Consider the following 480,631-nt stretch of genomic DNA (forward strand, 5'->3'; position numbering starts at 1 on the left):
CTCTGGAGCCATCTCCCTCCAGACTGCTTATAAAATGAGACTCATTAATCAGCCCACTGTTCAAAGCACATCCTGCTAGACACGCTATTAATTGCCGCTGAAAGCCTGCTAGTTGATACCTTTTCTCTTAAATGGCTTTATTTGTGGATTCTCATGCAATTACATGTTCAGTCTCATATCAATGGCCCTCTTTAGAAGATGAGCTGAAACGAAACCCATCCAGATTTTTTCAGAAGACAGGCCTAGCACCCAGCATTTCAAAGCAGGAGACAAGTTGGTGATCTTTGAAAGAAATAACTTTCCATCCATGCAAAGTGAACCAGAAGGCTGGTGACCCATTGTTAAGGTCACCTGCCAAGGTATCTGGGTGGGCCCAAACTGAAAAAAATTAATAAAGCTCTAAATTCTGTAATTCTTAATTCTCACATTAGAAAGTTCTGATATCATAGGCTCACTCTCACACAGAAGATGAAATTGAGCAGTTCTGCTCCCAGAAAAATAAATATTTCATGACTTTGTTAGCTTAGGCTCAAACTAACAACCAGGAGCCAGCTCTTAATTGACTTTCTCTAATTCTTTATGAAAATCAAACAATACCATAGCATTCATCATTTAAGAAAACTTAATAGATTATTTTAGAAGTGAGTAAAAATAGGTCACCCTAGAAAAGCAGGCATAATCATTCTGGAAGAAAATTACCATTTTCCTCCTCAAATTGTTTATCCTAATAGCAACCAGGAGGTGTGTGACAATATATACAACTGTCAGTGATATAACGGAGTCTCTTTATAAACTTGTAGGCGTGGGATTTACACTTGTCTCAGCGTTGTTACATAATTCTTCATATATATAATTGTTTAAAGCATCACAGTTTGACCTAAATCAGTGCAAACTTAGCAATGAAATAATAAGACAACTTCAGTGCTTTTTTGGTGATAGAACAAACCCCACAGAAGCAAGCTTATCTATTATTGTTGTTATTTGTGTTCAAATTCTGTAGTCAGCTTGGGCTGCATAGTGAGTTCAAGGCTAGCCTGAACTACACAGTGAGACCTTGTCTCAAATAAGATAACAATAACAATAATAATATCTTGGGAAATTGTCTTAGGGAAATGTACTAAACAAAAAAAGAACCACATTTCCAATGTGTCTACGGAATCTTGATAAGAACAGTGAGACTCGATGGCACCTACACCTGGGTCAGCTTCCCCTGTCCAGCTCGGCGTGATGGGCTCTCTATCTCCAATGGGTGAGGCTGAGTCATGCAGGTCCCTGAGCCCTTTGTGCCTGTCAGTGGCTGTGGTATCTCGCTGGTGGCCAGGATTCTTCGTTCTGGCCCCCAGGTCTGGGCTGTAATGGTGACTCCCAGTGGGCATGGGTGAGAAGCCTCCCATAGCACAGGGGAAGCCCAGCTGCCACTCGGCTGAGCCCAGCTTCCCTCGGCGCACCGGCTCATCAGTCAGAGGTCCACAAGAAAGTCCAGCAAGGAGACCGAGGCCCAGTACCCACTGTCCAGGGCAGGCATCACCGGGGACAAGCATGCCATGCCTGCCTGTAGCTCTGAAGCTGGCTCGATGACTTGGCCATGAGGAGAGAGCTGGAGGTGTGTCACACATGAGAGACCCCAGCGAGATTGGCACCCGACTCCCCACCAGGAATCAGGGGACCTGGGGACCCACAAGGTGGTGGGACCACAGTCGCTCAAAGGACTCGATAAAAAACTGTCAACCAAGTATTTGGCATCCAGCAAAACTGTGTTTGGGAAGAAAAGCGAAATAAAGAGCTTCCCAGGTAACCAGAAACTGAGGAGCCATTGCCAGCAAAAATACTAAAAGAAGTACTTTAGTAATTACAGGCTGAAAGAAAGGGATCCTTCATGGTACTTTCAGTTCATCTCTCCTCGCTAGATAGACAAACAGAGAGAGCAACAGAGGGACAGAGAGACAGAGAGAGAGAGAGAGGACAGAGACACTGAGACACAGAGAACAAGCAAAGGTACCCATACAATAATTTAAATAATATATGCATATTTTCCTCTGATTTTAAAAGCAAGACAAATAACTGTATTGTTGGGTCTGTAGCATACAGCAATGTAACCTATTTGGCAATAACAACTCAGAGGAGGTGGGTGGGAACCAAGGCTTATGGGAGGAAGGTGACATCAGATAATAATCTGAACCACTGGGACAAACGGAAAGAACCAGAAAAGGCAAACAAAAGGGGAACGCAGTAGACTCTATAAATGTCTGCTTATTCTCTTTGCTTCTCTTTGCTTCTTTGAAAGACATAAAACCCAGCAAGGCTCCCTGGCCCACACCTGTGAGAGCAGGATGAGGCATGAGAATGGTAAATTCAAGGCCAGGCCAGGCGACTCCGCAAGAGCCTGTCTCGAAATGCAAAACAAAAACAGCTGGGCACGCAGCTCAGCGGTACACTGCTCACCCAGTGTGCTCACAGCCCTGAGCTCAATTCCCAGAGCCACAGAAGTAAATAAAATAAACCACTCCACTGTTGGGGTTTAACATACATTTCTATATCTAAATAGAAGTACCACTTGTAGATCTCGAGATGGTTATACTAGCATAAAACTGAAGTAGATTCTGATAAGATATATAAGTATCTTCTAAAGAAAACCGGAGGGAGAAAATTGAAAAAATATAGTGAAAAAATGTAATTAATGTAAGTCAGGCATGATGGCGCACACCTGTAATCCCAGCCACTCGGGAGGCTGGAGCAGGAGGATCACTATAAATTCAAGGCATGCTTGGGCTACATAATAAATTCAAGGCCAGCCTGAACTACACAGAAAAACATCTCTAGGGACAGAGACAGAGAGAGAATTAATGTAAGTGTGGTGATGCATGCCCATAATCGCAGCATTTAGGAAGCTAAAGCAGAGGCATCAAAAGGTTGAGGTCAGCATGGGCTGTACAGTGAGACCTTGTCTCAAGAAAAAAAAATTACACTAAAATATTTTGCTTTAATGTAGAAAAGTGCAGAAAGATGAATGGTCACATTTGCTAGTGCGTGTGAACACTAAGGCACCCTGAACAACCTGAGAAAGATGAACAGCAGCTGCATAGCAATTGAGAAGGCGGTCCCCAAAAGCTCACTCCAGGGCCTCAATGAATTCGAGGATTTCTTTTCTTTTTTGCAGTGTTAAGGAAAGAACCAAAAGGTTTCTTTGACAGTTTACCTCTAGGAGGAGCCACTGCTTATCTCCTTCCTCCTCGTCACCATGGGGATAATAAACTTCTCTTTATAAATACTGTATGTCTTTATAGAACAATTGTCTACATTTTCTCAAAATATCATGCTTAATTGGTCCAGGATAATTAGTGTTTCATATGTACAATGATGTGAATGAGCTGAAGACTTCATCTCCAGGGAAGACAACCTCACAGCTTTCAGTTTATAGGAACATACAAAAATTTCTTGGGACTCACACTCAGAATCATACCACTGACATGTGGATGACTGTTCCTTAGGTACTTGTTTTTACTTCCATGAAAGTCTTTTGGCTATGATCCTTCAGGAAAGCTTGACTCTTAAAAATAACTTTATGGAATTCATATTTGCTGAGATATAAGCACTGAACAAGAAAGATTAGAATCAGAAAATACTCATTAAAGGAACCACAACACGGAGCTAACATTGCGCTTCACAAACTGATCTGCATTGAGAATCTTCTAAGAGTCTGAAAAATGTTTCAGAGCCCAAAACACACCCCAAGCAAATTAAATCACACTCTTAGACATAAGCCAAATGATTACTATTTTTTAAAGCTTCCAAAGGGATTCCATTACATAGTCAAGTTTAAGAACAATCCGAAAACAGCAGTGATAAAAATTTAAATAAAAATGGAGTACAAAGAGTCCAACTTTGAATTTTCAGTGTTTAAGAGGGAAAATTTAGAGATAACATGCCATTGTAAATCCTTAGAAATTCTTTATCTTCTATAAATGAAAGGAGAAAGTTAACTACACTTAAATGGAGTATTATCCCTCAACCTTTTTGTTTTAGCTTCCTTTTACTCTTAGTTTAAAATGCTTATTGTTTTGTCCCTCAAGTTTTAGTTATTAGCAGTAGCCACCACACTATAGGTCTAGCCATTTGGTCATTAATTCTACAGGTAGCAACTGTAATAAAATGAAAATTGGCTTGGTGAGTATTCGGTAAAGATCACATTGGAAAATTGTATACATGTTTATAATCCATACCAATATATTCAGATTTGTCTAAAAACAGGACAAATAGATCAAAAGAAGTTGTATACTAGATAAAACATTGAAGTAGGAGGGGAGACAGGAAAAGAGCATTACATTTTGTTTGCTATGGGTATCTTACCGATTGACAATTTAGGAACTACTTTACTCACAAAGAGATCTATCATTTTGTACTCAGTTTTTAGATTTCAGAAAGAACTGTACTGTTGCTCTGAAATCAATAAAATCTTCTCTGTATCAGCTGTTGGATGCAACAAAATTTCCTGAAAAATATGTGGTTTATATTCAACAGATTTTCTAATTGTGCTTGCCTTAGTGGACACACTTCTATATAACGCATTTCAAAGTTAAACACAAGTAATTTATGATAGCAAATTCATGAAATTTAAGCACTGAGGGTGAGACTGCCTTTGAATTTGTTGTGTTTGTCACACCTTACTATCAAATTTTCCCTTTCCTTAGTTTATCATAAGCTGATAATATTAAATCCTGTCAGAAAAGAAGAATCAGTATTTTTTCTAATAAAAAATAGTACAGCTATTATTTGGAATATTACTACAGAGAATACATTTGGGATTGTGATATCAAAATAAAATGATATTTTAATACCTAATTTTTCAAACAATTTAGGAATTGCAAAAGTTTTCATAAGAACAGAAATTTACATGGACCACATGACAATATTTTTCAGTTGGTCAGAGGATGAAATAATTATCAGTTTTTAACATAAAACTTTGTCTAAATCATAAGCTCAAAGAAAACAATATACACATAAATGTGGGATTTGTTTACCTGAGTGAAAAGTTATGCTTTGATTATGAGTATTATTTAGCTGAATTGAGTTTAATAAAGGCTATTTTGTAATGCCAAAAAAAATAGAATAAATTTCTCACTGTCACTGACTTAGCAATGAAAGTGTAGTTCTTGGGTAGGAAGTCAGTGAAATGAACTCAAAACCTGTGACAGTGCGGCACTGGTGGGGCCGACCACACAGGAAGCAGGCCTTCCTCCACCCATTCGTGTCCAACAGCAAGTCCAGCTTTGCAAGCGCAGGGAATTAATTGCATTCACGCTTGTGGAGGGTTTGATCAGCTCAAAGGCCGGTGGGGCCCTAAACCCTGGAGCCAAAATTGATTTAGAGAATGGAGGCAAGTGACTCCTTTCCAGAAAGCCACGACCTTGCTAGATACCCTAACCACCACCACCCACACACCCTGTCCCAGAGCTTTTAAATAGATGGGTGGAAATTACCACATTTCTCCTGGATTGGGTATAACCAAAAGCCTTTCTTGGAGTCATCGGGAAGGAATTTGCTTAATAACCAAACCTGTGGCGTCTGGCTGCCTGCCAAGGGCAGGAATAAATAAGAGCAGGAATACAGACACAGGCAGGCATAAAAGAAAACACTTTGTCCCTGACTTTATTGTTCTGTAACTCTTTCTTTTGGCCCATCCCTTTTTCCCCGGCTTTTCTTGTTTTTTCATAGAAAAATTATCCCTTAAATCTTAATGAATGAGAGGAACATACACAAATTTGTGGTTCAAGCAGATAGTTATGTAAATGATCATAGAATGATAAAACCAGACGTCCAAAACAAGTTTCCTCTTCCACCAACGGATGGCAAGGTTTCTATTCTATTTTTATTATTTATTTATTTATTATTGTTACCCAGAATCAAACTCAGGACCTTGTACTTGCAGGCAGATGCTGTGCTGCTGAGCTATATCCCTGGCCTTTTATTTTATTTTTAAATGGTTTCAAATCCAGCAGGGTGTTTTGTTTTGTTTTGTTTTGTTTCATTTTGTTTTTAACGCACATGCATTTTTGTAACATTTTTCCTTTTTTGTAGAAATCTTGTCTTGTGTGATTTCTACACAGAAGGGGAAAATTCTCCACTCTGTCCATTTCTATAGCAAGATTTTATGAGAAATTTTACCTATCAAGGAGTATTCTATTTTCAGTAAAATAGGAAAGTAAATTATGTTTCAGACCTACTGCAATTCCTTTTACAATGTTACTGAAATAACATTGTAATATTTTTTAGCGATCAGAGAATACCTGAGACTGGTTTCCAAGTAAAAGTGCTATGAGTAATGGAAACGTGATCGTATTTAGGAAGCACTGGAGGTGTTTTATTAGAGATTATTGATCAATCTTTGGGACTCCCCATAGCATCCCTCAGTTGCCTAGATTCCTGTTAGTTTTTCTGTTTCTACTAAAATCTCTGCAATTCTTTCTTTTCTATGGTAGGTCAAATCTACAAATGAAAATACACATTTTTACTTACCCTAGTTGGTGCACGAGTGCTCTCTGTGTCTGTAGACTCGTATCTTTCATCAGTTCTGAAAAATCCTCCCGTTGCTGTTTTGTTTTTGGCAATTTTCTTTGCCCATTTCTTTCCACCCACAACCTCCAGGAAGCAGGTGAGAGTGACTGAGTCTACCGTGTCTCTTCTTGTTCTGTTTTGAGTAAATCTGGAGCACTTTGTTAATTAGGTTTTTACCACTTCATTAAGCAACATTTTAATTACTAACTGGCATAATTTAAAAGTGACCAATTGAAAATTACGTATCTTGTTGACAATAGTGTACTTTTTATATTTTATCATTCTCTAACATTTTAATCAAAGATTTTTGCAGTATAGTTCATACAAAATAAAATTTATAAAAAACAGAAAAGTTTGACCAAAGGACTCACCCAGGCATCAACACCCCATCACATTTTCCATTCGCAGCCAATCAACTCCTCACAGCCACTGATGTGATTTCTATCAGGACCAGGTACTTGTGTGCCAGGATTAAAATTCCAGAAAATCAGCATATAGACAGAATGACACAGTCATTCATCTCCAGGGCTTCTTGTTGAGAATTAACACATGGAAAGCTTCGGCCCTGCTGTGGCTTTTAGTAACTGAATCCTGCCCCGTTGTCCTCATATGTTCCACATTGTTACTGTGTTAGCTCCGTAAATAATGATCTAATTTCAGCTTCTAGACTCCGTGCAGCTTGAGGTCAAATCCAAATGTGTATTCATCTTCGCCTGCGCTCAGCCCTGAGCACGAGGCTGGCACGTGGCCGGCCCCTAACAGGAGCTCCTCCTCCCTTCAAAAGCAGCTGGAGGCTCCCCGTGCTGCAGCTTGTAATTCAGAATCTTCTAAATCCTGACGGTCGGTACATAATACCTCTCCTTCTGTCAAGTCGAGCAATTTACAGGCTTCCACGCCTCATCTATGACATTCCTCTCTAGTACAATGAACACACACACTTTATTCTCCCTGCTTCCTGAACAGGGAAGGTGGGGGGGGGGGGAATCAAGCTGGACCATCTACAAATAAGCAGTTCCAGATTTTCCCAGTAGGGGGTGGTGTGCCCATAATGTCCCACTAAACCTGGGGGGGGGGGTTGTTTTGTTTTGGTTTGGTTTTTTGGTTTTTTGGTTTGTTTTTTGTAGCTCAGATTTTTCAAGGCACATGCTTGCAGAAATTTCTTATGGATTTCAGATATAAATAACAGTTCTGCTATCCTCTTGCTCTGATCATCCAGAAAGTGGACAGATAATCCCTACTAACCAAAGGGCAGCCATTTAAACCCAAATAACAAAAAAAATCATGTGACCATTTTTAATCTTAAAGGACCTCACTCCATTTGTGTCATCATTTAAAAAATAATAATAAATAAACACAGCCAGATGTAGTGGATCATGCCTGTAATCTCAGCACAGGGGAAGCTGAGACAGGAGACCAGCACGGCCACATAGAAAATTCAAAGCCAGCCTGGACTACATAGCAAGGCCTTGTGTTGAAAGAGAAAAAAACAGTGGACTGCACTCACGGACTGAGGCTTAAACCTGTCCTGTTCAATTAGGAGAATATTTTGTCTTTTGTAAGCAGAGCAAATGTCTGTTCTGCCCTCTTCTTGCTGGTCCCCGCCCACTCTCCTCCACTTACCTTTTTATTGGTACATCGTTTTTAAAAGGCAATCATTTTTCTTGGTAATGATTGGTACATCTCTTCAGTAGTTAATGACCGCATGCCTCGTGGGGAGTGGTCCCTGTATGGGGCACATCTTCATTCCTGTTTCATGGTCTTTCCTCCTCTCCTTCCCCCACCCTTTTTTTTTTCTTTGAGACCGAGTTTCACTATGTAATTCAGGCTCAGGCTGGCATCCAATTCATAGCAATGCTCCTGCCTCAGCCTCCCAGTTGCTGGGATTGCAGGTCTGCATTGCCATGGCCACGCTCTTTAAACTGTTTTCCAATGGTTTACCACGTGGCAGTTATTTTTCAGGGACCCGGCTTAAAATTCCTTGGGATTCTGCTCAACTCAGTGTTAACCATGATTTCACACAGATCACACACTAGAAGTGAACATACACCAAAGATATCATGCCAAGGGACAAAGAAGAGGCTCAGCCAGTCCTCAAACAAGTGAGAGATCCCTCAGGGAAATGATAAAACAGTGTTCATGATGTCTGCTTGTTAATGGAACTGGAAGAGACCATCCCATTTCACAGATGAGAAATTAAAGTCCTGAGTGATAACAGGCAGTTAGTGAACAACACAGTCCATATGCCAGCACTTGGGACTGTTTGCTGAGGATTCCCCGCATCGGCAGACTGTCGTTCTGCAAAGCCAACAAGTGGTACCATCCTGACAGTGTCCCCCTTAGCTATTTTCTTAGAAGGTGAGGCTGTTGCAGTCATCCTGAATAATGTTTCTCTACAGCATCACTTTGGGCCTCTTATGCACCATCACTGGTCCTCCCCATCCTCGTCCCCACCCCCAGTAATTGGGAATTGAGTCCAGGACCTCTTCCATACCAGGCAAACCCTCTGCAACTGAATACACCCCAACCTTTATTTGCTTGCTTGCCTGCTTGCTTAGTTGGCTGATTAGTTTTGAAACAAGGTCTCCATAAGTTGCTCAGGCTACCCTCAACTTTCAATCCTCCTGCCTCAGCCTTCCAAGTTGATGGGAATGTGGACGTGCATTACCACATCTAGCGCACAGGCACCTTTTGAAAAGATACTTAGGAGAGAAAATCAAAATCCATCCACTGTGAAGATTGCATGTGTCAGCCCACATCCCATTCATTTCTTCAGTGATTATTTTTCGGGTGTAGGAAGCAGCCAGAACATATTATTCTATATGGTGTCATTTGTCCCTGGACTCTAAAATGTATGTACATAATTCACATTACAGCAGAGACCAAGCATCAGTGTTACAATGACAGCACTTAATCACAATGACGCTTGGAGCTGACACTTTTGGTGTGGACCTTGGAGCACCTGGCCAATGTTCATTACATTTTAGTATGGTATTATTCTAAAGAAATTTCACATTATGATTTTCTTTCTATGAGTCACAGAAGAAAAAATAATTGCCTTTTAAAAATACATCTGGTGGGGCTGGGGATTTAGCTCAGCGGCATAAGCGCCTGCCTTGTAAGCAGGCAGTCATGAGTTCGATCCCTGGTACCGATAAAAACAAAAAAGACAAAAAAAAAAAAAATACATCTGGCAAGTTTGGTGTTTAGCCTAACATTTTTATTCTTCATTGTATCAAATCTTTATTATATAAAGATTAAATTGTATAAAGTACAATTTTATTTTGTACTTTATTAAATTGTATAAAGTAGCTTAAGAAAGAACTCTCAATCCAGGCATGGTGGAACATGCCTCTAATCCCAGCACTAAGGAGGCTGAGACAGGAGGATTGCTATAAGTCTAGGCTACATGGTGAGATCAGAGACCACCTGAGGTACAGTGACACTGTCTCCAAAAAAAAAAAAAAAAAAAAAGGGGGCAACAATCCCACCTCTCTTGCTCATAAGTTTATAACAATTTTAATTAAATGATAATAAAGTGATTGACTTAATCAGAATCAAACCTCATAAAACCCAGTGATCATTCAAAGGAGACACTTTTCTGGCTTCCTGATCCTCTTTTAGATTCCTGAAAGAACTTGTTTATCATTGCCTGAAATTCCAGGAATAGAAGAATTTGAGAAGTAACCTACCAGAGGAATAAAGCAACTTAAGAAAAATAATACATAAGCTAAAATTCTCTTCTCTGAGCTACCTGGCAGTATTAAAAATTAATCCAAGGATTCAGGTATGGATGAGGTAGGAGGATGGGTAGGAGAGAAGCCAAAAACAAGGAGTCACAGACAAAGACTACTTTAATATTTATGAGTTTTCACTTGAAATCAGAAAGACTCCCTACTTTAGACACTTAAAGTGTCATGGTAATTAAGCACTGCAGATATTTTGCATTGTATGTGATGGGTTTTGCTTAGGCGTACTTAAAGGTACTTAGAGGATGGAGCATCCACTCCTCCATAGACCCTCAGCCCCCTGCACTCTGCCGCATCAGGGTCAGGAGCGTTCAGCCCAATCCCCCTGAGCAATGCAGCCTTCCCAGCCTCACAGTCACTGGACTCCCAAGTGGACAATGAGATGGAAGCGGAACTTGGACTGGGCCCCCGGAAAAAGTTTCCAAAAGCGATGACTCACTTATGAAGTGAGCTCTTTTATTGTTCCGCCCATGTCTCCTTTTTCCTGCCTAGGATGGGGACGTGGTGGCTGGAACGCCTGTAACCATTTTGTATCTTAAAGTGGACCTTGAGAAAGGAAACCACACCCCGAGGTGGGGAGACGGCAGATAAAAAGCACCTTCATTCCCAGGACCATGCGGGTGTCACGGCCACCCTGAGCTTCCTGGGGCCTCCGAGTTGAGTTTTCCATTCTCTCCTCACTCACATAGTGGATCCACCCTTACAGTGTAACTGACTCACTTTCTTTTTTAAATCTCCTTCATTCTTGATGAAGCAAATCATTACTGGCTTTCTTGGCTTCCTAGGACACAGGTCAAGGCCTCTATGTTATCTGCCTCCGAAGGACACCATGCCCACCACAAGCCAGTGACAGCTCTTGCTCAGATGACAGTATGACCCTTGGACCTCATGAGCCTCAAGTCCCCCTTCCCATGAAATGCCTGCTTGCCTTTGATCTTCTACAGGTTACATCCTTGGAAAACAAGTTAAAAGATTATTTTAGATGATTCAAATATTGGCCAGTGTCTAATGCAATCTGTGGTTTTTATTATCCCATTGATGGATAATTTAGACCAAATTACTCACATTTACAACCCAGGAACCACTTTGGCAGACACAGTGATACCTCAATTCAGGGATGCTTCTGCTCATGAACAATTTGGTTTCCAAACAGAAGCACTGGAACTCTGTGTCAGGCAATGAACACAACCATGGTCATCTTCTCCAGAATCACACAACAAATTAAATTCATGAACCAAGAGGTACCACTGCAAATATGTGTCATGAGCTACCTACATACTTCTTTCCACAATCCCCCACAAAAAAAGAAAAGAAAGACAAAAGGAAGAAAAGAAAGAGAAAGAATAGAACATGAAGGAAAATGCTTCCACACTGAAAGGAGTGGAGAGCGTACTGTTGACAATAATCAGGAAGAGAAGTAGGAACATAATTTCCCATCCAAAACCAATAATAATGATAAAAATAATAAGTAACATGTATGTGACACAGCTTATCCAGAGCCAGTCCTTTATGCAAGCATTTCATAGGTACTGTTACTTTTCTTTGGCTGCTGAGACAAAATACCTGACACCCAAAGTTAAAGGGAGAAGGGTTTGTTTAGCTCACAGTTTGTCAAAGTTTCGGTCCATAGCTGGCTGCCTCCAAGGGAGGATGGTATGGCAGAGGGGCACTGCAGAGGAGAAACAATTCAGGGGGGAACAGAAGGCTCTGTCTGTCCCTTTTATTGCATACAGGCTACACCTCAATCCTAGCATTGCACCATGAATGGGTCACACACTCTAGACTCAGCCCCTCCAAAAAAGCCCACCTTCAACTGCATGCGGCAGCAGGGGGGTGTCTAGACACAACGTATAGCAGGTCTTTTTTTTTTTTTTTTTTTTTTGTCTTTTTCCTTTTTATCGGTACCGGGGATCGAACTCACTACTGCCTGCTTGCAAGGCAGGCGCTTATGCCTCTAAGCTAAATCCCCAGGCCCTGCCATAGCAGGTCTTAATTCACTTGGTCCTCATAACAAGACTGAGGCAGGTATCATCCTCATCATTGTCTTAATCATTGTCTTTATTGTACAGATGAAGAAGCTGAGGCACAGAAAGTTTAAGTGACTTGCTTGCCTAAATTCTCACACTTGGTAAGTGGAGGAGTCAGGATATGAAAAGAATCTATCTGCACTCCACGTCACGCCCATATCCCAAATATATATGCAGGTGTCTGCCCTCCACACACTGTTCCCAGAATGTTCAAACAATATCATCCCAGAAACCCCAAGACTAGAAGATCTAACTGCAAGCTCCTGGAGGGAAAGGATTACCTGTGTTTTGTTCACAGCTCTATGTCCACTGCCCATAACCCTCTTTGACATGTGATTGACGTGTAATTATTGAATGAATACATATGTACATGAATGAATGTGGGAAATATTATAGCATGCCCACGTCTGTGTTATCGCTCAACAGTTGCTTTTGAGCGGTGCTCTGAACAGAAATCCAAGGAGAAGCATCCCTCATAAAGCTGTGTGGGAACACTACGTTTGGATGCTGAAAAATCATTGACACCCAGCCATCTGTGGGAAATCCTTATGATACCTTCCAGGGAAGGCTAACACATCCAAAGAAGTACTTCCAGCTATAGTATCTCATTTAATCCTCATAACCACCCTGCACGAATTTATAAATGAGAAAATTGAGATTTTAACCCGGCCGAACCCAGCCTTGAGTTCCTACCCAGGTCCACCTGGACTCTCTTGCCAGTGACGAAGTCAGACGTCCCTGACCACTCCCACTGCACTGCCCCAGCCTCTTCCTAACCACAGTCACACCATAGAGCAGCCATTGTCAGCCCACAAATTAACCTCTAACCTTCGTATCCTGGAGCAGTAAACCACCAAAAAAACTCAGCCGCTGAAAGGTCCTATTATTTCTCACAGCTCTGGGTCTTGATGGGGCTCAGCAAGTGTCCTTGCTCCATGCCTCCCCAGCAGCTGTAGCCAGAGACCCTACTCTTGTCAGGGACCAGGGACTGTCAGCTGGGACTGCGGTCATGGGAGCCTCAACCAGGCTGGAGGGCCTGTGAGCGCAGCCTGGACGTTCTGTGAGCTACAGAAACCTCTCTCTGAGGCTTGGACTCTCACCTGGGGCTCAGTGTCTGGGTGCCTAGGGGTGTCTAGGAGCAGGCATTTTCAAGTACAGAAAGTGGCAGCTACCAGGCCGGTGAAGGGTGTGGCTTGGACACAACATGATTTTCACTTCTTCCAATTTAGTGATCAAAGCAACCGTGAGACCCATCCAGATTCCAGAGTGTGAAAAAATAAACTTCCCCTCCTAGTGGAGGATTGGGAAGATCGCTTCACTGGAAGAACAGAAGATCTGTTGCAAAAGGCTTTGGAAAGTATGACCCTTGGCACCCAACTTCATCATTAACCTGTAACTAACTACCCAACAGCTGTGGAGTTTCCATCACCACATTGCTATTATGCATTTAATTGGGCAGGGAATAATGTTTGATTTTTTTTCTAACTGTTGCCAAGGTTACACTTGTGCCTTCGCTGTTATTAGCTCATACCCTTCTATACCTTTCCAAAGCTACTCCAATTCAAGCTGGTATTTTTGCCTGAGGATAGGAGAGCTCCAGGGTCCAGAGCACCATGTTTATGTGCATAATACTTATGTGCAGCTATGGCCTTCCCACTCTCTGAAAGGAAACCAAACTGGAATATATCAACAGATTCCTTCAAATCCATCACAGTAATGAAAAATGTTTTCTCAGTTCCTGATGACATCTCCTTCCAACCTTATATCCTAAGAGCCCTTTCCCACACCTGTGTTCCAATCAAACAAGACTTGTCACCCCTTTTCCAGGCCTTTCTGCTCTCCTCTCTCAACGCCCATCTTCCCATCCCAGTCAGTGTAGACTGCATTCCCACACCCCAGAGCAGGAACCATTACTTCTTTCCTGGAGAACTCAAGTCCACGTTTCCTGGGAAGCTCTGCAACCCTTGCTGACACCTACCCCGCTTCCCTGGCCCCAGTATCTGGTCTGGGCTCCTCTGAGTCCATCCCCACACCTTCGCTCGAGCTCCCTACACAGCTGGGCACGACACCTCCCACGCAGCAGGTGTCCCACGAGTACGCTCTGGTTGGATGGAGCATCCAACAATGCCATGGGCACTGTGCCGGTGTCATCTCCAGCAGCCTGGTGCTCCAGGTGAGCTCTCTCACACTCAGGGAGCTTCTTTCCTTCACACTCATCCACTTGTTCACTCGTTACTGAACAAGTAACACTGTGCCTGGTGCATGTGCTAAGGCAAAGGAACCTTGGAACACAACTGCATTTATGCATACATGATAGGAGGGGCCAGGAGGCCTTGGCCCCTCACCCTGGTGACTGGTGCCTATTCAGACTGTAACTTGTTATTATTTATCCCTCTGGGAAGTTTGTAGGCATGGTCCTTCCATCTTTGTCTCGAGGCCTGGCCTGGCACATCCACCCCCAGTTCTTATCTTCTGCACTGGCTTCTTCGAGGGCTAACCCTATTCAACTGCCTGTACTATCTCTACCTAACTTAGCTGTCTGTGGTAACAGGAAGGTAGCAGGAACAGGGAGAAAGGCAGAGAGTAAAAGAGGGTGGAAGGAGGGTCAGGAGCTTAGCTCAGTGGTGTAAGCACCTGCCTGGCAAGTGCAAGGTCGTGAGTTCAATTCCCCATACCAAAAAAAAGAAGGTGAAAGAAAGGAACTCAGTGTTAAGAGGAAAAGAGATTCAATAACAGTCTTCCAGTAGACTGACCCCGGGTAGATCAGCTATAGGGTAAGATTCTACGGATCCATAACACCGTTCACCATCTCTCACTGATGTCACAATCGGCAGCCTCCTGAGTTTAAGCCTGATGATCTGATTCAGTGGAGAGAAGGGAAGTGGCTCACACAACTTTCCTGTATCAGAGTCGTCGAAGCACGATGACCGTTAGGATGCCGTGGTGTTGACAGCTGACTGAAGGGAAGGGAGAGACTCACTCAGCTCTTATGTTTCTTACTGTACCAGTTTAACTCAGTCTGAGTCCCAAGGACCAGGAACCTAAAGCTTCAAGGTCGGATGACAGGAGGATATGGACACGCCAGCTCCAAAAGAATAGAAAATAGGAAAACATAAATTAATTTTAAAAAAAAAGAAAAAAATTAAATGAGAAGGAGTAATTTGGTTGCCCTTTTACGACCTTTTTGTGATCTAAGCAGGCTCCTGTGGATGGAATGACACTGTCCACACTGGTGAGGGCTCTTCTTTATCAGTCTACCAACTAAATGCTGCAGGCTTCCGGAACCTTCCTCACAGATGATGGAGTTCTGTCAGCTACATGGGCACCCCTGAAGCCAGTCAAGTAGAAACATAAAGAAACATAGAGTTAACATCACAAATGAGGACGGTGGGGAACATCCAATTAAGGTGAACCTAAGTATTCAAATGTATGCAGAGAAGTTACGGAGCTAAATAGGGATAATAGCAACCCCTGTTTCCCAGGAGGAGAGCACCCCATGAGCTAACACACTAGTGTGCTACACATGTGCTGGGTGCACAGGAAGCAGTTGTAATGCTGAGTTGTCTTTGTATGCTCATTTGCTTGTTTTCTGTTTTTGTTTTTGAGATAGCAAGCTCATTCTGTGGCCCAGGCTGGACTTGAACTCTCATACTCACAAATTCAATCCTCCTGCCTCAGCCTCCAGAATCCTGGGTGACAGGTGTGCATCACCACACCCTGCTGTACCACTGTTCTCTCGAGGTTAAATTACCATCATCCTTAAAGATTAGGAGGCCACCGCTGTGGTCCAGGCCCTGCAATGATACCAAAAGACCAGACTAAAGCTTAAAACAGAGTCATGTGAGCTAAAGCACTGGTTCACCAAACTGAAACCAAACAATGCATCCAATCTTATGAGAGATCAGGATTTGAGAGACAGTAAGTATCTTAAACAAGACAGTTTCCACTGACATGATAGTGGACTTCCCTCTTGCTTTGATCTTTACCAAAAGGAAAAAGCAAAAAACATTACCTGGTATAACTTGATATTAGCCAGTTAATTTTCTATGGCTCTGTCCCTGTGTCTAGCTTACTAGGTCTGTAATCCTAGCACTTGGGAGGCTGAGGCAGGAGAATCATCTCTCATTTGACGCTAGCCTACTGCAGTACACTGAGAGACCCTGTCTCAAATAATAATAATAATAATAATTAATAAATAAATAAAAATAAATCCAATTAAAATCTTTAAGCTAGATTGTCCTAAGTTTGTCTTGGACAGGTCATGTTTCTCCAAAACAGGCCCCAATTCAAGGAAAAATGTGAATATAGATGAAATCCCAAAGAAGGCAGCTTCAGCCTAACCCAGGGAAACTCAGGAGGAGATTCTACCTGGGCAGAGAATTTATTGGCTCACACTGCCTGGTGTCTTCTTGGATGGGTTCTAGGCTCCAGTAGCCCAAGGGCAGGAAACCCAGGCCAGGGGCAGCTGTGGGCCTTTGGCAGCAGAAATGTCTGGAGGAGGCAAGAGAAGAGCAGGGTTTGGAGGGTCCAAAAGAGGTGCCAGTGAGCCGAGCCCCAACATCACATTGTCACTGCAAAGGCTTCTGGGAACTCTCCCCTTGGCTTGGCTCCCCGCCTCTGCACTGCTGTGTGGTCTCACTTCTGCCACCTGTGTCTTGTGCATTCATCCAGCAGGCACTTACTGAGTCCTACTATGTGCCAAGCACTGTGCCAAGACCTGGGAATAGATCACTGAACAAAACAGGCAGGACTCTGTGCTCTTGTGGAAAAATCTAGGGTTACCAACTCGCCATTTTTAAAACAGAGCTGATTTTTCAGAAATACTAAGAAGTCAGAAAAGATAAGAGCAATTCCATAACAACAAGTTTTACCCAAATAATTTGAAATTAAGTAAAATAATACTGAGATTCCATTTCAATTCAGAAAGAGTCATCAATATCAAGAAATCAAATAATAACAATTACTGGCCAGGCTGGCAGGAGACCTCTTCTACAGGGGTGGTTGGAATGTAAATTACCTCAGCTTCTATGAAAGTCAATGCAGGGATTCCTCAAAAGATTAAAACAAGAAATTCTGTCCAATCCAGCTATTCTCTTTCTAAGACCTTAACTCTCAAAAGAGTTAAAGTCATCAAATTACAGTGATACATGCATACTCATGTTTATAATAGCACAATTTATAATAGCTAACACTTGGAAACAGCCTTCATGTCCATCAAAAATGATAGATAAAGCAAATACAGTATTTATACACAATTGGGTATTTTTCTGAAATAAAGAAGGGTACATTTGAGGCATTTGCAGGTGAGTAGATGCTCCTCAAAAATCATAATGTTCAGTGAACTAATCAGACATACAACTTGAAATATCACAAGCTGCCATGACTTGTGTCTAGCTGTCTCCCAAAGCCTCATGAGGTCATGAGTGGAGCTTTTTCAGAGGTGGCCAACTCTAGAGTATGTGATTGATTCATGGCGCAGTGGTAGGGTTAAGGGTGCCAGGATCCTGGGAGCCTGGATACAATATGGGGACAGAAAATCTTGTCTTCTCCCTTCCCTGCCATCCTTGCTTTTTCTGCCTTCTGCATGCAATGAATTATTGTTCTCCTGCATGACTCCCTCTGTCATGTGCCACTGTGCCTTGCAGCCAGCCAACTACGGACTAAAATCTCTACAAACTGGAAACCACATGAGCCTTATCCTTTTTGACTTTGGTTGTCTCAGAAACAAAAAAATTAACTAAAACAGAATTTGGTACCAGGGTGTGTGTAGTGCACACACATGTAACCCCAGCACTCAGAAAGCTGAGGCAGTGAGGAGGATAACTGTGAGTTTGAGGCCAGCCTGAGCTATGGAGTAAGTTCAAGGCCAGCCTGAATAGCATAGTGAAACCCTGTCTCAAAAAAAGAAAGGAAGAAAGAAAGGCAGAAAGACAGACAGACAGAAAAAATGAATTTGATACCAAGGAAGTGGGGTCATTGCTGTGACTATATCTAACCATGTGGTTCAGAAGCTTTTGGGAATGGCTTGTGGGAAGAATTTGGAAAGGTTTGGCAGTGCCAGATGCAAAACCAGACCTGGATTGCCTTAGACTGTACTTGATGGGACATTCTGGTCAGAGCTCCAAAGACCAGAAAGCTGATAGAAAATCTCCCCATAGGAGAAGATGGCAGATAGGTAACAGCAGCTACAGAGGTTCTCTGAGCTAGCCAGCTTAGACTCCAAAATGGTGCAGTGTGGGGAGTCGTAAATAGGGGGAGATATACCCTGCCAACCCAGGAATGAACTAAGCTGAGAGAAACCAACTGGAAATGCAATCCTGGAGCTACAGTTCGAACAGCTAAAGTCTCAGTGCCACTGCTGGAGCCTGCAGCTTGAATACCCTACTGTTGCGTCTGAATCAGCACAGCCGGGATAGAGACGCGAATGCTCTGAGAGTGAGGATTGGTGAACCGAATTGAGAGCAGAGCTGGTGGGGAACCCTGCATCGACCTGCAGTGAGTGAGAGGAACAGGGACCCTTCCTTAGATAAGAAGGCTCCAACAGAGGACATTCTGCAGTGACTTCAGTTATGTGTTCCCCTCTCAAGTGGGATTGGTGGGGAGTGACTGACCTGGGTGATGCCACAGACTGAGGCCCAATAGGTTAGCCCAAACCAAGTCCCTGTGCCTGGCAGTGCACCCTAACACAGTGAAGCCTTTAGTAGGTTGGCCTGAAGGGGCAGGCCCATCATAGGCTGCCCCAGTCTGTACCTCCTAGTACACTGCAGTGGGCGGGATGACCTAGTCAGTGCACCTCAGACAAACTGAAACCGACAAAGAAAGAAACTGGGCCTCCTATGTACACCTGTATGGAAGGAACAAAATATACGAGAAGAGGAGGCAACAAGAAAGGGTCCTCGGTCCCCAATCCTGAGAATACTGATCCAGAAAAGGATAATGAGGACAGAAAATATGCGATATCAGGCATGGCACCAATAGACATAAAACGATATATTTGGGACCTCAAAGATGAGTTCAAAAGTGAAGTATTTAATGAAGTAAAGCAAGATATAAGTAGAATAGTTAAAGAAATGCTAAGCACCTCCCAAGAAAAAACAGATGGTAGAATGGAAGAACAGAAAAAAAGGGGAGAATTGTTTGATGGAGAAAATAGAGAAAACATAGAATACATGAAGCAGGTTCAAAGAGATTACCAGGAAACTAAAAACTTTATTGAAAGCTGGCATAACAGCTTGAAAGAAACTAAGGATAGATTATCTGAACTGGAGGACAGGTTTGTAATGTGGGAACATGAAAGGAAAAAACTTCTTAAAAATAACAAGGAAACAAGCAGTAACAATGCAAAGGCTAGAAGATGACAAGAGAATATATAACTTAAGAATAAAGAATGTGAGAGAAGGAGCTGGGGTACAAACAAAGGAACGGCAAAGGCTATTCACAGAAATAATGAGGGGAAACTTCCCAAACATAGGAAAAGGGAAAGATGCTCAGATGTATGAGGCATACAGAACTCCAGCCACCTACAATCAAAACAGAACTACATCCAGGCAGATAATAATCAAGATTCCAGAAATCCAATATAAGAACAGAATATTAAAAGCTGTCAGAGACAATAAACAGATCACTTACAAGGGAACACTCATCAGAATTACAGCAGACTTCTCAGCACAAACCATCAAATCTTGAAGGGTGTGGGGTGAAATAATCCAAGACTTGAAAGACAATAACCTCCAGCCAAGATTTATATATCCTGCACAACTGTTCCTAGAAATTGATGGAGAAACAAGGTCAAAATCAAATATGAGAAAATGGAACTTGATGTGATAGGGAACCAGAGAGTAATAGGGGTAACTGGGCCAGTATTTATGAATAGGTTGAACAGACAGGCTTTAATAAATAAAGAAATGTAACTAGAAATCCAGCCCAGGTGTGAGAAAGTTCAGAAATACTTAGGTAAATAGCAGGTTCCCCCCCCCCAGTATAAAACTGTGAGTGATGGGGAGACCCAAAAATACACAGTTCATTCTGGGGGAGTAAAGGAGAGGAATAGTCTTCAAAAAAAAAAAAACAGCAGAAGAGATAGCTAATAGTGTACCCAGAATTAAAACTATTATTACTTGCACTCTGCTTGGTTGCAACTTGTTCCATCCTAGTCTTTATACAAGCACTGGATCTGAGGGCACAGACAGCTGTCCTGAAGATATCAGGACATAGCACAGTGGTCATCTTTAATTTCCTATTAACTCAATCAGGATCCCTGTATGACTTATACTGTTGTATCATGACTGGACTTAGTTCAATCTGACTTGTTTGAATACTGTTTATTATTGACAGATTTTATTCAAAACTGTTAGGTTGCTGGTATCAAGTTGAGGAGTATAGACAACTATACTGAAAATGACAATGATTCACCATGATATCCATTCTGATTTGATTATTACCAGTTTTTGTAGCTCTGTAGTATCTACAAAGTTGTATTTTTGTTAATTCTGATATGGACTGCTATGTTCAATTATACTTTATCTGATAATATAGCCAATTCTGTTGATGATAACAAGAAACAGCACAGTGACCATGGTAGAACTCCTTATACAGCAGTTTTATAAGTCTTTTTTAGTTTTATGTGTCTATAGACATATGCTTAGTTTTGTCCTGCTTTGTTCTGTTTCTCCCTTTAATATAGAAAGGATAGAAATACATGTTAAGACTCATGCTTGCATAAAACCTATAAACAGTTTATGAGAACTGATCTTATGACACATGATGAAATGAACAAATACTTTGAAGGAAAGAAAGGGGCACTGCAGTACCCAGTGCTGATTCTGGAGTGTTATGATGTGAAATCCAGCAATATTATTAATCTTTGTTCAGAAGGATTTTAATCTAATAAGTTTTGTTAGGTCTCAACATAAACGGAGATATGGATAAATGCATACATGTCTAAATGCATAGGATTGATACTCATATTACTTAGTTTTTGTTGGATAGTTGAACAGAATGGTTTGCAGTCTCCCTGGTTGAATTCCCATTTATATGTTCCACTTTTATATCTTGAACAATTATTTGTGGGGGAACAATATGTATCATCAACTAGTGATTTATTACTGTTTATTTCTTTTCTTTGAAAGTATGTACTATTTCTGACCATTTTCTATTCTGTTTGATCTTTCTTTAAGTAAAAAAAAATCTCCCATAAAGACCAGGCTCAGGAAGCTGCTGCTGGAAAGGACTGTACTGACTGACTTCAGACAATGCATGTAATTTTGTCTGCATTTTACTCATGGCCAGAGACTGTGCCTGAGACTGAGATTAAGGACAACTGATTAGTTCACCTTGCAGGAAAATATCAAGGCAGTCCAATGTTGAGATGGTGGCATGGCTACTGTTGTGAGCTTTTAGTCAGATTTATGTTGAGAATCAAAATCAAAAAGCCCATCAGAATGACCCAAAATGTTAGTTACTTTGGCCAGAAAGGAAGCTCCAGTAAAGTTGAGACTTGTTTTCAAAAAAAGAAGAAGAGAGAAAGAAAGAAAGAAAGAAAGAAAGAAAGAAAGAAAGCCAAGTATTTCAGAAAATGGCCACAGTAAAATGGCCTGAGGGCATTATAAGAACCAGAAGGACTCCAGCCTTTGCAGCCTCAAAGTTGCGAAGGTTAAAGACTTGCTTTGAGAAGGCAGCCCCAGAGCACCACATTCCAGAGTGCTAGAAACCTAGGGAAGTTGTCTCTTGGGATTGGATTCAGAATATGTAGCGATTTAGGCTCTCAGCCCCTACAGCCAAGAAAGAGGGAAGCCTGGCTACTGCTCCAGCTGGGAGAAGACCTTGGTGCTGGTTTTAGTTCCATGAAGAATACAAGAGTTGTGGGCTCAGGAAGGCTCCCATCCAGATTTCAAAAGAAGGTTGGAATGGCAGGCAGTGGTGCTCCTGAGAAGGCAGTGTGTGCAGCTGTGTGTGTGAAGCCAAAGGCTCAGCGGGGACCCCAGAAGTTTGAAGAAGCCAGGAACATGGTTCATCTGAGGAAAACCATAAGGAAGGAGCAGAGTCATCCCAAAAGAGAAACCATGGGAGCTACAATCACTCGAAATGTACTTGGGACCGAGCCACCAAAGCCCTTCGGAGCTCACAACTTATTGCAGATTGCCATAGATGCTACATATGGAACTACAGGATTTAATGTTTGTCCTGCTGGATTTTGGACTTGCTCTCATCTCATTCTTTTGCATTCCTGTTCATACCTTTTGGAATGGTAATGTTTATCTTGTGCCATTGTATATTGGAAGTATTTAACTTTCTTTTCATTTGTACAGGGTCTCACAGCTAAGAGTCTGCCTTAAATCTCAAAGACTTGGGACTTGGACTTTTCAGCAGGGCTGAAACTATTAGGATTTTAGCAACTCTTTGAGATGGACTAAATCTCTTTTGCCTAAAAGGACACGCATGAGCCCAGGGGTAGAGTGTTATGGATTGTGTCTAGATGTCCCATCAAAGTCTCAAGCTATCACAGGTGGGTTTTCAGAGATGGCTGACTCTACAATGTGTGACTGATTCATGGTACAATGCTAGAATTGAGGGTGGTAAGATTAAAGGAGGTGATTAGTTTGGCATCACCCAACTGGAAGCCAGAATATAACATAAAGGGCAGCAAAAGTCTTCTATTCTCTCTCCCTTGATTGCTTTTGCTGTCTTCTTCATGCAATGAATTGTTCTCTGCAATGCCCCTCTGCCATTTGCCAATCTGCCTTGGAGCCAGCCAACTATGGGCTGAAATCTCTACAAGCTCCGTGCTACATAAACTCTTTTACCTTTAGGTTCCAGGTGTTTTGTCTCAGCAACAAGAAAAGTAACTTAGACACATGATTTCTCTTATATGAGAATCCCAAAATATAAGTAAATAGCCACATACACAGTAAGAGGAAGTAAGGAGCTCTTTTTCAAATGGGAAGGAGAACATGAGATAAAGAGAGAAATGAGGAGGGATGGAAAAAAGAGAGAATTGAAGAAAATAATTAAAATAGAGCTTTTTCAAATGAGAAGAGGAACAGACCAACTCCCCATGCTAAATGTAACCATGTGCTGCAAACACATACTAATTTAGAAAAAGGAAGAAGTTGCAATTAATTAATTAATAAGTGACTTTCTGCTAAGCCTATTAAACTAATCTTTTAGGCTATAATTTTCTTGGGCTATAATTTTCACAGGGCTTTTAAAAAATATACTTTTAAAAATTATATAAGCATATAATCAGATGGCTAAAAACCTGGAAAGTAGAAAAAAGTAAATTAATCATTCCATAATTCCACTGGCTTATCACAACTGCTGTTCATATCCAAGGGCTCACTCTCCTGTCTTTATTTGGATCTGTTTAACTTTTTTTCTCTACATTTGAAATTGTTACTGTATAATCATGATCCCTTTCTCATTTGGGAGGAGTGCTAGGGATTGAACTCAGAGACTTTGCACTGCACATCTTTTCTATGTTTTATTTTTATTTTGAGACAGGGTCTTGCCAAGTCACTAAGTTGTCCAACCTGGGTTTGAACTTGTGATCTTCTACTCCAACCTCCTGGGTGCTGAGGTTACAGGCATGCACCACCATACTTAGTTTCTGATTTCATTTTACACTAGCATTGTCCACAGGCTTTACAAACAGTATTTTAATGACTGTATACTATCTTTCTCTTGCTGTTTTTTGGGACATGAGTGTTGCTATGTTGCCCAGGCTGGCTTTAAACTCCTGAACTCAAGTGATCCTCCTGCTTCAGCCTCTAGGGTGTTGGAGCCATAGGCAGGCAGTAACCCAGGGCAATGCTGTTCTTCCCTTTCTCATTCCTTTTTATTAATCTTTTGGTTTATTTGCAGTTTTTTCCACAATTAGTTCCTGAAATGACTAGGACAGAAGATAATTCCAGAAGGAGAAATTTCTACTCTTATGTGAAATCACAAAAGCACCACCGAGATGAGCTAACCACTCCCAGGGAAGTCTTTAAAGGGAAATTCAGGTCCGGATATGTCAGGTCTGTCTGGTTTCCTCAAGAAAAGCAATCATTGTACCAGGCAGTTCATATTTCACATGCTTAAGGGGTTCTTCATAGTTTACCAGGAGGCCCTCCAGAGAAGAATCCTCGGAATTTGATATTTATCTCCACCCATGATCTCCTAAACCTCACTTAAAGTACTTTTCGACCCTGGAGGAGGACGGGGCCAGCTGCCCATGTCCCTCCCGCCCAGGTCTGGCTGACCTGACCATGTCTCTCTGCAGTGTCCCCTGTCACTATCATTGGTTCCAGAGAAGGCTCTTCGAGGTCACACTCACCTGTTAGGTGTGTCTGTGACCCAAGACACAGACAGCCGGGAAAGCCCAAGGAAGCAAACCCTACTGTCCAGCTCTTTGACAGCCATAGCAAACCACTGTTTGGTTACAGAAGGCTCAAACTGAAACTGCTGCTGATGCCAGGGTCCAGCTCTTGGCATGTGGCAGAGTTAAAGAGACACAGAAGGGCCTGTGTCCCCAAAAGGGCTGCCAGTGGTTGACAGAACAGCTGAGGGGCTGCTGCCGAGAGCCGGGGCCCCAGCGAGAGGGCCTGGCCCCGGGAACCACACCACACCACAATGGATCCTTAGCTCTGGGGAGCTCCTGCCTTCCCGGCTTCTGCACTGCAGCGACCCACACTCTTCGGGCTGGAACTCCGTGGAAACTGCAGTAGCCCGCAGTGAAAATGCTCCAACGTGCACCAGCACGCTCTCCCGGGCCAGGTGAATAAGCAGTAAGCTTTCACTAGGCCTCGGTAAAGGAGAACTGAGGTTTTTCATTTGCTTGTTCATTTTAATTTTTTGGTACAGAATCTCAGTGTGTAGTTTAGGCTACTCTTAAACTCAGTGTAGCCCAGGCTGGCCTCAGACAGGTGGTGATCCTCCTGCCCCAGTCTCCTGAGTGCCAGGATTACTGGTGTGTGCCACCATGCCAAGGGCAATTTTAAAAGTTTTCAGACTGTTCCAGGATGGACACCTTATCCTTTCCATGGCAGATATTTGACATCGATACATACGCATATGGATGAGGAGGGCAAGCACTCTGTGAGAGAAACAGGTGTCATGGGAGCATTAGAAAACATAGTCCATGTTGCTGTCTACGGCTTTCCTTTAACAGCCTCTGCAGCTCATCAGAGGGCTTCACGTGATGAGGGATAGGGTGCCACAGGGGGCCAGTGGGGTAAAGGATGCTGCCTGGATGCTGCCATCAAGGGGGGCCCAGTTAGTGCTCTCTGGGATTAAACCTAGGTGTGACCTCATTGAGCTTGGAAGGCTCAATTAATGGTCTTTATTTTGACTCAGGGCTGAAGAAGGGAGCAGATTCTAAAAATGCACCTCCTATTAGTATTTGTTTTAGTCTTTATTTTTATTAGCATCTTGATACATTCCTATGGGCAATTGTATGTGTGTAACATAGTTCAGGTCTATTTTTTGTCCCTTTCTCCTTTCTTCCATCTCTTGGTCTCTTTCTTATTTGCAAAATTTCTATCTCCCTGTTTCCTATTATCTGTCTCTCATTTTGCTTTTTTATTTATACTTTGGGTTTCTTATATAAGAGAAACCATGAAATATTCGAGTTTGTGTGCCTGCTTTGTTTCACTTAACTTTATGCAAGGTGTATCCATCTCCCTACAAATACCTCAAGTAAATCTTTACTTATGACACAGTAATACTCCACTGTGTATAAATACACATTTTTCTTTATCCATCTGTGGGGGGGCATATAGGCTGTTTCCAAGATTTAGCTATTATGCAATATACTGCTTAAACCCGTGTATTCATGTATCTCTGTTCTATGCTATCTAACTCTTTCAGGACGATTCCTAGAAGGAGAGTGGCTGGATTGAATGGAATTTCTAATTTTAGCTTTTTGAGGAATTTCTGTACTGATTTCCATAGTGGTTGTAATAGTTTACATTCCCACCAGCAAGGTAGAAGGTTTCCTAATGAAACACCACCTAGAAAGAGACTAGAGCAAAGAGGTTGTAGGGAACACTAGCACCCCAACTTTTCTGTTCCCTCCATGGGTGGAATTCAAGGGCTAAGACAGCTTAGCACTTCCGTGGAGGGAAGTTAACTGAGGAAACACCCACAGGCCTTGGGATAAGACAGTCTATGCAGTTATCTAAGGATGCCTTTGGGGAAAGCAGGCTCGCTCAAGCTGGCTTCCCTGCAGCTAGGACCATGGCTGGCGGGCACCTTAAAGGGCAGAAGTTGGAGCGAGGCATGCAGGGCTCAGTATCTGAGAAAGCACTAGCACAGAAGACTCACATGGAGTGCGCTGTGCAGGCAGAACACAGCAAGCACACTCTGGAAAGCTCTCTCTTATTAAAATGGTGACATGGTCCTTCCTGTCCGCAAAGGTCCTTCCCTCCTCACCCGAGCCAAAAGCCAAGGATGGGCATCTTTGAGGACACCTGCCAGCCTGTGATGCACCAGCCAGTACACAGTGACCATCAGCCCTGATCCCTCCTTATGCATCACCCCAGCCAGGAAGGGCCCAGGGCAGGCCTGTGGATGTGTGCCGTGCCCAAGGTGACTTCCAGAGGGTGCACGTGGGAAATGCAGCCCCTGTAGGGTGCCATCGGTCTTTCCATTCTGAACTGTACTTTACACACATGTATTTCTTGGCAGGACTTCATGCCCTATTTAAGACTCTCTTGGACCTTGGGACTGGGGATATAGCTCAGTGGCATAAGTATCTGCCTAGCAAGCATAAGGTCCTGAGTTCATGCCTGACACTGAAAACAAATAAATGAATAAAGAGAAACCTCAGGTCTTCCAGAGGTTCACAGGAATAAGGCTTTCTTAGACTTAAAATTAGCAAAGTGAAAGTATTGTGTATTTTCATCTAAGGCAGAAACTATTCAAATAACATTCTCATAAATGGTAGTAAGGCCAGGATGGAACCAAGATTTCAAGCATCTTCTAAGGGAGAGGGCTTTGGAGACAATTTTTCTTCTTTTAATAGACTATTTACAGCTAGTATTAAAATCTCTCTCTCTCTCTCTCTCTCTCTCTCTCTCTCTCTCATCTGTCTCTCTCTCTCTTGTCTGTCTCTGTCTCTCTTTCTTCTTCTTCTTCTTCTTCTTCTTCTTCTTCTTCTTCTTCTTCTTCTTCTTCTTCTCATTTGCAGTGCTGGGCCTTTGCACTGAGTTACATCCTCAGCCCAGGCTGGACGCGAACTTGAAATCCTCTTGCCTCAGCCTCCAGGGTACTAGGTTACAGCTATATGCCACCATACCCGGTACAGTATTAAATCTCTTCATTGTATTCAAAGAAGTTGTGGGAGAAACTAGGCTTTCACATAAATGTGCCAAGCCCAGTATTATGGGTTTTATGCCTAAACAGCAAGTGTAAGTTTTGTCATGTCTGTTACAAGATTGTCAAGTAACAATAATCAGGAAGGGATAAATGGCATCTATCACATCCTATTGATTGTAATCATATTTTGACAGTTGTCGGTGTCGCTCCCGGCCGGCAGGAAAAACACACGACAGATTCTGACAGTGTGCAACCTTGTCTTTATTTGTCTCTGCGTGGGCCCCGCGAGGCCTCTGCTCTGCCACCAGTCCTTTCTTACCGGTGGACTTTCTCTATCTCTCTCTGTGCTTCTCTCTCGTAGCGGGAGAGGCACTCACTTTTATAGGGTAACAGTGGCCAATCAGTTTAAAGCGCGCGATGCGGGCTGACTGGCTAACATCAGTTGTTGCTAGGCAGACTATCTTACAGAGCGGGTTGTTTAAGTCGCCAGGGCAATCAGGGGGCAGGAAGCAGGCGCCAACTTGGCTCACTCGATGGGAGGGGTAATCTAGCTCAGGCTTTGTTCTTTCTTACAGGCCTCACGTCCGCCAAGTAAGGCGACCGAGCTCGGCCGCGGCTCCCAACAGACAGTCCCCATTTCTACCCTATTTTAAAAGCTGTAATCAAATATGTTGTCACAGTGCCAAAGTGTTTATTTCGCACAGACAATTCTCAGACCATCTTCCAGGACAAAACTCTAAGGCGGGGGAACCCATGTCCCCCCAGACAGCCCCCTCTCTGCCCTAAGTCACTAAGCTGACCAGCAGGGCTAGAACTTGAAGCTTCTTGCCTCAGCCTCCCAACGGTGCTGGAATTATAGGAGTACATTCTCACACCTGGCTTGTTTTCTAGTTCTCAGAGTCATTCTTTACTGTCTTCTTCTGATAAGTTTGTTTCTCATCTAAAAGTCCTGGGTTCAGAGCAGACCATCATTCTTAACACGCCAATATCTGTTATCCCATTCTATTATAGTATTTTGAGTATAAGCATTACCTACGGATGCTCTGAAAAATAGTTTACCCAAATCAGTTGACAGTATTTAAGGAAAATCAATTGAGACCAATTATAAAGATTCAAATATATAACACTTGGGTAGAAACTCTTTTCTTGCTTTGAGGAACAAGATTCCATTATCTTAGAAGGTATTTCTTGGAGCAGATTTCATTTTACCCAATTAAGTGTCCCCTCATGGTCACTGCAATACAAATAGTTTCTCCATTTGCATGTCCATGTCTCACAATTGTAGAGAGAAAGACCTTCCACATGTGAGCAAATGTCTGGGGCCATCTGCTCGTCTTCCAAGGACGCAAAAGACCTTCAGATATTTCTCAGCTGTGAGCAGAGGGGGTAATAGTCTCAGCCACCCTCAGAGAGGGTCACCCGAGTGGGGCTGAGGTAGCCACGCCTTCATGCTCTAAAGCAGTCTGTACATGAGCTGCCCCAGGAGAAGGTGCGTCCTCATGCAGGCCTGGGCAGTTTTTCAGGCGGATGACAGCTGAGGGTGTCTCTGGGTCCACCCAGGGTCCAGCTCAGGTGACAGATCTTCCGTTGATGTCTGGATGACATGGCACAGGGTCCACCACAAACACCCCGCCCCATTAGAAAATATACAAAGGTGCAGCGACATTGAGACACAGAGAGGTGGACATAGAGTGAGATACAGGGCTGCAGGAGGACATCCAAAGAGAGGGGAGCCTCCGGATGTGTGCAAGGCTGTGGAGAGTGTGCAACAGAAGGCTGCAGCCACAACTGCAGAGAGAGGCACACAAACAAAGAGGGACGGAGCCTCAGTAGCTCAGGCTGGGAAAGAAACACAGGGCTGACGCAGAAATGTGAGCCAGATGTCATCTGTCACGTGGAGGCTAAGACCTTACGGGCATCAGTGGTTCTGAGTGAGCCTCAGAGAGGCAGTGGCATGGGTAGAGACGCACTGTGGAAGAACCATAATCGTGGTAGGGAAGCCCAGGAAATTGGATGTTGTGATCAGGGCAGAGGTAATGGTGACTGTGGAGATGGACAGATGTGGACAGAGCAAGCAGTCAGGTGGTAAAATCAGGAGAATCAGGCAACAGACTGGACAGGGGCCGTCTAGATGAGGGAGGAGTGGGGATGACCAGAGCATGTGTGGCTGGACGGCCAAGGCGCTCACTGAAGCCAGGCTGGCTTCCAGGGAAAGTGGGGAAGGCTGAGGACTTTAGGATACAGGGAGCGGAAACACCTTTCGTATGTTCACATAGTGGCTTCCGTGCATGTCAGTGGCTCAGAAATGGCTTCTATTTTGTTTTTGTTTTTGTTTCTGTTTTTGTAACAGGGTCTCACTATGCAGTTCAGGCTGGCCTTGAGCTCACTTTGTAGCTCAGGCTGGTCTCAAAAATGCAATGATCCTCCTGGCTCAGCGTCCTGAATGCTGGAGTTACAGGTGTGCACCACCACGCCCTGCTGAGAAATGGTTTCTGCAGTGAAGATGCAGACTGAGAACTGGTGATCGTGGCTTATGCCTGTCATCCCCGCACTCTGGGAAGCTGAAGAGAGAAGACTGCAAGTTTAAACCAAGCCTGTGCAACTTACCAAGGCACTGTCTCAAAATAAATAAAGGACTGGGGTTGTCATTCAGTGTGAAGGCTTTGGGTTCAATCTCCAGTATTAGCGGGGTGTGGAATCAGGCCAAGGAAGAAACATTTGTTTGGAAAAAGAAGTCCCAGGCATGGATAGAGTCGGCTGCTCCCAAGAGAAAAAGAAAGCAGAAGAGGGTGCCTGCCCAGGCCGTCTGAACTCTCCAGCTAGGAAAATTAACCCATCAGGATTAGAGAACAAAGACCCTCCCTCCCATCCACACACCTCTACTGAGGACTAGAAAGCGTCTGCTGGGTGGTCCTGGTGAAGGGAACCCATGGGTGCCAAGCCCATGGGTGCTGCAGCTGGACTTCAGCAGGGCACAGAGAGAACTGGAGGCCAGGAGTGCAGGGCACAGGGTGTTTGGATCTTCTCGTGAGCTTTGTCCTGATGGCTACTCAGCAGGTAGAGTTAGTGTGTGTCCAGATAACCTTTATATCATTAGTCCATATAAGGATGGGCCAGGCTCATGGAGCAGCAGGAAGGACCTGGTAAATTTCCTAGGGAAAAACATAAACATATGGGAAATGTGTTTTGTGGGGTTTGGTGTCAGAAAAAGAACAAGGAACTGACCTGGGTCAGATCGTGAGATGCCAATGAAGCATTAGAAGAGTGTATTGGTACCCAGGGTCTAAGATATAAACATTCTCACAACTGTTTATTACAGTAGATTCACGACACAGGGAAAGAATATGCAGAGTTCTTGTCTTTGTCACTTTTCATGTCACTGAGACAAAATACCACCTACCTGTACTTAAAGGAGGAGAAATTTATTTGGGACCATGATTACAGCTCATGGTCAGCTGGTTCCAAGTAGCAACGGCATGGCACTGGGGCAGAGAGGATGAAAGCCCTTATGGTAGATACACTAGAGTGGCCCAGAAGCAGAGAGCGAGGAGGTCTGGGGAGGAAAATAAGCCCTTCCAGATCAGCCCCAGTGACCCCTCTTCTGACCACACGTCCTCACAGTGTGTCCTGCACGTTCCCCACAGTGTTGCCACAAACCAACCTCCATTCCAACATTGTGGCTTTGAGGGGATATTCTAAACTAAACCATAGCAGACCCATAGGAAAAAATTAAAACAAGCAACCAGACACTCCCCCCCCCCCGAAAAATTACAGAGACTATGACACATTATCCAAAAGGCTGTGTTATAATTTGACACCCTTCCCAATTTCAGTGACTTCACCAAAGTAAAAGTATGCTTTATTGCTGTCTTCCCCTTGCAGGGGTGGGGGGGAGCTCTGCACCATCCAGTTGCTTTGTCCTGGGACCTGTGCGGGCACAGCCAATGTAGATAGGGAAGGGAGATGAAAGCCCGCACACAGAGAGGGCTGGTTCTCAAAGAACAGAAGACAGGCCTTTGGCTCCGCCTCCCTGCACAGAAGTCTGGGAGTTGTAGTCTGATGAGGAGAAACCATCTGTCTTGGTTTGACTTTGAAATGCCCCTCACCGGCCCATGTGTTTAATGAAGGCTGGTCCCCAGCTGTGATGTTTTAGAGGTGGTGGAACCTTTAGAGATGGGGCCTCATTTGAGGAAGGGAGGCCCCTGGGGTCGTGTCCTTGAAAAGGATACTGGGGCATGGCCCTTTCCTGTCTCTCTGCTTCCCAGTTGCCTTGTGGCAAACAGGCCTCCTCCACCAGGGCCTCATGTCATGCTGTACTGGGCAGCCGCAGGCCCAAAGCAACAGAGTCAAGGGACTGTGAACTAAAACCTCTGAGAGCATTAGGCATTTTGCGCAGTAATAGAGATCTAACTAACACACACCTTCACAAAATGAAATTTTCTCCCTTGAAGTCCTTTCTTTCTTTCTTTCTTTCTTTCTTTCTTTCTTTCTTTCTTTCTTTCTTTCTTTCTTTCTTCCTTTCTCCCAGTACTGGGAATCGAACCCAAGCCCTTTCCATTGAGCAACAGCTTTACATCCCCAACACTTTTTATTTAGAGACAGGGTCTCACTAAACCACTAAGCTGTCCAGGCTGTGCGCAGACTTGCAAACCTCTTCCCTCTGCCTCCATAGTGCTGAAATTGCACTACCAGGCCCAGCTAAATGTTCCTTTTTCCAACAGGCACAAATGTTTAGCAGAATAAATACTACTGAAATGGGTATCATGAACCACAGCATGAAATCATTAGCAGCACAAAGAGCCTGTAAGTATCTCTTGATCAATTGAGCCAATGCCCGGTCTGTCTTGATGTTTAACGGAGAGAATGAAAACATCAAAAGGCTTTTTCCCTTCAGAGGCTGAAGTGTTGTTTTTGTTCTCTTCTCCAACTTTTCCCACATGTTATATTTTTGGCTGCTGGTTTGGAGGCCATAATCAGGGGCCAGGAAAAGAGAAAGGCAGAGAGGTTCAGCCAGGTTAAAACTGGCCACTACAAAGTCTTGGTTTGGTAGGTTTGGCTTTGCTCTTTCTATTCTTTTCAGAGAACATTAGGGAAGGAATGTGGCCAACAGTGGTGCTCAAGAATACTGGTGGGGTTCCTTGGACAGGGCTTCAGAGTTTCCACAAACCTCCTTAGTACCTGCTAATGTGAGAAACCACCTTCTCCAGAAATGGTGGCACAGGTCTATAATTTCTGCACTCAGGAGGCTGAGGCGGGACCTTCACCATGAGTTCAAGGCCAGCCCAGGTTACAAAGTGAGCTCAAGGCCAGCCTGCACTGCATAGTGAAACCCTGTCTCAAAAAGACAAAAATAAAAAGCAACAAAAGAAACCACCTCAAAGCGTTCTGTGGCAGAACCGGAGGAAAATAATTGAAGAAAAGCTTTCAATCCTTTTGTGGGAGTATGTTGACTGTTCAAAAGTAAATGAATTGTGAAATCTGATTGGTTTCGTGATTTCATGATTTCAATAGGTATTTATGAAACATCCACTAAATTTGCAAAGCAGAGTACCCAATACAATGGAGAAAGTAGAAAATAAATGGGGTGGCCCCACTCTCAAGAGCTGGTGGGAGTCAGGCATGGTGGTACCTGCCTATAATCCTAGCACTCAGGAGGCAGGAGGATCACCTTAAGTTCAAGGCCACCTGAACTGCATAGAGAGACCCTGTCTCAAAAGGACAAAAAAAAAAAAAAAAGTAGAGCTGGTAGGAAAGACAGCCACTTAAACATCTAATTGTAAAAGAAAATGATTCTGAATAAAGCAATGAGAAAAGTTAACATGGGGTTGGAGAGGAAGGCCCTATGCTGAACACAGATTTGGTAGAAGGTAGTGAGATAGCACGAGCTCCCTGGCTGTACCCCACCACACTGTGTGCATAAGTGACTGAGTGGGGCCTGTCTGTATCATGATGCTCTACGTGTATTCTTCTCAGATGCTACAGCAAGTATGGATCAAGGCCTTGGACTTTCTGATGAGGCAGAAGATTAGAGTGTGGCCAGCCAGCTGGGCAAGTAGGCCTGACCTGTCAATCATAGAGATCCAGGAAAATATGCACAGAAGACCACACCCAAGCCCTGTAAATGGGACCAATCAGAGAATGCGATCTTCAATTCTGGTATGAAATCAAGCAGGGATTTGATAGGTCAGCCCAGACTGACATCAGAGATGCAAAAGACATCCGCCATTAATATCATGGCCACTGTAAGCTCTTTCAGTGTCCTGCTCTCACCCTGAAGAATGTACTTTTCCTACTCTAATTGGCCTGTGCTCATTCTGCAGAGAACATTTCTTTTCCTACCTTTAGTAAATGTGAAACCCCATACCTTCTGCATGTGTCTTGGCCAATTCTTTGCTCAAGAGAATAAGAACCAGGAAAAAGTCTTTAAAAGGTGTTCACAGCACCCCCAGTAACACTCTGGGAACACTCTCAAACATACTGCTATAATCAGGCTCCAGAATTTGGCTTTAAGATGAAGGCTCTGGAAACCAGGTATGGTGAGGCACACCTATAATAGCAGCACTCTGAAAGGCTGAGGCAGGAGGATCTCAAATTTGAGGCCAGCTTAGCTAACTTAGTGACTTGGTGAGACATAGTTTCAAATTTCTAAGGAGGGCAGCTGGGGATGTAGCTCAGTACAAAGGTCCTGGGTCCAATCCTCAGAAAACACACACACACACACACACACACACACACACACACACACACTCTCAGGTCCCAGGCTAGTTATGTAGTTCCACGGTAGAGCACTTGCCTAACATGTGCAAAGCTCTGCATTCAGTTCCCAGCACTGCAAAAACTGAAATTGAAGGCCCAGGAGATTCTGGAGTTTTACCTAGTAGTGAGGTGGATGCTCACTGTCACACTAAGGAGTTTGAAGGTCAACCTGAAGGGCAGAAAGCAAATGAAAGTCTTAGAGAGAAAGTAGAACCATCAAATCTATTCTTTGGGAAACTCACTCAACTCGTGATCAGAGGAGGAATGGTCAGGGCAGACCTAAAGGTAGTCAAGGTCCAGAGGAGTAGCCCTCTCCTGAGAGGCAGATGCCTTCCATTCTGGCCCCAGGTGATTTTCCCCAGGTTTCCCTGGCTCTGGACACCTGCAGAGATGAAGACAACACAGTTGTGAACACCGCCTACCACAGACTGAATAACTCACTACTACAATGCAGGAGTTCTGCCGCACCTGCCACCGCATCCCTCCTGAAGCTCCACCCCTTGAGCAGCCAGCCCCGCTCCCAGGAGACCAATGTCAGCTGCAGGCTACAGGAATCTGAGGACAGGTGACTGTGGCGGCAAGCACCTGTAATCCCAGCACTTAGGAGGCTGAGGCAGGAGGATTGCCACAATTCAAGGTCAGCCTAGGTCACATGTAAGTTCAAAATGACACTGGACTACACAGGTAGACTGTGTCTCAAAAGAGAGACAGACAGACAGACAGACAGAGACAGAAAAAGACTGAGGACAGATGACCACCTTTTTTTCTTTTCTTTTGCAGAAATGAACCCTCCCCAATCCTCTTTCTAAATGTAAATTTATATTCTGCAACATTTGCTATACATAAATTACATTTATCATGGGAAGTTGGTCCATGCACATAGAACATCTTAATTCTGTTTTGTTCCCGTCCCCTCTCACCCCTCCTCAGTCTCTCCATCTCTTGTTCCTCTTCCCATTTGAAAAAGATCCTCCTACTTCCTATTGTCCGTGCTTTATTTTACTCTTTCTTGTGTTTAGGTTTCCCATATAAGAGTGTGTAAACTTGTGTGTCTGATTTATTTCACTGAATATATGGTCTTGGTGCATCTATTTTTCCCACAACACCTTGTTTATCTTTATTTATGGCAGAGTAGTACTCCATTGTGTATAAAAACTATCTTTTCTTTATCCATTCATCTGTTGATGGGCATATAAGCCACTTCCAAGATTTAGCTGTTATAAATTGTGCTGTTATAAACATGGGAATGCATGTATCACTGTAATATGATGGTATTTTGGGGGGAATAGCTGGGTCAAATAAAATTTCTGGTTGGGATTTTTGAGGACTCCCCACACTGATTTCCACAGGAGTGCACTAGTTTACACTCCCATCGACCATGTAGAAGGGTTCCTTTTTCTGTATAGCCTTGCCAACATTTGTCATTAGATTTTTTGATAATAATCATTATTTCTGGGGTAAGATGGAATCTCAGTATTAATTTGCATACCTCCAATGGCTAGCAATGTTGAATTTTTTCATGTATTAATTGGCCATCTGTACTTCTTCAGAAAAGTGTCTATTTATTTTGGTTGCTCATTTTTTGGTGGGATTTTTTATTTTGAGTTGTCAGATTTTTTTTTGAGTTCTTTGTATCTTCTAGGTGTTGGCCCTCTGTCTGAGGACCAGCTACCAAATTTGTTTTCCATTCTTTACATGGTCTCTTCATCCTGTTGGTTGACTCCTTTGATGTGAAGGAAGAAGTTTTTACATTTGATATGATCCCATTTGTTGATTTTCAATATTGTTAGTAACGTGGGGTTCTGGTCAGAAAGTTCTTGCCTGTGCCTATGCCCTCAAAGGTTTTATTCATTTTTCCTCCTAGCAGAGTAAGTGTGCCTATTTCAGCATTTTAGATCTTTGATCCATTTTTTAGTTTGGTACATGGGTCTAGATTCACTGTTCTGAAGGTAGATATCCAAATTTCCCAGCACCATTCATTAAAAAGGCTGTCTTTCCTCCTGTGTGTGTTTTTGGTTCCTTTGTCAAAGATAAATAGCTGTATCCTGTTTCTGCTTGTTCTATTCTGTCCCGTTGATCCATATTTCTGTTTTTGTTCCAGTGCCATGCTGTTTTTATCACTGTAGCTTTATAATATAGTGCCAAATCTGTGACTGTGATGCCTTCTGTTTTGCTATTGTTACACAGAGTTGCTTTTGCCATTCTGAGTCTCTTCTGGTTCCAAATGAATTTTTGGATTGTTTTCTCTAGATCTGTGAGGAATACCCTAAACACTTTCTATTTTTTGTTTTGAGACAGGGGTTCACTAATTTTTAAGTTGCTTAGGTGGGGCTCCAACTTGCAACCCGTCTTCCTCAGCCTCCAGTGTACTGTGTTTACAGGTGTGCACTACCATGCCCATCTATGACCTGCCTTTTGGATGAGGGGCTTTTATACTCACATGTTACTTGTGTAACAGATTTGGAGTCAGTTCCTTTAGTTTTCCCTGTGGTCCTTTCTCTCCTTGAGAGCCAGACTTGTATGTGGGAGGTTGGGCTGAAGCTCATTCATTCTCTTCTTCAAATCACAGCTTTCTGCCTCACTTTACTCTGGATGCAAGAACATCATACCTGAGCCCTATCCCCTGCAGATGAATCTTGGTACCAGAGTTTCCTTGGGTAGGCTTACAGCAGGCCCCCTTGCTGTTTGTCAGAAATACCCTAGCAGCGTACACATTGGAGTTTCCTTCCCAGGTAGCTCATTAAAAATTTAAGGTGCCTAGACATGAGTAAGAACCCAGCTTACTGACAACCACGCCATGTGACTGTGTCACCATATGTGTGACATTTCTCCTGGCAATGCTTTCTGTTTAATATTTGTAAGACAAAGGTATGGGAGGAGGTAATGCCTTTCAGCTAAGAGATTCTTAACTCTAAGCAAATCAGAAAACTACCACAGCAGTCCAAACATAAGGCAACTCCACCTGGAGAGGGCAGCAGCAGAGAAGATGAAGGAGAACATACTGGTGGAGTGACCACTGGACCTTTACTATGCGCTAGGTGGGCCACATCCAACTATTTATGTGTATTACCTAACGGAAGCTAAGGACAACTGTATGGCGTTGGAAATGCTTTTACCTTCATTTTACAGATGAGGAAAGTTGAAGGCATATAAGCATCCTACATTCATACAGATATGGTAGCTAAGATGGAATTTGAGCTAAGATGGAATCCCGAGGCCATACTTTTAGTTAATATGCTACACAGCCTAGATCTGGAAAGAACTAGATCCTGGAAAGACCAGGTGGATCCAGGGCATAAAGGAGGATCAGGAGGGAGGGGAACTATGCTGGAATCTGTCCTTCCCTTGCTCACAGCTGAGTCTAGCTGGTGTGTCTGTCTAGCCATCTGTCCATACACCATTTAACCACCTACCCCTTAATTGATCCATCTACCATCCATACATCCATTCATCCATCTATCCCCAGGCCCTTTCAGAAAAGAACTCAAGGAAACAGGATAAACAGAGAAGTAAAAACAAAAATTTTAAATAAATATAAAAGAATAAAAGCCACATAACAAAGGAGAGATTTTTGTAATTGTAAAACTGATGCAAATAAGCCCATCTCTTAATTCTGAGCATCTTGATTTCCAAGGTATAAAAAGAAACACCGTGAGTTACATCGTTTGCTTTAGCTCAGGAAAGGAAGAAAGACCATCTGTCAGCAGAGACAAACTTTCCTACTACCAAATCTAAAATAGGGAACACATCGGGTTTTTTTTTTTAATTTATTAAAGGGAAACTAAGCAACAGAAGGCCAGCATCTTCAAATGCAGATGAATCCCAATAAAGGCAGTATGCAAAACATGAAGTCTTCATGATTTCTGTAGGATCCCAGGGCAATATAAGCTGGACGTTGCTAGAGTTCCAGGCTGAGCACATTCAGTCACGTGTGACCTTTGTTCCTCCTCACCTTGGCACAGCCTTAAAAAAAGAGAACTAGAAGACGTTGCCAATTAGATACTGTCAGAGAGTAGACAAGACAGGACAGGAAAAGGTGGCAGGCACACGTAACGCCTTTGTAACCAGGCTGGTGCCCCACAGCCTTGTTCCTGTCCTTGAACACACAGAAAATAACATGACTCATTTGCTGGCCTTAGCAAGGCTGGGGGCCAAATCTCTTTCACACCCACAGGGCTACACTGGTGCACGCAAGGATTCAACAAGTTGGCTCAGTTGTAACCTGGTCTGGGCACACCAGTCAGAAATCCTCATCTGGAGCACAAAATATCTGTTTGTTCTTCCTTCACTGGTCTCTCTTTTCTGTCCATATTGCACATAATTTTCCCCAATCAGCATCTTCCTCACGTTGCTTCACATCACACATGTTTGCATCACTGCTGTGTCCCCCCATCACTTGTTGGAGTTTTGAAGGCAAGACCCACCACAAAGGTGCCCCATTTGTCTCTTCAGGGATTGGTACAGTCCCTCAGCTTGTGAGTTCTTCCTCATGTATTATTCTACCTTTATCATGCTATCTTTTTTTAAAGACACGGTCTTACTATGTGTCCAGGCTAGCTTGAAACACACAATCTTCCTGTCTAAGCCTCCTGAGGGCCGAAGTTATAGGCACATATCACCATTCCCAGCCTATTTTTGTGTTTTAACCTCTTTTCTGAGTTATGGGTATCCATCCCTCACTCAACAGCACTGATCTTACATTCAGTTCTCTGTTGGAACTCAGTCACTTTCTTATTGCTAGGACATAATACCTAATACCTGCAACCTAAAAGAGGAAAGGTTGATTTTGGCTCACAGTCTAGAGGGCTCAGTCCATAGTCAGCTGGATCCAAGGTAGGTAGCATGGTACAGGGGCCTGGCAGGGCAGAGCTGCTTATGCCATGGAGGCCAGAGAGTGAAGAGAGGAACTGAGAAGGAAGATAAGCCCTTCCAGGCCATGCTCCAGTGACCCACCTCTTCGGAACCAGATCCTACCTCCTAACACCAAGCCAGCTATGAGCCCCCACAGTCCGGCCACTTTCCAGCTAGGCATGGTGGTGCATATCTGTGATTCTGGCACTTGGGAGGCTGAAGCAAGAGGACTTCCATGAGTTCAAGGCCAGCCTGGGCTACATAGTTGAGTTTAAGGCCAACCAGAACTTTACAGAGAGACCCTGTTGCAAAACAAAAACAAAATATAACATAACAAAAAACAATAACAAGAACAACAATATCCTTGTCATTGAACACAGGGGGCTTTGTGGGGACATCAAGATACGAACTGTAACAGGAAACATGGCAGCAGCTTGCTAAAATGTATTTGAGCAGTTAATTCAAAATAAAAAATAATAATAGTCAATAATGCACATCTAGATTGTTAACATATTATGAATCCTTATGTGTGACCATTTTAATATCCTTACAACAGCGCTATGAGGTAAACACTGTTTCTACCTTCATTTCACAGATTTGGAAACTGAGGCACAAAGAGATGAAGTGCTGGTAACATTTCCAAGATCCCACATCTAGGGAAGCAGCAGAGCCCGCATGCTAAGTCAGCCATTTGATTGATTAAGAGTCATGCTCTTTAAGAACTTTGCTCTGCTACTTCCTCAACACAGTCAAAAATCCTTTCTCACCTTGCATGGGGGGCCCTATGTTTTAGGGGTGCACTGGTTAAAATGATGCAGTGACAGAGAGAACCAATGCCTTTTTAGTGAAACTGTCCCTAAATATCTACCAGTATTTATGCTCAGAAGTCCAGTTGCCTTTTATTGCATGTGGATCATTTTATCTCCATAGTTTGCTTAAAAGATCACAGTGTACTTAATCTTGCTTTGTGAGTCCTGGCCTTTGACCAAAAGCAAATGAAATTCTGAACTAGGAATTCTTCTCTCATTACCTCCCCTGCAAAAGGGTTTTCTCCATTCTCTGAATTCCTTTGGCCCTTGTTGCATTGTCTACTTACTGAACACATGTTCTGTTCTGGAATCATGATTGTCTTGTCAAGTAACTGGGTCTTATCTTTTCAGCTGGGTCTGCTCACTTAGAGCTACATGCTCTGCCTCACACTCAGAGAGGTGCTGAGTGTCCGTTGACTGACTTACGACTTCCAGAGGACGGAGCACAGCATGATTGCTCTGGTGTTCTCCTTTGGTCCCGTCTCTGCCTCCCTCTATTCAGCTCTATTCTCACAAGGCTGACCCAGGGGCTTCTCATCCACAGGCTCCGTTGTTCTCTGGCTGCTGGCTGGGTGCAAGTGGAAAGGAAAAGAAACCAGAGTCTTCACCTCCTGGCTTCCTCCCTCACTAGATTTGTGCTGTCACCATTCATTGGCCTCATATTCCACAATATCTCTCTAGGAATTTCCGCTTTTCTTCCTGTTTTGTTACAAACTTCTGACATTTTGCAACTTCTTTGGCACTCACCTGAACAGTGAATATCACCAACAGCCGCACACCCTACGTAAAACTCCAGAGCTCAGTGGAAATAACTGTCACATGCTTCTCCCTTACGAAAGTGGAAAGAGATCCTTCTACTGTACCTTTGTTGGCTGTGGGATATGCATGACAGCTGGACAGCTGGTCCAGAACTGCACCTGCTCCGGGGGATTCCCAGCTGGCTCGGAGGCCTGCTGCTGAGCTCAGTGAGGGTCATGGTCAGATTCCCAAAGCTCATGGACGCTGGTTGATGTACTTTGTCTACAGGGAGGACTCTTCAGTGAGAGCCATTACTGCTTCCACGTTTTGCTGCTGGTCAGTTTGATCTTCTTATCAATTATACTAGGAACTGAGAATTTCCTGAGATTCTACCTGAGATACTACCTGAGATCCTGAGATACTACCATTCTAGTATCTTGCTTTGAATAATCTATGGATTGTATTTTTATTACTGATGTTTAAATGGCAGTATTAAGGTATAATTCACATGTCATAGAATGCATTCATTGATACTGGACAATTAAATGCTTTTTGGTACAGTCACAGAGTTGTACAATGCTAACCACAAACTAATTTTAGAAAAAGTTTGTCCCCTCTCAGCAAAGTCCTGCACATTAAGAGTTAGTCCTCTCCCCTCCCTTTCCAGCCCTTGACAAGCATAACCTACTTTTATCTGTATGGATGTGCCTATTCTGAATGTTTCACACAAACAGAATCAGTCATTCCACATTTGTCCTTTTGTGTCTGGTTTCTTTCAGTGATCAAAGGTTTTCATATTTTATCCATGATGTAGGGCATATCAATCCTTCATTCCTTTGTATGACTGGAAAATATTCCATTGTATAGATAAACAACATTTTGATTATACACCCCTCAGTTGATGGACATTTGGGTTTTCCATTTGTTATGGCTCGTGTCTAGACACCCCCTCAACACCTCATGCAGTCATTGGTGAGGCTTTTTCAGAGGTGGCTGAATAACAAATGTATGGTTGATTCATGGTACAAGGCTAGAATTAAGGGTAGGTGACTACTAAATCAGTCCACCGATTGGTTTGGCATCCCCCTATTCCTGGTATGCTGGATACGGTACAAGGGACAGAAAGGGCTTGTCTTGTTGCTTTCTTGCTTTTGCTGTCTCTTGGTTGCCATGAACTGTTTTTTCCTCTGCGATGGCTCTGCCTTGGAGACAGACAACTATGGGCTGAAACCTCTACGAACCGTGAGCCAAATAAATATTCCTCCTTTAACTTTGGGTGTTGAGTATTTTATCTCAGCAAGGAGGAAAGACACTGTTTGTTTGGTTATTATGGATAATGCTACTATGAACATTTGCATAGAGGTTTTGGGGAAAAAATGTCTTTCCATTGCTCTTGGGTATGTCCTAGGAGTAGGGTAGCTGGCTTGCACAGCCACTCTATGTTTAACTTTTTGAAGAACTTCCAAACTGTTTTTCTAATGTGGCTTCACTGCTCTGTGTTCTCTCTGGTGATGAGTGAGAGTTCTGCTTTCCCTACATCCTGTCACTTGTTCATGTCTGTCTTTATTTTTGCCATTCTAGTATGCATGAAATGCCATCTCATTGTACTTTGGTTTGCATTTCTCCGTGGCAATGTCATTGAGCATCTTTTCTTGTACTGATTTGTCATTTGTGTACACTTGTCTTCGTCACTTTTCTCATTGCCGAAACAAAATAGCCAGCATCCAAAGGTAAAGAAGGAAAGGTTTATTTTGGCTCACAGTTGTAGAGGTGTCAGTCCATAGTCTGCTGACTCCGAGGCAGGGTGATCTGGCAGAGGGGCCTGGCAGCGGGGAGCTGCTCACCTCAGAGCAGTCAGGAAGCAGAGAGCCAGGGGAGGAGCAGGGGAAGGAAATGTAGTAAGCCCCTGGCTTATAAACATTCGAGGTGCAGATTTGCACAGATATGAACTGACCTTGAATTATGAACATTTGTAGATGTGAACAGATCACACAGGTGGCTCACAGTAGTGTCTGCTGGACATCGTCACAGTGGTGCTGCTGTGTGCTTCCTGGACATGTGATAGGCTCAGCCAGAGCCCAGGATGTCTGGAAGCAAGAGGAAAAGCCGTGGTGTTGTGGAGGGTTCTGCTATGAAAAACAAAGCAATAACCATGGAAACAAAATACTGTTCTGTAGTGTACCACCACTTCCAGGTAACTGTAAAAGTAAAAATAGTTTATTTACAGTATTTGTGTGTGTGGTTTTTTTTTTTTTTTAAGCTTCACATAGTATACGCATGTCAAAGGTGTCTACGACTCACTTTGTTGGACTCAAGAATGAATATGACTTACATTCTCCTGGGTCTTATTGTCATCTTCTGAGTCCCGCCCAGATAGATCCGCCTCTTCTGACCAGACCCCCCGCTCCTAACAGCAAGCCAGCTGTAACATCCCCACATTCCAAGCACCTCCCCAAAAACCTGTCTATTAGCACATGAGGCTTGGGGGAGCATCTAGACATAAACTGTAATGTTAAATCATTAACTGAGATGTTTAACTTTCCCAGAAATATCCCACAATCACACTCTTCAATCTTGTTGCAAAAATATTATTATTTAACCTAAATGGGATAAAGTATACACAGCTTCATGTGTTGTCAGGTTTTGTTCCCAGTTTGAGATATATATATATATATATATATATATATATATATATATATCCATCCACAAGTTTTTCTAGAACTTCTGGATTTTGAAATTAAAAGAAAGGATTAAGGCTCTGGGCATGCTTTGATTCTGTTAACACTATGTCGTAGGTAACCACCCAGATGTGCCATCTCTGCTGTCCTCTTTAGGATGACTCCTTTGGAACACTCTTTCCTCAGGATCCAGTGGGGACCCCAGAGTGCAAGGACAGAGCTCCAGTCACCTTCCTGCTCTGGTTTTACTGTTGTCCTACTCAGGTCTTTAGGGTGCACTTGGCCTGGGGTCGTGGCTGCCTTGGAATCTTCAGGGTCACCTTGCTTGTCCAGAGAGGGCAGGAAACTGATGGGGGTTTCAGGAGAAGAAGGAGGGAGGGTTTCAGGGAGGGTTCATCCCTGCCATCACTCCCAGACATCACCATTGCATTTCCCAGAACCTTGGCCATACAGAAGAGAGAGGATTCAGCTGAAATTTGGCAAAACAGCCCTTGGTACAATTAGGGTTAAGAGAGATCTTCAAATACACGGTATCCTCATGTTCATTAGGTTCTTCTAGATGCTAATGGCCTTGGTTCTGCCGAGTGAGTAAACACAGGCAGTTCTTTAGAAAGCACAAGTGTTTGCTCACTAGTGTCCTGACTGTGGGCTACATGTATTCTATCCATCCCCCACTCAGTGAGAGTCTGTTGCCTGGACACCTAAACTGGAACTGCTTTCTTTTCTCTTGTGGTTCTTTTAGCTAAGACCACTCAGGTGACCTCAGGAAAAGGAGTTGATTGGAAGGAGGCCAGTTCTGGAAACTGGTATGCAGGCCAGGCAAAGGCAGGAAGGCCAGCTTTGTGTTGCCCATGGTCAGCTCTTCCCAGCATACCCCCTATGTCCCCAGTGTTCTAATTCAAGTAGGAAGGAATTTGGCCTGGCTTGAGTGCCTCCTTGATGAAGACAGGGACGGAGGAAGTGTAGTTGGGGGTTAGGGGAGCCAGTTATGACTACAAAGCTGACACTCCTCTACCAAAGGCCCCTTAGGCAGTCAAGATTCACATCTCACTGTCATGTACCCAGGGCCTGCATCAGGGTTGGGACAGAAAACTAGATCAGACACATGAGCCAACTCTGGGGGCATGGCAGTGTGTGGGGCAGTTCTCATGGCACTCCTTTGGCATTGTTCTTGCAGCAGGGCATCTCTGCTTTCTGGGCTTCTCTGCCTAGGTGAGGTCCTATGAGTTAGTATAGTGGTTTTCAGTATTTAAGTACTTAAGGAACGTTCCCCAGGAGAGATGAGTGCAGCCAACTTCTAGTTAAAGCCTGCTTTGGCTTATGCCTAGCCCCTAAAGCATCATGGTTCACGGGTTCTCTTGGGATGTGATTGGATCATGTGGGTGTGATACCCAGCAGACTAGCCCACTCATGAGCGGAGAACTGTGATGTAGGGATGTGACGTCACTGGGGGCGTGGCCTGGTAGGTTCTATCTCCCTCCCCCTCCCCTGATTTATCTCTGCTTCCCGCTACCATGCCATGAGCTGTTTCTCCTCTGCCATTCCTGCCTTAGAGCCAGCTGACTGTGGACTAAAACCTTTACAAACTGTGGGTCAAAGTGCTGTAAACTTTTCTTCCTTAGGATTCTCTGAGTCAGGCATTGTGTTTCAGCAACAAGAAAGTATCTAAAACAAACCCCACTGCCATCTTTTGCAAAGAAACTTTTTACAAACTCCTGCCTGACTTCCTAACATCCTAATGAGCCCACATAAACTCCTACTTTTAACCTGAAATCACTTAGAATCTTCCCACACAATAATCCACATTCACTGAGTGGGGTGGCACACACCTATAATCCCAGCATTGCGGAGGCTGAGGCAGGAGGACTGCTACAAGTTGGAGGCCAACCCGGGTTGCAGTGAGTTCAAAGCTACCCTGAACTGCACCGCATGAATTTGTGTCAATAAAGAAAAAAACCCCACCCACCATCTCATTCTGAATAAAAGGCAGAGTCCTTAGAAAGCACTAGAAGTTTGTTTTTTTTTTTTCTTGTCTTTTTCCTTTTTATCGGTACCTGGGATCAAACTCACAACTGCCTGCTTCCAAGGCAGGCGCTTATGCTGCTGAGCTAAACCTCCAGCCCCCACTAGAAGTTTTTAAGTGATGCAGTTCCTGTCCCTCAATGATGACATGTATTTCTCCCCAACACCCAACCACAGTGAAGATCTCTGTATTCTCCAAATAGCATGGCTCCTTCCTGCCTCAGGACATTGGTACTTGCTGTTTCTATTCTCTTGAGCCCCCTTTCGTCAGATATACTCATTTCATCCTCTGCTTTCTGACCTTCACTCAAATGTCACATTTAAAATTGCCTCTCACTCCATTCCCTAGACTTCTCCCTTTCTCTCATTTTTCTCTCATCATTTAACCAAGACGTATTTCACTCCTCATTGTCTATCACACAATCCCATCTACTTTCTACTAGAAAGGAAGCCATGAGGAAAGAATGTGGGCTTGTTTTGTTTACGTTTGTGACTCTAGGGATTATAGAGCTCTTCCCACATAGTAGGAGCTCAATACACGTACACTGCACAAATGAATTGGGGCTCCTGGAACAGCCCCAAACTAGGCACAAACTCTTTGCATGGCTCCCTGTGTGTAACAAGATGCTTGAAGTTTCAGTAAGCAATCACTAACCTTCAGGATAAAAATCTTCACTCCTGAAAATTAAAAAGGGCAGACTTTTGGCAGATTCTGCTCTAGACAGGAGTGGGCATCACTCTACACAAAAGCAAAGCAGGTACTTTGCAAATGAGTGTCTTCCATGGATCTTTTCCCTGTTTTATCCTGCATTACCTTGAGCCAGCGCTCAGCTAATCCACTAATCTTCTCTGTAAGGTATTAAGTGTTAAAAGTTTAGGTGTTAGCACTCCCGGAGGTGTTTATCCTTTAAAGACAAAGCTTGAAGACCAACAGTTAGGCAGCATTGGGATGAAGAATCTTACCAGGTAGAATTTCAGATCCTGAAAATTTTGGGCCTAGGGTCAATTTGGAATTCTTTAAAATACTGGCAGAGGACAGAAAGTCAGCGGTTTTTAAGAATGAACACTGATCAATTTGAAGCCAAGGTAGTGAATACAGATAACATCACTTCTACCACACGTCTCTCCCATTTATATACTAGTAATAATAAAACTTTGCAACTCCCAACATGGAGCTTATTTCAGAGCCAAATCTGCCTTTCTTCTTTTTATCCTCCTATCAAGTCAACATCTGCATTTAGTCCCAACCTCAAATTTAGGCAGTGGAAGCATGGGTATACACACACAAACACACCCGGACACACACACACACACACACACTCACACACACACACACACACACACACACACACTCACCTCAAATTCTCCTTTCTAGGTTCATCCATGCTAATACACTCTTTCCCTTCCCACCAGCTCCTCCTCTCTGCTTGATTTGTATGTTAAGAGCTATTTCAGGGACAGGAAAACCACTAGTGGGAAGGAGATCAGTAGACTCTTTACCAAGAAACTCTGAAGATCAGTGGATAGTTCTTGGAATTCTCAGGCCTGGGGTTCAGAGCAGGGAAAGCTGGCTCTGGTTTGAACCTTTCTGGCTTAGTGATCATCCCAAATCAAGGGACTCTGGGTACATTTAGAGTCATCTCTGTGCAGACCTGGCATGGGCCTGGTGGAATGAGATGTCCTGGTCCCTGCCATGGGCTCTTCTGCCTCAACCTGCTCCTTAATCTGGCCGGGAACCAACTGGGGAGTTTCAAGGGTACATCAAGTCACCCTCCCCAGGGTTACACAATGTATGGTCCCAATCTCTCCCCTGAGTTCCGTTCATTCTCACTGGGTAACTTCTATCTCCTCAGTAAACTAGTCCAATCTAGAAGCTCCAGGAGTCTGTGTGCCCTTGAGCTTAAATTGAGTGGTAAGATTCTGGATGGTTTAACTGTGTCCCTTGGTCTCCAGTGTGCAGATGCTGAAAGGCAGAATGGAATCTTTTTAAAATTTTTTTTTTATTTTGAAGGTAGTAAAATACAACAGAATAAGACAGAATAAAGCCAACTGAGACACTGTAGTGAAACCGGTACAGAACTTCACAGCAGGTTACCAGAATAACAGTAATAGATACCACCGTATATCTCGTTATCTTCACAATAGTTGTCCTTTCAATTACTAATAGCAAAATAAAATGAAATACAGAACATTATAGAATTTATCAAAGCAGAATATTGAATAGAGCAGTACCATTAAATAGAATAAAGCAAAACAGTAGTAAAAATATTTGCCTTCAAAGAGATGGTAGAAGAAAATCCCCCTTATTTGCTGTATTGCATATGGTCAACCTCCCAAGAGATGCTCAGATCTCTGGTTCCCATTTGCTAATGGTGGGTAGAGGAAGCGGGATGATTGACTCTCAGCCCGTGCACCAGGAGGCTCACTATTGCTTAGCAGGGAGGCAGGCTGGTTGCTTGGTTTCCCAGTGCCCTAAGTTTCAACACGGCATGGATCTCAGGAGACACTGGTGGTTCTCCCTCTGGAGGGGCCACAGCCTGCCACATCACAGTCACTTACCAGGGAGGCGAGCTGCTTGCTTGGTTTCTCAGCACCCTGAGTTTCAACATGGTGTGGATCTCAGGAGATGCTGGTGGTTCTTCCCCAGGGGTGGCTACAGCCTGCCACACCATAGCTGCTTACAGGGAGGTGAGCTGCTTGCTTGGTTTCCCAGCACCCTAAGTTCCAACATGGTGCAGGTCTCAGGAGTTGCTGGTGGTTCTCTCCCTGGAGGGGCCGCAGCCTGCCACACCACAGCCACTTATCAGGGAGGTGAGCTGCTTGCTTCACAGAGTGGAATCTTTAAGAGGTGGGAATAGTGCAAGATGATTGGGTCACTGGAGCAATGTCCTTGGGAGAAGCTAATGTAATTATCTGGGACCCTGGTTAGTTCTCCTAAGAAGGGTCTCATAAAGAGCAAGATTCTTCCCTCACTAGTCCGCCTAGCTTCTTACCTTCCTGTGTGATCTTCCCATCACACATTCTCCTGCCATCTACCACAGTGTGATCTTGTCAGAGCCCTTTGACAAGAGGTCAACCTATTAAGGAGGACCCATCTTGGACTCTCAGCCTCTAAAACTGTGAGCTAAATAAACCTCCTTTCTTTGCAAAGTAGCTAGCCTCAGGTATTTTGTTACAACAGATAACAGGTTCCAAATTCTGGACAGGGGTCAAGTTATTTTTTTTTAAGGTTCTGGGGATTGAACCCAGGGCCTCTTGTTTGCTAGGCAAACACTATATCACTGAGCTACAACCTCAGTTCAGAGGTCAAGTTATCACCTACATATTTCACAACATGTTCTTGTTTCATATCTATGTATTCCTACAGCCATTCAAACAGCAATTCTCCTCATTCTCTGGACTCTTTTTCTTTACCATAAGCACTAAACATATCTACCAGATCAACATATAACATCTTCCTACAATGGCAATTTGACTCAAAAATTTGGAGGACTATATAGATTAGCTTGTGTATCAATTTCCTATTTCCTACAATTGCTCTAACTGTAAGCACTATAAGATGGGTAGCTTAAAACAATAGACATTTACTGCTGCAGAATTCTAGAAGCCAGAAATCTACAAGTCAAGGCATCAGCAAGGTCATACTCCTCTGAAATCTGTAGGGAAATTCTGTGCCCCTTCTTTTCTTTAAGTGGTTTGACAGCAATGTTTGGTGTCCCTTGCTTTTAGACATACTGTTTGTTCTAGCCTTCCATCGCCACACACCACTCTTTTGGTGTGCCTCTGTCCTTATACGGCTGTCTTCTTGTAAGGACACCAGTCATACCTGCTGCACCCAGTATGAGCCCAGTCTTAACCAATTACATCAGCAAGGATGCGATTTCCAGATTAAGTTACATTCTAAGGTACTGGGAATTAAAATGTCAACATGTCTTTTGTGGGTGTATGCGTGTGTGGTGGAGTGAGGGACACCCTTCTACCTACAGCACTGGATAAAAAAGAAAAGCTAAGACATTTTTGTGGTGGGTGTTGAACTGCTTTTCTAGGCAAGCATGTACTTATCCCAGAGCTATACCCCAGTCTGACATAAATTTATATTAAAATAAATATAAATATATAGAAGGCAAACATTCACATTTGTTTCTAAGAAAATTTTAGCAACTTGAAAGATGTTTGTCATTTGGTGACTCTTGGAGGAACCCTCCCAGACCCCCCAAGGGCATAATTTTCCCTTGGTTTTTCACGGTCTTCCCTCTTCAGGGTTTCTTTGAGGAAACGTGAGAAGCTAGCCTATCAGGCAGGAGCAGGTTTGCCTGCACCTACCTAACAGAGAGGTGGATGCTTTCTCAGAAGTCTGTACCACGTGCTCTGTCTCACAGTTACTCCATCTATTGAGATGATCATATGATTTTTGTCCTTCACTCTGTTAACAGGGTGTATTACATTTATTGATTTACACGTTGAACCATCCCTGCATCTCTGAGATGAATCCCACTTGGTTATGCTATAGTCTTCTTGATGATTTTGCTGCATTCTGTTTGCCACTATGTTATAAAGACTTTTGCATCTATGTTTATTTGGGAAATTGGCCTATAATTCTCTTTCTTGGTTGGGTCCTTCTCTGGTTTTTGTATCAGGGTAATGCTTGCTTCTAGGATGAATTTGGGAGTATCGCTTCCCTTTCAATTTTGTTAAGGAGTTTGCCTCTCATAGTTACTCAATGACTTCTTTACCTTTAGCATCATGTATCTGTTTCTCAGGAGAGAGGACAAAGGACAAAAGCATGTGAGTCTGCCCCTTCCCTGGTAGCCCTGCCCACCTCTTCTTACTTATTTCTCATTGGCCAATACCCTGTCATATGACCATGAGAGCTGGGAAATGTAGTTTTCAGAAAGTAAGCACAGATCCTGATAGGAAGGAGAGAAAGAATGTTGAGTAGATGACCTAGGATCTCTTTCCAGATGGTATCTTACATTTTGCTTCATTCTGTTGGGCCACATTGGTTTTGGGCATGTAGGAGGCACGTGGGTACCTGTATATTGATCACAAAGGATCTTTTTATCTTGTAGGCAAGATGTTAAACATGAAAAAGATGTGAATAATGTCACGCAGTACATGATTAAATGCTACGTCTGGTGCCACAAAATCCAGAGGAGAGATATCAATTTGAGTTATGTAGAAGCTTCAAGAAAGGGGTTGAAATTTGAGCTACATTTTGAAGGTTGGGCAGGATCAACAACAGCTGTCATGAAATCTTGTTTATATCCCCCTGCACATGCTCAGATGGCAGAAGGGGAAAAATACTTATGTGCAGCTTCTTTCTCTTACTGCAGTCTGGGTGAGTCTGCATGTGTGCCCTACACTGACACAAGTCTTTTACATCTGGGTTTTGGACCTGGCTACCTTCCATGGCAGAACTGGCCAGAAGTGGGATCCCAAAACTCGAGTCTTTTGTTGTCCAAATACACACCAACCATCCCCTGCCCAGCCAATCCCCAACAACCTGTCACCTTCCTCTCCAGGCCAACTCCCAGGGCTCGGAACTCGCCCCACCCAGGCTTCTTCCCACATGACTGACCTCGTCCATTTGTCATTTCCAGAAAGCATTGCCAATCTTTTTGGGGCTGTTGGATACCATCTGATCTGTCCCTTTCCTCCAGGCACTTTTGACTTTTTCTAATTCTTGACCTTTTCCCACCATTCAGCAAGAGGAGGGACTCAGTATTCATTGTCCAGAAGATGTGGAAGGGATGAAGAAAGGTCACCTGTTGGCTTCTGAATTTTTTTGTGGGCGTCCTGGTAATCAAATTTAGGCCCTTATGCTTGACAGGCAAGTGTCTGTGCCACTGAGGTATAACTCCGCCTTAGTTTCTGAAGTTTAAGAAACACTTTTGGAATCCATGATAGAGAAAAAATTGGAGGAGGAATGTTGTTGAATATTAAAAACTGACACTCCTGCAGAACACAAAGATCATGCCCAAAACAATAGATATTGAATAAACCCAGAGGAAATAGGAGTGATTTTCCTTCTGCAGAAAAAAATATTTAACTTGGGGTGGTGGAGATGGGTAGCATTCATCTCCCACATGAGTCTCTGAGAAATCCTGTGCCCAGCTGTGCTTGAGGGATCCAGGGCAGAAATCTTGGCCTGACTTTCTGGGATTGGGTGGAGTCAAAGGTCTCAGCACTGAGCCAGCAGCTGAGTATTTTCCTGAGGGATTTGGAGTAGCTTGGGGAGGGGGCACAACTCTTTGGACGCCCTCAGAGTTCCCACAGTAGGCTGAGGGGCCTCTACAAGCCTGCAGTCCAGGCAGGAAGGGTAGTGGCTGGAAAGTCAGACATGCCAGGATGAACTCCCAAAGGCCAGGGCTAAGGGACAGCTTCCCCATGGCACCCTGAACACTACTGGGAGACTGGTTCCACCCTGGGGAAAACTCAGCAGGGGACACCACTCACCAGACAAATATAATCTCTAGAGACTGAGTTCTCCCTGAACTAAAGCTAAACTTTCTGCCTTGAGCAGGGACTGAGAGCTGGAGATAGAAATCATCTGGGAGAAAAATAAGAAGAGGAAACACTGTCGGCACACCTGACTCAATGGCCTGTGAAATTAGGATCTACTGCAAATTTCTGAGGTACTGCTTATCTAACAAAAAGAAATGTAAAATAGGCTTTTATCTTAGAATAGACTGAAAAGTGAAGGGAATTCTTACATACCTCATACCCAGTTTCCCCTATTATTACATTTTTATTAGGAAAGTATATTTTTCATAATCAAGGAAATAATATTGGTTCATCATTAACTAAAGTTTATACATTATTCAGATTTTCTCGACTTTTTGCCTCTCTGGCATTTAGTCCTCTTCTTTCCTTAGAGTGCTTGTGGCTGGGGTAGTTTCCCACACTTGTTTATTTCTGATGAACCTGTTAGTTTAGGGAAGTGCTGATCAGGTGGAGGTTTGTAGGATGTCTCTCGGCCAGAACTCATCTGTTGCTTTTCTCACTGTTAAGACTACAGTTTTGGGTTTGGGGGATAAAGCACATAGAGGTAAAAAGCAATTCTCACCCAAAAGGACTTCCTGCTTTGATATTCACTTTGACCCCCTGGCTATGTTACTTTTTTCCCCTTTCCAGTTTGTACTCTGGAAGGAGGTTACTGTGTGTGGCCTCGGAGATTTCTCTCCTCTCTGCTTATTCACTTAATGACTTACTAATATCAATATGGGCTCATGGATCTTCATTTTATACTTCTGGTTATAATCAAATAGTGCTGTATTTTCTTGCTCATATTGTTTTAGCTTTGGCCACTGGAAGCTTTTTCAGTTGATTCTTGTGTTCCTTGAACACATCCTATCTTTACTGTTGTTAAATAAATTTTTTTTTTGGCTTGTTTTTGGGGTGGGGGCTTTTCCTTACCTTTAGGCACAACAGGATGCTCCCAGCTCAGGTTAAACATTTCCTGTACCAGAATTGGCCATTTCCCTAAGGAGCACTGGCTTTTTTTTTTTTTAAGACCGTATTTTTTTATTACTTTATTTATTAATATTAAGAAGAAAAGGTAAAACAAATTTTCACAACAAAATAATGAAAAATTAACAATTGTTAATAAATTACACAACATTATCTTTAGTCACTCAAGTACAAAATATGGGCATAAAAATTACTTCAATCAATATTAGTACTTTTCCTATTCAGTGAACTAAGTGACACTAGTGGTATAACTAACTTGCACTTTTTTTCTTTTCCCTTCTATCCTTTCTCTTTTCTCGTATCTTAGTTTCTTCTTTTTATTGAACAGTTTCCTCCCATTTCACAGTGACTATTGTATATTTTGAACCTTATGGTTTCACATATGTCACTGTGGTGTGATGTTTTTCAGTCCTTTTGGGAAGATACACAGTAGGAGAATACCTGGGTTGAATGGGACCTCTAATCCTAATTTTTTGAGGAATCTCCACACTGATTTCCACAGTGTTTATACTAATCTACTCTCTAACCAACAGTTGTAAAGGGTTTCTTTTTCCCTACAGAACCAGGAGCATTTTTTATTGGTTGGTATATTTTTTTAAAAAATTAAATGATTTTTTAATGAATAAGGGAGAGGATGAGATAAAAGGGGGCATAACAACATAACAATACAGGTTAAAGCATAACACTTTCAGCAACCTAGTGCTTCACCACCAAATACCCCGACTTAATAGTAGTTACCATAGAGTCTTTTTCTTTGAAATATTTGAATATAACTTCATATGCTATAGCATCAAATATATCAAGACTGTGTAACACCATTCAAGTGGATGAAAGCACTGTAGAGTATTTAGAACCAGCTAACAGAAAAAAAATGATCAATGGTTTCAATATTATCTCTTTGCCTATAGCAATTTTGTTTATACTACCACATACGATAAAGTCAGCATTTAAGACCGTATTAAAAACAAGAACTGGTGATAGGTGTGTTGTTGCTACAGATATATTATATCCAGGGCTCTTTCAGGTGACAGCATGAGGCAGTTTGTGTATGTGTGTATACAGGTATTTGTAGATTAAAAAAAATCCATATATATACAGATGTCAAGCCAAACACGAGTTCCTACGAAGTTTTCAACTCTGTTTCAGGACTATTTGTTCACTGCAGCCTCCTCTGCATGCCCGTGACCTCCTATTCCAACACAGAAAGCCCTGGTGGCGACTGTGCACAGTGTAGTTGTCCATGTCCAGGACACATGTGCAGTACATACAGGTTTCCTCATCCAGTTGTTTCCGTTTGTTTTCTCCAGGATTTGCTGCTTCCACCTCTGACATTCAACCCTCCCTCCCCTTCCTTTGCAGCCGCGACCTGGGTTTCCTAAGGCACACGCTGGCTCACCAGGTGTCTTTGTGAAAATCCATTTGCTGTGATTTCCCCAGGGGCTGCATCCTCCTGGGACGGAGAAAGGTCAGGCTGCAGGGGGGATGGGCAGAGGGGGATTCCCTGGGTCTCCCGTTACACGTGATGACCCTGCGGCTCCGGGCCTGGAGCAGATAACCGGTCTCCGCTGCCTATCTGCACAGTCACGGACTGTGCCGGAGCCTATCTCGGTGCTAGCTCAGCGCCCAAGTCCCGGGCCCGGCGGGTGACAGAAATTAAAATGCAACAGTCCCGCGCTCCTTGCAACGCGCTCGAGGTGTAGGCGCGCGAGCCCTGGCAGGGGGCGCCACGCCAGGCCGCGCAGCGTCAGCCCCGATTGGTTGGTTGGCGCTTTTCTGCTCCTCCCAGGCTCGCGGCGGCTCCGCTCCCCGAGCCCCTGGCAGGCCGAAGACTCCCGCGGCCACCTCTCCGGCCCTCTGAGGCGCTCGGGGCCGCGCAGCCCCGCCCCTCCAGGCCCCGCCTCTCCCGCGAGGCCCCGCCCACCCGCCGAGCCACGCTCGGGTCCCTGACGAAGCTCGCCGGAAATTCCCGAAGCCCCTCTTTTTCCTTCCTCTCCTTTCCCTGCTCTCCCTTTTCCTTTCACCCGGGTTCCCTAGGCCGTGATTTTCCCCCTCCCCCTCCTTCCTTCCCCATTTGAAATCAAGATGGAGGCTCGCGGCTGCCGCCGGCGCCCGTGATCCCGGAGCTCCGCCGGCCCCCGCCCTCGCCCGCGCCTCGCCGCCGCCGCCGCGCGTCCGGCGCGCCGCTGCCCGCGCTCCGAGGCCGTGGGCCCCGCGCCTCCGCCCCGCGGCCAGCTCGCGTTCCCGGGCGGCGTCCTGGTCTATGTGGGCGCGCTCCTCAGGCCGAGCCGCCGCCGCCCGCCGCCGCCTCCGCCGCCCCGGGGCTCTGCGTCCCCGCGCCGGGCGCGGGCAGCTGGGCGCTCGGCGTCGCCAGGCCCGGCGCGGAGCAGGCGGCGCGCGGCGCTAGGGGCGCGGGGCCGAGGCGGGCGCGGCAGCGGGCGCCGCCTCAGCCATGAGCGGGAGCAGCGGCAGCGGCGCCGCCGCCCCCGCTGCGTCCTCCGGCCCCGCCGCGGTAGCCAGCGCGGCGGGCTCAGGCTGCGGGGGCGGCGCCGGCGAGGGGGCTGAGGAAGCGGCCAAGGACCTGGCCGACATCGCGGCCTTCTTCCGATCCGGTGAGTGCCCCGCGCACCCACGCGCCCCAAGCCCGACGCCGGGCGCCAGAGCCGGATCCGGACAGCACCCGGGCCTCTCTCCCGGCCGCCTCGGCCCTGCGGGCCCCGGCGCCGGCCCTTTGTCTCTTTCATCCGAGGGCCGAGGAGGTTGCGGCGGGGACGGCATGGGCGGAGGTCCCGGTTCTGAGGCCAGCCGGACGTGCGGTCCGGGAAAGCGGGCAGATTCGGCGCGGGTCTCGGGCCGTTTGTACCTGGCCCCTCTCGGTCCCAGCAATAGCCAGGTGTCCTTATTCGGTCGCCTCGCCTGTCATGCTCCCCGCCTTGGTCTGCACTTCTGGGAAACGGGGTGGCTGTGACACCCGCCCAACCGGGAAGGACGCGGGGTAAGCCTTTGTCCCTGGGGGCGGCCCGGGAGAGCTGCCTGGGAACGGAGTGGCCTCGGGCCACTGAGTGGGTGGCGTGGAGGTGGAGGTAGTGCCAGGTGGTCCGCTGTTAGCTGAGGCGTGCGAGGGTGGCCGGCGGGGGGCGTGCGGGGCGCGGGGGGCGTGACGGGGCGTCCCCTGGACCCTGGCGGCGGCACCTCCTCCCGCCGGCCCAGATCCGGCGCGAACGTCCCCGCGTCCCCGCGCGCAGCCAATTCTGTTCACGCGACCGGGCGTCGGCGGAGCAGCGGGAGGAGGCGGCGGAGGAGGCCTGGGGGCCGCAACCGGGAGCGGAGCCCTGAGCTGGAGCGGGCGGTCCGCAGAGGATGCAGACTCCGCGCGGTAGGGCCGAGCGGGCCCCGTGCGTGTGCAGGGTCCCGGGTGCGGTCTCTGGAGGGACGGCTAGAGGGACGGGGAGCGCAGGAGGCCCCGGGATACGCGCGCGGGTCTGCCGGCGCACGTTTCTGCGTCGCCGCTTTCAAAATCAGCTGCCAGGATTCAGTGAGATAGCTTCGACAGTCCGAGTTATTAGGAGCGATTGTAGCTGGAGGCCTTGGTCAGAAGCAGAAGTTAGCAGTGCGGATAGATACCTGGTTTAGGGTGATCTCTATTTTTTTTTAATCTTTGCCAGGCGGGTTATTTTCGATTCATTTGAACGGATTAAATGTGGCTGGCAGTGACAGCCACCAACTCCACAGTGTCAGCTTGGGGTTAATATGTCCTCAAGTGCTCCCTTACCCATGAGGTCCCCGAAGAAATCGAGACTTTAGGAAAACATCAGCCCTTGGTGGGAGGAGGGGAGCGCTCAACTGGCTTAGCAGAGCAGCCCTGTTTTACCTCTTAATAGCAGAAATGGGACGTGTTCCCTTCATGCCCTGAAGCTAAAGTCTAGCCTGCCTTCTTTTTCTCTTTACCACCTGTCATGGAATAATAGATTCTGTGCAGAATTCAGTTCCTTTCTTTTAGAAAGGCTCTTGTACCCTGTAGATGGGATTTTTGGTGCGAGACCAGAGTTTCTTATATCTTTATTATACAGAGTTGAAGAATCACTTCTTGCGCGCCTAAGAATCCCAGAAGACCTCAGTTTGGACTGGACACCCATCGAGAGCTGTCTCCACTCTAGTCTTGCTTTGGGCTTTGCCAAAACCTGTTTATGAAGCCCCAGCTGCCTGGAGGACCCAGGTGTAATCTGGAACATCTTTTTCCCTGCTTTGGGCAGCTCTGAATCTCTGCCCTATCGCTTGACTGTAACGTCCCGGCCTGTGAAGTCTGGCTAAGCGTAAGGACAGGTTGGTAGGTTAGGTTGCCGGCCTTGAGGTTTGAACAGAGAGGACAGACCAAGCAAGAGATTCTGCATGGGGACCTCACTGAAAGAGCAGCTCAGGCAGGGCCTCCTGGCAAGGTTTGATTGAATGTGGCTGCTGCCAACTCCATTGATACCATTTCTTAGCTGGGGATAGATGAGGGTGTGAACATCCCTGTTCGGGGTGTTTTTGAGCCTGGTCCTTTAGACTGCCACCATGACCTAGGCAAAGGCTTTCTATTGATTGCCTTTCTTTCTTCAGCCTTGAGACTGTGTTCACTTGGCTGTCTTGTTTTTATTCCTTGTCCTTGTACTTACATTAAGCTTTATCTTTGTAGCCACAGATTGGAAACTGGCAGCCATAGTTGAGTGAAAGAAGGAAGAACTTAAGCTTAAAAGGACTTTTAAACAATTAGAGCCATTCAGAAATAGAGCTGCTGTGCTTTCTCCATTAGTGGAAGTGTTTAAGCAGAGGTCCTCTACTAGGATGTGGAGTTGTGTGCTGGGGACAGGATGACTGCCACAGAGCAGGATGCAGCCCTGAGGTGGTTATGAGGATTCTCTCCCTTTTTCTGTGAACCTTCTGGTTCTCTCTGACCATCTAGTGCTTGTATACTAATATTATATTACCGTAATTTATTGAGATGAGGGCTCAATGGGAAGCCCTGGCTGCCTTCAAACACATAATCCTAGCTAGGATTACAGGCTTGTACCACCTTGCCTGGCTTATTTGTTTTTTTCTTTGGGTTTCAGAGCAGTTGTTGCCCTTTCCCTGTGTTTTACTTGCTTAAGATCTGTCTTCTTATGCTATTTTAATTCTCTACTAGGATCTTGGTGCAGAAACATTGTTCATTTTGACAAAGCACTGGGAGTTGAACCTAGGACTTTCATACTGGGCTGCATCTGAGCCCCTTTTATTTATTGTGAGGTAGGGTCTTCCTGAGTTATTAACCTGCTGATGCTGGGCTCCAGCTTGCAATCCTGATGCCTCATTCTTGAGGCAGTGTGCTGGGGTTACAGGAGTGCACTGATGTTCCAGCTCATTTTGACATGCTGCATCGCCTATTTATGACCTGACATATAGTGGGCGGGTCGGTAATGTTGAAGTGGTTAGAGTTGAAAAATACAATTGTGTGTTAGGGGCAGCTGAGAGGTTTTCTGCAAGTATTAGGGAATTTTGAATTCTAGTATTTTTTTTTTTTCCACAGAGCTCAGCCTTGAAAAAGATAGACCAGGTTTCAAAGAAAAAGGCATCACAGAAGTGAATCAGTCAAGTTTCTTGTGTTTTGCAGATGTTAGGTTTTGTGAGTGGAATTTGGTAGAGGTGGGGTCAAGGGCCGGAAGCTTGCACTGGACTCTGGTGCTCTTTCCCGGATGCCTCTCATGGCCAGGACGTTGCTTACATTAGTTTTCAACCCTACTGGGACCAATCATTTTTATTGCCAATCTATTTTGGGGCTCTGTTCTTGTGGCAATAAATCATTCTTTCAGAGCTATTTAACCTTGCAAGAGTGAGAGTGTGTGTGTCCGCGCGTGCATATGCCCCGAACTTACATAAATGTATTATTTTTAACTTGCCTGGCATGCTTTAGGTCAGCCATATGTGAATGTGAGGAGAATAAAGATTTGTGGTTGTTCTTAAGCGGTCGTGTTTGGGGGTTCTTTCTTACTAACTCTTACTCTGGGCAGCTTACTGCAGCCCCTGTCTTCCCACAGAATACTTGTTGGGAATCCGCCTGTCACTCTGTGAGGGGGTGGCACACAGACCTTTGCATTCTTTGATGTGATAATTTCCTTATGGAATATTGAGGGTAGCTTTTCATATTTATGCTGCTAACACCACTTAAATGGATGGCCTCTAAGCTGGCTATGTGACTTCTGTTGATATTCAGAAAGCTGGCAGCTTTGGTCCTTGTAAACGTAAAAGTAATTTTTGTAGGCTGTTGGTATCCTCAATATTTTGAAAAAGGAAACAAAAATGTTTGACAGTGAACACTGGTTTCTCCTTTTTGGATGGCACAATCAGACTCCGTTATTTAGAAGACAGCAAGGAGTTATGTCTAAAAATACTCCTGTAAGAGACTTTCTAAAAATCAAAGAGCAGTAAAATAATCATTAAAGAAGCTTTTCATTGAGACTGTGAAAACAGGTTTATTGATGTGGAATATTGTATTTTTTCCCTTTGCAACTTAACTGTCCAAGTTTCAATGATGATTTAACCGAAGCCATTTTAACCATTTAAATCATTAACCCAGATTTAAATGAAACCAGTGGTGATGTTCAAAGTGAAGCTTGTGGTTTAAATATGTTTCTTAAATATATGTTAGAATATATAATTAGAATGTTTCTTTTAGACTTTTTAAAATGTTATGTTAAATTTGGGATTTGTCCCTAGCTGAAAGTGAAAGATGTTTGAAGTTGTCATAATTTAAATCAGCTGCATCTGATGTTTGTTTTTGTTTATTGACTCTTCTGCCGAGAAAATAAAGTTTTTCTCCTATGCTTGGCAGGATTCCAAAGATATGAGAAAAGTCAAATTTTTAATCGCTAGCCATACTATACTGCGTAATGAAGTCACGTTGCTAGGAATGAGCTGTTTTATTATAAAAAACAGTTCCAACAATCTCCTTCCTCCAGCTCCAATAATGAATTGGATTTTATTTCCTTAAGTGCATTGTCTTGACATATTTTTGATAGCACCACAGGACAGTGAAGAAATAGGTTTGAGTGAAAGTCCCTCCAAATTCTGGTGCGAGGCGTGGTCTGTTCTGATGCTTTTCTCTCATCCCTGATCTCCGCAATATCAGCACAGTAACCTTGGGTTCCTTCAGGTGATGGAGTGGTTGTTCTGATGGACAGAGTGCTATTTGTTACATCTTTGCCCTCCTGTTTTAGCTGTGCAGCTGCAGCAGGAACGAAGCTGCGTGGGTTTAGGTGGTGCAGCCAAAATTCTCATTTGTTTTTCCAGATTTTTTTAGGTGCTGATTGCCTGAGCAGTAGGAAAGGAAGGAGTGTGACTCGGGCGACTTTTCCGTGTTCTTCCACTTTAGATTTGTGCACCTCTAAGTGAGGTGAAAGCAGCACAGGGAGAGTGAAAAGGTGCTGGGAGGACGCAGCCGTGCCCCTTGGGGGTCCAGGGCTTTCCCGGCCCTCAGGCCTCAGTCTCGAGTGCCTGCAGAACAGGCCTTGCGTTGCTCCTCACTCTTCACTGTGCCTGGACCCTGCAAACTCAGACTTCACGCCAGCTCCCTGCCAGGTTATAAAAATGAAACAGATCCCGACTGGAATTGCCAGTGTGGTCGTACAGCTTTTTGTTATTAAGCCTTATGTGAAGTCACTCTTGTTTATGGGAAATCTTGCTCGCACATTTAATGGTTAGCAAGTGCATAAGTGCGTGTTTCACTTCTCAGTCACTATTGGAAACAGTTAATTTGCTTACTCTGCAGGAGTCTTGTTACCTTACTTTCCTCTTTGGTTCCCTCTCCACATAAAAGAAGCCCGTGATGCCCAAATGATAAACCACTTGCCCTTTGGGTAATGTTCAGTGTCACAGGCCAGAGAGCCTGAGCAGACTCCACGTGCGAGGCGAGGGTGCTGACTTGCAGAGAGGTTTCTCCCTTGTGAGAAGTTTTTGTCTGACGGCAGATGCACTGTAGAGATGTATGACCAGTTCTGGTGGTACATGTACTTGAGTTCTCAGTTACTGTTTTAATTCACCATGTGTCCGTTCTTGTGGGGACCACAGCAGAGTCGTGTATAGAGCTAGTCAGATGTTTTGGCAGCATCACTGTAGTTTGGTTTATTTTAGCAGTTGCACGAATCCACACAGACTAAGTTCTAGGTCTTGGGGTACTTCCTGTTAGCAGTGTCTATGACAATTATTCGGGTTTGTTTTCTTCTTACTCGCAGCCGTGGAATGGACAGGGGTGAATTGTATGCAGTTTCTGTTCAAGAGAGTTTGTCTGTGCAGTGGCCCGTTTGTCCTGGTAGCTGTGTGACCCCACTTCTTCTCAGTTCCTGGTAAGAGGTACAAGATGTGTGGTTCATTACTGCTCTCTGCTTGGAAGGGCTAAGTTAGCAGCAAAACACTATTGTGTGAGTAGGTAAACTGTAGTGCTTCTGTTCCACCAATGCTGAGCAAAAGAAGGCTGCCCCAGACATGTGATTCTATCTGTGTGTGGCTTTCACAGGGGCATACTTGCTAGCAGAGAGCAGCCTGGTGGTTGACTGCTGGGAGCGCTGCACTGGCTGTAGGAGGCTGCTGTAGGTGGTGGGGCTGTGTTGTATCGTGGTTGTGCCGATGGTCCCATTCCTATGTGTTAAAGTTCCTAGAACTGACACCCCTCCCTCCCCGTTCCTGTAGTTTAAAATAGATTACTGGGAGAAAAGCCTCTGTTACAAATAAGGTGAAGAGCTACATGTACTGTACCTAATTTAAAATGAGCTTAAACAAGCAAGAAGGGGCAATCCAAAAGGAACATTTGGACAAAGATTTCAAAGAAGGACAAATAGCCAGTAAAGATTCAGCTTTTGTAGTAATCCAAGAAATGCAGGTGAAAACGAAATACCGTTAAATAGTAAAGCCAGTGTAAGTCATTTCTCTAAATAAATGTGAACAAAATTGAGTTACTTTGGGAACATTTTCTGTTGATTTGAAAAATAGTAATGGTTGCTCAGACATTACTATGTATTACCTATTTTTGATTGCTATGGGTAATCTAGGGAAACTTTAAAGATATGTATGGAGAGATAAAGGTCCCGTTGTGGGTGTCCATGACAATGATCACTTTGGGAATCCATCTGGCACATGAGTCAAATCCGCTGACTTAAAACACAGTGAGTGATCTTAGATAGGAACAGTCACCGTTTTTGTTACTTCAGATTTTCCCATTTGGATGATCTTTGCTGCTGTCCAGATAGAAAATGACAAATGATCCACGCAATGTGATCTACAGTGCCTCAGTATACCTGGCATTAAAAGAATTTTGCAGGACATATTCCTTAGGGGGAATGTGTCTTGTGTTAGTATCTAGACGAGGTCATTAACCTCTGGTTTTGGGCTTTTGATAATCACCAGTATGCAAGGGATTGTCCTAGCTCAAAACAGACTGCACAGGCCAAGGCAAATTTCACACTTTTACGGTAGAGTCATTTCACTTCTTTCTTGTTTTGTTGCTCTTGTCCTAGTGTATCTGTGGCTCAGCCTGGAAAGCTCTTGCTAATTAGATGGTTTCTAGACTGTACTTTTCTTTTTCTTGCCATGCCAGTTCAGATCACTGTACCCTGACAGGCCATCCACAGGAGAGCAGCCCTCCTGGGGAAGCCTTCACTGTGGAGTTGCCCAGTGCCAGGGTTTTGTTAGCTACAATGTTTATTTCCCAGGACTTAATTGCAAAATTCACAGGATTCATTTCTGTCATATCTTGGTAGCATTATTAGATCTGACTGTATCTGCTGATTGTTGAGTTTGTGGTTGGGTTCAGCCTGTTTGTGAAATGGGACCTGTCCCCTAAACTGAACAGCTGGAAACTTTGACTTTGCGCTCCATGTAGGATTTGGTGGAATCCTCAATCTGGGGCTTTTGATTTGGAAACTGGGGTGACAGGCAGTCTTGCTATGGGCTGATCCCTCCCCTTGCTGATTCCTGTGTCCTTAGCAGAGTACTGCAGGGGGCAGAACCAGTGGCCAGGGCCAGCCTTCAGGAAGAAGCAACAGCTTTGGAATCAGGGTCTATAAGTGACTGAAGTAGGGGCATTCAAAAAACAGTAGCACTAAAAAAACAAAAACAAAAAACCAGTAGTACTGCCACATCATAGGCTGATATGTAACATGTTACGTTTATTTCCTTTTGTCTGAAACCCATGAATGCCAGTTCTGTCCTCTAGGAAAATCCAGCAAAATCTTTCTTATTTTTACTGCTGCCATTCCTGTTTACTGTTTAAGTGCCTATGGTTTGCCAGGAACCATGCAAAAATGTATTTTTTTCTTTTGTAGACTCTACTCCCCTTTTTGCAGGTGGATGCTATTTGTTTGTTACAGATGAATGTGTCATTTTTTGCTGACGGTGAATGACCTGCTGCAGTTTGTTCTGCTTGTAAAGGCTGCAGCCAAAATTTCAACCCAGGGCTGCTGGATCCTAAAGTCCCCTCAGGCCCTTTCCTTCCATGACACCCCACAAAGTCCTGTATTGTCATTTAAAAATCATTAAAACTGCATGTGTATACCATTGTGAGTGTATAATTGACTAGCTGTAATTTACTAGTCTCATACCAAATAAAAGTATCCCAGTATGCAAGTGTTTTTCTCATATTGGTTTGGGCCCTGTAATTTATGTCTTTCTTCATTTTACCTGATTTGGCAGTGATGCTACTTTTACATAGACAATTCTAGTAGCTCCAGTTTTCTAAGTAAAGAGTGTTGGGTATGTTAGATTTTACTGGCTCACACCTGTTTCAGCCTGGGGTCACAGTGTTGCTCCTGTGTTGGCTGCCTGGACTGGATCAGAGTGCTGTGGAGGAAATCTCCTCTGTCACTGTTAATGCTTAGGGCTGGAGTAGGGTAGGTCTGGGGGAGCTGCCAGGGAAGGAAATTTCTCAGGCCAGTCCTTTGTGACACATTCTAATGATTACCATGGCTTCCTTTCCAACTTACGGAAGGGTTAGGGGAGGGTAGAGAAGGGGCAGGTGGCTGCTAAGCTGCCTTTTGGGGGGACAGTTTTATAAAGTGGGTGTCATAATTCCTGACTTCTCTATGTATAATTGTTTTGTTGCAGCCACTCATTTCTTTGCTGTTGTTCATGAAGTAGGTGATACTACTTTGTAGCCCTTAGGGAACGTTGTTTGCCACTGTCCTGTTTCCAGACAGGTCAGGCATGGGTTCTAGGTTTTTTATTTAGGGAACCCGCATTTGACATTCACACTTCATTTGGTGTCCCTCATAATAGATAGAGAACATGATTTTTGTGAGATCCTGGTTAGGTTTACATCCACAGATTTCTAAGCGTTTGTTTCTCAGCAGCATCATCACTCTGGAAATACATTTTGTTTTTCCATAATTCTCTGTGTAATTCCACATTTACATCGGAACTTTAATAGAAAGTAGACAACATATATTCAGAGACTATATTGCACTCCAAGTATGTACAACTTTTCTCCTTTTTGTCTTAGGAGTTTCTAAAAGCTTCAAGGTTTTTGTTTTTCATTTTGGTTTAATTTTTAGTTTTCAAAAGTTTTTAGAGTAGAAAGAACAGGATTGGACTGCTGGTTAATGTGAAATTATGGGTTGCTGAGTATTGTAGGATACCTTTTTTTGGCTGTACTGGGAATTGAACCCTGGGTGTTTGCATTGAACTATATATCATTGTTCCTGTTTTAATTTTGAGACAGGGTCAGTAAGTTACTCAGGCTGGGCTTAAATTTGTGATTTTCCTGCTATAGCCTCTAAGGGTGCTAGAATTACAGTTGTGGATCGCCATGCTTGGGTGTGTAGTAATGCATACATTTAGACTAAAAAAGGCGGTACAAAGCTCAGATCCGGATCAGCTTAGTTGAATTGTGATTTCACTGTGTTATTTTTGGATGTTTAGAGTTGGTCCATATCTTCACTGTCCATTGCATTTGAAGTTTTTATTTTATTTACAAGGAGGGAACTTTCTTTTGAGAAGCCAGAACATTGTATTCAAAGAAGGAAGAATGCAGATTTCTGAGTTGTTACTGTTTCACATTTGCTTTTTCTCTGTGTATCTCTCTATAGCTGTAGGTGTAATTTACATATTTTGTTTCTGATTCAGTTGAGAGTAAGTTGTAACCTTTATCTATCAATGGTCTGGTACTTCTGTGAGAGAAGGAGCTCTTACATAATGATCAAGATTAGAAAACTAATTTTGATATATCATCTAAATCTACCAATTTTAATCAAATTTCAGCAGCTATCTCAGAAATGACTTTTGTAGCAATTAAAAAGGTAGCCCGGGATCCACTGCTGGGCTACACACTGCATTTGGTTGTCATGTCTCTTTGGTTTTCTTCCATTAGAATATCTTTTCAGCTTAACTTCTGTGTAATCTGTGTACTTTTTTTCCTCCATTCCTCCCCCCCCCCCCCCCCAAGAGCCTCGCTATGCAGTTCAGGCTGCACTTGAGCTCACTTTGTAGCTGAGGCTGGTCTCAAACTTGCCACAATCCTGCCTCAGCCTCCCGAATGTTGGAATTACAGATGTGCTGTCTTCATACTTTGGAAGACAACAGGCAAGTTGCTTTGAATGCCATCCCTCGGTTTGGATTGTGTGAGTCCTCATGACTAGGTTCAGGCTGCGCATTTGGGCAGGAGTACTGTGCTCTTCCCAGAGTTACCTATCAGGAGTGTGTGGTGCCAGTCACCCCACTTCTGTGATTTTCATACTCATTGCTTTGCTCAGGTCCAGATCTCTCTACTGCATTTGTACCTTGGTAATTAGTTGGCTTTTTGTGGGAAGTAATTTGAGGTTCTCTGTATCTCTTTCCTACTAGTTGTAGCATCTGTTGATCTTTGCCCAAATCACTTACCACTGGTTTTTGCCAAATGGTTCTGACTTCAGTTCTTCCTGTAGGTAGTTGACTTTCTACCACAAGTAAGAGCTTTTTCTTTCTACTCAACTTATTTATGTACCTGAATATCACTTTATGCAACGAGCCATAATACTTTGGTATCATTTAGTTTGATGCTCAAGTTGTCTGAAACTTGACAAATGTGGGACCCTTAAGGCTGTCTCCTTTTTGTTTGTGACCTATTTCCATCTTACTGATTGATTGATTGATAGGTTAGCGTTTTCTTTCTTGCACAGTAAGTTCAGGATCATCTTTGTGCATGTTCTAGGATCAAGTAAAGAAGTGAATAGGAGGAGTACAATAAGAGCCAGGTTCTTCACTGTCAGAGAAGAATTATAAACATAGAAAAGGAAAGACTTAAAATGCACTCTGGGCAGCTTGACTGGAATTGAAGACCTGAGTACAAACAGGTTTTTATTAAAGACAGATAGGTGCAGTCTGTGTGTATCTGTTAATTTGTATACATATGTATTAAAGTATGTACGTATGTATAATACATTCCAGATCACTCCTTGAGAGGTTCTAAGAGCACTGACACGCGGTAGCAATGAGTACTCTTACTGACTGGATTGTGTTTCTAAATACTGCTCTCTGCTAAAAGGAACCGGGGTTCTTACAGAAATGGCTGATCCAGGGCTGGAGCAGGGGAGCACATATGTACATACTTTAATACATATTTATACAAATTAACAGATACACACAGACTGCACCTATCTGTCTTTAATAAAAACCTGTTGGTACTCAGGCCTTCAATTCCAGTCAAGCTGCCCAGAGTGCATTTTATCTCTTTCCTTTTCTATGTTTGTAATTCTTCTCAGACAGTGAAGAACCTGGCTCTTATTATACTCCTCCTATTCACTTCTTTACTTGATCCTAGAACATGCACAAAGTAATTTCGGAACTCTAGTCCATACCCAGGCAGTCCATGAGCCTCCATCTTCAGTTAAGCTGCTTAACTTGGCAGTTAGTGGTCAGCTTCTGTTCGGCTTGGGGTCCTGTCAGTTAGTTTTCCAAACAAAACAGATGAAGTAATGCTCTGCACCTCCCTAGAGGCGTGCTAAGGAAAGAGCTGCCAGACTCCATTAACAGCTTACTTTCTGGTGATGTTGAAGCACAAAATTGAAAAAAAGGAGTTGGCAGAAAAGAAAGGGATATTAATTTCTAATAGATACAGTTTATAAAAGTGATACCTATTGTGGGAAAAAGTTAGCATCTTCATCTCAGTGTAGTAATTGCCAGAGAGAAGAAGTAGACAGGCAAGTGTTGGGCTGATCCTGTGGGTAAGGTATGGTATGTCTGTGTGTGTAAAAGATTGAGTGAGATGGCTGTGTAATAGGTGAGGTTGGCTTAGGCTCATCTTTTCTCAGGCATCCAGTTCATTCTTCAAGTAGGGAAGAGGCGGACTTCGTATGTTGCAGTCAGGAGTCATGGCTTGAAAGAGCATTGTTTGCTGCCCTCCCTTGACTAAATTTTTCTTCCTAGAAGCCACCTGTAATAAATTCAATACAGTGATAGCTCTGTTTCTGTGTCAGATTTTGGGGTGTACACACATGCACACACTCTCAGGCCCAGAAATTGTGGAACAGTAGACAAGATTTATGTTACAGGCAAGTATTTGCTGTTTGGTGTTTTCCGACATGAAGTGATGATGTGGAGCATAGGTTCCTCATTTTCCCATGTTGCATTCAGGACTTTTCCATAAACGTCCTCATGGTGGATAGATTGTGTTCTGGAAAATTTGACCTCTATTTCTAGAAACCCTTCCTATGACAGCCATTTTATCAGGAAAGAAGAGTCATAACTTGTTCATTAGCATTTTAAAGGGGAAAAGCTTTTGATATTGAGAAAATTTGGAGAGTAAAAGTTCATGCTGATGGGTCAGAAATTTGAGAATGTTTTGGGGGCTTATGGAGACTTTCTGGAATTCGTGTGGTGATGGTTTCACAACAGTGGAAGTGTACTAACAACCACTGATTTGTACTTTGAAATAGAGTGAATTTTATAGTATGTAAATTACATTCAGGTAAAAGGGGAAAAGGACATGGCCAAGTAAGTAGCACATTTCAGATTCTTAAGTAAATTTTTTAGTGTTTTCTGTGTATCAGCTACTTAATCTTCATAGCCTCTTGCAAGTTGGCAATGATAGTTTTACACTGAGCTTGGAGCTCTTCTGTTCAGATCAGGTAGCTCTTTGGGGAAGTCTTGCAATTGCTAAGTGCCCAGAGTGTTGTACAGAAGGAAGACCAGTGCCCTGGGTGCCAGCAGGAGGTGTTCGTATTTTAAAAAGGAATAATCTACCCTCTCTTTTTGTTTTTTAAATTTTGGTGGAAAAAACAATCAACTGTTGTTTGAAGGAGGGGATTATGGAGACGATATGATCTTCAGATATGTGGTAGCAACTTTAGAGTTTTATAGACAACTTGGATTAGCTTTTTAGGAAGTCTCAGTCAAAAGGTACTGACTGCTTTGGTCTTATTGTCTGGGACCTAGTGGTGTATTTTGGGGCGGTGAATGGCACAGCTGAGAAAGTTTACTTTAGCTCAGAGATTCTGGAGAAGTTAAATACAGAAGTAGCTTTCTGCTGTGCTTTAACTGAAAATGATCTTAACCTGAAATTTCCCAGCCAGTGCTTTCTTGCTAGTGGTAGTTTCGTATCCTTGGATATTGGTGTCCTTCTTTTCACTTGTAATAACTACCAAGACAGAGAGTACCCTTCAAAATGTAAACTGTGTTCGATTTTATAGGATCGCTTTTACCTGTTTAAGAATCTTCATTGTACCTGTTTTAACATTGAGCTGGTACTTCATACAGTGTAGTGTGTAGCTTCACTAAGGCATTTCACAAGGAAGATGATTTTGTGTGGCTTTGCAGTTACTTTTGGGATCAGTTCATGAAAGAAATGAGTCATTGAAAACTTTTGTTCTTTGTAGCATTGACACTTTTTCTCCTAATTATTTACATTAAAAACACATAGAGCAGGTTGTGGTTTGTCTTCTGTGTAGAGTGCCTGCAGAGGGGCCAGAGGTTTGACAAGACCAGAGCCTCTCAGTTCAGCGTCTCCTGCACAGTGATGACCTGTGTAGGGTTTCTTGGTCTGTCATCCTTGATTCTCAGTTCCAAATGCCTAGCTTAGAGTTAGTTAGCTCTTGAAGTGGTTTTCATCTTCAAAAGACTTTCTGGGCATTATTTAATATACATGACACAGTAGTGAATGAGCTGTTTATCCTCTGAGCAGCATCCATATGCCAGATGCCATGCAGCTGGAGAAGACAAAAATAATGTTCTGCCCAGCGGGAGTTCATGATCTGAAGAGGCAAGATGATTTGGTAGATTCATTCTTTTGGCCTCTTTTAAAAATGTACTGGGGAATAATGTAGAAATTAAAATTAAAAGAAATGATCAACTAGCTCAAGTCTATCTAATTGAAATTACCCTCAAGGTGAAAATGAAATTCGAAATGCTCTTAAAAAGACATAGGATGTTAATTCCCAGTCATCACATGTTCATTGATACACGTGGTGCTCCGTGTTACAAGTGAGGTGTGTTACTCCTGAAGACTGGGTAGAATCAGTGTCCATTCTTGTGCCCTGTTTGTCTCTTGCTACCACCAAACTTCCTGTTGGGTATGAATAGCTTAGGATGGTGCTTTGGAACCAGGGCCACACCTGAGTCTCAGACATACCTTTTTGGGTGGCAGACCAGGTCAGCTCATCCCCTTGCAGGAACAGGCTCAGGTGAAACTTGGGCTTTTGCCCTGTCAGCCCGCTGTCTGTGTCCCAAGCTCTTGGACTTGTATGTCTTTGTGTTTGCTGGTCTCTCTTTGTGGTTTTCCTTCTTGACTCACCTTGAGCATTGCTGCTTTGGGAAGCTGCACTTATCCAGCCTGTGCCTGCCTTCTGGGAGCCATTGGTATTGGCATGACACCTTATATAGAGCTGGATTCTGGAGCTCATCTTCTGTTGTGAACTTGTGCCTTCACTAATGAGTGTGAGCTTCTGGGATGTCTGACCCCAGTTCAGGCTTAGAGTAGAAGCACTGTAAGAAATTGTTGATCTATGCTTGCAGTTCCTTAATATTAGAATCACTTGGATCCCACCACCCTCACGAGGGAATGAACCCAGAGCGTCTGCATTGAGTTAATCTTCAGGTCTTTAAAAAATTTTTATTTTGAGACAGGGTCTCTCTAAGTTGGCCAGGCTGGGCTGGGGCTTGAAGTCTTCCAGTTTCAGCCTCCCAGAGTTCTGGGACTGGGCATGCACTATTATACCTGATTTGGAGTCAGTGTATTTAAAAAGTTTTGGTAATTTAGATGCACAGCCAGGTTTAGGAACCACTAAGTTAGTGCTCTTGCTTATTTGTTTATTGTGGATTATGGCACTGTCTCAGCCTGTTTTCTGTTACTGTAATGAAATATCTAAGGCTAGACCCTTAAAAATGTACTTGTTTTTCTGTTCATACTTACAGGGAAGACTTCTTTCCTTAAAAGGAGAAGAAATTATCTAGCTCACAGTTTATTTAGCTTATTTGGGTTACAGTTTTAGAGTAAAAGTTGAAACTATCTGGCACCAGGTATGGTGAGGACCCCGATTATCATGTCATGGGACATGAGAGCACAGGTGAAAGAGAAAGAGAGCCCTGCCAGACAGGAATGCAGAGCAACTCGGGGGTCAGGCTCCTTCTTACACCAACTTCCTTCATGAGCATGAAGGGCCCTTTCTGAGGGCAATGCCCTGGTGAACTGAGCACCTCACACTAGCCCCTAGCTTTTAAAGGTTCCCCTGCCTACCATCACCATCCCTGAGGACCAAACATCCAGCACACAAACCTTTTCGGAACAAAACACATCTAAACCATAGCAGGGAGTTGGGCCGGTTCAGAGTAAAGCACAGGAAGTGCAGTTTGCAGAATCCTCTGGTTATGTAATCTGGAGCAAGCAGAAAAAGTGAGCTCTGTCCATGGATGATGAGGATGTGCTTTGTGAAGAAGGTCCTGGCGCACAGAGCTTTCTGTTCTATGAGCAGACTGAAGGCACAATTGGCCTTCCATACTAATTTGAAGTCGACATGTTGCTATAGAAATGTTAGGTAGTGGTCGAAGGACTTAGAGAAATCACATCGTAAATTATCAGAACAGATGGCTTGCAGTTTAACACTCTTCTAGCCCATATTCTTTGTACTGACACTTGAAAACCCTGAAAATACCAGTTGTTACTTTATTTTTTCGCTTGTAAAAATGACAGTTTGTATTGAGTGAGGTCTAAAACAGGTATGATTTATGCCATGGACACAACACCAGATGGTGGTAATATAAGGTGGGGGGTTATTTAAGGCATCTTTATCTTTGCACTTAGAAACCCAAATGTAGTTACCTGTTTTTCTGTTCATACTTACAGGTTTCATACTTTATGTTTGTTGTTGTTTTAATTTGGTGGTGCTGGGGATTGAACCTTGGGCCTTGAGCATGCTAGGTAAGCACTCTACCACTGAGCTGCACCCTCTCTCCCCTTCTCTTATTATTTTGATAGCACCAGTCAGGAATAATTTTTACCTCCTGGTTTGGTAAAAATTGAGATGTGATATTAGAGCTACACTATAAAGTTGGTGTAGATTCAGGCAAAATAAAGGATACGTGACCAGCCAACTAAAGGGTGTTTTCTATAAGCAGATCCTTTTGCAGTTAATTTTCTTTGCTGTTGTAGCTTGGGACTGATGTGCAACTCTTTAACCAATGTCTACCTTCCTTTTTGGGGGGGAGGGGGCGGTGCTAGGTACTTTTTGCTTTCTGCTTTCTTATGGATACTTAACTGCCTCTTACAGGAAGCTTCAGCCTGCCTGGAACTTTGGCAGATACCACACAGTCTTATGTACTCTGTTGATTATTATCTTGTGAGGATTATCAGAATCGATAATGTACTTCAAATATTTTAGCATAATTTAAAAATTCACTAAAACTTACCTTGTTTTTGAAGTACTTGTAGTTATATGTACATTAGCATGATTGTTTCAGACTTTTATTGTTACTTGCTGAAAGGAATTTTATTCAGGAGTCCTCTAACAGGCAGTCATTACATTTTCATGAGCTTTGTTTCTCATGTGTCATACATTAATAGTTATTTACAGAATATATAAGCTTCCTAGTTTGCAGGCAGTTCCCGAGTTGCTCATGTTTGAATGACTGTGTTTTAAACTGAATGTTAGGGAGCCTGGGCTGTTGGCGCTGGTGGCAGATTCTGATGCCCCTCAGCAGGGAGACACAGAGGCCAATTGTGAGCCCCACACTGTTAGAAATAGTAATTCTTCCTTCGGGATGACTCATTCAAGTGACACTTACGTGCCCAGGTTAGAAAGTTATTTTAAAAGTATCTGGTAATTATACCAAAAAACATCTGAAACAGTCTGTCCAACAGTACTTGGCCATCGCAGGAGTGGGGAAATTGGGAATAAGCTGCAGTGTTTTTGAGCATATTGTGCCACACCGCAAGGTTGGCTCAACCTCTTGCAGCACTCAGGATTAGCACCAGCTTGGTGATTAGATGCAGCTGCCTGATTGCTGAGATGTGTGGCTCAAGAAGAGGCTGCTTGGCTCTTTGATGCCATGTGGTAGCGAGGAGAGACTGACAATACTCTATATGTGGAGACTGGTGTCGGGGGGCAGGAAGGCTTTGCTGGGCTCCAGTTTGGCTTTTTAGTATTGCTTCAGGTAGATTTAAACGGTTACCCCTCAGTCAACTGGTTATCTTTGGTCAGAGTTTGTCCTACAGGTATTGATGTGGTTGTCTTTTCTGTTAGTCCCTTGTTTATCACTCACCTCTGTAGGAGGAGTTTCCTCTTTTGCGTGTCTGTGGGTTTAAGTCAGAGTCTAATTTAGCATACAGGCCTGTGTCCTGAAGTGTTGGTGTCATTTTGCCTGTTGAGTTCCCTTAAAAAGCCCAAGTGCAGGTCCAGCCCCCAAACTCTGGGTCCAGAGTGGATGGCCTTCAGTTTGTTCACGGATGCTCAGGGTCTGAGGAGCCTGCGGACTCTCACTCAGTAAAGGAAGGGCATGCTCGAGGCAAGCAGTTGAATCAAAGTGGTCTCCCCCTGGTCCAGGCTGCCCCTTTAACTTTCCCAGTAGCTGTGTTTTTGTTTCATCCTTTCTGTTGAGCATCCACCTTTGTTTCCAAGGTACACCATTTCATGTACTCTTCAAAGGGACTTTCCTTTGTTCAGGGGACTCAGTGACTCATCAGCTGTCCAGTCCTGTCAATGCCCCTGCCTTCCCTAACAGCCTCCTCTGCCCAGAAGTAAGCTTTTCCCAAAATCCCCTGAACGCCATAGGTAGCCATCACTAATGCCTTCCTTAAAGGAGGTGGTAACTCCTACTGTGTTGATGGTCTCGGCCTTATGTACCTGGGCTTTACTGCTAGAGGCTGAAAACGCGTCCAGGATGGGATGGTTGCTATCTCCTGGGGCCACATCCACTGAGTCCAGACTTGTTGAACTAATGAAAGTCTTTGTTCCCTAAGTGGACTCTTTATCTTCCTTAACTTTTTGTGATTCATTTCTTCCTTTTTACTGCATTTCTTTTGTCTTTGGTCACTTGAGAGCAGCAGTTCCCCTTGTGGTCATTGCCAGGTTTTGCTAGAGGCAGAATCAGGAAGTTGGGGATGCTCTCTGTGGAATCTGCTAGATTTTGCACTATCTTTTAACTGTGAGACAGAGCTGTGCCCTGTTAACCCTCTGCCCCAGGCATAGAATCTGCGCCTGACTTCTGCCTGTGTTATTTTGTTTCTATTCTTGTACCTTTCACCAACAGGATCTCTTGACTGAGTCCCTGAGACCCATACCCTTTGATCACAGTTTTATCTAATTTAAAATATGCACTTGTGATGATTGTAGTAAGTTGATTTAATAAATAAGTTTGATGGGTCTAATTTTGGGGAGAAGTCATTAATTGCTTTCCCTAAACTGTGATATATTATTCTCAAAAATCAATTTGGCTTACATTCACTCCAGCATATTAATTTCCTCTTGATACTTTATTTTTCCAGGCTGTGATTTACACGGGAGTGATTCTTACTCACATTTGTGCCCATAGTGCTGGGCACACAGTCACTGCTGAGTAAGCTTCTGCTAGATGAGTGGGCACTTGTTTCGTCCATCCCCAGTTCCAGGGGCTAGACCTTTCTGTATCGAGAGGCTCATGTTTGGTGGTGGGGCTGTTGAGGCTGGAGACTTGGGCTGGAGGCCTGGGCATCTTATAGTGTGGTGCCCTTGCCATAGAAGTTCACGAGAGGGAAACGGCAGAGACAGTGTGCTCTTGCAGACGACGCAGATGTACGGGACACAGGTAGAGGCAGCAGTGGAGGAGGGCAGCTGATGGGAAGAACCTGCTGGGCTGTGTTCATGTTCCTGCTGTTGACCTATGAAGGGTTGTTTCCTTTTACAGTGGTTGAGTCCTGTAGCTCCATGCTTCGTCTTTTGCCTAGTGTTTTCTGGGTGGTCCTTCTCTAGAGTGGCCAGGAGCACTATGGACCCTGGCTAGTATTTGCTGATTGATCACTGGGTTTGATTAGTCACAGAGGAGGTTAGGGAGCACCCACTGTCAGTTTCTTTTAAGATCTGAAATTCAGTTGTGTCTGAATGTTTTTATTTTAGAGTCAGTTTCCTAATGAGCAGATTGTGACAAGGTAACTTTAGGGGAAAGATAGCACTGGAAAGATTTTGTAAGCTCCTTGGGAATATTTTTATAGAAGCATTTTTCCATAAGCCAGTTTAGAGTGTTCTCAGTCTGTATCTCCTTTTCTGTACTTGGCTTTCATTTCTGGGCCTCCCCTCCATGCCACCACCCCTCTTGAGGTGTTATTTATGTCAGTCTGAGAGCAGGCCACAGGGCCTTTTTAAATGATATGCATCAATATGAGGCCAACCTAGTTTTTAAATAGGTCATGTTGTTTCCACTAAATAGAATTTTAAACATACTCTCTCTAAAGAGAAAGTATTTTAAGGAGAGATGACCAATGTCCCAGCCTTGCCAGAACATTAGCACTGGAAGTGCGGTTCTGGGGCCTGTCTTGGGTGGACTGGAGTTCCATAGACAGTGCCGCGGGAGAGGCTGCAGTGGGTCAGACACATGAGACTGGGGCGGGTTGGATGAGAGGGCCTGGAAGGGGCTTGTGGTCCCCCAGCAGCCCCTTTATTCCAAACAGCCACAGAGAGGAACCATTTCCAGCAGTGTTTGCTGCAAGAGTGTTACTGCCCCCCCCCCAAGAACTTTTGCTTTACATGTCAAGTATTTATTTCTTAATAAAGAATGATTTAATCTGTCTCCTAAGCTCTTTTTTGATGATTGCTTTTTAGCTGTATTCAAAACCCAGTAGTAATAAAGAGTATGATACTGGGAAGATAGTCAAGCCTTTGTCAATAAAGAAGGGAAGAAACTAAGTGGGATTTGGAAAGTACATCCTTAAAGAACAGGAGTGGTGTGATCCTTGGAAAGTTTCTGGAACACTCTCTTATATTTGTAAAATTGGAAAGAAGCCTGAGGAACTGTGAAAACTGGCTGCTCTCAGAGGTGTAAACATTTGCAGCTTCACAATCAAGCATATCCTTGCAGAGCACCATCGGTGAAATGCTTCATCACTGGTTACATGGGTCCGATGCACATGAAGTGCGTGTGTCATGGATTGCACTGTTCGTGTACCCTAATGCAAGAAACACTTAAGTTTCCTCTAAAGTTCCCCAGTTAGGGTGGAAGGAGTCCTGCAGAAGTAAGCTAAACAGAGAGTTTCTGCATACGTTATATGCCCTCTACCCCTTTTTTGGTGGTACTGGGTATTGAACCCACCAGGGCTCTACCACTGAGGTCGATCTTACTCACCTCCTTTTGTTTTGAGAGAGGGTCTTGTTAAGTTGCCCAGGCTGGGTTTGAACTCTCAAGCCTATTGGCTCAGTCTCCTAGTAAGTGGTATTGTAAGTCTGTATCCCCAAACCTGAATATTTAGCAACAGAATATGATGTATTTAGCATGGTATAAAACTTCCATTTTCCTTGTAGTTGTTTGCTTTTTTTCTTTTTTCTTGTAGTTGCTTTTCAAGAGGACTGAAATTTATTCAAGAACAACTTTAATAGTAATTTTGTTTTTCTATAGTAGAATAACTTTATATTGATTTCTAATGCTTAAGGTAATCTTGTGTGTCCAACTCCTTCCTGTTTCTTGGAATTGTGCCCTTTTAGCTAGTGTTCAGTTTGCCTGGCTTAATTTTATTGCACTAACTTGATGGTGGGTGCCATTTTTTAAAGCTACCATTTAAAGTTTAAAAAACAGAAATTCATGTTACTCTAGTTTCATTTTACTCATCTTAATTACTGACCTTTACTTCAACCTATATTTTTGGAACAAATCTGTGTTGAAATGCAAACGTACTGTTGGAAGTGTCACCAAGCAGTCTAAGCTGCACGCAAGGGCCTCTCATGGGCCGGCCACTGTCTATCTGTCCCAGGATGGAAAGGAAGCTGTTTAGCAGGGTGGCCCTGCAGGCTTTCCTACACTCGATTGATGGCCAGCTCTTGTGGTCGGGTCCCTAGGTGCCTTTTGCTGCAGGTGTCCTCAGAGCCAAACTTAGAAAGTTAGTTTTTTTTGACTGCTTCTCCTAGAGTTTTGCTTTTTAATGGGGTTATTTGAGGTGAGTGCACAGTTTAAGTTTCTTGTTCTTTGTTTTGGGTAGAATTAAAGGGGAATTTAAGATGTTCTGGTCTGCTTGTGTTCTTTACTTCTGTTGTACTCTTAGTGAACAAGAAAATAACCTGTGTTCTTTCTTTATTTTTGGATGGAAGGTTCCTTCATTTTTAATTTACAAATGGTTTTAGACAATACAAGAGTTGTATTTTTAATTTTTTTTTTGTCTGTTTCCTTTTTATCGCTACCGGGGATCGAACTCACGACTGCCTGCCTGCTTGCAAGGCTTATGCCGCTGAGCTAAATCCCCAGCTCCCAAGTATTTTTTAACACTTACATTCTCTTAATTTTGTAGGATGTTTTCATTTCTCATCACTGTAGATTAGCTATGTCTGAGTATCTCGCCATTGATTCCAGATTTTATTAATAATGACTGAAATTAAAGATCTTCAGAGTTGGAAGTTTTAAGTTACTCTTCTCGTTTTGCCACCAAGTCCTCAAACAACCTGCTGTATCTGCCTTATTTCTAAATTTATGTTTGTTCCTTTTGTGGGTAATTAACAAGTCTTTGGTTTATTCCACTGAGGTGCTTAAGTCATTCTCATGAAATACATTAGTGAGACTCAGTGTGATTTGTGTGTCCTTATTCTGTGCCATAATGTTAATAAAATTGTTTTCTCAGCCTCTTAATTTTAATTTCTGATTTTGAGTTTATCTTGAGTTCTTTAAAAAGGATCACCCACTGGTAGATTTCAGTTCTACCTTTGGAAAATTATAAGCAGTAAGTACTTAATGGCATTTTAGGATTAGCTTGAGAATATATGTAAATTGATAGAATTTGAATTATACAATTCTTTTGTTGTCAACTGTAAAGTGATTTGGTACAGAAAACATTTTTAGAAAGGGTTTATTATTTAGAGCAAATGATAGCCAATTTTCTCAGGCAAAGGAGAAAGTTCTTTAGAAAGGTGTGGCTCCAGGTGGCTTAATGAAAAACAAATAGAATGTAGGGAAGTAAAGGAAGTAGAGGTGTTAGCAGTCAGGGCAGTGTGTAGGCTCCTGTGTAACTCCCTTATGCTCCTGGAGTGAGTTTTCAGTATTTTATTCAAACCAGGCATTTTTGTCATGACATCTGTTAGAATGCTTTTTATTTGTTCTTGAGATTCATATTAGGCATACAAAAGAGAATAGTAAGTTCTTCTGATTGCTTTATAATGCAGATAAATTTTAAGGTTTTTATTTTTTAGCTAAAGAAATTTAGCCATTTAAGACGATGTGTAGGGGCCAGGGATTTAGCTCAGTGGCATAAGCGCCTGCCTTGGAAGTGCACGGTTGGTCGTGAGTTCGATTCCTGGTCCCAAAATAATAATTAAAAAAAAATATGTGATGTGTATATGTACCAATTCCTTGTGATGAATATTGATTATGTATCGCAGGTATTCATTAATAACAAAGGAGAAAAGGCAGAAAAGGAGAACAGTCCTAAATAGTACCATTATAAGAAAAGTCCATTGGTTGTGTCTCTCATTGGTTACTGTAAGTAATCCCAACTTTTGACCAAAACTACAGAAATGCAAATCTAAACCTTTCAGGATTTAAATATTTCTAAAGTTACACCATTTTAAATAATGTTGGCTATCTAAAATTTGTGAAATTTGAATGTAGATGTAGGCTGAAGAGCATGAAGTAAAAGTTAGCCAGCCTTAAGTTCTTTGGGATGATGAAGGACAAAGACAGAGTTTAGACAGCAGGTCTTCTTAGATAATCACCAGAAAATTAGTGCTGGAATAATTTTAGAACAGTTAGGTAACAATGTATCTGAACTGAACTTTTTAAATTTTAATTTTCCGTATGAACACATTTGCAGTACGTTATTACATGCATTGTAATTCCTTTTTAATCTTAATTCCTAATTATTTTTTTCATCCTCTTCCACTCTCTTCCCTTTCTCCTCCCTTCTTCCCCTCTTTGACCCTCCCCTTTTGCAAAAGATCTGTCTCCATTTGCTGTTATCTTTTATTTTGTTCTTTAGTTTCTCATATAAGAGAATCATGTGATATTTAAGGTTGTGTGTCTGATTTATTTCACTGAACATGATGATCTCAAGGTGAATAAGATGCTTCTAGCTCTTGCAGGAAGCTACCTAGAGAGGAACGGCTGGGTTGAATGAAATTTCTGTTGTTTGATTTTGGAGATGTGTCCATACTGATTCCCATGGCGATTGCACTGGTTTACCTTCCCACCAGCAGAGGAGAACGCCTTCTGCTTCCCTTAGTCTCGCCATCATTGGTTGCTGTTTCATTCATTGATGGTAACCATTCTTTCTGCAGAAAGATTGGAATCTCAGTTGCAGTCTGAAACTTTTCTCCTTATAAGATTAGAAGAGAAGAGAAAGAAAGAAGGAGAAGAGCAGAGGAGGGAAACAAAATGGTTGGCTATGCTAAGCTCTGTGTGCTGACGAGACTTTGCCGCTGCTCGTGTGAGCATATTTATGTATACTCCACTTTCCATTTTGCAAAGTGAGATTTTCTTGCTGGCAAGGTGTAACACTCCTCTTACTTATATTTTGAAAAAAAAAAAAAAATGACACCGGCAAAAAAAAATTGCAGAATAGCATAGTGAGCACAGCAGCTCTTTCCTCAGATTCATCAGCTGTGCATTTGTGCCAGTCTGTTCAGTCTCTCTCATTTTCATTAGGCAACTGATAACTAGAGCATCTTTGCCAAAGTCTGAGTTACCTTTGCTTAAAGTAAATATTGGTCATGTTTCTAGAGGATTGTGCCTATTTTTGTTCACATTTGTTCTTGAAGATTGTCTTGACGCCTTATTAATAACCCCTTCAATGGTGACCAAGCAACATTTACCTGTAGAGTAGAAAATGAAACAAAATGAGAAGGAGAAATTGTGGACACATCTGGTGTAATGGTGTAAATTAAAGTTCCAGCGTCACTAAACTGTTGTAGTAAGTGACAGGGACCCTGTTGTTTTGAAAACAATGGCTCTTGTCTTCTGACAGTCACCCTCAGTGTTAGCCAGGCATGCAGAATGAAGCCTTGTCTGTGGCAGAACTGCATTAATGGAGTGGGACACACTAAGCAACAGTTGATTAAGCCAAACACAACTCTAACTAGGCAGAAACACATGAGGTCTCAATAAAAGAAGTGACAATATCAGAGTGTGGTGACTATATAGGGAAGTGCAGAATAGTGTCACTGAGGCAGAAGGGTGTTTAAAGGCTGTTGGGTCAGAGTGGAACCTGTTGAAAGAGAAGGCATTAGGTCGGGTCTGGGAAGACAGATGGTGGAATGGAAGCTCACTCCAGCCTGCCATGTAGGGTCAAGGGATGGCCTTCTTATGGCCTCAGACCTTTGCAAACAACAAAACCCTGTGGGAACCTGTCTTTAGCGGGAAGGTGATGATGCGAACTGCAGTTGTGGGAACAGGGGCTGTGAGCTCTTCCAGTTTCCTGCAGCCCTTGGAGCATTCTTTAGATCACTGAACAATCCCTTCAGATGCCTGCTTGGGCTGTGTTTCCTCCTCTTCCTTTCTCCTCCTCCTCCTATCATTTTTTGTTGATCTCAGGGATTGAACCCAGGGCCTCGAAGCTGTATCCCCAGATAGCCCAGTCCCACCTTTTAAATTTTGAGGCAAGATCTCTCTAAGTTGCCCAGACTGGGCTTGAACTCACACTTGGCTGTGGGCTACTTTCTAATTAGCTCTATGAATCTGCAGCGAAAATCACTTACTTTGTACATTTAAAGAAGTAAACTCACTTTAAGGATCTTCTAGAAGAGTCAGGTAGAGAAATAATTAAAAGTATCTGGGTGTTTCTGTTAAGAGCAGTCCCCACTCACTCACAAACTCACTGATTGGTGGTGCTGCACATGGAATAAAGCCAAGGCCTCATACATATTAGGCAAGCATTCTACCCTAAGTCTGTATTTGATTTTGAGACAGAGCCTTGCCAAGCTGTCTAGGCTAAACTCAAATTTGCTATCCACGTGGCTCAGCGTTCTGTGTAACTGGATTACAGGTGTGGATCATTGTGCCCAGTGAGGTGCACTCTGGTCTTTTTGAGACAGGTTTCACTGTGTTGTTCAGGCTAACTCTGAGCTCACTTTGTAGCCCAACTTAAACTTGTAATAGTCCTCCTGCCTCAGCCTCCCAAGTACTGGAATTACAGGTATGCACCACCAATCCCTGCTCAAGTGAGGCATACTCTTATGACAGATTCAGAGACTGACTTCACTTCCTTCATCTTGATTTTCTGTTTGCTTGTTAATTGAAAGCTGTAATATTGACATAAAAGCATGGTTGTTTTGTTTTCCACATGAACATTGGCAGTGTTTTGTCTCTATGACTCTTAACCTCCAGTGGTGGTCAGTTTAAATATAGAGCTCCATGCTGTTTCTACTTCTTGTGTTATATTTTTAAAGTAGGCTTTAATGTGCCAAAATAAGGACTATGTGTCAGTTTATGCAAGCCTGTGATAGAAAGAAAAGCAAAGGCGTTTGTCTCCTGGCATTTCAGCATCACTGAGAAATGGGTTCTTCAGGTACTTTCCTGAAAGATCCACTTCTTAGTGCTGCTGATTATAGGAAAATGAGCTCTGGTTGCCATCAGTGCATGCTGATGTAACCTTCTGTGCTGTGGGTACAGCCCCAGTTGAGTAGATACAGCTGCAGTTTGGTGCCTTCAAGCTCTTTTGTTGCTGGAGTGGAAACAGAAGAAGGAGAACTGTTGAATAGCGTAGGAGCCGTCTCTAACCTCTAGGAGGAAGGTAGTGCTGTGTAATCCAGCCTTAGCCCCACAGGAACTGCTGGGAGTGGGTCTGACAAGTCCCACACAGCTCTGAGTTTCTGTTTCTCCCAGCGAGTGCACTTTGTGCCTGCCAGCCCATCTACCCAGTCAGCTTTAGCGCACTTCCACTGTGGAAGAAAAGGGGTAAACTAGCAACTCTGGAAACCTGACTTTCTGATGGTCCCATTTTGAACAGGTGTCCACCTGGCCAGCTGTGGCTTGGAGTATAAGCAGCACACACTGGGGTGCTGGCCTGTATATTGTCTGAGAGAAGGTTATACAGTGGAGTTGATGGTTTCCTGGTTAAGAGCTTGTTCTTTGAGAACTTTATCACATTTCCTCCAAAGGTAGAGATCAGAAAGCCCAATGAGTAACAACAAAGTGACTAGAGTAGTGGCACGTGTTGTCGTTGTTGATATTGTCTGTAGAGTCTTTGGGAAAGAAATTAATCAGACCTTTGTTTTCATGGACCTAACAGTTCAGTGTTTGTTTCAGTTATGAATGTAATGTGGGAGTAATGTCTAACTTGGCATGCATGGATAGCGAATACTTTCAAATTAATTAGTTATTGCAAATCTCTATATATGAGCTCATTGTCCCTTAAAAGTTACAGTAGTTGCTAGATGGCTGCTAGATCTTTTTGTTTAATATGTTGTAAAGAACCAGCTATTACTTTAAAATAGCTTGGCTACTTTTTTCAAAAAGATACAATTGATTTTCTGTTTGTTTCTATATTGTATGCACTTTAAAATTAGTATTTTGAGACAAGATCTGTAAGTTTCACCAGACTACTAGTTAGAAATATACAACTTCCCAACACTGCTAGTTGGAACTGTCACATTTTCTTTTTTCGGTGTCAGGGCTTAAATGCTTTCTGGAAGGCATTTTCCAATTTCCTTCTCATTTTCTCCTCCCTTACTTAGAACTTCTTTGTTTCTTTTTATGAACCTTACTTCCTTTTATCTTTTAGTAACTAGTAATGGGTTCCATTTTTATTTTCCTTTTGCATAAATTGTACATTCTTTGAAGCCATGGATTCTAGATTACTACAGTATTAAAAATTAGGGACACACCAGAGTAAAGCTAGATTTTGGAGTATAACTTCAGTATGTAGGAGCACAATGTGTTCTGTAAAACTCTTTTTGAAGTTTGGAACTGATGAGACTCAGATAAAGTTTAAATCTACCTGGGCACTTTAAATAAAATAAAAATACGTGAATTCTTGGGAATTTCCCCCTATAGTAATACAGCTTCTTTCTGTGTTGGATATTTTAAGTCCTTATTATGACCTCAGCAAAATGCTGGAGTCATCAAAATATACAGGATACCTAGACTGCTGCATGTTGGGTTGAGGAGTCATACCTTATAAAGTTCACAGGGGCCACATTACCGTGAAGGCTTGCTCGTTGAATGAGAAATACTAATTGTGAAGAATGGCGGTTAATCCAGTTTGGGACAGCAAGTATGAAACATAGCTCTCATTTCAAGATGTGTTCTCAGCTGGGGCAGTAGCCCAGAGGGAGAGCAAGTGCTTAGCATGTGGGTAGCTCTGGGTTCAATCCCAGCATTGCAAACACCACCACCACAGCCTAGGCCAGTTTCTTATAGAACAGTGATTAAAAATTCTAGTGTATACCTTTAAAGATGACTTTAAAAATTCAGAACATTGAACTTTCAAAAAGTTATTTATTTATTTATTTTCTGTTTACTGCCAAGCACAAGGGGAGACAAAAACATTCAATTCTTCTTGAAAAACGTAATTACTTGAAAATTTGGTTTTAATGTCTGTCTTTTGGCCTTGGGCTATTTATTTTATGCACCCATTTACAGTGTTACTTGGTATGTTCATTTTAGAATTGAAACCCTGGCCATTAATGCAAATGTATTTTTAGATTAGCACGAGCAACATGTTCAGGGATGCTCTTGTGTGCTGCATTACACGTGCAGTTTGTCCTGAAGGCTCTGCCCAGGGTGTGAGAATCGTGCTCACAGTTGTCAGTAGTGAGCTCACAGGGAAGTCTGTGCAGTTCACACGATCTGTTCTGAATTTACTTGAGTGCCAAAGAGAAGTTCATATTCAAGGTAAAACATGGCTTCCAACATGGTGCTTCGTTTCCAATATATGTATTTGACAGGTTTAGAAGTTTCAAAGTAGAAAGGGTACATTTAACTTTTTGGTAATACCTGAGATATGGGCTGATTTATTTATTTTGGGGGGTGCCAAGGATCAAACTCATGACTTTGCACTTGCCAGGCAGGCGCATATGTTGCTGAACTAAACCTCCAACCCAGATATGGGCTGATATTATAAAACTCCTTTCTTAATATTACGAAAATGCTCAAACTTAGGCATTTGTGTACATTTCTTAATAATTCTTGATGTCTCTTTGCACTGAAACACACATTAGAATTGCATCGTCCTTGCTGGAGCTTCTGTCCTTGAATGTGGGAGACCACCAAACAGAAAATTGAAAGATAAAAATGGAAAAATAAAAACAGCTGAACAGAAAGGGAGAGAGAGCTGCTGGAACAGTTGACCCTGGGCTGGGTCCCAGGGCTCAGAGGTCCCTGGAGAGGAAGTCACTCCTGTTTCCTGCTGAGGCTGTTCTGTTTCTCAGTCACTGGGCTGGGTGCTTTGGAGTTTTCCTTCTTCCGTGTGGTTACTGAGAGCCTTGGCTGTGTGTATCACTAAGATCTCTAGAATTTCTGCAGACATAGAAAAGCAGAATTGCCGGGCTATAATGTGCTTGACTCTGCTTCTTGAATCCTGTCAAGTATTTTATCAAGGTTATTCTCTTTTCAGTTTCATTGGTATTTGTTATTTGATATTATAAAGCAACAAAATTTGTTGTTTGTGGCTTTTTTCTAAAAGAGGCTTCTAAAGATTCTACTTGTTTATGATATAATTCTCAAATTTCCTGTGTCATTTAACCACTCTTCTTTAAAAATGCGTCTTTGAGAAGGCTGAGAGATCACTGACCCTTACTGCTCTTGCCAGACAGATGCCGGCAGGTTGTATGTGTGCTGCTGAGACCACACAACCGGGCTAAAATCAAAAGGGAGGTCATTTGTAGGTGGTGGTTGTCAGTACGGGAATGCTATCACTGTACTTCAAAGGGAAGAAAGTGAATAATGTTATAGTGTACTGACAGAGATGCTGTTAAGATTCAGCTTTTGAGGCTAGGGTTGTTAATCCTGTGCCCTGGCCATGTATTAAAACCCCTCATGTGATGTGGCTCAAAGCCCATCTCTCTTGGTGACCAAAAGGTGACAGGTGTTGCTGTTAAATGTTGATGCTTCTGTGGCTTGACGTTCCTGATTGATAGGCTGATCATATGATTTATTATCAAAACAGAGAGGCTTTTAAGAGTGAAACAAGGTGTTGATAATAATTATTCTGGAACAATGAGTTCCAAACTATCCTGTCAAGGCAGGGTGGGACTGACCAGAGTTTGATGATCAGTGTGCGGAAGACGAGAGTCATGGTAAGCTGTTGATGATGCCCGGTGATAATTTTTGTGGCTCATCCTTCACTTGGCTAAAATAATGTCGATTCAGTTCTGGACACACAAAGGCATGGACAGTCCGCCAAGAGTGGTTGGAGAGAGAACGCTGAGTCAGACACTCTTGTCAGTAGGGTTCTGTCTGAAAACAGACCTCCAGTACATTCACAGGGCCCTCCCTCAGCCCCTGGGGTGGTTGCATTGCTTGTTCTGTGTGTGAGCGAAGTGTGAATCAGCATTTGTCAGCACTCAGGACCTGGCTTGTGTCCTAAACTTCTCAAGGGCTCAGAAGGGGGTCTTTGTATTACCCCAGCCCCACAAAATCACAGAAGGAGGGTGGTGAAAAGGCTTTTTCAGTCCTTCCCTCTTGGAGGGAGTGAAGTTATTCTGGTCACAGGTTCCCCTCCTCCCCCCAGCCTGTCAGCATCATGCCTGTGTCCCCTTAAGTGGGCCCAGTGTTCTGGACAGGAAAAAATTCTGTTTAGCAGTCAGTTATATACCCTGAATAAAACCCAGGCAACAACTTCTTTACTATATGTTATAGGAACTATTCTGAAATTTGTTTTTAATTGTTGTATAATAGTAGATTGTAAATTTAAAGCTATTTAAAAACTGTTTCTTTTTCTCCTTTTTTGCCCTCAGAATTCTTCATGTTTAAGCAGTCAGGTAAAGAAATCAGTAACAATGTGTACTAAAACATATCTTTTGCTGTCAACCTGGAATTTTATGCATATTTTGTACCTGTTTAAATTCACTTGATTTTCAAAAATGTGCTAAGTACATTAAATATTAGCTGTAATATAGACATGGCAAAACCTATACATTATATTCCCTAGTTTTCTGGCTCAACTTGTTGAAATAACCTAAATAAAAACTGGTTTCATGCTGGTATTTTCAGTCTGTGTGGCCTGAATTTCCACACTGATCATTACATACTGCCTGGAGCTTCCTATTCTCAGTGGATTAAAAAAAGATTATTTTGAAGGGACTGAAGCAAAAGAGGATAACTGACTCTATCATTTAAAAAAAACTGCTAAGACTATTGTGCAAAATGAAAATGTCAGTATTCTTAACTGAATAAATAGGGTTTGTTTGGTTTCTAAAAAATATAACCTAAATTGCACTTTTGTAACAATTTGTTTAGCTTCAAAAAAAATTGCAAAAGTAGGCCAATGTTAAATCAGTATGGTCTTTAAATATGAGGATACAGGTAACCTTATCTTGAAATTTATGATTTGAGATGACTTACTTTTTGTAGCTCTTAAATATTTAATTTTTACTGAAGTCCTCAAAAAAGTTAAAACTACAAAGAATATTTAAGAAAAAGATGATGTCTGTACACACGTACATTCCTTTTCCTTGATTCTCTTACGTTGATTATAGAAGAAATCCACAGTAGAGTGTTAGAATACAGTTTTTTCTTTTTCTTTTTGGTGACATGTCTCGCTCTGTTGTTCTCTGTAGTTCAGGCCTGGACTTACTGTGTAGCCCAGGCTGGCCTCACACTGGCAGACGAGCCTCCTGCCTCATCCTTCCAAGTGCTGGGGTTACTGGTGTGCGCCTTGACGACCGGCTGCACGACACATTCCTGTTTAATTTTTTCCTATTTAATTCTTCTGTCAGTTTTGTTTCTTAGCCTCTTGGCTTTTTATAGGACATACAGCTAGTATTAGTGAGCTGTGCATACACCCTGGGGACTGAACCCTAGTCCTCACATGTACCAAGCATGTGTTCTCCCGTTGTCTATACCCTTACCTGCAGCCTTTAAAACATAATAAATGATGTTCTATTTGAGGTGTGTAGGATGAGTGTCAATACTTTTTGTAGATACTGTGTTATTGTTAGAGGCCTTAGTATGTGCTATAGAATACTGAGAAGGTGAAACCTGGTGAAATTGTGTCAGGCCTGTGGGAGGGCTTTGGCCTGCATTGCGACTGAGGTGGCAGGGCCTCCTCTCCTGAGTACACTGGAGCTCGGTGTCCATGTCATTGGTCATCAGCTGAGAGTCCTGCGGTCATTCTGTGAAGTTCGGTTGCAGAACTGTGGAGGAACACCACCACAGCCAACTTGTGGCCAGCCTGCACTGGCAGCAGGAGAGGGGCATGTTGCTGGGGCGTGGATCTCACAGGGACCACCCGCTGGGATAGGTGTCTGCACTTGGCTTTTTGCATGCATTACAGAAATCCCCCAGAGGTCCCTCTGAGGACTGTGTGCCCCGGATTTGCCCAGTTTCCTTACTGAACAGTGTCAAGAGTGTGTGTGAAGATGGACCGGACGGCTGTGGCCAAGCTCAGCATCTGAGTAGACAGCAGGGGCCCTAACTGGGCACAGTGAAAGGTAGAGAAAATCAGAGTCGCGAGTATTCTGTTCCAGCTGTGCCTTGCTGGCAGCCCTGGGCCCCTTAACGCTGTGACGGCTGTTTCCAGAGTGGCCACTCTATCTCCTAGCTACCTGGAGTCCTTGGCTGTGCCTCTCTCGTGGACAATTCCATTGGGCCCTAGCACCACCTCTTTGATGTAAGGACACTGTTTTTCTCTCCATTTCGTAGACAAGGACAGAGAAAGACATTAACCCGCCTCATTTGCCAAAGGGTCACAAGGCTAATAAGTGTAAACCTGTTAGGGTCTAGGCTTCATTCTAACTCTGAAGCTTGTGTTTGCTTGCTTATTTGTTTATTTAACTAGTCCATGTTTACAGTGCAGACTGTTAACATTCCTGGTGTGGACTTGGTGCATGTGCATATTTTTATCTTCTTTCCTCCCACTCCCTCTCTTTTCTTCTGTCTTTTGATCCTGTTCCCATTTAAGAAAGATCTATCTCCTTATTGTCTACTATCTTTTATTTTCCTTGCTCTGTGTGATTTGGGTATCTCATTTAAGAGAAATTGTGTGATACTTAAGCTTGTGGGTTGATTTATTTTACTTCACATTATGATCTTAAGGTGTATCCACTTTCCTGCTTTTTTAAAAATTCCATTGCCGACTGCCTTGAAGTTCTGCTGTTGTTTTGGTCAGAATGTAACAAACAGAGGCTATACCTGCAGCTTCCAGTCTGAATGAGTAGCACAGGAAGGGGGAGATTCGGAGAGTCTGAGAGGCGAGTAGTGGATCAGGGCTGACAATGGAAGCAGTGCCTGCGACTCCTGTGGGGCCCCACTAACTAGACCATGTCTGCATCTGGTCACGTGGGTGACCAAGTCTGGCAGGAGCTTGCTGAGGGGGAGGGGCGTCACGGAAGAATCTACAGAGCCAGGGCTGTCCCTTTACTCACTCCTGTGACCTTCGATCTCAGAGTGCACTTTCCATGAGAGATGTGAAGTTAGTGCTTAGGTAGGGTCAGCTCTCAAGCACAGGGGCATGAATTAGGATCGCTGAGGCTGGCACCCTTCTGGGATTTATCATACTATTTTTAATGTAGATTTAGTGGTATCTCATTTTGCCTAAACTGTTTCATTTCGTTCCACAGACTTCGGACTGTGCATATATTTTTGTGATTGTAGCCTTTCGGTAGGTTACCCAGTTCTGGCTTTGTTTTCAAGAAATGATGTGGTTTCCTCTTTCAGCTGTGCCCTTAACAATTTGTAGGGCTCACGGCAATTAGTGAAAACTGGCACACGTGCACTTTTCATGACAAGAGTTCTTGGGAAGTTTCTCTTATGCTTGGGATAACAAGAGGGAGTGTGAGTAGGTAATTTTGCAAACTGTAGTAGTTAGAAGTTTGTTCAGCGCCAGACAGAGCGTGCACTACTGAATAGGGGTGGCCTTGCTTTTCTTTCTGTAGACCTGAGGTTTAAAACTTGAAACTAGAGATGGACTGTGTGGACTCCGTCACCCTGGAAGTCATGTGCAGAAGTGTATGCATTTGGTATTTTCTCAGGCAGCAATCGTGTTAATAAGGCCATCAGTGCTAAGAATGACTGCCATGGGCCAAAGACACTCTTCAAACTTGAAAGGGAAGAAATTCCTAAATATAACCGCAACCTTTTATTTTTAGTCAATTTGTTCCTTATTTTCAATCTTTTCTGACTTTATTCCTCCACCTTATTATGCTTTTGATGTTAAAGTCTTACTCTAAAACTTACTCAGTTTGTGTTAGTTCCAAGTGTCCAGAATTGCAAAAACTGTTTCTGCTGAGTTTTTGATATGGTCGAACGGTCAAACATAGCGATCACACAGCCCTGCTGGTACACTGCTAGCGACCTCACTTTCCCTCACCTACCAGCTTAGACAGCTTCCACACTTCTCACTGATGTGGATCCAGACTTCGGGTCTCATCCCTCCAGCGAACTCTCCAGAATGTCCGGATCTCATTTTCTTTCTTCTTTACTGCTTCTTTTTATCCTAGGACCCACCTGACATATAAGCAAAACTAGTATCTTGAAGCAAGACTTTCCATATACATTTGAATTTCATGTTATTACTTTTAGTTCTTCCTGTTTAAATCTTCATATTGTGCTTTTCACCCCACACAGTAGTAACTTTCTGAGCAGTGTTGCCTGAGGATTGGTAAACCAAAATTCTCTATGGCATTACTTCGGAAGAGATCCACTACAAAATGTGTGGCGCTCCCGCAGCTTGCTCTCTGCCAGGCTGAGTGCCGCATGACCTCCTTTGACTTCTCTTGGCATTGGCCTTCCGGGAGATGGCACCTTGCACCTTGTTAATATCAGCCAGTGATTGCTCTGTAGGGTCCCTTTAACCGTAGTCTTGGCACAAATGTATCTAATAGAAATTCCTGTTGAAGTGTGGGTAGAATGGTGAGGTTTTAGAAATGATTAGCTTATCAAATACAGTGAGTACAGTTTTTTCTTGCATACCCATATGGTAAAAATCTTCCCTGTGTTAATAGAAACATGATTAAATGATTATGTACATTTTGCCTTAATTTTGTTGAAGTTTGACATAGAAAAATTAGTAAGAAATTTATGTGTGGATTATCCTGTGAGATGATGTCATTAAAAAGAACAGTTTTACATTTTATGTACTTCTAATGCTGATTAAACCTTATGAATTTTCAAAAAAAAAAAAAAAAGACTAGGGGCTGGGGATTTAGCTCAGCAGCATAAGCACCTGCCTTGCAAGCAGGCAGTCGTGGGTTCGATCCCTGGTACCAATAAGAAGGAAAAAGACAAAAAAAAAAAAAGAAAAAATCTTACGAATTTTCTACATTTTGTTTTCCTTTCTAACACATTACTTACTGTAATAATGATCATTCATTTAAGACTTCACAATTTCTCTTGACAAGTGAAGTACTCCCTAGGTTTGAATGTTGCTTTCTGGTGGTTTTTAAAAATTTTTCCTCATTTTCTGTAGGATTACAGTAGTAGGAAAGCAGGTCCAAATATTGCGGAGAACCTCTACCACCCACCTACTTCTGGAACGGGGGTGGCACACAGTTGACATCTGTGCCCCTCACTCTAGGCTTTGGACTCAAGGCCCTTGTCCTTTGTGGTACTGTTGTTTTGGAGTTAGGGCAGCCTCTGGCTGCTGGGCTTGAGAGGGATCTTCAGGGTGGAGCTAGATGCCCTGTGAACTGGGGATGTGGGAAGGAAGGTATCCTTTGGGGTACAGAAGGTTGCCTATCTCTCCCTCCTTACTGGGTTGACTCCTTGAACAGGAGCCACAGGCTTAATGAAGCGTGGTTTATGTTCTACGTGATGCAAGTCTCTGGATTCCTGCTTTGTACCACATGTAGTCACCTTTTATGAGTATGCATCTACCACCACACCCAGAAAGACTTGTGTTTTTTAAATGGGTGTTCAGAAAGTTATTTTATACTTAATTTTTAAAAATTTCATTAAATAGAGGGACCTTACATATATTTTACTCCCTCTCATATACATAGGGTTACATGCAGGTCCTCTTGCACTTTATTTTTTGCTTCAGAGTGTGTGGCTTAAACATGTAAAATACTGTAATTTAATGTCATTCTCTGTTCATGATTCCTCAATTGCTTTGAGTAATCTGAGAGTTGAAAATCATGCAAAGATGTTTTTCCTTTGTAATCTGAAGCAAGATGAATAGCTTTTCCAATTGTAGTGTTTTCATGAAAAGATTGTGTTTTTACTTTTACTTTATTTTTTAAAAGTGTTCTCCATTTTTTTAAACAAAGTTAGTTTATAAAATAAACTTTTGAGTAATTAATGCATTCCACAAACATTTTAAACTAATTACTGCTTGTTAAATATTTATCTTTGACCTCAAAACAGAATTTTCCCTTCCTTCCCCTAACAACTCTACAGAAACATTAAATAATGTAGGTGTGAAGATAATGTGTTTTTTCTTGGTACTAAGGATTAAACCCAAGGCTGTGCCTGCTTGGCAAGCATTCTGTTACTGAGCTACATACCCAGCCCTGCAAAACTCTGACTAGAGAAGGAGTGAGAGATACACAGTTCAGCACTGCCATTTTGTCACCAGGGTCCCATTTTCCCCAAACCTTAATGGGCTTGGTTTCAGACCCTAGCGGAACCCTCCTCTGCTGTGACTCCCTTTCTTGTTAACAAGGCTCAGCATCTTTCAGGTTCCTGTTAACAAGGCTCAGCATCTTTCAGGATCCCTACAGGTTGCTTGTTGGTGTGCTGTGATCCTTAGGGACCTTGCCAACTGGGAATTCTTGAGAAATGGTGACTGCTTTATGCTGAATTTATTTTTATGGTAAGAATTTGTTTAAAAAAATTACCCATGAGGGCACAACTTCTAAGTAAGGGAAAGATAGATTTCATACTTTAAAGTTCCAACTGCAGCTTTCTGGTAGTGGTTCCAGGCTCTGTCTACCAAGGAGAGATGCTAATGCACCTTGGCTTCAGGGATCCCAAAGCCAGGAGAGCAGCCGTCCCAGAAAATGCTCCTTGTTCCATGTTGGCCTAGGATCCATTCTCTTAGTAACTGGAGGCCTGGTGCAGCTTGTCCTGTGGGGATTTTGAAATGTTTTTGTTAAAAGAGTTTACCTTAGCAACAGCAGCTTCATTTGGCGAGTTGAAGGGAAGACAGTGAACTGTTGTGGCCTCTCAGCAAAAAGGTAACCAACTGCTCTTGAAATGAGGTGTGCTAGGACTGCGAGGACACCCCTCTTCTGTGATTGCCTTCCAGTTACTGGATCACAGAGCTGTGATTTTGCAAGGTGCCTTCCCCTGTGTGTAATCCGCAGAAGGTGCATGACAGTGTTGAGGCTTTGGCCAGGTGTTTTTTCTTTCTTTTTAGTTGAGAAAAGACTTAAATGTGCTGACGTGTGTTGCATTTGCTTTCTATTTGCTGTCTTACAATTCAGGCTGTGTTGGTATGGAGTGCTTTCATTTTCTTTATTGTTTATCTCCTAGTACAGTAAACATGTTTTGTTTTGAGATAGGGTGGCAGTATTCAGGCCTGCCTCAATCTCCCAAGTGCTGGGATTACAGGCATGCAGTACCATACCTGGCAACGGTGTGTTTTTAGAGGAAAGCATGTATCTTGCTCTCTTTTTAAATGTTCCCAAGTTAGTTTCATTGTAAAAAACTGTTCTTTCATGTTGTCTCTCAGTACATTCCATATGTGGAAAGCTCCTGGAGTCTGGTTTAGGTCAGAGTCAGTGAGGGTGACACCCTCTGGGGCATTTTTCAGACAGTGCAGTGCTTTCCTCATGGTTCCCATGGTCATCTGCATTTTTGCAGTCCTGGTGTTCATTAGTCAGTTTTTCTGGTTTGGACCCTAACCCCAGATCAGAGTCATCATTTGAGCAGCCTGTGCTTCCTGTGTGGCTCCATCCCAGCCCTTGGACCTCAGTGCCATGATGTGGTTGGTTATAAATGGGGGTGATTGCCACTGAGTAATGCACATTATAATCTGTTTGTGCAGGGGAGCCCTGTAGCTTTGGTTTGTCAACATTTTATTAAACGAGGCTTGTTTATAACTGAAAACAGTCTACATTTTTTTGTTGGTTGCTAGGTCTTGATTTCTCTGTGTGGCTGTGATTGGACAAAGACCAGAGAGAAGCCCTGAGTATGTTTTGTTTCATTGATGAGTACAGTTAAAGTGACAAAAGGAGATAAAGATAACTGGAGTGGGAAAGATCGTTTATGTAAAACAATTTGTGCTCTGATATTACCTACAATTACTTATAGTAAATTTGCTATAATTTTAGTTATGATTTTAAAATTATTAGCTTGCTCTGCTGAATGTACTTAACACCTTTCCTGCGAAGTTCACTGTGTAGGATTTTTATTCCCTGGATTTAGAATAGTTAGTTAATATTAGAATATTAATATTAGAATAGTTAGTTAATATAGAATAGTTAGTTAATAATTCCCTGGATATAGATAGTTAAGTTCTTTTGCTCTAATCAGTAGGTTATCTCTGTGACTTCCAATAATTATTAAACTTATTCTGAAAATTTGTTGGTGACTTTATGAGTCCAGTATTTGTATTAGTGTCTGAGGTGCCCAGTAACTCTAGATGTTGTAAGCTTCTGAAATTTTGTGACTTTTTCAATGGGGTGTTGTTTTGGTCTGTTAATGTCCCCCCTCCCTCTGGTGCAAAGCTGTGATTAAATCTTTAGTATGTCTTACAGTCTTTTTAGCATCGTGAGCCAAGGAAATTGAAAAAACAATTTTTATTTTTTTGCTTAGATGATTGAATTGAACAACTTTATTTATTTATTTATTTATTTATTTTGTACTAGGAATTGAACTCACGACCTCATGCTTTCCAGACAGGCACTGTGCACTGAGCTGTATCCATGGCTGAACAACTTTTAAAAAACCCCCCTTTGGAAATTATTCTCAAATAGATAAGCAGTGGATCCCTCAGTGTGGCAAGGCAGACATGTGTAAAGTGAATGGGAGCAGGAGGTAGAATGGGAGAGAGAGGCCTGGATTTCCCTAAAATCTAAGGAGTCTGCATATCTCAAAGATGCATTAGTCATTTTCAACAACTCTGTATCCTGAACATCTTGGCCTTTTCTACTTTTGCCCCTAAAGTGAGTATCCTCTTTGCCTCCTGTTTCTCTCCTTCCTTTCTTGCCTTTTTTTTTTTTTTTTTTTTTTGGTATTTTAAAAAAAAATTTATTTAAGGAGGAAAACAAACAAAAACAGAAAAAGAGAACAAGTTATGCAGAATTTCAGAAAAAATAAACAGGAGGAGATCATTAGTTAATAGATTACGTATTGTCATCTTAGCAATAGTTGTTCAAATTACAAAATTAAAGCATATAAAGTGGGCATTCAAACAGTGAGACTGCAAACCATTCTGTTCAGTGATCCAACACTCAGTAATATGGTTATCTATCTTATACACTTAAATAAATATACATGCAGTTATATCCTTTAGAGCACTTTCTTTTCCTCTCTTTTTTTACAATGACAAGTACGCATTTTGGGTTTTATTACTCCCACAGTTCTTATTATTTTTTTTGAAGAGAATAAAACCAAATGTGACGTAACAAAGGATGGATATAATACATAATGTAAAAACAGAATACAAGGTGATCAACAATGGTTACCATAATGCCTCTTGCTATCTTAAAAAGAATTCCCTATATCAGCAGTTATAATAAAATTGAACAAAACAGTACAGAACAAAACCAATAAAACCAAAACATTGGAGACATTACAGGACTTCAAAAGAAGATGATAGTCAAACCAGAATGGGCCTCATAATGAATGTTATCGTCTTCACAGTTGTTGCCTATACTCTTGAACTTGGTACTATCAAGCAAAACAGAATAGAGGAAAATCAGTCAAAATAAGATAGTGAGAGCAATACAGGGTTTCAAAGTTCAAGTTAAGGACATAAGTGGGTTACTATAATATTCCTTCTATTTTTATCCTTAATTAAAAAGATAAAAATAAAAAAGTAAATAATAAAAAAAGATTGAGATAAAAGAGGACATAACAACAAAACAACACAGGTCAACACATAACCATTTAAGCAAAATAGTGTTTCAGCACAAGATATCCCGACATAAAAGTAATTACCATAGTGTCTCTTTCCTTGAAATCTTTGAGTATACTTCGTATACTGTAGCATCAAACATATCAAGACAATGTAAAACTATTCAAGAGAATGACATATTACAGGCTATTTAGAACCAACTAACAGAAAATGAACAATGGTTTCTGTATAATCGCCTTGTCTATAAAAGTTTTTGTTTGTGTTATCACATATAGTAAAATCCAATAAGATACAACATGTTAAGACCTATGGAGACAGAACAAAAGCTTGATGGGACTTCAAAACAAGATGATATTAAATCAGCACTAGCTATTATGATGTCTTTTCTCCAAAATAGCTGTTCTTACCATACAACCTTCACTGTCTCATTTCTGTTGAGCTCTTTTTCTGTCATTAGTTGTCAGTTTGTCTTCTTCATTTCGCTTTCTGCTCTATTCATTGTGGCCTCTCTGCCACTGTTTCTGGAATCTTGGAATTTTTCTTTTTTAGAATGTCCTACAGTATTCTCTATAGAGTTGAATTGGTGGTTACAAATTCCCCTAGTTCCTCTTTATCCTGGAAGCACCTTGTTTTTCATCAATTTCTAGGGACGGTTGTGCAGGATATATCAATCTTGGCTGGAAGTTATTGTCTTTCAAAGCTTGAATTATTTCCCCCCACGCTCTTCGTGATCTGATGATTTGTGCTGAGAAGTCTGCTGTAATTCTGATGGGTGTTCCCTTGTAAATGATCTGTTTCTTGTCTCTGATGGCTTTTAATATTCTGTTCTTATATTGGATTTCTGGAATTTTGATTATTATATGCCTGGGTGTAGCTCTGTTAGGGTTGTAGGTGGCTGGGGTCCTGTATGCCTCATACATCTGAGTATCTTTACCTTTTTCTAAATTAGGGAAATTCTCCTTGATTATTTCTGTGAATAGCCTTTGTAGTTCAGTTGTTTGTGTCCCTACTTCTTCTTTTACGTTCTTAATTCTTAAGTTATAGATCCTCTTATCATCTTCTAGCCTTTGTATTATTGCTCTTTGTTTCCTTGTTATTTTTAAGAAGTTTTTCGTTTCATGCTCCCACATTACAAACCTGTCCTCCAGTTCCGATAATCTATCCTTAGTTTCTTTCAAGCTGTTACGCCAGTTTTCAATAGAGTTTTTAGTTTCTTGATAATCTCTTTGAACCTACTTCACGTATTCTATGTTTACTCTATTTTCCCCATCAAACAATTCTCCTTTTTTTCTGTTCTTCCATTCCACCTTTTTTTTTTTTCTTGGGCTGTGCTTAGTATTTCTCTAACTATTCTACTTATATCTTGCTTTACTTGGTTAAATCCTTCACTTTTGAACTCGTCTGTGAGTCTCCGGAGATAGTGCTTTATGTCTGTTGGTGCTGTGTCTGATATTGCATGTTTTCTGTCTTCATTCTCCTTTGCATTTACCTTTCCTGGATCAGTATTCTCAAGATTGGGGGCTGAGGACCCTTTCTTGTTGCCTCCTCTTCTCATATTTTTTGTTCCTTCCATACAAGCGTATATTGGAGGCCCAGTTTCTTTCCTTGTGGGTTACAGTTTGTTTGACTCTGCCGGCTAGGCATTCCTGCCCATTGCAGTGTACTAGGGAGACACAGACCGGGGCAGCGTATGTTAGGCCTGCCCCTCCAGGTCACCCTACCGAAGGTTTCACTACTAGGGTGTATTGCCAGGTGCTGGGACCTGGTTTGGGCTAGCCTGCTGGGTCTTAGTCTGCGTCATCACCCAGGCCAAGTGCTCCCCCCTAATCCTGCTTGAGAGGGGAATATGCAACTAAAGTCACTGCAGCGTCCTGTTCCGGCTAGTCTGCCTGGTCCCAGAATGTCCTCTGTTGGAGCCTCCTAGTCTATGGAAGAGTCCCTGTTCCTCTCATTCACCGCAGGTTGATGCAGGGCTCCCCGCCAGTCCCGCTCTCAACTCCGTTTGCTGATTCCCGCTCTCAGAGCTTTCGTGTCTCTGTCCCTGCTGTGCCAATTCAGGGGCGGCAGGAATTTCAGATCGTGGCTTCCAGAGGTGCAGGTTCCAGCTTCGGCATTGACATTTTATCTGTTCCAGTCATAGCACTGGGATTGCATTTTCAGGTGGTTTCTCTCAGCTTAGTTCGTTCCTGGGTCGGCAGGGTATATCTCCCCTTGCTTAGGACTCCTCACACTGCACCATTGCTGGATGCTAAGCTGGCTTTCTCAGAGAGCCTCCATAGCTGCTGTTATCTATACCATGTTCTCCCAGAAGTCCCTTTCTTGGCTTGTAAAAAGACTAAGAGTAAGTGTTTGTATTATACTTTGTGCCAGGACACCAGAAGTTCTGGAAAATTACATGCGCACTTGGTCCTCTTTATTCACTCAGACACAATCCTGAAGAGCTCTGGCATAGACTGAAAAATAGATACATAGATACATTGACTGTACATGTGGTTCCCCCCCCCTCGGTGGGGTGTAGTCTGATTGAGCTCACAAACCTGGATTAGCCATCATGACCTGGCAGAACCCCCTGCATAGCTGCCCATGTACACATCTGTCTTGCACACAGCTTCTCTTGTGCGTCTGTCTCCATGTGCACCTGACCCCTGAGCTCATGCAGAGATGGCTTTCTGGTTAAGGAGCAGGGAAAAATTGGGATGTCACTGTTTCTGTGCTGAACACCTAGGAAGGGGTGGGGAGAGCCAAGAGCTAAGTGGAAATAATGACTGGAGAAGATAGACACGTCTTTTTAGAGGTTAAACTGGTGGGAAAGTAGGCGATGAGACTTCTGAACTCCACAGGGGACAGTTTAAAAGCAAAACCAAGTAACCAGCAAACAATTAATTTGCTCTTTCTCCCCCCACTCACGCTGGTGCTCTCACTCTCCTTATCTCTCTTTTTTGTTGCCATGTTCCTGATTGAATCCAGGGCCACAAGCATTGTGTGCCAGTGAGCTGTGTCTGCAGCGCTAAAAATATTTTGAAATTCATGTAATTGTTAAGAAGCAATTCTGCTAGGATTTTACTAATTTATGAAATGAATCTTTTAGGGGGGTTGAAACAGGGTCTTGTTATGCGGTTCAGGCCAGCCTCAAACTCTTGACAATCCTATTGGCTCAGCCTCCTGAGTACTGTCACAGGTGTGCGACACCATGCCCCACTTACAATATGAGCATGTGTAACAAAAACTTAATTGAAGTATTTTCTCACTGCAACTGAAGAAAGTTTCTGTGTAGTCGACATTTGTCATGGAAGTTTTTATGTGTGCAGTTAATATCACTAACATTTTATGTTGTTTTGTGCAAAATTGTTGGTGTATGTTAAATACTTGTGGGTAGTGATAGAACTGTTAATGGGGATAGAATTATTTCCAGTATCTATTTTATGACCAGGGCTTGTCTGTTGTTGTTAAGTTGCTATTTTCTGTGAGTGATTTGATTTGAGTCAGCAGAGGGACAGGTAGTGTTGTATATATGGTACATATTACAGTAGTGAGCTTTCTTGTTACTGAGACACAATACCTGACATCCACAGTTTAAAGGAGAGGTTTAATTTGGCTTATGGCTTGGGAATTCAGTCGAGCTCACCTAGCTCCAAGGCAGGAACATCATGGCAGAAGGGTGTAAAGACGAGCGAAGCTGTGAAGGTCCCAAAGCTAGTCAAACTGACATTCCCCTATACCCACCACACTATAAACTTGGCAGAATAAACCAAACTGGGCAGTGAGAGAATTATTCTGTAGCCTATAGCACACAGCTACAGAAATCTAACTGTAACCCTCAGATTTGTCTTGCCCTCTTACAAATGAGTAGGTTTCTCGGGTGTGTGAAATGACATAGACAATTATTGCTTGCTGGGTGACTGAAGCTTCCCAGACCTCCTCCTGTGATCAGGAGATGTGGACATTGGGGTATGACATGGGGATGCATGGTTTGGATATGGAATGCCAATCCATATGGATATGGAGTGCCAATCAGAGATTTCTTCTGCTTTAGTACATTCACCATGGGGCCATAATTCATATGTCTCACTGCTGGGTGGCTCTGAACCATTGGTAGTACATACATGACTATCCCATCAGGCAGCATGGGCAGTCCCGTGGGGTGGCACAAGCCCTCCAGTGGAACAGTTGTGTACCACTGATAGACAGTTCAAGCCAGTGGGAATGCTTTATGTATGTCTGCTTGTGTGTAACTGCTGCAAAGACCCCTTTCTGGTTGTGCCTAATAGTTTCAAAATATTTTTCTAGGCTGCTTGGTGCCAGAGTGTTTGGAATAGCTTGTAAATTGGACTTTTAAGAGGTAGACCCAATTAGCACTACTGAGTTGCTTTTAAAGGTTGGCTAAATTCACGAGACTCTGCTGGAAAATAAATTGTAACCTTGAGTCAAGTGAGGCATTTTAAACTAACCGCTGGTCCTGAAAACCACTTGGCCTCAGCCTGAGATAACCAGCGTCTCCCTTGTTTTTCTTGCCTCGTCACCAGGCTTTTGAGCTCCAGGCTGGCCTCCCCAGCTCTCAAATGTATTCCTTTTTTAGAAATAAAAGTACCTGGCCTCTGTGATACATAACTGTGAGTCATCCAGTGGATATTAAAGAACTATAAAAACATGCTTCAAGATAGTTTTTCACTGTGATCCAGAGTGCAGTCTAAATTTGGACTCATTTGAAATCAAGTGGAAGGCCGTATCCTTGGTGCCCCATGGGGACATTCTGGCTGATGCCTTCTTTGAGTGGCCTGGGGTGCGGGAGGGAGGAGGTTCCACCTGGACAGAGCCATTAGGGTTTGCTTGTATTCACTTCTCAATTTTTTTTTTAACCACTACTGTACTGGGGATGGAACCCAGGGCTTTGTGTGGGCTAGGGAAAAGCTGCATCATTGAGTTACAGCACTAGCCCCTTGCATTTGCTTCTGAATAAGACACCTCCCTCATTCAAGCATCAGTAATCAGTTTCTAATGCCTGAGATGCTTGGACAAGATGCCTCATGGCTTTGTCATACCCTGTTTTCATAGTGAGGAAGCCCATGTTTATTTGAAGTTGTATGTTGATGTTTAATAGTTGAGCAAATGAGACCAATCCTGAATACTTAATAACACCAAGATGTGTAAATGTGGGAAATCTGTGAGACAAAGTTTCTTGGCTACAGCAGCCCAAAGTAACAAATGGGAACTTGATGATAATATTTCATGGAATGACAGTTTTGGTCTGTGTTTTGTATGTATCTAATTATAGTGTCAGACTCTATTAAGTTGCTAAGTACTAGAATGTATTATATGCTTCCTGTTACTCCCCCCATTTCAAAATACTGTGTGTAGTATCAACAGGGGATGCAAACCTAATTCCCAGCTGGCAATTAATAGGAGCAGTAAGGATTTTTAAAAAGCAACAAGTTACTAGGTGTTTTTGTTGGTAGTTGGAGTTGAGGTACAAAGAGAATTGCCATTTCCTCTGTATTACCATGAAATTGTAAGCATTTGTATTCTGGGCTTTGTTTGTTTCATTTTTATTCCCTGAAGTCCTTAGCGCGGTATCCGGCCTGTTAGAGGCTCACAGGGTATACCCTTGAGTCTGCACCAAGGAACACGCGAGGCAGTCACAGTTCAGTCTAATAAATAAGTTATATATTTTTTGGATTTCTTTGAATTTGTGACCAAAGTGAGTATCTGTAATGGAATTTGATATTTTGATTTTTATTTTAAATCAATTGTATATAGAATTTCAGTTAAGTAAAAGATAATGTGAATGTTCGCATTATGTGGAGTGCTTCAGTGACCATTGTTACTTAGATGTTAGATTTTGTAGAGTTTCTTTGATTATTCAAGTGAAAAATTTCCTTATAAAATAATGAAACAGTTCGGCTTACAGTGTGATGAATTATTACAGTAATGAGATCAAGGAAAGATTGTGTTTTCCATTGAGGTTTGTCTGCTCCCTGGTGAGTAGGGAGCAGGCTTTGCTCTTGGACCCGCTGACAAAGAGTGTGGTGCTGTCCTTACCCCTCCATGCTGGGTGGTTAACTGGCCTTGAGTGCCAGTCGTATGGTTTTCCTTACCTCTAGTACTTACCTAATGAGCGTGCTGTCCCCATTTTACAGATGAGGAAGCTGGATACAGAGGGCTTGGTTAGGGAGCCCAAGGCAGAATTAGTTTAGGGGTAGCATGACTGGAGTCCTGTTCCTGGTCCCTGCCACAAACCACTTAGCTTTAACTTGTTTGTAAATGTACTATTTGATTAACAAGTTAAAGATATGCCTCCATATAAATTAGTAATTTATTTTAGATGCATTATAAAATCAAAATTCTTTGCTTATTTTCCATGCCTCATAGACTGTTGTGAAAAATTTCTGTGTTTGAATTATTTTTTCCCTTTATTTTTCATCATTTCCCTCTTCACTATTGCTAATAACCTACAAATAAGGATTGTAAAGGAAAGTCAGGAGACAGGCCCTGAATCTTAACTTCTCAGTTTTTTCTTTTGTGAACAGAATGCTTTTAGCCTTCCTGTTATAATTCCTCATCAGTTTCTGGGTTTGTTCTCTGAACTCCTGTGTCATGATGTAGTTCATGCTTATTTAGTCTGGGAACTTTTGAGTGGGGAGACTCTGGCGATGTGTAACTCAAGCCAGAGTACCATGAAATGAATACTTCTATAACCTCATATACTTGTGTGCAGAATAAATATAGTTTTAGCAGTTAGCTTATTTTAATGAAAATATTTTTCCCGAGTAATTCTTAATGTTGGTTTTGGGTTTTCCCCCCTACAGATGTTAGAAGTTTGGCCATGGTTTTCACTTAAAAAAACAAAACATACAAGTTGCCAATTTGGTCTAAGAGTTCCTGAGTCACATTACTTTTTTATTATATTTAGTTCTGTGTTTTTGTGTATTGTAGTGTTGTAAAAATGTGCCTGCATGTGAATTTAGTGTACAGTAAGACAGCTTTATTGAAGCTACTGACCCATGATTGCCATTTACTTACTGTACTTGTGTTATTTTGAACGCCTGTGCAGTTCCTTTTCATCATGAAGTGTGTGGTAGGGGAGAACATACTGGATAATTCTTATCTTAGGCTGTACACATAACAAGGTATCGGATACATTAAAAAGATCATATATGATTGTAGTTGATTTTCATGTTCTTAGGAATGCATTTTGTGCTGTTCTCTGCCAGTTTAAGCTAGAAAGAGATTTGTAGCTCATTTGGGATTAAAGCTGCTGTTCTACACATCTTTGTAGAACATCATTCACGTCTGGCACAGATAATTGGCCTATTTTATTCAGCAGTGAGTTTATGTAGCTGATAGTGAATTGATGGAGAAAGCTAGCGGTTTCAAGGCTACTAATTTTGAGTAGAAGAAGGAAAAATCTAGAGGAATTGCTCCCTGAATCGCTTATTGCCCACTGGCGATTGCTGGGGTGTGACCTTCCTTAGGATCCTGGGAAAGAGCAAGGACTGGCCAGGGCAGACTGTTCAGCTGGTGGCAAAACCACTGTTGGGAAGAAGGAAACCTCGATTCTCAAGGAGGTAATGTCCAGTCTGTGTACTCTGAAGAAGAAAACGAAAAGTATCATCTGTAAAACTCAAGCCCTCACACAGATACTTATGTATTTATGTATTTATTTATTTATTATCGGTACCGGGGATCGAACTCACGACTGCCTGCTTGCAAGGCAGGCGCTTATGCCGCTGAGCTAAATCCCCAGCCCCCACAGAGATATTTAAAACATATTTTTGGTGTATCTCTTTGTGACGTGACCATAAGAGAACGTTTGCAAACACATGTGTGCAAGTTAAGTCTGTTTCTGCGGGCAGTCCGAGTTAGTCCAGGAGAGAGAGGCTGGCTCTGGAAGCCACGTGCTGTGGCCATCTCGTCTCCACCAGACACATGTTCTTCTATTGGCTGGAATTCTACCTGTTAAAGTAATATGGCACATGAAATTTCAGAATAAATATTGTCTTAATCCACCTTTTCTGTCTGCTTCTTGTTCCTTATTTGAAGACTCACTCCAGTGCCTAAGACAGTGACTTACAGAATTTTTAATTCTTTTTTTTTGTACGGGAGTACCAGAAATTGAATTTAAGAACTCAAACTTGCCAGGCAGGTGCTGTGCTGCTGAGCTATATCCTCTGCCCCAAATTTTAAATTCTTTGAAGTGCCTGGTTCTCCTATCTTAGAACTCACTAAAATTTTGAAAGTTTGAAATTTTACTCAAATTTTGAAAGTTTTTCAAAAACAAGTGAGCAGCTAACCTGCTCTGTTCAGCAGTAGCTCGGGACAGATTTGCATACACATCCACTCATTTGACACCTGTGGCTTTTAAAAAAGCCTGATAACACTGTTACATAGTCATTTAATCAGTTTGTATTCACATAAGTGCTTCTAGGATTTCCTTCTTGCATTAGGTAACAATACCCTTCCCCTGAGATTGATACATATATAACTAATTAACTAGCTGTGCTAGTAAAGATGACAGTGGCGGGAAGAATGCCCTCCCTGCACTGCAGTGACCTGGCTGGAGCCTCCTTGTTCTTACTGTCTTCCGAGGTGGGGCAAGCCATGTGCAGATTGCAGTGTGAAGTCCAGCAGCCCCGTCCACTGTGTGGGAGGGTCTGGGTCCTACTCCACAGGCCATGGCTGGTGTGTTAAAGTTCTAATACGATCTCTCAGAAAGGCCAGTTTTACCTAGTTGGAGTGTGTGTGTGGTGTATCACTTTACATTCAGGAAGCATTTAAATGATTTTTCTGGGAATTAAATAAGGATTAAGTTTGTGCCCACAAATAACTTGCTGGCCCTGCAGTATAGTATATATTTAGTATTTTTTTACTGGTGCTTTTAGAGTACGTACAGCAAAGTATTTATTTATTTTCATCATTAGTGTCTCAACGTAATTTATAATATTTTCCTAGAGAAATGGTTAAAACTATAGGTGAAATGAATAGGGAAATTCATTCTGATGATGAAGTAGATGGCATCCAGGGCTTAGCAAGTAAATCATGGTCAGGAAGAGTTGCAGACTGTGAGTTAATTTGTAGAATTCTCATGGTTCTTTTTACGTCTTCTGAACCTATTGGTTCTGCTCATTCATCCTGAAATCAATTTTGATTAACTGTTTTGTATTCAGTAGAAACTCTACTTAGTTCATTCATGGTTTATACTAGAAACCTCCCAAACATCTTACCATGTCAAAGACATTAAGAAACTTAAAGAAATTCAAAAAGGATGGTAAATCTGATCTTCAGGAGGCAACATGGTTGCACTACATTATAAAGAAGAGGGACATATTTACCATTAATTTTAATGGCAATAATGATAACTAACAAAAAATGCTTTCACTATTGAGTGAAATAGTTATCTGGTTTGCTTCTGTAGTTTCAGATAGCTGAGATCAGTCATTATCTGAAAAACTGAATGAAAAATTCCACAAACACCTTGAAAGTTTTAAATTATGTCCTGTTCTGGTAGCATGATGAAACCTCATGCTGATTCACTCTGTTCCACCTGGGCTCTGATCATCTTTTTTCCCCCAGCGTATCCAGGCTGTATATGTTCCCTGCCTGCTCACCACTTAGTAACTATCTGGATTATCAGATTGAATATCAGAATATCACAGTGCTTGTGTATAGACTTGGTACTGTTTGACATTCAGAGGGTTTACTGAAAGTCTTGGACATATTCACTCATGGAAAAGGGTGAACTACCATGTATATTACATCATTTGACTATAAAATAAGTACCCACAGCAACCTCTTGGAAGTCTAAGTAGGTTACCAATAATTGTACAAATTAAAGTAGTATGAAGAATAAAAGGAAGTATAATTAATCACTAGGATGGGAGAAGAAGTATAGGTCAGAACTGCATATAGGGCAGTTGATAAAAACAACATTAGCAGACCCTGTTGTTTACTGGCTAGAAGCCTTTGAACATATAAGTCAGAAGCAAAAAAGAGGGAGTCTGCTTAACAAATAGAGCACAGCAGTACACTGGCTGTATCCTGGGATGCTGTTAACTTTCTTGAATAGCCATTCTGTAAATAGATCACCCGTTGCCTGAGCTGAGTTTGGGTTGTCCTTAAAGTCAAAAACTTAGTGTAGTATCTGTTTTTTATGCTGGTTACTTTTCAAGGTATAGTTTACTCTGAGTACAAAGGTTTGATTATCATTAAGGAAAAATGCCTATATATGGCATTGTTGTTTTCTCAACAGTTTATGCGTCTTGAAGGACTCTGTATACGTTAGAAAGTGTTCTGCTGGTGGCTGGAATGAAATACTGTTAGAGATCCTGCTGGCAGTTAACTTGAAAACCTGTCAATAATTGTTCATTTTCCCATGCCTCTTTTATTAATAAAATTTTGAACTAGTGTACATTGATTGATACATTAATTTCATTTGAAGTTTTTTTTGTCTTTTTCATTTTTATCGGTACCAGGGACGAACTCACGACCGCCTGCTTGCAAGGCAGGTGCTTATGCTGCTGAACTAAAGCCCCAGCCCCCATTTGAGGTTTTTTAATGCAGCTTTTAAAATGATGTATGTAGAGGAGAAATGGTGTGTCTTCGTCACTTTCCTCATCGTCGAGACACAATACTTGACAGCTCAAAGGAGAGGTTTATTTTGGTCCGTGGTTGCAGTCTCTGGTCTGCTGGCTGCAAGGCAGAAATAGCATGGTGGAAGGGCATAGGGAGGAGAGCTGTTCTCTAGGGGCAGCCAGGAAGCAGAGAGAGCGGGGAGGAGAGCCGAGGGAGAGGCAGCCTCCAGGGTGCACCCTCAGTGACCCCCTTCTCACCAGACCCTGGCTCCTAACAGCACACCCCACTGCTGTGCCATCCGCTGCAGGGACCCTCTGATGAGAGGCTTTCTCTTCTCCCAAGCCCTGCCTCTGAGCTCAGAGGCCTCCAGAGTGTCCTCCGTATCTAAACCCTGCCCTCACACGTGGCAGGCATGGGTAAGGGAGCCAGGATGTTCATTGTAAAGGTGTGAACAGACAGTTCAGAAAGCATCTCATTTGCTATTTTAGGAACAATGTACAGAGATAAAATAATGCAAGAATATTCTAATAAATGTAAGTCTTTATGTGAAGATTAGTGGCATTTAAAATTTTTTTTCTAACTGGTCGTAAATGATTAGACTCCGTTTAAGATACTAAAACATAAAAACTAATCTGTATCATTTTTCAAAAGCGGTAATTCTGAGGCTGGCTAGTTCTTTATGTTCCAGATAGTATTTTCAAGTAAGGAAATTAGTCACGGTTGTCTTGTTCTCACCATCAAAAACAAGAGCCAAATCCCTGTATGTTGTGTAGAAAGTGCCTTGTAAATCAGTCAGCTGTGTGGCTGACAAATGTCACAGCGTTGGGTTCTCCTGGTCCTTCCATCTCCAACTGTTGAAGTGTATCTCACGGGATAAGGTTATCTTTTGATTGTTTCCACAAATTCAGCACTTACAGGTGGTCAGCAGAGTATTTTGAGGATCTGCTGAGGATGCCAATCTTTTTGAAAATAATCATGAGTTCTTGCTATACAGTGCTGAGTGCAGATTCTGACCCCACATTCTTTCCTGCCGTTTTGCCAGGCTGAATAGCCAGTCTTTTGTTTTTGGTTTTTAATTTGAGCCAAGGTCTCACCTGTTTATTTCTAAAAGCAATGGCATTTTCCTTGATAGGCCAGAAAAAAATGATCAAAAGAAGGAAAATCACATAGATTCAATCATGTTTTCTAACTTACAAGCTTTACCCATTAATTGTCTCAGTAAGGTCCTTTATTTGATGTAGGATCCATTCTAGGTTCCCATGTTGCATTTAATTGTGCATTCTTTTATAGTCACCTTTAATTGGGAAGTTACTAGTTTTTTTTGTTGTTGTTGTTTTGTTTTTTGTTTTTTGAACCTGTCAGGAACTTGCCAGTTTTGAGGAAAATAAGCTAGTCAATTGTAGCTAAGTTTTTGAGTGACCCTTAGTTGGATTTGTGCGGTATTTCCGCATGACTAGGTTGAGATCATGCATTTTAGGTAGGAGCACTGTGAACGGGATGTTCTCCATTCATTTTATCAGGAGGCATGTTCTTGAGTAGTCTGTGCTGTGACTTGGGACAGTAACTCCGGTTAGGTGGTTGCTGCCAGCTCCACTGAAAAATTTTAACTTTCTTTTTGATAATTAATGAGTACCTTGTGGGGCTTTTCTTCAAAACTGTGTGTATTTCTCATACTTTCACCCGTAAGTTTTTAACCCATTGATGGTTCTTTCTTGCAACAGTTATTCCTGTGTTTACTAAATGGCAGTTTTTAAGTCTTTTACTTATTTTACTTTCATTCATTTTGGATTGTATTGTAAGGAAAAGCTTTCTTTTCTGATTAATTTATCGCAGAATTGGCTCATAGGTTACTTTGTTCTATTGATGGCAGATCCATTGCTATCATTATTTGTATTGCTCAGATTATTCTAATAGACCGTTTTTATTTGTCCTGAGCACCTTTCCTATCCTTTTCTAAGCACTCACCTTTTTGTCTCTTCTGTTTTAGTTGGAGAGTGGGTGAGATCATATCACTAGCTTTTATCCAAAACCAATCTATGTATTTGCATCTATAAAATATTATAAAACTTAAAGTAAATGAGCAGCTTTATTTAAATATTAGGATGGTTGACATTGACTTGGGAAACTACTGATTATTTTTACTTTTTTCCCTTGGGGAAAAATTGGCCATCTGACATGTATATTACTTGTATCAAGGGAAAAGGTTTTCTAAAAAGTTAGCGAAGATTTGTTATGATTGGAAGTCATGTACTTCTAAATCTAATTGAAATTATTTTACATTTTCATGTCTGTCACTTGAGAGCATCATGTTTTTAGGATATTTTATGTGTGAAATGGAGCACTGTCACTGTGAATCTAATGACTTGATTTAATTATTCTGCCTTTAGAAATTAGGAAGTCATCTAGGTATAGTGGTACACATCTGTAAATCCAGCATTTAGGAGGTTGAGGTAGAAGGATCAAGAGTTCAATACTACACAGTGAGACTTTGTCTCAAAAACAGAAAGTGGTGCATGCCTGTAATCACAGCATTTGGGAGGCTGAGGCAGGAGGATCAGTGTAAGTTTGAGACCAAAACTGAGCTCTTGGCCAGCCTGAACTGCATAGGGAGACCTTGTCTCAAAAAGACAAAAATCAAAACAAAAGAAACAGAAAGTACCAGGTATGGTGGTGCACACACCTGTAACCTCAGCACTTGGAAGGCTGAGGCAAGAGGATCGCCATGAATTCAAGGCCAGCTGGGCCCTCTAAGTGAGTTTAGTACTAGCCTAGATACATAGTAAGATCCATCTCAGAAAACCAAAACAAACAACCAAAGTTAGGAAGTCATAATAATCTATATTCTAACCCTTTCTGATGACAGCTTAAACATTTGGTACCCAGGAATTTAGGTGACTTTTCCATAATCACAGAGAGTAAGTCAAGCTGATGCTGTGGCTCTGAGTCTAGAGTTATTAGAAAATCCCTGATACAGTTTCTGTTTGCTTCTTAACTGCCCTTTAAAAGTTCCATATGAAATATTGAAGAGCCTGAATCTTAAATTTAAATTTATTTTTCCCTTTTTAAAACTTTTTTTAGTAGTGCATATTTGTCAAACATACTGATCACATTCATTATAGGGAATTTGTACCTGTACATAGTATATTTCAATTTTTCTTTTTTTCTTATTCCCTTTCCCTCTCTTCAACTCTTCTTCCCTCCCTTTTACAAAAGTTTTGTTTCCAATTTTCCTTCCATTCTTTTTTCTTTTTTTCTTCCTTCTGTTCCCCCTCTCTTTCCCCCCTTGTTCCCCTTCCCATTTGAATATGTTCTTCCTACAAAGTTTAAATTTGTACACACCATTCATGGAATAGCATTTCAGAGCTTTATATCCTAAAGTTATCAAAGTCCATTTTGCCAAGGGTGATGATTAACAACTTCAGGTGACTCTAAATTGATTTCTCAGCAGGCTGCAGTTACAAAATGCTGTGATCAGGCTACTGCCTAGTGTTCATTGTGTAATTGCACTATTCTATAATTGTGAGAGACTTGAACTGACTTGCTAAATTTTTGCTGATTGTTTAAACTTGTAACATTCTCTGGAATGAAGATATGACTGTCAGGAGAAAAAGATATACTTGTAGATGGCTACACGACATCAGAGAGTATTGAGGAATGACCCTTGGATTTGCCTTGCATCCCTCTGCTGCCCCTGGAATGCCTGGTGGTGGTGTGTTGCACCTGCTAGGCAGATCCAGGTGCTTTTTTCTGTCTTGTCTCCCGCTCTGTACAGTTCTCTGCTCCAAGAAGAATACCCTACTTACAGAAGCACAGGAAAAGTGAGACTGCCATATGCCAAGTCCAGGGTATTTTGTAGAGATCAGATCCTCCTCCTCAGCATCATCATCCTCCCCTCTTCCCCTTCTTTTTTCCTTGTTTTTAAAAAAAATATTTAAAGATCTGATTCCTAAAGCAGTTGTCATTAATCAAGGCTTTCAGTTACATGTAGTAGAATCTGTCTCCAGCCTATTACAAGCATTTCTGACAGCACAGTGGTGTATACTTGTCAGAATTATGAAGGCTCTGAGATACCATTTACTTACCGTATTTCCACACTGGAATGTTGTCTACCTTAGCATGCTGGTAAAAGGCAGGCCCCTCCTCCCGACACAGAGACTGAAGGCTTTATTATCACAGCAGTAACAGTAGCCATGATACCAGCATTCTTTTACTAGTTCTCCAAGCTCTGATTCCCGCAGGGGAGCATGCAGAAAGCCAGTTGACACTCGTGCACTCAGTGGGTTATGTTACAGAAAGAGAAGCCTGAGCTTAGATATCTCTCTCTCTCATTTTTTTACTGGATTGTAAGCCTTACTTTTGCTCTAAAGAGAGGCACTATCTCTGTCTTCCAGGGCCATGAGCAAAGTTTCCCTTTGCCCTAGAGGAAAACGCTATCCTTGTTTTTCAATCTGTTCACTGTAAAAATACCCTTGTGTAATGGTAATCTGCAACAGAGATAGTTCCTCTGTTTGAGTGATGTGCAGAATCTCAAGAGACCTGTGGAGAATTCTAACAGTAGACATTGTAGAAGTTTAGAAAACAAACAAACAAACAAAATAATTGAAGAATAATAAAAGAAAAAAATTGAATTCTGTAACCCTGCTAAAGTTTTCAAATACATACCTTTAGAATTTTAATACTGACAAACGCAGATGTTTGTATATGGCCTGTATTTCCCAAGAATTGGTTGATACTGTACATTCTGCCTCGTGATGTGATCCCCCCCCCACCTGCACTGTGTTGTGCCTTTTCCTCTGGGTGTATTTCTGCTCAGTCTTCTGTCTGTTCCTTGGGCCCTTCTCTGCTTAGCATTTAGTTATGTTAATCATAGAATTGGAGTTTTGATGAACAGAGCGTTCAGATTTTCTGGTCCAACTTTTACATTTATTACATTAACTAATCTTACTTAACGCTATTGCATTTCAGGAGGACCTGGAAGCAGTTGCAGAAACTTACTTTGGAACTGTAATGTGGCATTTGGGGCATTGTATTTATAGTCCCAACACTGCATCATAAGTGTGACCTTTGTGTTAGATTCTGTCTGGTTGCTTAAAGCGTGAGCCCCTTGATATGAGCTCTGGTCAAGATTGTTGTTGACTATAGTGGGGTGGATTCCAAGGTTCACTTTCACTTACGCCTGCAGCCTAAGAGCCCCGCTAACATCCTTCTGGAAAGTATGGACTTCATGATGCAGAGCCTTGGGAAATATTTGTCCAAATAGAAATTGCTTTTTAAAAATTATTTTTCCAGTCAGACTCTGTGCGAATAGTGGCATGATGGTTCACTTTCAGAAATATGCTTTCTTTCAATACATGAAAAAGAATTAGAAAATTTTGCCTTGAAAATCACCTCCCTAAAGGTGCAAGTCAAAGTGTTCAAGTATTTATCTTTGTAGGTTCTACCAAAAGCAGTTGAGAGACATTTATTTTGATAAAACTTGCTTTTGCTTTGATAAAAAATTTAGTACCATTAGATTTTGGATTATTAAGAGAGAATTGTTAAGTAGTTATTTGAATAGTCTCTTTTGAAAGACTAATTTATTTTATCTTTTAAGAAAATACTGTTCTCTGTTTTAAAGACTTAAGCTTATTGTTTCTTGGAAAATTGCAAATATATGCTGCTTTTGAACAATAAGAAAGTTGCAGGCTTCTGCTGTAATTAGGCATCAGTTGTCACTCCTGATAACATTCTGTTGACGGGCTCTACACTGGCCCTGTGCGTTTTGTATGTTTGTGACTATTTTTACTTCTGTTCTCTGTCTCTTCTTTCAGCTCCCTTGACCGTTTTTCCCAAAGCAGCAAATGGGTGGAGATACAGCATGTTTGCTACCATGGTTTATTGTGTTTGAACTGAGCAATTTGTAGTTGGCAGTTTGAACCTTGCCGTTGGTCTGCCCATCCCTAGTCTGGACCTTGTATGGTAATGTGACAGAGAGAGAGGGAGTGAGGGGCTGGGAGCTTGTCTGTTAGAATAAGTTTAAACAGACTCAAAGGAAAGACAGAAACCAGTGGTTGAGGTGACCATGCAGTGTCCAAGGTGAACTAAAGGGATTTCAAGTCCCACTGGCTAGGACTCGGGGTACAGTTGTCTGCTGATGGGAACAAGCCTGGGATTGCAGTGTCTCGGCCTGAGCCTGCCCCCCTCCCACCAGAAGGAGGATGGGAGAAGCAGGCATGATAATGTTTTCTAGGTGCCAGACACTGTGTGCCTGGGGCTTGGCATATTGTGCCATTCAGTGAGGCTGCCCTGCCTTGCGCTCCACCCACTGCCATGCGTTCATGCCTTTAGTCTGTTGAGGTAAGTCATCAGCACGGCTCTCCACCCACTTCCTTAGGTCTCAGTGTAGGTGTCACTTGCCTTGACAAGGCTTCTTTGACCTCTGATTAGGTAATTCCCTGTTTGTTAGATGCTTCACAGGATCCTGTGCCTAATCTTGTTTGTTTCGTTTTTTGGTTTTTTTTTTTTTTTTTGTTGTTGTTGTTGTTGTTGCTTATTCGTTTGTTATTTGAAACAAGATCTTATTATGTAGCTCTGGCTGGCCTTAAACTAACCGTGTATCCCAAGCTGGCTCAGACTTGCCGCAGTCCTCCTGTGCCAGCCTCCAGAATCTGGGCTTACGGGTGTGCGCCACTGTGCTCCGCTTTGTGCCTAGTCTTTAACTGCATTAGTTACTTGAATTTAGGACCTACTGTGCTGATTATGTGTTTGATTTATTTTCCCTGGAAGATAAGCTCTTGGGACAGGAGCACAGTCCTCCCAGGGTCTAGTGTGTGCTGGTGCACTCTGTGTTGTGAATATTTGTGAAATGATGGGTTTGGTTTAGCATCTTTCCCTCCTGGCCTGGCCTATAAGTGGAAGTAAAGAACCCAGAATTTGTTGAGTTGCTAAGGATGACATGCATAAGGGCAACACAGAACAGCTGAACTGAGAAGGGCTGGTGTTTGGGGACCCCAGGACTGAGGAGAGCTGCTCATCTAGTAAGAGCACTGCTCCTTTTAGTTTCTGCTTTGGTGTGGTTGCTCGTGGGAGATATTTTCATTTTTAGTATATGATTGTTCATTCATTTAGTGGGTTAAATTTTCTTTTCTTTTGTTAAGTGACTGTGCTTTTATTGCTTTAAAACTTAACTTATTGGATGTGGTGTCGTACTCCTGTAATCCTAGTACTTGAGAGCCTGAAACAGGAGGACTGCTATTAGTTTGAGGTAAGTCTGGACTGCATAGTGAGTTTAAGGTCCGTTTGAACTATGTAGTGAGCCCCTATCTCAAAAAAAAACTAAAAAATGATACAAACAAAACAAAACCCCTAAAAATTCCATTCCTGTGTAATGCATAAATGGTATTCTAGCAAATAAGTATTCAAGAGTACTTGTATCTAAAAGGAGAGCTTATTCTGTTGTTTTTAATTCTTGTAATGGTGGTGGTGGTTGTTTTTGTGGTCCTGGGGAGTAAATCTTGGGCCTTGCACATTCTAGGAAACCACGGAGCTCCATTCCTAGCCCTGGATCTGTTTATTTTTTAGGGTAAGAAGACAGCGCTTCTTGTTTTATTTACCTTATAACAAAATACAGTAATAGTTGAAATGATACTTAGGCCAGGTCATTTATTTTTTACACTAAACATCCCCACCTAGGACTCCTGACAGTCACTCACAAATACATGCACTACAGTTTCACTGCTGTGCTCTGCTCAGGCTTCAAAGAGCATTTTGTGGACTAAGTGCAGTTCCTCTGATTACAAACTTTCCTGGTAGGTTAGATTAGAAGACCTGTAGCCTAAGATACTCCCTTATCTAGATAAGGGGAGAGTTTTTTAAAAAATGATCTCATTTAGTCACTTATTTTGAATTAAATTGTGCTTATTTATTTAATGTTGAATAAATTGCTCATTTATTTTAAATATAAGTTGTGTACAGATCACAAGGCCTACAGGTAGATAAAAGCAAAAGCACAGAAGCAAATGAAAGTCTGGGTCCATACCATATAGATAGATCTAAATGGCATTGTATTTACTTTGTTTTGAGGGAAAACAGTGAAAGTAGCATACACACAGCCCAACATGTCCAGGCAATTCTAAGGACCTGTAACCGCAAGTTGAAATAATTTTTAGTATGACTCCTGTTGTGATTGCTAGTATCTTCATTGATAATTTTTATTTATGATTTTTTTTGGAGGGGGTACCAGGGATTGAACTCACAACCTTGTGCTTGCCAGGCAGGTGCTTGTGCTGCTGAGCTAAATCCCCAGCCCCTGCTTAGGATTTTTAAAAATAATTTTCAGAAGCCTCTCAGTTACTCCATAGTGCTCTGAGAAATAGTAAGTTGTCATTGTTTTTGAGCCACTGTTTGGAGTAGCTGTTATGCAGTATAATTAGATAGCTTATATTCAGGCATATTCCTAACTTTAAAAAAAAATGGAGTGACCAAATTGGATTATTCTGTTCTCCTGTACTTGGCTCTGAATAATTTGCTTGTTTCTTGAATTCTGATCTGTTGTCAAAAGAATAGCAGTTTACTGAATGAAAGATCTTCCCGAGAATGTGCTGTAGGCCAGTACAGGCAGTTTGAAAAGAGATGCCAGATGGCTTTGTCCTGGCAGCAGTCCTGTGGTGTGTGTTGGAATAAGACTGGGGCATCCTAAGGTGATTGTTGTGAGGGTAACCAACCCAGACTATTTATGGTGGTATCTTTGTTAAAAGGGGGGGGGGGCAAAAACAAAATAAACCCCACTTCATTCCTGTTTCCAGAAACCTTTTTCCCAAGACTACAGAAGCATTGCAAACACAGTAACCTTCCTACTCAGATAGGAAGGTGGTGTTTTATAAAAACATGTGTAGTGAGAATTGTAGTCTCAGGACCTCAATGGCTGTCTTGGATGTTTGCAGACCTTGATAAGAACTTTTGGATCTGTCAGCAGCCATAGGTTTTTAAAAGCTACTTTGGCTTTTTATTTCTTGGGAGATGCGTGTTTAAAACCAAACAAGTGTTATGTGTGTTGGTGCTGCGCTGGGCATTTCTCCTTGAAAAATGCTGATTTTGAGGCACCTGGCTGTCTTTTCACCACATAATTTATTTGTGGAGAAGTGGAGAGCTTGAGGGGAGCCACCTTCTCTGTCGCCAGCTTCATGGAGTACAGGAGAGGAAGGAGGCACTTTTCTCTCGAGCTGTGGGCAAAACGGGTGTGTCGTGGCTCTTCTTCTGTGTGTTGTCTAGGTCTTTGTGATTACTGGTAGCTTAGTGATACATGGGCCTTTAAACCCAGTCACTGTCACGGGCGGACTTTAATTATCAGTTGTGTGGCTACATGTGTTATGGAAATAGATGCTTCAGTACACTGAAAAAATAAACAGATCAAAGAGAGATTTGGACAAACGTGTATCAGAGTGGTTGTTTCAAATACAGGATTTGGGAAAGAAGTTGTCTAGAACAAGACTGGTATTTTATTTTATGAAACCCTGAACACTTATCTCCCATAAAATGTCATTCAAGTTGGACCTGGTGGTGCACACCTGTAATTCCAGAGCTCTGAAAGGTTGAAGCAAAAGAAGAGCAAGGTCCAGCCCAGGCTGTGCAATTTAGCAACATAGTGAGACCTTGTCTCAAATTAAAAAAAATAAAAAGACCGTGGATGTAGCTCAGTGCAAAGGCCCTGAGTTCAATCTCCAAGACTCCCCCGCCATTCAGATTTTCAGCTACAAAAGCAGGATAATGGATATGTCGTTGTCACTTAAAGAGTTGACCAGTATACTGGTATAGAGTAATGGTTTTGACTTAGGCAAGGTCCTTCCCTTCTCTTTGCCTCAGTTTTCTCCTGTAAAATAGAAACAGCAGCATTCATTCAACTTTTGTTCTGCTGATTCCATGATCTGCTACCACATAAGCACTGTATACATTTTATTAATGATATTTATCATGAATATTTATCAGACTTGGAGAAATCTAGGGGGCATGATGTCGAACAATCTCTCTTTCAGTTTTTCACTGTTAAATTCTTTTTCCTGCTCTCTGTATTTGACATTGGCCACAGTAGAGACAGATGCCAATATTTTTGGTGCAAAAGGAAGTGCCCAGGGATTAAGGAACCTGCAGGATTTCGTGATCCCAAGTCATCTGACTGCTGCCAGAAAAATCCAGAGAACCTCCTTGTGTGAGCTGCAGCTGCAGGAAGTATGCCTAACCGGAGGGAGCTGACTGAGCACCCTCCTCTTGCAGGCCCCTCTGCTGTTTTTTCTGTGAGCTAGAGACTTCTTTGCAAAACAGAGCACATGACCCTGAAAAACAGGATTTAAAATTCATCAACATAATGAGGCGTCTCATTGTTCTGTTCAAAGGTGCTCACCCAGTAAACATTATCTCCTTAGTGTTTGAAGTAACCTTACAAGTAAATATGCTGTTAGGAGAGAAGAACTAGCTTGTATCTGAAGTTTATTAGCCAAAATTAGAGGAACAAACATCGCTGGTAAAAACACAAATCTTCCAACCATAGTTTTGCAATTAAATCACTCCATAGTAAATTATTTTTACTGACTACTGTGTTAAAACACAACATGTGACACTCGTTAGTATCCTAGAACATTTTTTCCTTTTAATGTGTTTTATTTAGAAAAAGAAACATCTTAAAAACTGTTTATAAATTAACCAAATTCATCCTTTAGTCTTGAGAATTTTGCATTTTGTGAACCCTTGGTCCGCAGCTAGATTCCCCAAATGTTTCTTGTCCTCAGTGGTTTAGCACAGCTGTTCCTTCCATGCCACTCTTCTAGGTCCCTGCAGCCCTTTCTCTAGCATCCTGCTGTCTGTTCTCCTCTGGCCTCATGGAACCTGACAGCTAGTTGGCTGCCATGCTCCTGAAACTTGTCATTCCCTTTTAATGACGTCTTCTAACTTGTTCATGACTAAGTACATATTCACTGGGTAAGATGGGGAATACAGTTTCTCTCCGGCATCTCAAAGGTACTTTATTTTAATTTATTCCTTTAAAAAGGAACAAGGTAAAACTGTCTAGAATAGACATACCTATGTGCCGTTCTGGTGTATGTCCATTTAGACTTTTCTGTTATAACTACATATGTATATAGTTTTCTCAATATTTTTCAAGATATCATTTTTCAGTACAGTTTTATCATTAGTTTTCTCCATCAAGGGACATATTGTAGAAATGGGATATAAACCTAAATGTGAAAGTGTACAGCTTACAGAAGAAAGACTGTCTTTGTGACCTCTTTTCAAAGATCTCTGTCAGTGTCAGCAAATTGGTTAGATGAAAAGCAAACTAAGTGTGGTGGAACAAGCCTGTAATCCCAGCATTTGAGAGGCCCAGGCAGAAGGATCACCAGTTCAGGGCCAGCTTAGGCTATCTAGAGAATTTGATGGATTACATAGTGAGACATTACTTTAGGAAAACAATCGAATAAACAAAAAAACATAAAAAAATGTGAACAACAAATTAAAAAGTTAATATACTGCATATCAAAAATTTTAAAGTTTTTAAAACTACCATTAAGAAAAGGAAAATATGTTACGGGCCAGGAGAAAATGCTTGTGAATCATATTCAGTAAGGATTTATATGAATTATTGAAAAAGTTTTACAGCACAATAATAAAATAAATGGCTAAATTAAAATAGCCTGAGATTTGAGTAGACATGCAGCAGAGAAGATGCTGAAAGACAAATACATCAAAAGGTGTTCACTTCATTAATTACTAGAAAGTACAAATTTAACCATGGAGAACTACCTCTGCTTACTTCGTAGAATGGATTTGGTAAAAAGATTAGCAGTGATGAGATTAGCAGTTGATGAGGATGTGGACAAACTGGAAAGCCGTAAGTTGCTGGTGAGAATGTAATTGCACAGTCACTTTGGAAAACGTTGAAGATGAACCGGCAGTTCTACCCTAGGTACCTGTCTGCTTCAAGAGATGAAAACAAAGATTGATACAAGGGACTTTCCTACAAAAGGCCAGCAACGTTACTTCTCATAGCTAAAAACGAAACCCTAAATGTCCAACTGTCATGGATAAGCAAAATGAGATATATATATATTTTTTAAGCCAGTCAAATTTAGCAGTGGGGGGGTGGTATACCAACTTTAGTGACACTAATGTTAGTAAGTTCTGATAACCCACTGCCATCGGACCAGCCAAAATGAGGTATATTTTATCTGCACAGTTAATTACTATTCAGCAATAAGGAGTAAACTGACTCATCCGATCTGGATAAACCTCAGTATTTTACTAAGGGAAAGAAACAGACCAAAATAGTACGTTTTTTGATTCTATTTACATGAAATTTCTAGAAAAGGCCAAACCAGAGACACAAAAAGCAGATTGCCTTGGGCTGCAGGCAAGAGAGGGGATTGACTGCAGAGAGAAACCAGGAAACGTTTTGGAGTGATGCAGGTGTTAAACTGTATTCGAATTGAGAATGCCTGCATGGAGTCCTTGCATAATGAACTGTAGTTAACTAGTACTTGCAACTGATCAGAAGCCCAGTTTAAGAGTAGATCTTAGTCACAGCAGGCAAGCTTTAGTCAGCCACAGGTGGCTAACTGATCACATTATGCTCAAATAAATCGGACACCCAGCTATAACTAACCAAGCTGTAGCTTGTGCAATTTTTGTCCAAAGAATTGGAAGTGGAGCTGACTGCAGCTCTGCTGTTGATACATGAATCATTCCTTGCTCAGTTAAATTCTGTTTAATTTGTATAAAGATTTTCTTTTAACACAAATATTCTAACTCGAGGTTGTAATATGACTTGCACAATGATAAGTAAAACTCAACAACCCACGTGACGTAAGGGCAAACATTTTTAAAATGGTGTATTCAAAATTTGACAAATTGCAGTTTCCAAAGCCCTCTGTCATTTGCTGTTTTTCATCGATCACAAACCTGTTTTCAGAGGAAGAAACTAAGGCCTAGTGTTGGTAAGTTCTTAGAGGTCTCAAACCCCTTAGCTGGCAGGTGCCACCTTCCCATATTTGGGCCACAGCACTGTGTCTCCTCAAATTCATGATCTTCTGGCATGTAATTTACGCTTCTGTGTAACACCTCATATATGTTGTAAAAAGCGCTTCTTGAACATCTTTTGTGTCAGGATTGTATTTACCATCATTTGTTTTTTTCTATTTCAATGTTACTTTTATTGTTTTTTTAAATGAAAACGTAAAACAAGATAGAGAATAACAGTGGTTAATATACGTGTATCATGATCGTAAAAGAAAGGTCAAAATGTTACGCAGCATAAGAGTTATAAACAAAAAGAGATGTAAATAAAGAGCAAAATAGAAGATAGACGGGTCCTTGAACTTGCAGTGATCCTTCAGCCTCAGCCTCCCTAGTGCTGGGATTATAGGCCTGCGCTACAACACCTGGCTTTCTTTGCCATCATTTCTTAATTTTGATGTTGGAACATTTTAGAAATGCATTGAAGTGGAGAGAACTGGTAGTATCCACTGTGTTCTCTTCATGGAGCTTCAGCAGTTGTCTCTTGACCTGTCAGGTTTCCTGTCTGTTCCCCACCCCCTGAGTGACTTAGCTAAGTCCTGTTCATTATATTGTTTCTTCTGTAAATACTTTAGTGTGCTGCGGTTAATTTATGAGGCGTAGTTGCATTCCATTGTTCGTATCATAGTGAGTCAGGCCAGTTGTTTATTGTTGGGCAGGGTGCTGCTTTGGTGAACCGTCAGGTAGCAGACACCCTTGCAGGGAAGCCTCCTGAGCAGCTGCTTCAGGTGAATTCTGTAGCCTAGAAGAACAATATGTTGTTTGAAAAATTATGTAACATAATTTTATTATTATTTTTTAAAGTACTATAACACATAATCTTAAAAATTTTTAACAAAATGCCTACTCTCAGCCCTTAGAGTGAGAAAAAGTGGGAATTGCTTCTGCACTAGACGTGACAAGGAGAATCCCTAGGGATGATTTTCCCTATCAGCATGCAGGCTGGACCAGGTAGGCAGCAGCGCTGTGAGAGTCCTAGGCTGGGAAAGAGCCCAGCCAGAGGCCCAGCGACTGCAGCAGGGTAGGATGCACAGGTTATGGGGAAGCAAGGCAAGCTGGGGGTGGAGGTGGACACAGTCAGACTGGAGGAACAGGAGGACTCTGAGATGGAATTTTGAAGAAAAGTTAGAAGTTAGGTGAAGGGGGAGGTTCTGTGTAGAACATGAAAAGCATGAAATAGCAAAATCTTACCTCACTTCTGAGAGCAATATTTAGTTTAACTTCCTCATTGGCAGGCACACTCAGAAATGGACTGCAGGGGGCTGCGGGCTGCCTGAGGCCATTGGGATAATTGTTGGGTGAACTTTGGGAATGTGGGCATGTTCTGCTTTCCCCACAGGGCAGCCTGTTAGGCTTCTACTCTTGCTGTCTAGGTGTCCTTTTACTTCTGCTGGCATTTACCAGAGCTCACTCAGAAATCTTTCCAGATCTGTGGAGATGGTTTAAAGGAGGCTTTTAACCTGCAGTATTTGTTTCTTGAGTCATCATTTAAAACCCCCTCTCTAACAGGTTCCCACTGGCTTGAACTGCGTGGAACAGGCATGATGTTCCATTGGGTGGCTTATGCCAGCCGATGGGATCATCTTGTGCTGCCTGTTAGGACAGCCATCCATGAGCCACATCCAGAACCAGCCAGCAGCGAGACATATATATGAATTACGGTCCCATTGTAATGTGGTAAATATTTTTAGTTTATGATTGTGTGGGTGAAACTCATGAAATAAAATAACTGGTTACATTTTAATTTCAACCTAAGGCATAGTTTACAACATGATGCATATGCAAGAAGTTCATCCTTCTTATGGGGTCCTTTCATCGACCCCATTTCTTCTTTTCCCCCTTCCCCTGTGTTGTGATCCTTTTTTCTCCTCATTCCTGCCCTCTGTCCTTGTGAGTCTACCATGAGCTCTTAAGTCAAAATTTGGTTCTGTTCTTTTAATACTTTGGGGAATTGCTCCCGTTTACTCATGGCCACTACTAGCCATGGCACTGAGGGAGCAGGCAGAGCTTTTGAGGATTATTATACCTGAGGTGGAGGTGCAGCTCACTTATCTTCTCACACTCTAGTGAGAACTACCAGTCCCGCTTGTTATTTTTAATAGCTGACAAGATCATTTCCTCAAAGAGAGAAGAGTCAAAGATGCGAGTTTCTCACGGGACCATCAGTCATCTCAGAGATTTGATGCCGAGTTCAGCCATTGATATATGGTATTTTGGATCTGCAAAATAATAGGAATAATGAATATTTTAGATCTGTTTATAAACATACCTGGGTAAAGCCCGTCTTCTGAAGTGGCTTACTATCACTAATGTAATAAGATAATCAGTCATTGATGTACATTTGACCCTGACTTGAATTAACCTGTAACAGAACACACTTATGCAGTAACTAAAATATGAGACAAAAAGTATTTTGTCGTGTATGCCTGAAAGTGTAAAATATTAGAACATACATTTATTAGCTGAAGTAGATAGAGCATTTTCTTGTGCAAACTTGGTTATATTCCTTGTGTGAATGGTTCTAGCATATTTATGCTTTGTAAAGTACTCAGAAAGGGTAGGTTTAGAGGTAAAAGGAAAGGGTACCGGCTTTTGTTCCCTCAGGGTGGGACAGGCAGGTTTCTGAGGATCGGGTGGATTCCTGCCTGCTAAGGGTGTGATCAGAGGCCCACCTAACCCAGCCGCCCAGGGCTTCTCCGGACTCCAGCGCTCCAGCTAGCACCTCTGGACCTGTTGTTTCCCTCAAGCCGCTGTGAGTCTCTTGCTACCTCTTACGCCTACATGCTAAGAGGACTGGAATAGGACCAGCTTTCTCCCGAGAAGCCTTTCTGAATTAAAAGGCTCTCTGTTAGTATATTCCGTGTTGAATGACAGGTAGAGTGTATTTAAGGGCAGACAGTACAAGAGACTAGTACATGATACTTGCAAATAAAATTAGAATTAGCACAAACACGCTTTTGGTAACTTTCTCCTTGCCAAAGAGATTATTAATAACAAAGTATTATTTCTATAAGAAACTGCCTGATTTCATCAGTATTGCCCTTCATTCTAGAGTGGGTGGGGGAGAAACCCTTTTCCATCTAACTGGATAAAACTTTTCCTTCACATGTGTTTGTTCTAATGTAATTCATTATTTAGACATGGAATAGAATACTTAAATATAGAAATCGATTACTTATAGAAGGAACAAGCTGATTTTCTGAATAAAAGAATGATACTAAAACGCAATGTTAAAATATTAAGTATTTGAAAACAGTTTTCAATTTCTTGTTTCAAATGTCTTGAGTAATGTGGTTGTAATATCACTTTTAAATATAAAGGTGATATTCCTTTTTAAAACTATTTTTAAAAATATTGACTTGCCCCTTGGTTTAGCCTCCTCTCTTCACTTTGAGGGGAAACCAACTTTTTTGGAGTTTGTGGCCACAGTTTGGGAGCCTGAAGAAGACGAGTGTCTTTTCCGCTCCTCTCCAGGTCCATACACGCTCAGACGCGTGCGTGTGTGTTTCCATTCCACCTTGAGTGTCTGCAGCAGGCAGGGTGTTTCACAAAAACTGCCCCAAGTTTCAATGATACAGTGGGCCGGTAAAAATTGCAGGAGTATAGGAAGAAGCGCTGGGATAGGTAGAAGGTAAGAATCGTTGGTATTAATGAAAAAGAAACTAGTTTTCCTTTTCTATCGGGAGAACAAAACAAATGAACACGTCTCCTGATTATAGACAGGAATGTGAGATTTGGACCTCACTGCTTTGTTTCATGGTTTACATTATTGAGCTTGAATTTTAACTGGGGCAAACTTTTCAGAAAGCATTTCCCGTGACACATTGGTACTGCATTCACACTAGTTTGTTTTTTGGCAGTCAGACCAACTAGGACAAGCTGTTTTCTCTGTGTTTGAATGAAGAAAATAATGTATAGTTAGTATAGCAACCTTTAGACGCATTGTCTCAGGTTACTGATTAGGAATTCTTTCTTGTGGCCTGAAAAACATTTGATTGCTGTTATGTACAGCACTGATGAGATGGCTTAGGAGAATTCAGAGCGGATGCAGTGTTTTTCTTCCTCCTAGAAGTTTGTGTGTTTTGTGCACGTGAACTTAAGACCACTGATAAGAATGCTAGTCTGTTTTGTATTTACATGTGAGATGAATTTTAGATGGAATGAAGAAGGAAGAAGACAAGATTTTCTGTCTCATTCTCCCCTCTTTTCCCTCTCCCCCTCCTTTCCCAAAAAAGTTGTTAACCTGGTAATTACCTCTGTCTGGTAACAGGAGGGAACAGCTATCTGCGTGTCTGTACACTCTCAGCAGCTGAATACTGTGTGCACGGACAAGTTCGTGGTGTTTTTTCCAAACCCGTTTATGCCAAGTGTACTTCTACTATCGATGTAAAATTTTCACAAATATTATCTAAGTGTTTTAAAATGTGGGTAGGGAAAATGTGTTTCTATAAAAACTAAATTGAATGATTCGAGGAGCCTCGACAAAGGCCATGCATTTAAATAAGCTCCCAAAATAAGCATGGGGAGAGAGTTGTACTGAGAGACAGGGAGGGTTTTTAAATATGAACATTTTGCCCTTCAAGCCCCTCCCAAAGTGTGTCTATTTTTAGCTCCACTTTGGCATGAATCCTGAAAGTGGTATAGTAGGGCTTATCCAAGTAAGGTAGTCCTGTCCAGGACCCGGGTGCCAGCCCATTTGAGACCCACACTGAGGGATGCACTGTTAACATGCAATTCTGCCACAAGCCTGTGTCCAGGAGGGAAGAATAACACTTAAGGCTTTTGTCTTTTCCTTGTTTTTATTAGTACATATCTGCAATACGTAATGATTGCATTTACTGTGGGGAGTTAGTACATGTATGTAACAGATCTTTTTTTTTTACTCCCCATGTATATCTTTCTGCTGATTCTGCTTTAACTGATTTAGTTAAAAAATTGCCCAACCAAACTAATAGTGATCATATAGACAAAGTGGGCTGTAACCATGAGTGTGCCCCTGCTATAGATTGCCAGGTTCCTCACACTTTAAATTGCACATGAGTAAAAACTTAAGGAGGCCGAGTGGACTGGCCAGCTTGGAGGCTGAAAACGTCCTGATGTCAGTTGTTCTCTGCTAACTTGACTGACCACTAAACTATGGTGTTCATGGCTGGAGGAGACAAGTAGTGTCCCCCATACCCTTAAAGGAAAGGGGTGTGTCATCTGTGGCCTGCGGAGGGAGGGCCTGTGTGGAATGCATGGTCCTGTGCCCATGGCACCAAGCCTGTTCAAGCACAGACTCTGCGAGTGCCTGCTCCCTGGCTGATTTCCTTACTTTGTGAAAGGTCACAGGGAACAGGGAAATCCCAGTTTGGAAAGAAAGTTTAACCCGACCAACACCACGTTTTATAAAAGTTAGAGGGGGAAGGAAAACCCTGTATTAACTACCATAGCTCACTAGGAAGTCTGAGAGAACGTAGCTGAAGGGAGGAAAACCTTTTATAATACAAAATAGAAACTGATTCTATTGTGACTTTATTTTGTCTAATTTTTTAATGGATGACTTAAACTGAATGTTGTTACATAGAACTTCATTGATACGTCTGTGACATTAGTCAATGTATGTGTAAAAACAAGGATAGGTTCCATTTCTTTCTGAGCAAGGTATGGGAAATAGGTGAGGAAACATGTCCTATCTTAATAATGTGTTTTCTGCTCAGTAGGTTTAAATGGGATGTGAGTTAAAAATATCTGATTTGGAAGAAGGAAGTAAAATGAACAGAAATTTATTTCAGATGGAAACTCATCTTTTACATATTTGTTTTTACCATATGTAATTTAAAAAGAAGCAAGGATGCCTAGTTCAGTAATAAGAATTAAGAAATCAGTTGAGATCAATGGCCTAGGTTTTGTTCACTTTTACTTTAAAGGAAGTGATCTGGAGTTTGGCTTTTAATTTTAGAATCCCAAGTCTTCTTCATAATTGTCTTTGTTTTGGGGATCGAACTCAAAACCTCACGGTTGCCAGGAAGCACTTGTGCTGCTGAGCTAAATCCCTGGCCCCCATAATTGTCTTAATTAAGAAAATGCTAGAACAAATTTAAGTGGAAAGTGTGAATCTTGTTTACACTGGTAATGAAGAGTGCTGAGTTGTGGCAGTTATTCCTGTGGTGTTTCAGTTATGAACATTCTTCTGTAGGGAGTTTGTTATTTGTGTTTACACCCACACATTGTTACTGCTTCTTGGGGTATAGTCATAAATCTTGATTGTTATCTGGAAGCAGATTACATTGCATTATGGTTTACTAGTGAATATACTGGTGATGCAAACTTGGTGCTCTCAGCTCTTGAGGTTTTATTTGAACTTGAGTTTCTTTTTCGTATATGACCTTGAGAATGTTGCTCAGCTTCCCTAAACATTGGTTTTCCATTCATAAAATGACTTTATACAAATTCATTGCTAAAATGTCTTTAATGCCAAGATGTGATGATGTCATGAAGTGTGTGATTTTGTGTGTAAAAATCTTTATTTGCAGTTTCACTGATGGCATGTACTAAGTTTTACTCCAAAGTGTGTGTAAAAATTGAGAATGACTAATCTCTCTCCTTTGTAAATAGAGTTGAGTTTTGAGATTAGAACCAAATTTTGAGAGTTGGTTATTCATTAGTTTTTATTTCTGTCTCACTGAGTCAGAGTCTGTTTCTTGAGTCAGGTTTGAGTCCCATCCCTTTGACCCAATGGGCTTTTGATGTTGGACAGATACCTCCTCTGTGCTTCACCTTTGTCATCTGTGAATTAGTAAGAATGATGGCATTGGGTGCTTACTGTAAGTTATCTTGAGGAATCCTGAGATGCTTTGTGTAAGGCTGGTCTACAGCAAAACTTTAACAAAGGCTGCTGTTGGGATTTTCTTCTCGTGGTGAGCTTGCACAAACATCCCTCCTTCCCACAGGTTCCCGCAGCACCTAGCTCTACGATCTGGTTTGACTCCAGAATTGATTCAAACTTTGTTTTCTCTTATGAAGTGTACAGATATGTGCCACCAAAGTTGTATTTGTCCAGAACCAGTCATAGAGTTCATGTTTACTGGGTGTTCTTCATTTTGCCTGTGCATTTACTTAATGCTTATTTGATAAAAGAAATGATGTATCAAATAACAAGATGAGTATCTTTTTCTTTCATGGTTTTTTTTTGCTTCACCTGTTTTAAGCTGTTGAGGTTGGTATTGAGTCCCCAGCCACTCAGAGTGAAATGGCCTTTAGAACATTGATTGTTTTCTAGAAACCACTTTGGTGAGTATTTTTGTGTTACTGACACAGAGGTGTCTTATTCTGTGAATAGTGTAAATATCTGCATAGTGGATTTGAGTCATCCTTCTTAGTTTTTAAAGACCTTGGGTATCTTATTATTCCTTCTTGTATAATTCCATTTGGTGTTGGTATGAGAGCAGCCTACTAAAGTCATGTTTGTCTTTAACATGATTCAGTGATTTGAGAGAAACCTTCCACACGTGGTTTTTTCTCTTCTATTGCTGGCCCCTTCTTGCTTTGTCAAATCCTTACTTTGTGGGGTGGGAAGTCAGTGGCCCATGGCTGGAGAGGAGTACTGGCATCCACATCAGCGGCCTGACCAATGCTTCTTACCTGCTCTGCCAGCTCTGTTGAGAGCTGACAGCAAGCAGCAGTCTCCTGTGGAACAGGAGGTGCATAGGCCACGTGGTCAGAACATGAACCAGGCAGAGGACCAGGTTGTCAATTGCTTCTGTGCTGCACCAGTGTGTAGAGTTCTCTGGTGATGCAAGAATACCCAGAGAGAGGAATTAAAGCAGACAATAAACTTGGAGCCCAGAGTGTCCTAAAAACCCCTCTATATTGTGTGATCATTCTGCAGGCCACTCAGGGCCACCTCTCTCTGGTATCCTAGCTGTGGCCATCACATAACTACCAAGAGAAGTCATAGAAAGGAAATTCTATCACTATATCTCCGACCCCCTTTCTAGGTGTCATTCTTCCCCTCAGTCATGGAACGCCTAGTCCTCAGAAATGTGACTGTTGTTCTAGTTACAGGTCCACATCACTTCTGTTCTCTCCCACCTCTCTCTTCCGCAGAAGCCCAGGGTAAAGTGTGTGGAAGCCAAGCTGGGTCCGGGTTTCTGTGCTATCTTCAGCCAGCCGATTTTAGATGCACTACATTTGCTCAGTCACAGACACACGCAGTTGTTAGAATAAGAAAATTGTCTTTTTTCAGAGATGACAAGGGTTTACTTGACTAATGAAGAAAAAATGGTAATAGTAAGCCATGAGCAGCTGTTTAAATGTGGGTATCATTCTAGAAGTGTGGGGCTGCGTGAGCAGGCGTTCCAAGTGTGACACGCAGGAAAGTGCCTCTGCCTTTTACATTACCAACACGTTATTATACTGTGAAATTCTAAAGTTTGAGGAAATATTTAAAGGACAACATGCATTTGAAATGAAGCATTTAAAATAATAAATTTTGGAAAGGAGACTTTAGTTTCCTTATTAAAGAAATCAAGGTATATTTAATGAGCTGGCTTTTTAATATAATTACAGTTTGCATGTGTGAGGGAGAGAGGCCTCGTTTGCAGTCTTAAAGAGGTTGTAATTTTAAATTGTAACTTCTGAACAGCAGTAAGACCCAAGAGACATGTCACATCAGCACACAGTTGTCAGCTTCAGTAAGCCATTAAAGGGTAGAGAATGTATTTTAATAAAAGATATTTGGCTTTTTAGTAGGATATATAACTAAAGGTAAATAAATTTTTATTTTAATAAGCAGAAGAGTTAACAAAGAATCAAGGGCCCTTGCTAAATGTGCTCAGCCTGCAGAGGACAAGTAATATGGAATCAGTCTGCCTCGAGTGCAGACGTGGCTCCCAGATTACTGCTGGGGGAACCCCACAAGCCCTTGACCTCTGTGCTGCAGGGGGCGACTGACTTCCTGTGCACCTTGTTTGGGTGATTCAGTGAGTTGTCTGTGAAGAGCTTTTGATAGTGCCTGGCCTACGTAAGTGTCTAGTGATTGTTAAAGTGATTCTCTTAATTTTATTATGAAGCCATAATGGCTCACATAGAAGGCTGATTTTAATACCATAGAAGAAATAGTGTTCCAGGGATCCAGCATCATTTAATTTGAAAAAAACTTTTTCTGTAATCAGCAATCAGGAATCTGAGAGTTAGCTGAATCACAAAGTTGATACCAAAATAATAACTAAGGTTTATTATTATTGTTATTATAAGAAAAAATTGCAAGTCTGAAGGGCAGGGAGGGAGTGGCAGGCCGTTGCCCTTGGCATGGTTCTGCTTGGGTGCTGACAGCAGGGGCAGCGGTGTTGGTTCCTTTTCACTCCCAAGTACCAAGGCTGGGCTTGCCGAGGCCCTGCGATAGCCAAGGCCCAAAGCAGTCCCGCAGGCTGTACAGCATAGCCACTGATCATTTCCCCACCCTGCCGTAGTCAAAACACTGTCACTGGTAAACACAGCCGATTGTAATTCCCTAAATGCCAGTGAACTTTCCAAGGTAGTCACAGATGTCCTGTAAATCAGACAGAGACTCTTGTGGGGTCCTGTGGGGGAGCAGGGCAGTAGTAGCATAGCATTCTTCTGCGTGGAAAGATGGACTAGAAGACAAGACAGGGTGCCAGAACTGATTATGCCTTCCAGTAGTTATTGTGTGACTCTGAAATCAGTGTGTATAATGTGCATGTATCATGTATTGAGTTACGCCGTGCAATGTGTGAAAACACAGCTGTGCTACAAAGTTTGGGTCAAGGTCAAGAAAATGTGAAATGGAGTAGAACAGATGCCGCCTTTGAACCCTTTCTCTTAGCTGGCCCCACACTGTGAGGAGAGAAGACACTGGGAGGCCATTAGCTTTGGGCATATGTTGGAAATGTGGTGCTGCACTCTGGACTTCTTTCCTCATTGTCTTTGGGGCAGTGCTTGGCAACCTGGCTTTGATTGGATTGGATTTGATATTTTGAGATGGGGTCTCACTCTGTTGTTCAGGATGGTTTGCAACTCCTGGGATCAAGTGATTCTGCTGCTTCAGCCTCCCCAGTAGCTGGGACTAGAGATACAAGACCACTGTACCCAGCTTGGAACCTGTGTTATAATTAAGTGTCCTCTTCAATTTTGATGCAGGAATTTGTGGAGCCACCTTTAAAAAATATTGACCTGCCCCATTCAGGCTCTTTATATGTTAAATTTTAAACCTTGTAACTCTTCTTTCTGTAAAGTTGGCCCATCACCCCTAGTTTTACAAATAAGGACACTGAAGCCTTAGTTAATTAGGTTTGTTGACTTCCTTGAGATTACAAATGTTAAGGAAAGGACCTGGACTCAGGGATCAGGGCTGTTCCTCTAGCCTTGTACCTTGGAGGGAGTCATATGACACGGGATATGAAAGACACATCCTGAACGAATCTCCCTAACTGGGGAAAACAACAACACCACACCAGGACTGAAAAGTACCCCAGGTAGAAAGCCTCTTTGTCCAGGGAAGAAGTATTACTTGTGGTGCTTCTGAGACTGCCTCTGAGACCTGTATCCATGAGGGAAAGGATGTAAGCAGACAGGTGGCTTGTGTCCTCACTGTATGTGAGTTTTAATTCTAACTCTGTCCCCAGCTTTGAGATCTTAGGTAGTGGCTTTGATTGTTGGCTCCCAGCTACTTCCTTTATAAGTGAGAAAATTATACTACAGCACCCATCCATCCCTAAGAGTTCTTCTTGATCTCAAATCCTGTGATTTTATCTTTTGGAAAAGTAGAACTTCCTGTTTCTTACCTACTTGGAAAGAAGGTCTGAATGGTTAAGTTTAACCGTTTAAATTAACAGTGAAGTTCACATTCTGCGTGGGTTGCACCATGTCTCAGCATGTCTTTCGAGTGCTCCTCCCTGGAGCAAGCCCCGCTGTGGTTAGAAGGGTGATGTAAACTGCACCCTAGCTGATTTTGGGGGCACCTGTTCATCAGGGCAGCTTGGAGCAGCGGGCAAAGCAGTGACCCTGCATGGCCTCAAGTTAATCTTATTATGTAAAGAAAAGGGGAATGATTTTCTTTTCTGAACTCTAGAACACCTTCTGATGGGATGAAGGTGGGAAGTCATAGGCAGTGGGATTTGTAAGAGCAGAAGAGATCACTGCGTTTCCTGGAAGCTGGGCCAATATTGTACAGCTCTGTGTTTGGTAGCCTCAAGAGACACTTTATTTTTACTTTGAAGTTTATCCTCTGACTGGCATGTGTGCTTCTGTCTCTTTTAAAATGTGCAGCATTTTATGCTCAAATTACCTTCCCATTTTAGTCTTAATCTAAGTTGGATTGTAGAAATGCACATCCTTTTCCTACATTTTACAAGTATTCAGTGCTCAGTGTTTCCAAACCCTTGACTTGGATCCATGAGTGATGAAGTTACATTTGGTCTAAAAATATTAATAGAGGTAAATATTGTTCTTTTTTGTTCTAAAATTCAAGTGGTTTATTTTTTTCCAATCTGATTTTACCTACATTGTAGGTATACATAATGATCATTTTGATCATAGAGAATTTGTGTGGATACATGGTATGACTTGTTTGTTTTTTCCCCTACTTCCTTACCCTCCCTTCAATCCATGTTCCTTTCCCAATTTACAAAAGGTTTCTTACCACTTTTTCCTTCTTTGCTCTTTTTTTATTTTTACTTTTCCTGTCTTCCCCTTTCCCCTTCCCTTCCTTTGTTCCTCTCTCCATTTGAACATTTTATTCCTATTTAACAATACCTATTATATATTTGGATCCTTATTTACATTTTTTGTATCTCACACAAGAGAAATAATGTGATATTTACATGTATCCAATTTTTCAATTTATTTCACTTAATATGATCTCAAGGTGCATCTATTTACCTAGCAATGTGTTAAGCTTTTCCTTTATGACAGAGTAGTACTCCTTCATATAAAAAAAAAAAAACCTCACATCTTTATCCATTTACCAGTTGATGGGCATTTGGGCTGTTTGCAAGAGTTAGCTATTACAAACTGTGCCGCTGTAAACATGGATGTGCGTGTGTCACTGATCTGATGCTTTTAATTCTTGGAAGATACCAAGAAGAGAATAGCTGCATCAAATGGAACTTCTAGTTAAATTTTTCAGGAATCTTCACATTGACCTCCTCAGTGGTTACACTAGTCCTCCCTCCAACCACCAGTGGAGAAGGGTTCTTTTTTTCCCCACACTCCTGCCAACATTTGTTATTGGTTGATTTCTGGATGATAGCTATTTTTTCTGGGGCAAAATGGAGTCTCATCATTGTTTTAATTTGCATATCTTATATGACTGATGATGTTGAACATTTTTTCATATATTTATTTGCTGTTTGTACTTCATCTGAGAAGTACGTATTTGTCTTGGATGCCCATTTTTGGATTGAGTATTTAAATTTGGAGGATTAAGTTTTTTGAGTTCTTTATATATTCTAGATTGTAATCTTTTGTCTGAGGAACAGCTGGCAAAAGTTTTTTTCCACACTGGGTTGTCTCTTCACTCTGTTGATGGTTTCTCTTGTTGTGCAAAAGCTTTTTAATAAGATGAGATCCCAGTTGTTGATTCTTTGTGATAGTTCATGTGTGATCAGAGTTTTATTTTTAAAGTCTTTGCCTCCACCAATGTCTTTAGGAGTTCTACCTATTCTGTCTTCTGGCAGATTTAATGTTTCTGTTTTAATATTTAGATCTTTAATCCATTTTGATTTTAGTTTAGTGAAAGATGTGGGTCTAATTTTGATCTTCTGCATGTGGAAAGCCAGTTTTTCCAGCACGATTTATTAAAGAAGCTATCTTTCTTCCAGTGAATGTGTTTGGCACTTTTGTCAAAGATGAGGTGACTAAGTATGTCTGGAGTTGTTTCTGCATCTTGTAACCAGTTTCACTTTGATTCTTGGGTCTGTTTTTTTGCCAGTATCATGTTGTTTTAGCCATAGTAGCTTTGTAGTATAATTTCAAGTCTGGGACTATGATGCCCCTGTCTTGTCTTGTTGCCTAAGATTACCTTTGCTTTTCTAGGTCTCCTCTGCTTCCAAATGAATTTTAGAATTGTTTTCTCTAATTCTGTGAGATATGCTTTTGGAATTTGGATTCGAATTTTATTAAATGTGTATAACAATTTTGGAAGTACGGCTATTTTAATATATTGGTTCTTTCTATCCAAGAGCAAAGGATATTTCTGCATTTCCTGATATCCTTTTTGATCTTCTGTCTCAAAAGTTCTAGAGTTTTCAATGTAGAGGTCTTTTACTTCCTTTGTTAGATTGATTCCTAGGTATTTCCTTTTTTTGGATGCTGTTGTGAAAGGTGTTGTTTCCCTAACATCTCGCTCAGTGAGTTTGTTATTCATGTACAGGAAAGCTATTGATTTTTGAGTGTGGACCTTGTACCCAGAGATGCTTCTGAATTTGGTTATTAAGTCTAGAAATCTTGATGGAGTTTTTGGGGTCTTCTATGTAGAATATCTATCATCTGAGAATAATGATAACTTCTTTTCCTATCATCATTCCTTTTATTTCTTTCTCTTCTTTAATTGCTTGGCAAAAGTTTCCATCAGTATATTAAAGAAACCACAACAATTTCATAAATACATAGAAATTAACGAGCACCCTCCTGAACAACCAGTGGGTCATATACAAAATTAAAGAAAGTAGATAGTTTTTACAATGAAATGATAATACCAATATAATATACAGAAGCTAATGGGACACCCCAGGAGTTATGATAGTGTATATCCTTGTCCTGTTTATGATTTTAGAGTGAAAGCTTAGAGTTTTTGTTCATTTAGTATGTTGTTGGCTATTGGTTTGTCATAGATGGCTTTTATCAGATTGAGAAAAAGTCCATCTTTTCCCATTTTCTGTAGGGTTTTTACCATGAATGGGTGTTGGACATTTCCAGAGCTTTTTCTGTATCTATTGATATGATTTGTGTCCTTGCCTCTGTTACTATGGTGGATACATTTATTGATTTATGTATACTGAATTGTCCCTGCATCACTGGGATGCATCCTACTTGGTCATGGAGCATAATGTTTTAGATGATTTGGTACATTCTGTTTTCTAATGTCTTATTGAAGATTTTTGCATCTATCTTCATTAGAGAGGTTGGCCTATAGTTCTGTTTCTTAGTTTAGTCCTTCTCTGGTTTTGGTGTCAGGGTAATACTTCCAAGTATGAATTTGGGAGTATTGCTTCCCTTTTAGTTTCATTAAATAATTTGAGAAATAGTGGTATTAGATCTCCTCTGAGTTTTTTTGTAGAATTCAGCAGTGAATCTGTCAGGGCTTGGGCTTTTCTTTGTTGGTAGGTTTTTAATTACATCTTCAATTTTATAGATATTGGTTTATTTAGGATTTTCATATATTATTGATTCATGGTTTTGGTAATCTGTCCAATATATGTAGAAGTTTGTTGACTTTTTTTTTTTTTTTTTTTGGTACTAGGGATCGAACTCATGATCTTGCAATTGCCAGACAGGCACTTAACACCACTGAGCTAAATCCCCAGCCCCTCCAATATATCCAGTTATCTGTCCCTTTCTTCCACATTTTCTATCTTATCAGAGTACAAGTTCTTGAAGTAGATATAGATGATCTTCTGGATTTCTGTAGAATCCTTTGTGACTTCACCCTTTGCATTCTTAATTGTGTGTATTTGAGTCTTTTTTGGGGGGGCAATATAAGATTGGCTAAGGTTGATTTTGGGGGGGAAGTTTGTCAATTTTAACCTTTCAAAGAACCAACTCTGCTGTTCATTGATTCTTTATATTGTTTTCTTAGTCTCTACTGCATTAATTTCTGCTCTGATGTTCATAATTTCCTCCCTCATACAAGCTTTGGACTTGGCCTGCTCTTCTTTTTCTAGAATCTTGAGGTTCAACATTAAGTTGTTTATTTGAGCTCACTATTTTCTTGATACGGGTATTCACTGTTACAAATTTCCCTCACAGGACTGATTTTCATTGTGTCCCATTTGCCCCTGTATATTGTTTTGGCATTATCTTTTAATTGTAAAAATTGCACTTTCTTTAATTTTGTATGTGACTCATTGGTTGTTCAGGAGGATGTTACTTAATTTCCATATATTTATGAAGTTCTTGTGGTTTCTTTTGCCACTGATTTCCAGTTCTTTGCACTGTGGTTTAATAATATGCATGGGATAATTTCAGTTCCTTTTGTGTTTACTTAAGTTTATTCTATGAGCTGGTATGTGGTACATTTTGGATAATGTCCTATGTACAGATGAGAAGAATGTATATTCTGATGTGAGGTGGAGCATCTCTGTAGATACCTACTAAGTTTATTTGTTCAAGACTTTGGTTTAGTTCTAATATTTCATTGTTGATTATCTTGTCTAGTCCGTCCACCCCCTGTCACTTCCCCTTTTTTCTAAAGTTTCCCCTGATGAAGCCAGGTCCACCCAGGGTGATGTCCCTTGGATGAACTCAGGTGACTCACTAGTAACCTAATCACAGTAGTAATGTCCCATCATCTCCAGTACTTCCAGCATCCTTAAGAGGCTTATACAAGAGATAGCACTGGGGACAGGTGTCACAGGCCATCTTGAAATGCTGCCTACCACAGTGTTTGATACACATTGATTGAACTCCAAAAGAAGGGGAGGGAAAAGAAGGAAAGAAGGGAGGCAAGGAGGAAGATGGGGAAGGGAAAGAGGAAGGAACAAACACAGGTGAGCAGAAGACTTAAGGAAGGGAAAGTCAGCTTCCAGTTGCTCGATGACTGTTCAATGTCTTTAATCTCTGTATCACTCAGCACAATGTGTGTGGCTGGGGGAGGGATGCTATTGGAGTGACAGTGGGGAGGCAGCTGGTTAATGACAGGGTACAGCAGAAGGGACGAGGAGGGGGCATTGGGCAGGGGCTGTGCATCCTGGAGGTGGGTTCCTGGAGGACAGGTTTTCGTGGGACCAGCATGAAAGCTGCAGACTCTCTAGTCACTCAGGTTCATTGACAACTGTGATGATAATGATGATGATGACGACAATGATGATGTTCCCTCAAGCTGATTGGTATCATCAGATCAGGAGAACTTGTTGTCCTTTTTCTATCAAAATCCCAGGCTTGCCAGCTCTGTTTGTTCAGTTGTATTTTAAGAGGCAGACCCTGTGGAGGGTGAAAAGGTTGCATTCCGCTTTCTATCATAGGCAAGACTCACCCAAGGGACTGAGGAACAAAAAGAAGGAGAAGGAGAAGGAGGGGAAGGAGAAAAGGGAGGGGAAGAAGAAGGAGGTTTACTTGTGGAGCCTCAAGTTTAGTAAACTAGGAATCTGAATGCTGTTTTTGAGACTATTGGTAAGTAGATGGGAGGCTCTAGAGCAGTGATATTCTTTTGTTCCAAATTACATGTGTATAGGCAGCTATAGTTCTAAGACAGGGAATGTCAAACATTCATGACATTATAGTATAACAATGTCCCTGAAGCTAGGTGAAACATGCACCTTTAATGGCCTTTCTAATCATGGAAAGCTGGCATCCTGCAGTGCTGACACTCATGGTGGGGGCGGGTGGGCAGCACTTGTGGAGTGGAAGGGAAGCAGGTGCCTTCTGAAGCTGTGTTCCTTTCCTGGCCCTGCACCTAACTGGAGGAGGCAGGGTAAACGGCATCAAAAGCTGGCGTCTTCATCACAGGAAAAGTATAATAGGAAAACTTCCAGCACACTCTTGACCCCTGGTTGTGAAGAGGTGATACATAGCACAGCTTTGGGGAAGACATGTAGAAATAGGAAAATACTGTGTTATTTTAAGAACTCAGTTTGCCAAGCAGGTTTGTTTTGTTCCACATCTCTCAGTCCTTGAGGTATTTCAGGCCTTTTGGTCATTCTGCCCTTCAAAGCCTTCAGGAAGTGCACGGATGCCAGCAGCTCATACTGTGTCACAAATGTTAAAGGCACTGGCTCTGAGCTTACCACTTGGAAGGTTACAATGAGTGCACTTTCTGTCAGTCAGAGTGTGAGGAAAAGGTGGGGGATCAGCACATTGTTGGCATTTGCACTACCCATTTGTGGCAGGAAACAGGGCATCCTTGAGATCTGTTCGGTGTTCATCTCCCTGGCTATTCCTTGGGTTGCTTCATTTGTGACTGTGCAATGGAAGATTTGCTAAGTGGTATACCCTGGGTTTGTATTTAGTGCGGCCATCTGGGAAGGGGGGCAGGAGGAGTCCTTCCTTAGTACCTGTTGTAGTCTTAGGACTGTGTTCCTTTAAACTCTGTAGGAAATGGAAAATAAAAGATTGAGGAATTTCATTAGGAAAAAAGCCCTTTCTGTGTAAGAAATATGCCTAGAGCCCAGAATGTTTCTGGTGAACTCAAGTAACAAGCAAGCTGTGTTATATTGGATTTGATGAAGATTCTAAACCCTTAAGTTGCTTATTAACTTAGATATGAAATTTGGGGGGGACAGCTTTAGCTTTGTTTCCTTAGTCTCAAATGAGAATTTATGGTATTGGAATAAAATCAAATTTTTCTGTATAATGAAAAATTTTATGAGTACTAGACTATAGTTTTCCTAACAACATACTTTTTACATTTGAAATTCACAGTGAATATATCTTACCCTTAATACTCAGCGAAGTTGCCATACCATACCATAATAGAGGCCTCTAAGCATTTATCTAAGCAGGAATTCAGAGAGAGCTTGTGGGGGTTTGTGTCAGGAGGCCAGTGAGCTCAGCCCATACCTGAGTTCCTAATGGAGGAAGCTGTATACCACAATTTAGGAAAAAAGTTTGCTTTCATCATTGCCTACTAGGGTTGAGGGCACTAGAATAGTGTTTGTGTGTTTTAATGTCATTTCTGTACCTAGAGCTTTAATTCTGATATGTTTTATTGGGTATATTAGGGACAGATGCCTGTAAAAATGAGAAAAACCACCCATAGTGTGAGTCTGTTTCCTGCTAGGTATTCCTGACGTTCCTAACTGCAGTGGTGAGCTTAAGCTATTTTTGATGTGGACAAAATGATCTGTAGCCACAAACATGTGAGCCTGTGATAGACAAAAGTATGCCAGGCATTTCAGATTGCTTATTGGAATCAGAGGACACATGGGCAGAGAATGTTGGAGAGAAGGCCTCCAGAACCATAGCTGATCTCTCCTGGGTTGAGGAGCTGTCCAAGACTGGGGGAAAATGACCTCTTGTTCTTCGCAATCCTGTGCACTTTTAGATTTTCCAATTTTGTCATGGAGGTTGTATGTGGACTTGAACAAAATTGCCTGGGCACAAATCACATCTTTACTAAGTTCTTAAGAGAGAGATTGATATTTTTTTATTACAGAGAACTGTTTTGAGTTTATTGGAATTGATGTGTTTGAAAAAATGTTTTCTCATTTTGAAGATACTGCCATGTAATTGATAGAATCAAATCATTGTAGTTGTGACAAACAAATATAAGGCAGAGAATTTTAAGTACATGTTCAAAAATGAAAGACTAGAATTCAGAAGGGAGGCAAAAAGATCAACTATCCTGTTGATCTCAAACATCCTAAATTGTGTTTAAACTTATGATACAGAGTTATATATTTAAAATAAAATAAAATTTAGGAGGAAACTAAAACATACCAAGATGTATTTGACTTGGAATAGAATCTTGCAAGCTTTATAGTAAGCTTTTTAGATAGCCAGGATAACTAATATTTGAGGCTTTCTGGACTGTATAGTCTCTGTCCAGCTCCTTAGCCCTGCTGCATAAGATGTTATACAGAAAGAGGATGTTATAGAGAAAGCATGGGCATGATTGCATCCAGAAGATTTCATTTACACACTGCACCAGAGTAGATGTGGCCTGCAGGCCTGTGGTACTGGAAGGTGTGGGAGGAGTAGGTGTGTGCTGTCTCCCCAACTTGTTTGTCGTTGTTCACTTGAGTCAGTGTCTCTGGGGAGTCCAGGCTAGCTGTGAACTCAGTGTGCAGTGTAGTCTCACCTGTCCTCAGTCTGACCCTACATCTGAGGTTACAGCAGCGTTCCTCTGTTCCTGACTTCCCTGTTACTTTCAGTGTAGCGGAAGTGTGAAATGTCAGCAGTCTCTTTCCCAGAGTGTAATCTAACTCAACTGTCCTGGAATTGTCCTAGTGATGCTACTGCTGCCCTTTTGATAGGTTTCCCTGTTCATGCCTTTTGGAAGACAGTGCTCGCTGAGGGTTGGATCCAGTTGATTGTACTTTTTCTTTATGGTAATGGTAACTGTCAAAACCCAGCTCCTCTGCTGATAAAGTATAAGTGTACTGTCCTGAACTATAATTAACATTTATTAAAAATGTCAAAATCATGCGTTAAGTAAACAAGGAAGGGTTATTCATGAGTGTTTAAATATGAGTGATTAGGCGAGGCTGTACCAGAACAGTGGTATTGGCAATGCCAGTCTGCTGTGAGGATGCAGCTAAAAAAGCACCAGCAGCTGTCTTCATTGCCAGTGTGCTGTGGGGCAAATGCACCAAGAACGACGAAGGCCCTCTGTCGGCTCTGAGAGGCCCTGAGGTGTGTGTGAACCGTAACTCACCTCTCTAGAAGATGAGAAGATGTTTTGAGCTGCCTGCGGCCCTGCATAAAATCCATATGACTGAGAACCCTGGATCCACACAGCTGTTGTCACGTCCCACTAGTGACTCAGCTGGCATGAGCCACGTTGCTGTCAGTGACTTGACTTTCTCAAGTGGTGAGTGGTGCTTGGAACATTACCAAACCAAAGTAGAGTTCTCCCATTAGCATGATAGTTGCTTTCCTGAAATATGTACAGTACTGCCAAGAATGCTTTCTGTTTATACCTAAAGCAGAGTTAGGTTCTGTGTTCGAGGTTTTCACGTGAGAATATCTGGGAAGGTACTGGGAAAGTCAAGAGGGGATGCATGATGGGATGTATGCGTGTGTGTGTGTGTGTGTGTGTGTGTGTGTGTGTGGTGTGTGCACGCATGCATGTGCATGTGTTAAGTGGTAATGGGGCTGTCCCACCACCATCCCATTTTTTGGCAGCTACAAATATCTGCACAGGGTTCCAGGAGCTTGTAGGTGAGCACAGTGAAGAGTGTTAATCACACTGTTAACTAGTAACAGGAGCTCTCAGTGCAGACAAGCTCTGTAGAGGGGAGAGAGAAGGTGGCAGGCACAGAGCCTCCTCAGAGCTTCCGAGCAGTTTTCCTTGAATTGCTTTTTATATTCTTTTCTTCGTTCCTTTTTTCCCTTTTTGATTGTTGATTTTATCTGGTAATTTATAACGTGATGTTCCAATATACTAAAGAGTCTTAATTTGCAAGGTGTCTTAAGTATTGTCAATTGTAATTAAAGCACTGAAATGTGCAATGTAATTTTTCTGTATCATTCACTGCCTGGTTTTTTTTCCTTTTTTTTTAACCTAGAAAGAAAGTGGTGATTATGGATACTTGCACATCACAGTAAGAATAGGGCTCTGTTCTTATTAGTACTTTTGACCTAGAACTATTTAAAGATTACATTTGCAAGATAATGCTAGGGATAACTTGCCAAGGCCTGTTGAGTAGTTCGCTTATTTAAATGGTAGATGTCACAACAGAAGGGAAACTTGTTTCTTTTTGCCATTGTTTGGTATTTTTACAGTTCTGAAGTTTAGACCTTTGCTCTGCCTAAACAACTCTCTTTCCCAGTTTGTGATCCTGTTAAGCTCAATATTGCAAAACAGTCTCTGAATGTGGACAACTGCATCCAGACCTTCTGATGGATATGAGTATTAAACTTGTGTTAGGAGGGGAAGTGGCATTACATTTCACCAAGCCACTGTGGCTATTTTCCACAGATGTTGTCAAGCTGATGTTTATGGATTGCACAGTTGAGTAGTAATGAGTCATAATCATTACTTTCTTAAACCAGAGGGTAGATGTGCTTCCTGTTTGGACCCTCAGGCTGTGAGTGAAGAGAGAAATCTCTCTTTGGGGTTAGATTATAGGTCTGTTGCTAACATCTGTCCCTGGACTTGCTGTGCTCTGCTTGAGCGTGTGTTTCTAGGACCTCTACTTCCCATCCTCATCCTGTGCCCTAAAGGTACAGAGCTCTTTAACAACTTTGTACTTATTTCTATGAGTTTATGACTGTGATTAGGGTATATAACATGTGCAAGGATAAAATGTCCTACAGTGACACAGTTATTATGAATTTTTATTGTTTAAAGTTAAAGTTATGTGTTTTATTATAATAATAGGGGATCCCTTTGTGATCCTGGGGGCTTCTTACATTTCCTTGGAGAGTGTTATATAAGCATAAGCCAGTGACTGAATTTTTCCTCCCATTTTCTCACCTTATCACAGGTCATTTGAGGAAGCAAAACCAAATATAACAGCAGCAACCTCCACCAGCACTGTGCTAAGAGCAGACATGTGCCGCTTTGGCCTTTATGATACTCCTTTGAGATTTAGTCTTGTTTTCTTATTTTTGGCAACCAAAGGAGAAAGACAGGTGATTGCTGAAGGGCAAGGTAGGGAGGGCAGAGCAGCTGTTTTTGCCACTGTCTTCTTAAATGTCTAGCTCTGCCATTCTGGGCTGCCCTAGCTTCTTGAGAGGCACAGCCACCTGTCTCTGCTTCCATTCCCACTGGCCTCTGTGAATATGCCTAGCCTGTCTCACCTTGATCAAATTCTGACAATCAGACTTCCGAGAGAACATGGCGGATAGATAGCAGAAGCTACGGAGGCTCTTAGAGATACCCAGCTTAGAATCCAGGAATGGTGTGGTGTGAGGAGTCCTAAGCAAGGGGAGATATACCCTGCTGACCCAGGAACGAACTAAGCTGAGAGAAACCAAGTGGAAATACAATTCTGATGCTATAACCGGAACAGATAAAATCTCAGTGCTGAAGCTGGAACCTGCACCTCTGGAAGCCGTGATTTCAATTTGCTGCTGCTGCAGCTGCGTCTCAATCAGCACAGCAGGGACAAAGAGGCGAAACCTCTGAGAGTGGGAATCGGCGAACGGAGTTGAGAGCGAGACTGGTGCAGAGTCCTGCATTGACCTGCGGTGAGTGAGAAGAATGGGGACCCTTCCATAGATTAGGAGGCTCCAACAGAGGATGTTCTGGGACTGGGCAGACTAGGCAGAACAGGACGCTGCAGTGACTTTGGTCGCATATTCCCCTCTCAAGCTGGATTGGTGGGGAGCACTTGGCCTGGGTGACGCTGCAGACTAAGACCCAGTAGGCTCACCCAAACCAGGTCCCAGCACCTGGCAGTGTACCTTAGCAGAGAAGCCTTCAGTAGGTTGACTGACCTGGAGGGCGGGCCCAGCAGAGGCTGCACAGGTGTGTGTCTCCCTAGTACACTGCAGTGGATGGGAACACCTAGCCAGCCCAATTCAAACAAACTGTAACGGACAAAAAAAGAAACTGGGCCTCCTATATACGCTTGTATGGAAGGAACAAAAAGTATGGGAAGAGGGAGCAACAAGAAAGGGTCCTCGGCCCCCAAATGTGAGAACACTGATCCAGGAAAGGTAAAAACAAAGAAGAATGAGGACAGAAAACATGCAATATCAGACACGGCACCAATAGACATAAAGCGATATCTCTGGAGCCTCATAGACGAGTTCAAAAGTGAAGTATTTAATGAAATGAAGCAAGATATAAGTAGAATAGTTAGAGAAATGCTAAGCACCGCCCAAGAAAAAACAGATGGTGGAATGGAAGAACAGAAAAAAAGGGGGGAGAATTGTTTGATGGAGAAAATAGAGAAAACATAGAATATGTGAAGCAGGTTCAAAGAGATTATCAGGAAACTAAAAACTCTATTGAAAGCTGGCATAACAGCTTGAAAGAAATTAAGGATAGATTATCAGAACTGGAGGGCAGATTTGCAATGTGGGAGCATGAAATGAAAAACTTCCTAAAAATAGCAAGAAAACAAATAGCAATAATACAAAGGCTAGAAAATGATAAGAGGATCTATAACTTAAGAATTAAGAACATAAAAGAAGAGATAGGGACACAAACAAATGAACTACAAAAGCTAATCACAGAAATAATCCAGGAGAATTTCCCTAATTTAGAAAAAGTTAAAGATACTCAGAGGTATGAGGCATACAGCACCCCAGCCACCTACAACCCAAACAGAACTACACCCAGGCATATAATAATCAAAATTCCAGAAATCCAATATACGAACAGAATATTAAAAGCCATCAGAGACCAGAAACAGATCACTTACAAGGGAACACCCATCAGAATTACAGCAGACTTCTCAGTACAAACTATCAAATCACGAAGAATGTGGGGGGAAATAATTCAAGCTTTGAAAGACAATAACCTCCAGCCAAGATTGATATATCCTGCACAACTGTCCCTAGAAATTGATGAAAAACAAGGTGCTTCCAGGATAAAGAGGAACTAGGGGAATTTGCAACCACTAATTCAACTCTACAGACAATACTGCAGGATATTCTAAAAAAAGAAAAATACCAGGATTCCAGAAACAGTGGCAGAGAGGCCACAATGAATGGAGCAGAAAGCGAAATGAAGAAGACAAACTGACAACAAACGACAGAAAAAGAGCTCAACAGAAATGAGACAGTGAAGGTTGGATGATAGGAACATCTATTTTGGAGAAAACAAGACATCATAATAGCTAGTGCTGATTTAGTATCATCTTGTTTTGAAGTCCCATCAAGCTTTTATTCTTCTGTCTCCATTGGTCTTAGCATGTTGTATCTTGTTGGATTTTATTATATGTGATAATATAAACAAAAACTTTTATAGACACAGAGATAATACAGAAACCATTGTTCATTTTCTGTTAGTTGGTTCTAAATACCCTGTAATATTGTCATTCTCTTGAATGGTTTTACATTGTCTTGATATTTTTGATGCTACAGTATATGAAGTTATACTCAAAGATTTCAAGGAAAGAGACACTATGGTAATTCCTTTTATGTTGGGGTATCTTGTGGTGAAACACTATTTTGCTTAAATGGTTATGTTTTGACCTGCGCTGTTTTGTTGCTGTGCCCTCTTTTATCTCAATCTCCTTTTTTTTATTATTTACTTTTTTATTTTTATCTTTTTAATTAAGGGAAAAATAAAAAATAGCAGGATATATTATAGTGACCCAGTTTGATTTCCTATTAACTTGATTTGAAAGCCTGTATTGCTCTCACCATCTTGTTTTGAGTGATTTTCCTCTATTCTGTTTTGCTTGATAGTACTAAGTTTGAAAGTATAGGCAACAACTGTGAAGACAATAAGATTCATTATGACACCCATTCTGGTTGACTATTATCTTCTTTTGAAGTCCTGTAATGTCTCCAGTGTTTTGGTTTTATTCTTTACTGTTTTGTTCAATTTTATTATAACCTATGATATAGGCAATTCTTTTTTAAGATAGCAAGAGGCAGTATGGTAACCTTTGTTGATCACCTTGTATTCTGTTTTTACATTATGTATTATGTCCATCCTTGTGATTTGACTGACTCTGTTCTGTTATGTCACATTTGGTTTTACTCTCTTCAAAAAAAAGTATTAAGAACTGTGGGAGTAATAAGACCCAAAATGTGTAATTGTCATTGTACAAAAGAGAGGAAAAGAAAGTGCTCTAAAGGATGTAACTGCATGTAAATTTAAGGGTATAAGATAGATAACCATATTACTGAGTTTTGTTGGATCACTGAACAGAACTGTTTGCAGTCTCACTGTTTGAAAGTCCACTTTATATGCTTTAATTTTGTAACTTGAACAACTATTTCTAAGATGACAATAGGTAATCTGTTAACTAGTGATTTCCTACTGTTTATTTTTTCTGAAATTCTGTGTAACTTGTAGCCTTTTTCTGTTTTTCTTTTTCTCCTTAAATAAACTTAAAAAAATTCTGACCATCATCTACCTGTCATCTTAGGCATGCCTATTGCAGACGGGCACTTCCTGGCCTGTGTGTCCACTTCAGTGTGCCCTGCATTTTTTAGCTCCTTTGCAACTCCAGCATTGCCCAGTTGCATTCATGGTGTTTGTTTATTTTAGGAATATGTACTTTCCTGACTTTTTAAACTCCTGAGCTCCATGAGAGCAGGAACTGTCTGTCCTCCTTGGCTAGCATGGCAGGTGGTACTAAATGAATAGATGGTCTTACTTCTGTCCCTCAGGTTCTGTGCTACATGCATACAAAGAAAATCTAAAGATACAGTAAAGAGAGTGCATCCAACCAGCAGTGCACTGTGAATTGTTTAAAACTTGCCCCGTAAATTCTGAGAGATTTGAGTATATATACTTTAGCATGTTAGCTTAATATAAGTACTTAATAAGGTATACGAAATTTTAAAAATGTGAAAACTTTAAATGTGGCATTTCTGATATGTTTTTCTGTATGTCAAAGCATCCTTTGGTACAGAGGAAGACTGTAGAAATAGTAACTAAACTACAGTCATGGCAGTTGTGGCATCAGATTATGCAGCTGTCCAGCACATGTCTCTGGAGGAAGTACTGGGCTTCTGCTGGGCAGGCAAGTGACTGACCATGAAGGTGAAGCATCAGGATCATTGAAGAGAAGTAGGATCATCAAAAAGACTGTGCCCTGCTCTGGCTGAAGTCTGATATGTAGTGAGAGGTCATCTTGAAATGACAGGTTCTTTAAGGTTCTTGACAATCACGTAGCTGTTCCTCGTAGGGTATATATAGTTTTTCCTTCCCTTTCTTTTTCTTCTACTTTGCCTTCTCCCCTTCCTCTTCTCTTTCTTATTAATATATGCCAAACTAGTTATTTCTTAATACATAATGGATGATACTGAGTCCAAGCAAAAAATAAAGCACAATTTATTCTAGTCCTTTCTTCTTAAGATTTGATCAGATTTTTCTTTTTGTGCTACGCCAGGATCATTAAGGTAGGAAATATCAGTGAGGCGCCTGTACAAAGAATATGTAACAGAGTGGAGCCTAAAGTAAATACTGGTAGTTTTAGACATAGAGTGAAGGGGAGAGGATAGAAAAGGACAGTTCATTGCTGACAGTGTGGGCGTGGTTGGGGGTGCCAGGCAGTGGAGAACAGAGAGGCTCAAGAGCAAACCTGTGACCAGGTTTGCTAGTCCATGGGTAGGACAGTAGTTGGCTTTGCAGTTTTTGTTCAGATGTCTGATCTCTGTCAGAGGCACGGAAAATTAACACTCCCCACCCTGCCCAATTTTAGAATCTTTATACCTGCTTAGAGGAGCTGTGCACCACAGCTGAGTTTTGCAAAGTATTCTATGTTACATATTTAAAGAATAAGTATTTAAAAGTAATATTTAGTAGAGTAAATCAAGCAAAACAATAGTAAAACTTGTTTGAGTATAACATATTTACAAGCAAGGGAGGCATTGTAATGCGTAGTGGTTGCAAATTGTGATGTGGAATGATTGGGCCTGTTTTCATAGAAGCAGACAGTGTAAGTCTGTTACGAGGAATGTAGGAATGGTCACATCAGATCATTTCATTGACCTGCAGGGTATTTCTGTTTGTATTGTAAAAAGATCAAAAATGACTATTTAAAAAGTTCTTGATCTCATCTGCAAAGCTAGATTCATTTCAAGGAATATTGATAAGAAAACATTGTTTTAGTTTAAATGTAATATTTTCTTTTGAAATATTTTATAAAGTATATATAGAACAGCATTCTGTTTTGTCCTAAATTATGTTCCAAAATTTTGAAAATTGTGTTCTGAGTACCGATTAAGGGTTTAAGAATACTTTTTTTTTTTTTGAGGAAATCCAAACCTATTAAAAAATTAAGAGGAAAAAATAACATCTGTAAAAATCACACCAGTTTTGCTAGAAGCTATATTTTGCTATTTGTAAAACATCCCTTCTTAGATAAATTTTGATACTTTAAAAGTGTATTTTAAACATCAGATAATGCTAGTTCATTAAAACTGGCAAAGTCTAGAAGTAGCCTAACACTTAGGGTGAGTGTGGTAAACAGAGCAGTTAGCAGAACTGATTTAAAATTCTTAAAAAAAGTTTAAGCATTTTTTATACAGCAACAAAAACATTTATTAAAAATTATCTTTATAAAATCTTATGTGTTTATTCTTCAGGGCTTAGTCTTACTATAACTTATTCGCTGAAGTGAATGAACACATTAGCTAAATATGCAGTATGCCAAACATAATTGTTGGGTTCAAAAAGAGTTAAATTAGAATATATGCCTTTATTTCTTCACAGGAGTATTTGACCAAAGCATTACACTCTATATTATTATCTTAGTTACTATTGTATACATAAAAACTGTATATTCTTAGGAAATAAAAACAATTATACTATGTCTACTTCTCCCTTGTAACTTTATATTTTTAATAATCAATTACAGGATACAGCTTTATTGTAGAATGTCTTAGTAACATTTCCAAGCAATCTGGTTTTGTCTGGCAGCTTTGAGATGTAACTCACGTGTATAGTCTGTTCATGTAGAATGTACAATTTAACAGCAGTTAGTAGATTCACCCAAGAATCATACAGCCAGGATCATAGTCAGTTTTAGAATATTTCACTGTGAAAAAATAGTCCTTCACCTTCATCCCTGCAATCTTTACAGTGTGTCTGGTCCTGGCAACTACCAAACAAACTTTCTGCTCCTGTGGAATTACCTGTTTTCATAACCTGAGAATGGTATCCAAAAGGAAGTTTCTTGTAGTGTATAACTCGGTATAACTTTATGTCATTGAGAAAGACGTGCCTGCTTGTCAGCATGAGTTAGTTTTCATTTTGACAGTAACCAAGCGGTATTTTCCATTGGTCCTAATTTAGTAGTAATGCTGTTATCAGTATAGTTATTAAGAAGTCTTGGGGACAGTGATGTCATGGGGTTCTTGTAGGTAAGTGTGGCATGCTTGGGTTTATGGGCAATGCCTTGTGTATTGCCTCAGATAGCAGAGAATCAGGCTTAGGAAGGGCAGGCTGACCTCACATGTGTGCCTGCATGCTTGCTTTTGGGCACACACACACTTGCTGTCACCAGCAGCTGGGGAGTGGACATCAACAGCTGTAGCCTTGGCACAGGTGGAAGGCAGCGTGGACACATTCAAAGACGAGAAAGAAAACCTGCATCGTTACTGACTTAATGGTGTTTTAAATGCCTTGACTGATGAGCAGGCTTAGGTACTTCATTTGCCTTGTGAGTAGATCCTTTGAGTAACAGGCAATTAGTTGTCCAGTGACATTGATCACAGTTTGATGGCTAGGTTATTGAAAAGAGAAGCAGGTTACAAGTTGAGTCAAAACTGGCTAGCCTGTCTTTAATTTGAAGTGGAATTCATGGCCCAACAAATTTTCTTTTTTTGTCTAAAATCAGCATTGTGTGCTGAACAAAATTGCCTTTGAGCAGTTATATAGCCACTTCCTATATCCTCCCTGTCATTCTTCTGAATATATAGGACATGCTAAAATACATTTTCTTTTCTATGGTGTGTGAATTTTAAGGTCATTGTAATGTTCAGATGAAATGAAATTTACCTGTGCAAAATAGAGTTTGTATCAGGTCTCTTGAAATAGTGGGCAGGTAGTAGGCTTTAATAGGCCTAAAAGTTAGACATTGCACACTGATATTGATTTCAGAAGTACGGAGTCTAGTGGTGAACTGACTCCCAGGTACTGGAAAGGACTTTCTGCAACTAAGAAGGCGATTCAGGCTGAAGAGTAGCAGTTCTGTGATGCACATTTGGATGTGGTCATTTATTTATTTGCTTGTTACTTTAAAAACATTTATAGCACCAATGATGGTCTCTTCCTTACTGTATGATGTGTTATGTAAATCTGAAGCCACATATTTGTGGTCCTCTCCTTGTAACTTGTCCCAGGCACCAGGCTCTGCTGGCCATGATTCCTGCAGCCTGAGCTTGGAAAGCTGAGGGGAGGGGGTTGTGCTATGGATCAGCCCTGCCCCTCTGTGCATTTTTTTTTATAGGCTGTATTAAAGGGAGAATTCCATGTTCACCATTTTAATTTAATATAACTTTTCATATGCCATTTAAAAAATGTCTTAAGATAGTCCTTTAAGTTAAAAAATCACGCAATGTAGTATTCCAATGGGTCATCTTTATATAAATAGAAAATAACTTTGTGAAGACCTTGGGGGTGCCACTCAAATGTTTTCTCCTTGGTCTTGAACAGTGTATAGTGTTTAGAAGGTCAGGGTTTCACAAGTCTCTGTTACCTGACTGTCCTGTCACTTGTGCACATTAATTAACTCTTGTAGGTTTCTTGTTTTTGCAGGATTAGGGTGTTGGGTCACAGCATCATTGCAGTTAATGGTGACGCTGATGTCAGTGATAGTAGTGCTTTTTCGTTGGTCTTATTTTTCATAAAGGTGGACGATGTGAGATGTGAGATAAAGTATAAAATTGTTGTTTATAGACTTGAAATACAGAGCAGACTGCTGAGGGCAGTAGTGGTGAAGACTTGAAATACAGAGCAGACTACCACAGGGCATGCATGCTGCAGCCAGCCATTTGTATCATTGAAAGCTCTCAAAGGTTCACCATCACTGCAGTCATTTTGTATAGGCATTAAAGTCCAATGCCTGAAAAATTAAAATATGAGAGTGCCAGGGATAATTTCAGGATCTATAAATAAAATTCTGACATATTATGCCGAAACAGTTGTCTTTAAAAAAAAGTCTTAACAGTTATTTTATAATACTCTACTTTGGTTAGTGGTTCAGCCCTTTTCCCCCATACTTCTGTAAGTGTTCTTCAGAATACCACTACTATAGTTGTCTTTTCTCCTATACTTAGTGAAGTACGTCGAGTAAGAATTAAATGCAGCGAACCAGTTTACAATGCCAACTTTCTGCATCAGTTTGAGTCCTTGGTCTCTTGCAGAACGTGGGAGGAATAGGAAGCCCAGCAACATGGGGATCTACCTGCTGCGTGCGAATGATGGCTCGTATTTACTGGGCACTTGACTGGGAAATGAGCACCCTCTTTAGTCCCCCAACCTGTACCAGGTGCAGCCACCTCATCTACAGACTGAGAGTTCGTGGCTAGGAAAGAATGCCAGCAACCTGGTCAAGGCCAGCAAGGTGCAGAACTTAACTCTGATTAGCTTGGCCCAGCTCCCTCATTCTTTCTGCCATTGTGAAGCACAGAAACTGAAGTACAAAATTCACTTCAACAGACAAAGATGAAATGAGCATTTATTTATCTATTTTTGCAGTACTGGGGATTTAGTCCAGAGTCTCCTGTGAGCTAGCTACATCCCCAGCCCCGTTTTAAACTTTGAGGCTGGGTTTTCCTGAGTCACTGAGTTGCTCAAGTGGACTTGAATTTGGAATCCTCCTGCCGGTAGCCACTCAGAGTGGTGGATTACAGATGTGTATCACCATACTTTGCACTAATACTGTTATCTGTTTCTGCCATGATATGAACAAGGTTGTGGAACATTTATTTTTGATCACCAGGAAAGGTCTCATGAAGTCTGAGACTGGCACTAAAAAGAAGGCTGCTTTTTAGTGGGGGACAGTGGTGGGAGTGAAAGGAGTATTGCCTGGATTTTGAAGTATTCACACCTAATTTAGAAGTTGTTTGAGAGCATCCCACTTTTCTTGTTTAGGTTTTAACTGTTCTTTGTAAACTTTTTGCCTGACCTTCCTTGCATTTCTATCCCAGTCTTGTTGTTTTTGAGGACTTTTGCCTTAGTCTGTGACTAGTAAGTTTTCAAATAATAGTAAGAGTTAATAGCTATACAGATTGTTGAGTAAGTCCTTAGAAAATAAGTGAAGCATGAAGTACATGTGGTTTATGACAACTTTATGTTAGTCTATTTTAACAGAAATGATTTCTAAACTGGGTCAGTTATCTACTAACTGCAATTCAGTAGGGTGGGTCTTTCAGTCATGAGCTTCACAGTGGGGATAAGTGAAAAGAAAGGGAATTTTTGGTGGGGGAAAGATGGAGACATTTATGAAATGTCACTGTAAAATCGGAGGCTCTTTTCCCCCTTCTTACATAACAGCAGATCTTCATTCTTCTCACTCTTTCCCTTGCCATGAACAGTTGCATTTAAGCATTATCAGCATTAAAAACATATTTGGCAGGAAATCCAAGCCAAGCATCTGTTAACCAGTCAGCCAGTTTCTAAACCCCTTTGAGCTGTAGAGAGTGGCTGTCATTCCATGTGGTTGCAGCCTGACACACAGGCCTGCAGCCGGTGTGCATTCTTGGGAGGGTCCCTTCCTTGTAGATTTTCAGAAAAGAGGAAAAATTATTTGCATTTCACTGAAGGTGAGAAATCCTAGGTCATACAAAACAAGACCCCATTTATCATAATCTGATATAGCATTATGCAAATCTAATTAGTTTCTATTTGGAAGGATGTTAAATACATTTTTTACAATTGAGATGGAATTTATTCATTAGAGCTATTGTCACACCCCATCTTGCAACATGATACTATAGAAATTTAATGCTTACATTATTGAGTTGTGAAGCAAATTTTTAAGAGGAGTTCTTGGGTGATAGGTTTTTAAAGAAATAGCATTTTAATACACTGAAAAAAAACAAAAGTGCTACTTTAATTCTTTTTATTGTCAGTGTTAGAGTTAATTTCTGCTGACTTTTTGTGTAGACTGCTAAAACAATTTGTGTTTATTAATAGATTTTCCCCCACTTGAACAATTATTTCTAAGATGACAATATGTAATCCATTAACTAGTGATTTCCTACTGTTTATTTTTTCTGTAAATCTGTATAACTTGTACCCTTTCTCTGCTTTTTTTCTTTTTCTCCTTAAATAAAATTAAAAAAAAAAAGATTTTCCCCCTGAATACTTTTCATTCATATTAACTACAAATGTAGACCTTTTAAAATATAGCCCACTTCATGTATCCGTAGAATATCTTTTGAAATCTAGAAATTTGTTTGCTTTATGTCATAATGATACTGAGGAGAGGTGCTTACTGTCTCATATGGTGGGTATGTTATTTAAAATAAGAAAATTAAAGTATCATGGAAGCAAGTAGAACACTTTAACATAGGGATTGATGTTTCATTTAAGTAGGTTCTTATACCTTAAAAATTAGCCTATTTTTTATTTTAAAATGTTTATGGTATTATATGATATGTTGCATTTGAATTGGTAATGGCACGGGATCCAAGGTTTGGAGATGTACTTTATCATTATGATTTCCTTTTTAATTTATGGTAATTTAATTTAATTTACAGTATTCAATATAAAATGGATAATATTTTTAATTTATGGTTTGGAATTACCTACCACAAATAGGACAAACAAAATACAAAACACTGATACATTTCCAAAGTTGCAGAGAAGATAAGATAGTCAGATGCCCTCTTTTAAGATTATCGGAGATATTTAGGTTTCACAGAATATAGAATTACTTACATGAATCTTAACCTTAATTGTCAACTTGTTTGATTTGAGAGCCACTGAGGGACTAATAAAATACCCTTCTGAGTGTATCTGGGTGGGTTACGGAGCTGTGACCTTGGGTAATATAACTGGGCCCATGTCCTTTCCTCTGTGGTGCTTTCCCTTGCTTTGCTTTCTGCTTACCATGAAACAAACAACTTTGCTCTGTTGGTGCCCCTCTGCTGTAAGGTTTCTGCCTTGGAACCACCTACCACAGACTGAATGCCCTGAAACCATTAGCAAAAAATAAACTCTTCCTTTAGGTTGTATTGGGTATTTGGTTTCAATGATGAAAGGCTGACCAGTACAACCTAAAAATAAATACTTTACGTCCAGTTTCTCTCACTTGATTATTTATTTCTAGAATGTATGCAGTTGTGGTAGTGAGATTCAGAAAATTGTCCTTATTTGTAATGAATTGAACTATAGTACTAAGAATATTAGAGAAATTAAACATTGAAAAGGACGCAGAGTCCATAAACATATGGGACCACATTTGTCCCAGTTGCAACTCACATGGCATAGAGCACTCTTTACCCTTTGCACTGTTCATGAAATTCTAGCTCTGATCTTTGATACCTCCTTGGGGAGCAGCTGGCTCTTGGTGGGTTGGGTTGGAGCAGTGAGGCATGGGATCCAAGCTGGGCGTACAGGAAGAATGAGGATTGGGGCCTGTAGGATGCGGGGTCAGGGCAGGGTGTGGGGAACAGCTAGGGAAATAGAGCCACCAGAACAGAGGATCTAAGACCTGCCAAGGGGGAGGCAGTTCCAGCTGATGACTTTTCCATTGAAAACTGTCCATCAAAACACTTTGCAACAAACACTGCAATGTTATTGATGTGTAGCTTGAGAGCCAGTGAGACTTTTGAGTCAGCGAGAAGATAGCATTTGCTGTGATAAGCTTAATAACACTGTGCCTGCTCACCATTCACAACTGCGAATGTCTACTCCCATTCTGTGGTTTATCCATTTGTCTGTAGTATTTAAATCAGGTTATTGTGAAAGCTCGTTTCACCTGTTGAAAATGCTGGCACAGTTTCTTCATGAGTAAGCCCCAGAAATCTGAGCTCTTTTAACTGGAGTTTCTTACCTCAACTAGAACATTCTTTTTGTATGTGTGTGATAGGATCAGTGTACCATTTTCAAATAGTTCAGTCTTTTCTGCAACCACAAAGTTTCTTATTCAGAGGCATACTTGCCCCTCCCCCATGCTTGAATTAAGAAAAGACAGACTTGTATTGGTTTTGAGACAGCTGCTAACAAAAATCTTGTTTTCTTGAGAGCTGTGCTTGTCATCACTTAATGACAGAAAATGTAAGACCAACTGGTGACAATTCTGTAATGAATTGGAGATGCCTCCGCACGAGAGTCCTCTCTGTGTGGGTCACTGCCTCTGCAGTGGACATGGCTGAGTGGGCTCATTGTGAGATCATCTCCACCTGTGCCCCCCAGAGGCCCCTGAGGAATAAGGGCCAAAGGCTGTGGGGTGCGGGTTGATAGTCGACCTGCTGCATTAGATCCAGGGTAACAGACTGACTGTATTGTCACCACATCTGCTTAGGAATTTAACTTACTAAGCCTCATTTGCCAGTGATCCCTATCCTAAGGAATCGATACAGACCATTGTATTGGATGCCTAGTGTAAACCTTCTTTGAGAGTTGGAGATTGGTGATATCCATTCCAAGTAGGGCAAGATTGAAGCTACTAGGGGTAGAAGGCACATTAATATTGTTTCATTGTGCAAAGTACATAGCTTGATTCCAAGTTAATGATGGAAGGAGAAAACCACTCTTTATCTAACCCCTTGATTTACTTAATTAACTCCCCTGTAATTTTTTTTTTCTTCTCAATTTAAATCATTTGTTTCAAGTGATAATGCAGTTACACTATTTCAGGAGGTAAAATTTAAATAGGATATTTTTTTTAAAATAGAAAAATAAAACTTTACCTATTTACAGGACCAGTACTATTCATGTTCTGATACTTCCTTTCTTTTAACTTTAAAGTTGGGTTTCCTGGATGTTGAATCAGGGAGGACTTGTTAGGTTTAAGATCCTTGAGAGCTGGTGGCAGCTACCTGTGTTCCTAGGTCTGACTCTTCGTTAATACTTCACGGTAGCAAGAAGCCTTTAGGGATGAACTGTTGAAACGTGGAAAAGTACAACCTGGAATGGACTTTGTGTTTCCCTCAAGGTGAATCTCCGCTTAGTGACTTCTCAGGCAGGCCCTGCTGCTGTCCATTCTCATGCTCTGTGGATACTGAGTCCAAACCGGTCTGACCAAAACGTCTTTCTCGGTCCACTCAAAGCCCTGTCGGTCCTCAGAGAGGCCTGCCTCTTCCCTTCCTCCACTTCGGGGCACCAAGGGAAGCAAAGAGGTAATGGCCAAGTGTATTTACTTTTGAACTCTGCTAGCTCTGTGTTCAGCTCCACTCACACCCTCACCTCCTGCTCCTTTCTGTTCCTCCGTCTGGGCTCCTGTGGACAGGAGAAAAGGAAGAGGGTGGCATCTCTTTTGACTAGGCTGTTATTACCTGATGTTCTCTCAAAGTTTACCTTTCTGTTCCATCTTACATCTGTCTTTTGGTTCTTCAGAGACCCCGTCCCCCTTCTAGAATGTTCCTAAGCATAGCGTGCACACACCTGATAAACTTTGATTTCTTCCCTGTAGAGTTCCCCTCGAGGTGCTCCCCTTTTCCCAGCCACTGAGGCCCCTCGCCATGCCAGACAGCTCTGCTGGCCTGTTTGCTGTGTCTGCAGCCCATGCCTGCAGTGTGTCGCCTCCCAAGCTGGCAGTATTTGCTGCCTTCTCTCCTCCTGGCACCAGGACCTCGCCTGGTCAGGTTGCCTTTCAGCGAGCCCTGAGCATGTGCCTGGTGTCTGAACACGGGATATGTAGTCTCTTCCCATGCTGCTGTTGATTTTGAGGCCGCACTAAGTTCAGAACACAGAAATACTCTCCTGTTAGTGCCACAGTTGGGGGTTTTGGCTATTGCTGCTGTAATCTAGTAAGCATTAATCTGAATTAAGAACACTTTAATGGCATGAATTTGAGTATTTTTAAATGTAGCAATATAGAGCTTTAACAATTTATTAGTTCTTGTACCCTATTATGGTAATTTTCTAAGAAATTTACTCTTATAGGTAAACTTAGAGATTGAAGTTATCTTAGAGAAATTCTTGCTGTTTGAATTCAGTTTAGGAAGATTCATTGAACTTTGAGTTAGCATATTTTGTATCTAAATACATAAAAGTTTGTGTTACATAAAATAAAATCTGTCTTGGTTTTAAGGATTTTAAAGTCGTTGCTGAGAGGGCACACCATTTTGACCGCAAAGTTTACAAGTTAAATACTGTGGGCTTAGTTATACTAGTAACAAATGGGCAAGTTGCTATGGGATTTTTTTTTCTTGCTTTGGTTTTAGCTTGATTTTGGGAAATTATAATGAGTCTTGTACTTCGTAGTGTTAAGTTTTGATGGAACTACACATTTTGGTTATATCTGGCTCCCCTCCCTCTTTTTTTGGTATTGGGGATCGAACTCACAACCTAGTGCTTGCCAGGCAGGCGCTTATGCCGCTGAGCTAAATCACCAGCTGCCGGACATTTTTATATTTGTATTTTTAGTTAGAAATGAGTGTCAAACTTGAGGTAACTGAAATCCTGACTTGAACCCTTTGTTAAGGCATTTGCTGTTGACAAGTGTGTTAAACACATTTTAGTAACATCTGCCAATTCAAAGTGAAGTTGAATAGATTAGGAAAATAAGATGAATTGCTTTGAATGTTTCATTACTTGAATGGTTAGTTTGGTGTTGACCATGTAGATTAATGTAGGGCCTTCAGCAGTGTTCTTGCCCCCAGGGCTTAGGTGAGGGTGGCCCAGTAAGCTTCAAGTTCTATAGCTGGGTGATAGAGTCCTCTGGGTGAGGCCCTCGTCACTAACACTCTGTGTAGAGTAGGTTGGCTGCTGTGTCCCTCCTTGTCACCTGTTGTATTGGTTGTACTTGGGAACCATGGTCATCAGCAGGGCTGACGTTTGTTGGACATTATTAGTGTAGCAGGCACTACTTTGCAGACTTTTCCTTTAAGCCTCAGTGCAAGCCTGCTAATAGGACATTCTTACTCCATTGGGTAGCCCAAAGCTCTAAGGGGTTTATTTGCAGGAGATACTTCTGAGTTTAATTCCAATCCTGGCTGACTTCCTAAAGGTGATTTTTTTTCCTCAGTACACTGAGCTCCCTCAAAAAAGTTCAACCTGGGGGCCCCAGGGAGGATTCACAGTTCCTGCCTCAAGATGCTCACAGGCCAGGCTAGACAGCCTCGGAAAGGCTGCACTTAGCGTTGACTCTTCTGTTCCTCAGAGGTAGACAGACTCCAGCAGGCAGCAATCCCTAGAGAGGTTGGAAAAGCAGTCTCAGAAGTGAAAAGATTGAAAATTCTGTGTGGTTTAGTTGATTTCTGGGTCCTAGAGCCATCGTGAGATCCTGGGGTAAAGAGAGATTGTCCTTATGAAGGTGATGACAGTCAGCGACTGGGGTAAGCTTGCCTGTTTATTTGCTTACTGGCCACTAGTCTGGCCAAATCCCAATTTATTACGGGAGTAAAATGGGGAGGCAGGAAGGCAGACACCCTTGTCTACTTTAGCAGAAAGACAGCTGAACCTTTTGGGCTCTGAAGGAGGGAATCACTGGTGGAGAATGTGTTCCTATAGTTTAGACTTCATTTATTCCTTTGTGTAAGTGTAATTTGCATTTGTTGAGGTCAAGCAGCTGGACAGACCCTTAGGCACAACAGATACTGTGTTGTGAGGCTGGGTCCGCGAGGTTTAGACCACAGCTATAGAGAACAGGCTTGTTTGCTTGCAGGACATATTCTGTGAGCTGACTCTTGCCTTGCCTGTTTAACAGAGATGTTTTTAAATGAGTGGAGTCGTGTCCTGGAGCCAGCAGCACTCCTGCCGGAAGACTTATTTAAAAACCTGTGAGCTTGAGCGGGGCTCCCTTTCCCCAGCTCTTAATCTCGCAGTGAAAGAGAGCGTGGAGGCAGAGTACACATCGCCTCTCACAGAACAGAGAATTGGGATGAGAATAATTGAATAAATGTTCTGGTTTCCTTCCCTTACTCCTAAAAAGACCTTTTTTCTTTTCATGTGTTGTTTTAGCCTACACATTATCCTATTAAGAAAGGGTGTGCTTGGGAAGGTACGGGAAAATGACTCCTATGAATTTGTTGGAGAAATCCGTGCTGCTTAATTGTATCATTTTTGAGGATGTGTTTTTTATTTTTGACACAAAGGAGAAATAAGAGCAACTTACCCCAACAGAGCTGCAGCCTTCCACAGTGCAGCCCTCTGTGGTGCTTAAACTATGAGCAGTTGCTCCTCCCGCAGTTCATCTTGCACAAAGGAGATGATGTAATCCTGTTAGCTGCCAGCCACGTGGCCAGCATGCCGTCACTGTCACCATTTCACATGGAGACCTCCGCTGCCAGCGCTGTGTTGGCTCCTTGTGACCACACATTTGTAATTAAATTGTATTCCCCTTGCCAGGGCCATCTTTCACCTGGGTACACATGCATGTTAATGAGGGCAGCAGCATGACTTCGTGGAAGAATTACCTGGTGACTTTTATGATCAGAGTAGCCTATTGTACAAAGCTGTAGAGTCTCCCTGCATGCCCAAAATCAACACTGGGGAAGGATACTCTGTTGCCATTAACAACCACTTGCCAGTTTGTTAGCAGGCTGAAATACTGGAGCTCAGGCTTTTCTTTCCTTCCCCTGCTTTCTCATGGGTCCTAAGAGTAGCTCACCTGAGCTGTACACTAGAGAGAAGATGACACCTGGCTGTAGGTAGGTGTACATACAAGCACCATCTTTCTAACAACATCCAAATTGCTACCTCTGTTTTTTTCTGCCTCTGGTTGATTCCATCCTGTTGATTTTGGGGCAATGACAGTTACATGACAGCTGCCTTGAGTTGTGCAAGCGTTGCTCAAGGGTAAACACTTTGCTTGCATTTTCTCATAGAATTGTCCAGCCACCATCTGAAATACATGATTCACTAAGGAGGTGACTGCAGCAAGGAAAGGTGGAGTAGTGCCTTTCCACTTAAGGAAAGGCCTACACAAAAGACAGAAGGGGTGGGGGAAAAACTTTGAATTTTGTCTCCAGTTACTTCTTGTTTAAGCCAACACTAGGCTTGGGATTTTTCTTCTCAAGAGATCCAGGCGATTCCCTAGTTAATTGTTGAGTCCCTAGGTGTGTGAGTTCAGCCACTGAGGCTTAATGATATCAAAACAGCTTTGTACTCATGCACCTGGCTTTCTCAGGAGGCTAGTAAAGTAACTAAGTGTATTAAGTGTTGATGTCTTTACGAGTTAAAAAATCACAAGCTTTCCTTAATTTTGTGGTTGATGATTTTCAAAGTGAAAATATCTTAATTGCATTAGCAAAACCACCTCTTAGAGACACAGTGAAACAGCCCAGGATTTTGGTGCCTTTAGGGACCTTTGTTTTAAGTTGTGCCAGGGTGAAGTGATTGGTACTTGTAGGGGATAAATACAGTACAAGGTAATAGGTAAGATCTAGGAGGGGAAGATGTCAGGTGTTACAGCTTCTGAGCCACTGTCCCTGCTGAGCAGATTCTGTGCATTTATATGTGTCAGCTTGCCATTACCCTGAGAGCTGGGTTGACTGAAGCTTTGAGTCTACCTGCAGGCAGAGGCAGGAGGGGTGGAGTGGGCTGGGGAACAGATGGCACAGGTTCCAAGAGAAGCCAGTGGGTTAGGGACAGGTTATTTGAGAAAGGCAGCATCTGTCTTCTCTCTAGAATCAGAGGGGAAATCAGCCTGAGAGGTATTGGATGTAGAAAGGAAGAGAAGTGAAAACCTTATATCCTTTATCTGGTGGAGGAAGAGGTGACTGTTAGGTGAAGGGTGAAGCAAGGCCAAAGGTGTGGGGTGACCAGGCAGAGGGGGAATTGCCACTGTGGTTCATGTGCTTGGTGCACTGGCACTTGATTGTGCTTCGGTTTTCACTTGACGTGGGGTTCTTTTCATGGGATGGTCCGCTTGGGTGCTTGGCCACATTTAGCCAGTCGAGAAGGTGACAACAGAGACCTGCTGAATGACTAGGAATCAGCCAGCCTTAGAAAGATGTCCTTCCCAAACTGTCCTTCAGTCTTGAATCCTGGAAAATTAGACATTGAAATTAAAACAATCATTTGGCTTTGTTTGTACTTGTTTACTAAAGGGAAAGGTTGTTTCTTTGGTTGTAAACTCACTTGTGGCAACTGTCTTGTTCAAGATTTTGTGTCATTAGCAAGCATCTTCTTTGCATGACTCTTTGGGAACATTTTTGGTATGTCACAGTCTGCTTTTTGTGTTATTTTTTTTGACAGATCTGATTGCTTTTCCTTCATGATAACTGTACATTGATTCATTTTTTACTGTCTTTCAATTGCATCACACTATGTACCTGGCCACAGGCTCATCACCTTCTTGATGATCTTTTCAGAGTGGCTACTCAAACAGGTTTGCTCTTAGGCACCCACTGACAGCCAAGCCTCAGAACTCCCCTGCCACAGAGATAGGAACAGTCTGGAAGGTAAATACAGACTCTTCAGGAACACTCACTTAAACCCTGGGGAATTTCACCTACATCCTTGAAGCAATGCCTGCTTCAAGACAGTCTTCCCAATTGTACTCTGTGTTTCTTAGTACCATCTGTCTAAAAAAGAACAAAATGGTGGTAGAGTCCAAGAAACTATTAAAACTATTCCTGGGACATCGCTTTCAAATAGACCTTCCTAGATTTGAATGCCCCCGTTTAAACTGGGTTACCTGGAAATGAACCATGAATATAGACTGTTTATTCTTAAATGAGAAGGCAGACTCTTTGGCACAGACTGGCTCCTGGTTTCCTGCAGCACACTGACAGAGGGAACGAGGTTGTGTGGCCTTCCTGCCTTGACCAAGCTCATTGAGCACCATGTGTAGGTTGAGGTTGGTCCCGACCCAGGTCCATCTCCATCAAGACTTGGAGCTTGTGGGCACAGGTGTGGCTGTGCACACCACCACCATTCATTCACCTTGGGCAGCCCTGGCCTTAAAATTATGATTGGCCATTCATTGCGCAAAGAAATAGCTTCCATATCGGCATTGCTGTTAGTTATTGATGTGAATTATCCTGGTCACATCACAGTCTTTCAGGTAGTGGTTTAGATGAACTTGATAAAGAAAAGGAAAATCTGATTCCAAGGAGGACAAGAGCTCTATATTTGCCAAAGGGTCATGTTGTGTGAACCATGATCTCTTGAGTATAGAAAATACCAAAATCCTTTAAATTTGTACTTGTGCCTTATTAATTTTAAGTGTTTAATAATTTAGAGTTATGCATAATTAGAGTATGCATAAATAGAGTAATTGAGAGTTATACATAATTCAGTGATGGGATTTTTTTTTTAATCAAAAAGATTTAAAGATCATGAACTTAGACCAGCAGTTCTCAAAGTGTGGTCCCAGGGACCACTTGGGACCCCTAAAACCTTTTAAAGAAGTCTCAAAGTTAAGCAGTTTTCACAATAGACATAAGTAGCTTTTTCTTAGTCTCAGTCTCTCTGAAGTATATACTGGTCTTCCAGAGATGTATACATAACATGTAATATCACAATAGATCAGAGACAAAAGTGTATTTGAGAATTTGGATATGTTCTATTAAGGCAGACATTAAAGGGATTTTCAAAAGTATAAATTATACAGCCTTTCTGATTTTTTGAAGTACAGATAAATATAGATTAAAATATTTATGTTACTATGTAATGGGCTTATTAGAATAAATTATTGTTTTAAAGCTTTTTTTCACTTTCTAGTATGGTAAACATCCATATTGCATATCTAGATATTATAGGACAGATTAGTAGGTAATAACTAGAGCCTATATGAATGAGAGCTCTTTAGGATCCTGACCCATTTTTGAAAGTTTGAGCCCCAAACCTTTGGTCCTTGTTCCCTGTCTTGGAGGCTGCTTAGCTTTTTCTGGAGCTTTTTCTGAAGCTCTGAGAAGAATGGCACAGGTAGTGAGAGAACTGTAGCATGGGTGGGTAATACCTAACAAATAGGCATTTGAGGGCTCCCTGATACTGTAAAGCCAGCTTAACACATTATTGCTGTGGGAAACTCTGCTCCTGAAAGTAAGAAACAGTGGACTCACTAACAGAGTTGGAATGCAGGCTGGAGACTCAGCGTGCAGGACACAGGTATCTCTGCAGTGCTTAGGTTTTTGCTCTGAGGGATCTAACAGGAGGAACTCTTGGGGAAGTCGGTTGAGACAGAAATAGAATGGGACACACTAGAACACAATAGGAATATCCTGTTCCTCCAGTGTCAAACTTTTATAATGAAATGCAAAAATCTAGTGTATTGTTGTATTAGTTTACAAAGTTTGAAACCCAGAAGTGATTTTGGATTAATCGCTTTTCTATTGATTTGTTTTTATTTTATTCTTCAAGTCATTTTGATAAAAGATAACAAGTGATTGTAGCCTTAAAAAAAAAGAAAAGACATAGATTCACCTGACCTATATATGATACAAGGTTGTGGACTACAACCATTTGGGAAAATAGTTTGGTTAGTACCCGTGAACTTGAAAAGGTCTACAAACTTGTGTATTCCCAGACCCCTCTAGTTCCTAGACTCTCGCATAGTCTTCTGGGATATATGGGCAGCATATTTTCTAATAGCAATATAACAAGATCACATGCCTAAGTTTGTGGTACAGACCTAGAATGGAATACTGTGTAGTAGTGAAACTGCACTAAAGCTTGATGAATTGTCCAAACCAGAGGCAAGTCACAGGGGAGTACAAGTAGCCTGATGGCATCTATCTGTAGCTCTAAAACAAGCAAAGGAAGCATTATCTCATGTAATAATAAATTGACAGGTGGCAAAACTGTAAAGAAAGGAAAAGAAAAAGTAGTTACCCTCAAACTCATCATGGTGGTCTGTGTAGAGCTGGACGCGGGGAGCACAGGTAGAGGGCCTTGTGGAGGGCTCCTGAGCTGTGGCAGCCTCTGGTTTTTAGCAAAGTGCTGGTGGCTTCCTGTGCACCAGTAACACACGAATCTTCCTGGGATTCTCTTCAAGTTGAGGGGCTTTTTTGTTGAAGCTTTCATTTTAGTAATCAGAAGAATTAGGAGCATTGGTTTAAAAGCCATTTTGTTTTGCCATAAGTGAATAATTGAGTATTTAAAGCCTCGAGGGCTCTTGGAAGTCATTTAGCGTGATAGCAACCGCCCGTTCTTTCTGTGTTGAGGTTTTGAAGGTGGTACAGTGTTTCAGTTACAGAGTTGACTAATGTCATGCAGTGAGCTTCCACAAAGCCATCTGGTCTGAGTTTTGCAGGGAATAAAGAAGGGAAACTTAGTGTAGTTATTCCTCACTTTCAAAAAATTACTTTCAAATGAGTCGTGTCTTCATCAGAATGGGCCACGGGTGTGGTGCTGAAGCTGTGTATGCACTGGAGTGGCATCTCTGTCGGTGTGCTGTTGGCCTGGTTTCACAGCAGAGTGGGAAGATCCTGCTTGTTTCTTGTTCGCAGCCTGAAGGTAGAAGTTCAAGGTGGAAGGAGAGTGGGGTCTTGTGCATCTTGACCAGAGGCTGAGACAGAGCTATGTCAGAAGAGAGTGCCTCCTGCTACCTGGTTCTGGGTTTCCTGGAGGTGGAGTGAATGCTATAGGAGTTGCTGGGAGCAGGTGCTCTTTGGGCACTATCCAAGCTCACTCCAGGGTCATCACCACCAGATGCAGCTGTCACTAACAAGACTGAAGCCCGAGCTAATAGAGCAGCTGAAGTAGCGCTATTACATCTTCCTGTCTCCTCCTTCATTTCTTAGTGCCAAGACACAGGCTCCTTAGAGAAGGATGAAAAGGGAAAGATGTCAGAAAGAGGGGGACTCATGGGTTATTTAGTTTTTTGTTGCCACAATTTTTGTAAGAAGTAATGATCTCCTGAAGTGATTTTTGGCCTCACCTGTTTTCATGTGTAATTTTATGAACAGTTAGGTAAGCAGGACCCTGAGAGGACTCCAGGGCAAGTGGGGTGGAGAGTGCAGCACAGGAATCAGACACACCTTTGAAAGCTCTTAGAAGCATGGTGTGACCTTTGACTTGCCTTGTAGTTCCTTAGTTTATAGTCCCAGAGGAGGAAGTTGTTAAAGTACATTTACCATGACTGTTGAATTTTTTAAAGAAAAATTTTATGACACTTAACAGTAATTGTATGTCTCATTTCTATTCTTTGGAAAGATGCCTGTCCATTACACAGCATAGCAATTAGAGGTAAATGACCAAAACTTGCCCTATCCATCCTCACACAGCGCTTACCAAACTTGTACAGCCAAGTGTAAGCATTTTGTCAGGTGCTGCTGCTGCTGCTAATACTGATGGCAATAGCTAGTGTTTTAGGTCCTGCTTATTAGTTCTGGGAGGAGATACTCTGTCTCCCCACTTCACACATGAAGATGTGGTTGAGTCTTTCTCCGTGGTCACTGATGTGGGTAGGCCAGCTCCAGAGCCTGGGCTCCTAACTAGACACCTGAGGAACTCAACACATAATCTCCTTTAAATTGTGGCGATGCTGCTTTAAAATGCTGAACTTAAAACTTGTAGTGCCCATGAAAATGAGTTTTGAGGTGCGGCCTCAGCCTGCAAGCAGCAGTTTGTAACCTTGTGTCATCTCCACTGGATGCATTGAGGTCTCTGTGCACAGTAGAATTGAGAACTGGCAAATGAGTGCACACCACACCTTATTTTAAGTGTCCCTATGGCATTGCTACTTCCTTTGCTATATTAAGTTTAATTTGAGGGGGAAAAATGGTTCTGTGACTTCTAGTAACTTGCCTTTTGTCCTGACAGTAGCATAGCAATCTAAAGGCATTCAACTCTGCAAATTGCAAAAGTCAGAAGATGTAAAACTGGGAGAGATTACCCCTTCCCCCATAATTGTGGGCTCCCACCCAGCGGCAAGCACAAACCGGCATGAGCCTGGGTGTTGGCCTTCATCTCAGCCCTTTCTTTAGCAGTGTTCCAGGTGTGATGAGCAGTTAGGGCATCATACCTGTGGAGTTCCTGTGCCAGCGTGTGTGATAACTTGGATGGATTCACACTATCAATTCAAGATGGTGGAAGCAGATGAGGTCACTTGAGTTGCCTGGGGTCAGCAGCCCTGCTGTGAATAAGTAGACTCAAGAACATTGGTGGCATATTCCCTTGGGCTGTACTGGCTTCAGTTTACTGAGTTTTGACTCCCCAAAGCAGGTCAAGGGAGGAGACCCTTTTCTCAAGTTAACTTTGGTCCTTGAGCAGTGGATTCCTTCTGAGCAGGCTTGTGTGCCCTGGCTTCAGGGCCTCTTCACATCCCTGTCAGATGCTTCTGACCACTTACATCTTTCTCTCTGAATCAGTGGAGCATAAGAATACCAAGAAGGAGATAAGTCAGTCCATGGTAAAACCATTTTTATGTCAGAAAAGCTGGCTGCCATTGGGTCTTCATAGTCCTCAGATGTACCAGAAATCACATTAAGGAAAAAGAAACACAACACTCAAGGCAAAGTAGAGTGACTGAAGTAACTTAGGCAGACCAATTCTACGTCACTTACAATGTGGGTTCCTAATGCTTAAAACGCTACACAATTGTGACCATATTATTTATATTCAGCATTTCTTGCTTTCCGTCCTTACAGGAAGAATTTCTATCCTGTTTCCATAGTGGTCTGGATCACCCTTTGTTCCATCAAGGAGTTACGCTGATAGTGTTTTAGTGAAAAAAGTAATGCTTTTTCATAAATTTGTCTAGTTAATTGCAACAATATGTACATCTTTCATAAATAACTAACATATTTGCAAGACATTTATTTTCCATTAGACTTTGGCTTCTTTGTATGGTTAAATTTTATCTAGTGCATATTTTCCAGTATAAATTTCTTAAAATCAAGAATGTGCCAAATTTGTGAGGGAAATCTCTAGGGCTTAGGAGAGCACTATGTGTCATTGATGAATACAAATGAGTAAAAAAATAAATTCAGGGGATAGTATTGCAAATGCCCAGGGCCTTCACACTGAGCCACATCCTTGTTTCTGTGTGTGTGTGTGTGTGTCTCAGTTGCCATCTTTGTTGCTGGGACACCTATAATACCTTACACCCACAATTTAAAGGAGAAATTTATTTTGACTACCGGTGTATAGAGGTTTCAGTCCTTGATTGGCTGATTCCAAGGCAGGGCAGCATGGCAGAAGGGCATGGCAGAGGAGGAATAATTTCAGGTGTGGCAGCAAGGAATCAGAGGAGGAAGAGGAAGGATATATTCCCTTCCAGACCCCTGCCCCTAAGTGGCCCTCCTCTTGCCACCAGGATTCTCCTCTTAATGTCACATTCAACATAAACCTATCAGTACATTAATCCAGTGATGAGAATTATGCCTCAGAGAACTTCCCAAGACCCTACTCATGATGTTGTGCAATGCATGTATTTATTAGACAGGGACCCACTAAGTCGCTCAGGCTGGACTAGAATTTGTGATTCTGATTCTCCTATGTCAACCTCCCAGAGTACCAGGACTACAGGTGTACACCACCACATCTGGCTTTAAAACACAATTTAAAGTTTTATCAAGGGACTGGCTGGTAAAATGTTCTTCCAAATTCTTGGGTGTTATTAAAAATGTATCTTTCTAGGGAGCTTCCTGTTGGAATTAAACTCATGATTATTGAAGTAGAAATAACTTTGCACTTTTCCTTGAATTAAAAAGTGATATTTATGACATTTACTTTATATGATTTATTAATAAGGGTAAATGAATTAACTGAAGTTTCTTGAATGAAGTGGAGCTCTATAGTTATTTTTGCTGAATACATTAGGAAAAATCTTGATATTTGATACATATATGCAGATTTAATGATTCTAATCTGTATTTTCATTTAGATGTAATAACTGGTCGCTTGAGTTAATTGTTAGCTATGTAAGACTTTCAGCCTTGATTTATATTTCCCTGAGGATGAAAAACTAATGACAGAGTGTCTTGAAGGTAGAAGGAACTGACAGGCATTGACCATGAGCCTTGTGAAAGTCACCTGGGCATGGTTGTGGCTTCAGGGACTAGAACTTGCCTCTGTCCTTGCCCCGCATACCTCACCTTACCTAGATCTAAAGAAGTATTTAGAAACCAAACCTTAGCATTTTAGACTGGGCAGGAGGTAACACTGGAGTAGGGTATGTTGATAGGGATGTAAACTGGAATAATCCAAATTTTTAAACCCAAATCTGGATTCAGTGATTGGGATTGAGTCCTTTTATTTTCTAGAAATTTATAGACTGACTGAAAACTTTGGCACAGCCTACCTGCTCTGTTTGTTATGTCTCCTTCATACTCATGATCAATACCAAGGCAAGATGTGTGGGTGAACCATGCAAATGTCTTGGGATGTCACTATTTGTGACACATGGCACTTGCAGAGGCTTAACCAGTGTGTTCTGTTTATGCAACACAAGACGGAGCCATAGGTATTCAGTAGGCTGCCTCAGGTCGTACCTGACCATCTAACAATGAAAGACTTGAGATACTTCTTTATGCTGATACACAAAAGGAAGAAGTGTGGTTTTGAGTTGTGTAGAGTTGGCTTGGCTTGCTGATTCCCTCATGCCTGGGCTACTTACAGAACCTCATGATTAAAGAACATGCAGCCATCAAGTCTTGAGGGAAAACACTGCTGACTGCAAAGAAGCAGAGCTATGAGCCCTGTTCCCAAACCCCCAGCAGCCTGCCCCTGAGAGTTGAAACAGAAAATAACTTTTACTTACACTATAAAAATCTCAAAGTAAATTTATTTTACTTTAAAATATGGGTTAAGAATACATAACATAATTCCCTGTGCAAGTTCATCTGTAAATACACCAAAGAAAGAATGCAGTCACTTTAGCTGCTTGACAGTTTGTGACTGGTTGGCAGCTTCAGAACTGTTGTCAGCTCTCTGGAACTAGATGGACACTCTGCCCAGTGTTTTGCACCATAGTGTATCACATGAAATGTCAGCTCCTGGGAGCATTGTATATTGCAAGGTTTCATTAGCTGGATCTGAGGTTTTCACTCGACCCTGGCCCTTTGCTTGGTACACATCAGGATATAAGTACCACAGGAAGCTTCCCAGCTCGTGGGAATACTGATAAGCATTTAGATAATCACCCTGCAGCATGGTCAGGTTTGGGGTGCTGTGGGAATACAGAAGCGAGGTATCTGAATCAGCAGTGGGGTACTCAGGAAAGATGAAAAGGAATGTTTTAGGCTGGTGGAGGAGCAGTGCATGGGGAAGTTCATTGGCGAAGGGGTGGCCACGGGACCTGCATATAATTTGGATTCTTGCTATGAGTACTCTTGGGAAAGGGGTAATTCATGGTGATCTAGTGATGCTGCAGAAAGGACTTTGTGCCACGTCAAGGAGTCAGGACTTGGAAGGCACTAAGAAGCCATTGAGGCTTTAGGGGTGGATAAGAATGATTACACATTTACTTTACTTTAGAAGCATGATTCTGGGGAGAGTGGCAGGATTAGAGGGGATCTTGAATATTGATTAGGAGATTACTGGAACAGCCCACAGAAGGGAGATGTTAGCCTTAAGGTAGGGGAGACATGGCGCCTACAGGACTCTTTGTCTCACACAAGTGGGAAATGAAAGACAGGGTGGAGAGCTGGGGGAAGCCCAGGTTCCTAGTTTGGCCCTGGAGTGGATGGTTGTGGGGCTGGGAACTACATGGTGGGGGCAGGTTTCCTAGAGAGGTGAGCCCAGGGTTACACGCTCAGGAGGAGCTGGCTCACCAGAGGCATGCGAGTGCCGCCTTCTCTATGGAGCTGCTTTGTTCAGTGATGGACAGTTTCCTGCCTGTCAGTCAGGATTCACCATCACATGCCCCACACCTCTTTGTTCTCTCCCATGAACGTTTTGTGTTTTTGTTTCCCATGCTGTCTGCTCTGTCTAGAGGGCTCAAGCTTCTCTGGTTTGCCCACTCATGAATGCCTGTTTCTTCCACACTTGTAAAAATCCTTCATCTGGTGGGCTGTTTCCTATTCTCAGCTCTGTGGCCCTGGTGTTCCCAGGTCGTGTCTGTACCAGAGAACTGACCACCCACATGTGTTACTTTCCCAAACCAAGTTCAGCAAGGTGTCTGAATTATATTATATGCACAAACCACGGTGAGAGATGAATCTTTGTATGGTGAGTTTTATGTCATGGGTTTGTACCACTTCTCTGTAGCTGAAATTCCCTTACCTTCTCTAATCCTTACGTAGTAATCAGAAAGATAATTGTATAGAGGAAAAGGAGTAGGTTTATAGCTTTATTTTCTAGAAACTTTTAATGTGATCTGCATAAAAATGTATGTGGAAACTGAATTTTTCTCTTATTTCATGGAGAGCAAGGATACAGAGATAAGTAAAATAGTTAATGTAATGACTAAATAGGGTTTCTTGCATACATCAAACTTGGTTGATTTGATAGACGTCATTTAGCACAGCCATCAAGGTATATCACTAGTGTCTCTCTGGTTCATTTGACACAAACTAAATGTCCACATAGCTTTCCCAAGAGATCTCCGGTGTGAAGCAAGGCTCTGATGTAGGTCGGCTTCTCAGGACCACATGCATGCACATTCGTGTGTGTGTGTGTGTGTGTGTGTGTGCGCTTGTGAATGTTTGTAGATTAGAGAGGAGTTCCACAATACAGCCTTGAGGAATTTATCACAGAGGTATCGATTGTGAGGCTTTACAGGTACACACACACACACACACACAGCTGTTCTTTCTTTTTCTGGCATTTAGGTAGCATGGGAATAAATTTTCTCTGTGCATAGCTGTGCATAGCTCTGTGCTATTCCCTGGAGGTTGCAAAGATGAAGGGCACATCTAAGCGTGCATGGTTCTTTCTTGACTTTTGAGATTTATACCTCGATTATATATTTATGCAAAAATGATGTGAACATTGAATTGATGTGGGGTTTTGTGTGTAAGTAAAAATGACAATTACGCTACTTGATTTAGTTTTTCATTGCTTATACATGTTCATAGTTAAGAGAGCTCTTTCCCTACGCATCACTAGTATAGATGCTTGCACAGCTCAAACCCTTGATAGCGCAAACGTTTGTGCCTCCCTGCACTCAGTGAAATCCTGCAGGCTCTGCAGTGAAGTGGCTTGCCTGCCTGGAGAGGGTGACATCATCTCCCTCTGCGCATGCGCAGATGGAGACCCCAGCTGCACTGGCCACACTGGTATGGAGAAATCTGGCATCCTGCTCTTTGTGTTTAGGAGTGCATACACCCTCCAAGTTTCCTAAAATTGACTAATGATAAAATTTGGTGACCACCACAAGACTGAGTGTTGATGGGAATCTTACTGTGTAATTTGTTGTTATTTTAAAATACTGCCTTAATACATTTTTATTACTGCTATAACCTGATTTTGTAGGTTTTGAATTTTTTTTCAGTCTTTCCCACAGACGATTTTCTCATTTGGTAAATACTAAAGTGGAATGGCTGGCAGGCAAGTGAGACCTTTGAAAATAGATGAGGAGCAGTTTGTCCTGTGGGCTGGCTGCGTTTTTAGGAAATGAGGCAGGTAATTCAGATCAAGGCACTGCCTCTGTTTCAACAGCTCAAATGGTCAAGAAACAACACTTATTTCTAACAGTGTTTTTACCTTAAAACAAACAAGCATTTGAGGATTATGTAAAATTTCAAGCAACTAGAATTTGCCAGTAGTCTTGGGAACCATGAGATTTTAAAAAGTTAATTTGTGTTTTAGTTCTGAATTTAAAAAATTTTTTTTGAATTCAGTTGATTAATTTCATTTCAACTTTTTTCTTGACTCGAAAAAATACTGTAGGAATAATACACTGCATGAAAGCTTTTGGTCATTATGAAATATTTCCTTGGTGCTTTTTTTTTTTTCTTCTTAAAAAAGAAGGCTGGATTGTTCCTTTTCTATTTATTTGGTGTGTAGTATCTATTGCCATGGAAGTGAATATGAACAGTTTGGTCATCAGTGACTAACTAAAAGGATGTTTGTCAACAGTAACAGCACGGCACCTCCTTCCATGGTCTGGGGATATAAAGATGATTAATTGATTTTACCAGTAGGCTATTAGAGAGTTGACATTCCAAATCGTTGATTGAATGGAATGCTTTTCCATTGTCGAATGATAATTTGTGGAATATTTCCTCTGAGGGCAGGCAATTCATTTTCCTTCTTGCAGATGTAAATCATACTGATTGAAAACTAACCTACACAGAACTTATTTACAAATAGAAACTAAAAAGTGCTAAGAAATATTGGGGTGCTTAATGGGGTTCAGCTGGACAAGTTGGCTCATTTATTTATTCTCCTATTTATTCATTTTTCTGCCCAGCCTTTTCACATTTCAGAGCACCCTGTGGCTGTCCTTGTCCTAGACCTTGGGAACCAAACAGCCCTGTCTTCTGGCCTGTTGGGCGAGGAGGGATGCAGAGAACCACTGTGTGCTGGATGGGTAGCATAGTGTGTCTTTTCAAGAAGCAGGAAAGAGCTGAGAGCCTGAGTATTTAATATTTACCCTCAGATTGATTGTTATGGCCCAAATAGCAATTTAAAAGTATAACAGAATCAATTTTGACAAAGCTGAACCATGGTGTCGTGAGGTTTTAAAATGAATGTATTTTAGAAGGTAAATTGTAAATTTAAATTTTTGGAGGAAGATCATGTGTGTGTGTGCACTTGGGACAGAAATTTAACTTGAAGCCATTGAACACTTTTTACATGTCTATTTTTAGTTACAGTGTATAAAATCTGATTTTTGTCCCCTGTTGGTTTCCCCTTTCAACAAATACTAGTATGCAGGTTTGGAGTAATGCAGATTCTATCATGTGAACATTTGGAACATACTTGTTTTAGGCTGGGTTCAAAAGAGTAGTGCTGCCTGCCTTTTCAAACTCTGCTGGGAAAGACCTTCATTCTATCTGGAGATGCTTCCCCAGAATCCATCAAGTGCTGGATGTGGGTGCAGGATCCCTTGAACTGACACTTCATTAAAACCCATGTTGACTTCTTTATCTCAGATGGTGGCATGTAATTTAAACTGTAACAAGAATTGTTATAAGAATACGGCCTACTTTATTATGGACCCCATGTAATTTTAAAATTACATAATTTAAGATGGGTACAGCTAAGTGCTCCCTGATGCAGACCATTTACTTGTGTTACATTCTTTCAAGTTGTTGCTCTTCTACCCTGTTATCTTCCTCTAAGTTTACCAGTTTATTTAATTAACTAATTTATTTTTTATTTTATGTATTTTTGTGTGATACCCCGTTTACCTCTGTGGCATCAGGAAACCCACTTGATGGTACAAAGAAGTCTAAATGTTGCTGACTCTTGGTCTGAGATCTGGGCTCATTTGCTGTCCTTTAACCTCTCAGAGATTGTGGAAGTGGCTGTGCTTCCAGGTGACAGTCAGAAGTACAGAAAATGGTTGTGGTTGCTCCAATAAGTTTAGCAACCAAATCCTTTCTAAATCCTTTAATATAGGAGTAAACAAAACCTTAGGAGTCCAGTCTATCTTTTGTGTAATCTAGAACCACTGGAATAGCACAGAAGCCCTTTATTTATAATTTTTAAACTTTTTTTTATAGCTGTACATTTTGCTTTCATAAATAGCTCCCCATGGGATGGAATAGACATGATCAGAGAAATTTCATGCTTCAATTCTTCCTGCTTTTTATTGAAAGTTACATGATATATATAAGGCAGTTTCAGTATTTGTATGTTTCCTGAGTCATTTATTTCATGTGTTTTGTTTTGTTTTTTAATGGGAATGAGATTAAGGTACTATTTAGGCAACCACTGTAGTAACTACAAATTCAGTGCATTCCTCTCTTCTTTATTTTCTTTTTTAGAAGCTTTACTTGAAAGTGTTAATAAAAATAGTATTTTCTGTGTCATATTCAATAAAAGTATTGTAGCAAAACTGGTTAGAATTTATATTCTGCTCTATGTTTGGGGATGCACATGTATTACCATAAAAGTGCACCCCTTTTCACACCCATTTGTCATTGGTCCAGGTGCCTTTATTTTGTGAGTCTTACTGTATTTGAAGGAGAAACTGAAGGACTGTGCAGCTCTAAGAAAGTACACAAAGCTAAGGTCAAGTGAGAGTGAATCAGTGGCTCATAACAGGGAGTAAAAAGCTGAGATTCTTGTTTTCAAACCTGTGTGATGGTCTTTCTTTGGGTGGCCTGGGATGGAACAGCTGTAACTCTGTCATCCACTCCACCAAGGGTAAAATAAATAAATGTGATTCAGTAAGTTAGCAGTAATTGTCAGGAATGCTGAGGAATGATGACTTAACTCACACAAGTCCTTTTTTGCGGTATTAGCTCTGGGTTGAGAATTGATGTTTTTAGGTAAGGGTAGTGGATAAGGGATTGTTGACTGTTTCTGTAGGGTAGAGCCCAGGCCACAGTTGTGGGATTTTGATATGTCCCAACCCGGACACACATGGATGTTGGCTTGTGGGATGGTAGGAAGCTTGTACTCTCATCCAAGCGATGGAAGAGACATCTCTTAATCTAATACTGTAGGGTGACCTACAGCCACAGTATTACCTGTTGCATTGATCTGCCTCTTCATATGTGTAGGTCAGTGGTGGCCACCTATGGCATACGTGCCTCAGTGCACTGTTTGTATCATTGAAAGCTGTAAAAGGTTCCACAACACTGGCATTGGTCCCCTGGCCCTCTGTGCCACTCCTTCAGAAATTTATAATTTGCCCTTGTTTTAAACTAACTTATAAACTTTTTTTCTTTGAGAGCACTGTTGCACCTGTTGCGTTTTGCTCTGGTACCATCAGTGTCTACCAGTGGAGTCAAGGTGGAATCAGTCTTTGTAGATAACGTTCGGTGGTTCAGTGAATTACAGTGATTGACAGCAAATTGTTGAGATTAGATTGCATCCATTCAAGAATTTCTAGGGAACCTGGAGATGAAATTGCAGGCCTCTTGGCATGGATGTTTTTCATTCTATAAATAGCCACTGTTTTAAAAGCTTGATGGGTTGCCAGCACAAAGCATGGTACACTGGAAAAGGAAAATGGCTTAGTGATTTGGAGGGCTGGCTCTTGTTGAGCCGTGTGTAACTGGCTGGGTGGAGTTACTCAGCTCTCTCCGATCCTCAACAGGGTATGTTTGCAACAGAGCCTGTGGTGACAGTCACTGCCATAGTTAAATCCCATTTAAATTGGTTCTGTGTGCATGTGTAAGTATTCATGGGACAGACAGGTTTACTTTAAGCTATCAGAAAATGTGTACTCATTACATCTATGAGTGATGTGTCATAGAGATTGGATTATGTTATCTCTGCCAAAGATGTTGATTTTTCTGTTTATTTGCTTGTTTATCAGGTATCTGATTTGGTTGGACCCAAACTATAAATTTGGGCTCCTTTGCAGTGGATAGCTACTCAGATCTTTAATCTAGCAGGATCAGTGGGAGCTTGCCCTGCACATGTGAGGGAGGCTCAGTGGAAAGCTGGTGATTCCGGCCACGTTGATGTGTAGAATTTGGGGCACCTCCTCTCCTTTCTAAAGGTTTTCTTTCTAAAGGTCTCAGCTGTTGAGGTAGCCGTGTGTGTGTGTGTGTGTGTGTGTGTGTGTGTGTGGCTGTTGTTTAACAGCCTGACCTGGACCTGTTCCTGGACTAAGTGCAACTCTTTTTTTTTTTTTTTTTTTTTTTTTTTTATCCTAGGGCTTGAACTCACAACCTCACACCTGCCAGGCAGGTAGTTATGCCCCTGAGCTAAATCCCTGGCCCCTGCAACTTCCTTTTTCTCCAAGAATATCTCTTTGCTTTTAGTCACTCTCCAATGCTTTGAGAAAATATTTCTAGATTTCTAGTGTCCAGGCTGGTCACGTAGGCACATTCAAAGTGGGACATCCATTCATTTCTAGTACTTTTCTTGCTTTCTATACATCTTGCAGTAGCTAATATTTCTGAAGCTTTGCTATACTGTTTTCCAAAATCAAACAGAAAAGTGGGAATGAGGAAGCAGTTTTTAATTTTTTTTTTTTTTTTTTAGAAATAATTCTGCTAGTAACAATGATAGTTTCTAGTTTTATCTGTTAGGGGTCTTCAACACAATATCCATAGGGCAGGATTACGAGTATAAACATTTTTGACCCCAAATTCCCAAGCAAGCCTTTGTCTGGTGAGCTGGGCTGGACATGTTTGGGCTGCAAAAATTCATTTGCTGAGATGAATGTCAGCTTGTCCTAAATTGCCTGCTGCATGCTTCATTTTTGCAAAATTCTTACATGGCCTTGGGGAGGTTTTGGGGGACAGGAGCCAGTAAGTGAGAATGATCTTAGCCACTTTGGAAGCTGGAGCAGCGTTGGACCACCTCAGCACATCACCCACTGATTTTCCTCAGGGGGTATGACCCAGAAAGCCTGGAAGGAGCATGCAGAGAGGGCGTGGGGTCCAGTCCTCTGCTGTTGATGATCCCCTCTCCTTGCTGGGCTGGCGCTTATTTTTAAGCAGTCAGTACAGTCTCAGCGAAGGAGGAGATGTGGGGCTCCCCCTAGAGGGAGTAGTGTGCTACAAATAGCTCTTACAAAGCAACGTCACCCTTTTCTTTTCTGGTATGTAAATTAATCTACAAGATTAAAATAAAAGATTTTGTAAATGAGACCAATTTCATACCCTGGGTTTTGGGGGCCACATTTTGTTGTTGGAAATGACTGAGTCTTTTGGGACACTAGCCTTTGGATGTATGTTCAGATCATTGCTCAAGCTTAATATAGAAGAAAACGTGATTGTAGCCTGCTTTTGATAGAATGTGAATGTTCTCATGGAATCATGTTTTATAAGTTTATTTAATGATGTGAGAAAACTGCAGTGTTGATATTGGATAGATTGGGTTTTAAATGTCACACAAGCAACCCAGTAATTTTATTTTCTCTTTGTGTATTTCAGGGTTTCGAAAAAACGATGAAATGAAAGCTATGGATGTTTTGCCAATTCTGAAGGAAAAAGTAGCATACCTTTCAGGTAAAGTCTAATTTTCCAAGCTGTTTGCTTCGACTACGCTGACACAATACTAGAATTTGACATTCTACACTAGTTGACCTGCCATAGCATTGGCATTTCAGCAGATTTTTAGCTGCTTTATTGTTTAACATTTTTCCTGAGAAGTGTTGGCTGTGGCATTTCTTCCATCCAGCAGGCACGTCATAAGCCAGGTAGCCCTGTTGATCAAAATATGTCTGTCTGTCATTTAACAAACATTTGGCTCATTTGCCTTAAGTAAAATAAACTGATTTTTAAGTCAGTTACCTTAGCAAAGTAGTGGGAGTGTGCGTAAAGATGTGTGCTGAAGTTTTACAGTACCTCTGTGTGCTGCCCTCTGTAGCTCTTGGTTACCAGCTCTTCTGGGAGGTGAGAAAAACATTTGCCTTGAGATCCTTCTTCAGGGATCTCTAGCTCTGGAGTTATGGAACACGGTTCCCGCTGTCTGTTGCTTGGAGACAGACCAGGCATCCCTGGGCTGTGGGGTACCTAACCACCTTCTCTTCTGCACACAGGTGTCAGCTCTCAGTACCTTTCGCTTTCGTACCATGCTTTCAGTACCCATGCTTTCCAACATGGACAGAGCAGCCTCTGAGTATCTCACCTTCTAGGCACCAGTTATTTGTTATGAAGAAAAGGTCTGCAAGACTCCCTGCTCCATTTCAGCAGGCAGTTAATCTTAGCTGGTCACGTAGCTCGTCACCTGGTCCTGGATGCCTTTCTCTTGATACATTTTTATGTATCTCAAACAGGTGTACTGTGATGATCTGAGTATCTTCCTCAACACATTTTGTTCTTAAATTTATAATACTACAGGCTCCTTTTTTGGGGGGGAAGGATCTTGGGTTCCTTTTCAGTATGTTTTTGGTCTATATTTAGGGTGAAGCTTCCTAGTGTGCCTTTGATAAATTTTGGTTTGTTTCATATTCAGCAGTATTTCTCGGTCCCCCGTAAAGACTTGACAATTTTGTAGAAGCAAGTCCAATTCAAAATGCATTTGGGCAGTTAATAGAAGACCATAGAAGTTCATAAGAGAACATGATGCTTTAAGTTGTTGGGGATATAAACAGACAAACTCCAGGCTGAAATACACTGAGTTTTAAAAGTATCGCTTACTCTTTTCTAATCATTTAGTGGCACATACTGTTAGGATAATACTGTAAGGATTCATACCTGCTTCATGAACTCCTGGTTTTATAGTTTACAGATAGACTTGGAAGTTAACATAATTGAAAGTCTCTACTTACACATCATAAAGGCATCAGTGAGGAAGGCATACAGAAAGCCAGTTCCCCAAGGTCCTGTCTTCTCCCCCTCACCCCTGTTCGCTCCACTGAGGACTGGGAATTAAAGGGGACCTGTACCCTGAGCATACCCTCAGGCCTTTTAAAAATTTTGTTATTTTGAGATGGAGTCCTAGGCTGGGTATCTAAGTCACTTTCTTGTCAGTGGAACAAAATTCCTGCCACCAGTACCTTAAGGAATTTTATTTTAGGGCTGGGGGTTTAGCTTAGCAGCACAAGCAAAAAAAAAAAAAAAAAAAAAGAATTTTATTTTAGCTCATGTTTTCTAGAGGCTTCAGTCCCTAGTTGACTGCCTGTAAGGCAAAAGGGCACGGTAGAAAGGCCTGGCAAAAGATAGCTCTTCACCTTATGACGATCAGGAAGTAGGGGCAGAGGGGAGGATCCAGGGACAGCAGTATAACCTTCTAGGACACAGCTCTAGTGACCCACCTCCTAATGACATATTCAGCTGCTGAACCCATGAATGGATGGGTTCACAGATGAGTGCAGTTCCCGCATGATCCAGTCATCTTCCATGTAGATGAGACTTTGCAGGGGGTATTTTAATCTAAGCCATACATGGGGCTAGAATCTCCCAGAATGTTGAGATACTGGCAGGTGCTGCCACACTTAGCTCAGTTATTTACACAAGTTTATGTCTAGGACAAGTCTCCACTCCTGTTTGAAGACCTTTACTCACTTTCTTTTTTCTTAAGCACAAATACAGACATATATTGACAGGTGAATGGTTTAGATTGATGAGTTTTATGTGTATTTATTGTTTTATTAGGAAGCTAATACACAATTTATTGTCAGGTAGCATTTTCATCCCATTACTGTCAAAACTAAAATCCTACATCTTAACTAAGGAAATAAAACCAGTAGTCTTTTGACTTAGTTATATATCTTTAATCTTAAAACCTTCAAGTTAGATGTCTTTGATGGTGAGGCACATTTTGCAGGTATTACAGATTTAGTAGTAAGATGGTTTTTAAGAGTCACGGCAGAAGGTGCCCCAGCTGTGTGAGCAGAGTGAAGTCAGTGGTGTCCTCACGCTGCGATGGAGTCGCCTAACTTACATCAGAGCTGGCTGCTGTAGTTTATGAGCTCACTGCTGATTATCTTTCACTCATCGTTGTCTCATATAGAAGAGGAAGAGGGGGACAAAAATCATAAACTTAAAGCAAATTATTTGTGTTGTGGGTTTTTTAACATTCCAAAGAACGAAAGAATTCTCAGAAATAATTTGGCCTCTGACTTTTTTTCTTTTTTATTAATGTAATTTTTATTGATGTAATTTGCACATCATTAAACCCTTCTTTTTAAAGTTTATGATTTTAAAAGACTTTGTAGATTCACAAGCCTGTGCAGCTGTCACCACTAATGCCTTTTTTTTTTTTTTTTTTTTTTGCGGTGCCCAGGATCGAACCCAGGACCTTACTTTTGCTAGGCAAGGACCCCACTGCTGAGTCACAGCCCCAGCTCTTGTCAATCCCAAGACATTTTCATCACCTCCTGACAACCCCACCCTCATTTCCTCTGCCCTCAGCACAGGAGACCACTAATCTGCTTTCTTCTTTGACCTTACGGAATATTTATATAGTAAGCTCTCCATGAGAATGACTTTTAGTAATAAAAACCTCGACTAGCAAGGGCTCGTGCAAAAGGAGGCTAAAAGATAAGTGATTCTGAGGTGTACTTATTAGGTCAAAAATCTAGTTAGGATTCCTTGGACTTAAATAGTTTTAAGTTTTAATAGTTTGGTCTCATCTCTAGGTGTTCTGAAAATACTCAGTGCACTGAAGTAAGATAGCATCCTACTTCCACCATTGAGGGTAGATTAACCAGAGTCAAATGGCATGGCTAAACTCATACTTAAGGTCAAGAATGCTGTGCTTTGGATGTCCTCCCCAAGTTCAGGTGCCAACAGGGTGACGGGGTTAAGAGCAGGGCCTCAGGAAGTGAGGTGGAGGCCCTGTGTCGGAGGCTTGCTGCTTGCCCGTCTACCACGCAGACGCAGCACTGCTCTCCCTTACAGAGGAGGCAGCCCCGCAGACAGCCTCACCTCCCAGTACCGGCTCTTGGACTTCTAGCTTCCGAAGTTCATTTCTGTTACGAACACATTTCTGTTCCTTGTAAATTAGGCTGTGGTGCTCTGTAATAGAAGCATAAATGGAGCAAGAGAATTAATGAAAGAAGCGTTCTGTAGTTTGTGTTTAATGTTGTTTATGTATACATAGTCTCCCCTTCTCTCTGGTTTTAGTTACCTGTGGTCAGCAGTGATTCAAAATACTAGTATGGTCTTTGTTCTTTGTAGAGGGAGATCACAAAATATTCATTACAGTATATTGCTCTAGTTTAAATTTATTATTCTTCATTTCTTGGACCTGATTTGTAAGTTAAGCTTTATTACAGGTATTTATGTATAGGAAGAAACTTTGTGTTTGTGTACTGCCCATGATTTGAGGTGTACAGTGGAGGTCTTGGATAAGAAGGGGCTACCATAGAGACATCTTTTACAAAATGTCACCTGCTACTGATGGTTCCTGTGGTAGCTTTGCCTTTTAAAAAAACTCGCAAACACCAGAATTGAGATACTTATTTTTAATAAGCTTTTTTGTCATAAAATACTTTAACATTCAAATGGAAAGAGAATAGTTTATAAATTTTCTGTGATTCAGAAGTCTGTTTCCTCTATAGTTTCATTACTTCCTTCTTCTTACTCTGATGAATTTTGAAGTAAATTCCTGATGTCCTGTCATTTTATTTATAAACATTTAGTATATATCTCGAAAAGTTTAGTTCTTAAAAATCCACAGTACCATAAATAGACCTAAAAATGGAATTGTAGTTCTTTAATATAAAGAACCAGTCAGTGTTCAGGTTTTCCTATTCTCCATGTTGGTAGATGCAGATTGTAGTTGGTGGAGATGTCTGATACATTTCTTTCTTTCTTTCTTTTTTTTTTTTGGTACCAGGGATTGAACTCATGGCCTTGAGCTTGCCAGGCAAGCTTATGCCTATGAGCTAACTCCCCGGCCTGATATGTTTCTTTCGACCTCTAGGTCCTTTCTTTCTTGCTGCTTTTGTCTCATCCTCTTATATTTATTAGGTGAGGAAATTCAAATATTTTCCCGTAGATTTTTCTGCATTATAGATTTTTGTGGGTTGTGTCCCTTACGGGTCATTTTTTTCTATTTCTCTTTTAATGTTTCCTAAAGACAAGGAATTAGGTCTTGAGAACCAATTAGATTTAGATTCAACTTTTGTGTGTTAGGAGACCGAAATACTTGAGGGGATAGTATTGTTGGTTCTGTGGGGGATTTTATTGGGAGAGTATAGTTGTCCTGTTTTTATTATGTTAACCATTCATTGATGACTGAGATGTACTGGTACCTGTGATATACCGTGATTCCTACTGAATACTTGAACTGTTACATTACAAATAATATAAGGCTTTTTGAAGATCGCATGCCTGAACAGTGCATGTGGATCATTTTAAGTATTTACAATCAGAATTAAGTTTAGAAACTTTAGAATGTGCAAGTGACCATCTAGGAAACTGTAAAATATTGCAAAAATACCAGCATCATCTACTGTATATCGTTTTGATCTTTCTTACTAAAATGAAATAATCCTCTGTTGTTTTGTTGCTTACTTTTTAATTTTACCTTGTTGATCATTTTTGGTGCATAGAAAATAAGTAAAAGACTTGCATAATGTGACTTGAAGTTTGAGATCCTCTGAAAAGAGATAATCAGAGTTTTAAAACTAAATGTCTCTACTTGAGAAGGCTAGAGTTTCCTTCTCTAATTTCTTGATAATCTTGATGGAAGTAATAAAGTAAATGTGATAGTTTCACCAAAAGTGTCTGTGATTCCAAGCTGACTTCATTAAGATTATATAGATATGTATATCTATATATATACACCTGTATATCTATAACTATATCTATCTGTATCTATATCTTACATCTATATGAAACCTTCCTTGCCTGTCAAGTTAGATTTGTATTAGGATATGAGGTGGTTTTTTTCATTCCACCTACTTTAAAAATCTTGTATGCCCACTTCTCTGCTTTGGATATACAGCTTTATGTAAAAGATCAGTAAGACTTGGCCATTGGTAGTCAGATGCTGTTGATCCCAAATTATGTAGGGTAGTCATCAGCATAAAGAAGCACCTTTTTCCATTCCTTTCAAAACTGAGAACCCATTCCGGTTGGTAGACAAGAGACAGTTTAGAATGCAGAGAAGGGAAGGAAAAGGCAGAGTGGGGGCAAGAGAGAGGTCGTTGTCAATGTGAGTGAATCAGAAGTGTGTGGAAACACTTCTTTGTCCACGCATTACCGAAAGGAGTTTCTTCCAGCAGTAAAAGACAAGGCCTTCTGTAGTGACTTCCATTTGCCCTTCAAAAGCCAGGCCATTCCTTCTGATGCCTGTGAGGGGATGACACAGACTTGGGGTTTTCAGGACCCTTCCTGATTGTATGGTGTATTTAGGTACTATTTTGATGAGTGATGATGATGATGTTGTACTTGGGATGGCACAGAGAGAGTCCTTTCAGATCTTGGTTTTTGTCTAAGCATGCTTCTAATGTTTGTTTTTTAGGTGGCAGAGATAAGCGTGGGGGTCCCATTTTAACATTTCCAGCCCGCAGCAATCATGACAGAATACGACAAGAGGATCTTAGAAGACTCATTTCATATCTAGCCTGCATTCCTAGGTAAGTTCTGGTGATTTTTCGCCTGTTACTCTTTTTCACAAACCTGGGAGATAGAACACTGTATGGACTTTTTAGAAAAGAGCTGATGGTGGCTGAATCCCCAGGAGACAAAGTATAAAATCAAGGCCATGACCGACCGACCGACCGAATGACCGACCTACCAGCCTGCCTACCTTCCTTCCTTCCTTCCTTCCTTCCTTTCTCCCTCCCCCTCCCCCTCTCCCTTCCCTTTTTCGCCCCCCCCCTCATGCTTACACCTGCCAGTCTGATTTATTTCATTTGTGATGTTGCATCCATTTACCTATAAAAGCCTTGAGTTTATTGTTCTTTATGGCTGAGTAGTATTCCATTGTATAAAGATGCCATATCTTTTTAATCTACTCCTCAGTTGATGGGTATTTGGGTTCTAAGATCTAGCTGTTACAAGTTATGCAGCTACTTTCTCCTTATTTCTAAAATGTGATCATTGTTGTCTTGTGTAAAACATTCTGCAGTCAGGAACAAGAAACGGGCATTTTATTTTGAAGAACTATGTGTGTTGATTAGGAATGTTGACCACCCAGCAGGGATTTTAGGATCCCAGATACCTAAGAAGTCAAACAGAGTCACCATAGATAAATCTAATGCCAAGGGACAGTGGGCTCAGTGGCCTGAGATTGGGTCTCATTAATTGAGTACGTGTTTCTGTCTCATGATAAACATTTGTTCCATTGTTCTTTGGTAAAGAAAGGAAGCATTTTCCCAGTCTGTAACTTAGGATGTGTATAAGAAAATGTGGTTATAGTAGGGGGTAGAGAACATGTAAGGTTAAGTGGCTGAGAAGCCCTAAGATGGCCAATAACAACAAATTGGGTTTTCAAAAGTCGAAGTAAATACAGTAGATACACCACAGTATGTGGTTTGTGACACTCTTTTTTCTTTTCTTTTCTTTCTTTTTTCTTTTTTTGTCTTTTTTGTTTTTATCGGTACCGGGGATTGAACTCACGACTGCCTGCTTGCAAGGCAGGCACTTATGCCACTGAGCTAAATCCCCAGCCCCGGTTTGTGACACTCTTAACGTGATTAAATTGAGGCCAGCCAGGGTCAGCAGCTGTACACTTTTGTCTCAGATCCCTGCAGTGGCTGGTAAAGGATTTGATCTAGTGGGGACATTCTTAGATTTTTCTGTTAGAACAGCTTTCATAGGAAGACTGTCACTGTCTGTGATTAGGCTCCCTTATATATTTGAAAAATGTTTTCCCTTTCCTCGTATCTCTTTGGGCTGCTTAACTGTTGAAATCATAGGTTTGGAAAAGGGTTTAGAAGTTAGTTACTATTCACTATGCTTTGTAAATAACCAAATACTTTATAAATATGATTTACTGGGGCCGGGGATTTAGCTCAGCAGCCCAGCACCTACCTGGCAACATGAGGTAGTGAGTTTGCTCCCCAGTACAAAAAAAAAAAAAAAGACTCACTGAGATCTTCTTATGTGCTGGGTTCTATACTGCTGGAAAAAGAAATACCAAAAATATAAAAATGAAACCTCTTGCCAACAAAAGTGGTCCTGTACTTGTCTCATGATTTAATTAAAAATTAAAGTTGTGCCTAGGAGGTGTAGCTCAGTGGTACAATATGTACTTGGGTTGTACTAGGTCTTGGGCTCCATCCCTACCACCAAAGTGAATGAATGAAGGTGTAGTTGGTATTCACTTAGGGATTTAAAAATATTCACACAATTGAAACATAAATGATAGATTGACTAACAGTTGGTTTTTGATGTCTGTGTTGAGAGTAAGTATAAAAATTAATTTATACTTTCGTTGATACCAAATGACCATTTTAAATGCCTGTGGGATCATCCAGATGACCTACTTTAAAGGAAACAAAACCTCACCGATAAGTGTGAGCATCCCCTTAAGTAGAGAACATAATGCAGTGAACACCCTATTCATAATTATCACCCAGCTTCAACATTCGTTAGATTTTGTCAATCTTGTTTTTTTCAGATTTTCCCCTTTGGGGTATTTTATAAAAACCCCAAGCATCATACAATCTCACTCGTGAATCTGGGTAATGACAACCCTCTACCCACTGCACACTCACCTCATTGCCTTGATTTGCTTTTGTATTTACTATAGTCGCAAGAAATGCCTTTGTTTAGAGGTCCATGGTTATAGAGTAAATGAGAGAAATTAAATTTTAAATGATACATTTGTGAAGTAACGTGGGGAGAGATTCATAGTGGCCCAAATAGAGAGAAGCAGCCACAGAAAGAGTCCTTCTTACCTGCTCTGGTGTCCTGCAGGCTCACTGCCCCTGCAAAGGCTCAGCAGCAGGAGTCCATTGAAATTCAGCCAGACAGTAGGATCAAGGAGACATATCACCAAATTAATGGCATATAATTTGTAAAGTTGGTCATTTTTTGTTACAGTTTCACAGTGGCGTGTACCCATGCGCATAGACTGCTATGTCTGCCCATTACTCTTAATTCTTCTGAGAGTTGAGGACAAATGGAGTAGGGTTCCGTCATCTTAAGGAAGTCTCCTAGCAGGAAGAGGATAGCCTCAGAATCAGACTGGCCTGGGACAAGTTACTGAATTACTGGTTTTCTGATCTATGAATCTATATCTTGGGATTATTTTGAGGATTGAGTAAGGTTATTTTTATGCATCCAGCATGGTGCCTCAGAAATAGTGTAATAGTTTTCTTTCATGTTTGCTTTTTTTTTTTTTTTTTTTTTTCCAGTCATTTCCCTTTTGCTGTGCTTTCTAGAAGCAAATCATACTGCATGCCTTCCTGGCTGTGTCCCACAGTTGGACATAAATTTGACCTGAGCAGCTGGGGATGGTTCTTGGCTGGTACTTGGCTTACTAACAGGCTGGACCCATCATGTTAGTCTATAGCGGAAGCGCTCATTAATTGCAGGAGGTGTGCATAGCAGCTTCAATCTTACTGTTATCGTTGAGATTTCTGCACAAGTTCTGGGGAGTTGTTGCTATTTGCCTTATATTTATACTAATTATGTTTGAGAACATTTTGTCTTCTTTAGAATGTTTTATAGTAGATAAATTGCCAAACTACTCTGACTCAGTTGTTGCTAGTGAAGTAATATGATGATCATTACTTGATTCATTTGCAAACATTCCTTTCTAGAGGTATAATCTTTATCTAGGAACTAATGAAAATAAAATTTCTCTCTTTCAGAGGCCTGTGTTAAGAAGGGCCTTTAGTTTTATCTAACTTTTCTTCATTTTATATGTAATGTGGGGTTTCTAGGTAAAACTGTTAAAATAACCGATTAATAAGTCACATTTTCCAAAAAGCAGGATCTGTCCTCGAGGTAGCGGGGCTTAGAGACCTGCTCCTGCTGGCTGCTGTGTAGGTTCACTCATAGCTCCTCTGTTGTAGCTAGATTGGAAGATGTTTGTAAGTCACTATTGTCCCAATGATGGCTGCTTATAAGGTGGTAAAAAGCAGATGCATTGAAAGGCATTCCCAGCCCAGTCCTGCTTGAGATGCTACAGGGTGGTAGGAGTTTGGTGGTGGAGGAAGGAGAACAGTTAATCCTTCTGTAAACTGTGCAAGCTCAGTGTACTTTTATCTGTGTTATTCTCTGGCTTGTTGCAGTTGAAACTAGAGTTATTCAGGGTTCCTTTTAGGCCCCTTTGAAGTGGAGGGCTTGGTAGTTTAGGTGCACGATGCATAAGACTGTGTTAGGCAGAAGATTGTCTGCAAGAGAATTTATCTAGATATGTGGCAAAGATTGACACTTAAGATGCAGTGTGCCAAACAACAGCTAATAAAACAAACAAAGTACATCACTCCAGTCTGCCAGTCTTCAGTCCATGGGGATGTGCCCCAGCAGGGCCACAGGCCTTCTCTCAAAGTTTTCTCCTGTGCTCTGACTGCACTCACCCTAGGATCTCTGGGAATCTGGAGTTACTCTAAGTGAAGCCTTGCAGAATTGCAAACCCAGAAGGACTCACAGAGACCCTGGATGCTTAATTTCTGTGATTTGGTTGTCTCTGGGTTTTATGAGTAAGGTCAGGAAATGAAGCTGTTTTTGTCTGTGAGGTTACCAGGATTACAACTGGTTGCTTCTGGGAATGGCAGGTGATGGCCACAGTGTGAGGAGTGCTAGAGCTGGTATTAGCTCAGCTGCGGTTCATACTCATATTCACATTCATATGGGAGTTAGCAGGATATCACATTCCTTAAGCACAGAGGGGTCAACCTTTGAGAGACTAAGTGAGAAACTGCAAGGTAAAACCCACTTACTTATCACAAACTGCCAACACTTCAGTTAAACCTGAATACTGAAGTTTTAGTTTAGAAAAATACTGAGATTTTAGTTTAGCGAACAACAACTCCATATAACATATTTGGTCTTAAAGGGAAAACAGGGTAACGTGCCATAGATTCACCACTACAGCCTTCACCTCCTCAGCGTTCGGGTGATCAGCACAACTTCAGCTCTTTCCATAGCCTTAAACACTGTTCTTACAGCCATCAGACAGGCTGCCGGGCTGTACATCGCAGGCACTCTCTTACACTGATGCGTGTGTCATATGTACTTTGCATCTGTGAAACTGAGTGCCAGTTTTGTACTCCATAATACAAATCAAGATAAGAAAAGGGGTGGGCGAGGGTGTAGGAAGGGGAAACAGTAGGGGAATAAAGGCCATGAAATTGGTTTTAAATTTGACTTCAATTGTTTTTTAAACCATTTATTTTCTGAGTTTTTAGATGAGATTGCTTTTTTGAAAGGGGGATTATATGAGGCTGAAAATGTCAAATGTCTTGCCCATCATTGCAGTTTTTTTCCACGAGGTGAGAACCTAACAGTCTCTGAGTGCTTATCATGTCTTAAGTATATTTCCAAGACCTTGCTGGCTGTCATTACCTCCTTAGTATCTGCTCCTGGTATCAGGAGTCAGCACAGAGTGCTACGGACCACCTTCTAATAGTAAGGATTGCAGTGGCTCCTTAGCTGTGGTCCGTGGGAAGCCAGCACCAAAGCTTCTCTATGTATCCTTTAAGTTACAATGTAGTGAGCTCATGTTTAAGGAAACCTTGACTTGTTAGTTTTTTATTGTAGATGCACACTTATATGCATTTCCCACATATGTGGGTTAAAATTTAATAAAATTAAAAACTAGCATTCTTCTCTCCCTTTCTTTCTTTCTCCCTTTCTCCATCTCTCCTGCTTCCCCTTTCTCCTTCTCAGTGTCCTTCTCTCCTGCCCTCTTTCTTGTCTTGGTATGGGATCTCACTATATCAGGCTGGTCTCCAACTCCTGGTCTCCAGTGATCAGCCCACTGAGTGCTAGGACCAGAAGCATGTGTCATTGCACCCAGCTGAAATAGGCTTTTTGTTTTTACTATAAACTGGAGGGGAAGAATACAGTGATTCCTGCCATGACATTGATTTGTACCAGGGGCCAGCATTCTTACTCATCACTGCTTTAATACTTTCAGTGAAGCCAGACCATTGGGAAATTAGGTTTATCTCACAGAGTCTGCCAGAATGGTGCTGGGAATCCTAGGGGAGGGCGATTGACCCTGAGAGAACTTCTGAGATGGCTAAAGGACCTGATATAGGGTAAAGGGAACAAAATGAGACATTAGAAAGCTCTCAGCATTGCCAGCCATGCTTCTGGGGGTCACTTAGCATTTGTGGTTCTGGGAGTCCTGGGTGACCTCTGTCCCTGCCTGAGCTCTTGTTGGGCATCACGGGTTTGTATCTGTGATCCTTCCCAGGGACTTTTGCTTATGGTAGTTATTTGCTGGATGAGCATATGCCGTCATTAAAGACAAGAGATGTGGACAAGATGGCTGTTTTCCTCCTGAATGAAGAAAAGACAGGATTCAAAATGATAAGCATAGAATTTAAATTGTAAAGGTTTTTGAAGTTGAACATGTGAGTCTGTCACTGATGCATATGTGGTCTGCTTCTGTTTCTGGTGGTACCAGGGAGGGCTGGGGTGGAACCGAGCTGCCCAGGGTGGTGGCAATGCGCTGTTTCCAAGGTCAGGGCTTGGCTTTGTCCCAAGGGAACATGAGACAGGATGAAGGAAGCAGCACCTGACCCACCAAGGGACACTGAGCAGACCCTGGGGGAGAGCTGCAACCGTGCCTTCAGCCTGTGTTCTTCTCTGCAGTGAGGAGGTGTGCAAGCGAGGCTTCACAGTGATCGTGGACATGCGTGGGTCCAAGTGGGACTCCATCAAGCCCCTGCTGAAGATCCTGCAGGAGTCCTTTCCTTGCTGCATCCACATTGCCCTAATCATCAAGCCAGACAACTTCTGGCAGAAGCAGAGGACGAATTTTGGCAGCTCAAAGTTTGAATTTGAGGTAACTTCCCATGGGTGGCTAGACCCACTAAACCCACTGGTGTGGTTTATTGAAAGCCAACTTACAGCCGGGCATTGTGGTAGATACCTATGATCCCAGGATTTGGGTACTTTGGGAGGTTGAGGCAGGAGGATTGCAAATTGAGCCCAGCTTGGGCAACTTAGCAACACCCTGTCTCAAAATTAAAAAGGGATAGGGAATGTAGCCTAATGTAAAGGCCCCTGAATTCAATCCCTAGTACCAGAGAAAACACACACACACACACACACACACACACACACACACACACCCTCATCGTTTTAGTCTGTTAACACCAAGAACTACATGTTTCACATGCACATCCTATGTAGAATTAGTTACTGGGAGAAATAGCAACATGGAGTTCGTCATCCCAGTAGACCCTTGACTCAGGGTTTAGGCTCACTGTTCTTGAGTGTGGGTGTGGGGCCACTGAAGGGCTGGCAGTTTCCTTGGGAGGAGGAACTTGTTCCTGGAACTTCAACTGAGCAACTCTACCAGGGACCACAGGGGCTGGTGCATGGCTGTAGACTCACCATCATTGTCTCAGCCTGGAGATCAGGTGGCAGGGAGCCCAACTCCATGTTTCTGAAGGGAAAACATTGAAGGGACAGAGTTCAGCCTGTCACTGCAGTGGCAAAGAATGGCCTGTCACTTAGTGTGGATTCCAGATCTCTCCTTAGGAAAAAGTATGCAGAGCCTTGAGTTCATTTAGGCACAATAGATTACTGTACTGTCTTTTGGATATTTATAGAAAGTGAACCTCAGCCTGCTAACTTAATTTCTTTTCCATTATAAGCACCTCTCCTTAAGCTTCTGACAAAGTTTTTGATGTGGTCAATTTAAAGAGAGAATTGTTGGCTGGGCGTGGTGGCACACACCTGTAATCCCAGCACTTGGAAAACTGAGGCAGGAGGATCCTCACAAGTTTAAGACCAGCCTGGGCTATGTAGTAAGTTCAAGGCCAGTCTGAACTACATAGTGAGACATTGTCTCTCCCTTCACCCAAAAAAAAAGAGATAATTAATTGTATGAATTCTGTGATAATAAATTGTAACAGTTTTTAATTGACTAGCTTTCCTCTTCTTGCATCTCTGCCCAAACATTAGATTTCAATGTGTACGTTAAGTTTTAATACAGTATTAAGGAAAATCATACTAAACCCACTAAAAGATCCTAATTCTTTAGACTGTTTTATCATGTGTATTCAGATTTTGAACTGTCTTTCCATAATACTGATTTTCCTATCTGGGATCTGAATTTGGTTTTAATTTAAATTTGAACCTACTGAAAACGTTTAGGTGAAAGATAAAGTAAACCTTATCTTCTTATAAAATAAGCAGAGATTTTGGAAGATACTTTATTGGATATTATTTTCTCGAGGCAGAACTCAAAGTTACTGTATTTAATTATACATATTGTAAGTTAAAAAAATGGTTTGGCCATAACATTCATGCAAATATTTGCTAAGTTCTCCGTCGGGGCTCTTTAAAGATCCCTGTCCTAGTTTCCTGGCTGTCTCCACATGGACACCAGACCCTCTCTCTGTAAGCGGCTGCCTCCATGGAGGTAACTTAAAGGTCAAGAGAGGAGATGGGATGAGCCGGTAGCAGCGTTAGAGGCAAAGGTGTGGTTAGAAGCAAGCCCCTCTTCCTTGCTTTTTTGGTGCAGCAACCAACACGAATATGCCTGTCTTAGGTTTCTGCAAAGCTGAAATTCACTAAAGTGGGGTTCACCTAGTCTTTTTCTGTTGGTTCTAAGGTACACCACTTTTCCTTTAATTATCTATACTTTATATTTTCCTTGAGGCATAATATTAGCACTAATTTGCCGCATATTCTGATAGATTGAGCTATAGCTTTTAGGTTAGACTTTAATTGACTACAGTTTGGTCACTGATAAATTGGAAGGAGGTAGGGCAGATCATATACAACACATGACTGCTCAGAATTACAGCAGATTAGTACTCAGTATGAGACATGCTCTTTGTCTTCAGCTTAGTGAAAAGTCTCCATGAACTTTCTTGCTAACCTTGAGATATTTTCTGAATTTTGGAAATGTCATTTGTATGCTATCATTGATTGATTGATGGGAAGTGGGCAAGGGACAAGGTAAATGATAAAGGTGATGGTCTAACCCTAAATGAAGTAGCATTTGTCATTTAGTTAGTGGTCCACAGATGAGTAATCTTAAACTTTTTGAAGCCCGTGATTAGTGTGGTAGGAGATAGGAAGGAGGTCTGCACTTTTCTCCTGGTAAAGAGGTGATAAGTGGAGCAGAAGGGAAGAATGGCTGGAAGCATGCATTGGTGAAAAGGAAATATCTGTGCTGTCTGCATGGTCACCCGTGTCCTGATCTAGTGTGCTCAGATAGTGGATTAATCTTTACATGTCTTGGAAAGGAATCTGATTGCCTTTGGTCTTGTGAAATATTTCAGGTAACATATATGTGTTATTCCACTTGAATAATTTTTCATTGTACTAATAATACTTCTTTCATCCATATTTTTTATGGAGCCAGCATCAGGTATGTTGTGTTTTTTATAAATAGATCACTTTAACTTTGAAAATCTGTGACTATAAATTGCATTATGTTAAGACCATATAAAATTGGTCCATCTTCTTATACATGATTTTTTTTCCCTTAAGACAAATATGGTCTCTTTAGAAGGCCTTACCAAAGTAGTTGATCCTTCTCAGCTAACTCCCGAGTTCGATGGCTGCCTGGAATACAACCATGAAGAATGGATTGAAATCAGAGTTGCTTTTGAAGACTACATTAGCAATGCAACTCACATGCTGTCTCGACTGGAGGAACTTCAGGACATCCTTGCTAAGAAGGAGCTGCCTCAGGACCTAGAGGGGGCTCGGAACATGATCGAGGAGCATTCCCAGCTCAAGAAGAAGGTAATCAAGGCCCCCATAGAGGACTTGGATTTGGAGGGACAGAAGCTGCTTCAGAGGATTCAGAGCAGCGATAGCTTTCCCAAAAAGAATTCAGGATCAGGCAACGCGGATCTTCAGAACCTCTTGCCCAAGGTGTCCACTATGCTGGACAGGTTGCACTCGACCCGGCAACACCTGCACCAGATGTGGCACGTGAGGAAACTGAAGTTGGATCAGTGTTTCCAGCTGCGGCTGTTTGAGCAGGATGCTGAGAAGGTAACAGGCAGGGGCACTGAGAGGATGTGGTGGGCAGCTGCAGGTCTGGGCAGCCAGGGCACTCGCGGTCAGGGGAACAGGGACACGGGAGTGAGTTGGGCAGAATGGCAGGCGGTGCTCATGGCATTCTTCGTAGACCGTGGCTCATCAGAGACCACACGGTCAGTTTCTCACTTTACTCACTGTGCAGTATAGAGCCGTTTTAGAAATTTTGACTTAAAATTATTGATGCTTTGATGTCGAATGCCTGTAAGATAGACAAGAATATTTTTAGTTAAAAAAGGGATAATTTAATAAGACTTTGTTATTGAAAGCAGGAACCATGTATGCATTTTGGTAATAGCTAGTCTTCCTCTAACACAAAGACAATTTAGATCTATATTTGAATGTGTTTTCAAAATAAAAGGTGAGTAATTTATTAAAAAATAAGTTTCTGGGTAATATAGGCAATTATTATTTATAGTCTTATGTTTTATTCATTTGCATCAGACAAAAAATGAATTCTAATCAATTACAAGCTAATGTATTAGCACTGTGTATTGTAAGCCATAAATATAGGTCAGTTAATCATTCTTGAGTTCGTGACTTTTTTTTTTAAATGGACATTTTTTTCCCTTAATGTAAAAACTTCTAGAAATCTTTGATACAGAAGGAGATTTTAAAAGGTAAAAATCCAGTATTATTTTTTGGTAAGCTTTTAACCTGTCACTGTACTTTGGTTTTAACTAGTACCTTGTTAAAGACACTGGAAACTCTTCCAGTTATTAGAAAAACCAATTACTACTCCTAGGATTCCAGGTTTAAGACACTGCAGTAAAACCCAAACCAAATGACAGTTATTTCTGTTTCTTTATTTCTGTAAATATTTTCTATGGGAGCCTTTTTTCACACTTTTCTTCTTCTTTTTGTTGGTGGTGCTGGAGATTAAACTCAGGGCCCTGGGCATGCCAGGCTGGTACTCTGCGCCAAGCTGCAGCCTCAGTTCTCTGTAAGAACCTTACTGATATCCTTGTTCAAGCAGTATCTGTTTTAAACCATGAGGAAGACCATCATGAAAATGTCCTCATGTCCTGTCAATATTTTTGGTTACATTTTATTGTTTGCAAGTGCTCAGGTTTCCATATATTTCTGTCATTAAAGAGTATCTCCTTTGGGTCACGGTGTTGCCACAGTGATTTGTGGGAGAGCCAATATCCAGAGACCTATGAGTCCCTGGTTCTACTTCCTGGTCTTCGGTTGCAGAGCAGTGTGGCAAATGCAGCAGTTTTGGGTGGTGGAGTCAGAATATAAGAGTTTTAATTGGCCTGGAGACTGGCTGAGTACCTCTTCCCTGCTTCTTAACTCCTGGTCAGTAGCTAAAGATTTCCAGTAGACCCTGAAAGTTCATTTGCTGACCTGTGTGCCTAGATACCTCTGAGGAGAGGTCAGAGGAGGGATGGCACCCTTCTTGGTGTGGCATCAGTCCTTATCTTTTTGCAGTGATTCCAGGTTGTGTTTTTCCTTCTGGTAGATGTTTGACTGGATCACACACAACAAAGGCCTGTTTCTAAACAGCTACACGGAGATTGGGACCAGCCACCCCCACGCCATGGAGCTTCAGACGCAGCACAATCACTTTGCTATGAACTGTATGGTAAGCTATCGGCACAGCAGGCCAATCCTGGTGTGTGAAAGCATTTTAGTAAACAGGAAGTATTCAGCAGCTCCTGTCCCAGCACCTGCCACAGGCAGCGCAGGCTTTCTAACAGACCGTCGTGATTGTAGCAGCTGACTTCCAAGTAGATTGTCCAGTGTTTCAGTCTGAGTGTCTTCTTTTGAGTTCAGACAGACAAACAACCAGTAAGATCTGAACCAGTTCTGTGGCTCATTGAGCAGAGAGGCAGGGGGCCTGGAAAGCTGGAGCAGAGTGGAACCCGGCCAGCCTTCAGAATCCCTCGTGCAGCACTCCAGGTCTCCTGACTTGGGAGCTTCTGCCTGTGTGGCTGAAAGCTAGGGTCTGCCTTCACTGGGCCTGTACCCTGAGCTGTCTGTGGGGTTGATGCTTTCGGTGCCCATTTACTGCTGTCCTGACTCTTTCAAGTACTACCGAGCAGGCGCAGATGGGCTGCTGCTGCCTGGGTCCTGTTCAACAAACAGTGAGTTTTTAATAGCACTTGGGTTCCATTTTTATGTAGCAACATGAACTAAAATTGTATGTTGCTTTATACCTGTAGGAAATGTGCTCACTTCTGTAGGAAGTTAAGGTTCTAAAATTTCCTATTTAGGGGCTGGGATTTGGGTTTGGATTTGAAGCCAGCCTTGTGAGAATTAACTACTGGTAAATCTGGCAGCATTTGTTGTAGACTATTAGAGCATTATGAAGATAGAGTCTTTGTTTAAATTAAATTGGTAACATCCCATTCAATTAAAGTTTGTTTAACCAAGAACACAAGTTAGGTAGTTTCAAAGATAAGATTTAAGAATATTAATTTTTGTAATAAACTGTCATTAAAAAGTTTTAGAGTTCTAGAATTTCAGTTAAGAGAATTTTATGTTTAAATAACCATCTGTCCACAGATAAGGACAGCTGAAATGTTTGCCTCTGAGGGATAGCTTCTTAAAAGAAGTTCTTCCCCTAGAATTACTACCTACTTTTCAGAATCTTCTGAAACTTTAGTTATATTAAGAGGCACATTTAATTCACTGTATCACATATTTTGGAAATATTAAAATGTATTCTAGAAATCACCTGAAAATGCCCCTGCCCAGCCTTATTAGTGGCAGATTTAGCAATCGAGAGACTAAGAAGCCTGTCAAGACAGGGAAGGAGTTGTACACATGGACATTTTAAATCCTGTCTCTTCTGCGTACTATATGACCTAGAGGAGAGACCTCCTCAAGCCTCAGTTGCCTAATCTGTAAAGTGCCTAATCTGTAAATCTGTAAAGTGTACTGTCTGCCCACCATGGTGTTACATTATTTACTCTGTACCTGTAAAATGCTTCAGAGTAGTGTGTGACATATGGTAAGCAATTGATAAACGATGATTAGTACCTATGATGTTATCAGGATAATTACAGATAAGGAACAACAAGTGTGGATGGTGTCTTGTTTTTATTCCCCAAGATTTAAGTATATTTTCTTTTAATTGTTTCCTATAACATAGCTATGTTACTTTTCTAAGGTAAAATTTTAGTTAGACTATGGTAACTCTGAACTGTGCATGATGGCAGTTGCTTGAGGTAAATTTTCAGAACTGTTCTCAGCCTGGTTGTGAACACTTCCATGACCCTTTGGTAACCATCCATAACATTTATTTATGAAGACCAAGACATTAATCTTTAACCCTACTTGTAACTGCCTATAGTGTTTTGAATAATTTTTTGACAAAATATAAATATTAAATATCAGTATGGAAAGTGGACAGTGTTTAAAAAATCGTTTTATAAGGGATACCAATTGTTATGCTCCACTTGCTATGGCATATATTTACAAAGCTATGATAAGACTCTAAGTATAGTACTTCTAATGTAGGGAACTACACATTTCTATATCTGTGAGAAGGCTGTTTAGTCTGTAGACTGCTATACCGAATCACTCTATGTGATGGGAGCAAAGGAAAAATTATTATACACTAACTGGTGCAGGGTACTTGGGGTATAAAAGTAACACAGGAAAATATAACAGAATCTAAGCATGGGTGAGTTTCGTCAGTGCTTCCCACAGTAGAGCATCTTAGTGGACAGCTCTTCTCCAGAGCCTGGCTTAGAGCATCTTGTGCTCGCCTAGGAGTCTATTTAGATGGGCTTATATTCTTTAAAGATTCAGGGAAGCACAACTTGTACAGGGAGTCACCAGACACTTTAAGAATGAAGGGGGTGGGAGAGGGAAAGAATGCACAGGAGAATTGGACACATTGCTTTGAGCTTCAAGTGCTAGTTAGAACATTAATACCCGCACACAGCCAGTGAGGCTCTGTCCTGCCAACCCTGGCTGTGACGTCACAGCCTCACAGAGCACTCCTTCTTCCTGCCTCCTCAGGACGGTGGTCTGTTGATGCTTGTAGCCCTGGAAAAGCTCAGCCTGGAATCCTGTGCTCTCTCCAGGCTGGGGCGACTCCACTAAGTTCTGGCATGGGTCGGAAATAGAGAAGAAGGACGAACAGAAAGAGGTGCAAAGAAAGGGTGGACAGGTGGGCCTTGGGGCTCTTTACCTGGGTGGGCTGCAGAGAGCTATGGGACAAGGGAGGTGGCCGGCAGAGTGGGAAGCACTCAGCAGCTCCACGGGAAAGGAGGGACATAGGGCACTGGACAGCTTGGGTGGTTAGATAGGGGCAAGGGCGGGAGGCGACAGTGTTACAGAAGCCGCAAATACGTGACAGAGATCAGCGTGGCACTTGCGGAGGCTGCGCTCCTGCCCAGCCTTGGGTACTGAATCTAGAGAGCATTGGGAGAAAACTCACGGCGAGGACATGTTTTGCAAGAAGAGCTGTGGAGAGCCAGGGATTTAGCTCAGCAGTGTAACCTCCTGCCTGGCAAGTGTGAGGTTGTGAGTTCAGTCCCCGGTACCAAACAAAAAGAAGAGCTGTGGAGTTTTTCGTTTGGTTATTTTTTTTTTTTTTTTTTATGCCTTCTACCCTTATGTTTTTCACTAAACTAGTAGGCTTGAGGACTCAAATTTCATCAGACTAGAAAAGCTTTATTTAAAATTTTAACACAGCATTATTATGATTCTACCTCAATTCATATCCTGGGAGAATTCATAGGAGATTTTCTGTTGGCCTTAGAAAGATAATTTGGGCTTATGTAGAAAGGAGAGTTTGTTTTCACACAAATAGCCTTTGGTTGCTAAGTACATATTTTTAGTTTCTGGGTTCTAGTTTAAAAACTGAAACCTTGGGTTCCTTCGGTTCTGTGTGACTGCCTGTCGGTAGGCTTGCCATCTGGCTCCCTGTCAGTCTTCGAAGCCAAGAAGTGAGTAATAGTGTATTTGTGTGCATCCACTTGTGTGTTCAATGGCTTTGTGCTTTACAGTTAGTTGATTTCTAATTTTACAGTTTTGGAAATGTAAACTGGAACAAAAGCTCGGTTTATGAAAATCCAGAGACCAGCTATATCTGTTACGTTCCAGGTGATTCTTCTGTTAAAAATAAGAAAACTTTCAGGCAGCTTCTTTAGGAAGTGCTACCTGGGTTTCTTCGAAAGGAGCCCCTCATTTGCCTTCTGCTAACGAACCTGCTGCTTCTGTCTTTTGCAGAACGTGTATGTAAATATAAACCGCATCATGTCAGTGGCCAATCGCTTGGTTGAATCTGGGCACTATGCCTCTCAGCAGATTAAACAGATTGCAAATCAGCTGGAGCAAGAATGGAAGGCATTCGCAGCAGCCCTGGACGAGCGTAGCACCTTGCTGGACATGTCCTCCATTTTCCACCAGAAGGCCGAAAAGGTCAGTGCCGGGAACCCTACCCATGAGGCAGGTGGCAGGCAGAATAGCTCTTCCCGAATAACTCTGCAGAGGTGCAGCGAATCTGTGGAGGCCTTTTGTACCAGACTTATTGTGAGCTCTGAAGCGCCTCAGCCTTGAGGTTAAATCCAAGCTCCCTTTCTTATTGCTGAGCAACTTTTAGACAAGTTACTGAATCTCTCTGTTCTTTAGATTTTTTTTTGTTTGTTTGTTTATAAGATAGCAAAGTATCTGCTTGGAAGATTATTTTACCATCTAAATATAAGTTGTAGTAAATGTCCTGCACAGTGCCTGATCTATAGTAAAAAAGTTGTGTGTCCCTTAATCTGAAGTGCCTAGGGACAGATTTTGGAGTTTTTGCATAGTCTTTTTCCAGTTTAGCATCCATATGCTGATAACCTGAAATCCAGAATGCTTTGAAATGCAAAGCTTTTTGTGGGTAGTTAAAAGGTTTTGGATTTGTAGTTTTCCAATCAGGGATCTCACCCTGTGTGGTGAGTGGTAGCTGCTATTCTTTCTGACTCCTCTCCCTCTCTACCTTGTCCTCTCTTCTGCCTTATTGTTACATTAGGTGCTTTGGAGCACACAGCAGGGTGCCTGCCCTTCACTCTTACCCAGGCATGCGCAGATGTGGGTGCTCAGTGCCCTGGCAGGGCTGTGTTCTCTGTACTTCCACTGTGGAAGCGAGATGTGCACTAGTTCCTCAGTTCTACTGTCTACTCCAGCAGGGATGGCAGCGATGTCTTTGCTTTTTACTATATCAGGAAAACATTCTTTCCAGAAGACTCTTGTACCCCAGCACCGCATGTCCATGCTATGCTATAAGGCTGGGGAAATGGCAGGTCCAGCTTTTTGGCCCCTTTGTCCTAGGAGGCTCTGCCAGCAAGGACTAAGGTTGAATGTGGCTTTGGGTTAGGCAGTTTGCAATGCCTTTCGCAGCAGTTAAATTACACAGATTGGAGTCTGACCACATTGGCTTCATTTGCTGTTACTTCAGAGGGTCTGCATAATACTCGCCACACACCTCTGTTCATGGAGGCAGCTGGAGAGGAGCTGCTCACGACTCACACTTCATTGGATGGAGGTGTGCTGTACAGGAAATGCCTTTTCAAGATGCAGGGAAAGCACAGAAGAGCTTGCAGCCACTAGGAAGTCTCATCTGGGGAAGAACATGCACTTTATTTAAAAGAAAATACTGATATAACCTCTGCAATAATTTTGAGGTGAGGGCACTGCATTCCTGGGGATTTGCACTGATACTTCCAAGAAGGAAATAGTTTTTCTTTCATCTGAATCCAGTCTTTGTTGAAGAATGAAGTCATCAGTAAGGGTAGATGGAGGCCCAAGCTTGCCTGGGACTTTGGCAGGGCAGTTGGAACATTCCACAAGGCACTAACTAGCAATGAACTCAACTCTATAAACCTTCATAGTGTGAAGCAAGGGAGGAAACTAACAGAACGTAAAGAAAAAGTTTTAATAATGCCACATAAAAATTGTGAGCGAGGACTTTCAGGTTTCAATGGTAAGGATTTTTCTGCTTACTAACCTTACAAATATAACTGATTGTCTGATAAAAGATAAGCATAAGTCCACACTTGAAATATTTTTTTTTTAAAGTAATAGGAACTTCCTATAGCATGAAATAACACCCTCTTCATGATGCCCTGGCCACCTCTGATCCTTACTGTATTGAATACTGTTGTATCTGATCAGTATTGATGTTACTGTGATTGGAAAAATCAGCTGTGTAGTCCATGCATGTGTCATCTTCAGTAATCATACAGTGCGGGCTGTGACAGCTTCATGGATTTGAAGGTGTATGAATTGGCAGTGGGTCCTGGAAAGGTATGTTAAGATACCTTTGAATGTATTTGATGTAGAACAGGCTGCTCCAGGGAATGGCAGGTAATCCGAAGCACAACACAAAGTGAACTCATACACATGATGGGATTCAGTATGGTAAATAACCCCAGGACGTGAATTGCCAATCTGACTTGTTTTAAAAATAATTGAGAAATGTGGGTACTGTGGGGCATTTCCCCCAAACATTTTATTATTAAAAATTTCAAACATGGAGCAAAGTTGAAAGAGCAGGATGTTTTTGTCTGGATAAAAATAAGTGACTGCAAATTACAGTTTGAAAGGAATTAAACAAGAGGAATACATAATTAAAGAGGACTGTGTGAGTTTCGGCATTAACTCTTTAACAGTGCCCAGGCAACTCTATGCATAGGAAGTGGCCAGAGAACCAAGTAGGAGTTTAGAGACAAAGTTTCTTGGTGAGGAAGGGGCACAGCATGCACTCTGGACTTTGGTGAAGCCAGGACCCTGCAATCTGGACATCTCTTGTGTGTAGGTGGGACATTCACATTCCTTTTCCAGGTGTGTCCTTAGCTTAAATGCAAATGTGTTGAGTCTTTTCTTCATCACTGAACAGAGAAAAGATTTTTTTCAGTAGTGCTGCCAGGAAGAAATCAGTTCCACTAAAGTAGTTTCCTCTTCCCAATTGAGCACAGGAGCAGTTCTACTTTGTTCCTTATTTTGAGCTGCTTTGCCTTCTTTGCATGTTCATCCTGTCTTTATCACTCAATCTGGAAAGGACCAGCAGTTTCGCTGCCCCAAATTTTAGGGTTCCAACTTAGCCACCTCTTTGAATTTCATCCAGGGTTTTCTTGAGGAAGTTAAATCTGATTGGGGGATGTGGTGTTGAAATGCGTACCTGTGATTAGTGGTCTTCCTTATGGAAGCAGCCTTTTGTGTAAGGATTAAGCTCTTGATGGAGCTGCCACAGTGGTCTCTGTGGGTGTTCTTGTGTTAACTTTGCTTCTGACTTTATAAACTTGAACCTTGAGGTTGAGACTAAATGAGAATGATGTCTCCAAAGAGGTCTCCTCAGTTCTCTCATCTGCTCACCTCCAGTAGTGGTGCAGGATCAGAATAATAGTTTGCAGATATGGAGATGTGATAACAGCACCGTTGGTCTTGCCCATAGATGTTGTCTGGGGCTCACAGCCTTCACTCCCCTTGCTCCTGTGGTGTGGGAGCCACTTGACAGTTCATAGTTCATTTATATTAGCAGACTTGCCATAGTGAGGCTGGCCTTGAACCTAGGATAGTCCTCCCCCTCAGCCCCTCAGTGCTGGAGTTACAGGGTGCTGCCTCACCATGTCTGGTCACATTATATTGTTACAACATATAAAGAGTCAAGGAATTAAGTGACGATTTTACTGTACCTACATGTTTCCAGACTTAACTGCTATAACAGTAATTCAGAACTGCATAATCTTATTTGATAACCCTTACCACTTGTGGCCCTTGAATCTGCTTAAAGGTGAATAAAATTAAGAGTAACATTTTAAAAAATAGAATTCAGTGAAAATTAAGTTCCTCACCTACCATATCCATGTTTCACATGCTCAGCAGTAGCAAGTTGCTAGCAGGCCTGCAATAGTACAGGAACACATTTCCACTACCATGGAACCCTGTTCTAACGCTGCGTTCACCTTCCACGTGACCCACAAATCTGATTACATTATTTTGGCCATGACTTTAAAGGCTTTCTATACTTTGGTAGTAGCCCAAAATAAACTATTGTTTTTGTATAGTTCTTTAACATGTATGTAACTTTTTAACATAAAATCCTGTTTCATCCTCAAATCATCTTACTGGAGTAGAGGGAACTGGTGGTCTAATGTCCTAATCATCTGTATTTGGGGAAAGATTTGCCTGTGTTCCCAAAGCTGGAGTTTTCTTTGAGGTCTATGGCAAGGTTTTCACTTCCAAGATATAACAGACAATTTTGTGCTTCCATTAATATTCTTACAGAATTTCACTTCCTATAAAAATGAAAAAATAACATTTACTATAAACATGACATACATGGTCATCATTTGTATGGTTTTTATTTAAGTCTGGGTTAAAATTGAGAGAGAAATAAGAATACTGCTTCAATATTTCCTTTTTGACTTTCTAAAGCAAATAATTCACATGTAATTATATCTATTTATATCTTTAGTCAATGAGATAGATAGATAGATAGATAGTAGAGCTTTTATTAAAAGTACAAGTCCTGTTGTTAGTTCGTAGTAAAAACAAGATTTTCACTGAGTAGGAGGAAATTGGGATTAAAAATGTGTGAAAAATAATGTGTTAATGAAAGCAACCTAAGGTATTTGGGGTGATATTTGGTATATTCTGGTTGAAACAGAGCTTGCCTTGTCCCGGTTTCTCTGGCTGATTCACAGTGCACCAGTGAAAATCCTTCATCCACCCTGTGATTCCCCTGGGCACATCAGGTGGGTGGCGTGGGGAGGTGGTGGTGATGGGACCAAAAGGAAAAGCAGGGTATTGCTTTCTAGAAATGAAAACAAAATTGAAGAGAAGAAAGAAAAGACCTCTGAAGTTTGAATTCACGTCTGTGTGTGTACTTTTCAACCAGTTTCCATTTTTCCAAAGAGAAAGCCATTCCAAAAAATACTTTAAAAAATTCATGTTTCTTGAAATTTCCACCCCTTGGTATCCTAAGTCACCTGTGCTCTGCTGAGGCTGTACCCGGAAGTAAGAACCAGGTGGAGTGAGAACACTGTGGGGTGAACTCTGCTGTTCCTTGGGACTCTGGCTCTGGGCAGAGCAGGCAGGAAAGCTGACGGGCTCCCAGGTTAGAGATGCCCTTTTCAGCCCATGGCAAAGAGTAGAGGGATGTTTAGGGAAAAGCAGTCTGTAAATTATTTAACATTTCCTCTAAAAACCATACATGTACAAATCGTGTCCCTTCCCATCTGTTTCATTTTTGTACAATGCTCTACCCAAATTTCTTTTACTTTTTATTTACAGCACTTTAAAAAGTCACCTTTTTCTGCTCCACCTCAGAATCTCTCACCTCTCACCTTTCTCTTCTGTCCTGCATTCTGTGCTAAGGATCAAACCTCACTGAGCTAAATTTGCTAAGTGACACGTGGAAGCTAATACTAAGGCACTAGTTTTTCAACAAGTTTTACTGTGCCATCCTCTAGCAGAGAGCCAGAAGCTGTACATGGAACTCTGATCAGTTGGCACTGGGGAAGGTTATAGGCGTGTAGGGAACAGCTGCTGATGGACAGAGATGGGAGCTGTGTGGTTCTTTTCCTCAGGCACAGGCAGTCTCTTTACCTCTTCACTGTTGAACTGGGCATAGGGGATTTTGAGTTCATGCCTTTGAAAGATCAGTACCCAGGTGCTTTTCTGTGTGTCTTTCTCAAATGGATCCTGAAAGATTGTTTTTTCCTGAAGAAAACAATTTTTTATGCACTTTGTTATTTAAGGAATTTGTGTCTTACCGTGTCTAGGTCTTAACTTCAGTTGCTTTAAAAATTTTAGTTGACTATGATTTTGACAGAGTGATCTGTGATCTGACATTCCCATTAAATTGCAAAATGCTGTACCATATATTAGTTATGTTTGCACCACGTTCTGTCAGAAGCACTTTTTATTTCTTTGTAGAAATGTGCTGTAACTCCTTGGCTGGGGTGTTTGGTACCAGCCAGGAGCAGATTAATGGCTGACTTGGAGCTGATAATTTATTAATGATGATGGTTAACCTCAGTCAATTTATATTTGAAAAAAGCTTATAATTAGTAATTGGTATTAAATGCAATAGTGGAAGAAGGGTGATACGGAACTCAAGAATAATTAATTAGTCATTTAACCTGACCTAATTCATGAAATGAAACACTATCCGAGGAATACTTAGAAATATGCGTAAGTAGTCATATATATGGTATGTGGGGGAGAGCAGAGGTAAAACTGTGTTACTACTTCCATGACCTTGAAGATATTGGTGAGACACAATAAAACAAAGCAATAGACATATTCCCCAGTGCTCCCAGTGGCTTAGTGGTGCTTGAAGCCATCAGCAGAAGATACCTGCTATCTAGGGCCACTTAATGCTTTATGAATTGGTTTTAAGCACTGGCACTTGTATGCAGCTCTTTTTCTGAGTCATCACTAATAATAAAGGAATTTTCGTAAATAATTGTTAATTGACTTGCCTACTTTAAGGCCATACAAATACTGTAGGTAACTAGGAGATTACTCTCATTATATTTCAAGAGAATTATAGCGCCTCTCCTGTCTGGCTCCCAGGTATTGTGTTTTAAAACAACCATCATCTGCATTCTGTGCTAATGTCTTTACCTTGAGGAGGAACTGTAGTGAAAGAGGTTAAAAGCCAGGGAAATGTGTTGACAGCTCTTTGGCTTAATTGAATTAGCTTCTTTAATTAGGCTTCTGTGCTTGCCTTTGACTCTTAACTGTGATGGAGTCTGATAACACCTCCGTAGGAAATTTGGCAGTGATTTATCCACTATTGATGAGTCCTGAAGATGTGGGTGGCAGTGGAGAAAATTAAAACAAAATTAGACCTGCAGCCAGCAACCGAGGACAGCTGTGCAGCTTGGACTTCTTTAGTTTATATGCAAATTGGAGACATCTTGAGGGTCACAGCTGAGCAGCTTAGGTGCCTTTATGTGAGCTCACTGTATTTCCTGTGTTAATTTCCTCTGAAAAGGATAGGAAAGTGGTCTGGCTGCTTTTCATGATGTTAAGTAAATCAGATACTGCGGTCTTTCCCTTTGGTATTTTAAAGTGAGAGGAAAAATCAGGTTGTATCCTGCTGCAGAGCCCCAGTCTATCTGAGAGGGGACAGAAAGGGATTAGAAGGCAGGAGAAATGTGCCAGATACTGGTTGAAAGGCTGGCAGGATGCCCCAAACAGCAGGGACACTGAAATCCGAGATTTCTGTTAAAATGCAGCTTCCTGGGCCTGACCTCTCCAGTCCTGTCAGAATTCAACCTCTGGGGGTAGAGTCCAAGGTCACATCACAGTAGAGAACTTTCATCAGTGCCATTTGAGATGGAGATGTAGCTGGGTTATAGTCCTATAATCTCCTTTAACTACTCTAACTTCCTTGTCATTTTTTGAGACAAGATCTCACCATGTATTGCAGGCTGGCCTTGAACTAGTTCAGGTAGTCTAGGCTGGCTTTGAACCTTGCTGATCCACCAACCTCTTGCCTCATCCTTCTGGACATCACCACACATGGCAAAACAACCCTCATTTTCAAAACCATTTAAAAACCGCCCTTTCTCCACATAAAGTGTCAGTGATGCATTGATAGAAATAACCTTTCTTATATTTTAACCTCCCAAGTACATGAGCAATGTGGACTCCTGGTGCAAAGCCTGCGGTGAAGTGGACCTTCCCTCTGAGCTACAGGATCTGGAAGATGCCATTCATCACCACCAAGGGATTTATGAGCACATCACTCTTGCTTACTCTGAGGTAAGCGTTTATTAGAGATTGCAAGTCAACAGTGTTTTTGCATTGTAGCAATAGAAGCTAGAAAAATGGAAGTTTTGATAAGCCCAGAAAACCTTACAGATTTCAGGTTAAACTGCAATTCTCTCATTCAGCATCGAACTTCTGTGTGTGGGGCACAGCCAGATGGTGGGCAGTGAGCAAACTGTTCATGGCTCCATGACCTCTGCGAATTTGAGTGTTCGTTGTATTTTTAATCTGCTAAAAAGACAAAGTCATCCTGTCAACTTGTATTTAAGTACTGATGTTTTGTGTGGTGTTTAGTTAGACTCAGTGTAATTTTTCTGCATGAAATTTTTATAAAGGAAGGGGAAACTTTAGCCTGTGGCCTGGATTGCATAGCACACACTTTTTAAGGTTACTGTCTGAGAAAATTGAAGTGTAGAGTTTTGTTCTTTTAGGGACTATTACATTATTTAAGAGTCCCTATTTTATTTTTTGCTGTCCTCTTCTCTGCCGGGCTTTGTTGTAAGAATGTTATATAGTATCTTACTTAATGCTCACAACTCTGAGGATGTACTGTTGTTGCCCTCTGTTATAAATGAGGAAACTGAGGTACTGAAATGATGTGAATTGGGTAGGCTTGCAGCGGATGGATGCTGTGTGATTTCTGTTCTGTATAGTTTCTTCCTTCTTCAGTTGGAGGCATCTGAAATATTGCATGTAAATATTAATTATTGTGAGGCTTCAGTAAGAAAATGTTTGCGGACACCTAGCAGATGGCTGTGCATAAAAGAGACACTCAGTGGATGCTTACTGGATTTAAATCAGAACTGTCCTTCATCTGAACCACAGCCATACTTGCCTGAGTTTTAGAGAAGAACTGGCCATTTGCATTTTAGTCTGACCATTCTTGTGCTTCTCTCACCAGCTGTCTCTTTCCATGACCTTGGGCTCAGGCTGCTTGACTCTCCATGTCTGTTGGTGAATTAAATGGATTTGAAGCAGAGCTCTCTTTGCTTCAGAGTATGGTCCGCCCTGTGTCTTCCCATGGAACTTGATGCCTCATGTGCTTCTCTAGTTAAACTTTTGCCTAACAAGATCCCTCTACTCAGCACTATTTAAAGGTCAACTGTATTATGTTTCTTAAATTTTGCAGGCAGTGTTTCTTAGCTAATTTGGTCATGTAATTTACTAGAAACTATTTACATGATGTTATGGCTTGTGTCTAGATGTCCCCCAAAGCCTTATGCACTCATGGGGGGCTGCTTTTCAGAAGCGACTGAACCTAGTTGGTGACTGATTTGTGGTCCAGTGATTAAGGGTGCGAGTGCTAACAATCCCCTAGGGCAGGCAGCTTGCGTACAGTATAAGGGACAGAAAGAGGCTTGTTCCTTCTCTTGTCACTTTTGCTATCATCATTACCATGAGCATTTGCCCCTTTGCCTTGTGCTGCCCTGCCTTGAGTCAGCTGATTATGGGCTGAAACCTCTACAAACTGTGAGCTTTCCTCTTCTAACTCTGGGTATCTGGCATTTTGTCTTAGCAACAAGAGAAAAGTAACTAAGACACATAAGATAGTTTTTTATGCTTATGATGAAACTAAAAACTGAACAGATTTTTTTTTTCACATTGATTCGTGAGGATTGTGTGAATTCTAAAAATCACCCAGTTCATTCCCGAGTTTACCATCTTTATGCATCATCTAATTTTGGCCTGTAGTATAAAAAGAGAATAGAATAACCCTGTTACTCGTTCATGTAAGGAGGCCTCTGCTCATCTACTTATGTGAATCATTTTATCTGGAGCTGCCCTTTGATTGTAGTCAGCCATCTGTGTCCCCTTGCCCCCCAAGATGGGCTTGAGTAGCTTTCATTCACAAGGTGATTGGTGAGACCCAGTCCTTATCTTTGCTTAGCAGACCAAACAAGAATATGCAGGGCATACGTCAAAATCACCTTGACCTCACCAGTATCACCTAGCGGCCCAGCTGAGTTCCGTCTGCCTGTTGCCCTTGGAACTTTCAGCCATGTGCGGAAAGTGCGATCATTACAACTCCATGTAAAAACAAGGCATCCTGACATGGAAACTTATATTTACTATGGTGCAGTTTTATTTAGCTTAAATTTTTACTACCAATCAAGTAATCTGAGGGGAAATAAAGAGTCTCCTAGGCTGTCTTAAGTTGAGAATTTTAACCTGTGTATATGTTTGCAAAAGAACTTTAAGGAGACAGTAATTTAAAATGGATAAACAAAGAATTTAGTAGGGCATAATTCAGTTTTGCCTTTTCATTTATTTAAATTTTAAAATAATTTCAAGCCTGCAGAAAAATGGTAGAATGGTTCAAAGTGCTCTCACATTCCCTGGGCCCTTCTTTCCAAGTTTTTTGTGTATATATAGGGGCAGGCTTCCTGTTTTTATTAGTATGCATTTGCAGCACGTAATGTTTCATTTGCTCTGTCCACTCTTCCTCTGTCTTATCCCTTACTCAATTCATATTTCTCCGACTCTGCCCAAAATATCTGTCTCCTGATCTAGGATGCTGCCCAGCAGCAGACTCTGCCTTTGTGACATGTTTCTTCAGTCCCCTTCCAAAAGGGACATTCTTTAGTCTTGCCTGCCTTTATGTCTTTGATAATCTTGAAAAGTACAGACCTTTGCACTCTTAGCCTGATTCTCTGCCTACCAAGTGCATTCAGTCTGCCTCAGGACCATGCATACGCCCTGTCACGGTGTGGTCCTGTTCTTCCCCTTGTCGTGACAGCAGGCCCTCCCATGTGTGAGCCTTGGCAGGGCGTCAGCTTGGCGTCACAGTGTCTCCAGTGTCAGTTACTGTTTCAAAAACTTGTCTTTTCTGTGCATTTTGTGGCGGGGAGGGAGAGAGACATAACACTGATCTCTCTTTCTCATTGGACTTCCTGAAACCTTAGCTTTCACTGAGGATTCTGCTCATATTCACCTGAATTCTAACGACAGTCACCCATATTCATCACTTCTTTGTAGATGGCTTTCCGTCTTATGGTAGAAACATTTCTTCCTCTCTCTGCCTCCTTCTCTCTTCCACCCCCTTTCCTCTCTCCCTGTCTTCCTTCTTATAAAATCTTTGGGTGGTTTGTTTGTTTGTTTGTTTGTTTTTGAGACAGGATCTGGCTTGTAGTTCAGGCTGGCCTTGAAATCACTATGTGCTCTAGGCTGGCCTTGAATTTACAGTGATTCTCCTGCTTCGGCCTGCTGAATGCTGAGATTATAGGCTTGTGCCACTACATCTGGCTTCTTATGAAGTCTTGTTATCTTCAGTAGATTATGGTCTGGCGTTACATTTTTGATGCCTAAATTGGCTAGAGATGGCCAATGGGAGTTCCTCTGTGGGTGCTTTTGATCGTATCCTATGAGTACTCCCTCACTTACCTAATGTACTAAATCCTCCAGGCTTATTTTGTGCTCTCCCTGCTCACCCCCAGGATCAAGTATATCATCCACCTGTTACCAGTCTATCCACACACTGCATCTCTCCACCCACCCACTCACTCATCTAGTCATTCACCCACTCACCCACCCACATACTCCTCTGCCCATCCATCCATCTATCTCTCCACCCACCCATCTATCCATGCATCTGTGCTGTGCCTACCCACGTATCCATCTCTCCATGTGCAGCAATACTTACACATGTAAAACTGTTGTAACATCTATATGTATATATTTTAAAACGTATTTGTACTGGTTCCTCCATTTCTAGTTCAGTACTATCTAAACAGCCCTGCATCTAATAGAAGGCAGCCATTTCCTTTTTCAGACAGCAAGAAGCCTGGCTTCTGTTGTCATCAGATTGTTAACTTCTTTGTTCAGTTAGTCTTCCAGCCATTCTGTGTGGCTTCTCTACCTCCCAGCCCCTACTCTCCACTTCCTTAGACAGCCTGGCCACTCACTGTATCACTTCCTCATTTTCTTCAGCAGAGAACTGTTTTAGTTAAGTTTGTTTGTTTCCTAATTCATTGTTTTTCAAACTTTGTTTAAAACTGCAATTTTTTGTATTCTTCCCTGAGTGGTGACTCAAACCCAGGGCACCTAGTGACTCCTAGTGAGGATGACCTGCAGACCCCACATTGAGCATATTTCCTGCCTTGCTCCAAAGAACCATGGGTCTGCTGCAGAGTTGGGTGTCTCATGGACGTGGAGCCCTCGCCCTGTGCTTCACATCTGCCTGCATGTAGGGCCGTTTAGATGTGGCAGTGTTCAGAAGTGGGACTGGCTCGGCCTTTTTCTTTTCCTTTCCCTGTTTCCTCCCTTATCCTTTTTCCTCCTTCTCTCCCCGTTTCATACAATTTTTTTTCTTTAAATTAGGTTTACAGTTTCTTGTCTCTGATTTTGTAACTTTGCAGTGGGAAACCATCCTAACTTTTTTTCCAAGACCCAAGCACTGCTTTGCTGTTTAATTAGGCCTGTCTCATGTTGCTCCTATTGATTTTCTAGTGACAGGAGCATGCCTGCTTCACGAGCACTTCTTGCTGCAGCTTGCTCGATTTGGGTCCATGCTGTTTGTTGCAGTTGGTTGTGTGAGAGGGAAGCAGTGACTACACCTGCCCGAGGTGACCTGTGGCTTACAGACAGCTTATGGAGCAGTCATTTTCAATATTTTATTTTAACTAGCCACTCATGTACGAGATTTTTAGCATGCTAAATTCATGACAGTGATTTCCTCTCAGTACACCCTATCTCCTAAATACTGTCAGAATTTCAAGTGAGCCCGTGTAGTGAGTGTCCACCAATGGTCCTGGCTGCTGCAGTCTTAGAGCAGGAGAAGTGAGAAGTGCCACATGGCCTGGCCTGATTCTCGTGACTTCAGGCTTTAGTTTTTCTTTGCATATACTGACTCAGTGTGCAAGGCCTTCTGACTTGCTACCTGTGAAGTTGGCCAGCTTGTCTTTCTGGCACTGTATAAATGGTGCTGGCCTGGTTAGTGTTTTTACTTAATAGAAACCAGCAAAATAAATCACCTCAGTAGTAACCTTATTGAAACCACCTGTGATGTACTTGGAAGCTTATTTCCTTCTGCAGCATCGCTTATAAAGCACTTGTTTGAAAGCTGTTGTGAAGAGTGCAGTTGCCGTTGGCATACGTAAAACCTTAGTGAAGAATGCTGCCATCCACTTCTGCCACGGCGTCAGCACCAAAGCGCACGTGACAGTGGTAATTCTCCCTGCCCCAGAGCCCAGTGGAGGCCTCGCAAGGGTTTGAAATACAGAAGTAACAAAAGCCAAAGCCAAGTGCCATCCACAGAGGTCAGGTACACATAGCTGGGTTGCTGCTACAGGCTCCTGTTTTGGCTTTTCCTTTCTGGTAATTTCAGTAGAGGTGTCAAAGGAGGTCAAAGCTACACTGATCTGGTTTTCAATGAGAAGCTGAATAGCTGAAAGAAATCTACTTTGCAGGCCCATCTGCAATTTTAGCAATTAAATTTCACCTTAAAATATTAGGAAGAGTGCCAGGGATATAGCTCAGTGGCTTGAGCACTCGCCTGGTAAGTGCAAGGTCATGAGTTCGATCCTTGCTACCAAAAAAAAAAAAAAGGAAGAAACATACTTTTGATAGGTAAAAAAATTAAATTGTCTCAAATTGCTTTGCTTTGCTTTTATTTAGTGCTTGCATTTTTCTTAGCTCTCTAGATACTATAGCACATTCGTTCATAGATTTATAAAATGTTAATCTTTATAAAACTAATTTTGATTACCCATCAAGTCCCCAAGTCCTATATTCTAAGGAAAACAAAGAGCAGGCTGAAAAATGAGCTAAAATCATGAAAAAAAGTCCTTCTATTTAAAAATGAAGGCACCTGTTTTCTCTGGCAGGGCAGCTCTGGAGTGGCAGGAAAACTAGACAGAGGGTTTTTGTGGTTTTTCTACTTGTTTGGTGGTGCTCAGGAATGAACTCAAAGCCATGGCATTAAGTTGTAATTCTAATTTATTTTGAGACAGGGCCTTACTAGTCCCTAAGTGCCTACACTGGTCTCAAACCTGTGATCCTCTTGCCTTAGCCTTCCAGCGTGCTGGCAGAAACAGAACATTAAGCAGAATGTGTAATTGAAGCCTGTCATGGTGGCATAGACCTGTAAGCTCAGCATTCAGGAGGCTGAGGCAGGAGGGTCTCTGGAAGTTTGAGACCAGCCTGGGCTACATAATGATTTCAAGGCCAGCCTGGACTACATAGCAAGACCAAACCCTGTCTTGAAAAACAAAAATATAACAAACCAAAAAAGAGAAGGCGTAATTGATTTTATTTACCTGGCTTGATAATTATTCAGAACTATATCACATACCATAAACTTTTATTAATTGTTTTAGTACTTAAAATATACTGTATATGATTTAATTTGGCTGCTGTATACTCAACAGTGTCTTTCATTAGTTTTCTTCTGGTTATTCTGTACCATGTAAAATCTTTATTTTTGTGTAAATAAGTGTGACTTCCCTGCATTGCCACAGTAGTACCAAGGCTGAAGGCGGAGGTTAAGGAGTTCTGGCGGCCACCTCCACCTCTGGTTTGGATTGCAGAGGCCGACGGTCAGCTGCGCCACTCCCCATCACTTCACACTCATGGTTGTAAGCTGGGCTCCTGTGTGTTCCCTTTGAATTATTAAAAAGCGCAGGCAGGTTTTAGATCTGCAGGTGTGTGGACAGGAAGACGATGGTGGAGAGGACACCACACGGTCTCTGCCTCACGCAGCAGGGGACGCCACCCACTAGGCACCCTTGCTGTCTGACTAGGTCATGTTTCTCCCACTGCTTTTGGCCTAATGACTGGTAAATCTTGAGAGTCATGAATGTGAAGAACACATAATTGCTTTCTCTCCGTATTCTTCCCTCTGCTCTCCTTCTATCTTTGGTTAGTCCACACTCTTTGGTTTGATTATGGTTTGATAATTAACAGCCATAACACTAAAATCTTTTTGTAACAACTGTTAGCATTTTAATAAAAATTACTTTGTAAAGTTAATGTAACAAAACAGTGTTGTTTGTTTTTGTGGTACTGAGAATTGAACCCAAGGTCTTTCCACCAAACCTCATAACTGCCTTCCCAGCTCTCTTTAATTTTTTTGAGACTGGGTGTCACTGAGTTGTTCAGGCTGGGCTTGGACTTGGCAGTCCCCCTTCAGCCTCCTGGAGTGTTGAGATTATAGGTGTGTGCCCCCAAACATACTTACGTGTGCATGTGTGTGTCTGTGTGCGCGCACGTGTGCGTGCATGTTTGTGTAGTAATACTGTGTTTTGAGTAGACCAGAAAGCCTCAGCACATGTTCTTTGTCTAATGCTAGATTATTAATTTTTTTTTTTGTCTTTTTCCTTTTTATTGGTAACAGGGATTGAACTCACGACTGCCTGCTTGCAAAGCAGGCGCTTATGCCCCTGAGCTAAATCCCCAGCCCCTTATTAAATTTTTTTAACTGAGATTTTGACAGTCAGCATTAAAGTATTACTCCATGGTGATAATCTGTTGTGTTCCCACCATACAATCCCAAGAAAAAAATTCTTACTTTTCAATTTTAATCCACAGACATGCCAGCAGTCAATTTAGGATGTTGTTGTTTGTTGGTTGGTTAGTTGATTGATTTTTAAGACAGGGTCTCACTGTGTAGTTCACGTAGCCCAGGCTGGTCTTGAACTCCGGGCAGTCCTCCTGCCCCAGCCTCTTGAGTGCTAGGATTATAGGTGTGTGCCACCACACTAGGCTGGCTATTTAGGTTTGCTGATTGGTGTTATTAAAGTCAAATAGAATGTGTATTCATTGAGAATAGTATATTACCATATTATATGATCATGAAAGCCCCTGCATTTGGTTTTCTGATGTTACTAGATATTGAAAGAGTGTTTTGTGTCTTATTCTGTATAAAATGTAAGACTTTGAGTAAGATTGTGGTTGGGATGTGTGTGCGTATGAGTGTGTATATGTTCCAGTACACACATACGCTGAGGATAGCATCTGCAGCCCAGCCTGGGCAAAGCCATGCACCTGGCATAATCACCCATTTACTTTGTGGGCAGGTGAGCCAAGATGGGAAGTCACTCCTTGACAAGCTCCAGCGACCCTTGACTCCTGGCAGCTCCGATTCCCTTACAGCCTCTGCCAACTACTCTAAGGCCGTGCACCACGTCCTGGACGTCATCCACGAGGTGCTGCACCACCAGCGGCAGCTGGAGAATATCTGGCAGCACCGCAAAGTCCGACTCCATCAGAGGCTGCAGCTGTGTGTTTTCCAGCAGGACGTTCAGCAGGTCAGTTTCCCATTGCACTCTTCATGGGAATGGCTGGTCCTGAGCCAACTTTGGGGAGTGCACTGGCATCTGGGGATTGTCTGTGTCTTGGAGGAGTGGACTGCAAGGACAGGGGCTTCTTCACTGACTGCAGGGGGATGCGCACACAGGCCGCTGTCGGCCCTTGTTCCTGTGACAGAACATATAAGATAACACAGGGGGACCTGTGAGCTTTGCTGCCCAAACAGACCATTCCCAGCTGCAGTTAGTTGTGAGCATAATACTGGTGGTGCTTAGGCTGGTGTGTTACAACTTAGCTTGGTCTGCTTCCTGATTCCTTAAGCAGTGAGCTAGTAATGCCCTTATTCCTACTTGTTAGATAATGCACAGTGGGTGCTTAATAATTAGTTGTCTCCCTAATGAAAAGTAGACTTTTATGGCTTCATTTCTAAGCAGTTAACACCTGCTTTTGTTGTTACAAAAATAAGTGAAGTCCCATTCTACTTACGTCCTCACTGCAAAAAAGAGGTCTGTTGAGGACCAAAGCTGTAGCAGCACGTAAAATGTGATACAGCTTTGGTAGTAAATAAAGGTGCTATTCAGGTCCTTGCCTAAAATAGAGTGGAAAGTAAGAAGTGACCAGGGTACCAGGTCTGAGGGTGAAGAATTCTAGAATATATCAGGATGCCCGTGGCATCCAAAAAGCCCTGGTGGTGTGTCTCAGGTCAAACCACTCTTCTTCCAGAACACTAGTGAGGCCCTGTGTCTCGTTGAGGCCTGCAGGCTCTCAGTTGTCATCTCCCCAGGAACTGCCTAAAGGTGAGTAGGATCTCTGGTGAATGGATGTGATGCTAGAATTATGCTATGTTCTGATGAACATAAGGCTCTCCCTGTCACTGACCATCATACTTCACTTAATGTAGATGTGGTAAAATCAAAGTATTTTTAATGGTGCTATCATTTATACTTTTTACATGCTATGCTCTATTTTTTGAGTTCTCTGAAAATTACATATTCAGAGTGCCTTAGGAATGATCATTTTGATGTTATTCATATTTCTTAGCAATGATGATCTAGATCAAGAAACCTATTCCCAGGGAAAGAATATAAGAACATTGGCTTCAAAGAGGGGTTATTGAGAGAATGGAAATGATCTGGTTGAAATCACAAATGTTTTTTCTGAATTATTCAAAAACTCTCAAGCCAAGCCATGTTAATAGTTGAAGTGTAATTATTAAGGAACTTTCCTACCAACTCGTATCCCTTGGATCAAGTATCATAACAGCCATAAACCAGTGTACTTTCTGAAGGGGACTTTTTTCCCCATCTGAGGAAGCAGCAGCAGGGTGTCCTCTTTCTCCGGGCCAAGAGAAAGCTGTTAGCCTGAGGGTTAGGGGAAGACATAGTGAAGCAAACCTTTCAGAACAGCCTGCGGAATGTAGCTATCTGATTTGTCACCCAGTACTTAGCTCCATAGCCTTTGCAGTCAGCAAATGTGTGGAAAGGTACTTGTGATCCTTAGTAGGATGTTCTTAGAAGGCAGCTTTTTCCCTCAGTAGGTTATGTGGGATGTCAGAGTAGAAAGTGCTTTGTGTTACACATCATATATATATATGATCTTATTCACAAGAAGATAGGTGCTGCTCATTAGGGAAAGTCTCTTCTTCTGGATGAGCGATCTGGGATGGTTTTGACTTGTTTCACAAATTGCTGTGTAGCAAAGAGCAAAACTGAGGCTAATCAATGTAAATACTTTAACAATAGGCTGTCAGAACCCACAGTGTGCTTCTGAGGAAGTGTCTCAAGGAGTGGAATTGCTAACAAGAAGGGAAGTTTGTACCATAGTAAGCATTGCAAAGGAGAAATAAGCTGAGGATAAATAGAAAAAACAGTAATGATACTTTTAGAAGATGTTACCAGCAAAAAGCAGATTTGTAGAGACAAAAACAGAAAGCCAACTAGAGGTACGTAAGTATTTTTTGTTTGGTTATTTTGGGTAATGAAAAAGCACCTAAACATTATTGAGAGAGGAAAACAATCTAGGAAACAGTCTTAAGAGTAAATGGTCATTGAGAAACACTTGAAAGACATCTGACCCTGCGGAACTGGATGTGGGAGAATGGCATGGGGAATTTGACTTTTAAAATATCTTTAGTTTTTGTTCAGCAGCTAATTTTCCACAATTTTTATAGAGGAGCTTGGGATGGGAGTTGGGGCAGGCTGTAGGGGAGGTCGTTGAAACTGCAGGTCACACTTAACCCACGTCCAAAACAGAGCACAGGTAGGAGGGCGGCAGCCCTGCTGGCCTCACCAAGTTGGCAGCCTTTATCATTAACTTGGATGAGCCCTCTGTGCCATGTTTCCTGACAGCCTGATAATACATACATTTCCATGGCGGTATGCTTACTATTAGGGAGCGTCATTGAGTGAGTGGTTGAATTAATGAGTGAATGCTGAGGTAATAGTCATGGGAGTGGCCCAAGGCAGAAAGCTCCCTGGCTGCTTTTTCTGCCTCACTGGTTCAGTTCATCTGGCTCTTCTTGGACTGTTGGGATTTAATTAGTACCACACAAGGAAGTGGATAGCTCCTGTAGCTCTTTTCTGAAGCAGACTGACTCCCCAAAAGAAGCTTGTCAGGCAGGGAAACTTCTAAATCTGTGTGAGCGTCACCCTGCATAATCGCATCTGAAAGAATTCCCTCCACTCTGGTGTTGGATTATTAATTGGTATTCCCTAAAGATGATCAAAGAAGCCAGGTGCAGTGATGCATGCAAACTTAGGAAGCTGAAGTGGATCTTTTGAGCCTAGGCCAAATAGAGCCTATCTCAGGAAAAAAAAAAAACAAAGATCAAGAAAATGTACTTCATCCTAGACTTTTCTTATATATGCTCATTTTTGTTTCAAAATCACTGAATGAGGGCCAGGGTTATAGCTCAGTGGCTCAGACACCATGCTGGCAAGCACAAGATTGTGAGCTTGATCTCCAGGGGGGAAATCATTGAATGAGTGCTGCATCAAAAAGTACAGAGGAAAAGTTTGAAGAATTTCAAGTGTTGTTTTTTTTTTTTTTTTCTTGGAAAACACACAGAACCAGACATCGGGTCTATAAAGAAGTGACTCCACAATTTTATTAGGACTGCTGAGCTTTAGCCAGTAAAAGGCATCTCTCCATTATGCTTGACTTGGGTTCCAGGTTATTGCCACGTTATGATGAGTGTCTTTATTTTTTTTTTTTTTTATTTAAGGAGAAAAAGAAAAAAAAAACAGAAAAAGGGTACAAGTTATGCAGAATTTCAGAAAAAATAAACAATAGGAAATCACTAGTTAATAGGTTACATATTGTTATCTTAGAAATAGTTGTTCAAGTTACAAAATTAAAGCATATAAAGTGAACTTTCAAACAGTGAGACTGGAAACAGTTTTGTTCAATGTATGATGAGTGTCTTAATGTTCCCTCAGACCTCATGTGTGATTTTGGGGAAGTGATTGGTTTCTTACAGCTGTCTTGTTGTCTGGTTGAAAGAAATGAGTCAATGGAGAGTGTGGCGGAAGGATTTCTCCTCCCTGTGCATTCTGCTTTCCATCTACCATGCTGGGAGCAACTGTTCCTGCGCCAGGCACCTCTGCCATGCCATCCTGCCTTGGAACCAGCCAACTGGGGGCCAAAACATGAGCCAGAATCAGTCTCCCTCAAGTTGTGCCTCAGCCATGAAGAAAGTAATTAAGATAGATTTTGGTATTGAGAGTGGGGCTGTTGCTGTAGCTTAGAGGCCTTCCAGAGTGGTTCATGAGAGGAGCTGGACAGGTTTGGAGATGCTGGCTGGAGAAGCAACCCTAGAATGTTGTAAGCTGGGCTCGATGGGAGATTGTGGTCCAAGTTCAGATCAGAATGCAGATAGAAATGCAGACAATAAAGACCAGGATGGGGAGGTTTCAGTTATTTTAAGTTGGGATCAAGGAGTCTGGGCCATGTGTGTTATACTCCTGCAGAAAATTTGTCTACATGTTGCTCATATCCTGAGACTTTATGGGAGACTGAGATTACTCATTAAGCTGGCAGAGGAAATCTCAGGGCAGCCAAGTGTTGAGGCTGTGGCATGGGTATTGTTGTGGGCTTTCAGCCAGCTTTACATTGAGAATCCACAGCCAACAGCACAGCTGAGTGACTAAACATTTTGAGACAGGGCAGAAGAGCTCTGTCGCACTGACCTGTGGCCTAGGCCCTCCTCACAGCTGCCCACACCTTGCTTGCATCTCTGTTCAGGGATCAGTGGCTTGAAGTAGATGGGGGTTCCACTCTCACTAGAAGGGAAGAGCATGACCACGACACTGCCTTCAGGAATAAAGTATGCTCCAAGCCCCAGGAAAAGACTGTGAGCCAGTGTAAGATAGGGTACCTGTGTGAATTCCACTCATGTAAACTTGCGTGTTTTTACTCTTCACATTTCATTTGTGATTCTTCCCTTTGTATAGAAATGTCATTAATATCATAATGCTGCATCCTCACAATAGTGTTTCACCAGCAGCCAAAACTGACATTATCTAGGGGAAAGCCCTGCTTACCTGCTTACTTTTAGCAGATTTGAAATGATATTGCTTATCAGTCATCCTTTGTTATGTCTCTTAAATACCATTGATTGGATAGTTAGAAAAGGTCAGAATGCAATATTTACATTTGGATGTGGTTTCAAAGCAGTAGTGGTTGAACATGGATATATCTCAGATGAAACCAGATTTACTTAGTATTTTGGTTATATATAGAATGTAGAGTGGTTAGGATGCTGTTAATATTTTGTAACTGGAAAACTGATTTTGTATAAAACAAAAACAAATTCAGAGTATTTTAGAATTACTTTTGTTTTTCATTTGCTTCATGTACTTCTGAAACAATATAGAATGAGCTTATTTTCATTTTTATGTACATAAAACGTGATTAGAAGGGATTGTCATTAATATGATAGAGAAGACTTGCTTATTCATTGTATGTTGTCTCTTTAAAATGATTGCTGAAAAACTGACAAATGTTTGTATATTTTCCTCTGGATATTCACCTGGTGTGTACTTGGTGGTTTTATGTCCAATTTCTTAACCTGGATTTTAGGACCACAGTCTTAGAAGTATGGCAAAGCCATTCGTGTGGAATTAGTAGACAGCTGTGTCACCTGGGGATTAGGAGCTACAACTGGCCTTGAGAAGACCTGCATCTGTTTTGGGACACATTAACTTCTGTGAGCCTCATTTTCTAGCTTAAAACGGACAATAATAAAAGTATACTTTGTACATTTATAGCTGTTGGGAGTGGCTGTGATTTGGAAATGAGAATTGTAGAAGTTTAGAACCATAGCAGTGCAGGGCATGCAGCTTCCTAGTGGAGTCTGGGCAGCCCTGCTCCAGCTGCAGTCAAATGCATGCTTATTTCCAAAGCCGGATGTATGCAGAATCCTTCTGAAGGGATCGGTGGAGACTATAAGTTACCTTTGGGTCATGTTTTATTGCTGAGAATTTTGGAAGTAAGTTTTGAGAAAGTATTTGAAATTTCAGAGTTTTTGTGAACAAGGAATTGTGGGTCTGTCTTGCCCTTCCAAGTACAGAGCTCAATAATGACTTAGTACTGCTGGTGTGACCCAGTTGGCAGTGGCATGTTGCTTGGTGATTGCATAAAACTGCTCAAGTATTTGAAAAATACCTCTGCATTTGAAAGGGAAAATACCCTGTTGATCTTCAGAGGGCATGTTGTTGTGAGGTGGGCTTTGTTAGACCATTCCTCCTCTTCAATGAAGATTTAGTTATTTATTCACACATTCTTGGTAATTACTTGAAGACAGGAATCCACAAAATGTGGTCAGGGCTGGAACATAGCTCACTGTGTGTTGATCGCCCTGGGTTCAATCCCCAGCAACAACCCCCCCCCCCCATGAGTATTAAGTAGTAGGGCCTTAGACAGAAGCCTTTATGTTAGATAAGTTATCAAGATGGTCAGAGCTTTGCTGTGTGAGTTGGGGGAAGCTGGCCTGCAGCCAGTCCTTAGTAGAGTTGGTGATACTTTTTCAACAGGTTTGCCATACATTTCAACAGTCATTTTCTTAGAGGTTTTCTGTAACAGACTGAACTGCTCTGAAACAAAACCAGAAGTCTTTTCTTCCCTACCTTTTTGTAACCCCTATATGACAGTCGTGCCAAGTCTGAGGAGAGGCAGTGTATGCTAAAGTTTAGGAGGATGTGCATGAGGCCAGACTTTGCGTGTTCAAGTCCACAGGTTATTCCTTCATAAGGAACTGAGGACTTCCGTCTGGTTGCACCCGTTAGATGGAAATGAGGAGTGTACCCACCCATGTTTCATGCCTGCATCAGCAGCAGGCGCTCAGATGGCATGGTAAGGATTAGATAAGAAATGAGAATAATTAGGAGAAAGTTAAGCTTAATCTGCATGATTTCCTGTAACTTGAGTATCTGTATCTTAGTTACTGGCTTTGCGTCTTGGCGTTGTTTCCATTAGAGGACACTGCTTACAGAAGAAAGAGCAGAGAGAAGGATGGCGTTGGCCTCCTAGCTTTGCTGTGCTCTGAGCCAGCAAGCCCACAGGGATCACTTTTGCCTTTTTCCTAAAATCTGGAAGAAGAGCCACAAAACCTACGCATGCCTTATTTTTGGAGTTGAGGTCACAGGACATAGCCAGCAGCACTGTCCATGACCGAGATTGGAGAGGCAGCTGTCTGACCTCGGATGATAAATAAAGCCTCCCGTTTGGCCAGTCTTTTTAGGTGTGAGATTGAAGGAGTTCACAAGCATGTCTTTCAAGTGTTAGGATCCTTTGTCCTCTGGGAAATTTGTGTGTACTTATGAAGGAAGTAATATTGTAGGAGGTTTCGTTTGAGAATATTCATGTCTGTCTTCTATTTTCAGTGTTCAGAATTTACATTTTCTTATTTAATTACTTTTATATTTGTTAGAAACACAATTTCATCTGATATTTACAGTTTTGTTTGAGAGGTCCATTGTAACCCAAGTGGTTGTTGGGTCATAATAGCTGTTGTTTCCAAATTATACATCCTGTAATGTGTCTCTTATATTTGAAATGCAAGTTTTTATTATTTGTAAAATTCTCTATTTTGCTTCTTCTCTTTCTACCAACTAATTTATTTTTTTGCTTTTTGAAATTGTCCACAGAATTTTAGGTTGTAGAGTTAGTTTTGATCACTATGTTGCTACATACTGGTGTATTAATTTATTTAAGTTAAGGTACATATAGAATATGCTATATAATTTTTAAAAGTCTCTCTAGCCCTTCGTGAAGATCTTACAGGAAATAAAGTGTCGTATAGGTATTACTTACATGCCTCTAGATTCCTTTCAAGTTTAAAATATTTCACACTTGTAATCTGTGTGGTATTGGCCTTATGTCCAGAGACACATTCTGTTAAATGCATCCATTCTTCAAGACGTTGAGATCTTGAGGTTATTGAGACTTTTCTCTAGGAGGAACTGGAACCTTTTTTTATAGTGTGTGTAGTAAGAGACTCCTGTAAACAATCAGCCACTTGCGTCTGCTTTGAAGTCGAATGATGAAGACAGCACCACCCAAGGACTTCCCCCTCTCTTGGGAATCTCAAAAGAAAACCAGTGTGCCAAGTGCACTAATTAATAAGCAATGGAGTGTTTATAGTCTGTGTCATTAAGGTGCCTAAAATTACATGGAAGGCAGCCAGAGGTTCTGGTCTGTGGGTGGCGATGGCACATGTGTCGTGCATTTGCCTAATATTAATCTGCTTTAAAAGATACCACTGAATCCCGGCAACTCCTGCATGGCACTGATCAGAGGGTGGATCAGGAACTGCCCAGGAACACAGTCAGGTTCTCTGAGTGCAGGATGCCTCAGTGAAGGGGTGAAAGAGAGAGCTTTTAGAGGGAAAATCAGGAAAACCAAGGGAGGGGTCCAGTAAGAATTGCTCTGCTGGTGTGATGCCAGGCCATGGGCAGAGGCTGATGTGGTTGCAGAGGAACCATATTCCTGAAGTAGATACGTAGTTTGGGCCTGAGCACCCTCTGCCAGTTGACCATCTCTGTCCCCACCTCTCTTGATAGCAGCTGCTGCCAGTTCTGCAGGGCTCCGTGGCAGGCCAGAGGTTTGTGAGAGTTCTGTTATGTGTAGCATTAACTTTCTACAACCCTGCGTAGAAAAGGTGTCTGAGTCAGGCCTTGAATGGAAGGGCACTGTGTGGAGTGTTGGAGAACAAGGTGGGCTCGCGTCTTTACCAGTGGCCTCTTTTGTCTAGATTCTGTCCGCACAACTGATGTCTTGGTAGTTCAGTTCAGAAAGGGAAAACGATACTTTTTAAGGTCAGTGAGCAATAAGGTAAGCCTGCTTTAATTGCTGTTGGCAGAGCTGAAGCTGCCCTCTAGACCACTGGCTTAGCGGGGTGTTCCCCCTTTGGTCTTCCGTCCAAGATCATTTTGATTTGTGTGCTTAGTGCCCACTGTGGTCTCTGTGTGTCCTCTAACGTCACTTGTGGAAACCTGGTGTCCTGTGTGGTGTAGGAATAGCTGTGGCCTTAGGTTGTAAGGACTCTGCCTCATAAATGGGCGTGATGCTCCCATGAAAGAGGCCTGAGGAAGCCCTTGCCCTGTGAGGCCATAGAAATGCCAACTCTAAGGTATGAGCCCTCACCAGACACCAAATCTGCTGGTGCCTCGGCCTGCACTTAGCCTCCTGAGTTGTGAGCAGAAGCTTCTGTTGCTTCCAAATTATCCACTCTAAGGGATTTTGTTAGCCTGAACACACTAGAGACAGTACTATAGCTACAAACACGGAAAGTACGGGTGAGCCTTGAGTACTTTCACAGCACATTAATAAATGTATTTTAAATATTTAAAATGTTTCAGCTAAATATTTTCAAAGGCATCATTGACTTGGCTTTCTTGCCCCCTTCAGGAGAGACAAAGTGAGTGTGCATTTGATGTAGTGTAAGTATTTTGTTAGATATTCTGTGATTTCTCAAGTGTGAGAGCCAGTGAACTACTCATTCCCAGCTATGGACTTTAAAATGATATTTTCACCTACTTTGTTTTGCTTTTTTCTCGCGTGTAGTTGATTTCAGTTAACAAGAACTTTTAAGTAACTAAATTCATGGAATGCTTGGCTTTTGTAACATCTTAGTTTGTAGAATAAATTATCCTCCAAGACTGAGAGTGAGGCATGTAAGTGTTTTGTTTTCTTAGGTTTTACTTACATGCTTGGACTCTTCTGAAGGAAAGAAAGAAAAAAATTAACTGCAGTTAAACTTGAATTGCAGTCATAAAGCTTTCACTCTTTATAAAAACGTTAAGTTAAATTGGCCCTCTGTGGCCTGACTCTGGCTCTGTCACACAAAATCCAAGTCACTTTGGTGGCTCAGTCATGCATAAAATGAGGTGAGACTTAATTTAATCATTGTTACATGTAATGTTTATACATAGACAGATTTATACTTTTAATGTAAGAGCTGATTAAAGTCCTGGTGGGAAAGCTGATGTAAGGTATAATTATCAAGTGTGTTAAATTACTACCGAACTACTTCCAATTTTTTTCCTAATTTGCTTTTTATTTCTTACAGGATTTTGACAACAGAATGTATCTTCATTGGATTACGCTAAACACTGAACAAGCAGGATATTGTCGTTATGCTCATGTGGCTGTAATTTCATCGTAGGTGCTGGATTGGATTGAGAACCATGGAGAAGCATTTCTAAGCAAACACACAGGTGTGGGAAAGTCTCTGCATCGGGCGAGAGCTTTGCAGAAACGCCATGAAGACTTCGAAGAAGTAGCACAGGTAAAATAATGGCTTTCACCATTTTCTCCTCCAGATACCTGTGTGGTTGGTTTTGAATCACAGTTTTAGCCACATCTGAAATGGCTCAGCCTTTGCTAGAGGTGATTCAATGAAATCAAACTTTCAGGTTTAGAGTGAAGTTGTCATTGCCTTGGCAGCAATCTGATTCAGTCAGTTGACCTTTGTAAAATGTGATATTCTTGAAACAAATATATATTGAATGTTTTTGTCATACTTATTATACTAGTGTTTTAGTAGTTTCTATATTTCAATTCCCAGCCAGAGAATAATAGTTCTTACATTTCCATAGTTATGGGCCCAGCATCAGTGTCATTAGGTCTGTTTGTGTGCACTTACGAACCAGGAACCAGGAATACAGCGTTTCAGAGAAGAGGTTGTGGAGTCTGAGACCAGAGAACTGGTTGTAATGCCCAGAGCAAGTCTCTTACCGCTCTGCGATAGTGTTAACTTCTGGTCTGGAACACCTCTCTCTCTCTCTCTCTCTCTCTCTCTCTCTCTCTCTCACACACACACACACACACACACACACACACACGTTAAAGGGAAGTAGAGAAAGGTTGTTTTAAAAAGGAGTTGTCTAAGTGAGACCAATCTAAACCCGGACAAATTATATTAAAACTGAAGGGGATTACAAAGTCTTAAAAACAAGAGAAATGGCAAAGTGACACTTTGTAGACATGTTAGACAATGACCTCTTGTCAGTAGCCACAGATTCTGGGCAGCAGTGGAATGGAATCCTGAAGGAAAATAACTGTAAAGCTTGAATTCTGCACCAGCAGAACTGTGTGTCACTCAGTAGTGAGCGTAATCTACATACCACAACCAAGACAGTTTACCACTCAACACTATCAAAAAACAAAAAAATTTACTTTAAGAATGTAAAGTACCTAGTATGATTTGAGCTCCACTAGAACACTTTTTTCTTTTAATTTTATTTTTATTTTAAGGATAGTAAAATCCAACAAAACAGAACAAAGTCAATCAAAACAAAGCAGCAAAACTGGTATAGAACTTCAAAGTAGGATACTAGGTAAACAACAATAGCTATCATAGTGTATCTTTTTATCTTCACAGTAGTTGTCTGTTCCATCAGGCATAGCAAAGTCAAACCAAAAACAAAACAGAATACTGAATAAAGCAAAACTATCAAACAAAGTAAAACAGTGAGAACAATATTGGATTTCAAAGACAAGACAGAAGAAAATCCTCCATATTTGCTGTATTGCATGTAGTCATCCTCCCAAGAGATGCTCCAACCACTGACCCCAGTCCTGCATAATCTACCAAACAATACGAGCACTTAAGTTGCTTTCTGTACCTTAGCTGCTATCAACTCAGCCTGTCCTCTGAATCAGCCTGTTTCTTAGAGTGGGTGTTGATTCTCAGCCCATGTGATGGGAGGTGCTATTGGACTTTTCCCTTCATGGAACCCGTGCACCTTACAGAAAGGCTGGCTAGCTTCTTGCTGGGTCCTCCCAGTCTCAGCATCAGGAACGCTTCCTGTCACTCCTGTCTAGAACAATGCGTATTTAAGTATTCAGAGACACAGAAATTTTTGAATAAAATTTAAGTGAACCAAAGGAAGTGTGTGAAAAGGAACTAGTATCAACAGTGAGCAAAGAAACTGAGAAATATGTAGCTCTTTACACAGAAGATGAATCTGGAACCAGTTTAAGGCAGGAAGAAACTGGAGCCCAGCCCACCCTCATCTGCGAGGCTGAAATGCTGCTTACAAGAGGCCTATGCGAGGCTTTGTGCTTCTTTGCGGTTTGTTAACTCAGGCCTGCCTGAAACACTTCTGAACAACCACTCGAAGTATAGAGGTAGCAAATAAATTTTGAAGGAAAAGAAATGCTGAAAACCAGATGAGTAAAAACCATATGCCAAAAGAAACAAATGAAAGCAAAAAAGCAAAAACAAAACAAACAAAAAAAATCCCAAACAACAAAAAAAAAGGTCACGTTGGAAGTCACCAAATAAGATGTAGTAGTTTGTCCAAAGCATCAGTAATTACAATAAATGGGAAACAAAGTCTGCTTGTTAAAAGACATTCTCAGACTGAACATCTTTTTAAATGACATACGTTGTTTTCAATAAGTTTACCTGAAGCATAAATATCCCAGGGAATTTGAAAATATAAGCAGTGTCAGGGAAAGATCTACTGGGAAAGTGTTAACCATAAGAAAACTGTGGTTGGAGTATTATTGTAAGATAAAATAGCCCTGCAAGTTTAAAAATGCTCTCAGAAATGAAGAAGGCCTTCAGTTATTAAAGGAGTATTATTATACATCGAGCAACGTACTCCTAAAATCAGACAAGACAAACAGGTCAGTGTGCATCAATATATTTTATAGGATGAAGGAATCAATTACTAGTCTGAGAACTAAAATGTGGGCCGAATCATATGATAATATAAAAACTGCATCTAAGTCCTATTTTGTGAAGATGCCTTTAAAAAGTTACCTTAAACCAGGTGCTGTGGCATAGGCCTGAATCCCAATTACTTGGAAGGCTAGGCTGGGAAGGTCATGAGTTCAAGGCTAACCTGAGCAATAAGGCAGTTCCTGTCTCAAAACAAAAAAAAGCTACCCTGTTTACATGTCTCAGTGTATAAAGTAAAACTGACAGTTACAACCTTTCCATTTTATTGATCTCATGAAATGACTAAGAAAAGATTGCAGGTCCCACAGCCTTGCCACACCCCCCTATCTTTGGCTTTTTGACAGCATTTCTCTTTCTCTGATTTCATGTGGTCTCCTACTCATTTGTTGGGAATTATTTTTGCTATCTTCTTGTAGCAGAACAAATGTGGAAAATACCTCTCATTTTCCCTTTATTTTTTATTTGTTTCATGATAACTACTGCTGCAATTAGCTGTGGTTTGAAATGCAAAATTGCATCATATGACCTCAGGCCCCAAAGCATTTGAGAGCACAACTGCAAGCAACCAAGTTTTTGAAGTTGACTCTTGGCGGAATAGTGTGTTTGCACATGCCTGTCCACTGAGATGGCCTCACCTCTTCCTCCCGCTCCCCGAATCTTTCCCAGTATGAAGAATCAGAGCCTGTTGAATATTCGTTTGTGAGTCTGTTAACCCAGTTGGCCTTTGTCCCCTCTAGTCCTTGGTTCTGTCCACTCCACATCACAAATAATGTCATCTATGTCTAATGTCATCAGAGTAAACTTCCTTGCTCAATTCTAAGACAAAGCTATCCACACAGTTCTCAGGGGGCAACAAGAGTGCAGGACTTTCTTTTTAGAATGTGGACATTTTTGCTGTAATGTTTCTAAGGCAAGCAAAGAGTCAGAGTAGCATTTGGGCTGTTTCCTACCCCTGGTGAGGAGAAAGATCTGGGCTTGGCTGTACCTGCCGTCACCGAGCTGCGTTTCAATTGCTCATCATGTCTTGCTCCTGGTCCCTGGGATTCCAAGAGTGCCAGAATCTCTCCCCCAAAGGGGGAAAATGCTTCAGCCCAAAACTGAACTGTGTTTGAAGTCTGCTCACATTGCAGAGAACTATACCTGCTTTTTGTCTCTCTGTTTTAACACAATCACCATGCAGCTGTTCTACCAGACCACAGAGCGGAGCAAGGAGGCAGCAGCTAGCCGCAGATGCCCATCTCCTGGCTGTGTTAACAGGCTGGCCCTGTTAGCCCTTATATCCTAAGCCAAGACATGAAAACGTACAGAATTGAGTTTGGTTGCACCAAAAAAAAAAAAAGGTTAGAGGCAGATATAGCAGGCTGAAGGGACTTTGGGGCAGCAGGACAGCTGTGGACCTGGCCTTTTGCGACTGGAGAGCTGCTTGTGCGCGACCATACTTGCCTCTTTGGACCCCTCTGCTTCGACAGCCCCCCATGGGTGTGGCTTTGCTTTCCTCTCCTGTGCTCCTGCAGTCCCCTGGCAGTGCTAGTCCTTAAGTGATGGCCTCTGTCTCCAGCATCCCGTATATCCTTCTCTCCTCCCTTAAAGAGTATCACAAGCTTCTGCTGTACACTCTAGATGCAGTTGGTGTCAGGAGAATGGTCTGCTGCTGTTATTCTACTTCCTAGTCACCCTCTGTCCAGCTGTAGGTCTGTTGATGGAGCTTTAGACAAGCAGGCACGCAGGGATTTGCTTAGAGGATGCATTCAGTAACCGCCAACTGCTTTTTAACTATTTGCAGAATTCCCCTTCTCTTGCTTTTGAGTGTCACTGTCCCACTCATTCATTCCACAGAAGTGCACTGACCTGTTGTGCCACAGGCATGAGTCATCAGTAGGAACCGGGCAGCTCTCAGCTCTTGTGCATATGTGTGGGTCAGCCCAGAAGACTCTTCAGACCCATCTCAGGCTCCTCAAGAGCAAGGTTAGAAGCGCACCTGATGTGAAGCGCTGTGGGTGGAGGGCACACAGTGGGCACAGGTGAGAGCAGAGCCCACCAACCCCCGCCACCCATTGGCTAAAGAGCTTCATAATAGCGTTTTCAGCAGACAGAACCTGACTGTGGGCAGCTCCACGGGAGCCTGGTTTGTACAGCAGCCTGCAGTGGATGTGGCCTAGACAGAGGGGCCCTAGGAATCAAGAGTGAACCACTCCTTGCATGTATGGCTTTGGCTTTGCTTGCTCGAAGCACTTGCTCCTCCCCAGGAAGAGAGTGCCCTTTAGTCTTGCTCATCACAGGGTGAAGCGGGGAACCCTCCGCCAGCTGAACTTCTCTGCCCTCTTGTTTTTGTCTTCCCTCTGTTAAGCCAAATTGAAGTTTATATTTTCAGTTTGGACAGAGTGGACTGTGGAAACATTGTAAAAATAGGAACAGACATCTTTAGTGCCTAATAAAGAGCTTTATTTCATTTTCTTAAACATATCCACAGAGATAAAACAGTGAGAAAAAATGTCCTTTTCACATTTAAAGTTAAGGTCAGTTGGTTTCTTGTAATCTTGTTTTGAAATTTCCTTTTTAAACTAACTGGTTTTAAGAGATCTCAAATTAGCAATTTAGTTAATAAAATTTTTTCTTACAGCAAACTTCTCTAAATTGGTGAGTTGTAACACGATGAAGTAACATAGTGGATTGAAAAAGGAAGTAAGCTTAAGTCTCTGGTCAAATTCACTGGAAATGTACTAAATGTAGATTTATGATATAGAGCAGTTCTGGGGTTCTGGGAAGGACCTGCAGTGAGCTTCACGACTGCTTGGCGGAAGTGAGTGGTGCAGGCCACTCTCCCTTGTGTGGCATCGGGCCCCACTGTGGGAGCCCCACCTCGCATGCCCAGGTTGTGGCCTCCTCAGGAAGCACTTGGATCACCTTTGCAGGCATTTCTGGGGAGCCTGGAACCTACCTCTTCATGACTAATTGGAGGAGCCACTTGTTTTGTGCAGTGATTGTGAGTAGATCTTACCTGTTGAATGAATTCATGCTGATTGCTTTATCGTGTGTAGTATGCAGCGCCTTCGAGTATTTTCATGTATTCATGTTTAAAAAAAACAAAACTAAAAACGCTTTCCACTTGAAACTTTTTCAGTAATCTTGTATATCCAAGTCAGTGTGCCTTTGTAGATTTAAAAGACTATGCTTACAACAGCCAATAAAGCCCAAAGAACTCTAGCCCAAGGACAGAGCTGGTTTTGAAAAAACAGGTGTCTTAAATGTCACCCTTGACATCCTGTAGGAACCATTCTGTGAGTGACTATGTTGTCTTCTTACTGCTTAACTCTCCAAGATCCAAATTCCCCTCCAAATATGTAACCTGTTGCAAGCTTGTTCTCCATGAAGCCATTTCTACTAACAACTCTTTATGTTGTATAATTATGTTGTCTTAGTGGATGAGAGTGTCACTGAGGGAGAGCAGGGACCTCAGATTCATTCTGCATTTTTAGCAGACAGGCAGTCATCTCTGTGAGCTCACTCATCTTGTGCCAGGAGAGTATGATACCCACAGTATGTGGGCCTGCAGAATGCTTCCACATTTTTAGCATGCCCTGAATTTCTGCTTTCATACAGTCAGCTGCAGTTTTGCAGAAAGTTTAGTTCTTAATATAAAATATGGGATTTTTTTCAGTCTTTTAAAGTAATAATGGAAGATTTGGAACAAATTATTTGCTAACAACTTCTTTTAGGTTGGTAAGTTTTTGCAAAGTATCAAATCTCAGATGATTTTTTTCCTTACTAAATTTTCTAAAACTTAATGACTATTGCTTTTTTATTGTGTGATCTTCATTCTGTCTGAGTTTGTTTCCTAGCCAAGAGATGATTCCCATACTCCTCTTTTTACCGATGCTATGATAAAGATTATTTAAAAGGTGCCTGGTGCTCAGCAGGTGCCAAGACCCTCGCCTACAGCATTTAGATAGTTCACACCACTCATATATGTGGGTAACCATCTCTAGGAAGTGCCCAGAGTTCAGTGGTTGTTCTGTACATGAAAGCTAGCAGTCTGTTTTATGCATACACACCAATGAAGTTTACCTTACACATACACACAAATATGTACATATGTATTTTAAATAAAGTTTATCTTACACATATACACAAATATGTACATATGTATTTTAAATAAAGTTTATTTTTTCCAAACAATTTTCAGATGTCAGGGGTAGTACAGAGAATTCCCATATCCTGAACCCTGTCCACCCATTAGTATCTTAAGGGTGGCGCATTTGTTAGAAGTAATGAGCCAGTACCAGTATATTATTGTGACTGTTGTCCATACTGTATTTATGTTTCCTTAATTTTGCCCTGATTGCCCTTCACTATTCCAGGATTTCCTGCAGACTGTCTTAGTTGTCAGTTCTCTTTGACTCCTCTTGCAGTTTCTTAAATTATTTTTGATTGTAGTCCGTAACATGCTTATCCTCATGCCGTTATTTTAGTCCACAATGTACATGCAGAGGAGGTACTTTCTCTGCAGACCTGCTCTCTGTGTTGGCTGATTTAACTCCTCCTCCCTGGTCCATTCTGAAGGCGGGAAGATTGGCACCAGGCAGTGTTGTGAGGAAAACCTGCCCACTGCCACAGAGGTCAGTGCTGAGCCAAGCTCTGCCTCTGCTCTGACCCCACCCCCACCCCCCACTCAGACGGTGGTGTTTGGAGGGTCCTGCATGGAGGGTTCTCATGCTGGTCCTGCTGCACAGTGTGCTGCGCTGCCCTGAGGGGGCAAGAGGCCCAGGTCGCACAGGATCGGAGTGGACATGGCTTCTTCCACCAGGACGTTTGTGCAGTGTGGTTTGCTCTCACAAAGCTTGTCCTGTAGGCAGTTTTCCTGCTCCACACAGGAGTTATTATAGCTTAGCATCCCCAAATATCCTAGTGAACGTCTATAAAACTCTTTTTGCTTTTTGGTGCTGTACTTAGATTGGCAACTGATTTTCTCATCATTTCAAATACTTTGAACCTAGAAGACATGTAAATATGCACAGAAGCATTTCCCAAGTCTGGCTGAAATAAATTTTTTTAACGTGTTATATAGGTAGAATTTATTTTTTAAATTTTTATTTATTAGTACATCTTTATGATGCATAATGACTACTTTAATTGTAGGTATTTGGTGCGTGTACACACATCTTTTTTTCTTTTTTTACATCCCCTTCCCTTTCTGCCCTCCTCCTCCCTTCATCGCCTCGGCCCCTTTCCGTTTGCAGACCGGTCTCCCTGATTCCTTTTATCTTTTATTTTATTCTTTACCTTCTTTATACTTTGAATTTCTCATGTGAAAAACCATATAGTATTCAATCTTGTGTGTCTGACGTATTTCGCTTAACATGTAGTAAATTTTAAGGGCTTCCTTGACATCTCAGCTCACTTTAAGAGCTTTTAAAGACCTGTTGTTTATAGTACACAGTATAATCTTAAAATTTCCAAAGCATTCTGTGAGATTTTGAATAGACATTTGGGACAATTTCAGCCCATAATTCAGAAACTATTCCTTGTGTGGATTTTGATGTTTCCTTACTGTTAGACTCAGGTGGTGCTTGGGTGGGAGTGTCACAGAAATAATGCTTTCTTCACATAGTACCTCATCAGGTGACACATGATTTTAATTTGTCCTCTTACATACAGTGTTCTTTCTGTGCTCAGTTAGGGTGGCATCTGCCAAGCGTTTCATCCTGAAAGTTGTTGTTTCCTCCTTTGAAATTAGTGTATTTAAAAAAAAAATAGTACCTTGTGGGGAGGTGCTTTTTAGCTCTGTAAGAACAGTGGTACCTCTCTTCATGAGCGTAAGTCATTCCATTGTTCTGGTCATGAAGCAAATCAGATTTCCCTGTAAGGTTCAGTGTAATGCCTTGGTTCACAAAGGCTTCTAGTCGCTATCCATTCAGTTCTTGATCAGCATTGTGAAATGAATGAAGTTTGTGAGCCCAGGTCCCATTGTATTCTGTTTCTTTTCCCAGTGTTATTTCTTTGCGTGGTCATGGCCTTGTGGTGGTGTCCGTGTTGTATTCAGCAATGCTACTCTGTGACTCTGATTGTTGATCTTGATGCTCAGAGAGCGGCTTCACTCAGCTGGCCAGCAGGACCTCTTAGGCTGGCTTCTGATTCCTGATTGGGCCACCCTTGGCTTTGAATACTTCCTTGTTTTGGGATTCAGTAGGGTGACTCAGACTTGTGTTTACTTTATCTTGTGGAGCCCTGCAGTCGGTTACTTCTCCAAGGGGTCCTGATTCCCTGCAGAGGAGAATGGGAATTAGAAGCACAGACCTGGTGCTGAGCTTGTTTACTGTTACTGGGTCATTGCTGGGAGGGAGAGAGAAAATGAATGTGTGTCACACACACACACACACACACACACACACACGCTTGTGCATAACAGTGTTGGAACATCATGTATTCTCACCGATACCTCCAGTTCTAACCCATTTGGCCAGGTGAAAGCTTTGCTTTCTTTGTAAATTAAGAAACATGGCTCTGATTATTCCTAACATGCTGACTTACTTCACCAAGTTCCCCTGGATGTAATCAGTCTTCCAACTTGGAAGCCTCTGCTTCCCCAAAAGGATGCTGCTGTGTTTTGGATGTTGTTTCTGAAACATTCAGTTGCTGGTGTCTTGATCCTCAGAGTGATGATGTTGAAAGATGGAACCTTTAACAAGTACTGCTTGGTTGGAGGGCCCTAACTTAGTTAGGGGTGTGCTCTTAAAAGGAGCCTTGGGAACCCAGTCTTTCTGTGGTGGCTGCTGCTGCTTTTTTTTTTTTGGTACTGGAGATCAAATTCATGACCTTACATTTGCCAAACAGGTGCTTGTGCTGCTAAGCTAACTCCTCAGGCTTTCTCTGGCTGCTTAAGATGGGATTTCTTTCCTCATGGGATTCCAGCATAGTGATGCCACCTGAGTTAGACTTGTAGTCTCCAAAAGTGGACTAAGCAAACCTCCTTATGTATAGCCTGGCCCAGGTACTTTTGTTATAGTCTTGAAAACCAGCACAAGACAGAAAATTGATCCTGAATAGCGGCCCTGTTCCCAGCAACAACAAATTCTTGAAAATGCGTAAGTATCATTGGAATCAGGTTATAGGCAAAGGCTGAAAGAGTTTGGAGGGCAGGTCAGAAAAAACCGTACAGTGCTCTATGTAGAACCTTACAGCTAACTGTGGAGGATTTAGAAGACGAGGAGATCTGTGACCTAGTACCAGATGCAAATCGGGCTTCTATTAGGAATTGGGCAAAACACCAACTTTATTGCACTAGTTTCAGAAGACTGGAAATTAAGAATGATGGACCAGTGAGGATATGCAAACACTTTCTAAAGAAATGAACAGAAATTCTAACGCCCTAAGACAGTTAGAAAAAGGCCTTAGGGCATTTCAGATTCTCCAGGGTGCAGCTGTCCCTGCAGCCTTAGGGTGCTCTGCTGAATAGGTTCACTGCCCGAGCTCACGACTGCCTTGGGATTCTGGCTTTCTCTGCAGCCACTCAGCCATGACTCACACAGGCCTATGTACAGCTGCTGCCATGCAGGCTTTGGCATCCAAGTGAAGCTGACTTTGCAGGCACACAAAATGCAAGAGTTAAGGGATCAAGGGGATTTCCACAGATTTCAAAGGTGACTTCCTCACTTTCTGAGTTGTGACAGAGATAGCCTCTCTGTGCTTTATTTATTTATTTTTTTGTCTTTTTCCTTTTTATCGGTACCAGGGATCGAACTCACGACTGCCTGCTTGCAAGGCAGGCGCTTATGCCGCTGAGCTAAATCCCTAGCCCTAGCCTCTCTGTGCTTTAGATGCCAGGGCTTTGCCACCAGGGTCAAAGCTGAACAGTCTAAAACAATACTGGAAAAGGTTGCTGATAGAAATGTATAGAGCTCCTGAAATCCTTTTTCCCCACAAGTGTGTCACAGAGTCAGAGCCCTGCAGAGTGGCTCTTGGGGTGGTAGCTTGTGGGCTGTGTAAATAGAGTTGCACCAGGGACTCCAGAAAGGTTGGTCAATGAGCAGCTCACACGCCATGCCTGCCTATTAGAGCTGCCAAGGTCAGCATGCGTCCGAGAACCTGGATGCACACTTTCACTGCAGCATGCACAGATGCTAGCCTGCAGCGTTGAGGGCTAATGTGTGCCCAGCACTCTGGCCTGTTTACTCCTTTCTTTTTGTCTCTGTCTTGGAATGGAAGTGTTTATCCTGTCCCTGTCTGCTATTATGTCTTAGACGTATTTAACCATTCTGTTAAAGTTTTACTTTTATTTTCAGGCTGACAACCAGCAGTTTACCTTGAGTCTAAAATGAGACTTTGGATTAATGAATTATTCCATAGATTTGAATTAATGCTGAAAATGAGTTGAGACAGTGGCATTATTGGGCACTGAATGATTCTGTTTTGCTTTGTGAGAAGAACCTCAACTTTAGGGACCAGGACAGAATGCTGTGGTATGGATATGGTTTTAGTGTGTTCCTGCCAAAGTACCTGTGCACTTACATCCCAACAGGAGGTATTAAAGAGTGGAATTTTGATCTGACTGGTGTTTGGAGCTGGACATTTGGGAGTAATTTGGACTAGACAAAGTTACTGGATGGAGCCGTTATAATTGATTACTGGTAGCTTTGTAAGTGGAAGGAGACACCTGCACACTCCCCTGTCTCTGGCCCCCATGTGATGCCTGTGCTGCTGTGCCAGAAGGAAGGCCAGCACTGGATGAGGCAGCTAGACCAGCCAAAGTGGTACTGTGTTACTGGCAGCAGAAAGCAGTCTCATGCAGTTGCCCCCTGACCACTCTGCAGGGCCTCACCTTCTGTGCCATTACCATTCCGCTGCGGGAACCCCTTCATCACCCTCCTCAGGCTCTGATGACTCACCTGCCCTGCTCAGCTTTAGACCTTAGTTGTTTGGAGGGTGAAGGACTCAGCTGTTTCTCGGGGGAAGGGGGAGCTTCAGACCGATTTTCTGGGTATTTCTGGAACCTTAGTTCTGCTATTTTACTGCACTGAAGTCCGCTGGCTGGTCTCTGAGGCAGTGGCCCCTTGCCTAGCTTTCAGCAGTGGTCTCAGGGCTTTTCAGCAGTATTCTTCTGACTACTTCACATGTGCATTTGCACTTCTTTCAGCTCTTTAAAATTCCAGCTGTTTTATAGCCATTATCTCCTTTTTAAAAAAGTAGAAAAAGAGATGACCAGTAAGTAGAAAAATGTGGAAAGAGACATCAGTGTATGCTGTGTCAGGTTTAACGTTAAACTGGGGCTTGTCATAAACCAGTGCACCAAAAGAGAAGGAACTGGAATTTACCACTCTGTCATACAGTTGGGAGAAAAGTGAAAGCAAGCACTTGTGGCCATGGGCTGTTTCCTGGCCCCACCTTCACAAAACCTGAAGGCATGAGACAGCCAGCAGGTGCCCACAGATACCCCAACTCTGCTTTAGATGCAAGGGCTTTGCCATAAGGGTCAAAGTTCAACAGTCTAAAATGATATTGGAAGAGGTTGCCCATAGAAATGTATAGGACAAGGGCTGGGGATTTAGCTCAGCGGCATAAGCACCTGCCTTGCAAGCAGGCAGTCGTGAGTTCGATCCCCAGTACCAATAAAAAGGAAAAAGACAAAAAAAAAAAAAAAAAATGTATAGGACTCATAGAATCATTGCTGTGCATTACATTTTTTTTCTGTTTGATATGGGTAAATAAACTGAAGTATCATTAATTGACTGATTTGCTATTTGTTATAATGCCCAGAGTGGGCAGTTTGCTTTTGATTCATGCTATTTCTCTGGGTGTTCTCTTGTGCAGAACACATACACCAATGCAGATAAGTTGCTAGAAGCAGCAGAACAGCTGGCTCAGACTGGGGAATGTGACCCGGAAGAGATTTATCAGGCTGCCCATCAGCTTGAAGACCGGATACAAGATTTTGTGCGGCGTGTTGAGCAGCGAAAGATCCTGCTGGACATGTCGGTGTCCTTTCACACCCATGTGAAAGAGGTAAGACATCAGGAGAAAAAATATTATTCACCTCTCTGAACTTGTTGGAATTTGAATTTGACCAAAATGTGGCCATGGGCACATTGGAAGTTGGGAGGTATGTCCTACCAAGGGCATCTGCGTGGAGACAGAAAGAGCTGCACTGGGGGCTGGCCTTCTTTGTCACATGAGTGCACACTTGCCTTTGCTGAGGGTGTCTGAGAGAATTGGAATGGCAGGGGAGAGGGACAAAGAGAACAAGAAACAGAAGGCGACCCTTCAGCTTTAGAGAGCACATGTCCGCGTAGCAAAACCAGGACTGCGTGCTGTGGGCAGAGCTGCAAGTTTCCTTTCTGTGGGTGGTCTGTAAAGCGGCGGAAGTCAGGATTGCCTTCTGCTTTTATCAGGCTACTCTCAGATGCTAACAAAAGCAAATATTGCATCATACTGAGTTTAAATGTACCATGGCCAGCACAGTAATACTAATCTCATTAGTATACTCATTAGTAAACTTACCTCACTGTAAAATGAGCTTATAGATTGTTTGGACCCTGAAAAATAAGTGGGTCCTAATCATACCTACCTGTATATGTGTATATACGTGTATATGTTACTCTTGATTGAATTAAAAAGTTACATTGAAGTTATGTTAAAGAAAAAAAATATAAAACTTAGCTTTTTGGGGGTGGTTACAAATTGAGAGTGTCAGTTTATTCAGTTTATTATATCTTTTCTCTCTGGAAAATCATTCTCTACTTTACAAAAGAACCTTCACAAAGTAAAATAATCATGAAACAGCTCTTTATAAGTTGGAAATTTATAAAGGGCACTTCAGGATAATTTGGGATTAAACTTATGGAAGCTTAGGGTCTTAGAATAAGAAGGATTGGGGAAGGTAGGACCACTGGAAGCAATCTGAGAAAGGACAGGGTCTGGCTCGCCTCACTAACCAGGCATCCAAGGTTAGGGACAGGGCCCTCCATTTAAAGGAATAGAAACTTGATTCTTGGATTCTGAGACGTTGAGCCATTTATTCACAGTGAGGTGGTTCGTAACTCGGATGTTAGACTCCAGAAATACCAGAAATCCCTCTGAAGCCCCTTGAGACCGTGCATTGGTGGAGGGGGTGTTAGGCAGCTTGCTGGGACTCCGGGAGTTCATACTTCTGCCTGGGATGGGCCAGTGGTCAGTGCACAGTGCCCTCTGCAGTGGAGCTGGGGCTGCATGGGCCCAAGGTGGTCATCAGAATAGAAAAGCAGCACAGCTCACCTCTTTCACTGCTCCTACTAATGCCACAACTAAAAAGGACTTCAAATATTTAGCGAGACTGCTTTTCTCCAAGGAAACATACTAAGTAGGCAGTTTCCTGGATGCAGGGATCAAGGGACAGTGAGTTCCTCATTCAGCATCAGTCACGCTGTTGTCACCTCCACTCCCCCTGCCTCCCCGAGGTACTGTGCTTCAGAGTTGTTTTCTGAGGCACAGTTCTGATGAGGGCGTCTCCTGCTCTTGAACTGTTAGCAACTGCTCTTGGTCCAAGGGAACAGCCTCCAGTGCTTCCACATCCTCTAATCAGCGCCACACTTCTCCTTCCAGCTGCTCTTGTGCTGTCTCTTCTTTTCCAGCCCCTCTTTCCAGCTCGCTGTCCCCTGATCTGTGACAGTCAGGCAATTTTGAGGTCAGGACATGCTACCTCCTTGGCCCCAGAGTTGGTGCCTCTTCCTGACACCTTCTAGAGCTTTCTGCACATGGCTGTCACAGCACTCATTGGGTTGCCTTAGGAGTCTGTGTTCTTGCTCTTTCCCAGTAGTGTAGCATGTTCACTTCTCTTCATCGTATGCGTTGCACACACTAGCTCAGGGTGGAAGAGGGTTAAAGGTGGTCTACTTGGGAAAAGAGGTTATGCCTTAGCTCATTCACTGCTAACAGACTGAAAGCAAGACAGGAGCACTGAACAGCCTGGAGCACCTGAGGACAAGACTGCCAGGTACAGGGTCAGGCCTCCATTTCTTTCTTTGGACCATGGGAGACACTGTTGTCCTGTACAGCTCTGATGCTGTGGAGTGGCAAGAAGGGCAGCAGGCAGCCCAGCAGCCACACACAGAAGGGACTGGCAGAAACAAAAACCATCTGGAAGCCTCCTACCTGTAACCTAGGCTAGTTGTCTGTGCTGTGCAATATTCTTCAGCAGCTCAGCACTGCAGATAGTCCAGAAAATCTTCCTGTGAGGTGCTGTCTGTGATTTAGGTCACTCCATCTGCCATGTTGTAGTTTTCATAAAGCTGACACTGGAAGACAGCTAAGAGTACTACATTTTGTGGAAGTTGTTCTCTTGGAGACAGTTTGGGTTCCTTGTGTTTTGTAACAACAGCAGCAGCATTTTGAAGGAAAAGCCATATAATAAAGTATTCAGGTAGCAGACCGTGAACAGCATTGTCACTATGTTTGAGAACTTTAAGTGAAAGTCCCTTTTTTTTCATTGACTTACATTGTACTCTAGGAACTTCTTGTGCGTGTGCGCAAGGAGACCTAAGTCTGTTTTGAAGGCTGAGTGCTCTGTGTTCACAGCTGGGAGATTGGCGGCGGTGGCTGTTCTCACTTCTTCGCAGGAGAGGCCGTCACCCGTGCAGTGGAGAACTGCTGTGTTTCCCATCTGCTTCCTCGTGTGGGTGCACCTGCAGGGACTCCGCCAAAGGAGAAGCTGGTGGCCAGCCAGGCTGGGTGAGGCAGGATGTCCACGTGCCCACACAAGGGGAGGACAGCTGAAAGGCTGCTCCCCCGGTTGAGACTGCACCAGCTCCTTCCCTCTGGGTCTCAGTTCCAGCTGTATCCACAGGGATTTGTCTCTTTCCTGGCCAGTCCTAGAATTTCCTTAGTGTCCTCTTTCTGTGCTGCACGAAAGAAACTTCAAGAATACCTAGTAGATTTTTATGCAAGAAGGATAGTTTCTTTGGTGGTTGTTTATATAAATGGGTTATTGTCTGAAAACTCAGACATGGACTGAGGAATTAGTCTGTATACTGCAAAAATGTACTAATGGAAAAATAAAACCAAAACATATTACCTAGAGAAAAGTAGAAACAAGCTCTTCTTTTATTTATGAAGCTTTTTACTGTTGCCTGTGAAAAGCCCCTGTGAGTGGAAGTTCCCCTTCCTGGTGCAGGTGTTGTGTAGTGACTGTTTCTTGCTTATTTGGAGCATGGTGTCACCGTCTTGGGTGCAGATAGTTCCTGCCCTCTAATGCGGTGACCGTAGAGCCGCTTAGTTCAGAAGGAGCCAGGTCTGGCTCACTGGAGGAAGGGCGGTAGTAGCAGACTGAGACCTCTGGCTCTGACTGTCCTGCCTTGTGGACAGAAAGGGGACATCTGTTTCTGGGAAGCCAGCAGGGGCATGTTTTCACATACAGGGAAATATTTTGAAATTTGGTGTTAGGTGCAGCAGGTGGTTGATAGCGATTTTAGCCTCAGTTACCCCGCCAAACCTAGATTTGAAAGCATTCCAGGACCTTCTCTTAAAGATTCATGAGATGCTTCACCTTTTTCCAGAAGGCTTTAAAACTGAGACTGTCCCCCGCCCCTTTGCCTTAGTGTTTTTAGAATTTCTTGCTTATTGACCTAGACAATTGGCCTCATATTAAAGAAGTTTTACTTGGGAGATTTGTGGCCATCTGCATTTTGTTCTGACCTCTCAGTCTTACTGTTCTCTGCAGTATTGCTTCACATCAGTTCTGATTATAATTCTCCCACGTGTGTCCTTTGTTAACCGGCCTCCTGTCCTTTCAGTGCAGCTTTTCATTGTTTATTCAGTCATTCACTCTGTTTTTACTCATTCATTCCAAAATGCCTCCCAGGCTAACAGTAAGGTCTGAAGAGGTGACACCAAAATGAATGGCAGAGGCACGAAGCACTTCTGCCCCCTGTGTGCCCACCCTGCAGGCATCGCTTTGTTTCTCTTAATAGGCTTGGAATTCCTTGAGATCCTGGGCAGGTCTTGCCTTCAGCTTTCTACTTGGTAGCCCACCTCCCAGACTCTGTGCTCAGTAAGAATGAATCCTACGTCTTTCTTTTCTAGCTCATGCTTCTGGAACCTAATGGTACACTTACTATATAGTACTTTTATTTTCAAATACAGCATTGATTGGCTGGCTGAATATTTTTTATTTTCAAAGCGCAGCTTTCACCTATTCATACTCATTCAAGTTCATCCTCAAAATTAATTCCTGCCTTAATTGATAACTACTTTGAAGTTCAAAGGTCATTTGAGACAACCAGGTGATGACATCTAGCTCCTGCCAGAGCTCGAATTCAGTAGAATTGTTTCTGGAATTGATTCAGTGGCCAAGCTTTGAGTTTTGTTCTCAGAAGCCATGTTTCCCAGGAGAGATCACTCCCCTTTGAATCAGGCTGCAGTTCTTGCTGGGTGAAGTAAAGAAGCCTCTTAGTTCTGCTTCTGCAAACTTACTCTGAACTTGGACAAGTTTTGTTTCGCCTAGAAAAGAGAACCATTCATTTTATTCAGAAGTGGAAGAGAAAGCTCTCCCAACCACCTGGAGATATTTTTTTGTTTTGTTTTGCTCACAGCCTGGCTTCATTTTTATGCCTGGCAGTTGGGCATCCAGCCTGCCCTCTTTATGCTTGTTCATCTTCCGCACGGCAGAGGATAGGTGCCCTGCCCTGAGCCGGAGGAGGCTGCTCAGAAGTGGGGGGGTCTAGAGGCTTCTTGCTGTGCAGGCGCAGGTTACTTAGTGCTTGTCTCACCTCTCTCTGCACAGAATTTGCTCCAGGAGTGTGCTGACCACATACCCAGCGCTCCTTAAGCAGCCAAAAGGGCCTGGAGTTCTCCTCCTAGTGGAACTAGGGAGGGGGCCTACTGGCTTTGGAGGCTAAACTGCCTGAAGGTGCCGCACTCAGTGTGTGTGGATCAGGTGCCCTTCGAAGGAGTCTCCTGCCTCCTGCTGAGGGGTGTTTGATGCAGTTTTAGGGTGTAATTTGTGTAAACACCACCACCTTTCAACATTCAGAGTCATACAGCATTGTCCTGTGAGCAGAAAGTCTCTTGCACACACTTACAGCTAGATCCAGCTCCTGCCCCATCTCCAACCCCTGGAAACTCTGCTGTCCTTTCTCTGTTACCTTGTTATTTTTAAATAGTAGGTCATTCTTTTAGGAGATCATTTTTAAGTAGTAGATCATTCTTAAGGAAAAGGGATCAAGAAAGGGAAGGGGTTAGGAGGGAAAGACTAAGGGTTGGAAAAGAGAAGTTGGGATGTGTATCCCTGCAAGGAATGGAAACCTGTTCTGTAACTGCAGCACCCTAAAAAAAGGAAGCGGATCGAGGGTTGAGGGGAGTGGCTGAGAGGGAAGGGAAAGGGGAATTAAAATGTACAGATGAGCTGTGTACGTGGACCAGCTCCACACAAGGAATGGAAACATTATATACTGCGTGCATATGCTAATAAACTAAAATTTAAAAAAAATAAAGAAGAGGCTGGGAAACGAAGGAGCATTAAGATATGAAGCTTGGAGTGGTACATTCCCTCAGGACTCCAGAAACAGAATTTGAGTTGTTTCACACACACACACCCCCAAATAAATATATATGTAAAAGCAGGTGGGGTGAGGCACCCCTGTAGTCCCAGCACTCGGGAGGCTGAGGCAGGAGGGTAGCCACAAGTTCAAGGCCAGCCTATACTACATAGTGAGTTCATCTTTTTGAGGTTGCGTGTTTTTTCCTCAGCATATTTCCATGAGATCCACTCAGTTTTTTGCATGTATCAGCTTTTGTTTCCTCTGTATTGCCAAGTACTATTTCATGGCATCAGTGCCTCATAGTTTGACTGTTCGCCCATTACAGGACGTTGAGTCGTTTTCAGATTTCAGCGGTGAATAATCATGTACATGTTTTTGTGTTAGTGTACAGTTTTGTTTCTTTGGGGTAAATTCCCAGGAGTGCAGTGCTGGGTCCTTTGCCTGAGCGCGGTGTAGGTTAAAAGGAGCTGCCACGGTGTCCCAGGACAGGTGCATCATGTTATCCTGCTTCAAGAAGTGTGTGGATGCCAGCTTTTTACCACCTCAGAAGTTTTGGGAGAGGTTCAGATCTACACGTGATATTTTAAAGCAGAAAGTTTACTCTTCTCATCAGTCTTAACAACTTAAGTCCAACATTGTTTCTTAGTGCTGTCTTAGTGTGTTAAATTATGTATACTCTTACACATTTGTTTACTTTTCTGAGTAGGAACGAGGTATTAAATGGCCACGTGCCAATGAAAGCAACTGGGAAGTAACCCTGAGCGACTGAGCATTAACATTGTCTTTGGGAGTCAGCTCCTACCTCTTGGTATGGCTCTGCTCTCTGCCTAGACTGTATATCTGGTTTGGAATACTCATGGAAGCAAAGGGAGCTTCTCACAGATGAGACTATCTAAAAAATTTCAATTTCTTTCTATAATATTATCATCTTAATAAAATAATTGTAACTTACCCCCCCTGTCCCAAGGGAACTGGGACATTGGACCATGTCCCTCTGTGGTGCCTCAGTTTTCTTAGCTACAAAGTGGAGTAATAAAATCTCAAGAGTCTGAGGCAGTTAAATGAAAATATATATGCAAAGTCTTACCGTTGTGGCCAATGAATGTTCTTCATTTTTTTCCCTCGAGCCCTCCCTGTAATTCACTCAGTGTAGATAGAATAAGATAGATCTGAAAGTGAGATGCAGGGGTGCACATGCTTTGGCTGCACCTATGTGGTTATCTTGGCCTTACTGGTCTCTTCCCTCCCTGCCTAACCCTTTGCCCTTCCTCCATGATCGCTGCTCTCTGACCTGCTCAGAACCCGGTCATAGGATCAAAGCTGAGTCCCTGGTTGGGATGTGTTAGAAGCAGGCTTCAACGTCGGCCCCTTGAAATCCATTGGCTGTTGGGAAAAGCACTGACTCACAGGTTTCATTTGCACTGCCCTAAGTCATTCTGAACATATCACAAAATGATTCTGACCCTAACAGGATTAAGGTTTATAAAGCATTTGTGTTGGTTAGTGAGAAGTGAGTGCTGTGAAGATATTATTTAAAAGCAAAGGCCTGGGTTTGGGGTTGTAACTCATAATAAAGCACTTACTTAACATGCTCAAGGCTCCAGGCTCAATCCCCATTCCCCCAGCCAGATAAATAAAGTCCTTCTGTCAGAAAAAAACTTAAATAAAACTGATATAATAAAATGATCTTAAACTGATTTGAATTCATGAAATTTCTCTTTGCCAATATTGGGTCAGTATTTTTAGAGAAAAATTTTATGCCAACAATAGAAGTTGTTACAGAAAATCATGCTGAACTCCATTATACCTCACAATAGGCACTAACAGATTATTGAATAAGTTATTAATTACACTACCTTCATTTGTAATTCTTGTTGCCATAGAGATTGAAAGTGTGTGACCAGACCCTCACTCAAAATTTTATAGGGTTAGCTGGTCATGGTGGTGCATGCCTGTAATCCTTGGGAGGATCGATGTGAGTTCAAGGGCAGCATAGGTTACATAAGCAAGTTCAAGACCAGCCTGAAAGACATAGTAAGACCCTATCTCAAAAAAAAAAAAAAAAAAAAAAAAAAATTATAGGGTCACCTCTTAATGGATAGTTAATTAGTCGTTTGTAGCTAAAACTCAGTGTAGTTTGAGGCATTTCAATATAAGGGCAGAAAATGGAATGTTATAGGTCTTCGGATATCCCACTGAAAATTCATATAATCTGTATAATCACAAGTTTGAGGCCAGCCTGCGCTACAGAGTAAGTTCCAGGTAAGCTTCAACTACCTAGCAAGACCCTGTCTCAAAAATCCAAAAGACAGGGGGATAACATTCTTGGCTTTTTTGTTTTGATAATAAGCTTCATGAAGTAAACGTTTTATTATCAAAGAATCATGATGGGTCTTGGACTCATCCAGCGAGGAAGCCAACTCTCTGGGTCCAGCTAAAAGCACACATCTTCCTCTCTACCTCTCCTTGTATGCTGTGGGCAGCAGTCCTCAGGTGGGCCTTGCGTACCCAGCACCATGCTGATTGAGCTCAGCTGGGTATTAGACCACTGCCCATTATTTAATCTATCACACTGCTTTTTCTCAGGAAGCTTCAAGGCTGCATACAAGCGAGGCCTGTAGAGACAGAGATGACTTTTTTGGATTTGTTGTGAGTGTCTGTTTTCCCTTCCTTTTTTTAAAGCACAAAACTCTGCAGCAGATGAAGGGAAGTTGTGCTTTCATCTTAGTGAAAGGGTGGGGTGGAGGAAAGCTTTTCACACGAGGCATCCAGAAGCAAAGATAGATGGAAGGGTCAGGGAAACATGGCCTAGGACACCACCCCCTACCAGAGCTTAACACCACTTCACACAGCAAGGCCCAACTTCTGGCAGCTTACAGATCCACTGGGTAAACTGAAGAGTCCCATAGTCCACTGCTGACAGCCAGACGTTCAGCCCAGTAAGCCATTTAGGGAACATTTGGAATCACAGTCCTGTAACAGTCTTTGACGATCTGGGGCAGAGACTCTAAAGCACACTCCAGAGACAAATGCCCAAACGCAGCCCACTTATTTATCACAGTGTGCCAACACTGCAATTAAACCTGACTACTGAGTTTTAATTTAGGAAAAACAACTCATTAACATCTTTTGTCTTAAAAGGAAAACAAGATACATGCCATAGGTACCCCACCACTGCTCTAAGGCTCTAAACACATTTGTAGGTTTTAAGGTAGATTACATGCATTTTCTTAGGCTGAGATTAATCCTGGACACAGTTCTAGGGGGTAGAGTAAATGAAAGAGTGAATGAACATAGCATGTTCACTTTGATTCCGTGTTTACTAGGTTTCTGATTGGGTGTGGGGCATGTAGTGGAGTTAGTGGGTAGGCATATGACCAGGTGCTTCAACATTTATAGACAAGGAAGGGCCAGGAGGATAAACGGCTAGACAGAGACTGTCAGATGGCTATAAAAACCACTATTTAACATCAGCACAAAGCCACTTTCCTTACCTGCTATACTGATCCCTGAGTAGAAGATGCCAGGATAAAAGCATTCCCAATAGTAAGATGTGTCTCATTCCCAGTATGTGAAAGAGGAAGTAATTTCCACTCCAAAGCCACAAGTGGACCAAAGTTGCTGACAAAGGAAGTTATGGAATATGCTAGACTAATCAGCACAGGTGGACTTGAGGCCCTGCAGCACAGTTTGGCTTAATCCCTTGGTGTCATCTTTGGATGAGGATAAGATTCCACAGTGAGGTCTTTGATCTGACACCACTTAAGCTGCTCAATGCATTTGTGTCCATATGTGACACCTGAAGACATTGCTCATCTGAACTTGGGCATCCCAAGAATTTAACTGTGTTGTGCTGAGAGCTGTTTATGTTGCTTTGAGGACATAGTGCCATAGCTGGACTCATTGTTGCCATACTAAAATCTTCAAGTGATATTACCAAGCAGGAGTTGGTTAGTGGGTGATGCCAACAGGACTGAAAGAGACACCTGCTGTCATTTAGTAGACAGCCTGGGAGTGGCTGAATTAGAATGGAAGACTTGCTTACCAAACTCTAGACAGGATCTGTCAATATGTTGGATGACTTAGGATTCCAGCAGGTCTTAGGAATAAATCAGAGTTTACCGCAGGATTTCTTTCAAAGACCTTTTCTGTATAGGTCTGTGTTTGTAGCATCTTCCTCCCAGCAGCAGCAGGATCCACAGAGCAGGGAGTGTAGCTGGATCAGACTCTGTCTGATGCTGGAGTCCTTTCGCATTTCATCTCAGAAGTTGATTCTATAAAACCGCTGGTTCTGTGTAAATGTTATTTGCAGCCCAGATCTGCTCTGAGTGCAAGTTCTCACCTACAGAACTTCACTGATCTGAAGGTGCCCTGGAGATTCTCATTCCCTCTCCCTCTGCCTCTCCCCCTCCCCCTCCTCCCTTCTGCACACACATTCACACACATTCTCTCTCTGTCTCTGTCTCTCTCTCTCTCTCTCCCTCACACACACACTCTCTCTCCCTCGCTCTCACCCTCTCCCTCCCTCCCTGAGACTGTCAGCCACTTCTTTGTTGGGCTCTAGGGGGCAGCATTTCTTAATTCCATGGTTCCTGACTGTTGTGAGGGTCTTGAAAACAGCACTCAGGTTGCTGTAGAAACTGATTGTATAGATGCAATTTCTCTTGTTGTTGCAAAAGATGTATCATCTTACAAATTATCAGCTAGCACAGAAGTTCGTTTTATGCACCCTTAAGAAATTTATGGTACAAACTTCATAGACATCCTTTTTTCATTTCTTTATTCCAAGATATTTTAGACATCGCAGGTACTATTTTAAAAGCTTAGAAAGAGACTTTGCTTGAATCATGTCACATTATGACATGGGTCAATGCAACCTCAGTTGACATTAGAAAAGACTTGATGTTTTTCTTCATATTGAAAGAGAATATTTCATGTGAAACCAGAGAAAAAGACTAAAGAGGCGCAGGACTTCCAGGCCTTTCACACTGTAGCTTTAACTCTATCCTTGCTCTGTTTACCACATTTATTTCTACCTTTTCAACTGTGTACTTCCAGGACCAGCCTGAGTCTTCTCTGAGAGGCAGCCTATGTGAGCACATTGTACCAGGATGTGGATATCGCAGGGAATGTGCTAATGGGTTTTTTTTTTGTTTGTTAGTTTGTTTGAACTGCCAAGTGTAAGGGCAAAGATTTGACCTCAGCTGCTACTGGTGTTTCCCCTGGAACTGTAAGAAGGCAATTTCTATAGAATCTAACATTTAGACTATGCTTTTTTTTTCTTTTTCATACTCTACTACTTTAGGAATAAAAAGGTTTGAATGCAGGATGATGGATGTTAAGTTTATCAGAGGTATTTTGAGCTTGGGTGCATTTTGAAAAATATCTAGAGGAGATGAAATCTTTGCAAATTGGCTTATTGTAAGATTTTTTTTAAAGAACAAAAACAGTATAATAGCTTGCATTTAATTTATACTCCATTATTTCATTTAATCTGCCAGCATCTCTGAAGTAGGCAGCCTTATGCCTATTTTAGAGATAGAAAACTAAGATCTAGATTCAGGTAAGGAATATCAAAAGTAACATACTAGGAAACATTAAATTGGGGTTTGAGCTCTAGCAGTGTGACTGGAATCTGCATTCCCCTCATGAGCAGTGTTAGGGAAGAAACATGAACTCGTGTTATTGCCATAGAGTTATCTAGAAGCACATCTCCACCTTGCACATCAGACTAGCTTTAAGAGCTGTTCTTTAATCTTCTGTTTTCAGTGTTGAATGTCCCATAACTTAAAGGGTTTTTCTGAAAATATATACAGAGAAGAATTTTGTGCCCCAATGGGCAACCTGTTCTGCCTTACACCCCACAAGGAACCTTGAGCTAAGCTCTCGGTGCATCACGGGAGAGGCTGCCTAGGTCCCAGGCAGGGCCAGGAACCCCAAGGTGCACAGGGTGTCCGGGGGACAAGTGTAAGGAGAATACTCGCCAATTTCAGGGAGAGGGTTCGAGTTCCATCCCGGACACAGCAAGCATAGTTCCTTTCCTAAATTCATTCGGGGCAGCTTTAGGGAAGAAAAAGTAACAGTGGAGTGAAAAAAGGGAGTTAAGTAAATGATTTATTTTCTTTTTCATCAGAATAAATGCATTTGCACAGGGCTGGTTTTTTGTAAGTGTCCGCCTTGGGTGAGTGAGACACAAGAGCCACAATGGCCACATGCTCAGGATTTTGTTTTTTGGGAGCAAATGGGCAACTTCTCCATGTGGTCAGTCACCTGCTCCACCATGCCACACCTGCTGTGTAGAAGGCAGGTTAACCTCTTAATTAGAAAAGCCCACCGATTATATAATATTTCAATTCTTTTAATACAGTATTGCCAGCTTCTTTTGGTGGATTATTATTTCTCAAAACAGCAGAATTGGCACATAGTTGGATTCTCTGAGCAAATTTTGTCTATTCAGTTCATTGAGTCTGTCCTTAAAATTAGGCTAATTAACACGTCTCCAGCATCACACTGCATCCTCTCTCATCAGTCCCCCACAGTTTCAGGGTGCTTAGGATCCCCGTTCCAGCAAAGCAAGTCTCGATGATTGCCAGGAGGGAGGGTGGCAAAGGGCATGAGAAAGCTTTCATGCAAAGGAGCTGGTCACGTTAGCACAGAGGTGACTGTGGGGACAGGCTTGCATCAGAATTACTATGTGGGACACTTTAACTTCGTGTGGTTTAGTGTGTGCTAGCTGTATCTTAGCTGCTTTATGAAAGGATTAGCTATGAGCCAGAAGACCAAGTGCAAGCACACATTTTGCAAGTGTGATTTGCAGGTGCACCTTTGACTTGTAAGCCCCAAAGGTAGCAACCATGGGCCAGAGGGGTTCCTTGGCCAGATCCTTGTCACTGCTGAGAGGCAGCTGCTAGAGCAGGTGTGACTAAGATGGACAGGATATCTCATGTTCCAGAGGGAGCTAGAAGCACTAGGCAGAGCTCACTACCAAGCTACCAGACTGTTCTGCTTGGTTTATTGCCCTTCCCCACTCCCAGGGCTTCCAGGAAATGGGCAGCACTCTGATCCTCAACTCCCCCCAGGCCTGAAGGAGTTCTTGCCCCTCTTTATCCAGGTTCTCGTTACTCATCCGATGCCCGGGACACACTTAGTGGTAGTGACAATGAAGGTGTCCTTCGGTGCACACTGTCTTCCTGTGATGGTCTGGCCCTGGCAGCCTGGACTGGGGATATGGTCACCTCAGACCCCACATCGCAATCCCACCAGGCATGGTGGCGCATTCATTTTGCCACCGTGCACGCTTCCTTCTGTCCTGAAGGATGTAAAGCATTTACCTCTGAGCGGCAGTGTAGTAATTGATAGTGGAGTGTAATACCTGTGCAGAAGACACACTCAAGACTGCCTCTTGTGTCCAGCAGATGTTTCTGTTGTCTTCAGGAGTCTTCAAGTTTCCTTGGCACTCCAAATTAAACCTAGGAAGAGCAGGAAAGAGTGACTTCCCTTCCCTTTTTCTCTTTTGTGACAGCCCCTTCCGCTTCACGGCCTGTTTATTTTTTCTCCATGCAGCAGTGGCCTCTGTTTTGCTAACATGGAATGGTTTGAGATACTGCTCCTCCCTCTCTTCCTCTCTCCCTTCCCTCCCTTTCTCTGGAAGCAGCCTGCCACCAACCCCTTCCCTGTGCGTGTGAGCCGCCCAGTCCCTACCCTGCCCTCACTGTGCACGTCTGCCTGCAGCTGTGGACATGGCTGGAGGAGCTGCAGAAGGAGCTGCTGGACGACGTGTACGCCGAGTCGGTGGAGGCCGTGCAGGATCTCATCAAGCGCTTCGGCCAGCAGCAGCAGACCACGCTGCAGGTGACCGTCAACGTGATCAAGGAAGGGGAGGACCTCATCCAGCAGCTGAGGTGGGCCTCCCTCTCCTGATGCAGCACAGGGCTCGAGCTCCCGCTGGGGCTCCTCTCCCTCTGGTTTTGAATAAGTAGCTTCTGTTCCCTGTCCACCGAGGGAGAGAACCATTAGCCTTTGAATTCAAAGCAGGGTGCAGCTTTTTCCTCTCTTCTTTTTCTCTCCTTCCTGCACCCTCACAGCTCCAGCTCCATAATTTTTCTTGTTGTAACATGGATTCATAACCCTCAGAATTCAGCGTTTATTAATATTTCCTCTTAACATCTACCTAGTAGTCATTGAAACTTCTCATTAATGTGAACCTAAGAGGAGCACAGCCTCTGGCCACAGGGACTCGCTCGTCCTGGACAGAGGCAGGGCCCAAGCCCTCTGTGCTCCTCACCACACCTCCTCACACAGGAGGCAGTGAGGGGTGGTTTTGGTTTCCTTGGGAAGCAGATTCACAGATTCTTTCACTTAGCCTTGAAGACGCTTCCATAAGTTACACCTTTGTCACTCAGGATGGCCAGGGAATCGTCCTTTCCCAGCTTTACGTGATGCTTCCTGTGAAGAGTCAGGCCAAAGTTACTTAGGAACGGCTTAATTGCTTGCATTAAAGATCAACCTCTCCAAAGCAGTATGACTGTCATTGTGCTAAACAGGTAGCAGCTGTTCTCTGCTTAAGGAGAAAAGTGACTAAAAATAAAACTCTGCCAAGGTAATTTTCTGTAATTATTGCATATTCTTTTGAAAGTGATTCGAGAACATGACAAAGAAACTCCTCGGCATGTCCTCAGCTCTCCGGGGCTGCTCAGAGGAAGGAGGCTGACGTTTTGCAGGGGCAGCGATGTCTTCCGTGTTACGCAGAAGCACCCAGCTTCCTGCCGGCTCCCTTCCCTGAAGATGCGAGTCGCCGGATCTGGTGCCCACCAGTGTGCGACTTCTTCCTCAGTTCCTGTTTGTCTTCTTAAACTCCCACTGGCTCCTGTATCCTCACAGGGACTCTGCCATCTCCAGTAACAAGACCCCTCATAACAGCTCCATCAACCACATCGAGACGGTGCTGCAGCAGCTGGACGAGGCCCAGTCGCAGATGGAGGAGCTGTTCCAGGAGCGCAAGATCAAGCTGGAGCTCTTCCTGCAGCTGCGCATATTCGAGAGGGATGCCATCGATGTGAGTGTCCACTGCCCTGCCTTCCTGTCAGGCGGGAGCGGGGCCCTGCTTCCCCCCTCATCCCTGTCCCTGCTTCCTGCCCTTCACCCTCTCCTAGTACCCCGGCCACTGGAAGGAGGAGGGGAGAGGTAGGTGGAAGGTCCCAGAGTGATTGCAGGCTTCCCCGGTTGGCTCTAGGAGGCTGGGCTTGCTCTGGCCTCTCCGGTTAGAGGCTGTGGCCAGGGCAGGTGGGCAAGCAGGGCAGCCAGCCAAGGGCGGGCACAGGGTTAGTGGTGTCGGCGTGGGGAGTTGAGGTGACAGACACTGCCATCCAGGCTGGGTTAGTCCTGAGTGCATGGCCGCCTTGCGGCAGGGACCGCGGCCTAAGGCAGTCGTCCTCTCCATGCCTCTGTCTCTCTGCTCTGTATTCCCTCCCCACTCCCGCCTCTCTCCTTCTAGCCTTCTCTCTCTTTTTCCCTCTATGAGTAGGATAACTTTAGCCTGTGTATTTTCAGTAATAGGAAATCTGGTGATATTTTTTTACACAGACATATCCTCAGATTCTCTGTAATATATACCTAAAAACGGACTTTTACACCTCAGGTGTGAATAGCAGAGAGAAGTACAGGCTCCCTTTATATTTCTTCAAAGGGAGGGTGGTTTCCAAGTTCTGTGCTCAAGCAGAAGAGCTTTTCTCCTGAGCTTGATGTGGTCCAAGCTGGAGTTAGCAAAAGTGGTAGAGACTGACTGTGAAATGCATGAAAGGAGCCACAGCTCCTGCACAGCCACTGCCTGGTCGTCCGGCCACCTCCATGCTGCTAGGAGTGTACCCCGGCCCTGAGGGCTCTGCAGAGTGCTGCGTCCCTTCGCTGCCTGGGCTTCAGAACTCAGCAGTGCCCACAGGGCAGTCAGACAGCGAGGCCCATACTGGATGGCACCAGAAAGTAGGGCGGCTGCCTGGCCTCGGCGGGACCTCTGCCTGGAACGCGCTGCCTCGCCGTCCTGGCCCCTTTGCAGCTCACACCCTCATTTGGCGCCTCTCCTTGGCTGCCAGTCTACGCTTCCACGGTCGCCTTCACTGATGACCATCCTGGCTCTTCTCTCTGCATCATCAGAAAATTACAAGGAGCAGTTAAACCTGGCCCAGCGCAGTGCCTGGGCAGCCTGTGCAGGTACTCTCGGAGTCTTGCCCTCCTGGCTTCGCGAGGCCAGCAGAGAAGGACCCCAACACTCCCTCGCAGGGACCCACCCTGGTGTCCGCATTGTGTTCACAGCTTGAGTGGACCTGTTGTCCTCTCTGACTGCTAAGGGCTTGCTTTTCTGAAACCTAGCCACTTCCTGGATGTTTCCAGTGAAGAAGCACAAAGCAATCAGAAGCATTTTTTGAAGTTTTTATTTCAGGGTATTTTGATATTTGGAAGATAGATTTTTAATTCACTTGTATTTATGTTTCTTGAATGGGAAAAATTTTTATTGTGTTCCCACTTGCATTGACTCAGATCAGGAAACGCTTCCCCCTCACACTTCTGCCACAGAATGCCAAGTGCCATAGTTAGGCCGGACCTCAGGTGCGTGCGTTCCTGAGCTGAGGAAATCATCCCATGGTCCGGGCTCAGGCCAGCTCAGACATGATTCAGAGCTCTACTGAGCTTGTGGCTGGAGGACCCTGCTTCACAGTCCTGACTCTTCGTGAGAACCGGAGTGGTCCGGGCCTGGCTGGGCTCTTCCGACGCATCAGGGAAGAAGTCCCTCCTGCAGCCATGGGAAGTGTGGAGTGTGGCATCACCTTTATGGTGGAAATTCTTGTTACTTGGTTAATGGTTTTAAAAATAGCATCCTCATCATGCAGTGGGCCCAGGATTTTTGTGGCTGTTCCTTTTAGGATACTGACATTGCAGCCTGCCTAGGTTCCAAATAAGATCATAAGATCTGTCCTACTGATCTTAAAAAAAAAAAAAAATAGCAAACTCATTAATGTAGTGTCCTGTGACAGTTCAAACATAAAAACAGTCAAATTATAGGTAGATTTAGGGAGAGAAACTTAGAATGCCTGCAAAGTCTGAGATATAATTCTCACTGGGTGTTGTGATCTATAATTTCAGCTCTCTGGGAGGCTAACACAGGATCTCAAATTTGAACCCAGGCTGGTCAACTTAGGGGAGGCTTCGTCTGAAACACACACCCCTGCAACAAAAAAACCTTACACTTGCTTGAGTTTTATTCTTGCCACAGATGTCTTGTCTTGCTGTGCTGTTAATAAGCTGTCATGCCAAACTTTGAGGCGGGGTCCTTTCCTGATGGTCCTTCGTTCCAGCCATCCTTGGGGTTTCTGCGCGGTGGTGAGGGTTTTTAGGTCCTGCCAGTTCAGCACACTGATCTTTGTTTTTAGCCGTCAGTTGAGTGTTGTCTGGACCTGATGTCTCACTGTCACTCCTAAATTTCCTCTCCCCTAGGAGCAGAAAACAAACAAGGAAGAAATCCCCCTTATGTAAAGATTAAAGTTGTAATGATTTGTTTTTCTTTTTAGAAATCTTTCTTCCTCATTTATTTGATGGTTTATGTCTAATTTGGCATTAAATATATTAACTTAATAAAGTAGTACAGCTTAGCAATGTAGACATATTACTTACAAGTCTTAGTAATAAAAGAGTGTGCCTGTCCCCCAAATTCAGGAGTTAATACCCCTGCTTCTTCGAATACCCCTTCTTTTGCTGTCCTTATGCTAAGGTATTTTAGATAAAATCTGCTTATTAACATTTCACTTCTGCGGACTTTCCTAGGGATCCTTTTTAAAAGGCCCTTGTCTTACACACTCACGTGCACTAACTGCTGAGCCACGTAACAGTCCTTTTCTGCTGTCCTCTCCTGCCAGCGCAGGCGCTGCAGTTGGTTTCCTGCATCTGACACTTAGTGTCTTAACCTAGCATTGGCTGTCCTTCTGCCATCCTCCTCTTTCCCTAATCCCGTGACATTTTGATTGCCATGGGTCTGTTGTCAGAGAAACCAGGTCCTCTGCATTTTCTCACTTGACTTCTTTTAGGTTAACTGATCTCTTTTTCCTGGTATTTCCACTAAATGTAGATAATAGGTGACAGAGTACACGTTAGGCCCAGGTTCCAGTCCTGGGGAGGAGTGCTTCAGAGGTGAGGTGTCACAGCTTCCCCGGGAGAGACGCCCCGCTGGCCCATTTCTGTGGGGCTGTCAAGACTGGTCTGTGTGTTTGGGTGACGGCATCCCAGCCCTTGCCCCTGGCCTTTCTCTAAGTAATTTACTACACGTTGATGGCTGTCTCAAACAGCTGTTTTGCTAGAATTTGAAAATGAGTTATTTTCTAATTTTATTCTTTGTACATAATAATTAAATTCATTTAAGAAATGTTTCATTGTGAAATGCTTAAATTACTTTCTCTTTTAATTACTAATTTTCAGTACAAAGTTGCTTCTAATCAGAGACAATTTTTTCATTTATTTTTTGTCTTTTTAACTGCTGTTCTTTAAATATCATTAAGGACTAGTGGATTTTTATGTACCTGATATATTTTATTCAATTTTGGTAATATTTAAGTATCTAATCATTTCATCTTTTCTGTCAAGGGAGCCCTTTCAACTGCCTTTGTAACCTACTTATTTATTTACTATTAATCTTTTTTAAAAAATAACTTAAAGCCATAAACTGTATACTCAAAGCTTACCCATTTTAAAAATGTACAACTTTGGTCTTTTGGAGGTTGAATCCAGGGCCTTGCACATGCTAAGTACATCCTGTACCTCCGAGCTGCATGCCCAGCCTTTTCTGTGTCTTTTTGACACAGCCTCTTTCTTACTAGACACAGTAAGATGTGGCTGTATGAGTTTACATTTTTAAATGTTGGTTTTAAACAAATATTCTCCTCGCAGATCATCTCAGATCTCGAGTCTTGGAACGATGAACTCTCTCAGCAAATGAATGACTTCGACACAGAAGACCTCACCATTGCGGAACAGCGCCTCCAGCACCATGCAGACAAAGCCCTGACCATGAATAACCTGACTTTCGATGTCATTCACCAAGGGCAAGACCTCTTGCAGTATGTCAATGAAGTCCAGGCCTCTGGTAAGCAGATCCATCCATGACTTCTCGACGTCATCCCATCCATGTCACCACATGGATTCAGTTTATTTCAAAGTGGTGGCTGCAGATTTGGTAGCCCCTAAGATATGGCTGTTAATGTGTACTATTTCAAGTACAGATTTAATTTTTTAAAATGATGTGTTGTATCTCTGTGAATGAAATGTAAATTCCAAGAAAATATTTTCACTTTTTAAAATTTTTATGTTTGTATTTTTCCAGCAGATGTCACTATAGTCTCAGAGACTAATCATAGCTGTAGGATTAGGAGCTTAGAATACCCAGCATACTTTGCTTATTTTACATAAGATAAATGACATGCTTTCAGAGAGTAAGCTCAATATTGAGAAGAAAAACAAAGACAAACAGGAGTTCAAAAGGCTGCTGCATTGGCAGTGAGTTACAGATTGAAGGAACAGGCTTGGTTATATCATCTTCACATTTTCTCATATGCTTCATGCTGGGAGACTTGGGTGAATGTGTCTGCTAGGCCAGTCCTTCTGTATTCTGGCAGGGGTGCCTTGTGTGGTTACAACGGTCCTTTCACAAAGGCAAGCTATGTGTCGTGCATCAGTTGAGATCAGATGGTCTAAGTGCTGGTTGAGTTCTGGGGTCTCCCTTGCGTGTCCGCAGGTGTGGAACTGCTTTGTGATAGGGATGTGGATATGGCCACTCGAGTCCAAGACCTGTTGGAGTTCCTTCACGAAAAGCAACAGGAGCTGGACTTAGCAGCAGAGCAGCATCGGAAGCACCTGGAGCAGTGCGTGCAGCTGCGCCACCTGCAGGCAGAAGTGAAACAGGTGAGCTGAGGACCTGAGGCAGGCAATGGTGAGGCTGGGGAGTCCTAGGAAGGTCTATCCGGAGCCTGATAATAAGATGGCACACACCCCAGTACAATGTCTGCTGTGTAGCAGCAGAGCCAGTCTATTTTGACCTGTGTTTGCTGCCATTGCCGTCTCCTACTAAGATAATAGAGTTGTCATTCTCATCTCATGATCAGGTGCCCTTGAAGTTTGTCACTGAGCTCGTAGGTGTTATAGAGATCAGCACTTGGGGCTGGGGATTTAGCTCAGCGGCAGAAGTGCCTGCCTTGCAAGCAGGCAGTCGTAAGTTCAATCCCTGGTACCGATAAAAAAACGAAAAAGACAAAAAAAAAAAGAAATCAGCACTTGAGACCACCTCACAGACCTGATCTCCTTCCTGGTGGTCTGCAGGATGCACTGGAAAGGCTACTACTTGGACTTGCCCTGTGTCACATTTCAGGTGCTTGGTTGGATCCGTAATGGGGAGTCCATGCTAAATGCTGGGCTCATCACCGCCAGTTCACTGCAGGAGGCAGAGCAGCTGCAGAGAGAGCATGAGCAGTTCCAGCATGCCATTGAGGTAAGGGATGCCCTTCCTTGCAGCTGGTCTTTCTAGTCCCAGAGCCAACCTGCTAACTCTTCCCTAGTGGGAGCCACCTGGGACTGGGTTGGTAAAAAAATAACAGTGCTTATACATTGCCCATGGATGCAGATGTCTTGGTTACTTTTCTCTCGTTGCTGAGACAAAATACTTGGTGCCCACAATGAAGGAGGTAAAAGTTTATTTGGCTTATAGTTTGTGGAGATCTAGTCTATACTTAGCTGGCTCTAAGGGTGGTGTGGCTAAGGGGAAACTCTTCATTATAGCTGCAAAAAAGGGGAAGAGCATGCCGCCCTCCCTACCTCCCTTACTTGGTATGCCAGTTCCCCACCCTGGGCAAGTACAGCACTCACAATGCCAATCCCAGTGCTAGACAGTGAACCAATCACAAACGTTAGATTTAGTCGCCTTCAACCCCCCGCCCCTGTTGCCGCCCCCAGTGCCTGCATGAGGCTTTGGAGGGACATCCAGACCTAAACCACAGCCTGAGAGAAGGTGATGGGGTAACAGCCAAGGAAAGTGAGGCAGCCTTGCAGCTGAAGTCCAGGCAGGCAGGGGACCTTTGTCTTGTAAGGCTGGCAGAATGCGTTTCCTCTGCTGAGGAACATGTAGGAACTAGGGAGGCCAAACTGGAATTAAAACTGAGGATTTTGTATTTCTGGTCTTGTAGGCAGTCATGCCTTCCACCTGGCCTCAACAAAGCAGTGGGTTTGGGTGCCTCAGCAAGCCCATGTGCAGACTGCCAGTCACATGTCAGTACCAAATGCTGGCACCAGACCCTCCAGCCTTGACCCTTCCAGCAGCAGCATTCAGCTGGGCAAGGGTCAGCTGGAAGACTTGGCCTTTCACATCCGCTCCCCTTTCCTCTTAGCAGCAGCATTGATTTGGGGGTTCCTGGGGAGGGCATGGAGGACAATTCTAATTCTAATCACCCATCTCCAATCCAAGTGAGAGAAAAGCACATTTGATAACAGAAAGCCTGTTTCCCTGCTCAGTTGACATAAGTAGTCTCAGCCAGAAAATAAAGTCACAAAAGCCACCACTAATTTTTTTTTAATCTAGTTCAGTTTATTTTCAACTACAAAGTGCCAGTGGACAACTTCTCCTGAGGCTCCAATCAGGCAGCTTTAAAAAAATAACTGTACTCTGCCAAGTGATTTCTAGTAATTAAGTGGCAAGTGTAAGTCACTGTACCCAAGTAACGGATGAGACTGTATTGTGCATAGCACTGTGTAGGTTCATTTACACTATTTTAGGTGAAATGCAAGATTGTGTTCTTTTTCTTTTTCATAAACTTGCATCCATAAGACTCCTGGGCTGCCTGACTGCCCCCCACTACCATTTGAGTTCTCCTTTGGAGGGCCCTTGACCTCAGCCTCTCCCGGCCCTGCTGAGCGTGCGAGCCAGACTGCGGGGATTTGCCTTGTGGTTTCCTTTGGTTTATTACGGTGTGGCATGGACCGCCAGAGGACACAGCTTAAGGCACATCCTTAACATTCCTTCAGTTTTTCCTTTTCTGTTTAGAGTCACAAGTTTTTAAAAGCTTTTTCACTGAAGCCCAACAATAAGTTGAAAGTGAAAATAAAAAGCATTTGCTCCAGCCACCTTTTCTACACTTGTTCATTTGCTTCCAGCAGCTGTTACGAGGAAGACCAGTAGGAATGATAAACTTGGAATGTTCCAACAAAGTTTTTAGAACATTGTCTGTCTATTAAGGGTCTTTCGTGCTATTTCTCAAGCTGCGAAGCCCACAGCTGAGGCCCATTCTGGGAAGTCTTAATGCACTTCATCCTTCATTAGATAAATTAAATACAAACTCGGTTGCTAGGCCTAGAGTTCTTTTTACTGAGCCCTGTGCAGTGCTTTGAGAAGCATCCTAAGTGAGCAGTAACTGAACTGGTTCTGTCAGTCATGGAGAACATCCCGGTTCCCTCCAGGCAGTGCGTGACAGCCCTGCTGAACCAGCCTCGAATTTTCCCTTGCCTAGAAAACACACCAGAGTGCGCTGCAGGTGCAGCAGAAGGCTGAGGCCATGCTGCAGGCCAACCACTACGACATGGACATGATCCGTGACTGTGCCGAGAAAGTGGCCTCACACTGGCAGCAGCTCATGCTAAAGATGGAAGACCGCCTCAAGCTCGTCAACGCTTCCGTCGCCTTCTACAAGACTTCAGAGCAGGTCAGGAGAACTTGGCGTCGTTTCTGTGCCTGTCAGTGTAGAGCCAGAGCAGGGAAAGACACATTCTGCAGTTAAAACTGTTCATGCTACCTTGGGTATCCAAAGTTGGGTTGAAAAGCAGCTGGGAAAACAAACTCTTCTCCTCATTAAATCTCTGACCTGAAACACCTCAGAAAGAGACAGGAACTCTAGTTTTGGTTTTGTTCTGGCTTTGAAACGCCTCCCTGGCAGCCTCGTGGATTTTGCCCATGTGCTGGGGAAAGCTGCTGCCTGCATTCTAGGTCCTTCCACCACCACCTTTTCCCCCGAGCTAGTTGAAAATGCTCTCAGTGACGCTAATGAGTGGCATCATATGCTGAGCATGCTTCCTCTCCCAGGTCTGTAGTGTTCTTGAGAGCCTGGAGCAGGAGTACAAAAGAGAAGAAGACTGGTGTGGCGGAGCCGACAAGCTGGGCCCCAACTCTGAGACAGACCACGTCACCCCGATGATCAGCAAGCACCTTGAGCAGAAGGAAGCGTTTCTGAAGGTTTGTAGCTGGTGCTGCTGGATCCCTGGACCTCACTGAATGCTGGGTGCAGGTCAGAGGTGCACTGGGGGATGGCTGAGGCATTCTGACAGTGTGGTGACCCCCTAGACTGCAGATGCTGTCTTGGGGGCAGTCAACACTTCCTGTGGAGGCCATGCCTCTGCTCTTGCATTGTGTGCAGAGGGAGTGGGGAGCTGGCACCTCTGTAAACTTGTTAACCAGAGACAATCTTGCATCTCTTTCTGTATGTGCTTTGTGCTGCTTTTCTAGTCTTATGGAGAAAGAACTAGAAATGTATGTGAATAAGGATTGGTTTGGATTTATAAGAGCAAATGATTCTGGAGCTCTGACACAGTGGCCGTGTTGTAGTCAGTGAGGTGTCCCCAAGGCAAAGTTACTGTTCTTGGAGAACAATTCCCAAGTGATTCTGGAGACAGAGAGAGAGGGTGATAGGTGGGTGGTTGGTTGATTTGATGCAAAGCAATGCCAGTAGCTTAAAAAAATCTTCCCTTAGAAATGCAGCCTCTTTAGGAATGCAGGTTGTATTGCAGTAGATGCAGAAGCACAGGGCTGACCAGAACAAGGCTTGGGCACATCTGGCTTCTGGACTGGCCACCAGCACCTTCTTGGGAAATCCTCCCAAAGGAAGAGATTGTTCACACTCAGAGGCTAGATATTGTTTCTCCAAGACACATAACTGAGGACTCTCTTAAGACTGCTGTGTCACATTTTTATACATTGTGTTTGGTTATACACAAGCCAAAGATTTGCCTTTGAACAATTAAATTTTTGTAAGTGGTCAAAATCTTTAGAAATATTTGACACCATGTGTCCCTGTTGCATTTTTGAACTCTTAAAAAAACCTGTATTTCTGAGATCCTACTTCCTGCTGCAATTGGAACTGTTAAAAATAGGTGGGATGTTTACTTTTCCTTAATGCCTTCTGAAGTTTGGTTTTTCTCATTGCTTCAGCATTGTGACCCTCAGACACATTTCCTGTTGCATTTAATACCATTCGTTTCCTTTCGAAGGGGATGGTCTGACAGAACTATTGTTTAGTCTTGGAAAATAAATTGTGATTCTTTGAAAATTACATCTAGCAACTGATTTGGGACTTCCACCCCAGTGATTTCATTTTGAGCAAGTTGGGAAAACCACCATGCCTCCAGTCATTAATTGTGACTGTATCAAACAAGACTTTAAAGCAGCCACCCCCAAGTTGTCACTGCTGAGTTTACCAAATGCCACCATTGTTATGATATTTCAAGTCCAATCATCATAACTTATGCCTCTCTGCTCCAGAATCCATTTAGCATAGAAAAACAAATATTTATTAATATAACTGAAGAAATATTCAGGTAAAATTACAAAAATAAAGTAATTATGAGATGTAACCAGCAGTTGGCCAGATGACTGTTTGGCTAGTGGTGTTACCTTGGACCCATACAGTATTGTCATCCCTACACTGCACACGCAGAAGGTCAGTGTAAGTTGTGCTCACAGCACTGTGCTCTATTCCCTCACAGGCATGCACGCTCGCCCGGAGAAACGCGGACGTCTTCCTCAAGTACCTGCACAGGAATAGTGTGAACGTGCCGGGCATGGTGACGCACATCAAAGCGCCCGAGCAGCAGGTGAAAAGTGAGTACGTGGTGCCCCTGGGCAAAGTCTCCTCTCTCAGTGTCTGTTTTCCACATCAGCCCTCACCAGTTACCTCATCCACGAATAGCAAAGTATCAAAGAAGTGTGTGGCCGAGCACTGTGTTGGCAAAGGTGATAGCTTATTGGCTAAGTGGGAGGCAAATCAAAAAACGCAGCCTTGAGGGTGTGTACTGCTATGAACTATTTGCTAAGGTAAATGAACATAAACATTAAAAAATGAAACCCAGAGTTACCTAGAGGCAAAATATTTTTTAAAGTTAAATCAAGAAGTTATGTATAATGGTGCACACCTGTAATCCCAGCACTTGGAAGGCTGAGGCAGGAAGATCGATGCGAGTTCAATGCCAGCCTGAGCTACAAAATGAGCTCAAGGCCAGCCTAAACTGCATAGCAAGAGCCTGTCGCAAAGAGACAGGAAAAAAAAAGTTACATACCAATAGGAGAATGAGTCAGGAGGACTGAGTTCAAGACTACCAAACACTACAAAAAAAGAAAAAAAAATTATATACTAATACTGTTGTAAAATGTTACCAGTTTTATATACTTAAAAAATTAATAAAATCAAATTGCAGTGTATTACATAGTTTAGTATCATTTGAGTATAAAATTCTCTAAAGCCATTTATATATTTATGTATAAATGCATAAAAATAGATACTAGAATGCAAATACTAATATTGGTGTGGTTGAAAAGCTAACTAGATGAGGTACAAGAAGTACGGAGTAAATAATTACCTTTACCAAGGTCACATAGCCAAAGGTGAGTTTTATAAAAAAAAGTTGTGATAACCAGTTAACAAATGATTCATCACACACTTAACCACAACAAAATAAGGATCGGCAAAAACTGTGTCCGTATTCCATTCTCGGCTCCATTCATCTGATTCATTTGTTATTCTGTCACAGTGCTCCAGTCCTGTAGTTCTGTCAGTGAGACCTGGACTTATTAGTTGTTGGGCCTTGATTCCGGGTAAACACATGACTAGCAAGGGCCACTAGTTTTATTTTTGTGGTACTGGGAATTGAATGGGCAACCGTTTTAAAGCATGGACAAGTTTCTTAGCATGTTTTACGGCGTTGAGAATAAGCTTACTCAACTCATTTCATATAAAAACAATTTCCTTTTATCTCTTCCTGTTGCTTTTATCTATTGGTCATGTGTTTTCTCTCATCAAAGATATTACAGCCCTCCCTGTTACACGTTTGACATTTGTGTTTGTGTGTAAGAAGTGAGGATGTTTCAATCTCTTCACTTACTAGAAATTTATTGTGCATTTGTTGTTATATATTATTGAGCCGGGTGGTGTAGAGTCCAAAAGGAGATGTTGTGTTTCTCTAGCAACATGCTTGGAGGCAAAAGGTTATATACAAAACAGTGTTGTAAATCCACACAGGGTGATGGTGACAGAGACACAGTATGATCCCAGAGGTCACCAGCAAGGAGTTAGACCACATGGTCTGAGGCTGTCCCATGAGCTAGAGGAAGAATCAAACCCAGGCTGGAAGTTTAGCCCCCTGCTCAGCTTGCAGGATTTAGACCAGCTCAGGGAGAGACTATGGAAATGAGACCAGATGATGCCCACTGGTTTAGAGGGTTTTTATACGTAATACTTTCATGTAAGCAGTTTAACTTTTTGGCAGACTTCAAAGTTGTATTTCAATGAATTAGTCCACCTGTTAGAGTGGAGCAGTGATCACATAGCATTATGGCAAGCGGATGTGTGAATGCTGCTCTCCAGTTCTTTTCACAGAGTAGACAGCCTGTGGAAACTTAGGTGATGTTAGTGGAAAACTTAAAAGTATTAAATTTTTCAAGTATTGCGGAGTTATATTAAGATACCATTTGTTTCTAATGTTTTTAAAATTCAGTTTTCAAAAAAAAATTAAACTATACATATACACAGAATCACCTGATTTCTTTGCCAGGCCATTTTTACACTGTACCTATACATAGAAATGCATATATGTAGAGAAATGCAGATCTATTCCTGCCCGCATCCTACTTTCTCATGTTTTACAGCAATGAGACCAGTAATACACTTCTCTGTTCCCAATGTGGAAATCACTGAGGTGTTTCGAGTGTTAGATACAGCATTTCCATAATACACCTCACTAGTTGTGGGTTGAAAAGCTCATTCTTGGGGCTGGGGATTTAGCTCAGCGGCATAAGTGCCTGCCTTGCAAGCAGGCAGTCGTGAGTTCAATCCCTGGTACCGATAAAAAGGAAAAAGACAAAAAAAAAAAAAGAAAGAAAGAAAGAAAAGCTCATACTTTGATGCCAGTGCCTCACTGTTCTCTCAGCATTCAGTATTTGTGCATCTTAGTTCAAATAATTTTTTGTTGTTGCTGCTGGGTTTTTTGTTTTTGTTTTTTGTTTGTTTGTTTTTGAGACAAGGTCTTGCTATGCAGTTCAGGCTGGCCTTGAACTAATCACTTGGTGTAGCCCAGTGAGGCCTGAACTCTTGCCTCAGCCTCATGAGTGCTGGAATTACAGTCATGCACCACCATACCTGGCTCAGATATTTTGATTCTTTGCACAGGCAGCATTTGACTCAAAGGTAAATTCCTTGCTCTAAGATACCTACCTTTTTGGGTCATTGCCTGTTACTAAAGTGCCCTCCACTACCTTAGACTCGATTCTGTCCCTCAGTAGTGTAGAATGGGATCATGAGGGGGCTGGGGATTTAGCGCAGCGGCATAAGCACCTGCCTTGTAAGCAGGCGGTCGTGAGTTCTATCCCTGGTACCGGTAAAAATGAAAAAGACAAAGAAAAAAAAAAGAATGGGATCATGAGTCCCAACTCTTCCAAATAGTGGTTCCAGTCCCTCTAGGAAAGCAGTGAAAGATGGTTTCATATTTGAATGAGGTTTTAGTAGTCATGTTGTAGACGCTGTGAACTTTAGAGTTGGGAGGGATTTTGTGGTAGACATGTGATTAATAGGTGCAAGGCCTTAGGTCAGTGTCCAGCATACAGAGACAGGCAGACAGACAGGCGTGGTGGTGCAAACCTGTAATCCTAATACCTGGGAGGCTGAGCTGAGTGGATCACCACAAGTTCAGAGCCAGGTTGGGCTACATAGTGATTCCAAGCCAGCCTGAACCACCATCTAGTGAGACCCTCACACTCCCATGCCCTTGCCCACCACCACCCCCAAAAGAGAAAAGAAGAAAAAAATTTGTGAACCTTATGTTTGTATACTTTGCCCATTTTTCTAATTGATCATTTGAGTATCAATTAATCCCATATGTTTTTTATGTTCCCGATAGTTTTTTCTGACTTCTTTGTATAACATTTTTTTGGTGATAATCATTGTTTGATTGCTACATATTTCATGTTTATGTAATAGAGTTTTTGGTCTTTGTAGCGTCATGTTTCTCTGCTTCCATAGTTCCTTATTTCATGTCCTTCCTTCTAAGAGTTTTATGTTTAAAAAAAACAAAAGCCTTTTGTTTTTTGTAGTGCTCTATTTTATTGTGTAGTGCATTTCTTCTGCAGAAGGCACTAGTGGTTTAGATCAGAATACTGAGTGACGTGCTCCAGCCTGTGTAGAGTAGCCCCAGCAGGATGCACCTTTGTGTGTGGCACTGAGCAGCTAACCTGAGGTGACTCGACGTCTCCACTGCTCTCTTCCACACAGTAATAATTGAGATCAAAGAATGAGGAGAGTGGTTGACACGTTCATTAAGTAAGGTACCATGTTCAGATGGTTCTTCACCCAACAATCCGTCCTTATGTGGCGTTGCCCCACATTTTACTGGATGACAGCACTAGCATCTATCTTTCTCCTTCTCCTTCTCCCCTCAGATATCTTGAATGAGCTCTTCCAGCGGGAGAACAGGGTACTACACTACTGGACCATGAGGAAGAGGCGGCTGGACCAGTGCCAGCAGTATGTGGTCTTTGAGCGAAGTGCCAAGCAGGTCAGTGCAAGCCCGGCTCACACACTCTCTGTCTGTGCTCACGTCTCCACCTCCAGATAGGCATCTTGGAAACTGTTTGCTGATGCCCAGGCAGTGTCGCTTTTTAATGAACAATGTTAGAAAAATGAAACTTCACACCCAGTGAAGGTGTCGCTCAGTGGGCCATCCAGCTTCCCTGGGCGGTCTTGCCTCACAGTACTGCCTGAAGGCAAAAATCCGTAACATTACTGTCTTAAAAAGCATAGTTGAGTCTTAGTTCTGCACTTGTGTAAATATAATAGTTTTTTTTCCCCTATATTTTGCTGTCCTTCATGTTTTTTTAAGTCAGAGTTTTACTCTTTAGGTAAGTGGAGTTAAAATTGGTTAAGGAAATTCTGAAAATTTAGAGTAATCAAAAAAGACTTGGCTTTTGATCAAGACAGGAGCATCAAGGGCCACATTCAGAGAGTCCCCTTCTGAAGTCACGGTGGGCTGAAGTGCTCTGTCACCAGTCAGGGACTGTCATTTTACAGTAAAACCTGTTTGCTCCTCTCTTACATATTCTGATTCCTGGCGCTTCTCTTTGGCCTTCGTGGTAGCACAAGAGCCTGGGAACTGTTCATTCAGAATTGGGTGGAGAACAGGGCAGGGGGTGTGTCCTCTCATCACTCGTGCATGCCATCCTGTGGCCTCCATGCAGTGCGCATCAGGTCACTCGGGGCCTCACTGGAGCCCTGCATCCTGAGCAAGACTCAGACCTGAGACGAATGTCTCCGGAACCCATTTCACCAGCGCTCAGCCTGGCACTGATGAGGAATTTGGTCCAATCTCTCTAGCCCAAGAAAAGTTCTCTTCTCCTCAGCATTGGTTTCCCATAGAAGGGAAGAGACTCTTCCTGTTTGCTGTGTTGCAAAGGATGCCCATGCCCTAACCACTTAGTTTCTAGAGGTCATGAGCTGAGTTCTGGCTGTGGACCTGGAGCTGGGTGGCCTTTCAGTCAGTGTGGCTGACTTTACCAGTGCAGTAATCACATCCCAGCAGGGAATGGGACAAGCAATTCTGTTACGGTTTCTGAACATGTCATTTAAATGTTGTTCGGTCATACTTCACAATTATTGGAGGCCCACTTCAGTTGTATCTTTATTACCTTTCTGATGAAAGACAGCGTATCACTCAGCTGCAGAGAAGCCAAGTCGCAAATAATGGTCTTGGCAGAGAAAGAGAAGCTTGTAGCATTCCAGAAGACGACCCATCGTCCCTGTGGCCCTCTTGACTTAGCTTCACATGTAATCATAGTTCTCCACGACACCCTGACTGCTCAGAGCGCCAGCTCACTGAAAGCAGGGCCCTCGATGCTCTGCAGTTTTCAGGGGGGTGCCCTAAGGTTAGAGTGGGCAGCGCTGACCTGGAGGGAGTGTGGAGAAGTGACAGGTCGCCTCCCTGCCTCTGCCTCCTGCCATGTGCTGCCTCTCAGGCCCCCTCCCCAGGTCCTCCTGCGTCTCCACCTCTGAATGCTGGCATTCTCAGGGCCAGTTTGCGCTCCTCCGTGTTTCTCTTCCCTCTCTTCTCACCCACTCTGGGCTGTCTCCCAATACAGACACCCACCTCCAGACTTCCAGGTCCTGGGTATCTCATTGGCATGATCACCTATGCCCCACCTATGCCCTGCCATGGCGCCCGCTGCACAGTGAGGAGTGCCTCGTGCTAACTCCCGGCTTCCCCTCGTCTTCCTGCCTTCGCACCCTTGAGACTAGGGGCACTGACCTTCCGGGGTCTCAGCTCTGCCCACCCATCCTCACCCCAGTGGCACCCTGGCTTGTGCTGCTCACTCCCTACCCTATAATTCCTTTTCCACGTGGTAGCCACAGTTGCTTTCAGAAAGAAATGCAAGCTCCGCTTGGACCTGCAAGCCCCTGCTCCTTCCCCCACCGCCTTTCTGCCCTCCGGTTCTGCAGCAGGCTGAGCTGGCCCTGCTCACAGCTGTTGAAATCCCTGGACCCCTCGGCTGCTCCTCAGCCCCCAGAGCCCAGTTCAGACCCCACATCTTCGACTTCCTTCTGATAAGGTCTTTTGCGCACTCTCCCTGCTGACATCGTGGCGCACTGCTCTTCATCTGCATCCTCCTTTCTAGTCCACGGGATTACAGCCCAGATTTCTCTCACCCCCGGGAACCTCATGCTGTCTGGCTCTATGATATGTATCCAGGCCTGTTTGCTGCATGAATGGAGAGATCAGGAACTCTGAATAAACCGATGGACGTGGCCTCTTTCATACCAGTGTTAATATTATGTCCAAGATGGGTAGCTGTACTTGGACATGATGGATGTGAATGCCCCGCTCAGAAGCGGCACATCCTTGTGTTGAGGTCCTTCTCATTTAGTGTGGTGGAGATGCCACCACTGTGGTGATGTAATGATGACAGCGGTGTTTCTGTAGCAAGCCAGCAAATTACCATGGACAGCTGAGCTACCAATGGCAGCTAGAAGCACTTCTGCATCTTTATACTGCTTTCCTAGCAGGGCTTTTGTAGGTAGGAGTACGTTTCTGTAAGTCTGATGTTCCTTTGGATCCTGCATAGAATAAGCTCCCCTCTACAACCATAAGCAAATGTGCAACAGAGCTCTCATTGCACCGACCCCTTCCCTTGGGGTATCGTGATGTCTGTCCTGTGGGAGAGCAGCTGCATCACGTCTCTGCTGGTGCCCCACAGTGGAGGGTTTGTTCATGAAGTGGAGGGGTCTTCTGCAAGACACCCCCTAAAAGCAAATAGGAGCTGCAAGCCCGAGTGCTCCAGGAGGACATGGGGTGTGCAGGAAGAAAGGCCAGAGGTGGAGGTTTGAGTTCTTTTCTAAGAACTCTCAAAGGTTTGAGGTTCTTTTCTAAGCTAAAACACCCAGGGGGGCTCTCAGGTTTTAGCGACAGGAGTATCTGGGAGTTTAGCTTAAGACTCTCAGACTACCCTTTACCTACAACTTCTCCTTCTTACAAAAGGGCTTGGTGGTGGCCACTTTTACTGTACTGTTGTTATGCCTTTGTTCATGGTTATAAGAAACTTAAGAACTTTCTTTGTTGCCAGAAAATGTTACTTTTTCCAGTGCCCCCCCCCCTTTTTTTTACTTTGAAATTGTAATAACTCCTTCAGAAATGTGTCTCTATCCAAGGGAATATTTCTTGACACCTGCCAGCTTTGGCTTGTATACAAGAGATACTCAGAAATTTGGAGTTCTCTCTCAAACATTTTGCATTCTTCCTTCCCTAGGCTTTAGAATGGATCCATGACAACGGGGAGTTCTACCTTTCCACACATACCTCTACAGGGTCCAGCATACAGCACACCCAAGAGCTGCTCAAAGAACACGAGGAGTTTCAGATCACGGCAAAGGTGAGCGGGGGTGTGGGCTCCTGTGCGGAGGCCTGCGTGTCTGCTGGGCTTTCTCCTGGTGGAGCGCTCACTGTTCCTCAGGGACATCCTTCAGAGACACCCTGGGACCCAGGGAAGCAGGTCTGGTGCGCAGGTGTCAGCCCGCGTGTGCTCAGGCAAGGTGGCTCTCCTGTCCCACCTTCTGCCCTTCGGTCGTCGTCGTCGTCGTCGTCGTCCTCCCTCTGTGTGCAGCATCCGTGTCCTCTGACTCTGATTTCTGCACTCTGCTTTCCATCTCTCCCCTCTCGTTGGTCCTTTTCTCTTTCTCTTGGATTTTCTCTCCAGGCTGTTTTGAGTGCTTCCTGCTTTTTAGAAACAGTCTGTGGTGTGCATCCCGTGGGCGGGTCCCCCTGGTCTTCAGCTGGTGAGAGGGCTGTAGTAGCCTCGCCCACCGTGCTGCTCCTGTCCTGAATGCCCTTCCATCTGGCAGTGCATGTCCGTGTCCACTGGTTGCGCTTCCAGGGTCTGCAAGATTTGGTCTCTCTCACTTGTCTCTAATAAGTCAAATCACTTCTCTATGGCATGTATGTGAATAAATAGAAATTTTTAAAAAATTTTTTTCAAAGAAACAAGAGTACACATTGCCATGAGTGTTTCCCCAAATGAGTAACTACGGAGCTGACTCTGTTTACCTCAAAACAGTTTTGAGATTCTTTGGGTTTTATTCTTACCTTTTTTTGTTAGCAAGTTTGCAACACACAATCAATGCCTTCACCACGGGAACCGGGTACATAGCACCTTGTTCCTCGGACTCCTCCTCCCCCGCCACTCCCCCCAGCTCCCTCCAAGAGGTTCTCTTAGGGTGACGCTTTGTTTCTGTTGTTGTTGTTTTTCAACATTTAGGTACTTAGTCTGTGAAATATTCCAGAAGTGCCTCTAATATTTGATGATAGACTTGAGTTTTTAAAAGAAGCTGAGAAGTCAGATTTAAGAGTGGAAAAGAAGTTATCAAGTAAATAGTATTATTTTGGTTAAAAAGCAGTGTTCTTATACAATAACTCAAATGATCATCTCCCTTGGCCCTTCACCTGGCTTTGAAAACCTATCACAGAGGAATTTTGAAAGCCCTTAGAGTGGCACAGCTACTTTGTATTGTGTTAATGTGTACAGTTTTAGGCTTTCTGTAGCCATTTCTGACTCCTCCTGCTGTTGACACTGCCCTCTGCACTCCTGGCCCAAGCCATGAGTTCATTTGTTTTCACTGGTTTCTGCCAGCCTCTCTGACTCAGGGAGCACCTGCTTTGTGTATGGAGATGTCTTTTGGGTTCCACGTTAGAACAAAGCTTCTCTCGCTTTTCATCCTGTGTTAGTGTCTTCGAAGACACCTTTTTTTTTTTTTTTTTTTTTTTATCCTATAGAGAATCTTAGTCCTGACACAACTGTCTTCTAATCCAGTTGTTAAAATTAGTCTTACAACATTTTTAGCATCAGTGAACATAAAGCTAAAAGGCTAAACAAAATTCTCTCACCATTATCTTAAATAAGACCTAACGATTCCTTTGTGACTCCTAGTAACTTCTCCAGGTATCATACAGGCACCTTCTGCATCCAGGTGCTGGGTATTTAGGCAAAAATGGCTTTCTGTCTGCACCCCAAACAGTGACATAGGCTGTCCAGGAATGAGGCCTAGAAGGCACATTTGACAGCTCACCCCAGGGTTTCCATGCACGCTGCAATTTGAAATCTAATGTCTTACTAGATCATTTAGAACTTTGCAGTCTTCTTTTCGCATGGTCTCTTTGATCCTAATTAGTACTTGCCCGACATCCTTTGCCTTGTTCAAAAGTGCCCACAGCCGCCAACTTTGTATCCTTCCCAGGTTTCTGATCCCAAGAACGTGATGATTAACCAAAGCTGTCTGGAGCGAGGAGACTTAAGAATTCAGTTTGCTTTCATTTTCTCCATTCATTGATTATGTCTGCCAAGGAGGTCATTTGGTTATATAATTTATATGCTTTGTAAATTAAAATCTACTTTGGTAACTGTCTCTGAGTTAACAATAGAAGGCCAGCAATGAGAACCTAAGAGTATTATGTAAAATAGAATTTTTAAAAATATGTATCCTTGTACAGGGAAGTTTGTCTAAATGAAACAAAATCATACTCATATAAGAAAAGATTGATAAATTAAATCTGCACAAAAAACATTCAAAACTTCTACAGGAGAGTCCATTGCATGCAGAGAGTGATTGGGCAGAAAGAAAAGATCTGGAGCAGCTCATGTAACAAAGAACCAGTTTCCCAGTAGTAAAGATCTTTTACAAATCAATAAGGGAAAATAACCAAGAAAATGGACAAAAGATGCTGTTAAAGACAGTCACAGAAAGAGAATTGCAAATGGCTTTTTTGGGGAGGAAGGTTAGGGACAGGGTCTCACTGAGTAGTTCAGGCTGGTCTTGAACTTACTTATGTAGCCCAGGCCTCCAACTCAGAGCAATCCTCCTGCCTCAGCCTCTCAAGTGCTGAGATGACAGGTGTATGCCACCCTGCCTGGCTACAAATGACCTCTAAAGACATGAGATTGTCGACTTTACTTATAATAAAAACAAATAAAAGCTACACCGAGTTTTATTTTTAACCCAGGAGAATTGCAGAGCTAAAAAACTGGGTTGTATGCTGTTGACAAGGCCCAGTGAGAACCAGGTCTGCCCTCTGGCAGCATCTTCCTCCACCACACAAACTTGAGGCTACCTCTACAGTTCCACCTCTAAATGTGTGTTCCAGGCCATATGCTTAGACACAGGTGACATCATACACAAGCAGGCTTCTTTCTCACAACGTTGCTGTGGTCAGGAATAATTTAGCATCCATACAGTGAAATATGATGCACTCTAACTAGGGTGCTACTTTTGTTATGATAGGGAAAACTAAGCAAGATTTATGAAGTTAAAAGCTTGGTGTGCAGCACTGCTTATTGTATGCAAGCATCTATACAAAACTGTGAAGGAGAAAAGCACATGTATACACACCATCTCTGTAGTCTCCGAGCATTGAAGCCAAGCTGTAATATGTGCTGTACTGGATCACTCCTGTGTGCAGGAACTACTGAGTGCTTAGCTCATGGACTGCACAGTCTGCTTAGACAAACAGCAATAACGTGTTAAATGGATAACAAACAGCCACATGTAAAGTAGTAGAGAAGAAAGCCTTTGGAAAAGGAAAGGCAACAGTCTTTTAACAGAGGGGTCAGGAAAGTCCTCTCTGACAATCCTTTGACTATTACATTAGCATCTTTTTGTTCTTTAAATGAAGTTTATGCATTGAAGACTTGCACCAGTTGTGCTTTCAGAAAATCTTTTATGTTTTATCTATTTTAATGTAAGTAACATCAGCCTATTGACACGACATGGCTACAGCTGGTATGTTTTTGTGATGTGCATTCTACATATACAAAAGTCTTCTTTTGGCTTTCTGGTGTTTTGTTTTCTGTTGTAATGCCAGCCAGCTACATTGGCTTTCTTTTAAAGCATCACTTCCAGAGCCTGGGATTTAGCTCAGCTGCATAAGTACCTGACTGGCAAGCACTAGGTCCTAAGTTCGATTCCCAGTACCAAATAGTTACTTCTGAGTCCTCATCACTGAAAATACCAAATAGCTTTCTTAACCCCTTATACATCGGTATAACTTAGACCATCTACCACAGGTGGCTTTTGTGACAGTGGAAGTGACATTAGTAAAGAAAACAAGCAAATATATTTGGCCTCTGGAGGTGACATTTTCATGGAGTGTGACAAGCAATACTCTTTAACAAATGAATAAATTACACCTTCTGTTAGAAGACCACATGCAGCATCTGAAGGGCAGTCCTGGCAGGAGCAAGGTGCAGTTTTTAGGTGGTCGGGGAGGCCCTGTTGGGAAGGTGGCCTTTATCTGAGCAGAGATGTGACTGAGCCCTGGAGGTAGCCAGGGGAACAGCAGTGCAGGGAAGAAACCCCAGCAAGGAGAAGGGGAGCCGAAGCAGGGAACCTGGGAATAGGCCCCCCACCGGGTATCGCTGTGCAGTCTGACAGCTGACCTGACAGGGTGCACAGGGGTGCTGGCTCAAGGCTTTCACTTCACAAACTAAGACGGTTCATTTGGATTGTGAACTCTGACCTTGTTACTTTTAGGTCTTTTTGAAGCTTGTTTTCTGAATAATCATCATAAATAATTCCAGCTAAAGCCTGGCTGAGAAAAGAAGGTTCCATGACAGGAGAGTAACTAACTTCTTTGAAAATGCAGGGAACCTAGTAATGATAGTCAGGGAAATGGGCATGACCACAAAGTTGTGCTGAGAAATCAGCTAAATACAAAATCTCAAGTTTTTTATTTATTACTATTAACTTTATGAAAAGTAAATTACATGTTACTTGGTCAGAGATCTTTTCTGTGGACATATAAAATGAAATAACCTTGTGTGAGAGAGTATTCTCCAACAGGGACAAAGTAAAAACTACCTTTATGGAGATAACTTCCTGAGCAGTGAATTTTCCTGAGTAGTGTCTCCTGAAACTTGAATAAAGAACTGCATGCTCTGTGAAGGAGCTTCCTTGGGGATTTGGTTGTGTGTCTCCTCGGGCAGGCAGCCTTTGTTCCACATGCTTCAGGAAAACCAAAAAGTCATTTGTCTGCTGGCCCTCAAAGAGCCATAGGTCTAAGTGAGCACTTTGAATTAAGTGTGTGTAAAGCAGAGAACTGTTTTTGAATGATTACTTTGAAACATACATTCAGTATTCAAAGGAAGAGAGTAACAGAATTGTAAAGAGACGATCCTGAGTGAGTTTTCATTCGTTCATTCAGTCTACCAGTTTTTACTAATAAGCCCCTACCAGATGAAAATGTTGTTTTAGTTTAGTTTAGTTTAGTTTTGTTTTGGTGTTGGTGCCGGCAGTTGAACTCAGGACCTTGCACTTGCCAGGCAGGCACAGATGAAGACATTGTTGACGGATAGTCATAAAAGTGCCACTCTTCGTGGAAGAACTGAAGAAAGAGCCATTCTGGGCTCAGGGAGACGGATTGGTTGAGCTCAGAGCTGTGGTCTAAGCTTCTGTCTCCAGCCATTTCCTCCCTCACCGCCTCTGTGTTTTGGGTTTTTGACAGTTGAGTTCATTTGCTTCACAATTCTTTCCTGTTGTTTTTTGCAGCAAACCAAAGAGAGAGTGAAGCTATTGATACAGCTGGCTGATGGCTTTTGTGAAAAAGGACATGCCCATGCAGCAGAGATTAAAAAATGTGTCACTGCAGTGGATAAGAGGTACAGAGATTTCTCTCTGCGGATGGAGAAGTACAGGACCTCTTTGGAGAAAGCCCTGGGGATTTCTTCAGATTCCAACAAATCGGTGAATTGTTTTGTAGACTGAAAATGTTATGGTCTTCTTCCCCTTGTCCTCTTTGCTGGTGGGATTAACTGGCTTCATTGACTCGTTCCACAGAGTAAAAGTCTTCAGCTTGATATCATCCCGGCCAGTATCCCCGGGTCAGAGGTGAAGCTTCGTGATGCTGCTCATGAACTCAATGAAGAGAAGCGGAAGTCTGCCCGCAGGAAAGAGTAAGCCAGTGCTAAAAACTTCTCAGAGTTCACTTAGAAAGTGGAGGAAGTGCGGTCTGCGCACACTGGCTTCTGTGGGTACATCGCAGGCAACTCCTAGCTGCTCCGAGTCTGGCTAGCAGTTCAGCACATACCCTGCTGGGCAGACTGTCCCTTCGTCCCTGCTCAGTCTGCTGTTTGTCCCTGTGCCTCCCTTTTCTGGGGGAAACTAATACAGTGTGTTTAGAAGATGACCAGTCAGTGAACAAGACTCAGTAAGGATTCACTACCTAGAGGCGCCTTTGTCCATCAGGGACATGCGACCAAGGTAGGGGAGACTGGGATTGTCATAGTGGGTGGGGTAACAGTTGGCATCCAGCAGGGAGGCCAGGGAAGCTGGTGAGCACCCCATAGCCTCACCACACCGAGGCACCACCCAGGTGCCAGGTACTGAGGTGAGAAGCCCTGACCTCTCGGCACCTCAATAAGATACCTTCAAAACCCTTGTTTTTCCCGTTAGAATTAGTGACTGGGTACTAGTGAGTGTCCCTTCTTGCTTTATTTTCCAAAGCCATGATCTTAGTCCCAGTACTTTTAGAACCGCCTCACGTGCTGTCTCCACAAAGGCAGACAGCAGAGCGAGGGAGCTTCCTGGCTGTGGACTAAGCTGCTCTGTCTTACTCCAAGGTTCATAATGGCCGAGCTGATTCAGACTGAAAAGGCTTATGTAAGAGACCTCCGGGAGTGTATGGATGTAAGTAAGTTTTTCTCTTCTCTCTTTAACTTGTCCATTTGGATTGAATTTAACGTGCTCTTTTATTCCTACCTGCTGGTGGTTCTTAGAATAGTGGCAGATTTTGAGTCATGTTCCTGCTCGTCTATGCAGTTCTAGGTGTGTTTACTGCTCATCACAGAGATGACACAGCACTAATCCACTCATTCTGCTCATCACATGATGGCCTGGGTGGCACTCTCTTTGTGCAGAATTTCACAGCAGCTTCAGACAGGTTTACCTATAATTATGAGGCAGCTGATCCTCTGGAGTGTCATGATGAATATTTGCTGTACCTTGTGGAATAAGTTAATTTTAAAATAAGCAGGGAATAAGTTTAGGGCTGAAAAGCATAAGCAGTCCTGTCACCTGTTAATAGCAACTGAAGAGCTTTTTTTAAAGAAGAGTTTCTCATGTTCTGTGAAAGGTTCTGTTCTTAGATGTGCATTAATTTACACGTTAACTCTGAGCCTGTACTCAGAGTGTCAGGAATAGCTGATTTTGATATTCTGGCATTGATTTGTGTTTCCTTCCTGGGCAGACCTACTTGTGGGAAATGACCAGTGGCGTAGAGGAGATCCCACCTGGCATTGTAAACAAAGAACTCATTATCTTCGGAAACATGCAGGAAATCTATGAGTTCCATAATAAGTGAGTGGCTTTGTCTTTGAAAGTGGTTACTTTTGCATCTGAGTGTTGTTCTAAAGTTTCCTCACAAGAAATGATTGAACTATGCATGTTTTGGTGATTTTTTTTTTGTTGTTGTTGTTGAAATTTGCATGAAACTTGTCAGTCTTTCTCTAGATAGACTAACATTCTAATGACTCCTTCATACAGACTGAACTGTATAGTTATATATACATCTCGGAATTATGATTAATTCTGCGATGTATGTATAACATACATACATGAAATGAATACGTGAAATGCTTAAGTATCCCAGCTTCTCTAGGTTACTTCTTAGGGCTAGAGGAAAGAACAGCTCTGCCTGGGGCTGTAGGCTGCTGCTATTTGTTGGGTCATTCATGACAGGAGGGGAAGGGAAGCTGAGAAAGGAGCAGGTGTGGTCTGGCCAGCATAAAGCTCTGTCAAGAAGCTTGTGACTAACTCTTTATTCATGCACAGTATTTGTACATATTTATGAGTGCAAAGCTTTCATTCATGGATACATTGAAGAGTAGTTAACTCTTACAGTATGTTACATACCCATCACCTTAAACTTTTACCTTTTCTTTTTGGTGAATATATTCAAATTGCTATCTTCTATTTTGAGATATTTAATGCGTAATTGTTAATTATATTCACCTTGTTGTTCCCTGGAATACCAGAACTTACTCTTCCTATCAAATGATAGCGTGGTATCCATTGACTGACCTCTCTCTGCCTTCCCTCCCTCCTACTGTTCTCAGTCTCTGTACCCACTGCTCTGTTCTGAACTTGTGTGAGATCGACTTTGTTGGATTCCACTAGCAAGTGACTTCATGCAGTATTTATCTTTCTGGGCCTGACTTACATCATTTAACATAATTTCTTCCAGGTCCGCCCCTGTGATCAAAAATAAGATTTTATGCCTTTTTATGTCTGAGTTTCATTTTCTATACCAATAAAAGCACCCTAGGAATAAATTTAACTAAAAAGGTGAAAGATCTCTATGAAAATATAAACCACTGATGGAAAAAAATCTAACAGGATGAAAGTAAATGAAAACATAGTTCATATTCATAGATTGGAAGAATTAATATTATTAAAAATATCTAACTGCCCGAATTTATCTCCAAATTTGTTGCCATTCCCATTAATGCATCCATGATGTTCTACACTGAATTTAAAAAACTACCTCAACATTTGTGTGGTTTTATTTTAAAGATTTAGAGAAAGCAGCCAGACGCCCCATTCCCTTCAGTAGGGTCTGCATGGTCAGTAGCCAGTACTCGCCAGCGCTGGCCCACAACTCGGCCTGCTCAGCCCTCCCCGCCCCTCAGCTGAAGGTGCAGAAATGCAGATGAGTTCTCTGATTGCACGTTTCCATCCCTAAATCCAATCCTTTCGTACCAAATGCTGACGTCTTCCCAGAAGTAAGCTGCTGGGTTTGAGTTCTGATTGAAGGCTAGGTGGATTAACTGTTTTGAAAAACTAACGTACCCTAGTTAAAAGCTACAGACTTGTTCTCCTGATCGAGAGGGCACACAGTTTTTTCATTTCTGGCATATCTCTTTAGTGAAATGTCTTTAAACCCCTTTAATAGCATGATAATGTTTTTATTCTCTACAGCATCTTCCTAAAGGAGCTGGAAAAATATGAACAGTTGCCAGAGGATGTTGGACATTGCTTTGTCACCTGGGTAATGAAAACTCAGCCGCTTGGTCTCCCACGGTCGGGTGGTGGCACTGAAGGCAACGGAAGGGAAGCTGTTTTTTCTGTCTCCATCTTCTGCTGTTACCTTTACATAGAGAGAGCAGCAAACTTATCTGCAACCACTGCGTTGTCAGTGAAGAAGTTTGCTTATTGGCAGTAGTGATAGTTTGAAATAGAACAGCCAGTGTGCTAGCTTATGGTTAACCCAGTGGATTCGTCCAGGGATGAAATCCCATCCTGCCTAGGGGAATGGAGCCTGGTCCAATCCAGGGGGAAGGTGACCTGCAGAGTCTGCCCAGACTTCCTTGGGGAGGGAGGAGAGGAAGGCGCCCAGGCCTGACTGGCCACAGGAAAGGGTTTTAAGGGTTTCTTTTCTTCCCTTTTCCTTTTCTTTTTCCTTTTTATTTTTCTCCTTAAATATAGGAGATATGACTACTGGGGATTGAAGACAAGGGCACTCTGATCTACATCTTCACTCCTTGTTTTTGTAAGACAGGATTTTATAAGGTTGCCTCAGCAGGGCTCGAACTTAAAATCAGTCTGTGCTGGGATTGCAGGTGGGCGCAAACATGCCTGGCAGATTTCTTTTAGTTAAGGCGTACACTTTTTATCCACATAGCTTCTTTCCTGTATTAAAGACTATCACACTGTGATGTGTTTGGGTCTGAGCGAGATAATGTGTTTTTTGTTGTTGTTGTGTTTTGCTGTAGGCAGACAAGTTCCAGATGTATGTCACATACTGTAAAAACAAGCCTGATTCTACTCAGCTGATACTGGAACATGCAGGGTCCTATTTTGATGTAAGTAATAGATTATTAAAGAAGCTGTGAAAATTTCCAATTTGCACTTAGTATACATAAAATACAACACTACTTGTAATTGTACCTAATCGTTATACAATATTTTTTATCATATTATATTACAATATTTTTGTAGTTTTTTTTCTGCTTTTAATAAATCCTATGTAAGTATTAGATGCCCCCTATCTGCAAGAAATTGATTTAAAACATGTTTGTGTATATATATGTATGTGATATTTATATGCAACAATGGATTTTTACAAATAATATTATACATAGAAGGTATAAATGTAAAATAAACTTTCCTCTGTAAAACAAAAATAGCTCTGAATCTTTTAATTATGTCTTCTATTTTAATATGTTATAAATTTCCAAAAGTGATCCACCTATAAAATTTTAGCGCTGTTACAATTGAGGCTCAGTTAGGAAGTTAAACACTACATTCTCATTCAGTGAGCATTGGTTCAGGTCCTCCATTTTTTGAAACGCATTGCAGGGAAGTTGTACAAAAGCACAGGCAGCCTTGTGATGTATAAAATACCTTTGGGTTTAGTCAAATGGGTACCTAATACATTTTGACTTATGATGAAGTATTTTGGACTGGTCTGTATACTTTTGTGTTTGAAGCTAAGAGGACATTGGACTTTGCTGTCCTCAGACTTGTACCTTTTTAAGTGAAAGTCTGAGAAATAAAATAAATCTTAGTTTGGATCTTTGAGGTAAGACCTAACCATAGGTGACCCTGTTTTAGTTGCTGTGATGGAGTGGTGATTACATGTCACTGACTTGAATACATGAAACTCCTGCCAGCCTACTGCTACCTTGTTTTTTACTACATCGCACAAACCTTCATCCTCCACATTAGATGAAACCCAGCACTGTAGCTACCTGCAGACTTGAGTTATTTAAAGCCTAAGCAGTGTGTGGCACATTTAATGTCTGGAATCAAAGCCATTTAAATATTTTTTAGCCTAAAATGTGTCTCTAAGAATAAAGGAAGCTGCGCTGGCCTGATAGATACCACAGCCTTCAACATGTATTTCTTCAAGTTATTTTCTGATGTAACTCCCTGCATTCTCCAGAACATCTCGGCCTTTAGCTAAACTTCTCTGTGTAAGCCAGCGCTGCTGACCACTCACCAGGTGTCCTGTAGCTCTCAGCTCTGTCACTGGTGTTGACAGCACAGACGGGGAGAAATCTGAACAGCAGAAGCTCTGTCTGTGCAGATGACACAATTACAAGGTTCTCTGCCCTCATCCAGTCCTAAGCAAAATGTCAAGAAGTTGTCTTTTTTTAGATAGTCTAATCACCTTTTAAGAAACAGGATGTTATTCTGGCAGTAGGATTGAACATTTGTTTGTCATTTGGAAAATGAATGTGGTATTATAGCCATGTTTGAATTGTGTATGTCTGTAATGAGATTCTATTTTGTTTCTCTAAATACAGGAGATACAACAGCGGCATGGTTTAGCCAATTCCATCTCTTCCTACCTTATTAAACCAGTTCAGCGAATAACGAAGTACCAACTCCTTTTAAAAGTACGTATGAAGAATCGTTAACCTGAAAAATGTCACAAATTGATGCATTACTATCTTGACCATTTTCTTTTGTATATATAATACCTTGATTTTTTTTGAAATAATACTTTGCAAGTTAATTTAATAGTCCTATTCTTTGGCATTTCTTGTCCTGCCCAGTTTCTCTATGCGGCACTAAAATTAGTGTATTCTTTGACTTTGTACCTATCCTGCACTGACTGGCCCTGGCCTCTAACATGAGATGCAATACCAGTGAGAAGCTGTTGTCTCGTGATCCCGTAGCCAGTGCTGTGTTGTGATTTACCTATGCTGGTCTGCAGGTGTGAAGATGACCCTGGGAGGCCCAATAGGTACCAGAGTGACTACCAGTACCTGCTCTCTAGATTTGGCTTTGAACCCAGCTCTGGCCAGTGACCAGATTTTCTGCTAAGTCTACAAGGAAGCCTCTCACACACTGTTCCCTTTCTATTACTGCTCGTAGTTTATCACATGCACTTATGGGCAGGTTCATACAAATCATAGGTATTTGAGCCAAACTGACCTCTGCTTTTTGTTGGTTATACATGAGTATAACTAAACTCACACTTGAAAAAAATCTACCAGTGATTGGTTTTGACGATACAAAGGTAAGGAAAACCTAGAATTTGTGGTATGAGTTGTCACAAAATGCATTGTGTGTCATCAGTACACATTTTATTGATGATATAAAAATAATTTACAGCTTATGTCTGGTAATGTTTACAGTGCCATTTCCTTAACTGGGAAATTAAGCATTAGAATGTGAAACCAATGCATTAACCCCAGTAACAATATTTTATGATCCTACTTTATCCCAGATGCTATCCTAGGTACTAAAAAAGGTTATAGTATATTTCTAAATGTAAAAGAAATGCAGAAGATATAGTTGAGTGCCTGAAACCCTTCTTTTTTTTCTTAAGAAAAAAAATCTATAAACAGTTTGAATTAGCTGCATCCTTTTGTGCACATGATATTATCATCATTAGACTTTTCTACCTGGAAAATACTTTTATCCTTCTATCCCTTGTGTATGCCAGGCAAGTGCTTTCACAGTGAGCCACAGTCCCAGCCCCTCTTCTGTGCGTTTATGTTCAAGTGTCAGTGAGGAATTTTATGACCATGACTGCAGAAGTACATACATATTTCCTGTGAGCATGAAGTAAAAAGTCAGGAAGCTAGTTTGTTTATATTCAAATTTTCCCTTTGCTTTCTGATTCTGCAGTTTACCCTTTAGTGTCCTCAGGATGTAAGGTTTTTTTGGTTTTTTTTTAACCTGTGCCTTTACTAAGCTGGTGCCTCAGTTTATAAACCTTACCTCATTCTGCTCAGAGGTCCTTCAGGGCATCAGTAAGGAGCTGCGGGAAGCTCCCCAGCAAGCAGTATTTGCTACCAGTGAAGGTAGTCTCAGCACTTTGCATTTTTACAGCAGTTTTTGCTGAGCTGCTTAGTTTTGGGTAAACATCATCTGGTCATGAGTAGAGGTGCTTGTCAGATAAGTGAGTTACTCTAAACTGTCCAGCCTGGGGCCAAAGCTGACCAGTCATCCTGTCTCTCATCTGTTGATTACCAGGATGAAAACCTGTTGTCACTATGTCTTAACTGATCGTAGTCACTAACACCACAGTAAGAAAGACCTCAGAGCCCATGATAATGTAGACTTACTCTTTCTGCTGCCATTCGCCCTGTGTTCCTCTAAGAGGGGCTGAGCTACACATGCATACACAGGTCTCCCTAGGGCCATGCGATTGCCTCACCAGAGCGCTGCCACCCTGCACACACAGGAGAGTTCTGTGATGGGCGGTGCTCATGTGTTACCCTGGCTATTGCAGTGTTCTGGCGGACTGAGTGGGCACTGCCTTGATGGCACCAGAGTGCAGAACCATGCTAGGATTGTGTGATCAGCGTAACAGTTGGGCTATGGCATGGCCACCAGCTATAATCAGTAGCTGATTATGTATTATTATACCAATTGCATCTCACTTAATGTTTTTGATGCTGGATAGTTACCAGGTCTACTAATTTCATGTGAAGAATGACCATATCTGCCTCACTCTGATATCCTGATTTGATGGCATCCATTTGCTTTCAATGAGATTATATGTCCAGTTAACCAGTCTGCTTTTGTCTTGAGGACCATGAGTTTTCATAGATTCTTATTGTTGGCAGCACATTTTGTGGTCCTTCCTCGCTCACAATATTGGTCTTCTGCAGGAGCTGCTCACGTGCTGCGAGGAAGGGAAGGGGGAGATTAAAGATGGCCTGGAGGTGATGCTCAGTGTGCCAAAGCGAGCCAATGACGCCATGCACCTCAGCATGCTGGAAGGTAACAGGACTCTCCACTGCCCTGACTTGCATCTGTATGACTTCTACTTTCTGCTGTTATGTAGACCAGTTTGTCTTTCTTTAATGTAAACCGTAAGAGTTGGGCAGCTCTTCGGGACATCCTCAAGGAATTAAGGCTGTGTTCTGCTTATTTATTTCTCTCTCTGCTCTGTGTTGTTCTGTGTGGCCAGGCCCAGGATGTTTCAAGACCACACTGACATTGCATCTAGGAAGAAGTGGAGATGGAAGGTGGAGGGGGAACACCTGCCAGTATACCTGGTGCCTTCCTCGCTAGCTGCTCCTGCTGCAGAGAGGGCTGGGGGAAAGAGTGCTATTTGCAGTGGTTGAGAGGCAGCTTCTGCTGGGGAGGAGAAGAGAGTGAAAATGGGAAGCAGTGAGCAGCCTCTGCTCCAGAGTCCACTTTCTAAGGCCTGGTGGCCACTTCCACAACCAGATGAACAGTTATGAAGGCTGTGCATGGCCAGAGTAAGGCAGACTCACATGCAGAGTGTTCGAGACTCACAGAGGATGGGTGGCCGTGGGGTGCTCACGAGCCAAGGCCAGACAGCGTCTTGAGGAAAGCCTTGGGACCTGAGCAGAGACCTAGGAAAGATGTTCAGGCTGAGGCAGCAAAGGGTATCAAGACTGAGTGTGAAATGTGAGCAGTGCAGGAGTTATTTCCGGTGAAGGAGATGATTCTGAGGAGGAATGCATGAGTTCAGATTGGGGATGAGGGGCAGGGGCCAAAACCAGGTTTCCTGTGGTGCAAGTTCCAGCTGAGCGTGATTGAACTCAAAGACCAAGGCCACAAGGAAGCACTGATTTATTTACTTGTTTGTTTCAAACAAGGGAAAAGACATAGAAAGTGGTGCTTAGGAAGAATACTGTATCCTTTGTCGTCAATTCAGAGACTAGGTTCCAAGAATCAAATGGTAAACCATTTGATGCCTAATTAATGAGCATTTTACCAACATTGAAATACTTTCTTGTATGTCACTTTTTAAAATTTATTGTAATTTTCTTTTAAATTAATTTGCTTGCTCTTGTCATGTTACAGGTTTTGACGAAAACATTGAATCTCAGGGGGAGCTCATCCTGCAAGAGTCCTTCCAAGTGTGGGACCCCAAAACTTTAATTCGAAAGGGTCGAGAACGGCATCTCTTCCTTTTTGAAATGTCCTTAGTATTTAGTAAAGAAGTAAAAGATTCCAGTGGGAGAAGCAAGTACCTTTACAAAAGCAAATTGTTTGTAAGTATAGGCATTGAGAATTTTAAGTTCACAAACAGCACAATTGCAATCTTTTTGTAGGTGGAGAAAAACCATCATTTGTTGCCCTTGGTTTAACCTCTTAAACTATTTTGAATGTGTCTGAATTGTATTTTCATCTGTAGTGAAATTCTCTTCCTCCTGAGTCCACTAGGGGGCAGAGTGGAGTTTCATATGCAGGAAACTTGTTTTTAATGAATAAACAGTGTGTAACTGCAGAACAAGAAAACATTTTCAAAGTGAATTTAAATCGTACCCTGTGTGTCTTAACTAAATTCTTATATCACTATAGTTGGCTTTTAGCCCATAGACATTGGGATATATTCAGGCGACTTTATTGGGTGGCTCACTGTTGAGTATTTTTGTTTTTGTTTTTGTGGATTTTTTTGGTATAAGGATTCAACCCAGAAGTGCTCTACTACTGAGATACATGTTTAGCCCCTTGAAAAAAATTTTTTTTTAATTTCTGAGACAGCCTCTCACTAAATTGCCCAGGGGGAACTCAAACTTGTCAGTCCTGAAGCTCTTGCCTCAGCCTCCCTAGGTGCTGGGATTATAGGAGTGCACCATTGCACCTGGCTTTACTGTAGGTTCTAAATGATGAAATTTGATCTTTTTATTAAAAACAAATCTATCAGAAGTAAATGTAAAAATGTATGCAGGGTTTCTTAAATACAGCATTATTAGAGAAAGTATGTATAAGCAAAAGCAAAGTTTGAAACTGCGGCAACCCCATCCGTGTAGAGATAGCACAGCTGAGTGACTGGCAGATGCGGTAGTGCATTTTCATGCTTACCAAGCTGCCAGCATCATTCAGGTGAGAGAAATGTACCTGGTACCACTGACCATCCCATCTGGCTTCTATAAAACCTCAGTCCACTCAGAAACACCTGACGTCAGGGCCGTCCTCCAGGTTCCCTGCATGTCCATCTTCCGGAGGGGCAGACTCCTAGGCTGTCCACACAGAAGTGCTGGGCAGGGTCAGATGAAGAGAAGCGTGAGAGGGACCCAGGGGAAGTCACTATCTGCAGAAGGATAAAAACTGCCCACAAATTGGGTTGCTCAGTTGCAGATTTCTTCTAAACATTGGATGATTTGGGATTTATACAACCTACACATTAAACATTTGTATGGTATCTGTGTAATAATCAAATTCCTAAAATTAAAAATGCTCCTAAGTATAGAAATTACCTTAATATAAAATTTGCAAGTTTCAACTAATAGTTGTCATGCCAGTTTCATTGGCTGACATCCTGCTCAAGGTTATCTTTGGGTCACACGTTTCCTTACATCATTTTAGGTCACATTCCGACTAGAAAGCAAAAATGCAGCATTGCTGGCCACTAATTTCACTAGCTGGGTTTCATCTGCCCTTAGAGAGCACGCTAGTCTGTTTCGAAGCTGATCCAGCGTCACTTAATACATCTTTTAAAAGTTAAGATTCCCATAGAGGCTACCTTCAGAGAGGAAGATGATGAATGCTCCCTTTGCAGGAGGAAGGCTGCGTCAGGGGAGCAGTGTGTGGAGGAGGGGCTGAAGGGAATTGTCCGCCCTGAGCTGCCCTCCTCTGTGTTATGCGTGTATCACAGAGAAGGACTCCGTCTCTTAGCCCATAAAGTTATTGGTGATAATACTAGATGCTATTGCTATTGATTTTTTTAAATCATGGAAAATAGCTAACAGGTTAAAACATTGCCTTCTTTGTTGTGTCATTAATGCCGAAAATTCATGGCAGCAGCCTTTTTGGAGCTAGCAAAGATTCACCTTGTTGGTGGTTAAATTGGAAATAGTTAGCTCTTCATTTTCTAGATGTATACAGTAAGCCTTTCAGATCTTTTGGTTTCATTCCTCTGGATGTTCTGCTTCTTGACTTGCATTGGGATTCCTAGTAGATACCAAGAAGAAGAAAGAAGAAAATAATTACATGTGGTTTAAGAACAAACTTTCCTTGTTTCACTACAAGGAAATCTGAGGTTACCTATTACTGCAAAGAAGTTGGTTCTAATAATCTGGCATGACATCAAATAACGAAAAACCATCTTCCTTGTTCTGCATCCTGTCAGAATTTTTCTGTCACCTAATCATATAATTGTCTTTTATCTAGACCTCAGAGTTGGGTGTCACAGAACATGTTGAAGGAGATCCTTGCAAATTTGCACTATGGGTGGGGAGAACACCAACCTCAGATAATAAAATTGTCCTTAAGGTATGTTTTTTTAAAGTGGGGGGCTGGGCTGTGTAAGAAGTTTATTGCCACTACGTGTAGTTTTTCTTGTTGAAAAATGCAGGTGTGTGTGTGTGTGTGTGTGTGTGTGTGTGTGTGTGTGTGTGTGTGGTTATGTGGGGACTCATAACTTCCACAAGAAGTGTAGGGGAATAAATGCACTTTGGTATTCTGGAAGTGAATAATTTGAGCTAAACTTTCACTTGCCTCCCAAAGAGCAAATGATGGAAGATATTTTTCTATCTCTCCTATTTTCTTAGAATTAGTTGATTTTAAGCTATGCAGGAAGTTGATGAACAAGGGAAATAAGATACAGACCAGAACCCTCATTGCACACTTGACCTCCAGCTTCCAGAGGGAGAAAAACACCTGGTGTATTCATGAGGGCTTTAGCAGTAAGCTGAGGCCATATGTGCCAAAAGGCATTACAGAGTTCTTGGCTCTTTTGCTTTCTGATTTGGGGACAAAGCAAAAAGGAAGATGATTATCAGTGACGGTGCATGATATTATTATTATTTGAAGTTCAAAGACACAAAGGGTGCTTTGGGATATCTAGTGTTTTGGAGGAAAATGTCTTTGAACATTTAATTTGAATTCGGCTTTGACTAAACTGACCTCTCTCTAGGAATGACAAAGACCTTTTAGAGTGTCCTGAGTACGTCCCCCTTTATATGTTTGAGAAAATACAGACGGAACTGCCTCTTTGAGCTGTCTAGATAGACTATAAGTGGCTTCAGGATGTTTGAGGGATGCTGTAGCTAAAGATGTGTAGAATATTAGAAATGAACCAGAAATGTAATGGGACTCATGTTTGAACCTGCATGTGAGCATCCCTGAGTTGTTCAGCTGTACCTTACTCTTTTAGACCCTGCTCTTAAGGGACTGCTGGCTGTGGTTTTTAGGTCTTTATTCACATGTTAATGATGGATTGTTTTGCGATGAATGTATGATTAACAGCCCAATATGTTCTTGGTCTTTGTTAGTCCTGCAAATTATAAATTGCACTGCTAGCTGACTTTTAGATAAGTTAAAGTATACGAAAGACCTTAAAACTCCAGTTTACATAAGGGACCCAAATGAGCAATAGTGGCAGATGCCAAAAAATGCTTCTAAGAGATGGAGCCAAATATGTGCTATTTTCATTTAGGACATAGCAGATGCTCTTAATGTAGTTGAAGTATAAGACTTACTGCAGGCTTTTCTAGATGAAAAATTTCTAGGGAAGTTTAGGTAACATGTCTGATTTTGCAGGAGTCAAAGGGAGTGGTGTGTGCGCTAGTTCAGAGTGTGTCCACGCATTAGTGATGGATGGTGGAGGTGCTGTTGTGATGATGACGTATGCGGAGGTGGTGGTGTAGGCTTTGGCAGTGGTGGTGTAGACGGTAGAAAGAGTACAGGTGGCAGTGAGTGTAGCTGGGGAGAGCGCACTGATGCTGGAGGCAGTGACGGTGGGAATGTGAGACACGTCACCTTGCAGGGTTTGAGATTGCACTGATTGTGAAATAAATTATTTCCTTTTCTTAGTCAAGTGGTACCTTTACTAGTACCTTAGTTGTTACCTTTTTCTTACATTTTCTGAAAATGTAGCACCTTTTGATTATTCTCCGTAAGTGCAATGAACAATTCACATGAGAGTTTTACTTATCATCAGCAATTTTCCTTATTTCTTGACTCTCCCAAATGTCCTTTGTCATATGTATATCTTTATTTAATTTCCAAATATTTATATCAGACATTTAAATTCTAACAGATTTGTGGTTTCCAAAGTTTTGTCCTTTATTTCCCAGTTCTGCTACCCTAAATAACTTTGGAGACAGCCTCCATTTAACACATTTTATATAGAAGGAAAGTTACCAGTTTTAATTTATTTCCCAACCTGGGCTTTGGTTTGCTCTTTTCAGAAACAAGATTCTCAGTGACAAATACTGGGCTCTCCTCCCTTCATGATCTCATCTGTGATCCCACAGGCAATTACTTTCATCATTTAGAAGGAATTATGCTTATATCATAGGAGGTAGATGTTTCCCATAAAGAAATGAGAAAACCATTAGGCACAGAACATATGAAAAAGAAAAAGAAAACCTCCTTTGAGGTGGAGCAAAACAAGTGGAAGCAGTGGTGGCACATGTGTTTGAGCAGCAGATGCTTATTGGGTGTTTGTCTGTGCCCTTTCCAGACAATGTTTACTGAAGTGTAAGGGGAGTAAAGTAAAGCCACCCTAGCTGACGAGCAACTGGTGACTTTATACCCTTGGCACAGTTCCTAGTGTACCCACACCTGAATTCCTCAGTCCTAAGAGGGGGACAGTGGGTGCCCCTCCTGGAATCCCTGTGGGTGTAGATGGGAAGCTGTACTTTGAGGTACCTCAGCTGGTCACTGGAGGGTCATGAGCTGCTGTCCCTGGAGGCCAGCAGATGTGGCAGCAGGTTTCCAGGGCTCTTTTACTGCTGACAAGCCAGTGACCAGTGTAGAATCTCTGCCTAAACAACCTTAGCGACATTTTGTTTCAGAAGTGATTTGTTTTTGTTTTTCTCCAGGGCTACTTAAAAGGTCTTGGCGCTGGTAATGTTAAATGATTTTGATAGCTAACATATATGCTATAAAATAAAAATCTTACATTTACAATTGGCAAATTAAACACAGTGTGGGGTTGCTTCTCTGTTGAGTTTTCTTGACAGTAGGAAACTCAAGGAAGGAGGGAGAGTTGATGTGACTTGTGCGGGGACAGAAAGAGCCCTGTTGGATCCCTAGTGACTCTCACACTCTGTTTAGGCTTCCAGTATCGAAAACAAGCAGGACTGGATCAAGCACATCCGCGAGGTGATCCAGGAAAGGACAATCCACCTGAAAGGAGCCCTCAAGGAGCCCATTCACATCCCCAAAACAGCGCCAACAGCCAGGCAGAAGGGCAGGAGGTGAGTGTGTGGCCTTCTGTGACCCATTTACTGACAGGGAAGGGCAGGCAGTGTTAACTCACCATGTTGTGAAAATTCCCAAACATCGTGAGGTTCCCAGTGTGTTTGAAAAATACCTTCTGTATATGACGTCACCCTTGATGATAAAACTGAAACTGCCTTTGTCAAGGCAAGGAGGTCCACTGGCGTAAAGAAAATGAAGGACTGTGCAAATCCCTCTTCCTTTTCCCCTTCGCATCATATGTGCCATTCGGTGCATGTGTTTAATCGTGTGTACAAGATATAAAACAGCTACACAGTTTTGTTCTCATTTCTAAAATGGAAATACTTGTATCAAGTATAATCCTATCCTTTTGTTATGATGAGAATTCAGTGCTGTGACACATCTCACAGAGTGCTTGGCAAAAAAGCCAGCACTGACTTTAGGCAGATTTATGACCATTAATGCACTGTTGGCTACCGGGCATGTCACCGACTGACACACACGTCTCTTGGCAAGTCTGTTACTTCTCCAATGACTGAGATGCTCTTTACCAGTCCAGGAATTTACAGTTTCTTTGCACCACCAGGGATGGAGAGGACCTGGACAGCCAGGGGGATGGCAGCAGCCAGCCTGACACCATTTCCATCGCCTCCCGGACGTCTCAGAACACACTGGACAGTGACAAGGTGAGCTGGCCAGCACCTTCTCTGGGGAAGCGGCGTAGCCAGTCTCTCATTGAAGCTGATTGTTTCTATTGCTGTTAGCCTATCACTGGCATTTTAAACAGTTGCTGTGTGCCTAAAGTGGTGCCAGGTCCAAGGCAGGGCCAGAGGCTTTGGGGTGCAGACTTTAGTTTCGGGAAATTGCCCTACGCTTTTGGCCTGCCTATCCAAGGTTCAAGTCCCTCTGAAAATGTGAAATGCCTTCCATCCATTTGCAAGAGTCTCTGTGTCTTAATAGTGTTTCTTTGCTCAAAATCTGAATCTCTGATGTAAGGCAAACTCTTAGCTGCAAGCCCCTATAAAGACTCACAGAGCGAGTTCCATCCTTCCGACACGCAGTAGTGCAGGAGAAACATTCCTGTTCCAAAAGATCACAACACTCCAGTGAGCTTTTTTGGTTTTTTGTTTTTAATATATATGATGTACATTTCCTTTCCTGTCCCTTACTGAAACCAGAGAAACACAGGAAATGACAACATGTTTCTACAGTAATAGAGCTGACCAGGTGTGGGATTAGGGTAACCGGACATGAGCCCCAAGTTAAGATGAGGTGCATCCATTAGACCCCAGAGATGGGGCAGAGAGTGTTTGCTCACCATACTGCCTGCATCTGTGGATTCTTTACTTTTGAAAGATTTTCTTTTACTCATTGACCTTTTTGTCCTTCTCTGGTAGAACATTTCAAAGTCAGGTGATTCAAGAGTATGTTTTAAAAATTGAGGAACAGCCTTTCCTGAGTTTGTAAAATGCAGTGTTTCTCTGAATTAGACTATTTGTTGTTTGTTAGTGCATATCTGCAGTACTTACTGATCACATTCAGTGTGGTGAGTTGGTCCCTGTACTAAAGACATTTAATTCCAGTCAGGCTTAGCCAGCAAGTCCCTCACCTCCGTGACAAAAGTCTCCATGTGTCTTAGGCCTCTCCATACACACCTCAGTGGAAGCCGCCCCTGATGACTTGGGCAGATGGGTCTGGAAAGGAAGTTACTGAGCGATATTCAGCCTTGCTGACTTCATGTGTGGCATCTGTTCTGAGTTAGTCCTTATCGTGGAATGTGATTCCATTTCAGAGTCTGGGTGGGGGATGTTTCTGACTCAGCCACTCGGAGCGTTCTGAGGGAAAAAGCTATCTGCCTGGGGTGTCAGTAATTCTCAGATGAGGCACAAAAGGCCTAAAGGACATGAGTCCGTTAAGGAGGGGCACGGAGACACCCTCTTTCTAGGGAGTAGCGTAAGCAGGCCACACACTCACCAAGAGCACGCTGCCTATTTGAGAACCTCATTTTAAAAATATGCCGGGTCTTTGTTCCAAAAGTGTGTTAAGCATTGGCTCTTGCATGCTACTTAAGCTGATAAAGTGATCTTGTGAAAATGAAATTTAGGCTCCAAACAAATCAAATGCTGTCCAGATTCTTATCTCACTTGTCCTGAGCACATTTCCCTGAGGTAGGGAGGAGAGCACTAAACCAGCCCTGGGGCCCAGAGGAGATGAGCCAAACACCAAATGTGGATCTAATTAGCTGTTGTTCTGTTATTTCATACTGTAACGGAATTTGGACCTAAACGCACTTAGTATGTTAAAGAAGCATTTTTTAAAACTTGATTCCCAGGCTTTACCTTACTAGTCTGATTTACATCGTTTTATTAAAATGTATATTGTAAGGAAAATAGAAACTGTGGGAAGCAAACAAAACAGCCAGGGCAAGGAGAAGAGTCCTTGGTGAAAGCCAGCATTTTTACATGGGCTGCCGAGTCACTTGTGGGCTGTCCTCGGGACCCGGAGGAATCCAGGTCTTACTTCCAGTGAGGGACAGATTCAGTTAAGACTGATACTTTGCATGACCTCCATCCAAGTTCATAGCATGAATATAAGAATCCACAGATTAAAAAATAAACAAACAAACAAAGAAAAGTAGTTACTTAATAGAGCTCTGGCACTGCTGGAGGCTTGGATTCTCTGTGGTTGAAAAGTCAGCTTTTGTAGGTAAACCACAGTCCAGATAGTATATAAAACAGTCCATTCCAATACATTTTAAAATGCAGCACAACTCAGGGTCTTGAGAAAAGAAGTGAATCTGTGTGAACGAACCCGAGTCCAGCCCACTGCGGAAGCACCAGGTCCCTGCCTTTTGCCTCCCTTTGTCATCTAGCAGGCAAAGGAAGGCACACGGTGGCCCCTGCTGATTGGAGGCAGAGCCCTGGGCCTGCACCCGCAACTCTGCACACAGAGCTGTCCTCTCTCCTCCCCTGCCTGAACAGGAGGTGTTCGACCTGGGGCCAGCTCAGAACACTGAATTTCCCGGACCTTGTATAGGTTTGCCCTGTAGAAGTGTGAAACTGTTTCCTTCAGGTCTTCCAGGAGCTGGCGTGGGTTTTGTCTCCTCTGACATAGCACTGCAAATCTCAGCTGATCTTTCTGTGCTCTCAGTATAAGCACAAGCAATGCAGTGTGTAAGGATGCGCTTACCAGCATGCTTCTAGTTTCTGGGTATTCTCAGTGTATTTCTGTGCCTTCACAGCTGGTTATGGGCAAATTACTTAACATCTGTGTGCTTCAGTTTCCCCATCTATAACAGGGGCAATAATACTACTCCCCTCTCAGGACTGCAAGCAGCGACACAGGTACACAGCATTTAGCACAGTGCCTAGCATGTTGGAGCCCCGTGAGCATCGGCTGCCTGTTGATAACTGATGGAATCCTGCCCCTCACTCTCTTGAACTGACCTCCACTGCTGTCAGTGATTACTGTGTGCATTGTCTTTCTCTAATGCCTGTGGTCACAGTAGAGTTTTAATTTAAATTTTGTCACAGTGAATTTAGAAGCCACCTGTGTTTGTTAGGAGCTAGAAGTGTCCTAGGAGTGAATTACTCAACTTTGGTGCCTCGCCTTGCACACCTGAGTGACTTCCCAGCACATAGGGACCATGTTGAGTGGGCAGAGAGTGTGGCTGTTGCTCAACACACTTTCCTGGCAGAGTGACCACGATACAGCCTCAGGACATTCACCTCGTAGGTTCATTCATGCACAGCTAAGCTATGGGTTGGTCACTCAGTGTAAGTCTCCCTCATGGTAGATGCAGTTATAGATTACATGTGATGTCTGTTTCCTTCATTTGCTAATCTTTGTTTTCTATTTTTCTAAGCGATTGTGCTTTTTTGTTGCATTTCCTTATATGACTTTTTAAAGTACTTTCATAAAACCCTAAAGGAACAGTCTTTGGTAACTTCACCCAGTCAAAAAAACAAAATCCTCCAAGCTAATGTAGAAACTTCAGTTGTAAGAAAAGGCAGCTTTTAAAGAAATTAAGTTTGGTTAGAAATGTAACAGATTAAAAAGTTTATAAAAATATTTTGTAAGGCACTGAAAAATGCTTTTAAGTATAAATTTTATAGGACATAATCAAAATTACTTTTGAAGATGATGATGAAATTTGACTCACACTAAGGCTCTTCCTTCCCGGTGAGATGCCCAGGATGACTGGCCAATGTTAGTTTTACAGAGAAAACCAGCAAATAGGCTTTTGCAGTAAAATTGTCCTAAGAAGCTTATTTTCCAGAATCTACAAATGGGAGGCAGGTCCTGGGGGGAACAGAGCTTTTCTTTTTTTTTCTTTTTTTTTTTTTTTTTTTATTTTAATGAGGGTAAAACAGAATAAAGCAAATCATAAGAAAACAATGTAAGTAACACAGATTTCAAAGCAAGCTAGCAGGAGAGCAACAGTAGCTACCCTATGTCTCTTGTTTTCTTCTAAATAGTTGTCTATATCTTAACACACAATGAATTCATACAAAACAAAATAGTATAAAACTGATCAAAACAGTAATGAAGGCATTACAGGCCTTCAAAATCAGACAAGAGGAAAACAACTATGGCTACCATAATGTCTCTTGTTCTCTTCAAAATAGCTGCCCATACCTTCATGTATGTTGAAATTAAATAATACAAAACAGACAACCACTCTCAACAAAAAATAAAAGAATTACTGGATTTCACAGCATGATGTTACAGAATCAGCAATGGATACCATGATGTCTCTTTTTCTTCGAAGTAGCTGGTCATTTCATCATGCATGACATGATCGATTCTTGTAAACTGTTTAGGAGAAGTTCTAGGCATATATAAGCCTCTACATGGACATCTATCCTTTCTGCATTAGAGGGAAAAACAAATTACTAGAAAAACAAGAAACTAAAAAGACAAGTAAGTAACAATAGCAAGGAGGAACAGAGCTGGGCATCCCGTGTCTCTTGCACTAGTGTGTTAGAGAGGAGGGGAAATACCATTGGTCCAGACCTGCTTCTGCACACCCTTAAGGCCTGGCCTTAGGAGCTGGCCTTGTCTGATTTTCCCTTTTACTTTTAAAGTCTGCCTTTCTAGATGTCTCTTTTAAAGTAAGCCTTTCTTTCTTCTAATGTTATGTTCCAGATCATATCTATCACCCATTAAAGGAAGCTTTCCTAGATTTCTTTTTATATCACAAAACCAGTGTATGATTATGGTAGTAAAAACAAAGTAAGATCTCTGACTACTGCACTTAGCAATTCTTTCTTGGATAAAATGTAGGATATGGTAAGCTGCTGGTTTTGAAAAGTTCTTTATGTTTTTTGGGTTTTTTTGGTAGATTTTTGGGACATTTTTTTATTTTGATAAAATGCTATAACAAAATTTCCCATCATAACTATTTTTAAGTTCTCCCAGGTTTCTTTTCCCACAGTAGTTATCTTTTAAACTCCCAGCAGGAGAACTTAGTAAGTGCTTCTCCTTGAACTTGGCCTCAAGTACCAGCATTGGAGTTGGCATTGGCCTGGTTGCAGGAGGCCTGTTGTCAGTGTTGTATGATGGCTGCTAATAAGCACCGCCTTTGTGGAGTTGTGGGCGAGAACCTGGGGTGTAACTGCATTTGTTCTGGGGATCATTCCAGCTGCCTATGGTCGGCTTTTTGTGACCATTGCCAGTAATGGAGCTGTACTCACTAATCCCCTTTAACCAAGTAATCTTTTTTGCGCTCCTCTGTGTGAAACCTTCATAAAACTACAAGAGTCTTTTGTGAGTTTTCTGAAGCAGACTGTAGGGTACAACTGTTCATATGAGTTTATATACTTTGTTCTTTAGGGTAGAAAACAGCTTTTGTTAGACCATATTCCCCCTCTTTTTCTCAATTGCTCTCAAAAAATTGGCCAGATACCTACCTGCCGTTGACCTCCAATGCATTAGGCTGTGGGTTCCTGAAATGGCATCATTTGCAGGAGAGCTGCATCAATACTACAGCACTTTAAAGACCCGATGCTGCCTCTACATCTGTCCAGAGTGCATTTCAGGTTGGTGATTCAAACCAGGTATTTGCTGTTGTCTATCAAGAAATATGTGTTCCTGTAACACAAAACTACCTCATTATATCACACCAGAGAGGGGGGCTTTGTGAAGAGCAAGAGAAGGCTGTTTCTACATCCGCCCTGGGAGTGGGAGTGTTTCCCAGCCACACTGGGGCCTGTTTCAATTAACACCGTTAAAAGGTTGAGGCAGTGCAACCATAGAACTTCCTTTGCTGTTGGGTTTTGTTTTGTTACGTGAAAAATAGAATTGTGTAGTGATTGTTAAAGATGCACAATGACCAGAATATTTCAAGTATTTCATTCGTTTGTGTGACACACAGCAAATTGTTCTTTTCAGTCATCCTGGAGGGAAGCCAGGGAGAGGGGCCCTGGCTTGGTTTGCTAATTATCCGTGTGTCTGGGGCAATTCATTGGCAGAGTCTGTGGCCTGTGGTCTGCTGATTGCCATCTCATGGGCATGCTTATTAGTCACCACAGTAATGTTTTAAAGGTGAAAAGCCAAAAGATTTTTTAATCTATCTTTGGATGTGTGTTCACCAGTGTTAATGTGAGTCATAGAATAACTGTGTTCTTAGACTAAATGTGTGTGGCAGGGAGTCCATGATAGAAGTCTGTAAAATACATAAAAAGGAAAACGGAAAAAAAAATGAAATAGGTACTGTACTGTGACAACTTTCATAAAATATGGCTGTAAAAGAAAAGTGAGTTTTAAATTAGAGAAAATGAAACGGTAACTGAGAAAATGAATTTTTAAGTTAGAGAAGATGAAATGGGGACTGTCAGCGCAGTGCAGACACTGAGTCACTGAGCGGGGAAATGTTACTGGGAATAAGTCTCCCACATACTTAATGCTGTGCAGCCTGTTAGCTGAATGTCTGGTGGGGAATTTAATTCTTTAAAAACAGTAATGATTTATATTGGTTTCTTAAAGTATTTACTACAACTTTCTTATACAAAAGAGAAGTTTTGTAGCAAAAAGCTTAAAATACCTCATTGTGAACATTGAGACAGAAATCCACAGGACAGTTCTTCTCCGGAAAAAACATCCATTTAATCTTTCCCTTAATGATGTGGATATGATTTGTATCTCTTCTTATGAGTAAAACCAGTTGAGTGAGCGATATGAAGATTTTCTAAGGTGATAATTTTACCACCATTTGAAGTATTGTTCTGGTACTAAATTTTTTTTATAAGGTTCTAGAAAACCTTTAAAATTTTTTAATTTGATACATGGGATTTTTGGTCGGAACAGGCTTGATTTGTATTTCTTTCCCTCTGTCAAGTACACAGATGTTTCCAATCATTTTTGGTTACTCTGTAAGGGGCTAAAAAAAAATCAGTGCCAGAAATAAAGTCTTAACTTAATTCTCCTTCTCGGGCAGCCCCTCTTTTCCTTTCCCACACTTTCACCACTCACAGAACTCTTACTTGGCTCTAAGCAGCTTGCAGAGTTAAGACCCTGGAGAACAAAGGCAGCAAAGACCCGGATGAGGTGGTGTCCTCCTGAGGGCCTCACCGGGACTGCTGCAGAAAAGTCAGGGGAGCCGCCTCGCCTCGGGAAGCTGAGGCAGGGCCTCCACGGCCTGGAAGGGCAGGTCTCGGGCTGTGGCAAGTTGGACTCTGTTGGGGTTGCCTTACTGGCCCAGTTTTCCCTGCAACAAGGAGCTTTGCTTCTGTTCGTTACAAGGATAACTACTTCTTAATGTGGCGTTCTGTGAGGAAAATTCTTTTCCAGACTGGCCCCCACCATAGCCTTTTCACATTAGCATTTTTGAGCAGAGATATGTGTAAAAATCAGTGTAGTTTCCCCACAGAGAAGTTTTCAAGATTTAGAAGAGAATTAAACATTTATGGACACTGTTTTTGTGGCCTAGCAAAGATGATTCGTTTTGTCGATATTTGTGGTGGAAGAGTTTTATTTTGTTTTGCTCTTTGTGGTTGTCTAGCAGACATGTGTTCCTCATGATAAACCTCCGAATTTTCTCTTAAGAGCAGGTTGTTAGAGGACAGTTGACATTGCAGAGCGTGACAGAAGGTGGCAGATAGCCCTCAGCATGGGCAGCAGCCTGGAGTGCAGCTCGGGGGGCGTGAGCTGCTGGAGGAGACACAAACTCCCAGTTCCCAGGTGTGCCCTTCATCCATGAGACTGGGGACAGGAGGCTGGCTGCCTCTCCCCTACCCCTCACACACACAGGGAGTGTGTCCCCAGCACTGCTGCAGCCTTCAGATGACATGAAGATGGGATGGGGCTTTGTGCAGATGAAACACGGACACAGCTAGCTCCCCAAGTTGAGAGAAAACCGTGCTCCACGTCAGTGTTTCAAAAGCATTGCCTCCTCATTAGAGCAAGTGTTGGGTCATTTTCAGGAAGGATTTGAATACTTCAAAAACTAAGCAAGTGTCTGGTGCAAGGCAGGCCTTAAGGGATTCTACTTTTTGGTGCTGCTCCAGCAATACTGTGCCTGCTGTGGTGTGCTGGGCGCTCTGTGTGGTCCACAGTCAGCATTGTCTCTGTCCTCATGGTCCAGGCACTGGAGTCCCCAGGAAAGTGACACAGACCTGCTCTCTGGTGATGAGAGCAGGCAGCACTCATTTCAGAATTGCAGTGTCTATTGCTGCCAAACAGTGCTGAGCACAGCAGGTGTGGGAGAGGCTTCCCAGTGGGCACAGGCTAGAGTGAACCAACGGACTAGGGCAGTGGGAGCTCTCAGCCCAGGGGTGCCATGGGCTATAAGCATGCAGGACCACCTCAGAAGCAGCAGAAGTACACTTCTGGCCATGAGTACATGAGCCTGCTGAGGAGGATGGAGCCATGGACCCTCTGCCAAGGAACTTGTGCCGGGGGCTTTGGAGTAGAAGGTTTTGGAGTAGGAGAGACAGTGGTGTTGAGATGACCATGAAGAGAAGCCTGGAATCAATCAGGAAGGCCACATAAGAGTTCGCTGGAGAGCCCCAGGTGAAACGGTTGGTGTGTGTCCAAGGAAAGAAGGTCATCGCCAGGTCATTCTGGAACCAGGTTGACAGCATTTGGAGGTGGAGAAAAAGATTGAAATTGGTTGGACCAGGGTGACTCGCAGTGACGCCCAAGGTACTAAGGTAACAGAAGAGGAGCAGATGGGAGTGGGCATACTGGGTCCTATGCCAGCCTCACTGCTTGGGTTGGAGAGGACAGAATGCCAGATTACCCAGCAGTAAATACAAGCACGGGGCTGTCAGTGTGAGGTGTGGTGTGGGCAATGGGGAGAGAGACAGAACCTGGGGCCACCCGGGGTCTCAGGGCCGGCCCCTGGACTCATATGCAGGAGAAATACTGGTGAGTTTACAACTCACACTCCCAGGAGAAGACACACAGGGCAAAGGTCACAGGAAGCCATGCCCATCCACAGCAGTAACAGTGGAGGCCTGGGAGAGTGTCATTTGGCAGAAAATGGAGTGAGCATAGTGAGCGGAAAGAAGAGAAAGGAACTTGGGGATGAAGGCCTGATGTGGGAAGGCCAGGAAATGGGCCTGGAGTCCAAAGGGTTGAGGGCCAGGAGCAGTGCACCAAGCAGGTCACTGAGAGCACTGGATACAGTTTTCACTGGAGCTTCTCAGTCTGTCCTTGGCCATTCCATCTGCTCCCAGAAAAAGTGCTATATGCTTGGCTTTTTTAACTCACAGCAACCGATAAAACCTGCTTGCAGGCTACATAGGGGATCATTGTGAAATCCAGTGGTGAAATGCAAAACGAGAGGGAGCCCTCAGGGGGGTCCTGAGGAGAGAGGTTCGGGTGGCCAGCCTGTCATCTTTTCAGTCTGCTGCTCCCTCCGATGCGATGCCTAGGGAGTCATCTACTGCAGCATAGGCAAGGCCCAGTCACCGTGGCAAACAGAATTTGGAGTGGCGTGTTACCTCATTTTCTCATCATATTTCACAGTAATCCAGTAGTCTAAGTTTGATTAGCTTACTCTCTGTTGAAAGTGAGTGCCATCGAGGCAAAGGATACACCCTCTCAGGTACAAAGATATAGACGCTCATGGCAAAGCACACTACATTCTGGCAGTGAACAACTGAGGTTCAAACCTGAAAGGCACATAACCATCTGCATGTTCCCAAGGCCCCAAAGGGGAAGCATGGCTCTGCTCTATCCCCAGGTGGTCAGCTGAGTCCTGACCTGAGTCACAGCTGTGACCTGAGGGAGTCCTGCGGCTTGTGCTTGCTAACCTGTCCCTCTTCCTCTGTTTCTCTCCAGCTCTCTGGTGGCTGTGAGCTGACGGTAGTGATCCACGACTTCACAGCATGCAACAGTAACGAGCTGACCATCCGGCGTGGACAGACAGTGGAAGTCTTGGAGCGGCCTCATGACAAGCCCGACTGGTGCTTGGTGCGCACCACTGACCGGTCCCCTGCAGCAGAAGGCCTGGTCCCCTGCGGCTCTCTGTGTATCGCTCATTCCCGAAGCAGCATGGAGATGGAGGGCATCTTCAACCACAAAGGTAGGGCCAGGCAGAGAACAGTGGATCCCGCCGCTGGTACTCTCTGGATCCGTCACACAGTCAGTGCGTTTTCTCTGGCTCCTTGGACATTTTTGATCCATCAAGAGCTGAGTGGGAATGAGGATTTCAGCTGATGTTTAGAAATAATAAGTGACCTCCTCCTTTCCTGAGGTGGTAGTGTAGCAAGTGATATGATGTCAGCTTGGAAAAGAGGAAGGCGCTACTTTGGGGGTAACCAGCATCATTCATACATGGGGAAGGAAGAGAAGGCATGGCCCTGAAGCCAGGGAAGTGCCAAGTGGGAGCACTGGGAGTGCACTCAGCTCTCTTGAATCAGGTTTTCATGTGGCAGGTTCTTGTTTTTGTTTTTGTTTTGTTTTTTTGAGGGGGTGGTAGTTTCTTTCTTTTGTTAGTTTTAAATTCTAGGAAATCAAATATACAGGCCTGAGAGTTGAACCACTCCATGTTTATAGCTTTTGAAAAACCATCGCAGGATGTCCTGGATCCACAGCTGCCCACCTGGAAAGGGCATGGTGCAGAGCCCTGAGAGGTGAGGTACAGCAGACACCGCTGGGTACTGCGATCTGCAGAGAGGCACTTTGGGAAGAAGTGCTTTTAAACTGGAATGACAGAGCGTTTGGGAGAAAGACCCCAGTGCTTGGCCTTCTCAGGTGGCTCCTTAGATAAGATAATTGGAGCAGGACAATGACAGGTTCCCACAGAGTCTGCAAAGCTTTGTCCCCAACGTCTCACCACAGCGGCCACAAACAGACGGGCTCTGAGCCCCAGACGCGCGCTTACCAGGATGGAGGTGCGCTGTTGGTGTACAGCGTGCCAGGGTTTTACATGGCAAGTAGTGTGTCCTTACTCTACATGTGGAAAGGACTTTTTTATAGAGTGGGCTGAATGTATCATTGCATTGCCTGTTCCGTGGGCTGAGGGGATAGCTCACAGGTAGAGCCATTACCTAGTATGTGCAAGACCCTGGCTTCCATCCCTAGCACCATGAAAAGAATACTTATTTTTACTTTTTAATATGGCTTCTAGAAAATCTGGGTGTACGTGTACAGGCTGTATTGCCATTTTTATTGCATAGTGCTGGCTTAATCTTCTGTCTCATTGCAGTGCTGCCTGAACCTTTAAGTCTTTTAAAGAAACACCGGTCTGTCACTTGACAGAAGCTGGGGGTGGGTCAGACCTGCACCCTTGAGCTGCTCTGTGTCATTGTCCTTTTTTTCAGTACTTGCCTGTGGATCATTCTCCCAGATTTGGTGTGTGCTCCTTGTTTTCCCTTCCTGAGAGAACATCTCTGTGGTCTGCCATGTTCAATTTCTTTTCTGTTAATTTTAGAGCATTCTAGTGACTTCCATCCCTTGCCCTTGACACCCTCCTTATGTTCATCAGGATACAGTCTGAGACCGTCCCCCCAGCTGCGGGGTTAGTCATCCCTGGAGCTAAATGCAGCCACACAGGATGCAACTACTGATTAGCTCACCTCATTAATTATAGGTCCAGCCAAGCCCTGACTCCCTGGGAGCCTAAGTATGAACTCACTGTCACCTCAGTGAGAAACAGGAAGAAACAGACTTATTTCTCCTGGGATCTGTTGAGAAAGGCAGAGAATTTTCAGATTTTGGCCCAGAGCTAAGGGGTCCAGTTTCATTTCTTGTCAGAGTGTCCAGTGCAGCATCAGACTTCCCACAACACAAGCTTGAGTTCAGACAGAGCTGAGTGGACTCTGATGCACTCTTCTCTCCTATCTTTGGCCCTATCTTTGTGATTGAAGATGCCCTCCATCTCCATGCTGCTTCTCTACCTGATGTTGTGTAACGTATTTTAAATCCTTGGCTTTGAGTAGATAATAAAGGACAGCTTCTTTGCTCCAGTCCTTCTAACCTCCCAAGGAGGCTGATAAACTTGACGACGTGCTACACGTAACCCTCTTTCTGAAGGACTTCTTTTGTGTGAGCCTTCCCGTGGTACGTTCTTACTTCTTACTTAAACTGGTGTTTACAGTTGCAGGCTAGCTAAGGGGAAAGAACTATGTATTTACCATGCTTGACTTTGTCCTGAAAAATTCTGATGGAGGTTGGATTTGTATATACCATTCTGTTTCTGTCTCTAACTTCCATGATGTTCTAGCACTGCAAAATTGCTCTCTGTCCTTCACAGTCATACTCTGCCCTCACAAAATGCATCCTTACCAGAAAAGGGTTTCTTCAGTGAACTTGCCCTGTGACAAACAGCTGTCAGTCTGAAAGTTCCTCTCCAGATGCCCTTTGTAGACAGCCAGCCTTCTTGGGGTCTGACACTGCTCTGGTCCTGCTTCGTCTGCCATTCTTTTATCTCATAGCAACTCAGTCACAAGTTCAGCAGACACTGAGCATACTAAAATAGAATCAAAATTCCACATGTCCTTGTGCTCAACCAGTCTTATTTGTGTCTGTGGTTTCTGCTGTCTGCCATGATCTCAGAGTCCAGGGCTAGGTCTGGACTTGGAGATCTGTGTCTGAGCCCTCAGTGTGCCAAGGGGCAGCTCATACAGGGAGCCATCAGTTTCCTCACACTGCCTTGGGGTGAAGTCTACTTACTGTGGAAATAGATGTCAGATAATTGCCTCTAATCACCAGTAAATCCAAGTGACCCCCACTGTCTCAGCTCAACAAACTTTCTTCTGTTTACTTATTCTTGATCACAGAAAGTAAACAGGAATCTCACAAATGTTTATATTTCCAATGAGGCCAATTCTAAACATCCCGTTTAGAATGCTACACTCCTTGTCTGTGTTGTCGGTCTTCTCTGTCCTCATAACCAAGAGCTGCCCTACATGATGGCCTTGGAGCATTCAGCTACATGCTGGGCACCTAATGGCAACAGTGCCCAAGCAGAGGTGGCTGGGAATGGAGATTGGCTGTGTAACACAGAGTTGTCTGTGTCACCAACTTTCCACACTGTGTATTTGTGCAGGGTAGTGCATGAATCTTTAGACTCTGCTAGCTTTTCTGCCTACAGGTGGAAATCTGTCACCAGTCATGGAAGGAGGTCCTTCCATCTGGTCCACTGGCTCATTGTGTCCAGAACACTGAATGTGTCCCCACACTGCCCATTTGTGTCCTGCCTGCTGCCGTGGCCCAAAACCAGATAGTGGCTCTGGGAGAAGTTGAATTTGAAGAATCACTCTTACCCTTGCATGGCTGTATCTTGCCAGAATGCAGCTTTAAGAGAAGGGGTATGGACTAGTCTTGGTGCACATTCTAGGACTGAAGCAAGAGAATCACAAATTCAGGCCCCACCTGGACAAATTAATGACTGACTCACCAAGACCGTCTCAGTTTTTTTTTTTAAAGGGGTAGGGTTTAAAGGGCTTAGCACCCAGGCCCTTGGGTTCACTTCCCAGAAACGGGAATGGGGTGGTTAGGGTGTATGGTGACTGGCACTTTCAGAAAGAATGCAGGGTATGCTCTTCATCAGGAGCCTAACTGCATCCCTGTCGGGGGAGTCTGCCACCCTAGGGCAGTGCTGGGTGCGTGCAGATGGGCCCCAGGGGCCTTGCCAGCTCTAAGTGTGTATTTCTTAGAAGGGTGTTCTCAGTGGCAGCCGATTGAGAACTTTCACCTCTTCTTATGCCATTCCGTAGTAATGTAGCAAGGGTTTATTTTTGCTACTGCTTTTTATTTTGGAAGAAAACACCCACTTAGAAAACATCAGCCTTCCCCTCTCCAAGAGTTGTTTATATTTGCATGGCTCAGAACTTGCACTTGTTGTTAAAGGAGGTAAAAGAATACTTATTTGCAGTGAATGAGAAGAACAAAAGCATGAAAAAGAACCTCCTACTTACTGGTGTCCTGAGCCTTTGAACCCAGTAACTGTACCTCAGTGCCAAGCACGTTACTGTGAAGCACACACCAAAACAGTCCCCTGTGACCCTCCTCACACTGGGCGCATCTGAATCAGATATGTGACCAATACAGTGTGGCTCTCTTCACTGCCTGCTACATCTTCTAAGCTGTGGTAAACTACATATAACATGAAATTTCCTTCTTAAACATCTTCAGTTGCGCAGTTCAGTAGCATTCACTATAGACCCATTCTCCCCTTTACCTTTTCCTGGCAGCCACCTCCACTTTCTGTGATTTGACTGCTCCCAGTTCTTCATGTCAGTGGAATCATACATAGTACTTACCTTTCTGTGACTGGATCGTTTCATTTAGCATAATGTCTTTAGTATATCCATGTTCTGGTGTGTGTCAAGATTTCCCTTCGGGTATATAATATTCCATTGTGTGTATATACCACATTTTGTTTATCCATGCATTAGTCCACAGACACTTGGGTTGCTTCCACCTTCTGGTGGAGCTGTCTCTCTGGGTGGGAGGAAAGGAACTGCTCAACCACCACACTGCATTTATTTATACATCTAGAAAGTTGATGCAGGTGAAACCCCTCTGCCTAAGAACTCACTTGCCTCTCATATCCCATATCCTCCAGGCTGGACCACCTGTTCACCTGGGGCACTCTGTGTCCTCAGGGCGTTCCTTGGGCACTCGGTGCTCTTGGCTGGATCTCTAGCTAAGCAGCTCCTGATATAGAATAAAAGCCAATTTCCTAACATCCCACAAGACCTCACTTCTCACACATGCACAAGTGCACACATGCCTGTACATACATGAGCACGTGCACATGGGTACACACACACACACTTCCCTTGGCATGTTGCATCACGCCACAGATGAGGATTTTTTTCTCTCTTCACTCATCCCTATCTGATACTTCCTGAACTGTCTCACTAAATACAGGAAAAATGAGAAATCCTAAAGGAGGGAAAATACATTTATTCAGGGAGTCAGTGGCAATGAGTTGATCTAGTTAACAAGTGTTGGAAACCAAAGGCTAACATCAGGGTAAACCCACAGCAGTCTCAACGTAATGAATGCTAGGAACCACTAAAAACCTGCAGGAAAATCTACAGAAACTCCCTGAAAGTACTTCACACAGCTTTTTAAGATGGCTGCAGGTGTTGTGCTGACCTCATACCTATGACAGAGGAACTGCAAATGCACACAGAGACTGATGAAAGAGCAGAGAACCCCCTCATGAAGCCAGCTCCGACAGAGCAGGGAACTGGGGACACAGACCCTTCCTGGCGGGTCACAGAAGGGAGCTTAACCGGGGCCCATAGATTTGGGGGGACTTTTTCAACTGGAAAACTGTCTCACCAGGGACGTTAGTGGGTCCATTGCAGTCCATTTGTAATTATATTTGTCTAGTTCAGCACTATTTTAAACTTTATGCCCTACAGATATATTTACAGGAGCCATTGCTCAAATCCAAAGAAATAGACCCACTATTTTTGCCAGGGACTACTCTCAGAATCATTGGTCATTTTTTAAAATCAATAAATGAATGAGCCTAGGCCCCATACCTGGAGGTTAGAAGCTCCATATCTGCTTCTACTAGGTAACCACTATGTGAATATAAAATCAGGGTATGTTTCATTAAGGCCAAATTGCAGTGCAGTTGAGGCCCTGTTGTCCTCCCTCCAGGCTGTTTTTCTCACCTCACCCCTTTCTGCAGCCTCTCTGTCTAGGCTGGTGAGTCATGGCTGTGCCTGGCCATTGATCTCCTCCAGGCCTCCGTAACTCTGTCAGGCCAGGCTGAGCACCTGTGTCCCCTTCGACCAAGTTAGACAGGACTTGCCCAGTTATTTACAGACTATGAAAGGGATGGTTTAGAACATCATGGGTGTGTCCAGGTCAGGAAGCCAGTCCCAGCCAGGCCCCTGCAGAGGGTACCAGACTGCCTCACTCCCAAGCAAACCATCTCGGTTCTTGGGCAGCATCAGCCCTACACCAGCACAGCACAGCAGACAAGAGTGCAGTCACCCCTGCTTGCAGAGTGGTGGCCTGTCTCTACACATCACAGGGCCAACAGGTCAGGGGATGGAGGTGTCCAGCATCAGTGACTTCTTAGAGTCAGGGTTATTGAGTCTGAAATAACACGTGACCTGTCTGCACTGAGCCTTGAATCCCAGGCCTGGATCCATTTTTGGGTTTGTGCCACATACCTGACTTCTCAAGCTTCTGCATCCTGGGAAAAGCCTCACAAAGAAGTCATATGTGGCCAGCTGCATCCATCCCCCTACCCAACGTGACAGAGATGCAGGTGCTTCTATATCTCTCTCAAAATTTCGGTGGCCAAACCTGGAGCCTGCAATCTGGGGCCGCTAGCATTTCTGCAAGTATATTTGAGATGACTTGTTTTGTATTTGTTCACCTCAAATATCTTTCCCAGATCATGAGGGATGTGCTTCAAAGGTGAATCTGAATCTCTTGAAACTGCTTATGACTTTTAAATGACTTAATTTTTCAGAAATGTAAGGTTGTTGAAAAAGCTTTAGTGACAAAAAGTTTAGTTGAGTATATTGTGATTGTGGTATATTTAGACATTTGCTTCATGCCAAATTGTCACTGTTAACGGAAAACACACCCCAGGCAACTAATGCATAGACATTTCAGACCCATAGCTGCCCACATAGTCTTAAAAATACATATAATAGAACATCTATCTGAAGTTTCTACATTGGCTCAGAAAAGAGCAGTTTTATTCTGTTTGAACAGCTGCTAATGTAAATCCCTGTGGGAAGAAAAACTGAAGAACATGGAGTTGTACCAAGAATCAGAAACAAAGGCATCGTCAGTCCCCCAAGCCCTACGCCTCCGAGACTGAGTGATTGGTCCAGCCCTGTGATTAAGCAGCAATCTCCATAATTACAGAGCCACCTGGTGGGCCATTATCCTGTTGGGTGCTTCTGTGTGAGGTATTTTCACATTCCAACTTTACATTAAAGTATTTATTAAACAGGAAAAAAACATGAGCAGGTATTGACACTGTTCATATTAGATCATCACAAAATTATATATATGACAAAGCCATAAACAGTGGGTGAGAGCACATCTTCCCACGCCTGGGCTCGAGGCTGTGGTACTAAGATGGGGAGCAGTGGACACTCGAGGAGCCCACAGGAGACTGGAAGCTGGGCCGCTCAGGGGCACAACATGGGCCATCCTGCCTCAAGTGCCCTGCCTCGTTTTCACATTTCATAGATTAACCTGTGCTGTTCACTGGACAAACCAGGGATTCCTCTTTAAATTTATTCTCTCTAGTATTTGTAGAACCTGTGAAATACTGCAAAAATATGATATGTTTGGCAAGATGTGGTTCCCGAGTCCGTGTGTCATCTGTCCCCAGGTCTTTTGAAGTGAATAAATGCTACTCAGGGAGAGAAGCAGTTGTGTTCCCTGGGGGCAGGTTTGTGCCTGCTTTCTGGTGAAGAGCAGCAGACCGTGGTTCCAAGGGCTCCAGGTAAACCAGCAACCAAGCACTGTGGAGGAGCAGGCTGCAGCCAGCTGCACCGTGGCTTGGCTCTTGTCGTTGCTTTTCTCTGTTCAGGGAAGTGTGAGATGAGTTTTAGGGTTACGTTGCTAGAGCTCATTTTCCCATAAACGAAATTTGGATAAATTGCCTAGAGATCCAGAGAGCTGAGCTAAAAATGCAAGAAGAAAAAGCGCTTTAAGTGACTTGGGCCATTTCTGAAGCAGTAGGCCTTACAGGTCATGGCCTTATCAAATCTGATGGGTGCTCTGGGACCTAGACCCAGGAAAAGCTCATAGGCACAGACTTTCTCAGACAGAGACCTCGCCCACATTCAGCAGAGGAAAACCAAATTTTAAGACCTCTTTTCATGTAACTCAAAAATAAAACATGAAAAAGGTTTAAACTTAGAAGTCTTAGGCTCCTGATCCCACTTATCAGTATAGATCAACCATTTTTCCCCCTTGTGATTTATTCCACTGTTTTATTAAGCCAATATAAACAAATGAATATGTATTCATTTCTCTCCCCCATACTTTTTTTTGCCCTGACTTTCATCACTTGGCTTCATACCTAAACATAGATACCTGTCTCAGTCTTATTTATGAACGTGTCATGCTCCATGTTCGTGTGAAGCCCAGTTTCTTAAGTAGGACACCACTCCAGGACATTGGGGTTGTTTCTAGCTGGCTGACAGTCTTAAACAGTGCTGTCATGGATAACTTTGCACATGTGTCATTTGACTCATGTGCAGGCATATCTAGGAGATGGAATTCTAGAAGAATTGAAGGGTTCAAGAGAAAATCAATTTGAAGCAGCATCACCTAGTCATAAACTAGCTGGACCACTAAAAATGACAATAAATTATCTGTGTGCTACTGTTTGCTTTAATATGTATTTCTTATTTTGAAAAGAGCTATAATATTCAAATTGTGCTAATAAAGCCTACCTCCGTCTACTTAGGGAGAAAATCATCCCCTTCTAATGGGTCACCCTTTAAAGTCATGTATATAAATCATGAGTCTCTGACTCATCTGAGAGATACAATTCTCAAGGACATTTTCCTGTAAAACAGGGACATTCCACAAAATTCGTATTAATAATACCTCTCCAGTTTTTTTTGCATTTTTATTATAGATTTAGTCAAAGATGTACAGTTGAGGAGTTCTCCACCAAAAGAAAGCAGCAGTGGTTTCCAGAGGAAAAATAACATCCCTGCTCTGTGTGTGCGTAAAACTGGCCTTTGTGGTACACTGTTTTGCCTTCAGTCCAAGTTGCTTGTGAATCCAAGCCACTTGGTCACCAGTAAGGAGTCTATCTGTATGTCCTGTGGCTCTGTAGTCTCTGTGACCCCCATGTGTGAATGGAGCTGAGTTTCTCAAGGAGTACACCACTAAATTTTTTAAGGACTCCACTTCCTTTCACTAACATTTCAAAATGAATTTTGAAAAGTACAATTTAATATCCCTCTGATCTAACCAACACCCTCTTTATTTGGAAGGGTGGAACAGGCAGATGTGCTGGTGAGGGTGACCTCCAAGCTATCTCCTGCTCTGCTCACGCAGGCTGCAGTAGGTGATCTTTAGGTGCAGTGCTGATCTCTAGATGTGCCGTGTTTCCAGAACTTCAGCCAAATGCAGGACAGGGGTGCAGGTGTTTGTTCCTGAAAGGCCTCTCAGACATTTGAGGGGACAGGAAACAGGCTTGTTTTCCGTGCCTGCAGTGCAAGGCAGCTCTGCAACTCTTTATTGTGTTCATTTGTCAGGAAAAGCAGCCCTGTGTATGTGATTGCATCCTTTCCTTCCCCACTCTTTTTTCATGAGTCTGTAGAACTTTTAAGTATTCCAAAGGGAAAAGACACAGAAGTTCTATTCTTAGATGGTTCCCTAGTGGCTCAAAAATAATTAGACCATTTCAGCCCTGGCTTGCGGAGCAAATTGCTATCAGATGGAAGGGGAGAGGTGTGGAGGTTCAGCTCTGCAAAGTTAGAGGTTTGGAGGCCAGAACTCTGAAACAAGCTAGGGGTTGGCAGGACTGGTTACTTGTCTGGCATTTTTATGTCCAGATTTGCTCTTATGAAGAAACCCATCGGATTGTACCCATTCTGAGAGCCCTGTTTTAATCCCCTCTTTAAAGACTTTATCTCCAAATTCAGTTACATCTTGAGGTGCTGGAACTTCCAGTTTCAATGTAGGGATTGCGGGGAGACACCCTTCAGCTCATCAGAAGGGTCTGCTGCAGCCTTAGAAAGTCAGCGGTAACAAAAAGGGGGTGGCAGGGACTGTCGTTGAGCCATGCCCTGTGCTCCTGTTCCCTACCTCTCAAGGTTACCCCTAGGGAAGGCGGGACTGTAATCATCTCGATTTCAAGATGAGAAAATGGAAACAGAAAAGGTAACTGCGGGAGGCAGCTGAAACCTCTAGAGACAAACTGCTCCCCAAGGCCCTGTCACTTGTGGAAGAGCTAACCCAGAAGCTTGCCTCTGAGGCGCTGTCTGTAGCGTAGTGCATTGCTGAGAAGCCGTGCCCTTCTCCACAAAGGAATCTGTTTTCAGCCTCTGATTCGGCTGGTGTGAGGATAATACTAAATGCCCTCCACGGCCTGAAAATCTGTCTTTGTTTCTTCTCCTTGGGCCACTTCTCCCCTCTCTCTTCCTCTTCCAAGGAGTCACAAAACTTTACTCAGAGCCTTATGGTGAGTGAGCACATGAATGGAAGAAAGCATCGCCAGTACAATCCAATTTTTTCTTTATCAGTCTGCAACCCTTTTAGAGGAATAAAAGGTTTTTCTCCACAGCCCTCCTCTGCTCTTCTTCCCAAAATGAAAATCAAGTCTTTGGTCTCTCTTATTCTACCTTGAAAGAGCTGAAGAATTTAGTGTCCTCGCAGGTCCTTGTCCTGTCCCCTTGAATGTGTGACTTGCATCTCTTACTCTCTGAAGTCTAACAGAATTGGGATTGCAGAAGCTCACATTGAGTGTCAAAGGTTAGCTTCCCTGCTCTGACTTTTTAAACACTACAGTTTTTGTCGGTTTTGTTTTAGCGAATATAGTTTGTGAGGTTATTGCCTCATATTACAATGCTGAAAATAGTGCACAGTACTGATACAAATAGAGAGTGTCATAGTGAGTTAAAGCGAATGGGAAAAAAAGGAGTATTTGAATGTTGTTTTGTTAAGGAAAAAACTCATATCGTTTTTGAAAAGATGTTAAATAAAGCAATGAAAAAGAGCCTATCGGCTTTTGGCACCAAAATGAAGTGTTTGAATGCCTCGATAAAGGTGCTTTTGTGAGTTGACAACTGTGCAAAAGCAGCAGGAACTCTTGTGCTGAATAGAGCCCTCAGAAGCAGGGGTGTCGTCATCCCTCCCCCTAGAGCAGGAGGCATTATCTGTGGGGTGAGGAAACCAGAGAGCACTTCCTGGGAACAGGAGTATCTTTGTGCGTGGAACCTGAGAGACTCCGTCTCAGGCCCCAGCTGTGCGTGAGGCCAGCACTATAGGCAGATTGTGCAGAGCGGAAACGCGCCTGGGAGGAGCGGGCCATGGAGGTGGGGCGAGAACGTCCTGGATTGCTCCTTTAGCGAAGTGGCAGCCTGGTGTTTCAGGGGCCAGGACCCGCCCTGTGGGACTGCGTGTACCTTGCGTTTTCAGAAGCTGTTTCAGGACCGACCTGAAAAAAGAAGTAATAAGGTCTTCAGGACTCAAAGTGCTGCTCATTTTTGGAGGAAATTGTAAATTATAACCCTAAAATGTCATTTGTGCTCTGCTCTTAGAATTTAGCTGATGCTATTTTATGTGTCTCATCTTTCGCTTTTGATCCCACATTAACTGCCTAATTAAGAATAACTCCCTACATTAACTGCGTAGTTAAGAATATATATTTCTTCTGCATCGTAATAGCAACAGAAGGCCTCACTTTGGCTCCTTTGGCTCACCTTAATTTTAGAATATTTGTGGTCTTCATTTTAAAAGCACATTTGTAAATCAACCCTTTACTCCTTTTGTTTTGAGACGTCTTTGTAAAAAGTGTTCTGCATTTAGTGACAGATACTTGCATACTGAAGTTCTAATTTCAAGTATTTAAGAAATAATTATCACAATGGAAGACTTTTTTTGAAAAAAAAAAAAAAGTGAATAGGGGCATTAACTTTGACCATAACAGTAATAGTTTCTTTCTGACCAATCTAAACAAAAATACTTCTATTTTCATGAGAGTAAGATTGTTGGTTGTAATTTTGTTCCACAAATATCTAGAAAAGTACTGATTTTATGTTCATTCAGTCTGGTTTTTTAAAAATTATTTATAGATCCTTTAGTTATGGATCCTTAGTTTGTGTTTCATGTTCTTTTTCCACAAAATCTTCTTTGACTTTGCCTGCTTCTTTTTGTAACTTTTTCAGCTCTGAATTTCTTTAGCTGCACTTTGGATTCTCCCCGCCCAGTAGTAGCATCCCACATGCCCTCGGCATGATGACCAACACAAACCCTGACCCTGTGTGTGAACTGTTCACGAGTGCTTATTGTGGATTTTACTTCATGACTACTTCCTGGCTTGGTTTCCAATGTAGCATCCACCTCAGATTTCATTTCCTCTAATCTGGGGTAAATTCTCATTCTTTATTTTTCTTTTATGACCCTGAAACTTTCAAGGCCTACCAGCCCTTTATGGTGTAAAATGGCCCCTAATTTGAAATGATCTCATGTCTTCTTATAATTAAATTTACCTTACATATTTTCAGCAAGGCCAGCACTGCAGCAGTTGTGCCCTTAGTAGTCATGTTACAAGGTCCAGATAGTACAGATACTTTCTTTCTCATCTAATTTTCCCTACTTATTTTGGCATCCATGGATACTTCTTGACTGCAATAATTATTATACTTCTGACTAATGAGAATTGTTTTTTTATTCCTTCTAAAATTATCAGTTGAAATTCTTCTGTAATTGCTGTCTCTGTGCCTCATTTTATATTCATTCATTCATTGAGTTACTGTTTCTATCAGTTAGAATCATACTCGTTTATTTTATTCTGTGTGGCATAATCCAGTCCTGCCCCAGTTCCCACCTGCCTGCATTGTGCAGTTTTGGCCATTAGTAGCTCCTTCTGTTCGCTTTCAGCCGCCCTCTGTTGTGGTTAGGGGTTACAAGGAAAACAATTTGATACTGGACACATCATTTATAGTATTATTTTGTAATAGTCACTTGTTACTGTGTTTATGCTCCATTTTGAGTGCAAGTGTACACCCGCCTCACCTTATCACCTTGTAGAACTTCCATAACAGAGTACCACAGACTGGGTGATTTGTTCATTTTTTCACAGAAAATTTATTTTCTGAAGGCTAAAACTAAGATTAAAAAATTGCCAAGGTTGATTTCTTCTGAGACCTTTACTGGCTTTTGCATGTACTTGCCTTTCTTCTGTGAGTGTGTCCTCGTCTCTTCTTACAAGGTCATCAGTCATGTTGGGTTAGCATCCACCCTAATGACTTTATTTCAGCTTAAAAGATCCTGCATACACACAGTGCCTCTGTGACACACTGGTAGAGGTTAAGACTTCAGCATATGAATTTGGGAAGGCAGAGATCAGCCAGAACTCCCCAATCCTGGTTGGTTTTCATTGTTTATTTTGGAGGATATGTGAAATAGAACCACAATTCTGAGAGTCAACACACAGTTTTCTTAGTACGTGTTTCTTCCTTTTTTTCTTTTTCATACCAGGAATCAAACTCAGGACCTTGTGCTTGCCAGACAGACACTTTGCCATTGAGCTGTGTCCCCAGCTGTACATGTTTCTTAACGTACAATGGGTTTGTGTTCCAATAAGCTTGTCATAAATGTAAAATATTCTAAGTTGCAACTTGATTCAGTGCATCTAGGCTTCTGAACATCCCAGCTTAGCCTAGCCTACCTGAAAGTGCTCAGAACACCTCTGTTGGCACCCATTTCGGCAAAATCACCTAGCATAATGGCTGCATATTTCCTGTAATTTATTGAGCTAAAAGCAAAAAACCATCCTGACGTCACAGAAATCATAAACAGAACCATCATTAAGTCAGGAGACCATCTGTAGTTATACCGCTTATTTATTTCCTCCAAAATCCCTGCCTCTGGTCCTCATAAGCAAACATTATGTCCTCACAACACTGACACAGTGAATCTTTTTTTTTCCTTTGGAACATTTTAAATTACATACTTGGCTATCAAATTAAAATGTCAAAAACATATCTGAAACACACAAACACAAAAAGCCAGACTGTCCTCGTTTCCTTCCCACACGCCACTTTTTAGTTTATACATCATATATTTCCTTGCTGTCAAGCACCTAAAATGCTTCTCTTTAACCTCATTTAGTCAGTTTTCACAGCCGTCTTCTTTGCAAAACTCAAATTGCTTCTGTTCTGAGCCACTCTACTCCACACCATTCCACGCCCTTTCTACGTCCTGGTCACGTGAAATCCAAACGGTTGTCATCAATTTTGCCCCTGTTCCTGACTTGCTGCTGTTCTTATGCTGCAGGGAGTTGCGATGAATACACAGCGTGAGCATGGGCTCAGAGCATTACCTCTTTCTGCCTGTTCTCAGGCCTCTCGATAGCTTCTGCTTCTAGAACTTCCTCCCAGTCAGCTGCAGCCCCCCACTTGTTCTGATCCTCTTCCCCTTCCCACAGCTGCAGTTTGTACTGAGCTTTTCATGGTCAATACCATGTGCGGCAGGCACTTACTCCTGGGTCCTGAGCCGCGCCTGAGGACAGTTCCTTACCGCCGTGCACCTGACCAAGCCAGCAGCCTCGTGTTCCCACCTGCTTCATGGGTAGCTTTCCCTGTCTTGGAGATTCAGCTGCTTCCCCCTCTGCATTTCTGCGAGTTCCATGTTTCCCTGGAGGGTCGGGTGCTCAGCGTGCATGGGAGGACCAGCACATGTGCACAAGACCCGTGACACATGGACCTGTGCACAGCCCACACGTCCGTGAAGTGACAGAGGACAGGACGAGAGAGCTCCCCGCTCCCCAAGCCTCTCCTTCCTCTTGTGGCGTGTCTCTCACAGACATGAACTTGAAATTTGGAGATGACTGTCACAGGGAAGTTTCCCATGGGTCTGTAGCCAACATTGATACACTCATTTTTAAGCTTCCTATTTCATATTTCATAGAGAATTTATATTACGCATCAGGCAATTCATTTCTCTGACAGCTCTTTTTCAGTTTTTTTAACTGATGGCCCTTGCTTGGCAGTCTGTATTTTTAGAAGGAAATGAAATAAACTATTTAATAAAGGTTGTAGTAAATGAAACTTTACATATTGATTTCCTGTAAGTCGTAGTTTTTTATCAACACAAGAACTTATTTACTTGGAGTAAATTTTTCTCATTTTGCATAAAAAGTGCTTTGGGCAGAATTGTGCCTCCCACTCAATCTGATCCTGGTTTCTGTGGGCCATCTGATCTCTCTTAGCCCCATTTAGAGGAAAAAACAACCCTATGATTTGCTTTCGGTCTTTTTAAGAAGAATATGAGGCCTATTATTGTGGACCTGTAGATGCCAAATCCCAGTTTGCAGTGGTCTGCTGGGAGAAGCCTTGCAATATTCTGAGGTCATTTTCTTTGGGTGCTGTGGATATATCCTGCCTTTTTTATAGTTGTTGTCTTAGACTTTAGAAGTAACTGGAAGTCATGCTATTTTCATATTCTTTTCCTTCAAGATTTGGTTTGGTTTGGCTTATGGTTTTTGGTTTTTTTGGGAGTTGGTTGGTTGGTTGGTTGGTTGGTTGGTTTTTTTGAGACAGAGTCTCGCTATGTAGTTCAGGCTGGCCTTGAACTCACTTTGTAGCCCAGGCTGGTCTCAAACTTGAAAGGATCCTCCTGCCTCAGCATCCCGATTGCTGGGATTACAGGCATGCACTACTACGCCTGGCTTTCCTTTGAGTTTTTGAAGGTTACTTTACCACAAATACAAGGAGGTAGAGAGAACTGAGGAAATTTTAAAGTAAAGCAATAAACAACAGAAATAAAAGACTCAGTCTAATATTGACATGAATGTAGAGGACATGCCTGGTGACTGCAGAGCAAGAAATGGGCATCTGGCTGGTTCAGGAGTGCTTGGTGCAGAGTGAGTTTGGGAGGAGCAGTGTAACACACGAAGCCGGAGACGCCAGCTCAGCCTGCACGGCCAGCGCTCTCTGTCCGAGCCATTGTGCTGCTCAGACTGCGGGGAGAACATATGGAAACTTTCAAATACAGTAAGAATTTATATAGGCTAAGAAAAATATCCAATTTCCGAAAAAGACAAGCATGAGCTTTTTAAGATACGCTTTCTTTAAAATGCCTCACAAATCACATGTAAAGGTATTTATTTTCACTTGTGGGGCTGCTTCCTGGAAGGAGGAATGAAGATGTGTTTTTAATAAGCAAGAACTGGCATTGTAGCCCCGTGATGTAACTAGTTGGCTCTCAGGCCACATCATGTTGCTTTCTTTTTTTTTTTTTTTTTCATCAAGTCACGTCAGGAGGCACTGTTTGTTGCACATCACAGGGAGGACCTCCCTCCAGATGTACACAGAGCCCCAGTCCATGAGGCCATCCAGAGAGCCTGGTGCAGGGAGGGCACTCTGTCACTTCACATTTCACTGAGTAAGGAAATTGCAGCTGTGGCTAGCCAGAAGAGAGACATCTGGTTTCCAGGGTACCGTAAGAATTTCCTTGAGCTCCAATTAGAGTCAGTGTGGTAGAATGCAATCCACTGCGCCTGGATGTTCCCACACGTGAGACCCAGCAGCACAGCGAGGCAGCACTCAGAAGCCAGCAGAGTGAGACTGGAGAAGCTGCTCCTGGCCCCGGCAATGGGAGGGCGCCGTCTGAGCTGCGTGGTCGCCGTCTGTCCCTGTCTGAGTGTCTGTTGAACCCTTCTCTGCCTTTGCTGCCTAGTGGGTTGCTCTGACTGCTGGGTAGGGAGAGGCAGGGTTCTAGACGGCAAGTCTCAGAGCAGCAGCCCACTTACCATGCCAAACGGAATTAAGCCAATGGACACGTTGGACTCGCTTTCCTCTGTCGGCTCAGCCTACTGCGGCAGCGGGCAGCCGGGCACCTGCAAGTACTGGATCCTCGACCTAGGTACCCCAGCCTTCTAACTGTTCAGCCTGTGCCTCTTTCTCTGCCGGTTTCCTCTCGGGGAGTTGCTAGAATGATTGATGTTTTCTGGTTTGACACTGGCTGCCTTTTGTACGACTGAGGGCTGCATGGGGCAGTGTGGGGGGACCCATAGAACGGGATGAGAAACAGGATAGGGTGCCCCGCTTGCCCTGAGATGTTGCCAGGCATTTGTAAATATCTGGGTACTGCTTTAGTCATCCCTTCCCCCCCCCCCTCATAAATTGCATGTAGGTAGTCTAAAGTACTCCCTGCTACAAATTGCCTGCTTAGGACTTCGGTTGTTTTGTCTGTTTTGGGTTTAACTCTGTGTGGGGTTTTCTGACCACTTGGGGAACGAGACAGTGTCCTGGTGTTGGTGTTTAGATTCTGTGCTTCCTTCTAAAAACCGCAGACATATGTTAACGTGAAGTTAGGTGGGGAAGCAGGGTTCTCCCAGCATCACTATTCTCTTACAATAGAGAGTGAATGCTGGTTCTGGCTTTGTACATACAACTGGAGAAAAGAAAGGAAAACATGATTCCTTTAGGGGTCATCTGAGAAGTACTGACTCTGAGGAGAAGGCAGGAAGATACAGGTCGAGCGCCAGGGAAGAATTAGGTCTGCAGATCCCCACAGAACTCTGCCTTTTGATAGCCCAGCAATGGCCAGGTTTCCATCAGTGACATTTGACTCTGTCCAGACCATGCAACCAACAAAACAACTTTCTTGCAGGCCAGCACCTGCAGACCACCAGGGATGGTTTCTACTAGAATTGCAGTCCTGGTCTGGGTCACTTTCAGCACTTGCATTGACTTTGATGCAAACTGCTCTCCATATGTGCACTTAGGAATGGGCTCCGAGACAGAGAGCCAAGGGGAGCTGATAAGACCTTCTGGGCTCTTGCAGTTCCTTGTGAACCCGCTCAAGAAGGGTCGGTTGGGATGGAGGAGCTCACCAGAGGAAGGGGTGTGTGAGAGTCAATGGGCAGAGTGGGGGGAGACATACATTACTCAGCAACTGGAGGAGAAGTAGAAAGCTTACCTCTGTTTCATGAAATGACAGAAAAAAAATATCTGATTCATGGGACTTGAAAGGTCAGTGTTGGCTCTGTGAATATTGACTTTGTTGCTATGAACAAAATCTTCTCTCGGGGGATTTAGCTCAGTGGCATAAGGGCCTACTTGGCAAGCTCAAGGTTGTGAGTTTGATCCCTAGTACCAAAAAAAAAAATCTTCTCTCATATTTTTTGTACTTTTTTGTCCACAAAGCTATCAAAGCATTGTTTAAAGGCACTGATGGTGATTTTTATCATACTGATATTAATTACATTTTTCCAGAATGGGGCTGTTTTGAGAGATGGTAACTTCGCACTCTGGAGGTATAAGAGCTAAGTAGGTCCATCAGGAGGCTGGACTTACAAATCGTGCAATGGATGAATGAAAGGAGGTAATATATAGGTTCCATCAGTTGAAAATAGTAATATGTACAGTGAAAAGCACAATCAGAAATGTCATGTCTGATCCAGTCACAGCTACTAGTGAGTGCCCGAGTTTGTGTAATTTCCATCTCTTGGTGAACTTCTTTGGCTGCACAATGGGAATAACAGCAGAACATCCCCCTCTGGATATCATAAGTATCCCCAGAGCTTAGACCAGAGCACTTTATTGAACAGTCTGGCTAAAGGGTACTGGGTCTTAAGACACAGTATTCTTTCTAGAGAAGTAATTTTGAATTCTAGCAGTCTTTTAGTTCCCTCAGAATTCTTATGAAAGGATATTATTAAATTTGTTTACTGAAATTCTGAAGAATAATTGTGCAGTCATAAACTACTGGAAAACTCTTCTTCAAGTTCTCAACACAGTTTTTAAGCTAACACAGATTGGAAAAGAAGTGGGTGACCCACAGATTTTCTGGGGGAAATTATTACTTCACAGTAAAGGATAGATGAAAGAAAGCAGAATCTCCTCCCCCCCCCCCCCGTTCCACCCAGGTAAAAGTAACTGTCCATCCCTTTTCAAATCTTACAGTAATTCCAAAGCAACAGTAGTGTATTATAGCAGAGTGATGGTTCAATGTACTCTGATTCTACCTGATTGTTGTTTATGGGAAGATGTAAATGCATCATGCTTGAAAAGGAAAAATGATTCTGGAGAGTATCTAAGAAATAAATTCCGAAGTAACTTTACGATCCTATCAGAGCATTCGGAGTAATTGCAGAGCCTCTCTTAGGCCTGCAAGCAGTCCGGGGCTGCATTTGCTGCTACACTCTGAGGTAGTTTTCCTGCTTGCTGGCATATGCAGGGGGTCATCCTCTGGTCTAAAACTAACCTTGGAGAAATCCATGTGGAAACATGTTTTGTTTGCTGATGTTGCCATTCCCGAGCCGGGACAGCTTAAGTGTTAGGACAAGACTGGAAATGATAAGGACAAGAACTGGAAATTATCTTTTAGGAGGATTCCCAAGGGAGAACCATTTATACTGATAAGGCAGTGGAACTGTTAAATTTGTTTTTACTCTGAAAGAATTGTATCTTTTATATTTAAAGTTGGGCTTCCTTTGTGTCTGTTTCAGGTTTTCAGTTTTATTTATAACACTGAACAGATCCATATACAAAGTAAAGTCTTTTGTTTTTCCCTTTTTTGCTTGAGAATGTGGATTCTCAACAATGCAGTTTTTGTTTTTATATAAAGAAAATATCCCAATGATTAAATGTTTTGCTAAGATACATAGTATCAATCTGTTCTTAAAGTATCTAAGTTCTAGAACATTAACTAGGACATTAGCATCACTGTACTGGTTATGCCAAACATCTTGAAGATGTCAGTGCGTAAGCACTTTCATGTGAATGCAACAAAAACAAAGAATTCCTCACAATATTACAATTTTTCAACTGTGAAGACTTTTGTCTCACAGAAGCTCCTGTGCAGTAAAGTCAGTCGCATTCCCTTTGCCCTTTGAGTCTCTTTAAATGCACCTAAGGTCGGATGTGCACTGTAGTGAGAATACTGTCTAACTGGAGTGGCCGGGACGCCACAGTCCCTGTCCCTTCCTCATTTTCTCCAAACAGCAGTTCTTCCTCAGCCCCACCTCAAAAGGAAGAATGCACTTGCTGCTGTGGCTATGGTAGTCCCCAAAATTCTCAGTAGAACCTACATGTTTTATTTTTCCTTAAGCAAATTGCACTTTATAAACTTTAATTTATTTCTATACTTTTATAGAAAAAAGTTATATAATGAATATATAGCTATTTCCAGCCACAAAAACAACCAAGAAACTTTATTTAATGTTATAACCTATTTTAGCATTAGTAGAAAATCTTGGAATGCTAAATGTTTTAAGTTGGTATTAAAAGTCAACTGAAACCTCACCGCACAGTGCCCTGGAATCCCAAGGCTGGGAGCTTTTGGACAAAATGAGCTTCCATAGTTCTGGAATTCTGCCCCTCTGTGAACAGGAACAGGCATCCTCCCTCTGGAGCTACAGTCTTCTTTGCTGTGTGCTCTAAATGCTTCTCAGCTGCGCTTAGGGGAAACACAAATTTATGACTTTTCATTCCGAAGAATTTCCTCCAGGTGCTCCAAGTCAGGCCCTGGGGTGAGTCCATAAAGGCAGGCTTGTCTGTGGGGAGTGAGAGTAATGAGCCAAGGAACCAGAGGCGTCCTCCGTTTCCTCTTCCTGTCTACCAGGACTGGCAGTGGGGCCAAGCATCCCCAGCCAAGATGCTCCCATTAATTTTTTCACGTAAAACCATACAACTGTGAACCAAGCATATCACACACACAGCCCCTCAGAAAGTGTGTGCCAGCAGGACCCCACCTGGGGTGGTACAGATGTGGGGCGACAGAGGGGAAGGAGCACCCATAGGCAAGCACTAATAACATTTAGACACGTCTTTTCTGGTCTTTTTATACATAACATAATGCCTCTTTTATTGGTGCTTTTAATATCAGTCATAACAGATCATCTCAATTTCCCACATCCATTTTCTCAGATGCACAGTGGGACAAAATTTCTATCGCTACGTCTTGCTAACCCTGACGCTTTGTACTGTCGTGAAAATGGACCTGGACCTGTCAGAGGGAAGGACTAGGTTTCCTCACCTCTAGTAACAGCTGTTGAAGGGCTTCCCAGTCAGGATGCTCAGGGAACCTCACCTTTCTCTTTTATCTCTTAAAACTGGATTATTCCAGGAGGTGACTGAGGGCCCAGAGACACATGAAATTGAACATGAGACTCCAGGAGCAAAAAGGGAATGTGCTGTGCCTTTTTGTGATGAGGTAGCAACTAAAAATTGAATGTTCTCCCTGCTAAAAAGAACGACAGCACACAGTGCCTGTCCCAGTCATTCTCCACCCCGGTGCCGCACAGAGGCTAAGGTTCCTTTCTGCAGCTGCTGGTGGTGTCATTTGATCACGGGGGCACTAATTAGAGATTGCACATTAATTGGTGTTCCTAGCAGAGGCGCTCTTTTCATTCCCTTTGTTTCCAAGCCTGCTTTGTTTCTTCCTGGAATAACTCCAGGCCTCCCTCCCTCCCCCCCTCTCTGTTACTAGAGGCTGGGATATCGCCACGAGGCCTCAACAGGATGACTTTTGACAGAGGTGTGGGAGATTCCTAGAAAGCTGCCCACTCCTGCAGTTCCAGGACCATGGAGTATAGGTGGGGCCTTCACCTCCCAGGTCAGGTGTGAGTAACCCTAAAAGCAGGCCCTCCGGCCCTCTCCTCTTGCTGCTCTTTGGCTTTTGTGTAGTATTAGTATGTGCTATCTGGGAAAAGTAGAGGCAGTCCTCAAGAATTCACCAAATGCAGATTTTAAAAATAACATCAACACTCTGTAGTACTTAAAGGAAAAAGAGGAAAGGCATTATAAAATCAAACCGAGTAAAGAGCCAGGCTCACAGCCTTTCACCTTTGTGTGCTTGGGAGTGGGCCGTGGTGTGCGACAGGCCACACAGTGCTGGGCCTTGCACTCCGTGGTTCCTGCTCAGTCCTGTTTTTCTGCTAGTTCATTAGCTTTAGTTGGAGCACCATTTTGCTTTTGTTAGTGTTACCAAAATTCATTTGTAGAAGGAATTCCTAGTTGGTCTTTTTTTTTTCCTTTGTCTTCAAAATAAACAACGAAGGATTCTAGATATTTGCCTTGTGGTTTGGGAGAAAATCATCTGTTTCTTCATTCTGCATAACTGTAACTCTTCCTAAGCCATGGAGCATGGAGAGAGTGACGGTGCCAGACAGGCTTCTCGCAGAACATTCCAGGCTGCTTTTCCCTGGACACTGCTGGACAGTGAGTGTATCGTTCTGTATTGCTGTGACAGTGCTTGTGAGCTCACACATTTCTTAGCCTTGTTTAAATGTTTCAACCTAGACGTTTTTACTTTTTAGCTTTGAAAATGTAGGAAATTGTTGGAGCACCATTTTGCTTTTGTTAAAGTGTTTTTTCTCTTCAGTAAGACATTAAAAAATTATTTCATTTTTTCCAATAAGTCATTAGATTATAGTAACCAAAAGTATAAAAATTCATTGTGAAGGATGCAGTTCCGAATGTCAGGCTTCCTCAGGTAAGAGATCTTTTGGTGCTGACACTTGGTGCTGAGTTCAGTATCCGAAAGGTTGGATTGACCGGAATGAACTGTGAGCACCCCATTATTACCCGCTCCCCCAAATTACCTGTCTGTTCCCGTGAATGGTGATTGAATATCCAGAACCATAATAAACACTGCATTGCCTTGGGAATAATTTCTCAGAGAAACTTGTTATCCCTAAGTTAGCAATGTACCAAAGAATTTATAATCTGGATTAACACACTGAATTTTTCTTTGTTTAATTAACTTTCTTTATGTACTAATGTTAAGTAATTCTATGGGGAAAGGACAGCCATTCACCTTTTTGGAAATAGAACATCTCAAGATGTGAGATCAGTAGCGGAGCCTTCAGAAGCAATCCAGTGTCAGAGTGTCTAGCAGGCTCACCAGTGCTGCGGGCTATCACTTGCCTACGTGGTGCCACCTCGGAGGATGTGGGGCCCACAAGCATCCTCTCCTGTAGAACCCCTTTGGAGGCAGCCCTTGGTCCCCCCAGAGCAGCCTGGGCTGCTGTCCATTGTACCATAGTGGGGCAGGTGGCACCCTCCCCCCAGCCCTGTGCTCATCTGTGGGAGGCTGAGGTCCATGCAGAAGCAGTGCCCACTGAGCTCATGTGGGCAGCAGGGCCTCCCTGGCTAGAGAACCTCCCTGTAATAAAGACTAATGGATAAATACCTTTCACTCTTCTGGCTTCCCCATCCAAGCCTGATCACCACGTAGACTGGGCAGGAAGAGTGGGGAGCAAGGTTGGGGTGGAGAGCTGTTAGAAATGTCTTAGACACGGAGGCTGAGCCAAGAGGGGAGCCGGCAGGATTTGAATGTGTTTCTTTCCTGTCCCATTATTACATACATGACTTTTCTTAGAAGTCTCTTTCTTGCATCCAGCAAAGCTTTCTTGAAGCATCTGCTTTTGTCCTTGTGTAGAAGTCAGGACTGAGTCCAACTGGTGATTCTTCTCCCTCTGTGATTGCTCTGATTCCTGGTTCCGGAGAAAGCCTGCTGCTGTTCATCCCCCCAAAGGTGCATATTTTAGAGGCTGACCACCTAACAAATAGGCACAGTGGCCCTGTTATGCAAAGGTGACAGGAAAATGGCTAGAAACTCTCCTCAAATAAAGTTAGTGCTGTGCAGAGTAGAGAAGATTGGCATTTAAAAGTACAACCCAATGTAAAAGTGAAGTTAAAAAGCAAGAGTAACCTGGTATGGTAGAACAACCTGTAATTCTAGCTGCTTGGGCGCTGAGGCAGGAGAATCACAAGTCTTAAGGCCACCCTGGGCAACTTTGCAAGACTTTGTAAAAAGACAAAAAGGGCTGAGTTGTAGCTTAGCACTGCTAAGTTCAATCCCCAGTACCCCACGAAATATAGACGGATGGACAGAGAGACAGGAAAGGAAGGGAGAGTTGTAACAGGAGACAGAAAACAAAACCTCCTATTTTTAATAACTAATTTCAAGCAATGTTTGAAGTCTGCCAGCTAAGCCTTCCATCCAGGGACCCCTGGTTCTCCCTGTCCACCCCTGGAAGTGATGAGAGAGGTAGCAGGACAAATGCTTTAGCAGCCTGCATGAGAATGAAATCATCTTAGGCCCCATCTCTGCTAGGGCACAGTGAACACGGGGCCCTTGGACACCCTGGGGAGGCGCAAATGGCTTCCCACAGCAGACACCAGTGCATCTCTGGGCCTCTGTCCCCACGGCTATCCTTTGCAGAGCCTGGCCATGAGGCACACTCTTGGCAAGCGCATCTTCATTTGGACCCTAACAGCCAGCAGCCACCTGCTACATATCCGCTTGTACTGGGAGATTCCTGCTACATCATCCCCTCCATTTGTGTCCATCCTCTCCATTTTATCCATTATCAATGATAAAATTCACTATCTCTTTATTTCATCTCCGAGGTGTTTTAAATTTCCACTTGGGTGATATGTGAGATCCTGTTCCTCTGACCGGCCAGCCAAAAGATTATGCCATCTGTTTCATTGTTTAATTCCTCACAGCTCTTAATTGGAGATTTAAGTGCTGAAAACAAGAAGAGAGATCTTTATTGGAAATGCCATTAGTTAGCACCCCCTTGTAAGCATTATTTGAGAGGCAAAATTATGGGGGAAGTGTTGAGTTTGCCAGGGTAGCTGTGTTTTCCAGTGCTTTACCATTGGTTTGAGTGTTTTCACAAAGAACACTGCAGATAAGTAACATTTAAGTAAAGGTTTGCTGAGGTCCATGGTGCACATCTGCTCCTATGACACGGTAAGCCTGGGGTCTGGAGTAGTCCTCACAGTGGATCCTGCAAAGGGGGCCATTCTCTTTGTAGGAGTTGCTTCTCTACAGCTGGAGTGAAAATGCTGGGCGTGTGGGCGTACACATGTGCGCTTGTGTTCTCACTTTGAGCCTTTCACAAAGAAAAAGAGAGGGCAGTTGTTCTTCACTGAGTTGCTCTTAATTGGCGCTGGTGACCACATTGTGTTCTGACACTCAGGTCACCTGGGGGTGGCTGCGGGTGAACCCCTTGTGTGGGGGCTGGCGCTGCAGCAGGAGCATGGATATATGGGTCATTTATGTGCATTTTCTCAGGCAGCAGAGACCATGTGTTCTTCATTACAGCCTGAGCTGAGTCTTTGGTTGAATATAAGGATTTTTTTTAAGCTAGGGAATTTATCTTCCTTCTTTGTGCTTTCTGTGTTCTCTTCACATTTGCAAGTAGATACAGAGTTCACGTTGTTTGCATTAAGGACCCACTCTGCACCAAACTGAATTCTGTAAAATATGCTTTTCATATTCTTGCCACATTGAGTCATTACCACTCCCCATACTCATGTTCAGGGCTTCTCTGCAGCTTCTGGCTTTTTGAAGGATTGCTTCCTGTGCTGACACGGCCTCAGCAGGACAGTCCCAGCCAGTGGGGTGCCAGGAAGCCGGCATACTCATTTTGGGGGCACAAATTAAGACTCAGTGGTGCTAGCAAACAGGATAAGAGTGAAACAGATAAATGCTAAGGAACTGGATGAGAAAATGGTCAAGAAAGGTTTTCAAGTACTTGTTCACAGAATATAGATTTTAATCTGGAGAAATATTATAAAAATACTTGTTTCTGTGCTCTGAGCCACCAAAGGTACAACCATATAACCAGGGAGGTCGAGTAGCTCTTTGTTTCTGAAATACTACAGGTGATCACCCCAGCTTTGTCTTACGCATCATCATCTTAAATTCATATTCATGGCCTGCGAGACAGTTGGCATCATTGTGTGAGACCGAGACAAGAGGTGGCTGCTAGAAGAGGCTTGTGGAGACATGACCTGCAGACTGGCTTTTTCTGTGATCCATGAGAGAATTTTTAATTCTCAGAATTTTGAACTTCTTAATTTGAAAAATGTTACGTTAATTCCTTACAGGGAAGAAAAATCTAGGTTGCAGAGTGGAGATGACTTCTCAGAAGTGTTGCTCTAGAATCCGAGTCAGTTCAGTCAGCATTTGTAAGCTAACCGTGTATTTTGCTGCCTAAGTTACAGACCTGATTTCCAGCCGTGCATTACTACCTTCCCAGGGCGGGACAGGAAGTTCCAAATGAAAAGTGAGCTCCAGAGACAGAGCTTGGAAAACTGCTGCAGGCCAGGTGTGTCTCGTCAAACCCCCACTCATCCTGTGCTCAGAGAGCCTGATGGAATTATTTTCAGACTTTGTTAAAAGTAGGTACCTCAGAGTGTCCTTGAATTAATCTTTCTTGTGCACTCGCAGTGGCTGCTATGTAAACATTTCTTTAAATCTTTACAATTATAATTCGCTTTTTGCTTTGGAAATTTACCTTGGAGTCACCCTTACACTGATTTTTCATCAAGACATCATTGAATTGTTTATCTGACACATACTATTGAGTACCCACAGTGGACACAAAGATTACTTTCATTAAAACTAACTAGCAGAACTGTTGAGGAGACTGTACGGAGAGAATTGGAAATGCAAGACAGATGCATATTGGAAAGTCTCCCAGTGTGGAGTGCATGCTGTCTGTGTGGTGTCCGTGCCTCATCAGAAATGACTCAGCTGTCAGCATTGGCCCCATGTGTGTGAGTTGTCACAGCAGCAAAACAGGGCCATAGAGAAGCTTGCAGTCCCAGCCATCTGGGGACACGGGCCTTTGCAGTCCTGGCTGTTCTCCATGCTCCGGGCCCAAGAAAACTTGTTTTTGAGACAGATCATCACTTCGCTCTCTTTTGTCTTAGGCTCCTTGGTGTATGCAGTTTGTTTGTTTGTTTTTCTGTGCAACAGCGTAAACAGTGCATCATATGCTGTAAGTTGACAGGTGTGTCTTTTGGGAGCTCCCTCTCCCTTGGTCCTCCTCCTCTAGCAGCATGAAAAGGCCAGGGAATTGTTACCATTTTACACATCAAGAAACTGAAGCACAAGAAGGCCACAGGGAGTGATGGGGTTGCAACCCCTGCCTGCATCCTCCCTGCCATGCATCTATGAAGTGCCCACTCAGCAAGTGCTTGTGGGATTCTTGCCCATGCCAAGCAGGCTTCAGACTCTAGAACCACGACAGGAACAAGCACACCAGCCTCCGCCCTCCTGGAGTATGTGCTGTTGAGACTGTGACACTAGAAAAGGTAGATACCAGTGGACGGGTTTCCACTTCAGGGGCTGGAGGCTTTCCATTGAGTTTCCTGCCACGCTCAGCAATCCAAGTGTTACACTGGAATGCTTACAAATGCATCTTTAGGACTCCACCATTGTGAAAATGAAGACAGAGTTAAAATGAAACATGATCCTCCTCAGTCTGCAACTAACAGGATTTGACCTTTTTTTTTTTTTTTTTTTTTTTTTTTTAAGAAAAAGTGCCTTTATTAATCACAGATGTCCAGACTTACAAACTGGGAATAGAAAGTTCTTTTCCCAGTGGTTCTGGCGTTCTGTGCATTCACATGGTGGACCTCCTTCCTGTATGGGGCTGGAGGTCAAGACTCTTACTTTCCCCCTTCTTTAGCTTTTTCTTTATTTCAAAAGAAAATCTAGCGTGGACTTTGCATGATCTCTGACTTCAGCAAAGAAGCCATCTGTGTGAGAATTTTGTCTCCTCAAAATACAAAGAGATAAACTTTTATTGCTTTGCTCTCCTGGTCTTCAGACAGATCACACAGGCTTCCTTGTATGTAATCAAGCATTTATTTTCTCATTGACTGATGGCTGATAATAAGTTTTTACGCTAAATTTTCTTTGACCCTTTTAATAAGGGGCAAGTTTTCAAAATAGAAATAAAATGAAGTAATTCATGTACGGCATATCATTTATCCATTTATAGTGTTTCCTGGATACCACACTGAACCTAATTCATGCCTGGGCACTCAGTTTACGTAAATGCAGTATGCTAAGTTCTCTGTCACCACAGAGTGAGGATGCGCCCACCATGACCAGAATGTTAGTATATAGAGCTGGTGTATCACCATCTTTCCGGTGGGACCAGTAGAGCTCTGTGGGACAGGAAAGCCCATCAGCAGTGTCAGCGTTTGCCCACCATCACAGCTGTGGAGTGGGAGGGCCTGGCTTGGACACAGGCACCCTGGTGAGTCCAGGGTGCATTGTGACTTCCCTCAGCCGCCCTCCTTCTGGACCTCGAGCCAGTGGTCTCCTGGGCTGACAGAGGAAAGCACGCTGCCAAGCCACACACGGCGTGAGCTGAAGGCATCTTTGCAGATGACAAGTTAGTGCTGGAGTAGAAAGCAGCACTGTTGACTCTTTTCTTCCTAGGAGGTCGGTATGGAAAGGAAAGCCAAAGCCGGCAACTAATAATGTGAGAGTCTGAGGAACGAGGCAGTGTGGCAGGGTACTTCTCAGGCCAGCTCAGCCCAATGTCCCTTTCTGCCCACCTTGTCCCTAGCCCAGGCTTTAGCCAGTGAAGAGACAATGACAGGCCAAAAGAGGGTAGCACCGATCGCCTCTGAAGTATCATCTGAGAAGTAAATAATTTGCAGACTGAAGAACTTGACTGAAATTAAATGTTAACTGAGGACATCACCACTCAGTGTCAGTATGCAGAAGACAGAAATAGGCTGTTTGTCACTTACTCAACACGGACTTACTAAACTCCAAAGCTCTACCAGGCAGACTGCTAGCAGCAGAGAAGTAGTTGTAAGCAAATCGGTCTTGGTACCCACCCTCTCAGAGTATGTGGGCATGGTCGGGTACCCAGCTGGCGAGAGCTGGCGAGAGCCAGTCACACAGAGTGGACGTGGGGCCGCCTCCTGAGGTGTGCCTTGTGGAGCTAAGCATCCTCAGTCAGATGCTGAGCACATGGGAGGCAGGAAGCACACGTGTGCTGCTCTACCCTGGTGCTGGGCAGTGGGCACGCAGATTCTTGAGTTGCAGCCCACTTCCCGTGACAGCCCGTGGGACTTCTGGAAGGACGCCCTATGCAGACCAGTAATTTCAGATCCCCCAGGGACACTGAAGTCCCACACTCCTTGTTTATTGTGAGTTTATGCTTTCTGGTGCCCAGTAACATTAGTGCCCTTGAGTCCATCAGAGATAACATTGGAGCATGGGATTCAGTTCCCAATCTGCAACACAGCAGTTAGTGTAGTGGGCAGAGTCTGTAATTTAGTAACCAAAAATAGTAGCACATACTTTGTTTCATTCTATTAATAGTTGTATTAAGTTTAAATAATTTTAAAGCTTTTTAAACTTCTGATTTATACAGTAGACCAGCAAAGGACAGATACTTGGGCTGTTATATAACCCACAGATTTAGGCAAAAAGAATTTCTTTAATGAAAAGAAAAACATAATTTATTATTTTTCAGAATCAAAAAAGCATAAAGAATTGAACATTACTGTTACAAAGTAGAAGAATCATTTATCTTCTATTTTTTCATTACTAATCTCAAAATTACAACTGTTTCAGGTTTGTACTAAATAGAGTATCTGCTTGATCTTAGAGACAGGAGAGGAACTTTTTCCTTTTCATCTTTCAGACTTCTCAAATGCTTTTTAAAGCAAAATTTAAAATCCAACAAGATTTCCTTAGTATGTAATTGCTGCCAGCATAACTAGCATTTTTGTGAACTGTGAATATTGCAGGGAAGTGAGATGATGTCCCTGCAGTGACCGAGTAAGTCAGCGTACCTAGTGAGGGCTGCCGGTGCCCTCAGAGCCACAGCTCTGGGTGGCGCCCATGAGTTCCCACCATGGGCAGTACTGATCCTTCCTAGTTCCACGGCCACCTCCCTAGTGCTTGGCCTGGTGGGAGAGCTGACTGGAACCTGCTACCCAAAGGCCAAAGAACCAAATCCTGCTGACCTGGACCCAGAGACACCAGGGAAAAATACTGAGTTTCTTTTTGTTTTTGAACCCCTTTTACAACAGCAGCTAGCTCTTTCCTAGGCAAGGCTGTCAAACCAGCTGGGTGCCCCATATTGTGAGCCCACTGTGATTCTTCTGACCCATGCACCACCCTCAGGCTGCCCTGTGTCCTACCCGCACCCACACTCTCCTCCTGAGGCCCCATCGCTTCTCCCGCTGTGAGGGCTGGCTGGGCCAAGAGCCAGGGCAGAAGGCCTCATCTTTTTGTTCAGAGTTTGTGTTATGTGCTGCACTGCTCCCAGGCTAGTTGCACCCTACTTTTCACTATAGGCTCAGAAAAATTCTGAGATTGGTTTACTGTTCTAATTGGGTCCCCTGTTACTTCTGCTGTGTGAATAGTTTGCTTGTGGCTGCTCAGCCTGCATTTGTTTTATTTAAAAAAAAAGGATCTTTGTCTTTCACCTTCTCCTCCCCACATTCCTCTCAGGCACAGCAGGTACCATCTGAAGCCGTCCAGGCTGTCTCCCAGCCTCTACTGGGTTCCGCCTGTACAGCTCTGGTGTGCATGCCAAAGAAAGGATTTTCCTTACACAAGGAGCTGTGAATCTGCTTGCTGTGTTCCTGTAGACAGTCATTTCCAGTGCCTCCGTCCAATACTTAATGTGTGCCCATGTGAGGCACTGGATGTGCCAGGCAGTAGGACAGTGAGGCCACTGCTCTCACAGAACGCCGCCTCCAGACCCACACACAGGATCCTGTAGCTCAGCTGTCTCCATGGCCATCTTCAGATCTCCTCCTCCTGACGCTAGTTCTGCTCCCACCCTCTGCTGGGCCTCAGACCTCCCTAGAGCACATTTGATTATGCAACCCAGAAAACACCTGGTGGTGGTTCCGGTAGGTGGAGAACCAGGTGTTCCTCGTCTCCCCCAGTGCAGAGTGGGGTTGGACTCGGAGTCACCGTGCTGTGAACAGTTCCAAAGTCTATCACAGTTAACATGGGCATCTGGCTGAGGCTGCAACTCCATGACAGAGCACCTGCCTCACATGTGCAGCAGCACTGCCCCCAAGAAGTGTAGGATCTCACCCGGCATGTGGCTTGTTCCCAGGCTTCTCCATCCTCCCTGTGGTCACTGTACACAGTCCCGTGTTCTCCTAAGTGAATACCTGGGGAAGTGCTATGGCAGGGAGTGGGCTCTAGATCTCACTGTCTGCTGCCCCTTCCCAGCCATATCTGAGGAAAGGGCACTGGTGTGGAGATGTTTTAATAAATGTCATTATGAATAAATAGAATTTAAAGTGTGTAAAAGTAACACAGATACAGTATACACAGCATGCATACCTACATACCCAGGTGAAAAGGTCGCTGCTGCTTAACAGATAGTGGCCACTTTTGAACCAAAGTCCACCTCATGAAGAATACAGATTTTTGCGCATGGGTGCTGCTGCTGATTAAGGGGAAGCCTTCGTGGGAGACCTGCCTCTCCCCTTTCCTAGCTGAGTCTTGGGCCAGCAATGAGCAGGCCAGCAACAGGGTGAGTGTCGGCCCTCAAGGCCAGTGTGGGAGCCTCAGGGAGAGCTGGAGTCACAGGCAGAGCAGGATTAGCTTTCTGCCTGCTGCACAGGCAGGGTCTCCCTGCCACAGCGGTAAACATGGCTCTACAGCCGTGCCTGTGAAAGGATTTGCAAAGAGTAACTCTAGTACCGTCTCAAGACTTCAAAAGATTAACACAGACAATGCACACAGCCTGTGACAGTCATCCTAAGCACCCCGCTCCCTGAAGTCAGGCATCCTACTGCTGGTCACTGTGGTGGGACCCTCAATTAGGCGTCCAGGAAGGGGCCAGCCAGTGTTCATGCTCACTGATTTTCCAGCTCCAAAACACCTAACGCCCCAGATTGGTCGAGTGTGCACTGTTACCTAGATTTAATTATGTTTGACCTTGTACAATCTTCAACCCAAGGTATAGTGTGTTTAATTTGAGGTCGATGAGAAGCCCTTCTTGGATGTATCACCTGAAAGGTGGTTTTGGTTACTGAGGAGACTAATCCTGGCACATGTGTTGTTTCTGTTACTTCTCGATGATGTTCACCCAGACACGCAAGGCGACAGTGTAGAAGCTGCCATTAAGGACACCATGTGCTCATGTGGTCTGGTGGTAGGCAGGGCCATGGCAGACTCTTCAGGAAGTCACCAGCTTTCTAGATGGGTGGTCTGTCACAGGGGCCACCCTGTCACTTCCGTGTGTGGGGGGTGTACTTTAACTCACTGGTCGTGAGCCAAACCAATACATCGTTTGGCAGGATCAATTTACACTAAGTAAATGCATTATGTAGCCAAAATGTTTCCTACCTATACTTTAAAATCTTCTTAGTGTTGTCTTAATCAAGAATATAGGTAAAAAGTAATTTTAAATAATCTCTACTGTTACAATATTTTAAACAAATAATGATCTGTGCTCTAATGATGTTGATGATGAGTTATTTTTGGAGGGACAGTGATCTACAGAAAGATCATCCTACGCTTGATAAATATTTGCAGCATGCGTGTGTCTGCACACGTGCACAAAGGCTCTGTCTGTCTGCATCTCTCACGCTCACGCTCTCTCTGTCTCTGCCTCTCTCCCTGTCTCTGTTTTTGTCCAGCAAGCTGAGCTCACAGAGTCCCTGAGCCTCTGTAGAGCTGGGGACTGAAGCATGTCAGCACATGCTTCAGCCAGAGATTTGTGCTATGTTCGGTAAAACTCCCTTCCTCTCTTGTCCCGTCAGACTCGCTGTCTGTTTCCAGTAATGATGCCAGTCCCCCTGCCTCCGTCGCCTCCCTGCAGCCCCACATGATCGGGGCCCAGAGCTCCCCTGGCCCCAAGCGGCCAGGCAACACCCTGCGCAAGTGGCTCACCAGCCCTGTGCGGCGGCTCAGCAGCGGCAAGGCCGACGGGCACGTGAAGAAGCTGGCCCACAAGCACAAGAAGAGCAGGGAGGTGCGCAAGAGCACCGACGCAGGCTCCCAGAAGGACTCGGACGACAGCGCTGCCACCCCGCAGGACGAGACCGTCGAGGAGGTGGGTCTGTGTGGCCAGCCCCATGGAAATCTTGGGAGGCCACATGCTGGGACCTGGACATAAGTCTTGCTCTCAAATTGTCTGAGTGGTTGCTTGTCTTATGAAACTCTGTGGTTTGTCCAGAAGTCACCGGCAACACATTCTCCGTTAGTGTCTCTACTTAGTGGTGGTGAGGGGGACAGCTGCTCCCTGGTCGCACAGTCAGAAGGAAAGCAGCCCACTGTGTGCTCCCTGGAGTCCTCTCAGCTCCCATCCGAGCCAGTGCAGCAGCCCCTCCTCCTCACGCCACCTCGAGGCGGCACCTGCAGGTGCCATAAAGTGTCTGCAGGGTCCCAGGATCAGCACTGACTCCATGGCAGCCTTCAGCTCCCATTCGAAACTTGGAAGGACCTGTGGAGTATTGTGTCCAATTCATTTTTACCAAAATTTATACTTCAATCTTGACTTGAATTGAAAACACTCAATTCATTTCTTTGCTGCCTGAAAAGTAAACACTGAGCTATTCCCATTCACCAAAGATGAGTGATCAAGTCATTCAGGAATTTTTCTGTTTCCTTTTGTCCTGAGGGCTTTAAATCACACTACAAGAAGTAGTATTGCTTCATGATCATGGAGACAGCACTGAAGGTGTTTGTGAGGCGCCCAGTTTTAAACGTGGACTCCCCCAAATTCCATGCAGGCTTGAAAAAGACAAGGCAGAGATAAACAGGATTGGAGTAATCTCATTTCACTGCTTTGGCAGACATGCAGTTTCTGCTAGTTTTTTCCTGAGGATATTTTTGCTATGGGCTTTTACTGGAATAGGTGGGTCATTATGGACTTAACTATGTTTTATAAATCACATCCTCCTAGTAGAACTAAAACAAGTTTTTTCATAAGGAAAAGTAAAGTGGATGTAATGCTTAATGCACTTTCACGTCTTGGATTGTGTGTGCCTTTATGTCCTTACTATTTCAATGAATTTTATTGTCAAGAGATAATCTAATGAAATGAGCTGGACCAAGGAACTCAGTGAACATGAGGACCATGATTCAGATTTCTGAACTTTTGGGGGGTAGCTTCTTGGAGATGGGCGATGTTAGCAGTCCTTTTATGTGACAAGTACTTATCTCAGCTGGAAAGCAAATGGTTGGATTGTAGTTCAGGAGTGGAAAGTGGCCCACAGAGTCCAGAAGAGCCTGTTCCTGGTTTCTGCCCTTACCCTGCCTTCCACTTAACCCCTTTGGGGCCCGGTATCTGGACTGATGCTAGCATGTAATGAGCAAATGTGGGTTTGATTTCAGAGAGGCCGGAATGAGGGCTTGAGCAGTGGCACACTGTCTAAATCCTCTTCCTCGGGGATGCAGAGCTGTGGAGAAGAGGAAGGGGAGGAGGGCGCCGATGCCGTGCCGCTGCCCCCACCCATGGCCATCCAGCAACACAGCCTCCTTCAGCCGGATTCACAGGATGACAAGGTACCAGGAGCCATGCCATCTGTGCCAGGGGCAGGGCCCTTCCAGGGCAGCTCCCCAGCCTCATCACATGAGCTGGGAGACCCCAGAGGTGTGGACAGAGCCCTGGCAGCCAGGTCCTTTGCAGCCCCAGGAGCCTGAGCAGCACACCCCTTTAGGATCACTAGCTAATATACGCAGTTTCTCACACTCCCAGGGGTGTGTGGGGTGGTGGTGGCTGTGTTCAGTACATTTTAATGGTGCTTCAGTAATTGCTGCTTTTAAAGTAATTTTTAGGTTTCTAAGCATACTTATTAGAGCCCCTGAGAGAAAAGAGAAACCCTATGCCACTTTCCTGAATATAGCACTAAATGAATAATAGGCCCTCGTGTTCTGTCTCTGAAGTCTTTTGCACACGAGCTCCACTATAAAATAGGATTAGGTCTCTGTCCAGCTATATTTTGCAGCATGCCAGGCATGTTCGTAGGACCAGTACCAGCTTCAGGGTATGGCAGTCCGCAGTTACTAACATTTAGGGTTCAGCTGAGAGCCATGAATTTCCTCTTCAGTGCATAAACAAGAGGCTTCAAGCCATGTAAATATTTTTTAATGAATTCTTAAATAATCTTATTTTTTCATCTAAACCCTGAAAATGAATATCAAAAAGGAACCTGCTAATTGTAGCTTGCTCATCCTGTCTAGCTTCTAGCTCCACAGTGCCCTTCACATTTGTCAGGTGTTAAAAATCATGCTCTGAAGTCATTGCTAGGTTTTGATTTTGGCAGTAACCAAGGTTTCTAACTAAAACAGTTGTGTTTTCAACATATTTTTTCTCCATTCTTTCCCTTCTTCCCTGGCTCCTTTGTTGGTCAGGACTGGCACAGTCACTTGCTGGATTCATTGCCCTGTAGTTGACAACTCAGGATATGGCACAGGGACTGATGGCCACAAGGTCGCACCCCCTCCCCGTGTAGTCCAAAGCCAAAGCCCTCGAATCCCACCCCCTCCTCCTTCAGCGAGCTACGGCTCTGGCACAGGGGCTCTCGGCGTCGGTTTAAGACCTTAGAGTTTGTGTGCAGCTGAGCCACAGATCCTGGGCTGTGTGGCAGGGAGAGCAAAGGGGGTGCAGGGCAAGTCAGACCCTCGGCGCCTGGCCTCGCAGTGACCAGCAGGAAGTGGGACTGTGTGGTTTATCTGACAGTTCCTGTTTTGTAACACCCTGCACTGTACATTTTTTAAAAGCAGAAAGCCGAATTTCTTAAAATTTGTGTGCTTGTCCAAACAGTGAGGCTTTGTTTACTTATTCACCGAATAAGGGGTTTTTCCTCTGCCATTTAAGGAGTTAATTGCATTATATTCTTGTGTTTACTGGAATCATTTATTACTTTGTTACCTCATTTGGGTATTATCAATAGCAGTTCTTCATTTACAAAAATCTGTAGTGCTATTCCTAAAGAGTATACTATATTGTGACTAATATTTTGTTTTGTTTTGTTTTCTCTTTTTGTAAACTTTCACTGCAGCATTATTTGTGTTCTGTGTCTGTTTTGGCTCAATTTCCTTACCTTTCCATTTGAATTTTTTCTTTTTTCTTTTCTTTTTTTTTTTTTTTTTTTTTTTTTACCCCATATTCCAAATGCCATTAGACCAAACTGACATTTGTTTTGTAAATGCATATTCCAATCCACATATGTAAAAGCTTTGTTGTAAGCATAAAAATCTGTACCTGTCTGCTGTGAGCAATGCATTGCTAGGACAGCTAGCTGTGTGTCGCATGCATCTCTGCTGTCCTTAATATGAAGCAAGGTTCATATTATTTATGCCCCCCCCCCTTTCTAGTTCCTGGTTAACCAGCAGTGCAAGTAATCTGCAAACATACCATGTTTGCTAATTACTGAAATTCAAATTTAGTAGCCCCCCCCCCAGATCCCCTTACTGTCGACCCCGTTACACCTGGATTCTAGCCTAAGTGGCATCTGATGGCTTGTGAGGCCTCAGCTCTTCTGTACTCTGCACTAAGCATTGGGGAAATGGATGGCACAGAAAATGGTGAGCTTGTCCCCCTCTTCCCTGTCTGGTCACCGTACCCTGGCTCCTTCCCTTTCTCTCGCATTCTTCCTTCTCTTAATCCCATAAACACAGCAAAGCCATTGTTAGTGCCCTGTTTTGTTTCCTGATTATTTAAGGATTCACCCCTAGAGCTTAAGTTTCTCATGCTTTTGCTGACCACTCTGTTTCTCTCTCCGTAGCCTAGAGCCTAGCCCACAGTCACAAAGGTTGCAGTTAGGATTTTCCCTTTCCAATCACCTCTCTGAAAACATTACGATGTTTCAGGACCGAGGAGTGAAAATGGACATTGTCCACTTCCCACATGCATCCCAGACAGGCTTTAATGTTTCATGTCAGAATATTGTAAATTCAAAAGGATGACTCTAAATAAATGAAAACAAAGACAAACTTGTGGTCTTTTTGTCTGAAATTACTTATTAAAAAGAACTGGAGCTTGCAGGGGAATTCACTGTCCAGTTGCTAACATGAGGCCTCTCCCTCCCGTCTTTTTCTGAACCTTTTCCCTAGGCCTCCTCTCGGTTACTTGTCCGCCCCACCAGCTCCGAAACACCAAGTGCTGCTGAACTTGTGAGTGCCATCGAGGAGCTCGTGAAAAGCAAGATGGTAAGCCCGCCAGGGCTGTTCAAGGCCTGGGCGCCACACTCTTGTGCTGGGTCCGTACCGATGGGCTGACCTTTGCCCAGGTATTGCTGTGGTCTACAGAATTTCCCTGTGGCCATCAAGCCACCCTCAATGAGTTTCAGGGTCCCCACAATCACCTTCTGGCTCACCAGTGTGTCAGAAGGATGCACAGAACTCTGGACACCTGTTATTCCCACAGTTTTAGTTATTATGTGAGAAGACATCGGGTAAATCAACCTAGCGGACAGATGCACAGAGCGTTAGGAGCTGCTGGGTCCAGGTCCTCTCCCCCAGGTCATCACCCAGTAGCACATACTTTCAGCAACCCTATCCGAAGTGCAGGGAGAATGCTGCCAGCATGGCCACCCACCCAGGCCTCAGCATTGGCACCTGTCATGCCTTGCCTTTAGAAATGCTACCATCCCACTCCCCCCTACCCCCAGTACCAAGGATCAAACTCACAACCTCACCCTTGCGCACTTGCCAGGTAGGCACTTATGCCACTGAGCTAAATCCCTGGCCCTTATCATCCCACTTTTAAGATTCAGAGACTTAGTATGCACAGCAGTGCATATAAATGCTCTTTCTTCTCAGTGACTATAATGGCTAATATGGTTATACCACTAAAGACCTGCTCAAAGCAGGCACTGTCCTACGTGCACACATTAATTTATATAGTCCTCACAACACCCCAAATAGTAGGCATGCATTATTATTCCATTTTACAGATGAGGCAACTGAGATACGCAGACCATTTAAAACTTTCACCAACTAATAAGGATCATTGATGTAATTGTATTATCATTTATTTAAACAAATGCCTAGTATATGTTTGTTTTCAGTATAAAACAATTCATGTTTATTACGAGTATGACTATATCTGCAGGATCAGTTTCCATCAAAATTGTTACGTCAGGGCCAGGAATATAGCTCAGTGATGCAATGCCTGCCTGGCAAGTGCAAGGCCCTGAATTCGATTTCCGGTACCAAAAGAAAAAGAATTGTTAGCTCAAAGAATATAAAGTTAGGATTTTATCTTTCTATATTTTTGTGTTAGCTAGGAGTCACATATATCATTGAATTCCACACACACACATCACACTGTCGAATGAACTGGCTGGCTGGGTCAGATAGGATTTATGTATAGAAAAATTCAAACTGACAGGTGTTGTTGCCCTGCCATGGCTAGAAATTTCTTCCTGAGCAATTGCAGTATTCTGGATAAGACACAGTGAACATTCAAGTTTCATAGGAAGGTTGCTAGGATTTAGAAGGTAACTCAAGAACTTGAACTCCACAAGAATTTGAAGTCATGTAAATATGAATTAAGTTACAACCATATCCTCGCTGCCTGTTTACAAGATAAGTTGATTAATGGAAATGAAAGGTGTTTAAATTGTATCTACAGTGTTTAAACATCTGTAAACATTTAAAAAGCCTTTCACACCCATCAATTACATGATCATTTAAATCACTCATATTATCTGATCACCAAAGTGCTTTTCCCAGGCTCTCTGGCAGGCAAGCAACATGTTCAGCTGTTATTCTGCACCAGTCCCTCCACTTACGGTGTCTGTGTCTCTCATTTGTTAATTTGGGTGGACTTCAAGGTGGAAGCAGGGTCTCTGGCCTGGGCTCATTCAGGTTTATCCTCCTTTTTCAATCTCAAGGAGTTACACGTTACCTGTTTACTCAGTTGACACTAAATTATTCTCACTTAGGCCTGTTTTTAAGTCTCCAGATATAAAGCTGATGATGTAATGTTTTGGAGGTTGATAGACTTGGGTCCAAAGTCTCCTGCTTAGTTAGAGTTGGATTTCATGAGTGGATTCGAAAACCCAAATTAACTGTCTGTTAAAAGTTATGTATTAATTTACTGGGCTGAGGAGAAGAGAGAAGCTACTCATTTGTTCCATAGTATAAACCTAAAATGTGAAGTTTAATATGAAAAGTAAAAAATGCTACCCCAACCAGTGTTCCCTGAGTCATAGACAATTAAAATGGAAGGCAGTTAAGATACTTGCAGAGAGCCAGGTGTGGTGGCACACCTGGGCAGCAGAAGGCTGAGGCAGGAGGATCAACATGAGTTCAAGGCCAGCCTAAACTACATAGCAAGATCCGGTCTCAAAAAATACATATGCATGTACAGTGTGAATGATGTCAAATATTGCTTGATATAACATTCCCAGGAAGACCGTGTCAGGTATTTTAAAGGCTCTGTTTTCCCCAAGAATTGGCAAAATAATAATGGTGGCCTGTTGTCAGAGTGGCTACTTGGACTTAACTTTGGGCTTTTCTTCCCTGATCAACATATGAGGAAACTAGAATGAAAATAAGTGAAATAACACCTAAAACCCAAAATGTTGGAACAACAGCAAAACAAAAGGAAATGGGAGGAATTTGTAGAGATTAATGCAAAAATTAATGAGCTGGAAAACAAGTATAAAGAAACCAAAATATATCTTAGCTCAGAAGAGAGAAAATAAGTACAAATTCACAAGATTATGGAAATGTAAAAGAGAAACAAACTGACAGAATGGAAGTATTTCTAAGATGTTACTTTATTCCTGGATAGAAATAAAACCTGGATGGAATGGGGAGTTCTAAGGAAACCTTTTCCAAAGCTAACCTTGGAAGAGATCCATCTGCATATGAGAAACAGAGAAAGGTGACAAGGACCCACCTACCAAACCTAGCCCAACCCAGAGTGCTTCCCAGGTAGTTCACCCCAGGATTATACTTCTCCGGCAGCTCCGTGCCGGGCACAGCCTTGTTGCCCGCATATGCTGTGCTCAGGCAAACAGACCACACAGAGCAGTGACTGCGAACCTTTTCAGGTTTCCCCGTAATGAGCTGCCCTCTGCAGTGCACACACAGTGGGTTCATCACCATTCAAGCAAAGGCAGTGTGTCCTAAGCAGGACAGAAAGTTTCCACACCTGTGTCCTCACTGGGACACCTGCACCCTTCCAGCTCCGTGAGGGTACAGCTTGGGGCAGGCAGCTGGAAGGGGCTGGGCCCTGTGGTTTCCCGGCCTGGCAGCTGCTCAAGGTGTGCTGGGAAGACCTCATGGACACTGGCAGAGCCCAGGACGGCCTCTACACGCTGACCTGCACAGGGGAAATGTGGCCCAATCGTCTTTTCTTTTCTCACTATTGGAGAGAACGGAACTCAGCGAAGGACACCTCAGCTGTCCATAAGGAACACAGGACACTGGGTCCTCCTCCCTCCCTGCCCGGGCTCCTGTCTGCCAAGAAGCACCTGAACGGACGAGTACAGCCCATCGCCTGCCTCCACAGAAGCTGTTTATTTCCAGGAACACAGCTTTTTGACTAAATTCCTATGTTAACTGCTTTAGAGCCAGGTTTTCATAAATAAAAGCAGCAGTTGCTACGTTTTTTACAGCTTGTGACTTTTAACAAGATTGCATGTACAGACTTTACGTGCTCTAAGCTCTGCTTAGGATGAAGTCAGATTCCCTTTGCTACTATGAAGGGAAGAAAATAGGATCTGAGTGTCAGTGATTTTAATAATACCAAGTGAAGGTTGAGAGAGTATTCCAATTTTACATGCACATCTGTATCTTCCATCTCAGGTTTCGATACCCTAATTCCAGCCTGTCGTGGACAGTAGGTTGTGAACACTGATTATTTTAAATGTCTTCCAGGCTCTAGAGGATCGTCCCAGCTCTCTCCTTGTCGACCAGGGAGACAGTAGCAGCCCATCCTTCAACCCGTCAGACAATTCCCTTCTCTCTTCCTCCTCGCCCATTGATGAGATGGAAGAAAGGAAATCCAGCTCCTTAAAGAGACGGCAGTAAGGCAGAAATGTTTTCATTCTCCTTATTTTCCAGGTTTCCTCTTTTATCACTATCAAAAATAAGACAGGGATTTATCTCTGAATTAGAAAAAAGCAGGTCTAGGGTCTCATGATGAATAATCATATGTACCTGTGTAAAGCCCTCAGAACCTTGTAAGGGTACAATTTCTGTTCTGTTTGTCTGTTACAATTTTAAAATAAAATGATGCCAGAAGAGAGTATCTCTATCCCTTGAAGTGAGAAACTGGCGTATCTTCTGTTGTGTACTTGTAGTCACAAAGGAAAAAAAGGCAGCATAAAATCTGAACCAGACTCAAGAACGTCAACAATTTTGAAGTATAACTTAACAGTAGTGTTCCTGATCTCCAGTACAGCAGCTACTGGTAAATTACGAAGGTTTCAAACACCTATGGAGAAAAGAAACTGAACTGCATGAGGACAAGACTTGGTTTTATTCAATCATTTGTCACACACAGTGCCTTGACTGACATTCAGCAGAGAAGGTACCACATTGATTATGGTTGAGTTAAGGAAGGAATTAATGAACGGACACATGAACCCATGAATGGAACTTCTCAGGGCAATTGAAATAGTTTACTATCCTGGTCAAATGATTGTCCTCTGTCATCTTAGTACTGAACCTTACAAACACACTTTCATGTTTGTAGTGCATAATGTATTCATGTGATTCATTTGTTATCATAAATCCTCATAAAGTTAATTTCTGTACAGTTTTGAGTGATGGATAAGTGATCCAAGACTTAATAAATCAAAATTTTTACCTGTGTCTCCATTAAACTTTGAAATAGCCTAATCATTTTTAAAAAATAGCTGCTTCCCCAGCTCATGCCATTTTAAAAGAATTAGGTCCACGCTTCTTTTAGTTATCCATGTGTGCAGTCACCATACTGGTGAGTTATCCCAGTTATGCCAAAGTACATGTGTCCCCAAGAGTGTCTTGTGGGTCACTCGCTTGAACCTGTAAGTGACTGGCACACCTAAAACATAAGGCCCAGTTGTGTAATTGTGATGTCTTTCTCTGTGGCCCAAAGAGTCTATTCTGACGAAGCAAAACAGGATTCATTTAGAAAATGAGTTTGGATTATAAACACTATTTTTCTTTTTTTCTAGCTACGTTTTGCAAGAATTAGTGGAAACAGAGCGTGACTATGTACGGGACCTTGGCTGTGTAGTTGAGGTGTGTATTTTCAGAAATGTAATAGCTATGTCAGTCCCAAGAGTTCCCCAGAGAAGCAAGGCTGTACATAGTGACAATCTTCTCACATTAAAACATTAAAACACATCACTTGTGCCGACAACCATAGAACAGCCAACAAGGTGTTTCTAAAAGAATTCATCCAGTTACTTTAGCCATCTATAGTCAACTTAAAAACTCCTTTTCTGTATATCTTGGAGTGATTCATTTTAGGTATATAATTAAGTTCTCAAGTGGCTATATCCAGTAATTTTCTAATTATCATAAAAGAGTCTTGTTTTTAATCATTTTTCAAGAATGGACGTCACCCCATTTTTTAAAAAATGATTTTAAAAAAAAAGTGGTACCATCTTAGGTTGAAAGAGTCGATTGACTCCCTGTAGATTCGGCCCCACCCTGAATCTGTGCATATTCCGAGCTTGGTCTGGCAACACCATGTTGTTTACTTCAGTTTGGCGAAGGATAAACTTACTGACATTTTCACTGACCAGAGCTGCTGAGCTCTGTGTAGCCAGAGCAAAACCAAGTATTAAATTTATTTCATAGATTATATGGTAATCCAAAAGGAGGTAAGGCCTCTGTCCATATGAGATAAATGCTGAAAACAAATAATTTATACCCAATTTTAATATTTACTAATAACATTTGTTGTGTGATACAAATTACTTTTATTTATGCTATGACATTTGACCTAGAAATGCTAAATAGTTCAAGGAGAAAGAATTAGAGCAATGAATATAAGCATGGATTTCAAATAACAAAGACATTTTTATATAGAAGATTTTGTTTTTAAATGAAACATTGGTTGCAAAGCAATTTCTAGACTATTCTGTCCTTTGTGATTATTAGTTGGTAACTCTACTCCATGGATATTATTTTTAAACATCCCATGCAGGGCTACATGGCGCTTATGAAGGAAGATGGTGTTCCCGATGACATGAAGGGAAAAGACAAGATTGTGTTTGGCAACATTCATCAGATTTATGACTGGCACAGAGAGTACGTGGAACCTGCGTCACGCGTGGTGCCAGGCGCAGCATCCTCCCTGAGCCGTGGCGGGCAGGCGGGCAGTGGGAAGGAGGGCGTGTGGATGATTCTGTTTTCCGGGCTGTGTGACCTCCCCGAGGAAGCTGGTGCTGAGGACACACTGACCTACAAGGAGCTTTGTAGTGGCACTTCATAGCTTAGCAAAGCTGCAGCCTGTCTTTTTCATACTTGTACTCTAGACGCAGGGTCAGGGTGTGTCTGGGGAGGGCTGGAGGCGGCCTGCTTGGGTCGTGGCCTGCTCCTGGCCTCGAGTCATCCGCTTCCCCGCTCTGTGCCTCTGTTTTCCATCTCCGCCACCTTACAGAGGTTTCATGAAGAGTAGCTGAGGAAGAGTGTAGAGCACTTAGAACATCTGCACACCTCAGGTGTTTCTAATTAGACTTGCACCCACCTTTTGAATAAACACAAGTTACTCTCAGAAGGTCTCTCGTTTGTCCAGTTTAGTTTTAGTGGGAAAATCAGAATTGATCCTGCACCATTGTAACCAAGAAGAGAGCCACATGTGGGCTGGCGCACAGCAGCTGGTCTCGACACCAGCCGCCACACATCTTCCCCTTTGAGTCATCTTTGGTTGTAGTTTTTTAAATTCTTAATCGTGATTGCTTAATGCCAGGCACTGGCATGACAGTGGGGTGTTCCAGCTACAGTCTGTGGTGTCCCAGGCTGAGGATAACCTGGACGGCGTCCTGCTGGCATGCCCGCATGGACATGGCTGCTCCCCCTGCTGGACGATGCTGTCACTACCTGCAAAGCCTTGCCTCCACATGCTAATCAGATGGTCGTCTTCTCCTGCAGACAGGAGTTTGTGCCCTTAAGCTGCAGAATGTCCTAGGGATACAAGGAATTATTGGCATGGTGTGGATCATGGTGTAGATCAAGTAATGTTTTGTTATTTCTGTTCTTATCTCTCTGAATGGAATGCAAAAACCTCTGCATCCAGGAATGGGGTCTTTATTTTGATAGCCCCAGGAATGTCAGATTCACTTAATGTCATAAATGATTGGTCAGCTTTAAAAACAACACTCCAGCTCATAGTTCTGTAGGCTGTACCTCCCAGAAACACAGTGAAAGCAACTTAAGAAGGATATTTGTACCATTATTTAGTCTTCTGCTCACATGACTGGTTTGTAAGGCTGTGACAGGGAAGGGTAAGCAACATGGTATCCCTCGGAGGACAAACAGAACTTTATCTGCAGATTGTGCCTGTTGCAGAGTTTGTAGGGCTAGGAAATGGTGGAGCCACAGCACTACAAAGTTCCATACATCATGAATTGTGGTCTAGTTTATAGGTTAACAAAATGCCAAAAGAAGTATAAGCATATATAAATGTTAATGAAGGTGAACATACTGTTAAAAAAAGAACTATAAGAAATGAAGAGCAGTTGTCCTATAACTGTTTTGTCATTGCAATTATATCTTATTTTATTTTTTGAGACAGGGTGTCTCTGTGTTGTTCAAGCTGGCCTTGAACTCACTGTATGGCCCAAGCTGCCTTCAAATTCGTGGCATTCTTCTTGCCTTGTCCTCCCGAATGCTGAGATCACAGGCCTACAACTCTTTACGTGGTTAATTACAACTAATTTCAATCCTAGTGGGAGCTAACAATTACAGCCTGGAAGTTGATTCTGATACTTGAGAAAATTTCATAAAGCTGATGTAAATAACATATTCAGTATTTTACATTTGTCCTACATTTGAGCCTCTAAAAATTATCATAGAATAACCATGAAATTTGTAGCTATGAAGACCAAATTTTCAGAAATAAAAACTGGCTCATTCCTTTAGAGCATTGCTTTTTCATTCAGAAATCCACAAGGGATACTAGTGCTTCTGTCCTTGAGATAATGGAGATAAGAAATGTGAATGTTCTGTCCCACAGAAGGGCGGGTTGCCAGTCTGTGAATGCTCTCGTTTTTCCCTTGTCTTTCTCAACTACGTCTTTGTTTTCTTTATGTCCTGATGAAACATTTTCTGTGTGATTTATACTTGTTAGTATATCCTTGGACTCTTCAGAGTTGCCTGTATCTAAGTAGACTATTTAAAAAATGTAAAGCTAAATCTAAAATCAGAACACCAAATTGGAAATGATTCTGATATTTTCCTTTCTTCTCAGCTTTTTTTTAGGAGAGTTAGAGAAGTGCCTTGAAGATCCAGAAAAACTAGGCTCCCTGTTTGTTAAACATGTGAGTACAAAAGTATTCTCTGTGTTCCATTCTGGTACCATCTTATTTAGTCAACGGGTAAAAGGAGAGATAACTTGCAGTTGCCAAGAGTGCACAGACTGAGAATCAAGTCAGACCAGACAGTGTCAGAGAGCCAGGGCTTACACCCCTGCTTGTCCATCCCCCTGCAGTGCTTGCTTTAAGCAGGAACCGCCGCAGGTCAGTGCAGCGGGAATCTGAGCCTCTTCCCCCACTGCCCACTGACTCCTCAGGGCTGCCCTCTGGCGCACTCTGGCCACACTCGGGCGCTTTCCCTGGCTGCAGGGCTGCTGAAAGAGATTCACTGGCCCAGCAGGTCTTGCAGTGGGGTCATTTTGTAATCCAGAATACAAGTGTTCAGTTTGCACCATCACTGCCCACTGCTTCAGACCAGTCTCAAGCTCACATTTCCCAAAATTGGAGTGTTTTGCCTGACTGCTAGGATTTCCATCATTCACATGCACTGCCAGCTGCTGGCCATGAATTGACAGGCTTGTTTCATCCATGTTCAAGAAAATGTCTCCAGACACCCAAGTGTAAATAATTATTGTCTGCATCGGTCATTCTTTCAAGTAAAGTTCGCAACCAAAGAGAGCAGTCGTTCAGCTGGAGGCGCTGTCGCACAGTGCCTTCCCTCAGGGCGGTGATGGCGCCAGCAGAGGTGCTGCGCGGACTCCGTCCTGTCATGAGGTGATTCAAAAGAGGTGCGCTCCGCAGCGGCATATTTCAACAAAGCGAGAGACATTTAGGACACTCTGAAGTAAGGCCGGGTTTTTAACTGCAAATCGTGGCAGTGAGGAATGCTTGCCACGGTGCCAGCGGCTTCCTCCGCCCTGGACTTTGCTCATCATCGCAGGCCTCAGTGCTGTGAGGAGGCGGATCCAGTGCTGCTCTGAAAACAGCTTTCTGACAGGAATCACTGACAGTTCTCAGAGAGCGCCGCGCATCTGCACCCCACACTCGAGGACTGCTGCCTCTCAGATTTGAGATTGAAGTGCCTTCTCTCACCTCTAGGCACAGCAGGCCTGCCGGGATGTGGCGGGCTGTGGAGGGGCACGAGTGATGCTTTGCTTAGTAGTAAGTGTGTGCTTTTGCCACCGACCGTATCCGTCAGCACTGGAAACTGAAAGATCACCGGCCTCAGTCAGTTGTGCATCTGGAAGGCGCCCTTCTGCCCCAGAGCTGCAGCTTGTTCCGAGGGACGAGTCCTTTATGAGTTTTCAGAAACGTGCGTGAGCTCTTCTGTCCTGGTGGACTCCACTGTTACTGTTTAAACCCCGCTGTTTGCCTTCTTCATTCCTAGGAGAGAAGGTTGCACATGTACATAGTGTATTGTCAAAATAAACCAAAGTCGGAGCACATCGTCTCAGAATACATTGACACCTTCTTTGAGGTAAGACCCTCTACAGATGCAGAAAGTGTTTGTGAATCTGTGTTGCATTTCAGTTTCTAGACATTAAAGTGTCATTGGTATCCCAGGAGACCAAGTAACTCTCAATAACTCAGTTTGGGAGATAAGAATTATCATTATATTTCTTTCTTAGAAATCAGAGAACAGGGGCTGGGGATTTAGCTCAGCAGCATAAGCACCTGCCTTGCAAGCAGGTGGTCATGACTTCGATCCCTGGTACTGATAAAAAGTTAAAAAAAAAAAAAATCAGAGAACAAGTACGAATTCAGTGTATGGCTGTACCCTCTCCCATTCAGAAGACTGGAGTTGTCATTGAAGAGTGTTTACCAGTATAAACTTAAGGCTTATTATAATTTCAAAATAATTTCCTAAAAGTTAATTTATGATTTCAAAATAATTGCCTAAAAATTTAAATATGTGTTTGTATTGCAGTTGTAAGGCATTTAAACTACTATGAAAGGTTTATTTGGAAACAGCTCAAAAAGGTTTAAGTGTGAAACTTCAAACTCCCAAGATAACAGCAAAGCTCTAGTTGGGTTTTTCTGATATTCCATCAGCAGTGCTATAGGCAGCCTTCCTGACCCTCAGAACAACTAACAGCAGTCTCCTCAGAGTGACAGACACCTGAGATGGTTCTTTTCTCTTTCCAATGACAGGACTTAAAGCAGCGCCTTGGCCACAGGTTGCAGCTCACAGATCTTTTGATCAAACCCGTGCAGAGAATTATGAAATACCAGCTGCTGCTGAAGGTGAGGCACGGGGCAGTGGGGTCAGGGGTGTGCCTGGTGAAAGGGCAGGCTCCGTGGGGGCAGACAGCATTACCAGGGGGCGGGATCGATTTTGTAAGATACCTCACACTGTTGTCTCAAGGTTTCAGTTGCCTCAAACTCAGAACCAAAATATCAGTGAAAGTGAACTTGTTTCCCTGAACCTTGCTGACAGTTTTTCCTCAGCCCTGTCACCTTAGTGGAGTCGGTTGGCTCAGCAGTAGGCCTGAATCAAGTTATTCACTGCAGCCAAAGGCAGAAACTACGGGACCTGGGCGTAAAGAGGACAAGGGCTCGTCTTGGAGCGAAGCAGGAGCCCTTAGATTTGGTCTGCCTTGGCCAGCAGAGTGCCATCTGCTTGCCTCTGAGACAATGAGATGGGAGAGTAGAACTGCAGCCCTGAGCCCAGGGCCCAGTCTCAGAGGTGCTGCTCACCTCACGGTTCTCCGCTTCTTCGCAGGACTTCCTGAAGTACTCCAAGAAAGCCAGCCTGGACACGTCAGAGCTAGAGGTACTGAGCATCCTGCTGCGTCCCCCACAGGCACAGTCACCCCCAAGTCCCAGAGTGTCTCCCAGGCTTGGTGTGACTGGGAGGGGGTCCAGGCAGAGGGCACAGTCTCACCCGTGGTGGGGAAGGGGAGCTGCCCTGTACTGAGCCACAGGGAGGGGAACTGAACGTGGAGGCGTGGTGGGTGCGGGTGCTCGGATCGTACCACGGGAAACTTGAGCGTCCACTCCGCCTTCTCGCCACTGCAGAAAGCCGTGGAGGTCATGTGCATAGTCCCGAAGCGCTGCAACGACATGATGAACGTGGGCCGGTTGCAAGGATTCGATGTAATGCAGCTGCTGTGCTTGGAAGGGCTCCTCTGCCTCCCATTCCCTTTTTTGGTCCTGGATTGTTTGTCTGCATGTGTAGAGAGCTGACCCTTTCAGCTTAGTTTTCTGCATTGTCTTACTGTATGTTAATTGAAGGATGCGTTCTTCATCTTTTTGGTGCACTACATTGCTTTGGAGCCCTGCTCAGAGCCTAGCCACTAAAGCAGCAGCAGGCGGGACTGTGCTGTGTCTCCTGGGCCCTCCACCATCCTATGAGCCAAGTTCCTCTCCCAGCAATTACAGCCATGCTAGCTAGGGATGCAGGGCGCCCAAGGGAATCCCAGGCTCTGTCCTCCATGCAAGGTTGACTTTAGGGACTCTGTGTTCCTTATTAGTCTAACAAATGCTGTGGAACCCTAGGAATGACTGCAGAACCAGAATCCTTTCTGGTTCCTCCCCCTGCCCCCAATAAACAGACAGGAGAAGTTCTTAGTCCCTGACAGCTGTTTTCCTGGAGCACTAGCACTGACCTGAGGACCTGGCTCTCGGGCCTGAGCACAGCGGCTAGCTGCTAGAGGGCTCAGGAGGACAGTACGTCCTGCCAGGCGGTGCAGTGCCAGTGGGAAAGCCCCTCTCAGAGCTCATGCTCATGCTAGAATCTTAACTGAGGCCAGAGCTTACACAGAGATTGGCAAGGCTTTTATTTAGATGTTTGTTCTGTCTGGAGCTAACAATTTATCGTAATAAAAGGCAGAAATTAAGCCGTATAAATGAACAAGAGAAAAGTAGGTTATGCTGTGGGAGGCTAGCTAAAGAAAATAGAATGTAGAATAACTGAGAATACAATGTCTTCTTCTCCCCTTCTCTACTCCTTCTTGTTTCAGGGTAAAATTGTTGCCCAGGGTAAACTGCTATTGCAGGACACATTCTTGGTCACAGACCAAGATGCAGGACTTTTGCCTCGCTGCAGAGAGAGGCGCGTTTTCCTCTTTGAGCAGATCGTCATATTCAGTGAACCACTTGATAAAAAAAAGGGCTTTTCCATGCCAGGATTCCTGTTTAAAAACAGCATCAAGGTAATGTGTGTTAGCAGTTTTTCTTGTACCAGGGTACGTTGTTACTGGTACACCATTCCGTTTTTATGTTGGCTTTCTGATGTTGGCTTAGTCCATATTGAGAGAACCTTCTCGCATATGTGAGAACATTTGCAGTCAATCTGTCCCATCCTTTCTGCTGCCTGCCCTCCTGAGCTGCTGTCTCACACACACATGTGACCATGCACTGCCTGGGACCGTATAAAACTTGTGTTGGAAGGCAGGGGCACAGCCATGGGGTTCCACCAAGCCAGGAGCTCACACAGTGTCCCATTCTTTTCTCCTGTTCAGCAAAGAGGTCCCAAGCACCCATGTCAGGCATGGGCTAGGGCTGGACAGACAGACGCACTCTGCCCTTATGTAGTTTGCCCTCTGATGGGGAAAAAAAAACAGAAAATAACTGCAAATGGTGCTAAATCTGTGACGCAGCCAAGGGCGAGGCAGGATGGTGGAAGCAGATGCTCAGCAAAAGGTCCCTGGGAGAGGCGGGTGCTGGTCCTCTCATCCCTTGAGTCCGAAATCAGCGACGGTGAACCTTGGAGAGCTTTCATTGCTACAAACACTGTCTGTGGCGCACGTGCGCAGGGTGCAGGTTCCCACCGCTGGCTGCCCCAGCGACCCATCTCAGTGCAGATGCACAGTGCTTGTCCCTTTGTACCTGGCTCCTTGCACGGAGTATAGGTTTCCAGCATGCACGGCCTGCAGCGTGAGTCAGACATCCCTCCCTGTTAAAGCTGAACTCACACCTTGTTGTCTGTACAGCGCAGGTAGTTTATCCATGCATCAGCGTTCAGATGTTTGGGCTGCTTCTCTTAGTTACTGTGAATAATGCTTTAATCCTTTCAAGGTGAGTTGCCTCTGCCTGGAGGAAAATGTGGAAAACGATCCCTGTAAATTTGCCCTGACATCAAGGACAGGTGATATGGTGGAGACTTTCATTTTGCATTCATCCAGTCCAAGTGTCCGGCAAACATGGATCCATGAAATCAACCAAATCTTAGAAAACCAACGCAACTTTTTAAATGGTAATGTCTGCTCTGTTCTTCCATGTGTGTCTTCCTCACTAATGTATGCATTCTTTCTGTTTCTCCTGTGTCTCCTGTTGTGTATTAATAATAATGGTAGAGCTTAGCCTTTACCTTACACCAGGCACCATCCTGGCCAGTGGAGCAAATGCTGCCGTTGTGCCCATTTTACAGATGGGGAAGCTGAGGCACAGAGTGGTGGCAGAGTCTGAATTTGAAATAGCCATTGGACCCTTAGCTTTTGCTCACAGCTGTACTCTTCCCCCATCACTCACAGGGTATATATGAGAACCCGTCCTAGAAAGACGAAGGTCCAAGAAAGTGAGGCAGGTGGAACAGGAGGGCCAGAGTTGTTGGAGACAGGGTCGGTGTGCTGCGTGCCACACCTCCCTGTCCACTAAAAACCAGACACTTTTCTTGTTCCCAGTTCCTCTGACTCAAGCGATTACAGAGAGCTGCTGAGCCGAGAGCAGCACGCTGGCTTCATGCTGCCACTCCGTCTAGGTGATGGCTCTGTGACTGCAGCTTCACTCTGGGTTTCACTTGGAGACCAGTGAGGAGCACTGGGAGTGTTGGAAGTGATCTGCTCAAGTACCCTGACTGTTCCCTGCTCTGTTTGCACATCCATCTTGAGTCAACTTCCCAGCACAGGTGGCTGTTGTCGAGGTGGCTGTTGTCATCTGTTGTGAGGAACACACACACACATCACGTTACATTCACAGGCACTCAGGGAAGAGCCTTTAGTCACGTGGCATTTGGGTGGCAAGTGGCTGCCTAGGTATTCCCTCCAGGCTCCTGTCAGCTTACTGGCTGATAATCATTGACATTCGCAGTCCAAATCAGATTCTGTGGCCACAAGTGGAAGCGTTCTTTAAATGTGTAGTTCTGAAATGTGCAATACCAACATCATTTCAGAGCCTGGGCTTTAGGAATCTCTAAATTGTTATCTTTGCGTGTAAAATGGAATAATCTGCCCCAAATTGCAAACATGTTTAGGCTGTGATGTTAACGTTTACTGACACCCACACAGTACTCTGGAGGGAAACAGGAACTCTAGGTGTGTTGATCATCTTTTCATTGCTGGGACAAAATACCTGATAGCTCAGAGTTTCAGAAGTTTTAATCTGCAGTCAGTTAGCTCAAAGGCAGAAATTACCTGGCAGAGGAAAGATGCTGAATTCTGGCAGCTAGGAAGCAGCCAGGAGGCGAGCACCGGAGAGAGGGGAAGGGAGGCACCCCAGGGCCGGCTTCAGCTTCGGCTTCCTCCAGCCAGGCCTATCCTGAACAGGGGTGCAACCAGGGCCTCATGGGTGGGTTAATCTGCTGCTCATCCACTCCCCGGCCCTGAGTCCCACCTCTGGGCACGTGCGCTCCTGGAGGCAGCTCTAGCCCACAGCTGCGCATTGGCCTGTGCCTCCTCTCTGCTCCCTTCTGTGGGAGTTCACAGCCTGCAGGGCATCCCCGGAGGAGTCGCTGTAGCTGGTGGTTGTATCCTAGAGGTCTGCACACCTGAAAATGTGTGTATGTTGCTGGGAGTCCTGTTTGTCAATTCCTCCGTTTTTATCCAGATGACTGTGGTAAAATCCTAGAAGTCAAGAGGGAGGACAGCTGCCTGACCCACAGGGAGGTTAGAGCCCTCTGCCTGTCCTTGCCTCCATGGCTGCTTCTGTGTGGTAGATGGCTGCAGGTCACACTGTCCTCAGCCATTTCTGGGCCCGGCTGCTGCTGATTTAAAGGAGACCTTCACGGGTCTTGCTTGGTGTCCCCCTCCCCAGGGTCGCTGCGGGCCGCCTGTTACAGAGGCTGCTTGCCTGCTGTGGGGAGTCTCACCATTCTCAGCCCCCTGGCTCTGCCTTCTCCTGCGCCCTGTGAGCACACCACAGTCATCTGAGCTCTTGAGGAAACAGGCAGGAAGTGCAGAAGGCATTTTCTCTGCCCTTCCCACCACTGGTGCCAACAGCGTGGGCACCTGTAGGTCCTGCTGACAGCAGGTTGCCAGCGCCTCCTTCTGATTACATGACGCCCCTTTCTCCTTTGCCCTGTGGTTTGCTTTTCCTTGGTGCCCTGACTGAGTCTCCCACTGTGTCTTGCTTGGTTACAGCCTTGACATCACCCATCGAGTACCAGAGGAACCACAGCGGGGGCGGCGGCAGTGGCAGCGGGGCCAGCGGCAGCGGGGGCGGGGGCAGCGGCGGCGGCGGGGCCTCCAGTGGTGGTGGCGGCAGCCACGGAAGTGGCCCTAGCAGCTGTAGCAGTGTCCCCAGCTCGAGCAGGAGCAGGCCCTCCCGGATTCCACAGCCTGTCAGACACCACCCCCCCATGCTGGTCTCCTCTGCAGCCTCCAGCCAGGCAGAGGCAGACAAGATGTCAGGTATGTCCGCTCCCAGCCCCTCACTGCCTCCCCGCAGCAGCAGCCTGGTCCCCGAGGCTGGCCCTGGCCAGCCCAGCAAGCTCCCCCCGAGCGGAGACTCCGAAGGCCCTGAGCGGGAAGCAGAGCCCATCCCCAAGATGAAGGTGATGGAGAGCCCCAGGAAGGCCACCGGCAATGCTTCTGGTGCGAGCCAAGAAGGAACCGCCAAGGACGCCCGGGGGAGCCTGGGCCCGCTGACCCTAGGCAAGCCCAGGCCCGGGGCCGTCTCGCCTCTGAACTCTCCTCTCTCTGCCGCGTTCCCTTCTTTCGGCAAGGAGCCCTTTCCCCCCAGCAGCCCCCTACAAAAGGGGGGCTCCTTCTGGAGCTCCATCCCCAGCTCCCCCGCCAGCCGGCCCGGCTCCTTCACCTTCCCGGGGGACAGTGACTCCCTCCAGCGGCAGACACACCGCCATGCAGCCCCCAGCAAGGACACGGACCGCATGAGCACCTGCTCCTCGGCCAGCGAGCAGTCCGTGCAGTCCACCCAGAGCAATGGGGTAAGAGCGCCGGGGAGCCTGCGCCCGCCCGCCCCACCGCCTCTGTCCCGCCAGCTCTTCTAAACCTCCTGTGTCGCCACGGTTCTCCTGCGTACTAACTCCAGCTCCGCAGCACTGCCCAGTGGCACTCGCCTCAGTACCCAGGCGCTGCATGACAGACTGGCTGTGGCCTCTGTGCCTGCCGAGCGATCCAGTACCGCAGCACCCCTAACCCTCCGAGGACTGCGGACCGCGCCTGCTCTCGTCTCTACTAACTCGCTCCTCTCCTCGCTTTGTTCGTCTTCTTAACAAGAGCAGCAGATCATTAACCTCCTCAGTGCAGCGCCTGAGACTTCTCGGTTTTCCAGCCTGCAGAGTGTCTCGGACTTGGTTCTCAGCCCTTGCCTTCCTCACTGTTTTTTTCCTTTTGGTTTGGAGTGGTCTTTTTCCTGCTGTCTACCTCCTGTTTAAATCGAAACCTTACACTTTAAGCTTTTTGCTCATTGCTTGGTTTTGCTCTTTTATGCCTTATTTTTGCAGCATTTTTGATTCATCTGATGAACAAAAAATTCCTCAAGAAAACTTCCAACAGCAACTCCAAACAAACTAAGCTGGCCAAAAGGGGGGGAAGGAATCTCCCCGGTGGGAATATTTCTGCTGCACCCCAAGTTTCGCTCTGGAGAAAAGATGCTCGCGCTCCTGCTCCTGGCCACAGGCATAGGGCCTCAGGCCACAGCGGGTAGCACTCATGGTATCTGTCCGGCAGGGGGCACAGTGCCCTGTGGTGGGCGGGGCATTCCAGCTCACTGCTGTCACTTACCTTTGTTCTCAAGCAGAAAGGTGACTGTGCTGGGTCCCCACCCCCACCCCATTCTGTGGCTTTCTCACTGTCCTCCAACTGTGTCCTCCATGGCAGATGGCCTGGCCCGTAACACTTTCCTGAAGGCATGCGTGAGTGAAAAGAACTGTTCTAATGAGTGTTCGATCACTTTATAAATTTTTAAATACATTTCCCTGAAAGGGTCTGTGTCTCTGTGTGTGTATATATAAACAAGTCTGCCTCCTGCATGTCTCTTTCTTCTGCACTTCTGTTAATCTCTTTGTTCGGGTCAGCTTGGTCTGAGCCTTTCCTCCTTCGCTACATAATTCTGTTCACTATACTTGATTGAGGAAGAAATTAAGTGGGTCTCAATGGGTTTATTTACACCAAGTGTTACTCTCAAAAGTAGGGGCAGATGTCCTCAGTAGTGGATGTCCGTCTCTTCACTATGGGTGCTGTGCAGAGCAAGGGAGAGTGCTTCCTATTAGACTGGAAGCACTAGGTGGGCAGCACACGTCCAAAGGCAGCTCTAGTAGCTAGGACAACCTGCCAGCCCCTGTTGTCTGCCCAGGGAACAGGCATGACCCAACAGCCCTGGCTGTTACAAGGTCAGCCTGCGTGACCTGAACCCTTACCCAAGAAGCATAGGAAGAGAAAGTCTCCCAAGTCTTGGACGCTTCTGCGTGGCCACAGAGTGCCACCGCCCTGCTCCCCAGCATTGGCCTATGCTGAGGCCCGGCTGCAGGCATGGCCTGTGTGGTGCAGTGGCCTTCGGCTAGGAGAGATGCCTTTGATTTCTTGCATGGTAGGTAACCTGGAAAAGGAGACTGCCCATGTTTTAGAGGAAACCTAATGCCTTCCAGAATGGCCTGAGGCCTGGGAAGACAGCCGGAGGCCCAAAGGGAGGATCTGAAAGCATCCTCGGGTCCAGTAACTGGATTAAAACCAGCCTTTTTTTGGCTTCCACCCATCAGAGCTGTCAGCCCTGGCAGAGCAGCAGTAGCAGCAGAGGCCCCTTTTCCTTTTCCTTTTCCACTGCTCTCGAGCCATCTCAGGCAGCTGCTGGGCACAGGCAGGTGGCTGTGCCTAACCCCCAGCTCAACACTCCTTCCCTGCTTCAGATTCTGGTGAGAACAGGGTGGAGTGAGCCCAGAACAACCCCGCCATGCCTGTATTGTCCCGCGCTGCCACTCTGGTCTGGCTTCTCTCCTACCTGTCCCTCCGGCCAGGTGGCCCTCACAGACCCACTCACTCCCCAGCCTGAGTCGCCAATGCCATGTCCACTGGCAAGGCGCTTGTGAGTACTGAGGGGGGCATATTTGAAATGCCCTATGCACAGCCTACCACGTAGGGAGATTTTGTTCAGAAAATACTAATAGCTGAGGTTATTGGGACAAAATATTCAAACTATGAGATGTAGCCTGTTACACTACCCAAAGCAGCTATACCACAAAAAAATTTTTTTGACATTATTTTATAGCACCTGTAACTCCATAATATCAAAACTGTTAGGTATTGCCATAGAAATAAAATGTTGAAGTACATGCTTACAGTGTAGAGACCAGAGTGGTAGAGACCAGAGCCTGACATGAGTGGCACCTCTTGAGCTAAAGCAGAGGGCACCCACAGGAAGAGGGCCAGGAGCTGGCTGCTGCCTGGTGGCACACAGCACTGCCAGGTCCCGATTTAAAACGTGTCGGCTGCAAGTAGGTGGCTGCTCTGGTCCCTGTGACACAGGGCTGGCTCACTGACCTTGCCAGGCTGGTGTCCTAGAGGGCCTCTGGCTCCTCCCCCAGGCAGGCTCACTAGACCACAGCTGATCAGGTGGGATGCAGAGTTGTCCCCTGCTAGGCATCCCAGAGCCAGCAGGGGCAGCTGAACACCCCATAGCACCACGGGAGCTTTTGAGAACAAGCTCACAGGAAAAGGGGTTCTGGATGCCATTTCCCACATCCTAACTGGACGCAGAGAGTGGCCCAAGAGGTAGCTTAGGAACTGGCAGTGGTCTCAGCTATCTCCTCCTCCCCTAGAACAGTAGGTCATTTGTGAGATAAGAGCCTAGGACAGATAGCTGCCATTTGGTTCTGCTCAGCAGCAGCTCAGTTGGTTTGTGGGTCTGGGTAGGTGGCACCGAGATGTCAGCTTTGCTGACTTCGTAGTCTTGCCTTTGAGTCACCTAACCATCCCTGAGAGCGCACTAGGTGTCGGTCATTGTGGCCAGAGAGATTGGCACCACTGGGGCCGCAGCACAAACAAGGGTAGTGTTCCCACGTGAGTCTCTCCCCAAAAGGCTAGTAGCACTGGTGGCACTGTGGTACCATGCCTGTGTTCCCAAGGTACCCTAGGACTCAGCCAGGGTACTGCCTGCCGAGGGACATGGGAAGGAGACACATGCAACTGTAAAAGCAGAAGATGGACTTTTCAGATATTCCACCTTTTTTCTTAAGTGAAAACGGTAGACATTGGCTAGCCAGCAGCCTGTAATTCTGGATACTGATCCTGATGAACATTTGTCAGAAGAGATGGGGGCATCTCCGTTGTCCAGTCTATCAGTGAGCTGGAGTACTGCTGTCCAGCTTTTAAACTTAATGCTTCATGATGCTGTGACTGTTTAGGACAGGGGCGACCCTACTGTGCCATGAGCCCAAGGACTCTGCTACTCAGGAGAGCATAGGAAAACCAGGCTGCAGTAATTAACACCAAACGTCCAGAGAGGCAGCCCTGTCCTGGTGTTTCTTCTTTTTTCTTTAGCTTGTTTTAATTGCTGTCTGGAGAAATCCTGATTTTCAGGTGTTGAAAACATTGCACTAAGCTAGTGAGAAGAGTGAAGTGAAAGTTAGGCGTGCCTGTAATCCCTGCACTCTGGAAGGCTGAGGCAGGAGGAGCAAGAATTGAGCCCAGCCTGAGTAACTTAGCCACTTACTGAGACCCTGTCTCAAAACTTAAAAGGGGCTGGGGATTTGTGAACGTAAGCAAGTTCCAAACCTCTTCCTGTTGGTGGAGTGCGCCTGCTGTGGGTCCCGGGTCCTGGCGCGCATTGTCAGATCTCATTTCAGTTCCCGCCTGCCTTTCTTTTTCCGTCTGCCCCTCTACAGAGTGAAAGTAGCAGCAGTAGCAACATCTCCACCATGTTGGTGACACACGATTACACGGCAGTGAAGGAGGATGAGATAAACGTTTATCAAGGAGAGGTCGTTCAAATTCTGGCCAGCAACCAGCAGAACATGTTTCTGGTGTTCCGAGCCGCCACTGACCAGTGTCCCGCAGCCGAGGGCTGGATTCCAGGCTTCGTCCTGGGCCATACCAGTGCAGTCCTCATGGAGAACCCCGACGGGACTCTCAAGTGAGTGCTGGTGGGGATGCCACCCGTGGGATGGCTGGAACCAGGGAGCGGTGCACGTGGGAGGCTGGGCCAGAGTCCCACCTGAGCCAGCTGCTTGCTGAGCAAGCCGTGAGCCCCCCAGGGAAGGCAGGGCACCCTCCCACCCTCCGGCTCACTGCAGCAGGTTCTTTCATTAACATGCCCTTAGAAACACCCAACTTTTTCTGATCACGGGGCACCACATGGGGCCCCTGGTGGGGAGAGAGGAGCTTCTGAGGATCCCAGCTGGTGATGGAGGGTGTGCCAGGGACATTGGGTTGGTGCTCACCAGCCTGCAGGGAAGCGTGCTCAGCTGCCAGCCTGAGGGTTCTAGGTGAGCCACCTACACAGGCGGCTCCCTTCTGCCCGGGAGGGCAGGGTGCCCTAAAGTTTCTGCAGAACCGGCAACCCATGGGCCTTCCATGCTGCACTGAACAGCATCTCAGGAAAACTGGACTGGTGCTGCTTCTGCAGTTTCCCTTCCCTCCGTCTTGCAGAAGTGCTGTCTGTGCTGGAGGTCAAGCCAGATGGTTTCCAGGACTAGGGTATCACTGCACTTGGTGACTTGAGCGTCTTCTCGAGAAGACCAGACACAAGGCTCTGTCACACTGTTCTTCCCACGTGGCCACACCCACGCCCAGGGTCAGCCAGTGTCCCTCCTTCCTTGGGAGCCCCTTGCCCATTTCTTCCTGATAGCAGAGCACTCATTGTGCTGTACCATTCAAGAATCCGCTCTGCAGGTGTTTAGAATCCTAAAATGAAAAAGGATGAAAAAGGAATCTGAGATGAAAAAGTCCCAGCTAGTACTTGGTTTCCTCAGAATACGTCCTGGAGCCCTTCAGCAGGATTCTTGAGAGAACTGGGCCAGCAGCCCACCCAGTTAGAATGGGTGCCTCAGCCGGAAGCACGCAAACTGCTGGGCCAGGTGCCAGGGCACAGCGAGGCCCAGTCAGCTGACACCTAGCATTAGCTGCTCTGTCCCGTCCACGCTTGCATCGCCAGAGCAGGGCTTAGGAGGGCTTCGGTTTCCTCTCCCGCCCTGCGTGCTCTGGGAAAGGGGAGGTCGCTGCACAGTGGAGGGGAGGTCGCTGCACAGTGCCCAAGGGTTTTGGGTCACTCCATCCCTTGTGCGTTGAGCACCTGACAGACGTGGGACAGGGTAAACTCACAGCTGTTCTTTTCCTCCCAGGAAGTCAACGTCTTGGCACACAGCACTCCGCTTAAGGAAAAAATCTGAGAAAAAAGATAAAGACGGCAAAAGGGAAGGCAAGTTAGAGAATGGTTATCGGAAATCTCGGGAAGGACTCAGCAACAAGGTATCTGTGAAGGTGAGCAGGAGGCGCCCGGGCCCTGTCACCGGGGCCGAGCGGGTGCGGACCTCACGGGAACAGCCTCCCCATCCACCTGGGGCCCCTGCGAGAAGCATCGGGAGCTCCTCAGCAGGCCTACAGAGAGCATGCTGACGGGCCAGGGGCACAGAGGAGGTTTTCAGGGACTAGCGGGCATGGAGAGGCTGTGTCTCGAGCTTCCTTGTCCCCTTAGGTGGGAGGGGAAGTGACTAGGTGCAGGCGCAGCTGCGATGGCTCTCACCGCTTCCCCGGGAGCCCCAGCGGCTTTACAGTGCTGTCTGTCAGGCTGCCTGAGACCTGTGGGAGTTTTGCCTGGCAGAAAGGAAAATGCGTCCTCAAAGGGACTTCGGGCACCCTGGTCGGGAGCCTGGCCCCGCACTGGAAGGAAGGTGGTGTGCTCTGATGAGCCCTGGAGGGCCAAGCTGGATTTCTTCTCAGCCTGCAACTAGAACTGTAGCCCTGGAATCAAAGAGGAAACCTCCTCAGAAATCGCTCGTGCTTTTGGTTAATGCCTGTTTCCCTTCTCCATTTCAGCTTCTCAACCCCAACTACATTTATGACGGTGAGTTCCGCCACGCCTCCTCCAGCTTCGGGGCCACAGGTCTCCAGGTGTTCAGAGCTCCCAGGGAGCCCCAGGAGTGGGTTTCCTTGGTGCTCTGCACTCAGGCAGCGGCTCACTTGCTGGTCAGTTAGGGAAGCCTGGAGTGTGGGAGCAGAGGCAGCCGGCTGACGGGGCTCCTTCCTTACAGTTCCCCCAGAGTTCGTCATCCCGCTGAGTGAGGTCACGTGTGAGACAGGGGAGACCGTTGTTCTTAGATGTCGTGTCTGTGGCCGGCCCAAGGCCTCGATCACCTGGAAGGGCCCTGAACACAACACCTTGAACAATGACGGCCACTACAGCATCTCCTACAGGTGAGGGGCGTCCCTGGCTGAGAGCGATTCTCGGTTCCCATCAGCACCTGGACAGTCCCAGTGCGCATTTCATAGCTGGCTGTGAGATGCCAGCCACTTCAGACTCGTCACCAGCGCTGAGCACCTGCCTGCCTGTAGCCTGAAGGTGCCCAGAGTATTCAGCCTCAGTGACACCCACGTTCTCCTGTGTGTGGCAGTGACTTGGGGGAGGCCACTCTGAAGATCATCGGCGTGACCACAGAAGACGACGGCATCTACACGTGCATCGCTGTGAATGACATGGGGTCAGCGTCCTCGGCTGCCAGCCTGAGGGTTCTAGGTGAGCCACCTGCGCGGGCGTCTCCTTTCTGCCCAGAGCCCAGGAAGGCGATGTGCCCTAAAGTTTCTGCAGAACGGGGGCTGGAGATTTAGCTCAGCGGCATAAGCACCTGCCCTCCAGGCAGTCGTGAGTTCAATCCCTGGTACCAATAAAAAGGAAAAAGACAAAAAAAAAAAAAAAAACTTTCTGCAGAACTGGAAGCCCGTGGGCCTCCCACAGGAGAGGTACACATCAGGATGTCACAGGGCACTCTCCTGCCAGCTCTGCAAAGGAGCACAGGGCCCTGAGGACTCCCAATCCTGGGAGGAGGGTGACAGTAGCCACCGTACATGGTGCCACCATGCTCCATCCTCCAAGTGCATTCTTCCACCAGGCTTCCCCCTGGGGGTGGAGCTGGTATAAGGAAGGCACGGGAAGGAAAGGCGTGTCCACCAACCCCTCCGGTCCAAGTTGGCTAACTCAACTTGGGGCTGCCTGGGCATTAACAGGACACCCGCCAGGGCTTCCCCCAAGGCCCTCCCCACTCCACTGTTAATGAGCAAGGTGGAAGCTGGTATAGGCCCTCTTTGAACTTCTTGGAGTTTCTTGGGCAGATTCCAGAAGGCAGCAGGTGTCACCTGGCTTCTGATCACCCTGTTTGGAAGCTGCAAAACAGCAGCAGGACATCGTTCCACTGCCCCATGTGTGAGAAGCTCAAACAGCAACAAATAAAAAGCCCCACTCTAAGATGACAGAAAGCTGGGCACACGGCTGTAACCCTAGCACTTGGGAGGCTGAGGCAGGAGGATCCCTGTGAGTTTGAGGCCAGCCTGAACTACAAAGTGATACCCTGTCCCAAAAACACAAAGATGAAATAAGCTCTAGAGTAGTGTGTGTGAAAGACCAGTGAGCAGGTGTTGTTTAGAACTGTATCCCATGTACCCCAACCCATGTAGTCAGAGAAAGGGTCAGGCTCTGGTTTTGGGTCACCATGGGAAGGAACAGAGTCTTGAATTTAAGAATAAGGTATTGCTGACTCTCTAAATTTTAAAAGTTCTCCTAGGAGTTACATAGTTGGTTATTTTTTAGTAAGTCACTCCTGAAGAGGAGAGATTTGACTCCAAGACGTCACACCATGGAGATGTGAGTGGGAACATAATGGGGTGTGTGAGCAGTTCTGTCACAAAACCCATCTGTGGCCCCTTGAGGTCTTCAGGAGAATGTCACATGGCCCATTCCACCGGGCTGTCCTGTCTCAGTTGTCCTCTGTGAGGAGTCGTGTCATTTGCAGGCAGGGGTCTCTGGGACGTTGGTTTCCAGTGGTGGCTTAGGTCCTGTTTGCAGAGTGCCCTTCGAGTGTCTAAGGAGGTCAGAAGTCCCTCTGGCCCTCGCTGCCACCCAAGCCCCAGTCATTTCTCAGCTGAGCACAGTGACACCAGCTCAGGACAGGAGTGGCCCACGCACCTCCGCACTTTAAGCACACCTGCAGGCCAGAATGCCAGGCTTAGGGTGATGACGGTGGGCGGGGCCCACCGGGTGGCACTGTGAGCCCACGGGGACTGGGCCGCAGTCACTGGAGAGCTCCTCCTCAGGTTGATCAAGAGTTAATGTTTATGTCTGTGGACTTCTCTGTATGTAACACCTAAGAGGAAATGTTTATTTAACAAAACAAGGCTAGAGGAGAAAAAAATGTTACCTTCACATAGGTAAAAATTTGGCATTCCTTTTTGAGATATGGTAGATTTTCCAAAATTGCCTAAGTGCAGTAGCTAACTGTTTTCCTAAGCGAGCCGTTCGGTGGTGCTGCTCCCGTGAGAGAAGGCAGGCCAGAGAACGGCAGCCTGTGGGGCCTGGAGTGGCCCGGCCAGAAGTCCTTGCAGGGAGCAGCCTGGCGCGCTGGGAGACCAGGCTAGGAAGGGAAGAGCTGGTGCCATGCGTGCAGCAAGGGGGCTGGAGGAGTCCGGTGGAGAGAGGCGACCTTGCTAGCAGAGGTGGGGTCTGGGGGCGCTGAGACTCCTGGGAGCCCCTGTGGACAGAAGCCATGCTTCTGGGGCTGTTGGTGGCTTAGTGACCATTCTTGGGGAAGAGGATTGCAAGAACGCCTCCTTTTCCTCTGGATATTGTGCCACATGCTCATGACTGACAGGTGCTATTTGGTTGGCACTCCGCAGGAAAATCTGACCTGCACTCACAGCCTGTTTGATTTATGGACCTATAAAATCTTTAAGCGGTAAATAAAGATACTGCACTGGGTTCCCTTGCCTGTGACAGAGGCGTCCTTTTGAGGCCACCGAGCCTGGTGAGCAGGAAGGGCCATCCCGCAGCGTGTCCTCCAGCGACCCATTGAGACCTCAGAGCAGTTTCACATTTTCTATCAAGGTGGTTTTTAAAAATAGAAGTAGGACTGACTTTACTAACCTTTAGTTTAATCCAGGATATCCAAAGCATTTCTTTCAATGTGAGACAGTGACTCAGCCTGGTTCTGTAAGTGGTTTATGAGCCACTTCACCTCCTGTCGCGTGTGTGCGTCACTAAACACCTCCTTGCCCTGCCGGGCGCCTCTCACTCCTAGGGGCCTCTGGCAGCTGCTGGGGGCCGCTCAGGGGAATTGCTGCCCTCTTGGCAGGTCCAGGGAGTGACGGGATCGTGGTGGCCTGGAAGGACAACTTTGACGCCTTCTACAGCGAAGTGGCTGAGCTGGGCAGGTAGGAGGCAAACCCTGGAGCCCCACCTAAGCACACCTCACTGTCACAGGGCTCCTCGAGACAACGGGAGCACCTGGCTTGGGTGGGAAGGGCATTCTGCTCTGGAGTAGCTGTGTGAAAGCTAGCACTGGACAATAAAACAGCTGTGTCCAGCTTGGGTTCCGGAGAGAACAAGACCCTGCCGCCACAGGCACAGGAAGCCCTTTATGAAATGAACTGGCTTCCTGCCCACCTGCACGTTGGAACAGCGCTGCTGGGCACCACCCCAGAGGCTTCAGAAGAGCCACTGACCGCTTTGTTCTCTTGTGGGAGAGGGAAAGGCTGACTGTGCCCTGGAGGTTTCAGTTGTCCGTGGAGACTTAAAGGAATTATACCATCATTACTGTTGGCATTTTCCTGACCAAACTAAGAGGTCTCAACATAGAGGAGCAAGGGTGTCCAGGGCCCAGCAGCTCACTGGTGCCAGACCTCAGGAGCCCAAGCCCTGCTCACCTGTCCCTCTGGAAGAGCTTCCTGGGAAGCTGCACCAGCAACACATGCCCATGTTGCAGTCGCCGTACCTGGGCCACGTGCTCCAGTTGGGTCTGGCAGTTCTGTGTGGCCACGTAATAAAGTGTCCCCTGCTTGCTTCTCACCAGAAGCAATGTGCTCCCACTCAGTGCTGTGGGTTGGCTGGGCAGACACTGTCATTCTCCCAGTGCCTCCCTCAAATACCTGGGCCTGTGAGGCCGCCTGCACAGACACTCACAGGGCTTCTGCAGTGGTGGAGAAGCTGCTCCGGAAGGGCAGGCGCGGGAGCTTCAGGACCATAGCCGCACCTCCTACCACCCTGGCCAGGGCTGCGGGAGGAGAGGGAGTGGGAGGGAGGAGTGTCGCGGCAGCCCTTCCACTCCCTCATCCTACGCTGCCCTGCCCTGTGACGGCAGGCTCCACCCGAGGTCCCACATCATCTAACCCAGACAGAGTTCGGGCACAGCGGTGCAGGCAAGGGCACAGACAGCGCTCTGGCTCCTAACCAGCCTCCAGGGAACAGCCTCTTTGCTCTTGTCACATCTGTGAGTCCTCTGACAGTGATCTCAACATCCTACAGGGGGAGATTTGCTGTTGTTAAGAAATGTGATCAGAAAGGAACCAAGCGAGCAGTGGCCACCAAGTTTGTGAACAAGAAACTGATGAAGCGTGACCAGGTCACCCATGAGCTCGGCATCCTGCAGAACCTCCAGCACCCACTCCTTGTTGGCCTCCTTGACACCTTCGAGACCCCCACCAGCTACGTCCTCGTTTTGGAAATGTGCGTCCTCACCTGGCTTCTTTCCATGCTGTCCTTGTCTTTTCTTTTTGTTCTCTAAGAAGGCTAGAAACTGGGTTTTTAGAATTCACAAAATATCTAAACATTAAGTTGACTCCAAGACCAGGTTTTAGCACCTCTGGTCATGGGAGATGTCTTCACGCTGTGCTATCCCGGGCCCCACAGCTCCACTGCCAGCCTGACAGCCAGCCTGGACCCCAGGCTTGGAAAAGCTGACACCCGGCACCCACTGAGGGCCGTGTGTGCTCAGAGCTTGAAGGGCACCTGCTGTGACCTGTGACGGACCATGCTGGTGTCAGCTCAATCCAGGACTCGTCCTGCCTCTCAGGGCTGCCTCCCGGGAAGCTGACTATGTGGGGAGGGCCAGCACACCTGCCTCGAGAGAGCAGCCTCTGTGAGACCTCAGAAAACAAGGCAGCTGGGTGGAAAAAGCGTGTGTGAAGCTGTGACCCTGGAGAAATGCTTTTCTGCAGGCGTTTCCTCCCAGAGGTGACGAGGTGTCTGGAGATCTGGCTGTCACAGGTTCTGGGGCCATCTGGTGGGCAGAGTCCCAGGGGCGGCTTCCCTCCTTAAGGCACAGGATAGTCACCCAGCCAGGGTGCAGTCACCTGCCCAGATGGAGCAGGCAGACTGAGAAACCCTGCCCCTCAGCTTTCTAGTCTCTGCAAAGCATCTTTTTAAGTCCCTACTCCCCTTTTTGGAGGAAATCATTTCACTCATTGTCTTGGGTAGGAGAATAGGATGGGCAGGACATAATGTCATACAGGAGTAGACACGCCGAGGTGGCAAGACTCATGACAAGACACCCTGTGGGACGCCTTGACCGCCCTGCTTCTGGGCGGGTTCTTTTGTTGTTTTTTTCCACAAAGTTGAAAATGCGCCCTCCCTTCACAGGGCGAGGCTGCAAAGGGCCCAGGCAGCCCCAGGTCCAGACTTGCACCCTCTGCGGGTAGCGCTGGTCCCTGGATCACAGTAGGGACCTCCGGAGGACCCTCCCACCACGGTGCTGCAGCTGAAACTTTGTTGCACCCAGGGGCCAGCTTTCCAGCCCTCTGCCAAATGGCGTGTCACACAGCAGAGGGGAGCAGCCGCCCCAGGGGCAGCAGTGGCCCCCATTCACCTCTCACCAGCTCATTTCTCAACTTTGGTGCCTCCAAAATCCAACTTCTGCATGGGGATGTGGGGCTCAGACACAGTGACGTGAAAGAGCTGGCAACCAAGGCTGGTGACTCGGCCTTTAAGCTCCAGACCTGGGGCTCCTTTTTGGAGGGAGCTCACACAGTGAACAAGAACTGTCATTTGAGCCTTTGGCAGAAATCTCCCGGGCCTTAGTTCTGGTCTGAAGGTTCAGTGCTGACAACTGTCAGACCTTTTTGCTGAACAATTGCAGTCTGGCCTCACCATACAGAGTTTTTATTTTCATCACAAATAACTAATGCACTGATTACTCCTGCTTACTAGACAGACAGGTGGCCAGTCTTCCTGTAAATTTGTTTTGCCAACGAAGAGGGCAGCCTAGGCCAGTGTTCCGAGGGGGTCCATCTAGCACCAGCACCTCTGCTTAGCAGCCTGGCCCCGGGAGGTGTGCACCTTCTCTGCCGGGCTTTCTCCTCCTCTGTAAGGGGAAGTGCACTGCTCAGACAGCAGTGAGGGTTAAGTGAATTCTCAGCTTTTAGATCTAGTACACAACAGGCACTGTGTGGCTTTTTCATAGTAGAAGTGAGTTGAAGCCAGGTGTAGTGGATCATGCCTGTAATGCAGCTACTCAGAAGACTGAGGCAAAGGATCAGAGTTTGAGACCAGTCTGAGCTTGTGTCAAAAGGAAGAGGGACAGCACTCTTGCTTAGTGGTGGAGAGCTCCCCTGCTGGGCTGGGGCCCTGGGCTCATCCCAGGACTGGGAAAGAGAAAGGGGTGGGGGAGTTAGTCCCAATAGGCAAATTTTAAACACTGCGTTGCTCTATTGTCTGGCTCTTAACTATATGATCTCATGCAGTCTTCACATGGCCAGTTTACAGACGAGGAAACCAAGGCTCAGAGTGAAGTGGGATAATCTCCTTCCTCCCTGCACCAGGTGGCTCCAGAATGCCAGCTGGGTGCCAGGCACTGCCACGTACTCGCCAGCCATTCCTCCCAGGACAGGGTCGGGGAATCCCTGTGAGTGTCTCCACCATCTGGTTCCCTCAGATGGGCACCTTGTTTGCCACTTTCATCTTCACAGTGAAGCTCTAAAGAACGGCCCTTGTTGTCTGGTCCAGAAATACCAGTGAAATCTTCGCGGTGGTCCAGCGTGTTCCTTTCTTGTAGCCTGAAGGAGTCAGTAAGGGGAAGCATGCCGTAACGATGCCCTCATTCCTGCCTCTGTAGGGCTGACCAGGGTCGCCTCCTGGACTGCGTGGTACGATGGGGAAGCCTCACCGAAGGGAAGATCAGAGCGCACCTGGGGGAGGTTCTGGAAGCCGTCCGATACCTTCACAACTGCAGGATAGCACACCTGGACCTAAAGGTGGGCAGACCCAGGGCTGGACCGGGCAGGATTCACCATGCCTGGCTCCCACACATGCTGCGGGGCCTGGGGGAAAGGAGGGAGGACAGAGAGGAATTGAACACGAATTCCTGACTGTGTCCAAGGGTTGTGTTCAGTGATGTACACAGTCTGTAGAATGCTAGGTAAACCTCAATCTTCCAATATTTCACGAGGGTTTTGGAAAGTTTCTGTGGGTTTTGCTGGCGTGGTACAGGACTGAGGTCAGTGGAAGCGTAGAAGGGGAAGAGAGTGGTACTCATAGTGCTGGGAGAACTGAGCACCCCACTTCCTGCTCAACCCTGAGAGTTGTGGACAGAGCTGCACAGATGCCTTCCCCCTCGGCAAAGTTTCTGACAGCCATCGGGGTTGGCTTCAGACCAGGGGTGTTGGAAATGACAGCTGTCTTGTCCTGTGTTCCAGCCTGAGAATATACTGGTGGATCAGAGTTCGGCCAAGCCAACGATCAAGCTGACTGACTTTGGAGATGCTGTCCAACTCAACACGACCTACTACATCCACCAGCTGCTGGGGAACCCTGAGTTTGCAGCCCCCGAAATCATCCTCGGGAACCCTGTCTCCCTGACCTCGGACACGTGGAGTGTTGGAGTGCTCACGTATGTGCTTCTCAGCGGCGTGTCCCCCTTCCTGGACGACAGCGTGGAAGAGACCTGCCTGAACATTTGCCGACTAGACTTTAGCTTCCCAGAGGACTACTTTAAAGGAGTGAGCCAGAAGGCCAAGGAGTTTGTGTGCTTCCTTCTGCAGGAGGACCCCGCCAAGCGTCCCTCGGCTGCGCTGGCCCTCCAGGAGCAGTGGCTGCAGGCGGGCAACAGCAACAGCAAGGGCTCGGGCGTCCTCGACACATCCAGACTGACCTCCTTCATTGAGCGGCGCAAACACCAGAATGATGTTCGACCTATTCGGAGCATTAAAAACTTCTTACAGAGCAGGCTTCTGCCTAGAGTTTGACCTGTCTTGAAGTTCTCTCTCATTCTCTTTCACCTGCCAATCAGCTGTTAAACTGAATTTTGAAGAGGAAAAGAAAGCAAACCTAACTGACCCGCTGCCAATCCGTTCATCGTGTGAAGTTGCGTTCCAAGCGAGCTGTGCTTCGCAACGCTTGGGCTCGGAGCTGCGAGCTGCGCTGGGGTGGAGGACCTTCGTTACGCTCTGCCGAGGCAGAGATTGCGTTGCTGTATCACAGTATTTTATTCAGGTTTCTGCAAAAAAAAAAAAAAACATAAAAAGATACTTTTTTAAATGAACATGAATAGAATTTTGCAAATTTAACATTTTCAAGATTTATTCAAGGAAACAAAATGCCTATGTTCAACCACTGGTGTTAATGAACAAAACAAAGATACTGTGCATCTCTGGGGAAGACTCACCCAGGGGACGTCCACTCCCGCAGCCTCGGCGAGCACCCCAGGTCCACCTGGCACTGAGCTTTTCCAGCCGCCATGTCTGCGCACGTCTCCCAGGGCAGCAGACTTGGCTTCTGTAACGCGTGTTCAACCTCAAACCTTTGCCTAAAACAGGATGAACCATTTTGCTCTGATGAAATGTAGGCCTTACTTGTATATAAGACTGTTCCTGCCTTCGGTCTGTCACCCCTGCCTACCCTCCCCTCCCACCTGCTGCCCCAGCCCTGCCCCACGCTGTCACTCAGATTGTTGAGCAGAATACAGTCAGATGAAAATACTGTAAATGCACTCATTGGGGTTTTTTTGGTTTTATTTCATATCATGTGCAATGTTGTGGCTTTAACATTTTATGCAACTATTTATGAAGACCTCTGTTGTACCTGTAATAAATATATAGAAAAAGCACATACTTCGTACAGTGAGCTTTATGGTTTTGTGTGTGTGTGTGTGTCGGGGGGAGGTTGTTGTAGCCCTTTGCCGTCCGTGCAAGGAGTCTTAACTCTTCGTGAAATGTGTCAGTTTTGAGGACTGTAAAAAGTGATTTCATACTCTGAATATAAAACTGGATAATAGGGTAATGTTTTAAAATTATTATGCTATTATTCAGAATGCCAAAGTATTATTTTTTCTCCCAAAATCAGTCCGGACATTTACTACTTTTTAAACTTTTTGACATTCAACTTTCTGTATAAAAATTGGCTGGATTTTGAGCTTTTGGTAAGAAATTAAGGCCAATTAAGCACTGGCCACCCCAAGGCTGGTACCCAGTGCCCAGGTCACTGTGGCAGAGTTGGCACTGGTGTGGGGCGGTCTTTCAACAAAAGAGGCTGGGCTTTGGGCTCGCTTGAATTTTTCTGGATGTCTTTTTATCTTTATTGTGTGTAATACACTAAAAAAGAGACCAGCCTGCTTCCCAAGCCAGCCCGCATCTGGGTCTTGAGCCATAAACTGGCATAGTTAAGCTTTGCAGCTTCCAGTGTATTTTATTTATTTTTTTGTTGGGATTTTGTTTCTTGTAAAATTGTACAGAAACTTTTTAAAAGAAATTGGATTCAGAACTGGATGTGTATCCGTAACCTCATGACTTTTATTTGTGTATTATTTCTTTTATTATTTCAGTTAAAATTTTTACATGATTTTGCATGTATATTTCTTTGTACAGAAACCTTACATGTTTACACAGTATGATGTGATGTAAATATTTTATTTTGCCATCAGTTATTTTAAACAATTAAACATATTTGCCTGATTTTTGTGTTAGGTCTTTTATTTAAATTGACCACTGTTGAATGAGAGATTGCTGAGGGGAGGCTGAAGCAGAGCCTCCTGCTGTGGGCGGGGGGTCCCCGGTAATGCTGGTGTTGGCAGCCGGGCTGCAGGGCTTCCTGCTTTAGGGAGAATCGGAGCAAAGCAAAGAGCTCTTCACTCTGGCCTCAGAAAAGTGGTCCGCATCGTCATAGGGTCCAGAAGATGAAGTACCAAGTTCAAGCACCACATAAGAAATTAAAACCCAGCACCTGGGGAGAAGACCTTGGGGTGCCTTGGTCCCTGGGCGTCTGCAGCCTCTGCCCCCTGAATACAACGCCATGGGGTAGAGGCCAGGTATGACTTCGCCACCCTGCTGGTCGCTAGCTGCTGACCATAGATTGTTTTTCCTGATAACCAATTTCATCCCTTGTTTCAATTCTTTCCTCTTGGAATAGTGACTCACTCAGCACTTTGGGAAGAACAGGTATACATCTGCCAAACTCTTGGAGAGATGACCGCTCAGGACATGGGAATCTGGTGAATGTGTGTCCCTGAGTCCCAAGGGAACCCTGCAGGCTGGTGGATTCGGGATGGAAAAGAATTCAAGGTCAGTTCCAGTCTGCCCACCCTGCCACAGAGCATCAGGCCCGCCAGGCTGTGTGTTCCTTTTAACTGCACACTTGCATTCTTTTTTTTTTTTTTTTTAATTTTATTTAAGGAGAAAAAGAAAAAAACAGAAAAAGGGTCCCAGTTATACAGAATTTAAAAAAAAAAGTAGGAAATCACTAGATTACATATTGTCATCTTAGAAATAGTTGTTCAAATTACAAAATTAAGCATATAAAGTGGACATTCAAACAGTGAGACTGCAAACAATTCTATTCAATGATCCAACAAAAAGTCAATAATATGGTTATCTATCTTACACGCTTAAATGTACATGCAGTTATATTCTTTAGAGCACTTTCTTTTCCTCTCTTTTTTACAATGACAATTATACATTTTGGGTTTTATTACTCCTACAGTTCTTATTACTTTTTTTTTGAAGGAAATAAAACCAAATGTGACATAACAAAACAGAGTCAGTCAAATCAAAAGGATGGACATAGTACATAATGTAAAAACAGAATACAAGGTGATCGACAGTGGTTACCATAATGCCTCTTGCTAGCTTAAAAAGAATTGCCTGTATCATCAGTTATAACAAAATTGAACAAACACAAAACCAATAAAACCAAAACATTGGAGACATTACAGGACTTCAAAAGAAGATAATAGTCAAACCAGAATAGGCATCATAGTAAATCTTATTGTCTTCACAGTTGTTGCCTATACTCTCGAACTTGGTACTATCAAGCAAAACAGAATAGAGTAAAACCAGTCAAAACAAGATGGTGAGAGCAATACAGGCTTTCAAATCAAGTTAGTAGGAAATCAAAGTGGGTTACTATAATATATCCTGCTTTTTTTAATTTATTTTTTCCTTTAAAAAGATAAAAAAGGAGATTGAGATAAAAGAGGAAATAACAAAACAGCACAGGTCAGAGCATAACCATTTAAGCAAAAGTGTTTCACCACAAGATAATCCCGACATAAAAGTAGTTACTATAGTGTCTCTTTCCTTGAAATCTTTGAGTATAACTTTGTATACTGTAGCATCAAACATATCAAGACAATGTAAAACCATTCAAGAGAATGACAGTATCACAGGGTATTTAGAACCAACTAACAGAAAATGAACAATGGTTTCTATATCATCTCCTTGTCTATAAAAGTTTTTGTTATTAAATCAGCACTAGCTATTATGATGTCTTGTTTTCTCCAAAATAGCTGTTCATCCAACCTTCTCTGCCTCATTTCTGTTGAGCTCTTCTTCTGTCATTAGTTGTCAGTTTGTCTTTTTCATTTCGCTTTCTGCTCCATTCATTGTGGCCTCTCTGCCACTGTTTCTGGAATCTTGGTATTTTTCTCTTTTAGAACGTCCTGCAGTACTCTCTGTAGAGTTGAATTGGTGGTTGCACATTCCCCTAATTCCTCTTTATCCTGGAAGCATCCATTGTTTCCTCCATTAATTTCTAGGGACAGTTGTGCAGGATATACCAATCTTGGCTGGAGGTTATTGTCTTTCAAAGTTTGAATTATTTCCCCCCACGCTCTTCGTGATTTGATGGTTTGTGCCAAGAAGTCTGCTGTAATTCTGATGGGTGTTCCCTTGTAAGTGATCTGTTTCTTGTCTCTGACGGCTTTTAATATTCTGTTCTTATACTGGATTTCTGGAATTTTGATTATTATATGCCTGGGTGTAGTTCTGTTTGGGTTGTAGGTGGCTGGGGTCCTGTATGCCTCATACATCTGAGTATCTTTACCTTTTCCTATATTAGAGTTCTCCTTGATTATTTCTATGAATAGCCTTTGCAGTTCATTTGTTTGTATCCCTGCTTCTTCCTTTACATTCTTAAGTTATAGATCCTCTTATAGATCCTCTTATCATCTTCTAGCCTTTGTATTGTTACTGCTTGTTTCCTTGTTATTTTTAAGAAGTTTTTCCTTGCATGCTCCCACATTACAAATCTGTCCTCCAGTTCAGATAATCTATCCTTAGTTTCTTTCAAGCTGTTATACCAGCTTTCAATAGAGTATTTAGTTTCCTGGTAATCTCTTTGAACCTGCTTCATGTATTCTATGTTTTCTCTATTTTCTCCATCAAACAATTCTCCCCTTTTTTTTCTGTTCTTCCATTCCATCATCTGTTTTTTCTTGGGAGGTGCTTAACATTTCTTTAACTGTTCTACTTATATCTTGCTTTACTTGGTTAAATACTTCACTTTTGAATTCGCCTATGAGGTTCCAGAGATACCGCTTTATGTCTATTGATGCCATGCCTGATATTGCATGTTTTCTGTCCTCATTCTCCTTTGCATTTACCTTTCCTGGATCAGTGTTGTCAGGATCGGGGACTGAGGGCCCTTTCTTGTTGCTCCCTCTTCCCATGCTTTTTGTTCCTTCCATACAAGTATATATAGGAGGCCCAGTTTCTTTCTTTGTCGGTTACAGTTTGTTTGAATCACACCGGCTAGGTGTTCCCACCCATTGCAGTGTACTAGGGAGACACACACCTGGGCAGCCTATGCTGGGCCCGCCCCTCCAGGTTAGTCAACCTGCTGAAGGCTTCACTGCATTAGGGTACATTGCCAGGCACAGGGACCTGGTTTGGACTAGCCTACTGGGTCTTAGTCCACAGCGTCACCCAGGTCAAGCGCTCCCCACCAATCCCACTTGAGAGGGGAATATGTGACGAAGTCACTGCAGCATCCTGTTCTGGTTAGTCTGCCCAGTTCCAGAATGTCCTCTGTTGGAGCCTCCTAGTCTATGGAAAGGTCCCCATTCCTCTCACTCACTGCAGGTCGTTGTAGGGCTCTCCACCAGCTCTGCTCTCAATTTGGTTCCCCGATTCCCACTCTCAGAGCTTTCGCATCTCTATCCCTGCTGTGCCGATTCAGATGGCAGCAGCTGCAGCAGGAAATTCAAGCTGCGGTTTCCAGAGGTGCAGGTTCCAGCTTCAGCACTGAGACTTTAGCTGTTCTAGTCGTAGTGCCGGGATTGCATTTCCAGTTGGTTTCTCTCAGCTTAGCTCGTTCCGGGTCGGCAGGGTATATCTCCCCCTGTTTAGGACTCCCCACTCTACACCATTCCTGGAATCTAGGCTGGCTATCTCAGAGAGCCTCTGTAGCTGCTGTTACCTATCTGCCACGTTCTCCCAAAAGTCTTCCCACACTTGCATTCTTGTAAGTTTAGCCAAGCACATGCAAGTGACAGGTGTGCTCAGATGTGTGGTTTTGTTTTCACTGAAATACCAAGATGATTTACATTCTGCATGTTACTGTTTACAAATCTTTTAACTCCATGGATGCTCCTTATCCAGAGGAGAGGGGAGGGAAGTAAGGATCACCAAGACTTAGCAGAATTATAAATACCATGAGAAGTATCATTAGCAGGAAAGATGATACACTGGTGTGCATTTCTGAGACCTAACAGTGGAGACAAAAACAACTGAGGAATAGGTAAAATAATTCTCAGATTTACTACAGGAGATTTAACTTACAGAAACAGGGTATACTAGTCTTTTTTTTAAGAGATTAAGACAGGACAGAACAATGTAAGCAACACAGCACTTCCAACAAGACAACCGGATGTTAACAGTAACTACCATAATGTCTCTTTCTTTGAAATAGTTGCGCATTCCTTCCCATACAACAGTATCAAACATAACAAAATAGTATAAAACCATTCAAAAGAATGACAGTATTATAGGGAATTCAGAACCAAATAACAGAAAATGAACAATGGCTATTATATTATCTCATTTTCCATAGAAAATTTGTTTATACTGTCACACATTAAAATCCAATAAGATACAACATGATAGAACCAATGGAAACAAGAACAAAAGTATGGTAGGACTTCAAGATGATATTAAATCAGCATTGGCTGCCATAATGTCTCGTTTTCTTCAAAATAGCTGTTGATACTATCACACATAATAAAACAATAAAACCATTTCAACTAATGAATGGAAACATAAGGCTTCAAAGCAATGTAATGGGGAATCATGATTACCAAAAAGTCTTACATACTCTTTCATTTCTTACACTAGGAAGACTATATGGTATTTATACATGCGAGTTTGATTTTTTTCACTTATGGAGTATGGTCTCAAGCTGCATCCAATTATTTATAAATACCTCAATGTGATCATTCTTTATAGCTGAGTAGTACTCTATTGTATAAAAATACAACGTTTTTATCCATTCCTCAGTTGATGGACACTTAGGTTGTTTCCAGGATCTGGCTATTACAAATTGTGCTGCTATAAACATGGGTGCACATATATCACTGTGGTATGATGTTTTCAGTTCTGAGAATACGCCTAGAAGTAGAATAGCTGGTTCGAATGGGACTTCCAATTCCAGCTTTTTGAGGAATCTCCAAACTGACCTCCACAATGGTTGCACAGTCTACACTCCCACCAAGAGTGCAGGAGAGTTCCTTTTTCCCCACAGCCTCTCCAGCATTTGTTGTCGGTGGTTTTCTTGATCCTGGCCATTCTTTCAGGGGTGAGATGGAATCTCAATGTGGTTTTAATTTGCATTTCTCTAATGAGTAATGATGATGAACATTTTTTTCACGTATTTATTTGCCATTTGTATTTCTTCATCTGAGAATTCTGTACTCATCCCAGATGCCCATTTTGGATTGGATCTTTGAATTTTGGGGGTCTGATTTTTTTAATTCTTTATATGTTTTAGACAGAAGTCCTTTGTCTAAGGGATAGTTCACTAAGATTTTTTCCCAGTTTGGGTTTTCTTTTCACTGCTGGTGATTTCTTTCGACATGCAGAAACTTTTTAATAAGATATGATCCCAGTTACTGATTCTGGGAAGTATTTCCCGTGTGGTTTGATTCCTGTTCATGAATTCTCTACCTACCCCAATGTCTTCAATTTTTACCTAATTTGTCTTCCAACAGATTTAGTGCTTCTGTTTTAATATTACGATCTTAGATCCATTTAGATTTATCTTTAGTTTAGTACATGGTGATAGGCATGGGTCTAGTTTTAGTTTTCAGCATATGGAAATCCAGTTTTTCCAGCATCACTTATTAAAGAGACTACCGTTCTTCCAGTGAACCTGTTTGGCTCCTTTATCAAAGATAAGATAAGGTGGTTGAATGTGTTTGTAGTTGTGGTTGTATCTTCTGATCTATTCCACTGATCTTCAGATCCGTTTTTATTCCAGTACCATGTTGATTTTATTATATTAGCTTTGTAGTATAACTTCAAGTCAGGGATTGTGATGCCTCCTGCCTTGCCTTTGCTACTTTGAATTGCCTTTGCTATTCTAGGTCTCTTCTGGTTCCAGATGAATTTTAGAAGTGATTTCTCTAGATCTAGGAGGTATGTTAGTGGTATTTTCATTGGGATTTCATTGAATCTGTATAACAGTTTTGGGAGGGAGAATGGCTATTTTCACAGTATTTATTCTTCCTATCCATGAACAAGGGATGTCTTTCCATTTTCTGAGATCCTCTTCAATTTCTTTTTCAGGGTACTATAATTTTCCCTAAATAGATCTTTTACTACTTTCATAAGATTTATTCCTAAATATTTCATTTTTTTTTTGGATGCTAGGGTGAAGGGTATGACTTCTCTTATGTTTATCTCAGTGATTTTGTTGTTAGTGTATAGAAATGCTATTGATTTTTTGAGTATTGACTTTGTATACAGCCACACTGCAGAATTTATTTATTATATCTAGGAATCTTTCAATGGAGTTTAGGGGTCTTCTATGTAGGGTATCACGTCATCTCCAAATAATAATTTAACTTCCTCTTTTCCTATCTTTATTCCTTTTATTTCTCTCTTGTCTAATTGCTCTGGCTATTCTGGTACTATGTTGAATAGGAGTGGTGATAAGGGACATCCTTGTCTTGTGCCTGATTTTAAGGTAAAGGCTTTCAGTTTTTGGCCATTTAATATGATGCTGACTGTTGGTTTGTCATAGATGGCCTTTATCATATTGAGATAAAGACCATATATTCCAATTTTCTGTAAAGTTGTCATGAATGAGTGTTGGACCTTATCAGAAGCTTTTTCTGCATCTGTAGAAATGATCATGTGATTCTTACTTTTGGCTTTATTGATATGGTAGATTACATTTATTGATTTACGTATGTTGAACATATGTAAATCATGCATGCCTGGGATAAATCCCACTTGATTGTGGTATATAATCTTGATGATTTGCTGCATCCTGTTTGTCAATATTTTATTGAGGATTTTTGCATCTATATTCATTATGGATATTGGCCTGTAGTTCTCTTTTTTAGTTGGGTCTTTCTCAGGTTTTGGTACCAGAGTAATATTTGCCTCCAGGAATGATTTAGGAAGGATTGCTTCCCTTTCAATTTCATTGAATAGTTTGAAGAGTGTCAGCATTAAGTCTTCTTTGTATTTTTTGTAGAATTTTGCAGTGAGTTTGGGCCTAGGCTCTTCTTTGTAGGTAAGGACTTAATTACATTTTCAACTTCATTAATAGAAATTGGGTTATTTAGCAGTTTTACATCTTCATGACCCAGCTTTAGTAGTTTCTAGGAATCTGTCCATTTCTTCTGTGTTATCAAACCTATGAGAGTAGAGGTTTTTGAATTGGTGTGGATGATCCTTCTGTATTTCCACAGTTTGTAGTGATTTCACCTTTTTCATTCCTTATTGCGTGAATTTGAGTTTTTTCTTTCCTTTTTAAAATAAGGTTGGCTAGGGGCTTATCAATTTTATTTATTCTTTTAAAGAACCAACTCTTTGATTCATTGATTCTTTGGATTATTTTCTTAATCTCTATTGCATTAATTTCTGCTCTGATTTTTATAATTTCCTCCCTTCTTTTGACTTTTGGCTTGGCTTGCTCTTCTTTTTCTAGATGTTTGAGGTATAGCCTCAGGTTGTTTATTTGTGTTTGTTCTGTTTTTCTGATGTGGGAACTCAGTGCAATAAGTTTTCCTCTGAGGACAGCTTTCATTTCATCCCACAGATTCTGGTAAGTTGTATTTGTATTTTCCTTTACTTGTAGGTATTGTTTAATTTCTTCTGTGACCCACTGATTGCTCAAGAGTGTATTATTCATTTTCCATGTGTTTGTGGGGTTTTACAGTTTATCATTAATTTCTAGTTTCATGGTGCTATGATCCAGTAACATGCATGGGATAATTTCAATTCTTTTGCATTTACTTAAATATGTTCTGTGAGTTAGTATATGGTCTGTTTTAGAGAATGTCCCATGTACTGCTGAGAAGAATATGTATTCTGATGTTATTGGATGGAACACTCTGTATACGTCTATCAAATCCATTGTTCACAGGTGTGATTCAGTTCTGTATTTTCTTTGCTGATTTTCTGTCTGATTGATCTGTCCCTTGGTGTCAATGGTGTGTTAAGGTCTCCTGTTATAATTATATATTGTTTTTAATATTCTGTTCTTTTTTTTATTTAAAGAGAGAAGAAAAAAAGAAAGGACATAAAAAAACAATGCAGTAAAAGGGTACAAATAATACAGTATTTCTAGAAAAAAATATATACAGTACGAAATCACCAGTTAACAGGCTACACATTATCTTCCCAGAAAGTTGTCCATATCACTAAATTAAAGCATATAAAGTGAACATTCATACAGTGAAATTGGAGACAGTTCCGTTCAATGATCCAACAAGAGCTCAGTTATATGGTTTTCTGTCCTACAGTCTCGAACATACCTGCGGTTATATCCCTTAGTCCACCTTACTTTCCTCTCTTTTTTACAGTAACAATTAGACTTTTAGGGTTTTATTACTCTCACGGTTCTTATTACTTTTTTGAAGCGAATAAAAACAAATGTGATTAAGCAAAACAGAGTCAGAACAGAAGGGTGGGCATAGCACATGATGCAAAAATAGAATACCAGGTGATCAAAAGTGGTTACCATTGTGCCTCTTGCTATTTTTAAATTGAGTTGTCTATATCATCAGGTATAATAGAATTGATCAAAACAATACGGAACAAAACCAACAAAATCTACACTGAGGACTTACAGGACTTCAAAAAAAAAAAAAGGATGATAGTCCATATTGGGCATCATAGTATATCTTATTGCCTTCAAAGTGATTGCCTATACCCTCAAACTTGATACTATCAAACAAAATAGAATATATAATAATCAGACAGAACAAGATGGGGAGAGCAATACTGGGGTTCAAGTCAGGTTAATAAGACAACAAAAAAGTTACTATAATATGTCCCGTTATTCTTTAATTTAGTTTTCCCTTGATTAAAAAAATGAGAGAAATAGATTAATTTAAAAATAGGGGGAAGATTGAGATAAGAGAGGACATTGTAATAGAACAACGCAGGGCAGAACTGAGCAATTCAAGCATCATTGTGTTTCACCGCCAGATAATCTAACATAATAGTAGTTGCCATAGTGCCTCTTTCCTTAAATTATTTGAGTGTAACTTCACATGCTATAATATCAAGCATATCTAGACAGTGTGAAGCTTTTCAAGAGAATGCAAGAATTACAGGGTATTTGGAACCTGCTAATAGAAAACAAACAATGGTTTCTATATTAATATTCTGTTCTTATGTTGGGTTTCTGGGATGGTGATTATATATTGTGTTATTGGTTATTTGATTTTTCATTTCTTTTAATACTTGCTTTGTATACCTGGGTGCTCTGGAATTTAGTGCATATATATTTAAGATAGTTATCTCTTCCTCTTGAAGTTTTCCCCTGAACAGTGTGTAGTGACCTTCTTTATCTCTTCGGATCATTCTTGGTTTAAAGTTCACATTGTCTGCAAACAGAATAACTACCCCTGCTTTTTTTGAGTTCCTATTACATGAAGTATTGCTTTCCATCCTTTGACTTTCAGTCTGTGAGTTTCCTTTTGGGTTAGTTAGGTTTCTTGTAGACAGCATATGGCTGGATGTTGTTTCTTGATCCATTCTGCCAGTGTTTCTTTTAATTGGTGAATTGAGACAATTTACATTAATGGTTATAACTATTATATATTAGTTTATTGTTGGCATGTTATCTTTCTGCTATTGTATCTTTACCTTTCCATTCTGTTTAACTGTCTGCCTTGCTTAGTGGTTTTTTTCCTATGTGTAGCTAGAATGTCTTTCAGAATTCTTTGCAGGATTGGTTTGGTGATCATCAAGTTCTTCAGCTGCTCTTCTTCATGGAAGTATCTTATTTCTCCATCCATTTTGAGGGACAGTTTTTCAGAGTACATCAGTCTGGGTTGGAAGTTGTTTTCCATTAGGATCTGAAATACTTCACTCCATGCTCTTCTTGACTTCTTTGTTTCTGTTGAAAAGTCTGCTGTAATTCTGATAGGTTTTCCTTTATAGGTGATCTGTCTTTTCTAACAGTTTTTAATATTTTGTTCTTATGTTGGGTTTCTGGGATGATTATATGTCTGGGTGTAGATTTACTTTGATTATGGCTATTTGGAGTTTGATATACTTCACTAATCCATGTCAGTTTCAATTTTCATATTTGGGAAATTTTCAGCTATTACTTCTGTAAATAGCCTCTTGATATCATTTGTGTTATCTTCTTCTTTTTCGTTTATCCCTGTCAATCTTTTTTTTTTTTTTGTCTTTTTCCTTTTTTTGAATCAGTACCAGGGATTGAACTCACAACTGCCTCACTTATGCCGCTGAGCTAAATCTCCAACCCCTTTCCTTATCAATCAATGTTGTTTTTCTTGGCATCATCTTGCAGCTGTTGAATTGTTATTTCCTGATTCCTTGTCATTTTTAAAAGATTTTTCCTTTCCTGTTCACCAGTTGTAATCTTGTCTTTGAGGTCTGAAATTCTATCTTCACTTTTTCTTTTTTGTCTTTTTCCTTTTTATCTGTACTAGTCATGACTGCCTGCTTGCAAGGCAGGCACTTATGCCGCTGAGCTAAATCCCAGCCCCCTATCTTCACTTTTGTTGAGATGTTTTTGACAACTTTCAATGGAATTTTTGATTACCTGTGTATCTCTTTGAATCTGCTTCATGTATTCTGTTTTTTCTTATACTGTTCAGGAATTCTCTTTGTATTGTTCCTCTAATTTTTTAACTGTGTCTTCTTTAGATGTGTTCAGCATTTCTTTCATTTTATCATTTCTTCTTTTACCTGGGAGGTTATTTCTAATTTGAATTCCTTTATAGCTTCCCAGAGTTGCTTCTTTATTTCAGTTGCTATTATTTCAGGCATTTCAGGTATGTGGCTTATATTTTCTTCTATGTACATAGCTCCTAGGCTTTCTTGGGATGGGCTGGAGGTTTGAGATTGCATCTTGGTCTTTTGTCTTATTTTCTTATATTTCCGTGTTTCAGGTGATGTTCCAAAGCTTCCCCTGGTGTGTTGGCAATCGCCTTCTACGTCCTCAGCTCCTGGGACTGAATGAAGGTTGCTGAGCGTGGTCCATTCAGGCCCACAGGACCTCCGGTGTTCTAGGTAGCTGGGCGGGCTCCTAACTGCTGTGGGTGATGGTCCAAAGCTCTCTCCAGGCTAGCACCAAAGCACTGGAACTCACCTCACATTCCCTCAGTTCCCCTGATTGAACAAAGGTCACTGGGCATGCTCTAGTCGGGCCTGCAAAACCTCCCGAGCCTAGTCCAGTGTGTCTGGAAGCTGAGCAGGCACTTAACCACTGGGAGCAATGGTCTTAAACTCTCCCCAGGCCCGTGCCAATACGCTGCTGGGTTCCTATTTGCATGAAGTATTGCTTTCCATCCACTGACTTTCAGTCTGTGAGTTTCCTTTTGGGTTAGATGGGTTTCTTGTAAATAGCATATAGCCTCAGCTCCCCAGATTGAAAGATAGTCTGGGTATACTAGTCTTAAGTCAGTTGCTCAATTAATGTCTGTAGCTGTCCTGTATACACCTGTGCTCACTGCTTAGAGTGAAATCCAGAGCATTTCCATTGTCCATCATCCATTTCCCCAGAAGGTCCTGCCTGCCCTGGGGCAATCATCACTGTCACTCCCATCACCTATGAGCTTCACATAAGTAGAACCATGTAACACGTACTTTTAAAACTAGGTTAAACGTTTCATTTTGAGATCATCATAGATTTTCACGCAACTGTATGAAGTGCACCATGCTCCCAATGAAAAGGATAAGGGGAGATCACAACACAACCATAATTTAACAATACCGGCAAGACATGGAGCACGTCCAGCCCTACGAGGACCCCTGCATTGCCTTGCGATAGCTGCCTCATCTTCCCTCTGGCCACCGAACCCTTCTTTACACTAACTACAACCAGCCCTTCCCCCACTGCCCGTTTCTCATCATTTTGGGGGCAGGATAAGCGGAATTGCACAGTGTGTATGTTTGGGGCATAACCTTTTCACTGAGCACATCTCTGAAGAGTCATCCAAGGGGTCGGGTGCATCAGTAGTTTTTCTTTCTGTTCACCAGGAATATTCCACGGTGCTTGTGTACCATGGTTAACCATTTACCCACTGAAAAGACATCCAGGGTTTTCCATCTTTTGACTGCTAGGAGTAAAGCTTCCATGAGTATTAGTATGGTGTTTTGTGCAGACATAAAAGCTTTCATTTCTCTGGGATGAGAGCAGTGATGGATTATTTTGTGGTCACAGATCGTTTAAGGATTGCCAAACTGTTTTTCAGAATTGCTGTACCACTTTGCATTCTACAAGCAATGCGTCAGTCTTCCAGCTTATTTGTACCCTCACTGGCATCTGATGCTGTCGCTGTTCTTTCTTTGGCCATGCGAATAAACGTGTAATGCCTGACTGTGGTTTTACTTGTGTTTTCTCTATGGCTGATGATATGGAACAGCCTTCTGAGTGTTTCCTTACACATCTGTATGTACTCCTTAGTAAAATATCTCTTCTTGGTCTTTGCCCTTTTTCTTGTTAGATTGTTTTGTTGGGGTTGGTTTGTGTTTGTACTGCTGGGGGTCAAAGCCAGGGCCTCGAGTGTGCTAAGCACAAGCTGCACCACTAAGCTCCACTTCCATCCCAGTTCGCTTGGTTTTCAGTTGTTGAGTCTGAACCTTCTTTATTTATTGTACATACTAGTCCTTTGTTGGGGATGTGGCTTGCAAATACTCCCTGTCTATAGTATTTTCTTAACAAGATCACTCACAGAGTAAGACTTTTTAATTTAGATGAAATCCAGTATTTCATGGATCAAGCTTTTGGTGTTGAGTCTAGGAACTCTTTTACCTAGCCCTAAATTGAGAGATTTTTTTTCTATCATTTTTTTTTCTAAAACTTTTTTAAGTTTCACATTTAAGTCTACGGTCCATCCTGAATTAATTTCCGAATAAGGTGTGAAGTTTAAGGTGAGGAATGTTTGTTACTGCTTTCGTTTTGTTTTTTTTGTTTTTTTTTTTTTTAATTTTTTTTGTCTTTTTCATTTTTATCGGTACCAGGGATCGAACTCACGACTGCCTGCTTGCAAGGCAGGCGCTTATGCCACTGAGCTAAATCCCCAGCCCCCTCGTTTTGTTTTGTTTCATTTACTTCCATTGATTCATTGATCAGTTGATTGTATATAAGTATCCAAAAATATTTTTTAGCACTATTTGTTAAGCCTATTCTTTTTTGATATCCAAAAACATTTCAACCTGCTTATGTAGGGCTGTTTCTTCTCTGATCTTATTCCTCTTACCAACCAAACAGTCTTGATTCCTGTAGCTGTTCAATAGACAGACTTATCCTCCCCATGCATTCTTTTTCAAAATTGTCTTAACTACTCTAATTCTTGTGCCTTTCCATATAAATTCCAGAACAGTCATATCTACATCTACAAAATATTTCTTAGGATTTTTTTGTGTGTCAACTTGAGGGAAGGTGATGCCTTTACCTTGTTGGGGCTTCCAATCCCTGAATAGCATGCCTCTTTTTATCAAGATCTATTTTTTTCTCATCATCTTACAGTTTTACAAATTCTTTTCTATATTAAAAATTATACATATGTTTTTCTAAACAATTATGAAATATTTTTAATTTTTAACGTATGTATTGTTACTACTAGAACAAAAAACTAATTTTTTAATGTCATACTGCTAACTTGCATGAATCACTAATTCTAAGGCTTGAGATTTTCTGTTTAAGCAGTCTACAGGTAGAAAAGTTTTCTTTCCCTTTTCTCTTGCTTACTTATTTCACTGGCTGTAACTCCCAGGTCTGAGTTAAACAGCAGTGGTGAAGGCACGTGTCCTGGTCTGGTTTCTAGTCTTTGGCAGGAAGGCATCAGCCTTTTCCCATTAATCCTAGCACTAGCTGAAGATTTGTGCAAATGGGCTTCAACAAGCTGAGTACATTCTTCTGTTTCTCTTAAGTGTTTTTAATCATGAATGAATGTTGAGTATTACTAAATGTTTTTAATTAATATAATTTTTCTTTAGCCTATTAATATAGTTAATTTTGAAATAGCCAGCAGGGGCTGGGGATTTAGCTCAGCGGCATAAGTACCTGCCTTGCAAGCAGGTGGTCATGAGTTCGGTCCCCGGTACCGATAAAAAGAAAAAAAAAGAAACAGCCAGCCAACCTTGCATCCTTGGAATGAACTCTTATTTGGTTATGGTGTATAACACTTTCTGAACTACATTTGCTTATATCTTTCTAAAGATTGTTTTAAAATCCATGTTCATGAGGAGTGTTAATCTATAATTTTCTTTTTTGTTCTGTCGGTATGACTAGCTCCACTGAATGAACTGGGAAGTTCTAACTGCTGTGTTTCAGGAGGCTGCTGTGTGGATTTGGGACTAATTCCTCCTTACATATTTGCAGGCTTCTGCAGTGGCACACGTCAGCCTGAAGAATTCTTCATGTGGATTTTTGGATTATGTGAGGTGTCCTTCGTTGCTATACAGTCATTCAGATTCCCTGTTCCATATTCAGGGAATTGTGATCACCTGTGTTTTTCAGGAAAGCACTTGATCGTGTCATGTCTGGTTACTCAGTCACTTAATTGAAAAAGGCATGTTGAGTTTCCAGCTATCATTAGTGGTTTTATTTTTCTTCTGCACTTCTCAGTTCTTTGTTTCACATACTTTGCAGCTCTGTTGTTTGATGCACAGGAACTCAGAACTAGCATGTCTTCTTAGAGATTGTTTGTTTTTTACCAGAAGTTGAACTCAGAACCTCACTCTTGCCAGGCAGGCACCGTGCCACTGAGCTGTAACTTGGCCCCTGCCATGTTTTCTTGAACCGATCCTTTTATCCCTGTAACATCCCATTTTGTCTCTGAGTAACTTTCTGTGCTTTGATGTCTACTACAGGATCAATGTTGTCAGTCTTTTATTTTCTTGATCAATGTTTGCACAGCATGTCTTTTTCTACTCTGTAGCTCTTAGCATCTGATATCACTATATGTAAGTTTCCTGTGGACAGCGTATAATTGGATCATGTCTTTTTAGTCCACTCCAGTCATCCTTTTTAATTGGTATGTTTAAATAATTTACATTTAACCAAACTTATTGAAAGGTTAAGGTATAAGCCTGCCGTTTACTTTGTGGCTTGCTCTTCTGTCTTGTCTCCAGTTCTCTGCTTTGCCTTTGGTTTTTACCTGTGTTCATGAGGCTTGCTTGAACATTTTTAGAATTCCATTTTGATTTCCCAGCATGTTGATTTTCCAGCATGTTGTTGTTAAATGTATTTCTTTGTATATGTTTAGTAGTCACTGTATTACATAGTGCATACATACCACAGTCCATTGGCATAATCCATTTCACCAGTTAGAATGAAATGTAGAAACCTTTCCTCTGTAAAGGTGGAGTCTGACTGTCTTGAGTCTCTTCTATGGATTTATTTGCATCTATAAGTTTATGTCTTCCGTCAGACCTGGGAAGGACAATTTCTGCTTTTCTGTCTACACACTGATTCTTCTGTCCACTTCAGGCTTCTGGTGGGTTCATCAGTTGAGTTTACTTCAGTCGTTGTCGTATTTCTGTGCTCTAAAATTCCGCTTGGTTTCTCTTGGATGTTCTGTTTCTTCATGGAGACTTCCCACTCACTCACTGTAAGCACGTTCATAGTTGTTTATTGAAGGCATCATTAGCCCTAGGCGACGAGAAATGTCCCACTGCACTGGCCACCGCAGCAGGCGGAAGCAGGCTCTTGTTAGTGGGTTTGGAGTGGATGTAGAAGTCTCCCCTAATCTCCACTGACACCGGGGGCGAGGGGAGTTCTGCGCCCTGCTTGGCCTCATCGTAGCCGGGCAAGGGCAGAGGCCCAGGCTCCGCTAGTCTTTGCAGCTAAGGTGAGGGCCGTGCTTTTCCATTCTGCTTAGCTAGAGAACTCTATATTACTAGGCTTCGCCTCTCCTTATCTTTTACCCCAACAAAGCAGCTTTTTGGGGCCCTTTAGCTCCAAGTCCAGGATATGTGAGGCCAACAGATGTCCCAGAGAACCGTCCTCTGTGGTTGCCTGGCCCTGAAGTCACTAGCCGGCCTGCTGTCTTTTCCTCACTCTGCAGGGTCTTTTTATGTCCTTTTTCTACAGTTCTAGGGTTTTTCACTGTATGTATACGCATGTTGCACATGCGTGTGTGTGTGTGTGTGTGTGTGTGTGTGTGTGTGAGAGAGAGTACCCAAGAGCCTCCTGCATCTTTCCGGAAGCAGGTTCTCTCTGTACTTGTTAGTGTTAGGATCACGTGACACAAGTCTCCTGTGACAGATACAAAAACCACTTACTTTTATTCTTTGAAACTACACAACCAGCGATTGTCAAAATTTAAGCCATTTGCACACTTTCCTCTCTGTACCTTTTCTGTGACGCATTTCCTGCCACCAACACTAACTAGCTCCTACCATCCTGCACTGGCACAGCCTGACCAATATGCTAAATATGCAGCAGAGGCCAACTGACCAGAGACTGGCAGCAAGGGGCCAGTCAGCTCAACAGTGCCCACAACACGCTCAGACCTCGGCTGCTCCTGCACCGTGGAGAGCGGCAGAGGCCAGTTCTGCTCTCAGAACTGGAGCAAGGGGGCGTGAACTGACTCAAACTGCCAGAAGAGGGAGTGGAGTGCGTTGTCCTGCACAGCTTCTGAGGCAGCAGGAAAGGCAGCCTGAAGAGAAATTGAGGTCTCCAAGCAGTGACTTCAGGCCGGGTCCAGAGGCATCCGATGGCTCTGGCCACCGCAAGTGAGTGGAGGAGTGCAGAGTCTCAGGAATTTGAGGCGACAGAACATTTGTTTCCGCTGCTCCGTCTGTCTTCCATTGGCCATTTCTTACTTACAATTCAGAAAATACAATTCAGTTTACCTTTCAATCCTACGACTCATCCTATGGATGATCCCCTTTGGGACTTATTTCTAGGACAGCCCTGTTCACTAGAATAGTTTCCTGCTTCCCCGCTCCTTAAGAACAGGAAGGGCTCTCATGAAAGCCCAAGAAAAATGGAGACTTTAAAACAAATTGCTTCATTTATCATTGTTGCTTATAGAAAACATGAACAGCTTTGCTCCTTTCTTGAAGGTTCAAAACCTGCAGGGAGTGGCTGAACCTGGAGATGGATCACACGTGCAGGGCTAAAGCAAGGCCTGGACCCCTGAGAACACGGAGAGCCCCAAGCCCCCAGCATAAACAAGCTGTTCCAACCAAGTTGCCAGGCAGCAGGGTTGAAAGTGACATCCTCCTCCTGAGTGTAAAAATAAACGTGCTGTGGTGGTGGTGGGGGGCAGTTCCTTCTCTCCCATCAGGAAAGAGGGCCTGGCCTGACCTCAGCTTCCCTCTCTTGTCTTTGTTTCCCATCCTCTCATCCTGGAAATCCAAGAGCAACACTGTACATGGCAGAAACTGTAACTCAGTTTTACTCAACGCATCGTTTCTTTACAGCTACGTTTTTCTCCTGTTGATGTTCCAGTCCAGGAAAAACTATGTCAGAATGGTTAACCAAAGCGGGCTTTGGGGGCACACCCTACTGGTAATATGAGAACTTTCTGCACTGCTGTGCTGTGAAGGGTAAGGTAATGACCTGGTTTCCATATTTATTTTAAAATTTTTATACCAAGAGAAAAGATGCAAAGCAGAATTTTTTTTTTTTTTTGCAAACATGAAAATTACCTGCCAGCCCTAAGCTCTCTCAAGCAAAGAGTTATCATTTGTAGGCTCATAAGAGGTCAACAAGGGAGGTCAGTGGACTCGGATTTTCAATGTTATGACCAACTAGGCAAAATAGGGAATATAACTGAAAATACACACTGAGTATGCAGGTGTTACACACACTCTCTTGTCCTCGTCAGAACCATCCTGCTCTTCTTGGAGGCCGCTGGCTCTGTGGCAGACCATAAGTGGGCATCTGCTTTCCCTGGCTTTGCAGGTCAGGCTGTGTGGCATGGGACAGTAGTAGCCTATTAGGTCACTTCATTGCTCCTGTTCCTTTGTGAGCGGCATTGTTACAGATTGCTGCAAATTTTATGCCTTAAGAAATGGAAGGGTCTCAGGGCCACGCTGCCCCTCCCCACCTTGAGGGCTCAGTGGGAGAACCCCTTCCTTCCTTCCTTCCTTCCTTCCTTCCTTCCTTCCTTCCTTCCTTCCTTCCGCTTCTGGGGCTGGGGCGGTACTTGGCTGAAGACAGCAGCAGGTCAGTCTTCAGGGCCAGTATCTTTAGATCTCTGTCTGCTCCATCTTTCGTGGCTGACTTCTGTCAGCCTTCCTCTCGCTGATAAGGACACTTGTGAGGGCATCAGGGCCCATCTGGAGAATCCACCTGAGTCTGTCACAAGGTGATGGACGTCCACAAAGACTCTTCCTGCCTGAGAGGTAACATACATGGGTTCCAGACAGTAAGATGCCAGCGTCCTCTGGTAGGCCGTTTTTGGCCTACCCCATCCTGTGCCAACAGTTCCTAACCTCATCTCCAGCACAGCCCCTGTGTGCAGGGAACTTCCTAATTCCACGTGCGGCTCTCCTCTAACCCCCAGCAGTCACCATTTACCACTGGCCAGGGTCACTGTTGGTCTTACCTTCCCTGCCTTCAGGGCTTCATCCACCTCTAGGTCCACCTTCCAAATAACCATTCCGACCACACATGTTCACTGGAAGGAAGACAGTCTCTTTAAGAGATGGTGCTGGAAAAACTGGCTCTACACACGCCGAAGGCTAAAACTAGAGCCACGTCTGTCACCATGCACTAAACTAAAGTCAAAACGGATCAGAGATCTAAATATTAAAGCAGAAACACTAAATCTACTGGAAGAGAAAATGGGTAGAAATCTTGAAGGCACAGGAGTAGTCAGAGAGTTCATGAACAAAACCCAGGCTACACAGGAAATACTTCAAAAATCAGCAACTGGGACCTCATCATATTAGAGAGCTTTTGCATAGCAAAAGAAATCACCGACAAAGTGAAAAGACAAAACACAGAATGGGGAAAAAAAACTTAGGCAATTGTCCCTCAAAGGACTTCTATCTAGAACATATAAAGAACTGAAAAAACATCAGGCCCCCCAAATTCAAACACTCAATTCAAAAATGGGCATCTAGGGGCTGGGGGTTTAGCTCAGCGGCATAAGCGCCTGCCTTGAAAGCAGGCAGTTGTGAGTTCGATCCCCGGTACCGATAAAAAGGAAAAAGACAAAAAAAAAAAAAAAAAAATGGGCATCTAAGATGAACACACACTTCTCAGATGAAGAAATACAAATAGCAAATAAATATATGAAAAAATGTTCAACATCACTGGTCATCCGAGAGATGCAAATTAAAACAACACTGAGATTCCATCTCACCCCTGAAAAAATGGCTGTCATCAAGAAATCAATATAACAAATCCTGAAAGGGCTCTGGGGAAAAAAGAGTTCTTCATCACTGTTGGTGGGAGTGTAGGCTGGTGCAACCACTGTGGAAATTAGTGTAAAGATTCCTCAAACTAGGACTAGAGGTCCCATTCAGCCTACCTATTCCCCTTCTGGGTACCTTTCCAGAAGAATTAGACATGTATCACAGCAATACATGTGCACTCATGTTTACAGCAACAAAATTGGCAATTGCTAGATCTTGGAAACAACCCAAATGCCCATCATGAGAAATGAATTTTAAAAGATGTCGTTTTCTACAATGGAAAAAAAAGCCATAAATAAAGATAAACTTGAGACTTTTATAGGTAAATGGATGCAACTTGAGACCACATTCATAAGTAAAATAAATCAGACTCACATATATAAATATCATTTTGTCCCCCTGGGGTGAGAAACTGAGTCAATAAGGTCTAAAATGTACAACAGATACTGTGAAATGGGAAGAAACTGTGCAAAAGTAAAAAGGAAATAGGATGGGTGAAAGGAGAAAATACAGCAGGAAAAAACTCAAATCAGTTATACTATCAGTGTCTTAGATCATTAAAAAGGGAGGTTTGTGCTAATATCAATTGGAGAAATTTTTATTCCTCTATCTTGTACCTTGAGCAATTACTTTAAAGATAACAACTTGTAATGTATTAACTGTTGTCAATCTTATTATTTTGTTACAAAATTTTTTACATTTTTCCATAAAATATGTAAACAAACAAAAAAACGCTTTTCCACAAACCCACCTCCCTAGGCCCCCATGGAACCCTCTGAAGCAGACCCCATCCCCATCTTCCCCGCACCTTCACCCATCATCCACCTGGCTGCAGGCTCAGCACGGAAACCAGTCTGTGTCCTTCCCTGTGGCAACCCAGCAGGGGCCCCTGTGGCTGCACAGATGGTACCTGACCACTGCCACGCACCTGAGCTGGGCCTCGCCCATTGGCGCCATGCCCGCGTCTCTGCCCCACCGCCAGCATTGCCTCCTCGCCCCTCCCAGCCCAGCCACTCAGCCTGCTCGGGCCTCATGCGGTCTGCCACCTTCTGTCCCGGGGCATTCACACAGGAGCCCCTCTCTTCCCATAGACCCAGACTCTCTGGCCTCAGGTCAGATGTCCTGGAAGCAGAGGCCCCCCGCAGCAGCACCTCTAATTGCTCTCATGCCCTGTGCATTCATCCAGGGCTGCTGCTCTGTGCCTTAACCAATGCACAGTGATGGGCTTGATCCACGACTGCCTCCTTGCCTAGATTGTAAGTTCCATGAGGGCAGGAGCCTGTCTGTCTCATTCACCATGCTGACCCAGCACTTCCTATGCAGTAAATATGCCCTCACCACTTCAAGATTTGCAGATCCTTCCTGGACCCTCTGCTTCCCACAGTGGAGATTGCATGTCCTTGGCAGAGAATGAAAGAGAAAAAAAATTAAGGGTTCTACTCAGAAGTCTAGGTGTTCTAGTACTGGAAATTTTCTTAAGATTCCCCCACCACTACCACCTTAATTCATTTCAGCAAAGCAGAAGCCAAGGGCTCCAGACCTCTGGTGGTACAGTGTGGGCACAGGTCACCTGAGCCTCGTAGTTCAGTTTGTGGAGTGGAGTGCTGTTCTCAGGAGCTGCCCCGTGAGTAAGTCCAGGAAGCCTGAATAGATGGGCAGCTGTTTACTTCTCCCAGTCATCAGGTAGCCTCTGTGGCCTGTCCATGACCATATTTTATCTTAACAGCTTTCCATAATGATGGAAGTGTTTGTTGTCTACTATACCAGCCACTCGCTGTGTGTAGCTACTGAATGTGTACTTGAAATGTGACTAAGGAGGTTACTTCCATTTACTAGGGAGTGTCTTGGAGGGAACTGACTCCTGCACTGGGCAGCACAGCTGAGCCTCCTCACCCATCCCAGGGCAACCTACAGAGGACCCATAAGTGAGGGTGACATGGATCCCTTCTTCATGTAGTCAGGGCGGCAGTGACCAAGGAGCTCAAGGAAAGGACCGTGGCCTGAGAAGAAAGCCCAGGTCTTCTTGCCTCCACCTGGGTTGTGATCTTTGCTGGTCTCCACGTAAATGAAGCTTTCCATAAGCAGAGGAGAGCCTGATAGGAGGACCTTGAGGACAGACCCTGAGAGTCCCACTGGCAAGCGAGGTGGATGGGTCTGCTTGGGTGAGCACAGGCACAGACATACCTGGCTGTCAGGCTTCCTCGGGAGGCACCAGCGTTAGGAGACCCAGCAGAAGTCGGCAGCTTGACCCCGTCAGGGGCAGGAAAAAGCCTCCTTTGTCCTCCAAAACCATGCTTGCTGCTCTGCCCAGTGTGGCCGGTCCCTAGCACATGGATGCATATGCCTGAATACCCAGTGCTGCCAAAGGGAAATGTGTTTTGTTCTGTATTTTGGGGGTGAATAGTTAAGCGCCACAATTAGAAGTGGGATTCTTTAAAGGCACCTACAAGAGGAGGTACCAATCTGTACAACTGACCAGGTACCAAAAGTTCATAAATAAGAAATTCTTTCTTGCTGGACATGGTAACACACACTTGTAATTTCCAGCTACTTGGGAGGTTGAAGTGGGAGGATCACAAAGTGAAGGCAAGCCTAGGCAACTCAGTAGACACTTTCTCAAAATAGAAAAGGTTAGGGATGCAGCTCAGTGACACAGACCCTGGGTTTCCCTCCCAATACCACTACCACCAAAAAACTGCTTTGCTGGGGGTTGTGTATCTGTGTGCAGATGTGTCCATCAGGAGCCTTTTGGAGACAGCCCACTGCGTCAGGGAAATCAGGGTCTACTGAGAGGTGGGCAGAGATATTAGGAGTGGTCCTTTGTGTGGAGTGATGTCTGCGGATGGAGACAGGCATTGTGAGTGAGGCTGCTAACTGGAGCAGGGAACTGAGATTATATTTAATGGGCCGCTCCCTCTCACTTCCTGCTGAGCTATCATGGGTCAATTAACCCAAAAGCAGAGAGTCAGAGAGCTCCCTTATAAAGCCACTGGGTTTCAGCCCTTGGGTGGTGGGGAAGAGGGACAGGGGTGCAGAGTACATCCAAGGGACTCCAGAGCAAAAGAGGAACAGCAGACAAAATGCAAGTATGACAGCTGTTAGAATGGCCGAACCCTAGAGACTGACATCAGCAAATGCTGAGGAGGAGGAGGAGCAACAGGAACTCTCCTTACTTGTTAGTGAGAGTGCAAAATGGGGCAGCCACTCTGGAACACGCTATAGAACCGAGCCCGCTCCTGCCACAGAACCCATTCATCTCACTCCTCAGTGTCTGGCCAAAGAAGCTGAATGTCTACAGTCACATAAAAATCTGAATGTAGTATCACCTTTATTCATCATTGCCAAAACTTAGGAGTAACCGAGATGTCCTTCGGCAGGTGAGTGGATAGACTGCACCACATCCAGACGATGGACAAAAGGATATGAGCTACCAAACTCTAAAAGCCCAGGAAGATGTTTAAATGATTATTGTTACATGACAGAAGCCAATCTGAAAAGACTAATATATGATACTCTGGAAAAGGTAAAACTCATGGAGCTCATAAAGAAAAAAGGGACCGCTAGCAGAGAAAAGGGAGGATTTATAGGCAGATCACAGAGGATTTTTAGGACTATAAAAATGATTATGTAATGTCATAATTGTAGATGCATTTTATGCCACAATGGTCAAAAAACAGAACATACACTGCCAATAGTGCATCCCAAAGTAAAGTACGGACTTGGGGTCAAAATGATGTCATGGATGGTAACAATGGAGCACCCTGGGGTAGGGGATCTGCATGGGTGGGGCACAAGGTATTTGGCAATTTAATTTTCCTGTGAACCTGAAACTGCTCTAAAAATAATTATTTTTAGGGAAAAAAGTGCCATCAAAAGGGCCCTGGCTCCCAGAAGCAGCAGGCAAGGATGGGTGGAGGCAGACTGCAGCCACCCTGAGGGCACCATAGGGGTGCTGTGTCACCGGATGGAGGGGCCCTTCCTGCGCCCAGGGCAGACAGAGCTGGCTTTGGGGCCTGCTGGCGCCCCCACAGTGGGGGATCATGGGCCTTGAGCTCATCCGAGCACAGCCCTCGCCCAAAACCCCTTAGACGGCTGCAAATTGTCAGGGAAGGTTCCCCAGGACTCATGTGCTGACTCCACAGGCCCAATGACTATGTGGATTGTTTTTAGCGAGGATTCCAACTAAACCATGTGTTTGTATTTACATTGTGTTTATTACTTCTGTGATTAAACTTCTTAAATGTTTGCTTTAAAAATTGCCACATTTGAGAATTTTGTACCGAGAGCCCCTAATCATTTGCAAGTGCCATAAAAATAAGAGCACAGGTTTATTAGCAACAACAAAAACATTTTGGCCTGGATAGGGTGGTGCGCATCTACAATCCAGCTCCTGGGAGGCCGAGGAAGAGAGATTGCACAATCAAGGTCAGCGTAGGCAACTCAGCAAGACGCTATCTCAAAAAGATACTAAACAAATTTAAAATGTTAAGTAATTTAAACAGAATAGACCTTACAAATGGGTTCCCCACGCAGTACGATACCCAGCACTGCTCTTTACTTTTAAATGACCCTCGAGGTCATCAATCTCCCCTAGCAGTAGCTTTAGATGGCACTCCATCTCTTACTGGGGAGGCTGGCAGGTTTCTTCTAGTTAAAAGGCTACCACTGCCCTGACCCGTCATGAAGATAAACTGTAAGAAAAAGAGCTTGAAACCCATCTAATAAAGAGGGAGGAGATGGTCAGGTAGCATCTTACAGCCACTCTGCGTATGGAATCAAAACAGCAGCTGCCCGGCAAGCAGAAAGAAAGGAAGAGCTCTTTGAATCAAGAAAAAAAGGAAACAGAAAAAACAGCACAGGGCGGCAGCAGCACAGAGCCGCCTGCAGGCAAGGAGGGAGGAGGTCGGCCTGGCCAGGTAGGGGTGCGGGGAGCGGACTGCCTGGGAGGAGCTGCCCCCGCACCGTGGCTCGGATCCCAGATCTGGTACCATGAGCCTCTGTGAGGGGGGCTTGTTTGAGACCAAGCTGCTCTGCAGATAGGAAATCACAGAAGAGCATGCTCTGGGGAAGTCCTGTGGCTGTCCTGGGGTGGACAGGCGGAGGGAGCCGCGCACCCCTGAAAGGTCTGAACAGCAAGCAGCTCGGGCTGGGGAGGACGCGGTGGTGGCCACATTGCCCTCCGTGGTGAGGAGTGGGCCCATCTGTGGTCTCTGAGGGCGATGGGTCTGAAACCTCCCCCGAGATGGAGCCCACAAATTGCACAGTTACTTAAAAGACAAAACCAGCTCAGTGCTCTGGTGGCTTTTACTTACAATTCCTGGACTGGGGACACTTCTGCTCTAAAACTTAGAAAAGGTCTCTGACGGGCTCAGCAGAGGATGTCGGCTTTGTGGGCAGAACAGTGACTGGGTGGAACCACGTTACCCCAGGTTCCTTTCCTTCTAAGAATTAAAGAATGTCTCTCTCCCCTCTCCCCTTCCTCCCTTCTTCTGCTCCCCCTAATTTCTCTGGAAGTCAGATCAACCATTACTTGCAGTTTGGTGGTACAGGACTTTGGCGCGAGTGACTCCATCTTGGTTTGGTTGGCCAGGGTGTAGGGCAGGAGCTCTGTCCAAGTCGGCAGCCTCCTGTCATTTTTATTCAGCGTGCCTAACATGTTTCCAAGTCTGAGCGCCAGGCAAACCTAAGGATGTTTCTATTGGGTAATTTCTAGGAAGGCTTTAAGAATCTGGGAGGAACAAGGGTTGCGCATGAACACTGGCGCGGTGAGTACAATAGCTTTTCCTTCTAAAAATGGCATTTTTGCTCCTTGGAGGACTCTGAACCCTCAGGGACCCCTAAGTGGCTGCAGCAGGGGATCACTGTCATGGTTCTTGGTGTCACCAAGTCAAATGTGTTTCAAAGAGGGAAATAAGTTCAAACCAAGAAAAAACATCATTTGTTTTAACCTTTTAAAATTTAAGCCACTAGAAATAATATGTATGGGGCTAGGGATTTAGCTCAGCGGCATAAGCACCTGCCTTGCACGTGTGTGGTTGTGAGTTCAATCCCTGGTACCCATAAAAACGAAAAAGACAAAAAAAAAAAAAAAAAGAAAGAAAGAAAGAAATAATATGTATGAAGGCAGCACTTTTGGAAGTAGCAGCCAAAGAACTAATAGAAGGAACCAATTTCCTAGAAAAAAATATAACAAAAGCTGTGCAAGACCTTCACAGAAAACTGAAAAACACTGGGACATACACGTTCGTAGATGGGTCAGCTCAGTATTATAAAAAAAATTAAAGAAATCTCTTTCAATTTATCTTCAGATTGAATGCAGCTGAAAACAAAGTCTCACTGAATTTTTCTGCAGACATTGCCAAGCTAATTTCTAGAATTGGTATGGAAGCATAAAGGGCCTGAGCAAGCCGAGCAGCCCTGAGAACAATGATGCAGACTTCCACGGCCAGCCAGGGCTTGTCACAAAGCACCAGCAGCCGAGACCCGGGTGTGGACTCTAGCACAGGCAGCGTGACAGGAGAAGCTGACTGGACTTTGGATCTGCTCGGTTATGCCGGAATTCAGAGACTGCGATTGCTTGAAGGCCCAGAATCAACATCGTTCAGAAAACCCTGGACAGAGAATGGCTGGGCCGTGCCCTCAGAGAAACATCAGACATGGAAGGCCGTGATGGCTAAATGTTCCTGCTCAGGTGAGGGAGAGAGCAGAAGGCTGCAGCCAGAAGCTTGTTAAAGGATTACTATCATTGTTACATTAAGAACATTTCTTCTAGATGTCCCTTCATCATCTTCCTCTTGGGAAATGTATAAGGTGGGCCAGCCACTGGCCCAGACAGAATGGGAGCCCAGAGAGGCCTGGCTCACTGATCGGGCATCAAAAGTCCTAGGGTTCAACACTCTGAAACTCACCAAGAGCGAATCTAATACAAACTAAAGGACCACCACTGTGGATCTGCACTGGAGCCAGGAAGCAACGCTCAAAATAATAAGGACCAAGGCTTCCCAGAAAAGTACCGCAGACATCCTCAGGGACAGTGAGGTTTCTGAGCTCCTCCAAAGATGAGAACCATCAGGTTCATATTAAGAAGCCAGCATGACAGGATTTTCAAGGTAAACATACTAAGGTTGTTGTAGGCAGGGATTTGCAAGGAAAATGGTTACATACAGGACAAATAATTTATAGTATTATTGTTATGGTCACCCAAGGAGTCAAATACAAGAAGTACAGGAAATCTGTTCACACACTGAACACCTAGGGAATCCACCTGAGGGCCCAGATCCCATGTTAATGTCCTGCATGAGTCCAGCTGAGAACCTAGCGCTCATGACGATGCCCCCACGTAAGTCCAGCTGGATGCCTTGAGCCCACGACAATGACCCACGCCAGTCTGTTTCATGGATCTGCACTGGGAAGCCCAAGGTCAGGTATGGAAGCCAGAAAGTCTGTGCCAGGAGGAAGGATCTGTGCCAGCAGCTGACGGATCTGCACTGGAGCCAGGAAGCAACGCTCAAAATAATAAGGACCAAGGCTTCCCAGAAAAGTACCGCAGACATCCTCAGGGACAGTGAGGTTTCTGAGCTCCTCCAAAGATGAGAACCATCAGGTTCATATTAAGAAGCCAGCATGACAGGATTTTCAAGGAGACTGAACAGCACACATCTTCCCCTCCTGAGCCAGGAAGCAATGCTCAAAGGAAGGACCAGAGCGCCCCAAAGTGAACCCCAGCCATCCTCAGTGACAAGGTCCCAAGCTCCTCTGATGATAACAGCCGAGTTCATATCAGAGGAGCCAGCATGACGAGCTCCTCCAGGAGAAACAATGGCTCCCAATGGCAACAACACTTAAAAGAACCCACAAACCTACTCTTCCTCTCTAGGGCTCCTTTAGATGCTGACAATAATCCTCCGGTGGGCCATCCACGCTCAGCACCACCCTGATTCAGTTCAGCTGGTGTTAAGTTGACCACCAGTTTTTAATTCACTGCAAAGGTCAATTTATACAAGGGACTACTGTTTATCAAACCACTGAGGTCATCTGTGCACTCTGTGTGTATTTGCAAAAATCACAAAGAAAGAGAAAGAGAGCGAGACAGCAGGCAGGCACGTAGGAAAGGGAATCAAATGTTATTTTCCTTTCATCAGTCAGTGGACCTGTGGACTCCCTGGCCTGGGGAATGATTACAGTGGTCCAGTTCTGTGCAGGCTCAGAGAGCTTGACTTCAACGCCACCTGCCTCTCCCGCGTCCCCGACACCTGTCCTCTGCTTCTGAGGGACTGGAGTGGGATCGCTGGGCCAGCAGGCTCAGCCTCCCTAGCCGCTGGCCCCTTCCTACCTGTGTTACTCATCCCAGCCTTTCTGTCCTCGCTTCAGCTGAAGTAATGATCGCTTGCTGTCTTTCATCTCGGGATGCACGTAGGAAACAGTGGTCGGTGTGAAAGCCAGAGTGGGGACCGGGAATTTAGAACGGCAGGTCCCCGTAGACATGCAGCCCGTGGCTTCGTGTAAGGATGTGAAGACGGAAGTCATGGGGGGACCCACTCATAAGAAGAACCCCTGAACAGAGGCTTCCCCGTAGCTCACCGCTTCATTCATGGCCCAGTGCTTTTGTCCCTGTGTTGCCGGAGGGACAGTCCAGGAAGCTGCTTTCCTGTTGTCCCAAACAAATAACTGGATGCAATACACAAACAAGACAGTAAAGCATACACTTATTGAAGACAGAAAAAAGTAGGCTCTGCAGAGTGAGCGCGGGCTGGGAGAAAGGCTCACAGCGGCCCCACGGATTGGGGAAATGTCTTCCGTAGCCAAAGTTCCCCGGTTATTTTTCTCTCATGTGAGCAATGCGTCTGGAGGGCCATCCTGTCACTCACCTGGCATCACACCATGTGTAACACTGTTCTGTCACAAACTTGTCTGAGTTCCTGTTACGTGGAAGTGAAGGATCAGAAATAGTGTCTTTGGTTGTGCCCACATGCAAATGAAGGTTTGAAAAGCACATCTTCTGATTGGTCCTGTGAACAACACCACCTTCAATTGGAGGCTGGGCAGTAGCTAGTTTCTGATTGGTTCAGTGTACAGCGATGGTGGCCTCGCTGTGTTGGGAGTGTACCCCCCACCCCGAAGCACCCCTGACCCTGTACTGCTGTCCTACATACACATCCATAATGTATAAAGAAATAAGACATCTCAGCCTGAAAGAGAAGAGGAAAATGCAGAGTTCCAGGCCCCACCCAGGTCTGACCGAATCAAATGCGGCATGGTAACAAGCCCCTTGGGCGATGGGTCTGGCAACACCTGGGGCTCTTCGTTTGCTCCATTATTCTTAGTCTGCTTTGTAAAACTTAAGAGGGTCAGGTCGTCATCAAAAACAGATGCAGAGACAAAATCTTACTCATCAGTGTAGTTTTAAAATGAGAAAGACATGGGGGGGGGGGCAAGTGCAAGTGCGACGGAAAGACACAAAGCATCTCCAGAATGTACATCCCGAGACAACTAGGCAGGTCCGGGGAGGCAGGGGTTAGGAGCCAGACGGGATGACTCAGAACTGCTGGAGCTCCTCTGCCCTGGCCCTGTCCGAAAGGCCATGTTCTTCCTGTAAGGTAAACATGCCACACTGTGTTAGTCTCGAGCCATCAGCAAAGCAGGACACCCATCCACAACAGCGTCCCACCAGAGGGACGAGTTTTCAAGCCATAAATCCCAGAAACAACTTGCAAGGAGAGTGAGAACTTTGGCCAGAGGCTGTCAAATATGTTACCCGAAAGCAGGACCAGCCAGGGCCTGGGCAGCAACAGATCAGATGCTGGCACTCAGCCCCTTCTCTCTGTGTCCCTTCTGCACTGAACTGGTGCTGGGACTGTTAAAAATGTTTGATAATGCGAACGAGGGGCCCAATCAAAGTGATATACTTAATGTCTGACCATCTCGGCCAGCAGCTTATGTTGTAAAATATTTTTAAAACAAGCTGAAGTTAGGCTTTGAGCTTTATGCTTATACACCCACAAGTCCTGCCAGCCACCAGATGGAATTTGGTAGAGGCAATGCTGAGAAATGTCATTAGCATTAGGTTGGTCAAGGAACTGAGGGCCCAGGTGTCAAAAGGAACATCAGGTGGGTCTGATGGAGGGGATGGAGGCAAGCAAAGGACAAAAGGGCGTTTCTGTCTTGGGGACCAATTTATCTTCATGTGTCTGGGGCTTTCCTGGGCTTAACTCACTGAGAAGCTCAATGTTTCACAGCAGAGACCACTGATCCCCCTCTAACCTGTGGACTAGAGGTCACTGGCAGGTAGGCAGAACAGGCCCTGGCAGGGTTCCTGGTCCCCAGCTGTCCGAGATACATTCAGGAAAGGGAGGAGGGGAAAGGACAGGGAGGGGAGGGCGACTGGAAACTCTTCTGCAAGAGGGGTGTTTTTAATCCTGGCTCTCATTTGGAGGAAACCTTCTGGAGAATTCTTGAAAACACTTCCTGTTTTTAATTAAGGAGATCCTTGGGGCATTTCCATGAAGTGTTCTCTTTTAGCTGAGATTTTGTTCTGTTTTCCTCTGACTTCATTAAAACAAAAACAAAAACAAAAAACATCACCTCTCTGCCCAGCAGATGGCAGTCAAGAATTCAGCTCAGGATTCGTAAGCACACAATGAGCTCAGCCCTTCTCAAAGCTACCCTCTAAACTGGTATGGACCCTTGCTTTAGTGAGAACAGAAATTAAAACCAAAGCACAAACCTACAGGGAAACAAATGTAATTGGGAAGCAAGAGAAATATAGGAAAAGACTCCAGCTGGAGTCGCTGGCAGGGGGTCTGCCAGGAGCCACGTGGGCCAGGGTCTCGCTGATCTTTATCTCAGTCCAGGGTTTTTGTCTTTCAGGTGAATCTCACTGACTGGAGGGGACATGCAGTCCCTGTGGCAGAGGTCCTGCCATGTGGCTTAGCCAAGGTGACCATAGGTTTCGGGCGATGGAGATCGAAGGGTGAGGACCCAGACTTGGGAAAGCTAGACCCGTAGACAGACACTCTGAGCGACCCACAGGCCCGTATGCAGATTTGACCCCGAGTTTCACAAAATGAAAGTCAAGCTTTGGTCTACTTTTAGTTACCTGCTGGGCAGTAAAAGGCTGAAGCTAAGTCATAATCTTTAGCCTGACTGCTTTAGACGAGTAACAGGCTGAGGACCCAGCAGTTTTTTTGTTGTCCTACGGTAGCCAGTTCTCCCTACGCCCCAGCCATCTCCCACACAGAGCCGAGTCCCCGGGCACAAAGCAGGGCCCATGGCCTGGCTCCGTGCCACGCCAGGCAGTCTCCTTTCTTCTCCCTCAGTGTGACTAGGGATCATGCAAACATGGCGTTATGGTTTACATTAAAAATGTCCCCGCAAGTCTCAGGTGTTAGAGATGAACTTTGAGGGTGACTGGGTCATGGGGGTGATAGGTGTGCTGTTAGGAGGTGGGGTCCGACGGCAGAGGTGGATCATGAGGGCATCAACTGGGAGAGTGTATTCTGATGCCCTCTTCCTTCCCTCTCTCTGCTCTCCTCCTCCACCAGCACCTGTGCCAGGTTATTTCTGCCTTGGCAGCCAACCAATCATGGACAGAACCCTCAGAAATAATGAGCCAAAATAAATCTCTCTTTCTTAAATTGCAAGTGCCAGATATTTTGTCCCAGTGATGGAAAACCAACATTTAAAGCGTGTGTCTTTGGAGAAGCTAACCCTTGCCCCTTACCATACACAGCTCCTTACACCACCCAGGTGGCGGATTCAGGAGCACTCATTGTTAGGGCCAATCCCAAAGAACTGTCCTTGCCTGCTCTGGCCATGTGTGGCCCAGAGGACATTGCAGAGTCATATGCTTCCAGTGCACCGAGCATCACAGGCCAGGAGGCGGCCCAGGCTCCACATGCTAGCAGAAGCTCTATCCCTACATGAGAATGAAGCCTGCGGTCACACATGGAGCCTACAGGAAGTGACAGGGATGACATGCTAGTGCTGCTACGACCTTACCATCCACTGGGAGCCCAGAAGTTCTGCCTCTGAATTCTGAGACAGCTCAGCTTCAAGGGATTTCTACACAACATCCTGCCCTTTCCCCCACACAGACAGATTTTCCTGTTCCTGTTACCGGGATGAACCAAATTAGTTACATGCTTTAGAAAAGGAAGGTTTATTACTGCAGCCAAGTGTGATGGGCCAAGCATCCATTTCATATACCCACACACTTCTGCCCACAGCCATTTCCTCACACCTATGTCCTTGCAAAAAAGTAGACGAAAGAAAGAAAATGCTTTGCGGTTTGCTTCCTGTCTCCATTAAGCTAACCTGCTGTTCCTCCAGCATGAATTCTAGAGGGAGAAACAGAGCCATTTGTCCCTATTTATCGCTCTCTTGTTGCTTTTTCTGGCTTGTTTGGCAGCCAGGATGCCCCATACCTGTGTTCAGCTCCTGGTGGGCTTAGTAAACTACTGAGCAGCTGGGACTACATCCGTCCACATCCATCTCTGGTTTATAAGTTAGGATCTGCCTTTGGGTAGATTTTTAAAATGCTTGCTTATATTTCCTGGGCTGTCATGATGGTTTCAAGACCAGACCTCACCCAGCAATTACGGTGCAGGGGGAACTTCAGGCCAGCCAAATCCCAAAGCCCATAGACTATTCCGTGCAACGGGAGCCTGTTAACCATGCAGGATGTGATTTCCCCTCACATACCTGGCCAAAAAGTATTTGATGGAGCAACAAGACACTTATTTCTTGGGGTTTTTCAGGAAAGCATTTTCACGGAGAAATGCTGAAGACACCTTTCCTTTCCTAGGTGTTATGGGTTGGACTTAAAAGCCCCAAAGCCCCTGTGCTAATGGTGGTCTCCTAGTCTGTGATGGGGCTGGGAGGAGGTGGGGCTATTGAGAGGTGGGGCCCAGTGTGCGGAAGTGAGGTCCTGGGGGGCGTGTCCTTGAAGGGATATTGAGATTCCCGCCCCCCCCCCTTGTTTCCAACCAGCACCAGATGGGCGGGTTCCTTCTATCATGATATACTACTTTGTCGCAGCCTTAAAAGTAATGGGACCAAAGGCCCACAACTTCGGAAACTGTGAGCCAAAATAAACTCTCCCTCCTCTGTTTACCTTAGGTGTTCGGTGGCGCTGATGGAAAGCTAACGCTCTCTGAGGTAACTCTGCCCGCCGCCCACCTCGCCAGTGGACGTGGGGACACTCACCACTCACAGGGCCTCTCCAGGCTTTGGAGCCTGGTCGAGAGTAGACATTTACCTGATTCCCCTCACACGCTTGTTTTCACTGCCATGAACCTCTCTGTGACAAAGTAGATCCTCGAAGTAGAGCAGCGTCCTTCTACGCAACTCAAGGGACAGCAGTCAGTGTCCAGAGGTGACCAAAGAGCTTCAGAGGGTCATAGAGAACCAGGTAAATCTACAGCTTTAAGTCTGCCACATGGAGAGATTGTAGATTAACGTATTGAAGAAATCTCAAGCAAAAAAAATCTGTAGTTTGAAAAGCAAAGTTTTTATACTTTAAAGGTTAATCTTCATAAAACTGCATAATAATAATACTACCTTACAGAAACCAGAAAGAATCATGCCACCAATGTGACCACATCAGCGTTTTGAATATTTGTGACCTTTTCACATGTATCATACACACCTTTTAATGAAGGATTTACAGTGTGATATCCTGCTCTTCCACTCACTGTAAATCCTCCCACTTTACACTGTTTGTGGTTACAATCACAAATCACAAAACGGTGACAATCACCGTGCTTCCTATTGCACACGCCCTAGCTTATAGTTCAGACTGGCCCAGCCTGTCCTGGGAGCTTCTTATGGTTTACAGCTAGGTGTCCCCCGAGAACCCCATGGCTCCCCGCTGGGGCTTTGGAAGGCCATTGGGTTGTGGGGGCTTCCAGGTGACTTGCCCTTAGGAGGCTGAGTCCAGCGGAAAAGGTGGGTCAGGCGGGGCGTGGCCTGGGAGAGTTTATCCTGCTGCTGCTTTTGTCTTTCTTTTTAATTTCTCTTCTTGGCTGTCCTGGTGCCAGCAACTTCCTGACATCAGGCCCTTCCGTCTTACCTTCCAACCTGGTGTCACCCACCATTCAAGGACTGAGACTTTTAAAATGAGAGCCAAAGTTAACTTCTCCTTTAAATTGTGGGCGACAGGTATTTTGTCCCACTGAGGAGCCAGTCACTAAGATGGCTCTTTCTGGTTGGTTCCTGCCTGGGTCCACTGGACCAGTCTTTGTTCCTTTGTTCTTTGGGCTCTTCCTCACTTTCTGGTACTGGAGGCTCCCGGCTCCTCTTGCATTTCTCCCTACCCCTCCTGGCAAGCAGCTGTTTCTCCAGGAAGTCTGATTTCTATTATTGGGGAATGGTATTAGAAACCAAGATCCGGGTGATGGTTTAATTAATTTTTCTCTAACTATTGTTGTCTGTTCTTAATTTTATGAATCTTTTCTCTTCTCTTTATTATAATCTGTGTTAGAGTTTTCGGCGCAATAAAAGAGAAGAATATAAAGTAAAAAAGTTGCCTTTATTCCAAGGACATGGAGAGGGTCTATGACCACAGGCAGCCTAGCTTCCTCTGACCGGAACCTGGGGAATGGGACACACATAACCTCTGACTGGGGGTGGCGCTTAGGGCAGGCATTGATGATGCTGGAGGAGCTGGTTGGAACCTTTTTTCCACACGCACTGGGAAAGGAAAAGGAAGTTGTAATAGGGGAAGGAGAAGTGACCTCAAAGTAAACATCCCTTGGTTCCGCTTCCCACTGCTGTAATATTGTGTAACTTATTCTAGGGCAAAACTCTTCCATGCTGTACGAAGGTTTTAGAGACTTGTCAGTATCCACTAAGACAGTGTGTGTACTGGGTGGCTCAAGACCCAACAGCCCTGGAAGGTTCCATCTCTCTCTCGGGCTCCCCTTTATGCTCTGCTTCCTGCTCGGGCCGCGCTACCTTGCAGCCAATGGATCATGGACTAAAAGCATGAGACAAACTAAGCTTTTCTTCCTTTAAATTGTTGGTATAGGCATTGTGTTCTGGTGACAAGACAGTGACTAGGACATTGCAGGTCCCAAAAGCCAGCTCTCAGTTATTTCCTTAGAAAACTTGCCTTCTGGGATCATGGCAGCCAGTTTGGGATCTGACGTCTGTCAGCCTGGGCTTCTCTTCCAAAACCACTACATTAACATCCCTAATGTCCCCCTAGTTTTATCTACACCAAGGATCTTGACCCTGCTGGTCTGATAGAGTGTGGGTATTTTTAATAATGATTTTTCTACAGAGTCTTCATGAAGAGCAAGAATAAATATAAATGGATTGGCTGAAAATACTTTTTTCATTTTATTTTGAGACAGTCTCACTAGGTTGCCCAGGTGGCCTTGAACTGGGGACTCTCCTGTCTCATCCTCCTGAGGAGCTGTGTTACAAGCACCCATTACTGCACTCAGTCAAAATACACACATCTTAATATGGACATTCAGAGTGAACAGCTCTTATTTTCATGTACTCAGCGTTCTGTTTCTTCTTCTGGCAGCAAAAGCCTTTCCTCCAATGGGAAGCCCGTTCCATATGTCTGGTCCTCCCCCTCCTCCCCAGGGCGTCAGTCCTAGCTGAAGAAAGGGCTCCAGCCCTGATGCCCTGGATGGGCATGGAAATAAGGGAAGTGCTTTGCTGTGGCCTCTGCATGTGCTGGACTCCTCCCTTCCTTAGAGGAGGGAGGGAAGAAAGGCAGGGGAGTGGCTGATGGCAGTGTAACCTTGCCTCCAGCACTACCTGCTGCCATGAGCAACCCAGAGGCATTGGCAACAGGAGCCAGTGAATCCCCTCGGTTGACTATGGCCGTCCAAGCTGTGACTTTATGACAGTTATCTCTGTCACCCACGACTGCAAGAGTCCAGAGGAGGGGAGGAGGAGCAAAGATAGTAGATAGGTAACAGCTGGCTGCAGAGGCTCCCTGGGATAGTCAACTTAGAATTCAACATAATACAGCGTGGGGAGCCTCAAACAGAGGGAGATGAATTCTCTCATCCCAAGAAGAAATTAAGGTGAGAAGAACCAACCAACATACAGTCCCAGTACTGTTATTGGAACAGCTAAAGATTCGGTGTTCCCGCTGCAGCAGGTGACTTGCTGACCATCTGAGGTCCCGCCACTTCGACTCACTGGAAGTGCAGTTACATTGAGTTTGGGAGTCATCGAGCCAAATGGAGAGATGAGTTGGCAGGGTGCCTACATCAACCTGTAGTGAGTGACAGGAGTGGAGCCATTCCATAGAAAGGGGGGCTCTGGCAGATGACATTCTGGGACCGGGCAGGACTGGCAAGTACAAGGGGCAGCAGTGACTTCAGTCAGTTGTTCCCTTCCCGAACGGGATTGGTGGCGTGAGCTAGGCCTGGGTCATGTGACCTGGCTGAGACCCAATAGGTTATCTGAAATCAAGTCCCTACAGCAGTGGTGCACACTAACCACACTAACCCAGTGAAGCCTCAGAAGTTTGACTGACCCAGAGGAGAGGCGGTGCAAAATAATACAGTGCAGGCCACAGCAGCTTGACTGCTCTGGGGGGGAGGGGCCAGCCTATGCTGTCCCTGTCTGCCACTCACTATCACACAGCAGTGGGAAGGGTCATCCAGCCAGAGTGCTTCTGAAGAATTGTAACCAACAAAGAAAGAAACTGGGCCTCCTGGAAGAAGCAAACAAGATGGGAAGAGGAAGCAACAACAAAAAGTCCCCAGGTCCTAACCCTGAGAACATGGACCCAGGACAGGTAAATACAAAGAAAAATGAGAACAGCAAACATGCAATATCAGACATGGCACCAGTGGACATAAAGAGATATATTCGGGACCTCACAGATGAGTTCAAAAGTGAAATATTTAGCCAAGTAAAGCAAGATATAAGAAGATTAATAAAAGAGATACTAAGCACCCCTCACGCAGACATACACAAAAGAAGGGAGGAACTCAAAGGAGAGAACCATTTGATGAAGAATATAAGAAAATATAGAATACATGAAGCAGATTCAAAGAGATTACCAGGAAATTTAAAACTCTATGGAAATATGGCAAATCAGCTTGAAAGAATCTAAGGATGGATTATCCAAACTGGAGGACAATTTTGCAATGTGGGATTATGAAAGGGAAAACTTTTTAAAAATAACAAGGAAATAAGCAGTGACAATACAAAGGCTAGAAGATGACAAGAGGATCTATAACTTGAGAACAGAAGAAGCAGGGGTACAAACAAAGGAACTACAAAGGTTATTCACAGAAATAATTAAGGGAAACTTCCCAAACATAGGAAAAGGAAATGATATTCTGATATATGAGGCATACAGAACTCCAGCCACCAACAACCAAAACAGAGCTACACCCAGGCATATAATAATCAAGATCCCAGAAATTCAATATAAGAACAGAATATTAAAAGCTGTTAGAGACAAGAAACAGATAACCTACAGAGGAAGGCCTATCAGAATAACAGCAGACTTCTCGACACAAACCATCAAGTCAAGAAGAGCCTGCAGCAAAATATTCCAAGTCCTGAAATGTTGGGAGCCGCGTCTGTGATAGCTCGCCTTGCACGGCGGACGTGCGGCCTGTGGTAAAGAGCAAAGCCTGAGGTAGATTACCCCTCCCATCGAATATGTTAGTTTCCTGCTTACCGCGTAAACAACCCGCTCAACAATATAGTCTGCCTGGCAACTGATGATGTTAGCCAATCAGCTTGCCTTGCTTACTTTAACATGATTGGACACTGTACCCGTATATATACCGGTGCCACCCCTGGGCGGAAGAAGAAGCCAGGTAGAAGCCCAGAAGTAGAAGCCCAGAAGGAGCCGCGGGGAGCGGACCAGAGGAGGCTTCGGCTGGGAGCGATCCCAGGGCAGGCTGTACGGAGAAGGAAAATAAAAAGAAAAGGTTGTCCACTGCCAGACTTTGTCGTGTGTCCTTCCTGCCGGCCGGGAGCGGACATCGACACTGAAAGAAAATAACCTCCATCCCAGATTGATATACCCTGATAAACTGTCTCTAGAAATTAATGGAGAAACAAGATGCTTCCAAAATAAAGAGGAACTTGGGAAATTTGCAACCACCAATCTAACTCTACAGAGAATACTGCAGGGTGTTCTAGAGAGAGAGAAATGTACTAGGATTCCAGGAACAGTGGCAGAGAGGCCTCAGTGAATGGAACAGAAAACAGAATGAAGAAGATAAGCAGACAACTGATGGCAAAAAAAGAGCATAACAGAAATGAGGCAGAGAAGATTTTATTCAAAACTGATATGATTGATAGTATCAAGTCTGAGAGTATAGGCAACTACACTGAAGATGACAAGACTCTATGATACACATTCTGGTTTGATAACTGCTGGTTTTTGAAGTTCTATACTATATACAAAGTTGTGTTTTTATTAATACTGTTATGTACTGATATGTTCAATTATACTATGTCAGATGATATAGCCAATTCTACTGGCGATAACAAGAGACAACACAGGAACCATGGTAGAACTCTTTGTACAACAGTCTTATATGTTTTTTTCATTTCATGTGTTTATAGGAATGTTTTGTTTTGTCTTGCTTTGTTTTGTTTCTCCCTCTAGTATAGAAAAGATAGAAATACATGTTAAGACTCATGCATGTATAGAATTTATAAACAATTTATGAGAACTGATCTTAAGACACATGATGAAATGAACAGATACTTTGAAGAAAAAGAGACACTAAAGTACCCAGTGCTGATCTTGGAGGGTCATAATGTGAAACCCAGAAATAGTATTATTCTTTGTTCAGAGTGATATTAGCCTGCTTGGGTTTATTCAATCTCAACATAATTGAAGATACGGATAACTGCATGTATGTTTCAGTGTGTAGGATTGAAAACCATATTTCTAAGTTTTTGTTGGATAGTTGAACAGAACTGGTTGCACTCTCACTGTTTGAATCCCCACTTTATATGCTCCACTTTAGTATCTTGAATAACTATTTTTAAGAAGACAATCTGTAATCATCAACTAGTGATTTCTTATTGTTTATTTTTTCTCTTTGAAGTTATGTATTATTTATACCCATTTTCTGTTTTGTTTAGTCTTTCTTTAAATTAAATTTTAAAAAAAAGACACTACAGTACCCAGTGCTGCTCATGGAGTGTCATGAAGTGAAATCCAGCAATACTATTATTCTTTGTTCAGAATGATTTTAACCTGCTTTAGCTTGTTTAATCTAAACATAAATGAAGATATGGATAACTGCATGTATGTTTAAGTGTAAGGATTGACAACCATGTTACTAAGTTTTTGTTGGACAGTTGAACAGAACTGTTTGCAGTCTTGCTGTTTGAATTCCCACTTTACATGGTTCTATTTTTGTATCTTGAACAACTATTTGTAAAATGACAATATGTAAACATCAACTAGTGATTTCTTACTGTTTATTTTTTCTTCAAACATATGTATTATTTCTACCTATTTTCTGTTTTGTTTAGTTTTTCTTTAAATAAAAATTTAAAAATTAAAAAAAAAAAAAAAGAGTCCAGAGGAGGTAACAGACATCCACAAGCTGTCGCTTGCCCTGATTGTTCAGTGGAGGTCTGGTGGCCACTGGTATACCCAGAGGAGACAGATTGTATTCTAGCAACATCCGCACACTGCAGGCTGACCTGGACCGTGTGAGTTTGTAGCACCACTGCCTCCCTAATCTCTGTCACATCCTGGGTTACCTGTTAAACCTCCTCTCAACAAACAGGACAAACAGGACAGCCCAACAAGGTTTCTGATGCTTCACGCCCCATGCACTGTGGGTTATAATATTACAGGAAACTCACTTTTCTCACCACCACAGGCAAATTGCTGGGCGTGATGATCATCCTGGGGGTGGCTTTTTAGTGCTAGGAATTGTGCACCCCACTTTTGCAGACATCTTACAGCACAGTAGCAGTGTGGGTCTAGCCATGCGAGCCAGTGACATTCCCACTGGCTTCTCAGGCAGGGACACCTGGGGAGGGGGGTGTGGACACTGCCACTGAGCCCTTCCTGTGTGGCTGTTGCCACCCCCACCCAACCCCGGGAGCCCTTGCAAGAGGAAACCCCGCAGACAGTCTCCCCTGACTGTTTCCCAGTTTTCCCTAGGTGGATGCCCGCCAGAGGCCTTGTGCTGGATCTGGAGGGTCATCTGTTCCAGCCACAGGAATACGCCAGAGGCCTCCAGTGCAGGAGCAGTCCAGGACATGCTGTGGTCAGAATAGTGGCTCTTTCCCCACTTTTACTTTCTGCAAAACCAGCTATTGATCCCTGCCTGAAAGGGAAGGTTCTGGATTCAAGGGCCCCCACGCCACTTAAGCACACACCAGCCCTGTTGCAGTTCTGCTCCTTGTAATGGGACTCGGGTGACTGAGGACCAAAGGACGGGTGTGGTGGATCCTTCCAGGTGTGGAGAATGGAGGCTCCTGCTTACCCCATAATGGGGTGGGGTGAGCGTTCCTGCTGCTGCAGAGATTCCTGGGACTGCAAGAGGAAGGCACAGAGCTGCTCAGGGTCCCAGCCCCTCCTGGCTTGCTGGCAGCTGCCATCCTGCTGGGGAAGTTTCCATCCTTGTAGCACAAGGAGGAAGTTATTTTTGAAACGTTGGCTGAGTTTCCTCTTGGCCACCTGGCGGTAGTGGGGGGGTCAGTGCCTTCTTCTGTCTCCTTTCTCCTTTCCTTCTTCCTCCTTTTTCTCCTCTTCCACTGTTTCCTTTTTTTTTTCTGCCACCTCCTCCACTTCCTCCTCTTCCCTTTCCTCCTCCTCTTCCCTTGTGGCCTAAGAGGGGAGTACGAGGACAGCACAGAAGGGTGTTGGGGAGCCCCCGACACCCTGAGCTCTGAGCCCATCAGTGGCCACAGAAAAACAGAACAGGAGGCTTCAGGATACAGGGAGCACCCAGCAAAGCCAGGGGCAGGCAGGGAGCAGGAGCACTGCACACCCCTAAACACCAAGCGGGCTGGACTGTAGGGGTGGCTCCGTGTCAAGCCAGACCCACCGTCTGCAGAGGGGACCTGGGAGGATAGAAGAAGGCCACCCAGGCCTGGGGCACCTTGGCATTGATAACTTTTCTGGACCTTCCAGCTGGAAAGGGAGAAGGGAGACACCTCGAGGAAGGAGAGACACCACCAGAGGACACAGACTTCATGCCCATTTCATGTCTGGATCTGTGCCTGTGCACAGTGAGCCAGCCCCAGAGTGCCTGTCCCGTGGGACGAGCAGGTCCCTCTGCTCTAGCATCTCCTCACTCAACCAGCGAGAGAGACCATGCTCCATGCCTGGGGCTCACCACGCAGGGGAGATGGAAATCTATAGAGGAGGAAGAAATGAGAGTTAAAGGCTGAATCGTGACCCCACAGTCATGTGCTGTAACCCTCACTCCCAGGACTTTAAAGAGGTGGCCAAGTGCAGTGTGGCCATGGGTTGCCTCCACCCAACCTGACTGGTGTCTTCCTAGGAAGATCAGCTCAGGACACAGAGATGGGTGGACACATGGGACAGACCTGGTGGGACAGGGAAAGGTGGGCATCGGCAAGCCCAGGAGAGTGGCCTCTGAGACAGGAGCCCTGCAGACACGTTGATTTTGGCTTCTCGCCTCCACACTGTGAGGAAAGAGGTGTCTGCTGTTGTCTCATGTGCTTCTCCACATGAGAAGTGTAGCACTTCTCATGGCAGCCCTAGCAAGTGACATAAAGAATGGCAGATGATAAAGATGTGAACAAATGCATTTTTATTTTTTTATTTTAGAGAGAATAAAATCAAGCAAAATAAAACAGCGTAAAGCCAATCAAAACAAGACAGTGTAAGTGATACAGGCTCTCAACCCAAGATAATAGGAAATCAACAATGGTTACCATAATGCCTCTTCATGTCTTCAAAATAGCTGCCTGTACCTTCAGACATAGTAAAATCAAGCAAAACAGAACCAGAATAGAACCAATGGGGGGAAAAAAAACAATGAATGCAATAAAGGACTTCAAAACAAGATAACAGTAAATCCAAAATGACTCCCATAATGTATCTGGTTATCTTTGAATAGCGGCCCATGCCATCAGATATAATAAAATCAAACAAAATAAAACAGAATAAAACCCAACCCAAGAAAACAATGAAAATGATACAGGACTTCAAAACAAGATAATAGAGAATTAACAATGGTCACCACCCTCAGAAGGATCTCCCCATAGATGTTACACTGCATATTGTTATCCTCGGAATAGATGATCAGACTACCGGCTTTAGACCTACAGTCAGTGAAACACTAAACACTACAAGCATTACATTGTGTTTTACCTCAATAGCCATCACCCAGCCTGTGATTCTCTGGATTAGCCAGTCCCAGACTGGGTGGTGGTGGGGGAGCCTTGGCTCTTTTTGTCTCCCAGCCCGCACACTGGAAGGGGCTGGTGTCTGGATCTTCCCCAGCAGCCCGCACATGGCACCAACTCACAGGAGGGCTTAGCTTCTTGTTCAACAAATACATTTTAAATGTGGTTTCAGGTAGTTCTATGTGGGATGAGGGACTAGGGACTAGGAAAAGCAGTAGGTGATGAGTCTCTGTCTTAGACAGACAAGGGATGAGGGTTCTCCAAAGGGTGGAGTCTCAGCTAACTTCTAGATGTTGGGACACAGCACACCACAAAGGACTGCGCAGACAGAATGAGCCAAAATCTGGAACTTTGAGCACCGACCTGATGCCTTAAGTGGAACAGTTCCATACACATTATTAGAAATAAACATATTGCACAAAATTACCTGCAGGCTCTTGGTATCAGATGGAAATGAATTTCCTGTTGGGTTTCATCCCCAGATGTCTCGTGATACAGACACAAATATTCCAAAATCCAAAAACACCCAAAGTCACTTCTGATCTCAAGCATTTTGGGTTACACAACCTGACTGAACACAGGCCAGAGGTGTTCTGCTGCTGGCACGAGGTCTGGGATAATTCTTTCCCCCTTCCTGGCGCAGTGCCTCACCCCTGAGTGAGCTTTCTCAACCCTGGGACGAAATCCCTGGTCCCTGAAATTTCAGGAGAGGTTTATTTTGGCTCTTGGTTTCTGTGGATTCAGTCCATGGGAAGCTGGCGCCAAAGCAAAAGCCACATGGTGAAAGGAGCTGGGCTGGGCTGTTCACATTGTGACATCAGGGAGCAGGAGGAAGGGGAGCTGGGAGGAGAATACACCTAAGTCACAGCCATGGGGAGACTTTTCGGGGATTTTAGATCTAAACCATAATGCCATCCCCCTCCAAGCCAACAACTGAATTCTAACTCCTTCAAGGCGTTTCTCAAATGCTGTTTACCTCTTTTCAGGCTTCATTTAAGATTAAATTCACCATCTTTGGTATTTCTGTGACTTTTAAAAATATTCTTTAGATAGGACTTTTATTTACCAGCCAATTGAATTCAGTCATTTTTTCTTTTTTTACTGCCAATATTCTGCTAAATATTTCTGAGTTCAAAGAAAGTAGACATGCAAGCGAACTGTGGGTATTTGGAGGGAATTCTGTAGCCAGGCTCCCCGTCTCCGGCTGGGAAAGTCGCCTCCACGGTAAAGGTTATGGGAAGGTCGGTCCCCAGCTCTCAGGCTTCCTACCTGCCCACGCCCTTGTGGGTTCCGGCCTGGTTCCTTCCGTGTCTGGGAAGCAAAGGCAAAGGGGTGGCAGGCAGCTTTCCAGAGAGACTGATCTGCAGAGTCTCCGGACAGGACTTGGCCACATGCATCTAACTGTTGCTGTCCTCAAGGGGATGCACGGGCTGATGAAGGAAGGGTGTGAGGGACAATCACCTGTCATGCAATGTGGAAAGGAGTCAGAAGGGGGACAAAGGGCTCTGGGGGGTGTCAGGAAAGGACAGGGCCTTAGGTTAGGGTGAAGTGAGCCTTTCTGGAGGAGGTGGCATGCGGCCGGGTGCAGAGTGAGGCAGAGGTTTTCTGGGCTGCACTGGGGCCCCAGGGACAGGGACTGGGGCAGGGAGAGCCCCTTTGCATGGGCAGAGGAGGCAGGGGAGGAGTGCTGTGGAGAGCAGCGAATGCCAAGACCCGAGCTCGTCTGCAAAGTGCACCATACGACTTCTTGCAGTGGCCACTGTTTTGAGATCCCCGAGCAAAGCTGGGGTTCCAGTACCACAGCCACTAGCACCTGCCCTAACGGGGACTGGGTGGTGCCTACAGGGAGCCTCTCATGGGCCACTGCCTTTACCGGGCAGACGGCCCAATACCAGGGTGCCAGACCTCACATGGTGTCTCACGCAGGAAGGGTGCTGCCCCGGCAGATGCTCTGTGGCTGTTGTCGGACCTGAGTCCAGTTCCTGCCAGTGTGGTTGTCACCCGGGCACTGCAGGTCCTGCCTTGTGTTCTTCACCTGTGCTTGGGAGACCTGCACTAGGGGAGCCCCTGGCTGTTCCCATGGAGAGTACAGATTCCACGTATCACCATAGGAAACAAGCCCAAAGCTGAGACTTCTTCTTATAGCTCCAGGGTAACCAGGGCATGATGCATGCGAGGATAGGCCTCTTTCCCTGTGTCACAGAAAATAATGGGAGGAGGGAAGAAGAAAGGGAGAGGCTTGAAAAAATACTGTGAGCCACTTTAAATTCATGAGCAAATACCAACCAGGTGTGGTGATGCATGCCTGTAGCTCAGCACTCAGGAGGCTGAGGCAGGAGGATCTCTGGGAGTTTGAGGCCAGCCTGGGGTATGTAGTGAGTTCAAGGTCAGCCTGGTCTACACAGTGACACCTTGTCTCCAATAAATAAATAAGTAAATAAATCCATGAACAAATACCTGAATGGGTTTGAAAGAGTGATGGGAAGCCAGGCATGGTAATACAACCTGTAATCCCAATATTCCAGGAGGCTGAGGCAGGAGGACTGAGTCTAAGAGAAGCCTGAGCAGCTAGGCAGACTTAGCAAGACTGTATCTCAAAACAGAACATGAAGAAGCCCTGAGTTCAATCCCCAGGACAAAAAGGACAGAAGATAAAGGGAAGAAAAACAGTATCAGGAAAGCAGGGAACCCAGTCTGCGAGACAGAGAGAAGCCCCCAAATTCTTTTTTTAAATTTTATTTTCTGGACAAAAGGTAAAACAAAATTTCATAACAAAATAATAGGAGAATAACAATAGCTAATGAATTACATGCTGTTATCTTTAAAGTATTGCTCAGGGTACAGGACATGAACATAAAAACTTCCTGAATGCTGGTGTCTCCCCTGTCCACACGTTGGAACCTAATGTGACAGTAGTTGCTTCGTCAGCCCTGAGAACCACCCCCATCACCATTCTCATTCACATCAATAGCATCCCACTCAGTTTGCAAGGATGCAGCTTGCTCTCTGCAATCATGTTTTGATGGTTTCTGAGATATCTAATGCAGGCCGGGACAAACAGCCCCAACTCTTGGGAAGCATGCGACTCAACCCAGCAGGCAGGGGCAGAGGTCCCTGTGTCCCAGAAGGCGGTGAGCTGGTTGCCAGCCTGCCAGCCTCAGTCTGGGTTTGAAGAGGAGCGAGGACCCTGGGTTTCCCTGCAACACCCTCTTCGAAGGCTTGTGCTGTACAGAGATGGACAGAGATGGTAGCTGAGCCTGCAGAAGGGGAGGTGGCAGCATCACTTACACAAACCTGGTCCTAAAACACCCTGTCCTCACTGGGAGCTGCCACTGCATGGCATTAAACTGTGTGGGCTGGGCTGGAACTTGTGGTCCTCCTGCCTCAGCCTCCTGGAGTGCTAGGATTACAGGTCTGCACCAAGTGCCCAGATTCCTTCCATCACACTAGCCCAGAGGATGGGTCCTTCCACATGTATTTGCAGACTTTTGTAGGTAATGTGAAAAGGAGGCAGCACATTAGTAAATGAATGAACAAGCACACACTTCTGTTAAACAGAAATTCCCCTGTCCTAATCCCCATTGTGGTGTCAAATTTGGCCAGCGGGGACAGTCCACTCAGTCCACTCTCTCCTGTTTGCATTGGGACCTCATTAGCCCTCCTCCCTGCATGATCACAATTACCAAAACTACATTCACTGTTTTCAGTTCGGACTTTTGGGAAAGCAACATCTCTCACCATGCTGGGAACGCACCTTCATGCTCCATCCAGTACATGGGTTCTGCCTTTTCCAAACCACAGCGCTCTCAGCCTGGCTGCTGTGACAAACCCAGCAAGCATCTGTCTAAGCCTTCTGCCTTTGTACGAGGACTATCAGTCCCTGAAGAATGAATGTCGGATCTCTTGCTCATAAATACCTTCATTTATGGGAACGAAATTATACCCAAATGCCATAACCACACTTGCTCAAGTCTTTGTGAGGATAGTGTCACTTAGTGTGTTATAGGTCTATAACTTCTGGCCAACCAAGAAAAGGAAAAAAATAGTTTAGGAAGACGCTTCATTGCATCTCATCCTATTGAAAGTAAATGATAATCCTGCGCAGGTGGCAGGCCCATGCTGGGAGCTGCCCACTTCCCTCATCCTCCTCTATACCCTTCCTGTGTGCAGTTTTTGTTAATATTGATTTGGTCATCTCAGAAACGAAGGCCAGCTCACCGGGACCAGTCACCTGCTTGACACTGACTCCAGTGCCTGTCTGAGGTCCAACACTAACCCTAAGGCACACGAATTGCACCCAGCCTGTAGCTCACACCTTCTACATGAAGAGTCTGCCTTGCACTGGAGACTGTAAATCTCAGAAACCCTGGTCCTATTCCCACTTCTGCTGCTTCAGGGCCAGGATCCAGTTTTGGTTTTCCAAATCCCCCCAGTCCCAGCATGATTCTGATTTGGGAACTACCCAGCCTAGAAGACCTTGTAAAACAGAGTTCTAGTTCTTTTGGTTAACTTCAAAGTACATAGCATTTGTTATGTTTTGATTCTTTGAGACAGAGTCTCACTATGCACTTCAGGATGGCCTGAACTCACTCTGTAGCCCAGGCTGGTCTTGAACTTGGGATGGCCCTCCTGATTCTGCCTCCCGAGTGCCAGGATTGCAGGTGTGTGCCACCACCACACACGCCTTCAGTGTACAGCACTTAAATCTGGTTTCTCTTCCTCTTTCGAACTACAGTATCTCTGACTTTTAGTGGCTTGACTTGTAGTTTTTGACTTTCAGATGGCGTAAAACTATGTGCATTCAGTGGAGATCCTGCTTCAAACTTTGAATTCAGATTTCCGCTGTGCTCATGATGCTGCTCCATCCTTCCTGATGCTGTAGACAGTATGGCAGCTCCAGGTCGGCCAGGCGGTGACCACCAGAGAAGTGCCCTCTCCAGCTCACCACCTTCCCTCCCTTTCTAGCTCCAGCCTTAGCTGGACTCTGGGCTGCACCGCCATGGCTGCCTCAGTGTCCTTAACTGATCAAAGCATTTTCCTTTCGTGGTGACTTTGACTTTGGGGAAGAGCACACATCGCACAGTGCCAGATGCGGTGAAGAGCGGGTGAGGACACAGTGTCATGATTTTACAGGCTGCCTTCCCCTTGAATGGCGCTCAGCTGCCTTTACCCTATATGTGATCCCAACACTCATGATAGAGGACTCCAGAACTGCTTCAGAAAAGTGGCAAGAACGACGGAATAAATGTGTTTGAAGCAAGGGAAAGGATTGTGAGGGGGATTCAGGGCACTGTGCCTGTGACTGTAAGAAATTTTTGTAAAGCTTAAGCATTCACTGTAGATTTAGATCACCCCTTACACTGTTCAGTAATTAGCACATCCATCAGCCTCCAACATTCTGCAAAGCTGACTTGGGCAGAGGATGCCATCGCTCCCCAGAAAGCCACTGCTTCTCCTTCTCCACACCAGAGACCAAAGCCTGCTCTGTCTGGGCAGAAGGTCCCCAGTCTCCTCCAGGAAGCTGTCACCACAGGAGCTGCCTCCCCCCCCCCCCATTCTCCAGGTCCCTAACACAGAAGACACCTGTAAGCCAAGAAAGTTGCCTTTTCCTCTCCTTTTAAACCACACAAGTGGATTCTACCCCTATCCCTTCCTGTCCCCGCAAATGCTCACAACCAGGTTCCACGCTTAGGAAAGTCCCTGATGTCCTCCGTGGGAACCGCCCTAACTCAGGGAGGTTTGAAGGAAAGATGTTCAACACGGAAAGTGAGCTCGGGGATATGTGTCCCCCACAACCCGCACCCCTGGGTGTCTGAGCTCTCTGGGCACAGGAGGCTCGGGTGGACTGGGAGGCCGCCTGCCGAGGACCCAGGCTGGTGGACGGAGATGGGGCGCCAGTGCCCAGCAAACCGCAGAGCTATCCTACCCCCAAAGCCGAATTCCGTGGTCACTGGTAGCTACCTGTTTGTGTTGTTTGCTTGGCTTGGCTTTGCTCTCGCTGGTTTAAGGAAGCAAAGAAAGAAGAAAGAGAAAAAATCTCCACACTCAACGATAAGGCTATTTAGCAACCAGGCACAGTATTTACCAGCGGTATGCATCCTGCCTTCTTCAGTCACTGCTGCTGTTTCCTAAGACTCCACTTCACAACCAGCCGGGTGGAGCCAAGTGCGCCCTGCGGTGAGCGCACTTCCTCCCTGGTTTCCTGTTGGCCCCGGGGGAGCCTGCGCCTCAGCCCCGCCCCCTTCCCCGAGGGCCTCTGAAGTCATCTCTGCACGTGTCTCCAGTCTGGGGGATCCGGTCTCCTTCCTGCCTCTCCGCCCATCCCTTTGTTTGCCCAGGCTGCTGTCCTGGCAAACAGCAGGTGCTGGGGTCAGAACAACAGTGTCCCTCTGCAGACTGAGCCCAGATGGGGAGTCAGGACTCAATCACGCAAACTCCAGCTGGGCCAGGACAGCCTCACCCGAAGGCAGCTCGGGCTGCATCCAGAGTAGAAACCACTGCAGCCCAGGTGCGACACCCTCTCCATTCAGCTTCCTTAAGGAACTCGGGAGGCAGCTGCGGACCTGGCAGGGACTCGGGCCTGTGGAGTGTGAGGTGGGGAGAGACCCCTGGGCATCTAAATAAGTCGGGAAAGGAAACACTTCCTTACCACTGCCTCTGCTTCATCCAGAGGGATAAGGAGGAGATAAACAGGGGAAGGCGGCGGACAATACAGCCACTATGTCAGTGACCTGAGTCGAGGGACCTTACCTCCCCCAGGTAACGTCTAGATTTCTGTGAGCCTTGCTTTATGTTCTGATACCATTGCTGTGTAACTGTCTTTCTTTAGTCTTACTTCTGAGAGATGTTTACATGGAAAAGTGTGTGACGTTAGCCTACTTCCCAGGGCACACAAAGGGGTCAGTGACAAGGACAGAGACACCGAACTCTAGCAACCGAAACTGGATGGGGATAAAGTGTTGCTGAAACTTTAGGACCTGAAGCCTGTAAGTCACAAACCAGTGTCACATGATCTCAACCTTAAATCTTTGACCTTATGACCTCCTGACCTTTGACCTTTAGGCGTAAGCCGCAATATGCAAGCTAAGAGAAGTCAGGGTGACCTTAAAATGTAAAATCGAGCCTGTTTACAGTGAAGGTGAGTAATGCTGTGTAATTTTGATATCTCAGTCCTGAGCTGCAGGCTTTATGTAAATTGACTGCCGAGCTAACAGCCACTGCTGCTGCTCCTATTTTGCAGAATCAGAAACTGAGGCATTAAAGGCGTCATGTGACTTGGCCAAGGTCATCTAGTTACTGAATGAGCATCAGTCTTCGGACCCAGCTGCTCAGAATCTAAAGCCTCCCTCTCTGTGCCTCGACGTCACTGCTCTTCACATGAGAATGTCATCCCAGATGTAATCATCCCAGATCAGCATGGAGGAAGTCATGATAGTCCTCCTCAAGGTTTGCTACGTGTCCAGCAAACACGCCAGGCTTTAAATTCACTGCCGAGTTCAGCCCTGTTAACGTCCATCAGGCAGGGTATTACTGTGTCCTGGTTTTCCGATGGGACGCAGAGCTCAGGAAGGCTGGTGACTTACTTGCCCAAGGTTGTGGAGAAAGTCAGGACAGAAAGCAGGGCACACGTAGAGTGCAAAGCCCCAGGAACTAACGATGAAGCTAATCTCATCCCGATTTGACGTAGCCGTCCACTCACCCTGTGTGTGAACACATCTCGCGTCTGAGACCATTTGCAGCGTAGGCTTTGAGTTTCTCGTCTTGGACCCCAGGAACCCAAGTGCCTGTGTAAAGATCAAACTCATAGCTTCATCTCATAGCTCACTGTCTAAAGGGGCTCTTAACCCACAGAGTTGAATCATGACCACATAGACTGTTCCTGAACTTTCTAGTTGTCCTTTGTGAAGGCATTACCTAAAACACATCTGCCTGGATTGCACCCCGTCCCAGCTCAACTGGACTGACTGTCTACATCACGAGGCCATATCCTGGTCCCTTAAGGAAAGGACTCTGTCTGAGTTAGCTTCAGCTAATGTGGTCTCAGTTTCTTCACATGTAACGTGAGGTTATCTCCAAAGCCCCTGTGTCCAGCTTCCTGTGGATTCACCATGCATGCATCTGGTGAATCTGAAAAACAAAACAAAACAAACTCCTGGTCGTGACAGACCCCTGGAACAATGCCACAGTGTCGTGGGCTCTCGGTCCACCTCTTAGGAGGTTTGTTCAGACAGCGTTCGCCTTTATCAGTGCTGCCCAAGACATCACCCCCGGCTCAGTGATTTCAGATTTCACCCTTGTGTTATGCTCTGGATGTTGTGGGCTAGAATACAGTGGGAATCATTCTTAGTTCCCTGATGCTGAATGCTTGGCTGAAAACAAGTCAGAGGCTGGGGATGAAGCAGGGGCTGTGCCTTGGTTTCTTTTTGCTGCTATGACAAAATAAGCAACAGAAATAGAGACTGAGAGAGTAATGACATGGACTTGGGAAGCAGTTAGGTCTGCAGCCAGCTCCCTCCTGACTCCCCCCAGTCAACGGCTTCCATGAATTCCCTGCTTAACAAAAGGTAGTTTCAGTTGTGATTCTATCACTTGTAACCATGAGTTCGTGACTTAAACATATTAGATATAAGCAACACCCCACAGTGTGGATCTGACGATCTCGTTCCAGTCTTTGGCCCTTATTATGGTCTCTTGGGTTCAAGGGCTCCTGGTTAGTTAGAGATGCTGGGCTAGACCGGGGGGGGGGGGGGGGGGGAGGTCCCTAAATTCTCATGATTCTGGGGTCCAGCCTAGCTAGACAGCCTGGCCTGGATCCTCTGATGACACCAGCATGTCTCTGGGAAGCTGAGATTGTACTGATTGTCACAGGTGGCGAGGATGTCAAATCCCTCAAAAATGGCAACTTTTCTTTCCTTGTGGTGTCACCTGTAGGTGCACCGATATTCATAGCTATTATTTTGAAGACGTGTAAAGTTTTACTCACTAAAACCTGGCTCCGGCCGGCGTAGTGGCTGCCTCTCCTCAACGGAGGACTCCAAGGCCACCCCTGGGATGAGACCTCTGCGCCATTCTGAGCCACTTTGCTCTAAAAAGGTTGCTCTTAATGAAAACCTTTATAGGCCTTTTTTCTCTCCGGGTCATTAAGTTTCGCTATATTTGAAGCGACTGGTATTTAGGGAAACTTTTGACTTTTGGTATGTGTATTTATTTGCAGACTCCGTGGGATAAGAGAATTGATGTTGTATTAAGGTTATGGACAGAACTCACAGTTATGATTTCCCTGAGACTATAGATAATTTATTTTCTTTTTTGAAAATAGATACATTAAATATATATACATTGTTATGCTTATATTTGTAAATAAACATTCGTAGAAAGTTAAATAGTACCTATGGTTTTTAAACCACATATTTATTTATTTGAGACAGGGTCTCTTTATGCAGTTCAGGCTGGCCTTGAGCTCACTTTGGAGCCCAGGCTGGTCTCAAACTGGCAACAATCCTCCTGCCTCAGGCTCCTGAGTGCTGGGATTACAGGCGTGAGCCACCACCCCTGGCTAAATCACATAATTTTTTAAAAGCATGTAATAACGAATCTTCTGAGTTGTCTGCTCTAAAATTTCAACTTTTTAAACCGAGTTCTTGTGATATTTCCTATTTCTAGATAATAGGGCCTTTCTACTTGTTATCATTTTAGACATTATCTCTCCACTTCCTGTTACAATAGATGAGGCTGTTCTGTTACCCTTCCGCTCCTGAGCTTTTATCTCAGCCGATGCCACCAATTTGCCCCGATTCCTTTAACCTTACTAGGACCGCATCACTGTTGCTCACCCCTGAGCGGAGAAAGGTCATGTAATGTTTCCTTTCTTGTACAACTGTTTGTTCTTCCTAGACTTCACTGTCTCATTTTGTTCCCTGGCTGGGCTTTCTATGTTCCCGTATTAAATGTTTTTCCAAGTGCTCCATCAGCTGTACCAGGTTCCAAGGATATTTTTTTCAAACAGTTCAAATGTGTTCATAAATGATCAATTTCATTTTTCTCTCTGGAGCCTTCCTTTCCGGAAACCTCAGGCTTCCTGTCCCAATCCGGACTGAGTGTTCTATCAGCCTGCTGTACATCTGTCATCTAGGGACTTCCCTTATCAGAGGCAGCAGTGTTATTGGGGTTTTCTGCCTCTGCTTCCATTGCATGGGCCCGCTGGTGTCACAGCTGACACAGTAAGATGGCTGGCACCTTCTTGGTGAAAAGGCTTCCCTAAAGAGGAACTCTAGCAGAAAGTAACATCTCCCTTCTAATGATCATATTCCAGCTCCAAAGCAGGCATGTGTATGGCTAATTGGCCCCTGCTAGACTGGAAGAAATGAAAGCTCTGAGGGTTCCCATGACTGGCCTCTCCTTAGGAAGACGGGGTGTTCTCAGAAAGAAGGGGGGCCATGGACTCAGGTCACATGTCTGCTAGAGGGATGGGCCAAGAAAAAGAAATGGAAGTACATTAACTGGAGGATCAAGGTTCTATTCTTGGTTGTACCTACTGAGTAGATGTGTGACCAAACTGATTGGACTCTGTTCACCTCAGTGTCCTTTCCTTTCAATAGAAGGATCTAGACTGAGGTGCTAGGATAATCCAGGATTCTAAGAGCTTCATTTTGTCCAAGAAGAGCTCGTGAAATAAAGGATGCTCTGGCTCGGACCTAGGTTCAATCACAAAATAGTAATAAAACATGAAAGTGGGACCAGAGAATAAATAAATGGCCCCAAACAACAGTTAACAGTGATTAAACTTTTACATGGATGGGCCAGACATGGGGAGTGCTTTGTTTGGATATCACCTCTTTAATTTCTAAGAATTCTTTCATGTTCTCTGGTGGGTCCATTTCAAAGTGTCGTGTGTCATCTTTAGTTTTGTCTGTAAAATGAAAATCATACCCTAGCCTGCTTCATGAAGGGTAGACAGCCATTTGCTTGTGAAGCATTCAGAAGTGAATATAATAAGCATCCAATACATTTGAATTACTATCAGCTATTCTGGTTAGGTTTCGCCACCCAGGGCGCACGGAGGGGACACCTGCCCCCTCTGCTCAGTCACCCCCATTTTCTTCACCTTCCCGTATCCAAAACCGCATTGCAATTTTTTGTTTACTTTGATTTTTCTGTGCCTTTTTTTAGTTTCTCTGATCATTTTTAAAAGGAAGAAGTGATGAATATGCTTATGTAATCTGCCACTGTTGACCAACTGTCCAACAGGTTTTTTTTGCTTTCAGTCATTAACTTCATTTCTTTTTCTTTTGTTTTGTCTAATGTGTCACTTCTAAAAGACTCACACACTTAATTGTGAGAACTTTCTCCTCCTCATCAGTTAAGTATGAGTAATGCTGTGTAACCTCTTCAGCAGGGTGTCTGGAACACAGGAAGGGCTGAAAATACATTGCAGGGGCCCCACTGTTACTTTCTATCCTAACATATCTCACGCTTTCCACACTAAATCAGCTTTGCTCTGCAGTGGGGAGGTGGGGGCACAGTGCGTCTCCTCACCTGTGCCACCAAAGACATTGGTGAATAGGTAGAATTCGGGAGGGCAAAGCCTGGGCTGAGATGCCTGGGGGGCTGAGTAAGTGCATTCATGCAGTGCAGCTCTGAACCATGATTGAAGGCAGCAGTGATGTGAGTGCAGGACTCTGTTGGCATATAGGGAGGGAAGATCACACACCGCAGCCTGGTCATTTCCAACACTGAGCTCCTTAGAGCTCTTTTCATGGCCCCATGCAGTCTCCCATTCATTTATTCTGCATTATTTACTGCATGATTGCACTGTACAAGGAGCTGGAACACCTCCATGAGCCAGACAGATGTAGTGTGCGTCATTCCACCAGAGTAGGGGAAACAGTTTTGTCTAACATCAGGAATCTTATTCAGTATTAAGCTAGCATTATGCTGACCCACCAGGTGTCCCTTACTCCCTTTTCCATTGCATTTTCAGCCCCATAATAGAGGTTGCAAAAGCTGCGTCATTCTTAGCCAGTTTCTCTAGCATCCATTTAGTCACAGGGCTCCATTCTAGGCCATCTTACTTAAGCAGTGCCTGCTGGAAGGGACTTGCTTTCTCTGATGGAAAGGATGATGTGTTCGGTGCTGCTTCTTTCTCTCCACTCTCCTCTGAATTTGAAGGCAGTACTTAGAGCCTCAGCAGGTGTCATGGTTTATGTCAGTGGCTCCCAAGCCTCATGCAATTATGGACGCGACCAAATCTAGCATTTGTGATTGGTTCATTGTCTAGCGTTTGGATTGGTGATGTGAGTGTTTCACCCACCCAGGGGTGGAGCCAGGGTATGATGTAATGGTGGGAAGGAGGTGTCTCTCTCTCTTGCTGATTTCAGCTTTTGCTGTTTGCAGCGGCCCTGAATGGCTGCCCTGCCTCGCCATGCTGCCTTGGAGCCAACTGAGTGTGGACTGAAACCTCCAAGAACTGTAAGAAGTAAACCATTTTTTCCCTAACTTTGGGTGTCAGCTTTCGTTTCTCAGTGACTAGTAAAAGTAACTAAGCAGGTATCACAAGGAAAATTAACAATGGCTGAGAAGCGAACCCCATCCTGCCTCTGAACCTCTTGTACCCTCATATTGTTTTACCCATCATAATTCAGGCTTATTTACTCATAGCTGAGAACATTATTAATGGACACTCAAGACTGCCAGCAAGCAGGACATGGTGATCAATGCCTGCGATCTCAGCATGTGGGAGGCTGAGGCAAGAGGACAACCTGGACTATTGAGTGTGATGGGTCTTTAAAAAGACTAAGAGCATTGTGTGAAAATTCTTTTCTCCTTCTTAAAATGAAATTTCAAAAGGGTCGCCAAATTGAATATTTTTTCTAAAAATTTGTATTGTCCTTGGCTGGTTATTTACTTAATATTGCTGGCAGAAAAATGGACTTCTCTCACTTTGGGGTCATTGTGGATTAAAGAGCCAATCTGGATGCTATTAATAAAAAAGTCTTTTAAAGTTTTCCAAAATAGAAATATTCAAGCTCAGCTGGGAAACTAGGGCTTTGGCAACTCCAAGAATTGTAACAAAGAGGAACTGAAATGCTAACCCTAACATAAAAGCCAGAAAAGGAGGAAAGCTCCTACAAGCATCGCACAAAAAGGAAGAACATAAACCCAGCAGACACACAGACAATTTCCAAGTCCATGGGGCTTGCTGGAAAGCCACATCTGATGTCTAGAATGTCCCCCGTGAAGGCTTGGGTGTTCTGAGGCAGAGCTTGTGGAACGAAACTGGATCTCAGCAGTGCTGTTCTCATCATGGATTCATCTATGGATGAGGTCAGAATTGAATGTGATGCTGGGAGGTGGGCCTGGTCAGAAGAGGGGTCACTGTGGGTGTGATTGTGAGGGTGCATTGTCTCCATCACCCTCTGCTGTGCCTTTCCACTGGGCTGTTTCTGCCTTGAACCAACTGACTGTGGACCAAACCGAGTGAGCCAAAACCTTCAAATTCCAAGTGTGGGACGTTATGTCCAGCAGTGAGAAAGTGACTAAGACACCATCCCTGGAGAGTGAATGGTCCCAGTGGAAACTCAGCCCGGGAAGTCTTGGCAATGCAGACTGCAGTGGAACCAATCCAATGACAGAAACCCTTGTATTAATTATAAAAATGAGGTCCTGTCAACTGTGACCAGCAAGCCCACTGTGACCTGACACTTCTCCTGTGTGGTTCATGAGCGAGAATTGCTTTTCCTTTTATAAGTGGTTGAAAAATAATCACAAGGAGAATACTGTTGGGTGACATGTGGTCATTAGCAAAAATGGGAATGACGTTATTAATATGTAAGCTACGCTCACTCCTTTACAAATTATCTGCAGCCACTTTTGTGCCACAATAGCAGAGCCCAGTGGTTGCCACTTGAAGGCCTGCAAAACTCAAAGACAGACTGCCTGACCCTGCAGAAAATGTGTTGCCCTGCTATACAATTTGCAACCTGAGCCATCACACCTCCCACAAGATACCTTAATAGTGCATCGAATGTCGAGCAGGAATCAGGCAGTTAAGCAGGAGGAGGCAGGATGCTGATGCAAAGCCAGGTCCCCACATCTTCTTAGGAGGTGGTTGTTAAAATAATATGACAAAATTAGGTCAGTAATGAACAATACTGGGAAATTTGAAGCGTATTGAAAAGTATCTGCAAAATAAAAGAGAAAAAAGTAAAAGACAATAAAATTGCCTTTAAACACTACCACTTGAAGATCCCAGTTATTAATACTTGAGTTTATTTGTCCAGTGTTTTTCTGTGTACATAATTTTTTCCCATGGAATCTGTCTGCGTGAACTGTATGCAATAGTTTGGATCAGGTTTGAGTGAGCCCCTAAGGATCCATGTGTCGGAAACTGTATTAGTAGCTTTTCCATCCCTGAGGCAAAATTACCAGACACCACAATTTAAAGATCCTTTATTTTGGCTCATGATTTCAGTTCGCGGTCAGCTGCCTCCAAGGCTGAAACAGCCAGGTAGGAGAGTCCGAGCAGAGGAGAGAGAGTTCCTCACCATGCAGCCAGGAAGCAGAGTCAAGGGAAGAGCCAGGGGGAGTTGAAGTGGGAAGCTAAACCCTGCGGGGTGCCACCCCCAATAGCCCACCTCTTCTGCCCCACCTCTTAACAGCACATTGGGCTAGGATTTCCTCCATGGATCAGTGCACTGTTGACTGCAGTGCTCGTGATCCACCCTCCTGAACCCCCTCCCCTGAATGCAGGACCAGCTCCCTGGCTCCTGTCTTGCCCTGTGATGGTTCACTCTCTTGTTCCTCTCAAGATGCCATCTGCCCCAAGGCCCCTTCCTGCCTTAAGACCAGGATGATGGTGTTTGGACTTCTAGCTTCCAACAAGAACAAAATAAATCTGTTTTCTTTCTAAAGTACCCAGCCTCGGGTATTTTGTATAATAACAGAAAATCACCTGATGACTACTATCGCAGCTGCAGTCGTTTAGGATACTTCTCTTCCATAAGGCTTAGGGTAAAAAAACTCATGAGGAGGAGGGGTTTGGGTAATTACGTGAGAGACAGGGTATGCTGCCTTAGGTGTGGCTGAATGTAGTGTACCAGGGCCCTTCCCGACCTCCTGGATCCATCTACTCCACGCATATTTCCCCATCAGGCAGACCTTGTCCTCATGGTGACCAAAGGCTGCAGAAGTTCTAACTGCACAGCTCCACTGCACCACTGTTCCTCACAGAGCAAACATAATGGTAGGGCTTCCCACAAGGAAGCTAATAAAAAGACTTTCCAATGTGTCTTAGTCTGTTCAGGCCGCTAAACTAAAGTAATTCAGATAGGGTAACATAAATAGGAGAAATTTGTTGTACATAGTTCTGGAATCTGGGAGGTCCAAGGTCAAAGCATTAGCAGATTCAGTGCCTAGTAAAGTCTCCTCTTTGACTCATCCTTGCCTCTTCCCAGGCCCAAGAGTCTAAAGGAGTCCTCTTTACAGAGTGGAATCCCACCCATTGCAGCAGGGCCCCTGTGACCTAGCCACCTCAAAACAGCCTACTTCTTAATACAGTTACACTGCAGGTAGTGTTTCCACTTAGGAATTCAGACCAAAGACCATTCAATATTTTGGAAACTGAGTTTTCACTGCTGCCTGATACTTGCTCATATAAAATGTACCGCAAGTGCTTAAAACAAGCTGTCTAAAGAAATGTTCCTCTCAGCATTTTGTTTGATTAGACGGAATCTGAGAAAGCATCAAGTACCTTTTGGGGGAGGGGGGTTTGAGGGGCTGGAGATTGAAGCCGGAGCATCACACATGCTCAGTAGGTGCTCTGCTACCCTAACTACACTTCCACCCCTCTCCCTAGGACATTCTATTTTTTAACATCTTTACAAACAAGGAAATTGAGGCCCATGCAGGATAAGCTATTTCTCATTGTCATTTAAGTAGCTGAGAGGTCGTGCAGGAGGAGAAAATGGTTTGCTGCTCCCCACAGGCACCACCGTTTGCTCTTTCTTAGACTCAGCCCTGAAGCAAAATTTCAGACTAGCAAAGCAGTCAGCTAACTCCTGGCTCGTGCCTACCCGGGGAGCCCCCAGAAGAAGTGAGCCAGAGGAGCGCGATCTGGGTTTCTTTTCCACTCCGGATTTACTTTTAGAAGTGGGGTGGGGCTGGGTAGACAAGCCACAGCTCCTGCTGTTTGTTCCTCTTCATTGAAGGAAAAACACATAAGCTTTTTGGTCAGCTGGAGCGCAAGGCCGGTAAATTTCCAGAAGGTTTTTGACACCGCTGCACTCTGAACATTTCTACTTAAATTATCAGATTATTTGGCAACCTCGTCTCTGCCTTTGTCTCGCTCATGTGGCAAGGCACCGGCTGTTCCTTCCATCTTAATAAGCTCAGAGGCATGAAAGAGGAAGTGACCGGTTTGGCTGAGTACGAAGCCACTGGGGGAAAAGGGGAAGGATAGACCGCAGACCCTGGAGAGCGGTAAGGAGGTCGGGGGCAGGGAGCCCTGTGGGAGCAGAGTCTCACAGTCAGCAAGCACACAGGGGTGAGCACCCCACTGTGCAGGAGGCCCCAGGGGAGATGGCTCTTTCTCACTGGCCTCTGGGAACATGATGCTGAGCGTGAGGACTGGGCAGGACTTGCACAAGTACCCGGGAGGGTTCTATGCACTGATCCTGAGAGCTCCTCTTCAGGGGTCCAGAGCTGCTCCCCAGAGAGGACAGGTGAGCAGGGCTTCAGAACCAGGGAGTCAGGAAGCTAAGGGGAGAGGAAGGTGAGCTGCAGGCATGCAGACCTCAAGGTCACAGCTCTAAAGTGCAGGCAGCACAGGTATCAAAAGCTTAGGGATGAACAAAGCCATTTAGTTTACTAAAAATGAAACAAAAAATTAAATACAATGGACCTCTGCAAAATCATGAAGCCCTTCTCCAAACATGCACACCAAGCCATCTTTCAATTCCCTCCAGGCTCAATGGTGAGCCCTCAGCCCCACTCTAGCCGGCTCTTACGGTCTCCCTGGAAGCAGCATCTGTTCTCAGAAAGAGCCAGATGTTGACTCCAAGACGTAAGTGACCCACAGGAGAGTGTCATGATTCAGCTGGCAATCAGTTTACACATTCAAAACACCTCATGGTTATTTTATTATTAAAATCCAAAACACTGCAGCATGAGAGCCTTGCTTGGACATGTGACAGGCCCCCCATCATGGGACCTCCTGCCAGTGCCCACTGGAGAGACTCAGGGCATCTTTAAAAGGAAAGAAATCCTGACACATGCCATAACGTGGATAAACTTTAGAGACATTGTCTAAGTAAAACAATGTGCCACCAAGAATTGAATACTGAATGGTCAGCCACTGACCTAAGGTAGCTAGAATGGTCAAGATCATTGAGACAGTAAAAAGGTTGGTGATTTCCCAGAGTTTGAAGGAAGGAACAGTGAAGGGTTAGTGTTTTGTGGGTGTAGACTTTCCATTCGGGGAGATGATAAATGTGGGAAGGGATGGTTGGCGATAGATGTGTAACAGCAAGAGGGCACTTTACACCACTGAACCGTACACTCGAGAGATGCTAAGTTTCATGTGTGTCTATTTGCCACATGTACACATAAGAGACAAAGAAGCTGGATAAGGACAGCTGGACACGAGTGCAGACTAGAAATATTCACGATTCTCAGTATGAAGTCAAATGCTTGCCTTCACACTTTGCTTATGGTTTTGTCCACTGAATGTTAAGTCCATTCCACCTATCAGGCACCATTGTTGGTAAGCAAATTATGGAAACCAACCCAGCATCTCTCTTTGAATATTTCCTATGAGAGGAGGAGGTTAGTCTACCAGGGAAGCTCGAAATAGGGATGAGATTATAATGGTTTTCTAGACCAAGGTTTAATGGGTTCCACTGTTCTCAAATCAGTGTCAACTTGTTCTAGCCCGAGGCTGGCCTGGATACCAATGAGTGACCCCTGAGTAAAAAATAACAGTGGAAAATACATTTTGCAATATCTCCAAGGGTTCTGGGTATCCCATTCCATTTTCAGAGTTCAAATGATCAATAAAACATTATGAAAACAAAATCTCCAATTAGATACTTGCCAAAAACTATTGACTAACTTGCCTGCCTGCCTTCCTTCCTTCCTTCCTTCCTTCCTTCCTTCCTTCCTTCTTTCCTTCCTTCTGATTTGGACACAGGTATCCCTATAACTAACTGGAGTAGCTGCTGTCCCGGGCTCCTCATTCTGAACTCTTCAGTGTCACAGTCAGGTGGCTTCTGGCCACAGTGCTAGGTCCTGTCTTTGTTTTTGGTTGTTCTCAGGTGAGTATTTTGTGACTGTGATTTGTGTAAACATTTCAGTTGCAGTAATTGCTACCAAAGTCTTTGTGGAGCTCAGTCTTCTGTTAGCTTCACACCATAGTCTCCATGTATCCATTTATAAAATCAAGCTCTGAGCTAGGAAGGTAATAGGATTCTAGGTTAAAGTTCTAGGTTAAAGTACTTCTCCAATGTGCTTTCTCTACAAAGATAACAAGATCAATTTCCTCTTTAAGATGTAGTTAAAAAAAAAAATCACAGTGGGTAGACCAGAAAGCCAATGACAAATCTCTACATGTCTTCTATTTGACTTATATTTGTATAAAGTTTTTTTTTTTTTATCTAAGGAGAAAAATAAAAAAACAGAAAAAGGGTACAAGTAATACAAAATTTAAAAAATAAACAGTAAGAAATCACTAATTAATAGATTACATATTCTCATCTTAGAAATAGTTGTTCAAGTTACAAAATTGAAGCATATAAAGTGGACCTTCAAACAGTGAGAGTGCAAAGTTTTGTTCAATGATCAAAAAAAACTCAGTAATATGTATTTGTATAAAGTTTATGTGCCAACCGTTCTAATGGTTTTGCTTACATTCAGTCAATTCCCACTAACAAACCCATAGATACTCTCATGAGCCTCATTTTACAGATAAGGAAACTGAGACACAAAAACATTGGGTAACTTATGTGAGCCTATGTGGCTTTCATACAGGCAGTCTGGCTAAAGTTTCAGGTCTTTACGGACACCCCGAGAGACCCCACTGTTTTTGGAGTAACAATGGACATTAGAACCAACTGTGGGATGCAGATTAACCGAAGGGATTTTAGCTAAATCCACAAGCAGCTGGGCTCCTAAGTACTATCTTGTGGGAAGAGGGGAGAGGAACTGATTTGTTTCGTGGTAAAGGACTTAAGTAAATTTTATGGTCCCACAAGAAATTACTCTTGGTATTTTCAGTTTCTAGGACATAATTTGTACTCATCACTGCTTGGAATCTTGTTTAGGTTTAATTAGGCTCAGCAATTTTAAGTCATTTATTTCATATGAGTCATACAGCTCTATGCACGCAAATGATAGTTTGTGGCTGTAGAAAAACTATCCCTCGAATTAAATACCTGAATTGATAGGAAGGATATATATTTTTTTCTGAACATGCAGCAGAGACTGGGAACACTTTTGTTATCTTCTGTGAATCATGGTTTTCAGACTGGTTGGCTGGTGGAGAGGCCAGACCCAAGTTCAAACCCTGCACTAGCACTGAGCAGGCCTGAGTTTCCTCATTTGGAAACTAGGAATAACAACAGTACTTATGTCTTGGGCAAATATAGAATTAAATAAAATGAGTGTGTAGAACGGATATCAAAGCACGTGGTCAGAAGTCAATTGTCCTAAATTGCTGCTGCTCCTGTAGATTTTTCTGCGGTTACCAAAGGTTACTGCTCCTCTACTCCTTGGTCCTGAGATTTAAGAAAGGAGGGAAATAATTCAATTACTTGGAGACATTGCCCAAAGGCTACAGAAGCCACATAAAATTCCAGGCTGTTTTCCACATCTTTCTTTAGTTACGGAACTTCTCTTTCAAAAGCTGCCAAAACATTTCATGTTCAAAGCTGTTTGTCTCTGGGATTGCTTATACAGTATTGGCGAAAGAGGACGTGACATATTCCCCAGAATTCTTATTTTCTTTTTTCTTCTTAAAAAAAGAGAAGGGGGGCTCAGATTAGGAAATCAGGGGCCAAAAAATCTTGACTCCTTTATTATCGGACTGTGTATACTGTTAGCAGTTCCCATATTTTCCCTTTGGATAAACCACTTCACAAGAGGACCAAGTTGGTCAATAGGGTACTTAGTGGGTTCCTAAAGTAAACTGTGAGTTCTAAGGAAGTGCAAGCCAGTTCTGCTGACACAAGGGGAAAGACAGATCAGGACATTTGCCCAACCTAGTGGAACACGCTCTGGGCGAGCAGCTGTGCCTGGTTCCAGTCTCGCCCTGCCTGGCAATGACTGACCAGCTAGCTTCAAGGCCCCAGGAAGGGAAGGGGGGCCCATTTTGCCATCTGGCTCCGCTCGCTCCCCCATCAGTCCACCCTCAACCGAGGCTGCATCACACTTGATGGACTTAGGGTAAAATGTCAGGGAGGCTGAGGGACCCTTCTAGGTGAAATCCCCAAGATGACCTCCAGTACCGGCCCAGGAGCGGAAACTAAATGCCACCAGCGGGTTTCCACCCCTCGGTAGAGCACTGGACACTCCCACGCGGTTCCCGCCCGTGACCCGACGGCGCACGGAGGCCCCGCCCCTCCCAGTTTCTCCCCGCCCATAGCCTCTGTCCTGGCCTCTGATTGGCGCTCCCGAGTGTCAGTCAGTCTCCGGGGCGGGAGCGCGGACAACCACCACGCCTCTCCCGCGCCGGCGTCGGCGGGGAAGCGGAGCGGCGGCCCCGCGGTTGACGGACCCACGGGCGGAGGCTGCGCGCTCCCTACAGCGCGCGGCCCGCATGGCGGCGCCGAGGAGCCCCCGACGGCCGCGGGAGCAGGAGCGGCCTCGCGACCCCGCCGCAGGTGGGCGCCGGGCTGGGCTGGGCGGGGAGCGCTCGGGGCCGCCTGCGGGGCGCGGCTGGTCGGGGCCGAGGTGCTCAGGCGCTCGCGGCGTCCTGCGGAGGGACGGCCGGCCCGGAGGGCTGCGGGTGTGGGCTCGATGTCGCCCTCGGAGCAGCGCGACGGTTGTCGGAGGGAAGTCGCCCGCTTTCGCGCCTCGCAGGCAGAGGATGTGGCCCACACCTCCGCGGCTGCCGAGACTTGGCAAACAGCGGACGGAGCCCCGGCTGAGGAAAACACAAAAGGACCCGCCGGCGGGCGCGGGCTGCGTGTGGCGACGGCGGGCGCGCTCCGCGCCAGGTGCTGCGTCCCCGCTCCGGCTCCAGGACCGGTCCTGCGCCCAGGTGGACGGAGCTCGGGGGAGCTCCTCCCCGCCCCTGCGTCCGGATCCCGTTCCTGGTCCCCAGCCCCCAGCCCCAAGGCCGCCTTTCCCTTTCTGACTCCCTGGCGGCAGTGCAAGGCGCGCAAGCCCACTCATGACTTCGGCGAGCGGGAGTGAAAGCTGGCTGGGGCCAGAGTGTTTGGGAGGTCCGCGGGAGTGTTGGTTCCCTGGGCCGGCTGTGCGGTGGCGGGGAAGCCGCATAGTCTGTACAGCCCAGTCTGTGTCTGCGAGTGTCATGTCGTGTCGAGCAGAAGTCACACCACGGCCTTATCCAGAGATGGGGGCTGCTCTGCAGGCTTCTAGGCCTAGAATACTGTCTTACCTCCCACTCTGAAAAGTTTGGGGAGTGAACTCATATTTTAACCTCTCTGCACCTGGGGTAGTTAGAGAATTAGCCAAATATTTCCTGTGGGTGTATTCATGTGAATTTTGATGTTATTTTCTTCCCTTCTCCCTGCCTTCACTTGGCAGAGACAAGGCAATTTAGAAGTGGAGGCAGGGGCACAGCTGGAGAAAGCTGGTTTGGGAGGCCGCAGAGTGCCTACTCTGGGCTTAGTGCAATCGCCAGAGTTTTCCTCTGTGTGCACCATTTCGGGTGCGCTAGTGCTGTAAACTGGGAGAGAATTCGCCTTTCTGCCTCAGCTTGTGGTCTGCGAAGTTATGGAAAACGCCTTCCTCCAAAGCGTATCCTCTGAGGATTGAGGTGCAGTTTCTGAGCAATGCTCGTTGTGTTTAAGGCAGGAAAAAAAAAATCACAAAACAAAGCCCAGCAGTTTGAAAACCAATTGCTGAAGCCAGGACAGACAGACGCAGCTTTTTTTTTTTAATCTACCCCATTTGAGTAAGGGAGGCATAGATTAGCTTTTAAGATAATAGCAAGTGATACCAAGTAGTACATGACAATAATAAAACCACAGGGTAACGACAGACAAAACCCACAGAAGAAAGAGGGACAGACAGTTGCTTGTGGCATCAAGGGCCTGTCAGTGAACCTCTCCGAAGCCGGAAGAAGACATCAGCACCCCTGTGGAAAGCAGGGCGACTTCGTAGTCCTGTAAAATAAGCTCAGCGTTCTCCTGGCCAAACATTTCAGAGTAGCATAAAGGCGGGTATTTTGAAGTGCTTTCTGTGTTCTAGCGCACTTTACTACTTGTGAAGTTGTTCCAATTGTTCTGGCTCAGCCAGCGCTAAGCTGTTAGCTGCTGCTACTGTTACTGTCATTGCCTTCTGCTGTGAGGTTGCTGTTATGACTGGCCCTCCCCATTCTGTGAGAGGGACTTAGACAGGGTCACCCAGCAGCTTTCTGTCAGTTAAAAGGTGTGGCCCTCGGAATCCCAGTTTCCTTGATTGCCAAACCCTTCAAGCATGACTGAGTTTACTGGGGAGCGGATGACTCCGACCCCTCCTATGGAGTCTTGAGCCTGCTCCTCCTGGTAATCCCAGGTAGTCGCTAGGCAGGTGGGTGAGCTCTCTGGGTGCACACTTCTGTGTTCATGGGGTCACTGGCGGCCCGCCAGGTGAGCAGCAAGAGGTAGGGGCACATGCACTTGCCTGGCAAAAGTGCCCAGAGAGCTGGAGCTTAACCTGGAGCAGATGCCTGCCAGGTTTTTGCCCCCAGAAGCTCAATGCGCAGAGGGTGCTGGCTTGAGTGAGTGGGGTGCTTCTCATGGGTGGGTGCTGATTGCAACCTTAAGGGAAATAGTTTCCCTCTTTAAAGGTGGCTTGAGGGCTGAGAGGAGAAAAATTACTGCAATTAAATGTATATGCAGCAGAACACTTAGAACCAAAGGGTCCATAGTTGATGTGTTTTTGGTTTTTTGCTATACATTTGTGCCACTTTCATGGTTTCACGTTTTTGTGAGAATCTGGTTGGGGGCATGTGTTTTATTTAGGTAAATATTCTTGCCTGGCAAATTACTAAGTTGAAAATGATGTTTTAACCTGGCTCTGGGAGGCTTTTTAGTGCCCTATGCTGTGGGAGGAGCAAGCACCTCCTCAGGTGCTGCTGGCACACAGTGCTGGTCCCTGTCACAGTGACTGAGGGCGCTGGAGTGCTGAATCCCCAGGACACTGCCACGTCACCACTCAGTGACACGGAATCACTGCGGAGAGTGCAATGGAGAGCAGAGATTATAGAGACGTTTCTGTCGCTGGCATAAAGCTGCCTATGCATGCTTGGCCCCTTGTGTGACCATGAGAGTCTGTACTTAACTTGCAGGTGCACTGTGGATGGACTCATGTACCACACCCACAGCTCCTGGTCCTCCCTGCTCTGTGTGAGTGATCTGATGAAGGTTTGGTTACTTAGCAAGATGGTGTGTTTTCAAAACTGAGGTGGGGTGTGTATTTGATTTGTAATTAATTTAATGGAGGTACCTTTAGACGTTTCTCCACAGTGAATCAACAAAGAAAAGGTTTCAGGTGTTTACATTTTTCCATTAACCTTCTGTTCTAGACACTCCATTTTATTTTGACCTCCCCATTTAATAGGAGACAGAATAGGCAGGTAGTAGCATGTTTAAATGAAAAGAATGGTAGAACATAACATTTCTAGGAAACCAAGAACCTTTGACTGTTAGTATGGTTGCTGGGACTACCAGGAAATAAAAATCCCCTAAATTGTACCATATGAAGTGCTAACCCCTCTCAAGCTCTAAACTTAGAATTCATGGTAAACCTTTTGTTGTTGTCTTATCGTGTAACTGTAATGCTGCTTGTGGGAGGCAGTGTTGGATTGATTGACCATAATTTAAAACACTATGTTAGTTAGCTCTTTGTTTGCTCTGCGATTAGGTTTTAGTGGATATTAGGGTTCATCTTCTAGCAGAGTGAGTAATCCTGTAGTTGGAAGACACTTTCTTAAGAGAGCTCTCCCTCCATGCAGGGAGAAGCAGCCTGTTACTAAAGGTTAAGGGCTGATGTGTTGGAAGAAAGAAGCATGCTACCATTTGCTGACCTACCGTGGTGGAGATGAACTCCTTCCTGCCCTCTAGCTTGAGATAGGATGGCCTCAGCAGGGATAAACCAGTCCCCAAGTGTCACAGGAATGGAGGTGGCAGTGGAGCCTTCACATTTAGAATCAAAGGAGCTAAAATCATTTGCTACCTGGTAGCGAGAGAATCTGTTCCTAAGGTGATAGAATAATGCTTGGCATTTCGGGGGTGTATTTTTGATCTGTGACAAGGAGGAGTCAGCTTGCCTGGCAGTTGTCTGAAGTCAGGGAAGAAAGTGCATCTGACTGGTACACTTGGGTGGGTTGAGATGTGAGCAGAGTGGCTGGTGGGAGAGGGGAAGAGATGGCAAGCCAGGGCCCGAACAGGCTGAATGTGATCAGCCCCATCTAGATGTGAGGTGCTGGGCACACTGATGTCAGCCATGAGAGCGGCTATTTTTCACTCTGCTTGGCATTTGCAAAATGAACTTGGCATTCAGTTTGTAGCAAAGGAAAAAATTGGCTGCTCAACTTGAAGCAGAAGTGGCAAGTAGAGTTACTGATAATGTTGGGTCCCTTAGTCCTGTACCTGAGACAGCACAAGACGTGTGTACAAATTCCTCTGAAATTGGAAGGTGAAAATTAATTTTATCCATGGTATAGTCCTCTGTTTCTTTTTTTTTTTTCTTTTGGTACCGGGGATTGAACTCATGACCTTGCACTTGCCAGGCAGGTGCTTATGACACTGAGTTAAATCCCCAGCCCAGTCCGCTGTTTCTTAAATAGTCCTTCAGCTCAGTTTTGCTTGCTAGCTGATTAGCATGCTAGTGAACTTGCATAGCCTGTGCCTGTCCTGTTCACAGTCTTATTCCTGCATCTTTTCGTATACCTCACTGATGCCTTCATTCAAATTTTGGAGCTGCTGAAATGTGGGTACTGTTCTTCTTCTCCTGCTCTCTCCTCCTTCTTCATCTCTCAGCCTCTTCTTTGCTTCTTGCTTTCTTTTAGAAACTGGTCACCTCTGTGGTGCCGCTAGTGGGAAGGCTCTTCCCAGATTCTCCCAGGCTTGAGCTGCTAAGGGTCGGGGATTGCTGGCATTTGTCACCCGCTTCTGCGTCGCCTGCCCATGCTGCAGGCATCCATCTGCCCTCTGGTACTTGCTTTGAGGGATGCTGAGTTTAGCTGAATGTCAGTCATCTCGCAGCCATTTGCAGTCTCAGATGTGGAGCCTCGTGCCCCAGCGTGACTGTCCTCCCACGTAACTCTGAAACACTGTAGAATAAAGAGGACTTTGGAGAACAGAGCAAGTGGCAGTTAATGGCCCTGCCTCCTCCTGTCTGTTCAGAGGGGAGGAAGCTGAGGTCCAGCATCGCCTGGCTCTCCAGAGCGGCCCTCAGCGGCCTCCTCTTCCCACTACCTGAACCCCCCCCTGCTAGGTGGCCACTTCACATTCTCACTTCCTGCTTTGTGTAATGAGGGAAGAGAAAGCCTGAAGCTGCTTCTCTGTTCCCGATATGCACGCCAAAAGCCAGATGGGACCCCCAAGATAGAGGCAGTGTTTGGGGTGGGAATGGTGGAGTCAGCAGCAAGTCCAGAGTCAGGCGGAGAGGTGGCGCACCAGGGCTGGGATGGGTTCTTCTGGTGTCTGCGCCCCAGATTCTCCCCCACATTCTGCTTCACCTCCAGCTGGAGAGAGGAGGAAGGAGCGGAAGTCACCCTCCTGGTGACCACTTCTTCGTGCCAGTGTCCACTCACACAGCTGTCTTGGCCCCCAAAGCGGGTGGGAGGAGCCTTTATGGAGTGCCCGGCTGAATTAGGGTTCCCTGCCTGTGGAAGAGGAGATGGGATCCTGGGGCTGCCGTCTCCGTCATGAGACACGGGAGCCTAGATCCTGACCACATGGATTCATTCCATTCCTTCAGCCAGTGTTTATGAATTGTCTTCTTTGTGCCTAGGCCCAGAGAAAGAAGAGCGAAAACAGACACAGGCCCAGTCCGCAAGATGTTTACTGTCTGCGGAGGGAGACAGGCACTAAGCAGACACAAACAAACTATACAAACTGTGGCAGGGACTGAAACAAGGACAGCGTGTTCTGTGCAAGAGGAAGAAGGGTTTTGCTTGGGTCTGGGGGCCAGGAAGGGGTCAGGGGAGTGACACTGGCGCTGGGAGCTGTGGGAGGGAGGCGCTGCAGCGGGAAGAGTGCAAGTAGAGCCAGGCGGGCAGGAGGCGCTCGGGAGGAGGTCAGAGGTGGAGCAGCAGTGGCCCGGAGTGCGCAGCCAGGGCTCCTGCTCACTGGAGAGATGTTGTGGGGTGTGAGACTGTGTGAGGCTGAGGCCCCGGCCATCCAGGAGCAGCTGGCCAACTTCCCTGGAGGCCACCGGGACAGCCAGGTTTCTTTCTTCATTATTAATTTCAGAAAAGTTCCTCTTTAGACAGGTGTAGCTTCCACCACAGAAAAACGGTTGATGAGTAGAAGTAGCCAGAGGGAAAGGGACACAGAGCAGAAGCAACGCTTGCTTAGAGTTGTGTTCTGTGACCAGTGGGATTTTGTATTATCTCGCTTGGTTTCTTCAATAAGGTGGAAATGAATTGGTGTCTGATGATGTGTTTGAGATAACAGAAGCAGCAAGAGACAGGGAAACCCTTGCTCCAGCAGCTTTTCATCACGGCAGTATACTGAACTCTCCTGGAGATATGAAAAAGAGGGCCCTGGGCCCAGCCCAGTAAATCAGAAAATCCGTGGGGAGCCAGTGTGATTCTCTGTACCTAACAGGGCCACTCAGCCATCGGTGTGCGTGCACACCGCTCCGGGGTCCTGGCAGGACACTGGTTCCGTTTCGGTGGGGCCCGACAGCCTGTGTTTCCATGCACTCCCGAGGTCATGTTGATGGTACTGCCCCACAGATGTTGAATAGCACTGCTCAGTCATGTTGGCGGATTTGTGTTTGAAGCCACTGGTTTCTTTTTAGGAGAGGGAGTCTCCAAGGCTAAAGGCAGTTGGGCCCATGAAAGTAGAGGAAGTAGGCTGGGCCCATCAGCGAGATCACACTGAGCCCCAGAGGGGCAGATCCCAGGTGGCCCTAGGGCTGGCCGGGGTTTCAGGGTGAGACTTGGCCGCAGCCCTGACTGGCACTGGTGTTCTTGGTTATGGAAGAGTGGGCTGCAAGGCCTCTGGCTAGGCTGGAAGGACAGATGATGGGCCTTCCGTCCTTTCATGCACCTCGTTAGGGACCTCGCTGGCTCGTGTCAGGCTGCCCCAGTGTGGGTCTTTGCAACAAATAGGAAAAGTCACGGAAAGTTTTTTTTTTTTTTTTTAAGTAGGCGATGACACATCCATCGACTATCTAAAAAATTACCAGCCTGCACTAGCTACAGAGTGGAAAATAGAATTAAGGAAGGGAAACCAATTAGAAGGATTAGTAACCATTAGCAACAGCCCCCAAATGACTCTGAATAATGGGAAAATGATGCCACCACAGCAGACATGAAGAGAGGTTTGCATCTGAGTGTACCTTTAGTCAGTGTGTTCATGAGTTGTTTGCAGTAGAGCAGAGGAGCTTTAATGTTAAAGACCTGCTTGAAATGAAGCAGGGAGCATGTCAGGTCCTGGCTGCCTCCCCTTGGCGAGGTGAAAGGTACCCACATGATTCAGAGGTTAAAGAAATCACTAAGGAGGCAGTGCAAAGACAGATAAAATCTGCACGTCCTAGTTTTGTGGTCAGCTGGGTTTGTACACTGAACGAAGCAGAACTCAGCTCTACAGTGCCTGGCCTCGCTGCTGAGGAGCCACCTAACATTCCTTCCCTACAGCAGATCTGGGGAACACAGAAGGGAGAAGCTGAGTAGGCCTGGGAAGCGCTGAACCTGCCAGTCCTGTGTGTCACATCCTCAGGGGAGCAGGAAGGGAGAGAGGCTGAGACTGCGAGGCCCCACCTGAGCACCAGGGCAGTCCTTCTGTCTGGCAGTGTAAAGACGGTTGCCCCGCTGTCCCTTCAAAAGATCGGCCTCCAGTGTAGGTCCAGAGGGCCTCGAGACAGCAGGCAGAGTATGAGTCAGTGGCCTCTTGGGTGGTGGTGTTTGTAGGTATGTGACACCAATGCAAGCCCAGGCTGCTTTGACCTGAATGTGCCATCTAGAATTGTTTGGCAAGCCACAGCCTAAGGGCCAAAATCTGGCCTGCTGTTTGTTTTTCTATGGCCTATGACCGAAGAAAGGCTTTTAATGTTTAAAATGGTTGGGGAGAAAAATCTAAAGAATTCCATATCCTGACATGAAAATAAGTGCAATGCAAATTCAGCGTCCATAAACCAAGTTTTATTGGAACACAGTTCTGTCGTGGATCGTCTTGGCTGCCTTCCTGCTGCAGGGGTGGAGTTGAATAGTTGGGACGGAGACCATATGGCTTACAGAGCCTGAAATCCTTAACTCTCTGGTGCTTCATAGAATACTTGCTGACCGCTAATGTAGAACAAAGAGAGTGGTCATCTTACTGACCCTTGTCCCTTTGGGGTCCCACCAGCATGCTGCGTTCCTACTTGGGGCCTCACTATAAAAGTGGAGTGAGTTCAGACAAGAGTGAGAGGACAGTGGAGAGCCCCCCAACAGCATATGGTGGGGAAAATGGGGTGTCTGACGTAGGGGGTTGACAGAGATGGGGTGGAAATGATGGAAATGAGCAAACTTTGAAGTTGGTGCTCTGACTATTCTCATTCTCGGGAGAGAATTCCTCAGGGGAAGGCAGGAATGTAGTTAGTTCAGAGGGCACTGGCCTTCATTCAGAGCATGGGTTTAAATTCAGACTTCTTGTCTTCCTTGGGCTCCTGTTCCTTCACCTCAAAAGTAAAGCATTCATGAGACCTCTCGTCAGGTGCCCAGGTCCATTGCAAATTGAGGTGTAGTGTTCTCTCTGGCTCCCTGATTGGAATACTATCTCTTGCTCTGCCAGCGGACCCTAAGGAGGGCTGAGCCAATGCCGGTTCTTTGCCTCTTTTTTTGGTAGTTAAAAAACTTAAAAGACTCAGTAGTCACCTTAGAGGTATTTGCAGGTCTTCCAGGGGGACAGTCACAAAGATACAGAACCGGCCTGCATTGTGGATGGCGTGCTGGGAGCGTGCTGGTCAGGGCCAGTTCTGCCCACATACCCGGTTGGAATCCAGCCTTGGACTGCAGTGGGATCCAAGTCCCTTTGTCCCAAGGCTGTCTGCCCTTCAGGGAAAGATGTAAGCAGTTGTCTTACAAAAAAGGAGTCAGACTTCTTCTTCCTGACCCAGGCAGTAACATTCAAGTTGTAGTCAAGTTGGGTCTGGTCCCAGCAGCCCCTTCTTAAACCTTTTTGAGGAGTTTCCTTGCTCTTCAATGACACACTGACATCTATAGGCCAGCTCCCCAGCCTTGCAACCTGGAGTCCTAGCTTGGCCTCCCTTCCAGCAACTCCTGTCTTGGCCTGATCAGAGTCACTTCCTGTGTCAGGTTGCTCATCTGCCTTTGTTGCTTTCTCCTGGGTCTCAATGGGGCAGGTCTGTGTGTCCATCGTCCCAGAATCCAGTCTGTTTGTGGCTGTGCCATCAGCTTTTGGCCTAGTGCCTGATCTGCAAGGGAAGCCTGATCTGTGTTCAAAGAAAAAGGACATATTTTGAGCAATAAAAAGAGAAGCATTCAGAAAAAGGAAGTAGATTTCTACAAAATGGTTGGGGAGATTGAGCAGGGATTCAGCTGAATAGATTGTACTTGGGTAGTGTTCCTTTGTTTAATTTTGCTCCAGCCCTGCTTATTTCTTGCTGTTGGCCATTTGGGAACTCTTTGGCATTGTTGAGGCTAAGTGATTTGTCCAAGGTCCTGAAGGCAGAAAATGGTAGAATGAAGACATGAGGTTTTTGCTTGTTTTGCAGAATCCATTTTTTCTCCCTGGCCAGAGCATCTGCCTGGCTGGATGAAGTGGTCCTGGAGTTCTGTCCTTTCCCAGGGAAGGACTGATAGATAGATTGCTCTTTGATAGAGCTTGTTGTACCTTCTGCTTTTTTATGCTTGGGTAGGTTTTAAAAACCCCACACACAGTTAGAAAACTAAACTGGCCTTAAAGTAATGGGCGTCTTTAATACTCCTGCAAGATATAGTACCAGGAAGAAGAAAATTAACCTACGATGTTATGAAAAGCTCACACATGCACAGCTCTCTGGTGGGCAGGGGGCACTTTTCTGCGGTATTCTGGGTTCTTGCAGTTAGATTGGAGCCCGGGTGAGTGCGGCCAATCTGTGAGGACGGTGCAACAGCTTAAGCAGGCTGCGTGACAGGCTACAGTCGGATGCTGTGCTGGTCATGGCTTTCAAGGTCAGAACTTTCGACTTTGTGGCTGCCTTCCCCAGTGATACCGATCTTGTAGTGTTGCTTTTAATATTTTGCCAAGTAGGAGTATTGTTTCTCAATTGAGCAAAATTAATATGTGAAATACAAATATTTGGAAAGTCTTTAGACATCATCATTTCACAGAAGAAGAGGGCATTTTTTCTAACCATAATGTGGAATTATAGCAGATAGAAATATCTGTTGTTCTGTTTGCAGTCTCCCTGTTTGAATGTGTCCACTTTGTATGCTTTGATCCTGTGACTTGAGCACTATTTCTAAGATGACAATGTGTAATCTGTTAACTGATGATTTCTTACTGTTTTTTTGTAGTCCTGTATTACTTGTACCCTTACACTGTTTTGTCTTGTTTTATTTTGTTTTTTCTTTTTTTCCTTTTAAATAAAAAAAAGAAATATCTGTTGTTTATTAAACATTTTTTTACTTTAAAGTTTTTAGACAAAGGGATTTTTGTAGTACTTGGGGTCAAACCTATGGGTGCTGTACCACTGAGCTATGTCTGCAGCCCAATTTATTTATTTTGAACAGGCTCTCACTGAGTTGGCCTCAAACCTGCAGTTCCTGGCCCAGCCTCCTGAATCAGGATTACAGATGGGTGCCTTTGTGCCCGACAAAGGGATTTTTACTGTGTGTCTTCACTCCCTCTGCCTACCTCGCCTTTTAAAATTAAATCTTTCCACCCTACCTCAGGTTTGATGCTGCCTTCCCTGGCCCACTAAGTCATTTCTGATATGCCACATCTGCTTGCTTAGGAGACAGGCGCTGAGCTGAGGACCGTTGATTCCGTTGAAATGGGCAGAGAGAAGGCGCATCATGGTTTAAATACGAAGTGTTCCCAGAGCCTCGTTGTTGTGGTCAGGGTTTACAAGGGAATAGATTTAATACAGGACACATAATTTAAAGGATTGTTTTATAATAGTCACCCAAGGAGTCAAATGCAGAAGAGTGCAGGGGTTCTGTCCACACACTAGAGACCCAAAGAATCCAGCTGAGGGCATGGATCCCACAGCAGTGTCCTATATGAGTCCAGCTGAAGACCTTGCGCTTGTGGTAATGTCCTCCACAAGTCCAGCTGGAGGCCTAGCGTCCACAACAACGTCTCATGCAAGTCCTTACCAAGGATCTGCTATCGCCCAAAGGTCTATTGTGGAAGATAGAAAGTCTGTACCAGTGGGGTGAAGGTGCTGTGCCCACAGGCTGAGAGATCTACACTGGAGGCAGGAAGTGACACTCAAGAAAGAACTCCCCTGAAGGAAACCACAGCCATCCTCAGTGACAATAAGGACTCGAGCTCCTCCAGCGATGAGAACAACTGAGTGTACATCATGCTGGGAAATCAGCATGACGGGCTTCTCCAGGAGAATCAACGGCACACCAGGAGGTTCAGTTCAGCTGGGTTTTACAAGTTGACCATTAGTTAGTCCACCACATCCATGGATTAAGGGCCCAATCACCAATGCAGTAATGTTCAGAGGTGGCGCCTGGAAGGGTGATTAGATGGTGATGGTGCTGACCTCATCAGTAATCAGTCAGTGAGTACACAGCTGAATAGGTGCTAGGAGTTGGTGTCCACTGGAGGAAGTGGGTTACTGTGGGGTGGGCCTTCGCTCTAGGTCTTTTGTTCTTTCTCTGCTTCCTGGCTGCCATGATGGTCCTGCCTTGCCACAGCCCTAAAGGCAGTGGAGCTGGCCAACCATAAACTGAAATGTCCAGAACTGTAAGCCCAAATAAGTGTGTCCTCCTGTGAATTGCTTTCTCAGATGTTTGGTCATGGTGGTAAGAAGCTGACCAACACACATGGTCTTGGCATTGTGCCATGAAGAAGACTGGAGAGGATGTGGGTGAGGTTAAAGACTGGCAGTCCACGGAGAACAGAGTAAGGGGAAGCCATCCTGGACCCGAAGCGGCACTGGGAGTTTTGGAGGCACAGCAGGTGCTGCCTAGTGTCCCTGTGAGAATCTGCTGTTCTGCCACCGGGAGTCCCAGGCCGTAGGGTAGATCTGATCACTTAATTTCCGGCTGGTTGGTGTCTTTCATTTTTTTTTTAGGGGTTTTTTGTTTTCAGTTTCCTGTGTTAGTGTGTGAATTACTTCAGCTTTGATATTTTGTACAGAGTGGAAAAAAAGCAGATTAGAATTTTACTACAGAAAACAGTGCCTTTTTGTAGTTGTAGTCCTGGGTAGTTGCAGTGATCACAGATCGATTTTTCAGATAGTCACAGGTTGATTTTGGGAGGCCCAGTGTCATTCCCCAGGGATGTTTTAACTACCAAAGCACTGTTTCTGCTGGTGTGTAGTTCAGGGTCTCAGCATACATTGATGCTGGAGGTTGAGATGTGTGAGAGCTGGTTAATCTGTTTCTTAGTTTAACAGAAATGCATTGTTCTGTGCACGCATGTCCGCCTCCTCCCACATGTTCAGCCCAAAAGGATAGAAAGGAAATTTCATTTTATGTGTCTCTTGACAGGCACAGCATCCACAGTTCCTGGCAGTACCACCTCTCTTTCCTGCAGCTTCTTGCAAGTTGAATTTCCTAAAGATTGTTCTTTGACCAAACTTGCCCCATGAGCACTCCCTTTTGTTTGTTTCCTGATGTAGGATGATGGAACCTTTCCTCTCTTCCTCCTTCACCAAGTCCCTGTCACCAAGCACCAGGACCCTGTCAGGCGGGTGCCCACTCCTCCTGGGGAAAGGACAGGAAGTTCGGGTGGCGACTGCAGAATTCTCCCTGGCAGGAAGGGGTGACCCTCAGACCCTTCTGATATTGCAGGTGTTACCCTTCTCCAGCTGCGTCTGGAGGAATCCGCTTCTGCTGGGAGTATCATCAAAACTGTCATCATGAGACTGTTTGTGAGGTGTGTCTTTATGATGTTTCTTCTTTTTTCTTTTTTTAGTAATTGGCCCAGCAGGAGAATTTAAGTTTCTCTTTTAAAAGGATGTTGATTCTCTTTGTAGTAGCAACGTTGGTTTGAAGATTTACTCAACTCCGTAATTCAGAGATAGCACAACCAAGGGTAAGACAGGCAGCTTCTAGTGTTCCATCTACCCCCTCTTTGAAGCTGTGCCACTTACCAGCTCAATCCCACAGGTAGTTACTTTTTTTTTCTTACATTTTTTTCTTATGTGCAAAACAAAGTTGATGGCAGTAGTAAGAATACAAATGAATTGTTAGCTTTTTTACTGGGTACTTCTGGTGTGAACACATTGTGTTAAGTGCTTTCCTAGCATTTCCACGATGCTCCATGGTGGTGCTAAAAGTTGGAAACAGCAGTGCCTCCCATGTTGTGACATGCAGTGGTGACAACAGCAGGTGTGCATGGAGCCCACACTGTGCACGAGGCTCCATGTGTGTTGATCCCATTCCTGGGTCTGAGACTGGAGCTGAACCGGGCTCCTCGTGTCCCCAGCCCATGTTACTGTGTAGAGGGCCAGCTTCACTGTCGCTGCGTCGCTTGGCTCAGAGGAGGAAATGAGAAGATCCCTCCATTGCGCTTAGCCCTGGGGCTGCCACGCGGTGGCTGCTCAGACTGTAGTCACTTTAGTTGTTGGAGAAGCTCTGTTTTTCTTGCATGCCCCTGCAGAGCCCTCTCCCACCCACCTACAGCTTAGGTCCCCAGCGCCCACCCCAGCACGCATGGTTATGTTCCCTGGCCCTTCTAGCCTGAACCAGATGAAAAAATATAAATGTAATGCTCCATGTTGCTTTTTCTTTTTGTGTACTACAGGAGATTTTAAAGCCAGAGCCTTCATACTGAGCGTCATTTGCAGCCCTTTGTTTGGGAAGCAGGGTCTGCTAAGTCACTGGTTTAAACTTGTGATTCTTTCTGCTTGAGCCTCTTGAGTGCTGGGATTATAGACATATGCTGTCACATCTGCCTATAGTGTTCCATTTCTCTAGAAAATGTTTACAGGTACAATAAAAGAATTGTATATCATATAGACACGATTGTAATTCTTGCACGAATTGCAGAATTTCCTAAAATTATTTGCCTGTGTCAGAATTTTCAAAGTTCAGAAAGCCATCTGAATTAATAAAAATGTAAATCATGGATACAGAAGCAGGATAGTTTTATATTTTTAAATATAAAAAATCTTACTAAATTTCTAGGTGGTAGTAAATAGAATTTAAATAGCTAATTGGCTATTCTAAATAGATAAGCACATGTTTGAAATTGTCCTTTTAAGGCCTGGGAGTATGTTTTCTTAATTTGCCTGTAACATTTTCTTCTGTATTTGTTAGTAAGTTTCTGTTTTGTAAAGAGTGCCAGTATACATCAGAAATGCTAGAATAGTGTAGCCCATGTTGACAAGGCTTTTGCTGTATTCAGTCACAGGAATTTTACTAAACTGTGTGCTGTGAGGAAATTATTTCACAACACAACCCAGGAGATTTGGCCATTATTCAAAAATCCTCTTCCTCATTTGCACGTCAGCATTTTGCATGTTCACATGGAATATAATCAGGAATCTACTGAACACAGCAAAATCCTGCAAGTGCCCTACGTGAACTCTTAGGTCCACTTAGCCTGTTCTTTGTGAGATCACTGTGTGTGTACAGAAGTAGCGTGTCTGGATCACCTCATGACTTTTCTTTTTTGTGGCTCACTTTCTGGAAATGACATCTGTGTTCCTGCTGTTTCAGGTCACGCATTCTGTGTAACTAAAATGACACTATACACTATGGCCAATCACGATGCAGAAGTACAGCAGTGGGCGGCTGGAGGCCGCTGGCTTCATGTCAGCAGTGTGCCTTGGCTGAATTAGTCCCTGTGGTTGTGCACACATTCAGCAGGTACTCAGTAAGAAACAAGTGTGAACCAGGCTGTGCACTGACGCCTTGATATGTCAGCTTTTCCAAGGCAGGGTCTGTATTTTACTGTTCAAGAAATATAACGTAAGAAGGGTCAGGTCGGCAGAGTCACATGGTGAGAAAGAAAATAGTAACGTTGTAGAAGTCTGGATCCTCAAGTCCTACTGTTTTTGTTCACTGTCCTATTTAACTGTGTGCTACAAAGATTTTTTACATGACCCTGAATATGGGGAAAACTAGGTGTTTCTTTAATTTTTGGATTGAGTTTTTGAATACTTGTTATGGTTTGTGTCTAGGTGTCCACCACAAGCCTCATGCCATCATGCACATGGCTGAATCTAGCATTTGTGATTGGTTTATTGTCTAGCTGGGATTGGCAATGTGAATGCTACAGCTGCCCAGGTACAGAGCTGGTGTACAATAAAAGGGAGGAAGAAGGCATGTCCCCCTTTTTACCCCGTTCACTCTTGTCATTTGTGGCTGCCATGAATGGCTGCCCCTCTGCTATACCACCCTGCTTGGAGCCAGTAGAGTATGGACTGAAACCTTCAAAACTGTAAGAAATAAACCTTTCCTTGCTTCACTTTGGGCATCAGGTATTTTGTCTCAGCCATGAGAAGAAAGTAAGACAGCATTTGGTAGCAGAGGAGTAGGGTCATTGCTGTGACTATACCTGACCATGTGGTTCAAGGCCCTTTGGGAATGGCTTGTGGGGAGAGTTCGGAATGGTTTGGAGATGTCACCTGAATGTATAGAGCTGGAACAGCTTAGGCTGTTCTGTAGGGGAGATTCTGGTCAGAGCTCAGGAGACCAGAAGGCTGATAAAAAGCCTGCCAGTAAAGACCAGGCTCAGGAAGTTTCTGCTGGGAAGAAGGACTGCATTGGTTGTTGAACTCCACATAATGTGTGTTATGGCTTGGCAGAAAATCTTTCTGCATTCTGCTTATGTCCAGAGACTTTACCTGAGACTGAAATTAAGGGCAATGAATTAATCTGGCAAAAGAAATTTCATGGCAATCTAATGTTGAGGCAGTGGCATGGCTATTGTTGGAGGCTTTTAGCCAGATTTATGTTGTGAATCAAGAGCCAAGAGCCCAGCAGGGTGATTTAAAACATTTTGAGTTTGGCAAAAAGAAAATCTCCAGTAAAGCTGTGGACTGTAAAGATAGCTGAGACCTCAAATGCTGAGAAGGAACAGAGAAATAAAAAAGATGGTATGGGGGTATCCCAGGAAGCAGCAGATCTCTCCCCTTTGCAGCTTCAAAACTTAAAAAGTGAAAGACTTTGCTCAGAGGAGAAAGCCACAGAATGTCATGTTCCAGAGTGGTAATGAAGGCCACAGGAGGTTCCAAAATGATGGCACCTGCAGATTGCAGAATGATGCGGCATAGAGAAGCTGTTCCTCCCAATCAGTTGAGAGAGCTCAGCGATCCAGGCACTCAACCCCTACAGCCAAGAGAGAGGAAGGCCTGGCTAGTGCTTCAGTTGGCCGTGGACCTTGGTAGCATCCACGAGGCACTGGTTTTAGGTGAGTGGAGAATGCATGAGTTGTGAGGTTAAGGTAGCTTCCATCCTGATTTCAGAAGGCCTGGAAGGCCAAGCAGTGTACCCCTGAGAGAGCAATATTAAGGCTGTGAGTGTGAAGCCAAAGGTACACTGGAGATTCCAGGAGTTTGGAAAAGCCAGGAACATGGATCACTTGAGGAAGGCTGCAAGGACTGAGCAGAGTGGGCTTAAAAGAGAAACTGTGGGAGCTAAAACCACTGGAAGTGCCGTAGGGATAGAGTCACTCAAGCCTTTTGGGGCTTGCAATCAGAATGTTTCAGATGCTGAGTATGGAACTCCAGGACTTAATGTTTGCCCTGCTGGATTTTGGACTTGCTTTAGTTCCAATGCTTTGTATTCCCCTGTGTATAACTTTTGGAGTGATAATGTTTACCTTGTGCCATTGTATGTTGGAAGTGTTTAACTTTGTTTTTTCATTTATACCCGGGCTTGCAGCTAAGAATTTGCCTTAAGTCTCAGAGGAGACTTGGGACTTGGACTTTTCAGCAATACCGAAACTGTTAGGACTTTGGCAACTCTTGGAGATGGGACTAAATGTCCTTTGTGTAAAGGATGTACATGAGTCTTTAGGGGGCCAGGGATGGAACGTTATGATTTGTGTCTAGGTGCCCCCCACAGCCTCGTGCAGTCATGGACATGGCTGAGTCTAATGTTCATTATTGGTTCATTGTCTAGCACTGGGATTGGTAGTGTGAGTGCTGTACCCACCCAGGGTGGTGCCAGCATACAGTGTAAGGGTAGGAAGAAGGCACGTTTTCCCTCTTTTGCTATGTTCACTCTTGCTGTTTGTGGTGATCACGAACAGCAGCCCCGCCATGCCATCCTGCCTTGGAGCAGCTGAGTATGGACTGAAACCTCCAAAAGTATAAGAAATAAACCTCCCCTTGCTTCACTTTGGGCGTCAGGTACTTTTATTCTCAACAATGAGAAAAAGTAACTAAGTTACAATGAGAAAAAGTTACTAAGTAAGTAAATATTTAATTCAGTGACAGATGCGTAATGGGTAAAATGATTCAATGTATATATATTTTTTTCCTTAAAGGAGACTTACTTAAATTGCTATAGGCTTCTTGGTTTCATTGTTTGTTTTTGTTAGGAAGTGACCAAGTTCACTCCTGGACACTAGTTCCAAGCCAGGCCCTAGATACTGCCTGGCGCATAGCCAAGGGCTCTGTGATGATGGCCGTGTCGCTGCTGGTGGCCACGCTCTGCTACTTCAGGAGGCTGCACTTCTATTTAGGACACCGGCTGAAATGGTATGTCACTGCTTCACCTTCAAATCTCAGAAATAGCCTTGTTCTTCAGTGCAGACTTTTGATATTATTGCTTCCTTTACTTTTCAGGTGGATCGGATATCTGCAGAGAAAATTCAAAAGTAAATATTTTATGTATATGTTTCCTTATTTTTAGGGTGAATAGAAGGGCCAAGAGGGAAGGAAAAGGGAAAATTAACTGCCTTTTATTTTTTATTTGGTCTAGGGAACCTCAGTGTGGAGGCAGAAGTTGATTTGCTCAGTTATTGTGCAAGAGAATGGAAAGGAGAAACACCCCATGCCAAACTGATGAGGAAGGTGTGTCTGTTTACAGAAGTTGTGGGAAGATGTAGACTTTGTCTTTCCGTCAGAAAACTTTATGCCCTGCATTAGTACCAAAGGGGTATAAGGAACGCTGTGGCTTGAATTCAGGAGCCGCACAGCTGCTAGCAGCCGACTGAGGCCTTTGAACTGGAGCCTGTGCCTTGGAGGACTGAGTACCTAAGTTCGGTCTCTAAGCTCAGGAGGCCGGAGCAGTGTCTCAGCTCCCCCAAACAGGCCTATGAAACATCTGTGTGTGTGTACAGTGGAGCTGCTTCCTGGAAGGGTCACACACCCTGACGTAAATACGTGGAGGAGCTTAGAACTCTCCATTGGACTAATTTTGGTAAATACTTCCCAAAGTGCTACCCCATCTTGTCACCAGCAAAAGCAAAAGAAGGGTGAGAGGGTGCATTTAAAGAACTCTGCAGCATGACCTTTAAAATATATAGAACTTTTCATTGTGCTAATGACTTCGCCTTGGTCTTCCTGGACTTGTCATCTAAAATACGGTGATGCAGGTCTTACGTGTGAGAGTCACTTTATACACACACAGTTAGAGTCATAATTTATCATTATTTCTGATGGCAGGAGCACCTCACTGAAAGCACTTTTGCAGTATGTCCTTTGAATTTGTTTTCTTATTCTGTTGCCCAGTGGGTTTAATTAAAACTTTCTCTTTTTGTGCCAATAGGCTTATGAGGAGCTGTTCTGGCGGCACCATATTAAATGTGTCCGGCAAGTAAAGAGAGATCATTACGATGCTCTGAGATCGGTGTTGTTTCAGATATTCAGCCAGGGCCTTTCTTTTCCGTCCTGGATGAAGGAAAAGGACATTGTTAAGGTACACATTCACTCTGGAGCTCAGAGGCTCCTGGGGTTCTCTGGGGAGCTCTGTACACAGGATGGCCAGGTTGGAGGAACTTTGTGAGGTCATTGAACCCAGTCCTCTCTCTCTTAGGCCAGCTTGCAAATCCACCTCAGAAAGGCATTACCTGGGTTTGTGTGTTTTTAATGCCCCATCTTTGCGTGAGTTAGACTGCCTGATGGTATGGGAGGCATGTACTAAACTTTACAAGAAACTGCTAAACTGTTTCCAGAGTGGATCGGTCACTGTGAAAGAACTCCCAGTCACTCTGCATTCTCACCAGCACTTGGACCTGGCAGGTTTCTTATTTTTAACAGTTCTGATCTGTGTACCCCGGCATCGTCATGCTTTTACATTTCATTTCATCTCATAAGTAGTGATGCTGAGCATGTTCTCGCGTGCCTATTCCCCATCCATATAACCTTCTTGGAAAAGCATCTGTCTGAACCTTTGGCCCACTTTTCTTACTGTTCAATTTTGATAATTCTGAGTGCACTTTGTCAGCTGTGTGATTTGCAGATTTTTCCTCCTAGTCTATGGCTCATTTTATCATTTTCTTGACAGTGTACAGTAGTCTGTTCTTTAACAACCATAATTTTAATTTTGAGTGCAGTATGCCTAATCTGAGGTAGGATTCACAAATTCTATTTCTTTGACGTCTTTTATTTAAACTTGTTTTTACCACTTCCACCTTATCTAGCAAGTACTTGTCAGGTGTACACAGTATGCTAGCCCTGTCAGTCGCTGCTGAGGGCAAACACTACGACAGAGGCCCTGGGTTTACCAAGCTGAGCTGGGTGGGAAAGTGTATTGGATACTACACGCGATCGGTTCTTACACACAGCGTAAGTCATTCACCCTGGTGAGAGCCGGGGAAGGATAAAGCTGAGAGGTGAAAATACCTAAGAGGGACTGGCCACATCGCTCTCAGCGGCTGAGTACAGCTGGGTTTGGACCAGGGTGGAAGTTGTTACATAGTCTTCCTGTACCCTGCTGCTCTGTTCTTCTCTGCCATCCCTCAGTGAAAAACAGTGAAAATGAGCTGTATCGGAAGTGTTTTACTCACAAAGATTATTTCTATGGGCATGTTCCTATATGTGGAATCTTAGCACATATGAAGTGAGGTAAAGATAGTCTTTAGATTGTCACCCACAGATCTAAGGAAAAGATGAATACACGCTCTTTACCTCGCCCAACTTGTTACTGTCCTTTAACTGAAGGCTGCTGACTGAGATGAGATTGTGTGCTGCAGCATATTCCAAACTGTGTCACAGATGTTGAGATACTAACCATTGTTGGCATCGACTTCCTTTTTAAGCTTCCTGAAAAACTGCTGTTTTCACAAGGTTGTAACTGGATCCAGCAATACAGTTTTGGTCCTGAGAAGTATACGGGTTCCAACGTGTTTGGGAAGTTACGTAAATGTGTGGAACTATTGAAAACTCAGGTGAGCATTTGGGGGAAACTAACAAAAAGTTGTAGGCGTATGAACATGGCCCACACGCGCACCCTTCAGGTGAGGCAAGTAAGAGATGCTCCTTCCACCGGCTGATTACTTTTTTCTCTTCAAGTAGTGAAGAGCGGCACTGTTGTAAGCAGGTTCCAGTGAGGGGCTCTGAAACATTCTCTGCAGTGCACCCTGTTCACATGGGTGGCCCCTGTGTCTCCGGCTGGCTACAGTTCTTCCTGCTGTACAAATGACACGGACTTTGGATGACTGGAATGAGCCCGGTTACCTTGAGAAATCCCTGGGCTATTCTGAGCCATAGGTTTCATGTGTGTAAAAGAGAATTATGAATGGCATAAACCTTGTGTTGCCATCGAGAGAATCTGGTGGCCTCATGGGCACAGAGCACCCTGGACTGCACCTGGCATGCAGTGAGTGTGGAAGGGTCTGGCACTGTCACTCACTGCAGTCTCCTTGGAAGCCCCGCTATCTGAGTCACAGTTTTAGGGAACTGATGTGCTGGATACTTGACCTAGCAGGTGATGCCTTTTTGCAAAAACAGTTTATTTAAACTAATTGTCACAGACGTAGCTCAGTGGCATAGCACCTGCCTGGCAAGTGCAAGGTCCTAAGGTCGATTCCTAGTACCTAAAAAAGTAAATAAAATGTAAAACCCCTAACTTGTCATTGTCAAAGGGGAGTGGGCTGCTATAACAAAAACCAGACACTGGAGGTGGGAGCTTGGGATGCAAGAGCCGCCAGGCTGGGGTCTAATGAGGGCTTCCTGTTGGTTATCTTCGTACCCTGTCCTCTTGTGGCAAGAGGTAAACTAGCACTCTTCCGCCTCTGATGAGGGCTCCGCCCACAGGACCAGTCACCCCCAAAGGCCTTGCCACCACCCTGGAATTAGGCATTTGCTACCGGGCCTTTAGGGGAAACAAAAGTGAGGTGATACCTTTGTTCTATCATAGTATGAAGTTTTTTTAAAAAGTGCAGAAAGATACAAAAGGAAAAGTTAGAAAGTTTTAAAAGGGGTGATGAGAAAATACGAATGCCTAATTTTTATAAAAATCATATTTCAGTAAATGACATGCTGTCATTAATTCCCATTTAACACCTGCCCTTTGAACACACTTATCCAGTCATGCTCACCACTGTCTGAAGTAGTGCTAGAGTCGTCTCACAAGCAGTGTGATTGCAAGTACAGTACCTACTGCAGCCGAGTGGCACCCCGCGGGAAGGCGGGCCTACCGATGTTCCCTCATGCCCTTGCCCTCCTTGGTTGGGCACTGTGGGACTTCTCTCTCACTCTTCCCAGAGGTCAAACATTTTGAATTCAGGGCTTTGTCAGCCACAGCAGTGCAGCTAAAGCCATGGAAAGGGACTTGCAGAGCTGCTTCAGAAGTGTCAAGCAGTGAGACAAGTGGGAGAGGGGAGCATTTGGGGGATTAATGGCTTCGTGCCTTTTACCATTGTAATTTTTTTATTTACACACTATGTTTTGATTACACCTCGAATTCTCCTCTATTAATCTTCGCTAAGGTTATCAGTGCTGGGAAGTTACGCAGTGATGTACGCATTCACCTCACCTCACCTCACATCTGCATTTTTTAGTGGACCGAATTTAGCAGCATTAAGGATTATCACAAGAGAGGAAGCATGTGCAACATCCTTTTCTCCGATGCCATTCTGGAATACAAGCTTTATGAAGCTTTGAAGTTCATCATGCTCTATCAGGTCACTGAAGTCTATGAACAAATGAAAACCAACAAGATCATTCCAAGTCTCTTCAGACTGCTGTTCTCCAGAGAGACGTCGGCAGATCCTCTGAGCTTCATGATGAATCACCTGAACTCTGTAGGCGACACGTGTGGGTTAGAGCAGGTGAGCGGGGACCTGGGAAATGTGTGTGTGTGACTAGAGGGTGATACAGACCGCACTTGAACACACGGGCCCTAGGCGTGTGCTTTCGGCAGCAGTAAAATCACCCCCGGTGCTACTTGCTGGGTCAGACTGGCCCCAAGTGTGGAGAGGGGGGTAACGCGCCCCACTGCACCTGCAGACCAGCGGGGTCAGGAGTGTCCCGTCCCTCACTCTGCTGCTGGCTTCTCCCACAGAGGAGTAACCAGGAGAAAGACCTGCTGGAAAATGAGAGAACTTCAGGAACTTTTTGGTTGTATACTACAGATAAATAAAAGTTATTAAGCCTTTTAGGTCCAGAAAAAAATTTCCCCATTAAAATTTGTAATATGTTTTTCCCATGGTAAGGGTCTGTTTTTTCTTTTGCTTTGCTGCCTAGAGAACAAACATTAATTATCTGAAACTTACACAAAGTGATTTGAAACGAGATCAAACTAATTGGAAAACACTGTAACTTTTCATTGCTAGTGTTCTTTTTGATTATTTTTTTCCAAACAACTTTTGTCCTCTGATGTCTTTGGGCCTGCTAGAGCTGCTCCCACGTGCGTCCCGTCCTCCTGCACAATGGCTGTGTGTCCCTGAGTCTCCACCCACGCGTGGGCTTCCCAGTGGGTGTGTAACAAGGGGAGCCTTTCACAGCTGCAGAGACAGGCGAGCTCCCCACCCCAGGGAGGCAGGCGTCTGAAACGGTATCTTGATGACCTTTCTTTGATCTTGTCACCAGATCGATATGTTTATCCTGGGGTACTCCCTGGAGGTGAAGATAAAGGTTCTCCGACTGTTCAGGTTCAACTCCAGAGACTTCGCAGTGTGCTACCCCGAGGAGCCCCTGCGGGAGTGGCCCGAGATCTCCCTGCTGACCGAGGACGACCGGCACTACCACATCCCTGTCTTTTAAGTCTGCCGTAGACCAGCACAAGCTCTTGCCAGTGAAAGGGCCACGCTGGCAGGCACAGCATTTTTCAGAAGCCCAGGCCAGTGTGTCCGCCCCAGAAGGAATGTGCGCCTTCCTCCAGAGTTCGGGCGCTGGGTGGACCACGTGGGGCTCATTTTCCTTCGTCGCCCCGCGGTTTCCTCAGAAGCAACTGTGCTGGTGTGCCGGTGTCACCGGGATTGGCGGCTTGACCTTGTACAGACAGGGTCTGGTCACGTGACAGCAGCGGGCCTTCGGCTACACAGTTCATTGTGGACAGCGGGAGGCCACGTGAGGCACCTCAGCCCGGGAGGAAGCATCTGCCCCTGACCTGTGCGTCCTTACCAGGAGTCTCACCGTGGGCGCCTCCCTCTTCAGAAGCAGGGCTGCGTTTCAGAAGCATTCATTGCTAGAGCCGCCCGATTAACGTTAAAATTACGTGTGTATATGCGTACATGTTTATATATACCTACAAACACAAGTAACCACTACTTTGTAATATTGTACAGTTTGTTACCTCTCTTACCTTTTTTGTCACTGTTGTATTGGGCCATTTTAATGAGTTTTATTTAGGTAAAAAAGATAAATCCTGTGGATTAAGATGACTGAATGACAGTTATTGAACCCTCACAAAACTATTAAACTGTGGTGTATTTCGTGTATATTAACATGTGTATTTAATGAGAAGATCTCTTTGTGGCAGGCCAAATAATGAGCCCAGACACAAAGGTAGCGTGTGCTAATCCCAGAACCCGTGAATACACTGGGTTACATGGTGAAGGAGCCTTCAACTTGCCGCTGAAACTAATGTACCAATCCGCAGGCCTTGAAGAGAGTGTTCCGGAATGAACAGGTCCGTCCTGGTGGAGGAGGGACTCGGAGGGCGCCAGCGTTGGAGGTGCTTTGCCCCTCTGTTTAGAGTTTCAATAAATACAAACTTAAAACTTTTGCTAATGACGTACTGCTTCAAAGTCACAAATCCCTCTCTTAACAAGTGATTTACTAACAGGATGTTAGGTGCTAACATTGCCCCACATGTTCCTACATCTTCAGTAAATTCTTTTAACAGCGTTGAATGCCGCGGTATATGAAAGCAGCATTCACTTTCTTTGGCAATGGATATGTACTGCACAGGCAGGATGTCCAGGGGTGCCCTCTCTGTTTTGGTTTCTGGTTGGAAAGCAGTGAACTCAGATGGAGGGGCTTTGTGTTACCCTGACAATCCTGCAAGACAAGAATTCTGGCTGGATCTGCACAGCCCCTGCCTTCTGGGACAGCCCATGGTTTGCATGACTTATGCACTGGCACTGTCACGAGGTGATCCCCTTGCTATGTTCCTGTGACCAAGAAAACATGAACTTCACTTTCTTGTTTATAAGTAGACATCCTGACAGCTTGCTGCTGTCTGCTGTTTATAGAACTGCTGCTCTGAACTGTCTGACACCAGTCGTGAACTGTGGACCCACCTGGCATTCACCTATTCACCTTGGATCTCTTTACCCAGGGTAAGGATTTCTCTATCTGCCCAGCGCTGAAAAGAACAGTGTCTGCAGGACTGGCAGCCCAAAACTATAATTATGATATCACTCACCCCACTATGTGTATCCTAAGTGTGCTTCGGAGGAGAAGGGAGCACGGGGCTAGAACAGACCAAATCATGAGAAAAAGCACATTGCAACTTAGTGAAGATGGAAAGCAGGAAAAAGCTTCAGTAGTCACTGTGTTTTGGAAAAGTACCCACATAGAACATTTTTAGGGACAGAGATGAGGTTCTTTCATCCTTGTGTCTCTGTTCTTACTTAGTTGTTTAAGGAATGTCATAAACTAGCCTGGAGGAGCTGCATAGAAATTAGCACCACTTTTAAATGCCAACAATAAAATGGTGGGGAACTACTGTGTGAGGCTAACATTTAAGTGACTTTCTACCTTTATATGTTTTAAATGATGAGAGAGCTTTAGCAAAAATGAAAACATCATGCCTTGTCCTTGTCTGGTTTTAGAATAAGTTTCTTAAATTTTGGCCAGATGTGTTCATACTGGAGTAGAGGGGAATATGAATATTAGTATAGGACTGACTTTTTACTGTGGCAGATTGTTGATAACAGTTGACCCTTTTAACCATTTTAAATTGTACGACTCATGGCATTAAGTATATTCACATTGTTAGGTAACTGTCACCACCATCCAGAACTTTATCAACCTCAAGGTGACTTTTCCACAGAGCCAAGCTTGAGCCCCGCATTGGTACCTGGTTTTTGTTTACTTTTCATATGTATTTTTCTTTTTCTTATTTGTTTTTTTGAGTCACATCTTCTAATCAGAATATTTCCTCCACGTTACAAATGTCCTCCATGAAGGCCAATGTAAGGAAAGCTGAGGTAACCAGATGGGTTAGGAAAATCATGTCTACTTTATTGACTTTTAAGTAGCTTCTGAGTTCAACCTAACACCATTTGGAAGGTCCCCAAGAAACTGGCGACCATGAGAGTCTTTGTGGTCTTGAACCAAAGTCATCTCGCCCTACATGGAGTCAGGCGTGGGCCTTGCTGGGGTGTGGACAGCCTGCCCTGTGGGGCAGAGGGTCAGCCAGGTCGGGGTGTGTCGGGGTGTTAGTACTATCATTTCCCGAAGACTCTTGCAGATGACTTTGGGGTAGAAACTTCATTCTCGATCAGATGATTTCCTCCTGGGTTAGTGAGATCAAAGGAAAAGAAAAACAATTTTAGTCTATTCAAGCTGATCATAGGGAGTTAAAAATATCTGAACTTTTCTGAATACTCAGAAAATGTTGGTAATTCCACTATTTTCTTTCAAAGAAAGTGTTTTTTAAGTGATAACCCAATACGTAAAAATCTGTGCATATCTGAATAAAGGGACAATTAATTCCAAAATTAGAAATTTTACCTTAAACATTCCAAAGATGTGCCTAAAAAATATGCAAAGTAAAAAGAAAAACTTTTGTGATTCTATTTATGAGAATATATTTCACACTTTTAAACTGAACTGTTTACTGTGTAAAATTAAGACAAAAATATTTTCATGGATCTAAGCTATCCTCGGTTGAATATTAATTTCCTTATAATACTGATTACTTATAAATTCCTTACAAATGCTGATTTCATTTAGATGTACTTTCTAGCCATTTGCTTTAGTTGAATTTTTGTTTGTCTTCTGGTGGAGCTGGGGATTGCACCCAGGCCTGTCGTACCAGGGAAGTGCTTTATTGCTGAGCTACACTCTAGCCAGCCTGGCCTCTAGTTCTAACTTTATTTTAATAAATTTATTATAATCAATAATATTAATGTCCACTTTATTTTGAATCCTATGTCTATCACAAAGTCTATTCTATAATTAGACATAAAACTGAGTCCAAGTTATACAACCACTCCTATGTTATTTGAAATACTTGGTTAACTGGCTTTTGTTTTAACCCTACCGTACTCCTCTAGGCCAGGAAGTCTCATTTGGCTTATATTTAATGTCTATGTGGTTTCTCAGTGAGTGGGAAACTGTCTCGCTCACATCTCATATGCTTAGCCATCCTGGGTCAAAGTGCCCTTGACCAACCAGAAGTAGATGCCGCTTGCCTGTGGGGGCTCATGGAGCGTGTTGGGGCCTTGGGCTCTGCGTGGAGATGGTGCAGCTCAGGAGCCCGCCAGGGGAGTGCTAGGCAGATGAGTGCTAGGTGGATGGCCTGCCTATGGAATCATGCAGCCATTGCCCTACCTGGAATCTCTTAGAAGACACCAGTTTCTAAAAATCAGATCTCTGTACATAATTCTGTTGGTTCTAATCAGTGGTACCGCATCTTAGATGGTTAAGTCTTTTTGCTGCCACCAGCGTCAGTCACTTATTTGTATGATTCTCGGGAAGTTTATTCCAGAGAATTGCCTTAAAAAGTCCCCACTCTTGCTATTTTTGTCTTAGTCTCAATCTTAGGTTTAATGGATAGAGTCTATTTCTGCACAAGTAGTTTGTTTTAAAAATATCCCTAGAAGCCTTGCTGAAGTTCAGAAGTGTTTTTCCCAGTGAAGTAACTCGTTGGAACAGAATATTTTCTTGTTCCTGACATACACAGCATCAATAGGATATCTAAGCAGAGGTGAGTCACTGTAGCACCAAAGGATTTCACTCTGCTCACTTGCAGCTAGGAGGTGGACACCAGTCGCTCGGATACTTTATGGACACGCTTGACGGCTGCACAGGGCCTTCCCAGACATCAGCACTTACCAGCACAAGTGCGAAGGCCTGGGACACCGTAGCTCCCACTGCGTGTCACTGCCGCCCCTGGGAAGCAGCTTGGGAACACTTGAAGAAGGTGTCCAGTCCGGCTGTACCCACAGCTGGGCACATTGGATGCCAGCTTCCCTGCTGCACTGAGAGCTTCTTAGGAAGGACCCGGGGGAGGCGAGGAGAAGCAGGTGGGACAAACTTGACACGCAACAGGGTCCCGGCTGCAAGAACTGCATGTGTGTCCTCAAAGCTCTGGTCTAATGTGCCTCCAAGTAGGCGCCTCAACGACTCCCTGAAATGAAAAGGCAGGTCTGAGAGGGTGCCTGGTGAAAATGGTTTGCTGTAAGAGTATTATTGTCACTGTGGATAAACAGGAAAGACAAATATTTACATCTCTTATCAGAAGATACCTTTAGCTGTAGTTAAACATGCTGGGTTGGTTGAAAGAAAAACAGCACTGGAGTATATCTGATCTGGGTTCAGTCAGCAAATGGTAAATGAGCAAACATTTTTCTCTACTTGGGTTACACATCCCAAGGTCACATGGAGTGTGTCCTTATGCGTGGGGGGCTGTGCACACTGGTAGCTATGGTTTTGGCTTTCTCTGTGTTATGTCTTCCTAAGTGCAAATAAATTGAAAAGACACCTTGAACTCTCCAGGAAATTCTCTCTTTAAAGCAGGAAGTGGCCTTTTCTTTCAGGGATTTGTGTCACAGTATACCCCTTAAGCTATCTGTGGTGAAAGATGAGTTATTGAATCTTTCAGTTATTTGCAGATGGGCACTTAATAAATATAGAAATGTCTTACTGGGAACAGATTGCTATAAAACTTTCTAAACATTTTAAATTTCCACACTTTATTTTGAAATCTGGTAACAGCAATTTTGTGAGATGATACTAGTTTACAGACCACACTTTTGTAGCACTGAAATAGGACATTCAAGCAAGAATCACTAGATTCTGATGTTTTTAGCTGGGCAAATTAGATTTGGTCCCGAATGGAAGGGTGGTGCTTTGGGGTTTTTTGTTTCTCTTATGGGACCAACCACGTCCACTGTATGAGTCGTGCAATGCACTGAGGTCTCCTGGCCAAGCTGTGGTCACTGATGCAGGAGATGCCACCTGCCCCAGGAGAAAGGCTCGGTCTGCTGACCAAGCCCTGTGGCATCGGACACCTTTCCCTAACTTGCATACAATCCTGACATTCTGGGGTCAGGCTGGATGGTCCCACTACCAAGATGCACATTCTTTTCAGAGAAGATATGCACAGGTTTCTCTAGTCCCTCAGAAGACACCCGCAAGAGTGTCAATTTGCTTTACAGATGTTTCTGCTTAAGAAAAACCATCACATTTTCTTCATTGGATTCCTCATGGGAAAAATGGAGTTCTTCCATGATTGTGGTTATGACAGTGCTCGGATAAATGCCAACGCAGAACTAGAAATGAAAGTTGAAAAGGAGAGACAAACTCAGTTTTCATCCTTAAAGAGGCAAAGACTCAACAATGTGATTATTTCCACCCTGAAAAAAAATTGTAATTGATCCAGGACTTAAAGAGAGCAGGGTTTTGGAGGAAGCCCTGGCAAGGGAAGTTGTTTGAAGTTAATGATACTCTGACACAGTCATTATATCAGTGTGGCCACAAGAAGCAAAACTTACATCTTTAGTGAGGTTAGGATGGACAAGGGCCATTGAGTTCACCCACAAACAGGTTCTTCTACAAGTGTGGCTCCGGAAGGAATGTTACTTAGTGTGTCGCAGATGGGTTCCATGCCCTGGGTTCTGCAGAGCCACCAGCAGGTCACAGGTTGAAGGTAGAGTATTCAGCCAGCTGGTGTGCTTTGCAAAGGCAAGGTGACAACAGCTGGAATCTGCAGAGCCATGGCAAGAGCACACGTCCATCCAGCTAGTAATCAAATCGGAGGTGCAGAAGGCCCTGGCTGGAGTGCACACCTGAAATCAGGAAAAACAAGGGTCTAGAAGCTTTTCTTTGGTGAACCCAAAGGAAAACCCCTTTTCATGGCAAGTGGAATAGCAGAGTTGAATAATACGCTGCATGAAGCGGTCTCTTCCCCGGCAGACTATTATCTGGACGCATCCATTATTCCTTAATTCCCTAGTGGTGTCTTCACACTGAGTGAATGACAAGCTGTGCTAGCGTGGCCTTCGTGGACCTTAAAGACAGTGTGGCTGAAGGAGGCCCAGGTGAAATGCTCTGAGCAGATTCCCGAATCCCAGTTCTGTATGTTCACCGTGAATGAGGAGTGAGCTGCTTTCTGTTTCACAACTAGTGGAAATACTGCCTGATCCTAGCTCAGACTGGCTAGAAATACAGGGAAAATGAGCTTGCTACATGTTTTGGGCTCCGCCTGAGCGCTTGGGATTGTGGCAACAGATAAACACAGAAGCAAGCTGAGCAGGGAGAGTCACACAGGCCTCAGGGCCAGGCCTCAGGGCCAGGCCTCTGCACACTGCTTAGACGGAAAGTCAGGTGCTAAGGTTCCCTGCTGAGCCTCAGTGCAGGGGGCACCTCAGGATTAGTGTGCCTGCACATTCTGTCTCTCCCTTGCTCTCTTTGCCTCTCTCTTCCTGTGTCATCTGCTTCTCGTCCCTGGCAGCTAAGGCTTCTGCTCCACTGAAAGGACTCAATCTTAGTTCACAGCTCAGATTCCTGAGGAGTAGATCTGAATGGCTCAGCCTGCCTATGGCCCTCAAGCCAAGTGTACATTGCCACTTAGTCATCTGTGGCCAGGGCATGGGGTCAGGGACCTTGTAGCACAGATTCAAAGTTCCTGGGAAGTGGGCATGAGCAGGACCACCACCAACTGTATCTACTACACACCAGACCTTTCCCCGCTCAGACACAAGTATGAGAACCATTTCCGATTACAGAAGAATTTAGTTCAGATCAGCACATAAAGTTGGCAGTAATCCGATTAGCATCCCCACTGGTACTGGCTCTGGGTATGGTTCCCCAAAGAACAGATAGGGACCTCAACTTGCCCACGTAGACTCTTGACTCTATTTGCAGAAAAAGAATTTTAGGACACATCAGTGAGAGACAGAGGCCAGGAGCCAAAGAGGGCACAGTTCTAAGGAAGACCATGAGCCTGGTCAGTTACAGAAGAATGAGACCAGCTTTTAATGGATTTGCTGGGGTGGGCTAGGGTCTTGTTAATCATGATCTCAGTTCTGGTTTTTCCAAGTGGTTCTGGAGAAGTCTTTATCTCTTAGGCTGGCTTCCCTGAGACAGCTGCTTCTGTTTGGGCCAGTCTCAGTTTTGTGCAGCCTCTGCTGGAATCCAGGGTGATCCTAGGTTTAGAGCAGTGACTGGAGACTTCTGAGCACTCACTGGGAGGCTGAGTGTCCCTGTAATCTCATCTCACCTCAGTCTTGAAGGAAATTGAAATAGATTATGTACATTTAGGGATAAGCAACCTCACATTGTCAGCTTTTGGACAGATACTCTCTAAATGACCGCCATTCCTCCATGCAGCTCTGAAGAGGAGCAGACTCAGTGTTAGAGCAAGAAAGGAAACAAATGCAAAATGCAGGTCAAGCATCGGTTGGCTGTCGTTACCCACTGGGCATGTGTAGGTGAAAGGCCTCGGAGTTTGTCTGCCCTCTTTCCCTAGAATAGTCTCCGCCTTTGTCATATATCAGTTCTCTTAAGGAAAATAAAGACAGGTCCCTGGTGACGCCAAAGCCTCAGGGCGGTGGTCATGTGAAGTTGTACTCTCAAGGGTGAGGTAGAAGATAGGAAGAAAAAAACTTCAGTTGACTAGGGTATCTCTCTTCATGGGCAGTTGTGCTGGCGTCTCACTGCTGTGACAAAATGCTCGATATATACAGTTTAAAGGAGGAAGTGGTTTGTTTTGGCTCATGGTTTCAAATGTTTAAGCCATAGTCCACCAACTCCAAGGCAGAGCCATCATAGCAAAGGGACACGGTACAGGACAGGAAAGGTGTTAAACCCTTCACAGCCAGGGCACAGCAAGGAAGAGAACAGGGACAGGAGCAGATCATGTGTCCAGTGACTCACCTGCACCAGCCAGGCTCCACGCCCGCACAGCACATTGACTTGTGAGCGCTCATCAAACGATGCATTCACTGATGAGGGAGGACCAGGGTGCCTCCACGATCTGGTTACCTGCCCCACACCCCGCCCCTGAGCGCTTGGGCCCTGTGGGCAACATCCAGATCAGATCATAGCCTCAGATTTGTTGCAGGTGATCCATTTAAAAAGCTGAAAACGTACCTGTATGCTGTTTTTAAAATGTAGACAAAACCTCTGTGGGGCAGTGTTTTGATGGAAAGCAGGTTAGGGCTCTCTTGTAAACCTCTTCTAGGTACATTGTCAGTGATACTTTGGGCTGCAGCTGATTAGCTTTGTTTGCAAAACATTCCAGCCAGGACTTGAAAGTCTGCATTTCAAGCACTGGACCTGGCATTGTTCGCTTCCTCTAGGTTTCATGATGACTTCCTTAATTTGTTCTTTTTGTGCTTTGGATGGTAAGTGCTTACTGGCAGTGACCTAACTGATTTCCCCTGTCTTAAGCAGAAACACAAAGGTCAAACCTGATGGTCTGAAGCTTCACGCACAGAGTTCCCAGCAGCTCTGTTACAAGCTGTCACAGACTTCTAGAGGATGTTATATTTGTTAAGGCACATCCTGAGGCCAGGGAACAGGAGCCACTTTGTTTATAGAGGTAAACTTGGTGGCTGTCCTTGTTGGTTAAATTGCATTTGCAGTTTCCTAGACAATGAAGTAAGTAACACTAGAGACAAGGTTTGGAAGGCTGTTTTCATCACTGAAGGCTCTCTGTGATTAGACATAAATTGGTAGTGTTTTACTCAGTTGTTAAGCTTAGAAAAAGAAAATAAATTAAATATGGTGAAATAATTTCAAATGGTACCAGAACCATTTCCTTACCTTACTCCTATGCTGCTTCTAGATAATGGATTTTCAAAAGTCTTTTATTATGTTAAGAGGCAGTAATGAAAAATTATAGTGAAAGATATTTTCAGATGGATAAAACAAAATAGGCTTCTTCTAATATAAAGTAACTTGTCCACATGTCACCTAAAAAGTTCTAAAGTCCAAGAATGTAAGCAGAGTCATCTAAGGATGGAAGGCAGCCTCTTCAAACTTGTAACAGTGGCTCAGAGTTCTTGTCTGTGGACTGAGGTCCTAAGGAGAGCACAGCTGGATTAATGCGGTCCCTACACTGTATCCCACCAAAGATCAGCATGATCATCATTTCTGTGGCAGACCAGAAGGCTGTCAAATCCTTGTGCATGAAAAATTACTAAATTTGAGATAGACAGTGAGCTTTACCTGGTAGCTTCTTTTCTTTGCAGGGGCGTTCTAACTATTTCTCAGTTGTTTTGGTTTATTCTGTGAAAATTTAGCTGGTTCACAGTCCAATCTCTTAAAATAACTCTGATCTTCAGTTTTACCATGGTGAAGAGAGCATTTTGTGTCTTTTTGTTTTTCAAGGAACATCCATGTATACTCTCCAGAAAACCAGTTTGTAAAAATGACTGTTGTGGTTTGTTTAAATGTCCCCCCAAAGCCTCATGCACTCGTGGTGGGGCAGGCCCTGGAAGGTGGCTAAGTCTAGCATGTGGGATAGGTTCATTGTCCAGTGCTGAGACTGGTGTTGTGAGGGCTGCACCCGCCCAGGGACGGAGCCAGCACAGTATGGAGGGGAGGCGGGGGAGGCAGCGTGCTTTCCCCTTTTGCCCTGTTTGCTCTTGGTGCTTGTGGCAGTCATGAAAGATTGCTCTGTAGCCACTCCACCCTGCCTTGGAACCTGCTGACTATGGACCAAAACCTCCAAAAACTGTCAGCTACATAAACCTTTCCTTCCTTCATTTTGGGTGTCGGGTATTTTTGTCTCAGCAAGGAGAGAAAAGTAACCAAAAAAATGACTTTTGAGAGACCCAGCAAGGTAATGTGTTAGTAGCTAAACTACCCAAGAATAGAAACAACTTCAGACCTAGCTTTAAGAAGTTTTGAAAGAAACCACAAAGGAATCAAGTCAATTTGATCTTCAAGTGACAACTGTCTTCCAGAAAAGACACTTTTTAAGGAAAAGTAGCAAACTTCAGATACTCAAACAAAAACTACAACAACAACTGACACTTGGTGCGCCCCACCCGCCAAAAATGACTGGACATTCCAAGAAGCAAGAAAATGCAACCCATGACTAACAGTAAAAAAAGTAAACAAAAACTCCACCAGTGACGGATGGTGGAATTAGCGCACAAAGAGACTTAAATAGCTATTATAAATATGCTCAGTGTGTTTAAGGACCTTTCAAATAGCATAACATAATCACACAAGATTTTAAATATACAAAAAGACTGGAAAAAAAGACTGAAGTGGAGCTTCTAGAGTTGAAAAACAAAATCTGAAATTGAAAATGTATGGGAGGAGTTAGCCACACCCTAGCTATGGAAAAGATCGTTGTTGCCATGGAAATTAACTAAACTGAAAGAGAGAAAGGACAGAAAAAAGTGTAACTGAGATGTTAGTGACTTGATTGCAACATCAGCCAGTTTATTGCATGTGTAATTTGAGTCCCAGAATAGTGGGAATGGGGTGCAAAGATAAAAAAATGTTCAATAGGTTTTGGGTGAAAAATTCCACATATGATAAACTATTAATCCACAGACACACGGATCTTAATGAGTCCAAAGCAGAAGAAGCTTACAAAAATATCACATCAAAGTACATTATAACCAAATTGCTGAAAAGTAATGATAAAAAGAAGAGTCTTAAAATTAATAAAAAAGACATGTTGTATAGAAGAACAAGAATGAGAACCCATTTTAGAAATGGTACAAGTCTGAAGACACTGTTACATTTCAGAATAAAAAAAGAAAGATATTAGCAACATGGAATTCTATGTCAGACAAAAATGTCCTTTAAAATTCTACCCTGGCGTGCAGTCAAAGCCCAACATAAGCTGAGCAACTGTTACCCCGAATCTGCAGTACAATGTTAAAATAAGTTTTTAAGCGGAAGATACAACCAGATGGAAACTTGGATCTGGACTAAGAAGTGAAAAGCTAAAGAAATACATAGGTAAATATGAAAAAAAAACTTTTAAAGTAAGAGGCGGGGTTTCATTGTGTTTCCCAAGGTGGACCTCGAACTCACAGTCCTCCTGCCTTAGCACCCCTAGTTGTGCTTACAGCTGTGTGCTCCTGTGCCCAGCTGTAAATATGAAAGTATTTTGTTTTTATTTAAAAATTCAGTTAAAAAATCATTGGCACAATAAAGCAAAATTAACAAATGCATTTGAGTTTCATTACTGTGCACAAATAAGATGTATCACACCAGTAGCACAAAGGAGAAGAGAAAAATGAAAGTATAGTGCTAAAAGATGGTAACAGCATTCAGATACTTCAGAAAGTAGACTTGATCACAATGCATGTTATAAACTTTAGTACAACCACCAATAACCAAATTGTACAGGTGTAGTTTACAAACCAACAGCAGGAAATTAAGTTGGGAGTGGTGAAGAGAGGAGAGATGAGATAAATAGATAACAAAGTGGTAGGCTTAATCCAACCCCATGATGTCATTAAGTGTGAATAATATAAATGCTACAGTTAAAAAGAAGGTGTTTGATCCACTAAAGCAGAGAAAACATATTGATATAGGGGAAATGCTAGTTGTCAAGTACACCAAAGTTGAAGAATGAATTCTAAGAAACAGTGGAAGTTAAGAGTAGGAAAATGTATTGGAGAAAAGCAATGGGGAACACGGAATGGGGGTAGCTCCTGAGAGATCAGAGGGGTTCTGAATGGGCTGTCAACAAGCCCAACCAATAAGATGGCAATATAGTTGCTATGTAATATTGATCCAATGCTAGCAATGGTACATGAATGACATCATTAACCTTGTTTGATCATCTAGAGCCTTGGCCTTGTGTTAGGCTTAGCAGTCCTAGTAGGTGGCAGAGGGTGGCCCACCCTCAGTGAGACAGTGGGAAATCTCAAAAGGGTGACACCAATAATCCCGAGCCTCCTTTCACCCCTTAGGGAAGTATGCAAAACCAGCCATGTGACTTGAATCTTCAATATACTGCCAGTTGCAGTCCTGATGGACTCTCAATTCCTGAACTGACTTCCTTCGGGGCCCAGGCCTGTCTGACCACCTACTCTCTATCTAACTTAGCTATCTAAATAACACGATGTACCATGAAGTTAAAAAAGCAGTGTGCAGCATTGATGTATAAAATATGGCTTGATTTTTTTTAGTGTTTAGGAAGCAGCAACTAAGAATCCACCATAACTACACAAGTGTTTACACATTTGTAGAGGCATGCACATGTGTGTGCATAGTCAGTTTCCAGATCCATGGATTTTACTAACCCCAACTTGAAAATATTTGGGAAGAAAATTGCACCTGAACATGCACAGATTTTTTTCTTCATCATGATCCTCTAAATGATACTATATGACTACTATTTATATAGCACCCACAGTGTTTTAAGTATTGTAAGTAAGCTAAAGAGGATTTAAAGCATACCAGGAGGATGTGCACGGGTTATATGCAAATACTGTGACATTTTAGGTAAGTGATTTGAGTATCTAAAGATGTGGTGCCTTTCCTGGTACTGATGGTGAGGAATGAATGTGTGTCAGTGTCTGTCTGTCTCTCTCTGCATATCTGTATATACATAGAAGAATAAATATAAAGGACTGTTTACATTGTCTATAGGTTATAGGAGGGGGAAGGGAGGAATAATTAAAAGAGGCCGACAAAATGCAAACATGCTAGACAAAATGTTACAGTGTTGAGTAAGTTAAGATAAGTGATACATTTGTTGATAATAAAAATTAAGTTCTGCACATAGGTCAGGAATAGTTGTTAGCATGAATAAATGGAAACACTTGAATTGACTTAGGAAGGGATTGTGGCTGACTTTATTTTTAAATCCTCAAACTTCAATATAGTTTCTAAAAGTAAAAATACAAAAACTAAAACTAAAAATACGATGTTTGAAGATACAGAACATTATGGTCCCAGGTCTTTGTATAGCGTTTTATAGTGCTCTTTACACTTCTTCATTCTGTGGAGGGGAGAACACTGTGTGCAGCAGTTCTCCGAAGAGTGTTCCAGGCCTCCTGGAAATACTCGGCATTTCAGCAGGCCCTGGCACACAGTGCCAGCTATTGTAAGCAGTCATTAAATGTGGCAGGAGACTCCACCCAAAGCTAGGTGGAGTCAGGGCCATAAATTTAAAACTGGTTAGAGTTCTTTGATTGCCAGCAGCAGGATCTGACTTTGACTGCCTGAAAAGAAAGATTATTGGGAAAACGAGGACACTAGTCCTGGAATCCAAATGGCTCCAGGAATGTCCATCACAGGAAGAGTCTGGGCAGGTTGTGGGCCCTTCACAGGACGTGGAATAAACTCTGCTTCTACTCCCAAACAAACACCATTGGCTCAAAAGGCAGCATTCTGGAAGAGAGAACTGTGCACCTACCTCTTCCCTGGGTATACTGGGACCCACAGGCAGGTGTCAGGCTCCTAGCAGGACAGTTGCTACCTGTAAGTATGGTTCCACGAACACTGCATAAGGGAGGCCATTTTCCAGAAGAAATCAGGGAGTTCAACCTTAGGAGGGACTGATGGAGCCCCGGTACAGCATTCTTGATACTGAAAATGGAAGAGGTGCGGAGAGCAGGGTGCACAGCACTGAGCATCATAGCCAGGATACAGAGTCGGCCTGCAGCACGTGGCATTACTTCAGCCTTGGGTCTTGAAGAAACCAAGGAAGGAAAGGCTTGCAAGTGATCTTATGAGTAGTCTATGGGAATTGAACTTGTAGCCACATATCCAACATATCAGATATAGTTTATCCTGAGATTGTAGTTTAGGTTGATGAGTTATTTATAGGTATTCATCAGCAGATGAATTTTTTTTTCAATAAATGCAGATTTCCTTTTGTCTTTCAATTTGAGAGTTCCCATTGTGTGCATTGTTTTCTGATGGAGCCGTGAAACTAGCCAGAAAGAAAATACATTGATAAAATTGGAAAAGATGAGCTAAATGTAGTAGATATTGCTGGCTGAGTGGTGTGAGATGGTAAGGCATGCTTCAGCCTCCGAGAAGGATGTAGCCAGCTGGGCAAGGTGGGGAAATTACTGAGAAGCAGATTCGGGATTCTCTGCACAGCAACAGGAGAAAAGCTGTCTTCTGGTTATGCTTAGAGTTAAGGGAAGTAATAAATTAATCACTGAAGGACGAGGTAAGCATTAAAGTTGCTGTAGAATTAAAATGGATCCGTCTCCGTTTCTTAAAACGTCAGGGGCTCTGGAGGAAAGAAGATGCACTTCCTTTCTCAGGCAGAAAAGTACTATTTACTATTCTGTGATAGTGAAACAAAGCTCTCATGGAAAAGCAGTCTGACCACTTACTCAGGCTCTTATCTAAACCAGAGTAAACAGTAGTCAGGAGGAGATCAAACATATGACTTCCTCTCTGTTCTCTTAATATATTCATAATTATTCTTATGCTTCTTTTTTCCCTTGAGGAAGTAGCATTTGGTCTTATGGAACTTGGCAGAAATAAACATCTTGTACTAATTATTTTAACATTTAAATATGAGCAAGTTTCACAAATAGCTAAAGTTTCAGCCTTTGAGTAAAAATGAGTGTAATAAAACTAGCTGGGGACTCGGTGTTGTGCATCTCCAATCCCAGCTACTTGAAAGGCTGGGGCAAGGGGTTCAGTAGTTTGAGGTCAGCCTGGGGAACTTGGTTAGTACCGGTACTTAGACACTTAGTTAGTACCGTGTCTCAGAATAAAAAATCAAAAGGGCTGGGGATGCAGCTCAGTGGTGGAGTGTTTGTCTAGCATGCACGAGGCCCTGTGTTGCCCCCAGAACTGCTGAACAAGTAACCAGTGAAACTAAACCATTCATGTTTAGTTAGGTCATTGGAGATAATCCTGTCTACTTCCCTATTCCCATCATATACATAGGAATGTATCATATATATAGGAATGTAAAGACCAGAGAAGCTCACACTATTTTATGTGGAGGACCATTCTATATAATTTTTGGAGAAAAATCATTTTATAATTAAATGATGATTAGGGTTTGTTCAAGGTCTAGTATCTTGCCACATGAGCCTGCTACAGTATGTGGAAACATAAGTCCCTGTGCCTCGGGTCACAGTTGAGACCTCAGTGGCCCCAGAGCAAGACTGCATCAGCTGAAGACATCCTGGTTCCTTGAGAACCAAGTAGTAACAAAAAAAGATTTTTGCCTGGACGAAAGGACAAATTTTGTCTTAACTTACCATCTCTTTCCACCATCCTCATCAACAAAAGATTCTGATTAGCATAAGACCACCCCGCCCCCTGAATCATCCCAAATGATCCTCATCAACATAAGCTTCTTCTCAGCATAAAACCACTGTTGCCCTCTGAGGCATTGGATGACCCCTTCATCATTTCCTCCTTGTAAATGTGATCATGGCTCATGGCTCATGGCTTTTTGCTCCCTGTGAACAGGTGGTCATCCTAGGTCCTTCTACATCACCATTTTGTCTTTTTTTTTGCCATGTGATCTAATAGCTTGCAGGAAATTGGGGACTCACTGTAGGGATCCACAGTATTGCTATTCAAACTATTCCAGGGCTTTCTATACTGTTTTGAAGTGGTAAATCTCACATAGTTCTTTTATAACAAATGATGTTATATGGAGTTAGAATTAAGTTCCCTGTTACAGGTAAATTTTGTTATGACAATGATGACATGGAAATATGTGTAAGGGACCTGTACCTGCAGTTTTGTGCTGAAGTTCATCATGGAAATAAATTTAGGAAGATAAAGGACTAAACACATAGCTTGCAATTCTGTCCCCATTCTTAGAAATTGATCCATTTCCAGATCAGATCCAGGGTTAAGTTTTGGGGATATGCACCATCTGAATTGTGCTCAAGACCATGAGTTTTGTAGAGAGGAAGAGAGCAAGGGGAATTCTTTAGTCACTTTTCCTGTTGCTAGTACAAAATACCAGATACCTACAACTTGAAGAGGTTTATCTTGGCATCTAGTTTTAAACGGTTAGCCCATGGTCAGCTGGCTTCAAGGCAGAAACATGGCAGAAGATCAAAGGGTCATGGACCAGATGCAGGCCCTGAGGTCATGCCCTTATAACCCACTCAGATACACCTAGAAATGTGCTTTCCTAATCCCCTTGACACCTCCCAATGTAATCAAGTTGACAATTAGGTTTAACTGTCATAGGAGATGAGGAAAGGTCACAGAGGGTAATGGGGAAGTGGACACTATCACAGTGTATTACATGCCTATACTCACTATTGTAAAACCAATATACACTAATAAAAAATAAGTTAAAAATAAACAATAAAAATAGAATTCTTGCTATGAGAGCCTTTCATTGATTTTATCTTGACTCTTACTATAGTAGGACACATGTCTGGGTGTCTGTTTCATGGTGTGTTCTGTGCTTCAAGAATAAAATAAATTGATGATGCAATGGGATGACCTGTTCAAGAATTCAGTAATAAAAATTTTCCATGAATATAAATGATAAGAGTTATTTAGTAAGTATTGTCTTAGTTTATCATGCATGTGTAATTACTAACAGGTTTTAGACATGGAAATGAAGCCAGTAGAGACAGGAGCTTCATCTGAGTGCCTGACATATGATGTATATATTTTGTTAAATCAATTAATGGGGTAGTCTAACAGATCTTTGTTTACTAACCATATGATCACAAAATATACATATAAAAGTACCTATGGTTGCTATCAAGTATAACGTGCTGAACAGAAGTGTAGTAGAAAAGTCACTTAGCAGACTTTTTTAGGCTCTAGGTAGTTTTTTGTCAGCTAGCTTTTAAAGACTGGCTGTTGTCAGGGACCTGTCCGTGGTGCTGAACCCAGAGTAAGGCAAATAGTTTGGAGGATGATCTTCACCAGTTGTGTACGTTTTCTTCTGGGCTTCCGTTGCCAGGGACAAAACTATTAATAAAAAAATCGCTATTTATCAAATATTTCTTTTTTAAGAACTTGAAGCACTTTTAAAATAACAGCTTTAAAATAGGGTTATTTGCATACCATTAAATTCACCTTCTTGAGCAATTCAGTAAGCAGCTTTCAGTGTATTCACACAATGTTGGAACTATTATCACCATATAATTTTAGAACATCTTTGTTTCAAAAATACTCTTATAGCTAGTCAGACATTCTCTATTCCTCATTCCCCAAGCCTTTGGAAAATATGAATCTACTTTCTGTCTCCATACATTTGCCTATTTTGCAGATTGTATATAATTAGAATTATTGCAGTATGTGGGCCTGTGTGACTGTCTTGAAACATAGCATGTTTTCAAGGACTGTCTGTGTATTAATATGTATACATATTCCATTAGTTTTTATGTATAATCTCTTGCATGCATTTACCATATTTTATTCATCTGTCCATCAGCTGATGGACACTGGGGTACATTTTTCTGAATATGTTGAATAATGCTTCATGGACATCACCATTCGAGCTCTCTTGCTGCTGGACACAATACCTAGCAGCCACAATTTAAAGGGGGAAAAATTTAATTTACCTGGTGATTAGATAGAATTCAGTCTGTAACCAGCAAGTTCAAGGCAAAAACACCATGGTGAATGAATGTGGCAAAACAAAACTGCTTATTTCATTAGTTCATGGCAGCTCAGGGAGCAGAGGAAACAGTACTGCAAAGGAAGGGTCAAGGGCCGTATATAACCCTCCGGTAATGTCTTCCTGGCTTACTCAGACACATCTAGGAACAAGCTTTTCTAATCTGCTATGCATTTCTTAATTCAGTGAACTTGACATACCTGGGTTAATGTTCATATATCCATGTACAAGTTTTTTGTATGGACATGTTTTCAATTCTTTTGAGTATACTTAGGGTAGAGTTGCTGTGTTATATGACATAATTGTTTAACAATTTGAGGAACTGCCAGATGCCTTTCCAAGCCAACCGCCCTATTTTATATCCACCAGCATTGATGAGTATTCCAGTTTCTCTGCATGCTCACCAGCATGTTAACTTTCCTTTTGATGTTAGCCATCATAGTGGATGTGACATTGTAAGTATTGTGGCTTTGATTTGTACTTGTGTTTCTCTAACGACTAATGATGTCCAGCATTTTAAAGAATGTATGCATTGGCCATTTGCTATCATCTCTGGAAAAATATCCATCAAAGTCCTTTGCCTTTTTAGAAAATGTTGATTAGTTTTTATTGGTGGAACAAAAGTTTCTTACATAGCCTAGCTCTAAATCCCTTATCAGATACATGATTTGCAAATATTTTCTTCCATTTTGTGGCTTGGCGTCTCACTCTCTTTGTATTATTCAGGGCTATTTTCAACATAATAATCTTTCTCTTTTTCTTCCCAGTCTTTCCCTCAGCAACTGTCCAGGGGTTTGTTAACAGAATACAATTAGAAATCCAGCACCTGTGCTCCAAACAGGTCATTAGGAAACAGGGAATTCATTTCACGATGTAATTGCTGGAAAATACCAATTGAGAAAACACTCTTAATAAGTTCTTGGTAAAATGCATGCCTGTGAATCTGGGTGACGCATCTGTGCCCTGTGGGAGGGGAAGCCCCGAGTGCAGTGCCTTTTCCATTATACTGGGCGTTCATGCTCTCAGCAAAACAAACTGAATGGAAATGGTAGCTAGGAAAAAAGAATAAATGCAAGCATAGAGCTGTTTTATAGCCTAACAATTAAGCTCCTGTTTTTACATTCTGTTCTTGGGCAGGAAAATGTATTCCTTTTACACAATAAGAATGAGAAATAGTTCAGAGTGGGGAAGGGAGGGAGACAGGGAGGGAGAGAAGGAGAGAGAGAGAGAGAGAGAGAGGAAATATCTTTTAATTAGGAAATAATTACCTCTCCAATCTCCAAGTAGAATAAGAAAAACAACTGAATGAACCAAGATCAGTTTTTCCTTTAAAATTTCCAAATACAGTATACATCAAGTTGAAAAAAAATCTTGCAATGTTCGTAGCCCTGAGCTGAAAATATCCTCTACAGACGCAGTTTGCCTCTAATGCTTAAAATAAAGGGACCATTATTTCTCCTATTAAATAAAAATTCATATGAATGTAATTGAATTATTCAAACATTTAAAGTTTAATTTGTTCATGAAGGCAAATGATATTAATATTTATTTTGTATAATGCTTATTTTATGAGGCAGAAATAAAAGTGATATAATAGTGTATGAGCTCATGAACTATTTCATTTACAAATATTTGAAATTGTTACTTTATAAGCCTTTAAATATCATTTACCCCCATATTGGTCATCGGAAGTACTTTTTATCCAAATAATTCCTGGATAGATTTATTTTTAAGAAATGCGATGGGATTTAGAAGACTATTTTTGATGTCACTGTGATTTCTAGAAGACACTGAACTATGACTGTGATTTTTCCATCTCTTGAGAATGCTGCAGGAATAACTCATCTTCTTGAACTTTCCTTTAGCAGTGTTACAGACCATAGTTTTTGGCTTTTTAAAAAAATGTAAATGTTTTCCTTTATTTTGTAGCCTTTGTTTCCTGTTGTTTGCAAAGGAGTCACAGTCTTCAATAAAAAGTGGGGTTAGGAAAGGAGAGTTCAAAGGTTTCCCTCTGGTCATTATCCTGCCCCCACAATCTCTGAGGGACAAGATTGTTACAAAGGCAAGAGCTCTGCCAGTTTCCATCGCCTCTGGTTTGCCAAAAGTTTCAGAGCAGGTACAGAGCTAGCCATGTTTGCCTAGAGTGCCCAAAGCTTTCGGAAAGGACACACTGGCACATGGGAATCATTGTGATATCTGAGGAACAGAATGTCCCATGCCTGGTGGTCTGGATGGCCCCACACTGCTAGGAGATCTGCCAGGACAACAGTCATATGGACACGCTCAAATTCCTCCAGAGCTGACAGTAAGGAAAAAGACTTTTATTCATTTCAAATGAACCAAATAAAAATTTCCCTGTTGCTTACTGCATACCAGGAACCCGGCTAGTTGCAGGGACACAAGATGAATGATAAGTGTTTAACAAAGAGGTCCCATTGTAGCAGGGAGACTAGTGGAAAACAAATGCTGATGCAAATTTTATAACAATCTACACTTTGAACCAATAACATAGAGAAATTCTCACAGGCAACTGGAGAGTGGTGGAAAGTACAGGTTAAAAGGCAGAGTGGGCCTGAAGAGCCTCAGAAGAGCCCAGAATCTCAAGTCAGTAATAGTCAACAGAGAACAGTTATTTGAATTTTGAAGGAATAACTCAGATGGGATTATGGGGCATGAAGTTAGTTACAGGAGTGACACCAGGGCAGGAGACTGGCAAGAGGATTGGTGGTCCACTGAGCCTAAGAGACAAAGGAGGAATTTAACTCTGAAGTGACTGATGTGTCCTCTGATAACCTGTGCAGAATTGAATGTCTTTCACTACCCCTCTGCTTTATGGTTTTCCATAGAATTTGCAATATAAGACCCATGAGGAAAGGGACTTCACGTTGTATTTGAGAGAGTGAATGAAATTGCCAGATTGTGATGCACACTTGTAATCCCAGCTAGCTGGGGGACTGAGGTAGGAAGATCACAAGTTTGAGGCCAGCCCAGGCAACTTAACAAGACTCTGTCTCAAAATAAAAAATAAACTGAAAAGGGAAGGGGATGTAGCTCTGTACCTCAGCATTCCCTGGGTCCAGTCTCCGGGACCACAACACAACACAACAACAATAAAAAATGAATGAAATGGCTAACTGGAAAGAGTAGGTGGATTGCAGTGTCATAGGCAAAGAGAAACTGGAGAGGAAAAGGCAGATGTTCAGGGCAGGCCATAGATTCTCTCCAAGGCGTGATGGCTTTGAGATGCCCCTGTGAATATACAGTCTGGATCTTGGCAGGGAAGATGGGGCTGACAGTTGACGTTTGCAAGTCATGAATGATATGGTATCAGTAAAAGAATGAATTGCTACTGCAGGAGTCACGATACACTTTGTTAGAGGGTGGCAAAACAGACCATATTTGGCTGGACATTTCTGCTTTTCCACAAGACAGCTGAAATAATTTCTCTGCTCCCTGAATGCACACACATGTTCACATGCACAATACACTCACACACTCACACATAGGACAAATCATGTTATCAACCTTGAAAGCAGCCACGAATACAAGAATAAATAACTTGAATTCATGACAGACATTTAAAAAATCTTCAAATTTTAGTATTAAAATGGTTAGCAAATAGCCATGCTGTTCCTATCAATATCAATTAATGCAGCTTGTGTATTTTTGTTTCTCAAAATGAAGTGAGCAAAATGAAAATAGCATGGGCACAGTGGCCTGTGGTAAATGTGGCCTGTGTCAGCTCCTGCCTCAAGGCATTTCCCAGTGTACTTCTAGTGAAAAATTACCTAAAAGAGACAAGATTTGACAGCCACCGTGAATGTATTTTGAGTTCTCGCCTTCTCAGAGTGCCTTGGATAGGTTTCATTATCATATAACATTCCCAGTGTTGGTTTTCAAGCAAATCTGAGTGCTAGTGTGTTTAACAGCACTGGGAGATGAACAGCAGTGAATAGCAAACATATTTGATATAGGCTGGTCATTAAGGTTAAGACTCAGAGGGGTCCTGAGAAGATGGTGGATCCATAAGTAGCAAGGTAAAGAGCCTCTCTAAGAGAAACAGCTCACACGCTAGAATTTACCAGCATGGGGAAGGTTCAACGAAAGGAGAGGGATCCTCACGACCCAGGAAGAAACTAAGGAAAAAGAAAAGGAGAGGAGGGGGTGGAGAAAAGAAAAATGTGGACGGAAGGCTGGAGACAGACGCACTCTCACCAGAGCTGGTCCCACACTGTGCCAGGCGTCGTGGAGTCATACGACTCGCGGTCACACTAAAGTTGCAGTTGGGGGTAGGTGAGCCTGAGGCCCTCTGTGAGAGGACACACCACAATGGAGAATGGAGTTGGCGTGGAGACCTGCACTAATCCCCGGTGAGTGCTGGCAATTTGGTCTGCCCATGGGAGGGGGTGACCGACTGGATGACATATTGGAATTGGGCAGAACGGGCCTGAACCCAGAACCACAATGGCTTAAGTTAGCTGCTCCTCATCCAGACCAGATTGGTGGGATCTGCTTGGGCTGGGTCCCGCCCCTGGTTGGCACCCAATAGCAAGGGATGAAATTGCCCTGAAAGTGTTCTGAACCGGTTCCCTCCCATAGCACACACTAATGTGGTGTTCCTATCACACTAGCATGGTGAAGGCCCCCGCTGGTTGACTGGCTTGGAGGGGAGGGGCCAGCCTACAGTGCCCCTGCTTGCACCTCAGTGACCAACAGCAAGCTGGAGAGGGCAGCAATCCCTAGCCAGCAGGCTTCAGAAGAACTGTAACCAATATGGAAAGGGGCTGGGACTTCCACCATACACCTGTATGGAAGAAACCAGAATCGTGACAAGAAAAAGAAATAAGAAGACGCCTCCAGCTGCCAATCCAGGGAATATGTGTCCAGGAGAGGTAAATACAGAAGAGATTGAGAGCAGCAAACATGCAATATTGGACATGGTATCAAGCTGACATAAAGAAATATCTTTGTGATATCATAGAAGAACTCAAAATTGAAATACTAATACAAGTAAAGCAAGATATAAGAAGATTAATAGAAGAAATGCTAAGCACCCCTCAAGATACACAGATAGAAGAATGGAGGAACACAGAAAAAGGAGAGAAAACTTTGATGAAGAATATAAAAAACCTAGAATACATGAAACAGATTCAAAGAGATTACCAGGAAATTAAAAACTCCATTGAAGGCTGGAAAAATTGCCTGAAAGAAACTAAAGATAGATTATCAAAACTTGAAGATAGGTTTGCAATGTATGATCACGGAAGGAAAGATCTCTTAAAAATAACAAGGAAACAGGCAGTAACAATACAAAGGCTAGAAGATGACAAGAGGATCTGTAACTTAAGACTCATCTATCATGGCTCAACTGGGATGAATTGTTCCTCGGTTATTAAATGCGTCCACTAAATTTCACTTAAAATATAATTGCTGTACATATGACTATTAGGAAAGACATGCCCAGTGACCTTCACAGACTACACTCTTTCTAGGAAATGTCGCCACACTAGACAAGCCACCTCTAAGCCTAGAGCAGAAGTAGTTCTGAGCCTTCTAAAGACATCAGTTATTATTACCCTCCCAGGCTGTGCCCCTTCCACCACCCCTGCTAGCTTCCCAGGCTTCATTGCAGCTGAAGTCTGAGCTCCTCTTCCAGGCTTGAAGGTTTGTATCTCATCACACTCAGCACACTTGGGGCTTGGATGAGACACCGCACCAGCAGAATGGAAGTCGGGAAATGTGGCTCAGTTCACTTTCTCTGCCACGAGCCTTGCCTAACAGGAAACAGGAGGCAGGTGAGTTGTTGCTTCTGTAGAACTCTCTGTAAAAGGCAGGAAGAATTCTAATTTTTAATTTACACTTGGCAGATCTCCTTTATGACTTCATTTCATCCTCAAACCAATCTGATGAGATGGGACAGGACAGAAAACAGTGCTTCTCTGAGAAAACCCACTGGTAAGTGGCAGCTCTGGAATTCAGATCCAGTCTCCTGACCATCCCAGTGCTGACGGCAGTTTGCCAAGAGAGCCTTGTTTCTCTCCATAATTGTCCTAGTAGGAAATCAACCCGTTAAAAGGAAAACTGCTCAAAATACGATGGAAATTCTGCTGAGTGGCCAGGAACTTGTCCAAGAAGGTAGTTATGGTGCCACCTAGTGTTGACAATTGGACTTATCCGCCAAGCTTGGGCTATAAAGATTCTGGAAGGCAATTAACAGCAATGGTCCTGTGAAGTCCAATGTTGCCTTAGAATCAAGACATTCTGTAAGGTTTCAGTCACTTTCCACAGTGAATCACGAGGCCTGGGAACAGACGTGTCTGCCCAGTTCAGATCTGGGCAGATGCTTCACAAACTAGAAAACACTGGGCCAGTCTTCGATGAAGCTAAGCTCTCTCCTTGATGCAAAACCTTTCAAATTCTTGTAATGGTGCTGATGAATTACCCAAATTTTACATAGAAGCAGGCACAGAAATGTTAAATAACTTGCCTAAGGTCACATAGCTAATTTTCGATTATACCACTTGATCATTATGAGTTAATATTAACTTATTCCGCAAAAACCTATTACAGAGCACTGCGTAACATCTCTTGGGTTAGGAACAAGGTATGTAATAAGGACTGAAAGCTAGGGGCTCCAAACCATATGTGGAAGCGCCAGTCACACCGTCTGGCTGTATAGAGATAAAGTCTCTATAGGAAAGTAACTAAGGTCAGAAGTGATCACAAGGCTCCGATCCACTCTGATTATTGTCCTGATAAGAGGAAGAAGGGCTGGCGTTCTCCCTCTGCTCTCCTGCACTAAGAAAAGGCCCTGTGGGTGCACAGTGCAGGGCATCTGCAAGCCAGGGGAAGCCTCCTCAGAGCCTGGCAACTGGGCACCCGGATCCAGGTCATAGACAGCAGCGCCAGCGCCCCCTGCAGGTCAGAGGAGGGATCTCGTGTAGTTACAGAGCCATTGACCAGATGTGACCAGGTTCTGATTCAAGCACAGTTCTGACCCTCAGCCATCCCCCCTGTAAATCAAAGGGTTTCTGATAGTGCCCACGGAAGGCACTTGTCAGACTACGTATTTTGTTCATTTTCTTCCTCGGGAATTTGGGAAAGTGTGAGACTGCTCCTGCATTTAAAAGTTGATGTGTTGAATTTTCTATTGGAAACTTAAGTTTAATATATAATAGTCGTCCATTAGGCATGAATATAGCAGAGGGAGCAGAAAGAAAAACTGAACACGAAGAGGAAGCCTATCGTATGGGAATTAAACCATGAGCAGAGAGAGAGGCTTGTGTTCCCTTCAGGCGTGCACAGAGCGGGCTGCAGGCAGACTTTGGTACGTGGGAGATGCTCAATCCATCCTCATTTTATGAACGAATGAATGAATAAATGTCTGGACCAACTCCATCGCTGTCTACTGAAAATTCTATCACAGTTCTAAAAAGTTTGTGTGTGCCTGGGTAGTGCCAGGGATTGAACCCAGGGCCTCCCGCATGCTAGGCAAAGGCTCCACCACTACTTACATTCCCAGTCCTTTGTAAATTTTTGAGACAGGGCCTTTGCTAAGTTTCCTAGTTGGATTTGAACTTGTAATTCTTCTGCCTCTGCTTCCCGAGTCATTGGGATTATATATATCTGCTACCATACACAGTGCCTAGAAACTTAAGTTTTTCTTTTTTGTACTGGGAATCAACCCATGACCTTATTCTTGCCAGGCAGGCACTGTGCTGCTGAGCTAAATCCTTGACCTGAAGTTTAGTTATAAAAGATGTAATTCCTTTTTTTTTTGTCTCCAGATCTTGACTTTGCATAAAAGATGTAATTCCTAATGTATTATAAATAAATACTATTTTAAATAAAATCCTCAAGTGACTCCTAAGTTTCCAATGGAATCTAAATAATATTTATTAACAATTTGCTGTCACTCATAAAAAAGTAATTTTACACCAGTCCTTTTTCTCACTGAATTCTAAATTCTTTTCCACTTATTTCCAGAATTTTGTCATGCAATGTTGTTTGAAAGTCTTTTTTTAATCACTTGAAAGTTTTATTATGACATTATGTGGTAGTAAAACTTTGACTAAAATAATATATCACAACTTTTGGAAATTATTGCATATGCATAATACTTCCAAATATATTAATGCTATTTATTGTTGGAAAGAAATCAGAAGTAGGCCAGGCATGGTAGCGCCTACCTGTAATCCTAGCACTCGGAAGCTTGAGGCAGGAGCATCAATTTGAGTTTGAAGCCAGCTTGGACTACATAGTGAGACTCTGTCTCAAAAAGCCAAAGGCAAAGGGAAAAAAAAAACTTAATTTTACTTTTATTCCTGTTTTGGAGTTTGACAGATGTAAGCACTGAGAAACATTTAAACAGATGGGAATGAAGGGTTATTATAACAAAATCAGTTCTTTGAGCTTCTGACTTGCATGCCAAAAATGTCATAGTAATCGCTCACTAAACATTATTTTAGCAAGTTTATATTCTCCAAATTTGTTGAAAACAAACATTAGAAAGCCAGATATCTGTCAGCCAGCTTCTCCATTTTGGGAAAGTGCTGAAAGACTAAATTATTGCCCTTGAAATCTCCGTTCTAAGGTGAGCGTAGGTAAGAGACCATCTCACCATGAGCCTGTCGCTTGGATGTCACCACGTGCCACCAAGATTGCTTACCTATGTGCTTTGCTCTGTTCCACGGAGAGTTCTCAGGAGCAAGGTGTCTCTGAGTGAAATTAAAGGCTGAAAACCTGGGCCTTGCCTAAGGTTGCACAGGGGGTCTCTGCCACACTGCAGCCACCCCGTGGTGTATGCCTGAGACATGCGTGTGTAAATATCTCATTGCCTCTCCGGTGTGAGAAACCGGAAGTGTAAATAAGGACCGAAATGTATAATGGATCCTGTGAACTAGAAAGAAAATGTTCAGAATGGAAGGGGAACCAGGGAGGGGGAAGTGGGAACGGAAGGAAGGGAAAAAGAGAAAAATGAAGGAAGAAGGAAAACAGAAACGGAGCTTTTGGGGCTGCGGATTTAGCTCAGTGGCTGAGTCTCTGCCTGGCAACTGTGAGGTCCTGAGTTAGATCCCGGTACCAAAAAAGAAAGGTAAAAAATTAATTTTTTTTTTTTGTCTTTGAGACAGGGTCTCTCTATGCAGTTCAGGCTGGCCTTGAACTCACTTTGTAGCCCAGGCTGGTCTTGAACTCGCAATGATCCTCCTGCCTCAGCCTCCCGAGTGCTGGGATTACAGGCGTGAGCCACCACGCCAGGCTAGAAATAAAGTTTTGTAAATAAGGAGGGGAGGAAGGGTTGAAGGAAGGGCATGGAGAAAATGGGGAAAAATCAAGTTATATCATGCACAGGTACAAATTCCCTATGATGAATGTGATCATTATGTATACCTAAGATGTACCAATCACTTAATTAATTAAAAAAAACTGACCAAAAACCTCATGGCTATGGGAAGAAAGGAAAAACATAAAGTTTGGACTCAGGTGTTTAGTGCCTTGCACAGGAGGCTACTCAGAAAGCACTGTTTAAGTCATTTCCTTGTTTTGAAGCTGAAGAACAATGTCTGATAGAATATGACATGACCATAGTAAAAGGTAACTTAAAATTTTCTGACAGTCATGTTAAAAAGTAAAAAGGAACACATGTAATTCACACTTTATATAATGCAAATATATCTAAAATTTATGTATCTATAATCAATATATAGAAACAGGTGCATGTACTGCATCCCTCAAGCTCTGCCTGTGTTTTATACAAATGCCAACCATGATTCTGCCCAGCTGCCTTTCAGCTGCCCTCAGGGGAGGGGTGACCGAAGGCTACTGCAGTGGCACTGCAGACGGATCACAGGGCATATACCATAGCAGGATCTGCTGAGCTACCTGTGGGTCCTGCTTTTCAGAAGAAGGGGTACGGGGAACATGAAGGAGGTGGCTGGAGGCCCCCCACCCTGGCCTCCCACAGCTGGGAAGGGGACTCCCCCCAAACCTCTCCATCCTAGCCAGGGTTCCTCAGAGGGAGGCCACTACTCCATGTGGATTCGAGCCGTCCGAGTCTTTGGGAAGGACGATGAAATTATACAGCCTTATCTTCTGAGGGAGACCTAGTCAACTGTCCTACAATTCCGGACCAAGAGAAGAGTATAGAAGATCCGGGGGACTTGTCAAGCATCTCCTGTTGTGACTTCTTCAGGTAGAATGGATACCTAATTTATCACAAGTAGACTTTTCGGTGCAGTAGGGTTGATGTTTTTCTCTCTGGCTGCAGAATGGGAATTGTTGACCTAATATCAGACAACTGGTGACATGAAGGCATGGTAAGTGACACGGGATATCTTCTCTGCCTTTTTAATTTTTTTCTCATGGTTCTGGGGGCTGGAGAATAAAATCAAAGTGCTGGCCAAGGGACTTTCCAGTGCGAGCTTTCTCCTGAGCTTTCGGTGGCTCCCTCCTTGCTGTGTCCTCACACAGCAGAGGGTTGAGAGCTCTGGGCCTCTAAGGCCTCAGTCCCAGCCACACCACAGGAGAGGCTCACCCTTACACCCTTGTTTCGCCTACCTCCCATGCAATTACACCGGGGGTCAGAGCTGCAATCCGTAAATTTGGGGGGGAATGCAGTTCAATTCATAGCAGACAGTACAGTACGAAACGGCATTTAAGATCATTTTCATCATCTGCCTAGATCACTTCTGTAGGATGAAATTGTTTATTTTTCTATTTTTATTTTTTAGGTACCCGAGATTGGATTTATGACCTTGTGCTTGCCAGGCAGGCTCTTGTGCCACTGAGCTAAAACCCTGGCTTGAAATTTCTGCTTAGCTGGAGACAAATGACAGGTTTAATGTTTTCCACATCTCCAAGTTTATGAATTAGGATTGCATCATTCTCTTATCTGTTTTAAGTATAAAATAGTTTCATTTTCATGATAAAATAAATTTCATTATGACCCATACTTCTCCCAAAGTAAACTTTTAGGTAAAGTTTTGGGGGTTTCCAGGTTATACTACTGCAAGGTATTTTTTAAAAGTTGGAGTTGTTCTCCTTCCTTTTTTTTCTGTAATAACTTTTAACCTCAGAACTGCAAAGAGATAGTAAGTTTTTTTTTCCACTTAAAAAAAAATGAGTATCCCATAATCAAGGGGCGTGCTGTGGGAAAGGGTCTTTCAAACACTTGGGCATTTAAGAGTTAATTTCTAAGTGAAACTAACAATATTTCCCTTTAAAGTTGAGCACAGTAAATGAACCTATGAAACTAGCCAACTAAAAAGTACCTTTCTTGTGAATACTTTAGAAGTTGACGTACAGAATACACTTGAGATCCATTTTTTAAAATTGCTGTAGCCCTGGGAAATTCCATAGAGTAAAAATATAAGGTACATTGACCTTGTGATAAAATAAGTTTATGGTATAACAAAAAAGGCGATGCATCCAACTCATGTTAAGTTCTTGAAAAGGAATAAAGGAGAACAATAAATAGTTGTTACAGGGAAGAGCTGGAATATTCAGTGAAAAGGAACTGGAGTTTTTCCAACCTTAACTATTCAAGGCAGGTCCCTGAAGTACATAATTGATTCATGATTCCAAATCAAGTATTTACCAATTACAATGCCTAATATTACTTTTAGGTGCCTAATATTTGATACGAAAAAACTAGAAACTAACTGGAATTGCCTCTGGTAGTACTATTATCTAGGTTTCTACTTAAACTAACAACTTTTTTTTTTTTTTTTTTGGTCTTTTTCGTTTTTATTGGTACCAGGGATCGAACTCACGACCGCCTGCTCGCAAGGCAGGTACTTATGCTGCTGAGCTAAATCCCCAGCCCCCAACTTTTTAGAATGATTTATTCAACATATGGATGGGCTACTTATTATAATTTAGTGTGTGGATTTTTGTTTGTTTTTGCATGAGTGGGGATTAAACCCAGGAGTGCTCTACCACGCCTAGTTCCCTCTTTACAAAGTAATTTTGGAATGTTGAGACAGGTCTTGCTAAATTGTCTGGGCTGGCTTCGAACTTGTGATTCTCTTGCCTCAGCTTCTTGAGTCATAATTTAGTTCTTTATTTATTTAGCTTAACACACTTATATAGCTAATAATTTAGTTTTATAATCTTAGTAAAAATTAGCATATCCCTAGTATGCATGCACACATAATAAAGCAAACATTTAGGGTATTATATATATTGTAAAACATACATAATAGAAATTTTAAAAGATGAGACAAAGACGAAATAATTAACATTTATTTATTTTTTATTTTGGTGCCAGGGATTGAACTTACGACCTCACACTTGCCAGGCAGGGAAACAATTAATATATAAATGAAGTACAAAATAGGAACATGGAACCAAGCATGGAGGCACAGGATTACAGGACACGGGAGGCTGAAGCAGGAGAATTGCCATGAGTTTGAGGCTAGCCTAGGCTACATAGTGAGTTCAAGACCAGCCTGAACTGCATAGTGAGATTCTCTCTCTCTCTTTCTCTCTCTCTCTATTTTGGAAAGTAGTGGATTAACTATGACATAGTGATCTGAGTTTGATTTTCTTAATATGATAGACTTTATATTTTACAGAAGCTTAGATTTTAAAAAATGAGAAGATGGAGTTTCCATCTGTCTTGGATTCCATCTCCTGTATTACCAGTATCTTACATCAATATGGCACGTTACCATTAATGAAATGAATTCATACATGTTATAACTAAACGCCAGTTTATTGAGATCCTCTTTGCTTAACCTAGTGTCTTTTTCTGACCTGGTGTACTTCTCAGGATACCAACATGTTTGTCTTGTTTCCTTTGATTCTCAGCTGTGACAGTTTCTCACACTTGTTTTCCCTGACTTTGGCAGTTTTGAAGAGTTGGTCAGGTGTTTTGTGTGATACTCTTCCAATGGAATCGTATGATGGTTAGTTTTCTCATAATTATTCAGGGGTTTGGGAAGGAAAACCAGAGAAGTGCAGTGCATTGCAGCGGGTTACATATTAGCAACATGCTTTACCACACGATCAGTTCACACGGTAACTTGTTCCCATGGATAAGAATTCAGTATCTACCAAGGTCCAGTTGCAAACCAAGAGTAGGGTTTTCCATAGGGGACAACAAGGAGTTGCTCCAGTCTAAGGGTTTGTATTGTGATTCATCTACTGATGCCTGCCAAAGACTACCCAGCACCTCAATCTGTCACTGCCACTTCCATAATTACCGCAGCTGTGGGATCACATGACCCAGCGACTTGCATACTAGTCTAGACTTGTTCTAGGCACTGAGCCTCCTTTTTGTTATTATTGTAGAAGAGCCCACCTGAACCAGCTTTGCCTTCACCTGAGAAGTGATATAGTGGCATGTCCCATGTGGGACTTAGAAATTTCACTGAGGTAGAAGATTCCTGAAGTTTTGGGGGTATTGACTTCCTCCACTCTGATATGTAAATACACTACCAATAAGTCCACTGTGCTTGCTACTTCCTGCCCACCAGGACTAATCAGCATATCTTCAATACGAGGTTTTAGAAAGGGAACACAAAAGCGGCTACTATGGACTAATTATGACCCAGGGTTGACCTGATTTATCTGAACAAGGGAAGTAAGAAGGTATGTTGCAGGTCTGTTAGTTAAATGTAAACGCTTTCAATAGAGATAGACAGTTACATGCCTCTTATGGGATGTACTGATTTGCTCAAGCAATGAAACATCGTTTCAAAAACAGCAGTGAAACTGAAGTCACAACATGACTAAATTTGAGACTCCAATATCATTCTCCTGGAGCCATCTGTGTTCTGTATATGCCAGGTAAGTTGAAAAGCGATGTGCTATTACCAACTCTGCAACTTTCAAGTCTTTGACGGTGGCGCTCATTTCTGCAACTCCTCCAAGAATGTGACCTGACAAGAATTCGTCTTTTTGTGTTTCCCGTTCCTCCTCCAGCGGGTCCTGTCTCAGCGACAGTAATGCCCATGCGGGGTGCTCATCTCGTGGGATTTTCACCTTTGGATCTTCGCGGTCTTGCTATCTGCCCTTTGCTCTTATCCCACTTAAGCGAAAATTTCCGCACGAATGAATGTAATCCAAGAACCCACGCCTGCGCTTGCTCAA

At 43.6% G+C, this 480,631-nt stretch overlaps 2 protein-coding genes and 2 long non-coding RNA genes across 14 annotated transcripts; 3 read left to right on the plus strand and 1 right to left on the minus strand.

The window, feature by feature from the left end:
- The first annotated feature begins 54,878 nt into the window (after nucleotides 1-54,878).
- On the plus strand, nucleotides 54,879-363,261 carry Trio (trio Rho guanine nucleotide exchange factor). Of its 8 annotated transcripts, none has more exons than XM_063257980.1 (57): nucleotides 54,888-55,552; nucleotides 173,704-173,778; nucleotides 179,690-179,804; nucleotides 185,947-186,139; nucleotides 188,806-189,318; nucleotides 190,829-190,951; nucleotides 194,554-194,745; nucleotides 201,949-202,080; nucleotides 210,099-210,329; nucleotides 219,995-220,117; nucleotides 232,325-232,516; nucleotides 245,755-245,924; nucleotides 246,904-247,078; nucleotides 250,954-251,149; nucleotides 251,798-251,964; nucleotides 252,428-252,547; nucleotides 254,556-254,747; nucleotides 255,125-255,274; nucleotides 256,801-256,915; nucleotides 260,741-260,856; nucleotides 264,095-264,217; nucleotides 269,379-269,573; nucleotides 269,667-269,782; nucleotides 270,449-270,515; nucleotides 271,075-271,184; nucleotides 272,805-272,874; nucleotides 273,599-273,688; nucleotides 275,135-275,227; nucleotides 277,457-277,568; nucleotides 278,625-278,815; nucleotides 280,938-281,039; nucleotides 283,830-283,972; nucleotides 284,542-284,641; nucleotides 294,243-294,486; nucleotides 326,615-326,907; nucleotides 328,191-328,361; nucleotides 330,915-331,010; nucleotides 334,695-334,843; nucleotides 335,978-336,044; nucleotides 336,958-337,061; nucleotides 339,223-339,292; nucleotides 340,614-340,703; nucleotides 341,378-341,470; nucleotides 341,949-341,999; nucleotides 342,245-342,322; nucleotides 343,189-343,380; nucleotides 344,246-344,423; nucleotides 346,525-347,330; nucleotides 351,225-351,472; nucleotides 352,680-352,818; nucleotides 353,374-353,401; nucleotides 353,589-353,751; nucleotides 353,949-354,070; nucleotides 356,622-356,754; nucleotides 357,845-358,045; nucleotides 360,429-360,567; nucleotides 361,009-363,261. In XM_063257980.1, exons 1-57 carry the CDS (start codon nucleotides 55,393-55,395, stop codon nucleotides 361,555-361,557), a joined length of 9,366 nt encoding a protein of 3,121 aa, XP_063114050.1. In that variant the 5' UTR covers nucleotides 54,888-55,392; the 3' UTR covers nucleotides 361,558-363,261. The 8 variants fall into 8 exon arrangements, 7 of the variants coding, with proteins under 7 accessions (XP_063114055.1, XP_063114053.1, XP_063114054.1 ...); XM_005002308.4 differs by having other exon boundaries at nucleotides 54,889-55,552; nucleotides 356,676-356,754; XM_063257981.1 differs by lacking the exon at nucleotides 54,888-55,552 and adding an exon at nucleotides 56,286-56,316.
- Nucleotides 363,262-411,258: 47,997 nt separating this feature from the next.
- On the plus strand, nucleotides 411,259-419,190 carry LOC106026981 (uncharacterized). Of its 3 annotated transcripts, XR_010050403.1 has the most exons (6): nucleotides 411,259-411,466; nucleotides 411,629-411,717; nucleotides 411,845-412,096; nucleotides 412,199-413,522; nucleotides 417,352-417,426; nucleotides 417,616-419,190. It is a non-coding gene; the product is annotated as an uncharacterized LOC106026981 (long non-coding RNA). The 3 variants fall into 3 exon arrangements; XR_002790427.2 differs by having other exon boundaries at nucleotides 417,352-419,190; XR_010050402.1 differs by having other exon boundaries at nucleotides 412,199-412,404; nucleotides 417,352-419,190.
- Nucleotides 419,191-425,669: 6,479 nt separating this feature from the next.
- Otulinl (OTU deubiquitinase with linear linkage specificity like) lies at nucleotides 425,670-451,931 on the plus strand. Of its 2 annotated transcripts, none has more exons than XM_063257988.1 (8): nucleotides 425,670-425,828; nucleotides 443,010-443,169; nucleotides 443,257-443,288; nucleotides 443,393-443,484; nucleotides 444,182-444,331; nucleotides 445,674-445,802; nucleotides 447,417-447,686; nucleotides 448,447-451,931. In XM_063257988.1, exons 1-8 carry the CDS (start codon nucleotides 425,765-425,767, stop codon nucleotides 448,618-448,620), a joined length of 1,071 nt encoding a protein of 356 aa, XP_063114058.1. In that variant the 5' UTR covers nucleotides 425,670-425,764; the 3' UTR covers nucleotides 448,621-451,931. The 2 variants fall into 2 exon arrangements, with proteins under 2 accessions (XP_063114058.1, XP_063114057.1); XM_063257987.1 differs by lacking the exon at nucleotides 425,670-425,828 and adding an exon at nucleotides 438,678-441,875.
- Nucleotides 450,845-453,155, minus strand: LOC134478057 (uncharacterized). Its single transcript, XR_010050404.1, has 2 exons — nucleotides 452,866-453,155; nucleotides 450,845-451,321 (listed from the first exon to the last, which is right to left on the minus strand). It is a non-coding gene; the product is annotated as an uncharacterized LOC134478057 (long non-coding RNA).
- Nucleotides 453,156-480,631: the final 27,476 nt, after the last annotated feature.

This window comes from Cavia porcellus, unplaced genomic scaffold (genome assembly GCF_034190915.1).
Source record: "Cavia porcellus strain 051 isolate PalLab524CR breed Dunkin Hartley unplaced genomic scaffold, mCavPor4.1 scaffold_11, whole genome shotgun sequence".
Taxonomy (NCBI): domain Eukaryota; kingdom Metazoa; phylum Chordata; class Mammalia; order Rodentia; family Caviidae; genus Cavia; species Cavia porcellus.

Coding starts and splice junctions, on each gene's coding strand:
- Otulinl (XM_063257987.1), top strand. CDS start 441,656: ATGTCATGTTCCAGAGTGGTAATGAAGGCCACAGGAGGTTCCAAAATG. Junction 444,332..445,673: donor AGGAAAAGGACATTGTTAAG/GTACACATTCAC, acceptor TTCCTTTTTAAG/CTTCCTGAAAAACTGCTGTT. Junction 445,803..447,416: donor TGGAACTATTGAAAACTCAG/GTGAGCATTTGG, acceptor TGCATTTTTTAG/TGGACCGAATTTAGCAGCAT.
- Trio (XM_063257980.1), top strand. CDS start 55,393: ATGAGCGGGAGCAGCGGCAGCGGCGCCGCCGCCCCCGCTGCGTCCTCC. Junction 220,118..232,324: donor ACTTCGAAGAAGTAGCACAG/GTAAAATAATGG, acceptor TCTCTTGTGCAG/AACACATACACCAATGCAGA. Junction 247,079..250,953: donor TCGAGAGGGATGCCATCGAT/GTGAGTGTCCAC, acceptor TTCTCCTCGCAG/ATCATCTCAGATCTCGAGTC.